This window comes from Solea solea, chromosome 1 (assembly GCF_958295425.1).
Source record: "Solea solea chromosome 1, fSolSol10.1, whole genome shotgun sequence".
NCBI classification, from domain to species: Eukaryota; Metazoa; Chordata; class Actinopteri; order Pleuronectiformes; family Soleidae; genus Solea; species Solea solea.
In genome coordinates, this window is record NC_081134.1 from 18,733,796 (window position 1) to 19,140,117 (window position 406,322).

The 406,322-nt window shown below is 40.4% G+C and overlaps 1 protein-coding gene and 1 non-coding gene across 7 annotated transcripts; one reads left to right on the forward strand and one right to left on the reverse strand.

The window, feature by feature from the left end:
• Positions 1-951: 951 nt before the first annotated feature.
• astn1 (astrotactin 1) lies at positions 952-385,438 on the reverse strand. Of its 6 annotated transcripts, none has more exons than XM_058632934.1 (24): positions 385,054-385,438; positions 316,014-316,195; positions 300,096-300,346; positions 298,645-298,787; positions 295,432-295,581; positions 278,027-278,134; positions 276,237-276,386; positions 271,417-271,584; positions 253,765-253,849; positions 252,266-252,340; positions 248,906-249,043; positions 235,449-235,599; positions 210,321-210,487; positions 198,282-198,476; positions 182,870-182,997; positions 152,023-152,127; positions 145,966-146,154; positions 39,429-39,706; positions 37,610-37,743; positions 36,643-36,794; positions 17,105-17,240; positions 16,606-16,706; positions 15,424-15,607; positions 952-4,086 (listed from the first exon to the last, which is right to left on the reverse strand). In XM_058632934.1, the coding sequence occupies exons 1-24, from the start codon at positions 385,367-385,369 to the stop codon at positions 3,849-3,851; spliced, it is 3,924 nt and encodes a 1,307-aa protein (XP_058488917.1). In that variant the 5' UTR covers positions 385,370-385,438; the 3' UTR covers positions 952-3,848. The 6 variants fall into 6 exon arrangements, with proteins under 6 accessions (XP_058488917.1, XP_058488913.1, XP_058488915.1 ...); XM_058632930.1 differs by having other exon boundaries at positions 277,985-278,134; XM_058632932.1 differs by having other exon boundaries at positions 300,078-300,346.
• On the forward strand, positions 331,575-331,658 carry trnas-cga (transfer RNA serine (anticodon CGA)). Its single transcript has one exon. It is a non-coding gene; the product is annotated as a tRNA-Ser (tRNA).
• Positions 385,439-406,322: the final 20,884 nt, after the last annotated feature.

The window sequence follows — 406,322 nt, forward strand, 5'->3', positions numbered from 1 at the left end:
TAATAATAATAATAATAATAATAATAATAATAATAATGATGATGATGATGATGATGACAATAATAATAATAATAATAATAATGCATTTAATTTCTAACCAACACTTTACAGAGACGAAACAATAATAAAAAAAACAGACAACATGGTTATATTAGATAATGGAGTGAAAATACAGAGTGTCGGCTATTTTGAACCTTTTGAGTCTGGATTTGAAGAGCGACTAAAAAGCTCTGCTCACCCTGGGTGCTGAGGTGGGCGGAGGGCACAGTGAGGTGGATGGAGGAGGGGGAGCATCTGCATTTTAACGTTGGTGATACTGTTGATGGCGTTACTTGGAGAGCTTAATATTTCCTCAGGTGGTTTGAGAAGCACTAGTCTACGCTATGAAACACAGGCGTCAGCAACCGCAGGTAAAACCACAGCTGATTATGATACAGATGCCGTGTCCCAAGAAAGAGTGGACATAGTTTCATCAAAACCCGATTAAATATGTCCTCATACATTATATTACATATAAGTGGAACTGACATTTAAATTCGTTATCAATAGTAGGATTCCCACAAAATTGTTAAGAAAGCAAACAATAAATATGGGAAGTGTCGCACAAAAACAGGAAGTCAGACCCCTGGTTACTTCCGCATTAAAAAATAACCTCTAATCTGGAAAGAATTATAACCCACCACAGTATTTCACTGACAAGCTCCAGGAGAAATTGCGCTGCATAAGATTCAGAATGATGAACTTTCAAGAACTTTGGTAAAATTGTTAAAAGAAGAAGAACAAAAGAGTCTCTCCGGCCATTTTCCATAATATATTATCTTTATTGTTCTTTGAAGTAGCAAAGACCAAAGTGAAAAAGTTAAATTCAAGATGCCACATTCATTATAGACAGATTATTCATGCAGAGATAGTAGAGGGTCGGGTTTTACACTTTTCGTTTGTTCAGGTTATAATGTTTCTAATCTCATCAAACAATTACTTTCCCCCGTTCGACTCCACGCGGGTGTGATGAAATTAATACTTTGTCGTCCCACGTCATGACAAATGTTCAGTTCAGTTTTTAAAGGACCAGTGAGCCGGATTCATCAGTATCTAGAAAGTCTTCAGGAGAAACTACTGTACAGTGGCCTTAAGGCAGGGGTCTCACACTCAAATGATTATATTATCATTTCACAGTAAAAGTGTTGGTTTTCTACATATAGTTCATAAATAAAAAAACACATTTATGCTGCAAAATGAATCTTTAAATATCAACAGACACACATTTAAGAGGCGGGCCGCATGAAATCGACTGGGGGGGCCGCATGTGGCCCATGTGCCGTGAGTTTGAAACCTCTGCCTTAAGGTGTCATAAAAACACAAACTACTAAGTACTTTCTAAGAGCCAGTGTTTGAGCGACAGTACAACGTAACTTTTCATTTTCAGGTGAATAGATGCGATAGACCGCGACTCAATCCCACATACTGGACCTTTAATGTTCTCCTCCCTCGGGATTGTGGACGCTAAGATACACAGGAGAGATTACAGTACAATAACATTTTATATCTACTAAAAGCACACGTACAGTAACTGTTGTAAAACATCACCTGTTGTACACGTATATACAACAGGTGCATAGAAAACACCTGCTTCAAAACACAGTACTGTGCTAGAATAATGCGACGATGCATTTATGAAATACTCTGCTGCCTATACAAAAAATCTACAAGCGCTCGTTTTAGTATTCACATTATGAGATTTGTTAAAATGCACTGTATACATATATATATGTATATATGCATGTAAAAACAAAAACAAAATCACCAACAATCTCCAATGTGGCCACGGCACAGTCAATTTAACAACGTAGAATAACACGACGAATTGAATAAGTCAATTTACTCACAATAAACGGTGCGAAAGTCAAAATAAATACAGTTAAATGACGTTTAAACATAGATATAATGACAAAATATTAAAGACACTTAATTTGCAGACTGAATACAGAATTTGTCACATTTAATCATCAGTTAATTTAGTTATGATGTGGGGAAAAAAAGAGGAAATACTGGCAGTTTAACATAAAACAAAAGCAGCTGTGACGCCTGTTATTATCGAACACTCCCTTATTTACAGCCTCCCTTTACAAATCCATATTATCAGTACTACATTCAGCTGGTTATATGACTAAAAATGCACGTTAATGCGACGCACAAGGTAAAAATAACCCCATCCTCTGTTATCTACATATATTTAACTTTCCTATCACATGCTACCTCACCTTTGTCTTTAAAAGCAAAGAATAATGTCAAATACTGGAGTTGAATTATTTATGTGTAGCATGTTTCTTTGTGTTGGCATTTGAGACAAAAAGAACATTAAAAAAAAACAAAAAAAAAACAGTTAGTTATAGATCACCAGGCTGAGGCGGGACATTTGTTAAATGTCTAAATAACTGCACACAGAAGCACAAAACAACGTTTAGCCTTGTTTATGTTCCCACACAACCGTAAACTGCATTCTCAAATATACGTGCTAAGTATTTGGTGAAGAGACGTCGGTGTCTTTGTGAGACTTAAAGATCAGAACGACTCAGAAACAAACCAAAAGAAGTGAATATTTCACACGTCTACAGGTGTGTAGGACAAGAGTTTAGCTTTTAAACATGTCTGTTTATATTCTGAAGTCACGTTAAATCACGCGGGATTCTGTGGGATCCCAAATCCCTGGAATCTCCTCCCTGAAACCGTTTGACTGAACGCCAAGCGTGATGGCGACAAAGTTGTTTCTTTGTGTCTTTGGTCTCCCACGGGACAGGCATAAGATCAATTTGACACCAAACATCGCCGTCGTCTGTTGTTACCTTCTTAAATGACATGCTGGGGTGTTTCTATACAGAAGATGTTGATATTATGGGGAAAAACCATAACTGGTGCTTTACGTGCCTAAAATTTACCTGGGAGAAGATTCCAATAACGTTAAATGACCTCAAAACGCAGAAACACCATTTGTTTTATATTCCTGATGAAACGTAATAGAGAATGCAGTAAAGTTGTGTGGGAACGAGCTCTTGAGTTCATTTACCCAGTATGTTGCAGTTATTGTTAAAAAGCATACAAAGGCGACCAGACGCTCTGAATCACTAAGATCTTTAGCAGTGGTTGAAATGCAGTGGAGACACTGAAGTTACGATGACTTCTATCTGTAAAGTTTGGCTAAAGCCTGCTCTATATTTCACCTTTAAAGAAACAAAGCCTCTACAGGTGGTGGTGGTGGACGGATGTGAGATGCTTAGAAAGTCACTATCACTACATCAAAAGATGCCTTTTATGAACAAAAGATTGGATTCAATCCTTTAATATCAGGAGAGTAAATAAAGAAACTAAATGTGCTGTCCCTTTGTGTCAAAGGTTCCAAGATGGAGATCGTTTCATCCGACAAAGAAACAAAGTGAAGCAAACGGCACAGAAAATATTTAATTAGTTGTTCTTTTTCTATGTGAATTAACAGAAATTAATTTGCTTATTTTATTAATAAAAGACATGAAATCTCTCTCTCTCTCTCTGATATAATTGGATTTCTGCTCCACATATTTAATGCTAATCCTTCCCTTTTCTCGCTACAAACTAATAACAATGATCAAAGAGTAAGACAGCAAGGCTTTTATTGTGAAGCCCCTGCAGGATGTGCAATCTTTCTTTGAGATTTGATGCTAAATATTCTCACCTGCTTTTCCAATCATGTTTATTGTTCACGAATGACACCATGTCTTTGTGTGTGTGTGTGATTCTTTGTCAGATTCCACAGATCTCTCTCTCTCAGATTCCCCTCGCACACGTCCAAGCTAAGTGGAAACCTCGGAGTACCTTCAGAGCTCCTTGGGCTCGCCGTAGTCATTGTACATGACGGTGAGCGTCTGCTCGTCGCAGGCCTTGTGCACGTCCTGACCCATGTTTGACCAGTTCAGCCCGAAGACCTTCGTGTCGGTGTAGCGGCAGGACAGGAATTTGAGGGACATCCGGCGGAGGCCGATCTTGGGCTCCTGCAGGAGACCCTTGCACCACGGCGAGAGCTCGTCCAACTGGGAGAGGATGAGGCTCGCCTTCCTGTTGGAGCAGACGACACGTGGGATTAAAGGGTGCTCTGTTTAATATAATCCACACACAAAAACAGAGGACTTCCATCACGAATTGGTAGTAAATTTGAAAGGAATCTGGATAAAATCACTGCTCAGATGGAGACACAGGCAGATCCTGGCCCTGTTCAGACTCTGATCCTGAGTTTTCAGCACCCAGATCTGTCCTGAAAGTGTCTCCACACCTGATGACCCCGTCCTGTAGCAACATCCGCCCTCAGTGATCTGATCACATGTGGACGGCCTTAAATCAAGTAGATCCGTCTCCTGTGACCACACATTTTTCAAATCTGACATCTCTGTCGACATGTGTGTGTGTGTGTGTGTGACACAGAGAGATGAGATGAGTGAACCAAAGCTCTACTCACACAGAGAAACGTTTTAACCATTAAAAAAACAGAAATCATATGGTGATGCAAATATATTAACATGATAAGTGATTAGGTGAAAAAATAAACAGTGAAACTGCAGCAGATCAGAGGACCTCGGTCTCTAATGTGTCCTCTAAACTACCTACGAATGTGGTTTTTGTGATCAGATCTGAGGACACAATCGGGACGGATTGGAAGGGTTCAGACTTTGGTGTCGCTGAGGACGGATGTTAGTACCATGTCTGAATGGGGTTTAAGTCTAAGTAGATTGAAATGTGTCGCATTTGTCGCACAAACGGAACTTGAAACAGCCGAGGAGCCCGTGCTCCGTGCCGTTGACCCGCTCTGACGAGGTGACGGCTATAAATCGTGCTCCTCTCTGCACCAAACACACCCTCGACACCTGGATTTCCACTGCAGCGCTTTTATGTATGAGAATGCTATGTACAAACTCCTGCTCGAAGCTAAAAAGCCTTCCTCTCCCAAGCCAAACATCCCTCACATAAGTCCGGCAGCCAGTCAGCAACCAGGAAATGCAGTGGAGTGTGGGAATAGCTCGGTGCCAAGCGCCTGGAGAAAGATGGAATCTCAGTGTCGAGGCACATCGGCCGTCAGATATACTAGACCGTCGGCAGTCCATAAATCACCCTGTTGTTTTAGAATGACATCACCGCATGACAGAACCTAAAACCAACCACGTCCACCAGTGCTTCCTGTCTGAAGGAAGCTCGCGGAGTAAGGTGTACCGTTACTGACACATTCCTGCTTCAGCCCAAAGCACACAAAGGCCGCTGGAGGTCCGGGCAGGAATGATGAAAGTAAAAACAGTGGAAAAAATGAATGAATGAATGTATAAAAAAAAGAAAAGAAAAGTGAATGGCTGTGGCAAATATAAAGGGCTTGTCCTGGAGGAGGAAAACAGGCTAAGGGACAGCTGGAGGTAGAGGAGAGACCGTGAAATGCTTGAACTGGTCCTCGGGCCAAACCAGGCCAGCTGAAAAATCATCTCCATTAGTAACATGATGCACAGACTTCACATAAATATATCTCATAGGAACATCGAGTGCAATAAATAACCATTAAGCCTTATGCAGCCTGTTTGGCCCTCAAAGTGAAACCTTGTCAAGCTTTTTCGTCTGAAGTCAGACAAAAAAAGGCAGCGGGGGGAAGATTTCATTCATTCCACACCCGTTTTCTCCTCGTCCTGCGGCCAAAGCAGCACTTTTACAGCGCGGCGTACCCCCGCGCTGCCAATCCACACGTCTGCTGGACGCAGCAGAGCCACAGCACATCACACTGATGAACTGATGACACATCGAAGCACCCAGGCCACACGGTCACCGTGCACCAGCGAGAGGCGATGAAGGATTTATGGACGTTTGATCAAACCCATAACTCAGACAAACACTTCGGTGCGGAAAATGTGGAGGCGACATAAAACACGTCGTGTGAATCGATCGCAGTTTCTCACCTGGTTGTCATGAGGCCAATCTGATGCAGGTGTAGTGACGATGATGATGATGATGATGATGATGATGATGAGGATGACGGGAGGGTGAAAATGACAGGAAAACAAAGATGACCATGAAAAGGGAGACGATGCCGGGGAGCTGAAGACAATCCGGATGAAATGAAATGATGACGAAACAAAGAAACACAAAACATAAAAGTAATGGAAGTGAAAATGTCAGCTACGTGTTTGCGTCTGAAGACTTCCAGGTGAAACCGAAGTATACCACAAATGTTTATGCCTAAAGAAATGTGCTGTAATAAGTCATGATATGACCATGATGTGTTGTTAGGGGTTAAGAAAACGTTAAATTGAAACACTGGTTTAAGCCAGTTTATTCTGATTTTAAAGCTGTAGTGTGTAACTTTTCAATAATGCAATGTAAATCACAAACAAATTCATCAACAACAAAAATGGCCAACAGTTGTGCGAAAAAGAAATTAAAATGTTTATGTACGAACTGCAAACTGTTTAAGCTTTGAGTTTGTAATTTGGCCTGTTTCTGTAGCATTTCCACACCTGGGATGCCAGACGAGTTAGTCAAATGCAGCTTGTTACTGAACAAAGAAAGCCTCACTACCCCTCTTAAAAACGTCTCGACCAGAGGAGATGTGACTGTAAATTTGAAATTAGTTGCAGATGTGGCTAATTTGCTCCTCAACAGGTAAAAAAACTGAGTGGTAGATAACCATTGGTAACCTCTCTCTCTAGTATCATATCATAGTCTTGTCATGTGTTAATTTCTCTGGTCCATCCATCAATTATCTACTGCTTTATCGTACACCGGAGGGTCTCTGGGGTGGCTGTGCCAATCTCAGCTGACATAGGGCGATAGGCGGGGTCACACCCTGGACAGTTTGCCAGTCCATCGCAGGGCCACACACACACATAGAGACAAACAACCATTCACTCTCACATTCACACCTATGGTCAATTTAGATTTTTAGATTGACCAATTTACCTAATCCCCATATTGCATGTTTTTGGACCGTGGGAGGAAACCGGAGAAAACCCATGCACACACAGGGTCCGAACGGGGATGCTGCAAAGGTACAAAGTGTACTAACCACTACACGTCAGAGGAAACAATATCAGCTATGTAAATGCAGTATCTATAAGAGTACTAACGTCTCCCTCCCTCTGTGTAGAGTCAGTCTCTGTGTTGCTTTGGATTCGTTTGGAACTGCTGGACTCAAGTTTTTGAACCGATTTGTTTTCCATGTTCTCAAATCAAGTCCATTTTGAACACTACCTGCTGAGTTGAATTTGTTCTGGAAACCTCTCACGTTCAGAATGTCCCGTACGTGAAACATGTCATAATTACGAGTTCTGCTTGAACCCAGCTTTGTTTATTTTTAACTTGTGTGTTCCAGCCACTGTGGCAAGGTAATATCCTCCTGTCAAGCTCTCGTCCGTATGATAACCCACAAGCCCCCGTTTTCCCTCCTTGATTTTGTTGATAATCTTTGAGTTTTGTTGTGTTTTCAGCTTACACTTGGCACTGATTGATGCCCTGTGCAAATACAGACCCTGTGGATTCCTCTGCACTATTTCACCTCCCGTCTTACACGTCCTCCAAATCAACTGCTGTTCCGTAAACACAGCACAGCACATTGCCATACTTCCTGGTACGCGTGCGTGTTATTCTGGTGCCTGTCAAAAATCGGCAAAACATTTAAGCGTAGCCCCGTGTTTTCGTTGGCATTCCTCGCTAATTTGCAAACCATTTGTACATATAGAAACACACGAGAAGCATCGTCCTCTACGCAGTTGCCTGGCTAATGCTAATGAGTGCTTTGCATGTGTAGCCAGATTATTATTGGAATCCGAGTGTACTTTGAGGCTCATATGTACACACGGACGCTCAGCAGGACGACATCCCCTTCTTGCAAAGCATGTTGACAATAAGATAACAACTTAAACAGCCTCCGTGTTGCTTTCAGCTTCGGAACAGCCGTAACCACGTCAGTCCTCTTGGACAGAGTCGAGACTGGTAGCGCTCGCTCTGCCACACTGTCATTCAGATCATTCTTCTGAAACCTCCTCAGGATTTCAGTGGTTTTTTTTCAGGAAATCTGCTAAAATTTGTTTGCTTTGAATGAAATAATATTAAATAAAAAAAGTGGTCTGCGATTCCTCCATTTGTCAGGAAAGCGGCGGATCATTTCTCTGGTTCCAAGCAGCAACGGTTGTCATCATAAACCAACATGTCCGTGTGTCGGAGAAGAAAACTGTCTCCATGATACAACGGGATGAAAAGAAGGTATTTGTGTGTGGATACAGTACACACACACACAAAAGAACTGTATTCTATTTGTTAGTCATGAACACACTAAATGCCTGCAACACAGTCTCAAATGTTGGAAGAGAAGAAAGTTAACCATTGGGTCACATCAACATCACCTTTTCTTTCTATTACACATTTTTGTTGAAAGCTGCTCAACAGTCCATGGTCCTCATTGTCTGATTGTAGCACTACTTGACTCGATGGGACATCGAAACTGCTGTGACGTCGTTTTTATGCGCGACATAAACACACAAACCAGTGACGGGCAAAGCAGTTGTTTACGGTGTAACTGAATCATTAGAATCAGTAAATTTGTTCAAAGAATCGTTCAATACTTCCTGCATGAGCACAGACTCTGAACTGAACTGAAATACGACTGAACATGTTGTGATTCGGCTCACGATCGCTGGCTGTAAGCAGTGCTGTCACTAAATACAATAGACTCCTCTGTTAAATAGTGAGATTTTAGGCATTTGCTTTGCTAAAAGTTGGCGATTAATGCACGTTTTCAGGATTGGTAAGGATTTTTTTAACTGATCGACAGTACGGCATTGTTCGCTTTGATTCTTGTGTCGTGACGTCGCGCTCATCACTCTTCCAGTGACGACACTCTCTGACCAATCAGTGGCCGACAGTCTGCTGACGTCACACATTTTAGTATCGGCTCAGCTCGCTTAAACGAATAACACCAGGTACCAGGTACGAAGTCTATGAAGCAACTCTGTCGTTACACCAGCAGAATGATGCCAGGCATCATATTGGTGCAATCGTGCGTCTCCCCAAAATTCCAGTCAAAGCCTCTGCATCAATGGTACCTTATATGCAAATCACCCATGGCATGAACATTGATGCTCCCCCATTCCATCACACCTAGTCTGAATAGCCTTTTCTGTCTTTGGCACATAGAATTCAAAATCTATTTTCCTCCAATACAAGAACACATGTACAGAACACATTGTGTCTGCCATCCCCATTCCATACTTCCTTTGTTATCTTGTACATTTGTGTGTTTGTACTTTCATTTCAGTGTGTTCATGATATTATAAACTGAAGCTGGAGAAAGACCAAAATAGGTCAACGTGATCCATGCCAGTCATTTTCTAAATTTGAACGTTTCCAGTAAAAACGCGAAGAATCTACTTTTAGACTTTATCGTTTATCTTTAGCTCAGTGTTGTTATGACTTTTTCCAATTTGAAGTGAGCAGTCAAAACAGCACCATCTCCAAGTGCGGGCAGATGAGGTTGTTTAAATAATTAAGCAATCAACACAATGTATTAGGGTTGCTAATAATGGGAGCTTTTTACTGGAAATTCTGTATGTACTGTAGGTCAAACTATTTAGCATAACGGACACCGATAAATCACTGAATTTTTGAAAAACAACCTGTGTGTATTTTCGTCTTCTTTTCGACTATAAATAGTCGCAGTGGAAAGGTAAACAGTCTGCGGTGATTGTGACTGAGAGAAAATTCCAACCATGACTACAAATATTATCACAAGCTCTCGTCTGATGAGAGATACCGTCATGTGGAGACAAAGGAATCAAATGGTTTTCAGTTCATCAAAGGGCAGCAAGGACACGGTCAGGACTGCAACGTCCAGGCTTGGAGGATTTTCCTTTCAGCCCAGCCAATATGTCTAATGTTTTTGTGAAAACAAACGTACAGCGGGCCTTACACAATGAGGGCGATGACAAGACCCGGGGCCCCTTTGGTCAAACCTCGGCGCGGCGACCTCACTGTGAGTTCGCGGTTTGACTTAAAATGCATCACGCAACGGTGGAATGAAACAGGAAACAACAATGCGGCTGCCAACCGGTCTCGTCAGTGAGATTCGATACGTTTCTAAAAACAGCAGATCTGAATTTCTGCTGCTGCAAGAAAAACAAAGCCACATTCAGTCCGGTCGCTTGTCTCCTGCTTCTTTGGGGCAGACATGGGTTTATATTCAGCCCGGAGCCTGTGGAGACTTCTTCTTATCTGTGTTTTGACTGGTTAATGAAAATCACATTTTCTTAGGTTTTTCATTGTCTGTGGCAGAAAAAAGTGGGATTTCTCCTCGTTATGAGAAGCCGAGCTGATTCAAGGAGATGGAACTGTGTGAGGCTGTAAGTGGATAATGTAGTGACGTGTGTGTTTGTGTCAGTGGTGCCATAGATCGGATTTGTTTTGTATATTCTCTCTGTAGGAGCCAAAAAAATGATGATTTAAGAGTAAAAAAAACACACTAAATAACATGGAAACAAAAAGGAGAGAGTGAAATGAACACTGCACAGTAAGTAAATGCTGCCGCTCTGAATCAGAACAATAGCAAAAAACCTTGTTTGATACGTTGGGAAGCAGCATGGAATCATGGGAACTGTCATCTTCTTGTCTTGTTTGGTTCACTTGAGCTTTATCGGGAGAGCTTTGGTGGCAGAATACACAGCAAACACGTGAACAAAACACACACAGTAAAATATTTAATTCAAGGTTTGCCCTGGATATTATAGCAGAGAGACTGTAAAACGGACTACATCAATAAAAAGTGACCAATATAATGAGACGGTCCATTACTTTGAATAGAAATATGGATTACTATGAATTTAAAGAGTGTTCAAAGTATAAGTTCACTACTCATCAAAATACACAACATTTTAAGGCATAAATGTTAAATATCGCAGTATATATTAATGTTTCATCACATTAAGCTTAACAATTGCGATGAACCTGCAATAACAGCACGAGTGGCTTAAAAATAACCTCTCCATTAACCCCCAAAACATGTCAACATGCCTGTGATGCCAAAGACGTAAATGTAAAGCATCAGAGAGGTGATAAATACCGGAGTGCCAACCCACGCACCCACCAATAAACCCAATATTTCAAGCCTGGTGTTTCCATATTTGGAAATATCCATCATTATCATCATCATTTGACTCTAAAATGGGAGCATACTTTATAAAAATGAACATCATGCTGTATTGAAGTAGACCTGAAAGTACTGATTTAGTCCATTAATACCTCAGGAAATTATTTACTGACATCATATATCAAGTTACCCTCAGCCTGAGGACAAATCTTAATCCTCAAAAAGCCATTGAAAGTCACGAGGACCCGCCAAAATATCCCCACAAGGTCAAAATGCTCCTCACAAAATAGGTTTGTATCAAAACATGTCCTCAGAGGCTGCCACAGACAGACACACTCGCTCGAGCACGCACACACACACACACATACACACAGACAAACAGACTTAAATCAAAAGTGACAAATGGTATTTCAGTCAGAAAATTCTCGACAAAACCAAACCACACACACTTTGTGCCAAGGCTGAGTTAGAGAGGACTTTCTGTCATTTTTTTGTCTCTTTTTAAAAGCGAGGGGAGGCAAAAATATTTTTCAATAACGCCATAACATTTCAGCATGATGTAAATCAGATGATTTAAGAGAGAACTATAGACATCTGAGCAGACTTTGGTCTCTGTTTACGGCCTTGAGGAAATCTGGGGGGAAGACTTTGACCAATCACAGCGAGGGTGCCCCACATTGATTATTTTATTGCACATGTACATGTCAAACATTAGCATTTAATAAAACTGAGGATGAGACTCAACAATCGAACTATTTTTTTTAGTGATGCTGTCTCCTGCAGCTTTAATCTGACCCACCACAGTAAATCTGACTGTAACCCAGCATTCTGGTTGCCAAGTCAGAGTCACTATCCGATAGAACATGTTAGTTTTTTTTTTAGATTATTTGAACCTGCAGTATGGGTTTGGTGCTTGTTTATGTCAGATAGACAAGCACTAAAAATCTAGACCTAGATCAGCCAAAACTACCAAAAAAGCACAAGAAGGATTGGGATTTTTCCAAAAATCCCACAGAGAAAATGCACTTAACAAATCAGACTTAATCGAAACCTGATTGAAGACATGATCGGATAAGAGACCAAGGTGTCCAAAAAAAATGATGCCATAGCTGCAGTGCAAACTCTCTGTGGGTTTCATGATTTCTGAGAAACGCCGAAATGCCGAAACAAAACAAGCGCGCGTTGACAATGACTAATCACGGCAACCAACACAGCGAAAACAAAAGTGTTTCAACAGTGAAATTCTCCAACTGCAAAGGATTACTTGGGTCAAATAAACAGTAGAACCTCGGCTCATGCCTGCTGTTCATCAGGCCACCAATGCTGTGATATTTTACACCAACAAACTGTTGGCTTGGAGGCCTTTTCGGTACCAGGCCAACGTCAATACTGGATATTTGGATCAGTCAGAAACGCTGCATTGCCATTGTTTTTGCTCAAAAATGATATCAATGGTACTCTGTCCTGGCATTGGCTCAACCCTTTACTGTATCTGCTGCATTTGTTTTCCCCCGGTGGTCAGACAACGTCAGAGAAAACAAGCCGTCTGACGCTGTGGGAACATTGTTGGGCACGCTCACAGACTCACAGCGGTGGAGCTGTGAGGCCATTAGCCTCTCCGCTCCATCCACTCCCTTGGTAACAATAGACAGCACACAACTCTGGTTCCTCACACCAACCAGATACATAGGAAAGACTAATGTTCACTTGAGGACTGAGCCAAACAAACCATGTTTATACTTCCTTCCCCCGTTGCTAGGCCTCACCTTGAACGCACTTCACTTGTGCTTTTCCAATTCCGAGGTGCCTTTATTAACGTTAATCACCCTTCCCTTTGACTAAATTGGGAGGGGGAGGGGGGGCTGTTAATCTAAGTGTATTTTAATGGAACACTTCAGAAGCAACTCCCTCAATTACATCAACTCTTTCCAACACGGGCCTTATTAAAAGCAACCTTTTAAAATTAAGGTGGAGGGGGAAGCCACAGACGGAGTGAGAAACACTGAGAATTAAGGGAGCCTTGGATAATCAGTATCACCTGCACAAGTGAAAGCGTGCGCCACAGACCGCCGTTTATAAGAATATTTTATATCAGACACATGGCTCTATTTATAAAACATTAGGCTACACTTTTACATTATGGGAACCTGTCCTGAGTTTGAGAGAAAACAAAACCGGGGGCCTCCCTGGCTGCGCGTTGCTAAATGGCCCCATTGATGTCATAGAGGTGAAGCTCATTCTGTGTCTTAGTCCATTTAAATTGATTTCCTCTGCAACTCCTAACTCACACAAACAACTGCTAACAATCAAAGACAGCACTTTAGAAGCTGGGAGCAGAACATCTGCCCACCTTTGAGAATCTAAACAAGACTTGGACACAACTGGGCTTTGTGTGGGCCCACACCGTGGGGATTTGGCTGCGTGAGCCATTTAGCAAAACAATAAAGGCGATTTGGAACAAATGTTTTGAGAAATGTGTGAAAGAAATCCCGTGGTTAGGCTGAATTACCTTTGTTTTGGTTCTGTTTGGAGAGAGAAAAAAAGAAATGCTACCCTCTTTCAAGTGTTGTGTGTATCACTGTGAGGACCAAAGAGCAGCCAAATACAGAAAGCAGGCAAAAACAACTGAAGGCCCAGATAATCCCTTCAGGGCAGGTGGGGACCAAAACAGAGCTAAAAGGAAAGTAAATATGTCTTGTATCAGGGATCCTCAAACACATTTCCAAATTAATTTAGGTTTGTTTGCCATGGTTGTCTCAAAAGGTGGAAGGATGATGTGTTTGTGATTGACTTCCTCTGCTGTAGCACAGAGGAAGGGTGAAGGGTGAAAGAGCTGAGCCACTGTGCAAGGTGAAGTAATACAAATTGTTATCTTTCCAGAGTTTACTGAGATGTAAGGACATCTACTTGAAATGTCCTTCTCACAGAGAGAAGGCCATTTCCTTCTCTCTCAGAGCTCTACACCCCCCCCCCCCCCCCCCCCCCCCCCCATTATAATACAAGCCCTAATCTCAACCGAGCATTTAAATGATATGCCTTCAGACATTCAGCTAATGCCCTCATTATGAAGTGAACGGCAAGATGACGCTGATTTGTTTTGCTGTTGATGCTGGGTCGAACACAGCGGAGGCAACGTGTTGCCCTTCAGCAACACTCACATAAAGAGGGACGGTGTTCATCATAAATATGTTGTCAGGTTGTAAAACTGCAGTGGAACTCTGTTGCCTGGACGACGCTGCATTCTTGCACAGGTGGTGCCGTGTTATTTTACACAGTAGTAAAGAAAAATGCGGGGTGATATTCTATATTTTCGTTAGTGAAACAACATCCAACAGTCCATCTTTCAGTACTTTTCAGACTGCGGCCCCCCCCTCAGGCCACCCAGTCTTACTCAAGACATAAATCTTCAAAAATGGGTCACAAGTATAGATTTTCATTGAAAAAAAAAACCTGGTTTTGCTTTGGATACACAAATCTCACTTGCTAGCCAGATCAATGTTGGTGTCCTCAAGAGGCAGCTTTAATGATATAAGGAGTTATGAATCGAAAGACACACTTAATGGTATGTAGTAAGTCTTCCACAAGCAGTTGGACGATGAGTGCCGTCTATAAATCATTGTTAGGATTGGAAGAGTTTTGTCACAGGCAGTAGGGGGTAAAGTAGTCACTGATGGAGCATAGCTGTACATTTAGTCCAATCCAAATTTGCCATATGTTTATTTTTATGGACTGCACAAAGCTAAATCAGTTTTTCCCGGCTTTTCCAAGATATTTGAAATTGCTGGGGACTGTTTTTTTTTTCTTTCTTCTTTTTGAATGAACCGTCTGCTGAAATTACACTCGAACATTTTGTTCACAGCAAAGTGTGATCCGTCCCAGACTCTTGTCGAGTCGCCACTTCTCTTTAATCTCGCAGCCCAGCTGTGCCACTATGGTTTGGGGTCATCAATGTCAATTGCACCAGTTCAGACTGAGCAGCTGATTGATGGCACACACACACACGGACACGTTTTGTCTTTGTGTTATATGAAAGTATAACTCAGGGCAGACCAATAAAAATGTTGTGTAATGTTTGATAAATTTCGCTTGAAGGAATTTCTGAGGTTACGCGTCAGGAATGCGAGCATTACTGAAATACAACCTGAATATCAATTATTGGACATTTAGTTTCAGTCATGTTGCTTTTTTGGCGAAACAAAGGCATACAATCAACATCCATGCACTAAAAATGCCTTCTGCTGTTAGCTTTGCTTCAATAACTTGCTCAAGTATTTAAACTACAACGGTACCTGGGTCCCAGCTCGTCCTCACACCTCCAGGTAAACTCTCCGAAGCTCTCGTAGCGCTGGTTGTAGTGGTAGAGCACGCGGTGCAGCGTCGGGGCACCCAGGTCCATCAGAGTGTTGTAGGCCGTCTGTTGCTCCTTCCCACTGGTGTAGCCGTTGAACAGGTTATAGATCTTGTCGGCTATTTCTGGAATGGTAAAAACGAACAGCAACTTTGAGCGTGAGATCACTTACTTCACACAGGAGCTGCGAACGACACACAAACGGCTCACTTGTGTTTACCAAACGGGTGTGCTGGTGCTACTTGACACTAAACAATCCTCCGGGGAGGACAAATGAAGAAGATGTAACGGAAGTGTCTGGACAGTGAGCGACTTTGCTGCTATTTTGGAAAAAAAACAACCTGTTAGGGTTCGATGTGCGTTTCCCTTGGGTGGGAACTGTTTCCTTTGTTTCTGCTGACAAATAAAGCTGCTTTCCTGATGGCATTCTGTGTTTCCCAGGCCTGTTAGTTTGGGACAATACTGTCATTACACACACACTTACTGTTAATCAGTGTGATTTTTTTGTTTTTACATTTTGGGAGGTTGAAGGGCACTTAAAGCTGCAGTAGGCAGAATGACCTGGAAGAGTCATAGCCAAGGCTCTTGTCCCTGAACATGAACACACACACACTTCATACCCGTGAAGAAAAGAACGAGGAGGAGCAGATGTGACTGACAGCTCAACTGAGTTATTCCCTTGTCACAGTGACATCTAACCCCACCTTGTCAACCACAACGCGAACCAACAGCCAGTTACCCGCTATGGTGGACACCTCCCTCAGTCGCTAGTCCCAGAAAACCCCCCAAAAAACACACCAAAAATACCCAGAGTTAAAATATTAATCACTTCCATCAGTCTTTTGCAGCCCAAAAGGTCACAGATATGTGAATAAAAAAATAAAAAAAAGTGTATGGTAGCCACTGATAGACGAAAATGTCATGACACCACTGTATGTGAACTCACAAATTAGTCAAGTCAAGCATATAAACATAATAAAAAAACATGACACAGACCATAATATGGTCATTTTACTTTATATTCCTCTTGGCAAAGAGCTGCCCATACTTCTAATTCTATTTTCCCTCTCTCTCTCCCTCTCTCTCTCTCTCTCTCTGTCTCTCTCTGGCTCTCCTTCCTCACCTTGTGCTTTGACGTCGTCCACAGTGGGACATGGAGTTTTGATGGTGACCTCACTTGGACTGGAACGGCGTCCTGTGTTGTCTACTGCCCACAGCCGGAACCTGCACACACACACACACACACACACACAACAGGGTCATCTGTATCTTCAGCAGAGAAGTTGAAGATGAATGTTTCTTTTTATTTATCAGCAACAGCAGACGTCAGATGTTTGCTGCTTCCGCTGCTGTTGATCCAATTAAAAAGTCTCCCCTCAGTGGAGTACAGAGCAAATCTTCACAGAACTAATCAGCTGTCATTTCACTGAATGGATATCGCCACCTAGTGGCCAAAATGCAACTTGCAGTCACCTGCAGCAAAGCATGAAGCTGCCGCTCACACAGGAGCAGAGGTCAGAGAGATTTTAGCATCACTATGGAGACAGAGGTTCACTCAAAACGTAATGACAGATCCGTGTTTTTATGAGATAAGATAAGATGGAGAAGCACAGACAACTTACATGTATGTGGTGTCAGGCTCCAGGCAGCGAATGATCATGCTGACAGAAGTGGACAGGAGGTTGGGGATGTCGCCCAACATCACACATGGAGACCTGGCTCCTGACAGGATGTCATCCACGAAGCTCAAAAGGGTTTCTGCGAGAGAGAGAGAGAGAGAGAGGGACACAAATCAGCCAAGGATTTCCATAGATGAACACAGCGTTCTAATGATGATGAAGACGGAAAGTCTTGTAGATAGATACTATGAGTGTGTGACAAAGAGATTTTATTAATAAAAATGATTAGATACAGAAAACAGACATTGATTAAAATGCAACATTTAAACCTGTGATTAAGTACAATAAAAATTTGGACCAGTGGGAATGAGGTATACGTTTAAAAATGTGATTTTTTTTTGAGGCCTACATCTTTCCACGCTCTGGATTTGCCCATCGATTTATTCAAGCCTCTTACGTGAAAGGGAAGGAACCCTGTGACCTCCTCTCTGCTTAGGGACTCCCCTTCCTGCTACTCATGCTGGTGGTGACACATGCAGTTAGCAATGTTTTCCCAGCTGGCACTGCGCACGTCAAGAGGGCATTTGGCCACCGGGGTGAGTGTTATTCGCTGCGAAGAGAGGAAAAACCCTCTCCTCGGAAAAGTCAAGACTGTGTGTGTGTGTGCAAGGGTTGCACGAAGTGATGCGTGCTCTGAGGTGGTCATCTGTGACCCTCTTCCGCACAAGCGGCGCCTGTCCGTGTGTATTTACACTCCATGTGTGTGTGTGAAGTGATGGATGCCCCGCGGTGATCACCTGCGCCTTTCTTCCACAAGAGCCTCACCTCTGTGTGCGTGTAAATATCAGCATGTGAGAGTGATGGCTGCTCTGAGGTGGCCGTCTACGTCTCCCCTCGCTCGTGTCGTCAGTTGCTAAACTGCGGGCCGAGTAGCAGGGAGGATGAAATAGCAGCTGTCAGAGCGAGTGTTTGCTCAGGGACAAGACTGACGTACCAGTGAAAGATATAAACAGTGTTGGAGATGTAAATGAAAAGTGACATTGTGAGGCTTTGCACTTAAAATATTAATTGCAAATCGGGTTGGAATATCCGTTTCGTGTGTGAGGAGGCGTATAAAAAGGAGACAGTGTTTGCAGGTTTTTGCTGGAAAAAACACTCCGTTTCAAAGCTCACTATGTTGAGTATCTGAGCAGGTTGAGGTCGAAATCCCTGCATACACCGCCACAACGGTCAGTCATCGGGCAGTCATGGCTGTCCTTGTCAGTGCGGCACTGGCAGTGTTGGCCCTCGTTGGAGTCGAGTGACGACCAGTCGTGACGTCACCTACAAAAGCCTCAAGATTCACAATTTGACCTGCAACTGGACGACACCTGCTGTCAATCACACGTGCCATGCTTCATCATCTATTTTCCTTGCGATGAAACACATCATTTCCAAAATTGGCATCATGTTCTGTCAAAGATGAGTTGAAACTAGACCATTAACTCCTCAGAAAAAACATTTACTGAAGTGGAAGCTATGTTCCCATAGACCCATTCAAACTGAGTTGCCCCCTGGTGGCTAATCATTACTTCCTGATTAGCTTCACCTGACACAGACTAGGTCCACTTTTTAGACACAGTGTATGGTTGGAGTTGATAGGAGCGAGCCTGGCCCATGGCTTTATAGGCGATTCCACCCGTTGAGAGAGACATAGCTCCAGCAAATTACAAGACAAAAAGAGACGTGGAAAAGATGAAGCAGCAAAAGGCTAGCGCACATCACATCATCCATATCTTCTTCATTTGATTGTTGATGTTTGGACGGAAATAAAGTCAAACTGTCTCATCAGTGTGACGAGATAAACGAATGCTGCCAAAACTATCATCCACTTTCCCCCTTTTTCAGTGACAAATACACACTTCTACCTCCTGCTGGTGAGCAAAGTCATTTGCCTTTATGCAAGAGCAGGAAGGACGTGCCGGTTGCTTTACTGGCTGCAGAGCGAGTGCAATTTGTTTTTCGCGTCAGAGGTTGGTTGATGTTCTTTGCCGTTGCCCTGTGACAAACTTCAAATCATTTACCGTCTGTCAAGCATTTCAACGATGCACATTCACTTCAAATTCATAAACGCATCAACTACGTTTACCGCAACCATCTCATAATTCAGGCCACGGTGAGGCTAACTACAGCAAAAAAAAAGACTTTAATGAAAACAGTGTGGATGGGACTATAGGGCTCGAGTTTTGCTCATTTTTAGCCATCAGTGGCACAAATTCAATCTTTTCCTGGCTGGGGAATACAGTGGAAGAAAACAGCATGGGAGCTGTTTGTTTTCTTTTACAGCTACAGCAGAGCGCAAGAACAACACAGGACAGAAAAGCGCTTAAACAATTTCCTCTTTAGGATGAAAAGCTTTTCGGTGTTGCTTATTGACTTGAAAATGTCCACCACAGCTTGGACAGCATCATTTCTGACCACTTGTGCTCTGCATTGATATGGCACTGTGCAACCTGTTGTACCTACCTACCTAGTTACCTAGCTACCTAGCTACCTACCTTACCTACCTACCTCAACGTATAATTGTCTAATAATCAGTGAAAGAACGGACAGGAAAGGAAAAGACAGCGTTCTTAAACATGAAAGAAACATCGGTGTGTAATAAAACTTGGGTCTTAATGTTGTAGTTTTGGAAAAATGGACTGTCAGACAGGTTGTAAATAAATACTGAGCTTAGTCGAACATTATTTGGAGCATAAAAAATACGAGACAGGATTACAACGCGAACTGTTGTTGTAAAAATCAACGATTGCTTTAATCCTCACAGTCGGAGCGTGAAACTTCCATTTTTACTTTGATCTATGCACTAAGGTGCACTCTTGGTCATTTTTTTACCTCCAAGTAACCGGGTTTATATACTCAGGATAAACTGTTGGCTTGTTACATCCTGACTGCTCATATTTCTTGCCCTTTCAGACTTCATTTTAGCGACATTGATGTGTTTTCTGAGCACACCTGCCAAAAAATTAAAGGCGAGTCCGTTAAGTTGTGATAAACAGGAACTCTCTTTAAGAAAACTCACCCAGCAAAAACATTATATTGCTCCATTGCACCATATTGCACATTTGGCCCCACCTCAATCACTGGTGTCAAGGCACATATTTTGCCTTTGGCAGTGTCAAACGGACTGTGATTAGAAAATTGTTAGCCAAGTACAGACGGATGATCCATTCTCACACATTCACATCCGGTATTGTCTGCTCTCACTCCCAAACCGCCTTTCTCACATGGTGCAAAGTTGTGGAGGAGGAGGAGGAGGAGGAGGAGGAGGAGGAGGAGGAGGAAACTGGCTTGACGCCGGCTGTTCATGAACTCTTTAACAGGACTTTGCTCAAACACAAAGGCGTCAGCCCATTAAAACGCAGCACTGGTGGAGATGTAGACGTCTGAAAGACATGAAAACAACCATGTACCTTTGGATCACCTTGGTCTGTGGTGGACTAAGACGCGTAAAATGATTTCTTTCTTCCGATCCTTTCTTCCTTTGTGGGTTCAAGTGCTGCCATTCAGTCCAACCTTTCCTGCCAATCTCCCTCTGTAAACAACCTAAAGCAGCAGAAGTGCAGTAACACGGCCTGGTTTGAGGAGCCCCCCCCCCCGCTATGCACAGTCCTGCGATGGGTGGCCTGCTGGACAGGAGAACAGATACTCGACACAAACAAATATCTCGGTCAAAAGAAATATTCAACACTGAACGCGGTGTCCTGCCATGGCATTTATGGACATGACTCAACACCATGGAAATAATAAAGTTCATATAAAAAAACAAAAAACTGTTTGAGTGTTTACTTTAATGTGCAGATTGCTGACGGACAGCGAATAAAGTTAAACCGACTCTAGAAGTGTAGCTTTGCCGTTTGCTGATTTGGCTTGGTGCCGTCAGTCCGATAAAAGTGAAGCATTCTGATGTTTATTTTTCATCTTTATGTCTTCTTATCACACAATTATTTCATCCGTGGGCTTGAGTCCTAACTATTTGTCGGTGTGAATCTCTGCCCGTGCAGATTTATTATGATTCCACGTCCACTGGATAGCTTCATAAACCTTGTGAGGAACGCTCCAACTCCAACAGAGCGAGGATATCCTTGATTTACAGGGAGTCACAAAAGTCATCTCTCATCATAGCGCTGCTTATAAAACAATTATCAGTCAAAATGTGTATAGTGTACAGTGCTCAGCATTTTTACTGTGGCAAAGCAGTAGCTGAATGACGTTTTTGCAGAAAAATGATAAAAAGAAAAGAAAAAGAAGGTTTGATTCATGACATCCTGGAAGTGACAACTAAAGTGTTGGCAAGATAAATGAGCACATTTGGTGTCACTCAGAAAATAAACTGAAATATATTTTCTCAGTTGTTTTTTTTCAGTTGGTTGTAATAGGCTGCACTTTCCACCATCCACCAGTCTGCATTTTATTCCCTCAGCACTGGCCAGTTGGCCTGACCTGAAATTATACTTAAAGGACCTTGAACGGTTCTGTTGGGAAGTGACAGGACATACTCTGAATGTGGAAGTCAAAACGCATGAAATGGAAATAGAATATTGTTGATTTCATATTTTAAATAAGGGGCGTAAATACTGATACCGGCTGTCAGTCACACTGGTGTGTCCACTCATATGAGTCGTGCTTTGTCAATTTACAAAGTCTATTTTAGAGGACCCGAAACGAGCAAGTGAAACCATTAACTCCCTAGGAAAATGTTTACTGATATTATAAATCAAGTGGGAAATGGAAGAAGAGTTATTTTTGTGGCCATTTTAATACATTCTGATTTCAGAGCTGGCAGAGTTTGACTTTTTTTTAAATATACGGCCATGTTTGTGGTGCGACGCAGGACAAATGGAGCACATCCAGTAAAACTATTTAGAACAGAGCAGGGTCAATAAAAAAAGAAAAATCCCTCCCATTCAATGAGATTTTCACTGCCAGTGATGGGAGCTCTCCGCTGTGCAAAAGATTTGAATGTTCAGTTTGTAGAAATCTTGCTTTAAACCACCTTCAAACTACATTTTGAATCAGATATTTTGTTATGCAGATACAAAAAAAAAAAATCCGATTTTTCTGGCAATCTGAGTTGAGTGTTACAAATAAAACAACAGGCAAGATCAAATTGACTTTCTTTATAAAGATAACGGTTTTAGATACATTCAAGCCAATGAAAGTGACATCAAGTCCCATGTGGAGAAGATAAGATAACACAACACACACCACAAACAGACTGAGGAGATCCCGTTCTGAGGACTTTGTCATTCAGCTGGAGTTGTTTACCCTCAGCATTCTTAAAGTATGATTGGTTGGAAAAATCAAGGATTGCCAGGAGACTGATGTGAGTTATGGGATGTCTCACCTTTTGAAGTATTGCCTGCTGCTGTCAGTTCAGTTGTGCAGGCCTGGACCCTTTGTGTGCCTGTGTGTGTGTGTGTGTGTGTGATCGTGTGCAGACCCTTCCAACCAATCTCGTGCTGTTGTCCTCGGCTTCTTAATAGAAAGGACAGGTGTTTTCAGCATGATAATGTTTTGACTCTTTGGGGTTTGGACTTTCCATAGTCACATGAAATGAAGCTAAACATACTGTGCATATGGCCGATGCTTTACGTTCCAAAATAACATAAAAGCCCTCATGAGTATGCATGGTATGAGACTGTAATTGAGATAATATTGATTTCAAGCAGAAACTTTTTTTAAATATTGCCTATAAAGCTGCCATAATTTATAGATAATTGTTCCGTTCACAAGAAAAATGTAATTTAATAAAATTTGATATAACGGAGAGTTATGTATTGAGGATTTTTTAGCTCTCAGTTTTCCTACTAAATCTTTTCTAATTAAGCAAATGAGCACAATTTGCAAGATGCTTTTCTTTCAAAAATGATGTCATTTATGTGGCTCATCTTCAAAATTCTGTAAAAACAAAGAAGCCCCAGAAAGGACAAAAGTCAGAGAACAAGATGAAAAACACAAACCCCATTCTCCCTCTCTCTCCTTAAGAAGAACGTTCAGAAAACTGAAAATTAAAAAGACTGTTCACACCAGTTTTAAATCCATATATCAACATGATAATAGTATTACACCTGTCATAAAGTCCAATCTGAGAATATTTAGCCGTCCTCTAAACGGCAAGGACTGAGGTTTAATCACAATAACTGCTGCTGCTTCTGTGATCCTGAAATTGAAACTACACATCATCTGTTTTTGCACTGTTTATACTCTGCAACATTTTGGGAGAGTTTGCAAGACTGGCCGTCGACCAAAATCCTACTGTCTACTCCTCTCACAAGAAAAAACATTGCATTTGATTTAATATAAATGCCATTAACAGTGACTTGATATTAAACAACCCGATATACTCCTGGCAAAGGTTTTTATCCACACAGCCAAATGGAGGAAAACAAAACCCTTTTATTTTTCTTTTCTTGTTAAATCTTATTTATTTTCTATTACTTATCATAGTCTTACATATCCATGTTTTTCCTACATGCTTAGGACTTGTGTGGCTTGTTTGTCATGCAACGTCTTATTATACTTTTCTTTACGCTATTATGTTTTCAATTACATTTTACAAGTCCGTCTTATGGCTCTGTAGATGACACTTAAGTTGAATACAACTACAATTAATCAAGCCTAATGAAGCCATACCCATATGGCAACCCAGTTGTAATTTTACAATCCAATAATATTACGTTCACCAAATGAAAACAACAGCCATGTTATTATTATTATTTTTCTTTTCTTTGTGATGAGATGATTGTCCATGCACTAAAACAGACGTCAGACTCTGAGAGGCACACAGTATATCATGAACTTGATGAACTGAGAGTGGGGAGGAGAACAAAAGAAGTAAAACGAGAGGGAGAAAGAGAACAAAAGGGAAGGTTTAAGGTGTAACATGAAGCACACACATATTGAGTTTACACAGTATAGTCTTACCGCAAATTTAAACATTAATCCTTACCCTTATTCCCCACCGTAACTCTCAAAAATACCCGTTAAGTTGTGACGACTGAAAGAAATCAGAGCTAAGTCTTCACCCCTAACCATAACCTTAATCTTAACTAGTTAATGCCTAACCAAAACTTTAACCTAACCACAAATCAGATCTTCGCCCTAAACTTAAAAAAATGAGGACGACTGGTTTATGCCAGAAAAGGTCCTAAAGAGGCAAAAAAACACAAGTTTACACACACATTCTTGTACATCCATTGACGTAACGCACTCCCCAGCCCCTTACCTTTAACTTAACCATCACAACTGTAATCCTTAAACCAATTCTTAATTCATAAACAGCTTTTGTAAGGTGTGACAGAACGGCGAGGTCCAGCCAAATTGTCCCAACTTTCACAAAATGTTCCCACTTCCTGTGGTTTACAAGTTCTTTTGGTCCTCACAAGGACACACGTACAAGGAAACACACACACACACACACAACACACACTTGGCAGCAAAGCCTTGAACGAATAACATCTGGTATTGGTTGTCTACCTTCCCATTGAATAAAAAGGCAAAGAGAGCAGCAACACAACAACAGCAGATCACTGACAAAACCTTCACTGTTGTGTCTTGGCACTTCAACGCTGGTCATAACCACTGCCAGATCCTGATGACTGGCCACACATGGAGGGTTGTTTTCAATCTCTGACAAGCAGTGTCGCCATTGGCTACGAGCGAGTATTTGCTGAACAGAAGGAACAAAAGGTGAAAGATAAGCACGGCGAGTATTAAAGACGAGGGTGGGATAGCCCAGAGGTATCATTTAAAAGAAAACGGCCTTGCGTGAAAGCAACGGCTCCCCCCCCCAAAATTTGTGTTTGCTATGCGTGCTGCTAAGCTGCCGTTTGCGTCACGACAGCATAAATCACAGCACATTACACCTTCTCGGAGGCGAGAAATTGTTTTATAATATGATCGACGCGAGCACGACCAAATTATTAGCAGTTGCCACAGGAGAGCTTAGCGCGCCAACTGTAAATATATCCAAATACGTCAGTACAAGAATAAAGTACCCTGGACAACGTGGGATACGGCAGTCCATAAAGCGCAGTGACGTCCGAGCGGCTGCATGCCTCGTTATTAAAATGTACACGTGAAAAAATAATAGCACGTATGCATATCAACGCTAGATCTGTGAATTAAGGGGCGAGTTGAGATTTTGTTCTTCTGTCAACATTTCCAATTTTCACTCTTTATCTATCATTCCCCTATCAACAGAGCTATTCACAGTGATCCGATTTTTAAGTGCTTCTGGAAGGCTCAGGTTGTCCTTCAGCTGTTCGGCTCACGCATTTTCTGCAAATGCGTCACACCGATGTGTTCAATTTCCTTCGTGTGCGTGTTGACGTGGACTCCCTAAAGTGTGTCAACGAGTTTCAAGCAGTTTCCCTAAACTTTTGACCCGAGGTTGCAAAAAAAGGGCCATTGAGGACCACAGTGTCCCTGTGAACTGTTGTCACTGGGTTTCTGCTGGTAGAAAGGTAGTATAAGAACACCAAGAACTGCTTTTATTTCAGCACCAAAAGACCTCGTAGTAGAAGGACGGCAACTTAAGTCCAGATCTTCTTGGACCAGACTTCCTCAGAGAGAAAGCTTTTCAATCAACACCAATAGAAGCGTTTTGGTTTTCTGGAGTTGCAGTGTAGAAACTGGTAAACATTTAGAGGAACAAATTAAACAGCTCCCAAATTGTATTTGTCTACAATTATAGGGCACTAACACAACATTCAACAGAACAGAACTTCCATGGGGTTGCATCATCGAAACATCACGAAAACAGCACAATATCATGAATGTGACTTTTAAAGGGGCTCGTCTGAAAAACAGCATTTGAAGGCACCGAGCTCTCCACGGTTCTCTGGACTCACACGTGTGTGTGTGTGTGTGTGAGTGACATCAAGCTATCAGAGGTTAGCAGAGCCGGAGTATGAGCACAGAGTTCCACCGTTGTTGAGAGTACTTTGTCCAACGAGACCATCGTAAACAGGGAAATCAGCTTTGTCCGAGAGCTCGGTTCATGAGATAGGACCTGTGGTTGTTACACTGCTACAGTGAAAGAGAATGAGAATCGTCTCAGTCGAAGCGTGTGCACGTGCACTGCTGAACACTCAATAACATGCCTGCGATGTCTGCCAAGGCCAAGCGTTTAGCACACCAGCATGCTGTTGCAAATGAACACCAACAAAAATAAAACTTATTTGACAAATAAATAGGGTTCATGTGACGCAAGGAAATCACCAAAATAACTGCAATTAATTCACCATGTGCTCTTTCAGCTCTGCATAATGTCAGTTATTTACATTTTTTTATTGCATTCTGGTCCAAAGTGGTGACAGAATTGACAAGAAAAGTGCCATCCTGACAGCTACATCAATGTCACAGCTCAATGCGCAAACTTTCAGGTCCTTTTCCCATTATTTTATATCATTGCTGTTTAGATAATGTATGAAATCCAATCTTGGCTGAATAAACATTACTTTAACTTTCTAGCTCGTGTACATTCATGTGTATTTTTCTTTGGTTCTTAGTGGAAACCCAGAATTTCCCCCTACTTCGCTCATTTCCTCTGAGAAAGCGTGTTTCTGAATCTGCGGCAACAAGGACGAGTGCACAGTAGCTCGGCATTTTTCCCTCACCACTGAAACACCTGGTTTGCGTTAGAGCACTGACAACAATAAACAATAACACTCACACAGCTGGATGCGCGCTAAGGTTCAGAGCTGGTTGCGAGCTTAAGCTGTCATGGTGAACAAGACTGGACTTAACTCTGCCGTTTGGGGCTCATTCTACTTGACGCCATTCATGTTCAATGGTAAGCAACACTGAAGGTAAAGGCCTCATGTGTCACAACGCACGAGCACAGCGCTCTCTGCTGTTCATTTGCACGTACTGTATGGGTTTTTTTTTTCTTTTTTTTTACTGCAAAGGGCAACAGAGGAGGTTGTATGTGGTATTTACAAAAGGAACAACACACCCTTATAAAGAATGGGCAGCGAGTACAGCTGGGTATAAATCAGAAGTGTTTTCTTCATTAATTCCAAAACCCAATGCCAGACGAAACTGATTTGCCAGTGAATTTTAGCTTTTGACATAAAGAACATTTAGTTTCCTCGTGATGATGATGATGATGATGATGATGCCCTAACAGGCGCATGAGCTTTTTAACAGAGGGCATCAGACAAAGTGCCATTTTTATAACTGACAGTTTTAAGCAGCTTTAATAAAGTACAGAAAGTACTTGTCTTGTACTCATTAGAGAGTGTGTGCCACCTTCATGTCCAGCCAAAGACTTTGTATAACGTATAGTAGCTGAGCCACATGTTTCACTGAGGCTTTTAAAATGTTGTATAGCGCATGTATCCGTGAATCAAAACATGCAACATAAAAACCTCTGCCAACGACTTAATGTGTCTTAATGTCAACCACACCGCACGCAGTATATGCTGTGTCTGTACTTGAGTGGACGAAGACTGGAAACAGATGAAAAAGCATATCATGTCATTAAAAGCATCCTGCTGCCATGTGATGAGAGCAATAGCCTGTGACAGAGTCTGCAAATTAAGGCCCAGGTCGAACTTCCACCTACGTGTGTGTGTGCAGATGTTCGCCATGGTCCACGCGACGTAAACATCATTACACATCCATGTCCACAGAGGTTCGTGCAGACCCTCTGTGAACTTTGAGCACCTCCACATTTTGCTCCCTGGAGCCAAAACTTTACAGTGATCTCCTTCACGAGGAAATCCCCGGGGTCGATACGACACAAGTTGCTTAATGCGCTCTATCTGTTGTGGAAACGTCTGCAGAGAAGAAACCGAAAGTATCGCCGGGAAGCGGTTCTCGTCCATACGGAGCTCCCGAAGTTCTTACGGTGTTGTGAAACCTCCACATGACGGCGGTTTCTTCCCTGCAGACGTTTCCACAACAGAGAGAGTGCTTCAAGAGAGAGAGAGCTTCCGACTTCCGGAATTTGTGTCATCCGGTGACGCGATGCACAAAATAATGCGGAATAAATAGATAATAAATGACATGATTGGACACCAGTGTGACCCAGAACTAATGCCGGGTGACTGATCCTGGGGAGAGCCTTGGAAGGTTGCTGGTAGATGGACATGGGTCGTTGGGACTGAAACCTGACTATGACAAGTGCTTATTGGATAACAGATCACATCTTTCCAGGGGAAATGATCATGTCCTGTTGGAAACACCTGTATACACTTGTTCTGGACTCCTGATTTTTAAATCATGAATATACAACAGCAGCATTCTGATTTCCAAGCAATCCCAGGGATCCAGCCTTCTTGGTAAATATGAAACGAGAACGCACGGAGAATGTGGAGAATCTAAGGAGACACAACGACAACAATGCTCATGAATCCCGCGCCGCTTCCACCTGTCATCACACGTGGGCAAAAACATGACTTACTGTGCATTCAGCAGAAAGACAATCAGTGCTCACGTAGACAAAAGCTAAAGGCCAGCGGAATGTCCGGCGTTGTCTTTAAGGGTCTATATATTTGACTCATGCTAAGAGGAAGTTGAGCTCATTCTGTGCTTGAGTGACACCCGCGCTGTCGCCGCGCGTGCGTAATGCAGACCGGTGTATAATGTGTTTATTGATCGGATTCCATGTTCCCCTGACCCTTGAGCAAACCTTGCCCTCACCGGCTGATCAAAGCCATGACATCATTGTGTTCCTCACAGCTCGAGGGGCATGTTTGTTTGAACAGGGAGTCTGGTCCGGCCCGAGCGCTGCCCTGACTTAAAGCAGACTTCCTACTCATGAAGCCTCCGCACATCTGCCAGAGACGGCGCGTATGCGTGTGTGTACATGTGTGCGCTCCCAGTATGATCTCACCTTGTGTGCCTGAAGCTTGTTAAGGGGAGAGATTACTACACAAACAAGCTGTTGTCAGGTCCAGATCTGACCGGGGCCTCGGATGCTATAATCATCGTAGTGTATGTCGATCAGTCAGAGGTTACATAACCACCGACGAGGGGAAAACAACAAAAAAAAAAAACGTGCTTACTCAACCGTGCAGCTGTTAATGTACATACTCACCGAGAATAAACAACTAAGATTTAATGTTTTGTATAAAAAAGAATTGTGATATTTTGACATCTGTTTCTGATGAGAATCAGAGAAAGTAAAGGGAAGACATTTGGTCCTCTCTCTCTCTTCTTTTTTTTTTGTTTCCCTCACAGATGATCAGTCGTGTCTGTTCAGAACTTTTCCCGTAAATGGATGATCTGTTATCCTTCTGGAATTTATCATGCAGGCCATGTGGGGATGAAATCCCAGGAAGAAATAATGTTTTTTTTAGATATTGAAGCAGTATGAATCAGGTTCCTAATTTGTTTTCACAACAAATTAGATATACTAGGTTACCATGAAAATATGCGAGTGTTGGTGAACAATTGACTCCGTGGGTGGCGGACGAGTGAGACGGCACAGCATGTCGTGTGGCACAGTGATTCCCTGACTAAAGCCTCTCTCTTTCACTCTAAAATTAGTGGTAAACAATATTAAGTCACCAATACAATTTCAAAACAATTTCTAAGAATTCAGGTTTCCTGAAAAACCTTTGACGACTGCACTGCACTGGGACTGACGCTGAAATGAACTTGTTTACCGGGGTCTGGTGGTCCCACTCATGCTGATTGGAACTGATGCCGACGATAAAAAAAACCACCGTCATTGGACCTGGGAGTGAATGCCACAATAAAAACTAAAAAAATAAAAATAAAGACTCACTTAAACATGGGTTTTTGATCAGTGGGAATGTGATCGATAAGTCACGCGGTGTGTATTTGGCTGATGTACGCGACCAACTGTGTGGTGATGTGTGCTCAGTATGCAATGAGCTGCAATCTTTGCACGTATAATGTAAAATTGATGAATTTCTCTTGAATCATCAATAATGGTGCAACGACACTGCATCATGTCATTAATACCACCTGCGCCCATGGAACAGGATCACTTTTCTGTTATCTTATAATGGAAAACCTGCTTAAATCGCCGAGTTTTTATAGATACAGTTGCCCAATTTAAAAATTAAAAATACTGACTTGTATAGTGACGCTTTACATTGTTGTGATAGCGACTGGGGGGGGGGGGGGGGAAAGAAGAGAAAACCAGAGAGAAGAGGATGATAAAGTGAGCGGAGAAAAGAGAGAGCATATGGTTTATGAAATGAAAAAGAGAGGAGGCCTTCGCAGGGGCAGACCTGGAGGCTGGAGAGGAAAGGAGAGAGGAGATGAGGCAAGCATAAGAAAGGAGGAGGAGGTGGTCAGGAGAAAAAATGAAGAGATTTAGAGAGAAGATGAGCGAGAGGTGAAGGGAAAAACAAGCCGAGGGGATGCCTGTTCATGTGAGACTGGGTCACAGAGACGACGGGAGACTGACAGCTGAAATCAAAACCACACAACATGAGGAGGGTTCTCGATCTTTCCATCGTTTCCTCTTGGCTTTCCCTCACTGCTGCTCTCTTCTCGGTGGTCTTAAAACTGTCGCGCTCGACTTTTTCAATATGAACAAATGTCATTGTCAAGTGAGATCACACAGTGAGGATTAACTCCATCAGCTCCACACCATTCTCTCCGTGTGTTCCTCAGTAGAGCAGTGTTTCGGATGCCGCGTCACCCGGCGACATTCGCGCGCCGCACGCACACAAGGCGTTTTCCTTCTCCTGCCCTCTCCCACTTCCCCTCTGATGACTCGACAGAACTTGTTTTTTTCAAAGCAATCAGTCATGTGGAGTCGGCTCTCACTGCACCGTGAACATTGTGGACGAATAAACTCCAAACAAAACTCTCCTACGTAACGCGCGAGTGTTTCTCGAGCTCCGTTTCGAAGCAGCCGCACGACGAGACCAGGGCCGCGTGTAACTGTCCCTCGGTGTAATTCGAGCGGCAACGCGGTCAATTTCACACATCGCAGAGTCGGAAATGGTCGAAACGTTGAGAGTTTGGACAATTTTAAGACCTTATTTTGTGAGGGAATGTGATCTCAGTAAACTGTGTAATCCCCTGACCTACAGTAACACATATATATATATATGTATGTTATTTTTCTTGGTGTGTGGTGGGTGTAGAGAAGGTGAACGGGTTCACGGATGTGTATACGCTCTACAGGAGTCTCGCTCTCTTTAAATGTGACACCTGCTGCCTGCTCTTTGGCTGAAAAATGTCCTTTGCACTCGAAGGTTCAATGTGTCTTTTTCCAGTGGATGCAAATGTACATATACCCTGCAGCTTTTTTTTTTGTTTTTATTAAACATGAAGTGTCTATATCATTCCATATCAGATTTCCTCACTTCTCTTGTGTCAATTTGTGCTTATTTTATATATTAAAGTTGCACTAAACAGTTTCCAACAGCAGTATTAAACCTATGCAGTGTACAATATATTGAATATTTCCTTTAGGGACACCTTATGCTATATGCTTCTTCTTTAGCGTATTTAAAGCATTATAGTTTGTGTCCTAATGATTGCAAAATAAAGTTCCTAAAGGAAATCTTGTGCTGTTAATACTTTTTACCGTTGCCTTAAGATCAAAATCATTTCTATTTTTGTAATCCGTAACAATGCAAACAACATAATTACCAGTAATGGAATTATTTTGTGCTCAGCCTCAGCTTTACAGTATAGTATAGTGTATGTATAGTATGACGAGGTAGAAATGTAAAAAAATAGTAGTTATACAAAAGAAAGTATGTACAAAATAGAATAAGATATATAAGAAATAGCTTCCAAAATAATAAATATAAACACAGGATAGTAAATAAAGTAAAACTAGCTGGCCTAAAATAAAATTAAAAAAAAAACAGAAAGAAAAATAACACTTTGAGTAAAATAGAGGTAGAATTACTTATTACATGGAATGAGCCTTTATAATTATATAAGCAAGATCCACCACAATGGAAAAACGAACCATCTTTTGAGTTTGGATACTAGCTTTGGACACATTTAACTACCTTTAAATGTAGTTTCCATCATTCCTTTGCTATGCACTGTACGACCAACCGAAACATCAATACTGGCGGCACAGTTTATGGATAATGATATCTGGTGCCTTATTGATATGTTATGCTACTGCTGGCAGTAAATCTGTCAGTAAGAATATGAAACAGACAAAACCTAAAATGGGGGAAATGCAAAAATGTCCAAACATAAACATGGAATATGGATGAGAACAAACTTTTTCAGTTGCCAGGTGTTAGAGGGACTGATATGTAAATACCTCTGCTTGTAACTTGGAAAAAGCATTTTCATAAATGTAAATTGGTGGTGCGGGTCAATGTGCACAGTTTCATTTAGATTTAAATTGTATTTAAATGAACATGTGGTGTGCGGGCAGGATTTAATGAGTCTAGATTTCTCCCTGTACTCGTTTTGGACACAAAATGTGATTTATACTGCAAAAACTATCAGAATAACTGAGAAAAAGAGTTCAATGCTTTACATTTAATGAGCAAGAAGTGGCAAACAACCCGACTAAGATTAATGTCTGTGCAATGTCACACATTTCTTGTGGCAGAGAAAAGAAATCACGGAGCTTCAGGCCGCAGACAAGTAAACTCTGATGAACCCGTCCTCTGCTCCTTCTTTTTTTTTTTTCGCAGTGATGGATTATACGTCCCTGTGGGCAAGCGGTGCATCTGTGAGTTTGTTTGGAGGCAATTAATGTTTTTTTTCCCAATGAAAGCATAACATAATATCTACATTCTGCCATCCTTTGAGTGTGCGTGGCGATTTGCTCTGAAACTGGCTGGCAAATTTGAGCACACTATCCCCCCGTGGAGCGAGAGGAGTCGAAGAGATAACGGAGACGTTCCCCTGCGCGGCAAAGTCATCTCCATTAGTTTAATGAGGACGGCTGAAGTGCGTGACACCATGGAAACAAGCAATGTCTTGTATTTAGAGGGCGCAGCCGACGCTGGGAAACTCGAAAAAGCTCAACATGACGCTAACAACCCGGTCCAAAGTGGAATACTCCCGTGGCACCGTTCCTGCCAAGTTACAATAATCATTTCCATAAAAACACAAACAAGCAAAGAGTTTAATCTTAGAGTCTAATCTCAGATATGAGACCATTTGTGCTGTAAGACAATTATCTGATTGGATTATCTCTTTTCTTTATTGAACACTGACTGCGTCCAGGATTAAAAAAAAAAAGATGTTTCTTTCAGTGTGTGTCATCATGAGCTCGGGTCCAAACGCTGAAAACTTTGATCACGTACCAAAGTGCTATGCCGATGCCGAGAAGTTTGTTTGAACTAAGTAAACAATATCTGAAGGCACTGTGACCGCAAAAATAAGAGTTCTACAACAGGAAAGTCATATCGCCGCCTTCATCGTCTCTGTTTATCGCCCTGACAGCACAGATTAGGGGCCTGGGACAAAACATTTGTTTTCTAAAGGCTTTGGAACACAGTGGTAATGGCGAGCTGACACAGGGCGATGTGTTCAAAGGGCACGGGAAGAAAGTGATGTTCCAACACTCCATAATAGAAACTGAAAGGTCACATTTTTTGCTGTTGTTTTTGGTGATATTTCATCGTCCCTCCATCGGCAATAAACCTCCTGAAGTCACCGAGGTTCAGCTTTCCAGCCACATTCAAAGTTCTGTTCCCACCCTGGAAAGATTGTGAAAAAATAAACCAAAAGATCTGGGATTCATGTGACATTTGTTGTGTGTTTTTTTCAGTCATCTGTGTGTGGAAATGTACGGCTGTATACTCTTAAAGCTGTGTGTGTACGTTTGTAAGTGATTCTGAAGGTCAGACCTGCGTGAAAATCTAATTACCTCCGACCAAGGAGCCCGAGTTTGTCTTCCTGTCTGTTTGTTTGTGAGCCACATAACTCAAAGGCTAAACAACTGAGTGTAATACGATTTTCTCGGGATATACATGTAGAAATTATTGGATTTTTAACGGGAGATCTGGATATGGAACCTGAGCTGCCTTGGCAGAGGTTGGGTTTGTCTACTTTTAAGATGATATTGTTGTATTATCTTCAGTGGCTCCACAAAAACATTGAATCACAACTCTGAATGAATACATTATGACTGCAATTATGATTTAAATGAAGTGACAACAAATCCTGTAACACATCTAACCCTGTAACACTAATACTTAGCTGAGAAGTTGCACATTAAAGCCAACCTATGTTTATTACAGTAAATTCACTTGCGCTATTGCAGGAAGCCCAAGAATCAGCATCTTTGTTGCCAGAGAGGAGAGAGTTTTATGGATAGAATAAAACAAAAAACAAAAGTCCAGATGGACATTTGTTTCATTCATTTTAAAGCTTAGGCGTTAAAGGGTTAAACCCCCATGCTTTTGTTTCATAATTTCTGATTTCTCTTAAAGTTGATCATGAATACTTTACAGCAATTTGAAGCTTCTATACAACACAGAAACTAAAAAAAATATTTTATTCATTTGTTTGTCTTTAATCCTGCAGCACTGCTATGGCCCACACTTTTGGGAACATTGTTTACTGAACACACACTGAAGCTGAGGCCGAAACACTTATGGATTAATCCCAATCATATGCTTCATTAATGTGTAAAGCACACATATATACTACTACAGAAATGGCAGGAAAGTGAGAGTAAAGAGTTGACACAATAGGAGAGTGAGAGGAAAATACTGACCTCCACATGTAAATAAATGATGCAACTAATGGTGCAACGTCTTTTAGAGCAAATAAAAACTCCCTCACAGCTGTAGCCGCCTAACTTATACCTCGTATTCACAATAATGACAGTAATAAAGAAACTCCCGCTTCTCTCCGCTCTGAATCTGCTGCATTGATTGATGAGGCCCACTCTTTGGACCAACACAGTTTATTCTCTCATTAAGAGCTGCAACAAACTTTGCTACTCACAGGCAACTGCGACACGCGCTCCGTTATGGATTGGGTCATTACCGCTAAAATAAACCGCCGCTGTTTTGCCAGCGTCTTCTCATATCAGTCTGGCCGAATAAGCCGGACTCTCTGTTATGGATGACAGAGCTGCACACGCCCCTGCTGCTCCTGCAGGTTCTCCTCCAATTCGCCGGGTTTTGGTGAAAATATGAGAAGGAAACTCACCTCCATATATCTGGATTACATTTATGTGAAATAAATAGTGGATAAAAAAAAACAACACTTCAATTAGGAAAAGCTGCTTGTGGGAAAGAAAAACTTGATTCTACTCAAATGTGACAAATATCACACTACACCGGATTACTACATTCCCCCTTTTTTTTTTACACAACACCAATCTGGATCCAACTGATTCTAAAATCAGCATGAATTCAGTCACTAATCAACTCACTGAACCCTACAGATTAATGTCATTATTATTACTAATGTACACCATCTTGTGGAGGCCTGAAAAACTACAAGTGAAAAAGGCCATTAACAAAGACAGAGTGATGTATGTTCCCATACTCAGAGTCACTATTGTAACATCTTTTACACGGTAAATGGTCCTTATTTATGTAGCATACCCATTTACCCACTCTATTCACACAGCACAGCATATACAGCACTATTTCCTATTCCATTCTATTATTCACACCCATGCACACAGTCAGACACCAGGTAGGAATGAATAATTATATTGCTTGGCATGGTATATTAGTGCAACATAGGTCGTAATTCGTCGCATCAGATACGTTTTTGAAAACCACCCGGGGTCCTATCAGACGATACCAGCTCTCAGTCACACTGCTGTTCTCTCATTATGCGATGGTTTATTGTCTATTTTCTTCTAAGATGGGAACATAATCCACACAAATTGACATCATATTCCGTTGAAGAGCGGCGGAAACTTGAAGCGAGACCATCGACGCCTCAGGAAAACGTTTACTGACGTTAGTAGAAGCTCATTCTAAAATAGACTTCCGTTCAAACGGCGGCTTCTTTTCTACTTCAACAAATTGGACGGTTACGTCCATTTTTACACACAGACTAAGACCCCGCTGAGCCACAGTTGCCCTAAATCAATGCCTTTCTTCTTCTTTTTTTAATGGTCCTTTTTCAAAACAAGAACCTCCTACAGTTTATGTAACTACAATACAGGAGATTAATGACAGACAGCATCCCTTAAGTATACATTTTACAGATTAATGATAGTTTTTAATCACTTATTTATTTATCTTTTTGTCTCTGGATCAGGAATCTTTTCCAGGTGGCTGACTAGATAAAAACAAATTAGGCATTAGTGGCCACATGGTGCTGACAAATTGGTGAATTGAGCCAGCATATATAATGAACACTGGCCAGCAGCTGCCCATACAAACCAACGCCAACTGACTTCGAAGTGGTACACTTCCAAAAAACCAACAGTCCCTCTTTATTGATTAGCGAGTGCTTGGAAGACGTGGGGGGGGGACTAACTAAGTTTTGTGACTTTCTTGTAACAACTGTGCTGGCATGGCTCGTTGCCGGGCAACATTAACGCTGTTTCCTCCACAAACAGCCAAAACTCTTGATGTGGAGAGAGCTCTGGACAGACGCACCTGTCTCAACTTTGGAGTGGTCAGTCCTCTCCGTCACCTTCTCCTGGCTGATGAGGTAATCGACAATGCGGACGCCGATTGGCGGCTCGGTGTGGTTCCACTCCAGGATGACCAATGAGCTGCTGGGCTCGTAGGTGTAGGACAGCTTCAGCCTGGCAACACAGACAGAGATATAAAGATGTTTTTTCAGCAAACTGCTCTCATTACTGTGACTGACGGCTGCCGTTCTCACCCTCATTTTCATGTTCAGTGAAAATAAATTCCACCATGTCACTTCTGCCAAGGGAACCAAACCTTTTTCCTATCACACTGTGTCTTTGTGGTCTTATTTCTGGAGTGATCATCTGCAGCAACCCAGCTTTGGGACGCTGTACTTCCATGCCAAACAATCAATACAGTAGCTATTCCATTGATTGGCACACCCTGACTTGACAGGAGACATAAATCAGTGAGTGCTGGTTGCATGGATGACACACGATCCACGAGACACAATCTCACCCCCAACTTTCTTTGTGTTTGGTTTGTGTGTCTTAACAGCTACGTTCAGATTGCCAAACTGAAATGATCCATGTCCATGTTTTCTTCCCCTCAGCCTCATTTGCTCTAAAATTAGCAGGTACACACCAGGATTTAATAAGTCTTGGACATTCTGTATCTTTGCAGTTTTACAAGAAGCTTTGTAACTTTCCAACCACAAGTGATAGCAGGCACTTTAAACAGAAGCCAGTGACTCTCTGATCCTCAGGACTCTGGGCCTGTGCCCGGTATCAGCCTGCTCACAAATTCCTCCACAGCTGTTGTATTGGGTTCCACTACAATGTGGTGTACACATGCCTGCTGATGACACATTACATTAGCGAAGACCAGGGCATCGGGAGACAGAGTTCTGCCAGTAAAATGATAGATGGTATTTACAGCGAGCCGTGAGTTTGGAAAGAGAGAGGTAATTTCATTCAAAGTTACTAACATGGGTTGGGGAAGCGGGGCACAGGTGGGCAGGCCGTCTGTGCCAAAAGCACTGGAATCGCAGCGACACCAGTCGTCGATAACGTCGCCCTTCCCCGAACACCACAGCATGCTCATCATTGCTTCCTGAAGAGACTGTAGAATATAATAGAAGGAGATGAGGAGGACACATATTTAGATGGAACAGACCACATTTCACACATATAAACACTGAATTTTAAACTGTATTATCACACTAACTCAATTATATTAACTTTTCTACTTCAATTATGATGTTCATCCATGTCTGTTACATAATAACAGACATGTACTCCTTACATCTGGACAGCCACACTTACCAATATGTACAAAATAAACTGTACAATAGTAGAAATATCAAACCCCAGTCTACTGTAATTAACACAATTTTCACTTTACTAAAACATTACAAAAACAAGTAGAGGGTAAACTAGGACAAACTGGATGATGATCCTTAGCAGTGAATTCATCTAATTCAAAGCTTTTGTGTCATTTTCAAATCATCATCATAGTTTTGTGTGTGTGTGTGTGTTTTTTTAAGATGATGGGGTCTAGGATAGAACCTTGAGGGACACCACAAGGTTTGACACAAAATTAGAATTTTCTTCCATAATATTGGTTATTTGGGGCTTATTGGTTGTGTGCAATTGCAACTCCAGTCCACTAGTAGTCTCTCATCACCTGAATGGTGGTAGCTACGTATTCTAACACAAGGGAATCATGGGTAACAATGGGCTTCTGTCTGCTGTAATGAAATCTGGTTAATGCTGACTGAATTATTCAGTCAGTCCTCTGCATTTGACCCATCCTAGAATTAGGAGCAGTGCCACACTGAGTAGCATCCAGGGAGCACTGGGGGTTGAGTACCTTGCTCAGGGGTAGGGGTGGGGATTTGAACCAGCGACCCTCCGGTTACATGCCAAGTTCCCTTTCCACCTGGCCCACGGGCTGCCCCCTGTCTGACTGAATTAGTAACTAAAATAATTTTACTTATATTAAAATACCAAGCCATTGTTAGTGTTGCTTCAGGTTATACTGGTGCACAAATGATATGAATGTTGTGGTACCAGAGTTGATCCTCAGAGGTATTTTATTGATCAGGCATGTATTCTTATAGATGTTAGATGCTGCTAGAGCCATTTATCTTTTTGCTCAAAGCTACACATTAGAGCACTAGCAACTAGCAACAGCTTCTGTCAACAACAGCAGCTGCATGATTCTTTCTGCTTGTGATGAAACCCTGGTGCCCACGGGGTGGACAGCATTGTATTGACCCTTCTTCTGGAGCACTGGAAGAAAGCAGTGTTGACACGCAGTAAGCCCCAGCATAGCACGGTAGATTAAGTATTTCCTGTAAATATCCGTTCTGTACAATCAAAACAACATGGTGTGTTTCATTGCAGTATATCAGCTAATAGAATGACAGCAGGCACCCATACAATTGTCTGGATCTTAGCTTCTTTCCTCACACATTAAAGGAGATTAGATGAGAAAATGGCGGAAAAGGTAGATCAAAGTTTTTCTCTGATCTTAAGACACTTTTGATTTACTAAAACAAAGGATGGTGAGGACGCTGGACAATAACAGCCTCCTTTAATCAAACACATGAGACGCAAGAGTATCTATTTCAGGATGTAAAGAGGTGCAGCTATCAATTTTGTGGGTGTAATGAAAGAAATTAGATAATGTGTGCAATAAGGACTGTTTTTGCAGATACAAGAGTGTGTGTTTTTCATCATTAGATGTCAAACTCTTACACACTGGACCTTTGGGGATAAAGCGGAAAAAGCCACGGTACATACCTGGTATGTCTCATTGTTGGACACCAACTCATAGATGGGTGCGGCCTTAGTTATCTGCAACAGAACAGGCTCAGACTGCTGCCGCCCTTGCGCCGCCCTCGGGCTCATGTGGCAGAGATGGCAGGAGCGGGGACACTGGCCCTGGCTGGTGCAGTCCATACGGACACCAGCCGCCATCCTCTTGGCACCCGTGTCCAGCAGACTGGCGACATACGCAGGATAGGTCAGCGTCCTTGGCTCTTTGTCTCGCTCTTCTGACTCCTCTGAGGGCGAGTTTCCTGGACAGACAGATGGAGAAGATCTCGTTAATTGATTATCCACTACTGACTATAAAGGCACTGTTCAGACCTGGTATTAACATCCATCCTCAGCCCAACTGACTATAATCCATTCTGAGAGCAGATTGCATTTATGCATGCTGAGAAATTGGATCACATGCTTCTTCAAACCACATCTAAATGCATTTTTTGTGATCAGATCTGAGGACACATTAAGGAGAGACTGGGAGGTCATCTGAAGTGGATTAGGATGGATGTTAATACCTGGTCTGAACGGGGTTCAACCAAACCACTGTACACAGTTTACATCGTCCAATTCCAGAACAATGACAACTATTACAGCAAGGCACAAAACATGACAATACACTATGACAAAGAAAATAAGAGTTTTTATTTGTTTTTAAGTGGTGTCAGAGTGTTGGACCTCTTGTACATACAGTTCTGCATATACACTAAAGTTGGTGAGGTCCCATCCTGCTACTAATGAGACAAGAGAGTGGAGAAATAACAATAATAATAATAAAAAAAAGCTGTAGTGAGAATATTTTTTCTTATAGCAACACAGCAGAAACTACAAAGCATTAATGCGTTCCCAAATTCTCACATCTCTCTTCGGGAGTCTTTGCAACTTTTTGACATCACAGACAGAATACAGAATGAGTGAGTGAGTAGATGTTTGGGCCACAGCTACAAAGAGTGCTGTTCATTTTCTCTTGAGGAAGTAAAGTGAAATGGGGAGATCACTGCTCAACAACGCAGCCTTTTATTCCAATGTGATTATTCTCATTACTGCTGTTACCATAGGTCACAGGTATTACAACCAGGCAGGCAAAAGCAGACAATTGCCTCAGGCCCAGGGCTGCGAATGTGCTGAGAATGTGCCCCCCAGAGAATGGCTGATTTAATTAGTACACAGCAATGACAAATTTGTTAGAACAGACTTTAATTCGAACATCAGCAAGAGACTCTGATAACACCATGGTCAAAAACACCCCTAATAGGCCCCATGCCACTATGTCACTGCTTAAAGGGAACAATATGTAAAATGACCGTGAGCAGGAATTCAATCTTTTTTCATTTTTAAAATAGGGGGTATTTAATTGTCCTAGTATTTTGCTATGGAAATTCAATATTATCATTTGCACCACTAAATAACATAATTATACAATGGAATTCACCTTGAAAACCAACTTAGAGTAAAACATTACCAAAACAAGTGGAGGCTCAACTAGGGAAAACTGGATGACTGGCAACATGCAAGGTAACAATATTCTGTGTCAACTATCTAGCAGTCAGTTAGTTGCCCATTGTCTGATTTTAACAGCAAGACAAAACTTTGTGTCATTTTCAGAACAGTGGAAGTTTTCACTTTTTGAATTAGGTTGACAGGATGACTGGGCCTAGGAAAGAGCCTTGAGGGACACTACAAATGTTATCACACAAAAAAACATGTTAAAAACTATTTTTTATAATATCGGTAACACTAACCTATGATGGTTAAACGCAGCATAGAATATTGTTGTGTTTTAACTTGTGCATCATGTAAATATGAGATGTTGTTTTGGTCTCAGACAGAGTATAGCGAGAGAGTAGCTTTCCACTTACAAGGCAAGTCAGGAAGCTGCGAGTGAGGGGAAACTTTGTGCTGAACTTTGGAGCCATTTTTCTTTCTTGCTGTTTTCCTTTTTCTAAAATGGGGGTGGGGGTGTTCACATTACCATTTTGCAAGACTTCTTGGCTGTGAGCAAACACAGGCAATTTAAAAGCTAAAGCACCAATTAGGGAATAGTCTTGTTGTGCAAGCTGCCTGTGATAGAATACAACTCAGGGTTGTGAGCCTTGGGATGATGGGGAAAAGATTGCACAGGAGCTCGGGGACAAGTGGGCAATTATGATGGAAAAGCCATTTTTTCCTCGGTATGTCTAATGCTTCTACCACTTGTACACTACTGTTTTCTTTTTATGTAACTTGTGATGCGTGAAATTATGGCCTGTTTCCTCTGCAAACTCATTCTCTTTCTAAATGTATGAGCTTGTAATACATTATTGGATTTCCATTTAGTATCAATCTAATTTGGGCCATTTGACAGGAGACAAATCACCTAAATAAAGGTTATTCTACAGTATTTATGTATAAATCCAAAAAAAAAGGAAAATTTGATATGAAAAAACAGACTTGCACAGTGAGAGTCGCGCTGACTCACTTCTTTTCTCATGTTGACATTAAGAAGACAAATTAAAAAATGCATGTATAAATAACAACAACACAATTTGGCACTCAAATACCAGAGCCAATAATGCACTGGCAATCCACATTCACGGTGCAAAGCCTAATTTCAAAGTGGTGAAGCTTGGTTCTGTTGGGTATGTTATGCAGTTATTTGTATTTTCCATTGTCGGACTTTGAGAAAGGGTATCAAAATATCCAATATCCTGGTTTTTGGCAATTTTCTGGTGGGGTATGGAGCACAATGGATGTGTCCGAAAGTCGGAGGTCGACACATGGTCATCGTCACTTCCATGATACCAGTTCGACAATTACCAGTTCTGACCACACACAAACCATGCCATGCCAAGCTGAACTGCAATGTACTTCTTGGTGGTTTGGATGTGAGTGTGCAAAAAAAGATGTGAAATTACTTGTGATAAGGTGACTCCACTGTTACAACCTCATTTTGTAATTTGTAAATTGACCTCAGTAATAGTCAGTACACAAAAGCAACAGCAAGTGATGGCTTTTTTTTTTGATACTGACAACACAGTCGTGAATTTCTACCAACACCAACATCAATAACTATAACCAGCACTCACTTCATACTGGTCACATGACTCTCTTTACAGCATGTTAAGCATGTTACCTGTCCTTGGAGAAGCAGTTATATGATATTTCAGGATTGTAATGGATCATATTCTATTGAACATTAACAATTTATATCCCATATCTGATCCAGTGATTTTGACTAGTGTCAGACTGATTATTACATCAGGTCATGTATTGCAGCTAAATGAGAAACTTCCTGGTTGACTCACGTTGCTCATTTGTAATCCCCCCGACCAGATGTGGGCCTCTTTGCATGTGTGCGCACATCTTGACCTTGAAAATGTTCACATGAAGCTACAAAGACCTTGTAATCAGGTCCCTGAGCCCAATCAGCAGATAAAGCAGGGGGAGTCAGAGGTGTGTGTGTAGGTAAATGAGGTCTGATTGAGGGCAGAATAACATCAAGGGAGAATGAAATTAACCTTTGTGCGTTCACATGACCCATGAGACGCATTTGTGTGAGATACGCTGGGACACTGTGCAGGCCATGGTTTCCTGTGGTCAAACAAAGGCAGTGGAGAAGAGGCTCGAGCTGTTGTTTGCAGTGTGTGGGTGGAAAGAAGTAAATCAATGAGAGGGAAAGAGAGAGAGAAATATTTCACACCAAGTTGGGCGATTATGTATTTGTCAAGTATTTCTATTCTCAGATTTATTCATCTGGATGTTGCCAAGCATGTCAGTGTCCCCACACTACTGACCAGCCAAACTCTCAGACTTTATTTATATATCAGGCCCCGTTTGAGAAGCACTTTTCACATGGAGCAATAAAACAAATTAAAATAACGCCCACCACCCACCCACCTGTACATCCAAACAGAAAACGAAATAAGGAAATGGAGGAAGATAAGAAATGCAATGATAGATCGAGGAAACACAGCAGTAAATACTAAAACATGTATATACATACATAAATAATACTAATACTGAGATTGAAAATAAGCTAATGCAAAGTTTATTCTGTTGAGGTAAATTGACTGAAATATAAGAGTAGATAAAGAAAATAAAGGTTTGATTCAGAGAGTAAGAAAGTAGAAACTAAAATGCTATTAATTGGATCAAATTCTTTTTCAAGCCGAGCGAAAGGTAGAAGAAATAAAACAAACAAATAAATAGACAAGGAAATAAGTACTACATATATATATAAAAAGCTCTGGGTTAATCTGAGTCTTCAAATATTGGTATTCTCTGCTGCCCTCATGTTTTCAGGAAGGTTGTTCCATCGATGAGGGAAAAGGAAAAGGCCTAACCGTGGGATTTTGTCTTCACCACATCCCGACAGATTGAGATAAAGTGGTGCCTTTTAGGGTAAAGAAGATTTTCATTGATTACTACTAGTTTAGCTTTGGTTGAGTTCAGCAAATCCCCGTCTCTATTAAAGTTTTAGAGTTTTTCTTTTACTGTTCCCATCTCGGCACTGCCTCCAAGCTGCTAATTAGCGCTAACAAGATGAGCTCCTATTAAAATAAATGGGTAGAGAGTCATAACTTCACATTTAATAGTCACAAATACTGGAACAAAAACTACAACTACGTGAGATTTGAAGTTTGTCTAAAGTTTGTTTTTGCAAAGGACTCAAAGAATAAATAATGGAGAAGACGCTAACATGGATGACTTATGTTTTGTTATGCAATGAGGTTCACGGGAACCTTACACGTGTACAAGTCAGCGCTCAAAGAATACAAGGACAGTTGTGTTTCTGTGTGAAAGGGAACTGTAGTAATTTACTGAATTATGAATATGTGGGAATGCAGAGCAACTCTTTGTACACATGGAACAAGGAAGTTTCACCCAGAACCAAGCGGTAGTACAAACAAGTATGTTTGTTGACGTGTTTTCCATCGCTCTGCATACGTCATCCAGATCATTGGTCTGATTGGTTGTAGGTCTATCCTGTTGCACACAGAGGCATTTTCATCTACGTCCACTGGTTGCGTTCCCTCTTGGGAATGGCAGGTGACGACACCTTTAAAGCCTCACAATCAATCTCATCTCATCTCATCTCACATAAGATTGAGATGTGGTCTAGACATAACCAGGTATTTTGATACACTGGATCCAGAAGAACTTTCTGGATCTGTATAGAATTTCACCTGCTTATAGCTATTATGGTCTTACATTAGCATGACAAAATTCCTCCTGATCTGTTAAGATGTCACTTAGATATACACATCTAAATGGGACTTTGTGAAAAATGTAATCATTTTTTGTGACGTCATCAGTTGTTAGGTTCTTGCCAAAAGCTTAATTGGATCACCTACCCATCCATATTCTACCGCTTTATCCTCCACAGGAGGGTCGTGGGGGGGCGCTGTGCCAATCCCAGCCAACAACCATTCAACCAATAACTCTCATGATCAATTTCAGAGTGTCCAATTTACCTAATCCCCCTTTTGCCTGTTTTTGGACTGTGGGAGGAAGCCAGAGAACACCCACACACACACGAGAGGGAACTCCAACGTCCATACAGAAAGGCCTTTGTTCCAACCAGGGCTTTAACCCAGGTCTTCTTGCTGCAAAGGCAAGAGTGCTAACCTCTACACCAACCGTGTGGCCCCATGATTACCGACCCATCACATAAAATTCAGATTGATCTGTCAAAACCTGGACAACACGCAGATAAACCCATGCCGATGAAAACATAACCTCTGAAAGTAAAGCAAAACCTCATGTGTTCACACAACGAGCAAGCACTTATATAGCATCAGTGAGGAGAAAAAGAACCCCTGACAGAGCCAGTTTGCAAATACCAACAGTAAATATACAAAACCTGACGAAAGGCTTGTACATAGACGCTGTGCCTGAAAGTGTAAAAGTTACAGTGAAGCTTTGAAGAACACTGTTGCATACATATGGATGTCTCCACTCCAACCACTTGTCTTCCCAAGGTGAAGTACGCTTTCCAATACTCATGCCGCACTTTTCTGTCACACAAAAGAAAACAAGTGAGTGTCACGCTCACCTTTCACATCTCACCAAACATTTCTCCCCTGCCTTTGTCGCTCTCAGCTTGTGCCTCTTTGTGCTGCACCGCCTCTCCCTGATTCCACTCTCAGTTCCTCTCAGTCACTAAAAAGCACAATCACACCTTTTTTTTTTCCTCCTTCTTCTTCTCCACAATGCAAATACACGTGTGGTAGGTAGGTGTCAGAGAGACGAGAGCTGTAATACTCTCTGCTCTCCATCTTCCTTGTGAAACACAAAAGCGATCACATGTCGTGACGCTTCCTCAGCCTCTGTATTCTCACCGCAACTCTTTCAATTTATATTCACGTCCCCTCTCTTTTCTTCCACCTGTCTTAAGTGCTTCGGATTGTACGAAGAGGGAATTCCAATATTTTTTTCATCATCTAGCACATTTACAGGTAGTATATAAATTCAGTAGAAAACAATCCATGGAGACATGGACACAGTTCCTCTTCACAGATGGTGCCCCGAGTGCTGCCCACCACCACTCACTGTCCAGGCCGAGTTATTTGTTATTTTAATCATTTTAAACCCTGATCTGGAATGGTACAGGACACTAAATTGTTGAGGAAACATCAGGCCTGGACACCTGTTTGAATTATCTCAACAATAGTCATTTAACAGTAACCTAACCTTGCAATTTCTGACATTGATATATTTCTTGGTATTTAAAATACATATTATAATAATACTAACAATAATAATAATAATAATAATAATAATAATAATGATGATAATAATAATCGTAATAATAATAATAATAATAACAATAATAATAATAATAATAATAATAACAATAATAATAATAATATTAATAATAATAATAATAATAATGATCATAATAATAATAATAATAATAATAATAATAATAATGCACCTTCTTAGGGATCAAAAACTCAGAAATCTGAATCTAAAACACTGTCAACTTCAACCTCTACAGTATGTGAAGCCAAAACACTACCACTATGTTGCTTTGAAGATGATAAATCTTAAAGGAAACTGCACACACACATATGCAAGCACACACACTCACAAAGCTCATTAAGTGTGGGACGTGTTTGACAGAGTCTGCCGCTTCACAAAGTAAAGTGATGATAAGACAAAATACAGGAAAAAAAAACTCCCTTCTGCTTCATCCGTCACCCCAAAAATACAATTTCTGATCCAATATTTGCTCCCAATTTAATTTATTTCTGACAACGAGAGAGAGGGAGTGCAGAGTATCTTTGTGAGCGCACAAGCTTGTAAATGTGAGTGTGATCAGTTTTGCTTGGGTAAACAGTTCAGCTGCTGCAAAAGGGTTTGTGCTTAGGTCATGGGTTTAGTTTTTAAAGCGATAGGGAAGTTATACAGGCTGGAACAGTCAGATTTAATGTTAGAACCTTTAGCAGGTGACAGTAATTAAACAATACATATAAATGTGTAGTTTAAAGGGCCACTTCACCCTAAAAAATAAAATAAATACTTATTTCTTTACTAATTTCCAGAAATAAATGTGTTATTTGATCATCAGAAAGTGGATCTAAGACACGTCTCATTTACACAACAGAGGACGTTGGGATTGAAAAAAATAAATAATATTGACAAAAGTCACTTCCTTCAAAGTCTTCACTATGTTTCTGTCAATTATAACAAGTTTTATGAGTAAAAGATCTGAAAAAATTAAAATACATTTTAAAAACTGGTCCAACTCTGTAACAGTAATGTGAGTTAAACAAACCCAGCAGCATCGTAATGATTTTAAGTGTATTCTTCATTTGACCAAGTAAAAAATAAATAAAAATGGGTGAAACAGCCCTTTAAATAAAATAAATTAAGATTTCTGGTAATATTTACATACATGGAAAGTTTCTCGATTTATTTGACTTGAACACAGTGCATGATACCTTGCTAACGATCTAATCCCATGGTTCTCAAACTGTGGCACATGTACCACCAGTGGTATCCGAGCTTCCTCTGGTGGTACTTGGACAAAAATCAGAAATACTGTTACCTTAGAAAATTAAACAACTAATAACAAAAATTAAATAATTATAATTAAGAGTCACCTTATCTTCACTTCATCTTAATCTAATTTCACTATACCAGTGTGTAGAGGAAGAGGAAGATGAAGATGAGAGACCAAATTATCTTATTGGGAATAAATCTGCCTCCTGTGAAAAGTCTGTAGCTTTGCTCGGCCTCTTTACACCACTGTATTTTTACATCGGTGATCGTGGTGTTGCTTGGAGAGCTCATTATTTTCTCAGGTGGTGCTTATAAAGAAACTACATCTCTGTTTCTTGTAAAGTGTCTTGTATATTTAAAGCTTGATATGCAATTTAAGTCAAAACAAGGTCAACTAGAAGATCATCATCTAAGAAGCTCCAAGAGGAAGTGAAATGATTGTGTATTTTGCCATCACAGTGCTAAAGGGAAACACTTATATTAATAATAATCCATTTTATGTATACAGCACTTACTGTACATACATTTAAAAAAAACAAAAAAAAAACAGAAGCACACACAAGCTCTACCAAAACTCAGAAAACTACCAAACTCATTATTCATAAAACATCTTTGTAGGAGTAGTATTTCACCTCTCATGATTATATTAAAAGCAAAAATACCCTGGGACCAAACAGACCCCAACTGGTCAGGCTAGTTTCAGACAAATATTGTAAAGTTTAAATTGTAATCAGGTTTGAGGCGACCGGGCGAGATGGAGGCAGATGTTCTGAAGAAGTGGAAAAAAAAAAGAAAAAGAAGAATCAGGTTTGAGGCGAGTTCAGTCATGTTCGTTATGGGAACCAACATATAGTATTTATATTGATTGTCCTACATGTGTCCGTTAATGGAGAAAAAAAAGGTATGTGTCATGGACAAGAAACACAATCTCAGCACAGTTTTTATGAACTGCATCAGTTTAAAGAGAGACTAAACAAAATGCCTGTTGTGTTCTGTTAGTATATTCTTTTGGTCCCGGGTCAAACATAAAAATAAAAGCTGGAAGTGCTTTATTTCTTCCTCCTCTACCTCTGACAGAACTCTTAGAAGTCGTACTGCACCTGAACGTGTCAGTCTACAGTGTTGACGAGGCAGAGAGAAAGCATACATCACTGTTAAACAATACGGTTATGACACTTCATAGTGTGGAGAGGATTATTGTTTTGTATGAATTCCTCCAACTGAAGGCCAAACCAATCTTTGCTGCAGCTTGAGACCGAATACCTGAGCCACTTCAAGGTGAAATGTAAGTGTGCAATCATAATTGTCATAATACATCTGCGCTTTTTCATGTTCTTTTCCCCAGTGGAAGGTATCATTTCTATATTTTTACTTCTAAGCTACTGTTATTCTATTCCCATCATGCATTTGTGTTGGTTAATTGTCTACATCTGACCTTTTTACTGCTGTAACAAGTGAATTTGCCTCCGTGCGGGATCAATAAAATCTAATCTCATCTAATCTAAGTGTAAGTACTGGCACGTTTCACTTGATGCTTTTATTACTATGTTCCTGTGTGTGTGTGTGTGTGAGGGGAGTCCTGTGATTATTGTGGCCAATATAAAGCATCATTTCGCTAAACTGTGGACACAGGGCAGATGCATGATGGGAAACTTGCAGCACGAGCACACACTTAGTATGTGTAGGCTTGTGTGTGTGTGTGTGTGTCAGTATGAAGCTGGGACTTTGGGGCTGTTTTGACCGATGCTGTGCCAAGAGGAATGACTCATCATTTCTCTAATACACAACAGATGGAGCGCAGACCTGTTCACATTCGTGTGTTACGTCTACATCCAAACCTTCCTCCCACACTCTCCACCGAGATGGTGAACCCTGTGTATTCGCTGCTGACTCACTGACGCCCCTTTAAAAAGAAGAAATCTACATTTTAAGGATATTTCGACTTTGGAACCTTGCCGTGGACCTCCACAGACGCCACTTTCCCCACAAGCACCATGGACAATACCAGCTGTTACTGAAACTGGTCTCCACTCGAAACTGTCCTCCAACAAAATGTAGCTATGGGTCGTATTTAGGGGTTCGGCCAAAACTGTTGCTGACTCACTAAAGTCCGTTTTAAAAGAAATCTACATTTTAAGGACATATAGGTGGCGTAACAACCAGTTGCTAGAGTGTGTTCAACATATTCTTATTTCTTAGTCGGCTTCAGGAGGAACACAGAAGACTACATCCAGGCATTTATGGTCTGCACACGAAGCACATCAATATGCTGAACTGCAACACGGCATTCAAAGAATCAAGTAAAGGGAAAGTCAATGAGATAATGTCTACCACTCTGCGGGGGTGCACACGGTGATTACACTGGAATAAACAAGCGAATCAAACACTGTCACCTTCTCTTATTGACACAAATGAGTTGTGTTTGCACACACTTCACATAACTAATAAGCTTCACTAAAGCATTAAGGGAGACGTGTGATTGACAGTCTCAGAGTCTCAAACAGTGTTTGATACAGTTGCTATGTAACTTCTTCCCTGTGCTGCGTTATTAATTATGCCATAAAAACTCCTCTCCAAGACCAAGTTTAAGGCTGGTTTTGCACTTCCTGTCCCCCATTTTTCCTTTCACCCCATCTGTCAGGGATTTTGTCCTGTTAAAACTGAGCTTTTCTCTCTCCACTGATGCCTATAGTGCCACATGTGGGCCCCACTCAATTCAATGTGGCCCTACATTTAATATCAAGTTTTAATGACTTATTTCTCTATGTTTTCTTTTGAAGTATATTGATTTTGCATCATAAAAAACACTTTATATTATAAACTATATATCAGGCCACAGCAACAGAGAAACTTTTATTTTGAAATGCTGCAAAAACCACCACTCCTGAACAGTTGCTTTTTCACTTATGGAACTGGCCACACTAGATACTCATTGGCCTCCAGGCAATTTGAGTCTGAGAGCCAACATGTATGTTGTGATTTGGCGCTATACAAATAAACATCCACATTGTTTTACATGTTTGCTCTTACAGATCATAAAACCTACTTTCTGCCCTGTGTGACCCCGCCTTTGGCCCTATATAAACTGGGATTGGGATTGGTCATGTGGAGAATAAAGCGGTAGAAGATGAGTGAGTGAGTGAGTGAGTGACTGACTACTTTGTACTCAATTTAACACCACAACTTGTCATTATGAGTCGGTCCTGAACATATTTCATGATAAACTTTGTCAGATTTAATGGAATCAGGGATCGAGGGCTTTTACTTTGAAAAAGGAACAGGGCGCGTTGTGTTTATGACATACGTGACACGTATAGACGTTAAAACTGTGAAGAAAGATCATTTTCACTGTATATTTTTTTTTATTGTGACACAAACACACACATCCAGTGTGAAACAGGCCTCCGTCAGGTGTGAGAAAGAAATGATGGAAGACACGTGCCGACGTCTACAATCTTCACCCATTGTTGGTGTTAATATAGAAGTGTTTAGGAGTGAAGCCTTCATTTCTCCCCATTATATTTCTTTGTGAAGTGACGGCTCATTAAGATTTTAGACCCTGACACCATCAGCATGATTTGAAATAATGCTTTCAAAGTAATGGTCTGACTTGACACCAGCATGACTCCCAGCATGAACCCACCTCTCCTCCATCCTTTGTGGAATAATTGTCTATAAACATGACTTCACTAATGGAGAGGTACCCTTCTTATCCACTAGATGGTGGTAGTGGAGCACTGACATGGCTGACTAGTTCTGGAGGCACGCTCCACTGTTCAGCAGACAAATGCAGGGCAAATCCTACCTAACCTGTTCAAAGTGCTTGGCTGAGGTGAACATTACATGCTTATGGAATGCAGTCATTAGCTCCCGCTGATCTGAGAGTGTCGGAAATCAAAACAGGCACTTGCTTAGTAAATGGGAAAGCAACGAGATGGAAAAACTGCATTCAAATGCAGGTGATTTTGTTTGGAGGGATTAGCCCTGTGTATATGCAGAGATGAAAAATTACAAACAGAATTAGTTGCGGCAAAGAGGAAACCGAGTGAGACGCACTGTCATCAACAATAGCCAGAGTGTTGTGTGTGTCTCAATCTGTGATGCGTTTCACCTGTGGAGAGGAACGCATCAGAGAGCAGACACCAATCTGTGGGACTTGTTAAGCTTCTCATATGTGTATGACATATGCCACACAGTATGTACCAGATAAGTCATGGCAGCAGGTTGTTGCTCTGTCCTTAACCAACTTAAGCAGAATTGGGGGGGGAAAAAAAAGAATGACAATCGTCCTCCTTGAGGCCGCAAAGCCTCGCTGAGATCTGGCGTGACTGCATATGAGCAAAAAGTTAATGCTTAAAGAAGACATTCTTTTTTTTTTTGTTTTGTTTTGTGTGTCATTGGTGTTTGTGAAAGACAGGGAGGCGCGGGGTGAACACGCCTGTTTGTGAGAAACTGGGAAGTTGAGAAGACTGACGGAGTCAGAAATGTGTCGTGCATGTGGGAGGATGAGCATTTGCATGTGTGCGCTCCGCCGTGTAACAACACTCGAACTCCCGTGTGAATCAGTGTCAACATCAACCACTTCAACATGACAATCAGCGCCAACTGCCCATAAATTTAGGCTTTAAATACAATGTACTTCATATCTGTGAACAACTGTTGGCAATTTACCCGCCTGTTAGCTAAGCATCTGCATAAAACACTTATTTTAGTGACTACACAAGACTCACATGATTTACGTCAGCTTAAGTTTACAGTATGTTATGACGATGTTCTCCACTTTATCGTTTTGTTAAACAGCCTAAACTGAAAGAAAAGAAAAGTTTCGGTCACTTTATAAACCGCTTACTCTCCCACACCAAAGTCCATAGAGAAAATAAGCATTTTTAGCTCATGGGGACACAAGAGCTGCTGTCTACTGCAGCCTCATTTAATATGTTTGTTTGTACTTCCAAATCAATCCAAATCAAGGATTTTAAATGGCAAACTAACAACACAACATTTTGTTTTTACTGACTGATGACAGCAGCAGTGGGTCAACAACGTCTGTGTGACATGATGTAAAATCCTTGATTTTCTCTATGGACTTTGGTGTAAGGAGTCGATTGGTCTACAAAGTGACACAAACTTCAGGTTTTATGGCTGAATCTTGTTTTTCCTTGTGTCCCTGCTGGCAGCCATGTTTTCCACTAGCACAAGCAGTGCCAGGAAAGGGGGTACCTGACTGACACAGTACCTGACTGATGATGACCACTCAAAGCTGCCGCACACTATAGTTTTATAGTACTCATACGCCACAGGAGCGAATTGGGCCCAGGGATACATTGGCATGTATGGGAATCAAACCCTCGAGCTTCCTTATCCACTGTCTCCACTGAATATATGTCATTACTTAAAAAAAACGTGAGCTACTACTTCAGAACTGATGAAAAAATAAATTAAGCGTTTGTCTTTGGTCTTTGTCATGAATACAAAACATCCTTTTACGGTTTCTTTATGTATTTATAAACTGCCACATTTAGGCACAGAATTTCCCATGCTAAAATAATTAATGGTTTACATACATGTATACACTACAAATCTCATTATAGTCTGCTAAAGAACTATGTTGGGGGCCATCTGGCTCTCGATGCAGGATCACCAGAGTACCAGGTGTTATTGAATGAATATTAGATTGTTATAACTCTCAAACCATCCACCCACTTCCGTGCCTGATTTAATAGTATGTATAAAAAATGAATATAAATAGCAAAAGTTCAACAAAAAAATAACAATAATAATAATAATACTTCAGCAGAGAGTCTCATCGTTGAGCCAAGAGCGGAAAAGTTGGCAAATGCACAAAAATAGACGAGATAAAAGCTGACGGAGTGGATTTTTGTGTGTTAAAAGTGAGATTTCCGGACCTGTTTTGCCATGCATGAGTGAATAGACTACAGCGTGAAAAAAAAATCTCATTACCCAGGTATGGATCAGTGGATCAGAAAGATGGAAAATATTCAAAGAATTGTACAGGCTAAAGTTCAGCATTGCTTGAACCTGACAAGACATTTGCAGCATCGTCCTGCCCTTCTATCCTCTTTTTTTACACCAATGTCGGCTTTAAGATTTCCACCTGCAGACTGACGCCCTCCATTCTGCCTGACACTGCTGCATCCAAACAGAACCAGACATGCAAACCCATGTGTGCCAGTTTCCAGAAGGATCTGACAGAGCTCTGTAAGCCTCAGCGCAAGCTTTATGGCTGCATTTAACCATGCATTTTTGATGACCTGCTTACATTGTCTTTCAAAAGTGAATCATATCAGAACTCTGGGTTTGGCTTCTGAACTGGAAATGGTTGGTCGGCTGAAATGGAAATTAAAATGGTGTCATTTTAAAATTCTGAAATCCTCTATTGAGGATTTTTACCCTAATTGACTGGGTTTGGAGTCATTGTGATGGTTAAATTATTTGTTGCGAGGAGACTGGGGACTGTCTCCACTCCCCCCTACTGTCTGTTAGCGGAAAACCAGAAAACGGCCTAGAGTTCTCAGAATCAGGGGCCAGGTACTGGCTCGAAGATCCAGGCAGTAATAGCCTTTCTTTAGACGTTCATCATGGCAGAGCCGTCAAAAAAGAAGCAGAGAAAACTGTTGCTGGAGGAAGAAAGGACTGTCTGACCAAGCCAGGTGCCACAAACGAGTAAACATTAAAGCAGATTTTTTGAATGGCGAAAAACAAAGAAGCATGAAAAACTGATGCCGGCGATGGATGGATGGATGTTTACGGTGGCATCATGGAAATATGTACTCCAAAACTGTAGGGGGAGCTCTGTAAAGAAAAAGGCCCAAAATAGCTACCAGATTTGTGAAGTCCCACTTTTATAAAGGTATGAAACCTCAAAAGTCACGTGATCGTGGGTAGTGTCCACACTTCCTCGAGTCCTTTGTCTTAGTTGTCTTTATTAAGGTGTGTGAATGTAGTAAATGTGTGATTAAGTGTGTTCACGTAAAGCAAGTTATGTTGCATTTCATGTCTGAAAAGCACTATAAAAATAAAGACTGATTGAGCGAATATGAGTGATATTGACAGGGATATCAATATATGTGAAGGCAGTCGCAAATGCAGACATCTGATTTAGTCCAAAACCTGATCTAACAATATCTTTTTTCCCCCTTGCTTACACAAACATGGGTGATATTTGATTTGTACCACATGGGAGGCGAAATATCTAAATTGGATCACTTGCACCATGCAGTGTAAATGCAGCCTATGTTTAAAGCAGTGTGTGGTGCACGGCGGCTGCGAGCAGACACAGTTTGAGTGCTGATTAGGGCTGCTGACCACAGCCTGACAGGCCCATTAGTTACATCTCCTTCACGGACACTGAAGGGCCCAGTAATGCCGTCTGTCTGTCAGCGTGTCTCTCCACATGTTCTCTGTACATGTTCATCAGCCTCACTCCTCCTTCCTAACCTTTCACTTACTCTTCTTCTTCATACATTACTTTTTGTCTTTAGTTTTTTTCTCAGTTTGCTTGGCAAAGTGTACTGTACATGAGCATCCTCTTAAATGTCACAAGCCAAGTGGATTTGGTGTGAACTTTTGAAATGTCAACCCAAAAAAAAAGGAGCGAAAGAGTGTGAAAGAAAGAAAAAAAAAGGAATACTTTAAACGCATGTTTCCATCAAAGTGGCTGAAGTTTTGACATGGCTGCAATTAACTGTAAAAGCAGAGCAGCAGTGAAGGTTTGGAACGGCAAAAACTTGTTTTTTGCAAACCACAAAAAAATTCTTAAGAAAAAACATTTACCCTTTTTATTAATGCAATTAAGTAATGTGTTGCGAGTGGAACGACTCCATACGTTCCACTGGGCACACGATACAAAATAACCGGTCATTCCATTTTTTCCATTGTTGTCTGCTGTGTCGCATTCAATGACGCCCTGGTACGACGTCACACCATGTATCTCGTTTACGCAGCCACCGGGCACAGCCCACACTCCGCCTACCAAGTAAAGGTACTGTTCTCAGTCAAAACCGTACCAAACTGAACTGTACCATGATGGAAACACGGCATAACGCAATACTCCACACGACAAATGAAACCACTGACTGCGCTCTATTCATACCATCTGCTGTTCGACCGGCAGCATGAGGAGAAAAATCTTAAAGCCAAAAGCGATTTGTCACATTTTCCTCTCCACAGATCTGTGTATTGTTGCTGGCTATAACGCTGAGCGCTGTGAACTCACCTGGTGCTAAAGACCCGGGGTAATGTAGTGTAGCAAAAAAAAAAAAAACGTCCCTTAGCCTTTCTCTTATCTGTTTCTGCCGCGTCTCTCTGAAACGAGAGGAGCTCCACGAGACTTTAATGAGCCTTACATCCACAGACAAAGAGAGCTGAATGAGGTGTAATGATGTTAGAAACTGCTGGTGGCTGAGGAATAACGTGACAAATGACTGGAAATGGCTCAGATTTGCATCAGTGAAGCAACACTGACTGAGACCCAACAAGCCTGAAAATCTGAAAGACTGCTCAACACTTCTTACACTCGCTTTTTACTTTGAAATGTGTAGGAAATTTTCATGTCATTGATTAAAGGGGCTATATGTAAGACACGTGTTATCTTAAGTCAGGGGTGTCAGGCTCATTTTAGTTCAGGGGCCTAATACAGTGCAATTTGATCTCAAGTGGGCTGGAGCAGTAAAATAATAGCTTAATACACTATATTCAACAAGGACTCCAAATAGTTCTCTTTGTTTTTTTGAAGTATCTTTTACAAAACAGATTTTAACGCAGCAACCTGAACTAAGTTTACCGTTTAAACATATGCACTCCAACTTACAGATCACAGTGGATCCTCAAAGGGACAAAACATTTAGTCACAGGTATATAAAACTGAAATATATAGTATTTTCTCATTATAATTAGATCCTAATCATAATGTGAAATTTTCACAAATTCATCCTGTGGGTCAGATTGGATTCTGGATTCCGGCCGTATGTTTGACACCCCTGCCCTGTCTTAAGTCATACAATGATCCTGTTGTGTCATCAGACATGTTCAATTCATTTGAATTTTCATTTTGCATACATAAACCACCACCCGAAGTGCAGCTCCTAGCACTTCCACACCACGGTTGCCAGAAGAGTTCTGCGACGACAGCAGCTGCAGACATGGAATGCCACGAAACCAAAAAAGCCTCAGTAACCCTCTCAAAAAAGTCAAGAGAAGAACAATGAGGTTCTGCAGTGGAGTTGTGCTGAAGTACAGATAGAGGAAAGCAGGTGTTTAGATAACTTTCTTCTGGACACGTTCTAAATGTGCCTTTTGCTGACATTTAACAAATTAACCAAACGGGTTAAAAGTTTATAAAAATAAAACACTGTAATGTTGGGTTTATGTGCAGCTCTGCAGCTCAGCTTTGGAAAACATGCCATACAATGTAATTGTTCTAAACACTAAAGGTGTATATTTTACATAAATATCTCCTTTAATCTCCATAATAAGATAAAGAAAAGAGAATTATGTGATTACACGGAAAGCTACATAGGTCAGGTTAAGATATATAGAATGTGATTAGTTTGATTTAACTCCATAAGTATCACATAAAGTAAAACATGTCCGCATAATATGGAAAATTAACATCCATTATCATGAAGAAGTAATTAGCATGTTTTTTTTTTATTCCTGCTCACTTATAAAGTACCTGAGAATATATAAAAGGTCACTGAGCCGTTGCTGAGAAAAGTGCTGATATAGTTATGTAGGTGGTGTTAAACGGCCACACTCGGTTACCATAGAAGTGTCATAATACATAAAAAGATGTATGACGCATGACCAGTATTTTAAACCCCGTTCTTCGTACAGTATGTTGGCATTTGCACCTCAGGAGCCCTCCAGTTTTTCTGCATTAACATTGTGAGCAGTTTCCTATCAGGCAGCAGCAGAATGTTGCCCTTTCGCTTTGCACAAACACGCCGCTCTCACACATTTTCCAGACTGTTACGCAAATGTAAAGAGAGACTGAACAAATAGAAGAAGGGTGGAACATGGAAATGGTGCAGCGGTGTTGAACCGAGCATAACAGAGCAGACATTTTATGATAATGACTACATTTATGATAGCGCCTTCATACAGGTGGCTGATCTTTTCAGACGCTCTTAAAGGGACTATTTCCCTTCTTTAACATCTGAAGTGTACGAGAGTCTAAAAACTCAAGACTGCAGGACTGTGATGAACTCGGGAGCCAATAGAGCTCTTGGAGAAGAAAAGCCATGACATAAAAAGAAGATTAAGAACTGTAGACATGCAAATACACACTTTAGATTCAAATAATAAAAGCATGGTTGCATGTACAGGTCAAGTATTAGCAGTGAAGACATGTCGCTCCCACTCATCACGATCCATTGGCTCCATTTTGGTTTGTCAACAGAAGTAGAACTTCCTTTAACCAACCATGAACTCCTTTGTTTATGCTAATGACATGTTTTGGGATGGCTGGTGCAAGTCATCAGGTGCTACAGCTTAGACTTTTGAGAAGAAAAAAAAAATCTCATTCTCCTCCCGCTTAAGTAGAACTTAAATGTCTATTACCTTGGACATGCTTGCTACAGTGGCTGCTCCAGCAATTATTCTCCATCAGGCTTGCTGTTGTGCCCTCTGGAGCATCCACGTGCATGGCACGCACGCAAACACTCAAACATACTCACACACGCACACACACACAAAAAAACAGCAGTTAAAGGTGATGACCATAAAGGTCGCTGGTGCCACGGGGAATTTCTTTTCTTCACAGCGATAAAGATCATTTTGAGCGTCTGAGGCTCTTGGTAATAAGATATAAGATGGTTGTAGAGGGACTTGTCTGCCAGAAATCTATAGCAGAGGCCATCAATTGTACCCTGCCGACAGGGAGTAACATTGAAGAGTCGACAGCAACACACACATGCACACACACACAGTCTGGTTTCCATGACCTGAGAGGACACTACACTGACTTACATGAATTTCCTGGAGCCTTATGTTGTGTTCCCATTATGGTACGGTTCGGTTTAGTGCAGTACGGTAATGTAAGGGAGTTATGTTTCTGTGTTGCAGGTGGGGCCAGTCTAGCTCCACCCACGACAGACTGTACCATAACATTACCTCTGGTATCCCAAGGAAAGGGTACCAAAAAATAGAAAGGTTGGCGCTAAACGCGTGAAAATTGGTATCGTACAGTACCTAACTGTTTATAATAATGTAATGTGTGATAAAAGAGTATCAGCCAGAATGAAAGGAAAGATATACAAGACAGTGGTGAGACCAGCGATGCTGTATGGTCTAGAGACAGTGGCACTGAGGAAAAGACAGGAAGCAGAGCTGGAGGTAGCAGAGATGAAGATGTTGAGGTTCTCTTTGGGATTGACGAAGATGGATAGGATCAGGAATGAGTCAATCAGAGGAACAGCACATGTGAGATGTTTTGGAGATAAGGTCAGAGAGGCCAGAATGAGATGGTTTAGTCATGTACAGAGGAGGGATAGTGAGTATATTGGTAGAAGGATGCTGGGGTTGGAACTGCCAGGCAGGAGGTCTAGAGGAAGACCAAAGAGAAGGTTTATGGATGTAGTGAAAGAGGACATGAAGTTAGTTGGTGTGAGAGAGATGGATACAGAGAACAGGGTGAGATGGAGGAGGTTGATTCGCTGTGGCGACCCCTGAAAGGAGCAGCCGAAAGGAAAAGAAGAAGTAGACAGTACCTAACTGTTCCACTAGGTGATTCAACTGGAACCATAACCAGAACTACTACTGTGCTAAACCAAACCCTAACCTTATCCTAACCATACAACATATCTTCACTTGTAAAATGTAGTACTTTAATTTATGGGGACTTGCTTTTTGTCCCCATAAGGAAGACAAATCCCCGTAATGTGAGTGTGTAACCAGATTTAGGTCCCCACAAGTAATACCTAGAACACACAGCATGAGGACACTCATTGACATAATGCATTCTCTAGCCACTTACCCTAACATGAACTATCACAGCCAAATGCTTTAACCTAACCTTAACCTAAACCCAATTTTAACCCTAAAACCAAGTCTTAACCCATAAACAGCCGTTTTAACCAAATGATCATCACTTTCACCAAATGTCCTAATTTCTTGTGGTTTACAGTCTATTGGTCCTCACAAAGGTGTGAAAACACACACACCTGCAATCACTACCATACAGAAACACAACATATTCACATGATTCACCACTTTCTCCGGTATCTGCCTGTGTTAGAATATCTATATTTTCAAATGTTTTCCATGTCTTTTTATTATCTTTTACACATTTACTCTTTCGCTCGCATTTGGCGACGAGGGCCTTTATCGCTTGGAAGATGATGAAACTGGCAGCTAGCATTTTCCTCACACAGAGATTAGAGAGGACAGATGAGGGAGGGGAGCATTTGCTTAGCGCCACTTCTATCGGACACAGTGTTGACCTTCACACTGGGGTCTAAACCTGGCAACCCGACCACTAGACTCTCATCTAATCCAGACAAGATGAAGAAGAAGAAGAAGAAGAGGAAGAAAAACAAAACAAGGGATAAAAGTCAGGAGAAAGGCATCTGAAAAGTTATGGCATAAGTATCAAACACCACACAACAGCAGCAAAAACCACACTTCTACGTGAGATAATCTGTACATAGACTGGATGATCGTGTGCTGAAGCGCGATTACACTTAATACAAACGGATGCAACACGCCCATATGTTTATGTTGTAAACATCAAGACAGTATTACAACACTTTTTATGCTTCTATGTTGCAATATTATCCGATTTTTTTAGGAAAAAAAAGTCAAATATCAACTCTAATATGCTTCATTGTAATCTGCCATCAGGAACACTTACTACAGTCCATACTTTATTGAGTTTCAACAACTCTGATGACGGATATTTAAAAAGTATTTGTCCCAATAAAACATTAACCTTGTAAAACTCAAGGAGAGATACACATGTACAACAATAATGTGCCAAAGACAGACATTTACATGAAGGGTAACAGTATGAGGCTCTGGCACAAAGTCAGCACTGCAGCATTCTATCACACCCCCTGTGCCGAGAACCTACTTGAGACATGGAGGCTTGTTCTCTGTGAAACCATCACTGCCAGCGGGGAAAACATTGAAAAGCAGATTTTAGCCACTTAACTTAAAAAAAGCTCAGCTGACAAACACGGATAAGTGTTCATGTTTGGAACTCAAGTTTGAGTCACTGTGTCAAATCAATCAACCCCCCGACCCTCCGCACCAATGTCCATAGAGAAAATCAACAATTTGACATTATGACTCACAGGAGTTGCTGCTTTCAACAGTGAATACAACGGTGTCATTTTGAGACTTAGCTGTTTGAAATCCATCATTTACATTTACCTCAGTGCCACACAGCGACCAAGCAATGCAGCAATAGACCAGCTGCTCCAGCTGCTGCTAAGTGTAATTTTCTCAATTGTTTACAAAGCAACACGGACGATTCCAGCTGGAAAAAGGTAACGGAAAGATAAAAAAAGTCAAATATGTTCAGAATGTTGAGGTAACTTTCTTTCTTTCCCCTGAAAAGCGAGTTTTAAGGAGTTTTCAGGAGGGTTTTAAGATCTTTAGTCCTATTCTTCCAGATAGAATTCCACTGTTTCATGCTTCTTTTAGTCCACGAAATCACATCAAGTAAATGTTTCCTCTCAAATTAAAGCCTCGGCTTAAGATGAGTTAGGGTTGAAAAACGAGTGTCATCCCTTTTGCATTCACAGAGGTAAAAAAAACAAACATTTGAAACGTTTACAGTTAGAAAGAGGAAAGTCTCTTTTCTTCCACTTGCATTTCAATCACATTTCATCTCAGGGGCTCAGAAGCAGCGGCGCGCTGAGGGCTGTTGACAACTTATAGGGTTTTACGTAAAGTCTCTCGCCACGTAGCTATAGAATCAAAGCAATACTGTAAGTAAACACACACACAGCTCCCCAGGGAAGACACTTCTCCAGCAATTACATCCCCGAACGGCTCCCGTCACCTCGCGTTATATCATAGGAATTTAGAATAATAGATTCTCTGTCTGTCACTGTTAATTTGTGTTAAGCTGCTACAACAGAGAATCAAATGATGTTCCTTGATGTGACAGCTTCAGGTATAAGTGCTAATCATATGTATGTAGCATTGAGATTAAAGTGTGTGTGAAGCAGATGAAGACTTTCTCCTCTTCACACATTACATACAATATGTTGGAAAACTGGGGCTGAGAACCTCAACGTCTGATTTATGGAGATAAGACTGGAAACTAGGAGTGGATCAAAATATTGATTTGGTGATATATCGGCGTCCTTCCTCGTGCAATATGATAACTGATAGGTTAAATATCGGTATTTGGATTCATAAATGAAGGCGCTCTAAAGTAAACAGTTCCTGACAGTTCCACTTGACTCCATGAATGAGGGGTGACTTGGGTGGAAGTTACGGCGGCGAAAGCTCGTTTATTTTGCTTTTCTCTGAGCCTGTTCAGTCACTACGTCAGGAACCATCTAGGGGTGGAGTTGCACATAGAGCTGCAACTAACGATTATTTCCACAGTTAATCGATTAATCGCTTGGTCCATAAAATGTGAGAAAACGTTAAAAAAATGTTCATCCGTGTCTGTCAAATAATGAGGTTCTCAAAGGTCTTGTTTTGTCCGCAAACCAAAATGATTCAGGAGCAAATAAACGAGAAAATTTAAACATTTAAGAAGCTAAAACAACCAGAAATCTTGTTTTAATCATGACAAAAGCTTCAAACCCGATTTGATTAATCGATTATCAAAATAGACTCATTTAGCAATTGATTAGTAATTGAGTAATTGCTTCAGCTCTAGTTGCATATTGACACTAAATGACAACCTCCTGCAAACAAAGTGTAATATATAACTCTTACTTTGGTAATGAAAATACAATTTTAGGGTTACAATAGACGAAATTTGTATTCAGTTTCTGTCAACAACAATATTAATATTGATCGATTTTTTTATTTAAGGGGTTAAAAGTAGATCTGGCTTTGGGTTCAAGCAGGATTGGTTCCTCAAACTCCCTGGCAACTACAAGTCTCTGGGGAGGAAGAAGAGGGGGGGACGATGTTCTTCAACGTTCTTCTTTTGGACTGCAGTACCTGTGTTAAAGTGTAGTTGCAAAACTTACATATAGACCCTTTAACCCCAACCACAATTTACATTATAATCTCAAGTTTAAATAAAGCCTCGGAAATGAGGTTCTGACTCATGTATATATAGAAACCTGTTTTTATATGTTAGTGAGGACACGTCATTGACATGAATGCATTCCCTAGCCCCGCCCCTTACTGCTTTACACTCTTTAGCTTGTTTTCTTTTTGCAGTTAAGGTGTAGTGACTTCTCATAACATGTGAAGGGATTTTATTTTACACTTTGATGTTGACTTTATCATTTATATATATATGTGTATATATATATATATATATATATATATATATATATATATATATATTCCCTTTTAACTTTCTCCGTTCTTCCGGGAATGAGACATGCATCGTGGAGCAGCTGTCTTTTATTTATCTCTGTATAAAACTGTACCTATTTTTTGGGTGAAGTGGCCCTTTAACCTCAATTGTAGCCCCAAAACCAGGTCTTAACTGTGGAAAAAATTCTTTAAAGTTGTGGGGCCCAGAGAAAGGTTTAAAATGTCCTCATTAAGATTGGTTTGCATGTTTATTTGGACCTCACAAAGACACGCTGTGGCTCTATACCTGTCTCCCGTCACTCTGTGGTCAACAAACTCTCTTTCTTTCTCTTCTGCGCTTACTCACCGTCTCGCTGCCTCCCTCGACCACTTCCAAGTTATTATAAATAACCTACATGGAAGACATTTTGAAGAGCCCAGTCATCCTGCAGGAGCTGTCCCAGCAAATGGAATATAATAATAATAACCCACCTCTCTCTCTCTGTTGCCTCCCTGCCTGCCTGCCTGTGTGCAGCAGGTCCAATCAGTGCAGCAGCAGGAAATATCAGTAATTAGACCGAGAGAGAAGAGTCTCGCCGCAATTACTGCCCTGATATTGGAGACACTTGTTAAGCTTGTTAGCAGGGACTGGTGGCTTCATTAAGAGAGGAGTGGGTGGTATAGCAAATGCAATGAAGTTGATTTATATCCACAACACCGGCGACCTTTGTCGCACATCATCTCCCCCGTCGTCCTGTTCTCTCGTTCCCATCTGTTCTGTCACCAGTGGAAATTTATACCGAAACAACGATATTATGAGCACAGTATATAGAGAGAGAGGAGACGGATGTGTCTTTGGCAGGACAGTGCGCTGAGTGATAGGAGACACCGCGCTCCACTGACGGCGTGATGGATGTAAGGTCATTTGTGCCTGTGAATAATGGTTATGTCACTGCTCGGCGGCTAACTGGGTATAGAATAGATCAGCGTTATAAAGCTTTATTTGTGTGGCATAAAAGTGTTTTTTTTGTTAGGAAGGGTATTGGTTCGTCAATTTTCTGAAGACAAACAAATACAGAAACACGTGTTCATGTGATAAAGGGAAATATGTATCAATGCTGAGTCACTTAAATAAAAAAATAAAATCATCAAGGAACCCTAAGGTTTTTTCTTCTTTTAATTGGCGCAGCTGTCACTGTGGCGGTTACGCCAACCAATCATTTCATCTATGACACATTTTAATAAGAGTGTTTCAGAATTTGGTGTAAAAGCTCCTGACAAATATTCTGCACCGAATTCTGAGACGTGGAGACTTTCTCATTAAAAACAAGGGAAAATAACAGACGTCAGCCACTTAAAAATCTCCTTAACTCGATGATATCTTAACAATATATACTTTTTTTTTCAAACCTGTGTCGCTTTGTAAAGCACGCTCTCTCCCTGCAGCCCACAGTCCATAGAGAAAATCAGCTATTTTACATCCCATCACACAGTTATTGGTTCATAATGCGTTAGTTTCTGACTTTGGCGTTTAAAAAAATCCTAATTTCTAAATCAGCAGCAGAAGAGCAGAAGCTCCAGAGTCCCTGTGAGCTAAAAGTCAGGATTTCTCCTCTCTGGACTTTGCTCAGCGCTGAGAAACTTTTATACACTGAGACTCAGCAAAAATGGCTGTAACACGTGACACGTTTACCCGAGGGCCTGAACGATTCTGTGTCTGCAAATGCTCTCAAATATCTGCAGTGGGGTTAAAAAGATTTCTTAGGAAATGCTCTTACGTGGAGCAAACAGAAGTTGTCCTGCATTAACCAACAGATGAGCCAGTTTTCTTGTTCATTGCTGTCTCGTCTTCTCCTTCTGTAATTCATGATGCAGCGCCACCTCAGGCGAGGAGGGGAATACGTTATTCAAAAGGTGTGAAAACTATGGAATTACATTTGTGTCAAAAGCAATTTAATCATTCGAAAATATTGTAATTTATTGTTTGAAAATGCACTTTGCTGTTTTGGTCTTTGGGTCGTGGTTTTTTGTTTGCGATTCTGACCATGGGCGGGGCTTAGAAAGCTGCCTGCTAATTGGCTACAGAGTTCCCGACCAACAGCTCAATGGACCGGAAATCGTCCCTGGCATAGAGTCGCTGTCCGTTTGGAACTCATTCCCCAAGTTTTCCTCGTCTACATCCGACAAAATAAGTGTAAGTATCTAACGTGTGTCAGATTATAAACGTTAGATACTTACGTATGTAACTTACCGACTATATTTTGTCAGATGTCCACGAGGAATGTCAGTAGCCAGTCAGCAGGCAGCTTCCTAAGGCCCGCCCACAAACAAAATACCACAGCGCCAAGAACAAATCAGGCAGCACAGAGAACAGGTGTATTTTCAAACAATAAAATACAACATTTTTGAATGATTAAATCAATACTTTCAATGCAAAAAGTGTTATTTGAAAATATCTCACTCCACAGAAAACGACCTTATAACGACAGTCGTTCTCAGTCCCCAACTGTGCGGATTCAAGGAAAATGAGTATGAAAGCAAAAGCCAGGAGTGAAACAGTCAACACACCTTTGCCTTTGAGAGAAAACGATGCCATTTATTTGCAAACATATCTTTGAAAGTCTTTCAAACAAAAGCAACAACAGAGCAACCACCTGATAAACAGGGAGAGGTTGCCGAAATGAGAAACTTGCAAAGAAAAGTTTACAAAAATTGAGGTGGTGACATTTTTAGTTGTGTGTTTTCTCGGGCAGTACGGTAACAGTCACGGGACACACACCGCTTTGATTTTTACTCCTTTTAATTTTTTTAAGGTTGCATTTGAACCGAGAAATAATTACGGAAGCATCAAAAACAGCCGAGGATCAAAACAAACAAAGGAATATGTTTATTTCTTTTCTCCTTTATTTTGTTGTGCGGCATTTAAGCCTTATTTTTTAACAGATGACGACGAGTCGAGGCGGTTTCATTCCTCCCTTCACATGTTTGCTTTTAAAACTTTAGAAACAATTAAGAATAAGTTGTCCGTCACGTAGTTGAGGCGACGACTAATCTGTTTGTTTTCACGATTGACTAATCTGTCAAACACTTTCTCAACTAATCTGTGGTTTGTCTGGTCTATAAAATGTCAGAAAACTTACTTTGCTTTTGTTTTGGTCGCAAATAAACAGAGATATATTTGTGTTGACATAATTATAGTAAACAAACATTCTGCAGATAAAGAAATAGACTGAAAAGATGTAGGTTGAAGATTAATTGTCCTACATTAAGTACTTTTGTTACCTGTCAAATGCAAAAACAGGAAAATACATAAAATATTACTCTAACTACTTCATATATACAGTATAAATAGTCAAAGTTTTAAAAATCATTTGTGAGTTCATTTTTCTTTTATTATAAACATAGATTTGAAAGTGCACAGGTCGACTTAGTCTTTAAAATGAACATTTTCATGTCTGTAAGTTCAGGAATAATGGATTAAAGTAGAATAGGTGATGATTTTTATAGCCCTTTTTTACATAAATGGAAATAGGTGTTGTGTTAGTTTTATACGTGTTACCCCAAAACTACATATATAAGGCATTAAGAGAGAACAATATATATCTTTTAAAGTCAACAGTCACACAAATTTGATGATTTTTGTGTTTCCTAGACCTCAAACTGAAGAAATCCTAAAAATAAAACAAAAAAATATCACATATCACAGAAGCTGAACTTCTGAAAAAGACTCAAAACTTAAAGCTTTGCCATGAATAGCTATAGGTTTGTTTCCATGCTGACCTAAAGCTCTTTTTCTGGCAAATATAGTTCGACACATGGGAAAATGAAAACGTGTCGACTCCGTTCAGCACGGAACGATCAGCATCACACTTCATTCTGTCTCTGAGAAACTGCAGCTGGAAAAGCACACGCTGTTCCCTCCAGTGCTCAGACCTCGGTGTTACATGTCGGAAGTGTGAAACTGTGAAGAAGAAGAAGAAGAAGAAGAAGAAGAAGAAGAAGAAAAAAGACTCTCTCCTCTCTCTCCGAATCCAGAAGTTCTACTCTGCACCTGCTGACGGATTTAGGGCACGACACACAAACACACTCTGTCAGCCAGTATTTTAGCTTCAATCAGGCGCCGTCATTGATGTCAGATAATCCTCTTTTGTCATTTTTTTGTGAGTTGTTATACATGTTGCAGTGTTTTTAAGGCTTTTAAAAAAAAATAAAAAATAATCCATATAATGCATATAATAAAAGGCCTATCTTGTTAGCCTTATATGACCACTTACTTGCTGGTTACACAGGTGAAGAGGCAGGTTTGACTAAAGCCTGATTTATAAGAATCAAGTGTCCTGCCCCCACAAAACCTACATTTGTAGATTAGCAAAATCAATTTTTCAAAAGATAACTTAAGTGTTTATAATGATTGCAGTGGATTGGCTGTAGTTTATGTTTTCAAAAAGGCTTAATGAGCAGTTGCACGTCAAAGCCAACATTCAGTTATTGCTGTGATTTCACTCACGCTGTTGCAGGAAGCCGGCGAATCCGCATCGAAGTCACCAGAGAGGAAAGAGTTGTAAATAGTTTCCATATTTTTGGCCTGTTTTTTGGACCTTGAGACAAAAACTCAAACAAATGCTATTTTAAATATGTTTTCTCTATGTTTTTTAAAAAATATGTTTTCAATACAGTAATTTTTTTTTCAAACAAAACTTTTTGCTTTTCTTTATTGTATTGTAAATAATAACGGCCAGATATTGAAAGTTATCCTGGAAAAATGGGCAAAAGCACTAAACTCACAGGACATTTTCTGGTCCTTTTATGATTAAAATAATAATAATAGACATTTTGAGGCTTAGGTGTTTAAGGGTAAAGTATTGGTTATGATGAGATGTCTTACTGTTAAGTTAGAACCTAATTTCAGGAGTATAGTGTCCTGCTGGGACATCTAATTTGGACACTGTAAACAATTTCTTCCTGAGAGAAAACACTGTTACAGGCTAAATTCTCAGGTTTTTAAAGAGAGGACAAGATGATTCACGTGGCACTGAACTAATAAAGAGAGCAACAGGAAGACGCTGTTTTTGCTCCGACAGCTGACGATAAAACATCTGCATGGCGACGACGGCGACCTGTCACGCTGCACAATAACATCATCTCACAGTGTCCTTGGCGATGTGCAGACGCTCGGCACGAGAGACAAAAGTGTTTTTCTCTCCATTTCTGTCACTCGACACATTTAAAAGTGAACAAACCGTCAGGTTTACAGCCTGGATTATACAGTTTTGATGATTTTCCCTCTTAACTTCGGATGTTACGCAACGTTTTCAATTTATGCTCCGGTGGACGGTTTAATTCGTCTCCATGGTAACCAACCACACACTAGCCTCCAGCCAGCTCTTCCTGATCAGCTCATCCCTTTGTCTGCTTGTTTATTTGTATAAACTTGATGGTGTTTTTATTCTGTGAGTGTTTTTTGAACATGGATGAAAGTTATTGATTTTAATAAAAGGAGGAAGAGATTTTCAATTAGCTTTTTACAATCGGAGGCGGAGTCAGAGCAGAGGCTGAGTAACAGAGGGAGAATGTGTTTTGGTTTGATGGTTGATGGTCAAACGTCCACCTGAACTACTGCACAACAAAATATGACATGAGAGGAAAGAGTCATGGTCCAATTCTGTCCTTCAAATGAATCAGACTTAACGTGTTGAAGCTGTAGTGCAACTAAATAAAACGTGTAGCTGCTCATAGTGACGCTTTCTTTTCAAAACTAAAGCGTTGAGAATTGGTTGGAGGTGAAATGAGTCTCTACTTTGCTTCACGTTGGGCTACTGCCCAGTTCCATGGTTCTCAAACTGTGGTACGTGTATACCACCACCTCTGCTGGCACTTGGAGGAAAATCAGAAATAACTGTTAATACCAGAGTATGTGATCACAGTGGACCTGTGTAGAAAACGAAACAAATAGCAAAAACAAAGAAAATAATTGTAGGAGCCATGTATTCATTTGTATTTTCTGAGTTTATTGGGTTAATTATTTTTGGGTTACTGGGTTCATTTTGGGGGTAGCAGCAAAATTTCTGACCTGCATTGGATGTTTTATGGTTTAAAGACGTTGCACATAAAAACTTTGCCGCAACAGAGTGTGGACAATGTGTGCAACTAAATGCATTTCTGAGTGAAAGTATAAGAACATTTCGGTGACAGTTTCACGTCCGAGTTACACGTCTGAACAATCTAACGTTGGTGATAATGTTGTTGCTTCAAGAGTGACTCACTGTTTTCTCAGCTGATATAAAATGTTTGAGAACCACTGGCTTTCAAGAGAATCTAGAGGATTCCGACTGCTCGTTGGTGCTTAACGTTGCTCAGATTGTACAAATGCCCTTTAAAAGATTATCCCCTGCCATCAGGGAGTTTTGACTTTGATCAGTCGCGGCCTCTCTTTGGTTGAGACCTTGTATCCGGTTTTTCCCTCCTCGACGGTGAGTGGTTTGTGTGTAAGAGCAGATCCCGCAGCTGCTGGTGACTCTGTGTCGCCGCGAAACATCAGTCGCCTGACGCCTCTGTGCTCCGGCTCTTTGTCAAACAACACGTACAGCGGCTGCAACACGGAGCGAGCAAACACGTTCCGCCCCCCCCCCCCCCGTCCCCCGTCCCCCCCAAAGCTCCAGCGACGACGGCACGCAAATATTTTGCGAGCAAACACTCGCTTGAGGGGCTCGGCATATAAATGCAAAAAAACAAAGCAGAAAAACACACACACACGTTCACAACGAGCCGGTTTCTTTGCTTGCTCTCTCTCAATAACAAGTCATTTGTCAGTGATAATGTGCAGACGCGGGCGTGTTCAGAGGGTAGAGGCCCTGGCAGCCATGTTAGAGCACTCACACAAACACTGTTGTTTGTAAAACATCCACTCGCTACGTGGTAACAATGAGCAGCACTGTAGTTGCTTATTTTCACTATAAAAGGGCCCAAAATGTCCTGTGAGTTCTGTGCGTTTGCCCATTTTTCCCATAACTTTAAATATTTGGCAGTTAGTTACAGTATACTGCATGTTAATATAGTGTGTTAACAATTTAAAATGACAATGAAATGTGAAAAAAACACTGTAGATTTTTCATGAAATATGAACAGTATAAAACAGATTTAAAATAACATTTGTTTGAGTTTTTGTCTCAATGTCCAAAAACAGGCCAAAAAAAAAGGAAACTTATGTACAGGCGTTTTTTTCAGCTCTCTCTCTCTCTTCTCCGGCTTCCTGCAACAACGCAAGTGAAATTTATCTGATCTGATAACAGCTGGTGGGTTGTTTGTGTGGCCGGGGTCACTGTCAGTCAAATCTGATCAAATCTCACCCACACACACACACACACATGCGCACACAGAATGCTCATGGCTGCTTTAGTCATTGGAAGTTATCGTTTTCTCTCTTTTACAAAGATCACTCAAAAACCATTTTGGAGTGAATCCATGTTCGGGGGTTGAGTAAACTTTTCTGACCTCGTCTCTCAATAGATCGAGAAGATCCTTTGTCCGTCTTTTAAATAAAGAATAAATAAATACATTCCAGAATAAAACTTTCTAAATTGTCCCTTGCTGTGCTGCAAATACATGGATTTTGAGAAATGTGTCATCAACCTCGAACAGCACCACTCTTTCTGGACGGATGGATGAATACTTCATTCATCTCTCTAGTAGCTAAAACAATCAGCAATGCAAGAAAACCATACACTAATAACAAAAACATCAACTAAAAGCAGGGGAACTTAAACCTCAGTACATTTTCATAGCTCCCTTTTGGTTCAGATGACATTTTAATAAAGAATTCTGTTTTCTTTGTGGGCAAATGCTGTTTTATGGTCTTTCGGAAACACTTGTCTTAATGTCAGCCACACCGGTGTTCATGACGGAAAATGTTTGGAAGAACCAAACCAATCAGGAGAGAGGTAGAATGCATGTTAGTCTGACTAAGACTAGCTCCATTTTAGTCGGACTAACATGTTTACATGACATTAAGAAAACTGATTTATTGTGTAAATGCAAAGAGTGTCTTTAAATTGAAACAAACATAAAACAAGACTTTTGTCTTTTGTAGGGGGATGAGTTTTTCTGAGTGAATGAGATATCAGAGAAGCTTCCTGTCTTGTTCGCGAAGCAAAGATGTCCCAGTTGTTCAGTTTGACTTTGCTTTGGGTTTGAGACGTTGGGAGATTCTCATATTGATGGAATTGTTATTAGTTTGTCGACTTTGTTGACTTTCTGATCTAATAATATGGTGTTTCTTCAAGTAAAATGAGCACGCTTCATGGCTATAAAACTATGCACTTGAAATGCAGACAGGCTGGCGACATTGTGACACAGGAAACAACCAGGAGATTGTTAAAAATACTGGATCCCCAGGGGGGCAAAAAAAAAAAAGCTCATGAAACAGAACCTGATAAAGAAAATTTCAGATTTTAGTTGAATGCAAAATATTTAGATTTTAGTCGAATAAATCTACTGTAGATTTAGTTAAAAGACTAAAAGTAAAGAAAAATCTGACCCACACATGATTCAATTGATTGTGGTTCAACACACACAGTTCCACACAATAATTTGAATTAATTAAATGTTATTCTATAGCAGCTTTATATTCTGACAGGTGTCACTGATCGTGCGGCGGTTCCTAAAGCGTGGACCGTGCAGCAACAGTGAAGAAGTTTGCCAAGTGACGACATCGCGAACAGAATCTTATAGAAACCCCAGCGTCTTTTAAAAAGCATCTAATTTAATTTGCTTCAAACCTTTACACGAGGCTGTGTTAGAGACACAGCGATGCTTCATATTTTACAGCTGAGAAACGGTTGAGAGCCTCTGAGGAAGCGACCAGAGAAATGAAGGAGGTCAAAGCGGCCGTTTAAACTTCATTATACAGAAAAATTCATGTGGTTTTTGTTTTTTTTCTTTTTCAATCTATTTTGGAGTCTATGCAAGAGAGCAACTGTGTTTGCAGTTCCAAAATCCAGACGAGCATCATGGGATTAAAATAGTAAAGATGCTGGTTTTAATTACTGGGGTTAGAATTGTGGAAAACTGCCAAATGTTTATTTTTTTTATATAAAAGAATGAGTGGTGAGTCATTACATAAGAAAGACAATTTATATATTTACTTTTCTTGTGATGGGAAAACAGGCTATTACCACTTTAAGTGAAATACAATATGAATGATGCACTTTTGAAATGATATAATAATAAAATGGCATAAAACTAAATCTACATACATATATATCATTCCCTTTAGGCCGTCTACTTTTGAATTTATTCCGCCTTCGTGCAGATACATCATTAGCACATGGCACTGAAACGGTGTTAACTATGAAGGTGTGATTGTGAAAGTGTGGTGTCACTGCTTTTAATGATTAAACACACACACACACACACACTCTGCACACACTCAAATATTCTCTATAATTAAAGGCAAATGAAAACAGTGTTATTACATTCTGATGCATTTAGTCGCTCGGATGATTCATCTTGACCACATCTTTGGCAAATAAACTAAATCGTATCCACTGGTTCCTTTTGTTTCTCTGTCGCCAATTTTCCTGAACCCATGAGGATTATTTAATCAAAACAAAAGTTGACACGGTATTGTTTTAATTAATCTTGAAGGTATACGACTCATCTGAAACTGAGTAAATATGCAAAGTTTGTGAGTCATTTTCAATTTCCTCTTCTTTCTTATACTTTTTTGTGACTTTTTTCAACTTTTAGTGAAAAAAAAGTTCAGTTTTATTATATAATTCCTTTTATTACAGTGTGCAGCGTTTAACACGACACAGGTGTCCCAACAAACTGGATACGATCCATTATTCACATGTTTTTAACTGTAAAATCGACAAAGACGAGGCCATGCCGAGTCAGCTGGCGGTCGTTCAAATGTTAAGATCTCGACTCTCTCCCGTCACTGATGAAACGGATGCTCCGCCGTTTAAGTGCCGGAGAATCCGGGTTAACGTTCCTCTTGAGCGCGAGTTGTCGAATGCGGCGTACGACTGGAAATTAAAAAGGCGCCTCTGATTACCGGGGATTTATGTGAGCAATGAAAGGAAAGAGAATTGAGACACTTAAAGTCCTCGTGGCTGACTTCTCACTCTTTTGAGTCTCATTCACGGGCGGGAAACGCGAAACAGGGAAACAAAAGCACAGCTATTGTTATTTCTGCAACATTTTACTGAAACTTTTTTATACGGGTACAAGTAAATGGTTTGTTTGACTAGGATAATCAACATTTATGCGTCTGAATGGTCATTCGGTCAACAACACGATTCAAATCCTGCCCAGTCCCACACTGAGCACTGTTAGCTCACTTTCTCTCATTAAAAGTACAGTACCGTGCTTCACTATGTGGTGCCAAGAGATGAACGGAGCTTACTGATTCAATTTCTGTTTCTTCTTCATTTAAACAACGTAATTGACTCACTGCCATCAAAATGATGTTGTGAATTATGCAAAAGCCTCAAACCTGCATTTCCCCTGCAGTAAGGTTTTGGGATAAGGCTTGAATAGCCAGAGGATTTCTGCAAACCTGCCTCCCTCAGCGTGACACTAGCTGCAATCGAGCCAGTCTCACAGAAACGGGCAAAAATTGGACGGTGCAGCCCCCAGTTTTAGAAGCACGTCCAGTCCACATGTGTGACGCAAGCAAACCAGATGGAAATGTGTAAAATAACTGTGGCCGGCAGTGTTTTCAAAGCTTTTAGGGCCCAATACTGATGAACATAACCAAAGCATGACAGTTGCATAAGGACTAGTTAGGTGGTTTCCAGTCTCCTGATCCTGACTTTCTCCAAACTTGTTGCTGCTGTCGCTCCTCTCAGGATCATTAACTGCTTGTTGCAACAACCCGACTATGGCACAGAACCAAAATTCGAGGAATTCCACCAGCAATACTTACATTTAAAATGACTGCCCTGAGGACAGAGATGCCAGCAAAGTCTTCCCCTCCTTCATCAAAAACTATTGATTGATATAATTGCTGATAAAAGAATGGTTTTCTGGCAAAAATCGGACACATACAGATCAACAAAACCATAGTTCATAACTTGTTAATGTAAACAAATGTCCATTATATTCAAATGAGTTCACACAATGCTGATTAAATCTATCAGCGCTACACTGAGGCAACGGCAACATTGTGCCAACAAAGTGAGACGACTGCAAACAGGTTAAGCCCCGCCCCACACTGGAGGATAATTGGCCAGATTTCAGTCCCGATCTGGTCCTTCCGACAATCGTGACTGTTTTACAATTTTAGGCTGATTTGAACAGATTATCCGGCCAAATTATCCTGTAGTGTGAGTGGGTTAACGGAGGCGATTTAAACGTCATCGGACGCATCAGAGTCTTCCCGATTCCAAATCGTAAGTAGAAAACATGTTTGATATTTAGGACTTGAACAACGACTGGGGGCGTGACCAAAGAGAGCGAGTTGACCCGGGAAACAGATTTGTGTACTTTCGTTTAGAACTAAGTGACTTGTACAAGCCAAGCTGATTCAGTCATCCAGTCTTCTTCATCCATGACTTAACTGACAAAGGCAACAGTCCACCTCCATGTCTGTTTATATTCTGAAGTCACGTTCTGTACTTTCTTAGGATTAAAACGTTGAAAATTGGTTACAAAGTTCGTTGCGTCTGTGGTCTCCCACGTTTTAAAAATAATAATAATCCTCAAGAGTGGGACAGGCTTTAGAGTATGACGGAAATACACAAAGAAGCAACCACGGGTCAACACAAATCCGTTAGTCAGGTTGGGTAGTAAAAGTCAGGTAGGATTGTTTGTCAGAGTCTTGGAGGCAAACTACACAAGAATAGTGTCATCAACATATATAGAAACACAACAGCAAAGCATAAACATACAAGGTACAGATACAATTAGAAATACATGGAGCTGGAGGCAGAACTGTCCCCCCTTGAGCCTTTGCGACCACTGCATGTTGTAGCCTACTGTTCTGAGTGACATTGGAACAAATTGCTTCTTAATCCAATTAGATTTGCAGTGGTGATTGGTGTTTTCTGCCCGATGAAAATAGCTCACATTATGTGACCAAATGCTAATGAAGACAAAGTAGCAGCCAGATTAACATACCTGTGGGCTCAGGCCCGAATAAATCAGTTTAATATGAATATGTGGAAAGCTTGGAGCTCAGTCAGGATAGCCGAGTTAGTGAGACTCAGACTCAAAATGCTGCTTTTCTATCTCGCCTCAAGTCAAGGAAAGCACTATAGTGGTAAAGTCCTGAAAGTGTCTCCTCACAAGCTGTGGAGAGGAAACAACACGTGACAAGCCTCTCAATTGCCCTTCATCATGGTCTTTAACCTCATCAGTTCCCAGTGGGGCCGCTCACTGGTCATCAGTGGAAGAAGGCATGGGGTTGTAATGGGTATCAGTGTCAATTTCACCTTGGGAGAGGTTAACGGAGCGTGCGCGCTCTGCAATCCCTGTTGTGATATAACCGCCAGTGTACTTGAAGAAGATCGCCACTTAACAAGACTGCGCAAACTCCACCATAACTCAAGTGTTAAGTATTTGGTGTTGCCTTCACACATGGCTGGACATGTCCATGAGTAGTCCCATGAACATGACACGCAAATCAGCTCATTTATGTGGCCTCTCCAGCCACGTGACGCAAATCCATCCAAGCATCTGGGGGATGAGATCAAAAAAAGAGGGACTTAATGCCGAGCTGCTGCAGTGATCAGTCGCATCAAAAACCAATCAAATATTCAGATTTGTTCCTGAATGGACTTTGTTTGGGCAGAAAGACTGAAGAACAATACACGGCACAACAGAGACAGCAAGATAAGGGCATAGAATTCACTGAATGTACAGTAAGTAATAAAATAAGAAAGAGTACCAGTGCCACACTTTCAGCCAGAAAGTTCTGGGATCGATGCCCAAGCTCCTTCAACACGCTCATGGTGTCTGCGCTGTGTAAACGGTCGAGTGTCAGAACTGAAGACTGAAGCAGCCTGAGTGGACGTCAAGACTAGAAAAAAGTGCTACATAAATACAGACTATTTAAAGTGACAGCGCTTCCCGACATGCATTACAGAGCGAAAGCTGATCCTTGTTGAGCAGAGTGATAAGACACTGGGATAAAAGAGAGAGAGAGAGTGTGTGAAACGGTCGGTTTTACATTCGCCTCGCTCCATAATGTCTCCCTGAAGGGAACAGATTATGTTCGGAAAACAGCGCATGTGTGACGGGGTCATTTGTAATCCCCTTTTGCTGTAGTTTAATTACAGAACCCTTCATTGATGGTTCTGTAATCAGACACAGTGGAAAGAACTTGAATCTACACGGGCTGACGTCACTCTGCAGGAGCATGTGCCACAACTCACAGATGCTCCAGGACAACAGGAAGAAGAATCTCCATATCGTCGTATTTCATCATATTGCCATCATCTGTATTTATACTTTGGATTTCGCAGGACTGGCTGTCAAACTTTTATCAAATTCCATATGTCCCCCCCCCCCCATGCAGTGTATCTGGTTTTCAAGGTGTCCACTTTTGTGATGCGTGAAATTTCCTTGCTGTCGCTATCAGCTGTAAACAAGCATTGGGTGGCACAGGAGGAGTAGGAGGCTCCGGGGTTATCTGTGCTCAAGTGTACACACACACACACACACACACACACACACACACACACACACACACACACACACACACTCACATACACTCACATATACATGCTTGTGCAGCATTCCAAATGAGAACCCTCATGTATATAATGCATTCCCTAGCCTCTTACCCTAACCTTAACCATCACAACTGGATACCAAATTGTGATTCGAACCTGAACCCAATCATAACCCTAAAACCAGGTCTTAACCCTGAAAAGAAACATTTAAAAGACATGAGGACCAGCCAAAATGTCCTAATTTTCCTAAAATGTCCTCATTTCGTATCTTTTATACTTTTTTTCTTATAAACTTTCTTTATTGGAAGCAATTCCAAACAACACAGCAGAGCAATGTAACAAAAGACTTCCATTTCTTATGTTTTTTCACATTTTTACCCCTCCGACATTCCGATACTCCAATAGAATCATGTCAAACGATACTTACATACAGCCAATACACACACACGAAAACAAAAGGTCGTAAATAATAAAATACATTTACAAAAATAAATAAATAAAAAAATTAAAGGGGGACGGGCTCAGTCATCAGGCAGAGATGTCAAAGATTCAATATGGTTTAAGAGCGGTCTCCAGGTCCTCTCAAATAAACTTAAAGATCCATTGAGGGAAAACCTAAGCCTGTCAAGTCTAATGGACAGTAGCAGCTCTTTCACCCATCTACTGTGAGATGGAGGATGAGGGTGTTTCCAGGTATGAGCCGCCTGGCCAACAGGGTGGTAAAGGTAAGAACAGTCTGCATGACTTTAGAGGTAATAGGCTGCAAAGGGGCACCAAACAAGGCCAGGGGAGGCTCAGGAGTGATAATAGTATTGTATGCCGTGCTTAGAGTTTTGAAGATTTCGCACCAGAATGTGGAAAGCCTAGGACAGAACCAAAACATATGAGAAGGGTCTGCTGGAGATTGTTTGCACCCATTACATGAGGCACTGACATTGGGGTAAATCCAAGATAACCTCAAATTTGTGGAGTGAACTTTGTGCACAAGTGAACCAATCGTAAAACCTGTTGGTAATAATCATCAGGCAGCATGAATCCCAGCTCTTGCTCCCTGGAAGTAGCAGCTTATAGCTTTTTTGTCCTCACAAAGCCACAGATACGAGAACACACACACACACATATTCTTGTACCCAGTAGTGTGGTGACAGTTTGTATTATTTTAATTCTTTTAGTTCACTTTTTATTCTTGTGTGTTTTTAATTGGTATTGTCACACTTTGATTTCATGAATTTGTTTTTACCGTCTGCTTTTAATGCTCTGTAATGCTTTTATTTTGTAAAGCACTGTGGTCAACTGTGGCTTGTTGTAAAGGTCTATAGAAATAAAGTACATTAGTAAAGACATCCATAAACATAATGTAATCTCTAGCCCCTTACCATCACAACCATCACAATTAAATGTCTAACCCTAACCCCAACCCTAAACATAGTTCTAACCCTAAAACCAGGTCTTAACCCTTTAAAAATATAATTTTAAGGGGTGAAGGAACACAAGTACCAGCCAAAAATGTCTTCACTCCCCATGGTTTATTAGTTGTTTTTTTTTGGTCCTCACAAAGATACCCATACAAAACACACACACTTTCTTGTACAGCATCCTCAGTGAGGACCCTCATAAGGATGAGTAAATGCTTGACCATAACCATTAATCTAACCCTGAACCCAATTCTAACTATCATTATATATACAAGTATTAATCCTCAAAAAGCCCTTTAAAGTTGTGAGGACCAGCCACATAATCTTCAAGAGGTCAAAATGTCCTCATAAAAACTGTTTGGTTCTTTTTTTAATCAAAAAGGAAAGGTCCTACAGAGGCAACAAACACAAGTACACACACACACACACACAAACACAAACACACACACACACTTGGTTGTCAGCCAGGCCAGAAGTGAGTGACTGTAGCTGTTATCTCAGACACATCTCCAGACAGTGGTTATCCAAATCTGTGCACTCGGCCAGGCGCAGCAAAACCACCCCGAGCATTGTAGACACAGTCGTCAGGACAGATGGATGGGGGGGGCGGGGAGAGTGAGTGAGTGAGTGAAGGGGGTGGACGAATGAGAGCCAGAAAGCCAGTAAAGATGCATTAGCAAAGAGAGATGGATGGAGCGAAGGCAGCGGGTGAGAAATTGTAAAGGAGAGGGGTGAGAAGGAGCGAGACAGGAGGGGTGGGGGCTTGAGTCAATTTGAAGTGCCATGATGGAGGGAGAGAGAGAGAGAGGGAGAGAGAGAGAGAGGCCGAGCCATGACAAACGAGAGGAAACAGAGTGATGGGTGGGTGATGGAGGAGCAGATAGATATGGTGAGCTGAGAAGACCAGAGAGAGACAGTGTGTCAGGAAATTGGCCACTGACCCGGCGCTCAGTGACAACCCGAGAAACTGCCGCTTGAAATCGTCCACGCTAACACGTCCTTTATCCCAGTGATGAGTGTCAAAGTGCTGACGCGTGATCATGTAATAGAGTAAAGAGTAAAGAGTGGACATGGAGGTGGAGCAGCTGTTTCAAGATTTACTTATTTGAACATTGAAAAGAACAATTTAACTATTTTTTCCCCCCTCTATTATCCAGTATGTTTGATTATTAGTTTTTTTATTTAAACATCAATCATTATTTGATTGATGTTTATTTAGCTGTAACGTCTATTTCAAAGGTTTTTGATGTGTGTTGTATTTTGGTTTGTAGTGAGACTTGCGGATTTGTGCGGTGATTTTGAAATATCTGAGCTCAGAACTTGAGAGATTCCACGGAATATTAATTTAGGGGAACAAGTGGATCAGAAACACTTTAAAGGTGCAGTGTGTAAGAATGAGTGACACCTAATGGTGAGACTGCAGAGTGCAAGAGAAAATAGAATACAATTGAAATAGAACCAGGTGCTCAGTGATGGATGGGGGAGGTCTTCAGAGGGCCAGTGATGCTACAAGCAAAAGTGTCTGCTGCCGTCTGCACTGTCATCTCCACTTCCTGCTGCCTCTCCACAATTCAAGCTATAATCAAAGACCATTACATGTCACCACCGTTTCCACTTGTTGCCCAATGGAAGGCGCTACAGATCCACCAAAACCTGCACATCCAGCTTCATCCAATAGGAGGAGACAAACTGTTTTGCAGTGAAGTATTTCCTGTTTCGCTTTTCAAAAGAAGAACTTAAAAACTTAAGTCTCACCCTATACTTCGATGACAATTTTCAATCGTGTGTGTTTTAACCCAGTGACACAAAATAAGAGGCACAAGCAGCAGAAATGTTTAAAAAGAGGAAGAAAGAGTCAAACTTTTTATTCACACCTCTGCGTCACAGCATAGCTTACGCCAATCTCGCTTCCGTCTCACACGCGACGACTGTCGCTGCAACACATCTGTTGTCACTTCTAAAAAAAAAAGGAAACCTGGACCCAAAAAAGCTAATCGTGGCGACACAGCTGTACACTATTGTTCCATTTTTGAATATTATCCCGATTCCAAAAAAGGTGGCGCGACAAATACCAATTAATCCTTCTCCAGTCTTCCACAGCTCAGTCCCTCTCGTCCAGATTTCTCAACCTAAACCGCTGCGGACAAACGGCAAAACCCATACACAAATATAACATAAGCTTTCTGTTTGAAAGTGACGCCTGAGAACGAGGATGGACACAGCAGTTGGCCACCAGGGGGCGACTCTTTGAATAGAAGTCGACGGGAAAATGAGCTTCTGTGGGAAGCACAGATTAGGAATCTTGAGTTAATTTCGAGACCAGAAAATGACCTCCATTTTTACAGTCTCTTCAAAACCCAAGCTTCAAACTGGCAATAATGGGTGATGTTGCAAAAAAAAAAAGCCTTCAGCCTTTTCCCTTCTTCAGCCCATGGAACACACAGGAAGGAAGTAAGGTTTAAAAAACAACATCATTTTTAACAATGACAATGTTCTACTGTGGTCCATTTTCAGCCAAAAAAAACCACCCGGTCCTTTCAGAGGTGCTTTAAATCCCTGTTGCATCCACAAGCACACACTTTTAATCTTTTACATCCTGTCAAACTATCATCTATTTGTTGCTGCCTCTGTCATTGGGTTGATTCTTGCTGTTTTGAGATAACTATGTCTGTCCTCCATCATTTCTCTCCATCTCTTTCTCTATCGCTCGCTCTCTCTCTCTCTCACACACACACACACACTCTCTTGTGCAGACACAAAAGCCTCACAAAAAGATCCCATAATACATGTGGAGGACTTGGTCAGAAACTTTCCACTTTGCCGAGGCAGAGCAGGTGGATACTGGCACGGTAATGACAACTCACACCTGCTCACACGCATGCTGACAATATGACGCACGCACACACACACGCACAGACACACACTTCAAGCTCAAGCACCATAGGCACCACACACACACACACACACACTTCATATAGTAGTAATGACGCGGCTGTCATTGTGGTTCAGTGTGGAAGGAGAGGAGCTATGCTATTTGACAGAAACTCTTCAGAGCCCTGCTGGAGATGGCTGGGCTTTGTGACAAATTCTCTGTGTGTGTGTGTCTGTGTGTTAGAGAGAGTATGAGACAAAAAAAACCCTGCATACATGCATTCAATTGTGTATTCCATGTTTATGTATGCACATATAGTGCACATTGTGTGTGAACATACAACGCTTTCTTTCCTTCCCCTATACTTTCTTGTCATGCCAAGGTTTTTTCCTCCCATTGTCAGAGTAGATCGACACTAAAGAACTGAATCTACAGACACAAACACACACACACACACACACACACACACAGACACACAGACACACACACACGCAGGGACCCGAGGGTATATAACTGTATATGGCTGAACTTCTGAATTCCATTTTCGGTTTTCATCTTCTTCTCCTTCCCATCATCTGTCTATCCTGTCACCATCACTCACTGAAACGCGCCCATGAGACTGAGCATAATATACGGAACATGTGTGAGTATGAGTGTATTTGAGTGTGTGTGTGTGTGTGTGTGTGTGTGAGACGAATGAAAGTATGTCCCATATGTGCCGATATGTGAGTGTGTGTGTATTGCGCCAGGATCCTCATACAGTTTGTGTTTTAAATGTTTTATAGCAGTTTGAATTTGTTATGTTGCATTACTGTGTCCTTCTTCTCTGTCCTGTCTTTTCTTACTCGTTACATCGTGAGAGAGAGAGAGAGTGTGTGTCAGTGAGAGAGATAGAGAGAGAGAGAGAGAGAGAGTGTGTGTCAGTGAGAGAGATAGAGAGCTAGAGAGAGAGAGAGTGTGTGTCTGAAGGATTTAAGATAAAAGGTAAACGTCACATGAACTGGAGCTGCGAGTGACAAGGTGCTGACGTGATGTAATTTCTCTTGCTGTCACTCAGGTTTGTGACTGATAACTGGTGACAGGCGGTGAAATGATAAGAGGAATGTTGGGGCTGTAACATCGTGCAATCACATCACATACATTCTTTGAAAGAAAACCCGAAAATAGACATGTTCATATTTCTCAATAAAAACCAACCAACCAAGATGTCCTAATTTTGCGCGACTGTTTTAGGTTAAATAATTCACCAGCCTCAAAAAAAGAAATGTTGCTTTTATGCTATATATTGTATATATGGCTGTTTCTGTAAGCCCATCAAAAGGGTACGTTTGATGGGTTATTTTTGGTCATGTGATAAACTGTGTTCTCACATGAGTTCAATCTCACATAATCCAGAGATTGAATTTCTCAAGCCAGCTTTCAAGTCAGATATCTGGGAAATGGAGAAGTCCTGGAGAGGCTTTCTCCAAGACTCCTCCAGACAGATTCCTAGTCAGACCTTCAGGTAGTGGACAAGGCCCAGAGATCTGACTTGGGAGATGGCTGGAGAAGTTACTCCAAAAAGTCAGATCTCCACATAGTTGGATAAGTTCTGGAGAAAGTCCAGAGATCTGACTTGGGAGATGGCTGGAGAAGTTTTGGAGAAAGTTGCTACAGACATTCTCCAGAACTTCGTTCAAAGTCAGATCTCTTGGTCATGTTCTCCCTGTGGGTGCATGGGTTTTTCTACGACTTCCTTCCAACAGTCCCAACACTTGCAGAGGTTAATTGGACCCTCTTAATTGACCGTACTGTAGGTGTGAGAGTAAATGTTTTTTTTGTCTCTGTGACCCTACCATGGACCTATCCAGGGTCTACCCTGCTTTTTGTCCTATGTCAGCTGAGATTGGTACCAGTGGCCCTGTGACCCTCATGTGGAGGGACGATGAATGAATGAATGAACAATCTATGGAGAACTTGGATCCATGTGCTCCTTCACCATCATGCAAGAATGTTGTGAAATGTTGATGTTGCAGCACCGAACGACAACATGTTACCTACGAACATTTATTCTCTAAACTTTGAAAACACATGAGCCCACACAGATTGTTTTCACTTGATGTGCATCCTGGTGTCTGTGTCATATTTTCAAAGTGGCAAACTGGATATTAAATAAACCTGCAGCAAGGTGTTGATTCAACTCCACTGTAAACCAAAGTCCCCGAGCGACTGAGCTAAGTGCACCATTGACTGCTGGTTATAGTTTGTGCCGACACAGTAATGATATCTCAGCAGCAGTCTTGCAGCAGACAGCACCTCAGAGACTCTGAGATAAGCTCCTGGGTGTCTGAGAGATCATCAGTCTCAAAGGTTAACCGAGGAGGTTATAATAGCTTTGTTATTTGGGTCGTGCAGGGAGGGGGCGCCAACCACTGGAGAGCGGTCAGCTGCCGAGCCACGGAAGGTTAGAGAGTCTAGACAGGAGAGGGATGCCAACTGTTTGTCAAACAGGCTGATGAAGTGATAATTTGACTGCTGAGATGGCGCTGCCTGTGCAGATATTGAAGTTTTAATTACTGAAGTCAAAAAAAAAGTGAGTTCTGCACTTTTTTGCAGTAATTATTGAAAAAAAGTTTGGTAACTTGTGCGAAATTTGCTGACACTTGCACCTCACCCTTCCCTTCCAAACGTGATACCCTGATACGTAGCCTTCAGTTAGAATCAAAACAAACCGTTGTCTGTTGTGGGCTATTGTAAAAACAAGGTGGTCCAAATTGAATTATTTCATCCTCCATTTCCTGCCAAATGAAAACAATTTCACCCAATTGCACACACTGGACCTTTAAGTCAGGTTATTGTTGACCTGGCCTTGAGGTGTTTTCTCGCCCTCTCCCTATTTTTGTCTTACCACCCGTGGTGAGAAAGGACAAATTAAATATAGAAGGGGGAAAAAAACAAAACATGTCTAGTTTTAGGTCAGGGGAGACAAAGTGAGAGGAAGTCAGCCAGTGCAGATGTGAGCGAGACAGGTGGATGTGCCCTCCATCTGCCTGAAGGCTGTGTGCACTTTTGTCAACTTCTGTCTCTTAGTTGAGTTGTTTATGCCAACACTTCCTTTAGTTGTAGCCTGACATAACATTTTTAAAGACCTGTCTTGTTTTTCTACAACATGCTGACGTAATGGCGGAAACGGTTTAGCAGCATTATTGGACTCTTTATTCAAACTACAAATCTTAATTTAGAGGTGAACCCAAAGCTGCACGTAGACATTTATAGTTTTTCTTCATCTTGTGGTTTTTCACAATGGTCACAGACGTAATGACATAAAACATCATCAGACCAAATCAGCCAGCATCCGTAGAATAGTCAGCGACTGAAATTCCTGTGTTGTTTGCAGCCAAATAGACGATTTATGTTGAACTTTATCTCTACATAGACATTTGTTTCCAGTCTATTATTATCCTGGTTATTTCTGTGATTTTATGATGAATTAGTTAGGTGAAAAGAAACAGAAGGAGAGCATCACCCAATGAAGTTCCCGGTGTAAATAAATAAACATAATATACCACAGAGACTTTCACGAGACTATATCCATGCCCTGAATAAAACTGAGATACAACTCTACAAATTTTAATGACATTGTTTACCAGTATTTCCTCTTTCTAGGTTTGGCTGACTTTTTTCAAGTCTCTAGTCATTTGTGTGGAATTTAGTAGCATCTCGTAGTGAATTATTGCAACTAATGACACAGTCCCAATACAAATGTATGTGGAAAAACTATAATGTCCTTCGGGTAACATTAAAAAAAACTGTCCTGCCTTAGTGCCAGTGTCGTGGCAGGACAACTTGGCAGAATTCACGTGAGATAACCCGTGTCCATGGAGTTTGAAGGGCTTTTTAAGCCTTTAACCTGTACAATCTTTGGATAATATATTGCAGCAAAATGTGTAAAAATGACACTGGTACATTACAATGACGGTGGGGATTTTGAGCTCAAATCGTGATTAAAAACAAAGTGTCAGGATTAAGCTCATTCCTGGTACGTCCACTCTCTCTCTTCCCATATGCAGCAAAGGTCAGATCCATCCAGCTAAACAACAGTTACAGCCAGCAGCAAAGGTCACATCATTTGTGTACATAAATGCATGATTAAAAAAAAAAGAACCCCCCACCCCCGATTTGACCGTATTAGAGTTTTACTCAGGGATTGATGACACCGCGCCGCGCACACCCGCCTTCATTGGAAATGCCAGCGCTAACAGTTCTGACGTCTCTTTCCAGGTCATTTCTATCAGTGGGAGTGAGGCCGACGTGTGAAAATTGTCTAACGCCCAATGGTGACAAAAAGAATCACCAGGCCACCCACGATGACAGATTTTGGAGAAAAAAAAATACACCAGGAAAAGGGTTCCAATCTCACCCTCTTTCCTCTGCCGAGAGAAACCTGTGCTGGGTTTCAACAGCCACTCTATTCACACCTATTCAGTGGTGGGAGAACTCACCATTACATTACTCCCATCGTCAGCCACCGGACAAAGGACCTGAAGGGTAATTGTTTCGCTTGATGGTTGCTGTACTATTTCTAAAGGGAAAGGCCTTTTTTTCCTTTTCGCAGTTTCCAATTTATGCTCCGGCTTCTACCTCGTGTAACGATTAGTGGGTTTAGAGTGGAGGCTGTTTGATTTAAAAAAAAAGACTAGAGGGAGAAATGGGATCAATATCCCCTGATTTTAATGCTTAGCGGTCCTCACAGAAACTTGCATCATCAGGTGTGACATCAGCTCGGGTGGTAGACTGTCAACATGTGCTGTGTCTTACACGGATCAACAAAAGTAAGAAGAAGAAGAAGAAGATACTTTGGATGAAGACTTTGGTTGAAAGCATGCATGAAAAAGGGTGCCGGTGAAAGTCAGTGTTATTTTTGTTTGTACGCACGTGGAGGAAAGGTTGAAACCTGAGGTCATTAGAAAATGAAGTCATTATAACACATTCACTGACCTTCCTTTGCCACTGAGAGGTGCTTTTCCATTTTAATGACACTCGGCTTTCTTCCTTCTCTCACAGTGTAGGATTTCAGGTGGAGGAGAGCAAACATTCGGGCAAAAGTACCATGACCTGATGTCCCAGTTTGTCCAGGACTGTCCCTGTTTTGAGCCGAGTGTCCATTCAAATGTCACTTTCACCTTATTTTCATCTCTACTGAGATAATATTCCACTTATTTCCACTATATTTGACTTTAGTTACTTAAACCGGAGGTCAATAAAAAGCAGATCACGCTCCGGCTCCAAACCTAAACACTGTCTGATCCGGACCCACCTTATAACCGATAAGTTATTGATATTTGACGGAAGATTGGTCCGTTTTTCCCCCTAAAATTGAAAAAGTGACACACTTCGAATTTTAGATTTCCATTTCAGTGTGGACATTCAAAAGATTCATATACTCACACATGACTTATTTGACTTGAAAAATAAGTTCTTGAAAACATACACAAACATTTAAATAAATTCAGGCTATATGTTGCATTTAACCACACTTTAACACTGTGTGTGTGTGGGTCAATCCATCTTTAAGGTTGTTAGCCTCTAAGCTTCATGTGACAGAACAGTGGGCTTATAGCGATTAGCTGTCGTGTTGTAGAGAAAGTCTCTTTGTGTCTGTGTCTTTCCCAAAGACTGGCAGGTTATTTGCAAAAAGTACCCATGCAGCACTGTTAAAAAAATGCTGCGTTCTTGCACACGCTGTGCATTTTTCGCAGGAAATGCTGATATTTCAGATTTTAAGAGGGGGTATGTTCTGGCTGAAATAATTACTAAAATGCCCGTGGTGTGTGCATAAGTGCACGATGTGTATGTTGCGGTATTCGCATGGGTACCTGTTTGTGTGTTGGAAATCTGGTGCCCCTACAGGCAGAAAATCACTTTAGATTAGCCTTAAAATCGAAAAAAAAAGCCCCCACAGTTGTGAGGGGAGTAAATCCAAATTTAAATATGCCCAATTATCATGCACTGTGAGGCTGGAATTAGACATTTATTTTAGCTTAGTGCGACTGATTTTAATGCCAAAACATTTTACCCCCTAAAAAAAAAAAAGAGAGAGAGAGAGAGATAGAGAGGCATAAACACTTGAGACGACATATCAAAGTGAGATCAGATAAAGGCTGCTGTGCCTGTTTTATGTATCACACTTTCAACATTTTCTCAGCCTGGGCAACGAGGTGCATGATTCACCACGGGGCAAAGGGAGAAATGAAGCCTGCCACCTCGCGGCGTTTCATTCCCTCCACGATTTCTGTCTTGTGTTGCCTAAAGATACCTTATCTGTCAAGTGCCATGAATCAGCGGCAGCGAGGATGTGCCTGCGCTTTAATGTGTCAGGTTGGGATGAAGAACTGAAAAAGCAGGAGCATAACCAAGTAGGACGGAGGAAAAGAGCATCGGGGAAAGAGAGGGTGAACGATAGATAGAGAGAGACGGGAGGAGGAGGTGAAATGTCACTGGGTGTGGACATGAGAAAGAGAAGGGGCGTGTGACGCGGCGGTGATGAATGGGTGAGTGGAGGGGGAAATTGCAGAGAGGTTTCCAAAGTGTGGAGGAAGACACAAGTCAAGAAGCAGAGAGAAGAAGAGGAGGAGGAGGAGGAGGAGGAGGAGGGAAAGATGGAAGCAAAAGAAAAGCAGGCTAGTGTGTAAGTGTGGCAGACTCCGTTACCCCGGGGCCTCCTCTACTCTCCTCTACCTCCCAAGAGAAGCAATTAACAAAGAATTATGGCGGAACAATTCACCCCAAGGCTGTGGGCGTCTCTCCTACCATTTAAATGTACTAATCACTTTTACCCCTTACAGTACAGAGAGAGAGAGAGAGAGAAACGGATAGAGGGAGGGAAAGACAGAGAGGGAACGTGTGACAGAGATAAAGATCACCTAATGAATTACCACTTCCATTTAATGTGGTCTCAGCTGAATAGACGTCGCCTCTCCTGTGCGGCAGGACTGCAGTGACGTTGTGTTACTCGCACGAGCAACAACAACAACATGTTCTCCACTGCACTTCACACCCGGACACTCCAAAACTTTAACAACTTTGGGAGATGGTTAGCAAGCCTCTAAATCCACTGTATATTGAAGTGGGGAATTGGGAAGTACACAATGTGAGGATAATTTGTATATCTTAAGGGTTTTATTGAATATTACAAATGAAATAATGGATTGGGAAACTAAAGCTGGGGTATATGATGGAAGAACTAATTAAAATAAAGATTTTTTTGCAGAGATGGACACTGATATTTCAATATCTGTTCAATTAGATTCCATCTTTTTGGGTGTTTTTCCCACAACCTCTTCCATATTTCCAACAAAACATTTTTATCACATGACTGTAGAGAAACAACGAGGCAGTGAACTCTTCAGTACTTCATGTTCTCGTGGAAGATTACACCGATGCTGAAATATAATCCCATGCTCCTTCTTTGGCATTTATATCACAAGACCTTTTCTTTTATCAGCGCTAATCTGCTCTCTCGGGACGTGTTTTACGCTCCGTTACTGTCCAGATGTGAGTTTATGAATCCCGCGCACAGTATATCGCAGAAACATCCGTCTGCGCTTAACGTTCAGAGACTCTCTGCTAGCTGTGAAAGACACACATCGGGATGTTTTTTTAAGTACGACTGAAACACCTGAAATATTGACATCAATGTCCTTTTAGTGCGACTGTAAAATACTGGTATGGAAATAAAGCTGTAGTGCGTAACGTAAATAAGTGTCCACTACATTCAAACCATAGTCAAAGGAGTTCACACAAACAGCAAATCCATCAGATGTTGTGTCTCTCAGTGTGTGTCCATGTGTTTCAGGAACATATGAAGTACTGACAGACAGAAAATGTGGTAAATTTACAAAAACACAAAGGTATGATACAGATAAAATATTCATCTAAGAGAATAACAGAATACATACATTGAACATTGTCAACCTGCCGTGATCAAACAGGCCGTTAAATCAAAGTGTTTTGATCCATGAAACTTTTTCCTCTTCCCTCCAGGCGGAAATTTGAGAGAAAGAAGTCGACAAAAGTACAAACAGACGATTCATCAGAAAACGATTTAAACAAGAGAAACAATTTAAATATGAATGTGAGGGAGAGGCGACATGAATGTAGATTCAAGTCCGACCAACAATATCCACACATTGTGACAAGCGCGGCACAGACTCTCTCACGCGTCGTCGTCGTCGTCGCCTGAAACAAGTGTCTAATTAAACCCAATCAAAACAAGCACATCTAACTTTAACTCTAAACGAGGCTCTATAAATAAAATGGATCTCTTCTAATTTAGGCACTCAGGCATGAAAGGCTCCGCGGCAACGCCTGAACTCTTTCCCACCTTGCTCGAAGTAACAAACAAATTAGCCAACTTATATTAAAGCACGCCTGCTGTGCACGACAGGTAGCTATTTTCAGGTTGAGATTGTTGTCTTGGATCTGAAGCGGGAGGTTTTTTTTGCCGTCTTTTCAAAGAGGGTTGGGTTTTTTTTTTTTTTTTTGGAGTGAACTCAAATAATCTCCCTGTGAAGAAGTTTGGTTTCAATGTGTGAAATTAGCGACGTGGCTTCAAAATGTAGGTCAGCACTTAGAAGTTGCATCAACACGTCATTTCGGGCTGAGGATATTAGTCTGAGGCGGGCACGGGCCGCCTGTTGGGAGCAGCGGGGAAAGAAGAGACGATTAAAACTGTAGCGTTTGATTTTCGTTGATCACACGAGACAAAGAGAAGCAACAACTTATCCCAGATCCTCTGATTGTTGTGGACAGTTATGATGAAGTTCTTTCTCAGGTTTTTATTTGTGTCTCTGGACCGCAGGGATGTGGGAGGTTGTTGGTTTTCTTTTTTTTTTCCCACCCTCTCTGCCCTCGGGAGGCTTGTGGAGTGTGAAATGGCTGAACACAGCCTGGTGGTCCATCACCACTGCTGAGGCGGATAATGAAGAAGACATCCTTGCATCCACACTTACGCTGTCACACGTTCACATTTGGATGTTTTTGGTTTTTTTTATACGCTACATGGTCAACACATATATGTGTGACTCTATACCTGCCTGGGGATTGTAATATAGTGACGGGGATTCTGTGCAGAGGTGTGAGCGCTTGTTAAAAGATCATTCCTGTCATAAAACAATCAGAAAATGTGCTTTTTGTTTTATTTACTGCTCACTGGACTGGACACTTCAATAACTCTTTTCATTTACCGTCTACTTCCCCTCACCACGCACTGCTTCCTTCCTCTTCCTCAGTGAGGCGTGGAGGTCACACGCCCGTTAACAAAGGATTCTGGGTCATTGCCAGGTGAAAAAAACCCCATAAAAACAAAGATGTTTGTTACATTTAAAGCATGCAATTTAAATCACACGACTCTCTGTGTTTAGATCTCGTATCTTCTTGTCTCCGCCCGCCCCATGCTCTGCCACTCTACACACAAACGCCCCCCTCAGTCAGGTCTGATAGTTTTGCTTCACAAAGGTCAAACAGAGGCAGAATGATATCAACAAAACTACACACTGCAGCTTTAAAAGTAGTTGCAAAAAGCACATTTTCTCATTATTTATCACTACTTTTAAAGGGTTGGGAAGTTTCTTCAAATGCTTCATATGTATCAATTCTGTACTAATACTTAAGCGAAAATCTTGTTGTAAATTATATAAAAATGTGTTTATAATATGGAAGAAATGGAATACGACATAGAAAATTACGGATAAGTCGTTCTCTCAAATATTCTGTATCAACTATCAACTGTCCAGGACCATGCAGTCTGAAGAATGTTCATTATGAAACTGTACAGGGTCAGAGTTCATGCTCGTATGATTCTGGCTTCACTTAATAAAACCAAAGAAATCCAACAAACTGCAGCAAATGTCTGTATTCAGAATAATTAAAGCACAACGGCTCGGTCTTGTTTTATTGGTTCCTTTAAAAACAAGAAGATCAGACTTGATTCGGCTCTTTCATTGCCCTTTTGTCTTTGTGCACACTTTAGAAATTGACAATTCTCTGAAGCCTCGTGTCCTTGTCTGTGTCTCAGTCTTTGTGCTGGATTTTTTTGGTATTTTATAACTCCCCCCAACATTGGGAAACTATCAGCTCCCTCAAGGACACAGCACAACACCCTGTAAACACTATTTCTTTGTAAACATTCCAAACCTTAACTCCAGCCTCAGAAAGGGATTGAACGGTTAAATCACCAAGTCGCTATGCCGCGGCGTCTTTTGATTGAAGCGGCCGTTTTCCAAATGAGAGTGGAGACCAGTTTTGCCTCCGTCCGCCTTGTCCATCCATCCTCGTTATAAAAACGCCTCTCGCCTCCCCCGGCGTCTCACACCTCACAACACCACTCCACTCCTGCAACCAGGTGGTATTAAGACTGACTCTTCAATCCCAGACGATCGATGCCGTCACTTACCGCCACAGTCACACCGCTGATTACAGCGCCCCCTCAATTTACAGTGGAAGAGGAGACGGAGGAGAGGAAGGAGGCCGAGGCGGTGGTGAAGTGTTAGATGAGCCCCGGACTCCCAGCTGCGCTGCTGTGGGCAACATATGAGGCGCTGCGGCCTGCAGGTGTAGTTTGTTACATGGAAATAACTTCACTGCTTATTTTTGTGTTTTTTTTGGTTTTTAATCGTTTTATCTTTAGTTGATTTGGAGAATAACCCCACTGGGAGGGCCGCACTGTCTGTCTGCTCTGCTGGAGACCAGCTGACACAGTGCGCGTGTGCCCAGAACTGTGTTGCAAAAGTGAGAAGAGACACTCTCGCTCAGTCTCCCGCCGATTCCTGATGAAGCCTGTACGCGAGAGGTAAACTAAAGTGAAACATATCCATTTGTTTAATGACACGACGATATTTATGTGATGCATCGAAAAAAAATAGGTATTAAGAGGTGAATCAAAGTACTTTTTCACTGTGAATATCACTCAGTGAATTTCCTCTGATTTCCTCCTAATGTTGGATGACAGTGCCGAGGCGCTGCCAGAACTTCAACGGTGCAAAAACACAATGCGGCTCATTCTGTGCACCAACTGTCTGACGTGCACAGCTTCTGTGTGATGTTTCCACACAAAAAAAATAATGACAACACGCCGGAGTGACGTGCTGTTGTCCGGCGTTTAATCAAGTATGTCGTCTTCCTGCCGGTCTGTCCGTCTATCGTATCTGTTTGTGTGTGTGTGTGTGTGTTTGTGTGTCTGCGGACCCTCCACACGCGAGCTCCCTTCCCTCCAGCTGTTTTGCTGTCTGAACCAATCTTCATCAGCCATCTTAATGAGTTCCACTGGAGCTCATTTGAGGCAGTGATTAGGTTCCTGCTAATAAATTATGTGTGTTCTCAGCAGGTTGCCATACGGGTGTGAGGCACCATTCAGCATGTATGTGCTGGCATGAGTGTGTGTGTGTGTGTGTGTGTGAAACAGAGCATAATAAAACCCCTTATTATTTTAATACGTTGTTCATCACTCCATATGTAGGCATGCATATACTGCATATGTGTGTGTGTGTTACATTTTACAGAAGACCCCTCTGGTGATGTGACAGATGCTGAAATACACAGGGCATCTGGTGTCTTCCTGGTTTAGTTTGAGATTAGCAGGCCTTTATTGGTGTATACTAATCATCAAAAATTACAGTCCCACCAATTAACTACTCAAAATGATGTCCTCTGGCAACTGATATCGAGTTAGACGCCTCAGTGCTGTTTAATAACACTGGGACCGTGTTGAAGGATTACACGGCTCAAGGCACTCGGAATTGCATCGATCTTGGATAGCGGGGCTGGTCGACATGTGGCGAAATAAAAACCGTCTTTTGCTCATATTAATCTCTGATTGTTTACGGTGCTGCGGCACAAAACACCACATTATTTAAAGATCAACTCACACAAACATGGCGGAGGGTGGACGTGGAGAAACACAGGGCCACTTCTTAACAGAGGAAGGAGTTTGATGAGTGTTTCAGAGCCACAATTTGTCTATTTGTCATTAACTTTTTTCAGTATTCTCACCCACAAAGGCGGAGATTGTCTCCTGGTTTCACCATGTTCTGCACTGTTCTGGTAGTTGACCTTTAGTGCGGCCGCAGTAATTGAAACATCTGACAAGGTGGTGTTGAAACATCTCAGCCATGTCATTTAAAGAGCAGCTACAAGGCACAATTGATTTAATAACACAAGAGCCTCAACACCTGAGCCTCCACGACCAGGAATCACTGTTGTTCATTATTTTAAAAGAAGATTCTGCAATTTTTCAACCTGGGTGTGCAAGTGACTAACAAAAATAGTGCTTCAGTGATGTTGTAAGATTTTTTTAGTTTTTTTTTAAGACATTAATTGTCAAAAACTAGCACTTATAATGAAAATACTGTAGAATATCGCAAATGCCCCAAAGGATAATGGCGCTTTTCCACGACATGGTCCCAGCGCGAGTTCCCTCAGCACAGCACAGCATTAGTGATAGTACCTGGTACCTGGTTAGGCGAGGCTCAAAGCTAGCGTCAGAGTGTCGTCACAGGAAGAGTCATGAGCGCAACGTCTGACACAAGAATCAAGTCAAACAATGCCGAACTGTAGATCAGTTAAAAAGACAAAACAATCCTGAAAACGTGGTTTAATCTCCAACAATTACCAGGGAAATGTCTAAAATCTCATCATTTAACAGAGGAGTCTGGTGTGGCACAGTGCTGGCACTTCAGAAGTGACAGCACTTCTGAAGTGCTGGATTCTGTTTCAACCATGTTGTACTGAGGCTACTGCACAAATTCTAAAAGTTATTATGATTTTTCTCACTAGCATTTATGAACAAAGGGCCCTGGCTGAAAGGATTTGCCTTTAACATTGGTAATTCACTTATTTAAGGTTCATTTTCACAATTTTATTCATATAAATATATATATATAGAGACAAAAAAAACACAAAACAATATCTTTTTTTTGGGGCCACAGTGTTAAAGAGAAGGCTGATGCTCAAACACTTAAACTATTGGCATCCACTTAATGTTCCATATGTCGTTTAGCTCCCTGCTTTCAAAGGAGGCAAAACCTGTTTCCTCTAAAAACCCCAGAGAAAAAAAAAGGAAAAAAGGTTTTGAGAATCAATGTCATCATGCCAGGGATGTGCTCATGAATGCGGCACTGGGGACCAGGACGCTCAAGGCTGGGACAGAGTTTTGTTCAAACATGAAAGAAACACAAAAGAAAGAGATGACATGCACTCACGCACTTAGTATCCCACTGAGTTTCCTGAATGCATCGCACCTGACTAATCCTGAGAATAGCTTCTGATCTTAGCAACAAAAAAAAAAAATGAAAAGACATGACAATAATGCTTGGTCTGCACTTTTGCCTGTTTGATGTAGTGACAAAGAAGAGTTTGAAAATGTCCACTACAAACCGGTCACTGTTCGTGATATCAAAGGAAGTGAAAGGACACAGGAACAGAGGAAGCGCTGAGCACAGCAGTAAGATGAATTCTATGTGGACAAAAGGGACAAGGAAAGAAAAAAAAGAAATGTAGCAGTGGCAGGTTTGTCGCCAAGAATATGAAGTAGCCTATTCAAAACAGTACAGTTTGAGTACTTGGCTGAGGGCGGGGCAGTAGTTCAATAACAACACATAGTGATGTTAGCTTTTCAAAAGCGAGCTGCTAATGTAGCCCAGCATGATAAACGACTTAAAAAACTCTGCTTCAGACGTTCCGTTTTAGAGCTTCACACTGAAAACGATGTACAGAAAACACACAGCAATGCGTCAACGGGTTAGCCTTATGCTAACGTCTATGGCGAAAGAAATTCATATGCTAGCGGTTAGCTAGCAAACTTAAACTATTGTTTACGTCAAACACAGTCTTTACAAACAACAATAAAGTGGCAGAAAAAATACCAACAAGCAAATGTTTGTAGCATGTAATAATTTCTGGGTCAACTATAGCAACACTGAAGAGTACACTGTAGGTGGCGCTCACACCACAGCTTGATATCATTTACAGAGAATCCAAGATACTACCTTTTACAGAAGTTTCTCAGAGCTCAAAAATTATTTCTTTCATCCACCCACAGAAGCTCACTCTTTAAGCTGCATGGGTCAGATAATTCTTTCTTTTTTCACAATATACTGTAGATTTTTATTGTCTTTTGTTGTATGCTATATTATCCTTAATTGTCTGTGAAAAACATAATCTATAATTTACTGTATATGCTTATGAAACTAGAGGTTAAAACAGATACTGCAAGAGTGTTCCCTCCTTTAGAATGCAGCAAGCTCTAAGAGAGTTGATTTGGGTGATTTTCCTTCATATACTCATGGGACTCATTTTTCAAACCAAATACAAACCAAACGTGGTCTCATGTAGGATCAGTGACGGCACATATTGTGTGATGACGGAGCAAACAAAATCACACTTCAGAGCAATGTTCTTTTTCATCATTTGCTTTTGTCCTCATCCAAGTCAAAGTAAATGTAGTCAGAAAACATGAAGGAGAGCGAATGTGATGCAGAACCAGGTCGTTGTGAACAGAAGGAGAAGCTGCTACTTCTGTGGCACAGACGTGGTTCAGGCATGATAAGTCAGACACAGACGGGGAAACTGTATGTTGCAAGTTATGGTCCCTTCTTCGGCAGATTTAGAAAGACGACAAACATATTTTACCACCTACGTGCGGCTCGGGTCTACAGATGGCAGCTACAAAAGTACAGATAAATGCTCACAATAAAGCTTCACGGAAAGCTCATTTTTAAAGAGAGACGGCTGCAGGGTTGATAAGAAACTCAAGAAGACTGTAAGACATGAACGTATTATCCGTCTTTAAATTAGCAACTTTCATTCCTAAGCACAGACCGCACAAAGGCCTCTGTGTAACCCTGGCAACCATCATTTGTCTACAGAGTGTTCCTCATTATATCTTTGTTGAACTTAACCTAACTGGAGCAAAGGGCAGATAACGACTACACAGAGGAAGGCACCAGGCTTCTTGACCTGCTCTCCTCTCCTCCTCTCCTCTTTTCCACTTAACTCGTCTCACCTCATCCACCACAACTCACAATGTAAATGATCACAATCTGTTGCCCCGTTTGTTGGGGGTGATGTAAATGATGCACGAAAAAATTGCCCCATAAAGCACCGACAGAGTTAAATAGTTTGATTATTAACCTACGTTTGGTGCAGTTGTGGCGTTGCTGTGTCGTTTATTCCTTTTTTTGGGTTAATAAAAAACATTCAACCTTGACATTTAGTAGCTCAGATTAATATCTCCTGCTTCTGAAATCTCCACATGTCCTTCCTGCGGTGACAAGGATATTGGGTTCAAGCTTACAACACCACTATCAATATTTAATACCAACAGAGACCCACAACACAGCTGGTGAGGAAGACCGTAATGTGGCTCTGCAGGGTTTGAGGCAGCGCGAGCGTTAGTTCACTGCAGTCGCATCTTCATTTTCAAAATGACAGAATTATTTATGTATTTTGTTTTTAATGAACCTGGATTAATAAGTACACACAGCATGTGTGACGCAAATATGAATCACGCTGCTGCATGAAATAAGATATGCGAGCACGATTCGCGGCACAATGTGACCAATTCTCCAGAGCCATTCAGACCTCAGATATCAGATAGCAGTTTCAAGATATAATATTTATCCTGACAGTACACCAGTGAATGGTACATGAGCCCTTCATAAAATGGTTCCTGCAGTTTGGGGACGTGTGCCACGCTGCTCGTCTTTAAAAATATGTTTCTCATGGTTTTCTGATTACAAAAAGCCAACTTTGATCATGTTATGTGTTCATTGAATTTGCATTTAATTCCTTTTTTTTATTCAGGCAAACAATTGCAGAGCACATGACAACACGTTTCTTTTGTGGTGCTTTTCCATTATACAGTTCTAGCACCACTCGGCTCTACTCGACTTCACTCGTTTTGGTATCAGTCACAACGCCGTTTTATACGCGACACAAACTAGTGACGAGCAGGAAACGAGCAAAGCGGTCGTTTCCGGTGTAACTGAATCATGTGATCATCATGTGTTTACAGAATCATTGTCTGACACAGTCACTGGACTGAAATACGACTGAACAGGTTGTCCTCTCTTAAATATTGAGATTTTAGACATTTTAGACATTTCCTTTGCTAAATGTTGGAGATTAACGCATGTTTTCAGGATTTTTAAGTCTTTTTTAATTGATCTACAGTTCGGCATTGTTGCCTTTGATTCTTGTGTCGGACGTCGCTCATCACTCTTAGGTACCAAAAAAAAGCACCAGGCACCAGGTACTATCACTTATGGAAAAGCAAAAGACTTTGCCCTGTCAACTGGTTTATGAGGTCCTTATTGAGAGAACACTTCAAGCTAAAAGCTTAGAAGTGGTTTTTAAATACCATTTAAATATGTCATCATCTAATAATAATGACCAACAAAGAGTCAATTTAACGTCCTAGTTAAAGCCAATACTGTATATTCCTCAACTCACCCTTCCCATCTATGTCGACTTCAGTTAACATCAACGCTCAGAAGACGTTTAGACGTTCAGTCGCTGCTGAACAAAAAAAGATTACACCGGACCAACGTGCCACAGTGAGAGTCAGGATTGTGGTGGAAGAACATGTGTGACAAGCCTTTTGTTTTAAAAGACAAACAGCCAACATTCAGGCGCCAACACTTCATCTGAAGGTGTTGGACATCGGACATTTTTGTTTTCGGGGTCGACCCACCATGACCCAAGACAAGACATTCACTGATTTTCCTAAAACTTTGTAAAGCGATATGAGCCAAAGAACTTAATCATTCTACAGTATTTCAGTGTAGATGTGGAAAAGGAGAAGGATCACAAGTGATTTTGTCTATTTCAACAAAGTATTGTGATATTTGGCAAACATAATCCACTCAGCAAAGACACGGTCACCACAGTGTAAATCCACAGCGTATTCCTGTACAAAAACCACTTCAGTGTTCAATGCTACATGTTACAATCCCATTATCTATTCTTGACATTAATCACAATCTGCAGAAGTAGCTTATTTTTTCTCTGCGAAGCGCAAACCATCTTGTTTTCACATCGCCTAGCAACGCAAACCAGCAGGATTTCTGCTCCTCTGAAACACTTAAAACTGTGAAAGCAAACCAAAATCAGTGGCATGTGTGGGTGGGTGAGTAGTTGTGTTTCGTTTCTTCACTTGACTGCAGCGTGTTGAAGCACAATCACATCCTCTACATTTGTCCATTCTATGATTTTAATCAATGAGGCAGAAGAGAAGATTTATCGTCCGTTACAATCAGGAGGACTCGTCAGGCGTTATCTTTATACACACACACACACACACACACACACAACAGTACATTGAGCTTCCTCTTTTACGCCACAGCTTACAACAAATACATAACAATTACTGACCGTGGCGAGCACAGACTGTGGCAGACACATAGTTACTGTATATAACACCGACTCTGATTCCTGCTCTGGTTATGTTCCTCCATCTTGTGTCACTGTGGACACCCAATTAGGCACCAATAAGACAACAATGCCTCATCAGTGTCAATCTGAACTCTTGCTGGTAAGTTAAAGCGCTCTCTGAACTTTTAGTAAGTAAGAGTAAGTACACAGCTGTTCCACAAAATCACCAGACCCAGCTTTTTCTCTTCTCTTTTCCTTTTTGAAGTTATCACCTCTCGTTCCACCTCTGGCAGCGCTACATTCATTTTTAAGTCTGAAAGTGGCAATTTGGACACTGACAAAAAAGTGCAGTGAGGCAGAAGTTCAGCTTCTTGTTACTTTATAATGTTATGACAGTACTTATGAGAAGGGAATGAGAGTGGGGCTGAATTTGGCGACCTGTATTTTGTGTCGGGGGCCAGACACGGGTAGAGTAAGCCGAGTAAGCATCTTATTTGTCCTCCACATGAGGGGCGCTGGTGCCAATCCCAGCTGACATAGAGAAAAGCGGGGTCACAACCTGGACAGGTCGCCAGTCCATCACAGGGCCACGTAGAGACAAACAGCCATTCACTCTCACACTCACCCCTATGGTCAATTTAGAGCAGGGGTGTCAAACTCTGTTTAGTTCAGGGGCCACATACAGCGCAATTTGATCTCATGTGGGCCGTACCACTAAATATATAAACTAAATAATAGCATAATAACCTAGAAACAACAAGAGTTTTACATGATGAAGCATCTTTTTACAAAACGTATGAAAGAAACCTGACATTTCTTGAGAATAATAAGTGTTACCATTTACACCATGATCTAGAACTGCAACTAACGATTATTTTCATAATCGGTTAATTGTTTGGTCCATAAAATGTCAGAAAATGTTGAAACATGTTGATCAGTTTTTGTCCTCATAACAACATGAACATGAACATGCCTTGTTTTTCGGTCCTAAGTTATGTTACCGACGGAGTTAATCACGTGATCAAGATCTGATAATGCTGCCAGTGATTGGCTGTAACGTTACACGTGGTTGCGGCGTGCAGGAAGAATACAATGCTGTTATGCCCACAGACTGCGTTCACGTGTATCCATGTGTTGTGACAAAGGGGCTAAAAATGGCAACGAGGTCGAAAGTGTGGCTCCATTTCAACTGTAGTGATACTAATATAGTGCGCAACACAATATTTATAAAATAGATATGGCAGATATAAATTTGTCGGCAACACGGCAAATTTAACGAAGCAGCAGAACGCACACAGCATCAACCTCAGAGCAGAAAGTTGCTCAGTATTTGAATGTAAGAAGTGCGGAGCGCAGAACATCCACCTCCTCTCAACCACAGCTCTACTGTGGATGTTCCAGAGCCAGAGCGGCCTGATCTAAAATCCCCACCCCCCACTCTGCTTCATCCATGACGAGATGAAAATATTTACATTGAAGAAGCTGAAACAATCAGAAATCTTGGTTTAATAATGAGAAAACCCTCAAACCGATGATCAAAATGGTTGACGACTAATTTAGTAATCGATTTATAATCTATTCTTCGAGTATTGCTTCAGCTCTAATATGATCTAATCATATTTTCACAAATTCATCCTGTGGGCCCAACTAGACCTTCTGCTGGGCCAGTTCAGGCCCATGGGCTGTACGTTTGACACCCCTGATTTAGATTGTCCAATTTTGACAAATCCTAAAATCTGCATGTTTTTGGACTGTGAGAGGAAACCGGAGACCACAGAGAGGCTGAAGTGAGTTTTCAGCCGTTATTTTATGGTTTTTACGGCAAACGACAATAGTTATCGTCACGGAAACAACTCCTCGTCCCATGACACACACAATCATGAGCAGCACTTCTGAGACTCACCATTAATAACAATCATTTCTTCCTCATTAACACTTGGTGAACTGTAAGTGCTGATTACTATTTACATGAACCAACCAATCAAGAGGATATTATCCACCGTGCGGACGGCTTCAACAGCCTTTGTGCTGCGTTTCCATTTAGAATGGAACTTGGAAGTCGTAACTATATGAGTGACTTCACCCGCAGTTGGAAATGAAAGTAAATAACACTCTGTGGTATTTTGTGCACAGAGACAGCATAGAAAGAAAAAGGTCAGGACTCTCCGAGTGCAGGGGGGGGGGGTTCCTTACACGTGAACGCCCTCATGACCCCCACAACATGACCTCGGAAATTCTGACTACAAACAGCCCTGTGAAAGTGAGATGTTGTGTTTTTTTATTTATTTTTTTTACCAGTGTTTTATGTCATTTTAATGTTATTGTACAGCACTTTGGGCAACTGTGTTGCTTTTAAATGGGCTCTATAACTAAAGTAGACTGAAACACGACGTCAGTAACTGATCAGTTTCTACTAATCATCACTTATTTTTACCCGTCATAAACCTCTTTATTAACCCTTTAACACCGGGCATATTGCAGGTTTGCATTACAGTAATCATGCAACGGTTTGTCAGTTTCTCAAAGCTGATAAGCCGCATGTCAAAGGCAACATGTGGTTGTTGCTGCAGCTGGAGAATCAGCGAGGAGAGAGTTGTAAAAACTGCCTGTACATAAGTGTGTATTTTTTGGCCTGTCTCTGCACACTGAGACAACATTTTTTTATTGTGAATATCTTTTATATAGTTAAAATTCAAATTTCACATTTTCACAAAATTGTCAATAACTGCCAGATATTGAAAGTTATTCTGGAAAAAGGGCAAAAGAACTTACTCACGGGACATTTTTTTTTGTGCTTTTATGGTTAAAATAAGCATTAAAAAAAATCCAGGCAACCATTTTGAGGCTTAAAGGGTTAAATGTTTTTAAATCTTTAAAAATGCAATTTCAATCCACCCTATATCAAAGCTATATCTTTTGCCTTTATTGCATAGGACAGTGAAGCATGAAGGGGGGGCGGGGAGAGAGGGGGTTAGACACGCAGCAAAGGACAGTGGGTGGAATCAAACCCTCAATCCACCCTATTTTACTCTATGTTTCACTACAATAACCTAAAATTACGATGTCAATTGATGTCACTGAACCCAACCTGAGCCAGACAAGCATTTCTGGATTTTTTCATCCAAACCCAGTCCGACCTGTCAGGTCCTGATGGGCTTGGGTCGAGTATGAATCACTTAAATACAGGCTGACGTATGCTGCTCTATCTGTTCACTTCTCCATCCATCTTACTACGTACGGCATCTACACACGAGCCCAATTACTCATCAGAAGTGCGTCGTACATCTGAAAGTCACGGCAAACTTTTCCTCAATAATGCACGAGGCACATACATCAAGTACCGCGCGCACGTACGCACGCGTGGACCGGTGCGGCGTTCCCATGCGGTTGTCAAAATCAGCCGTCAAAATCATTTATCACGATGTGCTAATCAGGACTGTTTGTGTTTGTTTGCGTCTCCCTCAGAGAATCATGCTGTTTCGAACAAATTAATCCCCGCAGTGGGGTATGTGCTTGTGTGTGTGTGTGTGTGTGTGTAAATAAGCCAAATGGTCCGTGTTTGCAAGGTGTTGCTCTGTGTGATTTCTGCACAGACACAAATTTGAAAGCATGCCAGTGTTTTACTAATGATTATTAATAGAAAGGCATAGAAACAAAGGCTTATTTGCTTAATGGACACCCGTGTGCTTGGAGTTCAGTTTCATTTTTCCCCAAATGTACTCTCTGCCTTGCATCTCTTACTCCAATTACATCTGCCTTACATTTGGATTGTGAGCAAAGATTGTGCATACAAAATGTACATTTTCACTTGAAAATAAGCTTTTATGATCGTCCTCTGTCTTTCCTTGACCTGTTTTATGATGCGTCAGAAAGAATCTTGAAGAAGGTACGTTCAACTTTTAGAATGTGGTTAACAACAATTAAAACATTAAATAAAAAATGCAAGTGGGAGGAGATTTGTCATTTTCAGTCCATGGGAACATGAGCTGCTTCTTCTCATTTGATTTTTTTAACATTTTAACGTCTTAGTCACTAGCTCAGTTTTAGCTCAGAGCTTCAATTGAAAACAATGTCAGTTTAGTAAATAAGAGGGAAACAAATGCATGGCACATAAAAGTGGGCCCCACTGAGATTTACTGCTGGTGTCATTCAATAGGAGCTTGGTTGCAGGTGATGTCTGGACTCCAGGTTGTGGCTATTTAATATATTTTTACTCCCTGGTGAGTCTGCGTGAAAATGTGTCTACATTTCAACTTATTTAAATCATTAGTTACCCGTCTTTTTAGCACGTCAGTTATTGGGGCATGGACAAGCTCTCAGTGAGTCAGTGAGACTCTCCCCTGCTCTAAATATGTTTTTTTTGTAATTTAAAATGGCTGACATCACGTGTGTGTGTGTGTGTGTTTCCACTTGGACGCAGAAACTGACCTCTGCTCAGTGTAACATGGGAGCCATGCCGGGTCTCGGGCATTTTTGTTGTTCCGCAAAGTGTGTACGCCCCCTGCTGTGGAAATTTGCCATGTGGTTTGCCTTTGAAAAATAATCATAAATAAATTCTTCTCATGCCAGGATTCTAGCAGTACAGTTTTGTGCTGCTAGAAAACATCCAGTCCTGCAAATATTTCACATAAAAGCCTTGTTAAAACAAATAAATGGCTTTTAAAGAGATTGGTTTTTTTTTTCTTCACTTTTTTACTGAATCTATAGGAGGTCGTTACTCGTGACCGTGACCGAAGGAACGAGATCGCTGGGAGAGAAGCTGCCGGAATGAGTTTTCACCGCAGGGAGTCTGAGCTCACCAGAAGAGATAGGGCTGAGGAGCGTGAACATTCGGGAGAGGCTTGGAGTCCAGCTGCTTCTCCTCCGCATCGAGAGGAGACTTCCTGGGGAGTTTTTTTCCGGCACACTCAACCGGATGGAGGCCCCGGGGCTGACCCAGGGCCCACTGGAGAGATTATATCTCTTGGTGTCCCACCAGGAAAGCTGGTTGAGTTGGTTGAGGAGAGAGGAGTGTCTGGACCCGGAGAAGCGGTAGAAAATGATGACGACGACTATAGGAGGATTGACAAATATAGGAGTTGTGGTAAAAGATCATCTTTTGCCTTAAAAAAGTAGCACATATGTGTCTAGTGGCTGCTCGAATCGGGACACATGGGAACATCTCGTGTTGCAGACGCATTAACTTTGGCCTAACCAGCCTGTCTTCATGCCTATGCTGGTAGAGAAGTTGCCAGACTCCATATAGCACCTAAAGTCACTGAGCTTACAGCTTTCCCTTTGAGAGAGGCCTTTGGATGTGTGTCAGTGAGGGAGTGTGCATACGGAGATATGCTGCTTATCACAAATAACTTTCCTGTTATTATCTTATTAAGCCCTCAATACAGCACAGTTGACTGTGTTGTGTTTACTGCCACTGCAGGGGAATAAATCTCCATCATGCACAGGTTTTTTATCTGGCGTGCCAAAGCTAACGTCAGCAGCTCTGTGCACAGGGGGGACGACAGAGTGGGGGCTACAGTTAGCCTCGGTTCGGTTCTCTTGTAGTTGGTGCAGGAGCTGCTATCACGGGCGGGAGGGTCACAGAGAAAACTGGACCTTTAAAAGCCTCGTCTTTCATGGAACAGAGGTGAAAAGGAATCAAGTGCATGAAAGACAGACAGCATTGACTGTACTGGGCAGGAACTGCTGATTTTTAAACAGATGTCAAACCTAAAGTTGGGATAAAAAGCCTCTACTTTGCTCCAGCAGCACAGACTTAAACCTTCACTGTCGAATGTTATGAATGGAAACTCCCGGCCAACAATGAGCAGATCGTCACCATCACAGGCCCTGGACACAATCCTTTTAGACCTCTGTCCAATGTCTTGTGTCACATACCTGTTGCCATGGTTACTGCTAATTTTTGTGGTTCACTGTAGTCTCTAGCTAGTTTCAGGTCTTTATCAACAGCACATGATGTTGATTTTGTAAAAGGAGTTCACATTTAGAGGAACGAAGACGGTAAACTGTCTCACATTTGGGTGGACACCATTGTCCATCGTCCAATCGGTGCCTGGTTGCAACTTTAAAAGTGACGTGTTGCTGACAAATCTCAAAACTTTAACACTGTTAAGTGTGTGAAATCTTAAGGCCAAGGGCACTGGGCATTTCCCCACTTAGCCCTTGGTGTGAATGCGTCATCGCCAATAGTCGACGCTATAAAAACTTTTTTAAAACAAATGGAGAAGAGAGTTTGCATTAACTTGCATCTCCCGTTCAGTTTACTTTCCTGACAGTTTTCTCAGCTGATTTCACACAGGAAAACAGAGAGTCGAGGAGTAAACGCTTGTATTCCCTGATATATGTAGAATCATGATAGATTATATTTCTTTGCATAAAACTTGTGATGAATTTGAGTTAAACCATTTCCTAACACAGCTAATTGAGGCGTATTTTGCACAGCTGTCTGGCGGCGAGAAACTAAAATCCCCTGCGAGCCCTTAACCACGGTTTCAAAACACGCCTGCTTATGATACTCGGCTATCACGGAACTGCTTTAATTTATTATGACTGATAGGAAAACTAATTATACGATACAGTTCCTAATGTACAGTATATCAAGCAAACGAAGAGTGTTTGGTTGAATTTTGGAATTGTTTTAGATAACATGTCGACATTGTTAAATGTAGACATTTTAGACATTTTCTTTGCTAAATGATGGATATTAATGCATGTTTTCAGGATTTTTAAGTCTTTTTAACTGATCTACAGTTTTGCATTATTGGCTTTGATTCTTGTGTTGACTCTGTTTCAGTGAGGACACTCTGACGACGTGGCCTGTTGACGTCACATTTTAGTATCGGCTGAGCTCGCTTGGAACCTCGCCAGAGCAAACACCAGGTACCAGTTAATATCACCGATGGAAAAGCAAAAAAAAAGAAACAAGTACAGTCTAAAAGCGCCATTTTGTGACAATGAGCAGAAACTGTGTCCAGATGAGCAAGCCTGACACATGTTAGCAGTTGCTGCTCTTCTACAGTAAAGCGTTCATCACCAAAACACAGGAAAAATTATCTTTCTGTACATTTTCAGTGTCTATATCTATGACTTTCAACTATATTACATGCAAAAAACTTCCACGACTCAACCTACCATATAATCAATTTTTCTAAAAGGAAAAACAAATACTTTTATTGTGAAATACTTGCAGGATTGATAGATGTATGGTTCGTAGTGGAAAGTGTTGGTGTTTCTTTGAATAGGAGGTATTTGAAAATTACATTTTGGTGCGTTTTGAAGCAAACAGTAGCAGGAACTCTGTGGCTTGGGCTGCAGCGAGTAAGACTAATCTCTGCTGACTTCATCTGTTGTTCACACAAGCAGTGTGTCTACAGTAGAGGTTTATTTATCTTGTTTTCTTTATCCCAATTTATCAGGGCAATATTTTACATTTGTTCTCAGAAACCTGATAAATGTTATAATGTCACTAAAGCATTCCCTTGTTGTCTACAATTATTCTAAAACACTGCATAGAATTACACAAATATGAAATGTCAATTTGAGAGACAGATCACTAGTGTTGTTCAATAACTGGTTACAGAACTTAACCAGTTACATGTACAGTTATATTTTATTAGACAAAGGAAAACGATCAGCTAAATGTATGATTTCTAAAAATTGGCATTGGCCATAGAAAACTTCCTATCGGTCAACTTTTAATTTTGCCATTTATTTTCCATAATTTACAGAACATTTAAGGATACATGAGAGCGAGTCAGAAAATGCATCACCGCGTTGACCTCCACCTTCATTTCCCACTGTACTGACTACATGTTTATGAAACAACTCGGCTCCATGATTCACACTTGATTGTTTAATGTAAAATGAATTAGCCTGTGAATTTAACATGAGATCAGGCTGAAACAGCGGGAATATTTTGACACCACGCACACAGCAAAACAAGAATAGGAGAGGTCAGAGGTCTCTCGACTTCATGTGTGAGAACGGTAAGTGCAGCGAGTCCGTGAAGACTTGGCAGAGAAACTGGAGTCAGTGCAGCCTGAGGCGCTAACCTCCATCACCGCCGTCCACCTTCTGCTTCTGCTCGTTTTCCCACTGCTGAAATTTACAATTCCAACTGCTTATCTAAATATTATTTGCTGAGCAATTATGCGCTCCGTGTTTTTGTGATGAATCCGTTCTGCAACATTTGCCAGCCGTCTGATGAAGGATTTGTATCAGTATTCAAAGAAAATCGTGTGCATTTTCCAATTCTTCTCTTCTCTTTGTTACAAATCTCATGAGTCAAAGACAAAAATAAAAAATAAACAATAAATGAGTAATGTGAGCGTCTTCAAAGCCTGTGAGAATCGTTGGCTAAATGATACAGAGCTCCAATGTTGCACAGAAATGATTAAAAGCAGGTTTGAAACTTCCGAAAGGACTGAGGAACCATAGCGGTTTTGTGTTTTTAAAGTGGGAACTTGTGACTAACTTCTACTTCTTAAATACTATATTGAAGAATAGAGGTCAACCAATGAGATTTTCTATGGTTGATGCTGGTTTTTAGAAATCAGGGCTGTATAACATAACATATAAGAAATAAGTAACTAATTAAGTAACTGTAACTATGGTTGCAGCTTTTTTTCTTTGCCATTTCAAAACACTGACCTTGTTTCCCTGTTCTTTGTTGTAGCTGCATCTTATTTTCTTCGCTGTATTTTTCATAATTTTTTGCTCGACTGACTCACACTTCCCAGAAAAACAGACATGAGGGAGGCGTCGCCCTGTGTTTGACAGGTCGATTGACAGCCACCAAATATGCGGGACAACTGGTCACCTTGTGGTTAAAAACAGTTTGACCAAAGTGACATCACTGAATTTCACATGTGCAGAGATGACGAGTTCTGACGTAGCTCGTTAGCGATGTTTAAGCTCGGCCTATTATTCACGTCAATAGATTGAAAATGAGACGTTTGCCGGGGGAAAGCTTCGGGTGGGGGGGGGTTTCCCTTTGAGGGCGACTGTAGAGTAACATCTGTCCTTTTTATGAACCACAGTTCATGGAAGTAAACAGGATGTGAATGGTTCAATTCATTCAAAGCCCACACTTCTGAGGCAGAGAACCGAGAATTGAGTCATAATTAGGCGAGACTGGCAGCACATTTGAGGTAATTAAGCCAAAAAAAAGAAGGGGGCTGATGAAATTCTCCCAGGTGGTTAGAGAGAAGGAGGAGTGGCGGGCAGGAAGAGCGTTTGAGTCTTGAATTAAAAATGAATAGTAGGGGCTGATTTGTCATGCATTTTTTTTTTTTTTTACTCCCGTGATGGTGCCCCGTGTGAGACCTCGGAGCAGCGCCGCCCTTGTCAGCTCCAGCGCTTTATGGCGCTATAACAGTTAGCCATGACAATATGCATCCAATTAACAGGCTTTATGTGATTAGTAAGCCTATCCATTCATCTAATGTGATTCGCCTCATTACCTGATGACTTCATAAGGAAGATGATCCAAGACACACACACACACAGTGACAGTGAGTGTGAAGGAGATGATGAAAGCTCATTTAATCAGACAGACAATTGCATGTGATGAGAGAAACAATGTTTCCTCCTCTCAGTGATGATGATATGAAAGAAAAGACTATCCGCGCTGAAAATGATTTAATTTTTATGATTTTAGATCCAACATATAAGGATAGACAACTGTTAAAGGTACAATCAGTACATTCACATGCATACTATTACTCCATTGGGGTTAAACAATGGTTGAGCTGGACTTCCATTATTGTTTTTGCTTTTGTGGAAAAGTCCTGTTTTTACTATGCTCTGTATCGTTGTTTTTTTTAAAATGTTTTAGGTTTTTATGCTTTCTATTTTTACTGATTTAATTTTTTTATTGAAGGCATTCTGTGCAGCACTCGGCTGTACTGTTGCCGGAAAAGAGCAAACAATGACGATAATATGTAAGTGTAGAGGTCATTTAGAGTCTTCCGGTGTGAAATTAACAACACATTTTTCATTGCAATGTCACGTCAGATGTAGATATACCTTTTGGCTGATATCAGTGATACAGGCCAAAAATATCGTTCATCCCTAATCAGTGCTCAACGCATACCTGATTATCAACTTCCCTTCAGACACTATAAATAGATTCAGTCACCATCACCTTCAGGTTTGCTAAATTGCAATGCATGTGCTAAATGAACACATTAGCATTTTTCCCTCCCTGTATTTTTTGCACACGAGGGAAAAAAGTTCTTGTGCTGTATGTTATTGTTATTATTCAGACATGCGGGAACATCGGTATGACTGTCTTTTGTCGTGTTTAAAGCATGCTTTTGCTTTTCTATTTGTGCTATTTGTTTTTATATTTCGACATAAAATAAAAAAACAAACTGATTATTATTATAAAAATATTTAAATGAGAGAAAGTCAGAGCTCAGGCAAAGAGGGAGCGGTGGTTTTGTACCGTCCTGCTCTGTTCTGTTGATTTTTTGTGTGCGACTCAATCCTGTTAATTAATGCGAGGACACGCCCCAGAGATACTTCTGATGAAAAATACAAGAAAACATCTCTGGGCAAGGTGAAAGTCATGAATACGCATACTGTATACACACACACACACACACACACATACTGTATATACACAAATTTGTTCCGTATCTGTTCAGCAGAGTGCAGCCTGTGGATGAGTTCACTGAGATCAGCACTCTGTCAGCCACTCGCTGGCCTGTCCTCTCTCTGCTCGTCTCTTAAGCCGTGGCCCATTGTCCCACTGTCGTATACACAGTGTAGGTAATTACACACCTTTATCGTTAGCGACCCCCGTGTAGTTGAAATTGTCTGGTGTGTCTGATGAAGGCAATAAGGAGCAGCACAGGTACAGGTATGACTGACTTTACTTCATGCAGGTGGAGCTTCAAGCAGGATTTTGTTATCAGTTCAAAAAAAATTTATAAACAGCAGTGAAGGATTGTTTTGTATTTTTTAAGTTTTTTTGTTTTTTTTTTTTTATGGAAAAACAAATCAAAGCCTCAAAATGTCTTCTGTGCTTATTTTAACAATAAAAAGGCCCAGAAAATGTCCTGTGAGTCAGTGCTTTTGCCCATTTTTTTGCCCCTAGAATAACTGTCAATATCTAGCAATTATTAATAATTTACTTCATTTTAAAGTAGAGTAGTCTATTAACTATTTAAAATGAAGAAAAACAAAAAGTTTTACTAAAAAAAAAAGAAAAAAAAAAAGAAATACCGCAAAAAATTGCTGCAATAACCACATGTTAGCTTTGACGGGCAACTTCTCCGTTGGAATGTTTCTAATAGCACAAATCGTTGTGTAATTACAGTAATGCAAAGAAAGCTCGCGCAAAATCATCGTCTGCGATTTTGTGGAAAATTATCATCTTCATTCAGAAAACAACTATTTTTCTAGGTACATTTCTCCATATGTATTTATACTTTCAAACTTTTTTCACATCCAGCCTTGAAATCCAGACGTTTCATTCCTTATCTGACATTTCTTGTGTACTTTGTCTTCACCCCACGTTTTTTTTGTCCTGTTATCCACACGTTTGCTTCCTTCTCCCCATTTTCTCTTTTATCCTCTCATCTCTCTCATCCTCTCATCCCTTTCTCACTCACTCACTTTCCTTCTCTTACAGATGAAGTAACTGGACAGAAGCAGGTGATGGAAGGGGAAGTGTGTTGAGGTTGGGGCACCTGTGAAACCGTTCACAGGAGGCTTGAATATAAAACAGGACGGCAGGAAGGTGGTGAAGCCCTTGGTGGGAATCAATGTTTTTTCTTCAAACAGTGAGCAGGAGGTGCTGTTCGTCTCATCGTCGTCTCTTCTGGAGCCCCAACACACAGCATGGAAAAGGACAGAGGACAAGAGGTGACAGACGGATGAGAGGACACACAGTTGAGGAATCGGTGCCTTTTTTTGAAATATTTACAGCAAGACACAGAGACATAAAAGTCAACATATAGTGTGTTAAAAAAAAAAAAACACACACACACACACCACACATCTGGGACATGCAAATATGTGCAGGAAAGAAAGAGGTGGGAGGTGTGGATGGATGTGAGATTAAGGTCGGAGGAAAGAAGTGAGGGAATAAGACATTGAGGCTTGAAGGGAATCAGCCGTGCCGGGTTGTGTGTAGACAGAAGAGAGCTCTGTGGGAGCTTCACAGTCCAGAGTGATGCTGCGTGAGGGTCTATGTGGGGTTAACGCCAGTGGGATATGCAAATGTATTCAAGACCAGTGAGGCAGGATTTAGAAAAGGCTTGATGGGGTGAGGCGAAAAAATGAGGGGGAATTTTCGAAGAACGGCGCAGCAGGGAATTGATGAGGGTATTTAATGGTATATGGTCCGTGGAAGGAGGTAGGTGAGTAAGCCTGCAGTGAAGCTTTCTGTAAACAATGGCTCACATCCACTTAACAGTGGGGGGAATCTAAACCAGAGGATTTGAACCCACGTCAAGAAAGGGGGGAATCAATCAAATACTTGTTTGGAGCCTTGAAAGAAAATAGCAGCAACCGTGGCCAGTAGTTAGTAATAGTTGCTGGCAATTATTGGAAAATGTCCTACTGCCATTTCCCAAATTCCTCCAGAATTATTTTAGTGATTTGATTTATAAAAACATTTTTTTAAAACAGGACTAGAAGCAGCAAATTACAAACATGTTTGTTAGTGAAGTCTTCTCCCTTTAGGGCAAGGGCAGGCAGCGGATCATCTCCCTCCATCTTGTCCTCTCCCTCATGTCTTCCTTCACAACATCCATGAACCTTCTTCTGTGGTCTTCCTCTTTTCCCGTCTGCTCCGTCGTCAACATCTTGTGTCCGATATAATAACTCTGCACGTGACCAAACCATCTCAACCTTGACTCTCATCTGTGACTTTATCTCCAAACCGTTCAACCTGACCTTGTCCCTCGCTTATTGCTCATTTCTAATTCTGTCCACCTTGATAACTCCCAACAAAAAAAAACCAGCATCTCCAGTTCCACCGTCTCCAAAACATACATCATGTCAGTGAAGTGTTCTGAGCACAAACTAAAGGACTTTTAACCCTCTTTAACCCCTTAACGTTAGAATTAACAAAATACTGAAGCTCAGGGTCACACGGTGATGCAGTGGGCTAGCACATCAAGAGGGTTGCCAGTTCAGATCCTGGTCAAACACCAGCAACCGCCATGAGCAAAATATTCAAAGAGACACAGGGGACAAAAAGTCTATTGTAAGCGCTGACGTTGCAAAGAACCACCGTATACGTCCATATACATTACCACAAATCATAATGTATAGAGACACATCAAATATTAATCCCTGCTGGCTCATTTACATACCTGATAATTCATCTTAATTATTCAGTGCCCAAACGCCCTCTGACTTCCTGCACATCCCGCTGCTGCTGCTGCTGCTGCTGCTGCTGCTGACTGCGATGCCTACGGCGCTTTCGCGGGTCATTACGCACCAGCTCTGCACCGTGTATTCATGCAAATCGTATCACAGTGCAGGATGTACGTATATACCACACCATGCAAACCGGGAACACATGCAGAAAGAATCTTTAGATATCGTCTCAATCTTGTGCCTTTAAACTAAATGTGAAGAAGAAAATGGCCGTGTGTCAAGTTGATTATTGAGAGAGAGAAAACTGTCTGAGATGCAGTTTGAAGTATGAGAAAGTGAAAGAAAAGCAGTTTACGTCGACATAAATAGCTGCTCGTGCAGTGAATGCTCAGGCCTAACGACAGCTGAGTTTGTGTATCGTTGCTCAGGTGTGGTTTATTATTTTTTTCTAGAACTATTTTCCATCTCACTCTCATTCCCCTCGTCAGAATAGAAGGCAGGCGGCTCATTACCATCCCCATCTATCCTCCTGCAGCGTGTGTCCGATCCCTGGCACTGTGGCCGGGCAGAAGAAAGCTGGCACGGTAAAACGAGAAAGGGGAAATTAATCAGAGCAAGTTAATAGACGAGATGTGTTAGAGGAACACAAGTCGCGGGTCTCGACAGCCTGTTAGACGACTGAAGCGTTGGACGTAGGATCTCGTGCCGCGGTGCGATCCGCATCGGTGACGGCCTGTCGCCGCGAGGACATTCATCCCTGACTGGAGACATTTTTCTCCACTTATGACTTTCTTAGAGATGATGAGTTCGTCTCAACTCGCTGCTGCTGCTGCTGCTGCGAGAGAGTGGAGAGGATATTATTCATGAAAGTTTTTTGTTTTTTTCTTTCCTCATATCAGAACACAGGCAGAAAAAATTCAAACTGCTCTCTGTTTGCCCAGAAACAGGTGCACTGTGTAAAGTTATTTTTGCAGTAATGAAGAACACACGCGCAGCAAAGTTAATTAAAGCTAAAACTGTTGGGCGGGAAAAAAAAAGAAAACGGTGCTTTTTGGTAAAGGGGCGGACAGCAGCTACAGCTTTAAAGTGATCGATCCATCCATCCATCTTCTACCGCTTTATCCTCCACACACTGGTGCCAATCTCAGCTGACGTAAGGCGATAGGCGGAGTCACACCCTGGACAGTTCACCAGTCCATCACAGGGACACATAGAGACAAACACCCATTCACTCTCACACTCGCACCTACGGTCAATTTAGAGTGTCCAATTGACCTAATCCCCACATTGCATGTGAAACCAGAGAACCTGGAGAAGATTTTTTTTTTTTAATCAAAGCCCCTTAAAGGGCCAGTGTGTAACATTGAAGAGGGTTTATTGGCAGAAATTGAATATATTTATGTTTGTTCAAGTGTGCAAATGTTTTTAATCAACACATATTTGGTGTTTGTAGATTTATAGCAAGTTGACACACAAAGTCAGTGCACAGACACAAGTAGATGATTGTGACAAATGGTGTCAGTCACTCTAAATGTTCAACTTGGGCGGAGTTTGGAATTTGCGATGACCAATCAGCATTGAGATTATCTGGATGAGGACGCGTTTACAGACCTTGAACGATTTCTGCGAGCAAGCGTGAGCCGTCACTGTTCATAAAAAGTCCATCTGAAAATGTAACATTTCCTCTTCTTGTCTATTATTAATCACCTGCTCTATTTAATATCACAGCCTTAGAGGACATACAACCTCATGTTAAATGAATCAAAATGATAGAATGCGGTTCACATCTGCAGCTGTACAGTATGAACCTTGTGTCCAGTGCAATTAAGTCTCCTGGCTTTTCAGCCAATTATACATCATATATATATCATATCATATCATATCATATGTAGGACCAGTGGACCTGCAGTGCAGCTGCCTGCTCACTGACATGACAATAATGAGATCCTGCAGAGGGCACAGGGTCAGAGAAGCATCATGAAATCTGGACACTGGAAATAAATAAGTTTATGAATAAAAGATAAAGAGCAAGGGCTATACTGTGTACCTGTGTACCATCCACCTATACAACCTCCTGCCCAATGCCCACCACTGATATGTCACTGGTCATGAACTGTAGATGCAGAGACACAGAGGTGAACAACACCGAGTCATGTTTGCAGACAGGAGGAGACGTTTCATACACACGTCTACGATATAGTTTCTTTTTCTTCCATGGATGAGATAAAAATGGAATTAGCTTTCTTTGCTCGTTTTTTGCACACTTTCTTTTTCTAATCCTATTAATAATAAAGTTACAGAGCAGTTAAATCTGAAGTCATTTTAAAAGTTTGCCACAGTTTCCTTTGTTATGGATCAGCCTTCATGTGTATTTTTGTTCTAATTTACTTTTGTGTGCTTCATGATATCTTTCACATGACGAGCGCTGACATCCTGTATATTCTCTTTTCCCCCCTGGTACGCTTCACATAAAACATCCGCTTGTTCTTCACGTTCTTCTCTACTACACATTTTGTACAATGATAAATATAAATACACAGAAATAAATAAGGAAATAAGCCCCACTTATTACAATGACTTAGAATGAAAGTGCAGATCCTTTCGAAAGATGCACTGGTTTGGCTCATTTCTGCAAATGAAGAAGGCAAAAATACAAACTGGGTGGACAGATAAACACGAGGAGAAAACAAAGACATTGGAGTCTACTTACTAGGTGACATTGTTATATTTGGAGGAATCAGTATTCATGTGTCCATTCCCACTGACCGTAGAATTGACGTGCGTTACGTGTTGCATTCAATGTCCCGCTGGCAACATTAACAACACCTAAACACAACGTACTGTATATATAGAGAGGTGGGGCTACACGGTCGGTGTCGTGGTTACAGTGGTTAGTACTCTTGCTTTTGGAGCAAGAAGACCCAGGGTCGAGCCCCGGTTGGAACAAGGGCCTTTCTGCATGTTCTCCTCGTGTGTGCGTGGGTTTTCTCCAGGTTCTCCGGCTTCCTCCCACAGTCCAAAAACATGTAATATGGGGATTAGGTAAATTGGACACTTTAAATTGACCGTAGGTGTAGGTGAGAGAGTGACAGGTGGTTTGTCTCTATGTGTGGACGTGTGATGGACCGGCCAACTGTCCAGGGTGTGACTCCGCCTATTTGACCTATGTGCAGGATAAAGCGGATGGATGGGTGGATCTAGAGGTTGACCTGGTGAAAACAACAGGAACCGAAAGACATGATAAAACCTCACAGCCGTGACAGTTTTGGTCTCTAAGAGGACGACTGGTCGCGACAAGATCAGGTTTTATGCCAGAAAAGGTGCACACAATAAATATGTGTGGAAAAACAGTGGATATCATCACAATATTTTGACATGTGTCCTGTTTCAGAAGGTGAAACTCAGCTATTTTTATATTTAGACTTTGCCACATGCTCGGTTGGTTCGACCTGACTTGGATTCAGATGAAGGGCCGGTGAACTGCCACTGGCAGCTGCCGTGGTCTTTTTTTTTTTTTTGCAGTGTGACCACAGTGCTGCCACAGTCCACTGCTGTGTGAGATTGTGACTGACAGCCACTGCACGGCCCTGTAGCTGCTCGTCCTCACCACTCAAACTCGCCACATGGACGGCATCTGGGCGATACACTGCGCTGCAGTTTTATTGCCTGGTGGGAAAAGTGCTGACGTAGCACAAGACGAAAAAACAAATAAATAAAGAAACCGTTTTACCGTGAAGGAGGGAGAGAGGTAGCAAAAATCCTGTGTGAGGTTAAAGGGACAGATGTGTTGCGGCGTTAGAAGAACAACAGGGAGTCCGTTATTGTAAATGGCCGCTGGTTTGGTGAACGTGACGACACAGTCAGCAGCTGCAGACGCAGCAGTAGAGCGCGCGGCGAGTACTGCATATTGTTATCTTTAATGTCCACCGTGAATAAAACTCCATCACAAAGCAAAATGTTGATCCTTATTTTGAAAAGGACTCCATGAGAAAGAGTACTATTTTTTTAAAGGCAGGTATTTACTTTACTGTGACTTTAAAAATCTTTGAGCGTCACGTCACGTACTGTGTACCTACACAAAGAGAGAGCGAGAGGGAGGAAATGTTATCAAAATACCAGTGAAGAATTCATCTCCTGCATCTTAAATCGCATCAAATGTCACCCTACATGCCCACGCTGTTGTCCGCATACATCTGTGTCAGACAGATTTGTCAAAGAGCGACACTTGTCCGCAGAGCAGAAACAAAACAGGAAGGAAACAGGAAAAAAGAAAGCGTTGCAGAGAAAGGAAGTCTCCGAGAAGAACAAAAATCAATGTGTAAAAGCCTTTGATGAATGTGCATTTTCTCACAAGGACAGTCAGAGCAACGTTGACAAGGGGCGCTTGATTTCATCACTGCAGCTTCTTCTTTAATCTCACTAAAACGCACAAACCTATTTGTCATAGTTGACAGCAGTTTGTCACACTGAAGGTTGCCGTGTGTGTATGTGTGTGTTGTACTGTATTTGTTATCTCTTTAGAAGACTTCCTGCCATAAACGCTGACCTTGTCAGGACCAGTAGTCCTCATGGAGACCAAAAACCTGGTCCTAATGAGGCAGAATGTCATTTCTGAGAAAGTTTAGAGCTAGTGCCAGTTCTCTGCTTATCCACACGAGGCGTTTATGTCTGTTGCTTTTACTAATTTATGAAAATCCTCAGCGAATAGAACATACCAGAAGATGTTTGGGATGCACCTATTTATGTTGTTATATTTAGTCCATATTCAAATAACTAAAAATGTGTTATCCTTCCAACAATGACTTATAAACTTCAATCTTCATCGACAATGACTGGAAGTTGCGATCATTTGTCACGAGACTCTTGCAAGGACGGGTGAACCCTGAGAAATGATTATTCTGGGCCATGATAATGAATTGTTCAGATAATCCGAGTTCTTGAGAAGTGTCGTTATTAATTTCCCGTCCACTTCAAGTACTATGTGTGTGTGTGTGTGTGTGTGTGTGTGTGTGAGAGAAAGTAAAACAATTCACCACTGCTTTATCAAGACAAGAAAGCTACTTTTTGCATTAACGACTATTTTTACATCAAAGTTAGCGTCTCCGCGCTCCCGTGTGAGAACAAGTTTGCTTTGCGTGTACGAGTTTGATTCTGACCTGATCCATCGTCTCTGAGCTCAAACAGCCGCAGGCTGAGGCTTTCATGCTTTTCCTCTTTTGATTATTCTCATCACTGCCAACGAGTGGCAGAGGAAGCACCTCCCTGCGAGAATGAGTCAATGACAAACTTCATCAAAACACAACGCGCGCGCACTCACTCGCTCGCACACACACACACACATCTCAGTTGGAATCTCCTCTCACAGTATTGTGTTCATGGCCAGACGGCTCGTTTGGATTCAGTAGAACTCTCCAAAAAATATAAACACACAGAAAACAGGAGAAAACATTTTAATTTCTGTGCCTCGTTACACAAGACGCCAAAAATCAACACAAAAGGTTTTTTATTATATTATTTTAATCAAATCAGACTGTGTCTTAGACTGGGTTGGATCCAGAATTATTTTAGAGTTAGAATTAGGTTAGAACAAGGATTAGATTAAATTAGATTACAATTAGATTATATTGGTTTAATTTAAGAAATAGGTTCGGATCTAGAGTCAGATTAAAACTAGGACTGAGTTAGATTAGAATTAAATAGGTGGAATTAGATATGGTTGGATCTCAAATTATGTTAGTGTTAGAATTAGGTTAGAACTAGGATTAGATCAGATTAGAATAGATTAAAATGTATTGACCCTGCTGTAGGGATATTGACTTTTTACAGCAATACAATTATATTAGATTATTTTAAATTAAAATGCAGTTAGGATTAGAATAGATTACATTACATTACATGTCATTTAGCAGACGCTTTTATCCAAAGCGATTTACAATAAGTCATATTCTAGATTAGATCTAGAATTAGATTAGAACCAGAATCTAAAACGTTCTGTTGATCTCAACAAGATTATGATTGGTTTAAATTAGAATTAGGTTAGAACAATAATAAGATTACATCACATTATAATTGAATTAGAACTAGTATTATGTTTGATTGGATTGGAATTAAAATAGGTGGAATCAGATTAGGCTGTATCGTGAATTATTACATTATATTATTATTATATTATATCGTGAGTTAGATTTAGGTTAAGACTAGGATTAGATTATAAATTAAATTAAATTAAATTAAATTAAATTAAATTAAATTAAATTAAATTAAATTAAATTAAATTAAATTAAATTAAAATAGATTAGACTGTATTGACGCTGCTGTGATTATTGTGAAATTATACAAATTATCATCAGTGATGGGTTTTAATGGTTACTTTATGAACAAATGAAGATTAAATGTGACGTGATGATGATTCTTCAATCCTTTACTCTGAATTCTGTGTATTATTCAAACCGGTGTGTGAAAGACAACCCTCAGCACACAGTGACAGTCACTGTGGCAGAGTGTGACATAAGGACTCTGTGATGATCAAAGGCGACTGTGAGTAAAACAACAGCTTTGTCGGAGTGTGTGTGAGTGTGTGTGTGTGTGAGTGTGTGTGTGTTTTCATGCCTCACAGTTTGTTTTCCCCTCAGTGAGCGAATCATTGCATCAGATCCTGTTTGTAAACAGCCACTTTTTGCCACGCAGCATGTGGTGGAGGTCTGCTCTGAATCAGTCAGCTGCACATTTTGTAAAGGAGCAAATTGCACAATGTTTGGAATACATATTACCAGATTATGCAAGATCCAGCAGGCAGCCTTCAAATGTAACAGAAAGGGAAAAGTACAGTACGACGCCAGTGTTTCGCATCGAGACGGATTATTATCTTTCTTTCTTAAACCAATTTGCAGCTGCTTCTGCTCTCTCTCTCTCTCTCTCTCTCTCGACTCTCCCTTTAAAGCTCCACTTGGTATCTTAAGCATCTTGAGTTCCTGCCATCACATGAGCACAAACACACACACTTGTTTCATACCTGAAACATCACACGCCTCAATCTCTTCATCTCTGAAAAGCTCCGCCCTTACATTCTAGGAAGTAGCCAGTGCTGTGATTTAAGTCATTTCATCAAAAAGAAGCCTAGTAAGTAGGAAGTAGTTCGCCACCTATGGGCGACTCTAGTAGTTGCAGTAGTTTATGGGAAAATGAGCTTCTACTTCTCACTTGATTTATAACGTCAGTAAACATATTTTCTAACAAGTTAATGGTTTTAACTCTCTTATGACCATCAAGATAACGAGGCTGCCTGGATTTATATTGATTTTATGGCTTCTGCTCCTTTTTCTAAGATAAATTTCACCTTCCATATCTGGCAGTTATTTATTCAACTGTTTAGGATTTACGGTACTGAGAATCTGACGTGACACATGTGTGACGGGCTGGTGAACCTCGTCTGTGATTGGACGTTGGTCGTTCCACAGAGTTCCCGAGGTTCTACTGTAATGACAAGTATATGGATGCAAAAGCTCTATTTCACTGCTTTACCGTATCCATCCATCCATCCATCCATCTGTCCATCTGCTATCGCTTTATCCTCCACAAGAGGGTCGTGCTGTGCCAATCTCAGATGACATGGGGCGAAACCAAAGGCGGGGTCAAACCCATGGACAGATTGAATTTTCCAGATACACATGCGGCTCAGAAAGGTTAATCACTAGTTTCAGCTCTTCTCTGATAGAATATGATGTGGATTCTATAAATTGTGTTCCCATATAGTGGAAACGAGATGATAAAGCTTGAAAAATATGAAGTCTTTCTCTCTGAAAAGCCTGCAGTGACGCTACAGATTTAGCCGACTGAGGATGTAAACTGAGCAAAAGAAATCACTTGATTTGATTTGTTATGCTGACGTGTTATAGTAGCATCATTAATCTATATCACCGTACCTTTAAAATAAGTGCTTCCATAAAATTAAGGGACCTTTTTTGTTCACCTGTTTAAGATTGTCGAATATTAATGAACAAAACACTTAATACTTATATGTAAAATATACAGTATCTACGCCAAAGGCTGACTCACCTTCTCACATGTCTTGCTCCTTCGCTCCTGTCATAAATACTACATCAGTAAGAGTTTGCCTAACAATAAAACATAAGTACGGGCCATAAAAACGGCTCTGAAGAGACCCCGTGAGGTCGTTCTTTTAACAAGAGGACAGTCTCGAGGTCCAGTATGTTTACACTATAACCTCTGTCAGTGACTGCAGTGTATCACAAAAGAGAGATCTTGTCTCCACCTGACTTTTTATGGTAGGAGATCATGACCATCGTTAAAATTGGCAGATAAAAGAGGCCAACGCCGTTACTAACTTTTATGTGAAGTGACTAATATCCACCATCCTTGTAGCATGTAAGTGCAATGTGACGATATTAACTTTGGCGCAGAAGGAACTGCGGGCTGGCTATACCCAGAGGTAAGCCCTCTAAGCCCGGAGATATGTCACATTGCTGGAATCTCATCAGTGTTTTTCCTGGTAATCTCACTCTTTGGCGTGCTGCCATGGCAAAGGGAGAAAAAAAAAATCAATTGTCTAATTTAAAAGCCTTTGTGAATCACTCAGGCAGGTATTTAGCTCGATGGGGAGCAACGGTGTATCGCTCTGGGCCAACTGGGGTTAGCTTTGCTCCTTTCTTCTCAGTGACAATGATACTACACCACAATCTGAGCTACAGGTAGAAGCTGAAGCGACACACTTTTTCTGCAAAGTTGTACAACAAAGTTAGTTGCTGCTATTAAAGTATCAGCATCAAATGGTGCTTTTCTGTTTTAGCTCTACTCGGCTTGACTCCACTCTACTCGGTATTGGGTATCAGGCACGCTGTTTTCAAGGTGGGCAGGGTCGTCATTATGCCGTGACGTCGTTTTAAAAGACACAAACACACTGGAACGTCTGCACCTCGTAGATTTTTCTGGACAGCAGCCATGTTAGCTCGCTGGAACGCTACTGCCGGTTTTTCAAAATGGCAGGATTGATTCTTGTGTTGGACGACGCGCTCATGACTCTCCCAATGGCGACCCTCTTGGCTTAGCTCGCCTGGAACCTCGCCAGAGCTGGTACCAGAAAAAGCACCAGGTACCATACTATCGCTAATGGAAAAGAGTAGACATAAGAGTTTTGCTAAAACTGTATAATGGACAAGTATTATGTCGACCAAAAAAGTTCCCCATCACGTTCTCTGCTGCTGTTGCCCATCTCTATTTCCTACCGTTCTCCGTCAGCCCCAGAGATGGTTGTGCGTGAAAAGCCCAGAGGCAGCAACAACCAGAGTCTGTCCTAAGCAATCCTGTCACATGTGCATGGCTCTAAGTACGACTGTTCACACCTGGCAGTAAAATGCATCCTGAACGAGTCCCCAGTGACCACACGAGACTGGATCTGGCTTCCCAGCTCTGTATTCAAATAAACACTGATGCCATTTCTGTATGACTGGGTGACAGACAGAGCAAGAGAAAGAGACGGGGGAAGCTTGAATGACTCAAAACTCTACTCACGCTACTGTAACATGAACTCATCTTGTGAGAATCAGTGCTGATATTGTAACACTGGCTACAAATAAATGATTAGAGTCTGTCAAACAACAGCTGGTGATTGGACATCAGCTGAGGGGACAGACTCATGGTTAGGAACAGGACAGATGTTAATACCAGGACTGAATGAGGTCTTATATCACCTTTCTTCCCCATTCTAAAGCTGCCTGTGAACGTCAGCAGGTCGATCTGACCCCTGTCTAAGTTGCTGCCATGATCAAATACTTTGTGTTGAAAATCAGTTGAACACATGAGCCTAATGAAAGGGGCCAGTAAGCGTATATAAGAGAGCTAGATATAATAAGCCTGTCGGGAGGTCAGCGTATGGATTCCTCTAATTGTGAGTCATTGCACAGTCCCACATAATTATTGTACAGGTTCCACTGAGCTCAGTTATTTGACGTCACAGCGATAGAAAAGGTTGAGGAGTCTGACGGTTCAGGCCTTGAAGGTCTGACGTGCATCAAGTTGTTGTTTTTGTTTTTCCAGCTTCTGTTTCGGCAGATTGTCTGCCTGTTGCTGGGCGGCCAAATGTGTTCGATTATCGTGCTTTGTGTAATTTTTTTCCTAAAAATTCTTCTTACTTTTGTGCTGTGGAGGGTAACTGGCTGTTTATACTGAGCATTTGATAAGAGACGTCTTGGAATCTTCATGAAACAGTAAATAAAAGCATCTCTTTTTCTTTGCCAAGAGCTGAATGCAACTTAATTGCAGTAATAGACACATCGAGTAACAAGCTGCTGGACATATTGTTACATGTCTGTTTCCATGGTGATCCCACACATCACAGTCGCCTTTTATTTGGTTCAAAACACAGTTTCCCTTCAACAGAGTAACAGCTCGTACATTTCATTTTTGACGATTATTCCCTTTTCCCCAGTTTGATTATAAAAGTGAATAATTCTTACCCACAGGTATAATTGAGATACTGTATGTGCGCAGGACAAAAGCAAATCACATGATCTAATAACACGAGAGAAGAAGCTAATGCTTGATTCTGAGTGAGTGCAAAACAGAGAGCCCAGGAAAGTCACAATTCCCTTTACTTTAGGTGACTGTTTGCCCCTCCCCCCCCTCGTCTTCAGACATAATTAAACAGAAAAAAAAAAAACGAGTGTCTCCAGCACTTACTGCATTCTGCAAGGATAATTAGACATGAGAATAAACTAGGAGGGAGGAGGGAGGAGGAGGGCGGCACCAGTGGCATTTAATAACCATAATACCATTGAAAGGTTCTGCTACAGTCCATTCAGTCAAGCTGCACAGTGAAGATGCTGTGGCTGCTTTGGCCTGTAGGGGGCAATTTAGTAGCACGGCACCAATTGTCCTGGAGGTGAAGAACTTCTTTGGAGTGTGTTTGTGCCATGGTAACGAGATGCTGTGTGGTGTGTGTGAGGGCCCTTCTGTTCCTGAATCCAAAGTCAATTCAGTTGATTTCCTTCAAAATGCACACTATTTGGCAGGAACAGGTTGACACATCCAAACTTAACAAGAAGTAATTAAAGATGAATGTTTTTTTCCATTTACACATTAATTGCCTCAATTAACATTTGGAAAAGGAAAGTTAATTTACCCTGTTTGTGCGCACATGTGCTTGTGTGTGTGTGTGTGTTGATGAAAAAGAAATATTGCTGGGATTTGCTATACGAGAGGGAGTGAAGCGTCTCAGTGGCAAACGCTGGCACAGCTGCAGGAACAAAGAGCAATGATGAAATGTAACGGTATTCAAACAGAATTTTATCACCGCGCTCGCCGTATCCCAGTGGGGGAGCTTTGGGCTTTATTGGGTTGCATACCCATGTGTGGTAAAGACGAACTAACAGAATTATGTATACACTTTACCTAGAAAACAAGCCTGGAGCACAGGACCTTGGGTTTCGCCGGAGATATGTTAATCAGGGTGTTTTGCTTCCTTGCATTAGCTACACCTTCCACACTGTGCCGATAAGTGCGAGCGGGGAGAAATGATTTTATCCAGGGTGAAGCGATGTCTTTATTATTATCTTTCCACTGCCATCTTTGTCATTAAGATGTTTTTGTATGTTTGGTCATGAAAAGCTCGAAGCAAATTGAGGTAATTTCCTTTCGTCTTCAGTCCTTTTTTTTCTTTTTTTTCCACAAAGCTCATCTCTTGAGACGCAACGAGAAGTGGGGAAGGGATGATTTGCGACGACTTGACAACAATCGCAACTGTGATGGGTTTACACACAGACATCTCCGGCATTTCCTCACAACACTGTTTCCTATATGATTTATCTTGATCAGACGTCAACGCACTAACAGGACTTGACAGCTGTGACGCTGAGTCGTGTGAAGAAGGCAGTTTCGACAAGAGAGTAAGTTGTTTGTTCAAACGGATAAAGCTGCGGATGATGACAGTGCCTGATGTGGATGCCTCCTCACTCCCTCACTTAAGAATCTATTATGAAGTTACAATGGATTTGCTGTTTTGACAAAGCCATAATGACCACAGATGAGTATGTGGTCACAGAGAAAAGCTTAAGTGTCAAGAACGTGAACTTCCCTTCAACTTTAACTCTTTTAAACCTGAATGGAACAGAACCAGGTTCATGTCATTGGTAGGGGTGAGTGAAAATATCGATTTGGCGATACATTGTCATCCTACCTGCCAGTTTCACTCGGCCGGCGTCACTACTTCATGTCTCCTCACGGTGGCGCTGCTCAAATAAAGGAGGAGAAACTGGCCAAAGATGAGGGAGTTAATGGTGGAGAAAGCTACGTTAAGAGATGCTCCATCTATGTTCAATACATAGACTTTATGCACTTTGTTCTCTGTCTTGTGAAGAGATAGAGAAATCCTGCACGTTAACATTTTGTTAAAGTTAAACATGATGTATCGCTGTGCGATTGCCTCGGAATATACTGATTACCACAGAATCGTTGTATTACGATATTATCGCTATCGTGGACCACGTATCGCGCATCATCTCGTGAGGTTCCACCTGTGATTCCCGACCCCTAGTCGTTGGTAACACCCCACGTTTATTCAAGACATGACCGAGCAGTTACAGCGACATGCTGTTCGGACGCTTGCTGATATAAAAGAAAACCATCTACACTCACTAATCTTTTTTTTTTTAGTTTGATGTAAATATACTTTATGAATTTTCTGGTTGCATCTTAATAAAAAATGTCAATGTTAAGAGGTGGGTAGCCTTGTCTCTCTATAACTGCAAGGATCATCATTGAACCCCCAACCTTGTTCACAAGCTTTTACAGATGACAACTAATAATCCTCTAAAATGTCCTCACAACAGTGGTTAATTAGTACACTTCGTCCTCACATTCACGTCTACAAACGCACACCCACACACACACACACGGATGAAACCTGCTGAGAGGCAGAGTCATGACTCTTCATTTGTTCCAATGGATCCCCAAAAACCGGCATAATGTATCGCACACACAGTAACCTACTATCTCATCATTTTCCATCCGACTCATCCATTATCACGACGTTCCTCTAACTTCAGCAGTTTTTCACCCGTGACCGTCTCAATCTTCAGCGACAAAAAAAAAAAAAAAAAAAAACCTCCACTGGAGCGTGAAAGTCTTCTCCACACGAGCGGTAATTAAAAAGCCTTAAAGAGCCGGTCTGCGCACCCAAGTTTAGTTAAGAAGAGGGCAAAAAAGGTTCCATTCTCACTTTAATTAGAAGCCCGTCTCGCACAAAAGACAAAGTTTTAATAGTTCACCTCGAGTTTATGACGACAGCTGCTCTTAAAATTGTGTTTACTCAATTTTTTTACAAGTCTAGCAGAACTACTTGTGCCTTTTGGACGTGCGTCAGGGTTTTTTTTTTAACTGTGAATATGGATTTTCCTAATGGGAACAATGTTGACAGCTAATGTATAATACACAGACTTGCCAGACATTTCCAAACTGACTAAAACTCACTGCAGAGAGAAGTTACAGGAATTGACTGACAATCAAAATTTTTTTTTTTTTTACAAATAAATGCTGCTCATATTTCTTTGACACAACTTTTTTAACATAGTCACAATGCACCCATCAATTATACATTCAGGAACCTTTCATTCAATCTCTGCACCGGTAATTAACATCTGATCTGCCTTGGCAACGGGTAATTACAGAGTCTGTGACAGGTACACGCAGCAGAACCACGGCTTTGATTCCACAGCCACACAAGCAGCTGCTCGTCTCTGTCTGTAAAAATCCCATCCATCTGCTTTTTTATGCCCATTTTCAAGAGGAAATGTCACAAATTGGTATTTAGTATCATTTTGATCCCCATTAGTCGAGGTAGAGCCAATTTTAAAATGTTATTGCTTTACATATGAACCTCAATTTAAACCGTTTCCTCAAATACACCGGTGGCCTTGTAATTGCTTGGATAGATTATTTTAGGATGCAACCTTTTTTTTCGTCAAATGAACGAGGTTCTACATTTATTATTTATATCAGGAGTCGCCCGAGTGGTAGATTGGATCATACTGTGAAAAAATAAAGCACAATTTATAACATATTGACAATCTTTTCCCACATGGAAGTGACTCCCATGAATCAGCCTGGTTTTACCCACACTGTTTAAAAACATTTCGACAGTTGACTTTTACACAAACTCACTTTCAGAGTTTCCTGTGGCAGCCGTTCTGCCCGCAAATCACAGTTTAATTAAAAACTAAAGGCTCCCTGTAATTATGTGTTCACGCCGTACACAAAGCAGATTTTCAAGTATACGGACTGGAGTAAACAAACCATGATTACTCACCTGGGGCTAATGCTGGAGTACACGATACAATACAATAGAATATTTACATTTTCAGGGCCACACGGTTGGTGTAGTGGTGAGAATTCTTGCCTCATAACGAGGGTCTTTTTTGTTCTCCCTGTGTGCGGTGTAGGTTTTCTCCGGGTTCTCCGGTTTCCTCCCACAGTCCAAAAACATGCAGATTTGGGGTAAATTGGACACTCTAAATTCACCGTGAGAGTGAATGGTTGTTGGCCTTGTGATGGACTGGCGACCTTTCCAAGGTGCCCACTGCCTTATGTCAGCTGAGATTGGCTCCCGTGACCCTCATGTGGAGGATAAAGCGGCAGAAAACGACATTTTCCGAACTTTCCCCGGTAGTCCAACTTCTATTGGTTTTGTCACATTCAGTGTAAACGCGAGCAACAGCAGACAAACACTTTGACAAAAATGACAACAACACGATACCCTAATCCCTCCCGAAAGCTATTTTATCAAAGCCCCACCTTCAAAACTCTGTCTGTCATGACAGAGAACATTTTTGGCTTCACTTTTTCTTCCATTTTCCCATGACTCGCTTGCCAAATTCTATCTTTTTTTGGGGGCTACAGACAAATACTCTTTCCCTTTTGTCTGTATCTCACTGAGTATGTGAGGACTGTGCTGGACAACAAAACCCGTCAAGGTCTGTCTACAGGCGACGTGCTGAGATGGAGAAAAAGAATGCCAGGTCACCTCAGCTTCATGTTACATCATGCATTTGAAATCACTGGATACTGTGCTAACAGGCATATCTTTTTATGGCAACACGACAATTTGAAACTGGTAAATGAAACTGCGGGACTTGCTGCTCTGACAGGACAACAAAAACACTTCAATCACCAGACTCAAAACACATTCATCAGATGAATTATAATCTCTTAGATTATTTACAGTCTGGAGAGCTGCAGACGGTTACATAGTTTAAGATAAGGTCTTTTTTTTCCTCCTCCATATTTTAAGAAGAAAGTGTCCCTGTGAGCATAACAAAATCATGTCAGTCCCTTTGTTTGTTTATCTCATTTCTAACAGGGGAGACACTGAATGTTCTGGTCTACCCCATGAGGAAACAATTCTTCTATTTACGCCACAAACTTTTACTTGACTACATATTGCATAAAGTATATCACAGTCTGACTTTGGTTTGAAGAGAGAATGAAACAAAACTGGTGTCACAATTTGACTGCTTGCTTTGCCTTTGACAAAAGAGATAGTCCAGATTAAATCACAGTTATTCCATCTTGTTTTGTGATCAAAGCCTCGGAGGGAGAGATGTCAAGCTTCTGGACTTTAAAACATTTGCAAGACAGCTAGTTACAGATTAATCAGTGGATGTTCTGTGACATTGCATTATTGTAGGAAATGTCAATGCAATATCACAACAGCTGATGTCTTATTCGGGTTGCAGTGTCTGAGTTTGTGTGTGCTTGTATTATCATGTCTTTGTGAGGACTCTTGAGAGGATTACGAGCATTTTGGGGGGGAAGGCTGGTCCCCATTTTTTTTCCCAAAAAGCCATTTGTACAGCAGGTTTTATGGCGGACGTCGTCTCCCGACTGGCAAACAAACTCCAATGTTTGAAGCCTCGAGATTGACCAGTGCCACGCCGAGGTCTGTGTCAGCAAACCTCCCGAGTGAGGATTTGAGTGAGGATTTGTCCTTTGCTGGCGGATTGAACTTTCCATTTGTCACAGAATAAAACCCCTCGTTCTCTGAAATGTAATGGTTTTCCTTCATAATCCTCGTGTAGGCACGTGAAAAGAGAACAGCGTGTGGCTGTGTCGCCTTGGTGGGGGGTTGGATTTTCATATGTGATCATTGTTGCAATAAGACGGTGACGATTTTAACACGGTGGACTAATTGAGCACAAATCCGAGCAGAGAGACGGAATCTGCAACATCAAAAACACTCGTAATGCGCCTCCATCACATCGGGCAGCAGATTACAAAGCTGCCACTTTTCGACATGTTTGAAGACACTGGGGACGATAGATTTACCAGTAAGACATCCCAGCTGCCTTTACAGATATTTCTCCAGATGTCCTTGATATCGCTCCCTTTCCCTCCGTCCTTTTGTGTCTCTCCACAGGAAAGATATTTCTGTCACATGTCCTCATTTAATCATAAAGCGGCTAAACCGTACATGAAGAAAACTGCCTCAAAAGCACACGTGTGCACACGCGGTCGCGAAAAACGAACATCTCATTCTACCCAGTGCCGCACACGGACACCGAGTAATCCTGAGCTAATGAACGGAAGATTAGGTCGTGTCCGACAAACTCCTGTCGTTTCCCAGCACGTTTAAATCCACTGTGAAAAACAATAGCCAATTATAAAATGACACTGCTGTTGTACATATTTGTTAAAAGTCGATAGATAAGTGAACTCAACTCAAACTGTCACTCAGTTTGTAAAGTCCCGATCCAGCTGTGAGTGGAACAATAAAAGCCTGCTTTTTCCTCCCTCCTCTGCTCATTAATATCTACTGTAAATATACATGACAACGTGCTAAATAAAGGACACCAAAACAAAGTGAGAAACACTGCAGACTGGAGCTTATAGAGCAGGAGAAGGACATGGTGTAGAGGACAAACAGCCTGTTTGCTCATTAGTGTCAACACACTGGATCGTCCTGGAGAAAGAAAACTGGGTGGGGTGAGGACGGGGTGCGCACGAGTACGAGCATCTGACGGAGGTGGGAACAGGGCGACAGACAACGCGATCAATTTAGACGCAAGGCGACGCAGCGGGGGTTTGACTCTTGATTTAAGACGCAGGCGTGTTTGAGAGGGTGCTAAGTGAAGGATAGAGTCTTGAAATATGGCATAATGTATTTTGCAAAAGCATAATGCTTAAAAGAGCAGCACAAGGTTTGCGATTAATGCTCATGCAGAAGGGTCCAGACGTGGAATTGATGAACAAGACAAGATAAATGGCCCGTGTTTTGCATGTTTTTTCGTATTTAACCAGATAAGAGACCCATTGAGATCAAGACTAGTGATGGGAAGTTCGACTCTTCTTACTGACTCGGATCTTTTACTCTCGGACAGTAAATTGAACTAATCTTTTTTTGAGTCATTTCGTTCATTTCGTTAATTTCTACAGGGGGTGGCGCTGTAGCCCTCTTGTGGGCGTTGTAAAAAAGACCGCGGTTCTCAAACACTTAACACTGAAGGCAACATCGTTTGCTTCAGCTGACAAATTATAATAAACAAAATGCCACAAGCTATTCAACCCATATGAAACCCTAGGAAAGCAAATACACACCTCAATTAAGTGACTTGTGTCCTGTATCCTCCCTAACATTGTTGTTTAACATCACAACGGTGACTAGGTAGCTGTCACGTGACCTGAGGACGGACGCTCAGTTGAGGGAATCCTGAACTAGTTATTGTTTCCTGTCTTGCTGACTGAACTTATGCAGCTGCCTGCCATGTGGCGAAGAAAGGTACTGCATGAAAATGAACAAATCACTCACTGAGACGACTCATTACTCCCGAGTCATACAAAAGATTAGTTCATTTTGAATGAATCGTTCACGAACGACACATCACTAATCAAGACCTCTTTCCCAAGGGTGACCTGGCCAAGAAAGGCAGCAGCACACGTCATAGTTAATAAAAACAGGGAGATAACAGTTACGAAACAAACATTGAAATATCAAAGAGCAAGTAACTAGACCAATAAAGCGCAGGAGTTACGGTTGCAGTAACAATTTAAGAACACAGGCACTGTTCAGTGGATTCAGTGTGTAACATTTAACAGGGTCTACTGGACAAAAAATAATAATATTCTAGATAAATGTATGTTTATATAAGTGTATAATAACTTTTAAAAAGTGACTGAACAATTAAACTTTTGTATATAATTTAATTTACCAATGTTCTTTAATTACCATGTTTCCATAGGAGCGAGAATGGACAAACTGGTTAAGTTTTTAAGTGGACGCTTGATATGCAATCAAAAAGTTATGTTAAATGCATACAACACTACACAACCAAAACTGAGCACTCAGACAAGATTGTTCTCCCTAGTGCTGATGTCTTTCTTGTTGCACCCAACGTCAGTGGACCCTGGACATCCCATCACCATCACTTTCCTAACATTATAGCAACATAGTCGTCCTTGACAGACGCGGCTCTGCTAACCTCTGATCGCCACCTCTTGCACCAAGCGCCAGGTCGTGCCACCTCTGTGACGTGTGCATGTGACTCGGCAACACAGGAAACGTTGAAGGTGAACCGTCAACATGGAGAACGTGACGACCAATTACACGGCGTGACATTTCTACAGATGTGCAGAATAAGAAGGAAGGTGTCATATGTTGAATTCTTTATCCGTCCGCAATGCGCAACTGCTGTCACTCTTTTAAAAGAGACAGGTGTTGGAATTGACATGCTTTTCAGGCTTTTGTTCTGCCTGAGTGACTCACCCAGGTGTCGGGTTATACATTATGCAGCATTATTAGTGCTGTGAAAAGGCTACATGGTAAACAATAAATGTAGAACAACACCGACTGTCTAACTATAATACATTAGGAAATTGGATCGGGCAAACAAATAACATCCTTGACAACATCATTCGTAATCCAGAGGGAATCCAATTAAATTGTGAAAACAGACTTTCTCAGCCTTCAGAAATGCATCAAATGACACACAGAAAGTTTGTACCTTTGTAAGAAATGACCAACACGGCTCAGGTTGAATACAAAGTGCTCTCCGCTGCAGACAGACAGGAGATATTACCGTCTAATCTGTCAGAACCAACAGAAAGAGAGAGGTGAAGATTGAAACAGACACATAAAAGATGATAGAAAGAAATGCAAGTCTGGGAACATTTAACGGAGAATTCCCTGCAGGCAGGCCTTAAAGAGGGAGAGAAGAAAGATGGTGAAATGAAAAGAGATGAAATAGAAAAAAGAAGCTCACTGCTAGAAAAAGGAAATGAAGTAAATGGGTCAAAATGCTCGTTTTCCTTCTAAGAGGAAAACCAAGAATAATAAGAAAGAAGGAGAGAAATGGAGGGAAAAATGATGGCGGTGCCAGGACGACTGGGCCCTCCACTCCTCCTCCGCCTCATCCTCTACATCTTACGGCCGAGGAGAATGAAATGTTTAAATTTCATCTGTGGGATGACCTTGACTGGCTGAGAGTGGGATTCAATTTCAGAGGAGAAGGGAAGATGTTCAAGTGTCTCGACTTAATACAAGCCGTGTCAGGAATGATTGGAAAACACTGAATTACAGGAGGGGGAGCGATAATGCATAATGGATCACAACTTGCCTGTACTTATGTGTATTTCAGATCAGAGGTGAAGGAGAAGGGCTCTTTCACTTTGTCTCACTGAGTAATTGGCTTGAGTTTGAGGACGAGTCCACGTGAAGGTGGGTCTTTTTTGAAAAGAAAGGTCCTTAGCGAAAGGCAGAGGAAGTGGAATTAAGTTTAAGCACAAATTGAGTTCAATAAAGTTTTTATTTAGTTTTTTTTCCCCAATTCAGAAGTGTCCACTTTACTGGTATTTGTCCACACCGCCAACTCAAAGCGTCATGACTCAGTCGTCCTGATGGAAGGACATGTTTTGCGTTAGGGGTAATTTAATCTGTCATTCATTTCAAAGTGCATGCAGTTGGTAACTAACATGATGAACGCTGTCCCCAAGGTTTTTGTGCTGCTGCGATACTCGTGCTTCTGGACGTAGACAGGAAGTCAGTTTGCATGGCAACAAGACAACCTGAGAAGCATTTGAACAAAAAAAAAAGACTCATTGCATTTTTGTTTCTCCTCATTTAAATGCTTGAGTGTGGGAGATAAGAAGAGGTCCAACCACACAAATGCTAATGATGTTCACCGTTGTTTTTTTATTCCAAACCAAACACGGTACGTGTCATATATAGTCGTCAGAGTAAAGACATCACATCTTTCCCTGTGTTCAGCTCGACCTACTGTTTTCTCTGTAAACTTAAACCCAGCTCAAGTTATCACAGACTACATGCCGACTCAGACTGGCGATTCATTCCCCGTGATTTCTTTCTCGGTGATTGCTTTGGATGGAATACACCGACACTTTTGCTGAATAAGAAGAATGACTCACAGCTGTCTGGCGGACAGCAGATTTAGCGTTGTCTGCCCTTCTATCTCTCTCCTCATCGCCGTCTGTGTACATGCATGTCTACATAAGCACTCATACATATCTACATGCATAAGTATCCAAGGCCTCGGCACTGAAAGGTTTGTTACTCCATTGTCACAAAAGTGTACTGAAAAATACCTGATGGAACATTCACAGAAAATGACAGAAAGTGAGGCTAATATTTGCATCACCTTCACAGCCAAAGTACAGTGAACAAGAGCTCTCTGACAGCACAGACCTCCATCGAGGCTTAGACTCTGCCGCTTCAAGAAGACTTTCTGGATCTGTATAGACCTGATTATAGCTATTACCATCTTAAATCTGATCTGTTCAGATGTCGCCGAGATCTACACATCTGAACATTTACATTTAAATGAACCCCAAATCTGTAATCTGGTTCAGGTCCAGATTAAATTTAGTCTCATGGTTGAGAGTCTGATCCCGCATACACATACCAGATTTTGTCAAAATCTACATTTCCTATTGGTAGATTCTTATCAAAACATACTTGGGTGATCACCGACCCGTCACAAAAAAATACCGATCGATCAAAAACTGTGGACAGGAAGTTGCTTACAGAAGGACAAACCATGTCCGACAGACACATGTACGGTCACAGTTTACTACAACTTCACAGTTGTGCCACATTATTGTGATACAGCAGTATTTTCCTGTGTAATACTCTATTTTTACTGCAGCTTCAAAGCAGTCACCTTAGTAGCTTACGTAGTTCTAGTAAGACGTTGCCAAAAGCAACACCAGGGTTCAAATTCAAGGACTATTCGATGACTTTCCAGGACCAATGTGTTGACACAGCTTAAGATCTTTTAAGAGCCTCTTCGCCCATGACGGCGTCCACTTTAATTGATTTGAAACACGCTCTGCATCTGGTCAAGTGATTGTCTTTGGATCTTGTGCAAAGTCAATCTTTTGAATTTGTCTTTGGTGAGACAGAGATCTGGGAATTTACTCACAACGTTACTCGCTCATTTGTTCCACATGTCAACGGCGGAGAGAGACAGTGGACAGTGTTAACGACACCGCTAGAAATGACGACTTGATCTTTGTTCTCTGTAGGCCTCGTCTTCGTACATCAAGCAATGCAGGGCATGAAACAGTAGGTGGTGTTGAAACAAACAAGGGAGACATTTACCTAAATATCAACTTAACTTCTTTGGTGAACAAAATTCAAGCATCTTCTATATAACCCATGTCTGTTTAGGAGCACCAAATCATGTGCTTGTGTGTATGGAGAGTAATTTCCCCAAAAAAAGCATTTGAACACACGAGTTAGGAGAGATCTGCTCTATTTCCGTCTATAATTGTCTGGTGCCCGAAGAGAACGAGGACATTTATCACTTTGCTTCCTCGTCCTCCTCTGTGGAGAGGCAGATGACATCTCCTCCACACCTCCATCCAACACCTCCTCAGTGTCTTCTCTGCTGCTCATCTCCTCTGTTCCTCCTCCTCCTCTTTGTCATAATCGTGGCTTCCTCGTTTTAATCTTCTCCTCTCACCTCCTCCGCTGCCATCTCTCTGTGTGTTTTTTTTTCTCTCCCATTTTTTTCTCTTCACTTCTCATCATCATCTCACCATCCTCCTACATCATCCTTTTTCAGGAGCTCTAAACTTTATCCGGCTCCTCTGTCTATGTCCTTTGTCTAATCACTTCATCATTCCTCTCACCCTTTTCACCTCATTCTCTTGCCTTCCCGACTCTTACATCTTTTTATTCTTGACTGGACTCATGCTTTTCTGTCATGCCTTGACCTTACTGGTCTCTCACAATGATAGTTTATCAAGAGAGAAAGACAGAAGGAGAAAAGGAGATCAGAAAACAAAGATATGTCTTCAAGCTCCCAAATTAATCCCACCTTTGATATAATTTGGATGTGAGATCGGCAACAACAAAACAAACACCTTGGATCCCCCAAAAATGCACAACTTACACAATTTATTTATTATGATGTCACCATGGAGACATTAACAACCTGACTACTGCATTTCAAGATATTATTTTATCAGTGCATGAATGGTTGCACGTTGCAATAAAAAGTACTTACAATAAGTTGATTGTGATGATTGTCATTATAGAACGTCCATAATCAGGATAGTTGCACATGGAAAGTTGTTGATATTGAGTTTCTAGCTTGCTGTGATTTATTTCTATGTTCCACAAGGAGGGAGCCTTCATCTTTCCAGCCATTCATGCACTTACTGTAAGGGTGTTTTTTTTCCCATGTTAAAATGTTTAATACTAAAGTGGAAGATAAAGTGATTTAAGTGTGTTTTAGAGCCATTTTTAAAAAAAAGTGTAAAGCACATTCCCCATGGTAGCAGTTTTTGTCAGGGAAATAGAGAAGCACTGAGTCCAATTCCTCCCCCAAATACTTGGAAAGTTTAGAAATTTTACTTGTTATTCAAATTTAGAACTGAGTGGAAAACATTTTATGTAAATGATATGCAAAAACTGTTCTTATTACACAGAATAGTCCATGTGCTTTTTGTCCTTTTTTAAAACAAAACAGAGGTGGACAAGTTCTAGGTGCTCTGAACTTCTCGTTTAAATTCACTGCAATTTGCAGTCCTTTTTTTATAGAAAAAGTCCTGTACTGTATATATTAATTGTGATTGCCAAGAAAAACAACTGAATCTGCATGAATACACCATTGCAGGACACAACATGTTCCCATTGTAACAGTAGTGAGTTGCTGGAATGAAACACAATTTACCCCCTAGGGTTATTACAGCATTACTGATTCTGATTTATGGAACAAAACATGTTTAAAGAGAAAACATGGCAATTATACATTGTGTGGCAGAGTAGTCTTAAAGGGGACATATTATGCAAAATCAACTTTTTAATCATTTTAATACTTATATTTGGGACTCTGGAGGCCCTACCAGTCGCCAAAGTGTGGAAAAAGAATACTCAGTCCTTTTTTCGTGGTCCCCCTTAGTGTAAGTATAGGCGATAAAACACACAATGTTGAATTCCCTGCGCATTATGACGGCAGCATGCGCATTTCACTGCAAATGTTGCCACCCCACCAGTAAGTTTACCTCGAGAGCTCCACCTTAGCTCCACCTTAGCTCCACCTTAGCTCCACCTTAGCTCCACCTTGTCCCTATAAAATGTGAGAGTGCAGGCGAGGGAGGAAGAGCGGTATTATGTCAACGCGGAGGGACAAGTGTGCTGTTGGTGGCTGCACAGTGGAGCACAGTGTTTAACACAAACTTCCAGCCTCAGAGGATTTTATATATGAAGCTAATGTGCCGGATAAAGTCAGCAAACGTGTGTTCGCACCACTTCGCATCAGACTGCGGCCAGCGGTCGCCGTATTTAGTCAGCGAGCGTATTTCACCGACGTACAAACACACACATTTTTAAGAAAAGGTCACATAGAGCTCATAACTGACCATTCTGACACGTCCTTATTAAAAATATTTGTTCAGTACGTCCTCAATGACCGGAGCACAGACTCAGAAACCCCCTGGAAGAAGTGGGTGTGTTTGCCTGTGTCTCATTTGCATATAAAGGGACCACGCACAAAAGCGAGCATTCTGAAAGGGGCGGGTTTAGCAGGGTTATTGAACTGCTATGGTGCTTCATCCTTATGGTATTTTGACCAAAGCATGTCACAGACATGTTCATTAGGACACCAGGGAACTATTTTAACTTGGAGAAATAGGGTATAATATGTCTCCTTTAATACAGATTACCCAATAGCATACGCTATTAACCTGCTTTATAAATAATATACTTCTTACTAATGGTTACAGGCAGCCATTTTATCAGGAAATACTGTACTGAACTGTTGTACAGAAAAAATAATATATATATATATATATAAATATATATATATACTGTATACTATGATTTTTAGGACTTCCACTCTTCAGGTGTAAGTAAGAAAAGTGCAGCCTTGGCAGACATGTATGAGATTCAGTCCAACCTTCAGAGACCTAAAACTATGACAGAACATGTAGAATATTTATAGAGTACCATATAGCCTCGGGCTAAAAGCTTTCCAGATGACATTTCACCACAACACATTTCACACTTTCTGAGTGTGTGTCTTCCCTCTTCATAAAGAGATGCCGTGCAGACTTAAAGGGAGATCCGACAAAAAAACACACACTAAAAAACTGATATACATACATACATATATATATATATATATATATATATATATATATATATATATGTATATACACACACACACACACACACACACCTGACCCCCTATGAAAATTTCACTGCTTTAAAAGTATTTCCCAAGTGCAGAGCAAAGGATTTTTAACATCTTCAAACATCCTACTTTTGTTATTTTGGGTACTTCCACTTTAAATGATTCCACATAAAACAAACTCACTCCAGTTCCTGACACTTGTGAGCATCAACAATCATTTTGCTCAAGTCCAAACTGATTTCTTTTGTTTTTGGCACGATGCTTTCTCAAATGACAGCTCAAACCCTTACTGCAGATTTTATAATGTGTGTAAATTGGGAGATAACCCTCAGTTTTAACTTGATTTTCAAGGTTTTGAGCATTCCAAATTTTAAGCACATCATTGCACAACAGTGGTTTGTGCATCAAACACAGGAACGGCATGACACAAACTGGAACAAAGGTCCAAAATCCAAATGATTTAATCCAATAATGAGGCGCACAGAGCAAACGGTTGAAATCAGGCAAGTGCGCGGCGACAAATCCAAAAAAACAAAAACACAAACCTGGTCAACGATCAACAGGTAAAAGACAATCTAGCAGAGACATGTTGCAAGTAATATATGCACAGGTTGACCTGGTGAAAACAGCAGGGACAGGAGTGGGTGTGGTCAGGTAATGAAACAGGAAGTGGGGAACAAAAGACGGATAAAAACAGTCCTGACACAGACAGTCTACTGATTTTGAGAAGTGTGTGACCAAACTCATCCAGATCTCAAAATAATCCAATTATCTAGTCGGCACGGTGCCATAATAATCTATTTTACTGACATCAGAATGGCTAATTGGACTTGGAACATTAATCTTGACTGGCATATTTTCCTGCGGCAATACAACAAACAGCATTTTTTAAAACACTTGCCACACTGAAATTTGCTGGTCTTATATCCTGAATCTCATGTCATAGCAAAAAAAAAGTCATTTTCAAGCAAATGTAGCTCAGAATGCAGTCAATATCCCAATATATAATATAAAAGTCGTTTGTAGAGGAAAATATTGTGTTTGAGTTGATTCAAAGAAGAGAAAACAGCATGAATGAATAATATCCCTGACTAGTCACAGCAGGAAACTATTTTGTCAATCTTGACAGATTAAATAAAACATTTTTCCGAGTTTGTTTATAACGTTGTTTTCCTTTTTTACAGGTACGTTGATTTAACTGCTTCACACCACTAACAATTTCCAATTGCATTAATTACACAAGAGCAAGCCTGTGACTGGTATGACATGTGTAACACATTTAAAAAGGAAAACAATTTTCTTTACAGTTTGATACAATAAATAATAATAATGTTAGCCCATTCATTTGTCAATTATGTTCCCATTTAGGGGCGAAATAGACAATAAGGACAACACATTTGAGTGTAGGGCTGAAACAATTACTTGATTAATCGATAATCGGTTAATCGGTTTGAGTGTTTTTAAGGAATTAAATGTGAAGTTTTCTTTTGTTCCATATAACAAAGATATTTGAGTGATTGACAGCTGATGAGGCTTCACAACAGGAGTTCATTTTGCCATCGGAAGAACAAATTCACTTTTTTTATGCAGCCTGGTCATTATGCATGTGTTGCACATTTTAACCAAATTACATAACGCATATAATCAGCCTTGGGACGCTGAAAACTAATATATGAATAACACTCGTAATTAAGAATGCATCGAGAGAAGCATGGACGAGGAACAAGCTTCAACTGTGCAATTCCAAGCCAGGCAGGTGAAGCGTGTGTGGGTGTGGGGGGGTCATGGAGGTCATGGTCAGCTGTGAATAAATTCCACTATGCCTTTCTTGCTCATCCTCACTCGCTCGCTCTCTCCTTCTCCTGCTCACTCCTCCTCAACCGCTGCCTCTCGCCCCGGGGCGAGACTCCCTCTCTCTCTGCTGCTGCTGCTTCGGAGTTAAAATGACAGGGCCCTAATAGAATAAATAAGGCACCTATTTTTACCCGCAGCTGCTGGCAGGGCGATCACACTCGCACACTTAACAGCGCGCCGCTTCCTCTGAGGAGGCTCGGCGAAGAGCTGACACCTGACACGGCAGGGGAGGGAGCAGAGGTGGAGGGAAAGAGGTCAGGTAATTGAGAGAGGAAGCAGCGAGCGCGGCTGGGGAGTCCGTGACAGAAAGACAAAGGAAGACGGGAGAGAGTAGAGGAAAAGGAAGTCGACTGGGGGTGGAAACAATAGCAGGAGATTCAGTTCACAGCGACAGTCCGTGCTCAGCTCGACTACGCTGGTAAATTGGACTTCTGTCTCTGTCCCTGTACACAAACACTACAAGGATTTCACCCTTTCTGGTTGAGTTTGCGGTCAGTTATTAGCAAATCGAGTCCCATTCCGAATCCTCACGCCATCCATGAACTTTTCATTCATTCATCATTCATTGTCGATTGCTTCTTCCTCTACATGAGGGGAGCTGGAGCCAATACCCGGCAGACACGGGGCAAAAGGTGGAGGGCGTCACGGACAAACCATTACATTTACTTCAGTTCATTTAAATGAACCCTTCAACACCGAATGTGCGTATCGCAGACAACACGGACGGTTTGGCCATCCGAAAAAATACTGCAACGGTTTCTGAAAAGCTGAGAAGTTGCAACCAATATGTCAGTGGTGTCAAACTGCCGGCCTGTGTACCATATGCAGCCTCCCAATCAATTACATGCGGCCCACCACTTAATATCATGTGTTTAAACACAATTTAATAGTAAATAATTTATATCATTTTTTATATCTAGCAGTATTATAATAGGAATAATAAAGCATTTGATTGTAATTATCACAGTATTAAATGTACTGCCTTCAACATTTAATTAACATTATGAATTACATATACATATGTATGTATGTATGTATATATATATATATATATATATGTATATGCATGTATGGTGTTTTAATTACAGTTGTCCATGTTATTGAATTAATTTAAATTTTATTTCTCCTTTTTGATCGTCATAGATTCATTTTGCATCGTAAATATGTCATTATACTGAAATACTTTTACATTGAAATTCTGTGAAATGTCATTATGAATATCTTTATTGCAACATCACAATGGAATATTGTGAAATAATGTTTAGCTCATATTGCCCACCTGCTAATGAGGTGGGTTTTCCCCACTTTATTTTCTCTAGACCGGCCCCCTCTTGACCAGATTAGATGCTCATTGTCACCAGAGAGGAAAGAGTCTGTAAAACACCTGTACATAGTTTCCATGTTTAGGCCTGTTTTTGGACATTGAGACAAAATATCCGGTAATTTCGGCTGTAAAGCAACAGTGCTAACAGTGTTTTCATTCTTCTGTGATCTGGTTTATTTTATTATATATTTATTATAGAACATGCGAATAGCATCGAGAGACCAGATCTAATTGAATGTTTAAATTCAACCCTTAATCCACTTCTAACTGAGACAATTTTGAGAAATTTAAATCATTACAATTCAGTAGGAAAACAATTTTCCGTGTGTTTCAAAAGTTTGCTTCCCGTCTGACTAACACAGTAACTGGTTATTTGTTATAAACCGTAGAGACTGTTCTCTATCTGTTCATGGCAGACACACTTTTAATTGTGTCTCAAAATCTCCATCTGTAGGAGGAATTTTTTTAATTTCATTTGACATTTTACAATTTAACAAGGTGCGTTTTGTCACCTTTAGGTGTGTTTGAAGCACATTTGAATTTTAATTGCTTGTCTGGGTATTTTGACAGAACTCCAAAACACGTCGTTATTAAGAAGATGTTTTCAAGCAAATATTCATAAATATTTTATGTGCAAGTTCAGTTGTGTTTGTGGAGAGAAGCGCGGCACTCCAGTGAGACTCATCACAATTTTTGTGAGGGCTTTTGAAAGTAGCAGTGTTTTTTAAAACTTTAAAAATAGGGATGCATTTGCTTTAACATCTTTTGTAATGCACAACAAGAAAAGGTTAATATACAATATAACAATGAGCATCCAGTTGACACTGCATTAAGTTCACAAGGACACAGGATATGAATTATTGAAGATCTGCTCATTGATTGCCTCATGTTTTCTATGCAAGGACGTTCTATTTCTTTATATCCTGTCGCTCTCATCATATCCCAAAGTTAACATGCACGTCACCACAGTATTACAATCTATCTGAAGTGTACTCATTTTCCTTAAAGAGTTCCATTAAGAAACTTACTCATTTGTTCCTAGCGGCAGAAAATGTCACCTTCCCAAAAACTGCTGTAAAAACATTATATTAATATTTTTTTCCACTTTAAAAAAGCCAGTCTTTAAACTACTTCAGCCTGAAGTATACATGTCAAATATCACATTTTAACCCTTTAAAAGACCCCCCAAAAAACTAAAATGTCAAGGAGAATTTGATAATAATTATTAGGCCCTGGTCAATGATTGGCAGAAACATTGATTCTGATGCATTGTTTTGTTTTTTTGCAGTATCAGATTTACAAAAAAACAACAACATGATTTGTTTTGAGCAGGAAATGTTCCTCTAGAACTCTTCAGGGCTAAGAAAGTTTTAGACTAACCTTTTCATTCGAGTGATATTTGAGTTGTTTTTCCTTTCTCCTTTTAATTTCATTTATATTCCATTAAGCTCAATTTATTTCGAAAGTCTTATGACGTGCTTGTTATTATCCAGATTCTTACTTTTAGTGTTTTAAAATTGGGTTTCATTTCCATCTCATCTTCCATTGGTTTTATTTGAAGGTTTTCATTTTAAATAACTGTTTTTAAAGGTGCACTTTCCTGCCTGTCTTTATATGTAAATTTAATTACCTAATGCAATTTGAGTTTTAATTCAAGTATCAAAGTTTCTTGTTATTATTATTATTATTATTATTATGGTTTTGCCCCATTTTAGTCTCTGCCAACTACCTCTATGTCCCCTTGCTAGAGAGTAACTTGACATAATGAACACTTTTTTTTTTCTTCTTTTGCCGAAACGGCTGGAAACAACATTATTGAGAAAAATGGGGAATTACAGTGGCCTTCACACACCAGAAAGGATGTAGAGTTGTTTTGTTTGCAAAGTGAATTTGTACGAGAAAAGCACACTCTGCTCTGCTCTGCTGCTTAATCCATTCGGGTAACTGCAAGTTTCTTTTTTATCTTCAGAAACTTGCTTTAAAGCCACTGGTTTAACATTGCACTTATTTATTTTTAAGGACATGTGTCTCCATAGTGTGGCGTCCTTACACGGACACACAGTACTAGATACAGCTGCTTCCAACTGTCTATAAAAAGGTCTCCAACCTCCCAATCAAATGCATTTTCTGTTAAAACACGAACACCGAGTGGCGGTGGCTTTTCTCTCGCCGCTCTTGTCTGATCTCTGGCGTGGTAATTGAGGTCATGTGCCTGACAATAGGAAACTCATATCACAGCCTAGTGCAGGGGAAGAAAGTGCTATTAATCACCCAGACAGGGATCTCTCTCTCTCTCTTTTTTCTCTCCACATGCACACGGTCCCCAACTATCATCACTGTATCATTTTTTGTAAAGACACAGCCATAGCTCATTACCCACTATATGTGTGCGCGTGACTTTGTGTTGTTCCTAAGCAGCTTTGTCAGTACAGGAAATATTCAGTGGACGACATCTTCAATTACCTTTGCAGACTCTGTTCTTCCTTCACCCACTGAACTCCCGCTTTGCCGTCTAGTCGATGCAGAAAACGCCACAAAATATCACGACTCCAGGGACACCGTTTATTGATTTTGTATTAAAGTGAAATTCTATTCTAGCAGAGTGGCTCTTTTGGGTAAAAGTCCAATTTTGTTGCTTATTAGGCTTCACAAAGCAGCCCACAGCATTTGATTTGGTACAAAATCATCTAACACAGACAAAGTCGTCTGAAATTTCCTGTGTAGAACAGCAGTGTTTACAACGTAGCCTGTCAAACTACGGCTGATCATTCTTTTTCAGAACGGTTTACATTTGCTATGAATGTTACTCATATTCCTAAATAAGCTTTAAAACAGCATGGAGCAGCTTTGGTCGGGGCAGTCGAGATTCAGAAAACTATCGCCTCAGCGTCTTACTGAATATGGAAGGGAGGCTGCACTGTAGGGCACATCCTGTATTTGGAGCAAAGGCTGAGGACATGGATCATTAAACTCTCCTGTGAGCTCATTACTCCCTCCAAAAAGGCCACAACGTTTTCCAAGAAGCCAGGAAGAGATTAAGAAAGATGACTCTGATTTCAGGTTCTTGCCAGTAGTGGAATCTATTTATTTCCCGGGAAATTGATGATCCCGGGCCACGTTTGAAACTGTTACCCACTTAGATTGAATCATTCCGGATCTTTCACGGAGCAACGTAATCACTGTCATCCATGTTTGATGGGGGGAAAATAAAGTCTAGATACATTTCACACCGGTTTGGACAATCACATTTTCAGTCCCGTATGGATCAAGGCATATTATGAGTGTGTGTGTGTGTGTGTTTCTGCAACATGAGCACTGATAAAAGGGTCGGGAAAATATGGCCTCCTATTGCTGTCGACATCTAAAGCCATTAGTGACCAGGAAAAACGCTCATAATGGTTTATATAACTGTCGTGGAAATTGTGAAAAAAACGCTGCAAACCCGGGGTTACACTGAATGCGTCTCTGCTGCAGCATCGAAAGCGATAATCATCCACTTTAGTCAACGTGTCAGCTTCCACCAACTCTGTTTGCGTTGCGTACCGACTCCGTCGTCGCACAGAATACTGGAATGTTCTATTTTTGCCGGATGACAGAAAACAACACTTCAATTCAGCAGAATCCAGCACGAGCGGAACAGGAAGTCAAACACTGACACAATATTAAGCGCCCGACCCCTTGTGTTGACACCATATCGTATTTCACTTGACATCATCAGTGACATGTCATAATGGACTCTTGCAAATCCAGTGTTCTCTTCTCGTTCTCCGATCGGTTGGTGAAACATCGGTTTCTTTTAGTTTACAGTTTGGGGAGGTGTGAACAGAACTCTGAAGCGAACTCTGGTCCGCCAAAAAACGTAGGTCTCGGTTCGCTTCAAGTGAACCAAATGCACAAAGCGGACTTCAACGCAATGCATTGTGGGTTAACACAACCAAAACATATGCGTGTGGAGAGCGATAGCTGGATGAAATGGCTCGTGCTCAGATGTGGCGTGAGAACGAGGTAGGAAAGAAATGTCTTATTTTTTTGTAAAATTTGACAGCCTTACTTAGGATACTGTCGAAACAAGATAATGATTTATACATTGTCTGAAAGTGTGCACACATAATCACGAGAAAAAAGTACATGTATTTCCTCGATCAAATGTTTGTTGGTGGTATTTTCTTTGGAGGGTCTAAGGCCAGAGGAAGTTACATACACAGATTGTAAAGGCGACACAGGCAGCTGCAGCAAAGTTGTCTCAAAGGTGAACTGACACTACACACTTTGCCTTGATGTAGCATGAAACTTCACAGCTTCCAAAAAATCCAAAGAAACTGAAAAGAAGGAGCTTTTTTTTTCTCATTGTGTTGAATCATTTAGCAGCGTCTGCAACTGGTGTGTCGGAGGCAGAAAATGAAGAGTAATGCACTTTTCATGAGGGTGGTCATCTAGTGCCATCTGTCAGCGGAGAGGTAAACTGGGAGTGAAAGGTGCGGAGCAGCAGGGGTGTCCTTGGACAAAGCAGGGGGAAAAGGGAAAGAAAAGTGGCCTTGGCACCAAAAAAAGAAAGAAAATGACTCGGGATACTTAAGAAGCATTGAGGTGAAATGGTAGGAAGAGACAGGCTATTAGTTTTCTGTGCTGTGACTTACTGAGCACAGGTAACAAGAAAGAAAAGATGGATGGCTGACATATGCCGGTGTTTATTTGATTGTTCTTTGTTTTTGTTTAAATAGAATGCTCCTTCAGGATGGTGTATGGGATTTGGTGTAATTGCTTGAGATGAAGCCGATTAAAGCACAAAGCCACGCTATGATCTCCTACACATGGTTTGTCTTCCTCAGCGTCGGGACTCCAACAGATGGTTAAAAAAAAACAACAACACTGTAGCGTCGCACTGTTTTTAAGTGTTGTGAAGCAGACACAGATGCATTTGATCAGTGCAAATGAAACAGCTGCAGAGACAGTACGGAGTCGTTCGGAGGCCGTGGTTCTCAAACTGTGGTGTGTGTGACACCAGTGGTACAAGAGTGGTAAAGAGTCACCTTATCTCTTGCTCCATCTTAATCTAATTTCACGATACCAGTGTCACACATGAATGTTTTATACATTTGAAAAACAATCCTTTGGTCGACTATAACGGTAATTCAATTTAATTCGACTTTTGAGTTATTTTGTATTATAATACATACCAAAAATTAAAAAAGATACAGTGCAAGCAGAGACAGAAAGTCCTCTGCACTTGTTTGAAGACGCCATCTAAATATAGATTATACAGAAAGAAAAAAATGCCTCGACTTTATTCATTATATTAATATAAAATGTGTTATAATACTAAGGCGTAAAATGTGTGTTTACATTGACAACAACGATACAATAAAACAACTAAAAGAAAGAACATAAAAAGCGGCAACTATAAAAACATATTTGATTTAATAGATTTGATAGAAACTGCAGATTCTTCCAAAAAAAAACTTACTGTTATGCACTATAAAAGACACATTTTGCCATTTCTGTACACCACCACAATCAAGATGTGATTAAAGTGTAGACTCTCAGCTTTAATCCCTAAAGCTGAGCGTCTTCACATTAATCACATCTTGATTGTTCCTTTTCAAATCCATCGTGGTGGTGGAGGCAGAAAGATGAAATGTGTGTCTTTGTACAAGAATTTACAGTATGTACCTAACTGTACGTTATTTACCTTCTTTGACTGGTCTACTCACTACACTACACTACACTCAGTAAACAAAAAGAAGAAAATGACATAATACAGTGAGTAAATGCAATTAAATCCCTATATTAGATATTTAAACTTAAATAAAAATACAGAAGCTTGGGTATTCAGATATTGCAATCCAAGTATTAATTGTGTTCACAAGATACTTCCATTCAAACGACCCCCCTCGTATCATACTCACAACATCATAATTGGAAAGTTGGTGAAAGTTCCCGAGCTGTAACATTTAACATTTGTGGCGATAAAATGGCGGAGCCTGAGGAACTCAATTTTTCGGTGGCTGCATCTTGTGATTTTGAATGGTGTTTAAGATTGTTTGATTTCAGGAAAAGTTTTCCTGAAGGAGTGCTTTCCACACCGCTTTGTGTTAATGTTAGTGTTACATTTACACAAAAGGTCAGACGTATTGTTCGTACAATAGAAGTTGCCATGAAAAAGGTTTTGAACCAAAATTTGAGTTCAGTATTTAGATACTGTGATGATAAATGCATCGTTTGTGTCATTTGGTCACACTCAAACAAATAGCACAAATAGGATCTTTGAAAGGTTCTCACTGTGGAAGTTCATTACAATTCTGTAGTGAGAAAAGAGGATCTTTGTCAAAGAGGCCACATGTGCATTTGAAATAATTCTGCTTGCGAACACTTCCTCTTTTGTAAAATAACAATTGAATCCCCTCCTACACACAAAAAAACTCCCCCAGTGTTTTTGATTGTGATGATCTTGAAGCTTATGAGTTAGTACAGGTCTAAAAATAACCTTCCCTTCTTCACCATTGCCGCTTAGACAATAAATATCTGTGTCCTACCTTTGCTGATGTCCTGGTATTCCAGCCACAGCTTCCTCTGGACTTGCTTGTTGGGGTACCAGATGGTGCAGGACTCCTGGAAGCCGTAGACCGCCTCCTGCACGTAGTGGTTCCCAAACTCCCTGAGGATGGAGACAAAGTCACTCCGCTGCGTCGCCCCGTCCAGAGAATGGATGGCCGAGCTGAAGGCTGAAGGAGAGAGAGACAGAGAGAGACAGAGAGAGAGAGAGAGGAACGAGAGAAAAAGGGTTCAACGTTTGCAATTAAACAAAAACCTAAAAGAAAACAGCCAGAGTTTGGTTTCAAAGGACAAATATAATTGTGTAAACATACACACATGTTTTATTTTCTTTGTTCTGCCGTCTTTCATAATCCCCAGCAGAAGAAATTAATCTTTCAAGAATCTTTTGATGAGTCTCACAGGTTCAACACTCAAAGCTGTGAGACTCTGTGTGAAAGTACAGCACTGGAAAAATAAACTTCTTTCTCACAATAACAAACACAACAACATCACACATAACTGTATATTCACTGTTTACAGCATAGACTCTAAATCACTACTGTTACATATGGATTTTGGTGACAATACAAATGTACAGTACAAGAACACCATAACTGCTCAGATATATGCAGTCCTTATCATAATTATACTTTAACTGTGGTCCATTACATGTTTTTTGTTGTATATAATGGTAGTTAAATGTGCAGTGTGCAAAATGTAGGTGGGTTTATTGGCAGGAATTGAATAAACTAGTATGTTTATTTATTTATGTATATATAAAAAGTAATACATCAGCATAAATTTTGAGATTTACCTTTTTCATTTTTCTTTAATCTTAGAATTCTGAGAAAAAAAGTCTGACTAATCTCAGAATTCTGACTTGTTCTTTAATCTCAGAATTCTGAGGAAAAAAAGACAGAATTCTAAATGTAATCTCTGAATTCTGACCTTTTCTTTATTTTCTGAATTCTGACTTTAATCTCAGAATTCTGAGGAAAAAAGACAACATTCTGAGATTAAAGAAAAAGTCAGGATTCCGACATTAATCTCAGAATTCATGCTGTTTTATTATTTTTCTGTCTCTCTTCCACATAAATGCACTTTAAAATGACAGTATCTATAGAATCTAGTCTGAGTGTGTATCTATGAATGTTGATGTAAAACATGTACGAGTGTGAACACGAAGGCGAGGATGCGCTGGATGATAAGCATGAATATATCAGATAAATGATATGCTCCTCCGGCTGGTCGATACAGAGTCAGTCAATCCCTGCTTTACAGTATGTTGTGGCCCGCCAAAAAATAAATAAATAAATAAATCAGAGGAAAAAAGCTATAAAAACTGAATTCTATTGATGTTAATAATAATTATGTGTTTGCAGTAATAGCTGAATTTGGGTGATGGTAAATTCCCAAGACTAATTCTTAATGTAGCAAGAGAATAAAAGTGCATATAATGCACATGGAAATTTGGTATATATACACATAAATAAATAATAAATAAATAAATAAATCAGCATGGGATGATCAAAACACAGCACTTTTTTTGTTCTGTTGTTTCAAACAGAATACAGAATCTTTCATGTTTACAATATGCTGCTTTGTGTTGCCACTGCTGTGTTCCTGCTGTCAGCATTTTTCAACTTTATCACTGTCTCTATCTTCTGCTACCAGTTTTCTTTCACCCGTGATTATTACATGCCATGTTTTTTTTTTACCTTGGACACAAATTTAGTACGAGTTAACATAGTTGCAGGACGACTAACGAGCCCGAGGCAGAAAACGAGCGGTGAGCGTCTGCTTGTGGCAGAGAAACACGGTGTGTAACATGACAGGAGCAAAAAAATGACTCAGTTCCTGTTTTGGGAACATGAACCTCCATAAATACTGATTTATACAAGGCTGCTGTTTGCTGTGTACAAATGAAGTGGACCAGCAGAATGCAGTTTTAATTGTTCGGTTCACTGTGATTTAAAATAAAACGTCATGATCGACTTTATAATAAGCTTCAGAGGTCGAGAGCCGGACCTGGATTCAGGTGCCGCCTCCTTCAGAGGCTGCGTTTTATGTTCAGTTGTTTGTCGATGCCTCCACAATGCCACCACTCATCTCAATATTTCTTCTTCTACCGCTTAAAAACCTTATTTTATGTTACAATGGCATGAATAGAGCTCTGATTATTTCTCTCTCTCTCTCCCCTGAACACACACAAACACACCGACAGTATCTGTACAGTCAATTTGTGTGTATTGTGTGTGTGTGTGTGTGTGTTTGAATGAAGAGGCGGGGGGGATGCACAGATCTGAGCTCATGTGGTCACTGTTCCCATATCATAGCGAAATGGTGGCTAAATTAAAAATGGCTGACTTCCTGTTGAGTTGAGGCCATGGTCCCGATGGATTTTTTTTGGCGGTCTAATAATGATAATAATGTGATTGAGGGGCCCTATTCGACATATCACATAACATAACCCATGTTATTTGAGTGAGGGCCCCGTCAAGACCCCAGGAGTGGATAACATGGCCTTAGGGGCCCAATACAGACATCACATAATAACTATATAAATATCAAGGGTGAATAACCGTCCTTGCTTCCTGGACAAACCTCTTTCTCTGGTGACAATATTTTGAATGTTGTTCAGAGAAGAAGAAACAGGAAGGACAAACCAGCACAGACCAGACTTTCTTTCATTTCTGTGACAGTCACATACATCAGAATCACAGAAAGGTTGAACATAAACGACAGCACAACACACTCGTGCTGCTGAACGACGATGAGGATGATGTAATGTGCTTAACATTGATAGGTATAGTATAGATAGTGTGTTTCTTATTATTTCAGATACAGCGCTGATAATATAATTTTATAATAATATAGTCGTGTTGTGTTATTTCCCTTTTAAACATGCTGTTGTTTATTTCCTCCTCCAAAACTAAGTGGAATGAAACCTACAAAAAATGTTTCCACTGCTTCCTGGAATTTTAATTAGGATTAGTCATCCATTTATTCACGTCAGACGGGCTTTTTTCAAACGTTCTAAATAGACCTGAAGTTCAGAAGTCAGATAAAGTACTTATTATGAGGGAATTCTGACGATTTCTGCCTGAGTCATACTGTCAAAGCATGAAATTAGAACAGTGTTGGGTGGACTTGACGTTGAAAATACTTGGTGGTATGAATTTGAAACTATATACTACTATAGATATGGTGTATGAATAAAAAGGCTCATGTGATATTTTGTGGGGGGATTTGTAGTGGGAGTATGAGGGAGAGTAAAAGAGCGACATGATAATCACACATTGACAAATGAGCTAAAGGACAAGATGGAGTCTATTGTCGTGAATTCACAAAGTGAAACTTGCAGCACTGGAATATAAAGTGCAAAAGAAAGCGTGTCTGACATGATACGCTGACCACACTGTAACAAAATGACCATGGGCTCACTGGGGGGTGTCCCCGCCCCCCCGGCAAACAGAGGGAAGCAAAAGTGCAACAGCAGTTTATCATTATCATTTTCCAGGAGAAGCAGTATTAATATCTCAGCACTCACGCTCCGCTCGCTCTTACTTCTCCCTCTGAAATGAAATTAGGGGCCCACTGAAGTGAGGGACAGAGAGTGCAGTGAGGATGAGCGATGGGCTTTGCTATCAGATGTAAAAATCAGTGTGTGCACCCCCTCCGCCCTCTCTGGTGGCTGGTGAAAAATGATGAGCTAATGTGGGAAATACGAGTTTAAAAAAGAAAAAGATGAGTGTTTGAGTGAAGAGGAAATAGAAAGTGTATCCTCAGCAGACACAGCTGTATTTACAGTAGCGGTGGCTGCACTTATCAGAATGGAAAGTACATGCGCAATAAAAAAAAAAAAACAACAATTCAAATTATTAAACGTCCTTTTTTGCCTCCCTCCCTCCCGCAACCAAGGAGAATAACATCAGTGAATGTAGATAAAGCTGAGACACAGGCGGCAGAGGAACATGGAGTCATATATGCTTTTATATAACCATACATTTTTGAGCGGTGACACAGAAACTCTTCGGTGTAATCCTTGATGTGTCAGCAGCCAGGAGCAGCCTTGAGTGGAAGCACCGCTCGTCTAATACCTACACATTGTTATCGCACTCTGTGAAGTTTCCATATCAGACGCTGTCACAATGCCTCGGCGTCACTATACTGTATAGACACAGTATACTCTGTGATATACTGTATGAAGGGCTACCACAGGGAATATAAAATACAAACACGTACAGCGGTTCTGTACACGGACCCATCACGACATCAACACATACATGGGAGTTTGAAAAGTGAAGGCGACTCTGCTAGTTGTCAAAATATGGTCTATGGGAGCATGAGCCTGGTTTATAACATGAGTAAACACTTCATTGATAAGTAGTTTCAAGTCCTCTTAAAGAGAATATGATGTTCATACATTATGTTCCCATTTGAGAAGAAAACAGACGGTGACAAAAACCCCCGCGTGATTGACAGCTGGTGTCGTCCGACAGGTGCTTACACCGTGTTTCCATCATGGTACGGTCTGGGTTTGGAACGGTAAAACCCTGGGTCACGGCAGAGAGATGTGAAGCGCGACGTCGTATCCGTGCGATGACAAAGAACGACAACAACGAACACGACACAGCATACAACGACACGACAGACAAGACAGCTCTTTTTGTTTGTCTCAACAAGACGTCAAACTCTGTCTGAGAATAGACTTGTAGAAACACCAGTCGCTGTCGTGGATGGATCCAGTCTAGTTGCATCCAAAATGTACCATACAATTTTACTCTGGTACCCCAAGAGAAGGGTGCTGAAGATGGAAAGGTTGGGGCCGGTTATTTTGGTACTAAACCGGATAGAAATCCATCCATCCTCAACGCTTTATCCTCCACATGCGTGGATAAAGCGGTAACACCCTGGACAGTTTGCCAGTCCATCGCATGGACACATACATGCGACGTAGCAGCCCGTGGTCAAGTGGAAAGGGAACTTGAATGTAAGCGGAGGGTCGCTGGTTCAAATCCCCACCTGGCCTAATAGGGCTGGGGTACCCCTGAGTAAGGTACCCAACTCCCAATGCTCCCTGGGTGCTACACAGTGTAGCAGGCCACTGCTCCTAATTCTAGGATGGGTCAAATGCATAGTAATACTTTCCCCAAGGGGATTAATAAAAATAAACTTTAAACTTTACATAGATAAACTACCATCCACTCTCACCTAAGGTCAATTTAGAGTGTCCAATTTTACCTAATGCCCATATTGCATGTTTTTGGACTGGAAGAAGCCGGAGAAAACCCACACACACATACGGGGAGAACATGCAAACTCCATGCAGAAAGGCCCTTGTTCTGCACTGCACCAACCGCGTGGTCCCCTAATGGAAATGCACACCGTCCCATACCAAACCGATCCATTCCACTCGGCGGAAACATGGCTTTATGGCTTGGTCGCAGGTGATTCATGGTGGAGCTCAAATCAAGAATCTCAAGGTTTCCACTAAAATGACAGACTAATTAAATTAAATTAAATTAAATTAAATTAAATTAAATTGAATTAAATTAAATTAAATTAAATTAAATTAAATTAAATTAAATTAAATTAAATTAAATTAAATTAAAAAATGAAATAACAAAGCCCATGAAATATAAAATTAAAGAGATTTATTCGTGAAAAATGCCTCTCAATCGCACTCGAAGCTGAGGAGAGAGAGAAAGGCGATGAAGCAGTAACTGGTGTTTGACCAGAGAGAGGCAGTAGATTCACCACCATGTATAATTTCCATACTTTTCACCAAACTGTGAAGATACACTGGTTTAACTTCGACAAAAGTAGTTTAGTGACACTGCAAACTTAGTGCCGAAGCTTTCACCACGAGCTGTTTACCTTGATGTGTCACATTAATTGGGACGTAATGAATAAATGATGGTCAGTGCAGTAAACATGAAGGCTTTCTGCCACAGGGAGGGACCACCAGAGAGCGGTCCCATCCAGAATAAATGAACAATCAACACTGACGAATGTGACATAGGAATAGCTGTCAGAAGCAGATGGAGGTTTACCTTGAGAGAGGACCCACTGGTTGAGTTTGACGTGGTAGAGCACGGAGCGCAGGTTCCAGTGCTGAACGAGGGGATATCCAGACACCTCGCTGTAGTTCACCATACCTGAAAACACACACACACACACACACACAATATACAGAAAATATGAACACATGAATTTTTACTCCTCCTCCACCTCACTCCACAGCGGAGGTGAGAATCCAATCTCCAGCGCAGCATCAAAGGTTTGCCGCCTCATCTCATCCGTGTTTACTTTACCTTAAGAATCGGGGAGAATATGCCATAAATATTAATGTCGTATTGACGACAGGAGAGCGAACAGCAAACAGCGTCTCTGACGTTACATCAGAGCGGAGCCTGAACTGCAGTTAACCCCTCCACAAGGAAATGACAACATGAATGTAGAATGTGTTCGGCGGTTGTGTCGTCAGTGTTAGATGAAAGCACAGGCAAGAATCATTACTTTTCTTTAGCACAAAGTTTACGCGTCATATTTAATTAAAATAAGAATTGTTTATATTTGCACAAATGTGCCAATTTTGTGACAGAGGATTTGAGTCTCACCCACAAACTGTGATGCTCAAATTCATATGATTTACAAAACTGTGAAAAGTGTGAAAATCCCTGACCCTGACAGGCTCATCACTGTTTATTATTTTATTCAACTTTATACTTTTTCAGCGCGTTTCAACAAAGCTGTTAAACGGATAAAAACACTTACTTCAGGAGCTGCGACCTCAATCAGAGAGCGCAAACGACGTTCTTTAATTCACTTTGTTATCACTTAAAATAAAAATGTCCCACTTCAACACGATTCAAGCATCGTTAGCGAGGAAGAATTTAACTGCCGTCAGAACGTCGACTCATCCAAACACAGCAGTGTTGTTCAGGGACAGAACACTGCTACTATCAGAGCATCATTTCATCGGTATTTCAGTTGATAATCTGCTGCAGTGAGGGTCAAACAGCTTAGTTTTATCAGACTAATGGTTAAACTTTTCTCTGAAGACTGAATATGGAAGTGTCTGAAACCTGCTTTCTACTAAATGGTCACTTTTTTCTACTGAAAAAAAAACGACTTCTCAAATTGTTGTACATCTGCTCCTGGTCTCTTTCTTCTGTCTCTACCTCACCTCCCTCTACTGTCCCCCACCTTTCCTCTGTCCCCCATTTTTTTCCTTTCACCACAGCCTGTCTTGGCAGATGGCCGCTCATCTTTGAGTTTGGTGCTGTCATAGATTTCTTCTTCTGTTAAAAGGGAGGTTTTTTTCCTCTCCACTGGTGCCTCGTGTTCACAAACACTACAACAGAATTTCGGATTTTCCTCCAAGTACCAGCAGAGGAAGCTTGTGTACCGATGGTGGTACACGTACCACAGTTTGAGAAGCATGGATTAAGTTGATTCAATAATGGATTTAAAAAGATGTCAAAGATTTTATCGTAGATTACTATTTCATTGCTCTCAAACAATGGAATCAAAATAACAATTTAATAATCCAATAATTCAGCTGTAATTCAGTTTCCCACTCGCAGGAAACTTCCGTGTTCTTCACTTTGTCATGTCATTGCAGCTGCAGCTCAGACAAGTAGTTTCACAGCTACGTTTATTATATCTGTATTGATTATTTGCCTCATTTACCAATCTTTCACCTGCTGGAATCAATAAGGCCAACACAAGTCAAACACTGGACGCATGTTTATTTACATCGCTGCACTGTGTGGTCTGTCAGACGCCGTGCATGGATGTACCTGCACTGACCTCTGACCTATACCATGTCAACTACACTATAACAAACAGTCAGCGACACATACAACACAACGCACATGTGAATGAAAGAAAATACGGAGCGGAAGAACATTTTTCATTCACTCAAGTGAGAAAAACCCTACGTTCATGTTAAAGGAAAAACCTGCTTTCTTTTTTAATAAATGAAGCTGTAATTAACAATGAATATGCCACTTATAAACATAAATAAGGCCATGTTAGTGTTAGTAATTGCATAACACATTTTTACAGGAAACTTGTAAACTTCTTATCCTGTTACAAGTAACAAGATAGACTACACTACTATACTTGTATTTGCATCTCTTTTCCTTTTTAAATTTAATTTTCCTTTCATTGTGAAGCACTTTAAGCTTCAATCCTTGAACGGAAGGTGCTATACAACAAGTATTATTATTATTATTGTTATTAGTAAAAATAAAAAATTGATATTGTATCGCTTTTGAGACACCGAGTATTGTGAACATTTTGTGAATTAGCATAAAAAACAATTTACATTTCAGTCCACTAGTTGGTGCCAAGTGCTCACTCTCGCTCGAGCTGTCGCGTGAGTACATCTCAACATATGACTTTACAGATACTTATTATTGCGATATTGTGATATCGTATTGGGGCTTAAATATCGTGATAATATTGTATCGCGGTGTCTCCGGTGATTCCCACATCATTGTTAACACGCTTTGTAAACCTTATGAATGTGTTAATTATTAATAAGACTCCCTGAGTTATGAATAAAAACAATAAGGCATGCGATAATTATGCTTTATTAGCACTAATATGGACGTATTCATGCTCACAAGCATTTAAAGGTCTCAAAATAAAGAGTTTCTCAAGATCCTTTGTGCTTCCGTTTTTTGACAGAATGGTCTGTTGCAGTAGTCAGGACATTTTTGGGTCTCGTAACGCAGCATCACACCTTTGAAATTAACACCACTTATTTTTTTGCCATACGCGGAGGAGCAGGGAAATAAATCACGCCGTCTTCCACGTCAGCTTGCAGTCATGTCATGCGGCACCGCTGGGATTATGGCTATACATCAACGTGATTGTTCCCGCTGCGTTCACCGGGCATCTGGATTACGCCCGGTGACTGAGGCGTGTTTCCCCGCAACCGCAGACGAGAGAGGAAGAGAGGAAGGGGAAGGGTGACGAAGAGCGGATTGGAAAAAAGGGAGGACAGAGACGTGTGGGAGAGAGGGAGAGGTGATTTAACCAGTCAGAGATAAATTGAGCTACGAGAGGAAGAAAAATGAAAACAGACGAGGGCAGCAGAGGTGTATGCTGGATGAAACTGGGGAAGGGTAACAAATGATTTATAATTGAAATATACTACATTGTTAATTGGGGATTATTAGGATATTGGATTGTTTGCCGATATCCAAGATATCGGGGGTGCTTGGGCTGATAACCGATACCCATATACAGTACATAGATTTTTCCCTGCAACCCAACTGCAGAGGTAATTTAGTCACTTTTGTAGTAAACTAAACATCCTATATTTCATACTGGTGTTGCAGCAAATGCAGATTTTCTTCATGTGCAAAAATCAAGGCGGTAGCAGTCGATTCAGTCTTCTGTTTCAGTCAAAGCAGGGATCTTATAGCACTTTTCCATGAAATAGTTCTAGCACAACTTGACTCGGCTTGTTTTTTTTTGCTTTTCCATTAAGGATAGAACCTGGTACCCGGTGCGAGGTTCCAAGAGAGCTGAGCCGATACTAAAATGTCATGGAAGAGTCATGAGGGCGACGTCCGACACAAGAATCAAACCTACCATTAATGGATGGTCACAGAATAAATGGAGAGCCTTCTCTGGCTCTCTCTTTTCTTGCTTTGGGCGCGACGAAAAGCCACAGACTGAGCAGTAAGTTCATCATCGTCGAGGATTGTTTGCGTGTTCGCATCGTGTCTAAAACGGTATGACGACCCCGTCCACGTTGAGGAGGTACCATGAAGTAATGGAAAACGACGCAGACACAAGTCGGGTAGAGCTAGAACGGTGTTTGCCAATATCTGATAATACATTCTATACTGATAATATCATGCATCCCTATTGGTAGTTATCCTCATAACTACATTGCTGTAGCAACATCATCCCTGACTAGTTTTTATGAATTAGTTTTAATTACATCCAGACCCATTTTTACACGAATCCGCATCCATACGTTATTTATTTGTAGTCATGACAACAATTTGAACGCTGACCATCGTGTGGTGTCTTTTTCTAAAAGTTAAAATCGAAAAATTTGTGTTGTAGTAGCGCGAGTAGTGCTTTGACTGTCCACTGCCTCCGTCTCTCAGTGACTCACACGCACACACCACCAACTACTCAGTGATCAACAGTAAAATCAGGTTGTTGGTGTTTTAAGGGTCTTTGGGGTCTGAAGGAAAGCGCTGACTTTTCTCTGATAAAAAAAAAGATATTTACTCGTGAGGCTTCTGATGATTTATAGCAAGGAAAAAAAAAAAGCTATTCATCCAAGAGTTATGGAAATAAGTTGTGACTTTTGAAAGTGACTCCCGGGCTCATTTGGACACAAGACAGATGTGTAAAATTTAGATATTATTTATTGAGTATTAGCGAAATTTGGGCGTTATTTATGACCAAGGTGCACGGCTGAAAGGGCCGCAGACAAAACATACATCATCATAATTAAGGCCTGACAAACAAAAAAAGCTTTACTTGTGGGGAGGCTGTTACAGCGTGCACAGCCATGCTTACCCTTTAAATGTTAATGTAAAGTCAAGAGAAGCTTCGGACGGAGCTGGTTTTGCTCCAAAGTAACAGAAAATGGAAGAATTATGGAAAGATATTGAAGCAAAGCATGATTTTTTTTTTTTTTTTAGAGACTTAAAGTGGAAACACAGATCACATATGAGGTATGATGAGTGTTGGAACGCGTGCAAAGCTTTTTTGCTTTACAGCCGCACTCTGCAAGGTTCGGCCGAGGCCTGACACCCACTATGAACTTGACGAATAAGCCTCTAAATGTGATGTTCCTGCATTGTCCTCACCTTCAGCTGCATCCATTTATCCCCTCTTATGGGAAACGACTCCACCGGAACGATAGATATATTCCTCAGCACCGAGGGAGCAAGAGCACACCGCTGTCTAACCTCCGCAGCCCCTGCCCTCCCTCAGCCCTCCCTCCCCTCCCCCCACCACAGCCACCCTTAGTGAAAATGAATAACAAGCCCAAAACATATATAGTAGTGCAGCGTATTCTTCTTCTTGCTGAAAGGCCTTGTCTCCCTTTTAGCCCTGGGGTGCTCTGCTCTCATTGTCTGACAGAATGATTAATTTGAGTGAACTTCACTTTGCAAACATCCCAAGTTCACAGTCTCTCTTGCTCTGCTCCGTCTGTGCCAGACGCTTTTTTTCCACGAGGCGGCCCCCGGTCAGGGTCTGTGCCACAGTTCCCTTTGGAAAGACGCACGGTGTAGAAACGTCTCTCGTAACAAAACCACTCCGGAGAAGAGAGATGCTTTTTGAAAGCCAGCAAATAAACAACTATGGCTTTCTTGGAAGCAGCTGGGGAAGATGGGGAAGGGACCGCGGCTGTCCCATATATTATATATATATATATGTATATAATTGCTGTGACTTTGTGTGCATCCACGATAAGAGCACCTATAATTGTGGTGAAGGTGCTCGGTTTAGATCAGATGTGGAAATTAACTGAATAAATTTACTCAAGTGTACCGAGTGCACTTTTTCAGATATAAATATATATACATGTATGTATGTATGTATGTATATATATATATATATATATATGTGTGTATATACATACACAACATAAAACATTCATAAATACGAATGTACAGAGTCACTTCACATCTTAGCCTTCCTGATGTTGCCAAATATTTTTCCAATTTCTCTCTTTTTTCCCCACACAAAGTCAATAAATAATGTAATAAATGGACTTATTAAAATGCACAGAGTGACCGCAAACACAGAACAACCTGGGTGATGCAACATGATGCAAGAACAAGCCCTGCGATGAACGTGGTTCTGCCCGAAAGGCCGATATTTGCTTAGATGACTTGTATGACTGTATTTTTATAGTGTGCCACAGTGAACTGTATGAAAATGTTGTCTACATCACTTGAGACATCATTTTATTTATTTTTATTCTGCCGAGAGCTGAATTTGATCATTTTATCATCATTACTCTGTGATATTATTGTTCCATTTTATAGCTTTGAAGCTAAATCCTATTTACTGCAGTCCATTATATATACTGTATATTGTTTATTATTGCTTATTTTAATGTCGTGTTTCTACTGTTTTGGTTTTCGCTGATCAGGATTTGTCAGGATTTTATACTGTCTGACATTGTGTCTGATAAAAGTTGTTTTTATCTTAAATATAACAAAAAGTAGGAGTCAAATGTGGGAATATGAAATTAAATGAAAATATAGTTGAATAAAACTACTGATTTTCTTCTCACTAGCTGTTAATAAGTTTTAACAGAGGATACATTAATTGTAGGTGCAATAAACCATTTCTCTGTGACTCTCTGTGTGCGCACATGTGTCTGATTTAAACAGAGCTTTTAAATGGCGTCACAGCAGAAGCACTTTGATTGTGAAGTGCTTCCATGCAACTAGACCACTGCTCTCAATCTGAGTGAATGACAAAAGCAGCAGATTCAATACTCATCCAGCGCCGAGTGTCGCAGCCCACAGTTTGATTTTAAGTGGATCTCATTTTGTGCTCAGTCAATGAAATGTTCTGCCTCTGTATGAAGACTGTGATCAGGAACAACCCACAACAGCACACTAGTACAAATACATTTATTTAACTGTACAGCACAGACCAAGCTCCTTAACTCTTTAACACCTAAGCCTCAAAATGTCTGTCCTTTTTTTTTGCTTATTTTACTCATAAAAGGGCCAGAAAATGTTCTTTGACTGAGTGCTTGTGCCCATTTTTCCACAACAGTATCAACAGCTTAAAGTCAATAAAAACCAAATGCAAAAACGTTCCTTGTATGTGCTCTCATACTTCAATAAAGCCGATTCTGATTATATAATAATATTGCGTTTCTCTACTACTTTTGCATCTACAGCTCATTACAGTGAACAAAATCCCTTCACTTAACAGCAGAGGATGGAAACCAGTGGCGGCCGGTCCATAGAGGGTTCTGACTCCGCATGAAAGACACCAAACGTGTCCTTAGCACAAACCAGGTGATTTATGTGCATAAAAAGTAACCACATTCATTAAGAGTCAATCATGATCCTCACCGTCATTTCCACAAAACACCAAAAGTGGTTAAAACACTAGTGCGTATCAGTGATATAGTGAATAAGTAACGTCATTTTGGCTCGGAAATGTGAGCATATACGTGTTTTTAATTCAAATAAATTCAAATAGTTAACTACTACTTACTACTTAATTGTTCCCAAAGGGACATTTTTCTGGGGCAAAACAGCTGCACAACACAGCAGAGAAATCACCACCGCCACGTTATTTTTAAGTGTTGAGGAAAACTGGAACTTTTTGGATCCGGTTTCCTCCAAAAAGTTCCCAGGACTCGTGAAAAGTTCCCGCTCTTTTGAGTGAACTGTGAAAGCAAACATAATTATTGTGCTCTGCATGACTTATTGGTCCAAAAACACCTCGACTATTTCATAATCTTTCATTTCTTATTAATTCCAAAGCGGAAAAACACATTCACTGCTTATTAACCTGATGCCCTTTATAATATTTGCTCGCTTTTATTACCGACGGCTCTGAATTCAGACTCTTATCTTCTGCTCTGCTTTAATTTGTGAGAATTCTACGGCAGGAAAGTTGCCATAAATATACACAAGGTGCTCATTTTTTAAAATGGAACCTAAAATACAACATTTAAGGGACAATTTAAACTGAAATTTGATCGTAGACCCCCAATGGTAATGACTTTCAGGAACATTTTTTAATTATTCCTCTGAGCTGATTAATTGAGTGGATTTGCGGTGGCCATTTCCTGGTTTTAATCGACAATTAATTACAGTAGCTGACAACAACAATAAATACAGCTGCTGGTCACAGCCTGGCACTGCGGTGCTGGTGGGGAGCGGAGGCTCAGGCTGTTTGTCCTGCTGACACAGACCTGCCTGCCTGCCCTGAGGCGCTGCGAGATGAAGTTTTACGGTCGAGTGAGTAAATGTTCTTCTTCTTCACATCTCGTTTTCAGTTTTGTAGATGTTTGTGTGCGACGGCAGAGAAAAGAGAAAAGGAATAACACTGAGCAGAGTGACGACCTCGCTCGCAGGACACAGACTACAGCCTTGTTCAGACAGGATTAGTTTTAAATGAGGAGGTAACGGTAAAGCCATTATTATAAGAGCTTCTCAGTGATTTTAGTTCCGACCGAATGTAACATGTCAGTAATCATTATGACGGTAACTTTCCCCTTTGTTAAAAACGTTCGTAAAAATTACCCCAGGTAATACTAATCCTGCGCCAATAGCGTAAATACTCCATTATATCCTGGATACAAGCATTCAGTTTCACACAAGGCAGTCGGACTCATCTGTTGTATTCCCTAGGTATTTCCAACGTACGATGAACCCCATTCCGAACCAAAGGAAGGTTGATAGGTGATGCACTGTGGCCTCCTAACCAGAATTAAACTCAGTGTTTCCGTCCAGTATCGCGTTTTTAGGTGTTTCAGCTTTTCTGGGAGCAATTTGTCTGCAGTTGTGATATCAGGAAGCAAAATCCTCTCTGCCTAAATCGATTGACTCCTCCCACTTGTGGTCGTTTTACTGAGATGTCTTATCCCATGCGAATCGGCCATAAATATCACAGATGTCCTGTAGTTCAATTACATTACTCCACCTAGCCATGTAAAACCAAATCCCGTCTGAATAGTTCTTCTTTACATGAGGTGAAGCTTCTTTCACAATAAATTTAGCAGGTAACATGAGACCTGTGAAACCTGTGAAACTGTTTGGAAAATAAAATAGAGCTTTTTTATGTTATCTTTCCTTTGTATAACCGAGTGGTCATTAGCACCGTGGCTGTACAGCTAAAAACAAGAGCTACGGAGGCTTCTTGCATGAACCGGCTGGCCAGACTTTCATCGTAGGCCTTCAAAATAAGACCCACCAACTTTGGCTTTCTCACTACTTCCCGTGCAAACCGTTTTCAATCACACTTATAGCAATAAAATTACCTAAAAAATGCAGTTTTTATTCTAATAAAATAAGATACATGCTTTTAAAGACATTAGCAGTAACAGGAAGTAGTCGCACTCGTGTTTCCGGTACAGATCGAGCGGTGGCGCTCAAAGATTCTGTCACTACATTGTTTCACGCCGCTATGACGTCATGCTAATAATGTAGCTGCTTAATTAGATACATAGTTTACTGGCCTTCACACCTTCAAATCAATGAACCATTCCAAAAGAGGCTTTTGTTCTCCAGTGTACATCACTAAACTAACACCGTCTCTTTGGCGAAGCGCGGTGGTAACAGAGTTATGTGACGAGTGTTGCCTCATTAGCAGGGGAAGAAAAATACCTGCCACGACGGAGGGAATAATAAAGTACATGGCAAAAAACAACAGTGGGCGGCTTCAGGACAAGTCTCTGACTTGTGTTTTTAAGTGCTTTTCAGAGCTTTAGTGAACATTAATAATGCACGAAAACGTCATGAATAAAAAGAGTAATTCTAAGAGCATGGAAGGAAGGATTCTTGGAGCTTTTTGATTTATTGTAACCATTTGGCCAAATTCTAAATAATATGACAATAACTTTGTTTATAGGGAATATTACAGTGATTCCATCTTTTTTCCATCATTGTCACAACATAAAATACTGATATGGCAAAGAAAAATGAGTGTGGGGCATAAGAACAGAATATTATGAACATTTTCATGGGAAGTTCTGATAAAATTATGCACGTTACCTTTGGAAAAAAATGATATTACAATATTGGCTATCTTCTACAACTGTATAATCATGTTATTGAACAGAAATGTAAAGTAGATCATTGTCATATTTGTACGTTAAGTTAACTTTGAACCGGACTCGGCTTGTGAAAAGCTTCAGTGGTTTTTCCGTGGTTCAGTTTAGTTTAATGAGCAACGTTCTTTGCTTTTCATTAACTCACATCAGTGACTCTTCTGTACTTTTAAAATTTAATTAGGCTTGAAAACAGTGTGTAAATGGAGGCAAATTGTGGTGTCAGCTGTCTGTTTAACACACGCACCAGGACAGGACCGGCTTATTTATAGAGAGGCAGCGAGAGAGAGAGAGAGAGAGCGGTGTGGGCAGCGTTGGAAATCCAGAGGATGAGGCTTCTGAGGCAGACAGAGTGGCAATGATTCATAGTTCAACCCAGAGTCCCTTTCTCCCCAAGTCCCTCACAATTAAATCTGAAGCATATGGCCTTGTGTCCGTGCGAGCGCAGAGGTATCTGCTCAACCGCTCTCGAGTCTTGGTTTCACCGTCGCTGGTGACGGCGGTCCCTTCAGCCTTTCTTCCGAGCACCGGAAATGAAAGGCATGTCACCTTGAGTTTTCACACTTCACAGGTGCCCTGCCTAATTACCACATGGTTGGGCTTCACCGATGATGTGTTTGACAGCATAGTTTTGTTATCGTATTTTTAGGGCACCACGAGTTGTTGTGTTTTAATTCCTCAATCACTTCATTGGAACACATCCAGAAAATAAAAGGAGACAGCATGCCCGTTTTTAAAATTTACACATTTATCTTTTACAGGTTAAAATATTCAGCGTAACTGACCCTGACTGTTAACTCTATTTTTTTCTCATTTTAACCATATAAGGGCCAGAAAATGTGTGCTTTTGTCCATTTCTCCAGAATAAGTTTCAATATCTAGCAGTTATTTCCAATTTTCTGCATGTCAAAATAGTGTATTAGCAATTTAAAAAGAATAAAACACTGTAGTTGTACATGAACACCAGATTTTGCATGTTAAATTTGAAATTTGAACAGGATAAACGTATTTCAAATACTTTATTTTGAGTTTTTGTCTCAATTTCCCTTTCTGGCGACAAAGACGCTGATTCGTCGGCGTCCCGCAACAACTCGAGTGAAATTACCGTAATGACCAATGAGCTTTGACTTTAACGCGCAACTTCTCAGCTTTCAGAAACTGTCAGAATTACACAACAGATAACACAAACCGCCGCGTAATAACAATAATTTAAAGTGTGCTTGTGCAAACGTTTTGTCTGCGATACGCTCGGTGTTAAAGGGTTAAACCTGTGTGGAACCCTAATTAACGACAAATACCTGCCGTGAAAAAGGTCTTTAACGCCAGGTTTATACAAGACGGGCTTGAGCATTTCCTACACATGCAGGAGCCGACCTGTTTGAGACCTGTTTGAGAGTTTCTACGAGAGCAACTGGAGAAAAAGCTTGTGAAGCACAGCAGGTCACTTCAAAAAAGAAAATGTCCTGCTTTCCCGACGGTTTGACCCAGACAAACACGGTCTAATGCGACACGACGAGGTATAATTCAATGGTCAGCTTGCTCATCGATGCTGTGACTGAAGTGCAAATGCCAGCGTAGCAACATGGTCACAAAGACAACGGTCACACGCTGGCGTCCAGCAGGTTACACTGCAGCGACGGGCAAATCCTGGTTCTATAATAAGCACCAAACACAAAGCAGAGCCGAGGCTGACGGGAATGTCATTAGGACAGAGGAGGAACAGAGGAGGCGGAATATGTGCCGATAAAAATGTTTAATGTGGTTGTTTTTGCATAAGGAGATAACTGGAGGAAATGTTCATTTTCATACGCTGACAGAGCCTGCTTAAAAATGAAGTGAAGATGCAGTCCTTCCTGTAACTGTCTAAAGAGACAGGCTGCGTCAGGTTAAGGTAGTTAAAATATGATAAAGACGATGTTTAAGGGGGGTAAATATTAATGTCTTGAATGTAATTTTTTTCAAATGTTGTACAATTTCTGTTTCGCGTTGCGATGGTAGAGAAAGCACCATGTTTTTGTCAGCACTCGGTTCAAGAGGTGCACACAGCAACTGTTTACCTTTTCATTATAATTATTAATTACTTATTATATCTATATTATTCATTTTGTTGTGATAGTCGGAGATGTACATTCATACCTTTTGTTATATTTTATAGTTTTCACAGTGTCCAAAAACAGTGCAAAACTTTTGATGAACATAAAGAGAAATAAACTACCAAAGACATCAGTATGAAACATGGTCATTGTTGAAATAGAAGAAATAGGGAGGGCATCATTTTCAGAAATAAGAATAAATAATGAGCCTAATGTCGGAATATGTACACACTTTATAAATCATACCAGGCACCAGATCAGTTCACGGTCAGTGTAACATTTGCAGAACACTGATTTTGGATGCAACTGTAGAGCCACATGAGAGAAACATGCAGAGAACAACCAAGATACAAGAAAGTTCTGTGTCCAACTTCTTCAACACAAGAAATGAAAAGCCAGCCAGCATATCACGAGTACACAAACATGTTATTTGAAAGTGAAGATCGAGGCCCAAATGCAGAGAAACAAAACACCAGAAAAGTAAAGTTTGATGCTAAATGTCCGTCCACAGAGAGTTCTTACAGAAGAGTGATCTCCTGATTTTTGTTTCTGAAACCTGATCTAAATCAGAGTGATAACATTTTGTCCTTCATTTGAAAACAAAACTATCAGAACCTGACTGAGGGAGCGTTTGTGTATATACAGCAGCAGCACAAGGGCAAGAAGAGACAAAAAGTGTTTATTTATTCCGCTGTTGAATGACCAGGTTTTTTTGAGCAGTAGAACTTTTCATCGGCACTTCTTTGTGTTTGCAAATGTCTGGCTTTATTAACACAGTGTTGCTCTTGCCTCCATCTGTGTAGACGCAAAACACTGAGGAACACTTGACAATGGTTTGAATCTGATGGATACATGTGTACGCAGCGCCACAGGAAAGAAGACCATTGACAAAGACAGACCACAGTCCACAGAGGAATAAAACTCATCATTGGTCATGGTCTAAAGGTTTCTTTTGAGATTAGTGTTAGCATTTGGCGGAGATTACCTGTGTCTGAAAGGAGACGAGCTCAAGTGGAGGAACTATGTATTATGCTGATTCTGAACAGTAATCTTTCTTTGCCTTGCATTATGGGAAAGCATTTGGCCTGTAAGCTCTAACCTAACCATCCCCGTGGAGTCCGCTCATCCTTTCTGAGGGCCAACGATTCTTTTCCTCCCCACTATTATCAGAGTCGTCCGGGGAAGAGATCGAGACTGCATGTAGTTTCCCATTAGTTTACAGAATAAGGGCCTGTTGGTGAACACCCACTGCTAGCTAACCCCTCCCCCCCTCCCCTCCACAATGTCTTTGCTTCTTACTCTTCGTTCACCCTTTCCCAATCTTTTCCCCAATAAATCACTCATTGCCAGACTTATCCAAGAGTGAAATGGAGCACAGGCTAGGCTAGTTAATGGGGTTCTATGAGCCATAAGATTACTTTCCTACCTGAACTCATTCTGATGAATCTTCCTGAGAGAAGCTACTGAAATAACAAACCTTTTTTTCTCAGTCGGAAGACTCGGATTTATTTTTAAATGAATGTCCCAGAAGATTACAGAACGCCTGGTCTTAAATATGATTCACAAATGTCCATTTCATTATTTAGTCATTTGTTGTAACAATGTGGAACCCAACCTAAAACACACTGAAAGCTGCCGTGCACGAGCATCTCCATTACATTCAAATGAGTTTGCACAATGCTGATTAAGCTGACTGTCTGTGTTTGTCGATGCAGCAGTGTGTGTGTGTGTGTGTGTGTTGCCCGACAACATCACTGCACTGCACACAGGAGTAGATTTAGTTTTACATCACGACTGATGGAGGGAAAAGGGGGATGCACAAGAGCAAGACAGCACTAGTCAAGGAAGACTGTGGATAAAAAAAAACACTAAGAAGTGCTCACTCACAAAGGTTGCAAAGGTGGATTCTACTGCTGTCAAACCTGGACTTTCAGCAGTTTGATGAGATTAATGCTTACTGAACGTGGAAAGTGGAGCAGTGAGGGCGGTGGAAAACCAACAAGGCTTATGTCACATCGTATAGAGAGACTGACAGTATGCCAGGCTATTGATGATCTAAAATTACCATTACAGATATCTGTGACGTCATTCTTACTAAAAAACCGCTCGAGTTTCAGATATTCAAAATTCTGTTTTTTACTTGTAAGATTCAAACCACTTTTGCCATTCATGTGTATGAGGTCTATCATTATAGATATTTACAATTAATTTGTGGTTATCTGTAACTAAATGATTAGATATCTCTAATTCCAGTTTCAGATGAAGTTGTCGATATTCCTAAAAAGGACAATGTAGATATCTTCAACTGAGGATAATTAAAGATATTTAACTTGAATTATGACAAGTCATCATGATGTTGTAGATGTTCGAAACTGGAATTAGAGATATCTACATTTCAATTATGGATATCGGCAACTGAATTATCTATATCATATCTAGATATTTCTAGATATATGTAATGACAAACCCCATGAACTTAATAACATATCTGTAACTGTAGTTTTGACGAGAACATCACTGACAGTGTTTTAATAATAACTGCATTACTCAGAGGGTTGACTGAAGTTAAGATTGATCACAAACCACGCGGCGATGATTTTCACTCTTAACCATTCATTTTCCACTCGGGTTAAACCATGAAAAGAAAACCATGTACCTTTACTGCTCTGTTAGAACATTTCTCTCTTATATTATTTTGTTCTTTTCTTCCTCCACACACCATTAAATGGGTGAAAAATACATATAAAGAATAATAAAAAAAAACCCTGCAAAGCTGCACAGATTGAGAATAATAATTCACGTTCTCCAACTGCGGTATAGACACAACAAACACAGTTGACTCTAAGGTGTGCTTGTATTTTTTCAATGTTGCCCATAGCTGGTTATAACTATGACAAAGATCATTTTTACTTTTTTAGCTTTGAAAATAATCTCTCTAATGTTCAGGTTGTATAGTTATAAGGTGTGTGTGTGTGGCTGTGGTTCTCCATGTTCTCGCCGTCGAGTGCATTAAACAAACCCTGCACTTGTCAAAGCAAGACGTTCTCTCGCCTGGTTCCCAGTGGGACGGAGTGACAAAAGTTAACAAGAGAACTCAATTTACATTCCCCCAAGCAGGCTAATTACAGCTGGAAGACAGAGCGCGGGGAAGTTTCGACTCCGTTTCCTCGATGGAAATCACACGTGATATTCAATGACAGCCCTTCTATCTCCTTCTGTCTTGCTATTTAAAATGGGTCCATGTGTTTTGGGACTGGACAGCACCAGCTGGACTTTACTAAAGGGAAATGACTGTCGTCAAAATTCAGTAACCAGTTACGTTTTCTATGAGCATGTCTTCGAGCTTGAAGTTTAGAAATGTTAATGTAATATTTCACCGTCTTATTACACTTGGCTCTTCTCATCAACGTGCACAGAAAAGTATGTCAAAAACCTCACGCTCTTCTCTTCCAATTGTTAATAGAGAAAAACCTGACAGAATGCCTTTAATTTCGGTCCGACCATTTTGTTGGAAAGGACTGGAAAAGCCTCATTGATTGTCGTATAATTGAATAATTGCTGTTATCATTACATGAGCCCATTTGGACCAAATTAGGCCAGCCCTTTCAGTGCATCAACGATTTTTCTTTCTTCTTTTTTTTTTTTTACCAACTTGAATTACAATGTCCTGTCATGTCATTTTAAAATGGATTTGTCATGTGTTTTGAAGTTTGTAAGGCATGGAAAACCCACAGAGCAATCAGGCTAATGTCTATTTGCTCTATGATTCTGGCCAATTTCTATTCACCTCAATTACCAACTCAGTCTTTTAAACTGCTCCTGTCAAAGCCGTTTAATTTGGTACAGTAATTAACAGTGGCATGCCTGATATTTTTGTTAAATATCAAGACATCAGTGGCCTATATTTGCTCATATTTTTTTGTGTAGGTGGTGATTTGGGCAGGAGATGCCATGCTACAACTGGGTAAATAAAATCCAAATACACCGATTGTGTTAAATGAGCTGGTAAGTTAAATTCTGAATGTACTTTGAGGATTAAAAAGACATTCAATGTGACAATCAGGTGTATCGACAGACAAAAGGGACCTTTGTTCATCTGAGCGTGGGATTTGATGTTTCTACTTGGACAATGAAAGAGCTGACAGGATAACAAAGATGGATTGCAGGGCAAAAAGAAAAAAAAGAAAACAGCAGCAGCAGCAGTTGGGAATTGAACTCTGCTCCTCGTCGGGGGATTCAGAGCAAGGTTGTCAAGTTGATGTTCCAATGGAGGAGTTACTCATGGCGCTGGAATATTGATTGTGTGTAACTGCGATGTTACCTACACACGAAACACTGTCCCACCTATGTGAGATTAAAAAAACTATATACAATAACAATATTGTATGTCGAAAAAAAATATACAGCTTTGTGAGAGGAATGGAAAAAAGGAGAGAGAATCAAACAGCTAAAAACCTGCTGCTAACTAGTGGTCAGAGGCGAACACAACCCACCGTCCGAAAACCTCTCTTAAAAATATATCCATATTGATACAGCACTTTAAAGAATCAATAAAGTATCACGTCATTAAATATCACAATATTTTAGTGTAACTGTGTTTCCATACGCTCATTTATATTACTTATTTACAACTTTGAAAATGATTTGACTATGTTTTCTGGTCAGATTCACAAGGTATAGACAGTGGAAAGTGTAGTTTCACAGGAGGTTTGTTTTTGTTTGCTAAACTGCTGTAAATTGAGAACATTTTAACGTACCTTAAAAAATATGTCACACATCAGTGTGATTTAGCCGTTTTGTTGTTGTATAAATGTTGTTTTTTTTCCCCTGTAAATTCAAAGTAATGTCGCACATTCATTTCAGTTTGGATTTTAATTGAAGAAGAAGAATTTTACGCTTTTACTGTTATGAATTACATTTTAAAATCATTTAATCATTTAATCATTTCATTTTTCATTTACTTTCTTTCAGTTTTTTTAATTTTGCATATTGGTTTATTAAATAACTCCTTTTACTTGTATCTATAACTTTACCTCTGGTGTTTGCAAATTGCTGAAATAATGTTTCCTCAGTTCCTTTTGTTGTGTTCTGGCCTTGTGAGATATGCATGTTAATGTGTTTTAAGTACTTTGTGTTACATTATATTCGTATGAAAAGTGTTATAAAGATCAATTGATTTATTAACTGTGTAAAAAAAAACAACCTTAAGGGTTTCCTGTAACAGCCACATCAGAGGTATTTTCACAATAAAACATACACACAAAACAAAATGATACTGTAAATCATCAGTATTGTGAAAAGCCTGTGAAAAGCTAATGATGATTTACAGTTCAAACCTGGAAATAAACCACTGTGCACAAAGGCAACATGCGATCCTGGAGAGTTGACAACAACCCTAATGACTCCAACAGAACTTTACAGTAATATTACACACCAGATTTCTCACCCTGATGAATATTTCTCTACGGTTTTTCTTTTCTTTTTTTTTTTCCAGCTGCTCAGTGGGAACACAAAAGCTCCCCTCATGTACCTACAGTGTCTGCCTCCAACTAATAAGTGCTGCTCGGAGTAGCTGAATAATAATTTGGGGCCTGTGGTTTCTAATTTTAGACTTCTCTGGTCCACCTTGAAGTCATGATCGGGACTTGGCAAGTGGTGTATGGATTCTTCTTCTTTACTGCTTTCTGCATATGCCATTTCTGCCATCATAATTGCTTCTATTTCTGTGCAGAGATCTTTGGCATGAAACTCCAGCCTTCTTTCACAGCCCTTATTAAAAACTCACTTCTTCTTTTCTCTATTCTTTTCTCCTCCTCAGGCCTCACAACTTGCTGCTCCATGCTTTGTGAGAACATAAAGGACAAACGTCATTATGTTGTATTGCATGGTTTTAACATTTCTAATAATTTTTTTTAATATTTTTTGTGCAATATTGCAATATATTCCCAATCAAATTAAAACAGAAATATTTATATATACATGATGTATATATACAGGATTACTTAATTTTTTTCTATGTTATTTTTAGAAAACTTAGACAATAAAGTAATGAAAGTGTGACTCAAACACATAAGCAGTTTTGAGTAAAGGGTAAATACTGAAAAAGGTCAATGCAGCCCCTGAGGTACTTCACTTTTAATATTTAACCAAAAACATGTTGAGATTTCTCTGACCTTAATAAAAGTGTCACAAGATAAAACTGGCCTCCAAAACCTATTTTGTTTGGAATTTCAGCTCCTGTGTTTACTTCCTGGAAAAAATATGGTCAAAACAAAACTAATTATAAGGCTAATTACCTGCAGAGTCTGAGCATAAATAAGTAATTTGTGGGAGCTGGGTTTTTTTCATTTTCAATACACTTATAGCACTTTTCCACTACATGGTACCACCACGCCTCAGTACGGCTCTGCACGGTTTGGTTGGTTTTCCATTACAGTAAAGTACTTCCTCAATGTGGATGGAGTCATCATAGGACGGTAGCCAAGAAAGCAGCTCCCAGTTGCCAAGAAGCTGATACAAAAAAAACTAGCTGCTAAGAAAGTAGCTGCTAGTTGGTAAGAAGCTAAAAACAGACTAGCTGCTATAATAAGAAGTTAAGAAAGCAGCTGCTAGTTGGTAAGAAGCTAAAAACTAGCTGCTAGTTGTTAAGAAGCTAAAAACTAGCTGCTAGTTGTTAAGAAGCTCAAAATTAGCTGCTACTCAACAAGAAGCTAAGAAAGTAGCTGTTAGTTAAGGCAGGAAGGTAGCTCCCAGTTGGTAAGAAGCTACAAAAAAACTAGCTGCTACTCAATGACAAGCTAAGAAAGTGACTGCTACTTACAAAGCTAAAAAACTAGCGGCTACTCACTGAGAAGCTAAGAAAGTAGCTTCTAGCTGTTAAGAAGACATGAAGGTAGCTCCCAGTTGCTAATTTATTTATTTATTTTATCAAACCAAGCGATTATGAGAAATCTGTGTGGTGTGTGTGTGTGTCATGATAAAATTGGTCAAACACTGAGAAGAGACAGCGTCAGCGTGAACAAACACAAATAACAAAAACAAACAGAGTGACAGAGAGAAAAGAGTGGAGTAGAAGACCCACAAAGACTGACAAAGCATAAAACTGTTCCGATAGTAAAGTGAAGTGACAGTAAGTGTTAGAGTGCTGTGACACTCGCGGCCGAAGTGCAGAAAGTTCACGGCACAGTCGGTGTCAGCGCGTAATAATCAAGAGTTTTCTCATCTTAAATTTCACATGTTTGTGTGAAATGACGTGTGTGTGTTCACGTCTGACAGTATTGTTTACACGTCACGCTGACTGATCACAGTGTAGAAGAAGACAAAGGTAAAGGGAGCATCTACAGTATTTCAGTGTTTCCTGCTTTTGTGTGTTGTTTTCCCCTCAGGGAAAAGAGGTGAGAGGGAGAAGGAGGAGGTGATGGCAAAGATAGTGAAATGATGGCCTGACGTTGCCCTTCTCCAACCTCTGAAGATGAACAGCTCAGACCAGGAGCTGTTGATAAAGGGACTTGTTCCACAGAGAATTCGAGCGCTGCTCATTCTTTGTCCTCCTGCCCTGAATTAATTTGAGTGCAACTGACGGTTTATTTTTCCTCCCTGAATCAATGTCTGTCAAAAACTTGTACACAGAAAGAGAGCATGTACCTGTGTTCCCATCCACTGCTGTTTTTATTACTTTATTTATATTGCACCTTCTAAGAGAAAGTTTTTTTTTTTTTTTTTTTAAGTGTTTTGACTGATGAGGTTAAGAAACTATGAAACCAACCAAACAAAAGGCAAAGCCTGGCATTTAAAATAGTAGAACTAATCAAAAATAAAGGTTTAAAAAGTCAAAAATAATTAAAAAAAAATTAAGTATATGTATATATATACATACATACGTGTGTATATACATACATACGTGTGTATAATATACAGTACATTAGAGTATTTCCTGATAAAATGGTTGCCTGTAACCATTAGTAACAAGAGAAGTATATTATTTATAAAGCAGTTCCCTAAAATAGTTCCCTGGTGTCCTAATGAACCTTGAATATATTGAATGAAACTCTAAATATATGGAATGAACTCAGAGTTTCATTCAATATATTCAGAGTTTCATTCCATATATTCAGAGTTTCATTCCATATATTCAGAGTTTCATTCCATATATTCAAGGATTCATTCAATATATTCAAAGTTTCATTCCATATATTCAAGGTTTCATTCCATATATTCAAGGTTTCATTCAATATATTCAAAGTTTCATTTCATATATTCAAAGTTTCATTCCATATATTCAAGGTTTCATTCAATTTATTCAAGGTTTCATTCAATATATTCAAAGTTTCATTTCATATATTCAAGGTTTCATTCAATATATTCAAAGTTTCATTCCATATATTCAAGGATTCATTCAATATATTCAAAGTTTCATTCCATATATTCAAGGATTCATTCAATATATTCAAGGATTCATTCAATATATTCAAAGGATTAATTTCCTGAACGGCATGCCATAATATATATATATATATATATATATATATATATATACACACATGTACACACATACATATATTTACGTCAAAGATCAAAGGGTAAAGAATAAAGAATCCCGGTGGCTGTTGATACCAGGATTGTGGTTGTTGTGGTCAGAAGCTGGAGAGACTTTTTTTCCTCCACATTATTTCTTAACTTCAGCCTTTATTCACTCGATGACTTTCCACTGCATTCATTAGCATTTAAAGTTTCATCAATATTCCAACTTTTCTACCTCCCTCAAGCATGAAAAAAACCAAAACCTTAATGTGATATTTGAGAGTGTGAAATCTCCTATTAATAACACAGCGTCAACACACCACACAACTATCACATATTTGATATGTAGATTAACAGTGGGTAAATTGTGTGAGTGAACACCAGTTCCCTAAATCACTGGTTTAAAAAAACTGACTTGGGATGTGTGACCCTCATTATCCCAAGTGGGAATTAAAACGATGCAATGCTGGGATGTTTCCTGTGGTTCTGTAAATGAATCGACTGCAACTCATGCTGTCAACTGTCATAATCACCAAAGACATTCAGAAAGCCGTGACACATTTCTTTATTTCCACGGTCTTTGTTTCAGTTTGAAATCATTTTTGACAGTTATTATTATTATAAATAGGATGCAAAGTAACATCAGTGGTGACAAATAAAGTCGATTGGAAGTTAACTAACTATGAAAAGGAAACAGTGTTTGTTCCTTTCTACCTTTTGTTTCATTTAACATTCAGATGTTACGTTGCTCAAGTTTAATTCATATGCGACAGGGAGTAACGGCTTTGTAATTAAATGTATCTGTATTTTAATGGCTGGTTAGCTGACTGATTGGATATGCTACGCAAAGAAATGTGTTTGTGCATTTGCGAACGTGTCGGAATAATAGATGAGGTAAACTGATACAAGTGGTATCAAGATTGAAGGAATCAGAAAGTCTTCATGTACAAAGAAAAAAAGAAAATGGTTGACAAACGACAACAAAACATCAGTTGGTAACACCTAAATGAAGTTTGTCTGCCATTTTGTGAAAGGGTATAAAAGATGTGTGATAAAAAAATGTGCTGCACATACAGTACATGTATGAATGTTTGAGTAAATGGGTGTGAATGGGTGAAACTAGTAGTGTAAAGCAGTGTTGAGTGGTTACTGACAAACAAAAAAAAAAGGACTAAATTAAACATACAGTTTTCACAATTCTGACTCCAAATCAAGCCTATGAGACATGGCTGTTGTTGCATTTAAGAATTCATTCCAAAATGCTGAATAACTTATGGCCCCCAGTGTGTTTTCAAAGTACATACATGTTGAATAATTGCTGCGATCCAGAATGGACTGCAATCCTCACTCCCCCTCCAAAGCAGTGACTCGGCGGCTCATCTGCCTCATCGCGTCTAATCCACATCTTGACTGGAGGGCTGCTCTTTGAGGATTTTTGTCTCGAAAACTTAGGGGGAGAAAAAAAATGAGGGCCCCCGAAGGCATGACCTTCCCTCACTGCCACCAATTATATCAAGGCCTTATAAAATATAGATTATGTGCCATCTCAGTGCTGACATATCGAAAGGCTCACAGCATGGGGAGTGCACGGAGGGGGCATGGGCATAAGTGGAAGAGAGGCCAGGTTGAATGTGACAAGATGAAGGGAATACAGTAGCACAAAGAGTGACCTTGGCGTGGAAAAGTCGACCTGCTTTGGCTAAGCTGAACTGATTTTAAAGACATTAAAACGCTTACTTGGGGAGGATTCTGTGATCAATTCAAATCTAATCAAAAGCTGTGAATATTAAAATGTACTGATTGCAGAACTGTCCGTGAGTCTAAAGTGAATGCTGGACGAATAACCATTATGTAATATTAATGATAGGTGCTGGGGTTTTTGAACAAGTGGCATTTAATTTTCTGTCTTAACCTTTCAGCATAAAATGTCAAGTCAAATTGTTAAGGAAAAAAAGTTTGAAGTTCATCCTACAGTGATATCGGCTTGTGTGTTTTCCGGACCGTCACGTGACAAAATGTGATGTATTCAGTGGCATTAAGAAGCAAGGAGACTAATATTTCCAAAAAAGAAATTAAATTAAAACATGAATGAATAAAAAGGTTGGGTTCTTGTCACTTTTACAAAGTTATGAATCACCTCAGGAAATTAGCAGCCCACAGTTTCTTAGCTTCTTATTGAGTAGCAACTAGTTTTTATTAGCTTCTTTAACTGGGAGCTGCTTCTTAACAAAAGAGCTAGTTTCTTAGCTTCTTATTGAGTAGCAACTAGTTTTTATTAGCTTCTTAAACTGGGAGCTGCTTCTTAACAAAAGAGCTAGTTCCTTAGCTTCTTATTGAGTAGCAGCTAGTTTTTATTAGCTTTTTTAACTGGGAGCTGCTTCTTAACAAAAGAGCTAGTTTCTTAGCTTCTTATTGAGAAGCAACTAGTTTTTATTAGCTTCTTTAACTGGGAGCTGCTTCTTAACAAAAGAGCTAGTTCCTTATCTTCTTATTGAGTAGCAGCTAATTTGTTTTTAGATTCTTAACAACTAGCAGCTAGTTTCTTAGCTTGTTATTGAGTAGCAGCTAGTTTGTTTAGCTTCTTAACAACTAACAGCTAGTTTCTTAGCTTGTTATGGAGTAGCAGCTAGTTTTTTAATTAGCTTCTTAGCAACTGGGAGCTGCTTCTTAACAAAGTAGCTAGTTGCTTAGCTTCTTATTGAGTAGCAGCTCATTTGTTTTTAGCTTCTTAACAACTAGCAGCTAGTTCGTTAGCTTGTCATTGAGTAGCAGCTAGTTTGTTTTTAGCTTCTTAACAACTAGAATTTTTGACAGCCATTTCCTTAAACCTCCGAGCATGAAGCAACAGCTGCAGAGCAAAAGGGCGGTTTCACCTTTGGCATTTCCTCTTGTGTTCAGCCCGTCTGAATGCACAGCAACAGATGCACGTAGACACCCATGCAAAGACATACAGTATGGGTCCAACAATTACTTATTTCCTATTCTATTTGAATGGCTTTCAGACATTTGGACTCCACCGTAGACATGACGTGTTTACAGTAACAGCACTGATGCTTAGAATCAGATCTTATACCCTCTTAACTAAAAACTCACAAAAAATATGCCTGCTAAAATAAACAATGTCTTAAGAATAAGTCTGCTCCTTCTTTTCACTCTTGGACATCCTTCTCTGACAGGAAACTGAAGTCAGTGTCCCCGCACCAAACAATTTAACAATTAACAATTTCACATCCTGGCACACAGGAGACGTTAATCCACTGCTGCCTCCATCAGCGCATTCTCATGTCAAATCAGTGACTTGTGTGCCTGAAATAATTCATTTAGATAAACCTAAGTGACACAAACCTACCAAATCGAGGCAGCAGAAGACCAGCAGCTCTGGTGTTCTCGGTCAGCTAAAAATGATGATTTTCCTCCAGGGAGTTTGGTGTAAGCAGTGTGAAAACTTTAGTTCCCAGTTAGAAAAGGCTGTCAAACAGCAAGATAAAGTTGCAAACATATTCTGAAGACTTTAGTGAAGTGGCTAAAAACTTTTTCCTTGTTTTTGGCGAAAGCAAGCATCCGAACCTTAGTCTGGTGCTCGGTGACAACACTGACAGCACACTGTAAAGTCAGTGTTAATGTTTGCCAATGTCTTATAAAACCAAACACCAATGAACAATTTCCCATTTAGCAGGTTTTCCTTCTCCAAGTTCCACTGTCTCTTCCTTTTACCTCTTTTTCCTTCCCCTGTAATCTCTCTTAGTCTGTCTCTTTTCGAGCATAATTTTTCCTGCCTCTGTCCTCGCTTTTCTGCTCCATTATCTCCCAACCTTCCATCTACGGGAGGAAGTCTGCTTAGCAGCCTTGCCCATACTTGATTTCCAATTAAATCAAGATGTATTTGCCTTTCACAACCCTCCCTTTCCTCGCGCTTCTCCCATCGGAATAATTGATGGGGGTCTCTGGCCTTATGATGAATGGCTTTCAAGCCCGCAGATGAATCAGAAGATGAATGATTTTACCCCAGTGGAGGCCACAATAGGCCGAGGGCAGGGAACGCTGACACTGTGACAAACACACTGACCATCGCAAACCAAACCTGGCCAAATTAGCAAGGAACGGAGAGGTGGCGCCCGCTCGCGTCGTGTCTCCACAGACGTTCCGCTGGCCGCCTCTGCACGTCTGTCCACCCCACGGACAATTACCTGAGCCTCACAATTAACCGCATGCACTGCAATATTGCTGACAGTCTGCCAGGAGGAGGTGGGTGGAGGTGGCAGCGTGCCAGCGAGCCGGAGCTGGACAGCACCACGTTGTCCGCTTTGTGCAACGCAGAGGCCAGGAGAACAGGTGCAGCATCGATGCCCCCGAGTGACTTCACAGAGATGGTGCCTCCAACTTTTCTTGGCGAAGATTTCGCAGGTGAAACAAGTTTTTCCTTTGACTTCACACGACTCGCTGCCACGCATCACAGGAAGCAAATGGTGATGAGAGCTAAATTCAATGAGCAAATGATGCCCTCATCTGTTTTAAAGGGCTAATCAGTAAAAGTATTACGGCCCTGCAGAACATAATGATCATATATTCACCACAAAAGGTTACACTTTTAACATCTTAGTTTAACAGTTTTTGGTGATAGACTTCTTTCAAGCAGGCATGTGGCAACAGTTTGTGTGTTCTAAGAAGACAAAAACGCTTGTCTGCACAGCCAAAACAATACGTTTTGGTATGTTAAAATGTTCAGGTTGTGTTTCTGATTGTTTCAGATTGTGCAACCTCTTTCATAATTACACATTTAAAAGTTTGTGATCATAGCAAATTACAAAAATTTTTTAGGCCTGGTTCTCGCTGGATGTGTCATGTGTGTCGCGGCTCTGTTTTCATTCCTACGCACATGGGATTGATCGTGTGAGACGCAGCTGGGATTTTAAAATTAAAAAAAATAAAACATGATTAAACATGATTCTACCAGCATGGTAACATAAAACTAACGCCTGACTGTCGTTCCAGTGTTCAGGCTATATTTGAATCTGGGAAAAAAAACAATTATATTTTTAAAACTACTTTAGCAGCTGTGCAGATCATGTCTCTCGTTCTCCGTCTGACAGAAAATGTCACGTTATTCTTGTTTACTCAGAGATTTAACAGAAGATGAAGTCATCATCATAGTGGTGGTGTGGGAGAAAGCGGGAGACAAGCAGATGCGCACGTGACCCATCCGGTGTAAACTGGGCCTTAAGGGCCTGAAATGATAAAAACTGCATTATCTCTCTGATGAAATCAAACAAACAGGAAGTTCATATTATGTGGTTGTCATTGCTACAGGCGCTGACTCCGCCCCCTCTCCACTGTATAATTTGTGCAGTGTTTATAGGCAAAAAGTCATCCTGCTTGTTTTCTGTCCAGGCCTTTTGTGATTTAAAGAGTAATTTCTACATAACAAAATCAACATAGAAGAAACTTAGTTAAATTTTGGGCTGTAGTTATTCCTTAAGTTGAGACTTTAAATACTTTCTATTTGAGAGTTGTACTTCTGTTACAATTATTGAGTGTATAAAAATATCATTTACCCACAATATAATCCAACTTTAGCTGCTTCTTATTGTTTTAATTTATTGTATAAGGCTGGGGTGTTAAACTCAAATGACCTGAGGGCCAATGAGCGTCTACTCTGGTCAAGTGGGAAAACACAACTGTATAGTAGTAGGTGGGCAATATGAGCTAAAACCTATATCACAATATCCCATCATTATGTCGCAATAAAGATATCCATGATGAAATTTCACAGAATTTCAATGTAAAAGCGCTCATTTTGAAATGGAACGATGTGTACTTCAGTATAATGACATATTTATGATGCAAAACTGAGAAATAAAGCAAAATATTAAGTTACATTGTGTATAAACACATGATATTACGTGGTGTGCTGCATATAGTCCGCGGGCCGCCAGTTTTGACACCAGGGTTAAGGTTAAATTTACGTCATTTCCCTTTTCCGTCATGAGTCAGGTCGAAACAACCATCATATTACTATTTGGTGTTGTGTTGCTTTGCTCTAAAATGTGATGATAGCACTTTGCATGAATGCTTTTAAACAGATTTTCCATCAACACTGACTCACATGTGTCAGTGTCAACACGCTACACTTCATCCCCTGCTTGTTCCAGCTCTGCATTTAGGGCACAGACATGAGTATGATGATGTAATAAAACTGAACAAAATGTCATTGGCGACACGGCAGAGACCTTTAAAGTTGAAAGTCAGTTCACTGATAAACTAAGGTTGGCTCTTTTAGTCACGTGTTTGCAAGGAAATGCGAGTGGACGTGATAAATATGGGAGAAATAATTACAGTAATGTTCAATACTTACAGCACTGCTGCTCTGCGAAGATTAATAGGACCTCTCTGGGTTTTTTTTTTTTTTTGGAACGTGGTGCTTACAACTCAACATAAAATTTGTTTTAATTTGTGATATTGAGTGCTAATGTACTAATTTATCTTGGAATATTGGTCATTAAACTCCAAGGACATGTTTGAGGAAAACAGGAAACAGTCTCAGTTCCCTAAATGATGGCTTTTCACCTCGTTCTGAGTCTCTACGTTGTATTTTTCAACTTCCAGTGCCGCGCTCGACTTCACTTGTAGAACGGGGAACAGAGTAAATAAATAAATAAAAATGCACCACTGTGCCCCACAGCTCACTCACTGTGAGCTTCTATGGGCCCCAGCTGGATGCTTTGAAACAATATCTCATTTCGTGATATTACTCTTCAATAAAGCCCCCGGCTGCTGCTGCAGAGGCCCGACACGGAACCATAAGAGGGGAGACGCTGGGCCTCCGCTCTCTTCTGTCCTGTGTGCACTGTGAGCCCAGGGGCGATGTACGGATAAAAAAGCTTTGAGACGGAGCGGGGACAGTGTGGTGGTGGGGGGGGGGGACAGGAGCACCGGGACGTGACGGCAGAAGATCCATTTAGATTAGGTAGTTTTAATATCCTTTAAAGTTTCCAATAAACAGCAGTTGGTATTAAAGCTGTAACAGTGTCGTTGAATAGTCCATCACATTTGATGCAACCTCTAGATGATGTGGCCTCGTCTCTCTTTGCTGTTGTATCAACAGCAGGCAATAAAAACATTTACATTTTGCAATCTGCTGCTTTCTATACTGTAAGGCAATTCAGACACAAGCGTCAGAGATACGCTTATTATCGCCGGGAGGCCATTTGAACGAGACTTTACTTCCAAGAAATATGTTGAAATAGATCTAATTATTCTATTCTTTAATTCACTAAGAGCATAAGAAGGTTATTACCTGTGCACACAGAACTGCAGGGTATGTAAATCCCTGCAAGTACAGAAAGTACAGACAAATAAGGGAAAAAAACCCAAATGTAGTGGGGATTCTTGTGTAAACAAGTGATGTTAAAGGTGACATAGAATGCTTGTATCACACATATATGTTAGTTATGGAGGTCTACTTACATATATTAACTTGTTTTCATGGTTAAAATCCTCCTAATCGCTGCAAATGAGCCGATCAAAATATCTCCTCACTGACGCTCTCGTCAGCCGCGCTGTTTCAGACCAAAACCAGCTTTCCTACTGTCCTGTGATTGGCCAGGTACCTGGAAGTGACGTAATAGATAGGCCAGCTCTCAGATACACAGCTCCCCCTCTGGCACGGTGGATGCTCTGCATCTCAGCAGCTACAACGAGAGCGTACATTCAACCGCAGAAGAAGAAGTCTTCTGCGGTTGAATGTACGCAACCAGATGTGCCCGGACTAGTGCCCGCACCGGGAGGCGCTACGGTTGTGAGAGGAGTGGTGAGGATTTCTGATGACATCATCAGCATAGGGAAGTGCCGATCCGCTTCGCAGAGCCCAGGAAAACAATACAACACTATTTTCTCAGCAGTGGCTGAACTGTTGTTCTGAAACTTTAGGGTTTCATAAACGAGGTAATGACGCAGATACACACACACACACAAACGCAGCGTTAATTGGAGCTTCCGGTCTATGTAGGCTTTAAGCTACAAAAACCCAAAAAAGATGGGTCAAATGTAGTAGATAATGATGCCTCAAGATAGAGGTAGAAATTTATAGCATTCTGGAACTAAAATTGGAATTAAAACAAACAGCACGGCAAGAAATTTTCCCCCCTCGTCTTCATACGTTTTGTTTTTATGTTAATAGCAGCCGTTTCACACTGAAAGGCCACGTGCGCCGTTCAGACGTCGCTGAGAAACTCAAACACAAGCTGCAACTGGTAATGAAGAGAACAGCGTGATGGCATGGGAAGATGCCCACTAATGAATTCACATAATGGGCGGAACAATCCATCCCATTATGCGACGAACGACAGAGTGAGATGGTGTAGCTTGATTGATTTGGTAAACACATCTCGCCTCAGGCTTCGAGTCGCCGTTTCTTAGAATTAAACTCGGGCGGTCGACGGAGAGCTGTGAACTTTTTAAACAAACACTGAAAAGGACGGACTTTCGGTGTCGTCAGTAAATAGCTGTTGTGTGTGCGCGCGATGTTTTGTGCTGCGAAATGCAAACAACTGTGGATGAAGTCAGGGCTGAGAAGACGGAATCAACTTGTGCAAGATGCGGTTCTAAATAAGAGTACGCAACATCCATTTCCCGGTCACTGCTCAGTCGTGAATACACGTTTAATTGCGCGTCTGTTAATCCCTCACACTACAGGATCATTTGGACAGATAATCTGCTCAAATCCGCCTTAAATCGGAAGACACCCACGATTGTCGTAAAAGGGCCAGATTGTAAAACAAATCTGGACCAATTATCCTCTAGTGAGGGACAGGACTTAACACAACCTAGCTCAGATACCCTGGTCCACCATCATCAACACCTGCTGTTACACTGAACAGCTGGGTAACTTACTGTGTAATTCACTTTTGTTTGTTTTCTTTACATACCTTGTTGATTTATGTGCCTGACACAGACTTTGCCGATACCACACCTGCTCACGTTTTATCTAAAACGCACACAATTAACCTTAAATGTTCAAAGCAAAGCCCACTGTGAAAACTGATAAAACATATTATTATTATTGTTATTATTATTATTATGAACTAGAAGCACTTTGCCTGAGACTCTTACACCAAACGCTCACCTGGTGTCATTTTTGTCAGACGACAAACAATCAAAGCAAAAAATTCTAAAACTACAGGTGCTTCATTTACACACTTAATGAGGACAGGTGGTGGAGGGTGTCTGGTGAAGTTGTGAGTGTCTCCAGAGCGGTGTGTGTGTGTGTGTGTGTGTGTGTGTGCGCGCGCGCTGAGCTGATTTAGCAGAAAACGATCCAAAGTAATCAATGAATAAATTAATGAGAACTAATTAAACTGTTTTTTTTTAATCAAACACTTTTCTCTGCCAATTTTGTGAAAAAAATCATCCAATGTATTTTGATGAATTTCACAACAGTTGAAGGTGAAAATTGTTAAAGATATTCAGTTTTAATGAAAAAAAAAATCTGACTTTCCATGATCCTCCACTTTCACCTGGCACGTTGTGGTATCATGTTGGTCATGTGATATTGAGAGTATCATCCACTCCAACCACTTAAAATACTGTTGGGATTCAGGAAGGACAAGGATTTCAGTTGTTTTTAAGACTAATTGTTGTACTTTTGTACTGTAACAGCTTATATTAATTCCGTTTTTTTTACAGTCTACATTATTCCTTCTCATCTTGTTGCTTTACTTCTGGTTTCATGTTGGTGCTTTTTTTGGCAAAGTCTGACAACATGTTAGCCAGATCTAGTAGATCTAGGGTTGACTGGTTTTCAAATCCAACTACACAAGCATCAGATTCACCCATTCAGGTGCTATTGTGTGTTTACAGCCTTCTAATGGGTGTTGTCTTATCTCAGTGTTCTGGAGACCCACTTCCCCTGCCCGTTTTAGATGTTTTAGATCAGGTGTGTTGGAGCAGGGAAACATCTAAAACAGGCAGGGCAGTGGGTCCCCGGGACCAGGATTGAGACACCCCGTCTTATCTGGTCCTATGATCTAGCTTTGCTTCTGAGGTCCGGTCTGGTGAACTATGCCATCATGTAGTCTGTCGGTCAAGTCATGGCCCACATTTAGACCCAAGTCATACTCTGCACTGTCCACAAAAGTCCACTAGGAGTCCGTGCTGGTGAGAAACTGCCACGACTGCAATTTAACGTAAACATGACTCGTTTTTCTGTGAATGGAACCGCAAAAAATGTGAGGCAGCACTTGTCTGAAGAGTTTGACCTGGGACTTGAGGCTTTGAATGCCTGATCCAAAACAATGACCGTCATAAGAGACCATGTCTCGCTCTAATGCATAATTTCCAGCGTGGAATAGCTTTCCCTTTGTGTCCGTGTGTTTCCCTCACCTTCTCCCAGTCCTGTCTTATGGGTGATGAGGATTTCTAACAGACCGGTGATGAAGTACACGTGTACAGATGTGAGCTGATCAGACGGAGCTGTGAAATATGGTTCCATACCTGTGAGGTATTCCGGGTCAGGTACGGGATCTGACAGCTCCTCTTGGCACTGAACCTCGGTTGGCACCGACGCCACCACCATGCCATCTGGGAGCTGCTGCTCGATGCCACGGGCAAAGTTCTTCTGCCTGATGTGAACAGAGAGAAAGAAGAGGATGAGCCATTTAGCGACGCGAGCACTCCGCTGTCTCACGTGTGGGGAAATACTGTAGATTAATGACAGGGAGGGAAATAAGAGATAAACCAAGTTTATTTCATGTCTCCCTTTTTTTAAGGGTTTTTAAATTAAATCAGTGATCATTTTATCAATCAATTTAAATTTAATACCCTTTTAAAATCAGTTCTGGGCATTTCGATTTGAATTCAGTCGGGGACGTGTGATTATTTCTGTTTCAACCTCAGGCAACAAAAACCTTACATAACTTAATAAATGAGTGGAGAGACAGGGTCCATACAATAAAGTATTATCTAGTTAGGCTGTCTCTCACTTTCAGTCACCCATGTGAGATGCATTAGGTTTTGTGCAGCAGCTTAAAAGTATATTTATGACTTCAGTGTGCTCAGTGCAACGCTGTGGTGGCTGATGTCACGCAACCACAGCAACACCATCATGGCAGCATATAATACCAGCACCTGTTTTAATAAAAAGTAAAGATGTTGGATGTCAGGGACAGAATGACGGGAGAACATTTTGCTGGATCACCAAAGATCCCAATGATGGCAGAGGTGGATCAGGCTATAAAACACAAAAATTGACTCTCCATATTGCGTTTCCACTAGCATAGTACCTGATACCAGGTACTTTTGTTAGTACCTGTTCTGGCGAGGTTGAGGCGACACTATGTGTGACGTCGCCAGTCTGCTGGCTACTGATCACAGTCACAGGAAGAGACTTCCGACACAAGAATCAAGCCGAACAATACCGAACTGTAGACCAGTTAAAAAGACTTAATCCTTAAAAACGTGGGTTAATCTCCAACATTTACCAGGGAAATGTTTAAAATCTCACTATTTAACAGAGGAGTCTGGTGTATTTAGCGACAGCACAGCTGATCGCGATCACGAGTGTAGAACGAAGTCACAGCAGCTTTATGCAGCCGTGATGTGATGACTCCGCCCACGTTGAATAGGTACTATTTTTGTAGTGAAAAACCAACTTAAACCGTGCCGCTCCGAGCTGGGACCATAGTGAAAAAGGGAACAAAAGTGAGCGCAGAGGACGGAGTGATGATAAACCTACAGCCAGATGAGTCTGCTTGTACAGTGATCACTTTTATATCAGCTACAGTTGTCAAGCATGACACCGAAGTTTGCATCCAGATTTGCAGCTTCCCAGTTGGCAGTGAAGTGGAAACGTAACTTATTATCATCACTTTCTTTTTTCACACTTCTTACCTATGTTGAAATGAGACATGGCATTAATATAAACCTTTATTCTATTTGACAGTTGAAGTTTGGGGGCACAGTCGTTATGAACACTGCAACTTTAGACTCTTTGTGAAGCGACGTGCAGGATGTCATAACAATAACTGTTTTACAGGTGCAATTAGCAACCAATGCTATAAATACAGAGCCTCACATCTCATCATTGACAGAGGTTAACAGCTGATTTAGAGTATGGTTATATCTGTGGAAAAACAACTGCGAGGGAGAAAATCAGCCTTGAAAAAAGTGTAACCAAAACTGCATTAACACCATAGGTTAGTATTCCAATATTGATTTTTAAGTTGTATATTTATAGATAAGCCCATGAATAGTGTAAACTTATCGACAAAAACACTCCTAGTTGTATGTTATAGCTGTTTGTGTCAAATGTGGTTTTATTAAAGGTGGTGATGATGGACAAAGGTGAAAGGAAATGAAGCCAGAGTGAAGGCTGTGAGGACAGAGAAGATCAGAAATGGATAAGTGTGCATCATATGTGGAAGACTGCAAAGAAATACTTTCTGGGCGAGATCAATACAGAGAACCAATTATGTCGGACTGTGCAGTGTCACGGGGAGACAAAGTCTCACATTAGGCACAGGATTTTTCATTACGGTGATTGCTCTGCTGCATTGCGACTCATTTTCGGCAGGAGAAGCCGACGTCCTCATTCATCTACCGTTGCCTCGGACTCTCGGTTGAACTCATTTCGTCCACTCCATCGTTCTTCGTCTGTGTGGCAGTTCGAGTTAACAAGGGTCCGCGACACAATGACTTCAATAAATCAGGGGCCGGGTCATTCAGGTGTCTTGGGGCCCAAAGCTGACGAGAATACATTTTTGGTGTCATCTAATAATTTTTTTTTTATTCAGGATGATTTATAAATGCTCTTGGACATGGGCAATCTTGTTCACATGGCATGTGCTAATGGAAAGTATCAGAGTTGAACAACATATTTCATAATTTTCCTCCAAATGGGAGCAAAATTTACAAAATTGACAACTAGTTTTTGGGAAGAAAAGCTGAAACTAGTGATTGAGACAATTAAAAAAAAAAAAAAAAACAGTCTTTTTTATCTATCCTTATGACGGCTCGTTATATATTGTCTTATTCAGGATCTTGATCTGTAAACTCCAATAAAAAAGAAAGATAGATTCAGCAAGGGTTATTTTGTTTGACCATCTCAGATGTGTCTTTGTCCCTAAAAATACACATATATTTCTTGCTTTTCCTCCCATTACTTTGCCTTTTCAACTGACTGTCTACATATACATATATATATACACATACATACGTATATATATATATATATATATATATATATATATATATATATATATAAAATATAAATATACATATATACATATATTATATATATATATATATTTTTTAATTTAATCCATCTTCTATCACTTTATCTTCCACATAAGGCGGGTTCACCCTGGACAGGTCGTCAGTCCATCACTTGGACACAAACGACCATCCACTCTCACACGTACAGTCAATTTATAGTTTCCAATTTGCCCAATCTGCAAATCTGCATGTTTTTGGACTGTGTGAGGAAACCAGAGAACACTCATGGGGAGAACATGCAAACTCCACGCAGAAAGACCCTTGTTCTGAACAGGTCACAAACCTGTGTCTTCTTTCTGCAAAGGCAAGAGTGCCAACCACTACACTAACTTTCAGATGATCACTTCCTGTATGCTGGGATTTTTTTTCTGCCAGTAATCACATCCGACATCATCTATTTAACCCTTTAACACTTCAGACTCAAAAATCTTTTTTTCCAGAATAACTTTACAAACAAAACAAAACAAAACAAGAGCTTGCATATTAAATTTGAACAGTAGAACATATATTCAAAATAAACATTTTCGATTTTTTTGTCTCAATGTCCTAAAACAGGCCAACAAACTATAGAAACTATAGGCGTGTTTCCAATTTTTTCCATTTCTGGCAAAAAAAGACACTGATCTGCAAGGTTCCTGCAACAATGCGAGTGAAATGACCGTATATTAACCACATGTTGACTTTGACCTGCAACTTCTCCGCTTTCAGAAACCCGTAATTACAGCAATGCAGAGTGTGCTTGTGCGAACGCGTCGTCTGAGATATGCTCGGTGTTAAAGGGTTAAATAATATATCTACAGAAACCATAAAATTTAGATTACCTGTTCTTTTCAGTTATATATCCCCTATATATTCAAAAAAACATACAGTAGCTGAAATAGTGAAGACCTCTAATCTCCAGAACAGCAGTGTGTCTTATGTGGGGGGGCAGTGTGGCTGCTCTACTCTTAAAACATGAATTTAAGGAGAAGCAACACAATTGAGAGGCCCACACTTCTAATGTGGCTCAGTTTTTTTATTTTTTTTTGTCAAAAACCAATGAAAAACCCATGTGGGTTGTATTGACACTGGAGTCACACATCTGTCATTTTTTGTTGAAAGCAATTTTCCATGTCTTCAGCTGTCAGTTTAACAAAGCCCACCAAATGAGAATGCAATGAGTGAATCCCTGTTGACCCCCCCCCCCTTTTTTTTTTTTAGATGCATACTAACTAGAATACAAATGAAGAGTTTTCATTGCTGCATTCATGTCTGACAATCTTAATTGTTCATTTTGTTCCGCGCCGACATGTAAAATTGAACATCCAGCTGGCGCGCTAAGGTTGTCATAATTTGCCTGAAAATGAATTCTCAGGAACTGCCAAAAACTTACTAAACTAAAAACTTTGTTTTTCCTCAAGTAGGAGCAGCGATGAATTAATAAAAAACACACAAAAAGAATAAGGTATTTGATTTACGACCGAGACCCTTTGACTTTTTTTGTTCAGCTTTCTTGACACTTTCTCCCCAGACGCTGTGACTGAATAAACTCACAGCTTTGAGTGAGAATCAATGGGGGAACTCATCCACCTTTTTCTCGCCCCGTACACTCCGTCACTTTAATTAAAGGAGTCAATGAAGGGGCAGCCCCTTGAGGGAGGGGGATATTGAAGGTGGGTGGTTACAGTAGACAGAGGTGAGCCAAAAATATGAAGACGGTGGGGGAAAAAAAAAACAGGGTGGGGCGGCTGTCAGGTGGGAGGAGTGGCCTTAATTATTGATCCACAGCAGCCACTGGGATGAGAACAAAGGGCAGTAAAATATTCATTAAAACCCACTCCGAGCTCATGTGAGAGGGGAATAGAGAGGGGAGGAAGGACAGTGTTACGAGTAATGAGCAGAGGTTAGATATTTAACATCTCATTACTGGAGTCCACCAGCTCCTGCCGAGAGAGCCTGATAGAGACCGCGTCCAGGGCGCTCTGTGATATTAACCCGGACCATATCAAGCCCGATGCTCCCGAGATGTCACCGTGACCTTCTCCCTGGGCACAGACACATATCTCTTGTCGCTTTGTGACCAAAATGTCATTACGTCCTGGCGGCCTGCTGCCACTGACAACACGACTGGATGTTAGCGGGAAATCCGATAAATAAAGTTCACTCGTTTATGAAATGACAATAGCGAGTCTGTGCCACCTGTGAAGCCAGGGGACGGAAGAGAGGAGGGTGATTTCCATGCAGGGACGGAGGGGTGCATTTCATTTTCTTTTTTCTTTATGAAAGAAAGAAAACATGAGAAGCTTCTCAGGCCTGGTGAGCTTGAAAGACAAACCATGAGGGAGAGGCGTGCCGGGTGGAGAGAATCAAACCAGCTCTGTGAGTGTGATGAGGCTCTTTGGAGATGAAATAAAAGAGGATTGGATGCCCAGTATAGTTGCCCACTGTGGCAATGTGTGTGTGGGTAAAACTGTGTGAGAGAGCATGCATATCTTAGCATGCTATTTCCCTGTGAGTGTGCACATGTTACGCCACACTGTGCATCTGCTCACACCACTCTCTGCTTTCTGTTTATTCTCTGCTTCCCGCTGTTGCATCCAGCAGTGGAAATAGAGACGCTTTGCAGGGGCCACAGGTCCATTTCTCCTCCTGTATGTCGACCTTTTTTCCCAGATAAATAGAACATTGGCAGTCGAAATGTTTCCCTGAAGGGATTGTTTACTCTTTTTTTTAATTTTCCAATTTCTGTGCGGAGGTTGGGGTTTTGTGCAACGGAGCATGAAGGCGGTGCAAAAGAAAGTAAAAAAAATAGTGCTCTTGGAGTTGGGGGGGGGGGGAAGACCACTCATGATCAAACGACATTAAAATGTGACGACACTCAAGCACAGTGGGGTAGGAGATGTAAAAGAAGTGTAAGTGAACACCTCGCAGAGGTTTCCCTTTCTCCGGCTTTGTTCCTTTTCATTTGCTTTCTATCAAGGGTACAACATCTGACACAGCGATGGGAGGACACGGGCAACGGCTTCGTCGTTTCACTTGCGTATCTGTGTTCCCGCAGCGACTACGTCAACTGCAGCCTAAAGTGGCTGTGAGAAATAAGTGGATTTCCCCAAGTTTGAACGGTTTCTCTGGCTCGAGGTAATTTAACAGGGACTGGGTTAAGTGCACACTCCTCGCTCCTCTGTGTTACCGTCTAGTGTGATTGTCTGATTTCTCATAAGAATTACTTTTGAATCAGTGAGTCCACTGTTTGACACTGTACATTTGTGATGAGGGGGAGGAAATCTCTACTTCTCTCCTGCTGTTTCCTTTTGATAGAGAGAGAGAGAGAGAGAGAGAGAGAGAGAGAGAGAGAGAGAGAGAGAGAGAGAGAGAGAGAGAGAGAGAGAAGACTCAATTCTTTAGAAAATGGCTCTTGCAGGAAAAAATCAGAGGGAATCATCATCCACGAAGCAAATACATCAAGAATGTAGCACCACTGGTATCGGTATAGATTCAAATGTGTTGGATCGAAAATTTCTAATTAGCTCTGACAGACTCCAACTCCAAATATCTTTATTACTGAAGAGCAATGAACACAACTAATTCGCAGACATCTTACTTTAAGCTAGTGCTGACAGTCACTTTAACCAGTTTAATCAGTGACAAACATTGCCAACATCAAACACTATGAGCAGAGGCTTATGAACATTCTGGCTAATGCATGCAAGGATCCGTTAATGGTCCTTGGGGCTTGAGGGTTCAGTGAGCTCCTGAGACTGCAGATCATAGCAATGGACAGAGTTTGAGTCCAGGCAGTATGATAAAAGAAGCAGTGAGCCTTCACTGATTGCTAAAAAAAACCCCAAAAAAACAAGAACAACAACAAAAAAAAACAACCCTGTTTAAACGGAAGTGTTAATGATCTAAATTGCTTGCTTCGGATCTTCTTCAATAGAAAACGCCATTTTTGTCATTTACATTCCATTTAGAGGAAATAAGACAAGGAGGCATGGCACACAGGAAGACATCAGTGTGAGGGACAGTTGGTACAGACCAATTGCAATTCTCAAAATGAATAAACAGAAGTTTGGATTCTTAGGGCCAGGTCATACTTTCATGTTCCGCATTAGTGGAGAGCCACTTTGCATTTCCGCATTTGTGTGTCCGCGCCTTATGACGGTCTGTGGCATTCCAGCCTTCCAAGCACTCACTCTCATATTCCATTTTAGTTGAAACAATTTCTCACCAGTGTCCTGTCTCCTTGGATGTGGACAATGACTCATATAGACCCTATATAGATGACGGCATGACTGGTTGCAACTTGCGTGTTCCCACACCTTGGTTAACATCAAATTCAAGGACCTTTCAAGGAGCCTCTCAATTCCAGAATTCCATCAAATTCAAGGACATGATGTGCTGACACAGCTTAAGATGGGAGGGTAACTTGTAAGAGCCGGCGTCCACGTTTATTGATTTACAGCACGCTCTGCATCTGGACAAGTGATTGTCTTTGGGATCTTGGTCCAAGTCGGTCTTTGTAGTTTTCTTTGGCGAGACAGAGATCTTGGAATGTTCATCTCCTGTCATTTGCTCTCTCTTGCTTAATGTTACTCGCTTGTTGTTTTGCGTGGAATCTCACATCAACAGGGGAGAGAGAGACTCCAAATGTGTTCCACGTCGGCCTAGTCTACGTTTACCTTAATATCTGCTAGCAATTTTCAAAAACTTCAAAGTTCACAAACTTTTAAGAATGTCAAGGACCTGTAGGGACCCTGCTTGACTACTTCTGCTACTGATACTATCCCACTATGTTATTTTAAATGTGTCACTAATGGCTCACGATTGACCAGTAACACATTAAATTGGGCAGTTTCTTTGGGGGACATGTATTGCTTAAAGCCATCTTTCACATGCAACACCAAGTAACTTCCTTGCACTCTCTTCAAACTCTTACCCGATCGTCCGTGTTCAGTTGTGATGCACTCTTCCCGTAACTTTTCTTCATTTCACATTCAATATTCATCTGTTGTAATTAGGCTTAATTTCATCACATTGACTCTTGGTCAGTTTTAATTCATTTGGTGCCATCTCTTATAATTAGACATAGCATTAACTGCGCCTCCCAATGGAGTCTTGCTTTCGTCTTCCATCAACTCATCTATGCAGGATGCACTCAATCCGCCTCAGACCCTGCTTTCTGTTCACAAGCACTTCCAAATGAGGGCAGAGCATTGGAGATTTACATTCTTGATGATGTTAACTTTCCTGCTTCACAACTCCAGCGGTGGATCCCCATGTGGGTGCGTTGCCTCCGGGCAGCGGAATCCATCCACGGCCCAAATTAAATTCCTGGGCCGAATATGACTTTGCTGACCTTCTGGCTTCCCGAGTTCAGCACTGAATGCAGCACACGGACAGCGATAATTAACCACTTTCAAAAAGGACTGAGCTTTCCAAATCAAACGCTTTCCAAATTCTGAAAGGGATACAACATGCACTTAATATTTTGCCAGTCTCCAAAGAGACTGCACTAGTATTTGCCTGAGATTAGAAGACTTTCATCAAGGACAATCCCTGGGAGTAGCATATTTTTTTACGATCACTATTACTTTTTATTGGGAGGGAATTGACATTGAAAAAGAAGCTAATATTGCATAAAATCATGAAACACCCTTCAAATTTATTTATTTAAACCAATATTCTTTTAAAACCAGTGAAGCCAGCGCTTCCTACTGGTTTCCATTTTCTATTGAGGGATTTAACCCGTGTTGTGAGGACAACCATAGATTTCATATTGAATTTGCAGGCTCTATGGGCTGATTGAGTGACTGCAGCACCTTTTATAACTTGTAGTCATCCAGCTGTGGGGATCTGGACATAAACAAACCCTATGGAGGTGTGCATTTTGATTTATCTAATACGCAGTCACTTAGGATAAGCCTTGATTACAATTTGTACTTTAGGCAAGGGCTTGCTTTATGGAAGGCGGCATCTTGGATCACCATCTTACTACAGCAGCCAAACGAATAAACCAGCATAGGCATGCATTTCTGCCCTGTGAGGCGGAACCTTACTATGCGAACAAAGAATGTTTAGTGCGCATGCGTCAACACGCGTGCAGCCTGTTGCAGTCGCTCCGTGTAACTTTCCTATTCTTTCTTATTTTATTCGTTTTTTCTCTTGTTAAACTTCTTTACTTTTAAACTATTTTATTTTATTTAAAACCACTCTATTTAAATATGCTGGTTGTCAATATGATTGCCTTTTTGCTCGCTGTGATACTGCTACAAACCGGCATCGCAGCACAACGAGTCCAAGCCGATTGGATTGTTTACTCCAGAGAACAGCTGACTGACCTGAGGCCGGCTGGTCTAGCGGACAGACCGGCAGAGGTTCCAGCGGAGCTACGGAGAAAAACGCATCGGGGACGCAGAGGAGGATTGAAACAGAAGAAAAACGACGGGTTGAGACAGCGGAGGTTAGAAAAGCGGAGATTTAAGACGTGTCTCCCCTCTCTCATCATGGGGAACGTGAGGTCCCTGGGCAACAAGATGGACGAGCTGACAGCGCCGGCCCGGAGTCAGAAGGAGTATCGGGAATGCAGCATAATGTGTTTTACAGAGACATGGCTGCACCAGGATAATCCTGATGACAACGTCTCCATCGCGGGCTTCCACACCGTACGGGCCGACAGAGACTGCGCCAAGAGCGGCAAGCGCAAAGGTGGGGGCGTCGCTGTGCTGGTAAACAACCGATGGTGCAACCCCGCTCACATCACCATCAAGGAGATCATCTGTGACCCGAACATGGAACTTTGTGCTGTTGGACTTCGACCATATTATCTGCCCAGGGAGTTTTCACAGGTAATCATGGTGGCTGTTTATGTCCCCCCCTCTGCAAACCCGACATCGGCAAATGACTCTATTCACTCTGCCATAGCCCAGCTACAGACTCAGCACCCAAGTGCATTCATTGCTATCTCGGGTGACTTCAATCACATCACCATGGACACTACACTCCCCACATTCACACAGTATGTGAGCTGTCCCACCAGAGAGGAGAGAACCATTGACTTGCTGTATGCTAATGCTAAGGAGGCATACAGCTCCTCTCCTCTTCCCCCACTTGGCAGGTCAGATCACAACCTGATTCACCTCAAACCCTGTTATGTGCCTGTGGTGAAGAGCCAGCCTGTAACCACAAAGATTGTGAGGAGATGGTCTGATGAGGCCTATGAAACACTGCGGGGATGCTTTGAAGTGACAGACTGGCAGACGCTCTGTGAGCCGCATGGAGAGGACATTGATGGGCTCACAGTGTGTGTAACGGACTATATCAACTTCTGTGTTGACACCATCGTCCCACCGGAGACCGTCCTTTGTTACCCAAATAACAAGCCGTGGGTAACAAAGGAAGTCAAAACCATCCTCAATGAGAAGAAGAGGGCTTTCACAGCTGGCAACAGGGAGGAGGTGCGAACAATCCAGAAGGAGCTGAAGGTGAAGATCAAGGAGGCCAAACAGAAGTATAGGAGGAAGCTGGAGTGGAAGCTCCAGCAGAACAACATGAGGGAGGTCTGGAGTGGAATGAGAACCATCACTGGCTTCCGACCAACCAGCAATAGAGGAGTGGGGGCAGCATGGACTGTGCAGACGAGATGAATCTGTTTTTTAACAGATTTGACTCTGTGACCCCGGCTCATCCTCCCATGGGCTCCTCTCCTGCATGCCTGCAGTTAGCGCCCACTCCACTCTCTCTTACTCCCCCTTCCTACAGCCCCTCTTCCTCCAGTGATGGCCCCCCGCACACCTCCTCCTCCCCTGGCTCCCAAAGTGACGACACTCTCCAAGATAACACCCCTACTCCTCACTCCACATCACTGCTGACCAAATCATGAGGCAGCTGAAGAGACTCCATGCAGGCAAGTCTGCAGGACCTGATGGTGTGAGCCCCAGGGTTCTGAAAGCCTGTTCCCTCCAGCTATGTGGAGTGCTACAACACATCTTCAGCCTGAGTCTGAGTCTTCACAGGGTCCCCGTGCTGTGGAAGACGTCATGCATCGTTCCTGTGCCCAAGATACCACGCCCCAGCGGATCCAAGGACTACAGACCTGTGGCACTGACGTCACACATAATGAAGACCCTGGAGAGACTCATCCTGGATCAGCTCCGGCCCATGGTGAGACCACTACTAGACCCCCTCCAGTTCGCCTACCAGCCCCGACTAGGAGTTGAGGATGCCATCATCTACCTGCTAGACCGTGTCTACGCTCACCTGGACAAGCCGGTGAGCACTGTAAGAGTCATGTTTTTTGACTTCTCCAGTGCATTCAACACCATCAGGCCAGCTCTACTGAGTGAGAAACTGACAGCTATGCGGGTGGAGCCCCCCCTTGTGTCCTGGATTGTGGATTACCTGACTGGCAGACCACAGTATGTGCGCCTGCAGCACTGTACATCAAACAGACTGATCAGCAACACTGGGGCACCGCAGGGGACTGTCCTCTCTCCCTTCCTCTTCACCCTGTACACCACAGACTTCAGCCACTGCACAGAGACCTGCCATCTTTAGAAGTTTTCTGACGACTCTGCAGTAGTTGGACTTATCAGTAAGGGTGAGGAGACTGAGTACAGGGGTGTGGTGGACAACTTTGTCACGTGGTGTGAGCAGAACCATCTGCAGCTCAACGCGACAAACACTAAAGAACTGGTGGTGGACCTGAGGAGGACCAGGGCTCCAGTGACCCCTATCTCCATCCGTGGGGTTAACGTGGACATAGTAGAGGATTACAAGTACTTAGGGGTGTACGTGGACAATAAACTGGACTGGACTAAAAACACAGACGCACTCTACAGGAAGGGTCTAAGCCGTCTCTATTTTCTGAGGCGGCTGAGGTCCTTCAACATCTGCCAGACAATGCTGCGGATGTTTTACGAGTCTGTGGTGGCCAGTGCCATTCTCTACGCTGTGGCGTGCTGGGGCAGCAGACTGAAGGTGCGGGACGCCAACAGACTTAACAAACTCATGCGCAAAGCCAGACATGTTGTTGGAGAGGAGATTGACTCCCTGACAGCAGTGTCAGAGAGAAGGATGTTGTCCAGGATTAGGTCCATACTGGACAACTCTCTTCATCCTCTCCATGATGTGCTGACCAGCCACAGAAGCACATTCAGCAAGAGACTCATCCTAACACGCTGCACCACAGAGCGCCACAGGAAATTTTTAACTGTGTAAATTTATTCTTATTTTATTCGTATTCTTGTAACTTTTTAATTTTATTCTTACTTATTCTTATAGTTTTTAACTTTGTAATTTTCAAAAAAATTGCTGCTATAAGATTTGTTTCTGCTATAACATTCGTTACCTTTGTACACTGGAGCGCTGTGACGAAAGAATTTCCCGCAAGGGATTAATAAAGTATATTCTATTCTCTATTCTATTCTAATGGCAACCTCTCTGGTGTGCTGAGTCCACCGTTTGTTACCATCTGCAGAAGACAGCGCTATTAGATGGCACTTAATCTAATCACGACCTTTACATGGAGACTTATTTTTAAAAATAACTGAACAAACAGACAAGCATGACCATTCTCCTCCAGCTTCCAAAAGTACTTCATGCATTCTCTAACATTCTGTTACTTCACTCGTCTTCTTTTGTAGCAACTCAAGAAGCTTCATGTTACCTTGTCAAGGCTGGTCTTTCGATATATAGTTTATTCCTAATAAAGTGTGTGCATTATGATCCAATCTCTCGCCAGCCTCAGCTCGCAACTGAACAAACCCTTACAGCCTCCTTTTACGACTTTAAAAATTGAGTAATTCAGCCAGCGAGACAGTGATGAAGGCCAAACATCACCAATTAAAATAATTACTTCCACAAAGTGGAAGTATTTGGTTTCCATTAGGAATAGTACCAAAATAACCGGCCCCAACCATTGTATTCTTTGGTACCCTTCCCGTGATGTACCAGAGTAAAATCTCCATTCATCAAAGGATTGTCGTGTGGCGATGCCAACACCCCACACAAAACGATCCAGACTCTTCTCATTTGTCGTTCCACGCTGGTGGAATGACCTACTAAGCGCTACCTGAACAGGCGCGTCCGTGTCTATCTTCAAGAAGCTCTTGAAAACCCAGCTCTTCCAAGAACATCTCTCACCCTCTGTCAGTCCACTCTTTCTTAGAAAGAAGTCTTTCTAAGACTACTTCTCTGTAGCTTATTCCTCTTTTGGAAGTCTCTTTGGATAAAAGTGTCTGCTAAATGCTTAAATGTAAGTGTAAAATGGTACGGAACTGTTAGACCGGCTCCACCCACGACAGTCAGCTGATTGGGCAGCAGAAAAATGCACTGTCACTCCCTTGTGATCATTGCAAACATCCCAGGGAGTTCGAGGCAAATGCCGGCAGTCTACTCTCATACAAAGCAACAGTCACAAACTGAATGTCCTCCATTGTCGTCTGTTGTGTTGTATTCTATGTCATCGCTCGTTGTTGTAACGGTACAACGTTACACTACAGGCCTATGTACAGCCTACACCCCGCCTACCACGTAAAGGTACTGTTTCTCAGTCGAAAAGCAAGCCTGACCCAGGACTTTACTATTCCAAACCATCCCGTACCAAAATGCACCATGACGGAAACACAGCATGAGTAGGCTCAACATCACTGCCACTGTCCATGATAAGAGTTGGTGCTAGATAAGGCTTTTAATTATTGACATTGTTAGTCCCTGATAAATTATTCATCCCCATAGTCCTCTGATAATCCTACCTCACACACTTGCGTTCAGTATCTTAAACAAAAGGTCTGTTTTTTTAGTCTTCAAAGTCTGACTGTATAGTCGCCCTGATGCTGTTGTTGATCAGATAATTGTCAGGAGCAGAAAAGCACTGCACCAATAGTTTTTCCAGGATTAATGCATGATTTTTAGCAGAGAAAAGGGACAGAGAAAAACACCTGACTGTGAAAACAGGGTGTTTTGACCTTTGTCAAAATAATGTTGCTTATTTTATTGGCGTCTTACTTGTTTTTATGTCTTCTACATCTTTACATGTTTTATTATCTTTTATGTATTTTAATATCACCGTAGAGGACTTTGGCAAACCGTGTTGTTTTTATAAGTGCTTTATAAATAAAATGGGATTGAATCCAAAAATAAATCCAAAGACCAATGTGACACCATCTAATAGTGAACGGTTTAAAGGTCATTGAAAGGTCATTTTGGGGCTGCACTTTAACAAGTTTATAAAAGGACATAGCTTGTTTATCACTATGCTTATTAATTCATTCATTCACTGATTTATCGTTGTTCTCTTCCAGTTATGACAATAGGGAAAGAAAGAAAAGAGAAGAAAAGAAAGAGAGACAAGACTACAACTGCAGCCGTGTCATTGGCCCTCCACTATACTCTCACTGTGGCCAACCTTCGAGAAGTAGAAAGCAGGTTGCTGAATTTCTTCAGGGTAAAAACAGCAGGTCACCAGCTTTGATATGTGGACGACACTGGTCAAAATAAAAAACTCAGCCCTCACAGAGCATGCCAACTCACAGGTGAAATATCTTTAAAGGTGTATCACAAAGACAAGTTGCCCTTGATTCAGCTTGTCTTGTATAACCATGACCTGGATAATTGAGAATTTTCACAGACATTGCAGTTGAAAGAAGACAGTCTTGCTGTAATGGGATTTTGCCCGCAGTGTTTGAATCGCTAACCCGAAATAGCAGGAAGAGGCAAAGTTTCAAGATGTTTGGGGGATGATTGTCCTTTTAAAAAAAGTGGGTCAAACTGAACTCATTGCACTCAATCAACCCAACAGTGTTTGGTTGCAACATGTTCGATATGTTCAATTTGTGTGTTTCTCACATAGACTGTGTATAAAAATGGTCTTCTCTTTGCAAAACAAACCCCCTTAAGAGTGAAGCCTTAAGATTTGCAAAATATGTGCTTTGGTTTATTGTCTTTTTTCCTGAATGGGAACATCATTTTCAAAACTTGACTCAAGTGAGATGGAGTTCTTTTAAGCAACCACCGTAGTGGACCTGTTCTCGTGCCTTCCCCACATCTGATAAACTTTGTAATTGATTTTCAATGGCTTAATCCTGAGAAAACACAGACTAGACGAGCCAGTCCAGATGCAGGACCACACACTTGGCATTTAATGAAACTATTTCAGGGAGGAGACACCACGGCTGAGAAGACAGAATCAACTTGGCTTGTATAAGTTAGGGTTCTAAACGAAAGTTTGTTTCCTGGTCAACTCCCTTTAAACGTACGAATTGAAATTGGGAAGATTCTGATGCATCCAATGACGTTGAAACCTCGTCTGTTAATCACTCACACTACAGGATCATTTGGCCAAATAATCTGTTCAAATCAGCCTAATATCTGAAGGCACCCACGACTTTCGGAAGGGCCAGACTGAAATCTGGCCAATTATCGTCTAGTGTGGGGTGGGCTTCACTTTTAAAACCAGCAGATTATATACATTTATATGTAAATAATGTATGTATTTTTTTCTTCTGTCATCCACATTGAGCTTTAGATACTTGATAGCTGGAATGCAGGTCAATATCCACTAACGCTGTTTTACTTAGGATATTACTTTTGTAGACAAAGGCCCAAACCCCGCTCAGATAAACTATAACTTAGCAACGTCCCTACTTAAACTGCTCACCTGAATGTGGCCTTGAGGATTTGCCCAGTCGTGCTCTCTTTGCTGTGGTTATTGTATCCGTAGAAAAGGTCTCCGAACACCGTCTGGTTCGCAGGGATGTCTGCCACTTCCGCGCAGTCCACTCCCTCGGTGCAAACCTCAGACAGCGGCAGGCACGATCTTCCGTCTGGTCCACGCTTGTAGTCCTCGATGCACCTGGAGTAAAACATAGTAGACATTTTGTTGCATTTCCATGTATAATTATTTCACACACCAAGTTTTACCAGACATCTCACTCCTCCTGAAGCTGATGTGAGTGATTTTGGCTAACTTCCTGTTTGCTGTTGCGGTTAGCATTCCCCTCCCTCCTCCCTAAATCACATCATTAAAAACAAACATTTATTACAAAAAGGAGTTGTGAATGTGTGGGAGAGCGTTATTGTGTTGTATGAACACATGATAGTCCCACCCATTCATCCCCAATGGTGGTCATTTTCGACCCAGAACCCGAAAGGTATGATACATTTGAATAAACCTCTCAAAACTCTCTGAATGTGTGATTCAATTCTACGGGAGGGTTAACATTTATTTTAATGGTTTTTCACTGACAGCGGCTTTAATTGTCCAGTAATTAGCTTGTATCAATTTATTTGTTTTTAGCCGTCAATTATGGAGCGAATGGCACGACAGGAAGCTGCTCTCGCTCGGTAAATTTTAACTAATAATGGTTGGCAATTTGGCAGATTAAAGGAGTAATGAGTATACACACAGTATTATTACTGTGTGGTGGCACAAAAACTACCTATTACAGGTTAAGCACATGTTTGATTATCTTCTTTTTTTTTATATTAACTGAAAGCCAATTAGAATAAGTGCAATCCATTTCACTTTGCCCCCTTATAAACGATTACGTTTGCATTGTATTTCTCACGGAAATGAACGACGTGCATCCGAACGCACGTCTCGTTTTATAAAACATTTGCAGGGCTTGTGCGGTTTACATGTTTACAGCTTCTTTCCTGCCTCTGGTGGTTTATTGCATCACATCTCGGCACTTTACCGTCGATCGACCGGTGGGACGGAGTGAAACTTTAGTGCAAACGCTGACTGCAGTGTGCGTTGCATCACCTGCCTGAATGTGCTTAAATAAATGACAGCAAAGGCCGAGTCGTAGCACAGATGTAAACACTCGCTAGGCCCCAACGTTCTCTCATGATTATCCGGCATGTTTTCGGTTTATAATGAATGAAGTAAATGTAAAAGTAAGACCGTGTTGTTGACTTTCCTTGGATTTATTTACATCACCCACTCCAGGCTCTTGTGTTCCTGACAGTCTACTTATTAAAAAAAGGGTACAGTGTGTAAGATTGAGGAACATCTTGTGATATCGCTCACCTCACCCCTCCCCTCCCCCTCCAGAAACTATAATAACCTTAAAGCAGGGGTGTCCAAACTTTTTTTTAAACAAGGGCCAGAATTTATAATGGGAAGATTTCTGGGGGGCCAATGGTGCTTTTTTTTGGTTACAGTTATCATCTTTAAATGGAAATATAACCAAATCTAAGCAATGGAGGAGTGAACCAAGGGCAACTTGTCTTTCTTTCGACATTTGGAGTTAAATAACATAATATGAGACAAGTGCATATAGCTGTCCGTCACAGGTGACCAAAGTCCACCCCTGGCCATGAATAAGAACATTATAAAACTGAGGCTGTGGGCCAGCGGGCCGTGATTGGCCCACTGGCCAGACTTTGGACATGCCTGCCTTAAAGCAACCATAAAAAATCAAAATGTGTTTGGTTTGTTCCTTCAAAACATAAACGCCTTGATAAAAAAGAGCCACTCCACATGTTAATATAAGAGAATCAGTGTTCTGTGGTCATGAACAGCAAAAAAGAAAAAAAAAACATCTGCCAAATGGAAATAATTTCACCAAAATCTTACACAGTGGTCCTTTAATTAAAAATAATAGCCATTTAAAGTTCCTAATGAATACTTTACAGATACAGTGAATTGTTCATACATGGACTTTGACTCAAAGACGTTGTTATGCAGGTACTGTTATGCAATGTTATCCAGCCGCTGGTTGTAATTTATGGATGAGATTGGAAATGAATAGATAGGTTTGAGACAAAGCTTCTTTTTTGTAGAATTTGTGTTTTGTTATTTATATTTTAGTTACTAATTACTCTGCTTTAAAGTTTGCTGACATCGCCAAGAGGATGAGGCAGCGCTCACAACCCCCACCCACACGATCCACTGGAGCTATTATTACCCGATTCTTTCCTGCAGATCTGCAGAACATGTAGTTTGGGATAAAAACTAGTCCCTAAAATAAATCCAAAGCTCACAGTGAGCAGACTAGGTTACTTGTTAATTGTATTTAATCCAAATTGAATCCCCCAAAGAGTGAAATACATCAAGTTAAATATGAAGTTCAAATTACAACCATCTTACCATGTTCTGTTAAAGTGATTAAGTACTTAAGTCAATAAGCAAGGATTGCTTTTTAAGTTAAGTAAGTTGGTGGTGAGTCAAAAAAAAACAAGGAGGGAACCCGGAACAGTCTGTTGTCCGCTGCTCATTCTCTCCAGATGGCGTCTGCACTCTTTTCCAAACAAAAACAAGCACGGCATGTTTAAAAATAAATAAATACGTAAGGACGTGAATGTTTTTTGTTTTTTTTGTGAGAAAATATAAATAAATAAAAAATCTAGGGCAATAACTAGGCCAGATTTATGATGTTTCCTTCATGCGTATGGTAGCTGTGGTAGCGGTGGAGGGTAAATAAGAGACAGCTGGTGAACAGAGTTTCAGGAAACTTGTTTCATGCTCACCAACCTTTTTTTTTCCCCTCATAAGAATTTTACAATGTATTGTCCAACCTGAATCATGCACACTGTTCTGTACGGTGTATAATTTGGGTTGACAGGATGACAACATTTACTTAATTTGGACCATAGCAGACCACAGGAAAACAGGATTGCTATGGACGCAGACCAATTTATGTAATTATTTAATTTAAAAGAAGCAGCATCCATCCATCGCGGGGATCACACCATGGACAGTTGGCCAGTCCATCACAGGGGCACATAGAGAGACAAACAACCATACACTCTCACACCTACATTCAATTTAGAGTGTCCAATTTACCTAATCTGACTGTTGGAGGAAGCTGGAGGACCTGGGGGCCCTTGATCCGACTGGGCCTTGTGGGCCACCAGAAGCAATACAATTAACAACAAAGCAGTCATGTAATAAATAGGATAATGCTTTGTATCAATGTCCAGCATCACCTTCTTTAATGTGCAGATCAGCACACATTATTCCTCACCAATCATGTGCAACAATGTTCTGCCGGATCAAAATCTGCCCGACTTCACCACAGAAGAATCAGTCCTTCATCTCAGAAAAGGAAAAACACATCAACACCTACTTCTTTCATATCAATGAGGTTTTGACAGCTCGGTGTATACGTAACACACCGTGTGAAATGATTCAAAGATTTCACACATTCAAAAGCAGAGAGAGAGCGAGGGAAGTTCAAAGAGTGGGTTAAAGAGTTAGTTCATTATTGAGATTGTTCCATAATTTGAATTCCCGTGACTATAACACAGTGATATTTGGTGTTTGTTTGCAGTAATTGTTTGTTAAACAATTTTATTCTTCAGGTCATATTTCTGTTTTCCTCTCAGTTTAAGCAACAGTTTGGTAATTCTTGTTTTTTAGCTTAATAACTCATTCAGTGTAATGAATTCTCTTTTCGTTAACAGTGTTTTTATGTAGATTTCTTGAGGCTCTTTTTTTTACAGGATAAATATTGTTTTTGTGTTTGTTTAGTAAGTATCTCTGCCAATGATGCTCAGCTTAGGAAGATATTTTATCTACACAATGAAGTTCCTCGCCCCATATTACTTGATTTAAATTATACAGAAAGGTTATTGTGAAAAAAAAAAATGTTCTCGTCAGGAACTGTTTCCAAGATGTTCTGCACACACACGCAGATATTCTCGAAAACAAAAGCTGGCTCCACATCTGCTCAGATTTCATTTGGGTGGCCCAAAAACCCCATTTACACCTGCGTGTGTATATATACAGTCAGATATACAGTATAGTGAGACACATGTTTGGGTGAGATCACCACTTAGTTCCCTGTGATAAGGGCAAGCAAGGTCAAGTCATCAGTACATGTCTACAGCGCCATGAGCGGAGGTCTAATGAGGAAAACTCGGCCGAAAAAACACCTGCGAGGTTAAACCACGGCTCATTTCCTAAACTTGGCCGAATATCTAACACGAGCTAACACTTTTAAAGTTTGTAAAGTTTGTATCAAGTTTAATCTCCTTTTTATATTGTGCAGACCAGTGATTCCCAAAGTGTGGGCCGTGGACCCTAGTGGGTCGTGATCGTACTGCAGGTGCACCGTGGGTGCCAGAAGGACCAGAAAATGTCCTGTGAGTAAATGCTTTTTGCCCATTTTTCCAGAATAACGTTCAGTATCTGTTATTTACAATTTGCTGCATGTTAAGAACTGCATTAACACAGACAAAAAAAACCCACTGTAGTTGTTCAATTTGAAATGTAAACGGTATAAAACACATTTTAAATAATACTTGTATGTTTTTGTCTCAATGTCCAAAAAACAGGTCAAAAGATGGAAACTATGTACATGTGTTTTTCCATCTCTTTCCTCTGTGGTGACAAAGACGCCGATTTGCCGCAGCGAGAGTGAAATTACCGTATTAGCCACACGCCGGCTTTGACGTGCAACTTCTCAGCTTTCCAGAAACCGATGGAATTTTTCAGCGAGCATAAACGGTTAGCTGCGTAATTATGGTGTTGAAAAGTGTGCAAGCGTCGTCATCTGTGAGACGCTTGGGAATGCCTGCTTTTCAAGGGCCGAATTCACTAATAAGACATTTGAACTTATTGATGGAGGCAGCGATGGAGCAACAACTCCTGTGTGCTGTGATGTGAAAATCACTGATTTTCATGGTTGTTGTGATTGAGGCCTCCATTTTCACAGCAAAATAATTAGATTACAATGGAGTGACATATGTGACTTTAATTATTGTTTCTTAATTTATTGGTATCATTTTGTTATTTGTTTCATTTTATATGCACTCCATCTCATCCATGAAGATCACATACAGTACCCTGGCATATACAGTATAAACAGCATTTATACCACCAGAGCACGCTCACGTACCACTGGTGGTACACGTACCACAGTTTGAGAACCATGGATCTTGGAGCAAGTATACAGGTACAAAGAAAATAAACTTTAATGAAACCTTTACAGATATTTTCTTTAAACTAACCAGCATCATCGATTGTCATAAATAAAAAGGGACAACGTTTTACAAACATCGGCGCTCTGACACCGCGGCGATCCCGGTCCTCTCGGCCTCATACAACATCTTTAAGTCTGTTGCCCACGCTGCACAGCGAGTGACTCACTGTCAATTATCCTCCACTGAGGTTGATGTTAAGAAATACAGCGAGACGCCCACAAACACTCGCTTCTTCCAAAAAACTTTTCCTCTAAAGATATCATACGTGTCAGTAACAGCCAAGAACACCAACGTCTGCTGAATCTCTTCCCACATTATACCAACTCTCCAAAATTTTATTACTAATCATCTGTTTGCTGCATCCAAACCAGAGTGAAACTGACACTGGTGAGTTGGTTTTATAGAAGCCTGTCCTGGCATATGTTGTGAATTGTTTAAAATATGTAAATGAGTAAACAATACATGGTAAAAAAAAAAAAAAGCAGACGTGATTTCACTACTCGACTTTAGGACTTAATTGCACACCTTGGATTGCAGCCTGTTCTCTATTTCTGCTCTAACCACTGGAAAAAGAAACTTTGTAAAAGGAAAATAAGTTTGAAAGTGAGGCAGTTCTCAGGATGTTTTGGAGTTGAGTTCTCAGGCAGAGGTGATGGGGTTAGTTTTAGTGAAACACAGTAAAGTGAGAGGTCTTCAAGAAAACAGTTCTTACACCGAACAGCGTGCTGCAAATCAATATAAGTGGACGCCGTGCGTGGGCGAACTTGTCCTCCCACCTTAAGCTGTGTCAGCACATTTGGTCCTTCAATTTGACGGGAATTGGTCATGGGAAGTCCTTGAAAAGTCCTTGAATTTGATGTCAACCAAGGTGTGAGAACCCTGTATTACCATCAGCACCATTTAATGCCTAAAAAACTTTGTATTTGCATGTCGAGTTAGCTGCCTATAACAGTACTTGTTTTACTAAGTTTTTGATTTTTTCCTGCTTGTTCTGTTTTCACATTGTGTATAATCTGCTCTTTTCTACTGTGTTTCATCTGTGCTCGATTTTTCTTTCTTCCCTGGTGTATTTTGGTCTCTGTGCTCCGACTCCACTGTCAGTTTCTTGCTCTTTGCCTCTTCGTGTTCTGGACGTTTTTTTAGTCAAAGATTTGGACTTCGTTTTATACAAAATGAATCGCTCTTGCGACTGTTTAGTTAAGCTGGGATGATCAAGTTCATGCGTTTCGGTGGTTGTCAAACACACACTACTACTACTACTACTACACTACTACACTACTGCAATACTACAATGACAACTGCTTAGGTTGACATCGTATCAGCATCTATTAAACCTCCTCAGTAAAATTATTTTTATTTAAGACTCTTTGGTATCCGTCAGCCTTGGAGATGTAATTTTAAACAAACAGGAAAAAGTCCCACTGCCAAGAGTCTTCACACAGTCAGCGAAACAGAAGTCTGTGTGGACCAAACTGCAGATAATCTCTCTGTTTTCACACGGAATGATCACACTCTGTCTGAACTCTTTCTGCAAAAAGGCTGACGTATTTTTGCAGCTCAACTCAAAAAAGGAGTGTTTGTAAATGTGTGTTTCATATATTGATCTGTGATTTAAAATGTGGCAGGGGGAAGTTTGCTCTTTGATGAGATTAGAGCTCTACACCAAGTTCTCTCTTGGAAGGCTGCTTTAAGGGTAATGAGTGTTGTAATAATAATAATAATCTCCTGACACAACAACAGATGAAATGTACAACCGCCGTGTATGGAAGTAGACGGTTTGTTAAAGACATTTATTATTATTATCCATATGCTTGGATGCAATGACGTAGAAGTTTGGAGACATTTCAACCCTGATGGACTTCCCTGGAGATACTTTCTAAGACGCATGGCCAGGAAATTGTCTTATGATGTGTTCACACCGGATGCGACTTTGGCTGAGTGACCCAATAGAAAAAAAAAAATCACACCTATGGCGTCTGTCGCTCGAGTTGAAATATTTCAACTTTTGTGAAAAATTGCACTGACGCAACGATGCAATGGCCAATAAGCGTTGAGATTTCCCCAAATTAAGCCACATACTTGCCAGCGTCCAGGCTGGAGATTTATTATTTTCTGTACGCAGTTACACGGAGTTGCACGATACGACTTCTCTTACCGGAAAGAAGTGGCAAAGTGCCAGTGAAGAAGTTACAGCCATGTAGCATAGTAGCCCCAGTTAGCACGGCAATCACGTTTAAATGGTTTGTGTTAAATGTTTGTCACTGCCGTCTTCTCTTACGGCCAAAATTGCGCCAACATCTGAAATCGTGTTCGGTGTAAACAAAGCATTAGACGCTGATTGCTTCACAACAGGCAACAAAAATGAGAGAAAAAAAAAAAAGTGCGGTAAGAAATTGTCTTCGCTTTAAATGCAATTTTCCACCTCCTCTTCAAACCACTTGACAGACTACCAGAACTTATTGAAACTTTTATGTACATGATGAACAAAAGCTTTATAAAAAGAGCATGTGACATTCCATAGAAAAAAAACTATTTGCCAGAAAGGTATTTGTAGAAGAGTGTGTAGGTGTGATTCGCACCTCAAGGTAAGACAATCTTGTTTGGAAATAATGACTGGTTCACATTTTTAAATGGAGACCTTCTGAAGAACTTGTGCAAATAAAAATCTAAAACTAATAAAGAGATTAATGACGAAGTCTTTCAGAAAAAAAGTATACTTTCAAATAAAGCTCCAGAGAGATGTGAGGAATGGTGAGGTTCACCAAGTTAACTGCAGTGCTGTTCCTCAACTGCCTTTTTCAAAGTGGCAGGACAAGTTCTCCTCACTTCATGTGGGAAAACTCCTAAAATAAAAAGCTGCTGTTCATCCACACAACTGCCAGTCAAAGGAACCGCACATGTTCCGATAACTACAAGTGCTTGTTTTGTGATTATACTGATTACTGTGCCGATTTAGAGCAGAGAGCATATACAATCTCTCATGCACTTAACGGATTAAACCTTTAAGGGTCAGTTGCCAGACTGACAGGAGGTGTTTATATAGCTCTAAACATATTGTGATGAATTCAAGACGGAAGCCTGATTGTGCACGCTGAACACTTTTGATTGATGCTCGACAACATTTTTTAATTTATGCTTCAGCAAAGGGGGCCCAGTCATCTCCATGGCGACCACAAGACTACAAGCTCGGTATTTTATTTAAATGATATCAACCTTCTCATGCGTTGTTGTTGCATTTCTATGCTACTTGACATTGCGAGGTCCAACACTTGAAGATGAAATGCCGTGGAGACGGCGACAATTGATCACAACGTGCGGGGGAAACATCGCGGTCTACGGGATAAAAATACTTCTACAGGTTCAGGATGTGAGAGGAAAAGTGTCAAGTGACACTTATCCGTCTAAAGGGAACAGAACATAAAAGATATATGGGCAATTTCACAAGTCACAGAAACTAAGACGTGACTCAAATGTGTGATATTATGTTGTGTCCTGCCAGTTCACAAAGAAAGAACTTGTAATGAACTTTATTAGCAGGCTCTAACTCGACGAGTGTCGTCAGCGATGACGAGCAGGTGCTGGCAGAATGAAAGATGTCTTGCACTGCGGTATTTACGGCAACCGTTAGTGTGAGATGTATCATGCACTCTTTAACGGACTCCATGAACGGCCACAGTGGGTTTCACCTGCTTCTGACACGCAGAGAAATGCTACTGGCAATGCCAACAATCATCAGCAACATTTAAACTGTGACTGATAGGGGTTAAGGCCCAAAAAGATCCTGATATCTCCAGCAGATTCATGTGTCTGTTCATATCTGGTATTTACATCCATCCTAAGTGATCCAATCACGTGTGAAAAGCAAGTACGACTGTTCACATCTGGCATGTCTCTAGGCCTCTTATCTCCAATAAAGGACAAACTTAATGCTTCAGCCAACCAAGACATTTTGGACAATGCTATGCTGTCCCAGTGCACAAAACAAGGACTATAAGGACATGGTCTGACTTTGAGCACCCAAATTCATAGAAACACTTGAAAATATTGAGGTAAGTCTTGCAAGAAATGTGGAAGCTGTTGTAGCTGCAGGTGGGGGACCAACTCCATATAAGTCCAAAGTCCATACGTCATTACAGTCCCTAATGCAGTGGTTCCCAAACTTTTTCTGTTGGGTCCCCCTTTGGAGGAAGAAATTCCCCGGGGGCCCTGCGCCATTTTTGCTTTAGCGATACAAATAACCTCAATATTGCTTTGTGTGAAAGCAATTTTCAAATAAAAATATGAAATGTGCAATTATAACTATAATAGCGTCATTTTTTAATCAATAAATACATTTGGATAACAAAGAATACTTTAGAAATATCAGTCATTTGCTGTGCAATTAATATTTTTGTTTTAACAATACAAATGCTGTCCCCTGCCAATGTTTTGAGACACAACACAAAGAGAGGCCTTTGGTGGCATTTTCTGGTCTTGGGTTTTGGTCGTCGAGAATCATTGTTCCGTTCGGCTGACTTGTTGTTAGTTGCACAGTTTTCTTTTTGCCCCTCAGAAACTTCTCTATTATCCAAACCTTATCACCAGTGTAGGTTTTGTTGTGGTATGTCACTTAAATGAGTCCAGCTTACAGAGAGACCAAAAGTTCCGCCTGTTAAACTGAGTTAGGACATAAAAAAAAAAAAAACAGAACTCTGGCCCCCCCTGGAGAGTCTCCACGCCCCCCCCAGGGGCCCGCCCCCCAGTTTGAAAAAGGCTGCTGTAATGGTCAGGCGCCCAAACACTTTTGTCCTGTTTTTACCATAAAAAACATGAAATCATACAGCTATCAGTGTTAATGTTGTGGCGGCCGCAGATCCATTCATGTACGAGTGCTAATTAGTGTCAATAAAACTGGAAGCATATCGTGTGACGCGATCACCTGTGAGGTGGTCTCTCATGGATCTGGAGAAGGATTGCATAAATGCATACTCGGGTATCTGTATACTTGGCGCCGATCTGGCCGTGACAGGTTCACTCAGGACGGCTGTTGATACCAGGTCTGAATGGGATGTCCTCTCTGCAGCCACAGCAGAAATCCACATCCAGAGCAGACCCAACAATCTTCAACTGACCAGTCATGTCGAGTCTGCTTCAAATGCAAGCCTCACATTTCTATTCTTGGCTGAAAGCAGTGGAAGCTGACATGGTGTGTGTGTGTGTGTGTGCTGCAGTCAAACAATGTGCTTCAAATTCTCTCAATCTCTGCTGCTGCTGCTTTTTTTTGTTTCTGCTCAGCACAGTTACAGAGAGCAGTAAAATCCGAGCTAGTGCAGCCTCCACCGCTCTGACCGCGGTCCTGACCCCTCATTAACAATGAATTTGTGGTGTTTTTGACACCATTCTAAGTCAAATATCCACAGACACAGCTCAGCAATTTATTAGCGTCACAGAGGCCGCCGCGTTTGTTTGCACATTCTCATGTTTGATGTGAACATTAAAACAAAGCTCTTGACCTGCACATACAGGATTTAATGCACTGCCGCCACCGCATGATTCTGCAACTAAAAGCATTTCAGCTTGTGAATAACGGTATCAGCAGAGTCGGGGGGTTGTTTGTACGGAGGCGGTTAATGGGCGTTTCGCTTGTACAAATCATTTATTGTGGTTTTCCTCAACAGTTGAGCATTTGAAGCTTTAAAAGGCTGTGTGGTTAAAGTGTGTGTATAGATATATATACACCATTACATGTACCTCTAGTGACCACAGTAAATGGTCTGTATTTATATACAGTGCTATCCTCGCTGTTGATGACCACTCTCACCACCGCTCTTTACACTGGAGTTTTTGATGTTTACCCATTCACACACTCATTCACCATCTACAGTATATGCAGTGCTTGCGCAAGCAAATATCTACACCCATTCACACACAGCCAGCAACTGCATTTTAGGGGTTTCAAGAGCCTTCAGGGAAACCTGGACCATCTCTTAGTTATGCCGTTATAGATCTGGTGCACTCACACTCACCCTCTCACATTCAGGGTATGGATATGACTTTTTCTTTCTCTCCCTAGTTTGTGTCTTTCCTTCCTGTTGTCTCTCTCTCCACATGTCCTCATCTTGCAGGTTGCAGGATCCAGATCCAGTTTTGAGGCTATTATTATTATTTCTATTTTTTTATTATCATACATCACCATTACTATACTATAATTAAAGTTGATATCAGTACATCTGTCACCCATGTTTTCCTTTCACCCCAACCTGTCTTGGCAGATGCCTGCACATCTTTCCGTATGGTTCTGTCAGAGATTTATTCCTGTTAAAAGGTAGGTTTTTTTTCTCTCCACTGATGCCTAGTACTTGCTCATTGTGTGAATTGTTGGGTTTCTCTGCTCTCACTGAGGGATGTGGGTAGGGATGGTAATCGAGATGGGAATCGAGAACCGGTTTGTGCACCTCTAGCTACTCCGTTCACAGAGTCAGGGAAGAATAAAATGACCGAGGTGAGGATAAACAAATGTCAGTATGTGTTTTTATAGCACATAATGGCAGTTGGGCTTAAAAAGCAAAACATTTATTTTTCTGGACCAATTAATGTGAAAATCAGATAGTAAAGAGAGTTAACACAAACAAACTCATTTGTACTTATTCCCTCACCCAATGAGAATCGATACGGAATCGGACTGATAAGCAATATCGATAATGGAATCGGAATCGGTAATTCTTATCAATTCCCATCCCTAGTTGTGGGTGAAAATAACGTGGTGAGTGAGCGTGTTCTTCCTTACCCGCAGAACATCTGGATGTTGTAGAGGGTCGGGTCGTCCTCCAGAGGAGCCAGCTGCTGGAGACACAGCTGCTCACATCCTCCGTTGAAGCCGTCGGAGCAGTCGATGCCGATGTGGTGGTCATAGCACCCAGTCCCATCCTTCATAGGACTGAGCCCAGGAGGGCACTGTGTGGGAGGGGGAAAGGGATGTGTGAGAAATCACAGCCTTTTTTTCCTTCAACCTGCGACGACAGTGAGAAGCTGCTACATTAACTCTAATAACTCTAATAATGTGTGAACACTGAGCTGGAATCTGTTTCACTTATAATTCTCAGATTATCAGACGGGAAGAGCTTTTTAACGCTACTACAACAACATAGGAAATAAAGGGTCTGAAGCCTGAAGTTTGCTTCCAAATATAAAAGTAATTCATCACTCATTAAGCCAATTAAGTCAATACATATGACAAATGTGTTTTTTCACTCACTGCGTTTACCTGCAGATCTAATTTTGCTTAGCTCAAGCAATACAAAGAGTTCTCTAAGGACTTTGGCACTGCCATGTTTTCTTGTTTCAATTATTTGGTATTTTATTAACTTCACAGATTTGGGCATAGCTTAAGCCTCGTGTAGGCCTTCATGGAATTTAAACTTGCATCATCAGTCCAAGGCTATGGCATCCTGAAGTAAGGCAAGTCAATATCCAGGCACAATTGTACTTGCTCTACACTTCATGTAACTGTTGCCAGACAACACGTAAAGGGTCAATGTTGTTTACAATTCATATTCCGGCAGGTGGGTTCTCCGTGGTAACCAACTCAACACTTTCCCTGGGTCACCTCCTCTTTTCTGATCAGTAAATCCTTGTATCTGCTTTATATACCATATCTATATATGAAGTATATGAAGTATATAAAGTACACTATATGCTCCTTTTTCTTTGCTTTCATTGTGGATGGATTTGATAAAGTGGTTGATATATTGAATTTAGAAACAAAGGAACTGGTTGTCTGAGCGGACATTGTAATAATCCAATGGTAAGAAGATATTTTGGTCCGAGTGCTGAGGATTTAAACATCTCCATGGGCATGGTGCAAATCGGTCACACTGTAACCATAATATACAACATAAAAACATTGTGTTATGTCAATTTATGTATAGTATAAGTATGTGTAAGTATAAACATACAATGTATCTGTATTTAAGGTTATGATCAGCTTTGAGATGACTTTTGCTCACAAAATGTAGTAGAAAATACCAATATCAGAGAATATATGTATATACACATATATGTATACATACATATATGTGTGTATATATAAATATATACATAAATATATATGTATATATGTATATATACATATATACACACATATACATATACACACACACATATATACATACATCTTTTTTTTCCACATTTAATCTGCATTTTTGTCCCCAAAGAAAATGCAGATTAAATGTGAAAAAAATCTACTCGTTCACATACTGTGGTATTGTTGAGGGGAATGCAAAAGTGCACAGCTACCTCATTCAACATTCAGTCATGAGTTCTCGATTTTCACAAAGGGTGCTTTAAAGAAAATATATATATATATATATATATTCCAAAGCAAAGGGGCTTTTGCCTACATTATTCAGTGTGGGAGAGAGAAAATGACAAGAACAGTGATGACGACCGCAAACCTTTTTCTGTTTGTTTTCAAAAGGATTATTGTTCTGTTGAGGGAATAGCAGATTTAAATTAAATTTCCCAAGAGTCACATCTTTTAGTGACGACATTTGCAAAAAAACAACGGTGTCATAGATCAACGATTACAAATGAATAGAAAAGAGTCTAAATTATGAGGTAGAAATGTACAAAAGAGGTGAGACCTGACTTCACTTCACTACATCCTCATTCAGTTATAATTTTTTTTTTTTCCCCCCAGGATTTCATTTTCCTCAGAGACCTGTCAGCTCAAATTCACATTATGTTTTCCGTCAGCCATGTCTTCAAAGGCAACTTTGATGTGGTACATTTTAACAAGGCCTTCAGAACAGCGACGAGGCTGTTACTCTCCTCTGAGCGCTGACAGATCAGCAACTGCTTATTTTATTATTTAGCTAGACTATATTTATCAGCGGGCCCAGGTGGCTCGTTCGGCTTGTGGATTCCAGGAGTGACCTCTGATGTATATTTATTTACTATATTATGTCGAGTAAAAGCAGTGGTGGGCTGTCAGGGCCAGCAGGGCCTTCTCTGCTGGCCCTGACAATATCAAAAAAGTATATATTTTTTTATCATCATCATCATCATCATCATCATCATCATTATTATTATTATTTTAATAATCAAATCAATGTGTGTCTGAATTCAATTACTTTTTCAGTATGTTATGATTATATTTCCAGAAAGAAAATGGTTATTTTTTGTGAAGCTGAGTTGGATTTTCCTGGATGTCATTAAACGCATCATAGCTCCGTGGACCTGCTGTAGTAGCATTGCTGGCCTTTCGTTGAAGCTGCCATTTCCTATTTGGTTATAACTTTGACTGACATGTGTCGTCAGCCAATCAAAATGTGATGCATAGTGACAGAACGCCCCAGGCCTAGCGACGTGTCTGGCGCTAGCCCCCGCTGTTGTCATCAATGACATTTGAACCTTTGGCGGGTTTTGAAGTAAGCTATGGCCACTGCAGTAACACCACCGATCCATCATGTTTCTGATCTCCTTCGTGTGCACTTTTCACGGCGATCGTTTGGAGAAAAGAAGGATATGATTTCAAGAGGAAGACCTACACCGAAGAGGTACATCATTTCCGGTAGTTCGAGTGCTAATGATAAATTTAAATTTTTTTTTAGAAGTGGTGAGGACAAAACTGTTGATCATAAATAGTGCTGTGGACGTGTTCCCCGCGTAGCTGACGCCTATGCTTATGTGGAAGCTTGTTTTTGTGTCATATAGTGGCTTATGTGAAATTGCAGTTGCTGAGTGACATAACGGAAGATGTGGTGGTAATGATGCAGTAGCCTATAGATGCGCAGCGGTGTGCGTGTGCGCTATGGTTGTTGCAGATCAACTGTCTCGTGAATATAGTCGGTGTTTGTGCATGTTTTTTTTTTTACTGAAGGCCCTGACGCTACTGAGTAAAAGTGACATTTTATATACAATTTTCAGTGGTTTCATTTCTTGATTTCCAAACGGACGACTTATTAAAACTGAACAATCATCCATTTAATCCATCAGAAATTGCTTTACAAGCACAAGCAAAACTATCAGACCGGACTGAAAGAGAGTTTGTGTTCATTACAGCAGCAGGGCAGGTTTCGGGCGGAAATAAGAGATGTTTGAAAACTTTTGTGGATGCTTATGTTTAAAAGTTATGTCCAACAGTTGCTATTTTTTTAACCTTAGTTTAAATTCAGAAATCTCTATAGTACTTTAAAAAAAATTAATACAACAAATAAATAAAGGGGGAAGAAAAGAAAAGAGTTGCAGTGACAGTTATGAATAATAGACAAAAGTCTTAATTTTAAAAATTCAATTTAAAATTTATCAAATAACCAGTTTGTGAGTAAATAATACAATTTTAAAGAAGATTTTTAGTTTTTCACACACATTAAAACGGACGATCATCAATTAAATCCATCAGAAATTGTTTTACAAGCACATATGCACCATGCATTTATGAAATCAGGCTCTGTTTATACAGCAGCAGTGCAAGTTCAGACGCGAATAAGAGATGTTTGAAACCTTTTGTGGACAAATGTGTTGCATTTTAAATCATTCTCTGTCTGTCTTGACATAAACGCTTTGTATGAACTCATTTGACAATGAAATCTGTTTATGTTTAAAAGTTATGCCAACAGTTGCTATTTTTTTAACCTTAGTAATTCAGAAATCTCAGTCCTTTAAATAGTCCTTTAAAAAAAGAACTAGAACTTGTTAATAATACAAATAAATAATGGGGACAAAAAGAAAAGAGTTGCAGTGACAATTACCAATAATAGACAAAAGTCTACCATTGTAAAAATGTACAATTATTCATACATAATGTTGGAATCTCTGATGTAATTGAGTGCACCACATGAAGACCTCCTGTTATATACACAGTTATATACTGCAGACGTGTAAGTGCCAGCACAGAATGGGGCCACGCGCTGAGCGAGTGGTCACCGGCCTCGCACCCTTTGATAAACTGATATTGATTTTGTCACCCCACGAGGCTCCACTGTGACATATGATTTATTATTACTACTCGTGATGCGAGGAGCGCGTGAAACACTGGATCTTCCGGACTTGCTGGGCAGAAGAGCAGAGAGTCTTCTACATCACGCGATCAATGGATGTGTGGCGCGGGTTGAGAGGAATTTGTATCGATGGGTTTGGGCTCGCCGACCACAGGTCGCTCTGCTTATCGACTTCAGACACACAAGAATAGTGATAACTCTGGCCTATTTTCCAGCCGTCTGTAGAATAATAACAACATTAAGAATATGTGCCTCTCAGAGTGTTTGTCTGTGAATTGGTACCACTTGAGATTTCAACAAATCCGCTCCATAATCCTGGGCAAATCTTTGATAATCCTCTGTATAAAACCACAACCCAAACAACAGTCAATACATTACTGATCCTTCAAAATGGTATCTGATTAAAAACACTTGGTGGTTCTGTTTGGAATAAGATTGTGGTCATAAAAGGTACAATATTATTTTAGAGAGTGGCGTAATCAGGAAATAATGAACAGCTTGAGTTTTGTGATTTATTCAGAGAAACAAATCATATTCTTGTATATTTTCAAATTCTCCTAACTTATAAAACATCCTCATGGCATTACTGAATAAAAGATTACTAGGTCTCACTAGGAATTCTGTTGTTAAATAGCATTTTTCAACATTTCAAAAGGCCAGAAAACTCAAGAATTTAATATGTAATACTTTTAATTCTACCCACAATTCTGCAAATGTTTTTTTGACATTGTGTCAGGATGACATTTCTAAGCAAAAGATAAATTAGCTTTCATGTGGAATTGCATGTCTAACAACATTTAAAAGGCATTTGAAAAGGTTGACAAAGAACCTGCTCTGGACATATGGAAATTCATCTATATTCTACCTTACGTGGAGTTCAATAAAACTGTAATAACGTTGGGGAAATAAATAAAAAAGGGAAGCGTTCTTATACTTCTGGATCCCGCTGCAAATAACACGACATAAAGAATCATCAGCATCCTTTCAAACTAATAGATTGAGTTGCTCGCTGCAGGGTCAAAGAGGGTTTTTCTTTTTTTTTTAGTACGATTGAAAACTCGTGTTGGATGATTGCTGCGGAGAAGTCTGAAGGCAGACGGGTACACAGGTCTCTGACACCAACACAAACTTCCACAGTGACTCAATTGTGGCCTTTAATTGTTAACCTCAGACGTGTTTTAAAGCTTCTGAGAAACCCACACTGTTTGCTACAAGGCGAGAAAAGAGTTGCCACCTTCCAGACGTGAATATGGTACTTTCTTTGGGAAGCTCAGAGTTCAGAAAAGTAGTTTACAAGTCAGAGAATCTTCAGGATATGTTTTTAAACTGCTAATAAACATGATTTTAGTAGCCCAACATGATGTATAAGCTGTAATTCAATGTCATTTTAACAATATTTATTTTTTTGGAGTCTAACTGCTGAATTTAGACAATTTAGTACACATGGAAAACAATGTCATAGTCCCACCTCTCTCTTGCGCTGGCATTCACTCTCCTTATCTTCATCTTTATTGTCATCTTCATACTTGTTTTTGGAGACTATTTGAAGTTGGCATCACTTGTTTAGACTATTTGCTTTATCATAACTTTTATTTTCTTTCTTAATTTCCCTTTCTTTCCCCCGGCTCATTTCATTCCATCACCGTTTCTGTGATTGTACATATAACATAGCGCCACTTAGAGGCCTGGCATACTATAGTGTCTTGAGTCGAGGTTTAGGAGTTTCCTGAAACACTGCCCTTGGAAACACTGGAAAGCTTTTCAAAGCGACAAAGAAAAGTTTATGTTTTGTTCCGTTTCCGTGTGGAAGAAAATGACACTAATGCTTTACCCATCTATCATATAACATGAGAGCAAGAAAGAAATATTTTGTACAACGAGTTAACCAGTGTGTTATCTTCTCATTGACATTTCCTGCTCATTGAGTTGCTGAAGGTTTACTTTAAGCGCAAATGCGGAGGGAAACCAAAGGAATCTAAAATTCCCATTAACCCGAGCTTCTTTCTGATGTCAAAGTTGCTGTTATTTATTGAGAGACCTACACCATAAATATGTTTTTAACCTCATACAACCTGCAGTGGAAAGCACTGTTACTGAACCAATAAGTAAATAAAAGTGGATGTTTCGTCTCCAAATATCGCACAAGTCAATATAAAATCCATCCGTTGACATTAACAAAATCACGTCTGCGGGCAAAGTCATCACTAGTCATCTACGATCATTTAATAAATGGACAGTACGTGGGAGTGAGTCATGCCCTCAGTGATGGAAGAAGCTAGCCTGCACTCCGACCACTGTGCCTTTAATTCACCGCTTCTTAATGGAGATAAATTCCTGCAGTGCTTTTGAGGCACCGCTGCCAAACAACCTCCAATCCCTCCCTTAAAGAGGAGGTGGATGTAAGGCTGCACACTCTTTAAATGTCTGTTAGCGCACTGGCAGCAATGTGCTGTATTTAGGGAGCCATCAGTCATTCTTAAAAGTGTCCTAATGAAGATGCACCAAAGACTCATCCTTCATTCATTCATCCATTACTGCTCCTTAGCTCGTATTAATATATTCATCTTGGTGTCGCAGACTGGAAAACAACATGTCAAAATAGCATTGCCTCATGCTTTCTTTATGATAATCATGGACAGAAAGTCATGCTCACGGAGTGGGAAATAAATAAGAAACTAATAGTTGTTCCGTTTTTATGAGGAAGGCGACACTAAAAATCCATGGAATTTCAAAACGGGGAGCCACTCGTTGACCCCATTTTTGAACTACTTAAGGCAAAGATGTTGTGACGTTATCACAGGAGCGAACTAAGCAGACAGCCCCTTTAAAAGCTCCCCCCCACAACATCCTGTGACTGCTACAAAGAAAGTCACAAAAAATAGCTTTATTTAAACCTAATAATTTATCTTCCTTAAACCAGTTGCCAATTCAAACACAGCTCTGTTCATTTTTAGAAACGACTGTCTTTTTCCAGATCAGAAAATATTGAAGTAATCAGATTTAAAAAATAAAATAAATGCCTTTTGATGAGGGCATTCACATACTGTATATAATAAATAAAAAAGGCTCCAAAATCGATCCTTGGGGCACTCCACAAGAAAACCTTCTGGATTCAGATAATGAAATGTTCCATGATACCAAATTCTTTCTGGCTGATGGAAAATTATAAAAGTCCATAAATATTAAGTGTTGATTGTATGGTGGAAATGAAGAAATTGTTGAAATTGTGGACTGAAGACTAAGTGTGTGAACAATAACCGCATGCTCAGACGTGCTCAGACACAATAAACTAAAGATTATGGACTGAAATCCAGAGATTTTCTTTTACTTTAAGTTTTTTTTTTTATTGTAAAAGGACTGAAGCCCAGCTGTTCAACCAATTATACATACTTAAACCAATTATACTACTATCTATGAATGCAGAAGTTTTGTCCATGAAACTCAAAGAGTTTTCCAAGCTCTGCAAATAATGTTCTTAACAGTATGAAATCAGGCAAATATGTCTAATCATCTCGGCTGGGTGTGTATTGAACACGTGAAAGAAAAGGGTTTTTCTGTATTGTACTACACAGTAGTGCCCTATTATGTCTCATCTGTGCCTGTGAGGCAGTGACTGTTCATGTCACTTTATTTCGTTTAGAGACTGTTCTGTTCCCACTAGGAGAAAAAAAATGACAGAATGGGTTATTTGCTCAAATGCCTAAAGTGACTTTTGTCTACAGTGACCTGACAAGGATGTCTCAGGGCTGCGAGAATAATGACCGACTTCTCTCTCTCTCTCTCTCTGAAGAAAAGAGGGAATCAGCGTTGTGCTGTTATTAAGGCCTAAGTATGCTTCAAGAGAACTTGGTCACAGCTTACTCTGATCACATCTAATGGGAAAAAAATGGATTCTATCCATTTGAACAATCACAAGTCGTGAAGGTGGGGTGAAAAGCATGCCGTCAACATCTGCCGCCTACCCACTTCCCTCATTAGAAAAAGAGTTTTGTAGTTTTTGACATGAGTTGATTCCCAAATTGCAAATAAGGCGGGACGAAGCACACACACACACACTTTGAAGGCGTTCACAGTGAGCATTCGTTAATCTCTTTTATAAAACTATAATTGTTGGATGAAACCCTTGGCCCATTTTGTCATTTGAAAGGAGGTGTCAAACTGATTCAGACAGTATGACTCACTTCATCTGACGGATACTAAAGCCTTTGAACTCGGAACACTGAAATGTGGGGATTGTGGCTCAGAGTAGCTTGTAGCTACGTCAAAGAAAGCAAGCGTTTCCTAATAATGAACAGAATCAAGTTTGGAGTTGAATGGTGGACTCAAACTTCTAATTACTGCGTGACATTATGTCATTCACATCTTTGCAGCACATGACAAGTATCTGTATATATATATATACACAGTTAAGGCTGAAGGTAGCATCTGCACAAATGTGGTTAATAGCTAACGGACATTAAAATCATGTTTTTTTTGTTTCCATTTTTGGGAAGATAAAATGACTTAAATGGACTGTGTTTGAGGGAGTGGACTCACACTGGTTATGTGTCCTTCCATTGATGCCATAAGACCAGGCAGGGGTGTCAAACATACAGCCAGCGGCCCAGATTCAGCCCACCACAGGGTCCAATCTGGCCCGCAGGATGGATTTGTGAAAATTTTATGTCAAATACTTATATTTTTTCAGCTCCAGATAAACTGTGACTGAATGTTTTTTCCTTTATAAATCCACTGGGATCTGTAGGTTGTAATCCACATGTGTAAATTAAGAGTTGTTGTTGTCCAAAGATTATTGTTATGATATTATTTTACTGGTCCGGCCCACCTGAGATCAAATTGTGGCCCCTGAACTATAATGAGTTTGACACCCCTGCATTAGACCTGGATAACACTTGACATGGGAGGAGTGCTGTGTACACAGTATTTCTTGCTAAAACTGCCATTTCTGTTATGATTTCCGAATTGAACGGTTAAGAAAAGCGATGACAAATGAAGGTTCGAGCCAAATCATTGAGCTAAACTGGTAAATAAAATAAGAAATAAAAACGTTCAACGTGTGGTCCCGTAGAAATAACAGCAAACCCAATTACCTGGATCATATGTCGTCATTTTTTGTCATTGTCGCCTAAAATAAGGAAGTGAGGGTGATGAGAACCACCCCTTTGTTATAAATGTGGTTCGGGATCTGGTTAAATTAAGGAAAACATTTTTTTTTTTTAAATATAAATAAAAACTAATGCATTGCAACATAAACACACCTATGTCACACACAACCTCTATAACCATGTATACCTGTCCCATATATTACTGATTTGCTGTAATAAAGCAACATGCAACAAGTAAGAGTATATATACTATACTATAAGTATAGTTTAAGAGAACCAAGACAATGTAGTAGCTACTGTGGGTAGAATAAAAAACCCTGGTATACGTCCGGCCTCCACAAATCCTCAACAACCAAAAATAAGTTATATAAGAGGTTTCTTACCAATCCTACACCTCTGAATTCAAAAAAGTACAAAACATATAGAAACAAATATAATCATTTAATTCGAATAGCCAAAAAAATATATTTCAGTAACAAACTCAAAGAATATTCCACTGATATCAGGTCTACTTGGAAGGTTATCGATCAACTTATGAATAAACAAAAGTCTTCTGTTTCTCATCCTTCAGAGTTCAATGAAGGTGGTGTAACATTTACTGATCCTTATGTAATTTCTTGTGAATTTAATAATTTCTTTGCACAAGTGGGTTCCTCTTTGTCAAAGAACATTAAACCTTCTAACAGAAATCCATTGGATTACATAAAGGGTAACTTCCCCCCTCTTTTACAGTTTGAAAATACAGACATAGCAGAGGTGATGGAAATCATTGGCAGACTGAAAACATCTGCTCCGGGCCATGACGATATCTGTGCTTCATTGATTAAATCTGTGTCTTCATCTATTGTTGAACCATTAACATATATTTTCAACCTATCGTTGCAGACGGGATGTGTGCCTAAAGATCTAAAAATTGCTAAAGTTATCCCACTTCATAAAACTGGGGATACAAGATCATTTAATAACTATCGACCAATTTCTATTTTACCATGTTTTTCAAAAATTTTTCAAAAAACTGGTACAAAAAAGAATCTTATCTCATTTAAATAAACACAGCATTTTACACGAGCACCAATATGGTTTCCGGGAAAATCATTCTACAGATATGGCCCTCTTACAGCTGGTTGAAAAAATCTATACAGCCATAAATAACAATAAATATGCTTTGGGTATTTTTTTAGATTTATCGAAAGCCTTTGATTCTGTTGACCACACTATTTTACTTTCTAAGTTACATCGTTATGGTTTTCATGATATTTCATATATTTGGCTTGTTAATTATGTTTCAAACCGAGAACAGTTTGTTTATGTCAATGGTTGTACTTCTTCCAGAGCCCAGTTGACATATGGTGTCCCCCAGGGTTCCATTCTTGGTCCGTTATTGTTCCTTGTTTACATTAATGACCTTGCAACTGTTTCTTCCACAATGCTACCAATACTTTTTGCTGATGATACTAATCTGATTTTGACTCACAGTCACTTTGATTCTTTAATTAGTGAAGCCAATTCTGGCATTATTAAATTTTCTGAATGGTTCCAGATAAATAAGTTGACATTAAATGTAAAAAAAACAAATTTTATTATATTTACGGGAAAAAATAAAAAATATTGTAAATCCAGCGCTAAAATCACTATTGGGGATAATGATATAATCCAGGTTTCCTCCACCAAATTTTTAGGGGTATTAATTGATGAGAGGTTGTCATGGTCCGAACATAATAAAGTGTTGAAATCCATTGGTATCATCAGAAAAATTCGTGATTTCATATCTCAGGAAGTTTTAAATATACTGTATTATAGCTTAATTCATCCACATCTCAGTTACGGTAATATCGTTTGGGCTAGCACTTATCCTTCTAATTTACAGAAATTATTAATCGCGCAAAAGAAATTTGTTAGATTAGCCACCTTCTCTAATTATTTGTCTCCATCTGCCCCTCTGTTTAAGAATCTTCAGATAATGTCAGTCTACGATATTAATATACTTCAATCATGTGTATTTACTTATAAATATATTCAACTTTCCCACTTGCTGCCCAAATCCTTTCATGAATTCTTTACAGTTAACTCTCAGGTCCATTCTTATAACACCAGACAGACTGATAAACTTCATCCCCCTTTTTGCCGCACTACTCATACTCAGTTTTCTTTTGCTCACAGAGGCTCCATACTTTGGAATTCCCATCTTCATGTTGTTAAATTATCTTCATCCCTCAATACTTTTAAGTTAAGACTGAAAGCTTACCTGTTAAATCAAAGTTCCTAATAGTTTCTTTTCCAGTATATTTCCAGTATATTTGTCATTGGATCATTATCTCTTTACATGCTTATACACTCAGTTAAATACAATCATTTTATATTTATACATACCCATGTTTTTATTTCTGACTTCTTTGAGTGTCTGCTATAAAATGGCACTTGTATTGCTTCCTTTTTTGTTGTTATTTGTTGTTGCTTTCTCCTATTGTTGTTGTTGTTGATTTATCCTTTGAATGTGTATATTTCTTGGGGAGGTGCTTCTTATAAGCCCATGTAGGGTTTTTTAACCTCTCCTGCACTTACTATTCTTCTTTAATTTCTGTTTTTTGTAATTGTCGTTTTTTTTATGGTGCAAATAAATAAATACAAAATACAAAATAAATACTGTAGAAAGAACTCCCCACGAGCATGTCCGTCAAACTCACAGACAAACTTATCTACTCTGAAGAGATGTGTTGAAAAAAAAAAAAACACATTCTGTGATATCTACACATTAACTTCCCTTTCAATGTTTCTTTACAGACAAAAAAAAATCTTCCAGAGGTCGGCGTGATAAGATAAGTAGTGTTGCGAGCCAAAGGTCAGCTCACGCCAGAGCAGCTTGGCTTTTCAACCTCATCTCTTGTGGGGGTGTTTTGGTTGCAGAGCAGGAAAAAAGCAGTAACCCACACCCTTCACATTCTTCACAAAGTGCAAAACCGCAACAGGAACGGTGCTCGGGGTCAAATAAACACCAGGAAAACAGAGACCTTTGTAAGAGAAAGAGCACATCATCTGATCCTGGATCTTTGCTCTTGCTGTCAGTGAGATAGACGTGTGTTACATCTGAAAATATAACCAGCTATCAATCCATTTTTTAAACTGTGATCAGCTATGACTCACAAAAGACAAGCAAATGCAAGTTATTTACTCAAGTATTTTAGACTCAGAAAAGGTCGCTCACTTTTTAAGAATTTCAAACTTAATACTGAATTTCTGACAAAAAACAAGTTGCAAAGACCAGAGTTATTCCTGCAGTGTCTCAAGTGCCTGTTCAAGTCTCAGTAGAAGTGTTATGAGTTTAAGTTAGCAACGCAGAGCAGGGATAAAACACTAAATGACACGGGCGAGCGTTGATGAATCTCACAGCTGCTTTACAGCATGATTCAGGTTCTGCTTTATTTTTGGAAAATGTTATTGCTTTAAATGTGCACTCTCTTATCAGTTCCACCATTTTACACATCTCTGCATGATTAATGCAAAAACTATTTTCACTTCAGTTTAGGATGAATGAGCTCGGAATGTTTTTAAAACCTTGATGAATTTAGCATTAAGGTCATATTTAATTGAGGACAAGTTCTACTCAAAACATAATTTTGCTGCGCTAAAATTACTTTTAACTTTTGCCAAATTCCACTGAATGTCCTCTGGATCATTGTAGCACACTGGGATGTCAGAGGTCATTCAATTAAAAAAAAAAAAAAAAAAAAAAAAAACATGTTCAATGCCATTTCCAGTAACTGTGAGATTTTTTCAAATAATGGATGCAACAAGAAACTTTTGGTGTGATTTGCTGTGGTGTTCATTTGTTGACCCAAAAGTGATGTTTATTTTCACTGCGATGGTCCTTCCACAATGTAAAAAAAAAAGAAAAAAAGAGAGAGACTATTAATCACTCACTGCAATGACTGAGCACAAACGGTACTAATTGCAGGCGACTCCGTTTATTATGTCCTCTCTTCTAGAATCTGGTCTTTAGAAACCGTTAATGGATATTTTAGTCGTACAATAACACTGAAAGTGTAAATGTAGGCTTCAAAATTGATCGTGAAAAGTGGGTAAAAAAGAATGTCCAAGTCTGGACAACACAAGCTCCCCAGCAATCTCAGAGTCCATTAGCTATTGTCTGATGATGAATTAGCCTCCTCTGAGGGCGACAGCAAAATATTATTTGGGGGTTTTCCAAAGTAGAGAGCACATACACAGGCAGATAAATGATCTAGAAAAGTGTGTTCAGATCCATATTAAAAGTGATCATCATCCATGCAAAAAAATATTATATTTTATTACATTTGTTCTTTGCACCATGTTTTTTTTTTTGTTTGCAATTCTGACCTTAGGAAGCTGCCTGCTGATTGGCTACTGCGTTTTGGAGTGACAGCTCAATAGACCAGAAGTAGTCACGGGCTTGGAGTCGCTGTCTGTCTGGAACTCGTTCCCCCAAAGTGTTCCCCATCGACATCCGACAAAATAATTGTAAGTATCTAACTTTTATAGTCTTACAAACGTTAGATACTTACAATTGTAAGTTCCAGACCGACAGCGACTCCAAGCCTGTGACTACTTCCGGTCCACTGAGCTGTCGTAAGGCCCGCCCATGGTCAGAATCGCAAACAAAAAACCACAGTGCAAAGAACAACTCAGGGAGTGCAAAGAACAAGTGTATTTTCAGACATTAAAAGACAATATTTTTAAATGACTGAATCAATATTTTATTTGCTTCTTAAAAAGTGTAATTAGCTTCATAAAGGGTTGTTTGCATCTTAAAATGTGTAATTAGCTTCATAAAGTGTTGTTTGCTTCTTAAAAAGTGTAATTAGCTTCTTAAAATGTGTTGTTAGCTTCTTAAAAAGTGTTTTGTATGCTTCCTTAAAAGTGTTGTTTGCTTCTTAAAAAGTGATGTTTGCTTCCTAAAAAGTGTTGTTTGCTTCCTTAAAAGTGCTGTTTGCGTCTTAAAAAGTGTTGTTTGCTTCTTAACAAAGTGTTGTTTGCTTGATGAAGTGTTCTTTGCAAATATTGACAAATCTAATTTCATATCTGTGACGGTGAAAAGAGGAAGATGATTCTCTCCTTATTAGTTGTTCTTTTCTTGTGCTTGGATTCAGATAAAAAAAAACAAAAAAAACGAACAATAAACAGTGGGGACAGTAAGGGCAAGGTTTTATTTTGTGTGACAGTGGTTAGCAATGTTTCGTCACAAACAAGAAGTCGTCCCAGGATTGAACCCCTAATCAATCCGGGGTCCTTTCTGTGTTGTGAATGTGTGTTCTCTCCATGTTCTTTTTCTCCAACCATCAAAACATGCTGTCAACAGCCCTGACCTATGTACCCACATTCAATCTAGGGTTGGTCCCCGAGCGCTGCTCAGTGCTGCTGTGCTCTGCTTGGAAGGAACAGTACGTAGTAGAGAATCTGGTAAAATACAGAGGACAAATTTCCCCACAGGCATAAATAAAATTACCATAAACTGAGCTGATATTGAAACTAAAAGAAAAAGATAACAGGGGCTGGGGCTCTAAATTGCCAGGGAAGTGTCAAAAACGGATGTATCCAGAGCAGAATGTTTTGTTTGATTTTTTTTACATACCCTCTATCTTCTATTGCCCATACAGTTTCATGGTCCACCGAGCAACGTGAAACACAGTATTGAGTTGAGAGACGACATCTATGCAGACTTATTGTTTCACAGTTATCAGCTGTGTGCATGTGAATACAGATAAATTAAAAGGTCTGTAGCAGTATTTTAGTCCATATGTAGTTGCCTTTTGCTCTTCGCAAGGATTGTTTACCTCAAAGATGGTTGATCAGACTGAAACCATGAGGCTTCCTGAGCCAAATCTTGTCTACTTTTACAGTGTTTGCTTCTTGAGAACTTGAGAAGTATAAACCTGTGCAGAAACCTTTTCTGGAGCAGATGCATCTGTAAACCCTCTGAGCCTTGAACACACACTCGAGTGAGAACATAGTGACAAATATGATGCTCACATATTCTTCTTTAAGGCCGAGGTCTCTCTACCGAGCGTCTCTGCCAGGTATCGACCCCAACTCAACACTGCTTAGTGTCCCAAAATGTGATCAGAGTCGAGACTGTTTTCCTTTTTGCTGCCTCAGGGGAACTACACCAACAAAAAAAATTGCAGAGAAGAAGTGCTTTAGCCAGCAGTACGTTACCGTCCAGAATTATAACAAGAAGAAAAACCACACCTGGCTGGTGAGAAATGAGCAGTAACAACAGCCTCTACAGCCACAAGTGCCGACTGCTGGACACTGAAGCATCAAATGAAGCTCTGGTGTATAAATTCAGTCAGGGAGACCTGCTTCCATCATATTTCCTGTTTTCATCTGTCATACATCCCGGCTGTCATTTCCGATATCAGCTGTTTATCATCTGGTCTAGTCTGTTGCAACAGCACTGCAACATGTCTGCTTATTATTATTATTTTTTTTAAATATGTCATTTCTCCCTGCCATATTTATCTTGCCGTGTCATCATGCCCACCATGTTTGCAGTGCACTCTCTTTACTCGCCCTGCGTTGATGTTGCCTGTCTGTCTTGAGATCTAAACACAATAAAAGAAAGTCATGTGGGGCTGATCAGCTTAACTAAAACAGAGTTCTCAAACTTGCGGCCCGTGGGCCAAATGCAGCCCCCCAGTTGAGTTCATGTGGCCTGCCATTTAATATAACGTCATAATGAGTTATTTATGTATATATTTTTTTCTATTTGACTTATCAGAAGTAGTTTTGTGAACTATATGTCACTCCATAAACAAAACAAACACTTAAATGTGAAATTCATGATACAATATTTGTATAATAATAACACATAACTGCATTTGAATTTTCCCAGTGGTCGTCAGACCCTTTCGTCAATGGTATGTTCTTGTCACCAACCCCCCAACCCATCTGTGATATAAATGTGATATTGACCTCTGCTGTGACTGGAGTCGTCACACACACAGCTAATTTTACTCCCGTCCTCCAAATGAGCCGTTGCAGCCGGCGGAGTTAGCCTCTGATCAGGAGGTTTAGTTACACTTTCATCAGCCATGATAATGGTTTAAATGTAAAGAACATCTGTTAATATTTAAAAATGTGACAGACTACAGTTCATTTTACACACAGTAGATAATTCTTCACCCTGAAGGTCAAACACCCAAGTCAATACACTCAAAACACATTTGAGTGGATCAGCCCTTTAAGATGCAATCCACAAGAAACCTGAGCAACAAACAGCAAATCTGCCTTCACTCTTTTTAGCACACCGCTTTAATGTATTCCTTTTTAAGTGAAAACAATCACACTGAATCCCAGAGTTTTGAAACTTAAAAGCATTGTCAAGTCGAGGCTGCGTTACAGCCGAGTCGTTTTCATCAGGCGTCATCAAAAGCAGAAACTCTCCGGCTCATAAAAGGGAGAACACGGCGACACTCATACACACACAAATGCAACATTAAATATGCACGCGCTTAGAAACGTAGTAGCAGTTCATCCTCTACATGGAGAGCGGTGTAATTTATCATACATGGAAACACGCTTTATATAGCCTGTTGTAAGGATCTAAATAATTAAATACAACACAATGAAGACGCAGAACTGATGCAACAAAGATGGTTTTCATTTCCCGCGCACAGGATTTTCTTCCTCCGCAGACAAAACACTGTAAAACAGACCAAAACTAAGCTAATGAGACGCGGACAGTAATTCATGTCATTCAATCTGCTCCGTCTTCAACAACAACTCGGTTTTCCACCATTTTGCAGGATAAGTCGAGTAACAAGATGGAGCTAATTAATCTCACACTTCCTGTGATTAGTGCACTCACTTTCTGTGTGAGCCGCACGCTGCTGCTGCTGCTGCTGCTGCCCCTCTCTCCCCAGGAGTGCCATACATCAGCGAGACGGAGCGAGTCGGTCAGCGTCAGTTTGACTCGCTCTCCCACATGGAAAGATATTAAATGTAGACGGGGGGGGGGGGGACTACTGGCAGCGCAGGATCAGACAAGGTGTGAACTGATTAGGGTGGAATCAGTGTGCTGGAGCGCTGCCAGTATTTACCACCCATATTAGATGGATGAGAAGCTCATTTAGAAGCTCAACGGTCGCAAGATAATTACAAAAATACACAGCGAAAATATGCAGCCGCAGCAATTCTAAGCGGAGCAGTGTGCTGATGGACATCACTGGTGTGTGTGTGTGTGTGTGTGTGAGACCAGGTGGGTCTTTGAAGAAGGAACATCTGGCCTATGAGGTTTATGGAAAATTGCAACAACAGCTGATCCAAGCTATAAGTAGCTGAACGACGAGAAACGTCAACATTATTTTTGGGGAATTCATTTATGGCCACTTGCTTTATTAAAGTGAGTCATTCCCGTGAGTACACACAACCCTCATAAGGTCCACGCCTGGTAGCATTACATTACGCATGTCATTTAGCAGACACTTTTATCCAAAGCGACTTACAATCTATTTCAACATTTGGATACAAACGTTGGCTAGAGAAGTAAGTAAGTGCTTTAAATGAGCCAATAACAAGTGTTACTCATAAGTGCAATGTACAAGTGTGCATTTTTTTTTGTTTTTGTCGTCGTCTTAGTCGAGGTAGAGTAGAAAGAGATGTGTTTTTAGTCGGCGGGGGAAGATGTGGAGGCTTTCTGCTGTCCGCATGTCAATGGAACAGTCGTGAGTTTGGCGAATGCCTCTGCGATCCTCTCAGCGAGGGGGCAGCAAGCCGGTTTGCCGATGCAGAGCGGAGTGGGTGGGCTGGGCTGTAGGTTTTGGTAGCGGTGTGAGGGCCTGCCTGCCTCAATAGACCCCAAGAGCTATGCCCATGCTGGACAGGTCAAAGGGTAGAGGCCAGCCAGAATGTGGACCGCCTCACCCCTGAGGTAAAAAAAAAAAAAGGGTTAGCGTAGGGCCAACTACTCTACCTAGAAAAAAAAAGACTAGTTGCAGAAGCACCGATGACAAGAATCCCAGAAAAACCCGTCATGGGAAAGGGAGGGCCTCCACACAGGAGGCGTATGATGTAAGGCAGTGAAAGCCGTAAGGAAGCTGCCAGGTCCTAACCTGGAATCCACAAGGCAGACGAAAGAGAGGAAGGTCTAAAAACAGCTGGAGAAGGGACATGGAAGAAGAGATGAGGAGTATATAAGCAACAACTGGCACGACCTAAGAAAGAAGGCCCAGAGATGAGTCCAATGAAGGAATAATATCCTCAGTGGCCTATGCTCTGACAGGGCCTATGTAAGTAAGTAATGAGTACACACACACACACAAAAGGCTGCCATTTCCAACACCCCAAAACTATGGGATTGTTGCAGCCTTCATCATGGTGGAAAAAGTAGGCCACATTTCAAGGAGCCTGGGATTTAGGACAGGTCACGTTGCACTGCTGTGACATATTTCAAGTTGTAGCTTCCAAACACAGACAACGAAGGCTACACAACCTGAAGTGAAACACAGCCATACTTTCATCTATAACAGGCGTCTCAAACTCAAACACTGACGATCAAAGTCTGGTCAGGAGGGGGGCCAGGGGTGAAAGATACATGTACTAACTTTTTGGGAAAAAAGGCAACTGTTTCCCCCGACTCACTCAGTCGGGGGGGGTGAGTGAGTGTATATGTGTGTGTGGGGTTCTTAACTCATACTCTTTCATTTCCAGGGGTGGTCAAGGTGCATATGTCACAAAAAAGTCCAATAGAAGCTGTGAGAAATGTTATTTGTTCCGACACTTAGATCAGTACAAATCTGTCTGATTAGACTAAACACGCTAAAGTTCAATTAACAAATATATGTGAATGAATTCCGCAGTACGACTGTCGTCTCAAAGGCCTAAAAAAATCCTTTCCTTACTTTATTTGCTTCTTTCCATTTACTTCTCCTATGAGATTGATGATTGTGTGCATTCAGGGCCAGATTTCCATAAATAAAAGTGCGGGGCAGATTTATTCTGCCTTCTTTCATTCAATTTGTGCTTTGCAATCTGTGCGTAATTAGTGTCTGATTTACTGAGACAGCAGCAGCAGCAACAGCGACGACGCCTGGGACTGACCCCACGGTGAAGATAAAGGAGAGCTTGGAAGTAAATGTTTAAAATAAGTGAAATGTAAAAATGGTACGCTGCCTGCCATAGTTGAACTTAGTTGAAAGTGTGGTTATATGAGTCCTCACTGTCTGTATAACAACTGTATAACAACTTCATATGTTCACAATTGGATCTTAACTGTTTGCAGGTTTTATTGAAAACTTGTTTGTGTCACTTTGTGTAAAACTTCTCACTCACCTGCACCAAAGTCCAACTATTGTACAGATTTACTCAAGTCACACAGACATATCAAAGACGTCCAGTGGACGAGCAGTGTCCTTGCAGGCCAAAAAAAAAAATGCAGATTTTCTCTCTGGACCTTGGTGCAGGAGCATGAGCAACACTTTTAGTTTTCCCCCCTCAGCTAAAAAGAAAAGTATCCAACAACAGGATAAACAAGTGAAGCTGTAGAGTTAACCAGGCATATATTTAAATTTCCAAATGTGTTTCCTCGTGTCCCAAGTGAGACGATGAACTCTGTTTGAACCCATTTTCTTTGGCTTTTGAGCCAGTATGAGACGTTGGTATTATCTTTTTATACTTTCTACTGTATTTTATTGTATGTTTTATCATTTGTTCCTAGGTCTTTTATTTGTTTTATGTATCTCTGATTGTACAGCACTTTGTTTCAGCTCTTTTTAAAGTGCTATATTAATTAAACTGGACTGGAACGATCACTTTAACCTAAAAAATAATAAAGCAATAAATATGTAGACCTACAAGGTGTATAAACCATGAAAAAAGACCATCAAATATACCAACGGGAGGAAAAAATCACAAAAAAATGATTAAAAAGAAGTCTGATATCTTCAGAATATGTTTGGAAAAACTGTTCCAGTTTAACCTCAGAGTGAAGCAGGTGGTAAACAGAATCAGATAGTTTGACGTCTCTCACTTTGACAGAAGTGTATTTTCCCCCCCCCGAAATCCTATGTTGGCGTCTCTCTCTCGCTTCTATTGCTTATGTCAACTTTGTTACTAAAAGCCCCTCTGGTTTGACCGTCCTGCCACCGCCACCACCCGGGGAAATGAAAGACGAGGAAAGGAGATGAAAATAACACCGGTAAATCACCCTTTAGATATCACACCCGGCAGCCAGCAGTGGAACGAGTGTTTTACAGATTATTTTCCTCAGGTTTCACCTCGCGGGCTACACACACACACACACACACACACACACACACACAGACGCCGCCTGCTCTACTGTACATATTAGTTGAGATTAACGACCTGCAACAAAATACCCAGGGCAGACAAAAGCTCGCGTTCCTATTTTCATAAAAAACACTCTGGAGGTGAGGATAAATCAAAAGATAAGGCTGCAAGGCAGAGGAAGTATCTTTGTGGTAAATATGCAGAGATATATAAATATATATATATATATATACTATATATATATATATATATAAATAGCTACTGTATCAGTCTCTATCTAAGGAATGTTAATGTGACTTTAAGCAGGTTTAGTGAAATGAATACACTGCGGAAGGTTTACGACTATTATTATTATTAGTATTATAATAATGATAATAAAAGGGAAAAAAGGAGTGCAGCCAGTTTGAGTTTATCAACAGAGAAGACGCTAAATTGCACTTTATGTTATAAACAAAATGGCAGACTGGAGTATGAATCCAGGGAAATGGGGATTCTGGCATAAACGAGGCACACAAATCATCGTTAGATTGGTAGTAATTCAAGCTGTTTGAACGCAAGCTGCGTAGACCGCCGCGAGAGCTGATCGTAAACACATGCAACATAATTTAAGAATTTCCATCACTGTTTCAAAGGCTTTCAAACCACATGTCAAGTTCAAAATACCCTGCAAATATAAAAAGACAGATTCTGAGACATATTCTAATCCTCCAACATTTGAGAAGAGGAATGGTTTTACATTTCAAACATTTAATGGGAGCATGCTGTGTCATTTGCAAATAATAATAAGACGTACAGTCCCATATAAATGTGTTTTTTTGTTTCAATTGTGCGTATTAGAGCGGCGCTTTGGCGATTATTCAGAAATAGGACTAAAATGACTAATCGATTACTAAATAAATCGTCAAATGTTTTGATAAGTGATTAATCGGATTGAGTGTTTTTAAGGAATTCTGATTCAGCTTCTTAAATGTGAATATTTTATTATAAATTATATGAATATATATATATATATATTTAAATTAATATTTTACTGTTAAAATGAATAATCTTAGTTTTTTTGGACCAAACAAGAAATTTTTTGTTACTCGATTACTCGATTCATCCACAAAATAATCCACAGATGAATCGATTATGAAATGCTCTATTTGGAAATAAACTGTATTGTGTGGTATGAAAATAAAAGTAAAAAGAAGTATTATTCAACACTCACAACATTTAGTGTTTTACCGTTTATCCATGAGAGTCTAATTTCAGGGAGAATTACGTACTTTGCGAATGCTAGTGATTACAAACACTTACATTATGATATAAAGCTATATGAAGCTCTGTGTCGTATCATAACAGTCAAAAAAGTCTTAGAATAGAGAAACTTGTGATGGAAGCTGATGCCATTGTTGACAGACATGAACAATACAGTCAAATGTGTATGTTTCTATGTTTGGAAGACCCTCCTCTTCCTCCTCCTCCTCCTCCTCCTCTGCCTTGTTTCCTCAGACTCAGTCTGTGCAGTGCAATGGTGGTGAAACATTATGCATGATGACAGAAGCCTTTAGCAAAAAAGCATTACCAACCGCAGAGCTGCCAGCTTCACTTTAGACTCACTGCTTATTCCAGTGGTGAATGACTGACACAGAAACTGGGTTATCAGAGAGAAACTGGGAGGAAAACTACATGTTCTCATTATTGACAGTCAAAGGGAAAAACAGGAGGATGTACGCACTTCTGCGTGAACATCACAATTAATACTTTGCAAACACTTGTCTCCGCAAAATTTTTGATACAGAATAATGCAATTACTTAAGTCCTCTCTGTTGGTAAACTGAAAAATAGATTGATAGGGGGCCAATATTAACACAGATGGTGTAATTTCTCCATCACCATGAAACTATTTCAACATCATAATGAAACAAGTGTGTTTTGTCTATTGTTACATGCATAATTCATGCTGTCCTCTCACTTTTGCTTCTTACTTTATAAGCAAATGATTGTAGGAGTGTATGAATATCAGCATTTTGTAAAATAGTGGGTCTTTTAACTCTTAGATAGTGTGAATAATACACAACTCCTTATATGGACATCCTTTGGGGGTTATAGATCACATATTCAGGCTTTAAAAAAGTTGTTTTTGTCTTGTGTGTTGTTGAGTCAACATTATGATTCATTTTATATCACATTTTTAGTTGTGATATAAAGTAGCAATAATGTGCAGGAGTCACAAAAAGTGTTTTCTACATAAATAAACGAGCCGAGTGAACTTTGAACAGTGATTGTATTTCCAAATTTCACAAATTCAATGCAATTTTAAACATTTTGAGTACTTTTTGCTCAGGTGTGTTTATATACTTGGTGAAAATGAATTTCTGCCTATAGGTTGTGCTGAAAACAAGGATATAAGACGCTCTATATTGCACATATTCTTACAGCCTCTGTATATACTGTACTGTATGTTTAAACATAATAATGGAAAAAAAGCAGCTGAAATGCTCTGTGTTCTAAGGGTTAAATAATGAAAAGACTGAACACAATCCTGTTGCGGAGGATTTTGTTGCAAAGATTTGAACTCATCGATAAATGTGTCCGAGGGAAAAAAAGACATGATTAATAAGTGAAGTAGCTCACAGTCTAATGTTCCACACACTGTCATTCAGGAGAACGATGTTGAGGTTGTTTCTTACATTATGCCCTAAGAAGTTGCACGTCAAAGCCAACGTGTGGTTATTACGGTAATTTATAATAAAAACCCATTTCCCATTTTTTTGGCCTGTTTTTGGACATTGAGATAAAAGAGACTCAAACTAATCTTATTTTAAACACAGTATGTGTTACACCATTCAGATTCCATATTTAACACCCAAAATCTGGTTTTCTAAATAAAACTTTTTGTTTTTCTTCATTTTAAATTGTCAATACACTACGCAGAAACATGCAGAAAACTGGCCAAATGCACTGACTCACAGGATCATTTTCTGGCCCTTTTATGGTTAAAACAAGCAAAAGAAAGCCCAGATATTCTGAGGCTCAGGTGTTAAAGGGTTAACTTTTTTTTTTTTTTTTTTTAATCGTTGCTGCTCTACCTAATAATTTGTCAGCAGTTGCCGTTAAAAACTCACTGCAGGAATGGAAATGGACCGTGTTTCATATTACAGCGTGTTGCAGCAGAGGATATCAACGCAGCTGATTTGGGATTCATACATTTCAAATCGGAAAATGCATGAAGCTGCAAGAGCACCAGAGAGTCTGAGACTCTGTGGTTGAAGTTGGATGTTGTAAGAGCAAGAGGACGATCGATAACGGCACGGCAACATGTGATTAACTCACCCGCCGACTGGCCTAAATTAGTATTAATGCCTCTCTGCTAATGTCTCGCACAAAAGGGATATTATTGGTAAAACTAATCCACAACAATTTTCCACACTTTTTCAAACACCTCACATGCTTTTTTAATCTCTAATTGAGACACGATTATAAGGAGATAAGATAAAGCACGTGGAATCGCATTAATACTATCTTACCACTTGTTGCCGCTCAACAGTTTATCGATAGAAGTGGTTGGATATGAGGAGAAGCTGGCGCACACGAGCAGATGGCGCCACCGTTCTGCGAATGAGAGCGATGTTGCTGGAGTTCTTAGCAGATGCAGAAGATAACCACATAGCTGGCTGCTACTTTGCCCGGTTGCTAAGCACTGCACCTGGACTTAATGGATGTGTTGTCGGCCTGAGAGGCGAACGAGCCGGAGAGGCAGAGTCGAGGCGCGGAGCAGAACCCGCTCATTGCCCTTGACGTGGATTTAAACACCGACAGCCACGACAGGATGCTCAGACAATATTAACGTGCGAATGAGTAATGAAGAGGCCGTATCACTGTATGTGGGCATCAGGTTAAAAAATGCCCAAGGTGCTCATACCCTATCAATCATAAAATGCCAAGAGCAGAGTATTTAACATACTGTAAAGTGAATTTGATTCATATGGAAACCCGAGGGAAAGGTCACATTGTACTAGTGAAAGGAGTTAATGTAAAGCAGCTTCCAGGCACAGGTTTAGAACAGATAATGGTGTGTTTCCACCGGCTCCACTCGACTCACCTTGGCACGGCACAGTTACTTTGCACACCCACTGGCATAGCAGCTGAGGTGGTACTATGTGTGACGTCGCCAGACTGCCGGCCACTGATTGGTCAGAGTGCCGTCCAACAGGAAGAAGCATGAGTGCGGCGAACGCGACAAGAATCAAGCCGAACAGTGCCGAACTCTAGGTCAGTTAAAAAGACTTCAAAATCCTAAAAATGTGGGTTCATCTCCAAAAATGACCAGGGAAATGTCTAAAATCTCAATATTTAACAGGAGAGACTGGTGTATTTAGTGACAGCACTGCTGATCGCGGTTGGCATCACAAACCCAGTGGCAGATGGAGTCGGTGCTCAAATATGTTTAAATTAACTGATTCTAATTCTTCACTGAAAACAACTGCTTTACAAGTCACTCGTCACTCGATTGTGTGTGTGTGTGTGTGTGCGTCGTGTCAAAAAGGAGCTTCAGCGACTCACCACACATCCTGTAGAGTCCAGCTTTCGGTCAGATATGCAGCGGAAGTTGCGGCTGCAGCCTCCGTTGTCTTTGGTACAGTCTCGGACGGGTCCGAAAGAGTCCAGCAGAACCTCCAAAGAGTCGAAGGATGAGCTGATCATCAACTCCTCCCTGACAAAAAAGCAAGTGGGGAAGAGAGAGAATTTGTTTCACTTCTTCTGATTCACACATTGTGCCACTGATTGACGGAGCCTGGTACGAATTGGCTCCGTTACGTCTGTAACCACACTCGCAATAAGTATCTCTATGAATGAAAATGGCAAATTATTCAGTCACTGCAGTGACAATATGAGCTAAAGACATCCAAAAAAAGAGAGAGAATCTTAAATTCAAGTGCACTCAAACCACCTGCCACACGTCTATTTATTCAATTGAAGTGCCTTTTTAAGGATATTATGCTGCTCATTATTTATTTTTACAGCCATTTATTTCATCGCTATTTATTTACGCCAGCTTGACTTTGCTTTGACCAAGACCAGAGAACTTTTTTTTTTGTGTTTGTACAGTACATGGGCCAGAGTGACAATAAAGCTTCATTGAATCCTTGTTAAATAAAGTTTGACCCAAAAACACTTCTTTACAGATCATCATGGTCAAAATGCTCATTGGCTGGTGTCATAAAAGCTAGAAAAGTTGTAACAGTTAAAGTACAAACACTCAATTCTCAGTGATTTAGCCGTTCACAGTTCAGGACAGGGTAACGCCTGGAGAGATTCACAAAAAAAAGATTCCTTTTTAAAAAAAGTACAGCAGCGAAGGAAGCGACTTAATGACTTGGGTAACAGCCTTTACTTGCTACAAAAATAGCTTTGGTTCACTGATGATCAGAGTGAAGAGGCCTCATAAAAACAGAAAGCAGATGCCTTTTAAAAGTGAGAGAGAGCGGGTTTAATGGAGTGCTCGCCGAGAACGGAGAAGACAAACAAAGGCAAAAACACAGTGACCATAAACTGAGAAGGTGAGTGCTAACAAACCGTTGACAGAGTCCAGCTATGGCCTTTTTTTTCCATGTGGCAAAAAAGCTGAGCTACTCAACTGCAACTGTTTAAATAGATGAACCAATGGGTGATTGGACTCAACCACTCTCTGACAGCCAGAGGGGTGTTCTGACAGCCTGATACACCCCATGTATGGTGCCCTAACATTCAAATAGAAGTATGAAAAGCTCCCTTTAAATGTGCAAATACATGATATTATGCAAAACATAAAGGAAAATAAGCCATTAAATCTCTATTCTGCCCCCACACCATGTTGACAGTCACAGTACACAGTCTATTTTGTCTGCTTGGTAAATTCAGGATGATGGAAGCCTTAAAGAATGAGGAAGTTAATTGTATTCTTCGATGTCAGCCGTGGACATTGATGCCGTGTGATGCTGTGACAGCAGCCTGAGGACACTGGTGAAGGAAGTCATGGAGGAACCGGTCCAAAAGGAAAAGAAAGGAAAAAGTGATTCACCTATTTTCTCTTCCATTTTCTCTCCCGCAGTCGCCCACAAAGAAGCTAATGGCTCTGATGGAAATTGAGCATTCAATATGGGAAGCCTCGCTGTCACCAATATGCAATTTGCTCTCATTAAAACTGATTAAATGATTAAGTTTCTTTAGATCCCATTTCAACACGTCTGCGGGGGGAAAATGAGGTCCTGTCAAAGTGCTGCTCCAACATTCTGCTCTGCAAGACTTTCTCACACCTTGCTCTCTCCTTAAATTATTGAATACCATTTTCATGAAATTACAGAAATTACAAAAAAAAAAAAAAGAATAATTGCGTTTTCTTATTCTCTGCTCTCCCCGGGAGAAACGCTGCGACTGTTCACGGCATAATTACTTTACAAAGTCGTAGAATTGTGAGAGAAGCAGCGCTCTCACGTCCTGATTTGAACCCTGCAGTCGCTTCATGTTTTCACGATCCTTTCATGTGAATGTCCGTGTGAGGTCAATCAGCAGGAGGAAGTATTTCAGAGTATTTGCAAAACAAAGCAGGGAGAACGTCAGTGTTTTCTCACAGAACCTACACTCATCTGCCACTTTATCAGGTACACAAAAAGTCACATGGCAGCAACACAGAGCATTTATTCAGATATCCATACGACCGATGACTTTGTTTGTAAATCTGTATCTTTTATACGCCTTTGGTAAATTGCTGTTATGGAATAATACACGTGTTGCTGAGTCAAAGTTATGATTAATTCTGTATCGCATATTTTAAAAAAACAAACAAACAAACAGGAGAAAATTGTGCAGAAGTCACAAAATAGATAGATGTTTTTTCTTCTATTTTTGTCCATAAAAATGAGCCGAGCGAACTTTGAAATGTGCAATGCAAACAATGCATGTAACGTGCAGACTGCAGTTAACAGAGTCCTCTTAAACTCGTTTTAGGCTTATCTCATTGTATGTACATGACTGTATGACTGATGTTAGTGAGTTATTGAGGTAATGACAACGCGCATGGCAATGTGAAAGTAATCTTGAGGTGAGATTGTGATGTGATACATTCTGCTTTATTCTCATTAGTATCAATTTGTATAATTTGATTTACTCGCATAATTGTTTTCCCGTATGAGCCGTAAACGATGGTAACACCAGGTAACAACAACAGCATCGCATTAAGGCCGCCATAGGTGTTGTGCTGTGTGCTCGGGGAAAGTATACATTGAGCAGATGAGTCCTCTGTTTGTCACAATCTGCTGTCTCACCATTATATGTCACTGATTCGAACACAATGGACCTTTAAGTGACTTTGATTGCGGCACGGTAACTGGAGCCAGATTGTTGAGTGTTTCAGAAACTGCTGATCTACAGGGATTCTCATCTCTAGGGATTGCGGAGAATCGGCCGAAGAAGGGGGGAAAACATCCTGTGAGCAGCAGTTTCCTGCGCGTTGGATCGGATTGAAATGATAGAAAGGCAACGATAACTCGTAACAGTGAGTCTAATAAGCACTCAGTGCGACCGCGGTTAGCAGAGGACCATCTGTGAAGCCACGACAGCAGAAGACGCCGCGCCAGGTGGCACTTGTACAACTTTATTAGGTGTCCTCTGTACCTAATAAAAGGGTGGGTGAGGGTATATCACGGAGCTATTTCTGTATGAGCGCTACTGCTGATGATAAACAAAAAACTTGTGAAATAGCATCGTCATGAACATAAAAAAAAAGAGATGATCTCTCAGGCACGCAGAAGATATATAACTCCTACACTCCTGTTTTTCCCTGAGAGAGAGAAGACGCCGTGTTTCCTTCCTTTACACACAGTCAACTCGATGTTATCTCACAAACCAATTTTTCTATTATAATTGCCCATCACTTTGTTGTCATTTATTCAGAGGGGACCTATATGGAACAGAGAAGATGATGAAACTCACAGCAAGTGTGAGAGCTAAATTATCTCCAACTCCAATTATGGTTAGGGAACATCTGCAGATTCTTGTGTCTGTGTGTGTAGTGTGTGTGTGTGTGTGTGTGTGTGTGTGAAAATCCACCATTAAATATCACATAAGTAAAAAAAAAAAAAACATGTTGACAATTTCAAGCCTACTGTGCAGCAAAGTCTCCGGAAAATTACGCTCCAACACAACTCAAAAGAAGAAAAAAAAATGTATTATATACTTTACACGGCTACAGATGCACATTTAACATTTTAACAGCTTCAAGCACTTTGGGGATTTGGAGAAAACGAGAGTGACGATGGTCGTCATCACACACAGAGTGGAGCGACAGATCTTCTGACGCTTGTTTAACTTCATTGTCGGGGGTTTTGTGAAAAGGGAGACGTCAACGAGGATTTAAAGCTGCTTTACTGTATGCAACTATTGTTGTTGTTGTTGTTAAGTTTAGTTTGCTGTGTCTTTCATCTGAACACAGACTCTGTCAAGCAAAACTATCAGTGCTGCATTAGTAATTGTTGCCTTGAAGTTAAGGTTAACATAATTAAATAATATGATTTGAGTTAGCCGCTTTAAAACAATGTGACAGAATATGTTGCTATTAATGGTAATTTTTCAAGTAATCATTTGGTCCATAAAATGCTCGAAAATATTGATTAACCTGGAAATGTTGATGTTCTTAAATGTCTTGTTTTTGTCCACAAACCAAAATGATTCAGGTTTTTAATGATTTCTTTGTTATGTGGAGCAAAGGAATGAAGAAAATATTCACATTTAAGAAGCTGAAACAATCAGAAATCTTGTTTTAATCACACCGATTTATCGTTTATCAAAACAGTTGACGATTTATTTAGTTAACTGATTAATAATCGATACATCGAGTAATTGTTTCTGGTCTAGTACTTTGACATTCATTTGAAAATGTGGAAGTGCGGGTGCTTTTATTTTGAAGTGCAGTAAGCGACATACTGAGTTGTTACGTAGCTTTTACTTCCCATTTACCTTCGAGTTAAATCTTTTTCCTACATCACTCAGTTGTACAAACTGCAGCATTAAGCATTAAATGTAACATAAATAACAATCAGACCCATCGTCATTTTTGAGATCAATAAACATGAGATCTATAAACGCCGCTACACTGACAAACACGGAGCGTCGCGTGCAGCTGACAGACTTAATCAGTGTTATACTCATTTGACAGCGGTTTGATTGTTTGTGCAGTTTTTCACTTTAATTTGAACTAAAATTAGACGACAGTTTGTCCATCACGTCTCAAACTGTGATCACATCAAACTGTTTTTGCTTTTTTTTCAGGAAAGTTGATCATAAAGAGTTTTCAGTGGCTTCAGAACGGGGAAATTGTCATTCTAATCAGACTCAGTGTGGCAATGGATCCACAAGTACTTATCCAAGTGAAATGGCAGACAATTACAAGCTTTATCTTCCCTGACTGATGACACCATCAGTATCAGAGTACAAAAATCGCTTCATTAGGACATCAGAATTGGCCGCCTCATTTCACCTTTTCACAAAGTGTAAAAATGGAAACGCTTCATAAATGCAGAGCCACAAATGGCAGCGCTCGTGTCGTCGTGCAGACTTCACAGACAAGTGAGGTGAAGAGAAAGAACAAGTTCAATTTGAATTAAATATAGGAATGAAGGAAAATCTGACAGCATATACAGGACGCTAACAATGACCGGCCAGTAAGCACAACCTGCACCACATTTAACATTTAACATTTCGCCCCATGACAGCTGTCTGCACTTAACAGAAGCAGCTAATGTAAGCCTTCAATTATGAACGCCATTAACACGGAGAGCCAAACAATGGCAGGGTTAGATGTCAAAACAAGCCAATTACAGAACCAACCATTCTGCATATGTACTGTTAAAAAAAAGTAACATTAAAGGTTTAAATACCAAGTTATGACCTGTCATTTATTTGCATTATGCAGAGGGACGAGTGAAAATGACCACTAATCTCTTATGACTATATTATAGAAGAAACTTTATTTTAACCTGATCCCCCAAAAAAAGAACTGCAGGAAAAACAAGGATTTATTTGCAGTCACGACGACAACGACGCTCATCAAGAAAAAGGAAGATCTGGGCTTGTCACTGTGTAACCGTGTGCTCGGGAGTACAAACAGAGTGACACATATTTATTAAAACGTGTGAAGAAAATGCCGTTCAAGCTCGGAGGAAAGCAGCAGCTTCAAGAAAAAAAAAAGAAAAGGTGTTCGCAGTGTTTCCTTGTCGTCCCCGGGGAACGCCGAAGATAGCGATCATCATCATCGCGTCTCAGATCAGAGGAGAAAAAAATGACTTATTTACACGGCGCCTCGGGTTCAGATGCCAAATGAAAATCAAATGTTGAGAAAAAGGAGGGATTGAAACGCATACATGTGAAATTAGGGTGTTTGAAAACAGCATACAGTAAAACAAGGGGAAAAAAAAGAAAACTATTTTAGCGCTACTGATGACAAAACATGACCCTCTATGTCAGAGGTGAATATCAACTTGTTTTTTTTAATGAATAGATTCATCTTGCCTCATGAATATGTTTATAGTGTGAACTATTTATCGTTCCATATCAAAACAATCCTTATTTTTGAAAAGTCCTAAATATCCCTGTTTCTTGATTTCCTCGACTATAACACGTGTACAATAAAGCTCCCGCTTGCTGGAGCCACAAAAAAGGGCTTTGTACAACTTTATTCCATTTCATTATTTATTTATTTATTTATTCACACGTATGCAGAGCTAATCCTCCCCATCTCCTGTAAACAGACTTTGATATGTAAAATCTGCAAATCCACTTTGAGGTTGGGGGGGGGCGAGAGATTGTGACGACGTGGCAAAAAAAAACACGGCTAAGGTTGAGACAACTGGTCTGTAAATAAACATGTCAGTCTGACAACATATATATATATATGTATATAAATATATATATATATATATATATATATATATATCGATGAACATCACTGTGTTCAGACGCTGTCTTTGTCGATACACATGTAACAAGACTTTTGAGACACGGCTGCTGAGGAGAAGCTCGACTTGCTGTAACTCAAACACGTTCAGTGGAGGGATTTGATGTCAGTCCTGAGTGTTTCTGTCAGTTATGACTGAAAATATAAATCTCTCTCGACTTTCGCTCTTGTTCTGGGGCTCCGGCAGCTCCCGGTCCAGACAGCAGTTTTAATCAGTCACACTCACACAGCTGGAGCTATCTCACACACACACACACACACACACACACAAACACACAGGGATATAAATGCATCTCTCTCACTCTTAAGTCATTAGCAATATGACTTGATTGGTGATTTATGCCCAGCAACAGGCAACCACGGCCTTTTCTTGTTCATTCACCAACACCGTATTAATGAATGACATGATTTAAAAAGTTATTAACCTTATTTAAGAGATAACAAACGAACATCTCCAGTTTACAGATCATTTTTTTGTTGCCTAAGCAACTGTAAGCATAAATACTGACCTTGGCATTGATCGTGATGGGAGTCCTGGGTCCTTTTAATCAGCATTTATGTCACATAACTCATTAATTATGAGACAAAATGTCACAAAGATCAATGAACATAATTAATCTGTACAGTCAATATTTGTGTGAGTCTAAAGTTAAACAAAAATTATGAAAAAACAAGAAGAAAGAAAAACCCACACATGTTTGATCAAATAGATGTAGAAAAGACAAACAACGAAAACAATTGCACAATACAACTACAAAAACAAAAAAAAACAGTGTCAGTCAGTGTGGATTTCATGGCAGCAATTTAGATGCTAAAGAAAAGCGATGGGTCTTTAAGTGGGTTAAAAGACGGCAATGGAAGTGTTAGTGGCAAACTGTTGGACAATTAAGGGCCAATAATTGAAGATGGTTGATCACCATTGGCTTTTATAGGTGTGTGTGTGTGTGTGTGTGTGTGTGTGTAATGACGAGCAGTAAGCGGTGAGCAGAACTGTGGGGGGCTGGAGGTGGAATAAGCAGTTCAGAGACGTGACCTGGTGCCAGTCAACGCAACGCAGCAATTTAAAGACAGACGGATCAATGTGAAAATCACTGGTGTGTTTTTTTACTGGTAACCGTAAAGAGAAGCCTCCCTGCCGCAGGTGAGATGAAGCTGCCGGACTGATTTCAACATGGAGAAATCATGTGGAGATAAAAGACAACATACAAACGAGAACTACTGCATATTTTCCTCAATGTTTTCATACAAATGCAAATAACGTATTTTACAATTGAACTTTAACCGTTCTGAAAAGTGAATGAAATCTTTTAACACTGGAACTTCTTGTTGAGACGTAACATTCAGTGCAAGAGGTCTGCAGAGCCTCAAATACTATCCCAGATTAGCTGATTGAGTACAGAATGTGGAGGGTAGCTGACATATTGATCACTATTTCAAGCTATCTACAATGGTAGATACCGCAGTGTGTTTTTCTGTCATTTTCTGATACTGATTGAAAACTAGCATACAAGGAAACAACGGTGCCATGTGGTACTCCACATTAGATTTTTGTAGGTGACTGTGTTTGTCCCAGCTTTGTTATGATGTTTTACCTAGCTATAAATGAGCATTACTTCCAATTCTGACATTTTTGATTTTATCATTTTATCCTCATGTCTATTCATGTTTTCTGTCTCCATCAAATGAACAATTGAATCTAAATGAATAAATAAGCAAACAAACATTATCAATAACACAAGAGACTCACTGGTCTTTTGAGTCAGTGGGGAAATCAATCACAGTGGGGTCTTTCTCTGAATACCAACAACAACAGGGTGGAGTAGTGTGGAAGGCAGCTAACAGTGTAATTTCCTGAATCTACAGACAACAGTGGACCATTTGTCACCAGCAGGAGACTGAACACTGTGCTACTGTGCATGCAAACACTTGACTGATATCTGCTCTGTCTTCAAAATGTGTCAATGTGCTTCTACAAAACACCACAACATAAGTTATCTCAGTTTGTAGTTACTGCACACTGACAGATTACCAATGTGCTAATGGAAGGAGACTGTGGGAATAGTCATTCATTTCAGCGAGACTAAAGGCGACCTGACAGAATTTGCACAGGGCAAATAAGCGTTGGTAAATTAGGGGAGGATCTGACACACTTGTGCACACTAATGTTAGTAACGACCTTCTCTTGGCCTCAGATAATGGTCTAGTCTCTTTGCTTGTCCTGTTAGATCTTAGTGCTGCATTTGACACCATTGATCATCATATTCTATTGCAGAGACTGGAGCAGACTCTTGGGATCACAGGTACTGCCCTCTGCTGGTTTAAATCATACTTATCTGATAGATTCCAGTTTGTTCATGTTAATGATAAAGCCATAAAGCCTCATTACAAACAAAAAGTAAATTGTAGATTTCCACAAGGCTCAGTGCTTGGGCCTATACTTTTTACCTTATGCTTCCTTTAGGGAACATTATTAGAAAGCACAACATACACTTTCATTGTTATGCAGATGACACACGTATATTTATCAATGAAGCCGGATTAAATAAATCAGGTTGTTCAACTCCAGAATGTCTCAGAGACATTAAGTCCTGGATGACCTGTAACTTTCTACTTTTAAACTTTTATACTCGGCCCTAAACACCTCAGAGAAAAACTATCTGATCACATTGTCACTTTAGATGACATCACCACGGCTTCCAGTTCCACTGTGAGGAACCTTGGAGTTCTTTTTGGCCAGCAAATGTCATTAGATTCACACATAAAACAAATTTCCAGAACAGCCTTCTTCCACCTGTGGAACATTATGCAAATGAGAAACATTCTGTCCTTAAAGGATGCTGAAAACTAGTTCATGCTTTTGTTACATCTAGATTAGATTACTGTAACTCCTTATTATCAGGATGTTCCAACAAGTCTGTTAGAACCCTTCAGTTAATTCAAAATGCTGCAGCACAAGTTCTGACAGGAACTGGAAAGAGAGACCATATAACTCCAGTGTTAGCTTCTCTACACTGGCTCCCTGTACAATTTAGAATTAAATTTAAAATCCTCCTCCTCACGTACAAAGCGCTTAATGGTCAGGCACCTTCATACCTGAAAGACCTAGTCTTACCTTATCACCCTAACAGACCACTTAGGTCACAAAATACAGGCTTACTTCTGGTTCCCAGACTCTGTAAGAGCAGAATGGGAGGCAGAGCCTTCATTTATCAGGTTCCTCTCCTGAGGAACCAACTCCCAGTGACAGTTTGGGAGGTGGACACTCTTTCTGTATTTAAAGTTAGACTTAAAACGTTCCTTTTTGATAAAGCTTATAGTTACCTGGGAACCTGGACCATCTCTTAGTTATGCTGCTATAGACCTAGACTGCTGGGGGAATTTCCTGAGGTGCACGCACACTCACTCTCTCACACTCAAGGTATGAATATGACTTTTTATATGTCATTAACATTGTTCTTTCTCTCCCTCGTTTGTGTCTTTCCTTATTTTCCTCTCTCTCTCTCTCTCTCTCTCTCTCTCTCTCTCTCTGTGTCCTCATCTTGCAGGTTGCAGGATCCAGATCCGTTCAGTTTTCGAGGCTATTACTATCATACATATCATCACCATTATTATTATGCTATAATTAAAAGTCGATATCAGTATAATTGTTATCAACAGTCTCTTGGGTTTCTTTGCTCTCCTTGAAGATGTACAATGCCTTGAGATAATGTATGTTATGATTTGGCACTATACAAATAAAATTGAATTGAATTGAATTAATGTGTTGACAGGGCCTGTTCCAGCAACACTACAACTCCCACTACTAATTACCTTAACCTATATATAGATATACTGTAGCTCCTCTCTGCAAACTATTCCTCTTCACACATACTTTGTACTTTGCCATAATCCTGTCAAACTTGAGGAGTGATGATGATGATGCTGCTGAGGGATTAGCACAGTAGCTTTAGCATCAAACGTCAACAACAGTCATAGTCATCATTAATAAAGTAGTGGCCCACTCAAAATGTTACGTTTCAGACAATATTAACTCCGCATATCCAATTTAATTTTACTGAAACAAAACATGGAAAACTATTTTACATTATATATATACATGTTGAAATTACTCAAGATGTGGTTAAATTTAAAAGCACTTCTATAAAATGTCTACACAAATCCATCCACATGAACTAAGAACTTGTTTTACAGTTATTCATAGATATTTTACTGTAATTTGAAGCTTATTCATTATTCAAAATTAAAGTCCCTTGTATGGACCTCACTTTGGGAATTACTGGTCTACATAAACAGGCAAAGTATGTCGAGCTGCTCTTAGTGCAAAATTAAAAAATGAGATATGAGTCTGGTGGAAACAATTTTTGGTGAGACGTTGTATGTCTCATCTCCGACGGAGTTGTCCACCAGACTTTTGCTCTTTTGTGATTAACTTTTCTCAAAAGCTAGCTTTGAGAATAAAGTACTAACTTTTGATTATTATGTGCACAGTTTTGGGGTTAAAAGAGTCGATCGGCATCCACCAGCACTACAAGATAATCTGCGATAAACGATGTAATCAATGAAGGTTCAAGACCAGAGTTGAACCTCTGATTCGAGCCTACTGAAGCTTCACTGTTGATTTTGTTTATAAAACCACTCTGGCTCTACTTTGCTGGGTTTTAGGCTTTCACAGAGGCGGCGTTCTTTAACAACGAGTCTTTAAATGTATTTCAAACGGCTGCATGATATTTGGTATAAATACAGAAAACATTGCATCGTAATCCTGTCAACCAGAATAAGACATGTGTCACAATAAGTCATTTTAGGCAGTTACATTATGCCATGTGTAGAATACATTGCAGTAAATGTGTCAGCTTTGGTAAATAAATAGTTCAAAAGGAATTAAAATAAAATGTGAGCACCACATGGTGGTGATGTAAGGCAACATAGAACTGCATGGGGATCCAATCAAAGGTGAATATGTACTGTATATGTATAGTATGAGGTATTCAGCAGTGAGAACAAAGGAGAAGATTTCTATTTTCCCTTTTGTTCACATTTTATGTGATACTCTACTGCATCGACAGCTTAACTTTTAGGGTTCACAGTGTCAGAGACTGATGAGAAAAGAGATAGGGAAACATTTGTGATTGAGGGAGATGGTGTAAAAATGAACATACATTGTTATTAAAATGTCAAACGTGGCTAAAACTTGAGGGCAAAGCAGCGTCACCGCTGGCAGAGCTCTAACACTACATAACTCTGCTGTGTCACAGCTGTCAGCTGACTCCAGTTTCATACCGCGGCATTGTTTTTGGATCATTTATGGCTCTCTCCGCGGTCCCAAACACAAACACAGTCGCTGCACACAAAAAAGATTGTCTTTGAAGGAGTTATGTACCATTTAACAATCAAAACACTCTTTACAGCTTTGTTTTGCCAAGTAATTCGTTCTCCTTATTCTTTTCCCCCTCCCCCCGCTTCCTATTTAAAATTGATTATGTGTTAGATATTTTATTACCCTCTCAATAATGACGGCGAGGACCTTTGCATCAACCTCACAGGGATGCTTAAGACTCCCCGCAACAGTAATAAATTCAAAACAAATGCATATTAAGTGTGAAGACAAACAGAGAGAGACGTGTGCAGAGAGTCAAAAGCGACTACATCCTGCAGGTGGTGGCGGTTGTGAGGTGGGGGGTTTATTCAGTTAGGGATAGCTCAGCGGTGTCCTTCCTTGCTTCAAAGCCTTTGGAAATATTTTATTTCTTTCCATGGACTTCCTAGCGCAACATCAGTGTAACATTATTTCCCCTGCAGGCCCACTTGGCACATGGATCACAGGTTTGCTGGCCCCTTGTATATTTTCCAGCTGCCTGGCACCGAATAAATGAAATAACATCTTTTTTTTAAAACCATAATTTACTAATTATCATCTCCCGACACAGCAAAAAGGCTATGAAAATGTTCTGGCATGTTTTTTTGGTAATGTGGATTTCAAACACAGTACTGTATATATTTGTTTTTGTGATAATTTGTCCTGATGCAAATAACTTTTTCACCAGGAAGGCAGTTAAACATTTAGTAATACACCCAAGTAATACATCAATTGTGCTTCTGTTCTGTATTAATTTAATCCCAACCCATGTAAGTCACATGACATGTATTGGAGAGCATTATAATTAAATAAAGAGCTGCAGGCGACATAAAGCACGTTTTTCCCCATCTGTTATTGTCGCGGATGTTGTGGTTTCCTCATCCGTTCACACAAACTTCCTCTTGTCCGTTGTTCCTGCTGTTTCTGTTATTTTCCTACCGCAGTTGAACGTGGAAGTTGGAGTAACACTTTCAGTCGCGTGATTTTTGAACATCTGCTCATCCTTTATTCAGTTTCTGTTGGACTCATTTGCACTTAACTTCTTATCAATACGCCAAACTTTTTCCCACCTCCCTCAAGTAGGAAAATTGTGATGTTTCCTGGGAAGCACTGGGTCCCCAGGACCAGGATTGAGAAACACTGGTGTAGCTTGATGCAGCAATAGCTCTGTCATTTTCTGACAAGAACACTGGATTATATACAAAGAATTGGGTCCATTCACATATGAAACACATGCACAACAACAGGGGAGGAAACTCAGGGGGGTTCCAGGCGAGGGGCAGTGTGTGTGTGTGTGTGTGTGTGTGGCTTGAGCATGGAGGAGTTGGGACACATTCATCCATTCATAACACTTGCTGTGGATTTATTCTGCTGCCTTATCACATTGTCTTATTCGAGCATTTTCCAAAGATTTTGACTCGGGTAAAAGTTAACAGGAGAATCTCTGGACAATGTTCTGGCAAGAGTCCACAGAGGCACTCTCCAGAGAACGTCCAGAATTCAATGCATGTATGGAAGCAGTTTTGGAACGATGTTTTGGGCCTAAACAATATAGAATTATTCATTTTAGGAAACTCTTAGATGTTCCTAGATGTCACATGTGTCCCCGAACAGGCCCATTGATGATATCAGGGTCACTGTAAAAGGTCAAAGGAATACGAGTGAATCTCTCACCGCACGTCCACTGCGTCCTCCATGACCGTCATGTCCGTCTTGCACTTGGCCGAGGGGTTGATGGCGAGCTCGGCGGGCGGGATGACAAAGCTTTTACTCAACGGCAACCACATTCCCTCCCCTAAGGTATATGTGAACCTGCGGAAGGACAGCAGAGACAAGAAAGGTTGCAGGTTTTCTGCTCGTCAAACAAAAACAAGGTCAAGTCAGTGCCGTGCAGGAGGAAACCGCACTGAAAACAAAAGAAAACAGGAGCGTGAAAACCACCACCGTGTCGTGTCACGAGGCATACTTTTCAAAGATAAATGTTTCTGCTGCATCGGTGACTCTGTGTAATAGCATCAAGCTGGTTGGAGGTTATTTATTTTACCTTTCAGAGAACTTATCTTGAGCAGAAGGATGCTGGCGCTAATGGACACAATGCATACCTAATGAAAACCCCCCGGCAAAAATAAGAGTTCCCCCCCCCCGAGGCAAAACATGGCTATAAATCTGTAAACAAGGGCTTTAAAACAAGTCTTTATTTGTGAGTCAATGAATATCATCAATCTTTAAACATGCACATGAAGTGAAATAACTTCCAACTTCCTGTTGAACATTCCACACTGGTTAACATCAAAAGCGTTGTTATTAGCACTGATTAATTATACATACATTGCATACTTGTGGCACATAATAGAATAGAGGGGGAACTTGTTGATGGAATGGTTAGTGGCCACTTTTATGCAGACGAAACACAATTTTTTTTTCCCCTCATTCACAATTGTTCAATTTGCATGAAACAAAAACGCTAACTTAGCATAAAGAAAAAGGGCAGTGAGTCGCGGCGGCTGCTGCTGCACACATTAAACAGTCACTTTAAGAACTGAGTGATTACAGCACCGTGTTGGCAAAACACTCACAATAGATCCACCCTTTTACTTCCTTTGTTTTGTTTTGGAGTCAAAAAGTGCAACTGGTCACCGACTTAATGTAGAAGAAAGTAAATAAGTAATAAATGTAAGGTGGTAAATGTGATACAGCTAACACACTGCAACAAGCCAAAACACAAGCAGGAGGAGAAACACCGGCATACTCAATAATGGAATATGCCTAATTCGCTTAATTCTTACACTGTTAAAAGACCTTTATTAAGAGGTTTTCCTCCTGTAACCCCACAGTTTTTATAATCAGTGTTTTAATTCAGCAGTTGTTCACTCTGGGCGTAGAAAAGTACACTTTTGTATAAAAAGAGTGAATTTGGACTTTAATTTTTTTTTATTGTACAACAGGACACTATCAGATATCAATATATGCAGCACTTTGTACAGATGCTTATGTCCGATTAGTAGGTCTAGGAAACATAGCTGCAAGACGATGTGATTTCAAACGTCTACACAGATACGGGGATCTGAGTGTTTTATTTTGAAAACCGGATGTCAATGTCCTTTAAAATCAGCTCGACTGCAGGCTTTTTACCGTAAATCCTTTTGTAACTCAGGTGCTAAAATTCAGCATCAGATAGTTTGACTACAGAGAAACTAGCTTGGCCGCAGTCAGATAACCTCTTAATAAAGGTCTTTTAATAAAGTAAGATTAAGTAGTCCCAGAGTACTGTATCATAATGGCTGCTCGTAGAGCTGCACGACAACGAGCGCCCCCCCACAGACCTGGAGCACTTCTGTTATTGAATATGCTTGTGTGATGTTCTCGTGTTTTCGGTTTGGAATCGGTTTGTTTTTGCAGCACGTTTCTCACGTTGCTTTCCTTTGTGTTTTTTGAATCTGCAGCGTTTGTGAAGACGGAGCTCGTTTCTTCTCCTGCATGTGTTTTGGGTCGTTGCAGTGCGTTTGCCACCTGTCGGCCACTGTATAAAATGGTGATCATATTTTTCCCTGAGAGCTGACTCCACTTCTCTCATGAGGCATCTCACTATTGGGACTGTGCACAACAAACTGACAGACTGAAACTCCCTGTGATGCAGTGTGACGTATTCTGGGTGAACACTGGACAAATCAGTGCCGAGCAAATCAGTGCTTTGACGACAAGTGGGATGAGCTCATACGACTTATTCTCTTCACCCTGAGAGGAAGTGGAAGGTGGAAAACACAAAGCGTTCCCAAGAGAAAACAGTCGTTGAGTGGAAAACATGTTCGCCGTCCTCAGAGGAGTTCCCGGCAGATAACTATGTGCAAATGACAAACGCCGTGGATTTGAAAAGCCAGGCCCGGGGAGGATTTTGCAACACATCCTCGACTCTGCTTTGTTTTTTTTGTTTTTTTTTCCCCCACTCTGAACGCTTTCTCTAAATTGAATCATTTGCCTCCATGTTTAATGGTAATATCTGCTTAAGCACAAACAAGATGATGGCTGCCACGGCTCTCCGAGCGCTGGGTGACGTTCAAGGTCTTTCCCCCGTTCTTTTACAGTGTTTGGAGTTCAAAGTGAGAGACCGAAACGTTTTAAATTAGGACGGATGGCCGGGTGGAAGCAGTGTGAGGACAAAGCAATTTGAAAATGTACGCAGCTGGACGGAAAGAGAAGGGAAAGGCGTCTTACCGGAAAAAAAACAAGGAAAGCAGCAGCTGCAGCAGCAGCAGCAAAGTAACAGTGTGGACTGATGTGTCCACACCTTCTGTGCATTTATTTCACTCATTTGTTCAGTTTTTTATTGTTCTGTTGCTTTGAATTTCCTTCAAAACCAGGTTCACAAACATGTCAAAAATGACAAGATAAATGTAAAGTTGATGTTAAATAACCAAGACCGAAGAGACTAAAAATACAAATACTTGAATAAATAGCTCTTAATAAAAGTGTCAATGAGAGGAAATAGAAGAGGGTTTGAGAAAAGTTCCAATCTCAGCCTGAGCTCAGGATCCTGAACCCTTATAACACAGAGCATATAGAGTGTCTAATATCCTATTTTACAATCTGATGAAACATATTTTATATAAATTTTCACCATCTACGTAAAGTACTCAAAATGTTTTAAATTGAATTGACTGTGAAATTTGGAAACACGTCACAGTTCAAAGTTCACTTGGCTCGTTTTTATGAAAAAAAAAAAAAGAAAAGCTCATCTATTTTGTGACCTATGCACAATTATTTCTACTTTATATCACTATTAAAAATAAAAAGATATAAAATGAATCATAACTTTGACTAAACAAAACAAAAGACCAAGAAAACGAATATGTGACCTATAAACACACACACCCCCAGGATGTCCATATAAGGAGTTTTGTCACGAGAAAGATAAGCAAAGATAGTGAAGCAGTATTGTAACGTGTTATCTGAAGACATCGTTTTTTTTTTCTTTTATACCGCACCTTGAAATCAAAGCGATACAAAAATAAAGTTTTGTGAAGTTTCCCCCCTTACCTGAAAATGCGATCAGAGGGTTGTTCTCCCATCACGAGATCAAAACCGCGTTGGAAGATGGTGTAAGGCCAGGGACTGGTAAAAAACAGATCAAAAAGATCACACACACACAGACAAGAAACATAGAGGAGATAGAATGAAACAGTGTTAAAATCAAAGCCCAAAGAAGGATTACATTTTCTCATTTTATAATCTAGACCTCCTGAAGTCCAACTTTGCATCATCCCTGCTTCCCAGAAGAGGACAAATGGAACGCAGCGTTTATGACACTGATTAAAAAAGGTGTTCTCTGAAAGATGGCTTGATAAGGGAGGACAACCGGGGTGAGACAGAGATGGAGCAGGCAAACGAGGAAGACAAAGAGGAAGACAGAGAGAGAGAGATAGAGAGAGAGAGAGGAGCAGCATGGGGATGAGACAGATGCCAAGAGGTTGAAGTGAGAGAACGGGGAATGATGGAGATTAATGGGGAGTGGCAGCTCGGGAACTAAACAGTCTGCAAAGTGAGAGTGTAAGGAGGAGACGTGACAGGGGCCCGATGTCAATCTGAGCAAACTCCCACTCTACTGTAAGCAAAAAGAACATCAAGTGGGAGAGGGGGAGAGGGGGAGAGGGGGAAGGGGCTTCCGTGTCACAGGCTGTGGTCATTAAACATTTAAGTCACTGCAGGGAGCCCCACTCTGTCACACAGTGACAGGGACGCACAGGGGGCAGCACCGGGGAAATGAGACACAGTCACGTGTGGGCTGAGATGGGAGAATTATTAAGACGTCTCAAAATCCACATTTTTGAGACAGGCACAGAGGAGGACATGCTGTATCTGCTGTATCTTCTGTGAGCAGGGAATATTATTGTCTTTCCCCGTCAAATACAACGTTTTATTCAGGAGAAAAGCTCCACAGAGATGATTTAATCACATCATCTAAACATGTGCAGGGCTGAACAATGAATCAATAATAACAAATTATCTGGTTTTTCAGCCAATTAAATGTGAATATTTATGGAATCATTTTGGTTTTTAGACAAAACAAGACATTTGAGATCATATTTTTTGAGGTTTGGGAAACACCTATTGATATTTTTCAATGTTTTATGATATTTTATGAAGTTGAAACCCAACAATTCATCACTTTTAAGTCTAATTTTGAAACAAAATATCCCAAATATCTGAAAATCAATTTGTGCTTGTTCTGTGTGTAATTGAAATTAATTATGTGATACAATAAAACATGTATGTCTTAAAGTCATCACACTGGCTTAATTTAACTTCACTCAATTAATGTAGGTGTTACAAATAAATGTATTTGTACGGACATTTTCTTGCATCAGTGCAAATTATTTATGACTTTATTAACCTGTAGGTCAGGTGGTTTTTATTCGTTTATCTGCCCAGATAAATGATGTCCTAATACAAGCCCCTTGTTGTATCCACTGTTTCCTCATGGCCTGATAATGAGCAATCACCAAACTTACTAACAGGGTATAATAATAATATCTTACCCCTGATTGGGCCCCCACTCACTGCGGATGCACAGGTGCTTGTGGACCGGGTCCTTCATGTAGCCGTCCAGGCAGAGGCATTCTCCTGCAAACAGAGAGGCTCTGGTTCACTCATGTGTTCACTCATGTGTTCACTCATGTGTTCACTCATGTGTTCACTCATGTGTTCACTGAAGTCAAGCCTTGGTTCACTCAAACTGAAGAATCCCTTTTTTTTTAATCGTCTTGCTTTTATTTTTCCTCCATAGGAGCCGCAGTGAAGACACGATTCTCTTCAGGCCGATAAAGCACTTTTAATCATCTCTTATTTTTTAATGATGTAGTCATAGTTTCGGAGCTCAAGCCCACAAAGGTTTTCCAGCAGGGGTGCTTTTAATTGGGTGTGCATGGATTCACAGCCCTTGTGTTGTTGCATAATAAGCTTTCTTAGCTTAAGCGAGATTAGCATAAACACCACTTGTTTGTTCAGAAGAGAATAAAAAGAGTTTCCTCTAATTAACACTTAGAAACCTTAACAAAAGCACTTCTTTGAATACCAACAACATCAGCAACTAATACTGCAATTCACAATACGCAATGCAGGTTTACTATTGCATGGTACAATTGCGCACCATTTTTGAATGAATTATTTTACCGACAATATATCTGTACATTTGTACATATTGAGGACATTCACTTAAAGAATGGCAGAAAATAAGATATAATCATATGAAAGAGAGAGAGAGTATCATCTGCATAGAAAGGAACAACGGTTAAACATAAGTGTAAATCATCTCAACTTAAAAAGGAGCAGCGGGGGAATTAACAGAGAAAGAGAAGTCCACAGGAGACTGAGACTCCACTGCACTGCTGTCAGAGATGCTGTATTATGCCAGATTAGCATCTGAATATTTCCACTGTGAAAGTTGTTACACAATGTTCATTTCTTTCAGTGCATGAGCGCGTTGGTGAGGTCACAGACACCCGGGAAGCTCTCACCTGCAGAAAACTGCGCGTGTCAGTCTTTTCAGCTGGACGAGACCGACGACGATGTCTATTTTCAAAGACGCGCAGAGTGCTATCGACCGGCAGTGTTGGTGTGCGGCTCGCTTCGTTTGAGTTTATTCAACGTCTGATACTGAACAACCCTTTTATAGAGAACTTTATGTCTTTTTCATTAACTTTCCTCTGCCATTTATCAAGCTCTGTACAATAAATTGAGTCTAAATGTGAATATCTGAAGTCATTAATCTCCTGGTTTCTGTTTCTAGTTCGAGGCTGAACATATTGACAGGTATTTATTGGCAATTTACTTTCTTTTTAAACTTAATTCATATTCAGATAAGCCACATACTCTACTCACTGCTCACAATGTTTGGCAAATGGGTGGAACATTTGGCCTTGAAGCACAGAAGCACCAAGTTAGCCACAAGGAGCAAGTCAGCTGCATGAATATAACTTAATTTGAGTGGATGTTTATAGAAAAATAAGCCTGAATCTAACTTCATTTATAACATCAGTACACAATAATTGCCTGAAGAGTTAAAGTCAATCGCTTTTGTCCTGCATATTGGAACGTTTAGAGGACACAAGGTAGACAATAAATCATGGCACATATCAGAGGACAGTGTGACTTGATGGCTGGTAAGGTCCAATCATTTGTGTCAAATCACAAAGCTTCAGGATTAAAAATGGGAGTTTCTTTTGCAACCAAGAACCCACAGCCTATACAGCAAATACCCAAAATCATGCCCTGTGCTCCCTAATTCATTGGCAGACGGTAGCCAAGAGACGGGTCCAAGATACGTTAGAAAATGACATCAGCATGGTGTACTTCCATATTTGTTCGTTTGGATGGGATCTACAAGGAAAAGGTGAGGAGTATCTACAGGGATACTCCTCACCTTTCTCCCCCCCATCACTCACACTACACCAAGATACACAGGTCTGGACGTCCTTATCGTCCACTGTGGTGGACACAATGTCAAAGAGGTCAGCAGCCTCAAAACGGCTAACATGATGGAGGACGACCTGCATCAGATTCTGCTGATCGGGCTCCAGTGAATGTGTATTTTTAGAGTTGTGGTGTAACTCTTTGTTCGCACGTCGTCTAGTTTTAGTACCAACTGACAACAACACATCTCACTGTCAATTAAAAATGCCAAACAAAACATTACATACAAAAAAAATAAACAAACCTTGGGGCATTTTTTGGTCCACTTTGCCAACATAAGAGTCTAGTTTAAGAAAAAGTGGAAATACTCCCACGCTGAGTTTCATTCTAATGACCTTTACTTCACTTAAGTTGTCTAGAAATGTCTTTAGAAAAGGCCCTGAGACTGACAAAGAATTATGCAGACTCTGTGACTGCCTGTGTGGGAGTGTTTTCACTTACGACATGAAGATGACTAAGGAGTCTCTCACAGTCTGGGAAGGTTTTGAGTGAGAGGGAGGCCACATCTACAAGGAAATGATTTCAAAAATATCCCCTTAAAGACGGCATCGTTCAAATACGCTGTCGTACATATGCCAGCACTGCAGTTGCACTGTAACATTACACCAAAAAAAACAGAAAAGATGTTGTAAATGTAACACGGTGTATGTGCTGCGTTACTAGCTGACACTTTTTTTGCACTATTTGTGCATTCCCACTGCCCGTAGAATTGATGTGTGTTGCACCGGAGACACCGTGTCGCGTTCAGTGTGCTCTGTCTATTCGGACGGTAGGTCACGGTGAATGTTGCTCCTATAAATGTGTGAGTGGAGTGTGAGACGGGACGATATATTTTGCTTCGTGTAATCCCGAGCAAGCTCTGTGCTTTATGGTTGCTAATTGTGTTAATTGTGTAATTGTGACAAATCTAGCGACTTTGTGTCATAAACCTTAATACTTTACAAGAAGGAAATGCACAATTCTACCACACGAGTGAGATCCATCTAACTGTATTTACAGAGAAGCACTGTGTGAGTGCAGCGCACACAGACACACACAAAACAGAGTCACAGATGAGCTGTGGATGTTCAGTGCAGCAGACTGTGTGTGGAACAACCACTGTTTTGTTTATTCAAGTAAAGTTTTGTTTTCTCCTCTAAAGACAGGACGTGTTCTCGTGACATCTAGCGTCTTTTCAGGCTTTAGTTACTTTTCGTTGACGGTAGTTGTTAAAACTCTCAAACAATCTCCAAACACAAGACAATGAATGACAGTGAAAGAGAGAGAGCTGGGAATATGATGTCATCGTTTTTCCTGAAGTATCGTATTCTCCGTCCACACAGAGACGGAAAACGCCTCCACAAATAGTATGCTTATTCACCTAAACCAGTTTCTGTGTGGACGGGCCCTCTATGTGTCGTTACCTCATATGACCAGACATCCACCATCAGACATCAGAGTGACTTTTCACTAAAGGTCATTGTTCTATAAGTAATGTTACACTAATTGATTATATAGAGTATAATTTATTATAAAGACAGAAGCTATGGATGAGGATGTGAATGTCAGAACAGATTTTCCACTTTGGCCTCCGATCAAGAGAAAATGATATACTCAGCAGTGTCCTTCACACATGTCCTTCCCTAATAAAAATGACAAGAAACCAATTATCGCAGAGTAATTGTCTGTTCATCATAAAAAGCTGTTTGCGTGTTAAGGTTTTTAAATTCTGTATGTACACTGAGTTTAAATAAAAAGAATATAAGCAGTTCTAAATTCATGTGGTCACTTTAAAGTTTGCCGACTTTTTCTAACACACAGTGAAGCACAAATGCACATTATGGGGTGTGTCAGTCGTTTGGAACTTAGTGCTCGATCGCAGAGCAGTGAGGACTTCCACCAGTCAATACTCGACTTCACTTTAAAATCATCCAATTCAGTCCTGAAGGTAATTGATCGAGTTTTAGTTTTTTCTCAGTCACTGAAACCAGTCAGATAGTCAGTCACTGGTTCCAGTGACTGACTAACCTTTACTTAATGATAAGTCTAATAAACAGATACTTACCACTGCCTTTACTTTACTGAAAACACCTTTTTGGTTACTGTTATGAACCAAAAATCATTTTAATATATAGGTTAAGGGAGGACTGGGATAATCTGAAATTATTTCTAAACCCTGACTTCACAACCTAAGAATTTTTACAGAAGACTATTAGGGACACATGTAAAAAATAAATAAAACAGCATGACTTTTTCTTTAATCCAGAATTCTGACTTTAATCTCAGAATTTTGACTTTAATCTCAGTTTTTTTAGACTTTTTTCTGAGAATTCTGACTTTAATCTTAGACTTTTTCTTTAATCTCAGAATTCTGACTTTAATCTAAGATTGTTTTCTGTAATCTCAGAATTCTGACTTTAATCTCAGAATTTTGACTTTAATCTTATTTTTTTTTAGACTTTTTCCTGAGAATTCTGACTTTAATCTCAGACTTTTTCTTTAATCTCAGAATTATGACTTTAATCTCAGACTTTTCTTTAAAATCCGAATTATGACTTTAATCTCAAAATCTTTCTTTGATCTCAGAATTTGGATTTTAATCCCATAATTCATGCTGTTTTATTTTTGTGGCCCTAATCCTATTCCATATATTTTACTGATCAACTAATATCTATTTGAGATTTTGGAAAAAAGGTACATAAATAACAAAGAGACAAACTTGAAGGCCTGAAAAAGACATAACTGTAGGGATTTGGAATTGGTCCATACTGTGTGTGTTGGCAGCTTCAGTGATTAAGTGAAGCCTTTTAGCTAAAAACAGGAAGCATCAGCGTTTTGCTCGGTTGTCAGCTCTCTGGAGAAAACACCGGCCTTGACTTTGCTCACGATGACTGATGGGGTCTCACCTTAGGTTTCCAGGGTTACTCAAGGGTAACATGTACTACATGTTCTGCTCATGCTCGATGGGAGGCAAGTGAAGGCCACAGGCTGCAAGCTTTTATTCCGCCCACTGTTAATGGGAAAAGGTCAATTCCTGCCGAGTTTAAGTATAAAATTCTTACAGGTTCACACAGAAGGAAATGCCTCATTCAGTTTGTGCTTTAGAGTCTGCTTATGCCTGATAGCATGTTGTCAATATCTTCAAAATATTGCTTTTGTGTGCTCTTGAGTTCATCCTGTGCACCAGTTCATCTCTAAATGGAAGTGGCTTAGAAGGAGAGACCAGGAAAATCTCTTAATCTTTCCCAAGACAAAGACAGTTTTAAACGTTTTATATAGAGCTGAAACGATTCATCGATTATTAATCGAATACTAAATTAATCGACAACTAGTTTGAAAATCGGTTAATCAGTTTGAAGCTTTTTTCATGATTAAAACAAGATTTCCGATTGATTAAGCTTCTTAAATGTGAATATTTTCTTCATTTCTTTGCTCTGGATAAGAAATAAATCATTAAGAGTTCATCATTTTGGTTTGTGGACAAAACAAGACATTTGAGAACATCATCATTTCCAGGTTTGACGAAAACCGATCAACATTTGTTAAGGTTTTCTGATATTTTATGGACGAAACGATTAATCTATTAATCGGGACAGATTAATTGATTCTGAAAATAATTGTTAGTTGCAGCTCTAGTTTTATATAGCACTTCAGTTGGTTGGAGGTTACCGGCAATCCGGGTTTAGTTTTCAGGTTTAGTTTATTTGATCTCTTTTTCTTTTGGGGATGCGCTGGGTCAGACGGCCCATTGCAGGGTTGGTCCAGACACTAACCACCTTTTTCTTTTGTTCCCTTTGAGTTTTTTCTAATAAAACCGATTGAAATTGGGTAAACTTGAGCATCCTTCAGTCTCCTACTGAGCATGTCTGTATTATCTAATAAGGAGAGTCTCTAACAACACCCTCAAATTTAAGGAACTTAATACCTGCTAAGATAAAGGATATATCAGTTAATGCCTTTAAGTCTTTGATAATTTGCTTACAACATATTTAAAAAAACAACAACATTGCCGTGTGCTCTTCAGATCCAACTGCAAACACTTTGCATTTACTTTTCTCTTTCAACAGAAACAAAGTGAAGAGGAACAGACAGAAAAATACCTATTTAGTCTGCAGTAAAGTCTGAAACACAAAAGAAGGCACAAGGCTGAGATCAGTTCAGGTACGTGAGTAAGTCTGGCCCTGTTCACTATTCAACTATTACTATTAAAAGTAATATATTGTATTCTAGTGTTGATTACAAGCCTATGTGCAAAAGAACAACGTTACACTCAACAACTTTGTTCTCATAAAGCAGGGAAACAGGGTTTGATCAAGTTTTCCAAACCAATTATTTGGAATTGTGTGTCAACTTTACCTTGAACTATCATTTTATTTTATATTGAACGCCCCTTTTTCAAATAGTGTTCATGTTCCTCGCTGAGAGTGCACAGCTTATAAAGATCACCTCAGAGATATCAGCACATGCTGCAGTGTCATTGGTATTAACACTTACTGTGCTGGGTGTTAATCAGCAGGTGAGAAAATCTGCAGTAATAAAGACTAAAAAAAGACAGAAAATTATGAATTAAGTTGGTTTAATTGATGTAGTGTGTGCATATTAGTAAAAGGAGAAAGAATCGGAGATGATTCTTTAACGACTGATGTCGCTAATTAACTTGGAGGCGAGACATTGCTGTTGATCGGTGGACACCACAGCTGTCTATAACAACATTTGGTTCTAAATTGGCTTATAATGCCAGTTTCCATCACCCTGTTTCACTTGATTTGATTTGCACATAAAAACACTCAAATGGATTAACAGAGAATTATTAAAAGAAAAAAATATGGAGGTGGAAAATTTGGCATGTAAGCAACAGAAACTGATTCAGTAAGAAAAAGGTTTAGAAATCACATGATTGACAAGTCAATCTCGTGTCTACATTCGACTGCACAGGAAGATAGTCAAAACTACAGAAGTATCCACAACATTACTCAAAAATTACAACAATAATACATGGTATCATTAAGTAACATATTTTTGAAATTTTGTTGAAATTTGTGATACATTTTAATGGAAAACATAGGTACTGGCACACATTGGACATTGCAAGTGGGATGCAAGTGTACAAGTTTATGTTTTTGCCCAGTGCTGACAATAAGATCAAACTAGTTTTTAAACGGACAGTAGTGTCAGTATTACAGGAGAATAAAGTCATAATCTTATGAAAATAATGTCGTAGTATTATGAGAATATAGACGTAATATTACTAGAATATTAATGGAAACCTAGGTACCGGCACACATTGGACTATAAAGGCTTAAAAGAATTAAGGTGTAATCTTTTTGCGAGAATAAAGCTGTAATATTATGAGAATAATGATAATAAAGTTGTAATCGTATGAGAATAAAGACGTAATCTTATGAGAATAAAGGTGTAATTTTACGAGAATACAGTCATAATATTTTGAGAATAAAGTCATTATCTTAAAAAAGTTGTAATATTCCAAGAATAAAGTTGTAACCTTACAAGAATAAAGTTGTAATATTATGAGAAAAAAGTTGTAATCTTATGAGAATAAAGTCACAACATTGAAAAAGTTGTAATATTACAAGAATAAAGTCGTAACCTTATGAAAATAAAGTTGTAATATTACAAAAATAAAGTCGTAACCTTATGAAAATAAAGTTGTAACCTTATGAGAATAAAGTCGTAATATTACAATAATAAAGTCTTAATCTTTTGAGAATAAATTTGTAATATTATAGGAATAAAGTCTTAATCTATTGAGAATAAAGTTGTAGCATTAAAAAAGTCGTAATATTACAAGAATCAAGTTGTAATTTTTCAAGAATAAAGTTGTAACATTATGAGAATAAAGTCATAATGTAATCCTCAGGGATTGAACACCACCTCTACGGATTGGCAATACTCACCAACCTTTATACAGACTTCTAAAATGTGATTGCTACGTTGCTGCTTTTTTTAAATGTGCAGTGAAAGAGACTTAACGTCGGCCATGAGAAAAGGCAGCTTTACATTCCGATTGACGGTGTAAATTATGACCAGAAGAAATAACCTGTACTGCTGGAGTGTCGATGGGATGGCAGGAGCTGTGGAGTTACACGGAGCTTTGTGACACAGCTGCTAAACAATGTTTTACGCTTCATCTAACTTTAATTAGCGTTTCATTGCACTCCGAGGTCACCGCACTCGGCTCAAACTTGTTTTACACCTTGCAAGGTGCTACTTTCTCTAATTGCTTACTGTACAGGCACCGAGCCAGTTTCCGAGTTTCACACTTTATCCATCACATCCGATCCCCGCTATTTGTCACCGCCTTTGTCACCTCCGACGTCACACGTGGAACTAAACAGTTATTCAAGGAAACACACGACAAGATCACGTGTGTGCATTCTGAGGAGTCTCGTTATCTCTTGGCCGTCGACTCCAGGAAGAGTCTATCAGAATTATTTGGTTCGTCAAGCAGGAAACTACACACTCATCCATTTTCACATTCATTGAGCCACTATGTTATGGCATGGATTTGAAACGTGTATATCCATAGGCGCAATATGCCTTTTGCCTGGCATATGCCAAACCCTGACCTCATAGCTACGAGCTTTATTTAATTCATCTGTGTCAATGGCACTGTACAAAAACACCTATACTCACAGATTAAGAGATGTGGCCTCATAATTTTGTCCATATGTTAAGTCCTGACACATATGGAGCATTTAGAAAAACGTGTACTCATTTCTAAAGTGGAACATTTCCCACGGTTGTCAGAAAAGCAATATAGTAATGTTTTAATCTGCGCGACGACCAGAATAAAACAGGTTAAGGTTTTGTGCCTAGGTTTGTCTGGAAAATATAAATTTTTATTTTCTTGTAGAGTTACAGCATCGTTGCAATCAACACTATAAAGATATATACTATATGAAATTGACATAGGCTTTGGAAAAGCCTATGCAAAAAAAGACTTCACAGTTTGAATAGGAAATAACATTTTCCAGGGGGAGTTAATGTGTGAAAAAATGTGAAAATGTCCAGTTTCAAAAACGGTATTACATGAATAAAACTGTGATTATGCCCTAGATAACAGTTTAAAATAAAAATGTCACAGGGGAAAAACACACCCATGTTTGTACTTGACCTACAGTCCACTGCTTGACAAGTCTCAAGATCTTGTATTGTAACACACCTGTTTTAATAATTGATGTTTACATAAACAGACCGAAGAATCTTATTTTCCTGCACAGAATGTGAAAATGCAACACTCCATGGGTTGCTGAAAAGTAAGATAGCAAGGTTACTGCAAACGCAGAACTCAGAGCAGAAATTAGGGAGTACACAAACGCTAGTGACCAAAATCATCCAGGTTTAGGGTTTTAGTACCAATGAAATGTTGCTGTAGTTTAAATCCAAGGTACTTGGATTCAAACTAAAGCAACATTTAATTACAAATGAATCATATGAAAGTAGCATAGACGTGTCCCCGTGTTAGGGAGTGGACACAGAGTCCCAAGAATGAGACTCAAAGGCAGGAATGAGACACACTTCATCCAGGTTCTTTTTTTCTCGTTTTATTGAAAGGTCTCAGAATTCATTCTGTATCACTCTGGGGAGATCAGGCTTCTGAATAATAGATGTAAAACAAGGAAGACTGTTCCTCTGCTTTAATGTGAGATTCATTACTACACTTACATAACTTTAGCGACTCGCCTGCGGGTCAAAATTTAAATCTTGCTGTATATTTGTTTCATCTCCATTAGCACTGTAAACACATCTCACTACATTACTGGGATATGAACACATAATGCACTCGGAAAGGACAAAAACTAATTCCACTGATCTCAGGCTTCATCATCAATTCATCTGTCACTTTTTTCTTGTTTAATCGAGTACTTGTCCACAAACCAAAAATGTTGCCCTTGTTTTTGCTAGTAGTTTTCCCTCGAAAGAGTGTTTTTTTGTTTCTTAGTTTTCCTCGAAAGAGTGTTTTTTTTTGTTATCTTTAGCCCTTGTTTTTGCTAGTAGTTTTTCCCTCAAAAGAGTGTTTTTTTCTGTTTCTTAGATTTCCTCGAAAAAGTGGTTTTGTTTGTTAGCTTTCCCCGAAAGAGTGGTTTTGTTTGTTAGCTTTCTTCGAAAAAGTGGTTTTGTTTGTTAGCTTTCCTCGAAAAAGTGGTTTTGTTTGTTAGCTTTCCTCGAAAAAGTATTTTTGTTTGTTAGCTTTCCTCGAAAAAGTGGTTTTGTTTGTTTGCTTTCCTTGAAAGTGTTTTCTTGTTTCTTAGCTTTCCTCGAAAGAGTGGTTTTGTTTGTTAGCTTTCTTCGAAAAAGTGGTTTTGTTTGTTAGCTTTCCTCGAAAAAGTGGTTTTGTTTGTTAGCTTTCCTCGAAAAAGTATTTTTGTTTGTTAGCTTTCCTCGAAAAAGTGGTTTTGTTTGTTTGCTTTCCTTGAAAGTGTTTTCTTGTTTCTTAGCTTTCCTCGAAAGAGTGGTTTTGTTTGTTAGCTTTCCTTGAAAGAGTGTTTTCTTGTTTGTTAGCTTTCCTCAAAAGAGTGGGTTTTTTTTTTTAGCTTTCCTTGAAAGAGTGTTTTCTTGTTTGTTAGCTTTCCTCGAAAGAGTGGTTTTGTTTGTTAGCTTTCCTTGAAAGAGTGTTTTCTTGTTTGTTAGCTTTCCTCAAAAGAGTGGTTTTGTTTGTTAGCTTTCCTCGAAAGAGTGGTTTTGTTTGTTAGCTTTCCCCAAAAGAGTGGTTTTGTTTGTTAGCTATCCTCGAAAAAGTGGTTTTGTTTGTTAGCTTTCCTCGAAAGAGTGTTTTCCTGTTTGTTACCTTTCACTTTCAAAATAAGAGATTTATTTTTTTACTTCGTCTCTCAAGTCGTGCAATTGGGTCCAAGGTCCAAGGTCCAAGGTCCAAGTCCTACACTTTTTTTTTTGTACCTGTCTCTTACGAAGAGCAACATGTGAACAGTACAATAAACTATGTTGAACTTGATAGCTAAAGAGACAAACGTCTGAAAGTCTGTTCATTCCCTGGAATTATTCTTATTCTGCGCAAGGTAGGAAGAAGAAATAAAGCCTACCTGTTATCAAAGCTTTATGGCAGTTATGGGAAAGGAGTTACTAAAACTACTACGACTGCTACTACTACTACTATAGCAGAGTCATAATCAGAATCAGTTTTGCTTATATGTCACACAATTATGCAAATAACCATTGGCAAAGCCTTCAAATTCAGTTCAAGTCATATAAAAGTGAAATATCTTCCACAGTAAAAGCCCAAATGTTACCATTTGAGGGCATAAACAACAACAACTGTCAGTTTGCGACACATTCCCCTTGCCTCGGTGGAGTTTTCTTTCTCAGACAGATCAGTTCAGCGACCTCGAGTAATGGCGTCACTCACCAGTCAACTCTTAATCTCCCATCTGCCCTTTCCTGCTCCCGCACCACTAACCCTGCTCGTGTCAGCCACTCACATCTGCCCATCACTTAATCCCCCTGTTATTGATATTCCTCCACACCCGATGAGCTGAAGGCTAATCACCGCCAAATAATTAGAATGCTACACACTAACACGTGTTAGTAAACATCCATTTGCACCACACTATGGTTAAAGGATGTAAAGGTTAAGCTCTTCACCCACACCTCAACCAGAACTAACTTGATTTTATTTTTTTACTGGTAAAAAAAACAACAAAAACACCCACTTACATCTGGCTTTGGTCCACTATACTACTGACATTCACTCTTGGGTCAAATGTCTCGGCAGATTTTTATAGTCTCCAGCTTCAAGTTGGCAAAGATAGAAACATGACACTTATTCCTTCTACTACTGCCATATTTTGACAGTAGGAGCTGATTTTAGTGTGTTTTTTTAACACACACGCACAATTTAAGCAGTGAGATACAACTGTTTATGAAAGGTTAGAGTTTAAAGGAGGGATTGAAGTGAGAGAGCATGACGGTGAGCGCGACTCACCGGAGAAAAACTCAATATCACTATATGACTATATGTACTCCTGTGAAATGAGTTTAATATGGCACAAAAAAACATAAACCTGCTCAATCTGAGTGGATAAAATTGGATTAAAGTGAATTTCCTTTGTTCGTATTATCATAAATTTCCAAATAGTTCACGTGACTTTATTTATTCTATTTGACTTGAAAATGCTGTGTAAAGTCCTGATTATTTTGTTTTGAAGTGCCACAAGTCATAACAGGGTCCCGCTTGTGATGTATAGATTAGATTAGATTAGATTAGACTTTATTGGTCCTACACTAGGGAAATTCACATGTTTGCTCAGTTAAAACACGCTAGAATAAATTAGAACAAAATTATAGTACGTAATAAGATTCTTGTTTTTCACTTTAATGATTTATGTTGTTTTTTAGAGACAAATTGTCACAATCAACCATGATTTTTTGATCTTTCCACGTCTGTTGATGTGCTCAATAGCTACGAATGTGCGTTTCTTGTGATTTTCCTGTGTCTGCACTATAAAAGATCGTTGGTTATTTGTCACTGTCAGACATATGTTTGTTAAAAAAATACTCAAGAGTCGTGCATTGCCATAAATCAGCCATGGTGAGTCATGCCATCACAGAGAAGGTGCTGCCTCTTAAAAAAATCCCACCTGCAGTTAACATCTATGTCCTGCTCTGGTATAATCGCATGACAGCCACGGCACGCAACTCTATAAGAACTGTGATCAGTGAAAGCTTGAATAAAAATCAAATAATTAAAACACACACACATATACACAACAAATGAGTGTTTTTCAGTCATAAAGAAAGACGTGAATAAATGTGTTATCACTCATTTTGCTGATAAGTCACTTTTCCTCACACTTTCAGACGTTTCCAGGGAAGCATAGTATGGACGAAGTTTTTGCTTATTTTAACCATACAAGGGCAAAAAGAAAATGTCCTGTATCTAAGAGCTTTTGACAATTTTGCCCAGAATAACGTTCAATATCTGGCAGTTATTTGCAATTTACTGCATGTTAAAAATAGCATATTAACAATTTGAAATGAAGAAAAACAATACATTGTATTGAGAAAAACACTGTAATTTCACACGAAAACCAGATTTTTCGTGTTAAATTTTTCAAAAATGGAAACTATGTTACAGGGGTTTTTCTGGCTTCCTGAAACAGCGCAAGTATTACGGTAATAACCACACATTAGGCTTTGACATGCAACTTCTCAGCTTTCAGAAACTGTTGGAATTTTTCTGATACCACAAACCGTTGCGTAATTACGGTGATGCAAATTGCGATAAACTTTATTTGTATAGCACCTTTCATACAAGGACTGCTGCTCAAAGTGCTTCACAATAAAAGGACAGTCAAACACAACACAGGGTGGGGTGGAATGAAAAGGAAAAGTCTAAAGACAGACTTTAATATAAACTAAAAATGCAAATAAAACACAACACAGGGTGGATTAAAAAGGAGCTAGTTGAAGGCTAGAGTAAAAAAGAGTAAGTTTTAAGTCCTCTTTAAAAAGTCTTCTTCCTTCTTCTAGTGAGCTGGCTTCCCTGATATCCAAGGTTAGTGTGTTCCAAAGTTTAGGGGCGTAAGTAACATGAAATATATAATAAATGTTCAACTATGGTTGAAAATGTCCTAAACATTTTTGGCTGTAAACATTTGGAAGCAGTGGCTGGATTTTAGACTTTGAACTCTTTGCCTCAAACTGCATTGTTTGTTTGCATCAGGACCTCAGTCTTTAGTTTAATGTTTTATTTATGTTGTGACAGTGAAGACATGCAAACTAATTGGTCAACAGCGCTCACTCGAGAGAAACCAGATCAAGTGCTGCAGGGAATCTATTTCCAATCCCCGGCCCTGCAGTCAGCCCGACTGAGCATGGTCACAGTAAACACACCTGTAAACTGTTTGTTTTAAAAAAGGCTTCTTCCTACTCACATTGACTGTCACAATGTTCTGGAATCAGTGGTGAGAAGCCGATACTGTGAAATGGGTACAAATACTGCAAGATTTGTACTTCAGGTCTGCAGCAGTAACTATAGCATTGTTTACCCGCAGACCTTTACATGGATCCACAACGATTAGATAATTAAAGACCACAATCACCGAGGTCCTCTCGATCACGTTGATGTGTTTTCTTCAGGGTATTCTGGAGGAGAGGAAAGTCCTCCAGCTTAAAAGTGTCCTTCAGCAGAAGTGGATGGCACTTGTGTGGTCGTCTCCCATTTTTTTTCTCTAATTAGCCTCCAATCACACAAGCTACAGTGTTGGGAAATGACAGGGCTGAACCACTGAGGGGAATTTTTTTTTCTATTACGATAACACAGTTTTTAAGTCAAGATTTAGGATGGGATGGAGCATTAACATGTGACATAATTATACTCTATGTTCTAATGCCAGGGTGTGAAGTTAAAGATGTCAATTCCTACCAATGTGTAAGAAAATTGTAGGATTTATCACTGACAGTAACATATAAAAACTGGGTCAGATGTGCTATATGACATGCTCTCATATTTGAAATTGTGATATTGATTTAAAAAAATGATGATTCCAGTGAAAAATGATTCACTGGGCCAATTAAGAGGACCTTACTTTTTTATGTGTGACAATAAAGTTACAGTTACTGAAAACTAATAATTCAGGGTTTAAGCCAGGATTTATAATTATATGTTAATATAATAAAGAAAGCATGCATTTTAGCTTATAAATGGTGTTGTGTTAGTGGCAGATTTTGATGCCTTGATAAAAACTTTAATAAGCAGGTATTGTCAGAAATTAAGTGATATAATTGAAGTGATTACCTGACAGTGCTCTTTCACTCAAAGGCTGTGCACGCATCCACATGCATAGGTTTTATCACTTCTCAGCGTGAGAAATGTCAAGTGGGACGTGATATGAATATGATATTCATAATCATAAATATGATGCGATACTCGGCGTGCGTTTGTTGTTATTTCCACACTTCGATGCTGGTGTTAACAGATTGTTCTCTCATGTCTCTGTGAAATGACATTATGTTGGCGTGTGGTTGGCGGACTTACGCTGTTCTTGTTCTTCACTGATAATAAAAAGTATGAGCGGGAAGCGGTGACTATGTGAACTGGCTAATGCGTGTCTCGTCCCATTTATCGATGTTTGGTTATTGATTTTATGAACAGTTCTGGCGACCACTGGCATGTAGGGCTGGGCGATACATCGATATTTTAATATATATCGATATATTTCTAGACGAGATATAACACCGGACAATATCGCTTGTATCGATATAATTAATCTTGCGTTAAAATGGCAATACATGGGCCGCAAGTTAGCACCTATTTCTCCTCTCCCTCTCCCTGCGTCCCTACACACCCAAACACACCGGGGCGTCGCACCCGTGGGGGAGGTGGGTGTTTTAAAACCCACACTTTTCCCGGTTAGAGGGTTCAACATCGACACTTTTTCTGCAGTACTTCCTCAGTTTTGCCTCACTACATTTTCCACTACATCTCTGGCCACTTCGTTTGGATGAGGTCTGCGCTTGCTGCGGCTGCCTCCTCTCCCCCTCCCTCTCCTGTCATTGCCTCAAACATGACACTAGCGTTGAGTGTGACCGGCTGATGATTGGCTGTTCCGCCTTAAGTCCCGCCTCTCTTGGTGTGTTACATTTATCAGTCAGCTTGTGCTGAGGAGACGTAAACTAGCTGGTTCATAGTTCACACACTACAGAGTTTTGACTTATTTTCCAATACTGTCAGTCACTTTTGGACATATGGAAGCCCGAAGTTGTCAATATTGATAATAAAATATAAGACATTATGTAATTATCATATAGACAAGCTGTGTTAAATATCTTTGTGAAATAATTGAGAAAATTGCTCAAACCTTATTAAGGTTTCATTTTCACAGATACAATTTTTATTTTATTAATCATGTGTTATTAAGTCCGTTTTTATTTCTGTTAAAATTGTAACAGTATTGTATTTTTGATTTCATTACTGTATATTATTGTCATGCAGGAAAGAGATTTGTTTTATTTTTGTCAAGGAGCAGTTTTATTTCAGTGACCTCTGACATTTGGCATGTGGCTTAATCTTATAACGGTCTGTTTGTTTATTTTTTTAAAGGGTTTGCCTCTGGAAAAATCGAGATATATATCTAGCTAGAACCCTATAATTATTGTGTTTTCATTCCCTTAGAATGAGCTTTGATTTACACCAGGTCCTCATCCGTGTTGCACAGGCTCTTTGTAGGGCTTTCAATGTATGCCTCCATAGTTTCCCATATATTATTGGATGGTGAGCGTGAAGCAAACTTTTTTGACTTTTAAAAGTGTAACTCTTCCTAGTCATGATGTTTTTCTGTTCTATGCTGCACCAGTTCTACTTCCATAATTTGAATACGAACAACACTAATCAGCAACTCTCTCCCCTCTCCATTGTTATGTAATGTCACAGTGAAAGGACCTTGGTCTGTTTTCATGTTGTGTGAGTTATGAATCTCGCAGGTTTCTGGGGCTTTTGTTCCATTGTTTTTAGGACAAATGCATCTCAACAGATTTGGTGCAGGTAACTGCTTACTTCACTGGAGAAGTCACACTATCTCGTAAAGGGATAGTTCAGGCTTTTTGAAATGTGGTTGTTCAAGGTACTGACCCCAGCACACACACCTGTCCTGGGCACAATGAGTCATGGACATTTGTTTCACTGCAAACAAGGTTTTCCAGTTTTCTCCTGTAGCCAACCAGGAAATACATTTATACTGAATGGCCACTAGGGGGTGATTCTGCTGGTTGCAAAACAAACAACAACAAACTGTTTGAATGGAGGAAATCCAATTTGTACTTAATTTCATCATCATTACATTTTCCTGAGGAGTTAATGACCTCAATAGCTAGTTTCAGCTCTTCTTCAATAGAATATTATGCCAATTTTGTCAATGATGTTCATATTTAGAGGGACAAAGACACCAGCCCACCAGTCCAATAGCACCATACCAGCAATGGTACGGTCCATTTGGAGGCTGATTGCAGGTGGTTTGTGAATTTCTGGTGGTGCAAACCTTAAGACCAGGAGTTCAGATTTCTTTAGGTGAAGAGACGTCATGACCAGTTGCCACTTAGTAAAGACACACTGATATCTTAAAAACTCATCTCATGATAAATTCATGCTCATTTTGCTCACCAAAGCCCACAGAGAGTCCCATTGAGTTCAAAATACATAATTAGGGTCCCGCCACAAGGTGTGACCACATCAATCCAGGTGTCATTACGCGTGAAAATCATTTGGTGGAAAAAGTTATGAAAATTGGTGAAAGTGGGAGGGGCTTACGGACATAAGAAATCAGCTTTCATCAGTTGACTTTTTGTCGTGTAATAAGTTGCTACACATGTTTGTCATGTAAGGACGGTCAAAAAAGTCCATGAGGACTTTGCTGTAAGTCCTACAGGAAGGCAGCCATCTTGGATAATTTTTTGGCGATCTTGGCGATTTTGCACCAATATTGTTTGAACAAACTTGTTATTTTTAATTTATTATTTTCTTTACTTTATTCCGTTTTACCTGAGTGACATTAACTCTCAGTAGCAGTAGACCAGCAGTTGTGTAGCTGTTGATTTTCTCTATGGACTTTGGTTGCAGGAGTGTGAGCCATTCACAAACTTTAGTTACCACCTGAAAAAGGCTTATGTAACAGTGAGGAAAAAGCCATTAGACCGCGTGGTCATCTGCTTTCCTCCTGCTTGAGAGCAGAACAGACACTGTTTTTTCCGTCTTGCTCTTTGTTTACCTGTCTCTTGGTCACACTGATGCTCACACGGGTCCAGGAGGCGTCGTCCACACAGTTCATTGACCCATGGCCCGCTGGCATTCTGCTGGTAGTACAACAAGATCTGGGCAGGGTTCAGCCAGTCCGAAGCATCCAACTGGCTCCCCTGCAGCAAGATAAACCTTGATCCTGAGCAGGGCAGGTGAAAAACAGAAGAAAAGAAATTAGACACAGAGGGAGGAAATGAGGGAGGAAGAAAAAAGTGAGCACAAAGAAATATTTGACTTCAAAGTGGATTTGGCTATTTTTTAAAATGTCCCTCGACTTTTTAAATATTAATTAAGAACAGTGAAAGGGAAAACAAAAGTACAATGAAGCAAACTTATTTGAACCAAATTGAAAAATTGCCTGCCTAGTGAAAGACAATAAATTAAAAAGAGAATAACTCTAAATACAAGAAAAATAAAGGCCTTGCCTTTAGAAAACCTTCAGACATTGGTTATAAACATTTTAATGAAATATAAGATGAATATGTTCAAATAAACATTAAAAACACGGCATCATAACTATTTAATTACACATTAAAACATTCTTCTCTCCTCTGTTTCTATGACATTCTGAACCTCTATAATCAGAAGTTAAACGTTTTGAAGCGGGAGGGGCTTACGGTTACTGTTATTATCAGTTATCACAGGAATCTATAGCTGAGAAATCATTCTCTCCTTGTGTAATACATCGATGCAGTCAGTGTTTCACATGGTGTCTGAACCGATCACTGCTGGGGTTACAAAGTTTAAGATTTTATATATGTAATATGTTGGTATAATAAGTAAATGTCATGACCGCTGGGTTAATCCAGGCGATTTATGTTGGATAATAATTCTGTTTGACCACTGAAGTTTCTGATTTCTGATCTGAAGAAGAAGAAGAAGAAGAAGAAGAAAAATGTATAGAATTGTCTCATTGGCAACTCAGTTACCAGGATCATACACTACTATTGTATGTTTCTGCAAAACAAAGATGTATGAGGTCATGTTTCTTTTACACTTTAATTATTTTTTTCTACAGACAGATTTTGTTTTGTTTTGAAGCTGATAGAAGCAGAATTACTGGGGAAAAAGGGTTCTGTGGATGTTGCTTCATTACAACAACTCCTCTGTTACTGCACATTATTACTTATTTATTTATTTATTTTAATTATCCCTTGCCAAGTAAAAGGTCTTAACAGAGAGGAAAATCCATGTAAGTTAATTATGATTAGGATGATAGCCAGAGATAAGAGATTAGATTTATAGACTTATAGTCTTATAGATAGTATCTTGATTAAAGTTCAAGGTTTCCGTTTACTTTTCAAAGACTGAAACATTTTTGGAGACAACACGCTTCTTTATTTATTATGTGTGGAACCAAAGCTATAAACTATTTTTTAACTATTATATATGTTCTACATATCTATTTTTTTCTTCAGGTTTCCATGAACACCTCTCAGTCATCTGCACATGAATAACACACTTCTAGGAGGACCTTAAAGTAAATAAAAAAAATAAAGCAGGTCATGTGACAGGCTGGTCACCTCTGCACTGCCTCCCGCCCCAGATGTGAGCTGTGACCGCAGTAAGAAAAAGGACAAACTAATATATATAATAATGAATAAAGCAAAAACAGTGGTGTCCATTATAAACTTTAGCATCCGATAAACACAACCACCGCTGCGCTACGTCATAAACTTTGAGGGTCAGTTTTAATATTCATGATCTCCGTCATAATAAACGGAATTTAGCTTCAGGTTTATGAGCTCAAATTAAAGCTCAAACAACTGCATCAAATTATATGAGTGGCAAAGTCAGTCACACAAATATAGAAGAAACAACAAAAATATGAAGTTTATATAACTGAAGCTGACTGCACTGACGGTGATGTTTAATCAGAAAGAAAGGTTTTCTGTATTTTTACTGCATTTGTTTTACAAAAGCAGAATAAAAAATAATCCAGGATTACAGAGAAAGACAAGTGAGATTTGATCAGATCAGTCAATTCTGACTTCACAAGTTTCACGTAGGCCAATCCAGGATTAGGATTACTTTTCCTAGTAATCCTAATCCTGTATTTTTACTGCAGATGTGTTACAAAAGCAGAATAAAAGAATAATCCAGGATTACAGAGAAAGACAAGTGAGATCTGATCAGAGAAGTCAATTCTGACTTCACGAGTTTCACATGGGCCAATCCAGGATTACGATTACTTACCGCTTACCTCACAGAATAAATTTAGACAGCAAGTTAACTTCCAGGTCCTGGCTTAATTCGGCCAGGTTAACAAAGAAAATCCCATCTTAATCCACTATCTAGGTTTCAGTGAAGCAGCCCACAGGTTCAGAGAGGTAAACGCTTTCAAGAGAGGGAAGATTTAAGTATGAAAACTGCTTTGTCTCTGCAAAGATGTTTAATGAGGCACTTCTTTTATCCTCATCGTGTTGATTCTATTATATTTTCCCATCAAATAAATATTTTTCACAAACATAAATTCCCCCAGTTGATGCTAATTAATCTCACAGGTTTACAAAGGTTGAACATCACTTTAGCAGCTCATTCTTTTTTTTATTGTAGCTAAAATGTGCCTCAGACAAATGGAACTACGAATGATTTGCCTGTGCCGTTGTAATAACACTTAAAGACTGGAGTTCGTACATGATTTGCACCTCAAATGTTATCGTTTGATTGCCCAGTTTTCAGTCGGGGCGTTGATTTGTGAAACCGCTGCCCGGTGAAAATGTCAAGTTCTCTGTTGTGCGGTCGACTCGCTGACCAAAGATCTGTGCATTTGCAAACATGGGATGTAGTGGACATTTCCTAACCCAGGCTCATTTAACGACTCCTTGGCAGACTCTTTATGTGAGTGTGTGTGTGTGTGTGTGTGTGTGTGTGCCCCATTTAGAGCCAACCCTCCTGATGATCCCTTTAAAACTAGAGCACACTATGCAAATGGCTGGACGCCTTCCTGGTCACTTAATTGTGGAGGGAAGGTTGTGAAATTGCTTAGAAAACATTCAGAAAAGTAAAAAAAAAAAAAAAAAAAAGGACAAATCAGCCACGCTTCTGTGTTTTTATGGCACTTTTATGTCCTTGTCTGATGTCTTTGGCAATCGCAGATATGCAATGATTTTGTTTCTGCGTCATAAAGTCGATTCCGATATTAAGAACCAAGGCTTTGTGGGCGCACACGAAAGAGGAACAGAATGGACCTAAAAATATTGAGCAAAATATAGATTTGGAGCCCACTCGTCGTCACCTTTTCCTACTCTTATGAAACTCGTACACTATGAGCCAAAAAAAAGACAGAACATTTAAGCAATACATCTTCAACTGCATGAATGTTTGATTGCATTAGCAGAATTAACTTAGTAATGCAGCGAGTGATGTCATTTATAACTTTTGATGCAGAGTAATAAGTAAAATGATATTATCTTTAAAAGAAGTAATATCTGACTCTGACGTGTCTTTGTCTTCCTTTGTAAAAATGTCTTATTATTTATTTGGCCAGTTGCTGTTTGTCCTGAGTGAATTATTGACTGACATTCAGAGGATGAACCCTGAAGAATTTGGTGACCCCCTCCTGTTTCTTTTCCCTGTAATTCCACCACAACGTTCACATTTGTGCGTTCAAGTATGAAAGCCTCAACAGTCTGATGTGAAGATGATTTCACAATGATTTGATTTGGTTTTTCCTAATTTATCTAAGTGGTAGTGACTGAAATGTCCATTTTCTAGTTGGTGACCACTTACAGCATCAACCAAAAGTCTCCCGCTGGTTGGTTAATGGTCGAAGCTTCTCCACAACAACGCGAGGAGAGGCTTAGAATCTCACACAGAGAGAGAAAGAAAACCAGATTCACCCAGAACACAATCTTAGATAATAACACTCTGTCTTATTTCTATTTTCAACTATGGAACGTGACATAGAAAAAAAACATTTTGTTGTATCTTGAGTAGAATAGAATATCGTCCTGTGTGCAGTGTTTAAAGGCAGAAACACATGCAGCTGTTGACATTAATCCTTTCTTTCTCCGCCTGTGGGAGAATCCCGATTTTCATTTGATTCGCCGTGACATCAAATCAGGTCTGATGAGATTGTGGAGACATTTATGGAAACATTCTAAATCGATCCCGGGTTTTGTAATTCGACGGGCGAATTTGCCATCTTTCATCTCTCTCTCTCTCTCTCTCCCTTCAAAGTTCCCACCGCGGACGACTCCCTGGAATTTTAATATCTCCCTGGCAGACTATAACGTTTACCGCCAGAAATCAGCGGCAGGAGAAGCAGAAGCAGCAGCAGCAGTGCTCCGAATCAAATCAGACGAGCGGATGATAGATGAGCGGGCCTCGTCACAGTCTATAATACATCTGGACTGCCAGCTCACTCCTGTGACAGCTGAAAAATGCCAATGAACCAGCAGGAGTCTGTGCATGGCCCCTGTGGCGCCTTTATTTTTCCTGCAGGTGCTGATTTTGGAATTTATTAGCGAGGGTGCTTGCAGGTATCAGGTAGTACACGGCAGCGTGTGATGGAGGGGGGTTTGCTGCAGGTGGCCACGGCGACCTGGCCTCAATGTGCTCTGTTGCTTTGAGGCCACATCTGTCCTGTGGTCTCAATCGGGAGAAGCAGGGAGGGGGTGGTCAACCTGACATTTACTTTTCTCTTTCAGAGAGCAGAGCAAATCCGGCGACTCAAACCAGGGATGTAGTGATGTAGAGAAAATGGCAAAAGGGGGGCCTCATGGGGGCTTTTAGTGCTCAGAGAGGAGAGTGAAGGAGAGACTGTATTCACTGGATTTAGAGTCTTACCGTCGGCGATGAGGTGCTCCGGCACATGGAGGATTACTCGCACTGACAGGCTGCAGGAGAGGTGAGAGGAGTAAACCAGGCCGATCACACAGCTGATGACGCTGATCAGAGTGAGGGTGGTCTTGTTGATGGGGCTCCGTGGAGAACCTGCTGCTGGGAGGGAGGGCGTGGGAGAAGGTGGGAAACAACAGAGAGATAGAGTGAGGCAAATTTAGTTTATTTCATTTTTGCAGCATAAACATGATGTGCATGCACAAACACATATACATACATCCACAGCCTACACAGGCTTTACAAACAAGCCAAAAAAATAGGCTTAGCGTCCATGAAAAGGACGAGGTTTAGACCCGACATGGCTCAGTGGCACAGAAATATGTTTTTTTTATTTGAAGGGTATTAACATCCACACTGGGAAAAGAGACTTGGACCATTGAAATAATAAAAAAAAAAGGTTTATTTTTTTTATTTTCTCTCTGTAACGTCACAAACCCTTATGTCTTTTTCTGCAGGATGCAAAAACAGAACGTGTTACATGTGACCTCATACCTGCGGGGCCATGCAGACACACACATATGCACACAAACACAGCCTGACCTTGAATAAAGTCACTAACACTTAAAGTGGGTTTTTTTCCCTTTCACTGGCAGAATCATTGTCACTCTCAAATTGCTCCAGCAGAACTTTCTCATTCAAAAGCTGCCTGAGGTGCTTTTTTAAAACAAAAGCCACTTAAAAAAAAAAAAAAGAAGCTCACCTATCAAATTATGCATAAATCTACTTTATACAATTTAGGTATTTTTTACCCGGAACCTGGATATGTGTGTGTGTGTGTGTGTGTGCGTGTGTGTGTGTGTGTTACTTCTTGACTTGACTTCGCCGTACTCACGACAGGCATTTGCATGACAAAGGTTTAATATTTTAATAATACCGTCATCCCTCGCTCATAATTCTGCTGACGTGAAGAAATACTTTTGCCTTGAATTCCTCATGAATCATCGTTTCCCGCGGATGTAAACAACAGTCGGGCGGGGGGTTTGTGGGGGGGGGGGCCTTTATTCTATTCTTAAAACCTCTAATTAAAGGTGTTGGCCACACTTCTGGCGACTCTGCCGTGTTTGTGACACCTGTGCACTTGACAGCGGAATAATTGGCTCGGAGGCATCGCAGAGCTTTGTAACACCTTCTGACGGCAGCTATTATTTTAAGGGCATTGTCTCCTTCATTTTCAGCGTTTCATTCCTCAGCCTCTCCTCTCTCAGTGCTGTACATTAAAGCCGCACAGACACGGGCATGCCGACAGATAAAAACGTGCCTCGCCACTTCACTTTGTCAACTTTTTCTTCCGACTCTGAGAAATAATATTGGAGCGTAATATTATTTCAAAAAAACGTGACGATTTTCACGTCACATGATGCAAAATGGTGTCACGGTTTTCCTCCACGACAGCTGATCTCGTTATCTTGTTCGATTTCAGGCAACAAGATCGTACGATGATGCACCGAGATCAGCTTCACATGCTCACAACCACACGTGTATTTCACAGCATAGACACAAATACTATGTGTTTCCTTTAGGAGGAAAAAGTCACGAGCACACACACACACACACACACACACACACACCCACAACAACAGTGGAGGGTTCCACCCACGACGATGCAGTGTAAAAGGTTGCTTGTCATGCGTGGTGATGGTAATACCATCAGACGGTGGTATACAACTGTCTGTAGGTGTACGAGTCCTCCTTACCCCCTGAGCCCCACGCGCTGTTGGCATTACCATTTCTCATACCTCGACTCCGGCGGCGACTGCGGTTTGGGTCGGTGTAAAAGGCCAGCTGAGGCTCGCTGTCGGCCTCCGTGCCAGAGTCCCCGTCTGGGTTCAAGAAAGTTGAACCCGCTGTTGGATTCACACACACACACACACACAAAAATACACCTCCAATGAAAAAAGAAAAAGAAAAAAAAATGCCATTGGAGTCATTGTAAGGAGGATTTGGTAGGGATTTGGTAGCCAGAACGTAGAGGAAGAAAAAGAGCGCTTTCTTCGATCAATCATTCAAATATAAGCTAATGGAGACAGAAGCCGAGCAGAAAGTCAACAATATCTTGTTGTAAGAGAAAACTTAACACACCTGCCTCTCACGATCACTCTACAACATAAACACAATAATTAGATTTTATGTATTCTAAGATGAAATTGCTTGCACTCCAAAAAGGTCCAGTTCGTAAGAATGATTAACATCTAATGGTGAGAGAACAGGTCTCCCTCTGCTTACTTCTCCCACTTTACACACAACACATCCGGGAACTGCGGTGGCCTTTGCGTATCAGAAAGCATGCAGTTCTTCGTTTGTGTGGTACAGTCAGCCTCTGTTTCACACGCTCATTCAGGCTGCTGTAGACATGTGGCGGCACAAGAAGCGGCACTGCGTCCATAAAGGACGAGCCCACGAAAATGAGAATAGGAATATCCGTTTGGGATATTTATCCACACAGAACCAGTGTTTTGGGAGCATTGAAGTGCTATTTTTTGGAAAATGGGTCCCAGAGAAAAGAAATATGAAAACACCAGTCCTGGATTTCTGTGTACTAATATGCAACTTTGGGAAAAATTATGATGTCATAGCTCCACCTCTCTGTTGCTCTTGCATTTGCTGTTATTTTAGTCATCACTGTCATCTTCTTCTACTGACTTTTCTTTCCTTGCTCTGTGATTGTATACATTGTAATACATATTTGTTCAAATAAATCTCTTTTTTGTAATAGGTTTGTACACAGCTCTAAGTCTTGTTCTCCATTTTTGGTGCATTAATGTAGCAGCACTCAAGTGCCAAATACAGGGCTGGTATATGTACAACAGCCTTTAGAATTGTTTTGGAGGGTTTTTGCGTGTATACAGATAAAATGAACTATAAAAAAGAAATGGATCATATAAGGAGTGTTGGGTTTTTGTGTGGATGAGGCCTACAGAAGGTTACAGAAAACCAAACCATTTTAGATTTGAAGCATTTATACACTTACACAAACAGGTAGTGCGTTCAATTCCTGCGGATAAACCGCCCTAAATGTTACAAACTGGACTTTTACAGAACACATTTACAATAAAAGTATAGTGTAGACGCAGTGAAACTGTGTCAAAGTCAGTCACGTAACTTAAGGATGAGTGTAAAAACAATAAAGGATGTACATATTGTATGTGAGATGGGAAACATGAAGACTAAACAAACAGCAAAACATGCAACGCATGTCTGGATCAGGGACGGGCATTTTCACACACGTCACGCACCATGTCTTAAGTGTATTGACTATTAATTACATGGCACATGTCTGTAACCGTGGTTACTGTAGTTACGGAGAGATTCTCACATCAGGGGGATGAGCTCAGTGCAGTTTATACTTTATATAGCTTATATACTAGCATGGGGTTCAAGATGCCAAAAGGTGAGATAGAAAAGCATGTCCATAGTAAAAACCATCTGTGATAAATAAAACCAAATGTACCAGAGAGTGTGAGACACCGAAGCAGGAGAGTTGAATGAGCTTTCTTAAGGCTCAAAGAACAGAACTAAGATGAAGGAAATTTCAGTTAAGTTGCAACAACATTGTGTGAGAGTAGAACACTGCAGGAAAAGCTACGCGTTGGAGCAGAGCACTCAATCATCAAATATTTGGTGTTTCCAGCTTCTTTAATGTGAGTTTTTACTGTTTTCTTTATCAGTGTTTCAGCAAGCAGGGTTCTAGCTAGCGCATGGTAGCGTATCGGCCCGTTACGCTACCATGCGTACCGGACGAAGGATGAAGCGCAAAATTGAGGATGTTGCGCTAATTTTCAATCGACGTATTTTGACTGTATTTACTTGTAATAATGTAATAATGCCAGATCAAATGTGAAAAACGTTGTTTCGGGACGATCTAATCATGACGTTAACCGTATTTGGAAGGCCGGGCCGCCTGGTCTGCTGTGTATCAATCAACTGCGTAAACACTTTTAGAAGAAAGCTTTGCCCCGTTCTCTACTTAACTGTGTCAATCGTTCTGCCGCGACACCGTGCGTCACCCCTCCACAAAAGCAAACTTAAGAGTTAATTAGAAAGATGTCAAAGACACAAAGGTATAAAAAATAACCATCAAGAATAAAAAGGTGTAAAAACAATAATGTTCCCTTTTGGGTACACTGCACTCCCTCACGTACGGTGGCCGACAGGGGCAAACGCGCTGCAACGACCCAAAACGCATGCAGAAGGAGAAATGAGCTGGCGTTTTGGGACTTGCCAATATTTTGGGACTTGCTGGTATTTTGGGACCTGCCAGTGTTTTGGAACTTACCGGTGTTTTGGGACTCGTCTGTGTTTTGGGACTCGTCTGTGTTTTGGGACTTGCCAATATTTTGGGATTGCTGGTATTTTGGGACTTGCCGGTATTTTGGGACTTGCCGGTGTTTGGGACTTGCCGTATTTTGGGTCGCTGCAGTGCGTTTGCCCTCGTCAGCCACCGTACTCATGATTACGATTACTAGAACCCTGTTTTTTATATAGGTGTATGTAAATGAAGGTGGGTGTCTGTAGGTTTAAAACTGAATGTTTGACAAGTGCTTGGGCCCAAGTGTCACCTAAATTTGGAAATGATACTTATTTGTGGGAAGGTAATATGTGTACACTGTATGGACACTTTAAGAGTTTAGTCCATAAACTTTGAAAGTCCTTGATTATGAAGTTCTGTAGGAACCAACATGGCATGTTTTTGTTTTAACCTTTTTTCATTTCCAGTTTCAAGTGGCAGGATGAGTGCTGGATAAAAGGGTGAAACAACTTTTGGGGCAAACAGTTCCATTCATACTCATCTACGACTTTCCATTTTGCATTTTGTCGAGATCGTAAATGTCGTTCTCTCGAGCGGTGATTAGAGCTTCGCTGATCTGTCATGGAGAGCAACACTACATTATGCTTTTAAGCACCGGCACTGGTACACAGTAAAGTGCAACACAATTGGGTAAACAAACTGCTCTTACAATAGAAAAGTGCCATAACACACCAGAGCTGAGTGTGTTTCAGCTGAGGCATTAGCTATATTTAGAGGGCATGCATTCAAGCTTGTTTTACAAGTGTTGGTGGGATGCAAAAACTACAAAGTGAGGAGGAGGGGGGGATCCATCAAAGCGCCAAAGATTTGTCGCCTAAGTGGGATATATGAGGATGGAAATAAAAATCATGCTAACATTGTTCAGTGACAAGAGCTTTAAAAATCCCCCACCAAGACAAAGCAGTTGATTAAACTGGAGAAGATCCCGCACAAACAATGAGGAACGATGAAGACACAGTTGGCAGCGATGTCAGTGTGACAAACCGAGAAGGACTCTTTCATGACAGCCGCTTTATCAGTTGTGTTTTATTATTTTATATTTCATTTTGTTGGTGTTAAACTGGGGAAGCTTTACTTCTGACACCAGTGATTAGGCAGCATTTCACCAGATCCTTTGAATAACAATAATATTCACTGCACACTTTCCCTCTAGAAACATACAGCGGAAGACTATTAAAATGCTTTTAAAGCATACTTCTGCGAACTAAACATATTCCAAACAATCTTTTCCATAAACAGTTCATCTGTCCATTAATATTTGTTGATAAAATGCCAAAAAAGGCTGAAAAATGTTGAAAAACTTGAAATAATGATGTTCCTAAAAGTCTTGTTTTGTCCACAAAACCAAACGATTTAGTTCTTTTTTTTATGAGGTAAAAAAAAAATAAAAAATCACATTTACATCGATTCATCAGTTAATTAATTGTCGCAGCCCTGCATGCTGACTCAGCATTTCCAATGGGAAAACCATTTATTTTTTATTTTTAATCAGCTGTATTTTGGATGTTCGTTATAACCCTGTGTGACATTTTTTATCACTCTTTCCAACAACTGAGACGATTTCCTGGAAATCAGACACACCGACTTCATGGTGGCGTCAGAAGACTTTCATCCTCAGGGGAACATCAGCATCTCCACAAAGATTAATCAACATCAACTCAGATGTGGTGCACAACACAACCCCGTTATTGCTGTACCTATTATAATAATAACAATAATAATAATAATAATAATAATAATAATAATAATAATAATATTACTCATAAAAAAATAAACGCTTAAAAAAGCTACTGTTACTGTTAGGACAGTGTCAGTCATGTGGGCACAAGTTCTGCCGTCTTTGCTGCACATGAACAAACGTGATTACAGGTCTGTCTTTGAGGCAAGAGTACAGGTCTATTTTAAATAAATTTAATATCAAGTATCAGAGATGCTTTTTTTTCAAGCCTTGGAAAAAAACTATAACAATTACACGCTGAGTGCAAATGAGTCCAAATAAATAAATAAAGAAATGTTCCTTTGCCGCCATGAGGTTTGTCCACTTTGGTACATGTATCTGATGGAGACGCAGCGTTCAGTGGACAGAGAGCATATGGACTAAACCTACTGCTGCTGCTGCTGCTACAGCACTCAAATGAGATGACTCACACAGAAGAAATAATGAGGCTGAAAAGTTCCAAGTTCACGGTGAGCAATTTAAACTCAAATGGTCAACAACACTGTAAAGAGCAACCTTGTGTCTCATGGGGTAAAAAAAGTTTGGCTCCAACACTTCACTCTCAATTACATCCTGAAAGGAAAGCAATTTCTGAGCCAAAAATGGATTTGTTTATTAAATAGCTACAGATGTGCAAATCAATGTGACAATGATAAAAAAGCTGCAACATGAAAACATTTGACATTATGTCAGGGTTCCCACAGGTCCTAGACAAAAAATGTTCAAGACCATTTAAAGTTTTTGAAAACTGCCCTAAATAGACATGGGTCAGAAAAACAGCTTGGATTTTCATTTAGGAAAGAAATTTATTTGATATTATTATATCTCTCTGTCTGTCCACTGTCTCTCTCTCCGTCGATGACGTGAGAGTCCACGCAGAACAATGAGCGAGTAAAGTTAAACAAAGAGAGAGCAAATGACGATGTGATGCCTGGGAAATTTTAATTCCAAGATTCGCGTCTCACCAAAGACAAATTTACAAAGACTGACTTTGACCCAAGATCCCAAGGACAATCATTTGTCCAGATGCAGAGTGTGCTGCGGATTAGTAAAAGTGGAGGAATCCATGGGCGAAGCGGCTCTTACAAGTTGCTCTCCCATCTTAAAATGTGTGAAATTGGTCCTGGAAAGTCCTTGAAAAGGAACCAAGGTGTGGGAATCCTGATTTCAACTTGTTCCCAACTGCGGACTATTGCTCATTGAAAATATGGCCCGTATGAATGTAATTTTGGGAAGTTTAGCTGTGTGGACATGTGATATGTGTGGATTACGGAAATGAGCATCGTATCAATATTAAGTTGATCAATGCAATGCAATTCAAAAAACACAATTGCCTCAACTCGGAAAAAGTTTAGATTTGGTCCCATTGTGATGCTTTCTGAGACGTACAATCATTGTCAGGATCCTTCTACGGTCTGATTGTTATCTGTTATACGTCCAGTGATTCAGTCAGGAACACTCACCACCATGAGTTGCAACAAATGCAAATACAGCTGACGCTTCCAGTCTTTAGATGCTCCCTGAAACAGGGAGTGCAAAGAGGGGAAACCCTGTGAACGAGAACGAGCTCAGACAAGACGCTGAAAGACATTTTAAAACTTTTAAGCCTGTCGGACTTTAACGTGGAAAGGAGGAGGAGGATATTTAAATAGATTGCACAGGTGTGAGATTGATTGTGATTAGAGTGTGATTGATAGCTGGCTGTCAGCTGCAGCTGGGGGGGGGGGGGGGGGGGCGTACGACTGCCTCGCACTGCATCACCTAACACAGAGTTTCATTAAACCACAGACTTCAAAACAGGTGGTCATGATTTTGAAACACTGTGTGGGTCTCGTGAAAGTGCAGCCTGAGATTGAGCAAACAAAACATGGATATACAATCACCTAAAAGTGGCAGGAGCAAGGACATGGAGCTTTGTATGAAGGCAGAAAACACAGACAATGAGTTTTCTCTCCACAGTTCAGTGCAATGAGAGAGCGTTTTAATACAGAGCGCTAAATCATTTACACTTTCTTTCTTGTACATGATTGCCATCTGTGTTGCTGTAATATGTATTCATCGTCGTCTAATTTGAATGGTGAGTATTGCATTCCTCAGTTTTAGATTTATTTATATTTAATTGTTTTGATTAAGATCCAACTCTAAAACCTCAGCACTTTCTGAAAACAATCTCCGAGGTTTGGCCACAATTGCCACAAAAAATATAATAATTTTTCAGCAGACGGAGACATTAGATAACTTTTGGAGCATAAACCTTTGGTTGTACGTTTGTAATATACTGTGGTTGAAGATTTATCAGTACTTGGAATTATTAATATTGATGTTAATGTTCAGCTCTTAAAGGGAGAGTTGTTAAGCAACTATCTGTAGAACGCACAGACAAATGAGGGCAACTCACAGTGAATGCCTAACAGAAAAGTATATTTTATTGTTGTTAATATCATTATTATTATTGTTATTATTATTAGCATTCGGAGGAATATTCAGATGAAAACTGTGGGAAATGAAGCTTTTACTGTAAGAAAATAGAAAAAGAAAAGAGTTGGCCGAAACAGCTCTGAGCCTGAGGACAAAGCATTAAAGACACATTGGCCACAATAATACTGTATAACTGTGATTTATAGCTGGAATAGTGGAGGGCGAGACGACGAATCATTTACACCTGAAATATGACTGAAACTAAAGTGAGTGCCAGTCCAGAACGTGCTTGTTATGTCGTTATACGCACACTAGAGGGCTCTTAATTAACATAAAAAAAACAAAATAACTTGTTTAATGACTTCGGGAAGCAGCGCGGGATCATGGGAGTGTGTTGTCTTCTTATCCCGTTTGGTTCTTCTGTGTATTTTATGGGGTGAGATCCAGCAGCAGAACAACACTGAGTAGTAATGATCTATTGGAGAGAAATACTCTGGCTAACTGGAAGTTCTGAATATTTTCTTTATTTCCAACGCTTCTATCCAACGTCCTAGGCTTAAAGGGGACATATTATACCCTATTTCTCCAAGTTAAAATAGTTCCCTGGTGTCCTAATGAACATGTCAGTTACATGCTTTGGTCAAAATACCATAAGGATGAATAGCAGTTCAATAACCCTGCCAAAACCGCCCCTTTCATAACGCTCGGTTTTGTGCATGGTCCCTTTATATGCAATGTATGTGAGACACAGGCAAACACACACCCACTTCTTCCAGGGGGTTTCTGATTTGTCCTTTTTACTGCGCTCACTCAGCTCCTGTTCCCTCCGCTCCATTCCTCTCTCCCTCCCTCCACTAGTTCTCTGACAATATCAACATGGCAGCGTGCACGGAAAAAAGCGAGAGTGCTGTCACAGGACGAGACGTCCGACACAAGGATCAAGCCGAACACTGCCGAACTGTAAATCAGTTAAAAACACTTAGGGACAGCACCGCTGATCGCAGCGGCAAGCTGCATAAACTGCCGCTGTATGTGACTGTATCAGACACAGAGTCTGTGCTCCGGTCATGGAGGACGTACTGAACAAATATTTTTAATTACGACGTGTCAGAATGGTCAGTTATAAGCTCTATGTGACCTTTTCTTAAAAATGTGTGTGTTTGTACGTCGGTGAAAATACGGTCGCCGACTAAAGGTAGAGCTAAGGTGGAGCTAAAGTGGAGCTCTCGAGGTGAACTTACTGGTGGGGTGGTAACATTTGTGGTGAAATGCGCAATGCTGCCGTCATAAGCGCAGGGAATTCAACATTGCGTGTTTTATCGCCTATACTTACACTAAGGGGGACCACGAAAACATGACTGAGTATTCATTTTCCACACTTTGGCGACTGGTAGGGCCTCCAGAGTCCCAAATATAAGTATTAAAATTATTAAAAAGTAGATTTTGCATAAGATTTCCCCTTTAATATTTCAAACCTGAAGGAAATTGCAACCCCAATGATAACAATTAAAAATAAAACATATTTTAAACAACCTTTAAGTCATAAACGGGGCCCTCTTTTAATTTTTGGTGTAGTATAAAGCACTCAAAGCTACGGTCCGGATTTGAAAACACTTGGGTTGAAACTATCGATTGTTTTCATAACTGATTAATTTATGTTATCTGGAGCAAAGAAACCAGAAAATATTCACATTTAGGAAGCTGAAAAATCAGAAAACTTGTACGTATTAATTATTGAAAACACTAACACGCTACAGGACTAAAGAAACTCTTGAGAAACTCAACACAGAGTCAAAACTTTATTTTGAAATGTGTGAGCCATGAAGCAGAGAGCAGCAGCAGCAGCAGCAGCAGCCGCATGGCAGCTTCCACCACTCTGATTAACACTTGGAAGTGTGGAAAGTTTAAACCTGACTTGTGTCAAAATGTAAACACAGCAGAGCAGTTTCTCCTCAGAGAGGATAGCGGTACCTAATGCACTTGCACCTGACACTTCCATGGTCCAGTAAGAGCTTTCAGAGTGATGTATTGTTCCTGTTAATAAAATAATGTTTAAATGTGTTTCTTAACGTTCACTTCACTAAAGGAGCAGCAAGCCCTCCAAGAAAATGCATGTAATTAAAGTTGTAATTATTACTTTAAAGCAGGGACGAGAAATTTGCCCAAAATGCACAGTGGACATGATTAAAATCACTGAACTGAGGTTTAACTTTCCCTACAAACGCTGCCTATATCTTTGTGTGAACTGACAGACAGTATAAAAAAGAAACGCCATGCACTGCGATGCCATTTTTACACCGCACACTGCAGGGCGTCGCTTATCTCCACTGTGCTTTATAGGGCATGACCCTGAAACCATTCGGAGGCAAGAAGGTGCGACCAAATGGCCCCACGGTGAAGTAATGGGACAGAATTTATGTCCACAAGCGGCCCGGGATCACAAACTGTGAGGAAACAGACGTGGGAAGTGTTGCTGTGCGAGCGAGCAACGGTCGGTCAGCGACGGCTGACGCTCGAGGTTATCGCTCTTCTCTGCCGGCCAAACGCTGACAGGCACGACGCGTTACTATAAATGTCTCTGAAATGGAACACACTTAGCAACGGTGGCAGGACAACAATCACGGGGTAAAGGAGGCAAAGACACCAAGGCTTTCGCTGGATTCAAGCAGGACAAAGGACTAACTTTCATTCTTTCTTTTATATGTTTATAGAAGGATTTAATTCAGGTTTGCATAATTGGTCCAAGTGCGTTTGTCCGTAATTTCCACCCCACCCTTGTTAACCCACTTCAAACCCATTCCCAATATCAAGGCCACCTGTGTACTAAGATAGTACTAAGGGGACATGGACCTGAAATGGGCAAAATATGCAGATCCACATGGTTTCACTGACACGGGCAAACCCACTTGGGACCAACACTGTCAGCCCGAATACAACCCTTGACATGAACACGCTTAATATAGCCTGATTAGTTCATGTGGCCCATTTTATGAATTAGTGAACAGCTGTTTAAAGATGTATGCATGGTTACTGTTCTCATTTTGATCCACAGCCTCTTTTTGAAAGCCGCCTTCAAAAAACTAACGGGAATGCCTGTGTCCAAAAGGTTGGCATACAATGTTTATCTTTTTGGTTAGATGAGGGATGAGTCAGTGTTTTGAGGTTGTGTAGGTGTTTCTTCTGCATCAGTGTGACCTTTAACCTGTCGTGCATAACATCATTATTATTATTATTATTGTTCTGTGTGAAAAGAAATGGTGGAACGTTGTTTGTACACCGGACTGAGGGACCATTTGTGTGTGTATAGTAGCAGCGCAGAGGCGGATGGGAACAAACACGTGAACTTCTGGAAGTTATTATGAGCCCTCTTTTGTGCTTTCAATTACATTACATTACATGTCATTTGGCAGACGCTTTTAAGAAATGTGTTTTTAGTCGGTGGCGGAAGATGTGGAGACTTTCTGCTGTCCGGATGTCGAGGGGGAGTTCCTTCCACCATTTAGGAGCTACGATAGCGAACTTGAGTTTGAGTCTTGAGTTTGGTGAATGCCTCTGCGATCCTCTCAGTGAGGGGGCAGCAAGCTGGTTTGCCGATGCAGAGCGGAGTGGGCGGGCTGAAGTGTAGGTTTTGATCATGTCCTGGATGTAGGCTGGACCGGATTCGTTTGTAGCATCATCAATCATACAACAAACCTTTTTTCCAACCATTATAGCTTCTGTCTCCGTCTGTTTCCACATGAAATGAATCCCTTCCTGTGTGCAGCGTGGTGATGTCGCCTTGTGATGCCAAATCCAAACAGGGCTGAAGATGATATGTTAATATATTTTCGTGTCAGAGGCAACGCGAGAAAACCTAGTCTAGGGGGGGTATGTGCCGTGGAGGGGGGCCTCCATGTCCATTTTGCTTGGGGCCCCCAAATTCCTTCAAACGGCCCTGCGTTCTGCGACCAGTTTATTTACCTGTCAACAAGAAATATTATGTTGATTGGCAGACAGCTGTATGAATGAAGTACGCAGAGCAATCTGTCTTCGCATCATGGATTCATAGATAACTAATTCATGTGCAGTGGCTTTTATCACTTATCAGCGTGAGAAACGTCATGTGTGACGTGTGAGCGTGTGTCTAAAGCTTAACTGAAAACACAACGAGAGGCACGTGGAGCTGTCACGAACTGTCAAGTCTGTTAGTGTTTTTGTTTGCTTAGTTTAGTTATTGTGTTAGTTTAGGTTTTAAGTCATGATAAATTCATGTCACTTTTGGTGTGGGTTTGATTTTAGTTCCTCTGAAAAGAAGTGATTTTGTTTTTATTCAAGTATAGTCCAGTTTAGTTTCTCCTTCTGAAAAGAAGTGATTTTGTTTTCATTCAAGTATAGTCCCGTTTAGTTTCTCCTTCTGAAAAGAAATGATTTTGTTTTCATTCAAGTATAGTCCCGTTTAGTTTCTCCTTCGGTGAAGAAGTGATTTAGATTCTGCCTGCTATTTTCAAGAGGAAAATAAAGACTCTTGAAATCATTCATCAAGCCTCCTGTCTCGTGCATTTGGGTCCAAGCAGTGTATTTACCGTTGCTAACAGGAGCCGATAAGTTTAAACACAATTGCATGATTGCAGATGGCTGCAAATAGGTTTGAAGTAACACTGAAAACACAAATAAGTGCCCACAGACCAGAAGTCAAGATCAAAAGTCAATTCTTCAGCACTTTAAACACGTGGAAGATCGAGTGTGAGACAATGACGTGGCACACAAATGCTACAGAGGCACAACAGTACCATCAACAACAACAAAAGATACACACTTTTAACACACTGTTGCATTGCAGACCTGTGTACGCTGCACTTTGCCTTCTTGCACGTCCTGCTCTCTGGGACGTCGTGAACGCTGTAATTAATCACACGCACTAATTAAGACGGCGATAGCTTAAGTGTTGTAAGGTGCACAATTAAAAGAATCAGAAAACGTTGGCAAGTTTTGGAATAAGCAGTGAATTATACACCTGCTCAGCAATAACACTCATAAAATAATGATGGGGTCTGCAGGCTCGAGGGCACACAAGTCGCTCTCTTTGACAATGCTTTCTCCCACTTGGCATCTTTGGTACTTTAAGTAGCCTTCGAAGGAACTCGGGAGTCGATAAAATGTGCTGACATATGGAGGGAAGAGAGGCACTTGGGCATCTTCAGCAAAAAGGGGCGGAGAGGGAGGGGGGAGTCATTACCTTACCTGCCAGTAATGGCCGCCGCACACACACGTGCACAAAAGTTGCCCACTGAAGACAACAGGAGAAAAAAAAAAAAGAAAAGTTCTGTCTGTGCATATTTTATGACAAAGATGAAAATCTTGGTGACTGGAATCTTCAACAACGGCGACTCAAAAATGCATGAAGCAGATCTAATTGCCTGCTTAGACGTTCTGATTCCTGGGCTGTTTTTGGAGAATGTGCTCTACCTGAAAGCACTGAACTTTAACAGTGTGTGTCAGTGTGTGTGTGTGTGAGAGACAAAAATCTAAACTCATACAGCTGCTACAGCAATACAGCAATACAGCAATTCTGGCTTCATGTTAGGATTTTCTATGTTCTTAAGATTGTTTCTTTCTTATGATGACTCTGTTTGAGGGCCACACAGTTGTGTAGTGGTTAGCACAAGAAGACCTGGTGTAACAGGCCATATTTTATAGTCCAGGGTGTGACTGCGCCTATCGCCCTATGTCAGCTGAGATCGGGGGATAAAGCAGTAGTGGATGGATGGTTCTGTTTTTACATCAATTAGGAGAGGAGATCTTTCCCGCTCTTTTGTCTGAGTGAGTGTGTAGCCACAGTGTCAGTGGGCTGTACGGCATGGAGACAAAAAAACAGACCCAGGCCTTGAGTGAACTCCCACAGATGTGGTGAGAGAGAGAAGAGAGAGTTAGAAGCAGACGGCAGTAAAGAAACGAGGAGAAGACTCGAGGGAGGACAAAGAAGCAAAGAACATGAATAAAGAGCACAGTTGCTGTCAGACGGCAACAGAGTGGATCTTTAGCTGGACGTGGTTCAAGCGCAACACACACACATAAAAAGTTCTAAAATTAAAACAAAAAAGATGAATGCGGACCAATTCAGGGGTTTCTTTGTTTTAACACAGGCTCTCGAGGGGTTCCACTTTCATCACACTCATCGTTACTAAGCAACCGAACCCTGGGAGCTGCTGACATGTCTACGGTTGCTGCAGATTCTCTGAATGAATGCATTCAAGTGTGAAAGTAAAGTTTTTAAAAAGCCACTAGATGACCAGACATGCCTTCCCCTCAATCCAAACCTAGCTCTTCATACTCTAAATCAGTGGTTCCCAAATTTTTTTTTCCTTGAAGCCAACCCAAACCCCTGTCCACACACACACAAACCAAAAGAATAAAGTGAATAATTACAAATGTTTGTATGAAAAAATACAATATACACTATTCTCACAGTGTATTTGGAAGAAAAACTGTCCTGTGTTTCCATAAAACCAAAACCAAGGTAAGTCTTTGTCTTTCTCAGACAAAATATGCAATAAATGTACATTTCGACCAAAAAAGGCTGTTAATATGGGCGATAGCGATTTCTGACGATCCAATACAGTGTGTGATTGGGGTTTTTCTACATGTAATATGCACAAATATAATTGTAATAACCTCACAATCCTTGGATCCATGACTTTAAATCAAGCTTGACAGGTTAATTATTTATGAATTGAATTCTCGAGGATGCAAACCATCACGTTAGCAAAATAAAATGACCCAAACAAGATGATGTCATCAATGCTGTCACCCTTTTGAGGGGATAAATGAGGAATCAAGATGAGTGACCTTCATTTTGCCATAAGTATACAGTGCATATACTACAAAATAATTATGAATGGCAGGGGCCGAAACGGCAATTGTTAACCTATTGTTATCCTTAAGATTATTATTATTCTATCCTTGGCTTTCCGGTCATTTTTGAGGGTGTTAACATGCATAGAAAGTTTGCATGGAGATCTGTTCTGGCGAAAATGTGATATTGGCACAGTTCCCGGAGCCATGCGTTGCTCAAGGTCTCAAAAGCGCCCCCTAGCAAAATTGAGTTCCACCGAATTTCCCGAAACTTTGTGGGAAGATGTTATAGACCAGAACAAACAAAAAAGTCAACTGTAACCGTGGCATCAACGCAGCAGGAAGTCGGCCATTTAGAATTTTGGCGATTTGCAACATACATAAATGAGCTAGACACAGCAAAGGCGAAAAGTTGTCGAAGGTTTTTTTGCAGATTCAAAAGTGAGGTCAAAGAAATGCTGCACTCTCCGACTTGTGTGGGGGACATTTGCGTGGGGATGCGAGGGGCCCATCATGACAGCGTGCAGTCCCAGTTTACATTTCTCGTTGACATCACCAGAGAAGTCTATTTCTCTTCACGTTGTTCTTTTATGTGAGGTATCCAGCTGAAAATGAATAAGGATGCTTTTCTTCTTTTATTGACACTGTGTTATTGTCATTGTTAGACTGTAACTGTTGACTGCTTCATCACTCTGTTGTTACAGTCTGTCAGACGAGCTGGGAACACAAGCATCGTTGCGGTTCGTCTGCAGTTCAGTGAGACGACGTTACAGAGCTTCAGGGACGCTGACGTGAGTAATATTTCAACAAGTGTCAAGTGCTGCTTTCTGCGAAGTGCGGTGAGGTGTTCGGGCCACTCACTCTTTGTTCTCACCTTTTATTGTGGATAAAAAGAAAAGAGGTGGATGTTTTTTTGACTGCACTCTGCTTCCCCCCCCGTCATGATGGCTGCAGGTGAGTCCTGATGGTCAGAGCAGTACACAGACTGAAACTGAAATGTTCTGGCAACCATGTTAGGTTGTAACTAATCATTAGTTCCAGTGCATCAACATGAAAGAAGGTGGAATATATTGGATATATAGACGAAACCACATCTGAGCTTCAATGCTTGTCTTCCCTTTTATAGTTTCTAAAAAAAAAGAAAACGACCTGTGAAGTGAATGTGAACCAAGTTCTCTCTCCCCCTTTTTTTTCTGCTAAAAAAAGTTTACTTCCAAAGTTTCTTCTCCACAGTCACCGGTGCCATAAAAGTGTTTTTAATTGGCCTGAAAATAAAGCACCCATGCAGTCAAGAGTGCAGCAGAGTGAATTATGGGGTCAAATAAAATTTCCCAAAATGACATTTTGAAAATGTCTCTGAATTCTTATTTTTTTCCCCTCTTTGTCATAATGGGTACCTGTCTCTCAATTTCACGAGCAGCCGCTCTTTTTGGTGCCTTCAGTTTCCTGTCACACGGTACAACACAGTTCAGACGGGCTGACGCGCAAACAAGAGGGGAGATGAGAGCATGTGTGTGTGTGTGTGTGTGTGTGTGTGTGAAATGAAAGGTACTTCAGATTGATTGACTGAATGATTACATGAATGGGGACATGAAAATCAGAAGGGAACACAATATTAATGGAAAAGGACGTGATGTATAGATATATATATAGAGAGAGTATATGTATGTGGTTTGACATTCACTCCACATACTTTTGAGTGGTTGGGTATTAACCTTTAGAATACAAAAAAGAGCTGCTTTTTTCCATTACTATGATTAAACATACACAGAGGCTATAAGAATGTGCAATATAGTGTCTTATATCCTTTTTTGGATGAAAAATAAATTAAAATTTTCACCAACTATATAAACACACCTGAGCAAAAAGTAGTCAAAATGTTTAAAATCGGATAAAATTTGTCTAGTGAAACCTCTCGCATATACTAGTGAAACCTCTTGCATAGACTAGTGAAACCTCTCGCATATACCAGTGAAACATCTTGCATAGACTAGTGAAACCTCTTGCATAGACTAGTGAAACCTCTCACATAGACTACTGAAACCTCTCGCATAGACTAGTGAAACCTCTCGCATAGACTACTGAAACCTCTCGCATAGACTACTGAAACCTCTCGCATAGACTACTGAAACGTCTCGCATAGACTAGTGAAACCCTCTCACATAGACTACTGAAACCTCTCGCAAAGACTAGTGAAACCTCTCGCATAGACTAGTGAAACCTCTTGCATAGACTACTGAAACCTCTCGCATAGACTACTGAAACCTCTCGCATAGACTAGTGAAACCTCTCGCATAGACTACTGAAACCTCTCGCATAGACTACTGAAACCTCTCGCATAGACTACTGAAACGTCTCGCATAGACTAGTGAAACCTCTCGCATAGACTAGTGAAACCTCTCGCATAGACTAGTGAAACCTCTCGCACAGACTAGTGAAACCTCTCACATAGACTAGTGAAACCTCTCGCATAGACTACTGAAACCTCTCGCATAGACTAGTGAAACCTCTCGCATAGACTAGTGAAACCTCTCGCATAGACTACTGAAACCTCTCACATAGACTAGTGAAACCTCTCGCATAGACTAGTGAAACCTCTCGCATAGACTAGTGAAACCTCTCGCATAGACTACTGAAACCTCTCACATAGACTAGTGAAACCTCTCACATAGACTAGTGAAACCTCTAGCATAGACTAGTGAAACCTCTCGCATAGACTAGTGAAACCTCTCGCATAGACTAGTGAAACCTCTCACATAGACTAGTGAAACCTCTAGCATAGACTAGTGAAACCTCTAGCATAGACTACTGAAACCTCTCGCATAGACTAGTGAAACCTCACTTTTGTCCGAGAACGCAAGAACAAGGTGTGATTTTTTCAATGAAAATGGAGGAAGAGATGAAAGATAAAATGTGTTTGCTTGAAGAAAATTGTAAAATCAGTCAATGGATCAAACACGTGGAGGACCGTAAAGTAAAATCTGACATGTTTTGGTAAAAAATGTATAAATTAATTTGTATCGGGGGTAAAATTGTGATTTTTTCCGTTTAGTTTTATATTTTCAATGAAGTATATTTTGATTCAAAGAATCCACTCCACAATTCATTGTGAGAAGGCTGCCGGTTCACTCGCAGATAAAGTACTTTTAACTTTAAACTCTTGCTCTCCAGAGCTAAGTTGTTCTGCTATAATGTCAGCACAGACACTTCAGTCCAGCATGTTTGAGATTTTAATTTCCAAAAACCCCAAGATGTTGTTATGAAGAGACAACTAAAAGGTTTATACCAGTGAAAGCATCGACATTATTACAAAGTGTTATCTCTTCACTCTGTATGTAGTGACAACCTTGAGGTAACGGAAGTGTTTTTCACACATAAAAGGAAAAAAAAGACATTTAAACAACTATTTCTGCTCTTTTCAAACTAATTCAGAAGCCAGCGTTGACTCAGCGGGGCTTAACACAAAAGACTAATTTAATCTCTTCAAAATCAGAGGTAATGTCTGTGAGTGAGGCCGACTACCCTCCACCTCCTGTGGGAAAATGACTCAATTTCGACAACATAAAATCAGCGAAAACTGGCAGTAAGCGCAACACTGATGTATCATCGCCGTTTGAGATCATACAACGGACTCAGACCTTGGGCGAAATTAGCATCCATCTACAGTTGTGTGTGTGTGTGTTTCTGGACATCTGGTGATAAAAAAGGCTTTTATACCTTTAGGATGTAGCATTTTGGATGTAAAAATAAAACAATGTAACTACGCTGTGAGCTGCTTGTTGCCGCCGGTGGTGCATGTGCTTGTGTGTGTGTGTGTGTTTTCTCCCATTCTCTGTCAGAGGGTAAGGCAGTGGGAGGGGGTGACTCACCGCGGGTGTTGCTGGAGAGACGCTTGCGTTGGCTGGTGGAGGTGTTGTGCGGAAGCAGGGTGTTCTGCTGGTGGTTGCTGTCGATGGGACTCGTGGCAATGATGTTGTCCTTGTATTTGTTCATTAGGGCCAGCTTTGTGTTATCGCTCACTGTGGAGAAGAGGGGATTTAATTACAAACACAGCAGCAGTGGCAGCAGTAAAAGGGGAAAAATAAATAAATAAATATATAACACACAGGCTGAAAGCTCTCTCTCTCTCTCTCAAAATTGTCAAAGCAGGCACTTGGGAATGAAAAGCCATGTTTTTTTGCCAGATTGTTTTAAAACCTGAATGAATCATGCATAGAGTGAAGTAACGCTTAGAAAAGTCGTCTAGTGTTAGTGTTTGCCAAACCTTCCATATGGGGGAGCCACTTTTTAAAGATAGTGTAATGTAGCGACTAATTTACAGCTACATCTGTGACACCTAATATCATTTTCAATTTGCTACGGTGGAAAGAATCATTCCCAAGAGATGTTTAGTAAATGAATGACAACTTCATTATACTGTATGCATGTTATTTAAACTGTAACCTGGTTAACTGCTTGTTAATTTCTTCTCTGAAGTCCCTTTCTTCAGTAACTCCATGGTTTCAGTAAATTATTTTTTTAACGTCTGACTGGACTGCTTTTATGTTAGCTATGTTATTGTTAGCTTGAATAGCTTCCGTAGCCTTGTGTTCACCTTAGTTGCTAGCAGCGTCGCAGGTGGCTTGTCTGTCTGTCGGTGAGTTTTCGTTTTCCGTCTGGTTTTGTTGCAGTTTTCCCTTTGTCGTTTGTTTTTTCCGCCGCTTCCATGTTACGCAAGCATCTTTTCAGTCTGTAAACTCTATATTTTATTTTATGGGGGTAATGTGACCACCCAGGAGCTCTCTTGATTTAGAATGCTGCTAGCTTCAGTGCCATAACGGAAGTCCGAAAGATCCATTTTTAAAATATTTTTTTGCATGGATTAGATTTGGTTACATTTGCATTTAAAAATTATAATATTGTGACTATTCAAATTTAATTATTTTAAACAAAGTGCATTTGTATGTAACTTTTACTGAAGGGACCAAATCTTTAAAAAGGTTTGGACCACTCTTTGGGAATCTTTGGGGGGAGTCAAACAGCCAAAATAATGATAATTATTATTATTATTATTATTATTATTATTATTTATGTTTTGTATTTATATAGAGCTTTTCTATTCTTGATGACTATCTATCACTCATCTTCCATACTCATTCTTTCTGCCAGGACAGCTGTCATGAGCAACAAGGGGTTAATTGTCTTGTCCGAGGACACATTATGTAGACTAGTGGAGCCAGGAATCAAACCCACAACCTTCCACTGATGTACCGCCACCCGTACATTATTATTACTGATTTTTTGTTTCCATCACCCCAGAATAACCCTTCAATATGTCAATATATCAGGAACTGGCCATTTTGGGACATCATGTATTGCTATTGTAGCTATATGTTGCTAAACTGTACACACTGTACCTTTAAAAGGACAAACTCTCTGATATATTATGACACTATGGAAGTTAAAAAGGCTTTGTTAGAAGGGGGCGCTCCCTTCCGTGGAGAGAAATTAGGTCAGGTATTGTTGAATGTTTTCAGTCTTAACTCCTGCTGTGAACACGTCCAACAATAAGACAGAAAAAGAAAAGTGTTACGTTGCACAGAAGTTCCACAGAAAGCTGAACTAGAGGCTGCACTATAACACTGCTAAACTGTTTCCCCCTTAAACATCTTTGTTATTTTGTCCAAATTCCACATCCATTTTCCAGGTGACCTCTACATTTATTTAATATTCCATGCGTGCTCTACTAGCAGCATTGTTTTTGTCTGGTCCGTCTCATTAAGCATCTTAAATGCACAACACACAGGGTTTTCTCTGCCTCCATCTCATCTGGGGGGGGTTGGAGTTGTTTGGGTTTTATAAGAACACTGTGTAACAACGCTGTCACCAGAACTAATCTATTGATGAACCGCGGCATACAATCTGCCGCTAATTGAAATTCAGAGACTTTACCTGCATTAAAAACACTCCACTTCAAGGAGCGATTCCCCTGAGGTTGGTGTTCGACTCCAAAGTGCATTGATTGTGAAAAATATGTTCCCCTCAAACATATTCTTGGCTGTTGGATGTAAACCGTTTGATCATTTCCAGTGTGGTGAACAAACTCTCTGAGAGAATAACTCCAGTTGTGTCACATTGTAACAAGTGGAGATCTTGTTTGTTCCATCTGTACCTTAAAGAATTAATTCCTCTCTCACTACATCTATATTAAATTAGGTGATTGCTTCCCACCTATGTGAGAGAAAATAAAGCATGTTAAGATATTCCATTAAAAATCCAATTAGTCACATTCAGTTCCCTGCTGATGATTTCCATTACTGCAATTGTGTCACTATAATTACACTGTTCTGTGATTGTTTGGACAATATTTTGACCTCACATCCTCCTCCCCCAGAGCTGACAATGGAAACCTTTCAAACATAGTGTCTTATTACTTTGTTTTTATTCAAAATGATATGGCTGCAGAGAAAGGAGTGATATTGTAAATTAGATCATTGTAAAACGGGCAGGCTAGTTCTAATTTAAATTTCACGTCAGCTGAGATTGGCACCAGCGCCCCCCCCCGCGGGCCTCATGTGGAAGATAAAGCTGTGGAAATTGGATGGATGGACAGTAGTTTCACAACAATCTATGTTCCAACCTTCACCTATGGTCATGAGTTTAGGGTAATGCCCAAAAGAACTAGATCGCGAATAGAGGCGGCCAAGATGAGTTTCCTCTACAGGAGCTCAGACATCCAGGAGGGGCTCAGAGTAGAACCACTGCTCCTCCACGTCGAGAAGAACCAGCTGAAGCCTCCCAGAAATCGGGCATGTCCTTCTGGAAGGAGGCCTCGGAACGCCTTGGGATCCCCTGGAGGAGCTGGTTAGAGAGAGGGCGGTCAAGGCTTCCTAGCTAAGGCTGCCGCCCCGTGCGACCCCGACCCAGATAAAGGGAAGACCACGAAACGGAAGGCATTACCTATGACCTTTAACATTTTTACCAATGAAGGCATCATGTGTCGCTGAGATGACAGGATCAACAGTTTGCCTCATGGAAGTATTTGTGGGACTCTTCTTCTTCTTCTCTTCTGACCTGAACTGTGGGTGCATTTGTCCACTCACCAGGTGTGAGGTCCATGTTATTCTTGTCATTACAGCCTTGGAGGGAGTCCAGCGTGCGAGTGACTTGACTGGCAAACTCCTCGCCGCCGTTCATGCACTCCCGCTGCAGATGGTGGCGCAGGTCGGTGATGTCGTACTCGTACCTGTGGACGGGGTAGACGTGAAATAGCCTTATGTGATCTTGCCTTACTGTATCCAAATGAAAAAATTGAAATAATTATGTAATATGAAGCACATATAAGTACTGATAAGGTAAAAAAGGTTTGTAAACTTAAAAAGGTGCTATATGTTATTTTTCTCTACTGTTGTTTGTGATATGAAAATGATGTGATTAAAATGGACACAAAACAAGCAACATAAATGATGTATTTTGATTAGATTTGATTAATGTCTGACCGTGTTTCTGTTTAACAAGCTGCTTTAAAATGTCTCAAATAATAGTTTTTGCCTCATACTCTATGGATGAGTTGCTTATCTATGTATGAAAATTGCTTTATAAATAAAAAACATTTCCATTTTTTCGTTTGGTATATAATGTGACTGAACCAAAAAAGATGTGATGAATGGTTCTGCTCTGACATCCCCTGATACTGTGGCCACATATTAATAGTCCACCCACCACCTGAGCTGTTATTTTTGCTAAACTTCTGCCAACTAGATTTATCAATTATGAATTATCTTAACCACTGACGACGCAAAACTATCACTATTTTTGCACGACCTTCAAGTCAATTATGTATCCACAGGTAAAACGGCAGCTCACACATTTCTATTTATATCTCCAGTTCATAGACATATTGACCAACCTCCTTTTTTTCTTCTGCTTTATTGTCCTCTCAGTTCTTAGAGAAGCAATTTCACTTGATTCTTTCAAAGTAAAAGTTACACGAATGTGTGTGTGTGTCTATCAAAACAAATACACGATCGATCGGGATGATACAATGTAAATAAAAGCTCTGGCTGAAAGCTAATTTGCAGTTACCATGGAGACAGTCGAATCCTTTCACTTGAAACATGAACTGAAAAAAGTCTTTTGGATTTTTGCGGAGCAACAATTAGCAACTTTGACAGTAGTACTGATTTCCACACAATTGATGGCAAGTAATTGAAAACGTATAAGTCGACTCAATTTTTTTTGTTTTGGTCTGGAGACGGTAACCATAGAAACCTATGGTAATACAAAGAGGTCCACTGACGCCACACATGTACAAGTCTGTGCTCAGGGAATATAAGGACGCACAAATTATGGAAACATGGTGAGAAATCGCTGTTACTGGAATGGGATGTGAGATTGTGTACATATTCTTTCTCTCTAGTCTGACCTGGTCCTTAGTATTAGTAAACTATAGTTAAAGTATCCATGCAATTGTGATTTTCAGGTACTTCATGTGCTTGATTACAGAGTTAAGCCAAGTGAGAGGACAGTCATTCACCCAAAACCCTGCTTGTACCCATCCAGAATCGGCGTCTCCCGGATGCTGAGCGTTCCGCTGGAGTTTGGCCCTTGACCCCGCGAGTTCCTCAAGCTCTCCCTCGCCTGGCCTCCCATCAGCACCGAGGGGATGTAGTGGATCTCATTAGCCGCCTCAGCGCTGGCGCTCTTTTGGGGCTGAGGGATGCGGCGGCGTTTGCACCAGCGCCTGCGGGTGTAGAGGATCAGAACCAGACACAGGATGGACAACAGAAGGGCGATCATCCCACCCTGAGGGACGGAGGGTGGCAGTTGGATGGAGACGAGACAGGAGAGAGAGAGAGAGGGAGGGGGGAAAAAAAGGAGAGGAGAGAAACAAATCAGAGGGCTTCAAAGGCGAGAACAGAGTCAGAGGCTCTTGCCAAGTCGAATATAAATCAAAGTCACAGTCGCGATGCCAACAGTGCAATTTGAAAAACATTTCCAATGCAGTTTGGAGAATAACACCTACAGTGCTTTGAAATAACAGCAGCTCTTACGTGACTATGAGGCTGTTTCACCTCCAAACTTAAGCAGAGAAACATAGCTGTTGATTATCTTCAGGCAATTTAAGGCCATTGGAAATGTATGAAAGGGTCAAAAGCTACAACCAACTACTTCTCCTTAGTGATCACTTCTCTTTAAGCAAACTGTGTCCTCGCTTAAAGTATTGAGGACGACGATTAACCATCGAAGCATGGCCTAAATGTTTTTTAAGTACGCGCATTTGCAATTTTAACACCTAATAGCTTCCTTGCAGAGTGTTAGATAACATCATAAACAGCACACTCGTGTCAAGAGGCTGCTAGTTCATGAAAGCATCTACACTCGAGGCTTTTAAATCTCACAGTAATGACTAACACGTTCAGACCTGGTAGTAACGCATGCGTTACAGAATTGTTTTTTGTGCAACTGCGGTTTTCACATAAGCTCATCCTAATATAATTTGTATGCTTCCAATTGACAATTATCATATTTCCTTGCATAAATTATTTTAAGCAGCAGTGCTTATCCAATAAAAAGGCAAGATATTGCCTAGTACATCAAATACGTGTGTTTTCACACACAAATCCCCACAGTTACTGTCCACTGGTGTCAGTGGAGTGTCAGGTGGGTTAGTGTGGACAGTGCATGGTGTACAGTCTGACAGCTGCAGGAAGAGAAGACTTGTGCTATCACTTCTTTGAACACTGCGGGTGGAGCAGCTGGAGTCGCTGACAGAAGCTGCGCGGTGCTGTCAGAGGCTCGTGCAGGCACTGCGGGACTATCTCTCGCTCTCCGTCCATCTCTACTGTAACAAGCGAGGGCATCTGTGGCTGCAGAGTCTGCCCTTTTGACCATTTTCATTCTGTCTCTTCCAGTCTGCTACTGACTGACGCGGGCACACGGCTGGCCCCACAGGCCGCACAGTAACAAATGGCTGATGTGACCACAGAGTCATAAAACGTCTCTCTGCGGAGCTCAATGATCTGATTGGTTGATTGGTCTGTGTTTACTGGACCGACAGTGCCATAAAAGCAAGAAAAGCTCAAGGATTTATCAGTTACAGATAAAAAACAAGATTTCTGATTGAATATTTTTCTGGTTTCTTTGCTCCATCTAACAAAGACGTCATTGAAAAGTGAATCATTTTGGTTTGTGGACAAAATAAGACATTTCGAGATCATCATTTTCCAGGTTTGTCAAACACTGATCAACATTTTTCAGCATTTTATGGACCAAACGATTTCTCTATTATGAAAATAATCATTAGTTGCTGCTCTCCTCCATGGTCCATTTATTACTGGTGTAGGTGGCTGAGGTGGGTGGTGTTTACTGTTATGGAAACCCTTCCAGCAGCTCCTTGGTGGCTCTTTCTTATTCTTCCACTGACTCATACACAAGATGCATTTTTGACTATAAATTGCCGAGGTGGTTTCATTTAAACACATATTTGAGTCCCAAAGAAGTAAAATTATCCACTTGGAACTCCAGGATGAAAATGTACTTGGCCACCAATGACAAACACAAAAAGTTACCAACACTTCAGAATTAAACAGCTACAAATAGGGCTGTAATCCTCGATGACTCCCTCCCATGACCACTTTTCATTTTACCCGTTGTCTTTCTGATTTCAATGACATATGAGTTATGGAGGTTGAGGTGACGCGGGATCTGCATCCACATCATCACCATCACCAGCAGCACCATCACTCACGGGTGCCGAGAACTGGGCGTGTGCACAAGATTAGATGGATGAAGGGCACCGAGTCTCTGCCCCAAGGACAAGTTAGCAGGGGGACAGAGACAGGATCAGACGGAATTCTGAGAGAGAAAGAGGAGACAGCGAGTCAATGAATCAGCAGAGGAGACCAGAGCGGCGTCAGAGAGGATCTGTCCAAGGAGGAGAATGTGGATCAAAGTGAAGGCAAGGCTGTGGGAAAACACAGGAGACAGTCAATGATTGTCAGCTGCTTATCACACAGGTGAAAGCAGTTTTGCGGAAACTTGGATTTGACATATTCCTTATCTAATTTTATGATTTGCGTTTGTGAGACACATGGAGAGAGTGACAATTCAAAGGACACGATGGGGGGAAGATGAAATAACCATGCAGACTTGACTCTAATTTGGTCTCAAACACGTAACGTGGCATGTTGAGTTTCCTAATCTGATGCTTCGCCAGCTGAGACGAGAAATCAAAATCAGATATTTCCCCGTGCAATTTGAGAGACGACGGAGAGAGCAACGGAAAATGTCAAGGTGACTGCATAAATAGAGAGAGAGAGAGAGCACGTCACGAGAGAAGGTTTTAAACACATAAAAAAGAAAAACCTATCAATAAATAAAAGGGTGAATGCAATTATTAGCCAAAACCTTTTTAAATTAAAGCAAAAACAACTTGGTGTCTGTATAAGAAAATGATCCAAACCTTCATGTCTGGTTTAAAATAAAAGTTCTTTCTTTCTTCTTAAAACAAAATGAAAATGAATTATAATTAAATTGTGCCTACTCAGGAAAAACCAGAAGGGTCAGGGAAAGATAAGCAAAATGGGATGAAAGTAAAACGGATTTAACATTATTTACATTTTTAAAGATTTAAATTAAATTATGCTAAGAGTCTTCCGATGCTGAATGAAGTCTTTTCCAGTGGCTCGTAACTGTTTAAACTGGCAAAAGTAAGACTTCCATTTGCATAGGTTGTTTGCCTCATCTGCATAGTCAAGGACAAAAGAGGAATGATATGAAGCACTTATGCAAGAAATATTCATGCACAGTGGTCACAAAAGGAGGCCACGGTTATTTGCTTTCTAATGACTCCATTTTCACATTTTCGGCACCTTAATGAAGTCTGCAGTGTGTGTGTGGGGCGGAGGCGTTGTAAAAAATGTTACTTCACTCTCGACAAATAGAGAGCTTTGAAACACTGACACTGAACTTCACGATGAAGTTAAATGTTAAGGTTTAATGACATATTTGCTAATTAAATCTGCACTTATCTTTTTTTTTCTTGCATTAGGAAAACATTAAATGACTAAATGAGCTGTAGAAGTTTGCATTTGTGAAAATAACCTCTTTTGTTGATAAAAAGGTTTGAGGACATTGTTTTTTTTTGACGTTTGGGGAAACTATGGGGAGATTATTAACATTTGTCACTGTTCGCTGACATTTTATAGAGCCAAACAACCATTAATGAATCATAAATAAATAAATAAATAAATAGCTTGTGATGATCATGACTTCACAATTCTGCCATTATCCTACTGTTTACGTCAGTTAATATGCATTCACATTAAGCCTGACCGACCCTAGAGGATTTTCAAATTTGACTTGATTTTAAAAATGTGAGTACGGAGCCCTGGAGGTGACATAGATGGAATTGGTATTCCTTTATACTGTAACTCGTACGCGCGAGATAATAAGTCACACGTGTGCTTTACTAAATCGCATGTGCCCTATAGTGGAAACGACTGTCATTTAAGCTAGCGTAACTCCGAAAGGATCTACGCATTTATTTTCCTAAATATTATATCACAACTTGTAACAATACAATTGTTCACTTGTGGTCATAGCAAGTGTAAACATCCTGTGTCAGCGGAAGCAGGCAACAGGTGTATATCCGGCTATTAAATCTGATGTAATACCCTTTCAGATTTCCGGGTCCAAACACTTCGATGAATCAAAACAGACTTTAGTATCTCACACACAGGAGTAAATCGTGTGTGCAACTTATTATCTGAGCTTTAGCTTTAAAAATGTTTTTTGTCTGTGTCACTTCCAGGGCTCCATAGGTGAGAGACCACAAGCACAACTTTGTAAACGAGAAAGCACAGACGGTGCACACTTGGCATTTAATCAAAATATTTTAGGGAGGAGATTCCAGGGATTTAGGATCTCACAGAAACAGTTAATAGCTGTTGTGTGTGTGTGTGCGATGTTTTGTGCTGAGAAACGCGAAAAAAACTGTGGATGAAGTCATGGCTGAGAAGATGGAATCGACTTGGCTTGTACAAGTTGCTGGGTTATGTAACAAGGTCTAATAATAAGGTCCTACAGTGTTTGTTTTTAGTGTGTTTTGTAATCGCAATGTAAAGACTTTGCTGCTTTGTAAGTTATAAAGCTCCACTAACAAGTCACTTCTTTTTCAGCTGTGAAAGTATGGATATTGTGAGAAGGACATGCAGAAGCCGATCATGGATCATGGATTATCTGCATTCCAGTTGGTGTCGTCAAGTTTAAGTTTCTAAACAAAAGTATGCAACATCTGTTTCCCGGTCAAATCGCTCTCATTGGTTAATGCTTACGATTTGAAATCATGAAGACTCTCATGTGTCGGATGAAGTTAAAATTGTGTCTGTTAACGTTACAAAATAATTTGTTCAAATCATCCTAAAATCTGAAGGCACCCACGGTTGTCGGAACAGCAACAGTGGAACCAAAATCTTGCCAATGATACTGTAGTAGGCAAGGAGTCATTAGGGCAGTTACACTAGTAGATCAAACTGGCGAGTAGATCTGTTTAGCATGCCATATTTTTACATATTACACCATCAATATTTGCCATGAGTGTATCTCTTGAGTCTGCAAAAAGTCAACTACTGCCACTTTCGTCTGCGTCTTGGTGTATTTGCCTGGTTGTGAATGTTGCTATGTGTTTGTGTTTGTGATGGATATTTAAACTGTGATAACAGGGCACCATAGTCTGTAGAAGTGTGTAAATGTGTATTAAAGATGCCTTTTTCTATCCTTAAATATTCTCACATGGCAGCCCATGGATGAGTAGAATGGAAATGGGCTTGTGACTGTCGGCTCAAATCGCGGGGTACCACTGAACAAGGTACCGACCACCATTGCTCCCCGGGCGTAGGTAAATGCTGGTGTATAATAAGGACGGGTTAAATGCATCTAATTGGTGTGTGTGTGCAAATAAAACTAATTGTGACTTATACTGAAGTGTCTAATGTACAGTCATTTCATTGGAAGAGAGGTTAATTTGCCCTAATTAAGAGCAGAGTTATGGGAATGTGTTAGTTTGAAAAGTGAACATATAAATGTGTGTCTTTTTTAAGTTTAGGTGTAATGTTGAGTGCCGCCACTGTCTATTCGGTGCCGAGTAAACTGGAATATGTTAAATGTCAAGTGCTTCAAATGGTTCGCAATCAAATCTACCTCAGTGACAAATGTAATTCAAACCCATCATCCTGCATTAGTGCCCATGCATAGACAGACTCATATTGAAGATAGTGAAAAAAAAGATGTTTAATGCTAGGCATTACTTGGAGTCAAAGTGAGGACTAAGTGGACTGTGTCCTCTTATCGAGCCAATAAAACCAAACCACATATCAAAGCATGCCAGCGCTCCAGGCCCATAATCCACTTACTAACGGATGAGGATGATGTTATAATGGCTCCAGTGCTCCTTATGACTTACACTCCTGTCATGCCAGTTCTCGGTGGAAGAGAGAAGACGCGGCCTTCCTTGGCCTGACAGAACACGCATGGTATTAGAGCCGAGCTATCAATCTGTCACTTAGTCTCTGGATAAGAGGCATTAGGACGCAGGAAGGCGGAAAGATCAAGAATATCTGACAGCAACAAGATAGCAATAGGAAGTTTCTTTCTTTGAATATAATAGAGGCAAAGTATAGCCAAAAGGGCCATTGATCAGCTGTGATAAAGACGCAGTATATATATTAGGGAAATTGACAGTTTTCATGCAACAAATCCTCTTATGCATGGGTTACTGCAAAGGTTAGTGCAGGGTTATGAAAAGTCACAACCTGTTTTTTTGCACCATGAAAATGTGTAATCTCCTCTTTTTTGTGACATACATGAACAAAAAGAAATGTTTTTCCAACATGCAAATCATGTGATTGTTCAAGATGATGTATCCCACAATATTCCCCATTTATTTTGCAATTTACTTTCACATTTCTATTTAATTTCCTTTACCGTTGCTCACTACACTGTCCATCTACATGCTGTAAAAACATATTGGGCTGGTTTCTCTGCATGTAGGCGTACATGTTAATATTCTGAATCACAAATGTTTTACTGTTTGAGTGATTTTCAATCCCAAAGTTTCATTGCACAAATCCCAAACTCATTTTTGCGCCTGTTCAGATGTGACTAATTCATGCAGTGGCGGTGAAACGAGAGCTAGCAATTCACCGTGTATCTACAAACGCTATGAAAATTAGAAATACACGCTAGAACGGAGGAGAAATGATAGCTTAGTTGTTTGGTATAAAAACTGTAAGATATTCAGTTAATACTACCTGGGGAATTGTGATGATAATTATGAAGGTTTTAGGTTCAGAGTTTATTGTCCTAAATTATTATTAGTAGTGAAATCTTAGTTTAAAATTGGAGGACCAGCAAAATACCATTCCATGTCAAAAATATGAGCAAGGTTGACAATGTTAATACCCACATATGTGATTTAAACTGGCATGGCAATAATAAGGCGTCCTTTCATTTTCCAGCAGTGAGTGACATGAAGGAAAAATACCATGATTGACAGTGACTTGAACACTGATAAAGTGAAAGGAAAAATTGGCACTGAAACATCCAAAGCTGCCTTTGCATTTTGTGTTTCTCTATTTTTTTTCCCTTTCATTCAAGGTTGCGTGTATAGGAAATTAAATTGGGGCTAAAAGTCCATGGTTCATTTTCTTTCAGTAAGAGGCCACTTCGATGCCCTCCACATTTGCAAAGGGACAATAAATCAGCCGGGCAGCATGTAACATTTCAGCCCCTGTGAAAGTCTGATTTATTAAAAGCATACCGCCTGCCTTTATAAGACACTGGCCTTCTCGCTAAAATCCTGACGCAGAGCGGAAATTATCTGATGCCATGCCATATCAAGTCTGAGTGACTGTTCCTGTGTGCTGCCTGCCTGAGAGGCACGAAGCAAACATGACAGAGGAAAGAAGGATAAAATTACAACAGAGCACAACAAAGGCTTCTTAGTTTCATTAATCTCTGGAAACAGATTCTGGATGTAAGCGAGAGACAAGATTTTGGGGCCTTCTGCTTCCCAATTCGAGTTTGATTAGCCTGTGTGAGACATTTGAACACATTGACAGAAGCTTTAGCAGGCTTACTTTGCAAATGAATTATCTATTCCGCTCAGTCCTAAATTTCTGCTGCCAACTTTTTTTCTAGTTTCACGAATGCTTGTTAAATCAGCACTTCATTTGCCAACTTACTTTTCTAAAAAGTAAGCTATCTTGGAAGTGATGTAACAGAGAGTGAACCACAAACGTGCCGCACATGTGCTTGATACTATGTGAATATGAACCATTACCCTAACAAATGTTAAATGTAGGGTTAAATTGGTTAAATGAAAAATACCAAAGCATGTTATGAATAGGTTAATGATTCATAACATTACCAGCCCACCAAATCTTCAAACTCTCATGAACAAGTATGGTCAGACTCATGTTTCTTGCTAGCATAGCTAGTGTTGTTAGTATAGCATAAATCTCAAAATTGTTAGCAACTTTTTAGTTGAGAAACTACCAGCTAGCAACTGTAGTTTCTTAGCAACCAACACCTAGTTTTGTGAGCAAAGTGTATCTCAACATAGTTAGCTAGCTTCTAGCAACTAGCAATATTATTAGCTTAGCAACCAGCTGGCAGCAAGCTTCTTAGCTTTTTAGCAAAAGCAGCCAGCTGCTTAGCAACTACCACCCAGGTTCTAACCCTAACCTCCTCAGCAGCACTTATGTTTCATTCTAAATGATTTTTTGAAGAACTTAAAACACAACAAAATAAGAAAACAGATTACTAATAAACTCGGTTTTATATAACTTCAAAACTAAGGCGCATACAGAACTGTGTCTATAGTATTTTTTTCATTTCTCCTTTTGTATGTTTGCTAAATTGTGGCATTTCATTTTTTTCCCAGTGTTAGATGCTCTGCAAAGTGAATAAACTGCTTTGTTTACAAAGTGAAAATTATCTTTCCCCACGGTTAACATGCCTGTATTCTCTGTCACACACCACATCCTACACTCCAGTGTTTCAAGTCTGTGAATCCAACAAGGCATCATTGTGAAATATTTGCAGGGCCAATGAATGAGCAGCTTCATACTGAGTTTATGATGATTTTCAGATGCAAACCCTGAGTTAAGCAGCAGCAGCAGCTCAGCAGCAGAGAATGCTCCCAGTGTGATCAGCAACACAGCTGTCACACACTGCACACACTTCCAGTGTGTCCCAGCCTCAATCCTCTATGCTCCCACTTCACTTTTATATACAACACAGTATTACTGCTGTTGTGTATTCTATTTGTTTTTCCCCCCTTTGAATGATAATTCTCTATTCCTGTCACACATTCCCTCTCGCTTTGCGTATTTTGCTTTTCATGCTTGAAAGAAATCAACACAAGTTATGAGTTTGATTTGGTGGAAATGACCTCTTCAAAAATATTCCTGCTTTCACAGAGATTGTCATGCAACAGTGTCAACGGCAGACTAGAAATAACCGGTATCATTTGATCCATTGTCCATATGAGTGAGGCTTTAGTAAAAAGTGTAACACCCAATTATTTGTTTAGACCAAAACAGGAATTTTAGTGTTTCCACTGTTGTTGTTGTTTTTGTATCCTTCTCTCTCCATGGTGCTCCGTTGTCTGCATCACAGATTCAGCAGCACTACAAATGCTGTGCGCCTTCCCTCACAGCCCATGGGGAAGCGATGGATTGGTGTGTCTCGCTCTGCCGGCTTTTCAAAAACACGCCGCGCTGTGATGCTCCGAGGGCAGCTCTGAAGGCTGGGACTGAGCCGAGGATGCAGCTTTACAAGCGGTCAGGGCCACATTGATTTAAGATTTATATAACCAATGCTATCAATGTAGGTTTTTAGAAGGGTTGCCACATGAATGATGTATGTCAACATCCCATGAGCAGAGCTGTGTCACATTGACCTGTTACTTTCAATAAACCCAGGCTGAGTGTGTGTGAGATGGGAAAAAACAGACAAAGAGAGATCCTCTCTATTGATCTCTCTCTCTATCTCAGTCCAGTTAACCATTATTGGTTGAATTGTTGGCAATATGAAATGAAATATGGTACAACACAGAATACTGTATTGTGACCATTTACGTAATTATGAAAATCACTACAAGACCTGTTTTTCAGCCTAATTTGATCAAATATTACGCTTAAATATAAAGGATTATATGTTTGTGAAAAAGGGGATTTTAATGCAGAGATGTTTTGTTTTCAGACCACTAATCTTATTTTTGTGCGAGTACAGAGGGATTTGAAAGAACCGGGAGATTTCTCTTAGACGGTCACACCACAGGGACTGACCACAGTTCAGCAAATAAAAAAATAGACCAATTTATCAGGACAAACAAAACTTCAAAGTGATTTTATACAGAATATAAAGTGTTTATCTGGGGGGGGGGGGGCAAAAAACGGTAGCAGTGACTTTCATGTCTGATACAAACCTAAACTGATATCCCAGCCTTCTGTACAAAGTTACACTTTCTCATAAAATACTGTAAGTTCAAACACAGCCTGTTCTTAATGATCCATTTATATGATCTTTATTTAACATTTTTCCAGTGACTGTGACTAGAATCTGACATGTACTGAATATCGTATCGACTCATCCCTAAAAAAAAAAGGGAGTAATATAATAATATATGATCTTTTTGATGAATTTTCATTATCAGAATAATCGTGAATGCGGCAAACTGTTAATATTTTGTGTACATGACGGAAAATGTACTGCATGTCCGTCCAAGTTGCTCCTCCAGCCAGCACAGAGCAAACTTAAATAGAGGAGCCGCCTGGCAGAATCTGCTTCCATTAACATCCGACACCATACGGCTCTTACAGACTCGACTGCTCCTCACCTTTCGGGTTGAGTGGGCACAGAGAGGGGCTGTTTTCACACTACTGATCCGCAGCAAACTCGTACCTCGAGGGCACGCTGGCAGCCATGGTAGGTGAACCAAATGTAGCCCATCTTGTCCAAACTCTGCACCACCCAGCATAATGGATAATGGCACAAGTGAGGTGGCCCAGCTCTGCAACTGTTGAGGATTTTTGTGCTCACTTTTTTGCCTCTTTTTGCTACAAGTGCACTTCATGGTTTGTCTGAAAGCCTGAAAGCTACGGCTGTTTGAGGCCATGGTGTCCTTGCAGTCTCATATACGTAGCTAGCAGTCCGTTCTCACAAAAATTGTCATTGCTATGGACAAACAAGTTTGGAATTTACTGCAATGCTTCCACAACTTAAAAACCTTTCTATATAACCACTGCAGGCAGAAAAATAGAGCTTAAACTGGCTACAAATCTCACCTGTAGCCAGTTTACAAGCCGTAGTAAACATTCATATAATGACTTGGCATAATTTAAATGTCCCTGTACTGTATACGAGGACTGGACTGATTCATTTAAGTGCTGCAGCAAAACAACAGCTTATTAAAGAACTGCAAATTAAAATGTCTGAAGTGGGTGTAACAGAGACACACAAAGGAGCTTAAGACTCAAGAAATTAATCAGCTGCACTTAATATTTGATGTTTTTAAAGACAAATTTCTATGATTCATGCTGTTGCCCAGAAATCAGTGCAGCAGATGAGGATTTTCTTACTACCAAATTTCTTTTTTTTCTGTTTAAGTTGAATAATTACAACTGATAAACTAAATTACTTGAATTAAATCAATATTTATCAAACCACACTCCACAAATTACATCTAAACTTTTTGAAAAAAAAAAAGTATTAGTGACTTCTTAAATGGCAAAAATGAGTCTACCTCTATTTACATCTGCACTAGTGTTTGTTGGGATCTAATTTTACCTCGTTTTTGGTTGTTTAAGTTGAAGTTTCGGATACGTGTTTGTTTTGCCAATGTCTCACTCGGTGTTGGTTGCAGACAAACACACACGCACACACAAGGTAGGTCATCTATTATGGATGACCAGCTGCAGCCTATGAAGGACACTATGGTCACCTTGTTGGATGTGGAAGCTCGGGGAGAAGTCTCCAACAACTACGGGGCACATGAAAAAGACTGGGGAATCAAGCCTCCTTCACAATAAAAGCCACGGGTGAAGACAGAATTTTGTAGTGTGGCTGAATGTTCCATTCCTAGTGTTTTTTTCCTTGTACTCCTGCATCACTCATGTGTGAAATGTGACATGTGAGAAGAAGAAATAAGCGTCCACCAGTCTTCAATAAAATCCCACGCGCACTGCAGTGTCGTTTGACCTGAGATTGAATGCTGACTAAACACATTCCCATATTTTCTGACTTGAAAATGCAGTAAAACATTTTCCTATGCCCAAATTTGGATATTATCCATAGTTGTATATTAGTTTTTCAGGTAAGACGACAGTTTGGCCACTCTCCCTGACAAAAAATCACTTTCCTGGCCTCAGGCCCCAGGTTTTGGTGCAGTTGACTGAACCTGAGTCTCCTTTAGGACCAGGCCCATAATGAGTCTGGCTCGTCGTCAAGCCTAAAAATATCCCAACTCATCCATTAGACACAAACACTCTTGCGGGTGGGTCGAGTCGCCAGACAACCAACTGTGGCAGATTAGATGCTCCGCTTCCTGGCTGAGACCGTACCTGTCCAGAGAGCTGCAGACCTGAGACCAGTCCAAACTAAACCTCAGGTGTTGGACAACATGGTTGATGTGCTGTAAACAATTCATAGTGTTCTTTCAGCTTCAGTCGGTAGCTTTTAAATGGAAAATGGAAATGTTCCATTGTCAATATTTACTGTATGTACTTTTTATTCTATGTACTGCTTTTTCTGTTCTATTCTTTCGACAAAACGTGATGAAACCTAGTGAAGTAATCTGCGTACATTCTGGGTTTCAGATCAGGTGCCACATTTTTCAGTACCCTGGTTTTCGTTTGTTGGGTCTTAAAGACGCAAACAAAAAAAAGTTCCAGGTACTGAGATAACGAACTCCACTGGGAACGACACGATAGCTGTGTCCAGAACTAGGGGCCACCTTCATCGGAGGACATCCGCAGACAGACAAGGCCAAACTGGAATGAGATATTGTAGTGTATGGCGCATCACTTTACCACTGTTGCCTGGCAACAGAGCTGCAGCTAGACAGAGTATATAACACTAATGGCACATTATATAAACCCAAAAATTTAAGTTTTAAGACCTTATCAGAACAGTTATTATATATTTGTCTGTCTGGCTTCTGATGGTCCAACAAGACCTTGCAGTTGGACAAGTGTTTTTTTTTTACAGCTCTTAAAAGTTTTGTGTGTGTGTGTTTTCATGTGGACAAAGGGGGAGAATTTAGTGAATGTGGACAGGATTACTGAGGCAGGATTATTGAACTACTGGGCTTGAGCTTTTGGGAAAAACAGTAAATGTGAAAGGGCTGCAAAGATTATTCATCGATTATGAATTTAATCGTCAACTATTTCAATCAGTTTCAGTATTTTTCCAAGAATTAATATTTCTGATTTTTCAGCTTGTGAATGTGAATATTTTATGATTTATTTGCACCGAGTAATAAATATATCACTAAAACTGAACCCATTTTAGTTTGTGGACAAAAAAGCGATTTGAGGAACATCCTCATTTTCCAGGTTTGATCAACATTTTACAGACCAAACACGTACTCAATTAATCGAGACATTATTTGACAGATTAATCCATGATGAACACAATTAAAATGTTAGTTGTAGCTCTACTCAAACGCAAAAGACAGATTGGTGACCAAAAGAGAGGCTTGATAACACACTTATGCTGTATTTCCACCGGCTCGCCTCGGCACGGCTGGGCACAGTTGAGTTGCATTTCGAATAGCAGAGTACCCTGTACAACGTACTATTTTTAGTACCTGCTCTGGCAAGGTTCCAAGCGAGCTGAGGCGATACTATGCGTGACGTCGTCAGACCGCCAGCCACTGATTGGTCAGAGTGCCGTCACAGGAAGAGATGTCCGACACAAGAATCAAGCCGAACAATGCCGAATTGTAAATCAGTTAAAAAGACTTAACAATCCTAAAAAACCTGGGTTAATCTCCAACAGTTGCCAGTTTGCTAAAATCTCAATATTTAACAGAGGAGTATGGTGTATTTAGCGGCATCACAAACCCTGCCGCTGTATTTCAGTCCAGTGACTGTGTCAGACGGAGTCTGTGCTCCAGTCAAGGAGGAAGTACTGAAAAAATCGTTTTAATTAACTGATTCTAATTCTAGTTACACTGAAAACAACTGCTTTACAAGTCACTAGTCACTCATTTGTGCGTTTGTGTCGCACGTAAAACAAAGTCACAGCAGTTTCATGCAGCCGTGCAGTGATGACTCCGCCCACGTTGAGCAGGTACTATTTTGTAGTGGAAAACCAACCTAAAGCGTGGAATAGGTGCTTTAGAAGGAATGTTATATCACTCTCTGATGAATATGACAGTCCTCTACCATATATTTACAAAGGTACTGTTTGTTTCAAGGCTACATGTTGGATACTGAACCTCTGACCTGCACTGTCTGCTTCTACCCCGCAGCCTCCCGTGATATACAATAGAAAGGAATGCAGTGACAGGTGTTGGCTTGAGCTTAAAGAATGTGTAACGCAGCCTTCACAGGACACCTTTTTGTATCCACAAGGAACTGAATAAGTGACATGGCTTTGGATTTATAGGTCAGGGCCTCCAGCCGGGTGGCAAGCTGCACCGAGGCCTGGAGATCTCAGCGGCAACACTACTTCCATCTGTTGTCACGGTCTGCTTATATCTGCATGCAAATCCCTCTCTCTCTCTCTCTCTCTCTCTCTCTTTCTCTCTCTCTCTACCTCTCTCTCTCTCTACCCACACCTTAATGAAAGCAGCCTGGTGGCAGCGTTGCTGCTACTGGGGCTCTTTCAGGATGAGGAATTAGCGAAGCAGGGAGCACAAAGACCCCGGACCTGAAGTTGATGGGATGTGAAATGCAGATGGAGAAGTGTGTAGAAATGTGAGATTAGAGGAAAATCAAAGAGGTAAGAAGCGGAACGTCCACACTGGCGACCGCATAACAATGTCGTGGCAACCTGTCCGCCTGGTGGTTCGCCTTGATGTTTGCTAATTCGCGCAACACGTGCAGAGGGTAGTCAAGGTCGGCGGTTTGTTAAGGTGGCCGGCATGCAGTGGGCTTTGGATGTCCTGCTCCGCTCGGCAGATGTTGCTGCTGGCAAAAGTCTCGAGCTGACTAATCATTTGCGTGTGCGTGTGTGTGTGTGTGTGTGCAGCTGTAACATGCTTTTAATGTCTGCAAACACATATCATCCATCAAAGCGTGATTGTAATGTCTTTAGGCTGGAAAAGGGCACTGGGAGAAGGTGTGGCATATCTAAGATCTAATAAATATACATTTCCTCGGGCAAGAGGAGGAAGCTGTGAGATCTAAGGATTCATTTCCGACTCTGCCGACATGGCAGATAAGGGTTTGATACAGCGCAGGCATGCAAAAATATACAAAGTGGAACTTTAATATGAAACTAGTACATGTTTATTTTTCACTGTGGGAAGTGTCCTGATATCTGGTATTAAGCTCCTGACTGTTTCTCTCGGGTCAATAACAAAGTGTCTGAAAACAAAATCACAATCAATATTTATGATCAGTTTAATCTAACATCACGAGGGAATTAGAAAAAATTGGAAACACCTTATAGTTGAGTATCAATAATCCTCTGTGATCGTCAATGTATTGCAAGATGATTATATCACGATGCATCGCAATATCTGAAGTAGGGCTGCATCTAACAATTATGTTTGGAATTGAATAATCTGTCGATTGTTTTTCTCGATAAATAAAATGTAGTTTAAATGTTGAAAAATGTTGATCAGGGTTTAACAAACCTGGAAATCATGATTTTCTCAAAGGTCTTTTCAGTTTTAAGGATCTTTTTGTCAAAGAAACCAGAAAATGTTAAAAATAAAACCTATTAATCGATTATCAGAATAGTTGATGATTCATTTATTCATCGATTGACAATCGATAAATCGAATAATTGTTGCAGCCCTAAACTGAAGAAAACAAAACATAAGAAAGTGCAGTGTATGTTATTTACAACCTAGATTGAATCCATTATCCCACTGTAAACTCCCTCTTCTTCCCTCATTCATTTGAGCAGTGCCACCATGAGGAGACATGAAGTAGTGACGCTCGACGAGTGAAACTAGCAGGGATTTTTAACTTTAGAGTTGACTCACGTCTGAGTATCAGTATCAATAAGCGGAATTGATAAAATCATAACAACACCCATCCATAGTAGTGATGATATAAAGCTAAAGGGCTTCGAAATGAGTCTTTTAGTGTAAAAACATCTGTTTTACTGAAAATATGTCAGCATTATTTTGCTTGATCAGATTATTATGGGTAATTAAATAAGCCTATGCCAAAAGAGGACATTTCAGTCTCCATGTTCTAAGCTGCCTTGTGAACAGTCAGAGCTTTACCATGACAGAAATGTGCAGGATGCGGAGCTCCTCCTTCGCCGAGTTGTTGGCAGGGTCTTCGGTCGGTTCGGGGAGGTTCAGGCTTCCGTCCTGGTGATGGATGTGGAAGAGCAGAGTGCCGTTCTCCAGCCACTGCTGCCGCCAGCGCACGAGAGGGATGTCCTCCGTGTTCCCAGAGATCTCTGCCGCGGAGAAGAACATGGATTAACTCCAAACCAAAAGGCTGCGAGTTCAACAGATGCTTGCAACAAACAAATATTTTAATAATCAATTACATGTTTGGTCCATAAAATGTTCACAAAACCACAAAATGATGACGTCTACAGCCAGAGTTCAATGCAAACACCTGCAAATGTATTAACACTGTGACCAGCCTCGTGTTATTTAGTGGTTATATTGTAACACCGAGGAGCTTTGGAGCGGTTTCCGTCTCCAACTGGAAGAACACAAATGAGAATAAATGATCAAACTCAATAGGATTAAGATGAAGTAAACATTGATTTTAGGGAAGCAGTGGAAACACAAGAAACCGTGCTTTCACCTCAACTCCTCAAACAATAATATATTCCACTCCGAGCTGTTCCAAGTGAGAGCGATGCCAAAGCACACACACACACACACACAGAGGAGCACACTCAGTACAGGAATGATTATAAATATACAGTATAAGGGAGGTTTATGGGTGATTGTGTGAAGAGTAGCAAAGGTGCATCCGAGCCATAAGTCATGAGACGTAACGGTGCCGAGTGGAAGACGTGAATGGAAAGAGATCACAGGAAGTGCAAACTGGACTTCAGCAGCTCGAATAACATTTCTTCCTGCAGATTTACTGTTTTTACGAAACTTAAACTTACATCAGCACCCATGTGCAAGTCAGAAAGACTTCTATCTCTTGTACATCCTTAATGTCTTTTATGTTTTCCACTAACTTAGAGATATATTCAAAATAAGTCATATTATGAAATTAAAAAAATGATAAAAACATAGCTTTCATGTGTTTTATTTACCTATTTACACACAGCGATGTACATAAGATCAAATGAAAAACACTAAAGCAGGGACATTAAGTCCTCTTTTACTTTTAAATCAATATATTACACATTTCAAAGAACCAAAAAGCCATTTAAGTACTATACTGTGTTTTATCGCCTCGTAAAAAAATGATACTCTCTGTAGAATATTTTTAGTAATTGCCATGCAGCCCATTTGCATTCTGTAAACACTTTTTTATGGTTTCCATTGTTGTTAGCAGGGACCATTAATCCCTTTACCAAATTCTAATTAGAAATTTGCACATCACATTCTGTTTAATGCCACCATTTAAAGTATGGCAGACAGTGCATATTCTTATACTGTTTATGCATTGCTTTGAACGCTGCCCCTGCAAAAGGACTATTACGCTAATTGCTCGCGTGACCCAGTGCAATATACAAATCTATTACCCAAATATATTACACCACATCCACCAGCTATTAAATAATTTAAAGCTCATTTTGAACACAGATGTCGGGGAGACTTGAACGGAGAAGCGACAATGCTCAGCACAAAGCGCTGGAAATGGAGGACACACACTGAAGGGACACGGTCCATTAGTGGATATTCTATAATTGATCAAAGTCCATATACTAATGTTACTTGGTTTGTTCGTGTTGCGGCGCAGCGCGGAGACGCTTGCAGGGAGTCAATTATAATGATCTGATCAAAAGAAAGAGTGTGCGCGAGAACCGAGTGATGCAAGCGGTCGTGCTAGTGCGAGGGACGAGGATTAGGACGGAGACAACAGGGAGTGCGACGACACCGGGGGGAGTAAAAGAACAAAGCTCGGTCTAAAGCATTAAACACTCACCACTTTCGGCTGTCTGTTCCAACTTGTATAGAGATCACTATGTGAACAAGGATTGGCTTCACGCCACACAAAAACATCACAAAACTGATTTCTATTTCCTCTTCAAGTAAAGATGCAATATGTTGGACTTTGTGCCGACATAAAACAATTCATACTTATGTTGCAGCCGACTCGAGGAGGTAGCGGCCCATTTAAGTCCTTACTCATATCGGCAGATCTTGGTGTGTTTGCCAATATCTGATCATACATTTGAAAGCATTTTAAATCCAAAACGATATCGTAGACGAGATCGTAACCAGTTACTCTTGTTGCATTTCTTTCATATTACCTGTCTTTGACACCTGTGTATGTCTCATTTTGATCAGCTCCCATTTCTTACAGTGCTACAGAACAGAAAGACGTAAACATAAAATCTTAAATGAAAAACAATAGTTCTGTCTGGTCTCTTTGTGCCGTTTAGTTTTCTCTTTTGCATCTTTTTCTCTGACCGGTCATTTCTTGATCCTGTCGTCTCACACACACATCAAGATTGGCCGAGTGGTGTCACATGATGGTCTGCATTTCCTGGACCGCGAGTGCTCTGAACATTAGGAAAGAACTTGTGCCATATACACTGTAAAATACAAGCACTCTGTGGCGATTCTCAGTAGTTTATTAGTGATATACTGTACATATGTAGTTTCAGGTCAGGAAAGGACGGCACCTGCATACAGATCTACACCACCAAGCAAGGTAATAGCAAGATTATGCTTCTTTTACACGCTTTAAAACAGCATGAATCAAGGTAATCAGCCCTTTAAGGCACTGTCCTCTTTCTTTGTCCTCCTTTATCTGTGTCTATAATTAATGTACGATACGAACAATTAAGGATTATATGCCAAAACTTTATATAGAGCACAACTTTGCATCTGCAACTTACTACTCTGCTTACTAAACAGAATGTATGGTGTTCCCCATGGCTCTGTACAAAGCTTTGTCATGGTCATAAACACAGATGTTTTTTAGTTACACTAGAAGTGTGTAAATTGTTGTTATATATTTTATTTTTAACGTTTTGATCGATCTGATAACCATATCACCAAAACAACTTCTCTCGCAATGGAGTCTCCATGGAATCCAGTAGTGGAGTGCGAATGACACGTGGTGACACAAAAATGTTGTGTTTTATAGGAGAAACAACTGGTGCCTGAATGAAGGCGAAAAAGTCCCCGATCAGTGAAACCGTTGAAAGTATGAGACTCTTTGAAGATGGAGGAACAGTGGAGGCTTCAGCAGAAGTGTATTTCTGAAGTCATATCCTTGGTCTTTGTTCTCCAAAGAGCAAACTTGCTGCCGAGCAGAAGGCCCGGCATTCTGGCTTTACACAGCTGTCAACACACTTTTTAAAAAAAGCACTGAGCACAGCTTTTGCTCTCGAGGCCAGCACCTTCTCTGACATTAAGTTCAAAAACCTTTGCATTGTGCGATACTGGAAAAGTGGAAAGCATTAAACTGCATTACGCGAGATAAAAGCATTCAGTAGTTACGACTGACGATACAAGTATTTCCCTGCATCAACCGTCTCTTTGGGAACGGTGCAGGAGAAAATGACGGCTGAGTTTGAGTAATGGAGGAGTGGTGACAAATACAGACGTGTTGATACGTGGGTTATAGAGTGACGAAAACAGGAGAAGAGCCTTTGCTTTGGTGAGGAGAAAAAACAGAAAACAGTGGCAAAAGATTCATTTGAGCTGTTGCAGCTCGGTTTCACAGGTGAAGCTGTTTCGTCAGGCAGGAGGCAGGAGTTTGTCGCTGAGGTGAAATCAATGGTCGAGCTCACACAACATGTTACTTTTCCAGAACTAAAAAAAATGTGTATGGAAGGATTTGCTCCAAAAACATTGACATCAACAAGTTTACTGTGCTTTACAAACTGAGTTTTTAAGGTTTGAATTTTCAAAATTAGAACATTTTATATCAGCCAAGAAAATACTTAATGATTATTTTCACAATCGATGAATCCATCGATTATTTTCTCGATTAATGGAGTAATTGTTTGGTCCATAAAACGTCAGTAAATGTTGAGCAGTGTTTCTCAAACCTAGGAAAGAATGTCTTCTATTCCGTTTTAAAGATTTCTTTGTCATAAGTGATCATAAATTATCATTTTTTCTTTCCTAACTCTTACGAGCAGGGAGGACCGCCTCCATGTGAAATGCTGGATCCTGATTGGTGAAACCTGGAGAATGCGTTACATCTGCTTGCTAACACATTACAACCATCGCTCATAACTGTTCACATCGTCGTCGTTATCACATTTGTGTATCACATGAGATTTCTAAGTTCTTTCTCAAAGCAGCGAGCTAACCAGTGTTTCATTATGTAAATTCCCCTTGCCTCTTCTATGCGAGCACTTACCTGGCCTTAAGTATTAATGCTGAGAGCAGGCGTCATTAATATTTTGTTACACACACAAACACACAGTGCACATACAAAAAGATTACGCCGCTGTCCCTGCGTGCGCTTCACGCTGTGTACACCGGCTTTGTCAGGCGGCCCATTATACTGATTACTGGCAAAGGACACACTTGCATGCTGGAGAACATACATTATAACCTGTTTAAAAAGCAAAAACACTTAATGCATTTACTGTGACACAGCAGCCTGTGTGTGTGTGTGTGTGTGTGTGTGTGTGTGTAAAATAAGGTTTTGCCTGACAATAACTGATGGTCTCATGCCGCAGTGAAGAAAAGAGTTCCCTCTGCCCATAAATAAGATTTAAGAGCCTCGACTGGTTTTAACCTAAATGCAAATGATGTGCCAGCATGTGACAGGGCACTTTTTTAAAAAGTGGTCTCTCTCTCTCTCTCTCCCTCTCTCCCGAGGGACTACTTTGCCATGAGAGTGGGATTAATGAAAGTGCTGCCCTATACTGCATGAGACCAGGTACAGAACTAACCAGTGTAGAGAAAGCAGACAGAATAAGGCTAGAAGGAAGGAAGGAAGGAAGTGAGGAATAAAGAAAGACAGAAAGAAAGAAAGAAAGAAAGAAAGAAAGAAAGAAAAAAGAGAGAAAGTGACCCAGCAGCATTAAAGTTTACGCCTCAGTATTAGTGCAGCTCCTCTGAACTTTTTATTTTTTACAATTAAATTGACAAAGTGTCCGTCTCGTGCATTTTAAAATCTTTAATCCAAGCGTAAACAAACACGGGAAGCAAAGCCAAACATCCGTCCCATCAATGACTGACAAACACGTTCATGACGCAATGGATTGCACGGCATGTCCAAGTCGTGGCAGCCACAGTTTCACATTTAACTAAAGAGTTAATTTGTACTTATCAAATCTTATCTTTGTCTCCACCACCTCCGCAAACTCTGAAAACTGATCATATGACAAAAGTTTCCTCACAGGGAAACTGAAAAAGGTTCATTTAACATGAGTTCGGTGCTGAGTCACCTTTGTATCATCTTAAATTTGGACAACAGTGCAGGTAGAATTATTCATATATTTAGGAATTCACATTATGAGTTCCTCCTTTTCTTCAAAAATCTCATATCCTGTTCATAAGAAGTTCAAATATATAATCTGAGATATGCTGACTGATACATGTGGTCTATTCAGACTGGCGTTCTACTGTATTAATGTTATTATTTCGCCTGTGCCACACCTGAAAATAAACATGCAGGAGACGCGGTATGAGATCCGTGGAGCTGCTGCATCACCAATAATCCATCAGCTATAACATACAACACAGTATCAAGTCCTGAGGAACTCAATGCTGACACATACATATTTTAAACAGCCTGAGGAAAAAAGGCTGATGTATGGCACCTAAAAATAAAAATCTATCCAATTAAAATGTGAAAACTAAGCGCTCCTTTAAACTCCCATCAAAGCTAATAAAAAAAGCTAGATGGCTGTTTTCAGAGGATACTTTGCTTGTGTCATGATGTCAATTCCATTTATAGTGCAACTTCAAGCTAAACTTTATTATACATTTGTTGACACAATTCCCCACAATACACTGGTGTCAATCATGACTTTTATTCTAAATCTTTATTGAACAGGACAGTGGTAAATAACTATAAAAAATAAATAAACAGACTTTGCTTCGTCAGTGTCCGCTGAACTAGTGCTGTAAATAAAATAAAATAAAAATGCTTGAATAGAGCCTCTCAAAACATGACACAGCACAAATGTGAGCCTTCAAATAAAAAACAAAAAAAAAACACTGATAAACAGAAGTTTCCAGGTAAAACTGGCGACTGCTGCTTTCAGCTGTTTTATGAATGGGTTCATCAGGGTTCATGAAAACATCACAATGCTGGTAGTTACAACAAGTTTTAAACGCATCAAAAACAAATTTAGACATATTGAGATTGTCCTTCCCCTGCCGCTGATATTATGTTCCAGCCTACACTCAGAAACCAAACTGCACTGTGCTTTAGTGAGAGGACGAGCGACAAGGACGACCACTGTGTGTTTGCAATGGAAATAATCATCATTGCCCCCAGTTTTAAGAATTCAGAATCTACAGCTGCAAAGTAATCGCTTTGCCCTCTAGTGACCACACAATCTGACGTTTACTATCATCATCATCATCATCATCATCATCATCATCATCATCATCATCATCATCATCATCTCGGTGGGGAAAGAGTTCATGCAGGTTCATGTTTTTGTTGCAAACAGAGAAACCGTCTGACGTCTTTTGTTTCAGGGAAGTGATCAAGAGAGCCTAGCGCATTGATTAAAAACTTAAGAAGTCCTCTGGAGAGACTGCACAACCTGTGACGTGACCAATGCATTCAATCAATCAATCAATCAATCAATCAATCAATCAGGCCTTTATGGCAGAGGGGCCAGTCAAGAGCCATGAGACAGTGTGCTTGGAGCTCCACAAACAGCATTTCCAAGGAAAAATACAGTATATTCTTTGTTCTAACGTGACAAAACCTTGTACACAGCCCCAGTAAGAAGCACATTAGTGTCTTTTGCAAATGTCAGACCAGACCATCACAGTTTTTAGGTTCGGTCCAATCTGAGTGTACATTGGTAGGGTTTATGTGAGGCAACAGAACTGTTCTTAAGTCAGTGGTGCAGTATTTCACTGGTTTTTTTTTAAAGCCCTGTTAGAGACAGTAATATACACCAGCAAAGGCGGGTGCAAAATGCATGTAGGCTCTGCTTTTTTACACTAACAGATTATCTGCTCCACTGCTTCCACTTTCAGCATTTCAAGCAGATCAGGTTCCTGTGTAGAGACGTGTTCTCTTCTACTACTTTGCAAACCTGCCGTGATTACAGCGACAGGGACAGGGACAGGGACAGGGACAGGGACAGGGCTGGCCACAATCAACGGATGAATAAATATTGAAAAATAAAAGAAAGACCAGCTCACGGCCAAGACAAAAGCATGTAGTGGCTTCAGGCCAAGTCTCTGACTGCCTCTAAGAGGCGAGTCAAAGCCCAGACTTAATAGCACATTTGTGGAGCGACTTGAAGAAGACAGTTCAGAGACACTTCTCATCCAATCGGACGGAGCCCAACAGAATCTGCCAGGAGAAACATGATTAACTGCGCAAATCAAGTTGTTCAAAGCTTTTAGGGACACACTCTATAAGAATCATGCCAGAAGGCTTTGGAAAGTACTGAATAATAACAATAATAATAATGGTAATAATAATAATAATAATAATAATATAAAACCTGTTTTCATTCCTTTATTGAGTGGAGAGGCAAAAACTGGCAATTTGTGTTCCAATCAAAATTAAAATGCAGTTTGCAACGAGGCACCTGCTCCACACCTGAGTCCTCTTCATCTTTGCTGACATTTTCAAGTTGTGAAATGTGAATTTACAGCTTGTTTTGTTATTTGTTATTTGTTGTTTGCCTGAATATTATCTGAAGCCGCTGTTGATGGTTCAAGGTCTTTTAAACTCGTGATGAAACATTAAGCAGGCCAGCAGCAGAGAGAGCAGTTTTTCCTTGCAGTCTGACAACTTGCTGGTCAGGGCCAGAATGCTCTGTGCCGTGAATTCTAAATCAGTTCAATCTGTCTCTTAGCTCTTTTTATGTAATTTATTCCTGTCAGACTCACCTCATATATTGCTGGAAATGTCGATATGAATACTGTTTGTACTGTACAGCACTAGAAGTCATTATTACTTCATAAACCAAACATTTCCCTGTTCTCCTTCTGTGTCCTTTAAATAAAAAGGGGCAAAATGCTTAATGGTGTAAGAACATGACATTTTATTTATTTCAGAAATCTAGGCCATCTATTCAACACATCACATCCTACATCTTGTGATATATTATGAATGCGTTGCTCTGGATGTGCGTCTCCCACAGAAACTTGTCAACAAGCAACGTCTGGAATCAAAAGTTTACGAGTGCAGCAGCTCATAAAATCCAAGCTGAGCTCTACATGTATGTCCTGATAACTGACCCTAGTCTTAATGAATGTCAGAAAAACCCAAAACTCTTCTTTTTTTTAACTAAAAAGAAGAGTGCAAGTAATGGGGTCATTTTTGATTTATTATTAAAATAAATGTTTCCCATCTACATTCTGATTGCACTCCTGGCCCAGGTCTATTTGATTATCGTCACTTCAATCAAATGGGATGTTTTAAAAACTTTGCTAAAACCAAGATGTCAAATCTCCCCAAAAAATATAATTAAAGAAACCCAGGTGTACAGTTGAAACCAGAAGTTTACATACACTATATAAAAAGACACATATGCTTTTTTTCCCCGCTGTCTGACATGAAATCAGACAATCACTTTTCCTGTTTTAGGTCCGTTAGGATTACCAAAATTATTTTAGACAATTTTTTATTACTTTCTTTAAAGTCAGAAGTTTACATACACTAAGATTATGATGCCTTTAAAGGATGAAGCAGACTTGTGCAAGTCCACAATTCTCTTCCTGATATCTTGGCTGATTTCTTTTGACTTTCCCATGATGTTACACAAAGAAGCAGTGTGTTTCAGGTGTGTCTCTAATTAACTCAAATGTTGTCAATAAACCAATAAAATCAGAAGCTTCCAAAGACATGACATCTTCATTTGGGCTTTCACAAATTGAATTGTTTAAAGGCATAATAATCTTAGTGTATATAAACTTCTGACTTGAAAAAAGTATTAAAGAATTGTCTAAAAAAATCCTTCTCTCATTATTCTGGCATTTAGCAAATAGAAATAATTTTGGTAATCCTACCGGACCTACAACAGGAAAAGTGATTGTCTGATTTCATGTCAGACAGTGAGAAAAAAAAGCATATGTGTCTGTAATGTGTATGTAAACTTCTGGTTTCAACTGTAGATGAGTATCTAGCAAAAATATTTAACCCTGATCCAGGTGCAGATCTTCACTGTTTAGAGTAACCAGATCACGCCCCCATATTGCTCGCTACTACAACTCCCTCAGCTCTCAGCCCACTTCTTGGCATTTAAAAAAAATCAGACGTTGGGGCGACAATAGCCTCAGAGGAGGTGGGGGTTTAGTTTCCCTTCAATTTAGTGCAGCAAAATAAAGCAGAAAAGAATAAATATGATAAAAGGCATATGTCTGTCTGCAACAATAAAAAGAGAAAATAGGCGCAATTAGGATTCCATCTCTCTCTCTCTAGAGTCTTCATTCTCTTCTGTGTTGATGTTTTTTTAATTCAGAAATAAAAGGAGAATGTCTCTTTTTCAGCTCTGTTCGCACTTTGTGACTTAGTTAATAAAGACAGGTGTTTTGTTATATAACACCTTGTTTTTCTGTTTTAGGCATTCAGGCACCGTGTCTGACTTTTTTTTTTTAAAACAAAAAAAAAGTACACAACACATGGAGAGACAGCAAACACAAGAGGCAAAGACCGCGGGGTACACAGCTGCTCTAAATCTTACAACTCACAGTTTAATGTGGGGAATATCGACGGGGCTGTTCGGGAGTAATGAGACCCACGGAACAGTTTGTGTCTCAGGGAGATCGGCTGCTAAACAACAGTCTGAGAGGAACAGTCTGTTTTCTAGGTACCGGTTTTTGCCCGGTGGGAGAGGAAGAAAGAGGAGGAAGACCATATGGCCACGGAGCAGTGTGTTTGAACTGGGATTTAACAGCAGCAGTGTGTGTGTGTGTGTGTACTTATGTCTTTGTGAGGTCCAAGGAACGTACAAATCTATCTTTGTGGGGATTTTGTTTGGGCCTTATTTCAGGGTAAGGATTAGAATTGGGTTTAGGTTTATTCACTTAGTTGTGATGTTATTGTGTCCTCCCTAAGATATAAAAACAGGTTTGTGTGTGTGTGTGTGTGTGTGTGCGTGAAGAGGATGAAAGCTGAAGCTATTCTGCTCACATCCTTATGCGGTGTCAGGGGAGGCTGCCCCTCTCTTACCTCGCCTCTCACAGTCATAGCTTCTTGTTAAAGTGAGACAGGAAGATAGTAAAGGTGGTGGTGGGGGGGGCATTACAATCGAAGGTGTAATGGGCAGACGGTGAGAATAGTGTACTAAAGTTCGGATGGGACAAAGAGGAAAAGAAATAGCTTGAGAAATATATATAGAGAGATAGTTGGCTTTTAGATCAGAGGTCTAATCTCGACTCAAACTTCAGACTTCAAACCCCACCAAGTTTCCAAACTATGGACTTCACAGGCTCGTAAACGCAGCAGTCGAAAATGGTTCTCCAGTCCTTATCAAAAACCTTCTCAGCACCACCATCAACAACCCAGGCAGCAGAGACAGGAATGCCAATACAGAAGTAAATGTGAGCACAAGGACGAAAAACGTGTCCAAAACAGCAATATGTGGGTATACGTATTTATGGATATTATTTAATTACATATATATAATGTCATTTATTGTTATCGGATGCTACGTAGGGTTTATGAGTGGAAAAAATAAGCCAGGAATATGGATGATATTTGATATTTGAAGATATTTGAAGGTGTTTTTATTTCAGTTTTTATTAAATTAGCAGACATTTTTATACAGAAAAAACTATTTAGATTTTTGGATTTTAAATAAATAAATATATGCTTTATTTCATTTTAGGTTGAGTTTACTTTTTTTAGATAAATCAAGTTTTCATGTTGTTTTTCCTCATCTTATGAAATAAAATACACACTTTTATGTTATTTTTCTGAACTTAACGTTCCTTGTTTATTTATCAACGTTTAATTTACAAGTAAGGAACTTTAATTATGTATTTCAGAACGTATAGAGATACAGGAATATGTCCGTATTTGTGCTTGGTATAAATATTGAACCTATTTATTTTTATATTAATTTGTTTTATTAAGTATTATTATTATTTTTTTTTCAGACCAATATATCATATTTATTTAATATCTATTATTGTATTGTTTGTTTTCTTGAATAAAAGCATACTATGGATACACAGTGTATAGATTTACATGATACTACTCATATTTGCCAGGATAAAGGTTAAAGAAAAGTCAGAAGACGAATAAAACCTGTAGAAATCCTTTGCAGACAGAAATAATCTCTCCCATGTCCCCACGGGAAAACGTCTGGCCTTGTTTTAAGATGCTCGTCACCAGGCTATGCCAATTTTCTACATGAATGAGACCGAGAAACAGCGCAATCAATCAAAGTCGGGGCTAGCTCCTAACAAGCTACCCAACGTATTAATCACGACAGCCGGCATATGATCATTTGTGGTCGTTTGAGAAGTTCCTCTTTTAAAAAATCTCACGTCGGATGATTATGAATGGAACGCGTGGCGTACGGCGTGAACAGAGTCCACTTCAAGGTGAACTGAGATCAGAGGAGCTTCTTGCCAGCAGCTCGTGTAAAATACATGGCATGACGCTCGTTGTGATGAGATTCAGCAAGACTGACTCCACTTGGCTGTGATAAGGGCAATTCCCACCGGTGGAAAGTCCCACACCACGTTTTTTGTGAACACAATCACAGATTAAACCCAGATGGATCACGCCGTTGCCAAGATTCAAAGTTTGAAAATGGTTTTTGAGGAGTACAGAAAAAGGTATTGAGGCATTATTAATTAATTACCGTGTGTACATGCAGACAAAATAAAGCGAGCACTGCCACCTCTGCAGCTACAGTTGTGGTGTATATACAATCAAAAGCAGCAATTACGAGATGTGTCTCAATTCAGGAATCGCAAAATGTCAAAATGGTTGCAGCGACAGCTTTGGTGTACACATTCAATCCAACCACTGCACGTTTCATTTGGCAGCTACACTTTAAAAAGCATTCGAATCACATGACTCAACTATCCCCCATTTGACTCAACAACCAGATTACTGCTATTCGACTGTCCCATTGGAATCATTGCAACTCCAACATCCCATTCCCAAGTATCCTCCAAATGTGGCCAACAAATGTGTCCTTCCATCCCTAAACGGTGAAGGATTTTCTGTACCCAATAGAGTTTTGCACCAGAGAACGACTTGAAAGTACATCATCAGGGCGTCCAAAGACAAAATGTCCAACAACAGTGCTTAACATAAATGTTCCAGGCTTTAATTGAATAGCTAAGAATATGCAAGATAATATAAGGAAGTGCTTCACTCACTCACTCATGCATGCCCACATATTCATTTATACTAAAGTCATTTACATTTACATGTTAGCATTTAGTAGCCGCTTTTATCCAAAGCAACTTACAAAAGAGGAATAAGCTACAAAAAAGTAGTCCTAGAAAGAACTCGACCAGATAGGAACAGTGGACTGACAGAAGGGTGAGAGTGCAGAGGAGGTGCAGAAGGAGATAGTACAGGGGACGAAGTAAAGGTAAGTGCTCGGATAGAAGATGCTCTTGGAAGAGCTTTGTCTCCAAGAGCTTCTTGAAGATACACAGGGGTTATTCCACCAGTGTGGAACGACACATGAAAAGAGTCTGGATTGTCTTTTGTGAGGGGTGTTGGCACCGCCGGACAAAAATCCTTTGATGAACAGAGCAGTCAACGGTAACATAAGCCTTTAGGAGAGCATTTAAGTGGGTGGGGTCAGGGTCGGTCTTGGGTGCCACACACGTCTACCTGACCCCACATGTGCATTACCTGGAGCACAGCTCTGAACATACATCAGCAGACCATAATAAGCATTGTCCACAGTTATTGTGAGGCGTCTGGAAGCTTACAAATGACCTGGCGTGTGTTTTTGCACCATGACAACAGAACGATAATGTGTGGCCAAGTTATATAACCTCTCTCTCTCTCTCACACTCTCTTTCTCTCTCTCACCATCACCACCTACCACTCTGCTCTGTTTTCCTGTCTGCTTTGGCTTCAGTGAACAACACACGTCCCCCACTGACTCGCACACACCACTCGTTCCTCATTGCGACACATTTGCCTTAGGTTTGAATCAAATATTTAAAAACTCTTTAAAAAGGCTGTGATATTGTTTATCTGCCAAGTTATTGTCATTATCTGAATTTAAATTCTTTATATCAGTTCCAGCCTGAAATACCATTTGTAATTCTTTGCACTACGTTACTAAAAAAAACTAATGACTTTAATTGCCAAGGTTACAAGACAAACTGCTACGGCTACATTCATACAGACATATTTTGGACAGATCATACTGTTCCTCAGCAATTTATTTAAATTTTTTATATATATATATATATATATATATGTATATATATATATATATATATATATAAAACATTTTTTAACAATTATACTACTTATTAACGTATGGTTGTACATTTTTGTGCTCAGAACCTTGAGAAATGCATCAAAACAGCGTGAATTCAATTTCCTGTTTAATGTATTTTTTATCTAGTTTAGGCATATTTCTTTATTAAAAACACTATAAATGTGCAGAGAAACCAACTAAAAAGTCAGTATAGATGCCCTGATATCTAAAGGACATTTCCCCATTGCTCTCTTATTTGGCTCAATTGGCACAATGACTAAATCCTTTTTGCAGTTTTTTTCCCAGAAGAAAAAAAAGTTTAAAATCTCCTCCTCCTTTAATACCTAAGCAATTTAATCAGATCAATCCACAATCCGAAAACAAAGAGAAAAAGCAGCACAAATATAGATACAAATAAACAAGCTGAGAGGCTACAACAGTCGAGATGATACAACTTAACTAAAAAACAGCCGACTGGAGGAGCGTGAGGGGCGACCATGCGGACGACTGAAACCTTTTAGCGAGGCATAAATGAAGAACCTTGAGGGAAGTTTTGTCAAGCGAGGAACAGAATATAAATCAGACTTGACTGTAGGCAACTTTCCATTTTCAATAAAACAACAAAATTCCACTTGCCAGACGACAAGGGCGGAGAGACAAATGTTTGTCATGATCATTTGTATGAACCAACCATGTCATTTTGGCAAGAAGAACAATTATAAACCCTTCTCCCACTGCATCAATCTGTAGCATAAATGTATGTGTTGCCTCCATGTAGAACGAGATTAACGAAGCGGCGCTCCCTCCTGTAACGCAGTCGTCTCATCCACATGTTGCCTTAATTCAACATGCACGTCAGTCCCCACACAGGCGGCGCCGCGCAGCGCAGCAGACCAGACAAACACCAAGCCAAATAAAAGCCATTTTCACGTCCTGAGACGAATGAATTGCGATTTCCGTTACGTCTCATTGGTTAACCCATTTGTTGTCGTGCGGAGCCACAGATATGGAAAACAGCTTAATCTCCATGATGGAGAAATATATGTCGAAAGTGTGGTGGGGGGGGAGATTTTATCCCCATTTCACCCACATCCTCGCACAATCAGCATTCATACGTTGTTAATGCCTCACGCACTCTGTTGTGCTGTCGGTCGGATGAAGCGGCGTTTGAAATCCTTGTCTCTTCTTTCCTCCACAGGGCTGCTTTAAGAAAGCACTTGTCTTTGTAACACTGCAGTATAGGTCAATATCCTGTGCTCTTTGTAACGAACGTTAGTTTACCTGCCAATCTGCATGTCCATATTTCATCAGGCCCATTATAAAGTGCCCGAGAGACCTGCTTGAGGAGAAAAGTGGCTAAACTGACCCAGCTACTCGAGTCACCTTGACTCCTTTAGCGTGCCGTTCCATTGGAAGTGCACACACCCCTAAAGAGCAATTTAGAAAGCCTGCCAAGTAACTCAGCACTGCTTGAACAGCTACTTGTTTCTCATCATGTTGCATATTATGCAGCATGAGCGGGAAGCGTATGCTGCAATGGTGCCGATCGCTGCCAAAAGTGCCAAAGAGTTTCACTGTGTGAAATATCATCTTCAAACGGCCTCTACTGTCAACACATGCTTTGTAAAAATGTCTCATTGAGGTATTTGACTTTACATAGAACATTTAAGTTCAAGCTTAATCCACATCGACACCTTCATGGGCTCTGTTGCGGAGATTGTGATTATCAGGTAAGACGAGGACCAAGGATGGAGTTTCTGGAGTCAGTGATGAGTTAAGTGGAAAAAGCTTTATTGGCAAACAGCTCAGCGCTGAGGAGAACTGAGAATTGAGACGATGCCAAACATGGACAAGGAGATGTTAACAGTTGGGCATCATCTGTCATTCTGCCTGTGAATCCCAGAATTATGGTATATGTAAGGTTTTGGAGAAAAAGGGGGTGACGTCAGGTCAAGAAGTCTGGCACCTTCCTCTGCTGATACCCAGAGTCAACCTTGGGGAGGACTGTGTAGTTGTATTATTGGTCCTTTGCTCCGATAAGATTAGACTCAACTAAGATATAATGAGGAACACTCTGTAGACAAACTTGTTAGGCTTGTAGCAGGTCCAAAGAGCTGTGATGGCCGAGTGGTTAAGGCGTTGGATTCGAAATCCAATGGGGGCTCTCCCCGCGCAGGTTCAAACCCTGCTCACAGCGTGTCACATAAGACTTCAACATTGTTTTTTTATTTTCCATCATGGCACACTTTGGAACGGTAAAGTCCTGGGTCAGGCCTGTGATTCAACTGAGAGAAGTAGTTTGGTTGGTGGGTTTGGCCACGTAGCACCAATGACAACAAACAACGCCATGAAAAGATTGGTTTGCGGCTGTCTCGACTAGACAAGAAGTTGCAAGGGAACAGCTGACTGTACCGTACCATTTCACCCTGGTACCCCAAGGGGAAGGGTGCCAAAGAATGGAACGATTGGTGCTGGGTATTTTGGTACTATTCCTCATGAAATCGTCTTAATTCTGAAAGTTTAGCTTTGTGAATATTCGACTAATGATCTGAACACCTGAAAATGTCCAAACCCACTTGACGGCACATTATGTGTCTGAAAACAAGACCCATCATATCTTAACTTCCTGTTTAGAATTAAGTTTTTCTCTGACAGGCTCAAAAAATGTATCACGTAAATTGACCTTAAAAAAAATAAATTTACAACATTTGAGCAAATGTCTAAATATATATAAGTTTTAGTTGTGATGTTGCCAAAGAAAATACAACTCAGAGAGTTTCCGTCTGACGTTGCATCAAATGAATTGATCTTGGACTTTTTGAATAAGAAATAGATCCAAATTGGTGAGATTGGTGCCAATAGCGAGGCCCCTAATCCACAACGTGTGCAATAAAGTCAGTCAGTAAACGTCCCGGCCGACATAAATGATGAAAATAAGACCAAAACGAGACAGAGGAGGCTAATAACCCCGTAGGCAACTGTTAAGCCACAGTGTGTCAGGCTAACGACAACAGATGGAGCAAAAAGAGGCCGTTTATCTGATTTCCAGCGGGGCAGAGAGAGACACTCCCCAGTGAAGCGACTTTGCTGACACACAGATATGACACAGTCTGGATGAGATAGTGTACATCAGGCGGGAATGATGTATTTACAGTGGTCGGAAATCAATTTGCAATAAAGTATCACAAAATGATTGAGCTACTATAGAAGTGTGTTGAAGTCTGCGGTTCCTACATGCAAACCCTAACACAGCCTTTTTCAAACTGTGGGGCGGGCCCCCCTGGGGGGGCGTGGAGACTTTCCGGGGGGTGCGAGTTCTGTCCTAACTAAAGTTTAGCAGGTGGAACTTTTGGTCTCGCTGTGACACGGACTCATTTAAGTGACGTACCACAACAAAATCGACACTGGTGACAAGGGTCGGATAATAGAGAAGTTTCTGACGGACAAAAGAAAACTGTCCAATGTTTCGGAAACTAACAACAAGCCAACGTCAGCCGAACGGAACAATGATTCAATGTGTTGTGTCTCAAAACACTGGCAGGGGACAGCATTTGTATTGCTAAAACAAAAAAAGTCATTTGCAAAGCAAATTATTGATATTGGTAAAGTATTCTTTGTTATCCAAATGTATTTATTGTTTAAAAAATGACACTATTATAGTTATAATGGCACAGTTCATATTTTTATTTGAAAATTGCTTTCTCACGAAGCAATATTGAGGTTATTTGTATTGCTAAAGCAAAAATGTTATTTGCACAACAGATTATTGAAAGAAAAGTGAAACGTTTCTTCTAATATTGATTCAATAAATGTTATACTTGACACATTGTTTCGTGAGTGTCGCGGTGGCCCCCGAGAAATGTCTTCCTCCAAAGGGGGGCCGAACAGAAAAAAGTTTGAGAACCACTGCCCTAACATATCTTTTAATAACTATAAAACGTAAACAATGAAATCAGTCTTTAAAAAAAGAAAATTATATAAAATGTACCCATCTCGTTCTGCGGATGGATTTTTTAGTCCACTGAGCCACAGTGTCTCCAACTCTGTCATCCCGTTTCCAGTTGAGAGCAAAGATGAGAAAAGCATTGCTGGTTTGTATAATCCATGACTCTGGAGTCCGTTGAGCCTCTTCCCCGCAGTTAGACAAGAGCATCCACTGGAAGGTTTGCCTCAGACTAAAACGTCAATGCCGTATGGATCGACTAACAATGTAATCTGTTGAGTGTGACGTGCTGCATGCTCGCAAACAGCGGCCACAACATTCCTAATGCCAATAAAAGAAAAGGAACAACTCTGCAGCCCTTTTCATGTATCGACTGCATAACATGAAAGAATGTGGCAGAGTACGACACTCACGGTGAGTGAAAAACAACATCACACTACCTGAGGTTAAATGTGCAATCATTCATTCAGTCCTTTAAATTCTCAAAGAGTGTTTTTGCAATGTCAGGCTGCACATTTAATCGCTAAATATTAAAAAAAAAAAACACGACTATAAAGGGCCATATCCAAATCAGTGTTGCTCTTCACATGAGAAAATGCTCTTTTGTTTGTTGACTGACTGACTCAAAACAAATTCAAATTTGTATTATTTTGATAACTTTTTAATAAAAATTACAGCGATGCCAATTATGAATCATTATGAAATAGCAAAAATATGATTTGTTTTGACCATAACATGCAGCTCTAGTGTAATGAACAAACACTGTATTGCACTTGTGTTGCATCAAACTACATTTTAGTAATTATTGTTGGTTCAGAAAAAACAGCGGAGGAAGGAATGAGGACAGCATTTCTTTCCCTTATCCAATTTCCCATCCACTATTTATTATAACTGCCAGATTTCAGGCTTTATAAACACAACTTTTTTTTTGTTTCTGTTTTAATGCTGTGTCAATAGAGTGCGTATATTCACCACCTCGAGTATTGAGAGGCGCCATGTGTTCAATGCGGAAAACTTGTTTGCCTTTGTAATCAGGTTGATAAAAAAAATTGCACTAAACACCCTGAGAGGAGGGACTGACGACGCATCTGAACACTCACAGTCTCGTCCAGCTGTAACTGCCTCACAGCTGGGACCGCCGCAGCGGCGGTGAACTCATGACATGCAGGGGCTTATCTGGGGCACACAGGAGGCACAACAATGAACTTATCACCATCCAGCGACTTGGCGGCATGTCGCTGCAAAACCCTGCCGCACTGCTCTGACCACAAGCCGGCTCCGCTTCATTGATCATACACACCAGCAGAACCTAATCTAGGGATAGTGAGCCTGTCAAACTGCAGACTACAGCTTTGGACAGAGAGAGAGCGTGAGAGAGGGGGGAAAAAAAGAATGAGAAGTTTTGCCAGGTATATACAGTGTATGAAATGCTGTTGAAGCACCGTGTGAGGAGAAAAAAAAAAAACTTGTAAAAAGAAGTTCAATAACTTTTGCAGGAACCTCGATACCCTGCATGTCAACTAGCTTCCAGGAATTTGATTGAAGCTCTGCACAAGCCTGCAGCGTGGCTTTTCTACTCCCTCCCTTTTTTTCCCCCCCTTTGTTGGCGAATCGGTTACAGTGCCACAAGAATACATAAAAGTTTTAGGAGAGGGATTCGAAAGATAGAGGGTCAGATGGAAAGAAAGAAAAAAAGAAAGAAGAAGAACTCTTTTGGGGGACATAAGTCTAAGCCAAACAAAGATGGTTCCCGGTCTATTTGCAGGCTGAAAGCGGCAGCAAAAATGAGGTGTCAGTGTGAAAATGAAGAGGCTTCACCCGCATACAGGCAATTTCTAAAGCATGCAATGGGATTTTAGGCACAGAACAACAAAACAGGGGTGGAGGAGAGGGGTTACCTTAATACCCACACAGACGCATTACGCTCTGACACAGTTACTGATATTAGATATTTCACGGCCACTGTAGCCCATTCAGGCTGCATATAAGAAACATCAGGTCCTTTTAAAGATGATGTGATGTGATTTAAGCTTGAAACAATATACTCTTTACCTTCTGCCTCCGTCTTTACAATCAGTTAAGCTGCGGTAGCACAGCTAGTGTGAATCACGGCGTGTTATACTTGCATAGCCCTTTTATCTGACGCTTTTCTACTTTCCAACTGACTGAGTTTGTGGGTTTTTTTTCTTCTCCCCCTCATGCCAGTCTCCTTCTGTCCTGTCCTGACTGGAGGAAAAAGAAGAATCAGAGTGATCATCACATCAAATTGAACACAGAGCGGCTCGCCCCTCGCAATCTCGCCATCTGCAGCAAATTGAAGGTGATTTTCAATAACAGTGCTGATGAGCGGAAATAGGTGGATCAGAGTCATTCTCTAATCTAACGGGCTGCAGTCAGAGAGGGAAGAAAGAAAGAGAGTGTGAGAGAGAGAGAGAGGGAAAAAAAACAAAAGAAGAAAGAGAGGATCTGACACTCTTTGCGTTTCAAGTGGATCATTGCTCAGTTTACACCTTCTCGCTTAAAGAGCATTTTTACAGGCCTTGACGTGACGGCCGCTGCAGTGTATGTGTGAAATGAGATATTATAAGAGTTGTCTTTACTTTTCCCCAAACATTGTTTTTCATATTTCAATAAAAATCTCCAGCTTGTTGGGTTCTTACATGGCTTCAGGGTAAGAATTAATAGATTTAGATGTGGTGGTGGCTAAAGTGAGGTTGTTCTGGCAGCAGTGGGCAGCAGCGAGGTTTCTGCTGGAGGAACTAATTCTCCAGAACAAACACGTCAAGTGGTAATGGCCCCCATTCTTTATGTGCATGAATATGACTGGAGGCAATTAGTCAAGCCAACCATTTAGTGTTCTTAAAAAAGATGTGAATATTACAAGGCTGTAAAACTGTAGTTTTCAGCAAACATGGCCAAAATGATGCTCAAAATGAGACTCTGGGTTTTATTAACATGTTATTAAAAAAATGTTAAATACATCTGTTTGAGCTCGGGAGAAAAGATCAAACTTCAGTTCAGGATAAACAGCTTAGATGCACATTAGACACATCTGTGATTAGTACACGGTCCAGGAGAAGGCGCCGTGAGTGTGGCTTGGCTTTAGTGTTCCGAATAATAATCATTCAAACTTGCTTTATAGCAAAAGTGACAGTCTTACTGCAGACACACAGAAGCAAATTCACACTAGATTAGTTTATATGCAGATGATTTATTATTGTACGTAAAAGGATCCCCATGTTTGACTACAGGGAAACCCTCAACACCCTCAATATCTTCTCCAGTATTTAGCCCTATGTGAGATGAACTGGAACAAATCGATTGTACCACCACTATCTGTAGATGTCTGGAACTCTGCAAGCCCAAAAAACTTTCAAACTGGCAACATTAAATATCTCAAAATCACTATTTCTCCCAAGCTGTTGGAGTTTTTTTGATATACTTAACTACAATCCCCTACTAACAAAGATAAGATAAGATAAGGACGACTACAAACACTGGACCAGACCAGTTAACTAGTCAACTGTGTTCATGGACTTGATGGAAGTTGCCAACCACTGCAAGAATTTAGCTCACGTATGTGAACAATTCTTTTTATAATCGATTAACCTGACGCTTATTTTCTCTACTAATCGAGTAATCGCTTGGTGCATAAAATGACAGAAAATGTTGAAAAATTGAAATGACTATGTTTTCAAATGCTTTGTTTCGTCCACAAACCAAAACATATCCAGTTGATCATTGATTTCTTTGTTATATGGAGCAAAGAAAGCAGGAAATATTTACATTTAAGTAGTGGTAAAAACACAGAAAACTTGTTTTAATCCTTGAAAAAACACTGAAACTGAAGAATTGAAAAATCGAGTAATTGTTTCTGCCCTTCTTACGTGTTTCTTTTCTCTATAATATATAATGAAAAGAGACACAGTGCGTTAATTGGATAAAGCATATGATACAAACACACAAGATTGTTACATTAATGTTTGGAGATGGAGGCTCTTAGTTCTGAGCTGCAACCTCCAGATCAGTACGGACAGATATGTGTGTTCCACACGCCGCAGACAACCTAAGGCAATCTCTTCATTTTTTAAAAGGCTCCACCTATGGATGGATAGAACCTGACAGACGTTATTGCCTTTATTATCCTGACTCATTTTCCATTTTTGGGGTTTGTTTGTGATATAGGCCGATGTTACCAATGCAGAAATAGCAACTTTTCTATGAAAAAGACGTGCAGGTACAGCTGCTTAGCTGAACAACCAATAAGAAATGCTCTATCTCTCTGTGTAAACCGCCCTATTATCAGTCAATGTCTTCCATCAAGGGGCCAGATTTCCCCCAAGGCTGGAAACTGCATCTAGGAGAGGTACAAAAGCCTAGTTTTCTCTCTCTCAGATCACTTCATTTATATCATAATGAAAGGAAATTGTGGAATTACTGATGAATGGCTGCTGACCCCAGCTTTAATAAGAATCCATTATCCGATCGCTGACATTTCTCTCGTTATCATGGTGTCTTCAGATCCTCTCTCCTAAGAGCACAACAAAACCTTTGGGGACCCTTGATGATGTGTTACAGAAATACATTCATTACATTTCCGTGTGTCGGCGTGTTAGCAAAACTGACAAAAAAGAAAGGAGGAAGGGAAAAGCGATCATAGCTGCATTAGCCGACAAAGAGTTAATGAAACCTTTTGTGTTCTCAGATTTGCAATTTTTCCCCACCCAAGTAGCAGCGGTTCACATTTCCCTGCACACATATGCCTTATAGCAAGAGGTTGGAGAAGAATTTAACCGTACAACGACACAAGGGGCTGCTGCAACATCATCGTCATCATCATCATCATCATCTGATTCTCCCACATCCTTGTTTTCTGACACTTGTGATGCCGTTACAGCGGCTAATCTAAATGAGACATGTTACTAATTGTGTCATTACTAATCCCCGTCCTCATTATAATCTGCACCAGAGCTCGCATTCAGTGCGGCACTGCTGTGTCTAAACACATTAGGTGCACATCTAAATCACACCCACAAATCTCCCATTCCATGACAAATTGCCAAAAAGCTTGTGTTTGGCATTCATCCTCTGTATTTGCTCAATTGGTGTTGGCCAAGGGCACAATGGTAACAAAAGACTGCACGGTTGGATGCCACTACAATAACACCTTACACTACAGATACCACCCACTGTATCAAAGTCATCCACACAACACACCTCATTAGTGAGAAACATTTTTCTTTGGAGACGTGCAAAAACACAACAGCATGTACTAAACTAAAAGAAGGGATTACATGGATCTCATCAGTATTTTCTTTGGTTTGGTCGTTGTTTATCAAAGTTGTTTTATAGTGAAAACAAACGCGTGACAAAGAACACATTGATCTGATGATGACAAAGGCCTTATTTACAGCATCCTGTATCCAGAAAGACATCTTCCACTTAGAGAATTCAGCCACATACTGCGTCGTAAGCATACGTTAGTTCATCAGAAATCACAACAATGACGGCAAACTGTTATTAGTTTTTCTGCTTTGCTCCATGAAAATCAGTTCAGAAGGAAAGTTCAAAAGAAGTCGACATGCAAAACTGTATATGAGACACAGCAACTGCGTTTTGAACTAAATCATGTTGTGGACTGTTCATTTCTTCTTTATGGGAGCAGAATATATGTGACACAGTTAAAGAAGTATGTTTTAAAAATGGCTGGGTAAGGGGCAACAGGTAGTAAATGGATCAATTAAGTATTATTAAAGACCTTAAATGACATATCGGACTAATATTGGTATCAGTCTCAAAAAAAGTGATATCAAGCCATTCTAAATCTTTGTTTAGTAAAGTGTGCGTGATATTTTCTGATATTCAGTGATTTTGACCAGCTTTGGATGGAATATTGTATAATATTGTAGCGAAATGGTGGATAACATGACAGAAGATTGTGATGCAACTCTTTGCTCAAGTCACTACGACTCTACTGCATTTCCTGACGTTGGTTGATGAGAAAGGTTGAATTTTACATAATAGACCTTTAAAATGGATAAATGTGAGATATCCGTTTAAAAAAAGATACAAAAACATAAAATGAAACAGTTTTCCACTTTGCTCTTCCACACATCACAGGCACAGGATGTGTTTCATCAGCACTCATCCGTCTCTGACATCTATGGGGTGGGGGGGGGTTACAATCTTCCACGGAGATTCATTTGTGCGGAAACAGATGTAGAATTTGCATAATTCATCGGCAGGTCGGATTGTGGATGGATTAAGGTAATCATTGGGTACGCGTAAATCTGTCCACCTGTACACAGCACAGGGAGGACATTTGCATTACAAAACCCAACTTTGTTCCAACCATATCTAAGAGTGAAATGACACACTGCATACAGAGTGCAGATCCGTATCTGTATGCATATGAGCGACATGTATAATTTCACAAAACATGGAGCGTCAACGTCTCTTCTTTATATGCAACCCATTTTTCATTGCAGTACAAAACTTTGTTCTCCGGTGACTTTGCTTCAACAAGGTGAGGAGACTTTGAAGAGGACAGATAATGAAACACTTTTTTTCCTTTATCTCCACCTGAATTATAAAATTTTAAATTCAATTAAAAATGTAATAAAGGTTCTATGCAGGGTTTACATTAGCCGGTATATGCTATAAAAAAAAAAAGGCCAAAATGTCCGGTGGAAAAAATGGAAAAAAATAATTAAATCAGTACAAATTGGCGTGTTTTTTTATGTTGTTACGACAAACACGCTCGGATGAATTCACTCATTTAAGTAGGGTGCAAATTGTCAAAATGGCACACTTCCTGTGGAGTTAAGGCCATGGTTGTGATCGACTTTTTTGTTCATTTTTGGAACTCAATGTTGCCCCTGTTTTCACCTTGGGGGGGCGCTATAAAGCCCTTGAGCAACGCACGGATCCAGGAACTATGCCAATATCGCATTTTCGACAGACCTGATATCCTTGCCAAGTTTCAAGGGTTTTTATGCACGTTAACCCTCTCAAAAATGACCGCAATGACAAAATAATGAAAATAATAATCTGAAGGATAACAATGGGTTCCTCCCACAAATTCATGCTAGGAGTCGTTTTGGGCCCTGCCATTGGTGGCTCGGGCCCTAATGAATAAGTATTAAATCTTCTACCAATGAGATATGTTAACAAGCGAACCTATAAAATCAGTTCTTTAAAATTATTTATTTTTATTTCATCTCGTCGAGAGTTTCCCGTGTCATCGTGTGATCGATGTAGACTAATTAATTTGTAGCTTAGACTGCGCAGCGAGATGCGGTGCCACTGATGGCAGCTCTGCGTAGGTAAGGACGCTTGAATTTCCAAACTGCTTGTGAAATAGTCATAGGGGATTTTGGGTCAAATCTGGGGAAGATCGCCATCATAATTCCTGGGTCCGGTGCCTGCCGAACACGGATTCTTGCTCCGAAACCGGATCAAAAACATCGCAAAGAAGCCGTCTCACAGAAGACAAAGTGACAAGGTTGATGAGGATCGCAAGGTGTCACAAAGACGTTTCAATAATAATTAGATTTTTGCCTGCCTCACTTTACAGTTTGTGGAATGTTTGTTTTCCAGAATTCAATGAAAATGTGTTAAATCTTAGATTTTGAGTGAGTGTGTGTTTCTTGTTACATGGGTCTATTTAAGAATACTGTATGTCCAGCATTCAATACTGGAATTGTGAATTAATAAAAAATTGTGGTAGTATGGGGTCTGGGGACACAAGAAAAAACTGATTTTTGGCCACAAAATGGCTCACCTGATAAAAACCAACATTAACATCAGTCTAGACACTTTGCTGATGTCGTCATTATACTTTTCGAACAGGAAAAATAAATGCTCAGTTTCTCACACCATCAGATCAGATAATGGTAAACAGAAGTAGTCGATCCTCTGCCTTCTCCACCAGCACCAGTTAAAAACCTGAACCATCGATTTATGCCCTCCAAGAATGCAGCACTTTGTTGACTGATGGTAATGTTGCCAGTGAATTATAAACCAGCCAGCAATTACTTTTCCCTGTTTGGCAGAATAGAAATGTGATTTCTGGGAGAAACAGTTGGCTTCATTGTGGATTTAAACTCTTTCCAGAAGTCTTCAACTCAACTCCCAAAGTCAAGGAAACAATTTTGATGAAATAACATTGCTGTGAGCTGTTTACCAGCACTAATGGTTTCCCCATACTTTGGATTCAACAATGAGAACTCTTGCTGCTCCTCTCAGGCCTCTTTTGGGGGGATCTTTATACCCAGGTGAGAAAAGCATTTGGAGGAAAATACAAACCTTTGCACATTCGTGATAATGACAGGAAGATGATTTTAACAAGCGCCGGGTAGATGTTAACACTGAAAGCAGGATTATTATATGCCCAATGGTAAAGGGGGGAAAAGACCGAACAGGGAAACACACTTTCCTGTGAAATGAACCACTTTTGCAAGATATATACATTTTGAAAAAAAACTAAAAAATTGATCTTGCAAAAACAGTGTGAAAGAGCTGAAAGATATTAACATAAAATTTTGTCTGGAAAGAATAGAAATGTGTTACTTCTTTTGCTATTGTCTTTTTTTTAAAATGTTCTTTCTCTTACCGATGACATAATTTATATTTTATGTTAAGCTGACCGGTGTAATATACATATCAATTTGCATTTTCAGTGATCTGTTGTTGTTTCAAATTGCATTTTCTATTTGAAATAAATAAATACTAACTGTGCAGCTCTAAAGTGTAATGTACATGTAATATAAGTGGCTTGTCTTTAGGTAACAAAAATACGATAGAGTTCTTAACATTCAGGAGCTAATCCTGATTTTCTACCACTTCATCCTCAATTTGACCCAATCCTATATATTGCATGTTTTTGGCCTGTGGGAGGAACCCGGAGAACCCACACACGCACACACACCCACACACACACACACACAGAAGGAACATGTAAACTCCATGCAAGCAACCGGGGCTCAAACCCGGGTCTTCTTGCTGCAAAGGCGAGTGCTAACCACTACACCAACCATGTGGCCCTCTTTAAATCTTATATAGAGATTAAGAATAATAACATACTGTTAAATATCAGCGAGTAAATGTGAAAAACGGTATGAATGAACAAGTTGCACCAGGGAGTATTTAACAGCAGTGGCATAATAATAATGTCAGAAAAATGTGTGCTTTTACAGCCAAATGTGTTCTCTAATTTGGGTCATATACCCACACATGCCTACAGCTGGATACTGGAGGTTTGTGTGCTTTTTTTCCAGTCTGGCAGACTCTTACTCTTTAACCTTGTGGAAGTTGCTCACATACTGTACTGCAGACACTGCATATGTACACAAGTCTCAGGAGAGGAGATACACAGAAAACTCCCAGCAGAGAACACTTTACTAGAGCACAAACATTTAAATAAAATGGCTCTACTTTGACTCCACCTGGGGGAAAACACTAAGCAGGAATGCTTAAGTCTTTTATTTTGTATATATTTGTTATTAATAATATTATTTCTACAATCAAAGAGAAGAAGAAGCAGTGGCTTCAGCTGTAGGATCCCTCCGGGGAATCTTATTTGTCACCGTTTTATCCTCAGTCAGTTTTCCGATCAGCTACACACAGTACATGCTGACATGTACTTTACAGATTCATACACCACAGGGATTAGTATTCCTTTCAACCAAATGTCAGGTGTCAGTGCAGGGCGTGACCCCTCGCCGAGGGGGGCCAAGGTGAATGTTAATAACTATAGCAGCAAATTGACTTCTTAGTTCAGAGGTTGTTTTAATTAAGGGGAAAGGCCAATGACACCGCATAAGCATGAACTGTGATAAGAACCAAGCTCTGTGATACCCGGCACATTCAAGTGCACGTGGACACACATTTTTATTCAGAAGCACAGCAATGATACAACAGAAATAAGCAACAGCTCCATGGAGCCTGCCTGAATCTATCTCCCATCAGCTGTCACCAAATTAACTTTGTTTTAATCATAAACTGAACAAAATCACACTCTTCCTCTGACACTTCAAGCTGACAGACAAATACTGTTTGTCTGATTTTTTTTCTTCTTTCCATGTGCCTATTTTTATACGTGTGAGTGTAAATAAAGATCAATAACCCAACAATGTTCTTGCTCCAAGATATTTTGGAGGCCCAGACGCCGATCGGCTGCGGTAAGCCTGGTTTCAGGAGGTTGCTGTGGTGAACAAGCAATTGAGGAAATTGATCCGCGCAACCTGTCCTCTACATGATACAGTAAATCCTACCAGCTCCTCAATCTGTTTTTTCCCCCCAACCTGCTGGCACTCAGCTGTAGTAGGAGTCAAGAAAAAGAAAGAAATGAACAGAGAAAGAGAAACAGTGAAGCACCTTGCTGCAAGTTTGAGGTCGTACTCCCACATGAGAATCCCCCCAAATCAGAACAGTGAAGCTGTCTGACTTTAGCAATTTAGCCCTCGAGGATTAAAGAATTTCTCATTCTGATTCTAATCTGAGAAGCATGTCCATTGATATCCAAATCCAAGTAAGTGCTACTGACCAGATGTTGTGAAATTATACAGTCCAGCAGTCACTTGAGGACAAACCCAGTCCTGATATGAGATCTCCATTTCCCCATAATCACAATCCTATTTTAAAGACAAATCACACGATAAGCTGTCTGATGGGTTCTAAGAAGAGGACGGGATGGACAAGGAAGGTCAATGACTTGAGGCAAGTCCATCACTCCAGTGCTCTGTGCTTTCACTGGTCAACATCACTGATGTGAAAAAACACGGTGCAGGCAAAGACGATCCAACAAGCTGGACCTTTTGTTGATAGGTCGTGAGGTGTCCCAAATCTGTCCCTGAGTGTCGTTAACAATGAATGACACACTACACGGTATACAAATCATTTTCAGGGCTGTCAGCTACCGAAACCCTATATAATCATCCCTAAAAATGTGTGGTCTGACCTAAATCTAGCTCAGCTGGACTCTGGAGTTGTGGTGGGAACATGGTCAAGCCTCAATCTCTTCAAACCACAATACAAAGTTGTACATAAGGAGTAAAACTGAAGTAAACTTCCGATGCATCCTCAAAATTCATATTCAGCAGGATTTAGTGGATACAATTGCAGATTGTGTTTGAGAAAAATATCCATAATTACTGAAGAAGAGAGGAGAGTAAACTTTTACCATTTAAAACACCCCGGGATATAGTTTAGGATGGTAGTTGGATGGCGTGTTTATTTGAGGAAGGTCCCATTTGTTTAAGTTCTTGGCACACGGCTGAGCCATCTATCCCCTCAGCCCTATCTCGCTGGCAGGACCTAACAAAATATAACACGCTGCACTGCATAAACAAAAACCAACGAGCGGGCGATAGATCAATTCCATCAGTTTGTTATCTCCGACGCCTTTAAACACTGCCTAACATGTTCTCGAACACAAGTGACTGCAATTATATCCGCAGGGCTCCGTGGCGGTTAATCTGCGGGTTGGGTGTGTCAAGTCGTAAAAATTAACAATCTGATTAACAGCAGATGGGCTGCAGCTGGTGGTAATAACTTCAATAAAGAAGAGGATATTAATTACAGAGCTGTTGTGTGCAAGGATTTGTTTCCGTCAGTATTTTTGTCTGTTCTCATATCTCAAGACCTGCTCCAAAGAAAGAACAGTTAGTCCATAATCTGTGCAGTGGGGACACGTGTGACAATATTATTTCATATTAATAAACTTTGATCAAACAAAAGTTCAGATTAGCTCGGCGGCAGCGGGAGCTGCAGGGGCAGGGCGTCGGAGCAGCAGGCTGCTTGTCATGAGCACATCAGAGCTGTACATCTGTCAGAGAAAATTAATTTCACACTGTGTGGTTTGAAAATGGCAGATGTATAAATCTCTGTTGCCAAGACTAACAATGGAAGTGTTTACAGTGATTGAGATTAGCATCAGCTCAACAGATGATAATTACTTTTTTTTTTTTTTTGATGTTCAGGGGAGGTGGTAAAAAGAAATCAACCCTGAGTCCTGTGTCATTTTAATATTGGGGCGGAGAAATCGTATTTGTGTTCACTTCCTTGATTCCAACCCGAACGCCAAGCACATCTTTATCAGTTGGTGTTAAGTGGATCATTGTGCACTATTGATGTTTTTTGGTTGGTTAAAATTTCAAATTTGTTGAAAAGTTGAGCGAATACTTTGATCTGGTCTGAATCAGTCACTGACTAAAATTCTACATTAACCATAAGGTTGTTTTATAAGCATAACCTTAGTTGAGTGTCTTCAATGAAAAGGAAGACATATGGCGACCCTCAACTCAACTCGACAAACCTCGCCTCGGCACGGTCATTTTGCGTTTCCACTAGCAAAGTACCTGGTACCAGGTACTTTTTTTAGTACCTGCTCTGGCGAGGTTCCACTCGAGCTGAGGCGATACTATGCGTGACTGATTGGTCAGAGTGCCGTCACAGGAAGAGGCAACCATAAGAATCAAGCCAAACAATGCTGAACTGTTGCTCAGTTAAAAAGACTTAACAATCCTTAAAAACATGGGTTAATCTCCACCAATTACCAGGGAAATGTCTAAAATTTGAATAAAATTTCATCCAGCCCACATTGAGTAGGTACTATTTTGTAGTGGAAAACCAACCTAAACCAACCAAGACGAGTCGAGGGGGGGGGGGCTAGGACCATAAATGGAAAAGGGGCTATATCATCTTTATTTCAGCCTAAAACAGTTAGTCAGGACGATCATGTGACCTGTGTGTGTGTGTGTGTAATTATATTTGTCTTCGCTCAGAAAATAAACTGTTTTAAAAAGAAGCCCCGACAGGAAATGGGCGTATGTTTGTACAGGAAGTGACAGGACGGACACTTCTGTCCGACAGGCGACAGACATGACTTTATATTTTTATTATATTTTTTTATTACAAGTAAGTTCTAATTTTTAGTCATAGGTAGGTCTTCATTAAAACACAAAACGACTTTACACCTACAAATTAACACATTTTGTGGCAATGAAAAATTGTGATGATGAAGTTTTCAGTGTTGTTTGTGTGGGATATGGAAACATACATGCTGTTAAATCATACTTTGATTCTGTCAGCACATAAGTGTCGGTCTGGGGTGTTAGGAAGCTAACGCGGTCTCAAAGGTAATTTTACGCCTGTGTTGGTAGCGCTGTGTGCACAGGTTCAATTATAATACATTTCTGTAAACAGTGCTAATCAGGAAAGTCATTAAGATAAACAAAGCAGATGAGTGAGAGCCTAATAAGGAGGACTTTTCAGGATGAAAGAAAAAAGGAAAGTTAAAAATGCAGGGTATTTAGGCGACTTTTTAACATTTGCAACAAGAGTATAATGTTTTGGTTTTCTCACGTATTTATTTTGTTTATCTCGGTGCCTGGTGAAAGATACTGAATCTGATTCTATTATTTAAAACAGTGAGTCACTATTATTGTGTAATTGTAAGGTGAAGTGGGGGTTGACAGAGCCCTAAGCTTGCTGTAGGTTTTTTTTTTCCCGTTGATGAATCATGTTTTTCGACTCCCACCAGCTCCCCACTGCATGGCAGTGCACCAATATTAGCTGGAATGACAGCTTGAAGCAGTGCTACCTTTTTATTTTAGTACTTATAAGATGATGCCTCAAATATAAGACGATGCCTGTTGGCGGCACCTCATAATGTTTCATGTTGCATGTCCAAAAAGTTACTTTTCATGATCTGTTTTATCTCAAAGAAACAATCCAGCATAATCAGTTTTATTTTTGATCGTGTTAATTATCTATCAATGCCTCACATTTATCTTTTTGTACAGAACTAGGAGGATAACAGGTGAGCTTTTCACTGTGGTTGAATCCCAGGGTACCTCACAATTAGAGTTGTTCCAATTCCGATACCAGTATCGGAAATGCCTCCAATACTGCCGAAAATGTTGGCATCGGTATCGGCGAGTACTGGAGTCCATCCGATACCACGTAATTTATTAGAGCTCCTTTAGCTCTGACACGGTTCTTCTTCGCCACTCTTGAAACAGTTGTGCTGTGCTGTTTTAGAGGTGTGAAGTACAACTGATCATCTGTAGACAAGGAGTTAACGTTAGCTCATCATGTCGGCAGTTTGGCAGTATTTACCAGTTAGCTCCGTTAGCGTTGTTAGCTGCGTTAGCGCGCCTACAGTCAAACTGGAGCGGCCCGTTCATTAAACGAAAAGAGCAGTGCTACAACTAACCAGTGTACCTGTGTCCTGCGTATGTATGCCTCAGAGACTCATTTTAACAATCTGGAGTCATGTAAAAATGATGTCACGCGTGTCCTTTCCCGGTCAGTTGTCATGGAAACATGAAGCTCTGCCAGTGCTGTGGCATTTGGACCAGAGTCAAAACAAACGTACAAGCTGAAAAACGATCACTGGTAAAAATAAATGGTGTCCATTTGCTGTATTCGTTCATGTTTTACAGAGGGTTTAACCTGAGCCAAACCATACTACCAATGATAATCATATCACAGTCATGCAGGCGTAGTATGATATATTTTTTTTTATATAACACACGTATCGGTATCGGTACTCTGTATCGGCCAATACTCACAGCACAAGTCTTGGAATCGGTATCGGGAGGGAAAAAATGGTATCGGAACATCTCTACTCACAATATGATACACAATACAACAATTCTGTGAATCGATATATCGTTTGACAATCAACTTGTGATATAGAGATACATCACGATATCTGTCTAACTGAAGAAAACAAAACGTTAAAGTGAAAAGTTAAACATGCAGGATTTCTCTATTTATTCATAGAGAACAAAGTGCTTAAAGTCTATGTATTGAATTTGGATGGAGCATCTCTTAACATGGACAACATCCTCAAGAGCACAGACACCCAACAGTTCACACAATGAGCAAACACTAAGCATCAGTGGAGAGAAAAAACTCCCTTTTAACAGAAGAAGAAATCTCTTGACGGAACCAGACTCAAAGATGTGCAGCCATCTGCCTAGACAGGTTGGGGTGAAAGGAAAAAATGGGGGACAGAGGTGAGGTTAGGCTGTCAAGTCAGGTCAAAGACAATCTGTAATAAGAACAGAATAAACACAGTAAAATTCAATCTTACAGTTGCTGTAGGGGACCACTGAATATCAGTGTCGTGTTAGGTTGTATGTGTCAGTGTACAACACAGAATAAGAAAGCTACTCATGTCAACTTTGACTATATCTTTCAAAGAAACTGCCACATTTGTCTTGCCAGTTCTTAAGATAAGTGGAGTTGACTGTAAGAATGGGAAATGGGTGACATCACAGTCATTTTACAACACAAAATTGTCCACACCTGTTGTTGCTGTGGACACGACTGCAAATTGAGTGAAGTTTGGCGGAAGTCGCCGTCCGGGGGGACATAAATATTCAGGTCACGGCCCCAATGAAAATCTTAGACAGTGATTCAAGTTCAGAGCACATTACCTTGTGTGTGAGAGCGTTCTCACTGTGAAAGTGTCACACATATACAAGACTTTCAAGATTCCCCCGGTGTCAGAGCACACAACCTTAATTTACTTTTATGTTTTCAATTGCAGGAGAAAGACAGAATAGCAGCCCTCGGGGTAATGAAATGTCATAACCAATTATGCATATGACAAAGGAGGCACGATTCGTCTGCTTTAATGAAATTAAACATCTTACAGACCTTCAAGCAGTGTGTGTGTGTGCGACCCCTTATCCTTTACACGATTTCTATCTTTGCAGATAGAATGCAATTTTCTGATGAGCGTTGATGGATTATTTTGTGAAAGCTCAAGCACGACACAATTTCAGCCAGTGGAATTTCTCCTACCCCATGAAAATACATTATATTTGCTTCCTGTTTCCCAGAATATCTTCCATCCTCCCCAGCTATTGGTTGAGTGACATCTAGATCACTAATTACTAAGTTTTTTTCTGATTTGTGAGCTGAAAATGTATAACTGAAGGTGAAATATGACATAAAAATGTGCATAATGTGTCACCAGAGATTGAGGAAACATGTAAAATTGAAATATTGCCTTCATTACGAACAATGGTTCAGGCAGTTTATTCACAAAATAAGCGGGGCACAAATTGTGTTGATGTGTTCTGTTGTGTCGCACACGCCGCCATCCACCAAATAACAAAGCCCATAGCACACTAGCAATACAATACAGGGCCTTAAAAGCCTTGGACTCTTTTGAAAAAGGTCTCAACCAGAGGAGACAAAAAAGGCTCTGCAATGGAGATATGTTGAAATATTGACATGTGAAAGCAGAAAGTAAGACAAAGATAGATCATGAAAAGACCTGCCAGTGTGGATTCTTTTCTCCCACAGAGGGAAACAACACGGGGAACTTCAATATTCAATATTTTCCACTTTGTTTCTATCACCTAATACCAAAAATGTGTGGTCGTTCCCAATTTTTTGTGTCAAATTAGTGTCGCTGCTCATATTTGGCTCTCTCAAAATGTGCAGGAAGTTACGACCAAAGGCTAAGTTATGTGTTAATATGTAAACAATTCTCTATGAGGTCCTTATCATGAGACCATCGTCCATACTAAGGTTCAGATTCAGTAAGAGTTTCAAATAACAGGACAAAGTCATACTGCTCGATACCAAAATCGGTCACCAGTTAATGCAATTTCAATCTGCCCACTTGTTTTATTTAATCAATACTGAGCCTCCATTAGTGAAACATAACTCTTCCAGCAGTCGGCTCACAATAAAATGACTCCAATCAAGGGGACATTGAAGATGTTGTAATGCTCCAACGTCAAGGTTCTTTTCTTAAAAGCGAGTTTGATTAAAAGACAAACTAAATCACCAGTTATTTCAGCAGTAATCAAGAAACACAATGCAGCTTTATTTTAGTAACACATTAAAAGTCACTTTAACAGAGTTCTCCTTCATTCCTGCTCCTTTCCTCATCATCTGTACGTGCACTATAGAAGTCTGATGATCAGTGGTCAGAGTAACGCTGAACTGAGCCGGTTCAACGGCTTTAGAAGTCGTCCAAAATCCACTTTCATTGTGTCCAACAAAGAGTTACATTGACTGTTGCTAAAATTCCTTTGCAAGCAAAATAATGTCAGGAAAGGAGGGAATACGATCTTCACAAAATGTGGAGGAAGGAGGACATGACACACCAAACACCAAAGATCTCAACGTGTCCATGGATGTTTGCGAAGTGCCTCCTGAGACACAGGACACACTGTTCCTCCATGTGCAATATTGGAATATATCATGTAATAAGGTCTTGTCATTAAACTGTCCTGAAAGACTTGTGACGGCACCTAATTGTGTCTTTTTAACCTTCCTCCTCCACAAGGTTCCACGTCCCCTCGCCTCGGCTGAGTGACGGGAAACCGAGGCGAGATTCCCCTCAGCAGCGTCGCCCAGTCTTCCCTTGTCTTGTTGAATTAAAGGAAAGCTCATCTTAATTGATGTTAATGGAAGTCCATGATGACTATGAGGAACAAGCGCTAATGTGCTCGAGCAATTAACCTAGTATTTACTGACTGTGACTCGCGGGAGATGCGATGCTTGTGCCACTCTTGTCTGCTCTCCCCGCTCCAATATGATGATGGAACTGCTCTCACTCAAAGAGAGAAAAGAGCAATTAGAGTTTGGGTGCTGAAAGCCAATCAGAAAGGTCAAGAGAGAAACTCATCTTCATCAGCTTTACCCGGTCAAAAATACTGCAGAATATACAAGTAATTTGCTAAAAAAATATGCCTAAGTTGTCCTGACAAGTTGTTGATATTATCAAATCATGAAATAATTACAGCAGATCTTGACTCTAAAGGTTCATGCTCAACATGAGAACCTGCATGTAAATATGGAATCAAAAATGTTGACATATTATGTCCTTTCTTAGCTGTTTGTCGTCTCTGTTGTGCAGTGTATCGTTCCGCAGGTTCTGTCTGCAACACTTTTGCCCAAGAAACCAAGTTCCGTGTGGGTAAAAATAAAGTGTATTTGATTTGATTTGATTTGACAATGTGCATTTTCAGCAAATTATAGATGCACGGTGTCCAGACCTGACAAAACAAACAAACAAAGAGTGTGACGTGCACAATCAATAGCAGCAGTGCTGGAGTTTGAAAAAAAAGGAAAATCACAACAATGTCAGTACTTTCTAACAAGAGTAAAATAACAGACATTTAACAATTTAAAGCTTGAGTGCAGACCCTCTATTGCCAAAACAGTGTGTTCTCTGTTTGGTCTCTCCCGCCCATCCCCACTTAGAAGAAGACACACTATCCTTTGATGTTTTCTACTGTGCTTTGTTAAGTTATCTTTTATAAATGTATCTTTAAACGTAGCTTGACGTGTAAAGCCTGCATCCAGGTAAAATTGGAGCTGCAGGGTGAAGGAAACAGCAGCAGCCGTTATTGGCACATGCAGGTATTCCGGCAGCTGTTCAGGGAAAGATTGGTGTGCTTTGTGCTAAAAATGAAATTGTGAAGTCCTAAATTTTAAACAATAGACGCTTCTATGTGTTTTCTGCCATAGTGCAACTCTGTGAAGCTGTTTCAATTCACTCACACAGTGCTTCTTCCGCCTCGTCGGCTCACACATGAAACATAAAATGTGCTAGTGTGTGCAGCGTGGAGAGGTTGCTGGTGGAAGACCTGGTGGGCTTTATCACGTGTGAAAACTAATTTGACAACAAATTTGAATTTGTTTAAATTGAGAGTACATGCTAACCAACAGGAGTTAATAAACAAATGTAAAGAGTCCATGTTGAGGACAGTTTTACTGCTTATAACTGCAGTGAAAATGCACATTATCCAGTGTTTACAGTGTGATCTCTTATAAAGATGTGGATTCACTCAGCAACTGAATGTGCTTCCACTTTTCCAACAGCGTTATGTGAATGTATCCGTTAATGTTACTGCACTCACTTGATCGGTGTCTAATTTGAAACATATGCTAGAGGTGGCAATATCTTAAGAATAATTGTGGGGTAAAAAAAGGCAAAGCAGAAGTGCAAATGGAAACATTTAGACAAGTGTTTTGACAGCTGTAGAGTGACATTGACAGTAGGAGCTCAAGTGCAAAGTGTTAAATGATTTTGAATAAGAGTGTGATCATTTTAGTTCATGTTCATATGAACTGTATGTTCAATACACAGCGTTTGTCACTTACATTCAAACCATTGTCAGATAGGTTTGCAGTATGCTCATGACTCTCTATGGTTCTCTGTATTGAGGGGTGTAGATCTTGTGTCGCCTGGCGACATTCTGGACACAGGAAGTGGTTTGTTTCATGTCAAGTCAGACGGAGGCAGCAGCAACGTTGCATGAGGCAAGCAACACAGCTGCAAACAGGTTGAAGCATTTGAGAAGAAAAGTTTGTATTTCTCCAAAAAACTCAGCAGTTTGATATATAAATGCCTCTTCCCACCCACCCCTGCTCAGCTGATGTACACACACAAACACTCCCTAAATTAGGTCTGATAGTATTGCTTGACAGTCTATTTTTAGATTTAGGATACAACATACAAATAATGTTATATCATGTCTGATTGTGAAAACTAAACAGGCAGAGGCAGAATAATATTGTCCACAACAACAGCAACAACAGAAATTACCAAAAGCTACGTACGGCTACTTTAAGTTAAAGTTTGCGACATGGAAAAACTAATATTAGTGAAGTGCACGTCTCCTCAGTGGAACACAAATGTGAACAATCCACCGAGTAAATGCAAAGACCCTTGAGCTCACAGTTAATTTTATTAGGTCTGAGGCCTTTTTACTTTTATGTAACAAAGTTTCTCAGCATAAAACTTTATCGGTGCAGATAACTGCGCTGGACACGAACAACTGCACTCATTACTTGTCACCTGTGAGTGAAGCAAGCCATCAAATTCCCCAAAGCTTTGCATAAGGGAATTTTGATAGCAATGATTCAAAATCTCTTTAAGATGAAATGCTTGGATCAACAGCCACCTCGTCATCTAGAAATGTATTACATTTTTGATGCGATGCTCCAAGTATATTTTACTTAATTCTCACACAGTGGAGACAGAGAAGGTAGAGGTGTGAGTGAGTGACTGTAGGACGTCCAACAAGATGTCCTTAGTGGACACCAGGTCAAAAACCAAGCATTGTGGTGGATTTTTATGGATTTTACAGCATTATGAAGACATTCCTGTATATTTTAGCCATATTTTAATAACATGTAATTTAATAACATGATTTATTGCTTACCAAACATGACTGAGAGTGCAGGTGAATTGTGTGGGATTAAATTTTTTAGGTTACAAGATTTTCAGCCCACGTGTTTGCACGCCCGCTCTCTTGCAGTCATTCATATTAAATGCATACAACGAGCACCAGATGCTGTGAATAATTAAGAAGTAGGACTTAATAAACATTATTTGTATCTGTTTTTACTCTTTTTTTCTCATTGTATCCTTTATCAAAGTCCAGAAAGATCACAGCAGCACATTCTGTCTCTCTTTATAGCCTGTGTTTAGTGAAACATTTATTTTATGGATCAAGTCTGATATTATTTTTTTCCTTTTCCTGTTATCAGATCCAATAATTGTGACCGGTTTAAGCTCATCCCTATTTAATGGCACATATGCAAATCTCAAAAGCACTTTGCATATGATTCCAGCAACTGGGTTTCAACAGCACACTATTTTTAAAATGCAAGGCAAAAAACCTCAAAGGACCTGCAACAGACAAACAAAATTATCTAAAGATGAATATATACATTATATATATATATATATATATATATATGTATATATATATATATATATATACATATATGCATGACACACCATCCATTTCCCTTTTTTTTAACTGTTCTGTTTAGAGGAAACTGTATAGAATTTCAGCCTAAACATTGACAATTCCGGTCCAGCACTTACACCGCCTTTCTTTGCCTCGCCTCCTCCTTTAGATCCACACAGGTTCCTGTTACTCAGCAAGTCTCACAGCTGCAGCTGCTTTATGACACTGAGTGATATTTATGGTGACATGTTTATCTTCCACAGACAGAAACAGAAACAGTTAACATGCTTTTCTGCATTATGGAACATTTCCTGTCCCGGGGGAGGCTTTGTTTAGAGGCTGATAAAGTGAGGCCAGTGGGGAAACGTTTCAGGCCGACATAGTCGCAGCTCCTCAGCATCAGTCAAACTTGATCTATGCATTTTGAAGATTTCAATCTGCCTAATTAATATGGACACTAATGCCTTGATATAATTTCAACACATATTGTCACAGACCTCCCGGTTCAATTTGGTTCATTAAGGTTTCAATGGGTATTCAAATTCAATTCAGACATTTAACATATAGGGTATTATGGCGCTTTTCCACTGCATATTATCGCCTTGCCTAGTCTCTGCACGGTTTGGTTGGTTTTCCATTACAATATAGTACCTCTTCAACGTGGGTGGAGTCATCACTGCATGAAACTGCCGTGACTTCATTTTACATGCGACACACACAAACAATTGACTTGTAAAGCAGTTGTTTTCAGTGTAACTGAATCATAAGAATCAGTTAATTAAAAAGAATTGTGCAGTACTTCCACCATGACTGGAGCACAGACCCCATCTGACACAGTCACTGGACTGAAATACAGCGACTTTAGACAGTGCGGTCGCTAAATACACCAGACTCCTGAGATTTTAGTAATTTCCTTGTTAAATTCAAGATTTGTAAGTTTTTTTAACTGATCTACAGTTTGGCATTGTTCGGTTTGATTCTTGTGTCGGACAACGCCCTCATGACACTCTCTGACCAATCAGTGGACAGCAGGCTGAAGATTTCATGCATAGTGTCGGCTCAGTACACTTTGAACCTCGACAAAAAAATACCAGGTTGCGCCAGGACCATTTTAGTTGTGCCTGGAATGGAAAGAAATGGTCTGCATTTTAGTGTGCTTTTCTAGTCTTGGTGACCACTACAAGCTTCTTTGCACTACAGTTTTACCATTTACCCATTCACTAGGGCTGTAAAGTCCCAGTCCACTGGTCGATTTATGAGTCGATACGTTCTGGTTCGACTCAAATTCTAGTAAGTCGACTTTGCCGTGTTAATTTCATACAGTCTATGGTTAATTTGATGTCATCTGGAGGATGAAATCAACACCCCACACCCCACATCACTGAACTGCCGACATTACATCACACACACAGCTGCTAATACTTGAATAATCGTGCAATATTGTCTGACTTGTGCCTTACTATAGATCTGTTTTAAGATTCTATTGCTGTTTTTATACTTAAGTCAAATCTTTAGTTTAAGTTTATGTAACCCACACTCTGTCGCAGCCACTCCGCCCCCCGATACTCTGCGTTGTGTTTAGGTTTTGATGTTGCCGGCGAGGGGAAGTGTGTCTCCCGAAAGAATCACGGGAGGCAGAGTCGATCATTAATGGTGACGAGACCGTTTATTATTCGTAGCACCACCACAGTAACCACGACAGCCTGTAGAATAAACAGCGTGCATTGAACGCAACAGTACAGTACACCGGGCACGTCAACATCCGCTAGCGCCCGGGAGCTAACATAATTAGCAACCACATCAAAACAAAACACACAGAGCTTGCTCAGGATAACGTTATTAAAATATATCACACACAAAACCTATCACACTACTACAACACAGAGAACGTAAAATCTCCCTCGAAGAGTTTTAAGCAGCATTCCACACAAAAGAACAATTAAGTTTAAGGAGCAACATTCCACCATGACCTACCTGTAGAATAAACAGCGTACATTGAACGCAACACGGCGTCTCCTGCGTAACACACGTCAATTCTACGGGCAGTGGGAATAGACAAATAAGATAATAAAAAAAAAGAAATAATTAAATAATTAGTACTCTATAGTACTCTAATAGTGCACAACAGCGCAACACATAAACCATGTTACATTTATATTCAAACATAGGTGTATATTTTTAGTCTGTAGATTTTAGCTTAAATTTTTTTCTAGTTTTTTAAATTATATTTTTCTGATACTGTTTACTTTATATAAATATATTTTTTGTTGTGATTACGGGGACGTGCAAATTAAGGATTTCATTGTGCAGTTCTGTCTTAACTGAACATATGACAATAAATATCTTGAATCTTGAATCTTGGAATGTACCAAGTGCTATGGGGGTGTTTCCAGAGCACCCCCGCTCCACAGGTAACAGCGCGTCTTCAGAGAACACCCCCCTTGTTTTCAGTATTTTGGATTAGCCCAACCCACAGGAGATAGAAAGATTTAACAACGTCCGGTGGTTTTAATTAATTTTGAGCGTTTCATTTTAGGCAACAGTCAGTCGTCCTCTAACATCCATGTCAAAGACATCGGCAGTGTGGCAGCATTTACAAAAATAGATGGTGATAAAAAAGTCAAATGCAAAGTTTGCCAGCAACAGTTTGCATACCACAGCTCGATTACAAACATGGCATATCATTCTCGCCCGCAACAACTGCAGCGATCTATTTGTGTCTCCGCCGCAAAGCTGAGCTCCTATGTTCAGTCTCGCTCTGTGCGAGGACATGCACAGAGACAAATCATCTAAATATTCCTCAACAGTTGATATCGTGCTGATATCAACGTACTACAGTATAGTATATAGTATATTTTCGGAAATCATGCACTATGGTATTGTGCATTTACCCACACTCTCAAACTTTCATACATCACATTTGAATGTACGCTTTTCTAACACACATTGTCATGCCCATTCCCACACTCACTGTCAGGTGAAACGTGCCCAAGGACACAGCAACATGTAGACTAGCGGAGATGGGAATTGAACCCTTAAACTTCCAGTTGAAAGACAACTCTTGCCGCTACAAGATAATTGGCATTTTCATTTCAGCAGTAAAGCATTAAATACGATGCAGCACTATAGTTTGTTTTGACAGCTTAAAAGTGTACGTTGAAGAAAACCCTTTCAGTATAATTCTCTTTAAGCATATTCAACTTTGATGAAACAAAACCAAGAGCAAAGCTAGTTAACTTATATAAGCAATCATCTGCTCTATTTTTTATTATTTGACTGTTATTATTACTGGTTGACTTGTAACTACTTGTTTATTTCAATCAATTTGATTTATTTGTAGAGTAAGGTGTAGGTTAAGTGTAGGTTAACATACTTGTGTGCATTATAATGTACTAATGTTATCTCAACCAATACTTTTATGCTTCTGCTGACCAATGCAGTTTTAGATTCCACTTGTTTAGATTATTTTTTACCTAACTCATAACTTGCACATGCTGACTTGAAAGAAAATGTGCTCCACATTTGAAAGGAATCTCTCAAGGTGTTATTAAGATAATGCATTCACAAGGTTAGCATTTGACCATCGATCCAAGCAGTTCATCCTTGAGCCCAAGTGAACATTTGTGCCCAATTCTGAAAGGATTCTCTTGTGGAGCTCCAGAGAAATCCCATTCATACAAATAGGTAATCTAATCAGATCATCCTTGAGTGCAAGGTATATAAATATCACTCAAATCTCACACGGTAGAGGAAGAGGAGGTAAAGGTGGTGACATCTGACAAGATGTCCACTAAGCTGCAGACACCAGGACAAGATCAAACATTGTGGTTTACTGTATTAATGGATTTTATAGCATTATGAAGACATCCCAGTGTCTCTTACAATGTTCTTGAGATACTGAAGAAAGTGATGGATGTACATGTGAATAGCCCCGAAAAACATGTTGTCCACACAGAGGAATAAAAAAAACTATTGATTGAGGCTGAATAATTAATCGTTTTCAAATTAAAATTGCAATAAAAAGTAGTATATTAGTTGATATTTAACTGGTATTTCATGTAGCAATGCTGCAGTAAATATTGAACTGAAACTTAAAAAGTTAAATTGCAAATTGAATTGCCGTCACAATATACAGCATATGAGGAAAATTTGCAATGTGTTACCCAAATTGTTCAGCCCTACTGTTGATCAAGGATTTACATAAATAATCATTTACATTTTTGAATACAAAATGAAACCGTACTTTTGTGGAAAAGGGCTTCACCATTTTGAACATTTAAAAACACTAACACTATTCCATGCAGCCGTATGGACTGTCAGCAGCAGATGTTTCCAGTAGATGCATCCACTTTAATTATCACTTTGAGCACAGGCGAGGCAGAAAGTGAGTCTGCTCACCAATTCATCCGCGCTCTTTGTGTTGACAAGACGTCAGCCTGATATCTGCAGACAGACGTTAACTATGTGTTATGGTAGCTATGGGCCGGCGCGGAGCAAAAACAGTCGAGGCCCACACACTGTTCAGCTGCCTCCCACTGCCTCACATCTCCAGCCACAGATAATATCATTCCAGCAAACAAACTGATCGCAGATCTGTCAACAGTGTCTTCTTTTTAGTAAGTTTGTCAGTCTTGTAAATGAGATCAGTGACGTTTTTACACAGTTAACCACCTTTTACAATGACAAACTATCTAGACACAAACAATTTTGAGACATACCACATGATTTCTATGTATGTTTCACCTCAGTTCTGTTAAAAGTGTTTAACAACGGTTTGTCAACTTCTGTCCATAGTGAAGTTAAAACCCACAAGTCACCGGTTTCTACGAATTTCTCGAATTTCAAAAATCAACAGTACATGAGGGGAAACTCCACTGCAAATAACAAACAACCCCCTGCTTATGTGGGGAGACATGGTGTGCACCAAATACCCGCTAATAACCTAACCTAATACTCTGTGTCCCAGGAACATCTGTGCTCTCTGAGCATGTGTTCTCATTCTCAGGCTGTATTGTAATTAAAAAACGGCCACACTCGATCCCAATCAGGTTGACAGACTTGCGTTTCTGACAAGTTATATCACTATCCCACTCTGAGCTCTGTGTTTTCACACAGGACTGATTTTAGTTAAAAGCTGTTGGAGCTTTCTCCTGTTGTCAGTGACGTCCAATTGGTAAAATTGTTAATAAAGTAATGAAAACTGCGATGTTTGTGGTGTATAAGAGGAGTGGCGATGGCAGGGGGAGTTTGAATTCATTAGAACAAATAAAGTTTCACAAAAAATTCAAAGTGATAGGCCTTACTGTGTAAGCAAAACTTTGTGGACCTTGTTTAAGCTGTTACACTTTTTTAACTGCAAGATCTGAACGTTCTTCAGGCAAGTTTAGATTACAGTAAAACAAAAAAACATTTTCAAATGGCTAGGGTTGCATGTCCCTGAGTAATTCTCCGTTTCTCTTCCTGGTACTTTGTGTACTCGGATTGATTTCCACTCATACTCTGCTTTTTTGTTCCCAACAGCACAGCTCATTGACCTTAATATTTCACTGACATCACTGGGGGAAGCTGATTTTTTTTCTCCCCACTGTGAGGTCCTGCAAGCGAGAATGCCATCATTTCAGGCAATTACAGTGGTTGGAAACAGGATCAGTATGACTAATAGGTTGGTAAATAATCTGAATGTAGACAGGCTGCTGGCATCCTCTTTGCTCATTAGGAGGGAACACCAGACAATTGTGACCAGCTGGTTTATTCTAAAGAAGATTGTTGCAGAAGAATTAGAACACAATCCCTCCTCATTTTGTCAGTTTTTGACATCATTCAAAAGGCTGTGTGGAAATGAGCACTGTATGTACAGGAAATCAATGTCAACTGTCCAAACGGTGCACAAATCAGTTTAAGAGAAGACTTTCCTAGAATTCCTGTGGATCTCGTCCAAAATTGGAATACAACCCATTACAGATACAACAGTAAGTTCTCATTCGATTCTAAAGTCATTTGATTGCACTAGAGGCAGCCCATAAGTGCCAATATAGACCATCACACAGCAATAGTTGTGTTTATCTTAATCCATTTTTGTTGGGCAAGGTATTTCCTACAGCCGCATGAAGCATCACACTATACTATACTATACATTTACACTTGAGATGTGCTGCATCATGGCACACGACCTCCACACAGAAAGTTAGCTACCAGGAAATACTGCATCCTTTTTTTTTTGAATCACAGCAATATCACACTTTTGATGCATCAGCACAGATGTCATTCAGTGGGAGGTAAATGAAAATCGTCACACACTCTGTAGTGAACCACAGAAAAAAACACCTCAACACTAGATGAACTCCATTTCTAATTCTCTTCAGTGGATGCAGTGCACTACCTAAATTGAGATGTTTCATCTTCTGACAGCTCTGTTAAGCACCATGAGAATTCAGAGCAAGTTACTGTTAGTGTCACAATGACTAAGCCTTGACATTTGCAGCAATCCTGAAACTGCAGTCATTACAGAGCCATACATTCACATATAATGACTCACAATGAGAGTCTGGCAGAGCTGAGAGACAACGGTGGCATGGTGCCGTTAGCAATCAGCCCCGGCCGCATTCTCCAATTGTGTCTGTGATCTCTAACGAACATTCGCTGCCAGCGAGAGTTCAATGCTAATGGAAATGTCTTCAGGTTTTCACTGATTTATTTATTTTTGCTTGCTTGCATGACGATGGCACAGGTTACAAATGCTGTCACGAAACAAACTGAAAAACATATTTTGTTTGCTTACTTTCACACAAAATAATTCATCCTCTGACACAACCTGGGGGCAAAAGTGTGGCTCCATCCACTCCGATGATTACCATGCTATACATTTGCCCTCTCTCTGTGTTACTGTGACAGCCCAAGCCAAGCTAACACCACATCTGTCTTTATTATGTCCTCTATTTGTCATATTGCACATACAAATTCTCATTTGTCTGAGTCCCGGCCTGTGCTCTGCTCTGTTCTCCACACACACACACAGCGACGAATGCAATGTCACAGCCAACTTTTAACAAGCCGCATGGTACAAAATCACAGCGTACGGTGCTTTGTTGCCGAGGTGCTGATGTGTTTCAAAAAGTGGCACAGAAAGTTTTATCCTGATTACGTTGTTTCTTACACCATACGAGAGACAATGAGGCTGAATTTATAGTTTTAGATTTTTAGATGTAAAAATAAATGCGTAGATTAAGTAACATATCCCCCTCCTTGAACCTTTCCCTGAAAAGTCTGTGTAATTGTTGAAGAGAAAAGAAAAAATGCGTTGTGTCTTTTCGGCGCATCCTACCAAGCTTTAATCAAATGTCAATTTCAGAGCATTTGGCCTTGTTGCTCCCTCGCTTTCTGTTTCACAGCTGATTTCTAATTTTACTCCCGTCCTGCTGGATTACCTTCATCTACTTAATGGCTTCCTGATTGCGTGTCGAGTTCTTCTGTTAGCTTTATTAAAATTTCATCTGCAGTAATTAAGGAAAGCGGCACTTCTTTTCTTGAGGGCTGCTCAGGCTGCTGAAATGTAGGCACATTAATTAAACGTGATGGTTTTGTAAATAAAGCAAGCTGTGGTTTATTACAATCTTGGCATTGAGTGTGGAGAGAATGCTCGGAGACCGTGGCATATTAATAGAACACACTTGGGCTTTCTTGTTTTTGTTACTGATAATTCTGAAATACAAAAGCGACTTGGAGCTATATTCATTCTGACAATTGTGTGGCGGGCTTTGATTTTTAATATACCTCGGAATTGAAGGTGTACTTCTTCAGTAAAGACCCTCAGCAAACAGTCAGCTTACCTTAAGGAACTTGAAATGTTTTTTCCTCTCAGTGAAAACAAACCTTCTGACAGAGGAGGGAGAGTAAGCCATCGTTATGGTGCAGGCAGCTAGAGTGAAGTGTGGTGCAGAATGCAAATTTGAAAGCCGCTTTACTCTCCCCCAAAAAAAGGGAAGGAAAGAAAGAAAATACAATATCTCAGCTTCAGCTGTGAAGACAGGTCGTCTGTCTTCCTCCTCTGGGCCAAGACGATAACATCTGTTAGCACATATGGCACATCAGAAAAGAGTAGGTTTGTAAATCTGGCAGCAACAATGACAACAAGGAATGTGGATGGAGGACAAAAATCATATGCTGATTACAACCAAGCCAATACGTCTTGCGTGCTGTCGCGGCACGTGCAAACATAAGTAAGCGCTGAATAGAATCCCCATGTCCTCTGCTGCTGCCGCCTCGGCCACCGCTGCTCCTCTAAGAGCCGCCTGTTTTGTAGATCAGATATCGAGTCCCATTGAATTTAAAATGTCTGTCCACCCCTGTTTGATGTCACTCTCATGTGAGGACTTGCTGCACGTGAAACTATAAATTAAAGGGGGGGATAAGAATCAGGGGGTAGATATGCAGGGACTCTCAGGACAATCTATATGGAAACAAAGAACTGCTTCTGCATTCAGTGGACAGGATGTGTCTTAAGGTCCTGCTGGATAAACAGTAATGGCCTTCATCTTCTTCTATTCTGCCCTTCACACCGCCAAATGGCCGTATGTTTTGAGACCAGCAGATGCTCACCAAGCCTTCTACAGTCACGGCAAAAGTCCATCAGAGCCAAATGCAGGAAGGCAGGCATCTTGTGCTTTTTTCACACAAGGTCACTGTGGTCATCTAAGTATTTATCATCACCAAACCCCACATCAGTGTGAATTCCCAGCGACTGCCATGCATATTGATACTTGTTTGACTCCATTTTTATAGCTTTGGAACCGTTACACCCAAACCTTCGGGTATCCATTGACAACAAATTCCATCAATGAACCATTTATCACCGCGTATCCCCAAGCCCATTCTACACTTTCAGTATTTCATTGCAGTTTTTTTCCCAGAATATTGTCAATAAACAACACATTAAAAGGTAATTTAATATAATGGATCATATTAGTTGGCGAAGTACCGGAAATAACAAGCCACCATTTCTGCCCATAATATGTGACTTTGAATGCAAGCCAATGAATTCACGCCAGACGTGCAGACGGATCATTTATTAACAGGTTTAGAATTCCATGAGCACCAGCGGTGATAGGAGAAAAAAAAGAAAAAGAAAGTGGTATTATCCTCTGGGCTCAGTTAGGATTACAGGAACTTCGGGCTACTTTACCCCCCATTCATCTCACATCAATCAGGACAGACTGTGTGTGTGAGAGTGACTGTGGAAGTAAAGTGTGCAGAAGAAAGACAACAAAGGGAAGTCAAACTGGAGCTACAGCTCTCCTGGCATCATAATATTCAACGCATTGTTAATTTCTAGTCTTGTCCTAGTTAAGGACAGATTTCTTGTCGCAGAAGCAGTAACCGTGGTTACAGACTCTTGTCAGGGACAGCACAACACTGCAACAGGCAGCCACCTGAAGACCCACAAATGACCAGAACAACCAACAAGAGGACAGTCATATTTGTTTCGCGTGATCACCGATGAACACAAGCTCAGCTCGGACCGAAATGTACAAGTGGGTCTTCCTTTATCCTTCATGGAGTTTTTGTCCTCTCAATTTAATAAGAGTTTCCCATAATGAAATCAAACATGCTCTTGGACAGTGCTGTAAAGATTAATCAAACGCTACATTTTTGGAAAATAATCAAAACAAGCACTCTGAATTTTCCTGAATGTGAGTATTCAGGAAAATTCCTTGATCAAGCCTTAAAAGATTTAGGCTTGATCAAGGTACAGAGTCCCATTGGGTCAGATGGTCATCCTCAGTCCTCTTCACTCGTCTGTCAGCTCACAGTTGAAATGTTGTCTGAAGGTGAGGGACAGTTTCCTCCACACTGACATCTCTCTGCAGCTTGACACTCAGTGTCGGCATGCCTTTCCCTTCGATGCCGCATGAAACAATGTGACCGAACTATGACGCGTCAGTGTTACAGTTCAAAGCCAACCCATGAGACGTAACGTAGCGACCACAGTGGATTCCAATGGCACAGATTTTCTGGTCTCCAACCCAAACACCAGTGTGAGGTGATGTCAACGCCTCAATGCCAAACCGTCTGCAGACTGAGATGATGGTTTTCTCCAACTCACAGACATACCAATGCATACTCAAAGAAACTATTAAAACTCAATCATTTGAGAACATTTCTCAACAGTTCCTGACATTTTATGGACCAAACAACTGTTCAGTTCATGGAGGAAATAATCAACATTTTAATTAATTACAAAATAATTGTTAGCTGCACCTCTGGCCCTGGATTCCACCTGCCTTAACTATAATTAGAAATAATGGTAATTGTTATGCGTGTGCTGTTAAATTAGAAAAAAATGACTGACAGCTTAAACTGTTGCAGCTGCATCAGTGGTCGTAGGCTGGCAGTATCACACTATGTCATCCAGTGTCTGGACATTTGTCCACATCATCGTCTTGGTTTCACGATTGTATTCTGGATAAACCACCCAAAAACAGTGTGAGCAGCTTCCACTGTAACGATTTTTTGTCTTTCCAGTCTTAACAACCTCATCTTTGGAGGAAACCAAGTGGGACATAATTAACACTCTAATGATGTTTTCTCACTGGCTGCTATCAGAGGAAGTGAGAGATATTAAGTTGGGAGCTGGTTTTAGAAAAAAAAAAAAGCCACTGCCAAAAAGTGTACCCACACTTGGCTGCTGGCTGGTGAGAATATCCTATCTCCAAGGGAAAGGCTTGCACAGCCAGTGAAGGCCTGTGGAGAACAAATCAAAACACTGACACACTCAGGAGGTGTAAAGAAACTGTTAGAGAAGGAGGCTGTTTAACAAAGAGGGAAATAAATGAGTCATGGGCCAACACAGAGCCACAATGCTGTCCACGCCCTGACAGTAAGCCTCGCTGATACAGCATGAATTCCTGTGGTGCTTTCATTGTGTATTTATTGGACACAGTAATTCACTTTTTTTTTCTCAAAAAGGTCAACACAGGCTTGTAGTGCAAAATAAGTGAATGCAGTGCAGCTAAGATGGTGGTGTAATGCTTCAATCAAATGGTCTCTTACAGAGTGCGAGCGGCCTCAGTGTACACATTTCACCCGTGGACAGATGCTCAATGCTTTGCAATGGTGTTTCTGCTCATGGACACAGCAGCAGTAAATCAGAAATGTTTGGGCATTTAGATACTGAGAACGACTTTATCTTACAGCTAATTACATTATCGCAACGCAAACAAAGCCAAGCTTCATCAGCAGCAGCAGCAGCAGCTCCCCGGCCCCCGGATTTACAGACACTTATCAAACAGATAGAAAGGCTCATCTGCTCGCTCTATCTTTGATTACCCTCCCAGCTCCGATCTTCCCTGCTTCCCTAACTCATTGGCGTTGCATCTCTTGAATTGACCTTGTCTTTCCTTCCATTTATTCTTCTCTTTTCTCTATTTTTCATCCCTCTCCATCACATCAACTGTCTGTCACCTGCTTTCTTGGTTGTCTCGTGTCTCCCTCACCTGCCACCCTCCAGGGCTTTAATCATCAGTTTAATGTCAGAACCTATTTAAGGGATACACGGAAACACACGAATACACGATCACCCCCTGCTGGTCCGGAATCTTATACTTCCAGCTAAGTAGTAAGCGAGTTGAAAGGTATGCTTGACAAGACCGAGCCCTCCCACATGCAGCCGACTGAGCTCCCTGAGCATATGTTAGCTTTCTTTGCATATATCCTTGATTTGCGAGGTGTGATAAACATATCTTTGAGTTCGCAGTCACTCGGGCTGCCACGATCACTTGAGTGAGGATGAGTCGCAGGCAGATGTGAAGCTGACGCACAACTTGGTAAACATGGGAGCAGCTCTGTGATTGTTCGTGCAGGGACTGACAGAACAAGGACACCGAATTAGGTAGGGGATGCCTTTGAGGGAGGAAACCTCATTTCCTACTTGATAAATCTTAATTTAGAGTAGAGTATTAAATTATTTGCTTGATTATAAACATTAAAAATGTCTTTATTTGTGGTGTATCTATTATCACAAGGTGGCAACAGCGGCAACAGAGATGAAATTTAAGAGATTTCTTAAATGCATCTTGTTAGCTGCTCCTGTTACCTCAACAAGCTGTTAACTAGGAGTGGGTGAAAATAACAATTTGGTGACAAATCGTCGTCCTTCCTTGTGCAATGCGATAATCGACACACCAAGAGAAATATCTACATTTTCATTAACAAATTAAGGTGCTCTATAGTAAGCAGTCCCTGCCAGTTTCACTCGCCAGGTGTCACTACTTCATGTCTCCTCACGGCGGCACTGCTCAAATTAATGAGGGGAAACTTTGGTAGAAGCTACTTGGGCGAAGGGATAATGGCGGAGAAAGTTACATTAATAGAGGCTCCATTCAAGTTCAATACATAGACTATGCACTTTGGTCTCTATGTTGTGAATACACTGAGAAATCCTGCGCTTTCAACTTTTCACAGGCGTTTTGTTTTCTTCTCTTAGATAGATATCATAACGTAATGCTATACTGACAAGACTGTCTTGCAATATATTGATTATCACTGAATCGTTGTGTCATTATATTATTGATATCCATGACCATGTTGTGTGTATTGTATCGTGAGGTACCCTGTGATTTTCACCCCTACTGTAAACCCTGCATTACTTTCAGTAGCTCTCATGCACCAGAGTTAAGAATATTAAAAGAATAATACGAGAAAATATTCAAATAGCAGTTCTGCTACAAATGTCAATCCCTAATTTGAAGGACCCTATCATTTTATACCAATTAGCTCCAAACAAACATCTAAAGATAACCTTGCCACTAAAAATACATAACTACAAACTTTGCAGGTAGAAGTTGATTTAATCAAATGCTGCTACATTGACAACTACCATTTACTGTCTCACAAAATGTACACAGCAAAAGAATAGAATTTAGAGTAAATAACGGGTGTATTTTAACACAATCGACTGCACACCATGAACATAAAAGAAGACACAAGAATTTGACCTGTCCATTGGTTTCAAATTTCGCCATAACAGGAACCCAATTAAACCTTTGCCCTTCTTTATCCCCCCAAAACCCCTGCGTCATTGTCCAATTTTCTAATAAACAGCCTCCCCTTTTACCACCTGTATGGTTTATAGGCGATGAGCTCCCCCGAGGGAGCGATCTCTGACAAATTGGAAATTCACGGCCATGTAAATATCTCACTGACATGGCACGGCTGGCATGCTCTCCACATTTACAGCTGTCTGGCACAAACCTCGAACACCGGCCTAAGGCCAATCTTGACATTGTGTAAAAGAAAATGATTAAGTCCCCATTAAAAACCACTTGGTTTTAATTTCCTGATGTTTGACAAAGTCGGCCATGACAGGTGGCTTTTGGAGCAGCTTAGAGGTAGAGCGATTATTTAAGGAATATGTATATTATCATCCTGATTAAATCACTTAACAGAGCTTTTTCTGTCACTGCGCCGAGATTGTGGAACTGTCTTCCACTGCATGTTAGACAGGACCCTTCACTGTCCACGCTTAAAAACGTACTCTTTAGCTTTCGACCAATATATATAATTATAGTTTTATTGTATGACTTGTTTATTTGTGTTGTTTTTATACTTTCTACAGTATTTTATTGTTTTATCGTTTGCGCTTAGGTCTATTAGGTCTCACGGTTTTATATTTTATTTGTTTTATTTATTTTTGACGTCAGCAATTTGTTTCAGCTGTTGTTGTTTTTAAAGTGCTTTATAAATAAAGTAGGATTGGACTAGGGCTGAAACAATCAATGGATTAATCAAGTGACTATTTTGACAATTGATTCGCAGATATTCTCCAATTTCTTTTATTTGCTTGTCATGGTAGTTTTAGTGGTAGTTTAATGAAATTAGAAGGAAGGTGCCGTCTGTCTGCTACATGCAGTCACATATCAAAATTGCAAAATCAAAATCGTTGAGCCCTCCAAGAAAAATCTTCCTTTCACCGACATTTCCATCGACTTACTATCACTTACTCTTCGATTTCAAAAGGGCTTGAATAGAACTTGTGAGCTGCAAGCAACTTTAAAAAAGGTGAAGTTACACTTTTGAGTGTCGAGCAGTTCCTGTTTGGTCATTGCCGCAAAGATGTCGGTAAAAACATGTACTTATTTTCCAGGTCGTTGTTGTGTTGTGTCATAGGAATAGGAATCGCTGTTTGAAAAAACACTGTAGATAATAAATAAATACTATTTTCTTTGTTTTGTAAGTCCTGGTGGCTGAAAGAATAAAATAGCAAACAACAAAGCTTAAAAGTTTAAAACAAAAAGTTCAGTTTTAGAATAAAATGTCATTAATTTCAGCGCATTATCACTGCATCAAATAGCAAAACACATTTTTATAATTTCATTCTGGTGACAGCCTGGACCAAAGACTATTATGGAGTTGTTTAGTCTCGCACATCGGAAACAGAGGGAGTTTCTCCAAATTTGGCAGAAACAGTTTACTTGGACTTGAAAATGAACTGATTAGATCTGAGTAACCAAAAGGTGACTGTGACCTTGGATTATAAATTAATTTGCTAATTATGACAAGACTGCGATGCTGTTTACTGTGAAGTGATAACAATTTACAAATATATACGGTCAAATGTCTACTTTGCTGTGATGACATCATTTTCTGTTTCTGGACAATGTTCAACAGCAGAACTCAGGAACAGAAGGCGATATTGGAGGCAGTGATTCCGGTTGATCTGATTACCAAGGAGCAGAAGGGAGTCAGGTCTTTATCAGAACGTTCTCTCACACATGCATTATTTTGCGATGCCCTTCATGGTCATTTAGTCGACAATTAGGCCGGATTCCCGATCAATGCCGAATAAGAAGAATGACGATGATGCGTGTGTGTGTGGCTGTACTCATGAATGTGAGCCATTTTGTAAAAAAAATGAGGTGTTGGCAGCGGCAGAACGCAGGAGCCACTTGCCAAAAAGCTGATTAAAAACTGACATGAGTTGTAATGTAAAAGACAATTAAAGAAAAAAATGACACATTGACAATGTGTCATTTCATATTTGGAGAATTTTCTTTTGTGTTTTGTTTTGTTTTGTTTTTGACTTTTTGACGTTCACAAAGTATGTGTGAAACTATTTTAGAGTTTAATATTCACTGTTTAATAGATTTAAAGACTGATGGAGCAGGTCACCATATTGCAAGGATGAGTATTTGAACTGTTCCCAACATGTGCAGTAACATATATACATATTTAATTTCCATAGAAGATAAAACAGTCCACAACTAGAAGGTTTAAACGGCAGCCTTTGGGATATGCTAATTCTGATTTGCATTAGAAAACTATTAATTGCTCAGACCTATTTAGTTGTTCTACTTTTACAAAGCCTGCAACTGCAAAAACAGTCAAACTAAATTGTTAATAACTACAATTCAAAGAATGTGTCAGACCCGACACATTGAGGTCAAGATGCACAGGAACAAATGCTAGTCTTTTAATTCACCCTTGACCCAGGCTCCAGTTCAGATATAATTTTACCTTGTTTTGATAGTGTTGAGAACAAACCGGGGGGAAAAAAAGTGAAAGTAGTGCCCTATTTTGGGTTGTGACGGGTTGATCTTAAGCAACCATATATTTCCCTGGATTCAGACAGAGAGAGACTGACATAACAAGGTCAAGAGATGCCAAAGGAATACTGAGATGTGCCAGTAGCTAGCAGCAAATATCAAACAAGTAAACTTTACAAACAAAAGCTTGAGAAAGTCTTGACTACTGGATGAACCTGCATTTTTGAGTGAGATGACAGTCAACAAGGGATGCTCCAATTGATTAGTGGCTGACAAGTATTGGATGATCTTCACGTCCGATCATCTCACCTTGTTTGTTTGTGGTCATAAAATCCTGAAGGCAAAGTAGCTGACTTAACATTTGTGTGTGTGTACTGGCATGGTAGACTGGCCAGTAGATGAGTGAGTTTACTCTAACACAAAACCAAATATGTTATACATAAGTATGCAACTGAGCATGTGAAGCAGATGTGATATAATGCCAGGATAAAACATCAGTCAGCAGCGAACTGATCGCACGTGGATTGAAATGCTTCCTGGCTGCATACGTCCTCCAAATACCTGGAGTTTTTGGTTTTGGGTGGTGGATTCTGTGATTGCATCTGATGATGCATTCTGGACAGATTGGGAGTGTTCAGACCTGTACTTTTGCACAATCTGAACTTGACTAGATAACTCAGTATGGATGTTCATACCAGGTTTGAACAGGGTCTTAAGGACGTATCACCAGATGCAAGCTGCACTACTTTGAAAACCAGCTACACGTTAGGGCTGGGCGATATAACGGGAGAAAGAGTTATACCGGTACATTTTTGAAAAAGACTTGTAGTTGAGAGACAATACCGGTATATTATATATTATTTTCATGTTGCCTTGCGAACGCTATTTATTAAAGTCGACCGCTTCTCTCTGAGCCTACAAGCCTAGTTCAGCTGCTTCGCCCCACCCCTTACATGTATGTACTACGTAGTGTTGTCCCACCCACGCTATGCATCACAACAGACATTTTAACGAAAATGTAGCGGACACGGTGGAGAGTGAGCAGTTGGTGGCTAAGAAAAAGAATAATAGCGCTGTTATTTTCCTAAATAAAAGGTGTACTTTTACTCCGATACATTTTTCTTAACCATCTTCATTACTCATTAATACAAAATAAAAGTTGAGCTGGTGACCTGTCGCTAGTTTTTAGCGGCACCAGCTGTTAGCTGCAGATTTCGGCTCCAAATGGACTTCAAACACACCAGCAGCTTGTTGTTTACCGTGTCGGACACCGAGGGTCTGGTCTCCGGGTTTCTGGTCTCCCTTTTCCGGGTTTCTGTTGTACTCTCCGGTCGCCGGGTTTCAGCTATCAGCTGTTTCAGCTGTCAGCTGAGTGGCCAACCAGTGAGCTAGCGAGCTAGCCCGTTTTGTTCAAAATATCGTTATAATATCGCAAATCGCCATTCGTACAAATAATATCGCCATATCAGTTTTGGTTCATATTGCCCAGCCCTACTGCTCGTCTGACTGATTTTGCACGAATACTGGACATGCGGCCACTTATTTTCAAAAGAACCAGCCAAAGGTGTAACCTGAGGAACTGATGCTGATCAAACGCAGCTTGATTTTATTTTTATTGTATTTTAGCTGAGAAACAAGAGTTTTTACACCTTCAGGGAATCAAAGAGTTTTGTGCAGAGTTTAGTCAAACTAAAACTAACCAGCCGTCTACACTGACAGGTAAAATTCGTTACTGCCTTTGAAATGATGTCCTTCTCGTCTTCACGCCTCTCCCCAAGGTTGAGCAAGTGACAGATCGAGGCCAGCCTGTGATGACACTGGCAAATTAAGATGTATTGCTCTTACAGGATGATAAAATCGGGACATCAGAGAGGCAAACCTAGAGACTATTCCTCCATGTGCTGCCTTTAACGGAAGCTAATCTGAGGAACCGCAGGGGAATCTGTTTTTCATGGGTGTGAATTTCTACATGCTTGTGTGTGTGTGAGCACATAATGACAAGATTCCTCAATCTTTCATTTTGTTTGCTTAAAGAACTCCCAAAGGAGGTGTGTACATGGGGTTCCATAAATTACTAAACCCTAATCTTAAAACAAGGATGAAACATATTTCTCGCTGGTGTCTGACTGTTTGTCCAGCTCCTAACGCTCTCTGTGAGCCTGCATACAGATTACAGTTTCTTTTCTCCCCTTGATCTCCCTCTGGCCTGACAGCCTAATAAAACACACATGGGCAGCTGTAACATTTGAGAAAACTATATCAACACGCTGCAAGGGAGCAGGGCCAAAACAGGCTATGTGTGTTTGAGTGCGCTTTAATGTTGCTGCCATGATTTATTTGTTTGCATCTGCAACAGGGCTGACTTTCTTGGGAGTGAGATTAATATTAGAAATGTTTGCCTGTTTCATCACGGTAGCGGTGCCACTAAAGATGGAGAGGAACTGTTGAACCGCTGTGTTACTCAGGCTGGGTATGGGTTTTTTTTCATACTTAAAGCAGTCCAGTATTGAAAGTTTGCAATGTTGACACAGTTTGTTGCAAGAGATGAAAACATTTCTCAGCTATTGCATCTGTCGACAATAATATCCCGATACGGGGGTGACAATACGATATACTCCAATACATCGGATTGCGATAAGCAACTCTATATACTGGTATTTTCCCCATCAAAAGAGTCTACTTTAACTATTTCAACTAAATCAAATGCACAACCACTGTCAGAAAACCACCGTCAAGAATATTTCTATATTAATAGAACCTTTCTAAGAATTGATACAGAATCAAGCGACAAAATACTTAGATATTTTAGTGTATAACCGAGTAGAAATGGACTCTTTTGTTGTTTTTAATAACCCACATTTGATGCTCCATTACTAACAGATCTGTCTTTAAACATCTGAGAACAAATGACTGTTTTTTGTTCTTATTTACATGTCTAGTGTTTCAGTGACTTGGACTTCAGCCCTCATGATTGCAACATGGACTCAAGCATTGATTGCATTTGGAGTTGAAGATGAAGACTACAAATTTATTTGTTGGTTTCTGTTATTTGGCATACAGTAATTTGGCTATATATATATATAGAAACAAAGCCAATAACAAGGGTGAGAGGATGAAACTGAAACTAAGTTGGCCCTGAGTTGAACAGTATTTGATGATTGATACTTTATTTCTCCGTCATTGTAATCACTGTTCAGTTCGTCAGTGAGAGTACTTTTAAAAAGGTGCTACAGCAAATGTCTGTCTCTCATTCCTCTTCCGACTTCTCTCGCTGCGGCAATAAAAATGCCACCTTTCTTTAGAACTCCTGTCTAAGCACCCGATCATGTTGCCGTGGAAACCATTCACTGCTTTCCAGCTTCTTTGCCTCTCTCTCTCGCTGTCTCTGCATCTTTTTGCTCTCCTTCTGTCTAACTCTTCCTGTTGTGCTTTTCTCCACAGTTCTCAGTCCTCGATTTTGCCTTGATCTCTGCTTGATATTTATCACAGCTTTACCCTCAACACAAGGACAATAGAGGAGGTGAGAGCTGTTGTGGTGTTGGTGGTAAATCCGGGTGCACGGCCTTCGCAAATCTGGCCCAAAGCACACCGAGCATGACAAGCAAATCGTTGGTAAACTTTGTGCGGGATTGAAATGCAGCAGAGAACCACAAACAAAGCACAGAGCTGAAGTGGAAGGAACATGGAAGCTCATTTTATCCTGTGTAGGGATTGTTTTGCCAAACCTAAAGTGTAAAGTAATATGGAGACATTAAGAATATATCACTTTATGTTCAATAGACATAAACAAAAAACAGGTCTTGTCAAGATTGGGCTTGTTCAATAAAATAATACTGTGTATCACAGAATTTAAAAATAGCCTTGCATATCATATGGTATAATATGAGATATACCTCATTTAATACCAAGCCTGTCTCTTGAATAAAGTATACAGAGACGTGTTAGCCACTACTGAAGAGAACTGGGTGCATACATACATTCATTCATGTTCACCAAAAACAGACAGAAAACAGAGGGATATGTGTGTGTTCTCCACCATTCACAAAAAAGTGAGCCATTTTGTACCACAGAGTCAACAAAACTCTTGTCTTGTAAAGAAACAGCAGGTAATGATCTGTATTTATGTAGCACTATTCTCGTCTTGATGACCATTCAAATCTGCTTTACACAAAAATGGTACATTTTTTACTCAGGTTAAGTGTCTTGCCCAAGGATGTAGAATAGCAGACCCGGGAATCGATCCCACAACTTTGAAAAGTTGAAAGACGACTTGCACAAAAATTCACTCACTCATTTATACAGCGCATCTATCTTTTCACACACATCATAACCATTCACACACGGCCAGCACAGCTACCAGAAGCAATATGGACTGAAGCATCTTGCTGTGTCTAGCGCAGCAGGGGATTGAACCCTTTTGGTTAAACGATAACCCGCTATACTGTTCGATCCAATCCCGCCCCAAGCCATGTATCAAGTGAGCTGATTCCTATATAAAAAAAAACACAACACCTGAAGTCAGTTACAACATCCACAAGTTAGAGGCCAGAGGATATGAAAACAAGTCGGGGACGATGCACTTTGTTCAACCCCATCGTACTGAAGAGCATATCAGAGTGATGATGCCACTTTGACTGAGACAAAAACAGAGTCTGAGGTCAAGACGGTGAGACTGTAGTGGAGGGACGAGTGGCAGGTGCAGTTCAGTGGCCAGAGAGGAGAGTTTAGAACTGAGATGTGCAGTGAAGGAGGGAGACAGAGGAGGCCGACACACGCACCTGAGCCCTGCTGTTTTTAAGCAGAACAGGCTGCAATTGAAGTCATTCCATTTAAAAAAACAATTACTTTTGGTCTGACAAAGCACACTCAGTGGTCTTACGCTATGCTCGACGCACGTGACTGATCTGATCTGTTATACATCGGCAGTAACAGCAACAACACTGAAGGCCACTGTGTGTACACAGACGGGCACAGAGGAGTAACACTGGCTCAGTGTGTGTTGGAAGGTGCAGCAGCAGCAACATAACAATTGTCTCCACTGAAAGAACACAATGCAGGGTTACACCATAGCAAGACAGAGACCAGATGGGAAATGAGGGGGAGAGAGAGAGACAGAGAGAGAGAGAAGCTGACACAAATTGCTGGGCTGTGACCATTTCTTCAGCCACTGTCACTCAGCCTGTTCAGTGCAGTAATGATTCATTTTTCCTTCTGCCTTAACATTCCGTAAAAAGAACAGAAACATATGATGACATGAGGCTATTATTGTAATGACGGAGATAAGAGTGAGTCAAATCATCATGATTTGAGTGTGTTTTTTAGTCAATGTTGCAATTTTATATAGTTACAGAGTTGAATATCTGTCAAAATAATGTATTTTGTGCCCCTATAGTGCCAAACTAAACTTAAACAGTATATTGTGCAGCCCTATATTTGATTCTGGAATGAAAAATCACACACTGCAGTCGCATTTTCTTTGGGCTTCATAACCAAAGACGGCAGAATGTGTTCTCAGATACTGTCTGTTCTCCAGATGAGTGAGTGTGATGAATGCAGTCTGCAGCAAATCTCTCTCTCTTGCTCCCTCTTTCTAGTGGACTATAGTCGGGGTTTAGTGCTTCGCTGCCACCGACTTGTGTAATAACATCATTGCTACTTTACATGAGTGAGGGCACAACTGCTCAGCATAGCAGTGTCAAAATCCATACTGGGGGGAAAATCCATACCAGTCCACTTTCTTTAGCATTTACACACTTCACATCACTTCCAGTAAAAGTTTCATCAGTGCACCAAAGGAGAGTTATAATACCAGCAGAATTTCGAGAAAAGGATTAAAACTGGGAGTTGGAATGGAGCGAATGTAAAGAGAAAGAACTTCACACTTCTGTGTGAATAACATCAGTGGAAATGACAATTATAAAATATATGGATATTTTCCCTATGTCTGCACAGTAGCCCATAGGGACAAATCAATCAAAGGTAGTAGGGAGAGATTTTCATGTTTTTAATGCAACCTGAAGGCAGTTTTTCATTTGCACTTGGGGTGGGGAGCATGAGGAGAAAGGTGTTTGTATTTAATATCTAAATTATACATTATTTTCATTCTAAATACTGTTTTTAATTGGACTGCAGTGCAAGACATAATGCATAGATTGAAGAGAGTGCCTGGTTACTGAAGTTTAGCACTGTTGTATGTATTATTTGTTACACTTATATACAGATACGGGAAAAAAAAGAAGAAAAAAATAATTGACTGCCCTCATTTCTAAAAATCAGCAACGACATCAGTGACAGAAAAACCACATTGTTTGACCTCTACCTCCTTTAAATAAAAGTGATATCTTTGAAGAATTTACAGTAGTTAAAGCAGCAATAGCAACCAATCTAAAGGTTGAAGTCCTCGTGGTTGGTCCTCGTGGTGGGAATCGTGATACGATACGTGATACATGGCCACAATACTACAGCTGAAACAATTGCTTGATTAATAATCGATTACTAAATTAATCCACTACTATAAATCTACTAAACTATTTTGATAATTGATTATTTGTTTTGATACTTTTTTCATGATTACCTGGTTTCTTTGCTCCATATAACAAAGAAATCATTAAAACTGAATCAATTTGGTTTGTGGACAAAACAAGACATTCGAGAACATCATCATTTTTAGGTTTGACAAACACTGATCAAAATTTATTAACGTTTTCTGACATTTTATGGGCCAAACAATTAGTCGATTAATCGAGAAAATAATCAATAGTTGCACGTCTACATGATACCAACCATATCACGATACAACGATTCTGCGATCATCAATATATTGCACAAAGCGATAGACTACGATATCTGTCTAACTGAAGAAAATAAAATGTCCCTTGAAAAGTTAAAAGTGCAGTTTTTTTCTATTTATTCACAACATAGAGAAAAAAGTGCATAAAGTCTAAAAACTCCCTCTTCTTCTGCCAGGTAATTTTCCACCCAAGTTTCCCTCATTCATTTGAGCAGCGCCACCACGAGGAGACATGAAGTAGCGCCGCCCGGCAAGTGAAACTGGCAAGGATTGTTTATTTTTGAGCGCCTTATTTGTTCATTAAAATATTGATATTTGCCCTGGTGTATTGATTATCATATTGCACGAGGAAGGATAATGTTACACCACCAAATTCTATATTTTGACCCACCCCTACTGTATATACTAGAGTTGTTCCGATTCCGATACCGGTATCGGAAATGCCTCCGATACTGCCGAAAATGTGGGTATCGGTATCGGCGAGTACTGGAGTCCATGCACCGATCCGATACCACGTTATTTAATAGAGCACCGTTAGCTCTGACGCAGTTCTTCTTCGCCGCTCTTGAAACAGTTGCGCTGTGTTGTTTTAGAGGCGTGAAGAAGAACGGATAACCCGACACCTGTAGACAAGGAGCTAACGTTAGCTCATCATGTCGGCGGTTTGGCAGTATTTACCAGTTAGCTCCGTTAGCGTTGTTAGCTGCGCTAGCTCCGTTAGCGCGTCTAACGTCAAACTGGAGCGGCCCGTTTATTAAACGAAAAGAGCAGCGCTACAACTAACCAGCGTACCTGTGTCCTGCGTATGTATGCCTCTGTTTTTAAAGTTTAACGTTACTTCAGAGACTCATTTTAACAATCTGGAGTCGAGTAAAAATGATGTCACGCGCGTCCTTTCCCGGTCAGTCGTCATGGAAACATGAAGCTCTGCCAGTGCTGCGGTGTTTGGACCAGAGTCAAAACAAACGTACAAGCTGAAAAACTAAATAACATATCACTGGTAAAAATAAATGATGTCCATTTGCTGTATTCGTTCATGTTTTACAGAGGGTTTAACCTGAGCCAAACCTTACCACCAATGATTTATTTATATATGTATATATATATATGTTTATTTCGGTCATGTCAGTTAGATCACTCATCATCACACATCATCTTAGTGTAGTTTAAACAATACACATAACCAAAAGGGAAAGCCGGAGAAGCAAAAGCTTATCTAGTCCCATCCCCATTACCCACAGAATACATATTTTCATCATACAATACATCATTTTTCTTTTTCTTAAGACATTTTGACAAAAACATGTTTCAGCATCAGGTAGCACTCAGAGATGCAGTCTAGCTCTAGACAGTCAATCAGACTCCATGTATGTCAGCTGTTGTTTGGTTACATTTGCTTCCACTGCCGTATCCTCACGGTGTCTACAGATTTCTGTCTCTGACCTTTGTCATACTTTCCTCCTGGGTCATTCTGTATCGATTAATGGTCATCTCTACATACTTCTTTTTAAATACACTCCGTTTCATCTCCTCATCCAGATTATTCCACTGTCTGACACCCGTGACTGATACGGTAAAGGATTTGGTGATGATAATCATATCACAGTCATGCAGGCGTAGTATGATATATATTTTTTTATAACACACTGGTATCGGTATCGGTACTCGGTATCGGCCGATACCCACAGCACAAGTATCGGAATCGGTATATCGGGAGGGAAAAAATGGTATCGGAACATCTCTAGTATATACTGCTTGTCCAAAAATAAGTCATTTACACTGCACCTGTGTCAGATAGGAGAAAAACAAGCAATCACAAGTCAAGGACTGGGTAAAGAGACTCTAATTCTGAAATTTATTGCAGCACTGGATGTCCTGTCAGCACTGAATCCCCTAAAAAAAAAAGTTTACGAAGGGCACAATGCACTCAGGACTCATGTAAAACGCCACTGGAGTTTAATAGCCGTTTCACTGGCAGCCGTATAAAACTTTCTGCTGCATGGAGCCGAGTTGCATCAGCCAAATTATTGATCCACAAAAGCCCAGAAAGCTTGAATGAGAAACAGTTGAGCGCCGACTTCCCTCCATGAGCCTCTGGCCCAGATGTGCAAATAACCTCAAGCGTAAATATAGCTTAAATCTCTCCGTGGTCAATGTTATTACCTCACCACAATATTTATGACACAACAGCAAAAGGGTAAATTTTTAATAGCATATCCTTGCTTCTCTGACACTAACGAGAGGCTGCAGTCCTGCAGCTGAAATTTACTGTCAGTCACAGAATCCCCCTATTTTTAAATTGCCTCTTTGATGCTTACACAGTGAGGCAATTTGGCAAGAAAAATATGAGCTATTGTAAAAGGTGGGGTGGTTTGGGGGAGTGGATTTCAAATTGTGCGCGGCCCATCACAGAAACACATGCATTTTAAAACCAGATGCATTTCTCAAATGCAATCCTGATAACTTCCCAATATGAGGCAAACATCTTAAATGGCCATCTCAATAAAGTTTGCAGTCCGTCTCTCTGAGGTCTTTGAAAACTTGTGTTCTGAAGAGATGTGGACAAGAATAGAGGACTGCACTCACCAGCAGGACTCAGCTGCTGACCAATGGGGGTACAGTGTGCTATAAGCTGTAATTTTGTACAGTATAATAATTGACTGAGGTTTTCACAGTGTCAAAACCCACTAGTGTTACAGTTATGCCGTATGTCCACTGGCTCTACTCGCCTCGCCTCACCACGGCACGGTTTAAATAGCGTTTCCACTAGCATAGTACCTGGTACCAGGGACTATTTTTAGTACCTGCTCAGCGGAGGTTCTAAAAGCGTGCTGAGTAGGTACTATGCGATGATTGGTCAGACTGTCGGCCACTGATTGGTCCTAGTGCCGTCACAGAAAGAGACATCCGACACAGAAATCAAGCCGAACAGCGCCGAAATGTAGATCAGTATAAAACGAAGTTTCACGCAGCCATGCAGTGATGACTCCGCCCACGTTGAGTATGTACTTTTTTTGTAGTGGAGATGCAACCTAAACCGTGCCGTGCCGAAGCGAGCCAGTGGAAATACGGCAGTAGTGTTATCTTTGTACTGTCAAACACTGCTTACCTATAGACTTGAAAGAGACGGCTCATTTTTATGGTATGTGTGGTTGTAGGAGATGCTGATAGAGCCAGCAACCAACCACAGAAATGATCACAGCCACTAAACAAAAGCCTCATCTAATATAGAATATGTTTGCTGCTTTTTCTCACCATTAAGACATTCTTTTCTGGCACTACAATGTTGTTTGTGTCACTTTGAAAAACCCCTAAGTCCCCCGCACCAAAGTCCACAGAAAAAATCTGTGTTTCTTACATTATGACACACAATAGTCAATGATCCATCGCTGCCTTCATCAGTAACTTCAAATGTGGGTCTGGGTCTTAAGTGTTTGAAAACGTGTTCTGATTGACCTACATGACACAGAGTAACTAAACGTGGCAGCAGTGCACCAGTAGCTACTGTGTCAGTGCAAGCTAAAAACAAACAGTTTCTCAAAGGACTTTGGTGTTTTGTACTGGAATGAGATTAAGTCGGGAACATGTTCTTAACTCATCGTGAAGTTTAAGCTTTAACGTTTCAGCTTGTGTGCTCGCTGGCAGACATGTTTTCAGTGGGAGTAAGAGTCTGTGTATCATGCTGGAGCATACAGGGAGCTGTAATGTGCTCTATTTGTAAGCACATTATGTTTTCTGTGTGCTTACACACAGAAACCGGTGAAGGGGCAAAAGATATGCTGAGTGCTGCCCTGTACCTCATTAATCATAAAGTATGTGATGCAAGTTTCATAAGGTCCTGGAGTGAACTGGATCCTTAAGTCCAAAATCTTGAAAGAGTTATGTACTCTTACAAACAAGAATTCACCTTATTACAAGTGGAGTGTGAATGTAATTACTGCCACACAACATTTAGGCAAATGTATACAAAAGTTCTTGATTGTAATTCAAAGCTGGCACCTTTACTTTCCCAGAGCAGGCTTTGTTAAATGCTTTAAGAAATCAAGTGGCCAAACAATTGAAGAAAAAAAAAAATGCAGGCTGCCCTGAGGGTTTATGTTTGGGTGGAGCAGGGACGCTTGTTGCACCATGAATGTGAATTTTTTTTGTTGGGCTCCCCAGTGTGAATTTTCATTAAAAGTTTTCCCGCAGAAGAATGCTGCATAACAAAATGTCAGACACAAGTTCACACTCATTAATATGCACCGCCAGTCTTGAGACATCTATTGTAAAGTGCATTTGCCTTAGCTTATTTCCCTGCACTCTGTAACAAATTAACTTCCATCCAAATTAGGCCTTTAAACGAACTATTCAAAGTAGTCAAAGAAGTGCCGAGGCCTTGTGGTCCAACACTCCGTAATGCTCCAAACTTCATTAGGGATCTTTACGGGGCGATTTTACAATATCCATATGGAGATTTATAATAATAGACATAAGAATGATTTTGTAATTGTGTAGGCACTTTTGTGCGTGTGTGTGTGTGTGTGTGTGTTTGCTTAGGTACTAAAAAAATGGGCCTGAATCAATCTATTGTGACAATGGCTCCACAGGGGTTCACACAAAATCTGCTGGGTCAAAGTAGAAAAAATAAAGAAAATGTGTTTATGGAAGAAATTCAGTTAACTGTCAATAAAACTGGAATTCTGAAATCAATATCTCTATTCTACCTGCTCCAGTAAGAACAATCAAAATGTATCAAGTTTTGTTAAATTGTTGTAAATCTTTTTATCCTTCACTCAAATATCTGACACCAAATCAGGAACATATCCAAAACTGGTAGCCAAAAAGCATATTACTAGATTAAAGATGGCAACAATACCCATTGCTATCCATGTTTTACCATAAAACAAAACACTTTTTGTGTGAAATCCTATCAAAATAAGTTTAGCCTCAACTTACAGCTGCTGTTCTTTTGTTCAAATCTGTGTTAAATACAATCTGACTGACATTTGATCATTTGACCAATTTGATGTTGGTCTCTCAATCTCAGGGCTCTGGCAATAAATATAGAAGAAACTTTTACAGTGTCCTGCAATACTTCCTCCAATAAGGAGCCACAACTCCGCAAAGAGGCGGATTTAGCCAGAACTTAGTCAGTGCTAGGACAATAATTTGGTTTTCTTATTTCATAAAAACAAGCTAGTATGACTAAAATCGAGCTAGTCCTAGTCGGACTAACATACCAGGATAATGCGATTCATAGTCTGATTACTCCTGCATGTATACGCCTAGTCGGACTTGAGTTAGACCAAAATTTATTTCCCAATCTTTGACCCGGAAGTACAAGGAGACAGTGTGTAAACTGCAGTAAGAGCAAAAGCTACGGAGAAGACTCACTTTTGGACTTTTATTGACATGTACAGCAGGTACAAAACATACTGCACAATCCACCTTGTTTTTCTGTGACGTAAAGGTCAAAAGGAAAATGATTCAATACGCACTAGCTTATAGAGACATACAGCACCACCTACGGAGGTGGAGTCAGACGTACACAGCCAATAAATAGATTTTCATGTATACTCAGACTCGGCAAGTTGTCATATTGCCCGTCTTAGTCAGACTATGGCCTTATCTCGATTAAACTGTGCATGTATATGTACTGAGTGATGTGTCACAGTGAATATTTCTACATATTTAACATTTGTGAGGTGGTCGCTGATGAAGCTGCTACTGGATTTTACACATGAACTGATATAAGGGAATTCAAACTCATATTTACACTACATTTCGACAAAGCTATGGAGTCATTGACGCAAACATTTGCTGTGCATTCATGTCAGCCATGCCACTGTTTACAAGCAACACATTCCCCTGCAATTTGGCAGGCAATTACCTGATAATTGTTATTTTGAGATTTCCTACAGGCTTTGTACGGGCACATGCTGTTTCTGCATAATAAAGAATACAAAGAAGAAAGCTCAACAGGTCATAAGGAACGGCGTGGCAACAAATACATAGACAGTTTAACAGAGCAAACCTACTTTTTAAATAATTTTCTTTTTCTGAATTATGCCATGGTTACACAGAATACTAAATATGTGCTGCTGAACCAGCAGCTCTCAAAATGCTACCACAGACACATATTTGACATTGGAAAACACACAAGCCGAGTGCTCACAGTCAGAGATGCAGAGCTACACCACAGACTGACAAAAACAGAAAAATGGTAGCTGTTTTATTCGTGTTTCGAGACATTTCCAAACATGCTCGCACTATCAATCTGTTTAAAACTGACTCAAATGGGAGAAACAGTGGCAACAGCCACATTTCATTAAATATTAACCCATAATGTGCAACGTCTACAGGGTTGATTATGCTCCTCACAGCAGGCGACTCAGATGTAACTAACAGCAAAACTGCAGGACACTGGAATCATCTAGTTTTTGGAGATGACAAAGATTAAAAACAGTTCCAACTGAAACACTCAACAGATCACAATTCCATGGAGCAAATAGAGCAGTTTGGCTTTGCTTGCTAAGTACAGCATTAGCACACACAAAGTATTTAGTCAATGGAAAATAAGACTACTCATATTCTGAATAAGAGTGAACAGATGAACAGAAATCCACCAATTACGCAACACAATGAAAAGCAGTTACAGCTAAATTTGTCTCATACCAAAAACAAGCAGGAGGAACTCAGCTAGAAAGACAAATCATGATCTCTTTGTTAAATACTTGTACACAAAAATCAATGAATCCGAATCAAGCTATTATCTGTAAACTGTAAATAAAGCTGAGGGCATGAAATATCATTATTGAATACATTCATTAAAAGGTCAGATAATATAATTAAATTGTTCTTTTCTTTCTGAAAAGGGATTCTTGGGATTGTGCACGTGTGGGGCTACAGTATAGCGGTCAACTGATATAGGTTTAAGTGTGGCCGATGCTAATGTGGCTGATGAATACGATGACAATTATATTTATATACATATATATATATATTTATTTATTTTTTACCTTTTCTTTCATCCATCCGATAAAGTATTAGCGTTAAATTATGACAAATGATGCACATCATCGCTTAAATCCAAACTGTGTTTTGTGTCCACACTAAAGAATGAACTAAGAATGATTTTAAATAATATGTTACAAGATTTAATAATGACATGATTGACATGATCTAGTTTGTGAAAACAAAGATGTGTAGGTTTAGGGCTGTTCAACTTTTAAATACTGACAAATGTCTAGTGCTACATTAAAACTACTGTCGTAGGAGGTCACATGAGGCTGATCAACACACAACTTCCCACTCTGTTTAGATCTGTGTCATTATCATCCTGCTCTGCACACAGGAAATAATTTGTTTCATAACAATACAGACAGAGGCAACAGAGCAAGTAAATTGACACTTCGGAGTGCGACTGTAAACACAAAGAAAACATATGCAAAAAGTTTCAGAAGTAAATTCTACTCCTCACAAAAAACCTGGTTGTTAAAATAACTCAGGGGCACAAATAATGTGAGATCTTTTCTGTTGAGGAAGAATAATAAAAGATTAACTGATTATTAATCGATTACTAAATTAATCGTCAACTATTTTGATAATCGATTAATCAGTTTGAAGCTTCTTAAATGTGAATATTTTCTTAATTTCTTTGCTCCATGTAACAAAGATATCATTAAAAGTGAATTTCCAGGTTTGACAAACACTGATCAACATTTTTTAACATTTTCTGACATTCTCGATTAATCGAGAAAATAATCAACAGATTAATCGATTATGAAAATAATCGTTTGTTGCAGCTCTAAATAATAATAACATCAACAATGACCAAAATCATTGAAACTTCACATAATAAACAAACTTCAGCTTGCCATGAAGTGCTGCGAGAGGAGCTTCAGCACCATGGACAGCGAGAGTTGGGTTCAGCACCATGGACAGAGACCCAGCAAAGTTTACCACCCCTTGCCAGAAAAAGCTCCACGATACACAGACTTAAAGTAAAGCTGCTTTTTGTGAAGTCAGTCAGTTGTTTCAACACAAAACACCAAAAATAACATGAAAGGAACACAAAGTTACCCGTGACAACAATGTAACAGCAGCAGGACAGCAGCAACGCCTGTAAAGTTAGTTGTAGCAAGACTAGCTTTGTTGTTGCTACTCACCACATGTGAGCTGTTACACGTGTGTAGGTTTAGGCAAAAATAATATGTAAAAAGGACTAAATATAACTACATGAGACAGGCGTAGTAAGTTTGTTAGCATTGGGATGCTAAGTGGCCTGTTTTGCAATAATAATAAAGAGCAAATTAGGATTTAACCAAACACACTGTTAAGCTAATTAACTGCACCTGTGTGACACATTTTGAGAAAAAAGCAGCTCATTTTATGGTCATGTCGACTGTTCGTTCTTGTTCTTTTGTGACATATATGCTTTGTTTTTATCCCAAAAACAGTGATAACATGCAGTAGCCAGGCCTAAGCTAATAGACTGATGCTGCGGTGTAATAATGTTACAAAATAGTGATGAATTGTGGCGGTTTGTAAGTGCCTAACGAGCGGCGTTAGCACCGCCGCGAGTCCCGCAAAACACTCACCCAGGACGAAGAAGGGCAGCTCGGTGTTCTCCAGGTCGTCCACCACCACCACGTCCCCGGGAAAATCGTTCCTGACGGAGAAGAGCAGCTTGGGCTCGGAGGCCGACGGGCTGTGCATGATGCTCAGGTCGTTCTCCCGCAGAAACGGCAGCGCTGACACGGTGACGCTCTTCATCTTGCACTCGGTGTCCTGGCCCTGGTCCTCGTCGCCGTTGAGACAGCGGACGCGGCCCAGCAGCAGACACACGAGCCCCAGCAGCAGCAGCGGCAGGACGAGCGGTGCTGTCGGCCCCATGTTGATGAAGGTGCTCGCCATTCTCCGTGTCTCCGTATCCTCGGTCTCTGTGCCTGTCTCTCCTCCTCTCTTCTCTATAGGCTGCGGAGCGGAGACTCTCAGCCTCTCAGAGCAGCACAGTGAGCGAGAGGGGGGCGTGACTCACCGGAGGGCTCTCCCGGTGTTGGAAACACACGCCTCTTCTGTCCACGTGATTGATTTATTGATTGATTGATTTAAAAAAAAAAATAATAATAATTATCATTATTTTTTACGGAAGAGTTTTAGGGCCACATGTAAAAAAAAATTTAAAGAAAGAAAATATAAAACAGCATGAATTCTGAGACAGAATTATTGAATCTCAGAATTCAGACTTTTTTCTTTCTTTCAATTTTTTTTTTTACATAATTTTCTGCCAACCGATACCAATAATCAAATCTTAGGGCTGCAACTAACGAATATTTTCTCAATTAATCGTTCGGGCCATAAAAATGTCACAAAATATTGATTGTCGTTTCTCAAACCTGGAAATGATGATGTTCTCAAATGTCTTGTTTTGTCCAAAAACCAAAAAAGACTCAGTTTTAACGATTCCTTTGTTACAGGGAGCAAATAGAAGCTGAAAACTATGAGAAAATTGTTTGATTCTTTAAAACCCTCATGTGGAGGATAAAACGGTCGAAAATGGATGGATGGATATTTCTTTAACCCTTAGTGCTCACAATGCTTTGTTTGTATCCCAAAAACATGGTAATATGCTGTGGGAATAATACACTACTCCTTTTATGGACATCCTGGGGGTGTTTGTGTTTATAGGTCACATATTTCAGGCTTTTTACTGTCTTATGTGTTTTTGAGTCAAAGTTGCATTTTTAGTCATGATATAAAGTGTACAGAATAAAATTGTGCAGAAGTCACAAAATAGTAATTTTTTTCTTTCCTGTGAGCCTAGTGAACTTTGAACTGTGAATTTCACAAATTCAATCCGATTTTAAACCTTTTGAGTACTGTTCGAGTTAGGCTTTGCCTAGGTTGTGCTGAAAAAAAGGTTATAAGACGCTCTATGTTGCACATTCTTATAGCCTCTGTATATACTGTACACTGTTTTAACATAGTAATGGAAAAAAACAGCCAAAAATGCTCTGTGTTCTAAGGGTTAAATAATGAAGAACATTCCCTATGTCATAATAAATCTGACAGTATACGACACAAAAATTATTCTGTCTGTCACTTCCACAGTCCGTGTTCCTCTGCAGTGCCTCTGGAGTGTCTCCAGGGCTAATGGCAACATTCCACACATCCCATCGATCACTGTGGTTGTTTTACATGTGGACTCTGAGTGTTTTTTCGTGCCGTTTGACCTCTTTACTGTAATTGATTGATGGACGGTCCAAACAGCTCTGTAATGGCAGTTTAATGACATGTACCCAGAACACCCCACGGGTCTCATCATCGCGAGCGTCACTTTTTTGTGATTTATTATCGGCAGAAATTGAAAATACAACTCAACAGTATGTTTATGTGAATGTATTTATATGAATTTAAACATAAAAAGTAAGCCGGTTATATGAACTATACTGTAGCAAAGGGGCTATAACTTTACAGAGGCTTGTTTCTACGGTAGCCCGAATGGACAAACCAGCCAGAGCATGCATTTTGCTTTTTGTAGTGAAAGAAAAATAGCCATGGAAAAAAAACGACGGCACGGTTAGTGAGACTTCTGCATCTAAGTCTGTACCCTTCAACATGTACGAGGGATTATTGTCGGATATTGATTATATGAAGTGAAAGCTTACAACGTAAACCGAGAAAAACATTTACAAAAAGTCCTCTGCAACATCCACCTATGTCACTGCTTGTATTTCGAGAGTGTTGAACGTACTGTATTTTATTATTGACAATAAAGTCTATCTTATCTATCTATAGAAACAGGATGAACAAGCAACAAAGAGAAAATGGAGAGGGTTGTTTACATCCTGCAGCAGAGGACATGTCACTCATCTTCACGTCGTACACATTCACAGTCCTGAGAAAAACAAGACACAATGTCAGCTGTTATACATAGTTTGCTCGGAAATTCAATAATTATTATGCTGAATGACTAAAGTGTTCCCTCCATTTGTTGCATGAAGCACCACAGATGAGTAATCCCGGGCATCGCAGCCACGCAGAGGCTGCTCCTCATAATGACAGCCGTGAGTGACTACCCAGCGACAATAGGATAGATATTTTTCATATTAGCAGTAGTCGGTCAGTCAGTCTCTCAGGGGCTGATGGTAGCTGAATAGTAATCGTCAGTGCTGAATGAAAACATGCTGCAGTCACATGCAGATAATATATTACGTCTGAATATGAAGCCATAAGTCATGTTGAGAGGTGTGAGCGTCCCAGTGTCAGGCGGTGGCTCCCGCAAATGAAACGATGCAATCTTCATGTCACGTGTGGAGGCGACGGGAACTTTGTACTTCATTCATGACGTCACCGTTGGAAAACACTGAGCAGCATTGTTGAAAATTAATCCTACTGTCAAAAGAAGCAGTATACGCCGCTTTATCCCACGTTGATTGTGGCAAACGTCGCTGAACTCAAACTGCTGATTCATAGAGACATTCTCAGATATACACACAGGTGCTCTCTCCATATCTTTGGGTACTTAGGCCCTTGACATGGAGCCAATACACGTCCCCCCTACGCCATTTGTGTGCATTTTATGGTCGTGCACTGCCAGTCTGCCAGCTGGCAGTGCCCGTGCACCGTGTTTCCGGTGTCTCCTTCACAGCCCCCGTTAATTGCTTCAAACAATGGTGACTGAATCTGAGTCTTTGTTCGGTCTCTCTGCTCAATTCCCCATCTTTTTTTGTTTTTTGTAACTCAAATTAGGCAGGCAGTGGGATTTACTTTTGAAAAAGTAAAGCATTTCCTGGTCACTTTATTAGGGACACTGGCGTGTTTAAAGTCATTCAAATCACAGGTCTCACCGAGGTGGACACCGTGAATAAATTCCATTAGTTTTTTAGTTTTTTTTTGTGTACTTATACTTTTTAAAGTCATTTTTAAAATGTGTAATTTTACTTTTACTTAAGTGTGTTTCTTTGGAAGTTACTGTACTTAACTACGTTTTAAATCAATAGTAAAAATGTTGGGTTTTAAAGAGATAATGAAAAAATGACATTTGTGACCTTTGACCCATTTTGACTGATACGTTATGTGTTTACATATTTTCTTTTGTCAATTTGTAAGAAGCAACCTTGTTAAAAAAAATCTACCTAAGTAACTTTTACTCTATTTACACTTTACTCTATTTTGAACAAGCTACTTTTTTACTTTAACTTGATTACATTTTTAGACCAGTACTTTTAGAGTATGTCAGTACTCTTTCCACCTCTGCTGTCTGATGGTCGGTTTGAACTTCAGCCGTTACCTTTGACCACGTCTACATGTCTAAATGCAGTGAGTCGCTGCCTGTGATCAGTTGAGTAGGTTTACCTCATAAAGTGGCTGGTGAGTGTCCAGCTTATGCAGTCGGCGGTGCCGTGGCGTATAGTTACGTGTCTGGGGTGTGTGTCCAGTACATAGATACGCACATACCTTGCAGGATTGACTTGGATGAATCCATGAAACAGGATTTCTGAGCAAATCTAAAGCATGTATTTCCAGCTGTCTGAACTACGAACATTTGGAGAAGTGTGCGTTGTTTATAAACTGTGACCAACTCTTCATTTGTGGGTTTCTTTACACATTACTGGCAGCATTTTCAGCAGTACACTCCTAGCTTTTCTGTCCAAGTGCTCTACGGTATTTTTGTGGTACAATCACTATGGCAACCTTTTTACACAGAATATAACCACTTCACTTCTCCCAGGTATAAGTGTCGTAAGACTTGGCAGTGTTTTCTTTTCTATTTTCTGATTTTTTCATCAGTGAGACTGACTGAAAGCCCCACAACAATCAAATGGACAAAACAGAAAGGAAATAAAAAGCATTTCATTGAGAGACTAACATTCACACAGACTCTAAATCCCTCAAATGCTTTATTGACAATTGACATTTAGATTTAGACGCAAAGCCAACGAAAAGAAGATTGTGTTTTTCTGTGTCACTGCTGTTCATCCATTTAATATTTAAGCAGCTCTGTGGTCTCTCATTGACCACAGTTTCTGATCCATTGGAAAGTCTTTTAAAAGTCCAAACTAGGACAACGTTTGGGATCACAGCAAAGCCTTGACTGACCTCGTCTTCATGAAATATTAACAAGTTAACTGTGATTGAAGAAAATGAGCACAATATGACCCAGATTATTATATATTAATTTTGAGGGCAGAGTGATGGATTAAAACGATTTCTTTTTTTTCCTGGAAGTTTATGCTTTTGGATGTCTTTGCCTCTTTTTCTGTTTACTTTCAAAGTCCAGAGGAAATAAGTGGCGGCGGAGATAAGGGCGGAGTGAAAGTTACAGTGAAAGTACATTGCCTGGAGGCACCCGCGCAAACTTTTAAAGGATGGTTTTGAAAGATCTTCAGACATAGTGTCAGAGTCAAATGAAGTGTTATTCTCTGTCTCGGAGCTTCTGCAGAGAAAGGCGTGAATTCTTCTCCATTTGTCTGCAGTGCGCAAAAAAGACCCCAACCAAACAAAGATTGAATCCTTCCAAGCAGAGTACAGCACTCACATCCAAAGCGTGATTTATCTTTTTCTCCCTCTGTACACCCACAATGTAAATTATTTTCTCTCAACCCCGCCATGAAATGTCACACTCAGTCGGAGAACTAAATACATATTAATCCACAGATGAAACTACAGTCGTCCCTGAGAGGGAGCTGTGAGACATTCACAGGTCATCTGTAGCTGTTTCATATATTAAATTGTTCTATGGATGTAAAGCAATAACAATTCACTGATTATAGTGTCGCCAAACGCATTTGTATTATTTTAGGTCATGTATAGTATTAATGGGTGCTGAGCGAGCGAGCTTGGATTGCTTCATTTAATATGTCTACTGCTTATAGTTTTCTGTAATACTGTAATTTCTTGAAGCTTAAATCTATATTTAGTTGATAAAACACTCTTTATTTCATATCGGAACATTTCTATTTGAAAAAAATGAGATATGAACATTTGATAAAGACAATTGGGGTCCTTGTCTGTTTTTAAATTGATTTTATTGTTTTATTGTATGGCTGCTTTTTCATCTTGTGTTTTTTTATGAGCTTTAATTTATTTGAATCTATTTTATTTCTTTTATTTTGAACCCTTTACTTATTATGTACTTTGGTCCACTGTGATTTATTTGAAGTGCTTAACAAATAAATTTGGATTGGATTGGATAAAATGGTGACAATTTAAATAATATATATAAACTAGTGCTAAAACATCATTTATGTTGTTGTCAACAAGTTCTTTTGTCTCTGTATATGTTCTGAAACATGAATACTACAGTATATTATGTTTTCAAATCCTCTTCACAGTCCAAAAGGTCACATTTTTATTTGTCCGTGTCGGGGTTTGTAGGTGGATTTGTTGACAGTCGGGAAAATGAGGTAGAAAAACACCTTTTTTCTGTCCATGATTTATTCTAGCAGTTTTACTTTTGCACAAACTGTCCTTCAAATGAAAGGTTCAAAACCCTTGTAGTGCCAAACACACGCCCCCCCCCTACGCAGTGTCCTTGAATGTTAACCCACATCTCTCTAAACTTAGGTTTTGAAAAGTAAAAAATGTGTCCAAAATACAAATGTTGTCATCTTCAATTGCTTTTACGGACATTTGGGCCTCAGCTGAAACTTCAGTAAGTGATTTTAACATCAGCCCTGGAATTGGAAAGAGTTCCCTGCATATATATATATATAATACAGTGATAAACAGAGGAAATGAGTGAGAGGCCTGAGTCCATAGTCTGGATTATGTGGAGTTCCATTATTTTGTGATTAAAGGGTTGAGGGAGAGGTTTGAGGAGAGAATGACAAAATGGGTTTCTCTCTCTCCACCTCCCCCTCTCTTTATGTGTGTGTGTGTGTGTGCAGGAAGGAGGGGGGGGGGGGATGAAGAGCAGCGCATGAATGCATGTGCGTACAGATTGTGAGACAGTGTGCACATGTGAAAAGTGATTGCAAGCAGAGCAGAGATGAAATTCCGATAGATTTGCTCGCATGAGTTCTGGGTCGCTGCCGATAATCAAAAGCGGTGCAAAGGGAGGAGGGGACGGGGGGACGGGGGGCCGGGGGGGGGGAGGAGAAGAAAGAAGACAGTCTGTGAAAGTTGAGAGAGACAGAAAGGGAGAGCGAGGGGAAGAGGAGAGCACATACATCAGTGGCTGTGACTAGCAGGTGCAGGAATGGCGGTGATGAGCAGACCCGGGGTCTGATCAAGAGAAAGATCCCACTGTTTAATCTTGAGGCTCTTCCCCTCGCCAAACTAGCAAGGCTCTGGGCCGCTGCATGGCTTGTTTCTGTGATCAGGAGCAAACAGATTCATCTTTTCAGTTGCTCGCCCCCCCCCCCCCCCCCCCCCCAGCCTCTGCGTGGGCTGCAAAGTTGATTACGGCCTCAGAAAAAGACCTTTTTGTCATCACGCCATTTGAAGCTCCGGCGACTGGTGCAACATCATCATCATGCAGACGGTTGCCGTCGCCGCCACTTCAGCGGCTTCATGTATGACATAAACGAGCCACTTCAGACGAATCGGGCCGGATTTATCGGAGCCTTTTTATCCCACTTCGGCACGATTAGAATGGCCTTTAGGTTTTTTGGTTCCTACACTACTTGAGGCGCGGGATAAACGAAGACGTAACGGCACTGCACACATAAGAGAAAATCAAATCAAACTGTTTTACTTGTATAGCACAAATTCACAACATACATTAAGAACGCATAACTTAAAAGAACAAGATACAGGACTAAACTGATGCACGTTGCATTTCTGTCAAAGGAATCAGTCGATGGAACGACCTGAACAAAGAAACCAAAGATCAATCAATTAAAACCAGTTTGTTAAGCAAATACAATGAAATGTGTTAAATTTGAATAACGTGCATATTGAGTTGCTGTGTTGGACTCTGACTATTTTATCTGCTTGTTTTTTTTTTGTTTATTATTGTAATTTTGTTTTCATTTACTATGTAAATTGATTAATTGATAATAAAAGATTATTCTTCTTTCTGCTCCTGCTTAAATTGTGTAATAAATAAACTCTAAGATGTGCAGCCATGTGCATCAGCAGGTTGTGGTGAAAGGTTGAATTAGAGGAGAAAGTAGATTGGTAGAATTGTATAGCAGTTGTAATAACTTCTGTCAGACTAATAGGAAGGACGTGAGGAAGTTGTCTTTTTTTTTGTGGGGTTTTTTTCATTTTACTGTGGATATTTGTCACTAGTGGACTAACCCTAACCCAGGTGAACCAAAGGACACAACAGAACAACCATTTCCATGAATGCTTGCTGCTTCCCGACATCAACAAACAGTGTATTTACAAAGCTCAAAACTAAAAAATTGTCCAATTGTTGTAAATATTATTGTGACCTTTTTTGAGTTAAAGAACCTGAAGAATCAATAACAAAACTTATTTTTTAGGCTTACTTATGCACAAAATTGTGTCCAGATCCAGACGTTCCAGCATATTGCAGCTGTGAGATGATGAAACATAATCGACTGGCTCGGAATAAACGTACTCAGATTAGAAATCCACTGTGTCCCAGTGGGACGCGCCGATGAAAGTGGGTGAGAGCAACAAAGATCCCGAGATCCTGAGGGACTGGTGAGCAGCTGCTGGTGAACCAACCAGTTGTAGTGGCAGCAGACAAGGAGCAGAGAAGGTCGTATCAGTGATGCAGTACATAGATTTGGATGTCCCAGCTGAGCAACATCGGAAACAAGGAGCGCGAGGTAAAGAGGAGCTGGAGGGAAAAAGTGGAACAGATGTCGTAGTCCCAGTCAACACGTCAACTTTAGATAACACGTAAATAGACAATCCATCAGACAACATGAATGTTTTTCTGACGGGTGCATGCCCATGACTTTTTGGAATGCAGCGAGCATCTATTCATATTTGGGCCAAAGAAGTAGGTGAAGTTGGTCTTTGTTCACTGTGAAATAAGATTTCAACCTCTCAGTATCCAGACAAACCTCCCGAGTAGAACAGTAGAGAGAAGTAGAGATCTGCTGTTATTGTTTGGTTGGGTTTGAATCAACGAAGCGGCAGCAACTTCAGTCATCTCAGCGGCTCCCAGGTTGTGGTTGCTTTGTAATGACGGGCACAGCAGATGTGCAATCCCACAAATACTTGGAAATGAATGATTCTTTTTCCACATCTACAGGCTTCCAAACATTTTACGTGGAAATAAACGTCAATAAGCATCAAAACAAAAACATTTACCCTCGAAAAACACACGGCGGTCTCTTATCTGCACAACAGGCCTCCGTAATATCCAAAACAAATACTACATCAACTTACTATTGAATTCAATTTGAAACACATATACACCAAAATATATGCCCAAAATTAATTTCTTTTATTAGCTGCGACATGTTCTTCAACCATTTTTATCATCTCCTAAGTCTAAGTCTAAGGCGTTTAGTGCTTCCGATTTACTTCCAACAAAAGTTCCTTCTTTGGCCAAAAGGACTTTATATTTTTAAATAAGAACGAGCTTAATATACATCAAACATTTCTGCGATGGGGACTTGGAGGTAGCTCTTCTCCTTCTCAACTAATAAGTAATTAGATGCAAACATTTTGTTACTGTCTGCTTTTATTGCTGAGCAGCTCAAGTAGTTCAAATGAAAGAAAACATCTTCATCAACACATAAACTGCAAACACACCACAATAAACAGCCAAATAAAAGAGGAAATATAAACAGCTTGGGAAGAAAGTGTCGCACAGAAAACCCGCTCGTGAACATTCCAACAGTCTGGTGAAGAATGACATTGTGGGAGCACAGTTTGGTGCAGTACTGAATGAGTGGAATGCTGTTTTGGTTTAATGTGTATGCATGAATGAATGAATGAATGAATGAAGCAGCATTATTCCATTTCACAGATGTGAGGCAGCGGTGGTCGGCCATTTCTGCCTGATGTACATGAAGCGGAGCCACTGAGGCGACTGCGGGGTCGCCGGCCAAGAACGACCCTTCACTGTTGATTCTTTAATCATTGTCGAGGTGGTGGAGCAGTGGTGCCGCCCCCTGTGGGTCCTCGCTTGATTGAAAATGTGTCCTTTTTTTATTGGAGCCAGATGCCCCCTTTTTTTTTCTCAGAACTCCTTTTCATGTACCTCCTCCTCTGTCCTCTGCCCGTTCTTTTGAAATATCCCTCAGCTTTGGAGCCTGTTGTTCCAAGAAATGTCTGAGAAATGTTGGGTAGAAACTCGAGTGTAGCCTCTGCAATCGACTGCCAGAGGACAGAGAAAAGGTCTTCACTCACAGATGTGGTCCAGGTCTTTTTTTTTTAATGTATATTGCCATTTTAATGCAGAACGATCATAGGTGGAAGTAGGAACATTAACCAGGTCCGTCACTGCAGATATCTTTGCTATACCATGTATTTGTGTCACAGTTGATGTGCAAATGTAAACCAGAGCCCCTTATCACTTTAATATGGTTCCTGGCGACAGGGTTTGGCATGTTTGACATTCACTCACTGCTTTGGCAGTTACTTAAAAAAAATAATAATAATGATACACCCAAGAAAACAGCATCAGATTCCAATTGCCTTTTTCTTGTGGTGACAGTACAATAAAGCTTTCGTGATGGACAAATTAATCTTTACTCAGCAGATTTTTTTATATTTCCTTTTTGGAAATGAAGTCTGAATGTGACCCTGTAGATGTTTAAGTTATTGCTGTGCTCTGCAGTTTTTTTTTGTTTTGCTTTGTTGTAAAAGCACTGAATCTGCTGTGGAGGAAATGTGTCAAGTACAAACAAGTGAAGGCGAGCGGTGTTAAACGCTCAAACTGTGACATTTACATTGTTTATTGTTGACGGGATTTTACACACTTTTAATGTAAACGTCACAATATAAATAAAATACATCTTGATTATTTTAACCTGTGATAACTTGTGTTTTATTGTGACTGTGTTTTGGCGTGTGATTCGTGCAGTTAAAAAACACGGTATTTATACAGTAAGATGCTGCTAAATCACGAGAAAATACTAGTTAGATGGTGTGACTAAAGTGAAGTTACATAAAAAAGTAGTAATAAAAAAAAAATAGGCTTGATAAAGTTTAGCAGCAATACAGCTTCAGCATCAGATAAAACACAATATCAGTAATACCAGGATGGAAATTGTAACAACTTAAGGACAAGGACCCAATTGCACGACTCTGGAGACGGAGTAAAAAATAAACAATCTTTTATTTTGAAAGTGCAACGAATAACCACTCAAAAGAGGGAAAACTTGACAAAGTAAAGCACAAAAACCTGACAAGTAAAGGTATCGCTGCTAAATCTTGACAAGACAATGGCCCAGAGGCGCAGAAAAACACAAGTGGAAAGGGGCAAGTTACCTGAAACGATAGGAGATTGAAATTTCAAAATAAAACAGGAAACCACAAGACAACAACTAAACACAACCATCTCTCTTGGTCATGACAGAAATGCTACTAAAACAGTATATAATATTGCTGAATTGCAGTTATATATAAGCATAACTACAATCAAATTAAAAGAGCTAAAGATAATATTTATACACAGGAAAACTACTGCTGTGTCATATCCAGTACAATACTGCTCAGTCACAGTAATATACAATAAATAACTGCTGTGAAAGGACAGCAGCTGACACTGAACATTAATATACTAGAAAATAAACCTACTGTGGAAGTACACTGCACAAAATACACACACAGTCATGTGACTTCTGTACAGTAGCCAGTCATTTACAGTCATATGTTTTACAGTGTATCTTTAATTAAGTTCATCCAAATGTGTAAGAACTCCACTGAACAGGCTGCAGTGAAAGTTACAGTATCTGCTGCGTGAGATGATCACTGTTAGCTCAAGTTCCCTCCGTGTGAGTGATTGCCATGGTAACACGGGGGTCGTGGGGGGGTGGAGGGGAGGATGGATGACTGGAGGAATTACCATAAGAAACAGATACTGTTTAAACCTCTGGTTGGGAAAATATTTGGAGAGTGTTTTCTTCACTGTGTTCTTCATGCAGAAAAAGCACTTATAGCAGCCTCAGCAACTCGTACTCTGCCGCCGCCACAATCCTGTTAGAGCAGCCACGGTGCAGCCTCGCTCGCTCCCGCCGACGGTCCTTCTCCATAACAGCATCACTGCTCAGTGAATGAGTCTGTAGTGAAGCAGAACCTAAAAGGTGAACTGCTGCGGCGTCTGCTTCATCGCTCAGAGGTAGAGCGTCGATTTTAGGTGGAAAAGCAGCCGCTGCTTTATGAATGATTCTGTCAGTGATGGCACGGACACAGCTGAGAGGACAGACTGAGGCAGTTGTTTTGTTAATGGTTGAGTTTCATTCACAGGTTCATTTACCTAAAAGGGTACAAATGCTTTTACCAACGCTTGGTAAAAGTATGTTTGGTATCTCAAAATATGACAATTGACCACCCTTTATGGTCCTAGGGTAAAGAAAAACCAAGTAAAACGGCATGGTTTTGATTTTCAACAATAGTTTTCCTGTACTTGCAGGAATAAAAAGCTAATCCATGTCATAAAACTACAAACATACACATAAACTGTGTTGTGGTAAAGTAAATAACTTTTGTAAGGAAGATTTTCTTTGTTTTTTTACATTTTAATAGGAAATATAACCTCCTATAAATGTTGGTGTATGTATACATTGGCTCTTTCCTTATGATTAAACTCACTTTGTATCCTTTCTCATAGTCAAAAGGTAAATTCCTGGCATCTCCAACTAAATATTGCACTACTGACGTTGTCCAAATGTGTATCTGACATAATTTGATCTAAACTCTGCCAATATTCTCTTTCCCTTTTTAGTTTTCTTGGCAGCGTCGGCAGTGAGTGGTTGCCGGTGCTGTTGTGATCGTTCCCACTGAAGAGACCTGCGTATGCAGGGGTTCACAGCGTGTAGTATTTATTTTTAACCGTCTGTTTTTAACGCACTGCTGCACTGATGAAAAACACTATTTTCCTTTTCTTCTGGAGATCTTGAACCTTCACAATCTTCACAATAAAGCTTTGTTGGAATAAAGAAGAAGAAAGAATGGAACTAGGAAACTGAAATGCCGGAGTCCTTTTTGCATGTTGTGTTTGTGGCGTATGCGACGGATATAGACCCTGAAACTGTGGTGAAAGATCGTTTTCATTGTCTATTTTTTGCTGTGAAACGTAACCCTGAAGAAAAAGAGTTAACTCGAGGTTTCAATGTTGGATTTCTTTATCTGTTCTTTTACAGTTTAACTTTATCACAGTTTTTTCCTGTGTTGTACAAATTAGTGTCGTAAGGTGTCTGATGAAATATAGCATATAGGTTTTATTATTGTTTGCATGGTAATCATGAGCCTTCTTTGCTGCACCCCCCCACCCTTTAATCGAATCTGTGTGGCTCGGGTGAAATGATATCCGGTGGATGTCAGCATGACGATGAATGTGATACAGTTCAGCACTGATAATGATCTGACTTAGAGAACAAAAGAAGATGAAAAATGCATCCACTCGTGCTTTAGTCCCGGGAAAGAATAGGCATTTGCTCTTTGCAGAAAACACATGAATGAGAACAAGGAAAAGGTCACTCGAAGAGAGAGAGAGAGCGAGAGCAAGATTCCACCGCGTGAAAAGGAGGACTGCTTACATGCAATCTCTTTGTCTTTAAGGAGAAATACGCAGCAAGCACAATTGTGAAAGAGGTGAAGATGACCCGAGCTTGTGAGGAAGAGCTGATTCAGAAGAAAACAACTCTCCTGAGTCAGAGGCATCAGTCAGTCCGCTCTTGGACCGCGCTCAGGAGGCAGCGCCAGAGCGACATTAAGAAGGACAACGAGGATGAAAAGCATTCAAGAAGTGCCAGGTGCTTGTGCTCAGTTGTCCGCTTTCCCCTTTCATAGCTAAAATTACTCATTCATCGCTCCTGTCACACACTGTGAATCACCGACAGGGAACTCCCATCATCTCCCCAACCTACTGTCTATGTCTGCCTCCACATACACGTCGAGTGATTTCATCAGTGTTCATCTTGGAACCCACTTGGATGACTTTGATCCATTTTCACCCAGCGGTGATGATAACCCGAGTTATACTGTTCAGGTGTTTTTGAAGAGTGCTTGTTAGCGCTCAGTGCATAATCCGAGCCCCCAGCATCTCGCAATCACTAGCAATTAAAAACTGCTGGTTGCCAGCAGGGATTTTAGCCACTTAACAAAGGGTTTACAAAGGTCTTAATGTATGGTTGCTACAATGCCTTGAATTTGTGTGTGTATTGTGTATTTTAAAGGTGACATCAAATGCTTGTATCGCACATATATGTTAGTTATGGAGGTCTACTTACGTATATTAACTTGTTTTCATGGTTAAAAACCTCCTAATCGCTGCAAACGAGCCGATCAAAATATCTCCTCACTGACACTCTCGTTAGCCACGCTGTTTCAGACCAAAGTCACACCCCCAGAACATGGACTGTGTTGTGATTGGCCAGCCAACGAGAGCTTTCCCACTGTCCTGTGATTGGCCAGGTACCTGGAAGTGACGTAATTGGTAGGCCAGCTCTCAGATACACAGCTCCCCCTCTGGCACGGTGGATGCTCTGCATCTCAGCAGCTACAACGAGAGTAGTTCTTCTTCTTCTGCGGTTGAATGTACGCAACCGGATGTGCCCGGACTAGTGCCCGCACCGGGAGGCGCTACGGTGGTGAGAGGAGTGGTGAGGATTTCTGATGACATCATCAGCATAGGGAAGTGCCGATCCGCTTTGCAGAGCCCAGGAAAACAATACAACACTATTTTCTCAACTTTAGGGTTTCATAAACGAGGTAATGACACAGATACACACACAAACGCAGCGTTAATTGGAGCTTCCGGTCTATGTCGCCTTTAACATTTCATACAGGCACATTTCAAATACCCGTATCTATCCCTTTTAAGGTCTTGACAGAAATCATAAGATTTTTAGCACATGCACCTGAAACAGAGCTCCCTCTAACTGCTGCGGGTTTCATCAGAAAACAGCAGATGTCCTGGTCGAGCTTGTGCCCCAGAGGCCAAAGATTTCTGTAGGAGCCTGAGTGCAATTCCACCAACAGTTTCACGCCACGCAACCCTGTTGAGTAAAGACAAAAAAAAAAAAGGCAGCAGCACAGCTAGGTACCAAGCTTGTTGTAATTTCAGCGGCCAGAGATAAGATGAACAGAGAGTTTTTAATTAACAGGACCCAGCTGGTGTGTTCTGCCAATCGGATTAAGTTCACATGCGGAGGTAAAAACCTGTTGTTGTGTCCAAGCGCGTGAAGACACTGGGCGATGTTTGGAACTCACCAGAGGGATTAGGCAAATGCCTCAGGAGAAGACGAAGAGAAGTGGCTCAGGAGTTGCCCATTACCGCATACAACTGCACCCTGACAAGCGGCAAGAAGATGAATGTGAGTGCAGTATACGTGCAGATACTGTGCGTTTATTGTCTGCCTGACTGTCCTCAAACGACTCAACACAAACAAGCCACCCAGCTTTTGTGAGCCTTGTTCGTTTCCTCACCAAAGAAAAATATTTGACTTCCATTTCCCCCTCCTATTAAAGCGGTACTGAGATAAATAAAGATAAGTAAGGAATAGATGAAAAGGAGTAGTGGAAGTGTACACTGCACACTAATTAAATATTTGATTTTCAACCCCCCAAAACCACACACTGTTGTACACACACACACACATATATGTAGAACAATGGGTTATCCTTTTGTCTGGTAAGCAACATTTGTTATGAAGCTTTGAACTGACAGGCCAATTAAACGGGTTTGCTATTCTTTACAGATATCAGCGGCGTCTCCTGTGGTTTGATGACTGTGGTCTGGCAATCGACGAGGACGTTCTTCTGCGAGGAATCTCTTTTTTTTTTTACTTGTGCCGCCGCAGCAGCGGCGGCGTAATGAGCAGGAAGGACGGCGCGATGGGAGGCGGCCGATACATTTTTAAGCAAATTCGGGTGAGGGATAATTTGTTGTTATCGACACGTGCAAGTAATGAGGCTTCCATCGCTGAGGACAACAGTGTAACTCCGTGGTGGAGGAGTCGTCCGTGTGCTGGCTGTATGTTGTGATTTCTCTCCAAAAGTCTTTTTTCCTGGCAAAACTTGTAAATGCAAAATGAGTAACATGATTGGGAAATGAGGAACCTGGAGACTCTCGAGCTTGCTTTGATGTCGACTGCCAGAGAGAGAGATGTGACTGTAAGTAATTACCTGCTGACGATTGTATCCCCGGATTTTTTTATAATTTGCTTCTTAAATTCACTCGAGTCTGAATTCTTTTTAGAAAAGGTCCGGAGTGTACTGTAGGGTTTAGTGGAATCTATGAGCGGAAATTGAATGTATTATTCATTATGATGTGTTAATTCCGTGTATAAGCACTTGAAACTCAGGCTATAGGCTCAGATTAGCAGCCACGTGGTTCAAATCTGATTCGCCACACAGCCGATTTGAGATGTGTTCATATTCATGACTATACAAGTGTCCTGCATTTGAATGAGATGCATGAACACAGAACACTTTTTGCGTGCGTCAGCCACAACATATAGCGTCATAGATGCTATATGACCACTTGGTTTGAGATATGTAAGACAATAAGACATGACAGGATAAGTTAAGAGATAAGATACATATTTTTGATTTCTCATAGGTCACATCTATATTTATATATGACTGCTGTGTATATATATATATATATATATATATGTATGTGTATATATGTGTATATATGTATACAAATATGTATATGTATATGTATATATATATATATATATATATATGATTTAGAACCACATTCTGTAGTGACACAAATCAGATTTGAACACTGGAATTGGGTGTTTAGATAGATTCTGTTCTGTTCACACCCATGGTAATTTGTGTAGGAATAATACACAACCCCTTATATGGACATCCTGGAGTGTGTGTATATAGGTCACATATTCAGACTTTCCATCTTCGTATGTGTTGTTGAGTCAGAAGTTATGATTCATTTCATATCGCATTTTTTTCCGTAATAATTGTGTTTTTCTTTTCTTTTTGTTCATAAAAACGAGACAAGTGAACTTTGAACTGTGACGCGTTTCAAAATGTCCCAAATTCAATCTGATTTTAAACATTTTTTTGAATACTTTTTGCTCAGGTGTGTTTATATACTGTAGTTGGAGATAGGTTGCCTATAGGTTGTGCTGAAAAAAAGGATATAAGACACTCTATATGCTCTTACAACCTCTGTATATACTCTGTTGTAACATAGTTATGGGGAAAAAAAGCAGCCAAAATGCTCTGTGTTCTAAGGGTTAATGGAAAAATGGAAGCTAGCCAATCAGCGTCTTTTGCCACCAGAGAGGAGAGAGTTGTAGATTGAAACGCCTGTAGATTGAGACAAAGACTGAACCAAATTTTATTTAGTTATTCTTCATTTTAAATCACTACTTTAACAGTAACTGCCAGATATTGAAAGTTATTCTGGAAAAAATATGCAAAAGCACTTTCCTCACAGACAGACAGTTTGAGGCTTAGGTGTTAAAGTGTTAAACCTTTTGGCTCAGACATCCTCTCTGTACTGTTTTGCCCTCTTTTTTTTAACCTGCTCACTCCCAGAACAGACATTTTTCCATCTAATGAAGATAGGAGGAACTAATAGCAAGGTGCAACTAATTACTGTAGGAAAACAGCCAAAACATCTCAGTCTCTCTTTCTCTCTCACACACACACACACACATTCCTTGCATTCACCCCCACCTCATCCTCTCATGAGATGTGACCGCGGGGAGCGCTCCTATACGTCAGCTTTGCAAGACGGATGGTCAACATCTGCCGCGGAGCCTCGCCGGACGCATTACCTGAGACACCAAACAATAACCTCCACACACCAAACACACGCTCGCATAGGTCTGCCCGGCCTTAACTGGTCTGCCAAGACCTGACCTTCTCATTACGACCATGATCACCCCCATGAGCACGAGTGGCATCTGGTGAGGTAATGTGCATATGTCTGTGTGTGTGTGTGTGTGTGTGTGACCTGCGTGAGCTCAGCATCGTGTGTTCGTCGCTTCCCTGTTCGCTCGCCTGTTTGCACGACGGTTCCTCCATGTGTTTCCCCCCGCGCCTGTGTGTGTTAGTTGGCATAAAGAGCAATGCCGCGAGGAGCCCGGGGCAGCATCAGAAGAGCCGCCGTGCCCCCAGAGTTTGACCATCTGTCCGTTATTGGTTGTCATTAAGGTTTCTAATTCGAAGGTGTCTCGGGGATTAGCCAAACGAGGGCAGAAAATGTCATTACGCTGCTCCTTCCCGCTGAGCTGCCGTGACCATATTTACATATTTATACACCTTAATTGTCTTTGCCTCGCCGCCGTGACATTGAGGCGGACAACGTGAGAGAAGAGGTGGAGTGAAAGAGAGTGAGAGAGAGAGAGAGAGCGAGGAATTTACAAACGATCAAATCAAATTAAGCAATAAAGTGGAGTCAGTTGAAAGAAATAAACAACAGAAAAGCTCGTTTAGATAGAAGACAAAAGAAGAAGGAATATGTTTCTGCGGCTGTGTGTTCTTGTTTGGACGCCTGCTTTATAAAACGTCGGACTCATTTATTTTCAAAGTAAAACTGATAATTGCATTGCTTTTGGTGCAACAGTGAATTAAGTTCCCTGTGCTCATTTTGGAGGAACAAACACTAAGTAAAAGGAAGCAGTTTTATACCCTGAGTGCAGTTGTTCCTTAAACCACCTGAGAAAATATTGTAGTGTTGAGCTACGGACTTTTAAGTAATCCTCCTCTTCCTCACACGTAATTCAGACACCGATATAATGAAATTAGATTTAGATGGAGCGAGAGATAAGGTGACTCTCTAATCATTATTATTAGTATTATTATTATTATTTAGTTATTTGTTTCAGTTTCTGTTTTCAGAATTCTTCACGTACCACTGGTGGTACGTGTACCACATTTTGAGAACCATGGCCTTAGTGCTTGGATATATGAGAGCCAGTGTCATACATTCCCTCTTTTCAATTCTCAATAGATTTCAGAAACAGGGCTGGAGAATAGCAGCAGTGTTACAGTGGTGAACAAAGCCGACTCTTGCACAGCGACCGCCAGCAAATAGGGGGCAGTAATGAGCATTTTGTAAGGAACCATATCCCTTGAATTTAGGATGTAGAGGATACCCTCCCTAAGAGTTGCAATTCCTCTAGCTCGCTGCCAAAGTATGGAGTATGTGTTGCCTCACCTCCTACACCAAAGTCCATGAAGAACTTCAGAAGACAGTTGTTGCTCCACGACTGCTTCCATCAGTAACTTCAAATGTGTTATTTTGCCTACGTTGGTGTTTGAGATACTTTCTCTGGATTTACCTGAGTGACACAAACTGACGACTGGAGGCAGCAGTGCAGTCGACCAGCAGCTCCCGTGCACCTGCGGGCTAAAAAACACCCTCATTTTCTCTTTGAAATTTGGTGCGGGAGGAGTGAGCAAATGACAAAAGTTCAGTTTTCCAGGCATTTGGGTTTCATGGGGAGGTGAGAATAGAAAGTGACCGTAAGAAAGAAGATTATGACTCCAGTTCATTATGTAGTTGCAGGAAAATCACTATGTCATTCATTAAAGGCTACAATAGTCAAAGTTGCTTCTGGCTAAAGTGTTAAACGAATGACTGGCACATATTATTGGCTGTTTTCAGTTTGAGAAGGGCTCAGTGATTCTTTCCGGTTTGACGTGGAGGCACGTAAGTACCTTACAGATCCGGGAAAAACCTCCACTGCAGTGACCATCTGGAGCCAAAAACCACAACAAAAAAAGGAAGTTGATTCTCACACTGGAACAGTTTCCGGAGTTGTGGCTCACCTTTCTCTGTGTGTACCAGTGATGTCCATCCTTAAATGGAAGTTTTAATAAAAACAGCAGCTCAAAGTCCACCACATAGCCTGACTGTATATTCATAGCAAGTCTTTTTCAGCACTTTTGTTTTTGTTACCTTTTGCTCCCGTCAGTTCTCCTCAGTGGCCTGGACCGACTCCAGCCTCTTGTCCACCTCATGTTTACCCACATACCTGGCTCCCTGGACTCACTCTCCCTCCTGGTTCACCTCCCTGTCAACTGACAACAAACTCCAACCTCCTGCTCCGGGGTTCAGCCTCTGATCTTTGCCGAGCCCAGAGACTCTGCAGTGGAATTATTGATCACGCTCTTCGACACAAACAAATCCCCCCGAATAGTCTCTTATGTGTTTTGAAATGTGGCTTCATGTGAGTTCGGCGTGAGAAGGTGAAAAACAAAGTTCCACTTTCAGCGGCACAAACAGGCGTAAAGTTTAAAAGCCAAAGCCGTGTTTATTTTGCACTGACTTTTTAACCAGATGATGGGAGGAACCTGACAGCACATGAAGTGATAACCCGGGGATGCAACGGCTCCATCTTTCCCATCATTATCCTGTCATGCCGTCGCCTGTGATCTCCACTGACGGCTTTTCTGTGGAGGATGTAGAAAATAAATCTCAAGAAGTGTTCATCATTTAAAAAAAAAAACAGGTTTCATTTCTGCATGTTGAGATTTAACAGTTTGGAATTATGTCAATTTTCTACTTGAAATTCACATTTTCCCACCTTGAGCTCGAGCTGGGAGCCCCACCTGAGGAGGCTTTTAGCTTTAGCCGCATCTATTACATATACATATCACTTTTCCGTGCTTAAAACGCCAGCCAGAACCACCACAATGATTGAAATTAAAGACGAACACTGTGAATATTTAATCACCACCTTTTCCCCGTAAGGTTAATCCTGTCTGAATTGGGTCTTCGCTCTCTTTCAAATGTCTTTCTTTCATTTTTTGCCTCCCTCCTTTTAATCCACGAGCATAATATAGACACAGAAACAATAAAACAGGATCAACAAGCGTGCATTTTCAAATCATAACCAGTACCTTTATTATAATTCCCTTACTAATCGCTAAATCTGCTGGTGATTAGTGGCTGTTGAGCAGAAGTTTTATCAATCAAGTGAATCCATAAAAGGAAAAACACAGGTAACGACCTGTAACTCATTTATTTTTCTAAATGAACATTGATATTAAAAGGTGTTTTTTTATTTTATTCCTCCTTCTGTGGACCCTTAAGTTCTTTACGGGCCGCTGCCTTGATCGGTGGGGGGGAGTAAAGCGAGCAAAAGCAGGTACTCCATCATGTTCTATTCCTGGTGTAATTAGAGGAGAAAGTGCTTTTTTTACAGGGGGGTGGGGGGTGGGGGGGAGATTCACTGTGGCAGAATCACACACTTGTAATGTGTTGACACTGACATGAGAGCCTGGAGAGGAGGCTGTGAAGCAGTTTAACACGTTCACTCCGCCACACAGGTGTTTCTGCACATGGTACCTTGTTTTTTGTCTCATAACAAAAGCTAATTTTGGACGGTAATTGATAATGCTGACACAACAATAGGAAGATGTGTTTGTTTTTTTTGCACTCCATCCATGCCTGGAGCAGAAATCTGCTACTATCTCTGTGGCTTTTTTTTTTTTTGCTCCCAGTGTGCCGTTGCATCTCCCCGTTAGATTAGTATGTGATGCAAGAGCCTGTAGTCGAATTAATGCAACTCTGCCATGTGCTTACACCTCCTGATCAGATTTAATAAAATATTAGCTTGAAGACGGCCCAGCCAATTGAAGAAAATGTAGAAGGGGGGGCATTAAGTCAGCGTGGCCAATTAGAATGAATGGAGAACTCGCCTTTAGTTGGCTCCATTAATCAGAGATAATGAAACACTGTGCATGTAGAGACCCAGATCAGGCGGCCTTAGCTACTAATTCATGTTGTGCAAGTACTTACACTTGTAATTTTGGGCGCTCACACTGATAAATAAGG

What these genes read in the sequence shown, in the direction of transcription:
- astn1 (XM_058632928.1), bottom strand. Translation starts at nt 385,369, where the DNA reads ATGGCGAGCACCTTCATCAACATGGGGCCGACAGCACCGCTCGTCCTG. An exon ending in AACATCCAGATGTTCTGCGG is followed by an intron (nt 198,477 to 210,320) that starts GTAAGGAAGAAC and finishes GTTTTACTCCAG; the next exon opens with GTGCATCGAGGACTACAAGC. An exon ending in ATACCAGGACATCAGCAAAG is followed by an intron (nt 39,707 to 145,965) that starts GTAGGACACAGA and finishes CTGTCTGTCCAG; the next exon opens with GAAACTCGCCCTCAGAGGAG.